The sequence below is a fragment of the Delphinus delphis genome, chromosome 4, assembly GCF_949987515.2.
Source record: "Delphinus delphis chromosome 4, mDelDel1.2, whole genome shotgun sequence".
NCBI classification, from domain to species: domain Eukaryota; kingdom Metazoa; phylum Chordata; class Mammalia; order Artiodactyla; family Delphinidae; genus Delphinus; species Delphinus delphis.
The window spans coordinates 94,023,059-94,597,856 of NC_082686.1; the positions used below are offsets into that span (position 1 = coordinate 94,023,059).

The window sequence follows — 574,798 nt, forward strand, 5'->3', positions numbered from 1 at the left end:
ATATGTTTTCTTTGTATTTAATTTTTGACAGTTTGATTAATATGTGTCTTGGCATGTTTCTCCTTGGATTTATCCTGTATGGGACTCTCTGTGCTTTCTGGACTTGATTAACTATTTTCCTTCCCATGTTAGGGAAATTTTCAACTATAATCTCTTCAAATATTTTCTCAGTCCCTTTCTTTTTCTCTTCTTCTGGGAACCCTATAATCCGAATGTTTGTGCATTTAATGTTGTCTGCAGTAGTTATTTCCACTATTTTATCTTCCAGGTCACTTATCTGTTCTTCTGCCTCAGTTATTCTGTTATTGATCCCTTCTAGAGTAGTTTTAATTTCATTTATTGTGTTGTTTAGTGTTTTTTGTTTTCTCTTTAGTTCTTCTAGATCCTTGTTAAATGTTTCTGCATTTTCTCTATTCTATTTCCAAGATTTTGGATCATCTTTACTATCGTTATTCTGAATTCTTTTTCAGGTATTCTGCATATTTCCTCTTCATCTGTTAGGTCTGGTGGGTTTTTATCTTGCTCCTTCATCTGCTGTGTGTTTTTCTGTCTTCTCATTTTGCTCATCTTACTGTGTTTCGGGTCTCCTTTTTGCAGGCTGCAGGTTATTAGTTCCCATTGTTTTTGGTGTCTGCCCCCAGTGACTAAGGTTTTTTCAGTGGGTTGTGTAGGCTTCCTGGTGGAGGGGACTAGTGCCTGTGTTCTTGTGGATGAGGCTGGATCTTTTCTTTCTGGTGGGTAGGTCCACGTCTGGTGGTGTGTTTTGGGTTGTCTGTGGACTTATTATGATTTTAGGCAGCCTCTCTGCTAATGGGTGGAGTTGTGTTCCTGTCTTGCTAGTTGTTTGGGATAGGGTGTCTAGCACTGTAGCTTGCTGGTCGTTGAGTGAAGCTGGGTGCTGGTGTTGAGATGGAGATCTCTGGGAGATTTTTGCCATTTGATATTATGTGGAGCTGGGAGCTCTCTTGTGGACCTTTGTCCTGAAGTTGGCTCTGCCACCTCAGAGGTACAGCACTGACTCCTGGCTGCAGCACCAAGAGCCTTTCATCCACATGGCTCAGAATAAAAGGGAGAAAAAGTAGAAAAAAAGAAATAAAGAGGATAAAATAAAATAAAGTTATTAAAATAGAAAATAATTATTTAGAAAAAAAAATTTTATTAAGTAAAAACAAACAAAGAAACAAAAGAAAGGACGGAGAGAACCCTAGGACAAATGGTGAAAGCGTAGCTATACAGACAAAATCTCACACAGAAGCATACACATACACACTCACAAAAGGAGGAAAAGGGGAAAAAATAATAAATCTTGCTCTCAAAGTCCACCCCCTCAATTTGGGGTGATTCGTTGTCCTTTCAGGTATTCCACCGATGCAGGGTACATCAAGTTGATTGTGGAGATTTAATCTGCTGCTCCTGCAGCTCCTGGGAGATATTTCCCTTTATCTTCTTTGTTCACACAGCTCCCGGGGTTTAGCTTTGGATTTTGTCCCGCCTCTGCGTGTAGGGCGCTGGAGGGCATCTGTTCTTTGCTCAGACAGGAGGGGTTAAAGGAGCAGGTGCTTCAGTGGCTCTGACTCACTGAGGCCAGGGTGAGGGAGGGGCACGGAGTGCAGGGCCAGTCTTTGGCAGCAGAGCCTAGCGTGACATTGCACCAGCCTGAGGCACACTGTGCATTCTCCCTGGGAAGTTGTCCCTGGATCATGGGACCCTGGCAGTGGCCGGCTCCACAGGTTCCCAGGAGGGGAGGTGTGGAGAGTAACCAGTGCTCACACACAGGCTTCTTGGTGGCGGCAACAGCGGCCTTAGCATCTCATGCCCATCTCTGGCTCCGCGCTTTTAGCCGTGGCTTATGCCCATCTCTGGAGCTCATTTAAGTGCCAGTCCCAAACCCCTCTCCTCGCGCACCAGGAAACAAAGAGGGAAGAAAAAGTCTCTTGCCTCTTCGGCAGGTCCAGACTTTTTCCCAGACTCCCTCCCGGGTAGCCATGGTGCACTAACCCCTTCAGGCTTTGTTCAAGCTGCCAGTCCTCTCCCTGCGATCCGAGATCCGACCGATGCTGCAACCTCAGCTCCCAGCTCCCGCCCACCCTGGCGGGTGAGCAGACAAGCCTCTCGGACTGTTGAGTGCCGGTCGGCCCTGATCCTCTGTGCGGGAATCTCTCCACTTTGCCCTCCGCACCCCTGTTGCTGTGCTCTCCTCTGTTGCTCTGAAGCTTCCCCCCTCCGCCACCCACAGTCTCCGCCCTCAAAGGGGCTTTCTAGTGTGTGGAAACCGTTCCTCCTTCACAGCTCCCTCCCATTGGTGCAGGTCCCATCCCTATTCTTTTTTCTCTGTTTATTCTTTTTTCTTTTGCCCTACCCAGGTACGTGGGGGGTTTCTTGCCTTTTGGGAGGTCTGAGGTCTTCTGCCAGCATTCAGTAGGTGTTCTGTAGGAGTTGTTCCACGTGTAGATGTATTTCTGGTGTATCTGTGGGGAGGAAGGTGATCCCCACGTCTTACTCTTCCACCATCTTCCCCCTCTCTCCCAGAGACATCTTTAAGAGCTTTTGGTAGTGTTTTTATTGTCATTTATCTTGGTACCTTCCGATTTTCTCTTTGATTTAATCATTGACCCACTGTTTTTTTTTTTGTTTTTGTTTTTTTAGTAAACTGTTTAGTCTCCAAGTGTTCATTCTTTTCCCATTTTTCTTTCTATGGTTGATTTCTAATTTCATACTCTCGTGGTCAAAAAAATGTTTGAAGTAATTTCTATTCTCACATTTCTTGAGGCTTGTTTTGTGATCTGTTATGTAGTCTCCCCTAGAGAATATTCCATGTGCACTAGAAAAGGATGTATATTCTGGTTTTAGATGTACTGTCCTGTAGATGGCCATTAAGTTCAACTGGTCTATTGTGTCTTTTAGGACCTCTGTTGCTTTACTTTCTGTTTGATGATGTGTCCTCTGATGTCAGTGGAATATTAAAGCCTCCTATTATATCTCTGTCAGTTTCTCCCTTTGTTAGTATTTGTTTTATATTTAGGTGCTCCTAAATTGGGTGCATATATGTTAATCAGTATATTTTCATCTTGTATTAATCCCTTTATCACTATATAATAAATAATGTCCTCCTTTGTCTTTATGGCCTCTCTTTTAAAGTATTTTGTCTGAGGATCATGTTCTCTTTTTCAGTGAAGCTGTTTTGTTTTCTCAAGTCTCTACTTGATTAGATGAGATGGAATTAAGAAGGGAGACCTGACCATAGGCCCCTGATTACATGTATTTTCTCCTGTCTCATTTTCAGTTTAGTTTACTTCAAACATAGAATGTTAAGAAAATACATCTTAGTAGAATTTGGCCAGGATGGCAGAATAGAAAGACCCTGAGCTCACCTCCTCTCACAAGCACACTAAAATCACAACTAAAATCACAACTAAAATCACAGCTATCTGCAGAATAACCATAGATGAAAAAGACCCGGACCTACCAACAAAGATCTTCTATGACTAAAGACATAAGGAACAACAATGAGATGGGTAGGAGGGGTGAACTTGTGAAATAGTCAAGTCTTATACTCCTGGGGTAAGTGACACACACTGGAAAATAATTACATTGTAGTGGTTCTCCCACAGGAAATGTCTGAGCCCAATTTTGGGCTCCCTAGGCCAGAGGCCCTGCACCAGGAAAATGAGCCCCTAGAGCATTTGGCTTTGAAGGCCAGCAGGACTTAATTTTGGGAGAAATAAAACCACAAACCTGTAGTCTCCAGACAAAGCTTGCCCACCAGCAGGTCAGACCCTTCCCCAGAACCAGCTGGGCCCTAGCCCTGCCAACTAGCAGGCCAGTACAAGCTTTGGGACACCCAAGATGACATACCCAGCTGTGTCAGGAACTACCCCCAGTCCACAAGCAATCTGACACCAGCTCTGGGACCCTTGAGCCTTGCAACCAGACTCCAGGATCCATCTCTGCCTACCGGTAGCCCGGCAGTAACCCCAGGACCTGGCTTCATTCACCAATGGGCAGGTAACAGCCCTGGAGTCTTCTGGACCCTGACTCTGCCCACCTGTGAGCCAGTACTAGTCCCAGAGTCCCCTGGACCTCTGCAGTCAGCCAACTTGTGACCTGGCCCTGCCAACCAGCAGCCACAGCCATTTCACAAGGAAAGTCCTGGCAACCAACTGGACTGGGGACCAACCACACCTACCAGACTTCCCACTTAATCTGCCACAATAGAAGGACCCATGCAGCCCTCATGGGGGAACCCCTAGAGCATATAGAGGGGAGTGCACTGCTAGGACATATGGGATGTTTCCTACAGAGAGGAAATTCTCTAAGCTTGGTAAAGGTAACTAGCCTATTAGACACATAAAAATACGAATAGCAACTTATGTAAAACAAGGTGAAAGAGGAACATGTTCCAGACAAAGGAATAAGATAAAACCCCAGAAGAACTAAATGAAGTATAGATAGGCAATCCACCTGAGGAAGAGTTCAGGGTAATGACTGATGATATATAAAGATGATCAAAGAACTGGGGAGAAGAATGGATATACAGAGCAGGATGTACAGAGCAAGAAGTTAGAAGTCTTTAAAAAAGAGTTAGAAAATATAAAGAACAGTAGATGAAGAATACAATAACTTAAAGGAAAAATGCATCAGAAGGCATCAACTGTATATAGAAAGATTCAGAAGAATGGATCTGTGAACTGGAAGACAGCAGTGGAAATCACTGATGTTGAACAGGAAGAAAAAAGTGAAAATGGGGACAGTTAAGAGGCCTCTGGGACGCATCAACAGCACTAATATTTGCATTATAGGGAGAAGAGAAAAGGGGCTGAGAACATATTTGAAGACATAATAGCTGAAAATGTCCCTAACCTGGGAGAGGAAACAGTCACCCAAGTCCAGGAAGTGTGGAAGCTCCCATAGAGGATCAACCCAAAGAGGACCACATCAAGACACACTACTTTTAATTTTTTGCCATTTTAATCACAAAGAATATTTTTAAATTTTTTATTTTATATTGGAGCATAGTTGATTAAAAATGTTGTGTTAGGGTCTTCCCTGGTGGCGCAGTGGTTGGGGGTCCGCCTGCCAATGTGGGGGGCATGGGTTTGTGCCCCGGTCCGGGAGGATCCCTGTGCCACGGAGTGGCTGAGCCCGTGGGCCATGGCCACTGAGCCTGCACGTCCGGAGCATGTGCTCCACGACGGGAGAGGCCACGGTGGTGAGGGGCCCGCATATCGAAAAAAAAAAATGTTGTGTTATTAAAGTGATTCAGTTATACATGTACATGTATCCTTTATTAAAAGCAGCAAGGGAAAAGCAACAAGTAACATACAAGGGAACTTCCATAAGCCTATCAGCTGACTTTTCAGCAGAAATTCTGCAGGCCAGAAGGGAATAGCACAATATATATGCACCCAACATAGGAGCACTTAAAAACATAAAGCAAATATTAAGTCATAAGTGGAGAAATCAATAGTAACACAATAATAATGGGGTGTTAAAGTCCCTTACTTACATCAATGCCTAGATCATCCAGACAGAAAATCAATAAGGAAACATGGGTCTTAAATGACACATTAGACCAATGGACTTAATTGATATATATACAACATTCCATCCAAAAGCAGCAGAAATCTGTTGGATACAATCTATACAATCTATACAATAACAATGAACTATCAGTGAAATTAAGGAAACCATTGCATTTATCATCACATCAGAAAGAATAAAACATCTAGGAATAAACCTACCTAAGGAGGTAAAATATCTATACTCAAATTATAAGACCCTGAGGAAAGAATTGAAGATGACAGAAAACGATGGAAAGATATACTGTGTTCTTGGATTGGAAAAATTAATATTGTTAACATGACCATACTACTCCAGGCAATCTACAGATTCTGTGCAATCCCTATCAAAATACCAATGACATTTTTCACAGAACTAAAATAAATACTTTTAAAATCTGTATGGTGACTGACACAAAAGACCCTGAATAGCCAAAACAATCTTAAGAAGAACAGAGATAAAGGAACCATGCACCCTGACTTCAGACTATACTACAAAGCTACAGTAATCAAAACAGAATGCTTCTGGTACAAAAACAGACACATAGAACAATGGAACATGATAGAGAGCCCAGAACTAAACCCACACACTTATGATCAATTAATCTATGACAAAGGAGGCAAGAATGTACAATGGACAAGAGACAGTCTTTTCAATAAGTGGTGCTGGGAAAGCTGAACATCTACATGTAAAAGAGTGAAATTAGAATATTCTCTAACACCATATATAAAAATAAGCTCAAAATGGATTGAAGATCTAAATATAAGACCAGATGCCATAAATCTCCGAAGGAAAACATAGGCAGAAAACACTCTTTGACAGAAATTGTAGAAATATTTTTCTTGCTCTGTCTCCTAAAGCAAAGGAAATAAAAGCAAAAATTAACAAATGAGACCTAATTAAACTTAAATGTTTTTACACAGCAAAGGAAACTGTTGACAAAATGAAAAGACAACCTACTGAATGGGAAAAAAATATTTGCAAATAATGACCAACAAAGGGTTAATATCCAAAATATATAAACAGCTCATATAACTCAACATCAAAAAAAATAAAGACAACCCAACTTAAAAATGGGCAGAACTAAATAGATATTTTTCCAAAGAGGAAATGCAGATAGTCAACAGACACAGGAAAAGATGCTCAACATTGCCAATCATCAGGGAAATGCAAATCAAAACCACAATGAATATCACTTCACACCTGTCAGAATGGCTATCATCAAAAAGACCACAAATAACATGTTGATAAGGATGTGCAGAAAAGGGAATCCTCATACACTGTTGATGGGAATGTACATTGGTACAGTCACTGTGGACACAGTACAGAGATTTCTCAAAAGACTAAAAATAGAAATACCATAAGACCCAGCAATTCAATCCTGGGTATATATCCCCCCCAAAACCCAGAAACACTAATTTGAAAAGATACATGCACCCCAATGTTTATAGCAGCATTATTTACAATTGCTAAAATGTAAAAGCAACCTAAGTGTCTATTAGTAGGTGGATAAAGAAGAGGTGGTATGTGTGTGTGTGTGTATATATATATATATATATATGTGTGTGTATATATATATGTCTGTACATATATATGTATATATATAATGGAATACTACTCAGCCATAGAAAAAATGGAATTTTGCCATTTGCAACAACATGGATGGACTTGGAGGGTGTCATGCTAAGTGAAATAAGTAAGACAGAGAAAGACAAATACTGTATGATATCACTTATACATGGAATCTGAAAAATAAAGCTAGTGAATACAACAAAAAAGTAGACTTGGATATAGAGAACAAATTAGTGGCTACTAGTGGGGAGAGGGGAGGGGCAATTTAGGGGTGTAGGGCATTAAGAGGTACAAACTAATAGGTATAAAATAAGCTACAAGGAAATATCGTACAGCATGGGGAATATAGCCAATATTTTATAATAAGTACAAATGGACTATAACCTTTAAAAACTGTGAATCACTATATTGTACATCTGTAACTTATATAATATTGTACATCACCTATACTTCAATTAAAAAGGACATGTTAAAAGTCTACTTTGTTTGTCTGGTAGGAGTATTGCTGTCCCTGTTTTCTTGTCATTTTCATTTGCATGAAATATAATTTTCCAACCCTTTACTTTCAGTCTGTGCCTGAGGTGAGTCTCTTGTAGGCAGCATACTGTAGGTTCTTTTTTTAAATCTAATCTGCCACTGTCTTCTGATCGGAGCATTTAGTCCATTGACATTTAAAGTAATTATTGATAGGTACATATTTATTGCCATTTTAAATCTTGTTTTCTAGTTTTTGCAGTTCTTCTTTGTTCATTTGTGTGTGTGTGTGTGGTTTGATGGTTTTCTTTTGTAGTATGCTTGAGTTACTTTCTTTTTGGTTTTTGTGAATCTATTATATGTTTTTGATTTGTGGTTACCCTGGTTTGCAAGTATGTTGACCCATAGCTATAGCTACTTGCTTAAACTGATAGTCATACAAGTTCAAACACATTCTAAGAGATCTGCATTTTAACACTCCCCGTCCTCACATTTGTGATTTTGATGTCCTATTTTACATCTTCATGTTTATCCTTTTGCTGTTAATTGTAGTCATAATCATTTTTATAAAATTTGATTGTTTTTAGTCTCTGTAGTCGTTTATTTAAGTGATCTTCAATCCTTTTGTATATTTGCCTCTCCTACTGTGATTTGCCCTCTCCAATAGATTCTTGCTTATTTTCTATTTAGAGAAGACCTTTCAATATTTCTTTTAGGGTAGGTTTAATATTGCTGAATTCTTTTAGTTTTTGCTTGTCTGAAAAATTCTTTATCTTTCCTTCTATTCTTAATGATAATCTTGCTGGGTAGAATATCCTATGTTGCAAGTTTTTCCCTTTCAGGACTTTGAATATATCTTGTCACTCCCTTCCGGCCCTCAAAGTTTCTGCAGAAAAATCAGCTGATAGCCGTATGGGGGTTCCCTTTTAACTGACATTTTGTTTTTCTCTTGTTGCCTTTAGAATCCTCCCCTTAACTTTTGCCATTTAAATTATGATATGCTTTGGTGTGGGTCTGTTTGGGTTTATCTTGTTTGGGACCCACTGTGCTTCCTATACCTGGATATCTGTGTCCTTTAGATTTGAGAGGTTTTCAGCCATAATTTCTTCAGATACATCTTCAATCCCTTTCTCTCTATCTTCTCCTGGAACCCCTATTACATATAGGTTGGCATGCTTTATATTATCCCATAAATCTCATACGTTGCTTTCATTTTTTTTTTATTTGTCTGTCTGCTGTTCTGATTGGGTGACTTCCAGTATTCTTTCTTCTAGATCATTCATTCATTCTTCTGTGTCTTTTAGTCTGCTATTCATTGCTTCTAGATTGGTTTTTATCTTGGCAATTGGATTGTCTAATTTTGTTTGGTTCATCTTTATAGTTTCTTGTTCCTTGTTACAGTGAACTTCATTTCACTGAAGTGAAACTTCCATAAACTTCATTTATTGATAATCTTTCTTAATTCCTTTAGCATTTTTATTATCTCCTTTTGGACTTGGGGTCTAGTAGGCTGATGAGGCCTGATCATCATTTGTTCTTTCAGGGGATTCCTCTTGTTCTTTTAGTTGGGAGTAGTTCCTCTGCTTTTTATTTTGCCTAACTTTCTTTGTCTCTATGAATTTAGGAGAAAGAGTTACCTACTGTGGTCTTGAAGGTTTGTTGTTGTTGTTGTTGTTGTTGTTTAATGTGGGAGCATCCCTCTGTAGACTGTTTTCCAATATTTTTAGTGTGAGGGCTTGTTTTGGTATGGATCCAGCCACATCTTTCCTTAGAGTGTGCTCTCCATTATCCCCTTGATGGGGAATGTGAGTGGTGGTATACTGCCCAGAGCCTGTGCTGGATGTGGGGTGGGGCCTCCTCTTTGCTCCATGGCTGTCACTGCCCTGTCAGGGGCGGGGTCTCCTCCCCAGTTGTTGGAGTAGAAGCCCTGAGGGTCGGGTTTGATCAGGCTCTGTTGTCCTTGAGTGCATGCCTTGCCCCAAAGTTGGTGTTCACTAAAGCAAGTAAGGCTCATGTGGTCACAGTGAACCTATGCATCATCTGTGTAGGTGTCTGCAGTTCCTTCCAGAAGCAGCCCAAAGTCACATCACTTTCTCCATTTTGTTCAACCGAGACTTAGTGCTAGGCTGTGGTGTGGAGTAGGCGGGGTTTGGTGGACTGTGGCTACAGGAATGGAGATGGCTGTGCTGCCACCTGGGACCTGGGCTGCCTCTGTGGTAGACCTCTCCCAGGATCTGTCTGCCCCAGAAGTGGTATAAAGTGGGTGGAGCTGGAGCGCTCCCACTGGGAAATGAACAGTCACGTATTCCTGCCCAGGGCCTGTCCATCCAAGACTCAGCACCCAGTGCCTGCCTGTTCCTGTGGTGCCACCTGGTGTGCACTGACAGTGTGCACTGCAGCCACACCTGTGCTGTGCACGCATGGACAATGGGCTCCACGGTTTGGCCCAGATCACACCCCAGGTGCCCTGTCTGTCTCTGCACAGCTAGACCAAATCTCTGCCATGATCTCACGCCATGCTGCGGTGTGGAGTGAAGGGGCCCTGGGTGTTTGCCCCTTCCGATTGGGAAGCTTGGCAAGTCAGCAGCCAGCCGTTGGTGCATGTCTCTCTCCATCCCGATGTTAGGAAGCCCACACAGGCAGCCCCTCTATCTGTCCCAGATTTCTCAGCAGGCAAGAGGGCTTCCCCAGGGTGAAGGTCTGCCCACGTGGACCTTCTCTTCCTTACAGATCACTCCCAGGGGCAGAGTCCCATCCTGATGACTTTTTTTCCCCATCCTACTCTGGTTCTATAGAGCTCTTTCTTGCAGCTTTGGCTGTGTAGGAGATCTCTTGCCAGTTTCTAGTTGGTTTTCTGTGAGAATTGTTCCACATGTAGATGCATTTTTGATGTGTTTGTGGGGGGAGGTGAGCTTCACATCCACCTCTGCCATCTTGATCTCCCTCCCTGTATCGCTTTCAGTTTCCTCACTGCTGTGTGGTAGCATCTGAAATAAGCTTTGTAGAAGTGTACTGTGTTCCCTGAGCAGTGAGAGTCCTGGTGTTGGCTGGCATTCTTCCTGACTGGCAGTTTTGCAATCCAAATGGCAGATGTTTACAGTTGGCTTGGGGGCAATTTTCTCAAAGTCTAAGGTTGTGCGTATGTGGGGGACCTTGCCAGGGGACCTCGCCCCCTGATTATATCAGTCAAGGAATTGTAGTTTGGACAGAAGCCCACCTACCTCAGAAGAGTCCAGTCTTCATAGAATCATAAAGTTAAGGACTTTAGCTTATGTAGTTCAAAATTTGCCTTACATTGGAGGAAACCAAAGCTCAGAACCCAGAGTTTTTATTCCTTTTTTCAGAGGAGTCTCGGTCTGTCTTTTAGAAGTACGATCACCCCTTAGTCAAACATCTGACTCTTGTATGAGTACCCCTGGTGCCTTTCATCAGGAGGGGAGAGGATGGCAGTGAGGGGATGGACTCAAGCCTGAAGGTCAAAACTACAGCTGCTTCTCCTTTAATACTTTTTTAAACCTTGTTTTAACACCACATTATTTATGAGATTGAAGTTCAATGCTGGTACCTTTGTTGTTCACATCAGTTAAAGGTAACCACAAGAGGAGAGGTCCTGAAGGGTTCTGGCAGGCAGCATGGCACAGGGTTAGAGTATACTGGCCTCAGAAATTAATTAGAGCCAGGCTTGAATTCTCCATCAACATTTATATGCTCAAATTACTTGAGCACCTTGTGCTTCAAGGGGAGATAGATATAATTGCCTCAAAGGGTTGTTATGAGGCATAGATGATATGATGCATGTCAAGTGCTCATCAATTAGTGCTCCAATTCAGCATCATTTTGTTAAATTAAAAAATATAGATTTCCTAAATTCAGCATATATGATTTGAAAAGTAAAAACAAAATGAAAACACACAAAGGAAAAGGCCAAATCTGAATAAATTCCCAGGACAGAAATCTTTGAGGTTGTGCATTTGGTACATTGTGTATCCTAATTTATTTATTGTTTTTAATTTTTTTTATTGAAGTATAGTTGATTTACAATGTTGTGTTATTTCTGCTGTACAGCAAAGTGATTCAGTTATACATATACACATTCTTTTTCATATTCTTTTCCATTATGGTTTATCACAGAATATTGAATATAATTCCCTGTGCTATACAGTAGGACCTTATTGTTTACCTATGCTATATATACCAGTTTGCATCTGCTAATCCCAAACTCTCAATCGGTCCCTCTCCCACCCCCCGCCCCCTTGGCAACCACCAGTCTATTCTCTATGTCCGTGATTCTGTTTCTGTTTCATAGATAGGTTCATTTGTGTCATATTTTAGATTCCACTATAAGTGATATCATATGGTATTTGTCTTTCTCTTTCTGACTTACTTAACTTAATGTGATAATTTCTAGTTGTATCCATGTTGCTGCAAATGGCATTATTTCATGCTTTTTTATGGCTGAGTAATATTTCATTGTATATATGTACCATATCTTCTTTATCCATTCCTCTGTTGATGGACATTTAGATTGTTTCCATGCCTTGCCTATTGTGAATAGTGCTGTGATGAACATAGGGGTGCATGTGCCTTTTTGAATTACAGTTTTGTCTGGAAATATGCCCAGGAGTGGGATTGCTGGATCATATGGTAATTCTGTTTTTAGTTTTCTGAGGAACCTCCATACTGTTTTCCACAGTGGCTTCACCAACTTATATTCCCACCAATAGTGTAGGAGGGTTTCCTTTTCTCCCCACCCTCTCCAGCATTTGTTATCTGTAGCCTTTTTAATGATGGCCATTCTGACTGGTGTGAGGTGGTACCTCATTGTAGTTTTGATTTGCATTTTTCTAATAATTAGCGATGTTGAGCATCTTTTCATGTGCCTATCAGCCATTTGTATTTCTTCCTTGGAGAAATGTCTCTTTAGGTCTTCTGCCCACTTTTTTGATTGGGTTGTTTGTTTTTTTGTTTTTATTGAGTTGTATGAGCTGTTTGTATATTTTGGAAATTAAGCCCTTGTTTGTTGCATTGTTTGCAAGTATTTTCTCCCATTTGTAGGCTGTCTTTTCTTATTATGGTTTCCTTTGCTGTGCAAAAACTTGTAAGTTTGATTAGGTCCCATTGGCTTAATTTTGTTTTTATTTCTATTGCCTAGGGAGACTGACCTAAGAAAACATTGGTACAGTTTATGTCAGAGAATGTTTTGCCTATGTTCTCTTCTAGGAGTTTTATGTGTCATGTCTTATGGTTAAGTCCTTAAGTCATTTTGAGTTTATTTTTGTGTATGGTGAGAGGGTGTGTTCTAACTTCACTGATTTACATGCAGCTGTCCAACTTTCCCAACATCACTTGCTGAAGAGACTGCCTTTTTCCCTTTGTATATTCTTACCTCTTTTTTTCAAAGATTAATTGATTGTAGGTGTGTGGGTTTATTTCAGGCTCTCTATTCTGTTCCATTGATCCATATGTCTGTTTTTGTGCAATAGCATGCTGTTTTGATTACCGTAGCTTTGTAGTATTGTATGAAGTCTGGGAAGGTTAAGCCTCCTGCTTTGTTTTTTTCCTCAGGATTGCCTGGGCAATTCTGGGTCTTTTATGGTTCCATATGAATTTTAGGATTATTTATTCTAGTTATGTGAAAAATGTCATGGGTAATTTGATAGGGACTGCATTAAATCTATAGATTGTTTGGGGTACTATGGCCATTTTAACAATATTATTTCTTCCAATCCAACAGCATGGGATATCTTTCCATTTCTTTGAATCATCTTCAGTTTCATTTATTAATGTTTTATAGTTCTCTTTCACTTCCTTGGTGTGGTTTATTCCTAAGTATTTTATTTTCTGGGTTGCTTTTCCTTATGACATTTCATTTTTGGTGTAAAGAAATTCAACCAGTTTCTGTATGTTAATCTTGTATCCTACTACCTTGCTGAATTTATCAGTTCTAGTAGTTTTTGTGTGGGTTTTCTATATGTAGTATCATATTATCTGCATATAATGACAATTTTACCTCTAGCCTTCCAATTTGGATATAACTTATTTCTTTTTCTTCTGTGATTGCTGTGGTTAGGACTGCCAATACTGTGTTGAATAGAAGTCATGAGAGTTGGCTCTTTGTCTTGTTCCAGATTTTAGCAGTGAGTATTATATTGGCTGTGGGTTTGTCATAAATAGCTTTTACTATTTTGAGATGTGTTCCCTCTATACCCACTTTGGTAAGAGTTTTAATCATGGATATATGCTGAATTTTATCCAAGTCCTTTTCTGCATCTACTGAGATGATCATGTGGTTTTTGTCTCTTATTTATGTGGTGTATCACATTGATTGATTTGCATATGTTGAATCATCCTTGTGAAATTGGGATGAATCCCACTTGTTCATGGTGTGTGATCTTTTTTATGTGCTGTTGGATTTAGTTTGTTAACATTTTGTTGAGAATTTTTGCATCTATGTTCATCAAAGATATTGGCCTGTAATTTTCTTTTTTGGTGGTATCTTTGTCTGGTTTCGGTATCAGGGTGATGGTGGCTTTATAGAATGTCCTTGGGTGTGTTCTTTCCTCTTCAATTTTTTGGAAGAGTTTGAGAAGGATTGGTATAATTTCTTCTTTGTATGTTGGGTAGAATTTGCCTGTGAAGCTATCTGGTCCTGGATTTTTGTTTGTAGGGAGTTTTTGTTTGTTTGTTTTTGCGGTACGCGGGCCTCTCACTGTTGTGGCCTCTCCCGTTGCGGAGCACAGGCTCCGGATGTCCAGGCTCAGTGGCCATGGCTCACGGAACTAGCCGCTCCGCGGCATGTGAGATCTTCCCAGACCGGGGCACGAACCCGTGTCCCCTGCATCGGGAGGTGGACTCTCAACCACTGCACCACCAGGGAAGCCCTGTAGGGAGTTTTTAAATTACAGATTCTATTTCACTTCAAATTATTGGTCTGTTCAAATTATCTATTTCTTCTTGATTCAGTTTTGGTGGGCTGTATGTTTCTAGAAACTTGTCCATTTCTTTTAGGTTATTGAATTTGTTGGCATATAATTGTTCATAGTAGTCCCTTACAGTTTTTTTTTTTTTTGTATTTCTGAGGTATCAGTTGTTATGTCTCCTTTTTCATTTCTTATTTTGTTTATTTGTGTTCTCTCTTTTCTTCTTGGTGAGCTTGGCCAGAGATTTGTCAATCTCGTTTATCCTTTCAAAGAACCAGCTCTTGGTTTTATTGATTTTCTCTATTATTTTTTTAATCTCTGATTTATTTATTTCCTCTCTGATCTTTATTATTTCCTTCCTTCTGCTGACTTTAGGTTTTGTTTATTCTTCATTTTCTAATTCTTTTAAGTGGGAACTTATGTTGTTTATTTGAGATTTTTCTTGTTTTTTGAGGAAGTCTTGTATTGCTATGAACTTCCCTCTAAGGATTGCTTTTGCTGCATCCCATAGATTTTGTATGGTTGTGTTATCATTGTCATTTTTCTCAAAGTATTTTTAAATTTCCTTTTTGATTTCATCATTGACCCATTGGTTTTTTTAGTAGCATGTTGTTTAGTCTCCATGTAATCGTTTTTTTCTCATTTTTCTTTCTGTGGTGGATTTCTAGTTTCATACTGTTTTGGTCAGAAAAGATGCTTGAAATAACTTCTATCCTCTTAAATTTGTTAAGGCTTGTTTTGTGCCCTAGTATACGGTCAATCCTAGGGAATGTTCCATGTGCACTTGAAAAGAATGTGTATTCTGATTTTTTTGGATGTAATGTCCTGAAAATATCAATTGTCTAACTGTTCTATTGCATCATTTTGTATCTCTGTTGCCTTATTGATTCTTTAACTGGAAGATCTGTCCATTGATGTGAGTGGGGTATTAAAGTCTACTATTATTGTATCCCTGTAAATTTCTCTATGTCTGTTAGTATTTGTTTTATGTATTTGGGTGCTCCTATATTAGGTGCATGTATGTTAATGAGTGTAAAATCCTCTTCTTGTATTGACCCTTTTATCATTATATAGTGTCCTTCTTTATCTTTCTTTATAGCCTTTGTTTTAAGGTCTATTTTGTCTGATATGAGTATCATGACCCCTGCTTTCTTGTCATTTCCATTTGCATGAAATATCTATTTCCATGCCCTCACTTTCAATCTGTGTGTGTCCTTTGCCCTAAAGTGTGTCTTTTGTAGACAGCATATTGTAGGCTCTTGTTTTTTTAATCCAATATGCCACTCTGTGTCTTTTGATTGGAGCACTTATTCCATTGACATTTAAGGTAATTATTGATAGATATGTATTTATTGCCATTTTCAACCTTGTTTTCCCATTGATTTTATATTTCTTCTTTGTCCCTTTCCTTTTCTCTTTGTTTTTCCTTTTGTGACTTGATGATTTTCTTTTGTATTATACCTATGCTCTCTTCTTTTTGGTTTCAGTGACTCTATTGTATGTTTTTCATTTGTCGTTACTCTGTTTTTAAAGTTTGTTGACCCCCTCCTATATCTATTTACCTTAGACTGGTAGTCATATAGGCTCAAACACATTCTAGGAAAAACAAAAACAAAAAACTACACTTTTTCACTCTCCTTCCCCACATTTTATGATTTTGATGTCGTCTTTTACATCTTCAGGTTCACCCCTCTGCTGTTCATTGTGCACTATCATCACTTTCACAGAAAATTTTTTGATTTAAAAAATCTGTGTATGGCTTATTTAAGTGTTTTCCAGTTGTGATTTTCTCTTTCCTATAGATTCTTCTTTTCTCTTTGGAGAAGAGTTTTTAATATTTCCTTTAGGATAGGTTTAGTATTGGTGTATTCATTTAGTTTTTGCTTGTCTGAGAAAAATTTTTTTTATCTCTCCTTCTATCCTAAGTGATAATCTTGCTGAGTAGAGTATCCTAGGTCACAGATTTTTCCCTTTCAGGACTTTGAATATATCTTGCCACTCCCTTCTGGCCTGCAGTGTTTCTGTAGAGAAATCAGCTGATAGCTTTATGGGGGTTTCCTTGTAATTAACTGTGTTTTTCTCTTGCTACCTTTAAAATCCTCTCTTTATCTTAACTTTTGCCATTTTTATAATAATATGTTTTGTTGTAGGTCTGTTTCGGGTTTATCTTGTTTGGGACCCTCTATGCTTCCTGTACCTGGATATCTGTTTCCTTTTTTAGGTTTGGGAAATTTTCAGCTATAATTTCTTAAGATACATTTTGGATCCCTTTTTCTCTTTCTTCCCCTTCTGGAATTGCTATTATGTGTAGGTTGGCATGCTTTATATTATCACATAGGTGTTTTATATTGCTTTCATTTTTTTTTTGTTGTTTTAATTTGGCTTTCTGTCTGCTGTCCTGATTGGGTGATTTCCATTATTCTATCTTCCAGGTCACTTATATGTTCTTCAGCATTATTCATTCTGCTATTCATTGCCTTTAGCTCAGCTTTTGTCTCTGCAAATGAGTTTTCTAATTTTTCTTGGTTCCTCTTTATAGTTTCTAGTTCCTTTTTACAGTACTCTGCATTTCTGTTGATAGCCTTTCTTAATTCCTTCAGTATTCTCATTATCTCCTTTTTGAAATTGGTGTCTATTAGACTGAAGAGGTCTGCTTCATTGTCGGTTCTTTCAGGGAAGTGCTCTTGGTCTTTTAACTGGAAGTGGTTCCTCTGGTTCTTCATTTTACTTATATTTCTCTTACTCTGTGAATTTAGGAGAAACATTTATCTACTGTGGTCTTGGAGGGCTATTTATATGTGGGATCATCCCTGTGTAGCTTGTGTGAGTTCAGTATATTTGATGTGAGGGCTGTTTTTAGTATGGATGCCTGTCACCTGTTTCCTCAGTGTGTGCTGGTCATTATCCCCTTGATAGGGGGTGTACAGGTACAGTGGCTGGTGCCCAGTCTTGGGGTTCTTGGCAGTGGCAGGCAGCTCAGGCATGCCCCAGGGACACGCCATGCATGTGAACATGGCTTTCAACCACTCCTGGAGTCTGGGAGGGAGGTGGCAGGGGCCCGTGACCACTCCTGGCATCCAGGGGGTCAGTGTCAGTGGCCTGAGACTGCTCCCGGGGTTTGGGAGGGAGGTGGCAGGGGTCTGCCATTGCCCCTTGAGCCTGTGCAGCTAGTGTCCTCCTCTCTGTGAGTGCACACACAGGGAAAAAGGCTACAATCCAGGTCCTGCCACTCCCCTCGGGCACCCTCCCACAAACAATGGCACCTGACCTCTAAGGTGGCCCAGACTTCCTCTATGTACACCCCCTCCTGAAGTCGCACTGAATTCCAGCCCCCCGCATCTGTCTCCACACAGCCACCCCCAGTCCTCTCCTTGGTTCTGATCTCCGAAGCCTGAGTTCCAGCACCCAGCCCCTGCCGGCACTGGCGGACATGCACATCAGCGTGGGGAGTGCAGGGTGGTGGGACTGACTGTGCAGTTCTCCCTCTGCTCCGGCTGCCACAAACTGGCTTCTGTTCTTTCCTTTGAGGCTCTGAAGCTACCCCTCTGTCCTGGCTGATCTCCCCGCCAGGGAGAGGGGGCTTCCCAGGGTGCAGGAACTTTCCTCTTTCACAGCTTCCTCCCAGGGGTGCAGGTCCCAGCCCGATTTCTCTCTCGCCTTTTTTTTTTTTTCTTGTTTCCTACCCAAATATGTGGAGATTTTCTTGCCCTTTCAGTAGTCTGAGGTCTTCTGCCAGAGTTCAGTAGGTATTCTGTGAGAATTGTTCCACATGTAGATGTATTTTTGTTGTGTTTGTGGGAGGGGGTGAGCTTCACGTCCTACTATTCTGCCGTCTTGATCACTCTCCTGTATATAATAATTTAAATAAACCCATTTTGCAATACGAGATAGGTCTTACGTGCTTTCTATCCTAGTTGGGAACCTTCCGGCCTCTGGTGTCAGAAACCCAAGTTCAAGTAGCTTAAACACAAGGGGGCATAAGGAAAGCAGGGAAGAGGTCTCAGAGAACCTAAGGACAGAATAAATGGGGCCTTAACTAGGGATCTCCTATCACATGTTTGCCCCTCTTTTTTCCTTCTCTTTTCCTGCCAGCATGTTTTCTCTTACCAACCACTGGCTTACTCTACACCAAGAAAACCAGTTGCTCAAAATTTTCAAGGTTTTCATCTTGCAGTTCTGGCATCAGAGCAAGACTAACTTGATTCTTAATCCCAAATGGTTAGGGACCCATTCCTAAAATAATGTCCTTAAGTCTGGGCAAGGGATTTTTTGAAAAAAACAACAACTTGTGGAGAACCAAGTGGATGGAGTTGGAGGTGGGACAGGATGCCCCTAGCCCACTGCCCAGAGGAGGCAGTGGCAGACAAATTAAAAGACACCCATTATTTTTTTCCTTCTCTCCCACATGACTATTGCAAACCCAAAATCTATTATATCTTATCTCAGGCTCTGCAAAAATAACATTATTGAACTTCCAGGGTTCCAGCAAAAGCACCGTAAATTTAGAAAAGCTAATTCTTACTGTGAACATGGCTCTGTAAGCGGCACGGAGCGTGCAGGCCGCAGTCTGTAGGCTGCGGGCCATCTCTGTGCCCAGTGCGCCCCTGACCGCTGCAGCCCTGGGGACTGTGGGTGGGCGCCCTCCGGGCTTGGCGCACCGGCCCTGCTCTGGTGTCGGTGCATAAATTCACAGACAAACATGAATGGGTACCAAGAGAAAACAGTGTTGGAACAGTGGAAATCAGCAATTTTGCACAGGAAGCTTTAGGAGTTGTTGTTTACTGTAGTCTGCCTGAAGTTGAGACAAAATTGAACAAACGAGAGGAATTTGGTGCTTTGGAAAGTGTGAAAGCTAGTAGTGAACTCTATTCTCCTCTATCAGAAGTAACTGAAATTAGTGAAGCTCTAGCAGAAAATCCAGGACTTGTCAACAAATCTTGTTATGAAGATGGTTGGCTGATCAAGATGACACTCAGTAACCCTTCAGAACTAGATGACCTAATGAGTGAAGGAGTGTATGAGAAATGCATAAAATCTATTGAGTGAAAATGGAACCCCTAAATAAACTAGTTTGAAACAACTTAATCTAGCATAGTTGTCTTAAATTAGTGGTGGATTTTTAAAAAGCAATTTTTAGCAAAAGAAACTACTTGCAACAATGTTTCCTGAAGAAAATACCCCTTAACCTCCTAATGACTTCAGATAAACACTATGCATCTTTTCCACAACACCCTATGATTTTTAGGCTGGTCTCCAGTTATAATATTCAGAATTCCTGAAATTATCTCTGGTAAAACTAGTTATAAAAATTATGTAATTCAAGGATAATATTGCTATCTTAAGCCTTATATGATATTGTAACTTGCTTACAGCCATCCCTGGATTTGGGTCAAAATACTCAACGATCTTCCCACTGGAAATAACTGGTAGTGGAGAAAAGTTTGTTAGTTGTATAGTGTCCAATGCAGAACATTACTATCTTAATTTTGCAATATACTGTGTTTGCGGTGCTGTTTTCATACAGTGAAGCAACAGCCTTGCAGGAAAATAAGAAACAGTTTAATAATAAAATATTCAACTTCTTAATTAAAAAAAAAAACGAAAGCTAATTCTTAGTCTTGTGAATATTCCTAAGTATCAAATGTGAAGATATGCACAGTAAGACAGGGAGGTAAAAGCGGGTTATTGAGGCTGGTAGGGATCAGCTATATGAACTTTCTAGTTCAGTTCAATTTCCAACTCCGTGTGGATTGTGATTTTTATTCCCACTCCTTTTTCCCTAAAATAACTCTTTTCACCTGAGGAAAAAAAGAATATATTTGCAGCCGCTAACATAAAACATGTTGTGTTGCATAGATCCATTTGTAGTTTTTGAAGGCAGGGTTCCACAGTGCATTGTTCTCAAACTTGAGTCATTTGCTTATCAGCCCTATGATTTCTGCCATATCTGAGTAGCACCTACACTATTTACTTGTTCTGTTTCTTTTGTAAACTTAAATATCCACTTTAATCTTATGTTTCTCTTTGATATGCTAGTTACAATTTTCCCTAGCCCAGATGACAAAAACTACATAATTTCAAAGGTGTTGACAATAACCACTTAGCTATCTTCTATGCCTCCTCACTTTGGCAAACAATGCTATAGTGGAAAATCATAAGCATTCAATGGCTCATGACTGCAAGAAATTGTGTTTATCCAAATTGAACACATTTCTCTTATAATTTATTCAGATAGAAAACAAAATCTGTACCTTTGTCCTAGGGGAAAAAATTAAGGAGCATCTTTATTTATCCTTTGGCTCAGAAAAGTGGGAGGAATTTTATTTCTTCTGTATGGTTTTGTTTACAATAAAACTAATTTTTATTACACAATACATAAATTCATCTTTCATCTAAAAGGTGAACATATTGCAGTTAAGACTAAAATTCTCTTTGATCATCACCTCCCCACTCCTCACTAGGGTTAATCCAAGTTATGAATTCAGATTGTATCCTTCCAGACTTCATTCTTTGCGTCTGGCCACTAGCATATCTGTTGTGTTTAATGGTCAGTTAGAGAATGCTCACAGATTTCCTTAAATGCCTTGAGCCAGTCAGTCCCCCTTGGAAAAGTCAAGGGGCTCTGTATGCTGGAGCGCACCTTCAATGCACAGGGAATTTACAATTCTGCCTTAACCTTCGCTCCCTGACTGCACAAGGCCTGAAGATCAGTCAGAAGTGAAATCGGGGCCTTCTCAGGTCTTTGCTGAGCATGCACACAGCCCTGCACATGCACATGGCCTTCTAGACCCCAAGAATGCTGCAAGCTTTTAAAAGCCCCTGAGGACATCTCATTCCCCAGATCTTGCAGTTTTGGGCCAGCTCTTGTTTACCCCCGCTGGTATTGCAGCCTCAAGTAGCTGCAGGGTTAAACAATTGCACTATCTTTCAACAAATGCCCTGGGTATAAGGCTTTCCCACAGAGTGAGCTCTGAGGCAAGTTAAATACAACCACCCTGCCAGTGGGGCTTTTCCAGAGAGCCTGTGAGACAGGTTAGATGGTGACAGTGCGCTGGGATGAGCCATTTTGAGGTGCTCCAAATCCCGTGTGCTCCCTCTAGTGGTTGCAGGGCTGCTGTTTTTCAAGACTAGGGTGGAGCTGGGGTGGGGTAGGGTGTGGGGTGTAGACTGGGTTAAAATATCACAAAACCTGCAGTTCTTACCAAGGTTCAGATTGTTATAAGCATTTGGTTAATTTCTGGAGCTCTGAAAAAGTTTTCAGAACTTTCGGGACATTTTTTTGTTGTTGTTGTTGCTTCTATGGAAAAGCAGATTTACAGACACCCTCACTCCATCATTCTTGGAAGTCCCGCCCCCCCCCCCCCCCCCCCCCGTTTTCTCACTGTTGATGGAAACAAGGCCAAGAATTTTTCTTCTGTTAGACGAGACATCACCATCCATATCCATGTCCGGGATTTGGTGGGAAATGTGGTCAGGTGCAGAGCAAATGCCAACCAACAAGGACAGCTACTATTCACCCCTGTCCATAAGCACCATTCCAGAACAAGACCTAGAGTTTCCGGGTCTCTCAAACTTCAGTGGAATCTGGAATCCCAGTATTTCGTGGGAAATTGCCACATTTTAATTTATTGCCTATAATTTTTAAAAAATCAAAATACTGCACCCAAAATAACACATGGTGGCAAAAGACTAGTTTGGAGCAGCGAGTATCTTATGGCTCTCATCACTGCTATGTGAACTTTTCCGACCAAGTCAGTCAACTGAATTCAACAAACCTTTTTTTAGCTTCTATAATGTGCCAGAGAATATGCTGTGTGCTGCAGAGCTGACTGAGACTTGCTGCCCTGAGTACATGTTCCCTTCCCCCAGCTTTTGAGGCACTTAGAGTCTAGCAGTGGAGGTGGGAACTTTTTTTAAGTTACCACCCTGAATAAAGGGTACCAGTGCCGGTACACAGATTTAATTGTTGGTTTAATTAGCCCAAGGTAAAGTGTTTAGAAGGGTCATTCTGTCTTTCCTCTGTAGAGGGAAGTGTATGCGTGTGTGTGTGTGTGTGTGTGTATGCGTGTGTGTGTGCGTGTGCTCACCCACCATGACTGGGGGGTAGGGAAGGGATAAAATGAAAGCTGCATAAATCCTTCTGAGGCAAAGGGCCAGAGAGCCAACTTCTGACCTGCGTGAACAGCACTGAAGGCGGAATCCCACGGATGCTTCTTTCTTGGTTTATCCCCCTCATATAGGAGAGCACACCCTCTAGCAGCTTCCTGAGGAAGGGTGCATGGGAGGCAAAGTTGTGAGGGCTCCAATTTCTAAAAATGGCTTCATGATACTTTACCCTTGACTGAGAGTAAGCAGGTGGGAAACCTTTCTCTTTCAAAATCTTGACATACCTGCCTGATGGACTCCTCGCTTCCAGTGTTGCTACTGAGAAGAACACATCTACTCTGACTTCTAGCGCTTCTGTGTGACCGGTTTTTCAGCGTGTTGGGGAGCTTCTCTTGGTCCCACTGTTTGGAAATTTCAAGATGGGTGCCTTGACAGGGGTTCTAGTCCCATCCGCTGTGGTGAGCTCCCTCGTGCCCTCTCACTATGGAAACTCAGATGTTTGATGATTTCCTCCCCTACACTTTCTATTCTTTCTGAAGTCCCTATTGTTTAGATATTGAATGTCCTGGTCTGATTCTGATCTTATCTTTGCGTTTTTTGCTCTATTTTTAGGTTAGTCTCAATTCCAGCTTCCAACCCTTCTGTTTAGTTTCTAATTTCCAAGAATGTTCCCGTGTTCTTCACGTGTCCTTCTTCCATAGCATCCTATCCTTAGTCTACAGATGACTTGTTTTTTCCTCATCTCTCTGGGGATAGGATCATCTTCTGAAGGTTCTTCTCCCTTAGCCTCTGATTCTTCCAAGTTGTTGGCTTTGGACTTTTCATTCATGTTAGCAGCTTTCATCAGATGTCAGGTTACCTTTGGCTAAGCTGGAGGACTAAAAAGCTGATAGAGGATTGTTGACCAAGAGTTTCACCGTAGGACAGTGGTTCTCGATCTTGGCTGTACAATGGAATCACCTGGGGAGCTTTAAAAAACGTTGATACTCCAGAAATACTCATTTTATTGGTACAGGGTCTGAACACAGGGATTCTGAAAAGCTTCCCGGGTGGTGTCACTGTGTAGCCAAGGCTGAGAAGTATCACCAAAGGGTGCTCTGGCTGAACCACTTCATCTTGCGGCAAGACTAACATTCGCTAAGTCCAGGGCCTATTTTACCTTCTCCTGTGGATAAACTTTTGGTTTCTGCAAGGGCGGAGGAGCAGTTGTCCAGCTGAAAGTAGGGAGGGATTTTGTAGATGTAATGGCCCTTTTAGCAGCTTTCTACCAATACTATTTGAGGCGCCTCTCCCTCTTCACCCTCACTTTAAAGTGACGTGCTTCTGTCAGTTTTCGAGCCTTCAGTGTATTCTGCATGTAAATTGAGTTGGTGCTCATTTTCTCCCCCGCTAAATGAGAACTCAGCTTTCTTCAGTCAGGTTTCCAAACTTCTGGTGCTAACAGTTCCCATTCTTCTGTGTTGAGAGCAGTTATGACTTAAAAAAAAATCCTTTACTGTGTTTTCAGGAGTGGAGTGTCGGGAGCATGCAAAATTTGATGTGTTCAACTTGTCACTTTTACCCAAAAGAATGATTATCGCCATTCTTTATGCGAAAGAAAGCTTTTAGTTATAAACAATCGGTTCCCCCATTCATTTTTCCCTCAGGGGATAAAAAAGATAGTAGGGATTCCAAGCAAAACAATCTAAACATCAGGGTGAAACCATGACTGTAGTGGGAACACTACACTTTATTGCTATTGTTGTTGTTGAATGAGACCCGGAGGAGGGAAGGGGGTCAAAACTGTGCGAGTCCGTCATGGAGAAGGTGCACCCCAGGTGCTAAGTGAAAAGAGCTAGACCTGGGCTCCTGAGTCTGGTATATAGATAAAATGTTAAAGACACACTCTTTATCCCCACAGACTCTGACAAAGGACTGACAGCCCATGGGCCTTTACGGTCCGCAATCCCATGTTAGTTGGCCCATTGAGGGACATCTGCATTTGTAGCTGCTGCTTTTTTTTTTTTTAATTGGGGTGTAGCTGCTTTACTTCTGAAACATCAGCCTACGTGATTGTGGGTGGCAATCCTGCAGGACCTCAACCAGGAACAGGGTGGCAGCCGCCCCTTTAGACGGTATAGCAAACACCCTGCGCTATGCCACTTGCCTGGCCTATAAACACATTTGAATTTACAACTTCTGGGATGTGGTTTAAGTTTTTAAAAAGTAACAACAACAAAAGCAATCCTATTCATGGCAGAAGAACCCTACTTAAGTCAGAAAGAATTAAAACATTTATTGGGCATAAATATATTACATATACACTACAGATACAGTTAGGTATTACATATAGCATAGTATTTGCAAAATCTATACATTAAAATTGATATGGCAGTTTTAATACAATGTATATGAAATAGTCTAAAATTTACAGGAAAACATATGATTATTTTTTTTTTTTTCTCCTAAAGTTGAAAAGCTTGGAATGTATGTCCAACAGTGAGGTAAAACATTTTGTCTTTCAATTTAAAGAACTGTGCAAGGATAACATTCAAACAAACACATTCAGTTAGGGCACGTTTCAATTTTGACAGGAATACTGAATCACTGTAGCCAACAAAACACGCTTAGAAAATGCCAACGTTTCAAGTTGATAAGAACAAGGCAGGTAATATTCAAAAAATCTTTTTAAAAAGTTGTTTTCTTTTTAAACAATTTCTTTGAGGACAAAGGGCATTTTGCTTCACATGACTGGAATTTTCTTGTGCCAGGGAGGAGTTTGACATATAGAGCATCAGAAAGCCACTCACTCGTTCCTACATATTACAAAAGGGCAAAGAGAGAAGGTTAACATAACACTTTATTTTATTGTTCATGTGTAATGGCAATACATATATAGTTATATCAATATCACATATACATATCTGTGATAGAAAACAGTGCCAGATAGTGTAATAACTTTTTGACTGAAGGGATTATAATGATGCCGAATAAGGGAGAGCAATAAAATAAAGTGCCGTCAGCTAGTGTTTCACACACAACAGCTTTCTGGTGGTTAAACAGATAGATAGCATGAAAATCTCAAAGATCAAATATTCATAGCAATTTTGGCTTAAAGTATTATTTCATTAAAAAAAAAATCCAACCAATTCAGAGAATTTCTTTATAGCAGCAGTTCTGAAGTGTTTCCAAAAAAGGGACTTATTTTTTTCTCCTGCAGACAGGGTTCTCGTACTCAGTTGAATCTTCATTGCTTAAAAAATGCCTTCTCCCCAAAACACCTGCATGAGATTGTTTCAGAAAATGCAGATGCAGTGTTACAGTGGATCATAACACACATTTAAATAGAGGGATGAGCTACGCAAGGCCAGAACTTTGGCAAAAAAATTTCATCTTGATGCCATCAGTTTGCAAGGCTAATTAAACTAATTATTCTAGTCAATAACAAAATACAGAACTTTCTAGTAGTACTTATTACATCAACGTAGGCACACAGAATAATTCATTGATCTTAGCACTTTCTTTCAAGAGATGATTATGTTTTTCTTGGGTACATGTAAACGTTTCAATCGCTGACAATGGATTTTTTTTGGCATTTAATGCACTAGATGCTCTTTATCTTTAAAAACACAAGAAAATGTCAGAAGAATGACAATACTACAGATGTTGCCAAGGAACGAGACTGACCTAAAATTACAAAAGTATAAAACACAAAAAAATAACATGCTACAAGGGAAAATTAGTACATAAGTACATTTAAAAAATTTTACAATAAATAAAGATTGCACTGTAATTGGCATTTAAAGTACTGTATGCAGAATATAGTATAAATAAACCAAAAACAAAATAATGTTGGTTTCCCCATGACTTTGGTATGGGAATATTATAAGCTAGTACAGGATACTGCATTTTAAGACAACACAGACCAAGCACAAAATAGCTATGATCAAGAAAAACCAAGTAGCAAAAATATACAAAAACAGAAGCAGGGGGATACACTGTGTCTGTTGCACCCTTTTGGAATATATTTGCACCTCCAACTCTTAAATGTCCCTGAGGTACGCGAACATTATGGACTTCATATAAATAATCCAATGACTTTGGGTTAAAATTGATTATCTCATGACTCAGAATAAACATGCAAGAGTAACACTTTGCACTCCAATAGCACCTATAGATCAAGGATCTCAAAGCACTTACGAACATTAGAATCCCCATTTTATTTTTTATTTTTAATGCATGGGAAAACTGAGGCACAGAGAGGTAAAGTGACGTGTTCAGATCACGCAGCAAGTTAGTTAGTGACAGATCCAGGGAGATAATCTAGGCTCCTTGACCCCCAAACACCCTGTGCTTATTACCACCAAATACCATTCCCTCTCCACACATGGCCAGGTCAACCCCACAAGAATAGGAACTACAAATTGAGATGACTCTTTTGGGCTTTATCAATTTTCACCTGCTGTTAGATTAGTATTATGTGCACTGAATTAAGCTATTGAAATTCAATCACTTCTTTGATACTTCACTGAATAGCCTAAAGGCAAATTTTTCAAAAATAATGAGCTGATGTGTAAGAAGATTGATCACAATTAGTGTAAGTCATGGACAATGGGCAGAGGCACTAAACTGTCACCAGTTCTCGTCATATAATTCTGGTCAAACATAACAGAATATAATAACTCTAGTGATTAGATCAGAAGTAGTTATATACAAAGACAGACAAACAAGTTAAAGCAGCTTTTAAAATAGCTGAACAAGGAAACTAACTATTGCACAATGCCCTCGAGAAGTTACTGCTATGAATTGATGTGGTACAATCTACAATGCTCCATAATTTATAGATGCATTTTGGTTACTTGATTTCTTAGACAGGCAGCTCATAGTGTTAAAATCGTAAGAAATACAGATTACTAAAACATTTTAAAGTACACATTTTGATCTCAATGAGCTAAACACAGTTAAATAACTGAGTGACAAAATGGTTGTTTAGGGCAGCCTTATCTGAGTGAACACATCTTCTGTGTGTGGTTGTGTGGTGATACTCTGACAACACTGAAATCCTAGCCCTGTAACTACACACACTGTGATTCATGTTCACAGGTACAGATGATCAAGACATAAGAAGTGACAGGTGAATATAAATTACTAAATGGTGACATGGAAAAAAAAAAATCAAAGGCTTGCAAAAGACATCAGTGAAAACAGAATAAAGGCAAATCTGAAAAATTTAAAAGAAAACGTAAGCTAGCTTTAGCTTTTGGTATCTGGTTTGTTTCTTTCTTTTTTTTTTTTTTAAATCCAGTTTAACCTCTTCCTAGTTTTGCATTTCAAAAAGGTGCACCAAAACACTGATATTTTTTTTTCCTAGCTAAATCTGTAAAACAAGTATATAAATCAAAGAACAAAAGGGCTTAAAAAGGGGAGTATCTGAATAAATGTGTGTATTAAAATGTGTAGCATTAATTAAAGTCATACCTCTAGTTTTGCTGGGTTTGTTTACTTCATTAAGAAGTACTGTAATATAAAGGCAAATAAAATGGACAAAGTTGCAAAGCCAACCACAATGAGGGCTGCAAACTGTTCATCAGTAGGCATCATGCTCTTCATTTTGGGATCATCTAAGCTCCCCATGTCCCCTGTAAGCATGACCTCACTTCGTTGTAGTACAAAAGCCGCAGAGGGGCTGAAAGCTCCGCTTAGCTCCTGAGAGGTGTCTAAACAGCGACGACACGCACACACGCGGAACCTATAGTCTGTGTTGGTCTGGAGGCCTGAGATTTGGAATGTGGCTTCTTCTCCCTTGTACACCTTCAAGAAAAAGAAAAGTCCCGGTCAATACATTTATAACAACATTGTGGTCTCTAAAGTAATAACTGTATAACATCGGGGGCCTTGTAGACCTGGCCTGGTTTATGTGAACTCTGCAACAACAAAAAGTACATGGAAAGGCATTTGTCCCAGTCTATATTTCATCTGTCAAGTATTCTGACCTACTCTGAATAAAATAAAATAAATTCAGTGACTCTGCTATTGACAGGAGATAAGGCACTGACCAGAAATACAGGTGATACAAGTCATGATGATGCATCTAGCTAAATTTTAATAATTTAGGCTATAAATCAGCAGATGACTTAATTCATACAAAGGGCTCTCTGATCTTGCTGCAAAGAATATTAAAAACAAATTATAGAAATAAAGAGCAAAGTCTCAGTTGAATGATCCTTTGACTACTGACTACACCATTTAACACTACTCCATCAAGGTAGCCCACCTCCACCCCTAAGAGGTAAGAACTCTTCTGACTTCTCATTCTGTAATTTGTTTGGCCTACTCTAGAAGTTCATGCAAATGCAATCAAACACTACGCACTCTCTTGTGCCTACGAGGTTCATCCATGTAATCGATTCAGTAGTTGTTCCTTTTACTGAAGAATAAGTACTCTATCATATGCCTATACTTTGATGTATCCATTTGCTTTCTGACAAATATTTGCACTGTTTCCAGTTTGGAGTTTTATATAGTAAGAGTACTATGAACATTTTTGTACAGACCTTGAGGACTTAAGTTTCTCTTTTTCTTGGGTGAATACCTAGAAGGGCTGGGTATAAGTCTACATCTAACTGCATGAGAAAGCTGTCCCAAGCACATCCCTTTGCACTCCTGCCAGCTAAGCATGAGAGTTCCAGTTGTTCCACACCCTCACCAACATTTGTTACTGTCAGTCATTTATATTTTAGTCATGCAAATGGGTGAGAATGGTACCTCAGTTGCATTTCCCTGATGCCTAAGTGTTTCCCACCTTTTCATATGCTCATTTGGTCACTCACATACCTTCTTTTGTGAGGAGTGTGTGTTCAGCTGTTTTGCCTATTTTTAATTTGTTTGCTTTTACTTGTAGTGGCTCCTTAATCTGGATGTAAGTTCTTTGTCAGGTATGTGTTGTGAATATCCTCTCCCAGTTTTGTGTCTTCCCTAATCATTTCTTAAGAAAATTTTTGATGCAGTCCTATTTATCACAAATTAATATTTAATTAATTTAATGGTCTGTCTTAAATGTTTCCTGTCTGTTTGACCAACTTGTCCTTTTTCCGTTAAGAATCTAGGATATTTTCTTCCCCTTTGTTAACACTGATATAATCACCATGAGGCTTCCTACTATAAGGACTTGAAATCTACCAGTTTACTTAGAGATTATAAACCTTTGAGTTGACTGAAGAAAATAGGTATCTTTGAGGGAAGGTGGTAGAGGGAGAGCTCACGTGGTTCTTCAATCAAAGTGGTACTGATCCTCAAAATACTCAGAGGAAATGATAACCGCCTTAAAATTACATAAAAATCCATGTCTTATATGAAATAGAGATAGGAAGAAACTAGCTGGAACTCAACCAAATCAGTAAAGAGATTTGGCTGATGAAATAATTAAACAAGAAATTAAAATTAACTGAACACTTTGTAGCTGAGTGGCACTGAGTTAGCCTCTGTAAAGTCCTTAAGACATGCCTGGTACATGGGTAAGTGCAGAGAAAAAGTTAGCTATTATTACTACTACTACTATTTACAACTTTAAAACAACTCCAAATATATTCTTAAAATACAGTGATTAAAAGTGACAGGGGCATTTTCAACCTAGTGGCAGGCCACCTTAAGTAAAGATGTGAATTTTGCCCCTTAATACAAATTCCCTAGAAAATAGAGTATTTCCAACAGTTTCAACTTTGTCTGAAATACTCTCCAGCTATAGAGAGCTAGTGGGAATCTACAAAGATTCAGTGTTTCTAAAGCCTGGCACATAAACTTCTACGAGAAGCAGGACATGGTACCAGAGAACCTAAGTGCGCTGGCCACTCACTTAGCGTTGAGCAAACAAAGACAGCAAGAGGATCACAGTTTAGAAAAGGGATCGGACTTCCAGTGCTCACCTGATAGTCAGCCTTTTTAAGGTTTTTCCTCCCCCATTTTCGAACTTTAGAAGTAGACTTGAAGAGTCTTACCGTATTTTCGTTTAGTGATTAAGCCCCAGAAAACCAATTCTATTTCTCATATATTCCTCTATAAGATTTGAAGCACATTCCTCCTGGTGAGTTACTCTGTTTCTTTAAAGATTGTGGCATGTGTCTTAGCAAGTGGGGTTACAGACAGAACTGGGCTGGAGCAACCAAGAACAAAAGAGCTGTAAGAAAACCCCCAGCCATCCTGAGAGACCACGCCTTTCTGGTCGGTCATTGTTCCAATGATGAGTTAGTTAAATGGCTATTTTAAGACGTGCTTGTTGTCATGGTGACTGCCCCAAGCTATTCAGGAGTTCGGACTACACCATGAGAGCACTGTCTATGAATTATCTCCCAACATGTGGGTGGTCTCAGGAAAACAATGGTGTACACTTTTTTTTTCTTTAAAGAGACCTTTTCATTGTGAATGTTCTTAATTTCCCAAATTTAGATGCTCAAGTTGGTATTGTCTTTTCTTCGAAACTGTTGGGACCATTCACGAAGGGAATGATTTGCAACCTTTGGGAACAGCATACTACCAATCCTTTGCCATCTGAGCTTCGGGTTCCTGTCTGCAATGGCCCAGGTATACAATCTGTTCTGTCTCTATGGTGGTGATAAGTTAATGTCAGGCTGTTGATGGAGTTGGAGAAAAGCTGCCATCTACGCCTTAGCTGCAAGGTTTCTCGATACACCTCTTTCGTCAATTCTTTTGGAGGCCTCACCTCTTGAATGTTTACCCTTATCAAAGGGTGAAATATTGTAGCTGCTGGAGCTCTTCTGTGCAACCCCAGGGCACTGGGTCTAGTCTGACTTGGCCACTGGGAGGCACTGGGCAGCTTCTTCTCAACGGCAGGACCAGGAACTGGCATCAGGATTCCAGGTCTACGTCCTTGCTCTGACCCTTTCTAGGTTTGTCACCTCGGGCAAGTAACAGCTTTGAGCCTTATTTTTTTTCATCTTTAACATGGGGACAGTTACAGTACCTAACGTTAACCCCAAGAGGGATTGAGTATTAAGTGAGAAACTATGTGAAAAATGCTTTGTGAAAGGAATATACTGGAGATAAGTCATCTTTATCAAATTTAATCCTCCTGATTACTCTGGCAGGTATTACTCCCATTTTAGAGATGATAAAACTGAGGATCAGAAAGCTGTTAATTTCTCAAGGTCTCAGGTGAATAAGGGTAGTGGTAGACCCCAGACGAGATCCCACATCTAACTCAAACACCCCTGCTCACCACTGGAACTGCTCCAGCTCCACTGGTTCCACGTCTTTGGTGGAACCCGTCCTCCCCACTTCAGTCCTCATCCACTGACTACGGTGTGATACCAGGTCCACTTCTCTTGACCTTCTGACTTTGTCTTCCCAGGGAGTCCCACAGCCTCCCTGGTGTTTCCACGAAACACTTCCAGATCGCCCCACCCTGGGTCCACTGCCCCAGAAGGAAAGCACTGCCTTTCCTATATGATGTATGGAAAGCAGCTCCCCAACCCAGTCTGTGCCAAGGAAAGGCTTGGGCAGCATTTCTGTGACGTGGCCTCTTAATTATGCCAAACAAACAATGACCTCATGGCTGAAAATCACTTAATTCATAACCTATCCCTACAGATGTTTGAGAGACTTTTGGAAAAAGTACATATAAGTGTTCATTTATATGTAGTATTAAATGATTTCTATGGTTTCCAGGATTTGCATGGCTAGCTCCTTCTAAGAAAGTTGGCTCAGAAGTATATTTAATTTCCCAGAAACCCAATTCATGGAATCTTGAACATCGACTTTATATATTAATTTTGATGGTACTTCCCAACTCTTAACTCCTTAAAGATCCCTAAAAATGTATTGATATTTTGAAAGCAAAGGAGTGCTACTGTTCTCATAACCATTAAGCAAAAAGCTTAGTGAAGGAAAAATGAACATCTAATGGAAGGGAACTTCCTCAATGACAAGTCCAATTGAAAGCTGGGCTTTAATTTGTAAATATGTTTTTCTTTTAGCTATTCTTATTGTTTTAATTAGAAGCGCTCCCCTTTTTCACAAGCACTGTCAACACAATGTTAATATTATCTTTAAAAGTATATATATGATGAATATATTGGGTGTGGGACTGTGTTCTATTATCTCCAGAGCAACCAGCACAATGGCTATTAACAAAGCAGGTGCTCAGTGAATGCTCTCTAATTAGAACCCTTAAATACTTGAGAGTAGATATGCTTATACCACACTACTTGAAAAGAGAGGAAAATTACCAGCAGCAAGTACATGTGAACATTAAGTATCAGAACCCGCACACAAACCACAGGGTTTAGAACAGGTACAGCCGTGATTATACAAAATGGAATCGTTAACAAGGATTGAGTTGTTTTCAGTGTATTGATAGTAGTCAACAATGCTTATTAAGCCTTTTGGATCTTAGTTAAGGACAAATTAAAACAATCCCAATACTCCATTTCCTGAGGATTCTGGTTCCTGAGGTTTGAGATAACTGATTTGTTTTTGTGTAAATAATCACAGCCACGAGATCGCAAAATCAGTAAGGTCATCAGGCCTGCAGCACAGCTGAGGTGACTTTTCATGGGACTGTGCCTCTCACCATGGCAGGGCAGCAGGCCATGCCTCTTACCCCTTTGTTTTCATTCATTTTGACAGGGGCACCATTACAGGCTCTTCCTCCTGCCTCAACCCAATTTAAAAGGCATAGTTCCATTTAAGATTATCTTTATTGAAGTAACCAATCATAATATCACAGTAAGTATACAAGCAATATTATTTTTACAAAGACTATTTCTGTCCTTGATTTGATGTGCAATATATTTTAAAGTAATTTTGACATGTTTGTTCCAAATGAGAGGATTTAAAGTAATACCCAGATAATCGAAATGAAGAATCAGTGACCCTTAATTCAGAGTAACATGCTGTGTAGTTGATATCTTTGAAACAGAGAGCCTTTGGGGGAGGCTGCTGGAGGCTGGGATCTGGGTCAAGGCCTGCATCTCTTTACTAATGCCATCCTTCTCCCAGGAACTGGAAAGGGGGACATAACTGCCCAGCATTGCCATCTACACAGCGCCCTCTCATGACTGAACAGATCTGACGCTCACAGTAACCCTGAGGTAGAGAATTAGTATCTCCACTTCGACAAGACAGCTGAGGCTCAGAGAGGTGAATTAATTCCTCCAATATCACATGACTACAAAAGGCAGATTTCACCTCCCTTGCCCCCCAGCTACAGTGGGAATTCACTACCCTGCAGACTTCCTCTGTAGAGGGTGCAATGCTGGGCAGGAATTGTTGCTCCTGAGCCAGAGGACAGGCCAAGGTACTGTTGCTGAGCTGCTTCTTGGGGGCACGCTGCTTCTACCCCAGTGGGCCCAGAAGCTCTGAGAGCACAGACTATGCTGTTCTGTTATATGCCAGGCAGCCCTCACAGTGCACAGCACCTACCAGTTTCCCAATGAACCAGGGGCCCTACACCTGAACGCCATGAAACTGAATATAAATTTGTTTCATATGCAATTTAAAATGGATGTGTGCATGAATATTTTTCTGATAGAACGGGTCATATCCTGCATCAGATACTTAAACGGACCTATAAACCTAAAAAACTTAAGACTCAGCAAGATAAATGATAGCTTTTAGATATTCCCACCTTGATCTATTCTTACTTTGCTTGGGATTTGACCCTTTATTTACACAAAGATGAAGAAAATGTGCAATAAGACGGTCACAGCCTATTTAACTTCTGTGTTAGGGAATTAAATCACAAACTATTAAAAAAATATGTAGGCTCCAAGTCCTTAAAATAGTTCTCTCAAGGTCAAGAGAAGATCTTTCTTCCCAGTAACTTGTGTGATACCACGAAGAATCAATACACATCCCAATACTATATTCTAAAAATGATACAAAATAAATTCATACAGAGATGCCATTAAGTTAAATGTGGAGCTCTATAAATTTTCAGATTCTTCGAAGGTTTTCATAATGCAACAAATCTGAGCACCAACAATATTAATAATTTGTCACAAATTTTGACTCCCAATAGGTAATAATTTCTTGCAGTTTGCTACCCTTTTCTCATCTTCAGTGTTTATATTTAAATACTTTATGTAAAAATTATTGCTGTCTGAACAGGGATATGAATGTGAATCATTTCGCTTTACATTCTTACGTATATATTAAACTGTTTATGTTATGTCTTGTGAGGCAAAAAAAATCAGTCACCTGCATATACATACAATTTTCATTCTTTTTAAGAATGCTTTACGGACCTCGGGGGAAGATGGTGGAAGAGTAAGGCACGGAGATCACCTTCCTCCCCACAGATACACCAGAAATACATCTACACGTGGAACAACTCCTACAGACCACCTGCTGAACGCTGGCAGAAGACCTCAGACATCCCAAAAGGCAAGAAACTCCCCACGTACCTGGGGAGGGCAAAAGAAAAAAAGAAAAAACAGAGACAAAAGAATAGGGACGCGACCTGCACCAGTGGGAGGGAGCCATGAAGGAGGAAAGGTTTCCACACACTAGAAGCCCCTTCGCGGGCGGAGACTGCGGGAGGTGGAGGGGGGAGATTCGGGGCCGCGGAGGAGAGCACAACAACAGGGGTGCGGAGGGCAAAGCGGAGATTCCCACACAGAGGATCAGGGCTGACCGGCACTCACCAGCCCGAGAGGCTTGTCTGCTCAGCCGCCAGGGCGGGCGGGGCTGCGAGCTGAGGCTCGGGCTTTGGTCGGAGCGCAGGGAGAGGACGGGGGTTGGCTGCGTGAACACAGCCTGAAGGGGTTAGTGCACCACGGCTAGCTGGGAGGGAGTCCGGGAAAAGGTCTGGAGCAGCCGAAGAGGCAGGAGACTTTTTCTTCCCTCTTTGTTTCCTGGTGCACGAGGAGAGGGGATTAAAAGCGCTGCTTAAAGGAACTCCAGAGACGCGCGCGAGCCACGGCTAAAAGCTCGGACCCCAGAGACAGGCGGGAGACGGTAAGGCTGCTGCTGCCGCCACCAAGGGGCCTGTGTGCGAGCACAGGTCACTATCCACACCCCTCTTCCGGGGAGCCTGTGCAGCCCGCCACCGCCAGGTTCCCGGGATCCAGGGACAACTACCCTGGGAGAACGCACGGCGTGCCGCAGGCCCGCCCCGCACTCCGCGCCCCTCCCTCTCCCCGGCCTGAGTGAGCCAGAGCCCCCGAATCAGCGGCTCCTTTAACCCCATCCTGTCTGAGCAAAAAACAGACGCCCTCCAGATGCCCTCCAGCGACCTACACGCAGAGGCGGGGCCAAATCCAAAGCTGAGCCCCTGGGAGCTGTGAGAACAAAGAAGAGAAAAGGAAATCTCTCCCAGCAGCCTCAGAAGAGGCGGATTAAAGCTCCACAATCAACTTGATGTACCCTGCATCTGCGGAATACCTGAATAGACAACGAATCATCCCAAATTGAGGAGGTGGACTTTGAGAGCAAGAGTTAAGATTTTTTCCCCTTTTCCTCTTTTTGTGAGTGTGTATGCTTCTGTGTGAGATTTTGTCTGTATAGCTTTGCTTCCACCATTTGTCCTAAGGTTCTATCCATCCGTTTTTCTTTTCCTTCCTTCCCTCCTTCCTTCCTCCCTCCCTCCCTCCTTTTCCTTCTTCCTTCCTCCCCTTTCTTTCTTTCTTCCTACTTCTACTAATTCTATCTCTCTATATTTTCTCCCTTTTATTCTGAGCCGTGTGGATGAAAGGCTCTTGGTGCTGCAGCCAGGAGTCAGTGCTGTGCCTCTGAGGTGGGAGAGCCAACTTCAGGACACTGGTCCACAAGAGACCTCCCAGCTCCACATAATATCAAATGGCAAAAATCTCCCAGAGATCTCCATCTCAACACCAGCACCCAACTTCACTCAACGACCAGCAAGCTACAGTGCTGGACAACCTATGCCAAACAACTAGCATAACAGGAACACAACCCCACCCATTAGCAGAGAGGCTGCCTAAAATCATAATAAGTCCACAGACACCCCAAAACACACCAGCAGACGTGGACCTGCCCACCAGAGAGACAAGATCCAGCCTCATCCACCAGAACACAGGCACTAGTCCCCTCCACCACGAAGCCTACACAACCCACTGAACAAACCTTAGCCACTGGTGACAGACACCAAAATCAACAGGAACTACGAACCTGCAGCCTGCAAAAAGGAGACTCCAAGCACAGTAAGATAAGCAAAATGAGAAGACAGAAAAACACACAGCAGATGAAGGAGCAAGATAAAAACCCACCAGACCTAATAAATGAAGAGGAAATAGGCAGTCTACCTGAAAAAGAATTCAGAATAATGATAGTAAAGATGATCCAAATCCAAAATCTTGGAAATAGAATAGACAAAATGCAAGAAACATTTACAAGGACCTAGAAGAACTAAAGATGAAACAAACAATGATGAACAACACAATAAATGAAATGAAAAATACTCTAGATGGGATCAATAGCAGAATAGCTGAGGCAGAAGAACGGGTAAGTGACCTGGAAGATAAAATAGTGGAAATAACTAATGCAAAGAAAAAAGAATGAAAAGAACTGAAGACAGTCTCAGAGACCTCTGGGACAACATTAAACGCACCAACATTCGAATTATAGGGGTTCCAGAAGAAGAAGAGAAAGAGAAAGGGACTGAGAAAATATTTAAAGAGATTACAGTTGAAAACTTCCCTAATGTGGGAAAGGAAGTAGTTAATCAAGTCCAGGAAGCACAGAGAGTCCCATACAGGATAAATCCAAGGAAACATATGCCAAGACACATATTAATCAAACTGTCAAAAATTAAATACAAAGAAAGCGTATTAAAAGCAGCAAGAGAAAAACAAATAACACAAGGGAATCCCCATAAGGTTAACTGCTGATCTTTCAGCAGAAACTCTGCAAACCAGAAGGGAGTGCCAGGACATACTGAAAGTGATGAAGGAGAAAAACCTACAACCAAGATTACTCAGCAAGGATCTCATTCAGATTTGATGGAGAAATTAAAACCTTTACAGACAAGCAAAAGCTGAGAGAGTTCAGCACCACCAAACCAGCTTTACAACAAATGCTAAAGGAACTTCTCTAGGCAAGAAACACAAGAGAAGGAAAAGACCTATAATAACGAACCAAAAACAATTTAGAAAATGGGAATAGGAACATACATATCAATAATTACCTTAAATGTAAATGGACTAAATGCTCCCACCAAAAGACACAGATTGGCTGAATGGATGCAAAAACAAGACCCATATATACGCTGTCTACAAGAGACCCACTTCAGACCTAAAGACACATACAGACGGAAAGTAAGGGGATGGAAAAATATATTCCATGCAGATGGACGCCAAAAGAAAGCTGGAGTAGCAATTCTCATATCAGACAAAATAGACTTTAAAATAAAGACTATTAGAAGAGACAAAGAAGGAAACTACATAATGATCAAGGGATCGATCCAAGAAGAAGATATAACAATTTTAAGTATTTATGCACCCAACAGAGGAGCACCTCAATACATAAGGCAAATACTAACAGCCATAAAAGGGGAACTCGACAGTAACACATTCATAGTAGGGGACTTTAACACCCCACTTTCACCAATGGACAGATCATCCAAAATGAAAATAAATAAGGAAACACAAGCTTTAAATGATACATTAAACAAGATGGACTTCACTTATATTTATAGGACATTCCATCCAAAAACAACAGAATACACAGTTTTCTCAAGTGCTCATGGAACATTCACAGGATAGAGCATCTCTTGGGTCACAAATCAAGCCTTGGTAAATTTAAGAAAATTGAAATTGTATCAAGTATCTTTTCTGACCACAACACCATGAGACTATATATCAATTACAGGAAAAGATCTGTAAAAAATACAAACACATGGAGGCTAAACAATACTTAATAACAAAGTGATCACTGAAGAAATCAAAGAGGAAATAAAAAAAATACCTAGAAACAAATGACAATGGAGACACGACAACCCAAAACCTATGGGATGCAGCAAAAGCAGTTCTAAGAGGGAAGTTTATAGCAATACAAGCCCACCTTAAGAAACAGGAAACATCTTGAATAAACAACCTAACCTTGCACCTAAAGCAATTAGAGAAAGAAGAACAAAAACACACCAAAGTTAGCAGAAGGAAAGAAATCATAAAAATCAGATCAGAAATAAACGAAAAAGAAATGAAGGAAACGATAGCAAAGATCAATAAAACTAAAAGCTGGTTCTTTGAGAAGATAAACAAAATAGATAAACCATTAGCCAGACTCATCAAGAAAAAAAGGGAGAAGACTCAAATCAATAGAAATAGAAATGAAAAAGAATTAACATCTGACTGCAGAAATACAAAAGATCATGAGAGATTACTACAAGCAACTCTATGCCAATAAAATGGACAACCTGGAAGAAATGGACAAATTCTTAGAAATGCACAACCTGCCAAGACTGAATCAGGAAGAAATAGAAAATATGAACAGACCAATCACAAGCACTGAAATTGAAACTGTGATTAAAAACCTTCCAACAAACAAAAGCCCAGGACCAGATGGCTTCACAGGCGAATTCTATCAAACATTTAGAGAACAGCTAACACCTATCCTTCTCAAACTCTTCCAAAATATAGCAGAGGGAGGAACACTCCCAAACTCATTCTACGAGGCCACCATCACCCTGATACCAAAACCAGACAAGGATGTCACAAAGGAAGAAAACTACAGGCCCATATCACTGATGAACATAGATGCAAAAATCCTCAAAAAAATATTAGCAAACAGAATCCAACAGCACATTAAAAGGATCATACACCATGATCAGGTGGGGTTTATTCCAGGAATGCAAGGATTCTTCAATATACGCAAAACAATCAACGTGATACACCATATTAACAAATTGAAGGAGAAAAACCATATGATCATCTCAATAGATGCAGAGAAAGCTTTTGACAAAATTCAACACCCATTTATGATAAAAACCCTGCAGAAAGTAGGCACAGAGGGAACTTTCCTCAACATAATGAAGGCCATATATGACAAACCCACAGCCAACATCGTCCTCAATGGTGAAACACTGAAAGCATTTCCACTAAGATCAGGAACAAGACAAGGTTGCCCACTCTCACCACTCTTATTCAACATAGTTTTGGAAGTTTTAGCCACAGCAATCAGAAAAGAAAGGAAATAAAAGGAATCCAAATGGGAAAAGAAGAAGTAAAGCTGTCACTGTTTGCAGATGACATGATACTATACATAGAGAATCTTAAAGATGCTACCAGAAAACTACTAGAGCTAATCAATGAATTTGGTAAAGCTGCAGGATACAAAATTAATGCACAGAAATCTCTTGCATTCCTATACACTAATGATGAAAAGTCTGAAAGTGAAATCAAGCAAACACTCCCATTTACCATTGCAACAAAAAGAATAAAATATCTAGGAATAAACATACCTAAGGAGACAAAAGACCTCTATGCAGAAAAGTATAAGACACTGATGAAAGAAATTAAAGATGATACAAATAGATGGAGAGATATACCATGTTTTTGGATTGGAAGAATCAACATTGTGAAAATGACTATACTACCCAAAGCAATCTACAGATTCAATGCAACCCCTATCAAACTACCACTGGCATTTTTCACAGAACTAGAACAAAACATTTCACAATTTGTATGGAAACACAAAAGACCCTGAATAGCCAAAGCAATCTTGAGAACGAAAAATGGAGCTGGAGCAATCAGGCTCCCTGACTTCAGACTATACTACAAAGCTACAGTAATCAAGGGAGCATGGTACTGGCACAAAAACAGAAATATAGATCAATGGAACAGGATAGAAAGCCCAGAGATAAACCCACGCACATATGGTCACTTATCTTTGATAAAGGAGGCAGGAATGTACAGTGGAGAAAGGACAGCCTCTTCAATAAGTGGTGCTGGGAAAACTGGACAGGTACATGTAAAAGTATGAGATTAGATCACTCCCTAACACCATACACAAAAATAAGCTCAAAATGGATTAAAGACCTAAATGTAAGGCCAGAAAGTATCAAACTCTTAGAGGAAAACATAGGCAGAACACTCTATGACATAAATCACAGCAAGATCCTTTTTCACCCACCTCCTAGAGAAATGGAAATAAAAACAAAAATAAACAAATGGGACCTAATGAAACTTCAAAGCTTTTGCACAGCAAAGGAAACCATAAGGAAGACCAAAAGACAACCCTCAGAATGGGAGAAAATATTTGCAAATGTAGCAACTGACAAAGGATTAATTTCCAAAATTTACAAGCAGCTCATGCAGCTCAATAACAAAAAAACAAACAACCCAATCCAAAAATGGGCAGAAGACCTAAATAGACATTTCTCCAAAGAAGATATACAGACTGCCAACAAACACATGAAAGAATGCTCAACATCATTAATCATTAGAGAAATGCAAATCAAAACTACAATGAGATATCATCTCACACCAGTCAGAATGGCCATCATCAAAAAAATCTAGCAACAATAAATGCTGGAGAGGATGTGGAGAAAAGGGAACACTCTTGCACTGCTGGTGGGAATGTGAATTGGTACAGCCACTATGGAGAACAGTATGGAGGTTCCTTAAAAAACTACAAATAGAACTACCATATGACCCGGCAATCCGACTACTGGGCATATACCCTGAGAAAACCAAAAGTCAAAAAGAGTCATATACCAAAATGTTCATTGCAGCTCTATTTACAATAGCCCAGAGATGGAAACAACATAAGTGTCCATCATCGGATGAATGGATAAAGAAGATGTGGCACATATATACAATGGAATATTACTCAGCCATAAAAAGAAACGAAATTGAGCTATTTGTAATGAGGTGGGTAGACCTAGAGTCTGTCATACAAATACTGTATGCTAACACATATATATGGAATTCAAGAAAATTTAAAAAAATGTCATGAAGAACCTAGTGGTAAGACAGGAATAAAGACACAGACCTACTGGAGAACGGACTTGAGGATATGGGGAGGGGGAAGGGTGAGCTGTGACAAAGCGAGAGAGAGGCATGGACGTATATACACTACCAAACGTAAGCTAGATAGCTAGTGGGAAGCAGCCGCATAGCACAGGGAGATCAGCTCGGTGCTTTGTGACCACCTGGATGGGTGGGATAGGGAGGGTGGGAGGGAGGGAGATGCAAGAGGGAAGAGATATGGGAACATATGTATATGTATATAGCTGATTCACTTTGTTATAAAGCAGAAACTAACACACCATTGTATAGCAATTATACCCCAATAAAGATGTTTAAAAAAAAAGAGAAGGCTTTACAATTAATACTGTTTGAAAAGAAGTTTTAAGGTTCTTGAAAAAGGCTTGTGCTTGAAACGTTTTTTAAGTGGCAGAAAAGCCAAACCAATATATGCATTCATTCTAATACAGAGTAAAACTTTAGGTGAGGACTTAATACTGTAATAGACAGTCTCATAATTAGAACCAGATGCTCGCCCCACATCATGATAGCTCAACCAAAGAAAGCTAATTACAGAGTTAAAGTCAATGTTTCCAGCAACATATCAGAAAAAGACTTGGCCCTTACCATATGTCGCCTGTAAAAATGAGCTAGGGGAACAGAAGGACACTGTTCTATTATTGGTGATTTTTTTCACCTCAGTTACAAGCATCACTTCTAAATCCCCCCTATGGTGAAGTTTACTGATTCTCACCACTGCAAGTATAAATCACCCTGTTCCTGTGAAACTGCCTCTTTCACGCACGCAAGAAACATTTACTGAGTGCCTAGCTATGTGCCAGACCTGGGAAAATAAAAATGAATAACACAAGCCCACACATTAGTGGATCCTGCCTGATTAGTGCTGTAATTGAAGTATACACAGTGCTTCCTATATAAGCCCATAGCTCTGCTGTGGTGTATGCTCTGCACTGACGACCTCTCATTTTCTTTTGCTTTGCCTCTATGAATTCAAAGCCTGTTATCTCTGGACTATAATTATTTTAACCATTACTCTGCACACATAAGATAAATAGATTTCATTCCCTATCTCGTGTCCAGAACAACTGAATGAAGTACTCAAAACATCATGTTTAAGTTAATGTCTATTGAATAGGGAGAAGCAGAAAACTCAGTACAAATTGTCCCTGACTCAACGGTGGCTTTTCAAGTACCACTACCTGCCTTAATCATTTCTTGGTAAATGCAGGAAATACACGGTTACGAGAAGAATGCTAATTCCCCAGCTACTGAGCCCGCCCTGGTGTACTGTGTTTTCACCTACTTTCAACAAGAAACTCTTATTTATAGCTGTTTACAATGAGAAATATATTTTGAAGCATATATGTAATTGTGTATTAGTATTTGTGTGTTCATGAGACAAAATATACAACATTAAACAAATAGCAAGATTCAAAAGAGCCAATCTGCCAGTGACATCTAATTTATGAATGTGTATAGATACTGAGTAAACAATGCTTTTTCCATGTAAATCAGCAATCAGTAGGCTTTGAGAAGCAGAACATTTTTTCCAAGAACAGGTTGGAAAAGCATGGTGGTGGAATAAAAAGGTTTATAAAATACAACGATGAACATGCAGTGAATGTACTGCTGGCAAGTGAATATTGTTAAGTGTCAAGTGATATGTTGTAAAATTTGGTAACATTTCATCTTTAGCCATTTGTTACATTGCTATGCGACAGGACAATGCTACTGGTGTTAAAGATGACTAAATCTAGCAGGGAAAATCCTCTGCTCTTCGTGTGCGCTGAGACTCTGAAACCAGTAATATATTTGTGGTAAGGTGAAACAACTGCACACATAAAATTACTGACTGTGAAGTGAAATATACTGTATAAAACGAGACTGTAAGGTGAAAGGAAACAAGAGTGGTTTTGCTCTTATTTCAGAGGAATGATGGAAACTGGTGAAATCATCCACGGATGTTAATCAATACTGGTGGTGCCTGTCTTGTTTAAAACAAGTTTTTGCAAAATGTGCTTAAAGCAATTCATTCTTTTATCTGGCACTTCATATTAACGAAGTACAGTAAGATTTACTAAAATTTTCTTTGATTCTTTTTACACATTTTTATTTACAAGTATTCTTTATTATTATACGAGGAATATTAACCAGCAAATTAACAAAAACTCTGAATCAAATTATTTTCTACTTGTTTTGTGTACCTGGAGCCTCAATAGTTGAATACAAAGAAGTGTTCGCAAATTATGTTAACGATTCGGAAGGCAGTGGCATTTATCTTCAACTTCTTGAGTTTGACATGAATGCATTCCTCTATTAACAGTGCTGGTAAGGAATGGGTCCTCAGCTTTTCTAATGGAGTAACAATGTTATATTCTGATTTCACACAATTATTAAGTTCCTGGGAACATTATGGAAAGCCACAGAGTCTCTGAATCCTTCACATCCAGTGACAAGATAATGTGTGGCTTTGGAAGAATTAGGATCAAAAAGGGTGTCAAGAATGATAAACCCAAATTCTCTATCTGGTTATATTCCAATCACATTCTTTCGTGTAAGGGTTTATCATGTGAACTGTATAGCCTTGCTACTAAAACCACGATCCATGGACCAGCAACGTCAATGTCACCTGGGAGCTTGAACCTCGACCCCAGACCTACTGAATCAGAATCTGAATTTTTAACAGATACTCAGGTGATCCTATGCACAGTAAAGGGTGACAAGTAGTGACCCAGAGCTTCTGAATCACAGGCTGATAGGTCATTTTCCTTATCCTTCAATTATAACTTCCATAAAAAAGGCAAACAGACATGGGCTTTAGTAATTAGGTGGACACTACTTCCCTATAAAGAAAAACCACTGGCACTTTAGTTTTCAATACATATGAATATCAAATACAAATACAGAACTTAAAACCCTTCCCAAGATTATGCTTGTGGAACTGAAAATTTAAGAATACCACCACATACAAAATAAAATGTAAGCTAGAGCTACTCTACCCTGAAGAATTAGGTAATGGGTACAAGTGAGGCAGTGCCTACGACCAATTTTGAGAAAAATGTAGTTCACTGGCTACTAAATTATTCACCGTAAAGGCAGAGGCAAGGAGCCAGCCAGACCCTGACAGGCCACGCACGTGCCACGCACGCTGGTTCTTACCTGTTTGTACTCAGATTCTCTTCCAACCAATACCTGCAGAATGTAGTTGACAGGATCGCCTTTCATGGGTGGTACCGTCTCCCATAAAATTTCACATGAATTTCCTTCTAACTGTGTTACTCGAGGTGCTGAAATACAAATCCACACATCCAAGCTCAAAATTCAAAGCATCATATGAATAGCCCATATTTTAGTAATATTAGTGAGAACCCAGAGAGAGAGAGAGAATGCTTGTGCCCACCCTGAGAGGGGAGTTTATTTGCCCAGCCTCCTAGAAAACTAGCAGGGTACCCTTTACACAGAGAAGACATCCCATGCCTAGCAAGCCATTGGCGAAGAACCCTTTGCTCGCTGTCCTATTAATAACTATTTGGCCTGGGTTGCATTTTTGTTATTTTTTTGATGGCTAATGAGCACCTTCCATGATTAAGCCCTGTGTTAGGTTCTTTGGGGGATGCAAAAATAGGTACCATAAATACTGCTTTCGAGGAAATGAAGATCTAGTTGAGGGAAGGGGAGAGAAAGGTATGAAACAAGTACAAACAAACATAAATGTAAGGCAGATTAAAATGAGAGGTACAAACAAAATGTTGGGGAGTCCCAGGGGAAGGAAGTCACATCCGTGTGAGAGTCTAAGAAAGGTTTGAGGAGCAGGTGGCATTTGAGGTAAGCCTTTAAAAGTTACCTTACGTTTATAGTTTTTAGTTTACTTTTTACCTACTGGACTCATTGTTCCAGATTAAAGTGAACTTATGTTAGTTTGCAGAAAAGCACTTACATGTTGCAAAATTTTTAAATATTTTCTTACAGCTTATACTGTATCTCTACAGCTTAATTCAATATCTGATATTTTTCCATTTTGTAACTAGCATGTGTAACTGCTCTTGCTGAATGCCCTTATTTTTAATTTCTAATTTTTAAATTTCTAATGACATGAATTCTTCAGAGGCAGTTGTTTCTACTTTCAATTCTGTACAATGCTGTTTCAGAAAAATAAAAGTTGTCTTAAAAAAAAAGTTTGTATTAGTTGGCCAAAACTACAATTTATGGAAAACTAAATAATCTCATCAGACTAAACAGTCCTCCAGCTAAGACAATTTCCTAAATCTAAGAATGAGAGGAGGAACACCTGATCGTGCGGCAGTGTGAGGACACTGTCCTCCTGAAGAAAGTGTACCACGACCTGCAAGAGCTATCAATTTGGTGTCGTATTTTCCACAGAATGAATCGCCCCCAATAATCACCTTCAGAGGCAAAGGTAGTGCTGGGAAGACCCCTGAAGTTATTTAGCTAATTGGTAAATGTGGCAGGCCTTCCTGTTACAACAACAAACCTATCAGCCACAGCGTGCTCAGGAATCTCCTCTGTTAGAGCCGAAAGGCGAAGCTACACCAAAAGGCCAGGGCATTTACTGCCCAAGTGACCCAGGAAGTATACATCCATTTATACCAGTTATCTTCGTCACATGAAGAAGCCAAAGAGCTTCTGGACCACTGAAGGGCAGGGGAGCAGGGGGAAGGTATTTACCATAAAGTGCCCTGAAAGGAACTATGGGAAACCTTCACAGAATGCAACCACACTGTGGTCAGACCCTGACCCAGGCCCCGGAGGCCCCGCACCCTCCTGTAACGCACTCCGTGCCCTGGTGTAGCTGATACACGCCTCTGTGCAGAAGCAGTAAGTCAAATGGCCTTTCTCCTGGGGCCAGACACAGACAGAACCTTCTTAACAAATGGTGCTCACTGCCTAGCCACCCAAATAATACAGCCAACTCTCACTTTACCCCATGTAAAACCTGGTTCAGGTGGGCTGCTTATCTGTCAGCCTCAGAGTCATTTCGGGCAGCAGCTGGATAAAGCAAAGACTGGCAGCAGGGACCCTCACGAGAATCACACTACCGGGGAGGTGAGGGCGCAGGCTCAGGAGTCCATGATGGGCTGGGACTGGGCCCAACGCTAGGTGGGAAGGGCTGAGCCAGCTTTTGCCCTGTTGCTGTCTGCCCGGCTTGGCCAGTCGGCTGTGCAGTGGCTGAAAATGGGAGATGAGGGCTCAGCGGACCCGGTGGAGGGAGAGCCTTGGGGGCGTGGCTTTCGCTCCCTCCCTGATCCCATGAAGGGGGCAGAGGGTAAACCAGTCATTCACAAACCTCAAGACAAATACTCCAGGAGGTGAGAACAGGCCACTGCTACAGCTTTCCAGTGAGGGCTGCGGGCTGGAGGAAAGGCTGTGGATGTTGCCTACACCGGCCTCTAATCTACTGATGCACCACAGTCATCCAAAGATGCAGGCGAAGCGCTGCAGAGAGACACTCAGACCTCTCGTGGTAGCCTGCCATAAGCGCTACATCACCAGGAATTCACCCGCATTCCTAACCCAACATCTGCCGCTCAGGTCGGCTTCTTTTCTTCGTCCATCTATCCCCCGTGGGGAAGAGGCTGTCTCACCATTAAATTATCTGTGATAATAATCTACACACACTTGAGAAAAGTCATTACCGGTAAGCCCTCTCCCTTAAGGCCTCTCATTTCCCCTAGAGAACCCATTTCTCAACCATCTCTTTTAGAAAGTTCTTTTGATTCTATCTTGCTGATGTGAGAAATATTAGGAGAGCATATTCAAGGTCAGAATCGAGCCTCCTCCTCTTAAATCCCAACATTTCCTCACTCTCACAGAAGAGCATGACTGCATACACGGTCCACAAACCTTTGATGCTGGGGGGGACACTCTTGGTTGTGCTGAAGGTGTAGGTTTCCGAGAAAGGCCCTTCCCCAGCCTCGCTGGCTGCCTGGATTCTGAAGGAGTAGCATGTGAATTCAGTCAGCCTCTGGACCTTATAGGTGTGGCTGGGTCCTCTGTAGATTGAAATAAACCTAGAGAAAGGAGCAGAATCCATTAGCCACCTGAACTTTTATTAGTGACAAGAAATTATGATACAAATGTGGAACAGATTAGACCAACTTGGTAAATGCTTTTCATACCATCTGAATTAATCATCAGCCAGTTGCTATGTTACTGTTAAGTTTAATGTCTAATATATGCTTACATAAAAGAAAACCACAAATTTAAGAACATATAAAGCTTAGAATGAGATTCCTTTAATTATGTTATAGATTCTAGAGACATCAGTTGTTCATGCTTTTGTTTACTGATAAAGAACAGAAATTTCAAATTTTTCATAATGGCAATATCTATATAATCTGATATGTTACCTTACCTTCTACTATGAACTAGGCAATGAAGTTAATGTTAATTGGGCACCGGAGAAATACAGTGTCCTCTTTACCAGAATTTTCTAAATAACAGGTTTAGCTAGAAAATTCTTTACATTTTAACCTTTATCTTTCCAAGAGCTTTCAAAGCCCCTTTCTCAAACTAGTAAGATGCCATTTACGATTATAGATCTTTGAGAAAATATGTAAAAAGAAAATATATTTTGCTCAGAATCATCCATTAGCTTAATCACAATAACAGAAAAACAGCACAGGTGGGCTGGACAGTTTAGATGGGCAGCTTCTGGATCCTTCTCCCTCCCATCAGGACTATTTTGTACTTCTCTGCTAAATAATATTTCCATGAGACACAGGCATAAGAGGCATGAGGATAAAAAAAACAGGCCTTACATTTTGAGTGTTTCCCCTCAGGTCTTGGAAATTAACATTTTCACAGTGAAACGGGATTACTTAGAACTGCAATATAATGTTACCGTTTGTCCTTTTATAGTTAACCGTAATATTTTGGAAATAATATAACTTCCCATAAGTTATCCAGGATCTTCAGTAGATTCAGAATCTGAATCTGCTGGCCTGGGGACACTTTGAGAACTTCTATATGAGTTAATCCAACCACACCGCCTTGTCCCTACACAGGCCAACTGTTTCTCCCAGTTTCTCGGCATCTGAGGACAATCCGCTGTCTTCAAATGCTGCTCGAAGTCAGGCAGTGATAGAATCACACACAATTCAAAATGTCTCTTAGGCTGATTTGGCCTAAGGGTAAGCAGAATTTATGCACTCATTTAGCAAATATTTTTTGAACATCTGCTGTGTGCTAGACTCTGTGTATTCAGAGATGAATTAGACCTAATCCTGTGGGTTAGCTGGTCCCGTGTGTGGGCAGGGTTTTCTGAAGGAGAGCAGCAGCTTTTCCACCTGCTAGCGAACAACCCCTCCAGATGGATGGACGGATACAGAGATTAAACAGCTTTTTTACAAAACCTGTCAGTCGATACTTATCTTAAAGTATCCATGCATTAATCAGCCTTTGCAGTTGAGTTCCTGAGCCCCAGTCATTTCACCCATTTAATGTTCCTCTGCTTTGCTGTGTAAGGAAGCACCTTTTACTGAAGAATGAACATTTTTAATTTCAGGAAAAGACAGAGTCCAGGCTGAAACCCAAATACCATGGTAACCTACTTAGCACTCCTGACACATTACGGCCTTAATGAAGATACCCCTTGCTAATGCTAGAGGCTACTTATTAACTCAGCCTCACCCAGGCTAGAATCTCTAACTAGAGTAATTGCCCTTACTTATACCACAAAATGGAAGTCATGGCATAAGAAGTAAAAATGTTACATCTTCATTACAAACTTGCAGTAAAGCCGGGTGTTTAGAGGAGTTTGGAGAGGACTACTAGCAATAGTACTGCTTCCTCGCCCGTGCCCTGCTCTGAGAAGAGTATTTCCTTCTGAAATAAGTTCAGTATATCTATGTAGGCAGCAGCACTCACATTCACAAAGAAATTTACTGAAGCAGATTCAGTACTCTAATTTTGTAGTATAATCTAAACTGAGCAAATAGCATATTTTCAAATATTTCAATTTTCAAGTTCATCAAAACCTGCTGTTTTTGGAATAGCTATTTTGTTCCTTTTTCTTGTTTTCCTCTTGTACCACAGCATTTTATTAATCGTTTAAAATTGCATTCCTATTTAGAAAAAGCACTGTGGAACAGGTGATTGAAAAACTTTACAATGAAAAACTTTACAATGTTGCCATTAGTGCATTTGTTTGCCTCCAGGGACAGTGCAATAAAGCTAGTGACAGAGCCCACCCCAGGTTTAAATGGGTTAATACAAGACAAGTGCTTAGAATAGTCTTGACATGTAATAATCACTCAGTAAGTGTTAGTTATAATCATTTCATAATGCTGAGAAGACAGCTAACACTGAGGTTATTTTCTTTCCTCCCGGGTGGAGGGTCAGCCGTGTGGTGAGAGGCTGCCCTGCACACACTGGCTGTTTACCCTCTCCCACTGGACCTGTCAGTGAAGTGCAGGCAAGAGCACCTCCCTCACAAGACTGCTGGGATTCAATGTGAAAACTCACGTAAAAGCCCCAGTTCGTACACAGAGTAGCCCTCAAATAAGTATCTGTTGATCCTAAGCTTCTTTCTGTACATGCTGACAGTAACTTCTCCTTCAAACAATAAACACCAACCAAAACAAAATAAAAACACACAAGCCAACACAAAAAATATAATCCCTCTTTCACCCCAATCCTGTAATTATCTTCCATCACTCCAAGAGGCAGGGGAAGAAAGAACCTTCTTTCTTCAGAGCCAGTGATTTAGAGCCAGTTGCATGATGGCCTCTCTGGGAGGCTCCATAGGTTAACACCCTGTGGCTAGAACCACTCGGGGAGGGAATAAAAATATTCCTCAAATATTTGTTTTAAAAAGGCAAACTTAATTTTAAAATTCATTAGTAAGTAAGCCAGACGCCTTTGGTGATAGAATTAAACATGCTACATGTCCCAAGACACAATGATTGAAGACTCCACATTTTAAAACAACCAAGGACTCAGAGCTTGGAGCAAGGCTTTGCCATGAAGAGGAGAACAGTGGCCATCCAGCCGTCCCGACGGCTGTTCCTCCCCCTTAACGTCATTCCCTTGACTGCTCAATCCCACGGGGGTGGCCCAGGTGACAAGGGACGCAATGTGTGGGGAGTCTGCGCTCCCCTGGGCCACCCCTTGGTCTATGCTGCCTGGTAAACACTGGGCCACCCTTCACTTCTCCCCCTGCCTCCTCCACACTGTTGGTGTCAAGGGGTGGGGCACGGGGACTTGGACCCAGGAAGACTGGCCATGAATCTCAGCTCCGCCCATAAGGCTGCCAAATCGCTCGCACCTGCTAATCATTTCTCCATCTGCAAAACAGGGACAGTATCCACCTCATAGATCGTTTTGATGAGCCAAATGCAGAAATGTGAGGAAAAAGCTTAGCACTGAGCCCGACACGTAGTAAGAGTTCAATACAGTGTACCCAATGGCTCCAGACCCTGCACCATGAGTGCCACCAACCAACCTGATCAGGCTAAGGTGCCCTGAGGATCACTGTGGCTCTCAACTCCCACCACGCAGGCCTTTCTCCAGGTTGCTGGGGCCACAACCAGTTCATGCTGCAGCAGGAAGAGGTCCCTCTGAACTTGTCCTGCCACATCTGTTATGGCCTGTGCTAGACATATAGCTCTCCCCCAAATAAGTTAGTCTAATCTGGTGACCAAGGAGTGCACATGAAATGTTCACTGTTATTTTTATTACATGAATGCTCCTATGCTATAGAAACATAATGAAATTATATCAATATATAGGTATGGTTCCTAGAATGTAGTTCATGCTCAATAAAGCCACTGAGTAATTTTAGTATCAGTTCAGGCTGAGGCCTGTGTAGCCACAGGGATCCTCTGTGGTATCACAGCCCCTTATAGGTCTCCCTGGAGCCCTGGGCCCACACTGGCAGTGCCTCTGAGAGGTCTTGTACTCCATCCTCAACCCCTGCTGCCCATAGCCACATACATCTGGAGGCATCAGCCCCATGACCTAGGGCTCTTGTGAAGGCCAAGTAAGAGGACAGGTGTGGAAACATCTTGGGGCTCCGCTGTGGAGCTGCCCCACTGGTGCAGGGGCTGAAGGTCCAGCGGGTAATAACAATCACTGCAGACAGCAGACTTGAGTTTGAGTTCAGCTTCAACAGCCTGGTGGTCTTCACCTCTATAGCCAAGTAAGCTGTTTCCTCCTGTGTAACATGGGCACGATAACAGTGCTGACCGCCTCAGAGAGTTGTGAGAATTAAATGGGATAATGCAGAGAGAACCCATTACAAAATGCCTAGCACTTGTGAGTGCTAGATAAATATTAGTGGTTACTGTTTATAATAACAAAGCACCAAGGTTCATGAATGATTTACCTAGTTTCTCAGCACTGGAGAAACCTGAGGATGTCCCCGGACGGCATCCCTCTCACTTACATTCCCTTAGACTTTCCGGAGCTGGAGGGAAAGCTGTGCATGTGAATACCATCTATCCTGTCCTGGAAAACCCAGGCGGAGAACCGCTGTGGAAAACAGATGAAGATGGAGCAGCAGGTCCTATAGAAATGCCGGCCACTTATGGAAATTTGGGCATTTTTACTTAGTGAGAGGAAAAACGGAGAGAAATGCTCTCATGTACTAAAACAAATGTTTACTTGGAAGGGGAAGCATAAACAAGGCGGAACGTTCAGTGGGTCACTGAAAGTTTACAGTCTAAATGAATTCTTTATGGCTCTGCCCCCAACTGGCTCCAGCTTTGACTATGTCTTCTTGAAACTAAACACTTTGAAGGCAACAAAAACACGTGGGCTTTTAATTTGGTAATTTGGCAGTGTTTTAAAAAAATAGTTTACATATCTATGGATACAAAATGAATATGCTTATTTGGCTTGCCTGTCAGAGTACTCCATGGTGGGTACAAAGAGGCACAAAGACCTTGACCACAATGCAGAGTCTGTTATCTTCATGATGAACAAGTCGATAACTCTCCAGGCTGTTTCTGGACGCTTGGGATAATAACTGTCTTATTCACCTGGCAGGAATTTTTCTGAGATCCAAATGAAAGGACCAAGTAAATTCTATGATTTGTTATTAAATATACACTAGGAAGGCAAAACAACAGATTTTTGACATTTTCAAGAAATTCTTTCAACCTCAGTATTTTAGGCTTTAATATTGTGAAAGATAACTTTTTTGCACTGAAGGAAGAAATTCAGACATGTTACATCTTTAAATGTTTTTTAAAATCATTTTAGGGGAAAATGATGATATACAAAGTATTAATTTTAAAATGTTTCCGTAAAACAGTTTTGTTTCAAAAGAAACGTCCAAGAATTCTCTGGATGGAGTATAATAAATTCACAGTAGAAAATAAGAGAGAATGCTGAGGCTTGTATGTTTATTTCCTCGTTGCTGTCCACCCACTGCAGGCTAACAGAAGCCCATTAATATTTACTCTTCAAAGTGATCTAACCTGCTGACCTAAAAGGGCCTATGGTCCACAAACGGCTGCAAATGGCACATTTCAAAACATCACAAATTAACACTCTTAGTAAGCTCAATGTGGCTATATTCCTGAGCAATGACATGTCATTGCCTTTATTTTTTCTTAATTTCCCTGGGCTCCATGGATTGTGTGTGTGTGAATTTCCTACATTACTGAAGTGACGTTTGGGAATGGAGGATGTTCAAAACAGGAATGAATAGTATGTACCCTCCCTCCACAAAGAACACTGAGTCCCGCCATGTCTATGCAGAAGCAGATGGCAGCAGATGGCATCACGTGAGGACACCTGAGGCAAAGAAGATGCTTTTCCAAAACTGGTTCTGATGTTGCCGAGAGTCCCAGTGTGGAGAGTGAATGCTCATGTGTCAAGAGCGATTTCCAAAAGACCAATGAGAAAAGGAGTTAATTTCCTAACCCCCATGTCCCCAGCTCCACATGGCTTGGGAGTAATCAGGCTGCAATATGTTTTGGTTATGATCCTTTTTATGCTCCTTTTCTAAGAAATAAAATGTCACTATAGCTACTGATGAAAATCTGTACATAGAATAAAATTCTTGTTTTTGATCCTTTTTGTCTGCACTGCACTTATTGATATACATCAAAAAAGAAATTTATTTATATTCAAATAAAGGATGACTAGACTCTCTAAAGACCACCTGAGAACCTTGAAACTTTCCATTCTTCTACTTTGCTTTCAAATACGTGCAGTGAATCTCATCTTCAGGCATATTCTTCGCAGAGTCTTCCAAATTCCTGTTAGCCTACTTTTATTTTAGTGGCCTTACCTCAATCTTACCTCATTTAGGAAAAATGGAGAGGAAAATGCTATCCAATTCCATTCTGTTACTTATTTACTTTTAAATAGAAGAAAAAACCATAGTCAGAATTCTACTTCTGGTCTAATTAAGATCTCAAATACTTCATTTACCACTCCTCACCTTGGACTGTCCTTAGAACATTTTAGCCTGAAACTGAGTAAGCTAGCAATACTCTTTATTTTGCAGGATGAATCTTTATGCTCCTTTTTAAAAAAATAAAAATGCTTTTTTTCCCATCAATCAGGGACTGAAGACAGGTATCATTAGCTTCATTTTGTAAAGGGAGAAACTAAGGCAAAAAGAAGTTAAGGGACATGCCTCTAGTCATCTAGAAACTCAGTAACAGATCTGGGATTACAACAGAGAATTAACACCCCTGTTGAGAACCATAACTGCCTTCTGGTGACTGAAAGCAATATAAAAATGCCATTTATCCAACAAGGGTGGTCATGCGAATTGGGGACTGCTCCACAGAAGCAAAGGAAGCTAATACCGAGGGTCTTTTGTGGGCCCTGAGTTAGTCGTGTTACATCTATTTCATTTAATTCAGCAGTATGCTCTGGGAAATATAAACAGGAGTTTGTTCTATAACAGGCATACATTAAGAAAGTTCACTCCTGTAGTGCTCATATACCCCGGCCACTTTTGTTAGTTGCCTGGTGTATAATTTTTTAGGGTTTCTTTCTGCAGATTATTTTCCATCCCTCTCTAATAGCAAACAGGCAGTCATACTGTACACATTACATAGTCCCTCCAGTTTTGCTGGCTAAAGGTAAAAGTGTCACGGGCACAAGGGCTGAGTTAAAAGGAGAGCAAGTGGCAATTATCCATTCTATTAGAGCCCATCCCCATTTTGCTGGAGCCTTGCTTTAAAATACATTGGCTCTCTGGGTAACCTGAACAACAGATTAACCATAAATGTATTCCTGGAACTTAAGTTCCTCTTGCCTCAGTGCTGAGTACAATTATCAGGAACAGGGACCCACAGGGTCAGGACGAGAATCAGCATCAATTCAAATTCTGTTAGGGCAGCATAACATTTCATTTCAATAACGCAGACAAATGCATCTTCAAAATCATCATTACACATTATAATCTTAAAATGCACGAGCTGATCTTGTTAGTCTAATCCCTGTATTCGGTTAGCACAGCATTATGAAAATGTTTACTTTTGGGTATATATTTTTCTTGCATACATAGGAACCAAAGACATTTGGATCTATGCTAGACCTGTTAAGAATAATAGACTTAATCACTCTATAGCCAAACTAACATAATTTTTGTTTTTCTGTTGAAATTAAATAAAAACTCTTGTACTGTCTGCTCATTTTTTCACATTAATTTCTCAGCAAGATAAGCTCCTTACAGACAGGCTACATACTTCACAAGACCTAGCACACTGCAGTAATTTAAAAAAAAATTGACTGAGCAATCATAATATAACTGCTACGGATAAACTTAGTCCTACTTTGAGGTTGCTATGTAAATATGTAGTCAGTGACCTTGGACTGGGAATCTTGTGGGTCAAAATCTTGAATACATGGGAAACAAATGTCCTGATCAAGGGGGAAAACTTTCTACACAGCAATTCCAGGTGATCGGGATGAATTCTAGGTTGACTTACCTTGGGGCAAGGATTTGGGCAAGGTGCCCTTCTGGTATCCCTTTTATTTACATGAAGTAGCCCCAAACTTAAGAAGAAAAAAAAAAAAAAACCAAGTGTAAAAGTACCAGAATAGAAAGGCATTTACATGGAGAAAGACCCAGGGCATGTTTCTGTTCTCTGGAGATTGTATCCTCAGTTTCCACCCAATCCTGAGTCCTTATCACTGGTCTCCATCCTAAGGCTCTCCAGCATGAGGTTATAAGATTGATTCCCTTTTAAGACTCACCCAACTTGTTACCTTTTCTAGTAAGCCTTCTCTGTTCAATTTTAAGCCTAAAGTACGTGCCATTCTTCTACCTTCCCTCAACACTCTGTGCATGTGTCAATCTTTAAGCCCTCCACACCATGATTTGCTGTCTCTTCTACCTATCCCCAACCAGACTGTGATCTATTCAAGAACTAAATAATGTAGATAAAGCTCTCAATGCCTGGCACTTTGTAGATGCTCAATAAATAGTAGTGTCCTTTAGAAAGTCTGAAAATATATTTTTGGCCAAACGGTATACTTAGAAATCTCTGGGTCATTTCAGATTTTTTTGATTATGAGGTATATAAATTAAACATAATAAACCAGCAGATCACAGATGCAAAACCTTAGTGGTTTTGCCCATTAAGTGGTCACTCTTAAGGAAAGTCAGTATCTTTCTTCTTCTTTTCTTATTTGTCAAAAGCAGAAATTAAACATGAAGAAAAAAAGAGATAACATTCTCTAATCATTTACAAAATACATCTTTTTATATAGAATTTAGCTCACAAATAATCTACAAAGATTCACTGCTTTAAGGTGAAAAGGTGGCAAGGATCTCAGAGTTCAGCTTCTAGTTCAACCCCTTTGTATTTCATGGATGTGGAAAACGCAGGAGCAATAGTTTAGCAGCTGAAATCAACTCAACTCTTTAATCTGACAATTACCAAGCAGGGAGTTATTCATTTTCACTGTGCTTCTGTTGCAAAACATGTTTAAAGACTCAGATTTCTTGCATTGGCTGGCTAGGACAGCGACAAGACTCAGACACCACAGCCCTCCTTCCAAATGCCCACAGTGACTGGTGAGAAAAGCGTACATGGCAAAAGAAATATTTTGAGAGCTGACAGCTAAGAAAGTACATTAAAACCACCATCGGACCTAACTCTGATTCTCACCTTGGCCACAGCAGGATATATAATATTTTTGCCACATCCATAATAGGAACTTGTTAGTGCTTAATGAAATCAATACACACGCTAAAGGATGTGTACACTTTTCCCCAAAGCCACAACTAGAAACCACTCTAGCAACCACAAGTTCAATGAAAAAGACAGCTGTCACTTTGGAAGAAAACACTGGACAGGCCAGATCCAAGTCCTAAAGAACCTCAAGGGGACGAGAACTGACAAAGAGCTGGCTAAGAACAAGTATTATGATCTATCCAACTCAAGGTGTTTCTCGCTGATCTTCACTACTCAAGAGCCAGAGTTAAAGGCTTGGATTCGTGGGGCCATTTTCACTACACGAGCTCAGTTTCGAGACACTAAGGAAGGTCATCTTCAAACTCAAAATAGGTCAATTTCATCCTTTTAAATCCCAGGAAAATAATTCCACAAATGGAATGAGAATTTATTATGTTCTATATTCCTATTACTTTAATAACTTCTGGGAGCACTGACAAATCTAATTTAGAAAAAGATAAATTTGGACTCTAGCCCATAAAATTAAGAAAAACACTGTTCCTAATGGTAAGTTTTCTTAAAATGCCATTTAAATTTAGGCAAGTCATTTATTTGATTACAAGCCAGCCCCCCCTCTTTTTGTTTTCTTTTTTTTTTTTAATGAGGAAGGAGCCTGTATTGATTACTAGACTCTGCACTATTTTCTGCCTGGCATATTTAAATGTCTAACAACAGCATTCTTATTTGGACCAGCATTCTTATTTGCTCATGGAGATTTTGTTCTAAGCATCTGTTCAGTTCTCTGTACAAGGCACTTCAGGTAGCTGCCCTGCAGAGGGCAGGACTGCAGCACACTGGGGATAGCAGGTTTGGTGCAAAGCTGTCCTTCTTCCCATATTCTTGGAGGTAATAGTAGAGGCAGCTGCATGGGGAAGTCAGGAGGTGCTGGTTCTGATCCCAATTCTGCCACCAGCTTCAAAAATGTTCCTGGGATTCACTTCTTCTAAACAGTACAACTAGAAGGTATTTTCTAAGGAAGGTTCTCCCTGCCAACAATGTAAGCCAAAAGCCCAGGAAAAAAGAGACTCATGTACAAATTTCCCCAAATGCTAGCTTTATATATTTATCATGATTTCTGTTAGTCCATAATTCCTGTTCTTGCCAGTAAGGTCAAGGAGTCTCCTACCAGTAAAATAGTGAGTCCGTGAAAAATGCATTCCAAAAGCACACAGCACAGTAAGATAAATGGTCTTGTCTGTGAATGAGTATGAATTTAATCTCTAATGAACCCCCCCCAAAGAAGCCTTGCCTTCTCTGTCCTTTCTACACTGGGACTCATTCCCAAAAGGACGATCACTTTTTTTCTTCTAAGTCAAACTATTGTGTTTTCCGGGTCCTCCAATGTCAAGTTCAAACGTTATCTGTTTCAAAAAGCTGTTCCTGATCTTTGCAACCAACCAGTCTCTGCACTTTATTCCCTACGTCTGCCCCCTTCCAACTCCCAGAGCGCTTTTCTCCAATGGCACTAGTGTTCTACGACTATTGGTAGGTTGATATTATGCTTCTGGAGGGGGAAGCAGGGCCTTGCTTTCGTTCTTGAGCTTGGTGTCCCCGAGGGCCCACCCCAAACAGTGCCTTCCACATAGCAGGACTCCACTGAGCTCACGTGAATCCGAGTACTCGAGTACAGAGCAGAGGTAGAGGTTGGACAGGGGTCTCTGTGCTAATTAGAACCAGGTCCCCATATAAAAGAGCAGGATACTGTGATGCATTAAGGGGAAATAACAGGAATACTTCCACATACACTGGTCTATGCTTTGGCAGGTATGCACAGGAAGGGGCAGCATGTCTACTCCATCAGGCTGTCTTGGTTTTATGGTCATCTCCTACCTCCTTCAGCTGATTCTCTCATTTGAACTTTTGGTAACAGAACTTTCTGTCATTAACTTTTGCTACGCATCTGAATTATTCCTAAATACAGTTCAGCTGCCCATCTTCTGATCGGCCATTTTCAGAGGAAATAAAGTTAGATTAAATAAATACTACGTGAAAGGCTGTATTTGATTTCTGTAGCCAACAGTGTTCCTGAGCATGGAGTTTTATAAAGAATCTCCTATTTGCTCCAGTTAATTTGATATTATATTGCATTGCCCATAGTTACAGAGCACAATCCCCATCTGTACATCACCACAGCTATTTCAGACTGGTAAACATGTTTGTCCCGATGGTTACTGAATATTTAAAGAGGTTAACATCTTTTCCTGAGTCTTATTTCCCTCTGCACTCGTGACTAATATAACACTATTAAACAGCATGGACTTGAATTCGACCATTTTCTTTTTGGATAATTTCTCTCCATTTTCTGGCTTTATGAAAGAAAAAAACACATATATTATCACATGTAGGGAAATCAGGATCACGAGAATGTTAATTTAGAAAATTCCAAATGGAGAATGGAGGGTGCAACTTTGGGTATAAAACGCAGGACCCAAATACCTAGGGAGTCTTTCAATAAGGACGAAGAGTGCTTCAGAGGACAAATGAACAAGGAAGATTCCATCCCACAACCCAAAGCCATCGAATTTTCGGATGAAGCCTCAGGTCCTCACCTCTTGTTTCTGTCCTCCAGCTGCAGTGTGTACACCGTGCCATCAGCCGCGTGCGTCCTGGCGTTACCGTCTCCCCATTTCAGCTTCAGGCTCTGGGGCCCAGCAGCGGCACATTCGAGCCTAGGAGGCAACGGTGGTAACGGCCGAGTTTTTGCTTTAATGAACTGACTAAATGGTCCAGCTCCAATTCCATTTATGGCCTGAATTCTGATCCTGGAAAAAGGAAAAAAAAAAATCACAAAGGTTGTTGGTTTAAGAAGCAGTGATTCCTCATTTGAAATAAACATTGTGTGGTGTATTTCTTACTTGCCCCTATAAGCAGTGTCATGGAATAAAGGAAAACAAGTTAAAAATAATTCAAGACAAATAGAGAAATGGGCAGCTCGGAAGACAGATTATCTTCTCCATTCCAAAAAATAGCCCCAAAAAACCACATTAGCAAGATATCCCTTAGTTCTTTAATTAAAAGAAAGAAAGAAAGAAAGAAAAAAGAAAGAAAGAATGGCAGAAAAGGGAAGACATACTAAAGACTTTCATATTTTGTTCTAGCCACCCTTCAGCTGCCTCAAAGTCAGTTTTAGGATAACAGCTCTTCAACAGCACATTTTCCTCCCCTTTCTCCAGCCTCACCCAACAACCTCTGCTAGTCCTTAACCAGTGCTATGTGTGCAGGCACTGCTGGTAACACTGTCATTCAGATGTGCAATTATCTTAACTGGATGTTTACTATGTGCAGTGTTATGGGTAATAAAGATATACTAACACTGCTCTCATGGTCTAGGAACTGAAAATCAAAGTTAAAATGTATATAGAAAAAATTTCCTATTATCATTCCTATTTTTCTTGTTCCTCTACTTCCTTACTAGTTGATTGAAAAAGTTCTCCAAGGTCATCACACAACACATTGATGGCACTGCTCCACCTTCATCCTCAACACTCCTTCCCGCAGTGACTGCATGTTATTGAAGCTTGTTTCCTCCTGGCACAGTGGCCTGCAGACCCCTGCAGAGGCCTTTCTCCTCTGCTTCTCGGACCAAAGGTCTCACACTAGCTCCCACCCCACCCTCTGCTCTTCCTCTCTTCTTCTGTACAATATGGACAGTCCTCTCAATAACTTCAGCATTCCACAGCTTCATCCACTTAAGATCTTCCCCAGGTCTGCCTCTCCTCCATCTCTTCATGCCTCATTACTAGGCCTCTAGTAGAAACTTTCACCCAGATCCCTTGCTAGGTACATAGGCATCTTATTGGGCTGAATGAGCAGTGTGGTGTCACTAGTTCTAAAAGTTTCAACATTTAAACTTGATTTGAGTTTGAAACAGTGTTTCAAAACACATGATAATAAAAAATACAGTCAAAGAGAAATTCTCAGGAAACAGATCAGTTTAAAATATTCTTATAATTTAGTTTTATGTACTTCTCACTTACAGCAATTATTGCTTATATCTAAATAGAAAATATCATTTAGGTATTACGATACCTTAATCCATCATATGACCTCAAATTAACCTTAATTCTTCAAATTTAAAATTACATAGTTCAGCAAGTCAATCTAATGACACATCTGTAAATTGTTAAGAAGAAAAAAAAACCCAATAGATTAATTCCAGGTGAGATGGAGTAAGCACACTCCCCCGTCTCTCCCACTGAATGCGCTATTAAACCTGGACAAAATAAACAGAGCAGCTATTTAAGAAGTCCAGAAAGGAAATAGCAGCTGAAGGATTTGGGGAAGAATTTGAACTATCACCAAACCAGCAGTGAATTTACCATTTTTCCCCTCCTTTACTCACTGGATTAGACTCAACGGCGCAGCCTGAAATCCAGGAACAGACATTTGCATGGGCAGAGAGCTGCCTGGCTCAAAAGAAAGCAAAGAGTCTCTGAATGGGAGAAAATTCCCCCATTCCTCTTTTTTTTCTTTCTTTTCTACACTGTCTCATTTTCCAACCCTTAGCCAGTTCCATCATATTAACAGCCTAAAGAAGAAAAACCACATGATCATACTCATTGATACAGAAAAAGCATCTAATGAAATTCAACATATGTTCATAATAAAAATGCCCAGCAAACTAGGGATAGAAGGGAAATTTCTCAACCCAAAAGGGGCATCTATAGAAATACCTGCAGCTAACATTACACTTAACGGTGAAAGACTAAATGAAAGATCAGAACAAAGCAAGGATGTCTACTCTCACCACTCCTATTTAATGTCAGGTACCAGTCCCAGCCGGTGGGTGTGGGAAAAAAGGCACAGAGATAGGAAATAAAGAAATATACTGCAAGACACTGCTGAGACTATTGAAGACCACCTAACTAGACAGAGATATACTGTGATCATGAATTGGAAGATTCTACACAGAAAAAATGTCAATTCTTCCAAAACGGGATCTATAGATACAATGCAATTCTAATAAAATTCCAGCAGGATTCTTCTTAGTAGATATAGATAAGTTGATTCTAAAAGTTATGTGGCAAGACAAAGGAACTAAAATTGCTAACACAAATCTGAAACATACGAATAAAGTTGGAAGAATCACACTATCTGATTTAGAACTTACTATAAAGCTTCCTATAAAGTATTCAAGATAGTGTGGTATCAGACAGACACATAGACCAACAGAACCAACACATATATGGCCAACTGATTTTCAAAAATGTGCAGAATGAATTCAACGAAGAAAGAATAGTCTTCTTAACAAGTGGTATTGGAACAACTGGATATCAAAAGGAAAGATAAATAAATCTCAATCTAAACCTCAGATCTTATTCAAAAGTTAACTCATGGATCACAGATCTAAGTGTAGAATGTAAAATATAAAACTCTTAAGAAGAAAACAGGAGGAAATATTTGTTACCTAGAATTAAAGAACTTTTAGATATGGTGTGAAAAGAATGTATCCAGAATGCATCTAAGACCTTTCAAATCTCAGCAGCAAAACAACACAAAACAACCCAACTAATAAAAAAAATGGGCAAAAGACTGGAACATTCCACCAAAGAGGATATACACATGGCAAATATGCACACAAAAAACATGTTTAACATCATTAGCCACAAGGAAAATACAAATTAAAACTACAATGGGGTAATACTATATCCCTATTAAAATGGCCAAAATAAAAAATGCTTATTAATACCATTCTGGCAAGTATAAGGAACAACTGAAACTCTCCTCTTTTGTTGGTGAGAATGCAAAATGGTATAGTTACATTGGAAAACAATTCGCTTACAAAGTTTCTTATAAACTTTAACATACATTTATCATATGACCCAGCAATCACACTTCTTGGACTTTACTCTAGAGGAATTAAAGTTTACGTTCACACAAAAGCCCGCACATACACGTTTATACCAGCTCTATTCATAATCACCCCAAACTGGATGAATATCTGCCTCACAGTTTGGAATGTAGCAAACACTTATCGCTGATAAAGTACAGCAAAAGTTCCATTACAAAGAGCCTTACTTTTCCCAGATTCTATTAAACTAGGGCTACATCAGGTCTCTTGTAGATAATGCAACGTCACTCTCTCAACACAGCATTGAAAGACTACAGTAAACTCTTCTTTGCTTCCCAGCATGAGTCTTGTAAAATAGCTGCATGGTATTAAGATAAGAGTTTTTCCCCTATGATTTGAAAAGTACTAAATTTTTCTGCAACTGGAGAGGAAAAATCTTTTTAGAAAGGTGGTCATCATTGTCGTAGAAATTACTACCTTTTTTCCCTACTCAGGAAAAGGGGATTAAGCCAGACTTTAAGTCTCAGTCTTTTTTCAATGGTGTACAAATTTCCTCACCTACAAAGTTTATATCAATGTCTTTCCACTGTCCAGACTGCCATTCCTTCCCTTTATTCTGGGCAGAGGTATTCCTAGAACCCAGAGGCCAAGATGCTTCCTTCCATCTGCTTGCCCATATTCCTCCAGAGCCAAGCTCACCTGTACTCAAGGTGATCCTACTGTTTTGCTCCCTGCGGCCTCAACAGCCCTTTAGCTACATTAAGTAAAAGGAAGGGAGGTAATGGGTTGCTTTAGATTGTTGTTCTGCTCAAGACAAAAAAATTATGAGATCCGAATCATTTATAAGAATTAAAAAATAGCTTATAATACACAAGTATCAAGATGCAGAAAGAAATGTAGATTTAATATTTACTTTTGTAAATTCATTTTCTTCACAAGGCCTCCCCAGTATTTTGTTAGGTACTAGGTTCCTAATATCTGTAGCTCTAGGGTTCTCTGACCTTTTAACTGGGAAGTATTTGGTAGGCATATCGAATGTTAGCCATACATACATACACATACACACACACACACACACACACACACACATACACACACCAAGAACAAGAATACTATGGTAGCATTTTAACTCTCTTTAGCAGTGAAGCCTTTCTGCCTACTCTGCTCATCACTTTGGTGACCTTGGGGAAAGGATCTAACACCTTTAAGTAACAGTTTCCTCCTCTATGAAATCTTCGCTGCATTTACAAATAGGATTACTTAATTAAGATAAGGAATATGGGAAGTACTTTTTTAAAAATAAATTTATTTATTTAATTTATTTATTCTTGGCTGCGTTGGGTCTTCGTTGCTGCGCACAGGCTTTATCTAGCTGTGGTGAGCGGGCTTCTCATTGCAGTGGCTTCTTTTGTTGCAGAGCATGGGCTCTAGGTGTGTGGGCTTCAGTAGTTGTGGCATGTGGTCTCAGTAGTTGTGGCTCATGGGCTCTAGAGCGTAGGCTCAGTAGTTGTGGCTCACGGGCTTAGTTGCTCCGTGGCATGTGGGATCTTCCCAGACCAGGGCTCGAACCCGTGTCCCCTGCATTGGCAGGCAGATTCTCAACCACTGCGCCACCAGGGAAGCCCAGTACTTTCTATTTTTAATATTTTATACTTTGCCGTACAATCAGAAAAGGATTCAAGGTGGCTAAAAGCACTTTGGTGAACTTTAAAGTGCTACTTTATGGAGTTACTATTTTTATGACTTCTTTTAAGACCGTATTCCTTCCTAGAGCAGTGAAGAAAACGTGTTGGGGATCTATAGGAGTGGCACTGTACTGGGCACACAAACGTACATCTTCGTTTTAGTTGTATTACTACCACCACTTCATTACTTGAGGAATTTGCTGATACGATCTATGTTTCTCCTTCCTCTAAATTACGGCCAAGGACACAGCAACAGCTAAAAGGACTGCCTTCTCAGAAGGTGAGATAACACCTTAGAAACAGATGAAAATGTTAATAACCACTGCAGCAAACAGCACTGAGGACTTGCTCTGTTCAAGGGACTATGCTATGGAGTAGGAACTAGTACAGTCGTCCCTCAGTACCTGCAGAGGATTGTTCCCAGGACTCCTGTGGATACTAAAATCCATGGGTGCTCAAGTCCCATATATAAAATGGCACAGTTCAGTCGGCGCTCTGTACCCGTGGATGCAGCGAGATGAGTGTGTTCTCTACCTATCTATCTATCTAATCTATCTAGGCCACACCACGAGCCTCTCAGGATCTTAGTTCCCCTACCAGGGATTGATCCCACACCCCCTGCAGTGGAAGCGTGGAGCCCTAACCACTGGACCGCCAGGGAAGTCCCTTCTCTTGCTTTCAGAGCTGAGCAAACTGCAGTTCAACTCAGGTTAAATAACTCCATCTAATTGATACAGTGGCTACTAGGTGCTGAAGTCTAGATTTGATACTGTCTCTAATTTCTACCCCAACCCCATGAGGACGGAATTACTCTATTTCACAAGTGCAGGAACTGAGGCCGCCTAGGTTCAGTCATTTGCACTAATCTTCACAGCAGATATAGGTCAGATCTGGGTGTGAACCTGGCCTTTCTAGGCTCAAAGTCTTCGTGCATTCTGACACACCATTCCCTCCAAGCATAATTTGAGCCAAACGCAGCTTCTAATCCAACCAAAAGATCATTTTAATTCAAACCCCACTTTCAGTTCATCAACTGCCTTTTGCCAATGAAACAGACATTTAGAACAGTCAAATTTATCTTCACATTAGTAAAACAACTTTTGGCCTTGGAATGAACTGCCTAGGTTTTAAAATACTTGCTTCAATTTATTCAAATAACAAAATGTGTTTCAGTAAAAATGCATGGAAAACATTTTTCCATGTAGCTGATGTACTGAACTAATGTTAATCAGTTTTAATGATAAAGTAGCACTCAAAACTGAAATAGAACTGAGGAACTGATCAAATGAGGCCATGTCTTCTAAAAATATTAAGAACTCTTAGTCTAGGAGGCTGAGAAAACTGAACAAGGACTAAGGTAGTTAATATTTCTTTTGTCTTGGGATGAAAAATGCAGTGTGGGAAAATAATTTCCTAATCCCAGTGAGAGCTCACCCAGGACTGATTAAAAAAAAACAACAACAACACTAACCTGAGGAACAATTCTAAAAATTCGCCTCAGAAAAAAACGATTTTCAAGTTTTATTAAATTAGTCTATCCCAAACCCAAACTTGAGACATTTTCTCTTTACCTGAAGTAACATGTTAATCTTGACATTTAGATAAGATCTGCATTTTTTTTTTAACATGCAATGTGTATCATTTTCTGAAATCTTAAGCTCTGCAACGTAAGTACAAGGGAAATGGAATTTTGCTTTCCAATTCAGGGAAGTGACTTAATTCTGAGAAGCTCTACCTTGGCAGGACTAATGTGAAAAATCTCTTTAAGTATCTAGAAGTCTGCAATATCCATCAATACACTGATAATACTGATAAAATAAATTAAGAAGTATATTCTTTATAAATTTTGACTGAAAATCCACTATTAAAATATCTTCTAATTTTAGATGCCAAATACATTACTGCTTCAGAAGATCATAGCCTAACATAATGCACTTTACACACACACTCTCTCTCTCTCTCTCTCTCAAATGACACTACGTATGCTAAAAGAAGAATGACTTTGAAAACTGGGGAAGGTGACTTCTCAATCACAATTAGCCGTCCCAGTACTCGGGATGCCTCGAGTGAGGGGACAGTGAAGACAGCCCCCCCCTTCCTCCATGAAGAGCTGGGGTAAGACAGGCCTAAGAAGCAAAAGATGGGCTTTTAAGCCCACCAATCTACCTAATCATCCACTTAAGAAGAGAAAAATATGAAGGAGTAGTATCATCTTCAGATAACTTCTGAGGAAATAATAAATAGTAGCTTAAATACAGAAAACCTCTTTAGGAGAAAAGATGTGTTCAGAGTAAAGTTACTCGGAGAAGGCTCCCTGGAAGGGTAACCTTAGCTAGCTCAGAGTCATGCCTCCCTTTAACCAAGCTACTTCTGACAGCTCCTCAGAGACCAGTGCCACATTCCATCTCCAGGCACTTAGACCTGCTTTTCTTCGTGCCCTGTCTTGGCAGGAAAGAAACCTTAAATGTCTCCTGTGGCTTAAAAGATAATGCCAGATTCCCACACACATTTCTACCTGTAATCTGGTCATAACCCACCTGCCAGCTCCTTTCTTCCCTACCCTACCAGGCATTAGCAACAGATAATTTATTGAGTGCTTACTTACCAGGTGTCAGGTCCCACACAAGGTGCCTGAAGTCTAAAACATGACAACCCTATTATGTAAAGTAATTATCCCTTTTTTACAGATCAAAAAACTGAGGCACAGGGAGCCTAAATAGCTTGCCAGAGGTGACAGAGGCACCAAGTGAGAGACTCAGGATTGATGTCAAGGCTGTCTGACTCCAGTCCACTACTTTTAAACTACTTAGAACTTGTCCCCTTATAAAGCCCACTTCATCTTGTTAGAATGAAATGAGTTATGATTCACTTCTTGACAGGTTTATGTAGTTCTTGACATATACTAAGGACTCAATAAATGTTATTTTCATCCGCATTTTACCGAGCAAAAACAGCACAGCAGACAAATCTACCTTAAGTTTTAGTTATCTGACAGCTCAATATGAGTCAGACATATAATGAGGCTGCCAAAAAAAGTAATCTTAGGTGACCTTACTGACTGCTCAATATGGAGAACAGGGAAAGTGACAGTCTTGCTCTGCTCTGAGCCAGCCAGACCGTTCCTGGAGGTCAGGGCGCTACTCATTAAAGAGGCCATCAAGAAACAGAAATCATCCGATGAAGAGGATTGAGGGGGTTATAGAAAACCCATGCCAGTGAAGACAGATCTGAATGAAGTGAAGATGGTTAACTAGGAGACAGCTGAAATAATAAGATAATGATGTCTAGGCCCTAGGAGTGGGGCTCAGACCTCTGTATTCTGCAAAACCTCTCCAGGTGATTCCTAAATACATCAGCATTCCAGAATCATCGCTCTAGGGCAGAGTTCTCAAACTTTTAACATGCATCAGAATTTCCCGCAGGGCTAATTAAAGCACAGAGTGCTGGGCCCCACCCCAAGGGTTTCTGATTTGTAGCCTCCAGCAGGGCCTGATACATTGCATTTTAATAAGTTTCTAGGTGAGGCTGATGCTCTGGGGGAGAGCCCAGGATCAACTGAGTAGATTTTAGCTATAGAGGGGTTTTGACAAAATATAAGGGAACCTCTACAGAAACAGAGTTATCCACGACTGGAATGCACTGCCCGGCGAGCAGAAGCTGAAAACACTGCTCCATCACCGGAGATGCTCACGCCAGGGTGCTGAGAGGGGGTGACACCAGGCAATCTTGTCTCAGCTCACAAAGCCTATGGCTCCCTGTGGCAGGAAGCATGCAAAGGAAACCTACGTCTCTGTTTTCAACAACATTTTTTTCTCTGCAAACCAAAACACAAACTCAGTTCTAAGCTTAAAAGTAATGTATTTAAAAATATCATTGTAATTCCAACCAAATTCTATACAGGGTGTCAGCAAGCCAGTGGACAGTTTGGCAAGCACCGGTGGAGAAGGGATGGATCATTTCTGTGTCAGTAGGTTGGCTGGAGAGGTGCACATTTCTGTCCCAGCAAGACAGAGAGAGAATATGCTCCGTGTGAGAACAACGTGTAACTGCTAAACGTTAAAAACGACAACAAAAACCCAAAAGAAACAAGTCCCACTGCCGCTTAAAATGTTTCTTTCCACATTTTTATCTAGAACATCATGATCTGTTCACTTATATTTTAACCAATTTATGGGACAAAAAAAGGTGAGGTAAAAGTAGATTGGACTAAAATTATACCCTTAGTTCCCTGAAATACTCATTTTGTATTTCACCACAGTTACTGCAATTGTGTTTTTGAAACATAAAAGAACAAGACTATGGGTTGACTGGAGTTCTACTATAGAGAATCCAATTAGGTGCTATAGGAATAAAATTCCTTGAGTTGGACAAAGATGACCTTAAATGTGAAACATCCAATTTATTGATTGATTGGCCAGCAAATACTCTGGCTAAATCTTTTTTTTTCTTTGCCATTAACACAATATGACTTAGGGCCAAAGATCTGTCTTTTCTAAAGCTGTACATTTTTCATGCAATCTGTCTAAAATGATGTCTTACAAGCTACCATGTAAGGTTAAGAGGTGACATCCTCCCAATGTGACTTTCCATGTTCAGCTCAATATAGCTAGCCTTGCATATTAATACTGAAATGAATTATTTATGCTACATCCATTAAATACTTTTTAAATAGATTCTTGAGGTTTCACTATCCAAATCTAAACTGTACATTACTAAACCATTTCATCTTCTCCAAAACAGAATTAATCTCTGAGGTACTTTTTAACATGTCTTTCATCAACCACTTATGTGGAAGATATTCTTGATAATTTCCACTGTAACTGGCATTTCATCAATAAGGAAAGATCCCCTAGGTCAGTTCCTTCATTTGAGCTTTTGACCTCTAGATTTCTTTCTTGAAGTCATTCAACTATATGTTGACTAATAAACATCAGCGTTCCTCCAATATCAACCTTCTAAAAGCCGTAAAGTTTTATAATCATTTAAGCCACCTTTAAGGTATGCATAATGGCAGGAAGGAGCAAAATTCTCAGGCTGACACCTTGCCCTAAAAGCCCTTTTATGATTTCTGACCCGAATGTTCAGAGGACTGACCTGAGGATCTGAGTCCAGTCTGCGTAGACATGGGGTGGATCACACTGGACAAAAGACCTTTCAGTGAGCCCTGAGCCAGTGGCTTCTTCATAGGTTTTCTGGCCTGAGGAATCCAAGTCAGGCAATGTTCTGGACATGCAGTCTCTTAGGAACAGCTAGGGGATGACATTCACTTGGTCATTTCCCCCCCGAGAGACACCTCATGGTCAGGTCTCCTTAGAGCATCACCACTGGGGAATGTCCCTGAGGTCAAGTTCTGGGTTTAATTCACCTCTGGATTTCGTCAGCACCTGATTAGAGTGCTCTGGACACAATGGTCAGTCAGTATTTGGTTAGCAAATGAAGGTGGTGGCTGGTTTTCTGAGATTGGCTACAATGCTAAAAATGAAAAAATGCCCTTGGCCTGCCTCTTCATCCATAGCAAGTCATACCGTCTTTATTCAGTTTCTAACTTGATTCCCACTTCAAACCATCCCGATCATTCTGAACCCTGGGTCTTCCTCTCTGAAACGCCAACAGGACTCTGTACAGTGTTATTTTCAGCCTGTGAGGTCACAAGCATCTGCTATCTTAGGTTGCTGTTAAGTGTCCCCCAACTCCCTGAGCGCTCTGAGGGCAAGGATAGTGTTTATCACTATTTCATAGACCCACAGTGCATAAGTACTGTGCCCCAGAGATTTCTTAAAAGAAGGAAAGACTAAACAAAAAATAGTCACTGTTTTGAAAAGCAAAATGAATACACTTATATGCATCATTCACAAAAGACTTGGTAAGAGAGGGAAAGCAGAGATAGCATGCTTAGGCAGGATGGGACTTCTGTATCTTACAGCTGTTAAGCTGGTTTCTTTCTTCAGTTTCTGGGGATAAAAAAAATGTAGTCTATTAGATTATAACATTAGAAAAGACTGCAGAAAAAAAATAAGTGAAATGATAAACCCTTTTCTAGCAGCAAGTTTACCTGCCTGCCCTTCATTCCCCCTGCCCTACCCCAAGAAGAACTAGTTTTCCAGGGTGAAGGTCTTGGTGATGATGGAAATCACAATCCCTGTTACTGTGCGCCTGCTGTGTACTGCTGGGCTCTATACGAGCATTTCATATTTGTTTGCTCACTCCTTACAACATGCTTTTGAGGTAAGTAATCTTGTTCTCCTCACCCTGTGGAAGCAGCTGGGACACTGAGAGGTTAAGTAACTTGCCCAAAGACACCGCTAAGGACCTGTATCTGAATCTGTGCTCTCCTTCACCTTGAGAAGCCGTTTAATCTCACAAAGGGCACTGGACTAACCAGATGGTTCCTGCACTCCTCTAACACTAATCCTAAACTTCTGTTTTGGTTCCCCCAGCTATGGCACCCTGGGGACAGAGTTAAATGACTTGAAATCTTAGGAGGCTATGTTGAGAAAAAGGTGTGTGAGAAGAGGAAGGTAAGGTGCTGGCTCCCTGACAGGAACTCTGGGGAAAAGAAAGAATGCAAGTGGTAACTGAGCTTCGCTGGGTGCAGTGTGATGTAACGTCTTTTCACTGGCCCCTTGTGAAATCCTGAGCAAAAGCTCCATCACAAATGCTCTGTAACAGTGTGTCTGCTTTGGGGGATCAGAAGAATGCCAGAGCCCTGCTTCAGAGGTGGACCAAGTACATGCTGGGGACAGAGGGTGTCCATAGTGATGAGTCACAGTAAAAACACGAAGAAAAGTAGTTTATCAAAAAAACAACAAGGAGGAACTGATTCGAAATGGTAGGTGAAATTCCCCCTCAAGGGTTAGGATTTGTATCAATTTATAACCGACTCATAAAGTAAAAAGTAGTACAAGCTTTTAAGCTATATTAGCATTTGGTACTCAAATATATTAAGAGTGACTAGAATTCACCCATTTGGCCTTTAGGACCTGAAGGGTCTGTAGCCCCAAGTGCTGACGTGTCCATGCAGCTTTATTTCAACTTTCCTGCACTCACCGGTAGGTGGTTTCCGGAAGGAGGTCTTTCATAACGTGGGTGGTGGTATTGCCCACAGTGATGCTAGTGTCTCCAAGATCAATATTATAAGCAAGGATGTCAGATCCATTATTGCACGGTTCTTCCCAGCTCAGTACAAGGCACACAGAAGGTGGATCAGGATAGGCGTTGAGGGTCTCCTCCTCCAGGACACACAGAGTGGAGACAGGGTCAGGGGCAGATGCTGGCGTCTGGCAAAGGACAAGCTCACTGTATGGTCCTGCTCCAGCTTGATTAACGGCCTAAAAAACAGAATAGCGAGACAAAGTCCACATTACCCCATGAGCACATTCTAATGCCTCCACATTAGGCGTTCAATAAGTCTAAAGTATCATACGATTACTGCTAGAAATGGAGGTAGAAATAAATCCTCCACAATGTTTATGTGAATACCACTTTCTAAAAAATACCAATCACATCTTCTCTGCTAATAAGAGAGAACATCGCCATCACCGTTTCTTATGAAAAATAGTTTAAAAATAACACTTTGTATTTGCACAGCCCACTGCAGTTTACGTATTGTCTTATGCAGTCTTCACAGTAACCATCTGAGGTAGATAATATGTGGCAGGTATTCTTATCTGCCTTTCACAGAGGAGGGAACTCAAAGTCAAATTAAGTACTCAGGCCCCAGATCTAGATGCCAAGCTGGGACCCAAATTCAGTAATCTGACTTTTAACTCAAGTGCTGCTCTGGACGAGCTATAGGAATTTTAGAAAAGATACCTACTGTTTTCCATGTGAATGCTAAATTCGTACCTGAAGTCAATGCTCAGCCCTCATCTGACTTTACCTGAGCGTCACCACTGACACCGGATCACTCACCACTTTCGAATCCTCACTCACTCGGTCTCTGGGACTATCTTCTTGTTTCTATTTTGCCGCTGCTGCTGCGTCTCAGTCACCTCTCCTGGCTGCTACTCGTTACCGGGACCTTTCAGCACTGGAGGGCACCAGGCCGTGGGCCTTGCACACCTCTTTGTCATCTCTGCTTAAACTCTTGGACATCTCATCTTGTCTCAGGGAAATATAATGCCATTTATATCCTACTGCCAAATTTATTTGTGTAGCTCAGACCTCTGCCCTGAATGCGAGGCTAGTGTATTCAACTGCCTACTGAATAGTTCCACTTAAATGTCAAATAGGCATCTCAAACTTAAGTGTCTGTACAGCTCTAAGACTCCACCCCATTCCTGCTCATCAAAAACCCCACTGTACCTCCTGTGGTTTTCCCTATCCTTCAGGTTGTTCAAGTCATTATCTCTAAGTCACTGTTGGACATCTTTCTTCCTCTCATACCCCTGCCCAAAGCATCAGCACATCTTTTCCCAGCCTAGTCCAACTACACTCTTTCATATCTGGTTGCTGTAATGACCTCCTAACTGGTACCTGTGTCAGCCCTTGCCCCACAGTCTGTATTCACTGTCCCTTTCAATGGCCTCTCACTGGATACAGAATAACCTCTGAAGGCCTCACAACTGCCTATAAGACCCTATCTAATCTGCTCACCGCCACCACCTTCCCAAAGAACCCAGGACTGCTCTGCCTTCATCGTCCACTACCCTCCCTCTCACTCGCTCTGCTCCAGCCACACTGGCCTCCTTGCTGTTCCACAGGGACACTAAATTTGCTCTCATCTCAGGGCCTTTGCAACTTGCTGCCCCTTCTGTCCACAGAGCTTTTCCCCAGACATCTACACAGCCCATTCAATCGTATTCTCAGGCTTCTCTCGAGTGTTGCCTTTTCAGGGAGACCTCTTTGAACACCATATTAAAACTTACAGTCACCCCTACCCCAACACCCGTGACCCCACTCATTTCTTATTTCCCTTCTCTGCTTTTATTTTCATCATAGCATTTGTCACCAGTATAGTATTTATTTCATTTAATTACTCCCTGATTAGAATGTAAGTTCCACAAGGGCAAGGCTTTCGGGTTCACTGCTGTAGCCCTGGCAACTAGAACAGTACCTGACACAGAGTGTGTGCTCAATAAATGTTATTAACAATATTTTTTTCCTTATAAGAACATTTGGGGATTTCCCTGGTGACGCAGTGGTTAAGAACCCGCCTGCCAATGCAGGGGACACGGGTTTGATCCCTGGTCCAGGAAGATCTCACATGCTGCGGAGCAACTAAGTCCATAAGCCACAACTACTGAGCCCACGTGCCACAGCTACTGAAGCCCGCGCGCCTAGAGCCCGAGCTCCACAACAAGAGAAGCCACCGCACCGCAATGAAGAGTCGCCCCCTCTAGCCCCACGCGCAGCAACAAAGACCCAACGCAGCCAAAAAAAAAAAAAAAAAAAAAACATTGGCAACCACCTTATAAAAAAATGAAGGTGAAGTACTCTAAAATCTCGTTTACTTCATGGGAGAGCTGATGAGGACAAATTATAATACAAAAGAAAAGTAGTCTGATCTCTTAAATCAAAGTTTCACTATAATGTCTGTGTATCAGTTAATTTCAAAGAAGCAAGCTAAGAGCATTCATTTGCTATCAAATCACTTTTGAAACCCTTCTGTAATATTTTTTACATCAAGTCCTACTTCATGACAACACCAACTTTCTTTCTGGTAAAATTTTTATGTCACAAATTAAGAGTACAGTAAGTCCCCTACATATGAATGAGTTCTGTTCCAAGAGTGCGTTCACAAGTCCAATTTGTTCGTTAAGTCCAACAAAGTTAGCCTAGGTACCCAACTAACACAATCGGCTATATAGTACTGTACTGTAATTATTTTCACACAAATAATACATAGAAAACAAACAAATGCAAAAAATAAAGAAAACATTTTTAATCTTACAGTACAGTACCTTGAAAAGTACAGTAGTACAGTACAACAGCTGGCATACAGGGGCTGGCCTCGAGTGAACAGGCAAGAAGAGTTACTGACTGGAGGAGGGAGAGGAGGTGGGAGATGGTAGAGCTGAAGGGTCGTCAGCAACAGAAGACGGAGGGCAAGCTGCAATTTCACGTGAACTAACTTACGTGACTGGACGTGCGAATGCACGTTCGCAACTTTGAAAGTTAGCAACTTGAAGCTTCGTATGTAGGGGACTTACTGTATATATTTAGAGATTTTATTTTTGGATACAAATTTATCACAGGGGCAGAAAAATAAGATACTGTGGAGCCCAACCTCCATATCAACTAAGGCTTTAATCACCATGTAACAGAAGGAAAAGAACATGGCTTTCAGAGTTGGAGCTTTGTTCACACCTGGATTCCATTATTTACTAACTGTGTGATCTTAGGCAAATTAACATTGCTGTTTCCTCAGATGTAGAATGGGGATAGTAACACATAATTCAAAGAGTTATTGTAAAGATTAAATTTGTTAACATGTCAAATCCTGGCAGAGTGTATCAGGCCAGCTGTCAGTGCTTCACTTCCCTCCTTCTCCCTGGGAAAATCAAGAACAAAATAGCAATAGCAATTTTCCTAAACCAATTTTCTTAAAACAAAACAACAATGAAATACTTTATTTTGAACTAATTTTAGACTTACAGAAAAGTTGCAAAATAGTGCAGAGAAATTTCCATATAATCGCTCACCTTGCTTCCCCTAGTATTAATACCTTACATAAGTATAAAACGATGATCAAAACCAGGAGATTAACATTGGTACAACGGTATTAATGACGTACAGACCTTATGTAGTTAGATTCAAATCTTACCAATTTCCGATAACGTTCTTTCTCTATTCCAGGATCCTGCCTAGCTTTGTTCTAGCTTTCTCGAGTTGTATCAATTATATTACCAGTTTACAATGGAAACAATTCAAAAGAATCTTACTAAAATATAAGAGTATGTCTATAATATACAATATGCTTCATGTGAATAGAATTACTTGGGTACACGGTAATTAAAATATTCAAACAAGAAATGTTCCACCCAATTTTTATAAAACACAGTATAGGTATCACAGTGATTTAATTTTTAAGGCACCGAATAGTCAAAAGAATATTCATCTTTAACCTGACTTTGTAGCAGTGTCAAATGAAAACAATTCAGATTTGGTCTATAGGTATCAAGAAATCAATACAGGTTGGGGAGACCCCTTTCCTGGCAATACTTCTTTAGCATAGCAATGGCCTTGAAAGTGCTATCCCCTTCATAGGGTCTGACTCATTTTATGACAGTTAAGTACAGACACTTGAAAATATTTACTATTGTTGACAGGGAGGCAAGATTATTATGCAGGCTCTATTCTTACCAATGTATCTTTTAAAATGCAGTTTTGGGAAGTTAATGCTAAGTGACAACATATACCCCGAAAAGGAGGTAGAACATTTTAAAGAGACACCAAAACTCAAAAGCAGATTGAAGTGGTTTCCTGTGATGGCAGACAGTTTTTATTTATATGCTGCCTTGTTCCAAAAACAGGAGTGTAGCACATAATTTAACCTCTTCCCAATGACTCAGCATGGCTGTTATAAAGCTCAGATAACGTGCTATGACCCTGACTCACTGATGAATGGTTAATTACATCCCAGGCCCTCCATTCTAGAAGGAAGGTGTGTATAATGGAAGAGTTTAGCCGGAAATGTTTATGACAAAACAGCCTTCAGAATTCAACAGAACAGCTTCAGTTGATCTGGAAAGTTAACTTAAGAAGGGAATATTTTCTCCAAAGAGGCCCGAGGCCCAGAGACACTGAGAGTAGATGGGCTTGTAATAAGCAATATGATCCATGACTTAAATCAGGTGGAAACCTAAATCTGGCATCTTTGCTTCTTTAACTGTTTAAATCTAAACATGTATGAAGAAAGACTTCTTCAAGGTCAAGAACCGCAAGCGATTAATCTTTGTATCTCTCCTTTTCATCATCGGCATCATCCTTTGATTCTGGCACAAAGTGGTGCTCAAGAAATGTTACTGAACAAATGGAAAGAAATGAACAAAGAACCCTGTTTTCTCAGGACAATATGGTTTTTCAAAGGGAAAAAAAATATTTACCCAAGTCAATAAAATGAAAGTAAACCCATGACTATTGTCACTCTTAGGGGTTAGGCTAGGAGCCAATTATTCTTCATGTTATTCTATTTGGACACCCAAGTGGAAGCTTACAGATAACAAGCCTTGTTAATGGTCACTGGGACGTGGGAGGTGGGTCTTAACAACTGAACGCAGACTGGTTCTAAATACTCTAGTGTTTGTTTTTGGCTCCATTTAACATCTGGAATGGGAAGTTTTAAATGTTTTTTGCCTTTTGTCTAAGTGGCTTTCCCACCAAAATGTGCATCTCAGAAAATACATACAGAAGGTATCTTCCCTAAGAAGCTGTGCCACCTTTGCCTTGGACTCGGTCCTTCATTCAGTGAATTAACCAGCAAGCAAGATGCAAGCGTGGTGAGAAGTACAGTGGAGATGATTCTGGTTTTGTTCCTACTTTTTACGACCTCTTGGAGAAGTAAAAATTAACTGTAAAATACCAAAACAATTACATTTATTTTTATTTAAAAGGACTCTTTTTTTCCATATCGCCCCTCCTGATGGCCTCCATCACGAGCCTTTGAGTAAGTTTCCCAGAGTCTATCATGAAACACCAGTATTTGTGAGAGATGTCTGAATAGTGTCAGCCTACCTGTAACCTACAGCAATACTGTGCAGCAGGCAACAGATCCCTCATTTCAAAGCCGGTGTCTGTCCCATGATAAATGAGTTCTAAGGATTCTTCATCTTCTCCCCACTCCAACCTGTACTCTGAGATATCAGCACCAGAGCTTTCAGGACTCTGGAAAACAGAAATTTAAGTGGTTAATTTCATTGAAAAGAAAATCCTATGATGTTTGTGTTCAATTAACTAAACCGAGAAAGAGAGCAACATGCCTTAGGATATTTCAAATACATGAAAAGAAAAGCATGAAAAAGATACTCAATTTCCTCTCAATTCTGACCAGTGGTAAAATTTCCATAACTCTTGGCAAGTGCCAAGGCAGATGACTGTGTAAAACCTATTTGTGAACTTAAGCTTTGTGGGTCCCTCATAACTTGCACTGGGGGGCAGATAAAGTAGAAGAAACAAACTGATGCAGAACATGTGCCTGACTTACCTCCCAACTCACTAGGACACATCCATCAGGCGTAAAAGAGATACAAGGTGCTTTGCACTGTCCAGGAGGCCCTGCAGCCGTGGTAATTTCTGAGACATCAGAATAGGGACCATACTGAAAGACAAAAACACATGCGTGCTTGTAGGTGTGCGTGTGCGTGTGTGCGTGTGTGTGTGTGTGTGTGTACACAACACAAGCTTATAACCAAACAAGGGCTAAGCTAATGCCATCATCAATACAATTGATTAAAAGTATTACCTAATGGTCTTCACTTTCAGTTGAATATGTAGGTTTTCTTCTAACATACATTCCCTAAGTAGTAAATGTCTATTTTATAAATATATATTTTTTTAATTCAAAAGGATTAGAAAGTTGGTTTACTAAACATTTTTGCTGTGACCTAAGAAACAAAAAATGCTGACTTTTGCTACATCACAGCATTCTCCTTTAATTTCTCAGAAGGCTTCAAAGAAAACTAAGTCAGATGCACACTGCAGTTTAATTTTTAATGCCCAAAAATCTTCGTGGGATTGTTGGTTATCAAATTTTGAGTACTTCTTCTAGTTACTGGTATTTTCCATTTTGAAAACCAATGGTCCTGTTAATGTTTTCTCAGCATGTCTCCCACCATCTCAACTATTTGAAGGTTTACACTGCACTCCTCTCCTCCACCACCATCAGTGACCACACTGCTCAGAGCCAACCACCGCTACAGATTTAAAACACGTCGAGAGAACCATCACCACCATGTTAACAGTGGAATATGTGATACTTCAATGAGCTGGGGCAAAGAGTGAAGTAATTTTCAGGTTAATGAAGTATGTGACTATGTTTTTCAAAATGGAAAAAAAAGATTAAAAAACAAAAAAAACCCCAAACCTCTCACATTTTCTAACAATATAACCTGCAAATATACTGGGGGTGGGGGAGAAGCTCTCTGAAGTGGCCCACAGAAGGTGATTATGAGTCAAATATATGGTTAACTTCCAATGCAACAGAATTTAAAAACAAGGCTGAAGATACTTTCTTTATATGATAAATTAGTGAAAGGAGAAAGTAAAACTCAAGTCAGCCCAGTTGCACATTTATCTTTTTCTTTTCTTTTTAACAGCACATTTATCTTTATCATGAAAAGATAAAAAAAAAATCCCTCTGAAAAATTGATGGGGAGAAGCACCAGATCAACAGTAAAATAGGATTTCTTCTGCAGCATCAGTGATCATCACCATCCATCCTCTTTTTTTTTTTTCTTTTTGCGGTACGCGGGCCTCTCACTGTTGTGGCCTCTCCCGTTGCGGAGCACAGGCTCCGGACGCGCAGGCTCAGCGGCCATGGCTCACGGGCCCAGCCGCTCCGCGGCACGTGGGATCTTCCCAGACCAGGGCACGAACCCGTGTCCCCTGCATCGGCAGGCGGGCTCTCAACCACTGCGCCATCAGGGAAGCCCCCATCCTCTTTTTACTTATAAAACTTTGGGTGCATAGGCTTTCTTATCTTCTCACCAATACATTTTTATTGTTTAGTTTTGTGTGTGTGTGTGTGTGTGTGTGTGTGTGTGTTTTAATTTAAATACCTGTATCTGAAATTCTTTCCTAATGGGCAATTAGAAGAAATCCAGCTCCTGTTAAAGGCTTGTGATCATACTTCAGACCAAATGTTTTCATAGTCAGCATGGCTAACACGGAACGGACTAAAGACAAACATACTTTGCTTCTGAAAGGCGTGAACAGGACCACCGAGAACTAGAAGAGTCATTGTCAACTTCCTGTCACTGTCAGTGGGCTTTCTTACTTGTAAAAATCTCACCAATTAATGACATCTATTTGTCTGCACGGAGTGCATCTATACACACCACTGGCACTCCGTGGGGCTTTAGCAGCGGTTTGCTCTACCCACGCCCTTCTACCTTCTTTTATGTTTCTGCCCATCTTTGACACACCAAAAAGCCCTGTAGTTTCTGGGTCACTTCACTCTCATTATGAATTGCCCCCCAATCCATATCACTCTGCAATTAAAAAAAAACAAAAACCAATCACCTTTGTGGATATAATATAGACATACTCTTCCAATCTCTAACAGCCCACCTCAACAACTTCAGATGGAGTAGTAAGAAGGACCAGAGAGTTCTACAGTTTTCACTTGAAATAAACGAAAAAAAAATATATATACTGGCCTCCCTAGCCTCTACCCCAGTCCAGTTTTAAAAACTGATGTAAGACATTGCTGGGTAATTTAGACAATATGATAAAGAAATATTATGTAGTCCTAGTTTCCCATAACTAATTTATACAGTTGATGAGAAAATAGGAAATTATTTTAAAAACTACCAAAAGCATCTAAAGGGTGATGTTGTTATTAACCTTGAACTCTATCTTAATAGAATGATATGAGGACAAAAGAAACAAAATTTCTAATGCTGGGTCTACGTGAAATCAAAACAGTGTATCTTCAGAAATTAGATTTTACATACACTTCTTTAATGGTTGTCAAGGTTGGACAGATACTGCTAAGGATTTTAGGAGGGTAGAAACAGAAGTGCCGGGACCTTATACTTCTGTTACGGTGTATAAGCGTGTACTCACCCCTCCATCATTCAGAGCTCTCACCCTGAAGCGATACATGGTTCCGGGAAGTAGGTTGCCAACGGTGCACTCAAGCTCGGGCCCGTGGTACACCTCTGAAGCTACATCCTCAGGTTCCGTCATCTCCACGCTGTACTCTGAGACCTCACAGCCACTTTCAGAGGCAGGAACATCTGGGAAAGGAGAATGTTTTTCATATCAGAACACTTTTGTGTTTCCAGTTGACCCTATCACACCTCACTTTCCACAAGGTTTGCAAAATATCATGTAGGTGGCCTGTCCTCGATATTTATAAAAGAAACCCCACTCCAAAAAAAAGATATACAGAAGAAAGTTTTTGAATGATGTTATCCATACTTTCCAAAGCAAGTACGTTTAATGATATTAACAAAATTCCAAAACTGTAAAACTTTTAGGCAATTCCTTTATATTCTAATGCCAGGTAAACACAAGAAATAGAGGGGAGAAAATCTTCTCCTTAACTTGAAACCAAAGGACACATTAAATCAAGTTAGAGGACCCAAAACTGGCACACTATCTTATTTTAGGCATAAGTGATGGGGAACAATAGTCTGACAGCGTTTTGCAGGTTCATATTTGCAGTTTTACATGCTTGTAAATTGTTGACCCGACAGGAAATGCTAATACAGTTTGAGTCGATACAGTAAAACACCAGGACCCACACTTAACAAGGCAGCAAAGATGAGGAGGAATTAGATGTTACCTGATGAACTATTTCTTGGTTTAACCTCTAAATTGAGCACAACTTTTATTTTATGAATAAAGCTGAAAAATTCCTGAAAAGACTGGCTGCTCTGAAACATTTTCTATAAAAGTGCCCTCTGAGGGTAGAGGATGAACAGCACGTGTGGCACCATCAGGAATATAGGAGGGTGAGTGACAACGTGGGGAGAATACAAACCCAAGCCCATGTACATTGAACAGAATATGGGCATTTTCAATAGAAACAAATATGGTTTTCAGAAGGAAGACCTGGAACTTGATTACAAAGCATGAAGTCTTAAACTCAATCTCCACTTGTCCAAATTGGCAACGTGAAGATGTGTTCACTCACCCCACTCTAAGTGGACTTCTTTGTGCTTTGGTCTACCCAAAACCCTCGGTGGGCGACACTGACCTGGTGCAATGCTTAGTGTGCGAACAGGGAGACTTTCAGAACACTGCAGGAGAAATACAGGAGAGAATCATCTCTTAGTTACTTTGAATTTATTAGAGCTCTATATACCAAGCAAATTCCACCCCATACCTGCAAATGCTTCCAAAGAGGGTTACACATTGAATGTTTACACTTTTTATGCAATAAGATCTTCGTCTCTGTGTGGTGTGTGTGTGTGTGTGTTTGTTTTAAGTATGGACATATACCGCATACAGCACTGGTAAAAATAATTATTTCTGATGTCAGATTTGTAGGTTGACTTTCTGAGTGTTGCGTATCCTAAGCACACGGTTATTTTCCTTTAAACAAAAATTAGAGACCCTTCAGGAGGACAGAAGAGAACACAAAACAACAGCTGGATGAAGTTCTTAAATGGTGTCATAAATGGCCAACCATCCACATACAGAGCAGAAAAGCAAATAAAGTCAATATTAATCAACTGAGTCTGACATTAACCAGCAGGTTCTGTTAATACTAAAATCAGCAGGCCTTCTTTTTTGCAGGATCTGGTTGCGTAAGCCTGGTCGTATGGAAGCTGACCCCTTTTTGAGACAGGAGGAGCATGGTAGACCTATGCAGCTCAACCAAATTCAGCCTCCATCCTGAGGAGACAGGTGCAGAGGAGATGTACTTAGGCATTCAAGGAGCGCTGCCGCTTCTGTGTAGGCGTGTGCAGCACCTCGCATGTAAGAGGAACTCGCTGATCATCTGTAGCTTTGATGTGGACATCCCCACCCTGGGAGGCACTGCATAAACGTCGTCTAGGTGGACCTTTTTTTTTTTTTTTACCTCAGAAGTCTGTCTATATGGACAGTCTAGACATCACAGTACCACTATCCTTGGGGGGAAAAGAAAATAAACATAAAACGACGTCAGAGGTGGGCTGAGTGGCAAAATTCGGCACCTAATGGCAGGTGTTCTTTTGAAAAGTCAACCCAGTACAGGGTAACAAGGTTATAAGCCACCACTGCACGTGCACTCTCTCTCAATACTAATGGTTTCAAAACCACAATGTTAAACATCTCTACAATGAAAACATCTTTTACCATATTGCCTCTCACTCACTTTCTGAATGTTAACACCATTTAGATAATAACTACTGATATCTCATTTCTAGAGCACTTCATGTGTACATGTTACGTTGTTTTGAGCCTATGAGAACACTGTGAAGTTGAAACCAAGTTTCCTGACGTGTTGAATGGTTGGTCTAAGGTCATATAAATTGTAGACAATGGTGGTGATCCTTTTGTGATGTATAAAAATATTGTCACTATGTTGTGGACCTGAAACTTATGTAATACTGTAAGTCAATTATACTTCAATTTAAAAAAAAGAAAGAGACAGCAAGAGAACTGGGGCTGCCTACAGATGTGTAGGTTGGGCACTGCGTAATCACAGGCGGTGCCTTTCAGCTCAGTCATCATAGATTTATGTGGCTTTTACAATAATTTTCCAGCAGATGGCAGCAAAGTATCTCAAGGAAGGTGTGTCTCTCATTTTCACAAAACTGCCAGATGTGGTACAAGAAAAGCTGTGCTGGAGGCCATATCTTTTTTTGCTCTAAATTCTACGCTTTTCTATCATTGCAATAACTGAGGTTCACCCCCTTACTTATTAGCTAATGCAAATTGCAGACCACCCTCAATTTTCAACTGTCAGGTGATCATGGCAAAGTCTTCTGAGAAATTAAGTGAGGGATGTACTTGGAAAGCAGCACAATTCAGTTGAGAATCATTTGGGTCTATCTTTTTATACCCACTAAAGCACAATTTGGAAAACTGAATTCATGACGTGATACCATGGCAGGCTGCATTACCAAGATACATTTTTAAACAGCAATTTATTCTGATGTTATAGATGGGTTGTCTGAGTTGGACCAAAGATGTTTACTTTTATACTGAAACAAAACCAACCTGACTGTGTCCACCAGTACTTATGCAGCATGCTCGGAGTTTGTACAAAGTGCCTGGTTTCAAGTGGGTGAAAGTGTACTCTGTAGCCGACCCACTGTAGGCCACTTCCCACTGACTCGCTGCAAAACAAGACCCGTGTATGAGATTATGCCTTTTGTAAAAACGTTAACAGTACCAACCATTCTTGATAAGAAAAAGCTCTAAGTGGTTTCCATGAAAACCAGCATCTCCTATTCTTTCTTTTTTCCTCAACAGCCACAGTGCCCTCTTTCCATCTCCTTTACAAAGTTAAATACTAAAATAACATGGAGTCATTTTTAATACTTAGTACTGCTGGCTAGACTACTTATATCACCATGATTACGTTTGCTGACTGTGAGGTTGGGATGCTGGAAAGCACACGAAATCTGTAGCTTGCCCTGCAGCAGGAGACAGCGGGTGGTGTTGAGCAAGCTAGGAAGTGGTGATGGTGTGAGAAGCCCCTGAGGCCAGCTGGGCAGGCGGAAGGCTGCTCGGCCACAAGGTTCCTGGTCAGACCAGGGCACCACTGAAGAGTTTCTCCTGGCTCTTATCTGCCTGGAGGTCACAGTGAGTGGAACCTCTCCCTCCCCATACAGACCAAGTCCTTTGGGTAAAAGGCCTGCTGTCTCCACGGAGCCCCACTTAAAAGACAAAAACATCTGAGGGAGTGACATTAAAAATGAAACATTCAGTGTGACCCAGGTTATCTGACCACTTCTCTGGAATAAAGCAAGCAAGCAGAGCCACTGGAGGGGCCTGGGTGAAGCTGATGCCACCAGGTGAAGAGCACTGGGGATGCTTCGACTGACGGCCTGCCTGCCCCACAAATCTGGGATGTTTATCCTCCTCTGTCTTGCTCCCACTAACACAATGTTTCCAGCAGACTATTTTAAAGGAGGCCTTTACTCCATGCAGTTGTTTTAGGGAAAATACTTTTACCCTGTTCCATGATAGTTACTAACTTCCACAAATGCCCTCAGCTGCTTATTAGGTCAGATTTACAATGAAGCCACATGCACTAGGGCCATATGACAAGGGGGAATATTAAAGACAGTCATCCTGACATTACCGATCAAACAACCTGCACTGAAAAGGCAACTGGGAACAAGGACTACCGAGGAGATTCAATTAATCATTGACGTCACGCACTGGCAACGTTGTTAACTTTTAGGTACAGACGGCATCTACTTTTGATCTGTCACCAGTGGTCAAGAGAGCCACAAAAATTCAAAATATATTTAAGTTTTCACGATAAGCCACCGCACATCCGTGACTTCTCTCCTAGGTCAGATTTTTAGCATAGAATGTGATTTTATGTTAAGAACAGCTGTGCCCATCTCAAAGCATTTTCATGTTTTTCAGCTTAAAATAGGGCCCAACTGACATGAAAAACAAAACACTCCAGGTGGCTATCGTGGCACAGAATAAAAAGCAAGCCACACACCTGCATTGCTTGTTTGTAAAAGCTGCTGTTAACTCTTTCCTTTTTTCCCATATGCATCACTTTTTTTAAAAAAAATTAAGTTACAGGGATTATTAGAGTGGTGAGATGGGTGTCATTTTTAAAGTTCGGATGACTATACTTTTTTCTATTAAAGCCTAATAAATTTTATCAGAAAGAAGATCTAAGAATTTTTTAAGAGGCACTATAAAGGGAATCTGATCTGTAACACTGTCCCACTTTAATTCACCTCGTCTGACTAGTAATGAAGAAATAATATGACTCAGAAATCACAACAAAAATGAAGACATTTTCTGAACTTGTTACAAAGGGTGACACTTGTCAATAGCCCACAGCAATACTATATTTTGTCATCCTTTGTGCACCAAACTCATTTGCTGTCTCCAATTTATCCTTCCTGCTGATTGCTTCTGACACTTTCTCTGCTTATAAGAATTTCTAGAGAAAGCGTGCCAAGAGAGATAAAAAACACATTTATTCTATTAATTGGGACCTCTGGTTTAAAGAAATGACAGAAAATTTTAAAAACGACAAAAACGTACATTTCAAGCAGATTCTGATCCCCGATGCTGTGTTTGAAAGAAAAAACTGTCAATATGTGATTAAGGCTTGTTTATTGTAGTACCTCTATCAATAGAATTAATGATTGCCCGCTGTTATTATACAAATGTTTATCTTATTAGAAAACAGGACTTGAACTAAACAATTTCTACAAACTTCACCTTCAGAATTTCCATCAGTAATCTCTAGCAAGTACTTGAGTATTTCTGAACCACCGTTGTCCTTTGGAGGATCTGGAAAGTAAGCAAATGCCTTATTAGTTATAAAAGTGTATTGATTTTTGTTAGTAAATATTATTAGCACACATAGAATCATATAATATACTGTCTAAATTCTGTATTCAACCAAAAGGCACAATAATTAATATATTATTTCACCCAACTCCTTTCTCGAAAAACAAAAGAAACAAAACCACAAAACCTTCTGATTATCAAAGCGTAGAGCTAGACATGTCAAAAATGTTAGCACTTATTTAGTGAAACATGAACAAAACTCAAAATATGGAGTTATTTTTCTAAGAGTTATGTTCATTTATTTATTTTGAGATTCTGAAGCCTGCTCTTCAATATCTGATGGTTTTTATATAAGACAAAATATACATATATTTCTTTTTAAAAATTACTTTATCCTTTTTTTATTTCACTTGTATCATCAGTGAGAGACGGAGAGGGAAGAAAAGGGAGGTGCAAAACTTACTAACAAAATAAATAAAAGATCAGAATACAACAAATCTGTCCCATCACAGTTTGCTACTAAGCAAACTTTGTACCCCACATGAACCTAATAGAAAACCAGAGCTGCGGATCAATAAGAACCTGTACCAAAGAGCCGGTTTGAGGAGGAGGTTCCGGCTTGTTACTAGAGCCCTGTGCGCCTTAGGTATCATATCTGTCTACTGCTAACTCGGTGCCTGCAAGAGTTTTCTTTTCTGAGCAGGAAAATACCTTTTTGCAAGACTACACAGAATTTGCTTCTACTATCAGTTGGCCACCTCTGTATTTTAGATATACCCTCAGGTTACTCATATAGATTTAGAAACTTGAATTCCCGTCTCCTTTCACCTGTTATTTCCATTAATGTATGCAAACTTCGGCAATAGATATTTACAGCAATAATTAAAATATAGCATATGGCTAATGAAAGTAAATACTCAGTGTTGACGGAACTTTCTAGGATATTCTGAGAATAAAAGCTTTAGATCTGGCAAAAAGCACACCTAGATTTTTTGTTTCTCTTAATCGTATCCATCTTATAGGGAATAATTCTGCCTCAAAATTACCACATAACTTGAAGCAGTTATATGTCTCAGTGGTTGGTCTCCAATAACAATTTAATAATGTTTTAAATTCCCTTTACATTACTTGACTGCCAGGTAAAATCTTATTTTAGATTTCTTTTTTTTTTTTTTTTTTTGCCTGTTTGGTAGTTACTATTATTATATGATATTAGTGACAATCATACATATTATGTTTCCCATACAGCTGCAAATGTTTATCAACATTCTAATGGCATTCATTTCGCTGAAATAATTCATGCAGCAGGTGAGCCACAAAACCCTCTACCAGATCCCCACAAATACCAGGATGAACTTCAATATGAAAACCTCCTGAATTCCAAGACTTCCAAAGATATACAAACAACAACAACTAGTCTTCCTAATTCACTGTAACTTAAACTTCTGTAAAATTTAATATGACTTACCTAAATTTTGAAATTTATTTTTAATACTAAGTTTATAAATCAATTTTTATATTAAATATTGCTACATTTTTAAGGGCAAGCTGTTGAAGAATGAAATATATTCAGAGATTACCACATTCAAATCAATAATACATTAAAACTATAGGAGAAAAAATGTGTCTTACAGGAAAATCATGAAGTAAATGAAATGCTCTTACAATTATCAATTTTACGAGTTTGTAGAATTCTCAGAATGTTTCTCATACATATATTTCAAACGTGTAAAACTCCCTCAAATAATATGATTTGTTTGTTTATTGGTTTGTCACTACTGAAATTAATCAAGTTTTTAAAAACCTGTCAAAAAAGCAGCAGCAGCAACAGCAACAAAACATACCCCATTTAACACTAAAACCATGAGATGTAACTGGTCCTTTAATGAGGGGTCTTGTAGGAGGTCCAGGCCTGTCAGGACTCGTCGTACAAACCAAAACTTCACTTGGGCAGCTTTTCCCTTCCATATTAGAAGCAGTCAGCTATAACACAACCGAAAAAACATTAATGTGCTTTAGATATCAGGTCTTAAAACAGTAGTGACTTTCAATATGGCAAGATCGAGGTATCCATAAACTCACACAGACAGACACACTCACATATTCTCTTTCTCTCTCTCTCTCTCTCAGTCTCAAACTACGAATTTGTAAGTGTTTCTTTAATGGAGTACTTATTTTCTATACAGTTTAGCTATTAACAATTAAAAATAAAATAAGGTAGGTTTTAGCCAAAGATATTTTTACCCTTTCAAGAAGACAAAACAAAACTAGTATGTCACCACCCAGTTCACAGTGTTTTGTGGAAGGAAAACATGGAGGAAAAGCAGATAAAAATAACCTTGCTTATTTAGGAGTAGGGCAATGCCACCTTGTGGAGAAATGTTAGCAGTATACCTATGATCTCACAGCCAGCATCGAGTAACAAGGATTTTTAAAAATATCAAAAACTATCATTTTCCTTCAATAGTTACACATGCCACTGGATAATCCGACAACTATTTACTGAGTGACTACTACGTGTTAAATAACATGGTTTGGCTCACAAATTCAGAGAAGGAAAGGGGGAACCAGAAGACAACCGCATCTCTCCAGAAGGCACACTGTCACACTAGAAAACACCGCGCTGGGCTAGAATCAACAAACAGCGGGCAGCACACAAGGCAGCCTGCTGTTCCCTTCTCTCCTAACGAGGTCGCAGAGTTGATTCAACGCAACGTCGCCCAATGCGGAGCCCAAGTGGGGAGGGGGTGGGTAACAGAAGAGCAAAAGGAAAACGGCTGAGAAAAAGAAAATGGGCAAAGAGCAAAGGGCGACAGAGAAAAGGGAAATCTGATTAAAAGAAGAAACTGTGAATAGAAAGGTGTGACGTGCAGGTGAGAGACAGGTGCGCTGGGCACCTGGTTTGGGTCTTCCCAGGCAAGGGCATCTGGCCACGCTGTGATAAAATTTATTACAGCACATTATGGCAACAGGTTTCTTTCTCAAAAGTGGGTTTTAAAATTAAAGTTGGGTGTGTATTTTACAGATGTTACCTTAAAAGTGTAAAGTGCAGCGAACTTAAAAATCTTTTAACCTGTACAGGAGATTTAAAATGGTCAAGGGATGAAACATAAAACAGCTTCATTTTTAAGCAGTTCAGGTACCAAAATGACTGACTTACCCTGAACTTATACTGTGTGCTTCTTTTGAGATTTTTCACAGTACAGGTTAAATCTTCTCCAGTGTATTTTGGGTGGAAAAGGTTATCCTGAAAAGGCAAAGCCAGAAAGAAACATCAGTATCATGAAGTCTGGGCATTAAATACCTTGTCTGTAGGATTTTTATATTGCCTCCTTCCAGCATCACCAGCGGGCCAGAAGTGTGGCAGCTACACCAGAAAGAGGGCCAGAATCCCACAGTGCTTTAGGAAAAATTTAACTCTATCACATCATAATTTGTCCTGGATCTGGGTACTTTTATTGGGAGACTAACACTAATCTGAATGAGAACCATGTTCTCTCTTTGAGAGAGTGTAAATTTGCTTTGGAATAGATGTCACCATATACTTTTCTCACGGAGCAAATTTTTCTGGTTACTCAATAAGCATTTTAAACAATGAATTTAACCACCAAATTAACGAAGCTTATGTAGTTAAAAAAATTATCTAACAATGTCGTCATGAAAAAAGGCTCTTGTACGGAGATCCTTACTGTCAAGCTGCAACGTGCTACGCAATCCACTGGCGGGGGTTTCTGACACAGTGTCCTCTTCTGGACAAGGGGGAAAGCAGAGCTTGGATGGGGAAGACATAACCCTTCAACGGGATAAACATCCTCCTGAAAGCTGACTGTACAGAATTCATTCAATAATATTCTTAGTCATGCACACATCCATCCATCCACCCACGCATTCATCTCGGAGCACCTTCTACGCATCAGGCTCTCTTCCACGCTCTAGGGGTTTAGCACTGCCCAAGAACAGAGTTAAGTCTTGCCCATCAGAAACTGACATAATAGCCAGAGAAAGCAATTAACAAAAAAACCTACAGACAAACATGAAGCATGCTGTGTGGTGGTAAGTGCTGTGAGACGAAAGTAAAGCTGGGTAAGAGGATGGAGTGGTGGAGCTAGGAAGCACTGCTTCCAAATGAAAGCATGGGATGCCATCTACCTGGATGGGGAAGGCTGTGGGAAGGCCAGCTCTGCAGGCTCCTTAAGGCAGCCACATATGGCTCCTCCAATTTAAATGAAATACAATTAAAAATTCAGTTCCTTGGGCTTACAGTCACATTTCAAGGGCTCAGCAGCCACGTGTGGCTAGGCACTATCTTATTGGACAGCACACGATACAGAACATTTCCATCATCACAGAAACTTCTCCTGGACAGTGCTGTTTTACAGGGTGGTCAGGAAAGGGTCGTCCAAAGAAGTGACATGTGAGAAGAGACCTGAAGGAAATGAGGGAAGTAACTCAAAGATATCTGAAGGGGCATGAGAGCCAGAGGGCACCAGAACTGCAAAGGTGGGGCGGGACGGCACAGCTGGTACGCTCAGTGAGACTACAGTGGCAGGAACAAGGGCAGGAACGAAGACCCTGAATGTGGAGGACCTGGAAAGCACTGTGAGAGCACTGGCTTTCCCTCTGGAAGAGAAGGGAAGGCACTGAGATGGGAGGGCTTCTGAGCAGAGCACTGACATGACCATATTTGTATTTAACAGGATCACTCTGGCTTCGTGTGGAGAACAGACTGTAGTGTAGTGAGGATGGAAGTAGGGAAAATACTTAAGAGGCCGTTCCAAAACCCAGGGGCGAGATGATGGTGGCTCAAAAAGTGTAGTAGCTGTGCAGATGCTGAGAAACGGTCAGATTTCTGGGTAACTTTTGAAGGGAGCTTTGAAAGGATTTGCTGACTGACTGTATATGAAGTCAAGGAAGAGCCCACCGGTTTCTGGCTTCCCCAAATGAAAGCACGGGGATGCCATCTACTTGGATGGGGAAGACTGTGGGAAGGCCAGGTTTCTGCTAGTGGTTACAGTGGCAGAAATTAAGAGCTTGGTTTCAAATTTAGGCAGCGAATCTAATTTCACCAGTGCATCCTGTAGTTATGATAAAACTGACTTTACCGAACACACACGAGGGTATAAGATGTGCCAGACTTACGTTTTCGTCCTCCTGGATTTCCAAGGTGTAGGTGACTACTTCCTCAGGTGAACAGCCTTCTGGTTTATTCCACTGCAGTGTGACCCATGTGACCCCAGCTCGAACAAGTCTTGGTGCAGAGGGCATCTGAGGAATGTTTCCTAACGTGTAGCACACCACCTCTTGGCTATACCCACTGGAGAGAGACAGACCCGGTGAGACACGCTTAGGGGCACGGGCGGGGTCTCGGCATTTCAGAAGAGCAGGGATAAGCCCACCTGCTGCGCAACTTGCTTGGGTGGGAAAGTCTGGGGCCTGACAGGTTCATTGAGCAAAGGAAGGCAAGGATCCTTTATGGGATATTCCCTACCACAACTTCAATTTGCCCCGATCCACCCCACTGCCCCTTGCACTGCTCTGCTTAGGTCTGCTACTGGAAAAGCATGCCATGTTACAGGACAATAGATTCAAAAATTTACTTCCCCCCGAAAGCACCCAGGAGAAAGCACAGCACAGTGGTGATGGTGACAAGCTATGAGCCACAGCTACCAAGGAGGCTTCAAATCCATGTGAGAGCAAGTAACTGTCTACTGATGAAATAAATGTTTTACAAATATATATGGTGCTATTTTCCAAATGTTTGTAGATACCTCTAGTTCATTTACAAATTCTTGAACTGTAGAAGCCTTTATCATTATGACTGTTCAACCAGTGCACTCTAAAAATACAATGGCTGTCATGGGTAGGGAAGGAGGGCTGTAAACCTTGTGGTCTTAAGAAGTTCTTTAGGCTGGAAAAACGGTTGGGACCAATGGTGTGCTGAACCTTTAAGAAGATTTTCAACAATCAGTGATAAAGAAAAAGGATTTCCCCCTTAATCAACAGTTACCCAAGAAGTACAACTGAAATACGGTCTTTTCAGAGCACCTTTAATCCACTGATGCTTCACCATAAACCTGTTCTTGCCTTTCTCTAGCAGCTTGGAGGCAAGCCGTGTGTCCTACCCAGTCCAGATTTTCTCCAGTCCTGTGAGTATCTGCCCGGGCTTGACAACAATGGACGGCCCAGCAACTCTTTCTTTGTATCAGCAAACACTCAGACATAGTTGAAAAAAGGCAACTGAATGAGTAGCTTGCTAAAGTGATGAAAGGAAAAGGCACACAATCTGAAAAAAATAAAGCCCCCAGAGGATTCCTTTCAAAATCTGTAGTTACCTTCCTCCTGATTCTCAGAGACCCCTAGTGGGCCTTTGCATTACAGCCCGCAAGGCTGCAAAGAGGCCACACAGTGGCATTTATCACCTCAGACGGGGCTTTCTAGCCTCTGATTAGGATTCCCTTTCAGAAAATCTCTAACTGGTTCGGTGTGGAGGCAGCAGGCGACCTTGCGCCTTTTGGCAACGTGACAGAAGACTCAGAAACACCACACGGACGCTTAAAGGCATGAGGACCAGGAAACGCCATACCTGGTGCCAATGTCATTCCGAGCAGCCAGCCTGAATGTGTACCCCATTGCCGGACACAGCTTTGTCAATTTGCAGTGTTTTTGGCTCCCAAAGAAGCACTGTCTGAAACCACTGTTTCTTTTTCCCTGAAACAGCGAAACAATGCAAAGAAGTTTAAAAAAACATAATAAGAGAATGAAGGAGTATTTTGAACAACTGTTTAATTTCCTAGTTTGGATGGACAAACCCAAGAGAAGGAAAGTGCTCTACAGTGAAATGCCATCCCTAACACAAAGGCACTACAGAAAGCTGTGTTACCGAGAGGGATAATGCACGGTCCTTGTGGTATTTCGTCAACAAAATAAAAAAGGCCCTTTCAGGCACAAGGCAGTGCTCAAGTGAAGGATCACAATTTCTCAGATCTTCTTCCTTACTTGGTCAAACTGCCTGATCTGACTCATAGGAGTGAGTCTGCAGCCTCACAGGATTGCTAACTCTGGAGCTGCACAGCCACCCCCAGATGGCCCAGCACCTGAGGACCAGGCTACGCAGCTCCGCAAGCCACAGAAAGTCCTCCCTGGTCTTCTCTCTCCTCTCCCGCCTTGTGGCAGCCCCCAAGCCCACACGTGTACATTCTGGCTAGTGAGCTGTTTGTCTACTCATCCCTAAATACTGGGCGCATGCCTTTGACTCATCTTGTCCACATCTGGTCTCCTCAAGGCAGTGCTCTGGACAATCTGGGAGCTCTATCAAGGCTTGCAGAGTCGAACTGAATGTCTGACAAGCACTTCATCTATACATATTACAGCCATTCTTAAGTTTCTTATGAGGCTGGAAACATATTTTAATGCATCCCTAGCCTTACATGATGCTTCAAACTCCTCGAAGGAAAAAGAAAACACTCCAGTGGGTTCTCTTAATAGAAGTAAGAAAACAAAAACAAAAACATAACTTAACTATGCTGTGCCATGCTCAGAGCCATGGAATACTCACATCGGCAGTTTTCTAGAATATTTCATACCCATAATCCACAGTATTTTATCTATGTTTACGCAGAAGAAAACCACATGCTAACACTGGATGAATTAGCATTTTAATCAGACAGCCTGGGCCCAGGACTTCCAGGAATGTTTGAAATTCTCAATTTATTACATAAAAAAACAAAGAAAGCACATTTTTCTCCTAAGCAAATTTAAGCATTTCCTTCCTTAAAGCAGGCCTCCAAATGCTTACTACTGAAAGAAACATTCCAGGTGAAGTCTAGTTAAAAATAAATATGCAACTAGCTTGAAGTATCACTAGGTTGAACAGATTAAAAACCACCATGCCACATTCATCCTCAAACTCTTCCCAACTCTCCCCTCACAAGCAAGGTGGTACCCTTTTTCCAAGGAAGGGAGTAGAAGCCCTAACAGTCCTTAAGATCCAAAGTTCATTTTATCAAGGGTTCAAAGTACATTCAGGTGCAACTATGGAAAATGGGGAGTGGGGTGGGCAGGCAGTCAAACATAATGTCTTTCAGCGGCTACTTTAGCAAAGTCACCCTGTGACTTGCAAATCACGCCCTTATGCTTACTTTAACCTTGAGTGTTAAGGTTGCTGCAGACAATTTATTCACAGAAAACCCGTTTACGCATACATTTGCATAATTACATCCAGTGTCTGATTACACTCTATGCGCTGCATGCCCTGGTATGTTCTGTATCCATTTCAGGCAGTAGCGTGATCTACCTTCTTTCCTCCACTATTTCTGAGCTCAGAGTAAACAGTGCAAGAAAGGCACATCCTGCTGCCACGGAAGCCTCATCCCTTCCAAACCCAATGTTGGCTCCCCTTCAATGCCTCATTTTTCCTATTTCTTTGTTTGGTCTCCTTTGCCCATTTCTTGTGCTTAGACCTACAGCCAGTAAATAAAAGCAGCCTGTTCCTTACTAGGTTGATTTGCTTTACTTTGGTGAAAACCGGGCTGTGGTTTAAATGAGAAAAAAAGAGTGGGGAGGCATCAATGATGGAAACTAGACTTTGATTTTAAGGGGCCAGAGCACTGGGGCTCACTAAAGAATGGGGACAGAGGCATTCTGTGACCTTCAAGATGTTTTCCTATATTGCTAACATTAAAAAAAATTTTTTTCAACTTCAGTATCAAGAACAATTACTAAATGAACTCCAACTTGCTTAGATAAATCATGCCAAATTTTCCATCTTAATACCTTCCAAGATATACAACTATGTGCACGGACCTCAGGAACAGAGAATGACCCAGAGTTGTTGGAACTTCAGAATCAAGTTTTAGGAACAGTATTTGTAGAAGCTGAAGGGGGTAAGAGTACAACTATGTCACAGAGTTAAAAAAGTAAAGCTTATTGGTGAATTTTTAGAAGTCACTGAGTATAAAACAAAAAAAAAGGGGGGTGGGAGTAGGTTAACAAAGTATTTCGGACATGAGAAGCTTGAAAATACTCGTGGATGACATGGAGTTTAATATAAAAGGGATATCTGAGAAGAAAGAAATTAATATTCAGAAGAGTCGCTGCAGTGCCGAGGTAATCTACGGCTGAGAGGTTAGCAGGTGAAGATGGAGAACGCCAGTGTGGGATGGCTCCCGCGTCCCCCTGCTCATCCGTGAAAGCCCAGGCCAGGCTCTCAAATGGCTTTAGTCTTGGGCATTAGAGTAAGTACACGTTCAAAGGTACAGGCGATGTGAAGAATCTGTTTGTAAACCAAGTGTGATCCCAGGTTGCAGACAGCGTTTATAAATAAAATATTATGCAGCTCTTCTTGTTGACAGAAATGGATAGGGTTTAAAAAAAAAAAGATAATGCTTTAGAAGGCTAAAAGATTGACAGAAACGACAGGAGTGATAATGTGAATGTTTATCGTTATTTATCAGAAATTAAATATGTCCAAGCCACTACTGTCTGAAGTTTTACAAATGGTAAATCACAACTTCCATGTTTGATAGGTAGCGTGGCTCCAAATGATTTTGAGCTATTATAATTTATGGCATGTTCCCTCTTTTAATAAAATCTAATTTAAAGTACACAGGATTACTGAGACATAACCGCTTTACTTGGAAAGACAGCTCACTTTTTAATAATTTAAAGTTAGCTTCATGCAAAATCTCCTACTAAAACATGGTCCTAATGGAAATGCATAATCTCTCTCGACACTTTGTAGGGCCATTGCCATCAATAATCTGGTCAAACACAGGCAGCAGGGACACCTGTGGCCAAGGCCTTGTCCTGGTCCGCTACTGCTGCTAGGCTACTTGTGGGGTGTTACATAGAGCGGGGTTCCAAAGGTCTAGGAGTTGGCTGGTCTCCAAGATCTGAGGTATGGATGCCCAGTAGCACCCTGATTCTGCATCTTGGGGGATGATGGACGTGCAGCATGGGAGAAGTCAGGATCAGAACCTCCCTAAGATGAGCACTTGAGTTCCTGTTCTCCCGGGGGAAGCAACAAAAACTTCACCCCAACTAGAGAAAGAGGTGAGAGGAGGCTGGAAGCCCACACCCTTGATCGTCCTGGAGCAGACCTAGCCACTGGACTACTGACCTCATTGGACATGAAGCCCCAGCGTGTTCTGGACTAACTTGCTACTGCCAGTGTCCACAAGCCCAAAAGGGCAGATTTCCAGGGTTCCCCGACTTGTTTCCATTTCATGATCTTGGGCATGCCCAAATAATTTTTTCTATTGCACACACTGGGTTCATTCAAGGACAAGGTTAATCTTTACTAGAATGTGAAGAAATCTTGGAATACAAACCAACTGTGTGTTAACAGAGCTCAAGGTGCTCACTTTGGCAGGGAGTGAGGCATTAAAAACCCAGCTGCTTCCTTTTTCAGCTGTGCTCCTCTTCTCGCTCAAATGAATTCACAGTTCTCGCTAATCTGCCATCATCCCGCACCTAGACCTAGCCTGAGAGCACACATTCGCCAGCCTGGGCATTGAGACAAATGGAATTGTTTTCTGCCCAGGGTCCAGGGTGCTTGTCCTCCGATTCTGGTTAAAAGTGCTTGAAAAGTGCTCGATTTGCCAGCAGCTGAATCATGAACACAGCGTATATCAGATTAGTCCTGCCCCAGTCCTGAGGTCCCCTGCTTTGCCTCTATCACCTCTCTTACCATTGAACAAAAATACACTGCGTATTATCTACGTCCTAGACCCCACTGGTCAGCTTAATCTCCATGCCACCAGGCAGCCCACTCCCTGATGCCACTGCAACTCTATTTACCACAGAGTTCACTGGGCCTAGTCTGGATGTCTCATTTATCTGGTCCTTGGTGAACAAATGCTTCTTTTCAGTCCTAGATTCACAGAGTGAAGCAGGGGCACCACCTTCGGGGGCGAGTCGCAGCCTTACCACAGTCAGAAAGCTACATACTCCACCCACATGCGTCCCTGCTCCATCCTCATCCTCACTCCCTTTGCAGAAGGGTCATACATATGGTCACCACTCCTAATGATAATCAGAGTCCGGATGTTCTTTTAGGTCCTACAAAGTTCCTGCTTTACTCTGAAGAATGTCAACTTTTCGCCAGACTGTGAAAGGACCCAACCTTAGAGAGGCAGGGGTGAGAGAAGAGAGCATGGGGGAGTGGGTAGAATGTAACCCATGTGGCTACACAGCAGACAGTGACTCACCCTTGGAAACATTTTTCAGGATGAGTTAATATAAACTTCAGGGACAAAGATATTCTCAAGCATTATTTCACTCTTTAAAATGAAATTTGGGGATAAATGATAAATAAAAGGTTTAAAATACTTTAAGGAATATATTCTCTATTTTCTCATTTTATCTTCTGCCCTTTTACTACCTACTTGAGTATTTTTCTTTCTAATCTAGTTTAAAATTTTAAATTAGCTCTTAAATAAGATTATAAATATATTATCCCCTCAAAAAAGGGGGGAGGGAGCACTTTGCTGACCTCCTGTGAGTCGCCCAAAGGAAGAGGACACATGTAGTACAACAATGAGGCAGAGACATTAATTGGCAGGAAAGCAGTTTTTCTCATGGGTTCCCTTTCCTTATCACTGAGGGAACAGCAGTAATCTCTCCCATCTGTTTAGTGAGAAGGGCCGGGTTTGTGCACCGCTGAGTCACACCCCGTGTTCGGCTAGCGAGCCGCGCTGGCCACAGGGTCTGAGTCCCATCCTACCACTGCATCTCTGGGGCACATCTGTCTTCCTTCCCCTCCTCCCAGAACACTCAGAGGAGAGCAGGGGTAGGAAAAGAGTTATGCTGTACTTTCAAAGTCCATGCCCTTGCATATAAGTCTTAGGACATAGTACCTAAAACACTGTATGTGCTACACAAAGATAAAGGGAAAAAGACGAATGGACTACGAGAGTCAAGAGAACCTTTTATGTCACACGGTGACGATTTTAAACATGTCCAAACGTTCTTTGATTCTCCATCCGGTGAGGAGCAAAGCCTATGACCCTCTCCCTCGAATGTGCATGGGCTCGTGACTGTAACTGACAGATGGAGTGGAAATGAAGCTGTGTGACTACCAAGGTGAGGTCTGAAAAGATGATGAAGTTTCTGTCTTTTCCCCGGAATGCTCACTTTCGCAATTCTGACTCCCCTGAGGCTGCCATGCTCTGAGGGAGCCTGAGACGAGGTCCCACCGCAGCCTGCAGTGACCACTAGATTTGTTGAGTGAGGACCCCACCAGAAGGTTCTCCAGCTCCCAGCCAATGAGCCCTCCCAGCTGAACCACCAGAAATTGTGGAACACAGGCTAGCTACTCCTCCAGTGCCCTGTCCAAATTCCCAACCCAGAATCCATGAGATAAGAAAGTGACTGTTTTAAGGCATTACGTTTTGAGGTAATTTGTTATGCAATATTACAGTCATTTATTTTGATGTCCACAGATGTCTAGAATATGAAGTTTTTCAGTGAACTTTTATAAATTCCTCCTGTACTATAAATAGCCAGGAGGTAAGGGAGCAGAAGTGTGCATGCTCGTACTCAAAACCAATGTTTAAAGTATGCCTGGATAAAGGCTTCTATTTTCTACATGCACTTAACACATGCTTTTTCCCTCAAAGCGTCCAACAAAGTAAGGCCTCTCTGAATAGATCTTAAAAATTATTTCTGTAGAAGCTAAAAATGTAACAAGATTCCTATAAGACAAAGATCAATCAAAATTGTTAATCAATGGCAATGCAGTTACTTCATTTTACAGAGTGACATTTTAGAGAATTAAAATTTTTAATAATGCTATCCCCAAAGTTGTAGAGAACCCTGGGAATATTTTTAAATACAGACATGCAAAGGTCTTTGGGCAGTTTAGGTATTGCATAGCCTAAAGCCTCAGGAGTGAGCAAATTAAATAACCTTTCAAAGGACCTTCGCATATAATCGTGTTTCTACCTCTGTTTGGTATCTGTTTATGACACATAATGGAATAAAGTTCCAGGGGATAAATCAATTTACAGATAGGTCTGCCTATTTGAAAAATGGAATCTAAGTATATAAAAAGTATTTATTTCATAACATGCCAACTAATTTTTAAAGTTAAAATGTTTAAAAGTAGTTGTTAATTTGTAAAACTATGTAACTGAAAACAAACAAAAATATTTTTTTCAAATCTGTTTTCCTTCTTTATAAACTTAGTATCTTCATAACGTTGTCCTCACCGCTTGGGAAGATGAATCCTTAAAATGGGTTTGTTTCCTGCTAAGGAACTTAACACATCTATGGCCAATTCTATACATACAACTCACGCATACTCCAACTAATTCAGGCCACAGTATTTTCTTGCCGGGAGTAATTCTGTAGACTGAGGTTGCTGTGGTTTCTCTGGCTGACATTTCCAATTCCCCTGGACTGCACTAACAATCTTGGAAGCTGGTATTTCCAACACTGGTACTACGAGATGAAGTTGGCTGATATTTTCAACTGCCTTCAGATTAACAGATTGGAAGTGATCCTTCCTGCTCGCTGGCACAAGAAAATGAGAATGGCCAACACCAGGGTGCCCTGTGGTCACGTGGCTTGTACTCTTCCTGATGTTTTCTTGATTTATTGACCTCCTTCTCTTACAGGTTCTTTCACAGCCATGCCTGTTGCCTTCCCAAGCTGCTCTTACCATGTTTGATAACTGCCTGCTAAATAAATAACATGCATTTGGTTGTCAGGTGTCATGTGCTCGTGGCCCATGGCTGCTGGATCCAGACATGGGCTGAGTGATTCTGGGCTGGGCACTCTCTGTAACAGCATAGCTCAACCTGTCAGAAACATCCACGATAAATCAAATAAAAAAATAAGGCTGCACTGGCCAACTGAACTACTACCAGGCTCGAAGATTTAGTCTGCTAGTACATCTATATTTAGAAGCTGTACCAGCGTTGGCCGACCCTAGGCAACATCAAATATAAATGTTGGCTTGAGATATAAAAGCATGTATGGGTTCAGCATAGCCATATATAAGAAGGGGTTCATAACAGGGAGGTGGGGACACTCCACATCTGGGTGGATTCCAAAGTTCTTTGCACCAAACCTCACTCTCCCCTCAGTGATGCCTCTTTCATTTAACTGACCACTCTGGCACAGAGGAATTTTCAAAGGTAAGAAAAGGGGGTAGCGTAGTTTGTGGCTGCATGTCACTAAATAAATACTGCATGCATTTTATCCCCTGGCACACTAGTTTTTTATATTAGTGGGAGAGGCTTGGCTATCTGAAATAGTCAAGGATGTTCCTCTGGTTTAAAACAAACAAACATAATGTGCTTATATATCTCTCCAAATACGGAGGTTCACCTGATGTCGAGTGCTCTGATAGGATCAATGTGTTGGGACTATCCCAGTGAAGGGAAGGGGGTGATTTTAGAGCAGGTTGCCTATACAAGGGATGAACCAAGGGACGGATGGGCTCAGTTCACCCACCTAGCCAAGGCCCAAGGCGGCCATCCTCTAGCTGGCAACCAACAAGCAGGACAAATGAGTTGATAACTTAGGTGCCAAGGACCAAGATGCGCATATGTGATATAGCCTCAGCTGGAAGCTCCCCACAAAGTCTGCTGCCCTAACACATAATAACCCCCTCCTGTACACATGACAAATGGTAAAAAGCACGGAGAATCTGCTTCCGGTGTGCAGATGTCCGGGGTCCCTAAAAGAGAGGGCTCCTTTTAACTCAGTTCTTTGATACCTATGGACTTCTCTGAGTTATTAAATCCTTCCTTGCCTAGTTTCCTTCCATAGGGGCTGTAGTGGAGGAAGCTGTTCCCTGGGACCTCAGAAACCACCCTTTGACATGGAGGTGGTAAAGATCTGTGACGTGGCAAAACACTGTCATTCTGCCAGGTCACTGATTTGGTCCTTACGTAAAATATGGTTTTTGATGGACAAATGACAAACGAACCTGGGACCCCACTCTCCAATCTCCTAGAGGGCACTCCCCGAGAATGGGCAAAGAGCTCGTGGGCCTGGGCAAGTGGCACCTTCCCCTGACTTTCAGCCAGGCATCGGCGATGGGCTGGGGAGTAGGCACTGGCCTTCCGAGTTTTCTCCACTGAACAACAGGCTATGCAGCCTCGGGAAGCAGGGCTCCTCAGAGACAGCGTCAGCTGCACTCTCGGCGAGGCTCTCCTTATCCGCTCTGTGAGGTCAGTAAGTCACTCTGCTTGCCAATGCTACGGCTCTTCCAAGAAGGGCTGTCTAACCAGAAAAGCCACATGCAAATTCACTCGTTCCAAGAAGCCTTTTGAAAGATTATCAATATAACTAATGCCTAAGTTAAACAGGAATCTGATTAATAAAGCAGGAACCAAGCACCTCCTACGGGGCCAGCTCTTTCTCTACATGAGCTAGGTTGGCTGCTCCGGAAATAGATGCCCACAAAGCGACAGTCTGGGGCCTGCCACCTACTCTAGGTTTCTACAGTGGAGCTGCTGAGCCTGGGCCAGGCTGCCTAATGGTTCCCCATGGGCTTCTGGGCTCTACCTGGTGCCGGCCTTTTCTGTTTGAGTTCAAAGTATACTCCCCTTGACTTCTGCAGTATTTATGTCATTCGCGGTCTGCTGTGTTCTACAGTGGCGTTCACTCATTAGTCACCAGGAAAGCCAAATGTGACATTCCTTTTTGGGCTAGCTGGGGCTAGCTGAGTCACATGTGATGGAGAGTCTCGGGAACTCCACTAGTCACATTCCCACAAAGCTATTTTTCTGGTTCTTTTGTATATTCCCAACATGTCATGTCTGGAAGCAAAGCTAATGGCAAATTAGCATCTATATATAGCACTAACATCCATCTTTATTTAGTTCAAACCAGAGCTATTAACCTCAGGGCTCCTGCCTAAGTTCCTGACAGAAAAATGTCATATTCCTTTCATACACTCCTTCTGTAATTGTTGACTTTTCCTATCCCAGATCTTAACATCAATGTGCTTAGGTGGTCTGAAATACTCATTACACAGAATCTGTCATTGTCCAAGTTATCTCATTCGATTTTAACCTACCTGTGAGATAACAGACGCTATTTTTCAAGTGGAGAAGCTGAGACTTGGAGGTTAAATTATTTGTTTGACTAGTTAGAGACAAAGCAGAAACAATCCAGTTCTCTTTGGGTGAACACCATGTCACTGAACACATAAGCATGAATCCACGCCACGTGTTCACAGTGAGATCTTAGGAGACCTGCGTTTGTGCTGAGAGCTAGCTGCTAATAGCACCAGTTAGCATTTCTGTAGAGCACGCGTCAAAACAATATCTAAGAGTAGAACTCACACTACCACTTATCTGAGTCACCCCAACAAAGGGATGTGGCCAGGAAAGGCCACACCTTTCCAAGTTATGAAAACTGATCTGTTTCAGGAGAAAACTGAAACTGGTGGCTATAGCTGAAAAGCCAGTGACACCTGTGTGTTCCATTTTTAGTTGCTCATTACCATCTCATAGTCACAGTTACTTCCTGCAGTGATGGAAAAATTATGGGAGTGGCTAGGCACAATTACTCACGGAGAAAAGTAGGCATCCAGCCCTCTTGCAGAACTATTAGTGAGTAATTCCCAAGTGAAGTCTGTGAACAGTGATCTGACATTATTGACAATGAATTTAGGAGTCAGGGTGTATTAGCTTCCCGCCCCGTGCTTCACAGTTCTGTTTTCTGTTCCCCATTAGGGCCACACCTGCCTTCAGAGACCAGCAGGCGGTTAGCTCTTGATTTTAAGGTGGCTTTTCCCAAGGTCAACTCAGCACAGCATCCCCAGTCATAGGAGAAATAAAGGCCAGGTACTCACTGGCCTCTCTGCTTCTGCTCTTTCATTCATGAAGTTCTTTTTCTAGAAACTTGACAGTAGGACTTGAGGCCCTGTGCTCTTAGTTTACTAACACCTTCAGAATTTTACACTAATTATTTTATTGGAATGGTGATTAAAAATTTGAGCAAAAGAGGGACTGTCCTGGTGGTCCAGTGACAAAGAATCCGCCTTCCAATGCAGGGGACACAGGTTCGATCCCTGGTCGGGGAACTAAGATCCCGCATGCCACAGGGTGACTAAGACCGCGTGCCACAACTACTGAGCCTGCGCCTCAACTACAGAAAGCAAACCTGCATGCTACAACTAGAGAGAAGCCTGTGTGCCACAACGAAGAGCCCGTGTGCCCAATGAAGATCCTGTGTACCGCAACTAAGACCTGACGCAGCCAAAAAAATAAAAAATAAATGAAATAAATGTTTAAAACAAAATTGAGCAAAAGAATAAATTCTGGGAACTCTAGCCAGGGCTGATATAATAAAAATATGGGATGAGACATTCGTGGTGCATGTATGTAGATGGGGTCACCTCACCCCAAGCTGTGATTCTCAGACCAGGTGCCACAGCAGGAATGGGGTGGGGTGAGACTCCTGAACAAAAGCTTCTTCGAGACTGAACAATACCTGCTTCCCTCTCAGGCGGGGATCTGCTCCTTTGTGCACCCACCCACCTTTCTGCCCTTTAAGCTTGTTTCTACAGCCCCCTGGGTGCCAGAGAGGCCATGAGGGCATGGCTGGGAGAGGCGAGCTCTGGCTGTGGAAAGGGTTGGGCGTGGGGGGAGGAACTTCAGCTGAACACCCCTCCTGTTCTCCTGCCCCACCATTCTCCACCAGGGCACGGTCTGGAAGGAGACTTGTACCAGGTGCACCTGGCTCAGACACCACCAGCAGAAGGTTTTGGAGGGAGAGCCAGCGCCTCACGTGCTCTCACTTGCTGCAGGTCAGATGTTGTTCTCTGTTTGTACATTTGATTTTCTTCCTTGAAGAATATTAAGCCACAGGACATAAAAGGATTCCTGTGTTGGCAAAAGGCCTATAGTCAATTAGCCTGGAATTTCCAGGAAAGCTCACCAGAACCGACACCAACAGGCATTCAAAGGTGGGAAGGAATATAAAGAGGAAAGGGGAAGACAGAAGAATTAGGATGGAAGTGAGGGCAAGATGGAAGGAGAGCAAGGACGGGAAAGGCAGGAGAAGGCCCAAAATAAACAACTTCACATTCTGTGGTCACTCGTCCATAGTGGGTCCTACTGAGTACAAATGATCATCAGACAGAGCTTCTCCATTTCATGGGAGGCTGTAGCATGTTTCCTCCCAGCATCATGCCAGGACACTTTAAAGTCAAATTCAAAGGTAAGGTGGCCAACAACTGAGTCACCATTACTATTTCCTGCAGCACCTGGGTTTTTCTTGAGGTTTCCCACTGACCTTACTTAACTTATGAAGCCATGGTCCAAGACAGAGAAGCAGCCAAAAACACAGGAGACAGACAGACAGACAGACACGCATACACACACACACACACACACACACACACACACACACACACACTCACCAGTGCTCTGAGAAGATATGGAGAGGAAAAAAGCTCCTCTTTACTAGGTAAACTCTATCTTGATATAAAACCTCAACCACAAGGGCCATAGGGGGTGGTTTCACTTTCCAATCAAGCCGCCTTAAAATGAAATCCACCTAATCTGTAAAATATACTGGTTAAGTCTGAGATTTCACCAATCTGTACATAGGAACTACTCACAAGGATCCTAAGAACAATAGATCATTGTCTTTGGTAACTTGGAACTCTAGCTGTTCAGATGCAACCCAGATGGGAAAATATGCTTCTGCAAAAAGTGACAAAGAGCCCCCTTCCCACATCAAAATTTCGTCATGAGAATTTCATCCGTTTTCATTTTACATTGGGTTAAAATATTTTTCCCACACTTGACAAGTGGCTTTTTGCCTAAGCCTGTGTTCTGAATCTTTCAGGGCCCCTAAATTTAAGTCACAAAGACTAGTTAACTTGCATTACTCTCCAAAGTCAACATTTCCTATTCTTAAAATCCTTAGTCTGTTTGCTTGATCACAGAAAGAGAATAAAACACAGGTAAATGAATGAACGGAATTAAGATATACAAGAATAGTATCATTGCTTTTTAGAAACAGAAGATTTCTGCATCCCGTGTTCCTGCCTGAGATTCTGTGCAGTGTTAGTGAGGCCAGGAAAGCAAGGGGTCACCGTTCAGCAGAGAGTGGCCTAGAGTGTAAGAAGACTTCACCACGGATACCATCCAAGGCCTCTGGTGACAGAAACAGCAAAGGGGGCACCCCCCTTCGAGGATGGTCTAGCCAGTAGGGTGCTCGCAGGTGGGTGAGACCTCCAGGTACTGTCGTCTCCCCTGCCCTGCTCCCACAGAGAAACAAACTAGGCTTCCCAGGCTGCAGTGTGGTTTACCTTATGGAAACCATCTATGCAGGCTGGCCCTGGGCACTCAAGATAACAAATAAGTCAATTCTTGGTCAGACACTAGGGTCTCCAAAATAGATAAGATCCTATCTTTTCTTTCAGTAGCATGTCTTGCAAATAAGTCATGTAAATATGTTTTAATGCACAATTCACTACACTTCAGTCCATCTTCATTTTCCACAGTCAATAACTATTGGTTTAAATTTTTCTCTACTTACATTATTTTTTCCATGTGTTTAGCATATCTTCAAAAAAGAATAAAATGACATTTGTTCAGCAATTTCATTTTTAAAAGGTGTTTTAGATGGATGAACATAAAAATATGATTACCTCATCCCATTCTAAAAGGTAGTTGGTGATTTTTGAACCGTTGTCAATTGGTGCCTAAAAAAATAAATAAATAAAATGAGATTAGAGAAAGTTGTTCACAGTTAAAAGTTATGAGCTCTCCACTTGGTTCAAATACAATGTCCATGCTAGTACTGTACTCTCCCTGCAGGGGGATAACCCTGGATACCTCCTGTATTTGCTTCTTCAAACATTATCACAAAACCAATTTTATTACAAGTCAGCTAGTAGAGAGCGCCCCACTATTAATAAATTGTACCCCACGAACAGCCAAGCCCCCCTTCCCCACCACCTCTACCTTTACATTCACCTGGTGCCCTACTTCCTCCTCCGGGGATAAAACTTTTAAGAGGCATGTTAAATTAAAGGGTGGAGGAGAAAAAAGACAGGGGAGAAACACAGACACTGTTTGGGGTCTGATAAGATAAAGCTGACCCACCCTAGGTTCAAGAGTCTAAAGTCCATATTTTTGTAACTTCCCCCATACAGTTTTTGTTGTTTTAAGAGTATAAGATTAGAAAGCCTTCTGTGGCATTAAGGTTGCCCTTTTTTAAAAAAATGAGAAAAACCAGGATCTCCTGGATAGATTACCAGGGGCAATTAGCCCTTATCATATTAGCAAAAAGAAGTTTCATCATTTGCTTTCCTCCTAAAAGCATGCTGAGATCTGCTTTACTGAGAAAGCAGGCTTTGGACAATGGGAAGAGGAGTAAAGAACTCTGGAGAAAAGAGTGCTTTGTAGGGTCAGAGCTGCCAGAAGGGGGTGCTACTGTGGAGTCACTCACAGCACTAAGGTAGTAGGATGATGTCTCCCAAGCACAAACGCACCTGGGCCTGGCTCTTCCCAGGAAAAGAGCCAGGGCCCCATAGAATGTGGTGACCTGCCCCCAGCAAAGGCAGCCAGGTCACCAGAGCTACACTGAAGCCCCTCTCGGCTGTCTGTCACAAGTGGTCTGATGTAAGTTGCTTAATAACAATGCTTAGTTTCTTATTCCAAGAATGGATGGGTGTGATAAGGAATTGGGAGAATATATGTAAATCACTTACTAAACTGCCCCGGTGTTACAGGAAGCCGTCAGTAAACAGTAGCTGTTGCATTATTATTGTTAATAATAAATGTATTAACATCGAGGGCTCAGTAAATATTAATTAATAAAGAAACTCTTCACCCTGGCCTTTCCTTCCTTCCTCCTTCTTTCTTCTGAGTCATATAATCTTAGAGTTCCAAGCCCCAATTACACGTGAGTGATGTATGTTCTACTAAACTGTAATTTCAGGCTTTTGTGGGCTCGATTTGGGAGAAAGGATAGGGTTACATTTAAAGGTCTAAATAACGGACAAAATCAAGGTTTTAGCTGAGAACCCATTTCTCAGGTAAGAACTACATTTATGATGCTCATATATTCCTTTCTGATGTCCTGCCCCACCACCGAGTCCCTGATTCCTTGAGGGTGGGGACACAGCCCCTGGTGTTTGTGTTGCCCTATCTCCTGGCGCTAACTGGATGACATTAGAGGGCCCTGAGCTCTCTCAGTGTCTTGGTGGCTTCAAGGACAGGGGGGCAGCCAGAGCATGGTCGCCCTGTCCTTGTACCCCCAACTGGAGCACCGTTATTGGAAAATCTGTTCTAAGAACATGAAAACTGAACTGAATCCAGAACTTTCAAGTTTGCACGTAACTGAATGGAACAATAATACGCTTCTGATTTACAATTAAATAAAGGGAGAAAGAAATTGTGAAACATTTTCCTCCTAGTAAGAAATCTTTTTCTAGAAGTTGCTGGTCTGCCTGAGGCCCGAATTTCATCCAGGTTTTAAGCAGAGTATGTATCAGTGATTCCCAACTTTAGGTTTATAAGACCCCAGGGTCCCTCTGGTAATCTTTAAGATTTCTTATACTTTCCAAACAAAATGGATTTTAACTCTTTCCTTAAGATATATTTACATACGTATATGTATAAATACAGAACACATTTTAAAATGGACGTATATGCTCCAAGGACTTAAACAATGATGACCAGTTGGGTGTTAAAACTCTGAAAAGGTAGGGAATCACTGACCTGGATTATCCCTGGAAGCCAGGAAGGAAAATAAAATAGTTCAGATTCTACAACTTTGCCTTTGTCCAAATAACACACTCAATGCTGGCCACTGGCTACGAGAGGGGTCTGCAGAAGTCCATGCTTTGTTGCTAACCACTACTCTCAACTGCTTTTATCAACTCCCAAGATAAATTTGACCCTCTGGTCTAAGAACAAAAGAACAAAGTATTTGTTCACCAATAAGGAATCTCCCTAGTCATCTTATTTGCACATCAGTGTTTTCCCCCAATACCACAAATCTTTATTATCTCTACCGCTATAAATTTTACATTTTGAACTATATTTTAAAGTATAAATATACAGAAATAATTACTATAGAGATTGATAACATAATCTACTATTTTCTTACAAACACACAACTGTGACTGATAAGTCAATGATATACTACTTTAAGGACCTCTCTTTAACGAGAGTTATTTGTAGCCAAAAAGTTGTATTTCATGAAAACTACTACATGATTCAGATGTTAAAAAAATAATTAGTAATCCTAACTGACCTAAGGCCTAATTAGTCAAAATTAATGAAACCTTAATGTAGTTTAGAACACTAAACATTCTAGGCAGTTTTAAATATTAGACATTGCAGAGTCACCACTGAAAGAAGCCAATGGACCCATAAACCTACTTTATCTCTAAATCTTTCTTCACAAAAACGTTTTACTCAAGTCCTCAAATGTCTACTGCAATGAGTTAAACTATCAGAAAGTGATGACATTTAGGTATCTTAAGTATTTATATCACTTATAAAGTGTTGCTCATGACCCTGAAAAGAAAGCTAAAACTTGATTTCACAGTTCCCTCTCCCATCCTTTTGCCCAATTTTTATAGAGACGGCAACTTTTGATATCATTATAATTTGTTTCACATAGTCACTATGCAGAAAATGAAACACCATCACCAAACTGGAATACTGCTAAATAAACGTTTCAAATGGCTACAGACTTCAGAATATTCCTGCCACTTTGTGCTACCCACCTTCCACTGCAAGGTTAGTGAACTTTTGCTCCTGTGTGCCAGCTTAGGCGGGAAAGGACACTCGGGTGCGCAGCTGTGGGTGGTGAAGCTAACCGGCTCAGAGCAGGATCCCTTTACGGAATTGTACATAGCATATACCCTGAAAACAGACAGACAAATACAGTCAGTGGCAGAGGCCCATCACAGAAGACCGGGGTTTTTATCTCAGCTTTGCCCCAGGACCTTCCACAGAGAACAGAATTTCTTATGTAGTACACACCATGACCCTTATTCCTCTTTACTGGTCTTGTCCTGACCTAACTATGGTCAGCATTTTCAGGGGAAAATCATCCCAGCAGGCGATGTGTCTCAATGCGTTCTCTCCTCCCACTAACTGTCAGAGCCACCCAGCCCCATTTAAGACAGGCAGAGTCTACTGACTGGAAAAGAATATGCTCAATAAGGAAATATACTTATTCCCCAAAATGGCCTCCAAGTATATATTCGAAAATCCATCAAGGCACTCTCTGGTTGACTTTGTCTGGAAAAAGGCTAAAAGTACAGATAACGGTTGGGCCAAAGGAGACAAGAAGCAGTGATGAGAGTCCACAAACTGAGAGAGAGAGGTAGAAGTACAAACAACAAAGTAGATATCATCTTTGAACTGTTGATAATACTGCAGATATTTAGGTAGAAATAAGGACGTTTCACACACAGAAACAGGCTCGCTACTGCCAAATGCATCTCTCTTCTAATTCATTAAAAACATGGTACAGTTCAGGTACAGTTTATCCATGTGAACATCTAACTCTTACACCTGGAGCCAAGATGAAGGATGTGCATTCTGCACATTAAAATGCCTGGCTCAATACTCAACATATGGACCTGATTTCTCCAGAGAAGCTGTGGAAAAAAAAGCATATAACACACTATTATAAAACTACACTCCTTTCAAATAGCACAAAATAGGATTATGCTGATTTTTACCATCTTCTTTTCTACTTTTTCATTTTTTAAATATTGGGCATTAAAAAGAAACCTTGAAAACATACTCTTTTAAAAAGACAACAAAGGAATCTTTGCTGCCTAAAGAAGATGCACGGATTAAGCTATTCAGAATTTGTAAGTACATCAAGTCCTTAATTCTTAACAACTCTTTATGAGCTGCCATTAAAGACAGAAGAACACTCAGACTAGAGAGGTGAAGTAAATTTCCCAAAGCTACACAGCTAGAAAGTTGGATCAATTGTACTCAGTCATGGAGATCTAACTGCTATACTATATTCCCTACTGTCCTATTCATCCTGCAATCCACTTCCCCTCACTCTACCCAATGAATAAATAACAGCTACAGATAACATTATGGAAAATAGGACCTAACTGAGGAGAAAGGATTTTAAAAATCATACACCTGAAGTCCACCACAAAATATTTATAGAGGCCATGCAAGTCGAAAGTCCTAACAGACATGCCTACCTTCCATTCTAAAAGGTAAGATACATATTTACTGGATATTTGACTTGTTTGCCTTAGGGGAGGACACCGTGATATTTGATCCAAACAAAAGATACCTCTCATTAGGATGCTCTTCACCCAACCTGATGACAGAAACGCTCCTTTTTGCATTCACTGTAAGTAGGAACATGGTAACAGAAAATGAAACAGGAGAGTTGGCAAGATCATTTCCGTGTATCAGGACAGGTTCACTGGGCGTTAAGTTACTTAAAAATGAATCACAGAATGTTCCAGACATGGGCAGGGTTCCAGCCTGAACTTTAACAGATCCGTTGAATTCTCCAACTGATGGCTTATCGACTGTATTTTGCCCAAAATACGTGTGGGGGGAGGGAAGGAATATAGTGTTTTAAAATATTACTGCCACCTACGAATTAAAGGACATAGGCAACGATCACCAAAAAAGAGACATGCACTCCTAATGAGAGACCATGCCACTATCTATAAAATCCCTGCCAGAAAAACTGAACCTGTATCTGATTAAGCCTCTTCACTGCTTTATAGGAAACATGGAGAGAACATTATTAAGCAACACTACAGGATACAATCAGGCTAATTCACAGTGTGGAAAAGTCTACAGGACAAAAAAAAAATTTATTCCAACAAATAAATTGCAAGAAGAGAAAAAAGGGATGGAGGGAAAACCTATAGCTTAAATGTAAGAGCTATAAGCCAAACACAATACTCAAACCACATCTGAATTCCAATTACAACAAACTGAAGAAATAAAACCTTCATTTTTAGGACAGTTGAGGAAATGGGAACAGTGTCTGGATTTTAAAGACATGAAGGAATTTACCATTTTTGTTTATTTTGGATGGGCATGGGGTGTGTGATGATGGTAATGTGGTTCGCAGGTGAAATAATATGATGACCGGACTTTACTTCAAAATAACTGTTGGGGGAGGGCGTAGCAGAAGGCACCAAGGAAATAAAAAGTTGGGTGGTGGGTATATGAGAGTTCATTAAATTACTGTCCACTTTTGACTATAACTGAAATCTTCAGAAACACAAAGTTAAAAATGAAGCCAATGCTGAAAAAAAATGGAGATCTCTCGTTGAAAAAAATGAACCTCTGCCTTCTCTTAAAAACCAGAAGTTCTAGCAACACTGAGCTGCAGACCTGAATGACGGGAATTAAATGAAACTGAGAGCAGCTCCCCCTTTAGATGGGCAAGTGCTGTCCAGTTCAGAGTCCCCACCACTCCCTACTGCTCCCCGGAATTGAGATTGCTTTTTCGCTGCCTTTTACCCAATCCTCTTTCCCCCCTTCCGTTCCCAGGAGGTATCTCATGTTGCAGTCACTAGGCATTTGCTTATGAATTCAGACTATACTCAGACAGACCAAGTCCTAAATATCCACAAAAACAGTCAGCACCAAAAATCCATTGGGTAAAAAAAAAAAAAAAAAAAATCCATTGGGTAACAGAGCAGAGGAAAGGAGGTAGGGAAAGGGCCTGCCAAGGACTAGCAGACTGCAGTTAGTTATCTGGGGAGAGCTGGACTCAGTCAAGTTCATTCTTTCTTTTCAATGAGATTCTTGGAGTCACAAATCCATACTTATCGGGCTAGAGAAACACGAGAGAAGGAGGCTCCTGACAGCCAGGTTGGGAGGATGACAGTAGGAACGAAGGAACCTGATAGCACAAGTAAAAATCTGGGGTACTTGAGGACGGACAGTTGTACGGGTCGGCAGGAGTTAGTGCCCTTGTCTTTAAACTCAGAGAATGTTATAGTTTGTCTAAATGAGGAGTCAATGCTCTGCACTTGTAAAAAGTCTGTCTGCAAAGGAAACAAGATCTATTTCACGTGGCAATATAAATGTGCTGCACTCAGTACCTAAAACTTCACATGATATCTAAGTACCTCATGATTACATCTGTCAATTCAAATTGTTCAGTAAATAGATAGCAACTAATAACTGTAATAACTACCTGCTCCGCTTTTACCAGTAATTTTCACAGAAAAGTCTCTGTAAATGACATTACATTTTGAAGCATGTTGCAATCATGTTTCTCACACGATGGTGATGTGTTTTCTCTAAATACCACGATATGACAGGAAGATCTGTGGAGTAGGACGAGTGTCCTAAGTTAAATATATCAGCAAACAATTCAGTTCTTTTAGCATTTATACCAGCAAAGAGGAATACACTTTTCTAAGGATATAACTAATCTTGTGTTGGGTTTGCACATTTGTTTCAGTTTAAGTACCAACTAAATGTGTATGGAACAGGTGCTCCAAGAATTTCAGAAATTTGCCTCCCCTTTCCTCCAGCACGTCTGTAACATACCAGGAGCTGCAATTTCTAGTCAATAACACCTATTTCGTGAATGGACCTAGAGCCTGTCATGCAGAGTGAAATAAGTCAGAAAGAGAAAAACAAATACCGTATGCTAACACATATATATGGAACCAAAAAAAAAATGGTTCTGAGGAACCTAGGTGCAAGACAGGAATAAAGACGCAGACATAGAGAATGGACTTGAGGACACGGGGAGGGGGAAGGGTAAGCTGGGAGGAAGTGAGAGAGTGGCATGGACACATATACACTACGAAATAAAAAATAGATAGCTAGTGGGAAGCAGCTGCATAGCACAGGGAGATCAGCTCGGTGCTTTGTGACCACATAGAGGGGTGGGATAGGGAGGGTGGGAGGGAGACGCAAGAGGGAGGGGATATGGGGATATAAGTGTACGTATAGCTTATTCACTTTGTTATAAAGCAGAAACTAACACACCACTGTAAAGTAAATATACTCCAATAAAGATGTTAAAATAAAATAAAATAACACCTATTTCATAACTCCACACTGAGCTGGTCAACCACATATTTTTGGATTGTTTCATCACATAATTTTTCTGGGAAATGTTATTACATGATATCATCTCTCGGCAACCTCTTTGCCAAATTGTTTATGACAATGACTGGAAAACGGCCTCAAATTCTGCATTGAAATTGCTATCCATTCCAACACTCAAATTCCTGATTATCCTATCATTGATAAAAATATAAATTCTTGACTCTCACAGTAAAATGATTGTTTCAATGCGACTATTAATTATAAAACTACCAATTAAAAGAGGAATATGTGGGCTTCCCTGGTGGCGCAGTGGTTGTGGGTCCGCCTGCCCATGCAGGGGGCGTGGGTTCATGCCCCGGTCCAGGAGGATCCCACGTGCCCCGGAGCAGCTGGGCCCGTGAGCCGTGGCCACTGGGCCTGCACGTCCGGAGCCTGTGCTCCGCGGCAGGAGAGGCCACAGCAGTGAGAGGCCCGCGTACCGCAAAAAAAAAAAAAAAAAAAAAGAGGAATATGCTTTTCTTTGTATGTGTATAAATAAATGAATATACAAATGTTTGTGATTGTAAAGTTACATACTTATGCCTAAGTATTATAAAACAGAATGTTATTTATTTGTATGTATGTATGTGTTGGATTTTTCTCATTCCTCTCTTCCTCAACACACACACACACACAGAGGAGATTCTGCATTGGTGGCGTCATTCCATAACAAAATACCCTATATGGAAACACTGAATAAATACACTTTGACAATTACAAATTGATTCCTTTTAAACATTCAGCCAACATTAAACCAAAAAAAGCAATCTGTGTAAGAACTGGGAAACTAATATAAAAGTGATGACTTTAATAAAAATAACCCAGGACCCAACACCTAAATTTTTTAAATCAACATAATAGAGGAATTATTGATGAATTACTTTCCTCAATCACTAGGAGAAAAAAAAAAGTGGTCAGATAGATGTGGAGCAATGACACGAAAATATATAGCAAAAAGTGAGGAAAATAATCTTTAAAACCTGAAATGTCTCAGGATACAATTTTCAATGTGGAATTTGGACTAAAGGGCATAGCAAGCGCCAATCTGAACAGCTACAGACACATAACCTATAGCACCGTCTCAAGGATGCCACTGGTCTCTTAATAAATTATTCCCAATAACAGTGAGATGATGGCAAGTAGAATTCAAGAACTCTTCTTGCCTAGGAACTGATGCCAAGCACTGTACAGTTCAATGACAGAACTCCATGACTGAGAGGCTGCTACTTTAAAAAATGGTTGTGTATCTGACTGGTGAACTCTGACCATACTCACTAACAGGAGGGAGGAAAAAACTGAAAATGAGAAAAAGAATTCCATAAAGATACCAAGCAAGCAATGTGAAGGGGATGAAATCAGAATAGCAAAAGCAAGAGCAACAAGAAAGGAGCCCTAGGTGAGATGTCAGTACCTGAGCTGAGAAAGAAACCTTTCACTCTACGGAAGAGTGATTTGAACAGAGACTTCTGCAGGCCTTTGTCAATGTGCACTATTAACAACTAGAAGGAGAATACAGCCTGCTTGACACTGCTACAAGAAACATCTGTTTTTATCATTGGCTCTCCAGACTTCCTATAAGGCGACACTTTCTAAATTGGTAATGTACAAATAAATGAAAACAGTAATAAATATAATTGTTCATTTTGCAGGTGTACAGTAATGGAATTCGTTTGGAGCTTCTGTTGTGGAAAAGTTAGGAAATATTTCCATGTAGCTTTTTGAGGCCTTATAGGTGACTATTAAATTTAAAATTATATTTGAGGCTACTGTGTTGATAAAAGCTTACATTCCTGGAACTAAGATTTTGAGAATGTTAACTGCATCATAAAAAGAGATTTTTGCTCTGCTTTTTTCAGCTCCAATTATGATATATCTTTATCTCAATAAAATAATGAGTGGTATGGTCAAACTCCATCATGAAGTCCTTTTTATTATTAGTGTGGAAAATCTGCAACCACTTTGGAAAAACAAAACAAACAAAACATTTATAGGTGTTACAGATTTATAATAGATTTGCACATATATTTCATTTGCTCTCACACCATCTTTCTGAGGCTGGTATCGTTATTATCCTCATTTTATGAATGAGAAAACAAGGACATTGAAGCTTACATGGCTTGCCTAATCACATACCCTCAGTAAGTGCCTGAGTCATTAATTCCAAATTCCAAGGTCTGCCTACTATGTCATCAAGGTGCCTCCCAAAGCAATTCAAGGCAGAAGAGACTGACTCTACATAGGGGCTGGAAGTGTTAAGAGTATTCTCTAGCTTGAAAAATGAAAGGCTGTATAGGGAAAGGGAATGAATGATCTATATGGACTGTGGAAGAGCCAGGGCAAAGTAACTACAATTGGGACTGTATGTAGACATTTTTCTGAGGAAAGAATTTTTTAAAAATACTAAAAGCGATGTGTTCTGGAAGATGGCGCAATAGGACATATGTTCATTCCCTCTTGAGAGAGCACCGGAATCACAAGTAACTGTTGAACAATCATTGACAGGAAGACACTGGAACTCACCAAAAAAGATACCCTACATCCAAAGACAAAGGAGAAGTCGCAATGAGATGGTAGGAGGGGTGCAATCACAATAAAGTCATAACCGCTGGGTGGGTGACCCACAAACTGGAGAACAATTATACCACAGAAGTCCACCCACTAGAGTGAAGGTTCTGAGCCCCATGTCAGGCTTCCCAAGCTGGGGGTCTGGCAATGGGAGGAGGAATTCCCAGAGAATCAGACTTTGAAGGCTATAGGGATTTCATTACAGGACTTCAACAGGACTGGGGGAAAGAGAGACTCCACTCTTGGATGGCACACGCAAAGGAGTGTGTGCATCAGGACCCAGGGGAAAGGAGTAGTGACCCCACAGGAGATTGAACAAGACTTACCTGCTAGTGTTGGAGGGTATCCTGCAGAGGCAGGGGGTGGCTCTGGCTCACCATGGGGACAAGGACACTGGCAGCAGAAGTTCTGGGAAGTACTCCTTGGCTTAAGCCTTCCCAGAGTCCACCATTAGCCCCACCAAAGGGCCTGAAGACTCCAGTGCTGGGCCGCCTCAGGCCAAACAACCAACAGGGAGGGAACTTAGTCCCACCCAACAGCAGACAAGTGGATTAAAGTTTCACTGAGCTCTGCCCACCAGAGCAAAACCCAGCTCTACCCACCACCAGTCCCTCCCAGCAGGAAGCTTGCACAAGCCTCTTTGATATCCTCATCCACCAGAGGGCAGACAGCAGAAGCAAGAAGAACTACAATCCTGCAGCCTGTGGAACAAAAACCACACTGAAAGACAGACAAAATGAAAAGGCAGGGGACTATGTACCACATGAAGGAACAAGATAAAACGCAGAAAAACAACTAAATGAAGTGGAGATAGGCAACCTTCCAGAAAAAAGAATTCAGAATAATGATAGTGAAGATGATCCAGGACCTCGGAAAAAGAACGGAGGCAAAGATCAAGAAGATGTCAGAAGTGTTTAACAAAGACCTAGAAGAATTAAAGAACAAACAAACAGAGATGAACAATACAATAACTGAAATGAAAAATACACTAGAAGGAATGAATAGCAGAATAACTGAGGCAGAAGAACGGATAAATGACCTGGAAGACAGAATGGTGGAATTCACTGCTGTGGAACAGAATAAAGAAAAAAGAATGAAAAGAAATGAAGACAGCCTAAGAGACCTCTGGGACCACATTAAACACACCAACATTCGCGTCTATAATGTGTCCCAGAAGGAGAAAAGAGAAAGGACCTGAGAAAATATTTGAAGAGATTATAGTCAAAAACATCCCTAACATGGGAAAGCAAATAGCCACCCAAGTCCAGGAAGCACAGAGAGTCCCACACAGGATAAACCCATGGAGAAACATGCCAAGACACAAAGTATAATCAATCTGACAAAAATTAAAGACAAAGAAAAATTATTAAAAGCAACAAGGGAAAAATGACAAATAACATACAAGGGAACTCCCATAAGGTTAACAGCTGATTTCTCAGCAGAAACTCTACAAGCCAGAAGGAAGTAGCATGACATATTTAAAGTGATGAAAGGGAAGAACCTACAACCAAGATTACTCTACCCAGCAAGGATCTCATTCAGATTCAACGGAGAAATCAAAAGCTTTACAGACAAGCAAAAGCTAAGAGAATTCAGCACCACCAGACCAGCTCTACAGCAAATGCTAAAGGAACTTCTCTAAGTGGGAAACACAAGAGAAGAAAAGGACCTACAAAAACAAACCCAAAACAATTAAGAAAATGGTAATAGGAACATACATATCAATAATTACCTTAAACGTGAATGGATTAAATGTTCCAACCAAAAATAAGACCCATAGATGTGCTGTCTACAAGAGACCCACTTCAGACCTGGGGACACATACAGACTGAAAGTGAGGGGATGGAAAAAGATATTCCATGCAAATGGAAATCAAAAGAAAGCGGGAGTAGCAATACTCATATCAGATAAAATAGACTTTAAAATAAAGAATGTTACAAGAGACAAGGAAGGACACGACATAATGATCAAGGGATCAATCCAAGAAGAAGATACAACAATTATAAATATATACACACCCAACATAGGAGTACCTCAATACATAAGGCAACTGCTAACAGCTACAAAAGAGGAAATCGACAGTAACACAATAACAGTGGGGGAATTTAACACCTCACTTATACCAATGGACAGATCATCAAGATAGAAAATTAATAAGGAAACTCAAGCTTTAAATGACACAACAGACCAGGATAGATTTAATTTATATTTATAGGACATTCCATCCGAAAACAACAAAACACACTTTCTTTTCAAGTGCACACAAAACATTCTCCAGGACAGATCACATCTTGGGTCACAAATGAAGCCTCGGTAAATTTAAGAAAACTGAAGTCATATCAAGCATCTTTTCTGACCACAATGCTGTGAGATTAGAAATAAATTACAGGGGAAAAAAACGTAAAAAACACAAACACATGGAGGCTAAACAATATGTTACTAAATAACCAAGAAATCACTGAAGAAATCAAAGAGGAAATAAAAATACTTAGAGACAAATGACAATGAAAACACGATGATCTAAAACCTATGGGATGCAGCAAAAGTAGTTCTAAGAGGGAAGTTTATAGCAATACAATCCTACCTCAAGAAACAAGAAAAATCTCAAATAAACAATCTAACGTTACACCTAAAGGAACTAGAGAAAGAAGAACAAACAAAACCCAAAGTTAGCAGAGGGAAAGAAATCATAAAGATCAGAGAAGAAATAAATGAACAAGAAACAAAGAAAACAATAACAAAGATCAATAAAACTAAAAGCTGGTTCTTTGAGAAGATAAACAAAATGGATAAACCTTTAGCTGGACTCATCAAGAAAAAGAGGGAGAGGACTCAAATCAATAAAATTAGAAATGAAAAAGGAGAAGTTACAACAGACACCACAGAAATACAAAGCATCCTGAGCGACTACTACAAGCAACTCTATGCCAATAAAATGGACAACCTGGAAGAAATGGACAAATTCTTAGAAACGTATAACCTTCAAAGGCTGAAACAGGAAGAAACAGAAAATATGAACAGAACAATCACAAGTAATGAAATTGAAACTATGATTAAAAATCTTCCAACGAACAAAAGTCCAGGACCAGATGGCTTCACAGGTGAATGCCATCAAACATTTAGAGAAGAGCTAACACCCATCCTTCTCGAACTCTTCCAAAAAATCGCAGAGGAAGGAGCACTCCCAAACTCATTCTACAAGGCCACCATCACCCTGATACCAAAACCAGACAAAGATACTACAAAAAAAGAAAATTACAGACCAATATCACTGATGAATATAGATGCAAAAGTCCTCAACAAAATACTAGCAAACAGAATCCAACAACACATTAAAAGGATCATACACCATGATCAAGTGGGATTTATCCCAGGGACGCAAGGAATCTTCAGTATATGCAAATCAATGTGATACACCATATTAACAAATTGAAGAATAAAAACCATATGATCATCTCAATAGATGAAGAAAAACCTTCTGACAAAATTCAACATCAATTTATGATAAAAACTCTCCAGAGGGCTTCCCTGGTGGCGCAGTGGTTGGGAGTCCGCCTGCTGATTCAGGGGACGTGGGTTCGTGCCCTGGTCCGGGAGGATCCTACATGTTGTGGAGCGGCTAGGCCTGTGGGCCGTGGCCGCTGGGCCTGCACGTCCAGGGCCTGTGCTCCGCGGCGGGAGGGGCCACAGCGGTGAGAGGCCCGCGTACCGCAGGGAAAAAAAAAAAAACTCTCCAGAAAGTGGTCATTGAGGGAACCTACCTCAACATAATAAAGGGTGTATATGACAAACCCACAGCAAACATCATTCTCAATGGTGAAAAACTGAAAGCATTTCCTCTAAGATCAGGAACAAGACAAGGATGGCCACTCTTGCCACTATTATTCTACACAGTTCTGGAAGTTTTAGCCATGGCAATCAGAGAAGAAAAAGGAATAAAAGGAATCCAAATTGAAAAAGAAGAAGTAAAACTGTCACTGTTTGCAGATGACATGATACTATACATAGAAAATCCTAACGATGCCACCAGAAAACTACTAGAGCTAATCAATAAATCTGGTAAAGTAGCAGGATACAAAATTAATGCACAGAAATCTCTTGCATTCCTATACACTAACAACGAAAGATCAGAAAGAAATTAAGGAAACAATCCCATTCACCACTGCAACAAAAAGAATAAAATACCTAGGAATAAACCTACTTAAGGGGGTAAAAGACCTGTACTAAGAAAATTATACGACACTGGTGAAAGAAATCAAAGATGACACAAACAGATGGAGAGATATACCATGTTCGTGGATTGGAAGAATGAATATTGTGAAAATGACTATACTACACAAAGCAATCTACAGGTTCAATGCAATCCCTATCAAATTACCAATGGCATATTTTACAGAACTAGAACAAAAAACCTTAAAATTTGTATGGAGACACAAAAGACCCCAAATAGCCAAAGTAATCTTGAGGGAAAAAAAGGGAGGTGTAGGAATCAGACTCCCTGACTTCAGACTATACTACAAAGCTACAGTAATCAAGACAATATGGTACTGGCACAGAAACAGAAATACAGATCAACAGAAGAGGATAGAAAGCCCAGAGATAAACCCACACAGCTATGGTCAACTAATCTATGACAAAGGAGGTAAGGATATACAATGGAGAAAAGACAGTCTCTTCAATAAACGGTGCTGGGAAAACTGGACAGCTACATGTAAAAGAATGAAATTAGAACACTCCCTAATACCATATACAAAAATAAACCCAAAATGGATTAAAGACCTAAATGTAAGACCAGACACTATAAAACTCTTAGAAGTAAACATAGGAAGAACACTCTTTGACATAAATCACAGCAAGATCTTTTTTACTCACCCCCTAGAGTAACGGAAATAAAAACAAAAATAAACAACTGGGACGCAATGAAACTTAAAAGCTTTTGCACAGCAAAGGAAACTAAAAGAAACTCAGAATGGGAGAAAATATTTGCAAACAAATCAACGGACAAAGGATTAATCTCCAAAATACATACACAGCTCATGCAGCTCAATATAAAAAAAAACAAACAACCCAATCAGGAAATAGGCAGAAGACCTAAATAGACATTTCTCCAAAGAAGACATACAGTTGGCCAAGAGGCACATGAAACCTGCTCAATATCACTAATTATTAGAGAAATGCAAATCAAAACCACAATGAGGTATTATTACCTCACACCGGTTAGAATGGGTATCATCAGAAACTCTACAAACAACAAATGCTGGAGAGGGTGTGGAGAAAAGGGAACCCTCTTGCACTGTTGGTGGGAATGTAAATTGATACAGCCACTACGGAGAACAGTATGGAAATTCCTTAAAAAACTAAAAATAGAACTACCATATGACCTAGCAATCCCACTACTGGGCATATACGCTGAGAAAAACCGTAATTCAAAAAGATATACATACAACAATGTTCATTGCAGCACTATTTACAAGAGCCAGACACGGAAGCAACCTAAATATCCATCAACAGATGACTAGATAAAGAAGGTGTGGCACATATGTACAATTGAATATTACTCAGCCATAAAAAGGAACGAAATTGAGTTATTTGTAGTCAGGTGGATGGACCTAGAATCTGTCATACACAGTGAAGTCAGAAAGAGAAAAACAAATACCGTTGGCTAATACATATATATGACATTTTAAAAAGTGGTACTGATAAACCTAGTGGCAGGGCAGTAATAAAGAGGCAGATGTGGAGAACGGGGTTGAGGGTACAGGGGTGAAGGGGAAGCTTGGATGAAGTGAGAGAGTAGCACTGACATATATACACTACCAAATGTAAAATGGATGGCTAGTGGGAAGCCGCCGCATAGCACAGGGAGATCAGCTTGGTGCTTTGTGACGACCTAGAGGGGTGGGATAGGGAGGGTGGGGGGAGGGAGGCTCAAGAGGGAGGGGATATGGGGATATATGTATACATATAGCTGACTGTTGTACAGTAGAAACTAACACAACATTGTAAAGCATTTATACTCCAATAAAGATGTGGAAAAAACAAAAAGACACATGCACCCCGATGTTCACTGCAGCACTATTTACGATAGCCAGGTCATGGAAGCAACCTAAATGCCCATCAACAGACGAATGGATAAAGAAGATATGATGCATATATACAATGGAATATTACTCAGCCTTAAAAAGGAACGAAATTGGGTCATTTGTAGAGACGTGGATGGACCTAGAGACTGTCATACAGAGTGAAGTAAGTCAGAAAGAGAAAAGCAAATATATAAATTCATATATGTGGAATCTAGAAAAATCGTACAAATGAACAGGTGTGCAAGCCAGAAATAGACACAGATGTAGAGAACAAACATATGGACACCAAGGGGGGAAAGCGGCAGGGGGTGGTGGTGGTGGTGGTGGTATGAATTGTGAGATTGGGATTGACATGTATACACTGATGTGTATAAAATAGATAACTAATGAGAACCTGCTGTATAAAAAAGTAAAGAGATCAGGATCAAAGAGATGGAGAATTTTCCATCTCTCTGGCCAGCAGAGCACTAGACCAAGTAACCGCTGGTGGTGCCTTAGGCTCTTTATGTGTGGTGTCACACAAGTGTCAAATATGTCACAAGGGTGGGATCCCCGATGTGTTAGGAGGCAGTCTTGGATCCGAGGCCTCTAGGTGGTAACTACCTCATGCTCCTATGTCTTTTGGGGAATCCATTAATTATTCCTTTCATCTGCCCAGAAGTTTAAGGTGTTCATAAGATACATAAAAAGAATTAATGAGCAAGTATTCTCAAGTTTACCCTTTGTAAGAGGCGTTGAAAAGATACAAAGGGCAACACAACAGATAGGACAGTAAATAAAGGGCAGACTGTGACATTTAAAATTTTTTTAGAAGTTATTGTCAACTCATGGATGAGCAGAAAATTAATAAAGTAAACCTTTAGTAAAGCAGTGACAATGAACATTAAAAGAGAAAAAAGGAAACACATGTTAACAATGTCTAATGGAGAACATTTACAGGACTACCTATATGGTGTTACATTTTCTGGTTTGTTGTTAAATCGACCATTTCAAAGAATGGTTAAACTATTATCTCAGCTTCACAAGTTATACAAATCTTTTTGTTTGTACAGACGGTGTGAAAAGTTCAATAAGTTTGGGCTAAAGCTAATTCACTCAAAATCCAAAAGTTTTGATTCAAATAGGAAAAGATGGTTGCAACAGAGTTCATCTAAACAAAACAATAGCTAAGCAGATATACACTTTATGACTGAATGTAAAAACCTTGCTCTTTTATGTATTGCTTTAAACATAGTTTTAAACACTTGTGCAGCTAATAAGATATTATAATCTAAACACCCCCCTACTTTCCTTACTTTTGTTACCAAGAAAATTGTGGCATGGATTCTCTGTGATTGACCAAAGTTAAAACAGTCAACTGATGGGCAGAACCAGAGTAGACCTCAAGCTGCCTAATAATTAACATATGCTCTTCCTGCTAGGCTACCGTGCCTCTACTCCACCACAGAGGGAACGTGTGGTGTGAATTAACCTTTGGAAAGTGTAATAAAGGGTGTGTGCTTGATGGTTGCAATTTTATTACATAATCTTGACACATACATATATAATTGAAGAAAGGAGAATTTGTTGTTGTTCACCCTATTAGATAAAATGAGAATTTCTGATCAAATTAAAAATTAAATAAAATGAAAGTTTAAATTAAAATGAAAATTTAAACGATATTATGGATCACATTCAGATTTAAAAATCTGCCTGTTTGCAGATGGATGTATGGATGTATCTTTGAGTAATCAGATGAGCTCTGTAAACACTTAGATGATACTTTCGTTCTCGCAGGTCTGTGGTTGGCTGGGTCTCTCCCTGAGATCAGCTAGCCCTGCCTTCCAGAGCAGTCACGGTAGAGAGTTCAGACTCGGTAGCAAACTATGTGAGTTGTTTTGGAAAACTGCATTAGCTCTTGCTAGAGATAATTTTGATATTTGCATTACTTACTTCAAAACGTATTGCCTTTTAGGTCCAAACTTGAAACATGGGAAGGACTTTATTTAGTCATACTGGCTGAACATATAGTTTACATGGAAGGTCTATAATAACTGATATACCCATGGTAAAAAATTATTGCTTTATAGAAAAAAATATTATATATTAAACCACGCATTCCAACGGATCTTAGGAGACTACGTAAAATAAAAATTACTTCGCAAAAATAATTTTTAAATTCTGTTCAGGGTATCATCTACTTTTCTATTACCAGAAGCACATCTGTGGACTCCCAATCTCTATGCTCTCAAGTGTAGGACATCAAGGAATGGCCGATGAGCAAAGGTACTGACACTTTTAGTTAGGCAAGTGCTGTTAACCAAACACTTTTAGAAAGGAGCATATTATTTATTTTAGCAATCTGAATTCCCCAATACTCACCTCACATGATAATCGGTTGCTGGCCTAAGATCTTTCAGGTTACATTCTAATTCTTCTCCGCTGCAAAGAAAAATCATTTCTTAGTCAATGATACCAGTTTCAAAAATAAAACAGGTTTTGGATTTGGGTCTCATAGTCAGGTACCAATAGCGATTCAAGAACTATTATTTCTACTTCCACCTTAAGTCAGAAATAAACTCTCCTGCTTGGTATTATCATTTTTCTGGACTAGCACATGAGATTCCTTGAAATAGTGTCATTCTGGACCTGGAAAACGGCAAGGCTAACTTATGAATAAAATTCCAAAATATCTTACCACTTCTTCAAAATGACTACATAAAAATAAGTAAATAAGGAAGCAAGCTGAACAGAAAGATACCCAGATAAACATAAGTGTAAATAACAGCACCAGCTGTCAGCTGAAGGTGGCTCCCAGACTTGTCCTGGCAAGAACCCCAATAGCTTCAACTTCTCAACTCTCTTCAAGAAACCTCAATCTGCTTCCCTCACATATCAATACTAATAAACAGCTCTCTTACAGATGCATGCCGATAAATAGCTCTCTTACACAAAATAAAACCATTTATTTGACCAGAAGCTGCAGAAGAACCTTGACTTAATCATGAGGAAACCACCAACATTCCAGAAAATACGTAATGTTCCCATTAAAAAAATTTTTAAAGGTGAGAGGGGTGTGTGTGGGCATAACTGTATTCTTCAGAAATGTCAGTATCTACCCAGCCACAAAAAAGAATGAAATTCTGCCATGTGTAACAACACGGATGGACCTGGAGGGTATTGTGCTTAGTGAAATAAGTCAGACAAAGACAAACACTGTATGCTATCACTTATATGTGGTATCTGAAAAATAAAACAGACAAATGAATATAACAAAACAGAAACAGTCTCACAGATATAGAGAACAAACTAGTGGGTACCAGTGGGGAGAGTGAACTGGGGAGGGGCAAGATATGGGTAGGGGATTGAGAAGTACAAACTACTATGTATAAAGTAAATAAGCTATAAGGATGTAATGCACAGCACAGGGAGTACAGCCAATATTTTATAATAACTTTATTTATATTTTTTAATTAATTAATTAATTTTTGACGGCGTTGGGTCTTTGTTGCTGCACGCGGGCTTCCTCTAGTTGCAGCAAGTGGGGGCTACTCTTCGTTGCGGGGCGCAGGTTCTCACTGCGGTGGCTTCTCTTGTTGAGGAGCATGGGCTCTAGGCACGCGGGCTTCAGTAGCTGTAGCACGCGGGCTCAGTAGTTGTGGCATGTGGGCTCTAGAGCGCAGGCTCAGCGGCCATGGCACACGGGCTTAGCTGCTCCGCGGCATGTGGGATCTTCCCGGACCGGGGTTCAAACCCGTGTCCCCTGCATTGGCAGGCGGATTCTTAACTAGTGCGCCACCAGGGAAAGCCTACGATAACTTTAAATGGAGTGTAATCTATAAAAATTTTGAATCACTATGTAGCATACCTGAAACTAATACTGTATGTCAACTATATTTCAAATAAATAAATAAGATTTAAAAAAAAAAGCATTGGATAATTCCCAAACGATTTAATCACAGTGAGGCCGCCAAACACTGTTGCCTCCCAGTGTGCTGGAAGAGGAAGTACATAGAACTACCTTGATGAACGCCTCCCACAAATGTTAAACCTGCATCTGATCAAGCTCCAGAACTAACTGTCCATTTATAAGAAATATGGGGGGGGAAGATTAAGTTAAAGGATACCACAAATTCAGATTGGTAACAAAAGTGATTCACTTTTTGCAACTGATCAAGAATTTTTAAAAAGATGGGAGATACACCTGAAAACTATAATGTATGCCAACTATATGTCAATAAAAATTTTTTAAATTAAAATTTAAAATATAAAGTAGCTATTCCATTTCCAAAAAGGGAGACTATTCTAGATTTAAATAGATTTATGAGACCTAACAATCCCAGGCAATGAGTAAACTTCATTTGGAGTCCCAGAAGAAGAAATCAATATTAAAACACATTTTTGAGACAATTGGGAAAATCTGAATATGACCAAGGTATGAAATGATGCCAGGTATTATTGTCAGTTTTCCTAGATGTTAATGACATTGCAGTTATGTAAAAAAAATCTTATGTTGATCCATATTGAACTATGTAGGAGTAACTGATATGTTATCTGTGAGTTGCTACCAAATGCTACAATAACAACAACAACAACAACAATAATAGTAATAAAGGGGATATGATGCAAATGTGGCAAGATCTTAATAATTGTTAAATCTGAGTGATGGTTATCTGGGGGTTCATTGTAGTATTTTCTCTATGTTTCTGTATGTTTGCAATTTAGCCATAATTTTTAAAAAATTTTAAACTTATTGCCCTGCTAGTGATATTTAACACTTTTGTTTTTGAAAAAGTATGTATACATGTCAGTTTTCATTATTAAAGCAGAAGATTGGGGGAAAAAAAGTCAGTGTCATAAAGGACAATGAAATACTGTGGAAGTGTTCCAAATTAAAGAAGGCTACAGAGACATGACAACTAACTGCTGTATCTGACCCTAGAATGGATCTTGTCCTACAAGGGGAAGAAAAATGCTACCGCAGACATTATTTCATCAACTGACGAAACTGGAATGTGGATGACAGATTGGATAAAAGTATGGTATTGATGTAAAGTCATGAAGTAATGGCATTGTAGCTATTTAAAAAAATATCTTAGGAAACACACTTCAGTATTTAGCAGTAAAGGACCATGATGTATAAAACTAATAGGAAAAAATACAGATTAAGAGGAGAGAAAAGGCAAGAGAGAAAATCAAATAGTAAAGCAAATAGGGTAAAAAGTTAATAATATGTGAATCTGGGTAAAGCATAAAATAAAGAGATAAAAAATAAAGAGATAAAAAATAAAGAGATATTCCTTGATCTCTTTATTTTTGCAACATTTATAAGTTTGAAATTATTCAAATAAAAATACTTTTTTAAAGTTGCAAACTGGAGGCCAATGTCCACACCCTGCATGTGCAGTTCTGTTGTTTGACTTGCAGTTTATCTTTGAAGTTTTTTGAATTTGCTGAATCAGTTTAACATTAGGAAGGTTTACATAATAATTCAGATTTTTAGCATTTCCTTTAAAAAAAATTCCAAGGAATCAGCAAATCTAGGCCTACATTCCCTTATGCAACAACCTACTTTAGGTGACTGGCAGCTGCTCCTTTATCGATGAAGACAGGAGTGTTCCCGTTCACCATTCACCTCATTCCCAAGCTTCGTACTTTCTCACTTATGTTACCTGCCTGCCTCACTGGGCACTTGGGACTCTAGCTCCTGCCACCAATGACCATCATGCATTGACAGAATCTAACTGCTTCTTGGTGGGCTGGGGGAAATGGTGCTCTATATTTTGCTAAGGTCACTACCAATTCTGACTTTTCAAAATAGAACCCAATGGTTGTGAGCCAGAGCAAGGGGTTAGGACTACATTCTAAGCACAGTGATAAAGCACTGCAGTGTTCTCACAGGGGGGAGGCTTGTCCTGACTTCTGTTTTTGCAGCGTGGAGGCTGGATGGGAGGAGAGCAAGAGTGGATGCTGGAGGAGCCTGAGGAGACTCTTGTAGGAGTCCAGGAAGAGAGGACAGAGCCCTACGTGGTGGCAACAGGAGAGAGTGACTAAAGGGCTTCCCTCTGTCTGTCTCTCTTTCCCCCTTTTCTTTGTCCAGAAAAAGACAAGTCCCTGGAGCAAGTTAAGAATTAGAAATGGGGCTAGGGAGATGCGAGGTCTGCAGCAGGGAAACAGAAGAGAAAAGCAGCTTCTCTGGCAGAAGAAGAGGTGGGCTTTGTGTGACCATGTGACACTGGGTTTGGGCAGTAGTTCCCAGGGCCAGTCACAGAGAGGTCAAACAAGTAGTTAGAACAAGATGGCCTCTGATTTCCTACTCTGCAAATCTGAGCAGTGCCAGCAACTACAAAAGAGAAAAGATTTGACCCTAAAAATTTTTTATCACATCTAGAACACAGCTATAAATCACTTAAATGGTTAATATCTGGGAGTCCATAAAGTGGAAGGGGATAATCCCTTATTCGGTGTGCTAAACTTTTGACGATTTAAGATAGCCTCCGAATGAAAAGCTTTACTGCACACTGGAAAACTACTGTAGAGGATAAGAAGGAGGGTGAAATGGAAACCACATTGTAGAATTTTGAAAAACAAGACTAGCACAAGGTCTGAGCCTAAAAAGAGGTGATCATAGAAGTGCATGATATACGTAAAAACTAAGAGGCATGCTCACTTTTTGCTCTGACAACATTAATGGAAACTTCTTTAGTACTACACTGGCAAGCTAACATAACCAGGTGACATATTTGACCAACACCAAATAGCTGTATAAAAGTCATTTCTGATTAGCAATTACCCTGGACAAAGTTAACTCCTGACATTACAATTATCACTAATTCTTAAAAAGAACTATTTAAAGGAAAATTTGCAAAGCCATTAAATTTTTCCTTTGTTTTTTATTCTCCTTAGTAACAGCAATTTCACGTTTGGCAGCTGAGAAAAACACATGGAAATATACGCTACCTGTAAATTATCTTGTATTTTCCATCTCGTCCTTTGTCTGACAGACCAACCTCGTAGCTGTAGGGGAAGGAAAGACCACTGTGGGGTCCACACGAAAGTCCAACAGGGGGAGCCCAGGACAACACAACCGTTCTTGCCTGAATATTAGAAACCTGAGGAAGAAAAACATGAATCAGACACTACACTTCTCCCCAGAACATTTTGTGATTATTAGTAGTAGCATTAAAATGGCTCAGATTTAACTCAAGAAAAACAAATTTATTTTAATTTACAAATTTATTTTAATTACCAAAAAGAACCCACCCATCCTATATGGCATTCTTTTGTCAAAGTCCTGATGTCCAAACTATAGCTCCTAAAACATCTGTCCTTATTATGCAAACTTATGTCCAAGTCTGATGCAATTCACACTTGGTCCTCCAGAAAGTAAAAATAATATCACGTTTGAGAATTTTTCTAAAGGTAAAAAGTTGAACATGATATTTCAATAATCTCCATGATGGCCATCGTATTATGTGGAAGGAACCCACATCCACAGGTACTTTCCAGCGGCCTCCAAGCTTTGCTTGATGTCGAACTCTTCTGCAAAGCCAAGACCTTTCAAACCACGCTCCCCGAAGTCCTGCAGGTTCCTGGGAAAACCCAGTATGGGGGTGGGGGGTGGAAACGGAACCATGGCCCAGGCTGACAGACGGCAGAAATATGTGTGGAGATGTTTCACCTCTCTAGGCTCTGCTTTTATCTTTTGCTTTAGTCTCCGCTCAAGGCTTCATTTGAACAAAGGAGTCTGGGACTCTCAACGCCCCAACTTTTCCCTCTTACTTAGGGCTTCTCTGAAGCACGTTCTTACACTATCTCCCAGGCATCCTCGGCAGGACTGAGCCCCAGCTGCCCGCAGCTGTAACCTGCTCATTAACAGACCCTGCACTGGCTTCTCCTCTGCAATCTCATGTCTCTACTCTAACCGTGCTTCCTGGGGCACCTCCCCACTTACACCATTTGCCTTCCAATCTTTGTTTCAGAGTCTGTTTCTGGAGAAACCTAATCTAATGCACAGTCTAATTCTTTAAAATAAATCTGTCAATGCATTTTAATGTTCTAATTTTCTAAAGTTTATTTTGTTGCTCTCTAGATATTGGTCTGGATAACATTAAAACAAAATGAGAGTTAAAACATACATTAAAGCTTAACGTTCATACAAGACTTTATAGCTGTAGATTAGAGTAGGCTGTGGATGGAGATGTCTAAACTACTAAGTATCTTTTTTTCTTCTATTTTTGTCACTATCTGATCTAAATAAAGGGTATTAAAATATAAGATAATTTAAAAGCATGAATAATAAATATGGAAATGAATAGAGTTTCCCTTTTCAGTCTATCACGCATTCCATTTTGAGCAGAGGTCCCTCCATATCATCTCTGTTCCAAATAGATACAGCATCATTATATATTTAACCAATTATTTAGTCAAACTCCTACTCATCCTTCAAGACCCTAGGCTGGCCTCACTACCCCCAAGTAGCCTTCCCTGAAATATCCTATCATCTCTCTGTTCCACAGCACCTTGCTGCTATCTCTACTCATTGCTAATCATGTTAATAGCATTTGCCTACCTTCCCCACTGGACCGTGGGACTCCCTAAGGAGAAGGCCTAAGTCATACTCAACTGTGAGTAGTGGCTGCTTAGTAAATGTTGAATGAAAAACAAAAATCAAAGGGAATAAGACAGTCTGAATTTCTGATACAGGTAACACAGTGGATGGCAGACCAGCATTAAACATCTTTAAAAAAAAACCTGGAGAGACACTGTTACAGAATTGAACTCGACCCTTCTTGCTATGTCTCCAGACTAGCAGCTACTCTTCTGCCTACTCCTCCTGTGACGGCTGTGACCCGCCCTTCAGGATGCCGTCCTCTCTCACGCCCCTGAGACTTAGCTCTGGACTTTCCCACTTTCCTGCCTTTAACAAACTTCCTTTAGACCCAGTTCAAATGTTGCCTTTGCTTATTCATTTAATCATCATAGCTTAACTTGTGAGGGGCTGTGGACACAAAGATGATTAAGGTATGACCTCTGCCTGATGAAGAGATGCATGAGGGGCCTCACGGCAGATACACTGAGCACAGAGGGGCCCATGGCAGCTTGAGGCCAATTCAGGAAAAGTTTCTGTACGGTGCTGCCTGACTCTCTGCTCAGGATCAGCAACTGTTTTCTTTGTGCTCCAACCACATTGAGCGGGCACCTATATTTGACACTCATTTCATTATCCTCTGCTTTACCTGGTTATCTGTGTGTTGTTCCCCTGATTAGATTTTAAGGCAGCGTTTCTACCACATACACCATTGTATTTGCTGAATTCCTTCACACACCATTAATGAGTAATCTTGAGATACTGGATATTATATTTGATTTTTAACTTAAAACAAGATATTTTGCTATGAAGAGTTCAGTTTATAATTTAAAAAGATGCTGATTAGTTAGGTACAGAGGAACACTCAACTGAGGTGGTAAGTGGCCCAATTCCAAGAGCACAGTATGTAGTAACACCGATTCCATGAATGGTGGTGTGAAATTAACACCACTTCTCAAAATAGCTCAGTCAAATGCTAGCACTTTAGATACTGAACAGGTATCCATAAATTCACATCCTTTTAAACTCTACTTTTTTCATCAGCTATTAAGAATTTACTCCTAAGAGTTCTTATCACAAGAAGAAAATTTTTTCTTTTTTTCTTTCTTTATATTGCATCTATATGAGATGACGGATGTTAGCTGCACCTGTCGTGATAATCATTTTATGATATACGTAAATCAAACCAAAAAAGAAAAGAATTTACTGTCTTTCCTTTAGGACTTGGTTAAATTATTACTTAACTCAACAGTGATGTACAACACCTGAAGCATCAATTAAAATAACGCTCACCTTTCCCCGAGGTTCCCTGAGCAAGCCTTAGGAAGGCCAACTGTCATGTGAACACAGACCTCTGTGCAAGTGCATCCTTCCCATCAGCCAGCCTATCAGAAGTGCACCTGGAGAACTCAGCATCATTTTCAAAGGACGGCGGCTTCCGGGAATTCTTTCCTGGATCTGAGCAGCCTGCCTCCTAGACTACTACCAGAGTTGAGAGGCCCGTTCCCTCCTGTGCTCCCCCCTCCCTCCCTCTCACTGACTCCTGGGCCTCAGGTTTCCTTTCTTCAGGCATTGGAATCCTGAGAGAAAGAGTGCTTTGTCTCTGTTAGAACTTGGAACTCACTCCCACTCCAAGGTTGATGCCAGGAAATTACACGGTGCCTTTCAAGAGAGTGTCATGCAAAGGGGAATCCTCAGCAGTAGATGCCTTTACTCCAAGCATCCAGGGAGGTGATAACTTTAATGAGAGATTCAGAACTCTGGGAACTAGGCTGGGTTCAAGCCTACTGCAGAGCAACAGCATTCGTACACAAGCTTCACCTTCATTCATTCAGTCTCTCTCTCTCTGGTGAAACTTTCTCACCAGCGGTGACCACTGAGCTGAAATGGGGCATGGCTAACCTGATCATCACAATGATTGTCATGGCTGTGATCCAAAAAAGGAAGTTTAGAAGCCATAAAACTAACTGACTTGCTGATGCTTAACGATTCTACCATAAACAGAAATCAATCTCCTTTGTAATGGTGATAAAAGTAGTGATTTTTAGTTACAAAGTTATTGGACAAGATCCAACGTGACATTTGTTTCAGCACTAGTGATATAAGAGTCTGCTGTGAAGGTTACTAGTGTTAAGTCTGCATAGAAATTACTTAAACTGCTTTGAAGTATCTCTGAAGGACTCATAAAACCATCTACTTCTGAACGATTACACACTGATTAGAAGTCATTTTTGTCTATGTATTGATTAAATATAGATTTGAACGTGAGAACAGCTGCTAGTTAAAAGCATATACATATGCGTACACATATTCGCAAATGATAAGACCGCATTATCTTGTACCTATTTCGTATGTAATCCTTAGCTCTCTTTCTCCTTTCCCCTTTCTCTCCTGTTCATCCCCAGTATGTTAATACTATTCTGTGAAATTTTACTTTCTTAGTTTTCAGACTATCTTATATGCAAATGATATTCATTATTTGGATCAAAAACACCATTTACTCTCATAAAGTTACTAAATTGTTACTCTCGTGTTCAAAAATATTTCTATGTAAGTTAGTAGCTTCTAAATTTGGTCTGTCTTTGGATTTAACTATGTGGGAGGTCTGCTGATCCAATTTAGGGAGTATGTTAAGAAAATATTACCATAGAAATATTGGCTTCACTTCTGAAGTACCCATCATGAAAAATAATAACATAAAGGAAAATTTAAAAGGAAAAGGTCAAAGAGATCATTACTCCTAGAAATGGATGCTCAAATCCAGGAATTTCAGACTCATCTGCTACTAAAATTCCTTTAGTGCTAAGAACCTCAAATCTGTTTCCAGATCTACTGCTGTTTACGTTTCAAGGGATTGCTTCCTGCAGGGACAGTTGTTCTTCTTTTAGGTCAGTTTACTCACTTCTGGAACCAACAAATCAATTGTTTCTACAAGCCGAACATTAGCGGATAGAAACAATGCAGAACCACAATTCCAAGTTACATTTATTTACATCCTGAAAATAAACAGCCCAGTATGTGGGAGACTTCATCTAGCACCACCATCAGAGCAGATTAAACCACGTTAGGTTGGAGCTGGCTGGTACTAGCAGAGGTTAATCCGTAAACCACTTAGAATCATATCAGCTTAGTTCTGTGGTACAGCAGTGGCTGTATGAGCACAGTCCCCAAGACACCTAATTGTTACAGTCTCGGGACAAAAACCTTGTATATTTGTACCCTGTTTTATTTAATGGCTAAGTATTTGGATATTTATAGTATCTGGGTTTCTGAAGAGTAAATGACTTGCTTAATTCAGGGTGCCCAAAGTTCTAGAAAGATGACTGGAATCTACAAGTCCTCAGTAATGTTTCTAACACCTAAAACAAACCATCCGTAAAACCTTGAAGAAAAATATATGTGTTTTATTTGGAGGTGTTACCAGGTGCAGCTGAAAAAAAAAAAAATTTAGAACAGCAATCCTTCAGACAATTGTGTGCCGAACTTTCTGCAGCTGTTTCTTTTCCTAGAAGGTGAACAGCCCCTCCTTCCCATTTCAGAGTATAGCAGGGAGTTTCACTTTTGCCTAATGATATGCTAAAAACTCTAGGAAAATACTCCATTCCAAGGACTCTATAAATAGCATACAATTTACTTTTCAGATAGTCCCACATGGTATTTATTATCCGACCTTTCAAAGGTAAGGAAACTGCGGCTCAGGGTCACAGAGCCAGTTAATGGCCACGCTGGGCTCCAACTCACAGGACCCTCCTCTGCGTGCTGCTGCCTCGCACTCTGGCTCCCAGCCGTGCCCACATCCCACCAGGCTGGCTGAGCCTCGTGTGATGCTGGCCAGCCGTCAGGTATCTGTCTCACCTGGCAGAACCTCACTACAGCCACTGCAGGCTGCCACACATTTATTTACCAAGTACATGTTAAGGGTTCACAACGTGCCAAGGGCAGTGCTAGGTACTAGGAGCACAAAGATAAATAAGGCACAACCACGAGTAAGAGTTTCAGGCAGAGGGGGGAGGAGAGGAAAGAAGGGAGAATAATGGTGTGAAGAACTAACAGGGCTGGGGAGGATGGGTGGACTGTCATCCAGCAGAGAAGGTTTTTGTGGGGACCAGGGGTTGGTATGGTGGGCAGAGTAACGACCACCCCCAAGATGTCCGCATCCTAGTCCCTGGAACCTACAAGGTAAAAAGAGACTCTGCAGATGTGAGTAAGTGAAGGATCTTGTGAAGTAGGGACTACCCTGGATTACCCGGGTGGGCCTGATGTAGTAACAAGTATGAGTAACGGGTCTTTGTAAGTAAAAGAGGGAGGCAGGAAAGTCAGAGAAGGAGATACGAGAATGGAAGGGGTCATGGGCCAAGGAATGCAGGTAGCCTCTAGAAGCTGGAAAGGGCGAGAAAACAGATTTGCCCCCAGAGCCTCCAGAAAGGAATGTAGCCCAGCCGATACCTGGATTTTAGCCAAGTGAGACTCATTTTGGACTTTCTGACCTCTCAGGTGACAATCTGACTATATTACACCTAACATCATGACTATTTATACAAAACCCTGTCTACCCTGCTCTAAAACCTGTAAAGAGTTAAGCATTTAATAAATGCTGAATCAGGAGGAAAGGACCAATACATATAAATGTTGCTTTTATCTTTCTAGAGCCACATGATCCTCAGAAACAGACTTTATTACTTCTGCAGTAAAGAAATGATCAGGTATAACTCAAGAAAAACACCGTGTGTGTGTACACGGGACAGAGACCAGATGATGGAGTTGTCTGACTACATCCCGGATAGTCAACTAACCTGCTGCTCTGCCTTCTCACGCTGACTATGACTTCCGTGTGTCCCTCATGGGCTCTTCTTTCTGCTGCACTGTAAATGTAAGCCTGTTTCATGATTCTGCCCTCAAGCCTTCTCTAAGCTCTCCCTGTGCTCTACCCCATCCCCAAAGCTATCATACACTCCTACGATTCCAATGGTCACTCCGATGCACGTGCTCTCCCCAGGTATATCTTGTTGCCCTCTCTCCACGGCACTGATCTATCAGGCACACTCAACCACCCACTTATTCGTCTTCCTGGATACCCTGCTAGTAAAACAAATTCCACATGTCTAAGAATGGCACTGAAGATACCGAGAGGACAGAGACACAAACCTATTCTAGAGGAACTCACAGATTACCGGGAAAGACACAAACACAAGTAAATGGAGTACAATGTATTAAATACACGCAGAGCACAGTGAAGCTGTGGTACCACATGTAGTACCAGTGGTACCAAATGCCGTGGGGAGTATCCCAGTTGATGGGACAGAAATCAGGGCAGCCTGCCCAGAGGAAGCAACTCCTGAAAGGCGTCATCTGAGCCTGAAAGCCCAGTTAACCCGTGACACCTGATAGGCTGTAATGCCTGACTGATTTCGCTCTAGAATGGCTTTAGTATCCATCCTCTCCTTGCCACATCTGATGCCACCGCCCTAACTCTGATTCCCACAGCCTCTCGCCAGCCCTACAATAACAGATGCCAGACGCTTGTCTCCCTGGGTCCATGCCCTTCTCACTGTAATGCACCTGCTGGCTGTTTGATCCTCCTGAAAGTACAGTCCTGATTATAAGAAACATAACTTCTTTGCTTATAAACTCTCAGTGGCAACCCACTCCTTACCGGATCAAGTGCAGACTCCCCAACCCAGCATCAAACACCCTACGCTTCTGCAAGTGCCCTACTGCGCCCGTAGTCCAGCAACACCTCATGGTTTTAGGTTTAGTCAAACTCAACTATGTGCCCCGAGGCATGTTTGGACCCTTCTGTTAAAAGGCCTCAGTATTTGAAACACATGAAGAATCAAGGTTTTCCAATTTAGCTAGAAAACACTCCAAAGAACTTTGGCTCTCTAAACTCAGATGAAAGCCTGAATCAACATTCTGAATTTTTCACTTGAATTTCAAAGCATCTGGCAAAATCAAACTTAAAACCTCACAATATCACTACTCCCACCAACATTTTTCCTTGCCATTATGCTTTGGACTTATTTTACTCAGCTAATATTTATGTACCTTTTTGAAATTTACCTGGAAAAATACTTTGAATTACTGAGGTTTTCAAAAATTATTATTATTACATTTACAAAGGTAAAGGGAAATTACCAAAAGAAAACTGTTCTGTAGCCTTAGCGGGTGGGGGAAGGGGTACTCCCGGAAATCGGGATGAATACCTAATTGCATCCCGAATATCTAAATGAAGAAGACATTTTGGTGGATGATGACTAAACAGAAGACTGCTGTTTTACATTTTCATGCTCCGTTAATAACAACACTATTTCACAGTTTGTGAGTAATCCGCAATGGAAAGGGGCCCTTTTGCTTACCTACTGTGTGGTAAAAGAAAAGCATGTTTGAAATACTTAAAAAAGCGCCATTTACGCTGAGAAATCCAGAAGACATACCTGTGGCTTCTCTATTCCCGAAAGAATGTCTTGCACCCTCTTTACTTCCAACTCATACTCTGCGTGGCAAAAAGAGGAAAAAAGAAAAACAGTTAATGCCATTAGAAGTCAGTAAGGTTGTCAAGTTCCTTTCCCAAGCCTTTAACAAGGGTTATCATGAAGTCAGTTGCCTGTTACCATGAACTTTTGGTACCACAAACATGATAATGAAAATCAGGAATGAGGATGTCTTTGGGGTAGGGATTTCACTGTGGTTGTGTTAACTTGCCACTATTATTGGTTTACATAGTCACAACGCTGACCAGATTAACACTGAACTCTACCTAATAATTCAACAGGCAACAGGGAACAGAGAACCCTAAGGAGGAGACAGGGGAGACCAGTGCAACTGAGAGAAGCTGAGAGCAATGAAGAGATGAGGTTGAAGACAGAGGCCGGTTCATGAAGGGCTGTGAGTTCAGATTTTTTAATTCAAGTTTTATTCTAAGTTTGATGAGCAACCACTAGAGTGTTAAGTGGAGGGACTGACATACTATTGAGTTTGAAAAGATCTGTTTGGTGTCTGCATGAATAATGGATATATGGAAGCTAAGAGTGGCAGCAGAAAGACCAGTCAGCACATTGCTACACTGGCCCAGGTGAAGGATGGAGCTAGCCGGCCGGGGCCGGGGGTGGTAGTAAAGATGCTAAAAATAGGTCTGGTTTTGGAGGTATAGGTGCTGAAGGGTTGGATATGATGGACATGGACGAGGGAATGAGAAGAATCAAGGCTAATTCCTCGTTTGGGGCTTAATCAACTGAAAGGATGGTGGTGTTTTTTAATAAGATGCGGAGATGGGCAAGTTTTGGGGTGCAGCAAGAATTGTTTTTGAGATGAAACAGGAAAAGTACTTGGAGCAGGGAGCATGGGGTGGGAAGGATGTGTAAAAGTAGGATAAATTTAATCTGTTTTGCTAAAAGAAACGTTTGACTTTCACGACCTGCTTGATGGAATCTAATTTTGAGTCTACAGATTTATTTAACTGTTCAACCAGGTTATGAGCTATATACCTAGAGATACTATGACTACCATGATACTATGATACTATGATACTATGACTACTATGACTACATGTCCTTGACCTCAAGATATTTCAAGTCGGGGGGGGGGGTGAGGGTGGGGGAAGGAATGGAAGCAAACAGGAGATTACAAAGTGACAGGCGCTGTGGTAAAGGCCCTCTAAGAGAGACCGCTCTAGAAGCTTCCTAGGAACCAACACCCAGCTGAGTCCTGTGGGCAAGCAGGCATTGGGAGGTGAAGGGGGAAGTGGACTAGGGGTGAGAGCAGGTTAGTAAGCCCAGCTCTTCACAGGCCGTTTATTCACAATGTTCAGGTCTAATTTCCAAGAATCCTACCTTAGCCCTCACCCCCTTGTCCCGGCTTCCCTCCCGTCATCGTCGTACCCTACTTAGCTCCTTCCCAGCAGTCATCAGAACTGGACATTAATTCTCCTGTCTAACTGTTCACTCGTTTATTATTTTTCTTTCCTACTAAAATGTAAGCTTCAGGAAGGCAGAGACACTAGAGGTCCAGAGCAGATATATTTTCTGTCAATAACCAGATAGTAAATATTTTAAATTTTGTGGGTCACGCAGAGGCCTCTGTCACACAGTCTTCTTTGTTCCTCTAGCCACTTAAAAGTGTAAGCCCCAGCTTAGTGGGTGAGGGACACAAAAAAGAGGCCACAGGGCAGGCTGCAGCTCCTGGCCCTGCTTTAGGACTTGCTCACCACTCAGCCCAGAGCGCCTCGCACAGTTCCTGCAGACTCACAGCTCGATACCTACTTGTTGACTCAGTCAATAAACCAAGCGTCCGTAAAAAATAACAAGAACTTCTAGTTGGCTCCGCCCTGAACTTCAAAAGGATCGGTTCTTCGTTCTTCCCCACTGCATTCTGCTTAGTAGAAGCAGAATGTTTACTTTTATTTTGGTGAGAAAAAGAAAGGGGCTGGTGGCAATATCATATTTTTTAAAACTGCAACTAAAAGAAAACTCACATTCAAAAGACTTAATGTCCCAAGCTCATTTATAATCATGTATTCGTGTTAAGATACAGATAACGGACTATACTTGTAAGTCAAAACATAGCCTCACATTTTCTGGGAACTCCTACTAAGTCAACTGTAAATACTGTGCATCTCAGAAGTTAGTTGTCAGTAAAAAACACATAAGCACAGTTGCAATAAATGAACTGGTTCACTTGTTAAAAACAATACTCTCTGAATCACTGGTTATTCCAGAGTTTGAAGCACCCGATGGTTTCAAACACTCACAGAGATACATTCAAACACTAGATACATTCAAACTGCTAGCTGAAGGAGGTCTTTATTGCCTTCTGCCATGACTGACATTTAAAGTGTCTCAGAAGGACAAGAAGCCAGACCCTATCCTTGAGGTAATAAAAGTTTAGACTAGAACAGAGATGATCGCCTATCCAACAAAGAAAGAAGAGAAGAATTGAAGAGCTCTCCAAAGGAAGAATCCTCCGGACCATTACCAGACATACGGCATGAAAGAAAGGGGAGTTAAAAAAAAAAAAAATTTGAAGACCTCCTCCCCACAGCCAGCTTTCAAACACACACGGATGATAGAAGAAATGGTTATGCTTTTGACAGAAAAAGGAAAAATGGGAAAGGAGGTTGAATTAGAAGGTGGGGAGGATGGAATCTGCTTAAAACTGAAAAAAATGGGTTTTGGGTAAGAGCCAGACATACAAGTGAAAGGCTCTGACTGAAATTAAAAACAACTAAACAGGGCTTCCCTGGTGGCACAGTGGTTAAGAATCCGCCTGCCAATGCAGGGGACATGGGCTCGATCCCTGGTCCGGGAAGATCCCACATGCCGCAGAGCAACTAAGCCCGTGCGCCACAACTACTGAGCCTGCGCTCTACAGCCCGCGAGCCACAACTACTGAGCCCACGCGCCTAGAGCCCGTGCTCCGCAACAAGAGGAGCCACCGCAATGAGAAGCCCACACCACAACGAACAGTAGCCCCCGCTCGCCACAACTAGAGAAAGCCCGCGTGCAGCAACGAAGACCCAACGCAGCCAAAAATCAATAAATAAAACTAAAACAAAAAACAAAGGAAACCCAACTGAACAACTTCCAAACAGAGGTCAGGACTTGCCTTGTCTGTCTCACTGTAATAACAAAAGCTGCTATTTTCTGAGCACCTAGATATATGCTGGTCAGGCACCATCACCTTGCTGATTTTTACAGCCTCCTTGGCAAGATGGACATTCTCTGCTCCATTTTACAGCAGGAGGCAGGGCTGCAGTCTATTCTGCACATCACAGTTTCGTGTCCAGTTCGGAGCACAGTATCTGCAAGGTGTCTTTGTCGACCGAGGAATGAGGCTGAGGGACAAACGAGGAGGTTTCCCCAGGACCACAAGTCTAGTACATGTCCCAAAGCAAGCAGAGCCTCTGGCTGCATCATGACGAACTAGGAGTCATGAGGGAGAGCGAGAGGGAGGGGCAGAAGGCTGGGACTGGCGGGGTGTTTGCCCTGAGGCGGACGGGAGAAAGGAGGTGGCAGCAGAGACCCCCTAAGTCCCAGGAGAGGGTTTGTGTTCTTGGGTTTCTTTCTTAAACTCTGAAAAAGCTGTCAAATGAATAGAGCAAAGGCATTTGGATCTGGGGACAAGGCATGTGAGGAAAGGAAGAACAAGAAAAAGTAGGCCATGAATGGAGCCAGATAAACAAAGGATTCTGCAAAGATCAAAAATAAAGAGGGCAGGGCCTGAGGAGGAAAGGCAGTGACAGGACAGCCACTACCCTATTATATCAAGAGAAATGTGGTATCAAAGCCAGACTGGATTCCTTCTTTCTTTCAAGGTTCTGCATTGTGACTACGGCAAAAGAAGAGGAAAATGCATTCACACCACATTTATGTAACGCTTTCCCATTTGTGCTACCGCAGACTAAGAGAAAAAAAGCAAATAAATGCCAGGCACACACTTTGCACAAACAAGAGCGAAAATAAAATTTGTTTAACTGAGCTAAAGTGACAGTTACTTACCACACATAAAATATACTCTTGTGTGAAAGCTAACTTTCTGGTATGAAAATGCCAAAATGCACAATTCCACTACCTAAATAACTGAGTTAACTCAGACCTTGGCCTACCTCTCCCTAAGCCAGATTTAACTGTGCCTCGGAGTAGTCTATGAATTATTACCCTTTCCATAAAACAGAGACCAGCTCTACAGAGTACATTTCGCAGTTGGACCAGGCTTCTGCCTGCTCACGTGCTTTCTTTTTCTCAGTCTCTGTCTCTGTCCCTGTCTCACAGACACACCATGAGTGTGTGCAAAGGAGAAAAAAATTAGAAAGCTAACCAATCCCCTCACAAAAATTAACAAAACAAGAAAGAACAGTTCTGGTGATGTGCCGTTAGGATACCTTTTATATCAAGTTTAAAAAGAAACTACGCCTTGTTTGTTTTTGTCCTCCCCTGACCCCCAAGAGTTTGGTGTGTGCCAACCGAACGAGATTGTCCAGAAGAGGAAGAAATGCGAGGCTGTAGGGCAAGGTGCTCTTTCTTCACTATCGGGGCTGCCTTCCTCCCTCTGGTTTTGCAGCAGGTAAATTTATCCAGAGGCAAATCTTATAAGCCAACTTTCTTTCTTCCCACATTGAAGCTGCCATGAGGTGAGCAATCAAATTAAAACCACTTTTCCACCTGCTTCGATTTTGTTTGTGACCATGGCTCAAGTGGGCAGACATGACGACCCACCTTTTACATCACCACCTCCTTAATATTTGAAAGTCTTTCCCCTGTGGTGAAGACTCTGATCAGTAAAAAAGGATTACAGGGCGCTCCTGGGACAGCTTTCCAAACAGAGGGGGGCAGGGAGCATTTTATTTTGTAGATATAGACACACTGGGGGTAGGGAATTTCTTGAAAAGGGATTAAGATGGAAGCCTCTTGTTTAAACATGCCCCAATTGAGGTGAAAACTACCCTATTTGGACATGCCAAAAAAAAAAAAAAAGGAAGGAGAGATTCAGTTCAGCAACTTATACCCTTCCTCCCTCCTAAACGCACATCTCCACCCAAGAAAATAGAGCATTTTTAGCACAGGGAAGGCTAAAATAAAAATACACTAGCAAAGCAAATACATTATTTTGAAAAAGGACAAAAAACCCACAAAAACCCTACGCACGTAGACGGAATATGTGTCACGTGAAATTTAAACTTTCCACAAATAATGGTTTTCATGTTTGCTCCAAAAAGAACTGTAAGTTCACACTGTCTGTATAACTGTAAGGCCTAAACTAATTAAAATATCCCACTTAGTAAACACAACTTACTTCTTTGGCTTGTTTCACTGTTTTCCTTCTTAGAAAAGAAACAGAGCTAGACACTTAGCTGCTAGCTATAGAATGTATTTATGGTTGTGACAGCAGCCCCTTCATTCCAATGAAATGACATCAGCATTATTTCTCTGTAACCCTTCTGTCTAGTTCTCATCCACAGGGTTCATTTACAGATATGCCCAGCATAACATAACATGCTTTCTCAGATTTGCCAAGGAGCTGACTTAGCTACTCTCTTTCAAAATTATATATAATAAACTAAGGGTGTGGAAAATACACGACTTCTGGTCGTGTCCATTTTTAAGAGGCTTAAAATCAATAGCAAACCCTCAATATAAGAACTAAATGAACAGAAAAAAACAGTACTTTGGGATGAAAAAGAAAAAAAAAGTGGCTCAATAATAGGGACAAACTGGATATCTAGACAATGCCTACCAATGCTGATGAGAATAAATGAAGGTAAAGGAAAGACAGTTTACGAATGCTTGCTGAATTGCTTTTCTAATCAGAAAAATAAATCTATCATCTTCATTTTTAAAATATTACTCATCCTGGGGAAAAAAGAGGAATAGTTGCATACGAAAGTCAGATTAACTACCTAACAATCTCCATTTAGTGATTATGATCCACAGTTAGCGGCGCTAAATACAAACATTAAAAATGTATAAAATCACAAGGAATAAATTCACATAATATAAAGACAATGCAGTTAATCCCCAAAGACAAATATGCCAGAAATACCTTCAGATATCAATCATCCTGATGCTAAAAATGCAAAGACAAACATCTTTCTAGCCATTTAGCTGGTTAAGTGGTTACACTATTTGAAATCCTGAAAGACAGACAAGGGAATACCAGGCTCTCAACAGTGAAAAGAAAGCAGCAGGTAGGCGAACATACGTTGTGGGAAGTTGCCTTCCAGTCTAGGAAAATATTTTCAAGAGCAACATGGGTTCCAGACAGATTCTGGAACCTTAGAGAAAGCAGAAGAGGAGAGATGAATTCCTTTTGCAGCTGGAGTGGCCAGCTGGATAGGAGGGAAGGCCAGAGAATGTAAATGGGACAAGGGAGGCTGATTTCCTCTGAGCTTTTGTTGCTATTTCTGGAATTCAGAAGAAAGAGTGATCTTCTGTCCTAGCCCAAGATCTGAGCAAAGCCCTGCTAGGAACTTTCATATTAGTTTATCCATAGGCAAAATGGGTCCCATTCGGGCAACAGCTGTACTACACTTCAGTTAATAAGATACAAAAGTGCGAGGTCTGGGCTTTAATAAAAAGCGAAAGCACCAGATCCGTTACCCTTGCTGAACCCCAGGTCTCAAGTTTCTCTCTCAACCTCCTCCTGTGATGCCAACTAAATTGGATTCTACCTAAAATACTAGGAGAATCTATGCTCACTTCTGTCAAATTCTCTAAGAAAAGTTCTCCTGTTTACTTCACAAGGCAAGAATCATATAGGCACATGGAACTGGACAGAAGCAGCTAGCATTTTTAAGAACAGCAAATTATATAGGGATGAAAAACCCACAAAAATGGATAAAGTATGAGGTAGATATGCTTGCCTGGCAAGCCTGACTCTAGCACTAGACCTATTCTTTCCTTCCCTCTGCATGTTTGAACTGTGTCACTGGCTAACTGAACCCTAACCTGTGCCAGATATAGCTCTTTTATTTTGGGGGAAGGCTCGGCTCCATGATTACCCAGAAAGACCCGGTACCCTCCCTGGGTGTATAACAGGAAAGCAATCGCTTAAACACAGGATAGAACGACTTACAAAGGTAATTAAAGTTTATACCCTACTTTCTGCACTGGCATCTATAAATGTTTCCACAAAATGTTTTTTCATTAAGGTTTGGCATGTCACATTGAAAAATTTTCAAGTAGCTTATTCAATACTTTTGCAAGACTGTTCAACTGATTTTGCAAGGCAGAATCCAGACAGCACAATTTTGTAACACATTAAATCTGAAAGAGAATTTTAATATTTATACCACCTATCGAGCAAGTTCTGAACAGTTTTTACACCCCCATTTTAAAATTTGATGTCTCACATGATGAAATTATATGCATTTGGGGATGAGGACAGAATTCAGTCTATGGCCAAAGAACCCAGTGAAGCTCATCAGCTGATATAGGAATCAAATCCAGTACTAACTTCACCTGCTAGGGCTCGAAATAACTCACCAGAGTTCTGACATATGGAAATAGCATTACTATTCATGGTACAGCCTACCTCAGCCAGGAAATCAACAAACGCATATAGTCACCTGGCAGGTAATGTCAGTGAGTAAAAGATGGTGGACATATCAGGCAAAAGGGAAGGGTAAAGACTGTGGAAAACAGAAAATACCTTCACCCTATCTAAAGGAGGCAGCTGTTATGTAGCCAATCAATTATTGCCAAGCAGGATCTAAGGAGTCTCAGGCTGACAGACTGCCATTTTTCCAGAGAATGTGGAAATGAAAAATTTTCTGTGAAATTTCCTGATGTGTAAAAATATATATTTTGAAACCTTTTTAATCTATAGAAAAGTGAAGGAACAGTATTATGAGCAGCCATATGCCCTTCACCTACACTGACCAATTATTAACATTTTGCTATACTTGTATGTTCACATTTTCTCTCTCTCTACACACACACGTACACACATTTTTTTCCAGAACTATTTGAAGTTATTGATCTTATGACAGTTCACCCCAAAAACTTCAGCATGTATTTCCTAAAAGCAAGGACCTTCTTGTTGGTGTGATGATGTAACCACAACATCACACCAAGAGACTTAACACTGACAGAATAAAATCTAATCTATATTACATGTTCGAATTGCCCCGGTCATTCCAATGTCTTTAATGTTCCCCCCCAACCCCAAGTCCAAGGAACATGTGTTGCATTAGTCTCCTCTAATCTAGAATAAAAATCTCCTATATTCTTTGTCTTGCTAAAGTTAATATTTTTGAAGTGTCCAGACCAGTTTTTTTTTTTAATTAATTTATTTTTATTTTTGGCTGCGTTGGGTCTTGGTTGCTGCACACTGGCTTTCTCTAGTTGCAGCAAGCGGGCTCCTCATTGTGGTGGCTTCTCTTTGTTGCAGAGCACGGGCTCTAGGTGCAAGGGCTTCAGTAGTTGCAGCATGTGGGCTCTAGAGCGCAGGCTCAGTAGTTGTGGCGCACGGGCTTAGTTGCTCCGAGGCATGTGGGATCTTCCCGGACCAGGGAGCGAACCCATGTCCCCCGCGCTGGCAGGCGGATTCTTAGCCACTGCGCCACCAGGGAAGTCCCCAGACCAGTTTTCTTATAACGTATACAACTATCTGGATTGTGTGACTATTTCCTCATAATTAGATTCAGGCTAAAAATGTTTATCAAGAGCTCTGTATGGATGTACTTCCCATTCCATCACTTAAGGAAGCACACAGTACCAATTTGAACCTTCTGGTGATACTCAGCCCTTCGATCACTTAGTTCTAGTATTATGTGACCTACTTCCTTGTTGTTAAGGCACCCTCTTCCCCTTTCACCTGATGGTTAAACACTAATATCTTTGCCAGAAGATATTACTATATTGATACTTGTAAGATGGGTGATATTCCTAATTCTATCATTCCTTCTATGTTAATTAGTTCCCTCTCTCACATTAATTATCTATGAAGTCATGGATTATTTTTTCCACTCAATAAAACTTGTCATACTCTTTGCCATCATTCTTTTGAATGCTAAAACTCTCTCAAATATAGCCAGTAGGAGAGCCTTCAAGCTGTCTTCTGTGCCCCTTTGTTCATTTCCTTCAGGCTTCTGTTTGGAACACCTGTTAAATATTCCGGTTTAAGATCACTTGGCCAACTGTGCGAAAATGTGCAGACGGCAGGTGACAGATTTTATGAGCATTAAGCAGAATTTATCCAAAAGTTTTGGATTTGTCAAAAGCCGCTACTACTCAAGAACTTTCTTATTTAAATGTGACTAGGAAGGAAAAAACCCCATCTATTTCTCGTTTCTGTATCTTTTAGAAATTAAAGTTAAAACAAACCAATAACCCAAAGAACCATCCTAAATGACATTTTAAAATACAGCAGACTTGAACTCCAGAAACTCAAACATGAGTCATGGTAAACTTTGAGTAGAAAAACACAGAATACATATGGCTCTTCTTGGATTATATAATTTCTGCTCTCAATTTCATCTGACCATGTTTTATTTCTCGTTCTTCCCAGTCAACATTTCCTTTAAAACATAATCGAAAGAGACAGCACCATCTGCCCCAATCCAGAAAAGAAAATGGACTGTATTCTAAACGCATCAAACTGAGAAAAAAAACGAAAATGAAAAGTTAGATTGGGCCAGAGAGCAGGAAACATCTACATGGAGAATGCTATGAGAAATTTTTCTCCAGAATTGGGATCATTTTGAGGGTCAGAAGCCCTCTGCTCTTAAAGGTTTTCCTTTTGTTCTCCAAAACATGTATAATAGAGCAGACGTCCCACAAATCTAAGGTCAATGCGAAAGAAGTCTTAAGTTGTTCACAAGCAAACTAAAGTCATATGGCACTGATCTTGCTATCTCATTCTAAGTCTTTCATAAAATGAAATTATTTGGAATTAAAATTTTTCAGTTTTCTGTATAAAATAAAGGACTCTCTTGAGCCACGCAGATGACATCTCTGTTGTCCAAATGGGCTGCCCTTGTTGTTCAAAACAGGAACGTCATGGGCCTATTAATAATGTGTTCTGCATGTATACTTAAAAATCAGTTAAAAGGTCTGAGAACTGGAATATTACATTTATACCCCAAACCAGCTCAATAAATGGCACACTTTACCAGCCACATTTTAAAGTCTGCAGATGATAAATCATGCTCACCCGGGCTCCATATCCTAACAGCTGAGGTATGTAACCCCTGGACTACAGTGAGCGCATCAGGCTCCCGGGGAAAACCCATGAGCAAAAGTAGCCATTTGGGCCATGTATCAAACTGGACAAGAAATAAAAATGCTCACGATGAAAATATAAAAGTTGGCACAGAAGAAAAAAACCCAGAAGAGATAAAAAAAGAGAAAAGAAAAAGAGGGGCAGCAAAAGAGGAATGAGTGACAGAGGTAAAAAGATTTCAAACATGGCTCTCAGCAATTAACATTGACAATTTTTTATCCAGCTAATTGATTTTAAAATAATTTCCTAGAGCTTATAGTGATAAAATTTCTATTACAAGACATCAAAATGTAAAAGGTTAATTTGTGAGAAACATTTTAGTTACCCAAGGGTGAAAGGACAGTACAGAGTCTATCCCTTCCCTCCTGGTCCAGCTCGCTCTTCTCATCCTTCATGCCTCTGCTGAGCGATCAATTCTTCCAGGCAGTGTTGCCCTTATCACCCACCACCTGCAATGGTCCTCTTTGTAGGATCTCCCCTAACATCCCATCCTCCTCTCCATATTTAAGTATATATCCCACTGCGTGTTCTTGTTCACAGTACAGCTGAACCTTGAATAACGTGGGGATTAGCAGGGCCGACCCTTCCTTTAGTTGAAAATGCATGTATAACTTATAGTCAGTCGTCCCTCCATAAATGCAGTTCCTCCATCAACGCAGATTCAAGCAACCACAGATCGTGTAGTACTATAGTATTTATAGTATTTACTACTGAAAAAAATCCGGACCTGAGAAGTTCAAACCCATGTTGCTCAAGGGTCAACTGTATAGCCTCCGCTTCTCCAAAAAAGGCAAGGGTAAGCTTCATGAGTACAGGAATCACATCACTGCTATGTGTCATTGATCCCCCAGTACCTAGTACCTGCACAGGAGTATGTCTTGAATGTATGACTGAATAAATGGTCAGAGACCACTTATGCACAAATGCACCTACTGTGCTTTTATTCTCTGAATATTTAGAAACAAGCACATGACAGACGCCATGGTGGAGAAAGTTAAAAGGGATGACATCTTGATAGATCACGATATTACATCAAATAACACATTATGATAAACCTGTGTCAAAGGTCTATATACATCTCCATTTTTGCATAGGAATTCAGTATGCACATACTAAATTAATTCAGTAAGAATCCTAAAGTTGATGCAGATTAGAAATATTTCAACAGCCAAAGCTAACAGTCTGCCTGGCAAAAAAAAAAAATCCCTCAATAAAGCCATCACGCTTGCTGTGATGATAAAAATGCAACTGAGCACGTTAACTAATTAAGCAATTGAGAATTCCTGGATCTCACTCTGGATAGTATCCTGAAGAAGAATGGAGCATTTTACCTACTAGTGGTAACCTTTTAATCTGCTACATACTAATCTCATTTCAGAAAATTAAATCAGAATGTACAAAGTTGTTTTTAGAGGCTAAAATGCCTTGGTTTTGTTTAGCCAAGTTAGCTGTTTTCCAGCTTCCCTGTTCCACAATAGTTTTTTTGTGTGTACAAATCATGCATCTCTAAAGAACCATTTGAGATGACTCTATTATGCCTATTTACCGATTAATTACTCAGCCAAATAGGAAAGTCTGACCTGCAAAAGTATTTGCAAGTCTCCCTTTTTGCAATCTTAATGCATGCTTCCAACTGGCCTGACTACCCTTTCTCCTTTCTGCCCTGGAGTATGTGACTGTCTGGTTGCCTTTCTTCCCATAATTAACAGTCCTCCAATTGCAATCCCAGTGAACGAAAAACTTGGCATTCTCCATTGAGCGATCTCCTTCTTTGCATTGCCCTCTATCCCAGGCCCACAAAGTCACACTTGGACTTTACTGTGGACTCCGTCTTTATGGCTTACTACCTATAGTAAGCAGTCTAGCAGTTAGACACTTTGAGTAAAACACTGCCATTGGCTCAAAACTTCCAAGCAAGAGTCTATTTACTCTCTAGCAAAAGACTAATTTAGAATGCTTTGACCCTGCTGGCAACAGCAATTCAACTCACCCATTCCTGCGAAGCTTTCCTAATAACTTCCCAAACAACACTCTACAACTAAGAGTCAAACAAAAAGATGCCCTAAGAGATAGTAACCGGAATGGTGTATATGGTGTATACAACAGTTCCATCTAATTCCTCCAGAGTAAAAGATGTATCTTTTCACTAGCAAATTCACCATACGGAATGAAAACACGGTTGGGTATTAAGTTTTAGGTTTTAAAGAAGGAAAGTGCGCTTTTTTTCCTATCAATGTGCCCACCAGAATAAAACTGTACTAAAATATTTTGAATACACAGAGCAATTTGAAGAATTATAAACTACAGTATATCACTTATAATTAGATAGCCCTCTGTAATGTATTGTTATGGGCTGAATTGTATTCCCCTCAAAATCCATATATTGAAGTCTTAACCCCCAGTACCTCAGATTTGACTGTATTTGGAGACAGTGTCTTTACGAGGTAATTAAGTTAAAATAAGGTCATTATGGTAGACCCTATGTGACTAATGTCTTTATAAGAGGAGGAAACTTAGACAGAGACACATATAGAGGGAAGATGATGTGAAGACAAAGGGAAGAATCAGCCATCCACAAGCCAAGGAGAGAAACCTGGAGCAAATCCTTCCCTCCTGGTCCTCAGAAACAATCAACCTTGTAGACACTTTGATCTCAGATTTCTAGCCTCCAGAAACTATGAGAAAGTTAAGTATCTGTTACTTAAGCCACCCAGTTTGTGGTACTTTGTTATGGCAGCCGCCGTAATCTAATAAGTGTATCATATATGGAAATATTCAGTATTATTATACCCATTTACTAGATATGGATCCTACAAACTAGGAATTTTCAGAATTTGGTCAATATCACACAAGGCAAATCTAGAAGAACCCAGTGTTAACCCCAGGTCTTCTAATTCTTGGCCTAATTCTTTTTCTTCTTAGGGGGCCTCCAAAACCTCCTTTCACCCAGCCATCCCCTCCACCTAAGGGAACAAGGGAAGGGTAGGGAGAACAATTTTACTTATGATAGATGTACAAATCTATCAGCTTGAAGGGATTGCTAAACTACTTGGTTCAGTACAAAATAATTACAGTGGAAGTTAAAATGTGTTTATACTACTTGCTTTATAAGAGGTCATATCCAATTACAGAAGGCCAATTTAGAAGTCCAAAAAAGAAGCGACTGAAAATCATTTGAAAAGCTGATCCAAAAAAAGACCACTTCCTATGACAATTCTACTACTTCGTGCCAACGCATCAGTAACACAATATGCTCTTCCCTTTCTCCCCACGTATAGAAATATATCATTCAGGATGTTCTGAGGCTAGAATACTATTATGCAGTAATTGCTTCCAAAACACATGTTACAATATTTTTGCAGCTGACTGTGGCTTTACAGAAGCAGCACATACTGGCTCCAAAAGAACAGAGACTATGACGGACCATAAGCTACAGCTGTTTGCTGTGCAGCACCACCTGAAATATCTGTGTGTTGTTTTCTTCCCCACCAGCTAGTACAGAGTGTATCCAGACTACTCACTTATTTATGGCTCCAGCTGTTTTTCTGTATTTTCAGACATTCTGCAACGGCTTGAGTGAAGCAGCCATTTTTCTCAAGTCTTTCAGTAAGGATAAAGAACTGCTAAGAGTATAGTGGGTATTAATTCTGTCCTTAGATAAAGTAACAGCCATTAAGGTATAAATTAATATCTTTAAATTAGTAGAATAAAGGTCTTAGTTTGACCTTCTTAACAGTTACTGAGCACAAGCCTCACAAACACTTCCCTTTGTGTAGGAGACACCAATCTACCAGGAAGTGCAGGAAAGTGCGTTTCTGGGGAGCTTACAGTTGCTCTACGCACATACAAGACGCCCATATAACAACGAGCCAGAACAAAGAGGGAGGAGGACATGGGGAAAGCGGGGCAGTGGGCTGTGATTAGGCGGCACAGCAGTTGAAGGCGGCTGGTCCAGGTGACTTGTCTGACTGCATAACAAAAGAATTTCTAACGAAAGGGACACAGAAAAAGAGCTGCAGAAACTGATTGGCAAGTTTCTTTAAGCCGCAAACGGATGGACTGTTTAGCTGTAATTACTGTGAACTAGTCTTCATCATAATGTAATTATACTATATTATTAGTGTTATTGTGAAGTAGTCTTCGTGTCTACATTTTGAATGAAATGTACAAGTCTTATTCTCTCCTCCCTATCTACTGAGCTTCTCACAGTACATTATTAAAGAGTGGTTACTGAAATGCAATTGAGTAAGAAATTGCATGACCAGAATTATAAATGCTTTCATCTAAGTGAGTGACCTATTAAGGCTCATCATTTACAACAATTAAAGTATCACACTGACTAGGGTTATATTCCAGCAGGATAAAGCGAAATGAACTAGAGAAAAAGCAAATAGGTTTTGTGCAGATTTGGCTTTAAAGCCACCTAAGATTGTGAAATTATAAGCATTCCATCTGCTCACCAGCTGTGGTCTCTAATCCTCTTTAATAACTTCAGCTTGCACGACTCCATGAGAACCCAGGCATCTTCCAAATTTCACTTTACATTAGTTGCCAGGATTGATTTTTAGACACCAGCCTCCAGTGAAAGCAGCGTAAAGTTGATTTCGCTGGCAGGTGTTAATTTTCAGAAGAGTGAAAGGAAGTGGGAAGAGAGACTGAGAATGGAAAGAAAGAAATTAGGGAGGTTCCAAGATCATCACATTGAGTTTTGAGGGTCCTATGCTCTCTAGCAAAGCCCAAAAGCTCAAATTAAGAATATTCACCTGAAATGTGAAATTAAAAATTCCCTAAAACTTGTCAAAGGCAACATCTAAAATAAAGATATATCCAGCTGTCCCTAGAATGAGGTTATGTCTTCTGGAGAAGTCAGTCCTTTTCCCCACGGCAATCCGTGACTTCTGCCTTTTGGGCACCGACTAGAGATAGGGTCACAGCACTGTGAACTGTTCCCCACTGTAACAAAGCTCAGCTACTTTTTCCTTAAGGTATCTTTTTTGTTTTTACTAAAGTTGATTTACAACATTATATTAATTTCAGGTGTATAGCATAGTGATTCAGTATTTTTACAGATTATACTCCATTAAAAGTTATTACAAGATAATGGCTATAACTCCCTGTGCTATATGTAATATCCTTGTTGCTTATCTGTTTTATACATAGAAGTTTGTATCTCTTAATCCCATAGCCCTATCTTGCTCCTCCCCTCTTCCCTCTCCTCGCTGGTAGCCATTAGTTTGTTTTCTCTATAAGGTACATAGGGCAGTTTCTAGCTAGGCTCCATACAGGTGGTCACCATAGCTTAATTCAGGAATAGTAAAGGTGTGTTATTAAAGAAAATACCCAAATGTTACTAAAGTTGCAAGCAGGTCTCACAGTCATGTTTTATTACTTTTATAGTCAGATATCTTTCCGACTCCCACCCTCACACAGTTACTGTCGAGAAAGTAAGAGAAGAAATGATTCCTTTCTAACTCAAGCTTGGCAACAACCTGATTGCCAGGCAAACACAGGTTTACAACATCTCCTCTATCATTAGTTCAGACTGCTGAAAGTTTTTGAGAAAAGCTGGAATTAGGGTTCTATGCTTAAGCCCAATAGTGATCGGCACCCCAGTGACAGTATCAGAAGCACGAGGATTTGTTTCCTACTCAGATGTGTTCTACCAGAACAAGCTTATCTTCTAGGCTACAAATCACAGAGGCTTCCTTTCTTAGAATGCAACCTTTAAGGGGCTCTCTAAGCCAAGATGACAGAATCCATCCTTGTTCCAAAATGTCAATGTATCAATATCGTCTGGTAGAGAATGCTTTCATTAGTGGGATAGAATCTCCACTAATAATTCTCAAAGAAGAATCTGTTGTTCTGTCTCTCGTTCTATTAACACTTAGAAGGTGATGGAACCCCATTTTTATTTCTAGCACAGACCTGAAGTTTACTTAACTTCCCTCCTAAGAGCATGGTGACCAGTCGAGTTAGCCCTGGCTGGAAGAGCCAAGTGGGAGCAAACAGGCAAACAGTCCCTAGGACGAGTACAAAGTGGTCAAAAAGTCAGGTTTCATGACGTTTCCCAACAATCAGAAAAGAATATTTTCATCTCATCTTTCAACAGAATAAGAGCATACAAAACCATTCTGAGTGCCAAAAGTAATGAGTAATACAAAAGTTATTGTACCATTTTTTAAAATGCTCTAATATAAAAGCACTAAGAGAATCAGACTACTAGGGGCTATTGTCTGAAAAACATCCCCAAGCTATGGGAGAAATCAATAGTTTAAAACTAAAGATTGAGTCAGATTCCATGTTAAAACCTGGTCTAATATTCCAAAATGCCTTTATTGCCATGCAGTCAAGAGTATCCAAGTGAAGTTTTAATTCCATGAAATTTACATTTATTCAATGTAAATTGCATAGGGGAAAACACAAAGTCCAGATTCTGCCTAAGGGTGAACAAGCCAATGGTAACAGAAATAATACTGGACTGCCAAAATTGACTCTGCAACCACAAAAAAAGGCTAATTCCTACTGAACACAAATGGGGGAAACAGTGGTAAAAGTTTATAACATTTATTCGGTGGGAAGGAAATATAAGACTTCATTTATAGGGAAGTCCTTCATCTGTGAGGATGAAATGAGCTCAGCAAAAAATTCTTACCTGGCAGTTCAGTTCTTCAAAAAAACCTTTTGTGCTCCGTACTGTGCAATTCTGGCATACAAACATGCGTGATAGCTATCTGGTAACTCTTTCCAACTGCAATGGAATTCTGTATTTTAACCCGAGCCTTATAAAATGAAAATTTTAAAATAAAAAGTAAATTCAGCAATTCATATTGCCTATAAAAATGTTTGGAAGTCCCTTTGAATGAGCTCTGCACTTGAACCTCTGACAAGCCTAATCTGTTTCCAATACATTCAAGGGGTGAACTCTGGTGGGACAATACAGACAGCATACATACCCATGAACAAACAGGATGAGGTCAGTTAGTGCCACGAAGAACATGTTTTAAAGGATGATAGGATGGAGTAGTCTGCGAAGGCCTCTCTGACTGAAGCATCTGCGCTACTCCAGGAAAGATGAGGAGGACCCTACCTTACAAAGAGCAAGAGAACTCTGGAGGCAGAGGTAACAGAAAGCGTGAAGGCAGGAAGGGCCTGGCATCTTAGAGGACTGGTAAGGAAGCCTGCGTCCAGAGCACAGGGAGCTGGAACAGGGCTCGGAGGAGCTGAGGCAGCAGTCAGCTGACACAGACTTGGTCACCGGGGTAAAGAGTCCGTACTGTATGCTAAGTTCGAAAGGAAAACGTGGCGAGTTTTATTTAACAAGATCACCTGGCTGCTGTGTGGAGAATGAATTGTGAGGGAACAAAGGTTAAAGGAGAGAGACTAGCTCAGGGGACAAAATCTCTATGAAAGTATACATGCACACAAACATTAAAAAGTAAGCACTGATAAGGGAAATCTCTGTACCTTCTCAATTTTGCCATGAACCTAGAACCGCTCTAAAAAAATCTGTCTTAAAATGAAAACAAGCGCTACAATAATACTGGAAATTATGAGGAGAGTCACATTTAATGAGATATGTTTTGGATATACAGAAATTTATCACAATACTTTTCTAGATCTAGGTCCAAGAAGAGTAGCAACTCAAGTGACCAAGAACATGTATTTGATGAAATGTCTAATGGAAAAGCACAGCTTTGTACCATACTTGCTCTACAATCTAAAGAATCCAGAACATGAGGTGGTGGATCATGATATGCACTCTTCCCTGTAGTCTGAAGCTATCCTTGTTTCAAACACTGCTGATCAGAGATATATTGTAATGTAGACTGTAACATCATTCTAGACAGCAAGTAATACCAAAAGCAGTAAGTCATAGTCTCTACATTTAAGATTTGAATGTATTTCCATGAATGTTGTGACTCACAAAAAAAGCCAAATTCTACTAAATGGAAAACGTATTGCAGTCTCTAGAGCTGCTCTCAAACAGTAAAAGAATTTACCAGACATACTTAAACAGTCTTCCCAAAGCCCTTTATTTTTCTCATTTAAATTGGTTCCAAAAGGAACTGGCAAGGGCATAGTATATGCTGTAAGTGATTGATACTCTTATGGAAAAAACACGTAAATAGCTAAAACTAAAGGCTCATGACTATGGGTACAGTTAAATGGCTTAAATGAGACAGAGTTAATGTTTTAAATTCATTGAAAATAAGACCAGGGAAGCTGTTCAAGAAAGGTAACATGATGTGACCCCCCTCAGTTGCTTTCTCCCCTCATTAAGGTCCTAGCAATATCACAAGAGTTGATTATATGGCTAAACTAGCATATCTAGTGGCTTGAACATAAGGAAGACTGTGATCCGCATGACTAGTACTTTATCCTCCATATCATGGCAGCTGTACCTGCTGTCTTTTTTTTTTTAATTTATTTATTTTTGGCTGTGCCGGGCCTTTGCTGCCGCATGTGGGCTTTCTTTAGTTGCGGTGAGTGGGGGCTACTCTTCCTTGCGGTGTGCGGGCTTTCTCATTGTGGTGGCTTCTCTTGTTGCGGAGCAGGGGCTCTAGGCACGCAGGCTTCAGTAGTTGTGGCACGCAGGCTCAGTACTTGTGGCTCGCGGGCTCTAGAGCACAGGCTCAGTAGTTGTGGTGCACAGGCTTAGCTGCTCCGCAGCATGAGAGATCTTCCCGGACTAGGGCTTGAACCCGTGTCCCAGGCATTGGCAGGCGGATTCTTAACCACTGTGCCACCAGGGAAGTCCCCCTGCTCTCTGCTGTCTTTTTTTCATTTACCATCTTGGCTGATACTATATAATCCAGCTGAGTTCTCATGTTTGGCTAAAACTTTTTTTTCCCTACTTTTTCTTTCATCTTCACTTACACAACCTGGGCTCTGTACCTCAACTTTATTACTCTCATCAATGAGATATAAACAGATACAGTTCTGACAAATTTGTTCATCCAAGCAATAATTTGCTGATGTTTATACAGTGACATAAACTTAACTTTGATATATATTTCCTACCAAGTTTCACAGAATCACAGAATTCTGTTAGAGGAAAGAATCTTAACTGATTTCAAGTACTATCTTGTATTGTATGTACTTAAAATCTTCTGTGTCTATTTTAGGCATAACACCCACACGAGGGTATAAAAGGAAATCTGTAAGACACAAGTTTCATTACACAGGCAATAATTATTAAAAACACAGCAAGGCAGATAAGAGGGTTTAGAATTTATCGCTCATATGATACCTTGGGGTCCTTATAACTCTTCTTCAAAATTAAACTAATTATTAGACCTCACCTAGATATAGCCATCAAGGAAAGGACACATGTAATCAATCTATAGCATTAGCAATCCAGTCAATATCCAACAAGCATCAGCTTTTATGGAATTTTCTTGGGGGAGTTTTTGTTTGTTTTGTTTTGTTTTGTTTTGTTTTGCGGTACGTGGGCCTCTCAATGCTGTGGCCTCTCCCGTTGCGGAGCACAGGCTCCAGACGTGCAGGCTCAGCGGCCATGGCTCACAGGCCCAGCCGCTCTGCGGCATGTGTGATCTTCCCGGACAGGGGCACGAACCCATGTCCCCTGCATCGGCAGGCAGACTCTCAACCACTGCGCCACCAGGGAAGCCCCTTGGGGGAGTTTTATAATGATTGTTAATTATTATAGAATCATTAGATTCATAAAGAATTAATTATTCTGACAGCCTTCTTAGTCTTACCTCATGCTAGCTGAAAGCTACCTCAGTTTCCTTTTTGAAGAAAATATATGTTCCAAATTAAGATAGGTTCCTTTCACTTCTTTTTGGAAAATGCCATTAACTCTAAAAGGAATTATACAGATCCTTTTATTTAACTTCCATTAATATGTCCTGAAAATACATATCCACCACTTACATGCATATACAGGCACATATCCACGTGACAACTCATTCCAATTTCCAGAGTTAATATGAACAATTACAGCATTCAACTTTCTGACTTGCCTCAACTAGCTTAATTAACTGTGCAGAGACATCCCTGATGCAAACTGCTACCATGAAGAGTAGACACAGCTCTGGTAAGTGATTCTTGGCCTGCGTTATCAGAGACAGATACTCAGAGCTGCTCTTAGACGTTTATACTAAACTGTAACACACTGAAAAAGCTGTGGTGGATGCTGAGGAAGGTGAACGGATCCTGCAATCAGACCCAAACACCACGAAGGGTAATGAGCTGGTCCTGACCAGGTTACTACAATGGGGACACTGGAAGCAGCATGGGTTAGGCTGAAAATGGCCCCCAAAGGATATCCATATCCTAATCTCTGGACCCTGTGAATGTTACCTTTCATGGCAAAGTCTTCAGACATGCGACTAAGTTAAGGATTCTGAGATGGGAAGACTATCCTGAATTATCTGAGTGGGCCTTAAATGAAATCACATGTATTCTTATAAGAAGGAAGCAAAGCAAGATTTGACATGCACAGAGGACAAAGCAATGTGAAGATGGAGCAGAGAGATATTTGAAGATGCTGGTCTTCAAGATGGGAGTGATGCAGCCACAAGCAAAGGGAATGATGGCATCCCCTGGCTGGGAAAGATAAAAAAAAAAACAGATTCTTCCCTAGAGCCTCTGGAGGGAGCATTACCCTGCCAACACCTTGAATTCAACCCAGTGACACCTGATTTCAGACTTCTGACCTCTGAAATCGTATTCTTCAGATTCCCTCCAGAGCCATGACAGAATAAATTTCCGTTGTTTTAAATCACTGACTTCGTGGTAATTTGTTAGTTACAGCCCATCAGAGGTGTGCTCCGCTGAGCTAACCTCTTCATGGGCAACAGTAACTTCAATATGAATAGAGACAGCAAAGAAAATAAAGCCAAATTAAATGAACTGAGTTCATACTACATGCCAGGACTGTGTCAGAGTTTATCACAAACTTTTACTTTTAATCCATTCTCCTACTAATATGGAATATGGAACTAAAATTTGCTGAATTGCGGGGGGGGGGGCTCTGACAACAACAGATTAGGTATTACCCCAAATTTAGCATAGGGACAAAAAAAGATTGATTGTATTGGCATTTACCCCTGCTCAGATGCCGTTTCCTGGTCAAATAAATTAATGTCAATCTTTCGATTTCCCGTTTTTCCCATCTCGTGCATAAAAATGATTCAAAAAATGCAGGAAGGAGATGGAAATAAGAGGGCACAGAAAACCTACCAAGTGGATCATGCTCTTTTAAAGAAGGGCCATGAACTTATCTCAAGTGCTATCCTTTTCCTCAGATGTGCTCAATGAGGTTGTAACATAGACTTAAAATAAGAGCACATCTTGAACCTTTCTTCTTCAAAAGTAAATGGGTTGAGAGCTATGATAAAAATCTAGTACTAAAAGCATTCTTCTCATCTATCATTTCCTGCTTCTTCCCACTCCAAAAGCAAAACAAAAATACCCCAGTAGTAAGTAAGTGAACAGATGAATGAATAAAGAAATAATTCTAAATTTTAAAGGTCCATTCATAGTATTAGTGATGACAAATATGGCAGATCATGAAAGCCAGGCATTCAAAGTCGGGGAGGCAGGGGAGAGAATTCGCAGAATTTTAAAACGCAAGTGATAAAGAAAAGTATAAAACAGAAGAAAAAGAGAAGAATGAATGAGAATCCTAATTTCTGGGTACAAAACATTCCACAGATTACCAAGTTCAGACAACCAAAGTTCTGAAAGCGTAAGTAATAAAGGCTAATATATAAAAGATTACTCGTATCTCCCATTCCAACTAAAAGCAGCATGACTGCAGAATGGTCACCAACTGGCCCTGAAATTATTTAAAATAAATGGTGCAGAAAACAGGCATTTATCCAACTGCAGAATCAGGCAAAGCAGCAGAAAGTCTTACTGATTCTACAACGCATGTATCCTTACTACCAAAAAGATAACCTTTCTTCTATAAAATGCTAATATAGTAGACACTTATCAAACATTAATAGAGACATTTTTGCCCTTATACATGATATTCGAGATGTGCTGAGTTCACTAAATCCAGAGACTGAAATGTGTGGAGAATAATACTTCACAGACACAGAAATCTTCAATAAAAAGGAAACACAGTTTCAAATTGAATACTGTCTGCCATCAAATTTGAGCTACCCTCTTGTGGACAACAGTGTGAAGAGTAAATATTAATAGTGTCAGTGTGTGTCAAAAAATAAAATAACATGATAGCTGAAGAATTAAAGCACCAACAACCATTTTAATTTAAGTGACACATGATTTTTAACCCGAGTTTTCAAAAGATGCTGATATCTTATGGAGTTCCTTGGGGCAACATTCCACCAAAAAAAAAAAAAAAAAAACTCCCTGAAAGACTAAATATTATTTTTTTTAATGTGCTTGGCAATATACTTACATAGTTTTGAGGAACTCAGTGAACCTAAAATACGGCAGTTTCTCCATCCCTCCTGATTTTAAGGAGCTTACTGTTCCATATAATAATTTGTCTTTTCAAATAATAGGGAAAAAGAGGTCAATGTAAGTTCACCATGTGAATTAAGCACAGCAGTAACAAATGCATTTATGAAAATCTTTAAAAAATTGTTTGTAGACCTAGTTCTTCCCTCTCACTTCCTCATGTTGCTCTCTTGGGGTAGATCTAATAAGCCTAGGAAGCAAGATCTGAGCACTTACTAGAAATGCCATCAATATTCTTTTTTATTATATATAAATGTAAAGTTAAGAATGAACTTCCTTTTTTGACTTTGGAAAGAGCTGACTGCATTTTAAAGTAACCTCAGTGAATAGACTTGAGGACACAGGGAGGGGGAAGGGTAAGCTGGGACGAAGTGAGAGAGTGGCATGGACATATACACACTACCAAGCGTAAAATAGATAGCTAGTGGGAAGCAGCCGCACAGCACAGGGAGACCAGCTCGGTGCTTTGTGACCACCTAGAGGGGTGGGATAGGGAGGGTGGGAGGGAGACGCAAGAGGGAGGGGATATGGGGATATATGTATATGTATAGCTGATTCACTTTGTTATAAAGCAGAAACAAACACACCATTGTAAAGAAATTATACTTCAGTAAAGATGTTAAAAATGAATTAAAAAAAAAGAAAAGAACAGGATGAAAACTACTTCAAAGGATGTGAAAAGATACAAACTATTTCTGAGGGAGTAGGCTGAGATGGCTAAAGGGAGAGAGATGACCGCTCTACATGTCTGTAGTTTTTTCATTGTCAAAATAAGTAAATATTACTTCTATAAGTTAAATAAATCTAAACTAAAAACAAACAAACAAAAAGTAACCTCAGTTTGTTAGAGGACCTAAAAATAATCATGACATTTGATTAACGCACGCTGCTTTTAACAAAAGCACACTAACTCAAGGGTAAAGTAAACCCCTTTCTTGTTCTTAACTTCCAAGTTAAAGTTTAAAAAGGAAAATTTTTTTCTAAATTTCCAGTTTTTAAGCATACCCAAACTCTAAAACATCACTTTAACAACTGCAGAGCACTATTCAAAAACCCAATACTTCAATCTAGTGTATTGCTAACGCTGCTGAAGTTCCGTGTAAGGCTTCATTTTTAATTCGCTTATCGAATCTACACTGGCAGTGAATGTCCTAACTCAGCACAGGAGGAAGACATAAGCTTCAGGAAAGCCCAAAGGGGAAAGAGTAAGAGTTTTATTTACATGGAGATTTGGTCAAAGTGGAGCTGCCCAAAGTGGAGCCACCGATAAAAGGGCTCATGGACCACACAGGGCAAAAGGGCTGTGCCCTACTCCGCTGGAAAATGCTGACTGAGTGGGTGGAATGCAATCTATGAAAATGGAACCATGAAACCTCTCTGCTTTTCTTCCTCTTGTTTTTGCCAAATTATCTTTATTCCACAATCCAGAGAATCTTCCCTGTCCACCACGTTTCCTCCTTTCGTTCTACTTATTTTCCTTTTGGCCACTTCCTTTTGTTTCAATGTGCCATTCCTCTGAGGCCCTTCTCCTCTCACTCCAGCCTCCTCATTTTCCAGTTTTCCGGATATCACAATTCCCTTTTGTGCCTGGAGCAAATCATCCCCACCACTATCACCTGCTCTTTCCTGCCCCTTTTCTGAGCTCAACGCCCGCCTGCGTGCGTGGAAAGCTCCATTCTTCTGATGCAGCTGGGAAGTAGCAGCTACAATTGGGGGTGGTGGGGCACGAGGCACATATAAGAATGCAAACTCAGCACCAGAAGGCAAGAAGAGGAGATTTTATGGTCAACTACAGCGACATTTACACTCTTTACTTTGTAAATCCTAAATCGCAAGCAATGAGCTGGTATCACTGCTCTCTCTCATGGACCTTACCCGTTTTACCCTTGTGTTCTCTACTCAATCCTTAATAGAATTTCAAGGTCTCATTACAGCACCAAAGATTGGAACAGCGTGATATAATCGGCTGCACTGTGGTGTGTATGGTCGGGCAAATTAAGTTGGAAATAAAAGCAAAGGCTGGTCAGAGCAGAAACGATGGCCTGTAATTAGCATATCTGCAATACTGTCTATAATCGTCACGTTATAAGAAACTGGTCCTGTAAACCCAGAGATTCGATACCCTGCCTCTTCATACAGCACTTACATACAGGAATCCTGAAGGACCATTCCACAGGAGATGTAGTGACAAAATCAATGTTGACATAACAGCTGGAAAGTTGCCAAAATTCCATCACAAATGCCGAGACTATTTCAGATGGAGTGGAGTATTAATAGGCATGGTCCCCGACTCCACACACCATGTGGTGGCCAGCCTCTGAGATGACCCCTCCCCTACCTCACCCCACCATCAGCCCACCGCGGGGTAGACGCCTTCCACACCGTATCAGTAGGTACAATATGTGACCAACAGAATGTGGACGTGTATGACTTCTGAGGTATAAGGAAGAACTGCGAAAGAGCTTGAAATTTAGTGGCTTTCCTAGCAAGCTTATCTGTCTGGGTTAACTAACGGCCCCACAGCAAGTAATATAAGTGTTAGCAAAATATAGAGAAGTCGTGGCTTGCCCAAGTCATCTCCAGCTACTCCTTTTGCAGCACTTCTAACACCTAGCAAAGTAATTTAAAGCCGTGTGTTGAGAAGGTTCAGACACAGAAACAAGCTGGCCCATTAGGCTCTGCTCCTCGGCCTCACAAGAGAATCCAGCCCAGAGAAGAGGCAGAGGAGAGATAAGGAGGGAACTGAATTTTACTCTTGCCCAGGATTTACCAGGCTGTTGGTGGTAAACGGTCACGGTCTTTTCTTGGGATTGGATGCCTCTCTGACTCCCCTCATATCTCAAATCCTTGGCACTGAAAGTTACTCAACATTGACTCAGAACACAGGAGGCCCTGTCCTGCAGCACTCCAGGGGTTGCGCTCCCAGGCTGGGGGTTCTGTTAACATGACCTACATGAGGCGGTTCCCTTAAGCAGAAAAATGCCATGGTCTTTCTTTATCCATATTCTTTAACATTTCTAAAGCACTTAGTGCCTCTAAAATTGTATTAAGAACTCATGACAGTCTTCTGAAATAGGTGCTATTAATGGTCCCCATTTTATACAGACATGAAGAAACTGAAGCTTTGAGAGATTAACTATCTTGCCCAAAGGCCCAAGGTTCACAAGGGGCAGAGGTGGGACTAAACCCAGATCTGCAAGGTCCTGACTAGTATGTTATTTTGCTTCTAAGTATGGCACATTTGTGACAATGCCCTTTGACCCAGTTAAATTCAGAATTCAACTTAGCTAAATGAGAGAATAACATGTAAAAGTTTCAATTCAATAAAATTGAAGGTTATATATGTACCAGAAACAAACCATGTCATCACTTATACCTGCTGTTTAAAGGGTTCTTTGGGATGACATGTATTTTACCCACATGGGTTCTGATGTCATCTAAATGCCTCTATGATCAGTTCCCAAGAAAGCAAAAAAAGGCAGAGAAAATAATATGGGTTCACAGAGTTAAGTACTACATATGGTAGAAACTAATCAAAATTCTGCCCTCAATCTTCTGGTGAACATTCACTGCAAGAGAAAACTCAAAAAAATTTTTGCATGTTGTCTGTCTTTTTATATGTAAGTGAAAAATGGGAAGCTTCAAGTATGATTTAATGCGTTAAGACTTCTTAAACTGACATGACAAAAATATCTCATCCTCTCTGTTGAAAGAACCATGTAGTTAACATCTTTAAAACATTCCAGATTGCAACAGAAATACAGGGGGAAAGGGCAAAAGGCAAAAAGATAAGTGATGGAACTTGATAAAGACAACTATACACTCTACTCAATAGCAAAAATTTGGGCCACCACATTTTCCTCTTTGTTGAGCCACAGATTTTGCCTTTGTATCAGGAAAGTCAATGCCTCTGGAAGGAAAAAAAAAATCAGTACACTGGGGTCTTACTGAAAAAAGTTACTCATTGCTGGATTTCTCCAGCTCTGGCCCTCAGAGGATAGTGCCCAGGTCAGAAAGCACATGTCAGTGAGCAGCACCCTCCTCCTGAAAACAGCCTTCCGTCCCCAAGCCTCCCTCCCTTCCATCCCACACGTAGGCAGTTGTCACAAGGCCTGGAAACCTGCTCAGACCTCTCCCAGCATCCCTCAGGGGCCTTGGAGACTAGGGGATAGATCTGGCAATCTACATCTGAAATGGAAGTAAGGGTGTTAATTGCCCAGCTTCCTGCCAAAATGAGTGTATCTTGCATTTTGATCCAAGAGTCCACATTGTCTCTTCAAGAAAATAAAAGTCACTTGGGTTTGACTGGACTATTTTCACTTTTCAGACTGTACTTGGCAGAAGAATGGGTAAATTCCACTGACTTGAGCTCATTTTTTTTTTCATGTTTTCTTGATATTTTTGCCATGCACAGGATTCATATGCAGCTGCAGACAGGTGAAAACACACGGGATTTATCATCACCAAAGACTTGAGATGAAGCAATAATGAAAATCCAACTAGAAACTGTACCATTTTCAAATGCAGTGTGGAAAGCACCCACACCGGGAGAAAGGATCCCTGCACCCTGCACAAGTAAACTCTCTTCCAAAACACCCAGTCAGGGTATGCCTAGGAGGTATGTGCTCATGAGAGAAAAAGGCTGCAGGTGAAAGAAGAAATGAGCCACTTATGAAGTGTGAAAGCCCCACTAAACACCTTATTTTAAACAGAACAGCACCAGTGTTATCTCTTACAGGGAGCCAGGACCAAAAGAGACTCCAAAAGAAAATCTGCCTTGACTCGTCACATTCCAGACCTTATTAACATTAGGCCTGTCCTTCCAAACAAAGGAAACGACTGTCAGCCCTGCACAGGTGGATGCAGCCGCCCCTCCCAGAGCCAAGCCACCCAGCAAGAGACAGCCTCCAAGAACCGGCAACTGCCCACAATCTCAGACCTCTGGAGGAAAAGGCCGTCCTCACCCTCACTACAGCAATTCTTATCTGCAGAATGAATAAACTTTCATGCTAATTTCAGTACATACATACAGCGGTCAGATTCTGGTTTCCGACCAGTAATAGCAAAATATAGAAAGAGAAAAAATGTCAGGGAGGGCCATCTGAGAAGAAATCAGAACACAAAAGCCTGGTAATAAGGAATACTACTACTGGGGGTCAGAAGGAGAAAAGCACAAGAATAATGCTTTTGTCACCGGCTTTCAATGTTACAATCAGAAACTATCATTCTATGTGATGGAATTTTATCAACAGTGTAACTGAGTCTCTGGATTGTCAACAATTCCAAAGGTCAAATGCCAAAAGTATGCTGTATCTTCATCTTCTTCTATATTTGGAAGTCTTACCATTTTGTCCCAATGTTTTCACATATGGCACTGTAAGTTCTAGAGGTCTTCACGTAAACTACTACTTATACGTTAGCAACATAAAAGGGACTCTCTCTACCTCCCGTATATGCTTATCATTATACAGGCACTACAAAAGGAATAAGCTTCAACTTAAAATGAGCGTTTTAACTGAACGCCTCCCATACCCCTCATTTAAAAATCTTCCTTCAAAATTGCTTGGCATTCACGGGGCCAGTGCTTTTCAAATGTTACTGTGCCTGATTACCACCTGGAGAGCTCAACAAAACACAGGTTGCTGGGTCCCACCTCCACCAACTGTAATCCAGCAGGTCTGGGGCAGACCAGGACGGCACATGTCTTACAAGCTCCTAGATGGCGATGAAGCTGTGGCCTGGGACTGAACAGCCAGAGTCCAAGTGAGGGTGAGGAAAGCTTTGTGGATGACAAGTGCCCATATCTCCCGCCCCAAGCACAGCAGCTCCAACGCTATCTGCTGTTACAACGCCGGCGTATGTGTGTGTGTGTAAGAGAGAGAGAGAGAAAGAGAGAGAGAAAGATGATGGTTGGAGAGGAAGGATTCTGTATTGCATTGCGGATCCACATGAGATCTTTTTTTTTTTTTTTTGCGGTACGCAGGCCTCTCCCTGCTGTGGCCTCTCCCGTTGCAGAGCACAGGCTTCGGACGCGCAGGCTCAGCGGCCATGGCTCACGGGCCCAGCCGCTCTGCGGCATGTGGGATCCTCCCAGACCAGGGCACGAACACGTGTCCAATGCATCGGCAGGCGGACTCTCAACCACTGCGCCACCAGGGAAGCCCTGAAAATCACTGACTTTAACTCACCTGTCATTTTACTGAAAGGGAAACTGAGGCCTAGTGAAATGACTTGTTATGTATCACGTAATCTAAAACACAAACAACTGTTATCTTACAAATCCATTAAGCTTTTAAAATGTTCAAGTAATGAGTGAAAAAGATAAACCCAGGGATGAGGTAAAGGTCAGCAGTATCAACTGCACACACAAAATACTTTCACACACACACACACACAAGGTGTTTGGAGATTGTGACTTATAAACACTCTTGATGTTCGTTTTTTCTCCCCTTCCTCTACCCAAACAACCCCCCCCCATTATTAATGGGGTTGCTTACTTAAGTCTTTTCATATTATCAGACAGTGGATCCTCACCAAAGTTTTCGTTTTTCACTCTGGCTTCACACAATCGTTTCTAAAACAGTACTAGCAGATAACCTAACTCTCCTTTCTGAGGATATATCAATATGACACAGGGACTACAGTGCTGGCTGAAAACTAGGGGATTTCAGTTACAAAACTGTATCCTCTGAGTAACTTCCTTGATATCATATGCTTCGGTTTTTACCAAGGATAAAATGGAAGGATGAAACTTCCCTCTCACTCAAGGAAGAGCAACAGAAACTTCTGTAGCCTCTGTGATAAAAGGAACATGACAATCTTAACTTGGTTTGGGCCACAGAAGAGGCTCAAGGCCCAGCTCTTCTTGTACAACATTCTGCACACAAGGACAAATTCTGTCATCCTGTCCTTGAACAACTATGGACAAGGTGCTCAGGCACTGAACTAAAATCAAATGCCAGTTAAGGAAAAGAAAGAGAAGGGAAATTTTCTTGAAATATTTTCCCCTAATCAATCTGCCATTATTATGCCTTGGGGAGACAGGCCCCACAGAAAGAGATGATATTTGAGCTGGCTCTTGAAGGACTGAGTCGGAGTGTGCTAGGCACAGGGACTGGAAGGAAAAGCCAAGAAGAGAAGATGAGGCATATTCTTGAAATAGGGCAAAACTTTGGGCAGCTGGTGGGGAAATCTAAAGTACTTGGGAAGGTGAGCATCAAGCAGCTTAGACTTTATTCTCTGGACAATGGGGACCGCCATGGAGGTTCCTTAGGGAGGGGAACAGCACGTTCAGATCTGATGTAGATGCGGCTGTAATCAGAGGATGGGATGGAGAGGAAGATGGATAATCCCATTTCTTAAAACATAAGGCGGTCCTCCTCAGACTAAGCATAGGGAATCCTAACTCAGGTTTCTAAAAAATGTGAGGAGATGCCAAAGACAGAGTTCATTAGAAAGGATGGCCCAAGAGGGTATCCAGAGTTCTCACTCACTCGGAACTCTAAGCGTCCCTGACGGGGTGATGAGGAGATGTGTGAAATCTGGCACCTCTGGGCAGGCAGCACATTTTTACCCCAGTAGCAATCTCCCTCAGAGAGCCTGGATGCAACTTCCAGAGGTAGAGGTCCAGGAGTACAGGGCTGAACTTTCAAAATGAAGACGGGTTTAAGCAGAAGGAAGCCACTTCTGGCTTACAGGGGAAGGAGTTGCAGGGCGAGGGCATGAAGGCAAGAGAGACGGCATCGGATGGCGGGAGGGGGCGAAGGGGGCTCAGGGGCACATAGAGATACTTGTTTTGAGAAGGGCATGTATCTTGATGAGAGTTGACCCTAAGATTACAGGGGGGAGACGATAAGAATATTCAAGTAACAAGGGTGACCATTATACTGAGGTGTTAAGAACCGAGATAGACTACTTTTAATATTTAATATTGGGAATTAAAATACCCACTTTACAGATGAGGATACAGAGATTCAGGGAATACTAAAAGCAAATAGTCAGCAAGTGACAAAACCCGATTCTAAGCCAAACCCCAACTGTTCTCTGCCCACATCACACCATCAACTCCAACGTGTACAAACTGGAATCGTACATTCCCCTGATGGTACTGTAGACTTTGTCCTGCCTAAGCTGTTTTCCTGAAGGTACCAGCAGTAAACGAAAGGAGGGGCTGGCTGCAGAGCAGATGGCTTGTTTTAGAGAACAGTGCAGTTAAGAACACAGGGTTCATTCCACAAATATTTACTAAGTACATACTGTGTGCCACACACAGTCCTAGGAGGTGGGGAGAAGGTGGTGAGCTAAAGTTCCTACCTCACACCATATACAAACTAGCAAACCACACCTTCTGTAACCATCCTTGATATCAGAACAGTAGTTCTCTATCTTGCTGGCCATCATTCTCAGTGGAAGTTTAATAAAAAAACATGAAGCCAGATCAGGCGAAGAGATTCTGGTTTAGCAGGTCTGCAATGAGGGTTAGGGGTCTGCATTTTTTGGAAGTTCCACCAGTGTTTCTGAAGTACAAACAAGGGAACCAAGATTCCAGAGAGTAATTAAGCAATCTCCATCTTTTTAATATATTTATTTGCTTAGAGTAACATAATTTGTTTGCTTATCACAGGACCAGGTGCAAATTTGAAGTTTGCCCTTTTCCTTTTACATTTGTATTTTCTAAGTGGTAAAAAGGCGGTAAGTAATTCAAGTAGATTCCCTCAAAAACTAGGGAATTCTGAGACTAAAAGTTGGCCTCCTCTGGCAAACGTGGGCATCTTAAGTGAAATGTAGAAAAATACCACAACCTGTACGTCATGGTTAAGTATAAACCCTAATCTTGTACGAACTACACATGAATGTAAACAGATCAACATACTAGAATTAATTGTAGCTTCATATTAATCAGATGGCACTGAAAACTTAAGAATTATTTGAGAAACTTACTTTCTGGGTACAGGAGTCAGTTGCAGTACATTCAAGCAAAAAGATACCCTGGGAGAATGTTGCCATTTACGTATGAGAAGGCAGAAGAAGCCTTCTGGGATCCTTTCAGCCAACAATCACATTCTGAGGCAGACAGGGCTGAACCACTATGAACAACATTATGGACTCCAGGAACAAGAGGTGCTTTTGTTCACCTATTCCACCTGATTCAGGTTTTCCTCTTTGCTTCAGACAACCTGGAGGCTCAAGGCCAAATAGATGGCCTACATCAAGCAACTCTTCGGGATTCTTTATGGACAACCTTACTCGTGTCTTCGTCTTATTTGTCCTCAGTTTCCTCAGATATTTATTTTTTTATAGATTACTTTTCAGAGCAGTTTTAATTGCAGAGCAAAACTGATCAGATGCAAAGAAGGCCCTTATACACCCCACCCACCACATGCACAGAGCCTGCCCCACCTATCATGTCCACGCCAGAGCAGTACATTTGTTACAGCTGATGAACCTACACTGACACGCCACCATTACCAAGTCCATAGTTTACGTTAGGGTGTATGTAACTCTTGGTGTTGTACACTGTATGGGTTTTGACCAATGTATGTGATATGTACCCACCATTACAGTAACAGACAGAGTAGTTTCACTGCCCTAAAAATCCTCTGTGCTCTGCCTGTTCACTCCTCACTCCCCGAACCCCTGACATCTATGAATCTTTTCACTGCCTCCATAGTTTTGCCTTTTCCTATTGGATAGTTGGAATCATACGGTAGGTAGCCTTTTCAGACTGGCTTGTTTCACGCAGTAACATGTATTTAAGGTGGCTCCATGTCTTTTATAGCTAGATAGCTCATTTCTTTTTAGTGCTGAGTAATACTCCACGTGTGGATGAACCAGTTTATTTACCCATTTACTTACTGAAGGACATCTTGGTTGCTTCCAAGTTTTGGCAATTATGAATAAAGCTGCTCCAAACATCCGTGTGTATTTTTTTGTCAGGACGTAAGTTTTCAATTCATGTCAGCAAACTGTTATTTTTTTATCCAATATGTAAACCCCCTCAGATCCTTATTGGAATGCACTAGAGTACATAAAATAATACTCCATCTGACTCTATATATTTCATGGCTAAACCATGTGGAGAGTAGCACGCACTTGGAGTGATTTTGAGTAGGCAAATACTGTGATGAGAAAAGGAACAATACACCAAGTTTGAACTGAAGGTGAGATAAAAATATTTTCTAACTCTTTTCATTGTGAAACACACACTCCCAGAAGCCCATAATGAAAAAGATCTCACTGTTACCAACACAATAACATGTTCTCTATGCAACAGCAAAGAGCTTAAGGTGCCCAGAATAATTATACTCTCTGTCATAATGTAAAATGCCAAAATGCTTGTAAACATATGTACATTAGCAAACATTTCAGCATTGATTTCAATGCAAATCCATTTCCTCTCTTACAGCTATGAGAGAATATTAAAATATAGGGCAGCTTACACATTTAGGTATATGTAAAAGGAAATAATTGCATATATAAGGAAGGTTTACTTTTGCCAGGTAATTCATAACTTCACTAATTTTGTATGCTAACTTTAACCCTGCTTCATCTTATTTCCCTTCTCTTATTGTCTCTCTGCCTCTTAGATCTTACTCAAATTTGTTTTATCTGCCTCTATTATATTTATCTATTTCATCTGCCTTAAATCTTTTTTGATGCAAGGCAGAACAAAAAGTATTAAAGAATTAATCAAGTAATCAAGGTAGTTCAAACTTCATAAGCTCTCTGAAGACAGCTTATACATTCTTTTTCTCTTTTCTGTAGACTAAAATTCTCCTTAGGAAAACCTATTTCTAATTTTTTTGTGTGTGAATTCTCTCTTAAATGCCCATGATTTAAAATTATAACTTGCTAATAACTGAATTTCAAACTTAGAAATTATAGTATTATTTGACTAAAAATCATTTTATACAGCAGACACAGCACTTTCCACTAGGAGCTGTTTGAAAGCCTCTTAAATCTTGGGTCACTCTTATATACTTGTTTATGTTTTGTTTAATAATTATAATAATAATAATGCATGGTAATTAAATAAAAGTTGGAAAATACAGAAAGGAATAAACAAAATTAAAAGCACCTATAATATATCTCACAGAGAAATTACTGTTCACTTTTCACTCTATCTTACTATTGCTCTTTTTCGTGCTGCAGTTCACTCATATGAACAACACGGGAGGAAATGTTGATGCCAGTGTCTGGTTTTACCTAATTTTCCTCTGCCCTGACAGAGGCCAGTCTTCCCTACACAATCAACCATACACTAATTCTGTCTTTTTCATTCACAAACACATTCTCACATACACAATGCCGGTTTCTACCTGGATGAGGTCCGATAAGGAAGGAGTGTATTTAATAGTGTTATAATCCGTTCTTACCTTGTCTTTCACATGTCTTTATTTCTATCTGTTATCTCACCTAGCTTATCAAAATGCTCTTCTTTTGCTTCCCTTAAGTCAGCCTTCTACATATGCCTATATAAAAGCTTCTGTTTTTAACTCCTGTGGCATAAGAACAGGTCGTGTCTAAGTCTTACCTAAAAGCTTCATTTAAAGCACGCGCACCTTCTTCCCATATTTATTGATCTAGCCACAAGACTAATCTACAAAGAAACAAATGCCCTTTTGAACTGATGTCTCTCTATTTATATGTGGTGCCCCTAATTCTTCCCTCTCATCCTTGGTCTATGAATACTTCATTCAGGATGCCAAAGGTGGCATTGAAAACAATAACTGATGACGGAGACAGAAATATATTCCCTTACACGATGATAAATTTCACTACAGTATGGAAGTAAGTACATCTGGTTTTATGAGGTATAATTATTTTGAGATTTAAACTAGCCCTATACGTCTTAGAAAGTTTACCTGTTTTACTTAGGATCTCTTCCACATTTGTCTACTTAGAATGAAACAACGGAAGTAAGCTAACGTGAAAACACTGTCAGGTACTTGTTACTGAGATTAAGTAGAACGTGACACAGCACGTGTGATCGAAGAAATAACACTTCTGCCATGAAGTAGTGATAGAAAAGAGATGACAAAACATCCTGTCCTTGCTGAGCAAAAGATAAGAGAAGGTCTACCCTATCGCTCCTAGCAGAAAGACCAACTGCCATGCAACACCCTGACAGAAAACTCGGCGTCTCACTCTTTCACTGCAAACGTCTTTGAACATTACCTTGCAAGTCTGCGTCACTTGACTTCGGACTGCTTCTTGCTCGCCGCTCTGTTTTCTTAACGCCCGGCCCACCGCTGCCTCCTCCCCCGCCTCCGCCGCCACCACCACTGTGGCCCTTCCCGTAGCCGTTGTACACGGTCGTGCAGTTGCTCTTGTAGATAGAAGAAGGAGGGCTGTTGAGGCGATTCTGGCGGTCAATCTGGCGGTCTTTCAGCTTTTTGTGCGGAGGCTTGCTGTACTGGTCTTCTCGGGTGATATAACTCGACATTCCATAGAGTGGTATAATTTCTAAAATGATGATTATGACAAATGCAAGCTCAGTCTACGTTTCCAATAACAAATTATTACAGGGTCAAATGACCTGATGCCTGAAGGAAGAAGTTTAACATATTACTAAATACAGTATAAAAGCGATACGCAGATTATACATGTTTAAAATATTCCCATTCATGTCTAACCAATAAAGGAATAATTAATCATTAAAAAACTATACTGTATGTTCAGAAATGTTCCAGAAATTATGGGAAATACTGAAGAAGGGTTACTGTCCACCAAGAGTTCATATTTTAGTTGAATAGATAACCAAGCTTGATTTTGCCTGTTATTTTTAGTAGTTGCAACATACAAAAAAAGTTAGAATTAACAAATAAAATACCCCCTTAAATAATGTGTTCTTAGAATCAAGATACTTGAAAGTAGGCTTATCCTTACGGACAGAATAGCATTTCTATCAGAAAGTACATAGCAACTAGAATATAAGGAGTTATTTGTGCCATCTAGAAGAGCCAACATTTGAACAAAACCTACTAAAATGAAAAGATGAGAAATTCCCATTAAAAATAATCAAAGCTCACAGAACCAGGGGAAATGTTCAAGGAGATCTTGTAGTGATCAATATAAGCCATCTCTGGAACCTGGTGCCAAGCATAATAATCTACGGTCATAAACTAGTATTTTGGGGTGATCAGGAGGTAAGACAAACTGACTAGTAGAATGTCACCTGGCTTCACTTATCCATATTTTTTCATGGCTCAAAAGAAAATGGGAGCCTGCAAAACAATCTCACGATCTTAGGGGAAAACATTTATTGTAAATTTAAATTTTTTAAGCAATTAAAAATTCTATTTAGACATTAATAAAAATGGTAATGTATAACAGACACTGGGTCCTTACATGTTTATAAGAAAAAAAGGCCCCACGTGCACAGAGTGACCATATAAATTTCCATCCAAATCTGAGTAATTCTGAGCATGATTAGGGAGCATTTCTAATTATTTCTCTTGACACGAGACCTAAACCAGCACTGTCCTAGGCACACCAGGAATGTATGGTCACCCTATATAACTTAATGACTAATGTTTCAATTGTTCAATGGTAAAGCTCCACTTTGCATTTTCTTTCTGTTCACATAGCTTGAGGAAGACCTTTAAAAAGCAAATCTTTACAAGATAACCAATCTGCACTAGAGAAACACAATCCTATTCAAAAAGTGCATGCCCAAATAAATTATGTCTAAACATATACAAAAAGAATGGTAAAAAGGCTTTAAATATCACAATGCATTACACTTGAGACTTAAAATATTCACCACGGATACTGATAGAATAATATTTTAAAACATCAAGAACTTTTAAACTCACATGGTTTAGGAAATTAAATGTTTAAATTGCTTTTAGGTGTATGCACACTGAGAACTAAGGTAAGACAATATATAAAAGCCTTTTTATTTATAAAGCAAAGGATTTTTGTTTTCTGCTTTCTTTAATTTGGAATCAATGAAGGCACTTTTATTTTTACATTATTGCTCTGTGTTATTTTAATGAAATTAAACCAAAATACCCTATTCAATGAAGACAATATAATTTCTCTTTTTGCTTAATTCTAACAATGACTTAAATCATACTGTTGTATAAAATTACAGAGGACACCATTCACAAAACAGTAACTGTGTGGCATCCTACTAAAAGACTGCTAAAATAAGGCAGGTCAGACACTCTTCATCAAGCAATGAGTCAGTAGCCAAGGCTTTTCACACTGTCATTAAGCTCAGACCTAACCAGAAAACTCTTGACAAATGCTCAAATACTTAACGTGTACTGTGTCAGAGTACTGAATACTTTTTTAAAAACTATACTTAATTAACTGAATTTTTTCAGTTTTTATCAAAATGTTTTCATGGAACATGCCCAATCTGATGTTTTGGAGTGTTATGCTACTAGACAAAAAGACTTTAGCAATAGGAAGCTATTGATGCCTCCATGCAATTAAAGTATTGATTCGTCTTTTGCTATCATCTCTCCATACCCCATTATAATAGCACCTGATCCTTTTGAATTATATTAAATTTCTTTCTAACTACTATTACTACAACTACAAAAAATCAAATTCTATCCCTAAGTTACAACAGGACACAGGGTATTTCACTTAAAATACCTATCTCAAATTTTTCTCTTGTTAATAAGAAAATATTCCAATGTGGTATAAACATACAGGGGGAAACATATATATATATATATATATATATATATATATATATATATATATATATATATATATATATATATATATAGTTGATGAGAGAAGGTAAGGTGACAACTTCCTCCAAAACTAACAGGCATTTCTCATACAATTTATCTGTAAACCAATGTAATAAGTGTTTGAAACAATAAAACACTTCAATTCACAGTCAGACACAGAAGAAAATCCCTTTGCAAAGTCCTAGAGGTTGAAGTCTAATTTTATCCTCACTTGTCTGGTTTCTTAGTATCCATTTTGATAGAGAAGGGCTTTAGACTAAACCAACACCAAGGCCAAAACTAAAAAGAAATAATGTCGGTATCTCTGAGATTCTTTTTCATTTCAAGGTAAATATTTACCTAACAACCAGTGAAACTGTGGCTGCACTAATGGCTATTCTTAAACTAAAAACAGCGTTCAGGAAGACCACACCAACAGTCAGGGGATTTGGAGTTCGCCAAGATTGCAACAGAGCATCCAAGAAACCCAAAGTTTACCAAGACCTCGCAGTCTTCTATCACTGGAAAAGGGGCATAAAACCCTTTGTAAATTCCCTTCTACTGCTAGACCATATGAATGCCTAAGAAATAATGTGCTGCAGTTCTGTCTTGGGCCACGTTCACATAAAAATATGTTATCAGGACATGGGAACATATGATAGGTTACTGCCTCTTTTCTGAAATAAGAAGTGGCTCTCCCACTACCTGCTCTCTGTGGGGTGGGATGAGGGCAGAATTTGAAAACATATAAAGAAAGAAAGAGTTGCAAGACACAATTCAGGACAAAGAAAGTTAGGAATTTACCATGAGCTTTATACAGCAGATAGAACCTCCTCTACCATGTTTATTACAGAGGAAACAAAGCTGCTCACTGGCTCTCTCAAGCTACTTAAATGTTGTAACCAGTTCCAACAGCTCCCGATGCCAGCAATCTACTCACCTTGTTCACCGTATATTGTAGGGGGAAGATGATGCTGAGGAAAAAACTGAGGCGGCATATCTCCAGGTCCAGTAACAGGTGGGTAGTAAGCTGTGTGTGAGTTATGAATAAAATGCGGGTGGTGAGTCAGGTAGGGGGGTAGGTGATGGGTTGGAGACATGGCCGAGGGGTAGCTTGGGGGGTAGCACTCAGGAGACTGGGGTGTGACCACCACCCGGCGGACTCCAGTATTGTCTTCAATCACCTAAAGGAAACAGCAGAAAGAACGTAGTATGCGTTATTAGTAAATATCCTGTGAATGTATATGGTATTTAATTACTTCCTCCTTAACTTTAATCTTCTCTCCTCCATAGGAAAAAAAAATTAGTGCATGTTGAATTCTGATTCTCTAATTCAACTAGTTAAATGAATTTTAGCTGGTGGTTTTCCAGAAAGAAGAGACTTTCTGGGCCACGTAAATATGCCTTAGAGGGCTGAGATTCCACGTCTGCCCCATAACACCCAACCCCGTTCCTGCTTTAGCAAGCACAGTTCCATGACACTGGGGCTTCAGGAAACCAAGGTAACATTAACTTCAGAACCCATAATAGTACCTAAAGGCCATTTAATCTGGAACCAAGGTTGTGGATGAAATGAGGGATCCCAACCCTTCAAACACTTGAGCAATCCCAAATCGAGGACACCTTCGCTCCCAAGATGTCCTGACGATGTACCGAGCGTTGTGAAGGAGACATTGTGACCGGGGACCTGCTGTGAGCAGAGTGAGCCAATCAACATTCTATCTATACTTTCTTCAAATGATTTTTTAAAAATTCAACCAAGGAAGGTAACATAAGGCAGTACAAAGCCAATATTTATTGCCTCTGTGGCCGACTGCGTGCTACCTGCTCTAGGAGCAAACAATTTTGTTGAGACACAAGATAAGAAAAAATGCAACAGAAACCATAATCCAAAGGTAAAGCTGTGGGGTACAGAGAACAAGAGCATGAAATGGCAGAATCAGAGCAGGCTTCAGGGACCTCAAAGAACTGGTAGGGCTGGGACAGGTGAGAGCATGGCCCCTGCATTAGGGCCCTGCAAAAAAGGGGACAATGACGCCACAAGAATAAACTTGGAAGCCGGAACCAGGCTTCCAAAGAGACCAGATGGCCTAATCTAGCTTAAGACAATCAGGTACATACACTGATAGGAAATTTTGTTTAAAAAAACAAACAAACAAAAAACTGAAAATTAAACTTGTGTATTGAAATAGACTTCTCATTACATCTCAGGAGGCTGATTATAGGCCAAAATAAAATGACTTAATCATGTCTAAAGCATTCTAATAAAAAAATTATAGTAAGCTTTGTTTCCTAAAATACTGCTTGAGACAAAATGGCAAGTTTATCAACATTAGTCTGTACTTCAGTGAACAAGATAGGTTTAATTTTAATTAATAGCCATTAATCTTTTTTTTTTTTTTTTTTTTTTGCTGTACGCGGGCCTCTCACTGTTGTGGCCTCTCCCGTTGCGGAGCACAGGCTCCGGACGCACAGGCTCAGCGGCCATGGCTCACGGGTCCAGCAGCTCCGCGGCATGTGGGATCTTCCCGGACCGGGGCACGAACCCGCGTCCCCTGCATCGGCAGGCGGACTCTCAACCACTGCGCCACTAGGGAAGCCCAATAGCCATTAATTTTTATGTTAAGAAAAAAAATCTTTGTTTATTAATGAACCTATTAATATAATAGCTTCAGAATTAACTACTATGTTAATAGTTCATTAATAAAGCAACAGTAACTCCTTAAAATTAAGATTCTGAGTCATACTCCCTACTAAAGCTCAGGATGTAGCTTTTTACATATTCTTTATTAAATGTAACCCTTTCCTGGCCTTGGCAAGTTAATCACATTAGCCTCATTTAGGCTGCTAAGTTACAGGTATATCTGAAATGGTGCTTAAACCATGACACTAGAAATTCTAATGCATACACTAATAATTATCATCAAAGCATCTTCTGTTTTTTTTCTTTATTGAATTATGGTTGATTTGCAATGTTGTGTTAGTTTCTGTTGTACAGCAGTGATTCAGTTATACATATGCATATATATGTATTCTTTTCCATTATAGTTTATTGCAGGATATTGAATATAGTTCCCAGTTCTATACAGTAGGACCTTGTTGTTTATCTATTTTATATATAGCATTGGGTTGGCCAAAAAGTTCCTTTAGTTTTTAAGTAAAAATAAAAGGCATTTTTCATTTTCACCAAGAACTTTATTGAACAATGTATTCACTGTTTTGTTTCACTACCTTCTGCCATTTTTCAGGCAACTTCATAATCCCATCTTCCCAAAACTTTCTATTTTTTTTGACCAAAGAACTTTTCCAGGTGCCTTTTATAGTCTTCCAGGGAACTGAAATTTTTTCCATTAAGAGGATTTTGTAAAGACCGAAATAAATGGAAATCTGAAGGTGCAATGTCTGGTGAATACGGAGGATGAATCAGAACTTCCCAGCCAAGCTGTAACAGTTTTTGCCTGGTCATCAAAGAAACATGCGGTTTTGCATTATCCTGATGGAAGATTCTGCATTTTCTCTTGACTAATTCCAGATGCTTTTCATCAGGTGCTGCTTTCAGTTGGTCTACTTGGGAGCAGTTCTTGTTGGAATTAATCCTTTGGTTCTCTGGAAGGACCTCATAATAGAGGACTCCCTTCCAATCCCACCATATATACAACATCCCCTTCTTTGGATGAAGACCGGCCTTTGGTGTGGTTGGTGGTGGCTCATTTCGCTTGCCCCACGATCTCTTCCATTCCACATTATTGTACAGTATCCACTTTTCACTGCCTGTCACAATTTGTTTGAAAAACAGAACATTTTCCTTACGTTTCAGTAGAGAATCCCATGAGGTAATATGGTCAAGAAGGTTTTTTGCACTTAATTTATGTGGAACTCAAACATCAAAGCGATTCACATAGCCAAGCTGGTGCAAGTGATTTTCAATGCTTGATTTGGGTATTTTGAGTATGTCAGCTATTTCCTACGTGGTATACGTTGATTGTTTTTAATTAATGTCTTGATTTGAACGCTATCAACTTCAACTGGTCTACCCAACAGTGGAACACCGTCCAGCCAGAAATCTCCAGCACGAAACTTCGCAAACCACTTTTGACACGTTCGATCAGTCACAGTACCTGCTCCATACACTGCACAAATTTTTTGCGTTTAAGTTGCATCTTTACCTTTCTTGAAATAATAAAGCATAATATGCTGACAATGTTGCTTTTTCTTCCATCTTCAATATTAAAATGGCTACGCAAAAATTCACCAATTTTGATTTTTTTTTTTTTTAATGCACGCTGATATGACAGCTGTCACAATACAATCTAACATTGTTTTGAATGAAGTTAAAGACAACTAAGTGCTACTCGAGCCAGCTTACGAGAAAACCAGACGAACTTTTTGGTCAACCCAATAGTTTGTATCTGCTAATCCCCAAACTCTAATTTATCCCTCCTCCACCACCCCCACTTTCCCCTTTGGTAACCACAAGTTTGTTTTCTATGCCTGAGTCTGCTTCTGTTCTGTAAGTAAGTTTATTTGTATCCTACTTTAGATTTCACATATAAGTGATATCATGCAATATTTGTTTTTGTCTGGCTTACTTCACTTAGTATGATAATCTCTAGGTCCATGCATGTTGCTGCAAATGGCATTATTTCATTCTTTTTTTTTTTTTTTGGCTGACTAGTATTCCACTGTGTATATATACCACATCGTCTTTATCCATTCATCTGTCGATGGACATTTAGGTTGATTCCATGTTTTGGCTACTGTATATAGTGCTACTGTGAACACTGGGGTCCATGTATCTTTTCGAATTACAGTTTTCTCCAGATATATGTCCAGCAGTGGGATTGCTGGATCATATGGCAACTCTATTTTTAGTTTAAGGAACCTCCATACTGTTTTCCATAGTGGCTGCACCAATTTACATTCCCACCAACCGTGTAGGAGGGTTCCCTTTTCTACACACCCTCTCCAGCATTTGTTATTTACAGACTTTTTAATGATGGCCATTCTGACCAGTGTGAGGTGATACCTCTTTGTAGTTTTGATTTGCATTTCTCTAACAATTAGTGATGTTGAACATCTTTTCATGTGCCTATTGGCCATCTGTATGTCTTCTTTGGAGAAATGTCTGTTTAGGTCTTCTGCCCATTTTTTGATTGGGATTTTGTTTGTTTGTTGTTGTTGTTATTGAGTTGTATGAGCTGTGTGTATATTTTGGAAATTAAGCCCTTGTAGGTTGCATCATTTACAAATATTTTCTCCCCTTCCAGAGGTTGTCTTTTTGTTTTGTTTATAGTTTCCTTTGCTGTGCAAAAGTCTGATTAGGCCCCATTTGTTTATTTCAAGCATCTTCTATTTTGTCTAACACACAGAGCATGAATATGGTAGCGCATTTTTTATAATTTTAGTATAAATATGGGTTTTTCTTACCATCTCATATAAACATGCATTATTCTATAGTGTCTTCTTTCCCTCGGCCCTGCCACTAGCTATTAAGAAAAAAGTACGGCATATTCCAGATGTCCCTCTTTCATACAATCTTCTTTCAATCCCGTGCTAGACAATGGAAGGGCACATAAGCAAAGTATTTGTTTTCTAGAAGCTTACAACCTACATTATTTCAGTCAACGTAAAACTTCCAATGATCAAGCAGTCTGTACAGACTTGACTGAGGTAGTACAAGAAGAACAGGGATCTCACTAAATGTGAAGAACAACCCTGGGCTTGTAAACAGGGGTAGTTATGATGAAGAGAAATTACTTTCATTTCATCATATAGTTTCTGACTTGTTAAAGTGCTTAAAAAAAAAAGTTGGGCAAAAAGCACTAACAAAAGTAAGAATTCCAGTCAAGGGGGAAAAAAAAAACAAAAAAAAGAGATACAGAGCTGAAACATTATCTTTTTACTACTATATTTTATAAGAATAAATATGTCCACTAATTACAAACATTAATAAATCTGAAGTATAAATTACTATTCACCAAAAAATGGATTTCCAGTTAGAGAACTAAGTAGCTTCTTGAAACCGCAAACTGCCTGCATATATGAAGACTGTTTGATAGTCCCATATGTAATTATCTTAAATTATTCTGTGTTATTTGTGAAAGAAGTCTATTTACATGTACACGTGAGAGGGGATACTTTTGGAAACCTGCTCCTTAGCCAATCAAAGCCTACCTTATGACTAAAAATATTTTTATGAAATGAAATATTCTGAAATAATCAGAAACAAAAATCAAAAAATGTGTACCGAGTATTTTGTTTATTGTTCTTCCATAACACAAACTGTAGCATATTTAATTATCAAATGCAGTTTTGATCTATGTCTAAGGAAATTATGCCTATGTTCCTCCAAAGTCTGAGGAGCGATAATAACGCACAAAATAATAAGCAACTCAGGAAACGGTGGCAATAACATTCTTTAAAAAATACGGTTCATAAAGAAATATATTACTGTAGCAGAAGAATTCAGACATCAGCGAGAGTTCAGTCTAAAAATCCTGAGACAATAAAAATGTGCCTTTAGTCTTCATAAACGACCATGGAAAAGACAATTCATTTCCTTTTGGGGTGAATGAAATCGGGACAATGTCCAGAGGCAGACAAATCACCTGCACTCAATTCAACAACTATTTCCTGATACACACTATGAGCTGAGCACTGGATATTCAAAAGTGGGGAAAAAATAGGTGCTAAACATTAAGATTTGTCTCGCCTAAAAACAAAGAGAAAAATTAGCTTGAGTCCTAGTGAGTTCTGTTCAGAAATCTGAACAAAGTACTGTTTTATCAGAAATGAAAACCAAGTATTCTTCATCTAGATTTTTTTCTAGTCCTGTGACTCAACGGAACACTCACCTTCTCCAGAGAGCACAGATCCTTGGAAAACATCATTGTGCCAGGTCCTCAAGGCTGCCACCTGTTATGGACTGAATTATGTGTCCTCCTCCCTGCCCCGCACCAGTTCATATATTTATGTCCTAACCCGCAGTACCTCAGCATGTGACTGTATTTGGAGATAGGGCCCTTAATGAAGTAATTATGGTAAAATGAGGTCATATGGGTGGGTCTTAATCAGACATGACTGATATCCATATAAGAAAAGGAAATTAGGACACAGACAGGCAGAGGGAAGACCATGTGAGGACAGCAAAGGGAGAAGGCCATCAACAAGCCAATGAGAGAGGCCTTAAAAGAAACCAAACTGATAGCCTGAGGAACTGTGAGGAAGTAATTTCTGTTGTTTAAGCCGCCCAGTCTATGACACTTCGTTATGGTGGCCTTAGCAAATTAACACGCCACCTCTCAGAGCCTCCTATCTTAAGTTCTACCATTCTTGTCCGCTTAAAACAAAAACAAAAAACAAAGCAAACAACCCCCCCCCCCCCCCCGCACCGCAAAAACCGCAAAAAACCTCTCTTCAAAAAGTAATGCATTTATCCTCCTGGACTAAACCCAGCCACCTTCCTCTAGCTAAGGAAGAAAGCTTGATGGCAAACAGCAGTTAGTTTGAATCTTTATCACGTCCTTTTATTCTACTCAATAAGTATTTACTGAGGAACTTCTATGTGCCTAGTGTCCTCTGCTATCCTGTGGCTGATACACATGGATGAGAGGCTAGAAAATGAGGCACGAAAGATTAAACCGAGAGAATGTATGCCTTCCTTACACCAGTGTTTTTAGAAGTATGACCAAGAGAACTGCTGAAACAAAATGAGATAGCCTGGGGGCAACAGCAAGAGGGAGAGCTAATGGGAGCAGCAGGGAGGGAGAGGAGAAAGCAAGTCACAGCCAGTGCCTGTGGCCTGCCAGCTGCTTGTCACCTGTTACCTCATGTGACTTCCTTAACTACTGGAGAACTAGATATTAGCATCCCGTCGTACATGAGAAAACCAAGGCACAGCATGATGAAAATGTACAACTAGTTCAACTGCAGAACCAGATTTTCATTCTGGTCTATACTCCCAAGTTTTCATTATGTAAAGAATCATACAGGAGTTAGGTATGCTGCGAAATAAATATGTAAATAATGAACTGTTAGAAATAGGTTATTAAGAGATGTGAAAGGATTCAAGATACAAACAATATTTATTGAATACCTGCTGCTCTGCTTTAATATCTTCTACCTGAAATAAGGCAGCAGCATGTTAAGGTCCTGGAACAGTAACTGATACATAATAGATAAACCTTACCTGGCAATTACTACTATTACCACCTCACTAAATCTTCCCAACAACGCTGGGAGGCAAATACAGTTTCCCCCATTTGAGACAGAAAAGGAACGAAGCTCAGTAAAGTTAAGCTAACACTCACAAGGTCAGAGAGCTATGGGGGGAAGTGACGGGGGAGGGAGGCGGGGTGCAATTTTGAGTCCGAGAACTAAAGTGGACATCTTAAAAACACTTATGCTTTGATGATCCTTTCTCGTGTTAACCGAGAAGGTAGTTCTTCTCCTTATTGAACTGAAATGCTCCACAGGAATTTTAACGAAACTCCTCAGTTCCTAAAACTCTCTCCTTCTACTTCTTCTGGGCTGCAAACAACAAGAATCAAAAGAACTTCAATGGTAGGAGGCAAAAGAAAAATTTTAACAGGCTGCCCCAATGGCCAGTGATGATCCCAGATGTGGGCAGAACAGACTGCCTGTGGACACACGTGAGCCCGCGTGCATGCAGGTAGCGTGCAAATCTGGATTGCTTGAGTGAGCTGCTGCACACAGAAAACTGGGACCTAATGTGTTTGTGAAAGTTGGGCTCAGACTCACTTCCTAACTGTGGCCAACATACTTAAAAGAGGGCTCCCAGGCCATTCTGGTAAGGGAAGAAGTCTCAGCTAAAACTGAGCAGTGAACAAGGAGAAGAAAAGTCTGGGCAACATGAAACAGCTGCATGGACAGAGGGACGGGCAGGCAAACAGTCCAGGCTTCTGCCAGCCAGACTGGTGCTCACCTCTCCACCAGCATCTCTGTCCTGTAACGCAGATTACAGATCTGTGTCTCCCACCAACTCCAAGTCCCTCAAGACACCCGGGTACGCAGGGGGCTCTCAATATATGTTAGCTAACCAACAAATGAATGGAAAAGCAAGCAAAAAAAAAAATTTTTCTCTTTTAGATTTGATGTCTAGAAAAAGTTCTTAACACATTCTTTATCAGATTCAACCCACCCCATAACTCAGGTATATATCTTAGTTTAGACATCATACTCTAAAGTTTCAGAAAATCAATTCCAGATCTGTTATCCCTGACACTCTTATTTTAAATAAGTATGATTTTACTATAAGAAAGACACAGAAAATTTACACATTTCCTATATAAGTTTTACTTCAAATCCAAATGCAGTTGAGTGATTTTACTTTATTCTCACCAACCAGGAATAAAGAAGCATTATTTCTCACCTTTCCTTTCTGCACTGACTCCTCACTCTGCATTTTCTAATATAGTAAACAATACAAAAGAGGAAAAGCAAGTTTGTTCTTCACGGAGGGAGAGACTTAAAACGTACGGACTGTACTTTCCCCAGCCCAACCCCCTTTTTGCTCCTATGGATGGATGAAACTCCTCCCACCATCACCAAGTACCTTAGAAGAAAGAGAAAATGAGGATAAAGGAATATTCAAAGGGCAACCAAAGAATTACAGGAGCCAAGTAGTGATTCTATTTTACAGATGAAGTTAAGTTACTTGACTTAAAAACGAGGCAGAATTCAATGTATTTCTCAAATCTCCCGACTTACTTTTCTGTCCGTTCAAACTTAATAATCATAACTGTGGCTGAAAACATCAAATGTTACTTCTCAATCTCCTTTCTCTTCACATCTGTTACAGCCCAACACTGATGAAATACTATCTGCTCTTTCCAGTGTAACATTATCATGAATGGTCTGAGACAATAAACCCTCTAGGTTTAGGACCAGCTCCTCTTGCCGCATAGCATGGTTATTTTTGTAGCAGAATGGAAAAATAAATTATTGGTGACATTTCTGGGTTTCTAGAAGCCCTTTATATAATATCAAAGGATTATCCTGCAGAGTAGTTGCAGATTGATAATCAACATCCTCTCTGAATCAAGAAAAGAAAAAAAGTTCCTTGAAAATTCTAGCTACTTTTCTGAAACAGTTCTTGCCAATGATTAAGTAAACAACTAATTTCATATGCTTCACAGGTAACCAAACTTAAGGATTTAAGTAATAAGGTGATTCATGAATGAATAAAAATTCCCCAAACATTTTACCCACACACTCATTTATACCTAGAAACCTTAAATTTTCCATTGGTGCATAATTTTTAATGCACATGCCAACTTCAGGCAATGGCTAAGGTATAGAGTGACAAGGGAATGGTTAGATCCAGATAACAAATCTGAGGTTGCTAAATGGGGAATCCCAAGTTGAAGGTACTGATATGGCCCTTGTCTTCAGTATTTTAGAGCATGAACCTTACAGACAAACTTGTACAGAGGTGACCATACGACCCAGCAATCCCACTACTGGGCATATACCCTGAGAAAACCATAATTCAAAAAGAGACACGTATCACAATGTTCATGGCAGCTCTATTTACAATAGCCAGGACATGGAAACAACCTAAGTGTCCATCATCGGATGAATGGATAAAGAAGATGTGGCACATATATACAATGGAATATTACTCAGCCATAAAAAGAAATGAAATTGAGTTATTTGTAGTGAGGTGGATGGACCTAGAGTCTGTCATGCAGAGTGAAGTAAGTCAAAAAATGGTCATGAAGAACCTAGGGGCAAGACAGGAATAAAGACACAGACCTGCTAGAGAATGGACTTGAGGATATGGGGAGGTGGAAGGGTAAGCTGGGACAAAGTGAGAGAGTGGCATGGACATATATACACCACCAAACGTAAAATAGCTAGCTAGTAGGAAGCAGCCGCATAACACAGGGAGATCAGCTCCGTGCTTTGTGACCACCTAGAGGGGTGGGATAGGGAGGGTGGGAGGGAGGGAGACGCAAGAGGGAAGAGATATGGGAACATATGTATATGTATAACTGATTCACTTTGTTATAAAGCAGAAACTAGCACACCATTGTAAAGCGATTATACTGCAATAAAGATGTTAAAAAATAAATAAATGAAAAGAGGTGACCAGTATAAGGAGATACCCTCATAAATGGCAAGCCTCACTCTGGTGGCTTTATATGTACTAACACTTTTATACACAGAAAAACCACTCACACTTACATAAATCTTTAATCTGGAAAAAGGAGCACAACTAGGGCATATATAAATCAAATCAACTTTTAGTACTTTACTAAACAGACAGGGCTCTTTCCAGGCGACTGTCGAGTGATTTATAACTAAAACCACTGAAGGCTGGAGAGGAGTATGGAAACAAGTACATCTTCTGTGGTATCTCTTTTAATCCAACGTCTTGAGTAAGGTATGTAATGCTATATAGCTGAGGGGACATTAAGAAGGAAGCCCAGCAAGGTTTGAGACACATCTTATGAACCACAGAACTGGTGTTGGGTCCTCAGCTGGTGTCAGCTCCATTACCACATCTTGGCTACCCTAGCTTGAGGGGCAGAGAGGCCCTATTTAGAAAGAGCTAAGCAACTTAATAACGTATAAAGTGCTCGGCACATAACTCGCATAATACTCAGAAGATCCTCTAACATAGGCAACATCATAGTCCTAAATTCTGGATTAAGAATCTTCAGGAGCAATTAAGTAATTAACCTAAGGCCAACTAAATGGGTGACAAGATTCATACCCAAGTACTCTCACTAGAAATGCTGTGCCTTTTGTCATATTTTATTGTATATTACCAACCTAAATACCAAAAAGAACCACATCTGAAGATCAAAAATCAAATCTAATACTCCCCAGGATATGTACGGAGCATGAGAACATTGGACAAGTGAAAAGAGTTACATCCATAGAGTTTCAATTAATAAAATGGACCAAACAATTATTTCAGACTAGATGGAAATGCTGTTTTAAGGAACAGAATATTTGTTGGAAGATAAACAGTAAGTAGCAATCTGATGGTTTAATTTGTGCCAAACCGAGCTGCCTTTAAGATATTAATAACAAACAACAAGGTCCTACTGTATAGCGCAGGGAACTATATTCAATGTCCTGAGATAAATCATAATGGAAAAGAATGTTTTTAAAATGTGTATGTGTATATATATATATATATATATATATATATATATATATATATATATATATATATATAACTGAATCACTGTGCTGTACAGCAGAGATTAACACAACATTGTAAATCAACTGTTCAATTTTTAAAAAAGATATTAATAAAGCTATTAACAGCAGGAATCAACGGGAATAACTGTTGCTGTTCCTCCAGCACCTCTCCATTGACCAGCACAGAAGACACAGCCAATAACATCTTTTCAGTCCAGCTTCTCAGACACATATACATCCATGGAAACACAGGCAGGCTGTTCTAGATTGTGTCTATGAATTTTATATTTTACACTTAAAAATGCCATCAGTTTGGCAGTGGGTTCCATGGCACGAGAAAGGATTAAGAATCTGTGCTGTTGATAATCAGATATTTATTACAAAGCAAAACAACTGTAAGTCCAAGTTTGTAAACCTGATGAGTTTCAAAGAGTGTGTAGGAATATAACCACTTAACTTTGGTTCAGTTTTGTGCTCAAAGGTTGGGCAAATGTGATTTTCTAAGAAAAGTTGTTACATATGACAAAAGTGGGTTACTAATTTAGAAAGACAGACTACAATAATTGTGTGATAAAATCATATAATGTAATGTGCATAATTTAATCCTTATCAATGATTCAGAAGTCATTTCTAGATGTGACATCTTCTCAATATTATTACTATGAAAATCAACTATCAAATCAACTATCATTTTTCTGTAGAAGTGAAGAATAGCATTCTACTCAATAGAATGCTAAATCCCAAAAAAGTGTGCCCCACTGTTTTGGTAATGATTGCTTATGGAAACTTACTTATATTCTCTCTTGGTCTCCTTCTTAAGGAGCAGTATGAACAGTATAGGAGAATCCTCTAATTTTAGATTAGAAAAGAACCTCAGAGATCCTCAAACACTTTCCTTTGCCCTCCTCCCTCCACAAGATAAAAATGACTCCAAAAGTCAGCCAAATTTTAATAAATGCCTAGTATGTGCTTGACACCTTTCAAGGAACTAGAGATACAGTGTTGAACAGGACACATATTTCATCCTGCTAATCCTGTGTTCTATTAGGTCACAATGCCAGGATCGTAGAAACAAAGGAAAGAAATCCAAGAGAAAATGCAGAACAGGGAGACAGAGGACTCAGAAAGAGAAAACTTGCACAATGCTTTGAGGGGAGGGTACATCTCTTTAATTTACCATCGCCAACCTTGTCTGTAATCGCTCCTCAGACAAAATAAGCCATAAAATGAAAATAAAGTTATTGTAAATCTGATGATGATACAAACTAAAACAGAATGGGTACGTAAGTCCTCTGCTCTTTTCCACAGAAGCTCCCAACACCCATGCACACACTGTGTGCACACACACTGTTCACTGTGAAACATCTTCCTAACTTCCTATAGAAAAGTCAATTTTTCCAGAGGATTTAGAGTTTTGAAAGAGATTCCAATTTTCTTATTATTGGCCGCCAAATGGGTCTGATTCTTGGTCTACCCAGGCACAGGGCAATGCCCCATGTTCCTTCCTGCTCATCATTTCTACAACGTTGAAGGTTGAAGCACAGCATTAGTTTAACACCAGGTTGTAATTACCAAAGGGAAGCAGTTGAAGCTAATGCTCATAGCTCAGCCGACCTGGTTGAACAAAGTGTAGAAAAGCATTCCACGGCTTCCACCTAACAGGTCCCATTGTTTCTCCACAGGGCTCTGATTTCTGGCCAACTCTTAAAACAAGCCTCACTGGAGAATGATCAACCAAACCAAAATTTAAACATGTTTTTAAATAGATTTTTTGTCTCTCCCCGGTCAAGAGAAATGGAATATATATAATTTCAACAGGTATTTACCCATTAACTAATCCCAAAACAACGGAATGGGTTAAAGTGTGTACTTCTGCTATAACAACAGAAACACTTATTTTGACTCTGAAGTTTTTAGGTTACATCAATTAACCTGGAAAAAGAAGAATGGTTTCTCAAATGATGGAACATTAACTTGGATGTTTCACTTTGTCTCTTCATATGCTTTTTAAATCTGGGGGTCTACATGAAACCTTTCCCTGTAACTTTTGAAAATGTTTCATAAATTACTATGGAAGCATGGAACATAAAACTCAAGGCATCTGCTTAAGAAATTTTTATATATAAATTCTTCAAAAGTTAATGATGAGGTTAAAAAAATTTAAGAAAAACCAGGGAAGTATACAATGAAAGGAAAAATTTGCTTCATATGGCATGATCTCAATGTGTATTGAGGAGGCAAATTCTGCCAAACTTTCACTGAAATTGTTCTAACAGGCCTCTTCATTCTAATAGCTACCACGTAGTGAATGCCCACTGTGGCGTACACACCTTACATAGCATTTCTCTTAATTCTTCCCTCTGCCACATCAGGTAGGCATTCACCTATGTGGCAAGAGTTTGTAAAAGCTACACGGAAGTAGCCATGGTGGAATACGAAGGCAAAAGCCTTTTCAAGTGATGTCCATGTTCTTCCTAGCTTGCCCTCTTTTCCCACAGCTTCAACCCTAATGACACTAATAGATGCTTCTACATAATGGAAATAATGGTGATAAGTGGATAAGGCTAAATTAAATTCCCTCTCACCTAAATCCACTTTCTCACAGGTGGGGGGAAAAAAAACCCCACAAAAACTTAGCCTGTATTTTCTCTCAAGTTGAAAATGTCAGATCGCATTTTCCTCAAACCTCCCCCAGCCTCCCACCAAAAAGTAAAGCACAAAACACACACTCACACTACAACAAAGAAAAGCTTACTATCTCAGAGAAGGTTCCACTGTTCTCCTGCCCTAGTCTACACTATCTCTAAAGCCCACAGGGTCAGTCCTTCCCAAACTAAGAAAACACAGGCTGTGCTGTTGACAGTGAGTCACAGCAGAGCTGTCTCAACTCCACGTTTGTCTTTCTATAAGATCATCTGCTCATTACTAACATTGGTATTTTGTCAACTTGATCAAGTTTATCAATTTATCTTTCAAGCACTTATAGCTACTGAAGTATGGAATGAATGCTACAACCAAGAAATTCCCCACTGACTCGGTTTAGAGTGACTGTAATGCCTTTAATCATTTACTTGCCTCTCTCTTCAATTTTCTTACAATAATGTACCATCTCATGTATGAGTAGCTAGGATTTTAGTATTAGAGATGCACAAGTAGACACACCACACATCCACACTCACACTGTCAAAAAGCAATGTAACATGAAGTAAATACAGTTAATCCTTGAACAAGGTGGGCGTCAGGGGCACCGACCCGCCTCACAGTCAAAAGTCCACAAATAACTTATAATCAGCTCTCCTTATCTGTAGCTCCTCATCCATGGACTCAACCAACCACGCATCGTGTAGTACTGAGTAGTTAGTACTGAAAAAAATCCACGTATAAGTGGACCTGCGCAGTTTCAACTCATGTTCTTCAAGGGTCAACTGTATATCCATCAAAGTAGGCTCTGTCACTGACTTAGAGATCACATCATAGTGGGAAAAAGGTCAGTGAGTTCAGAAATGCCTGGGTTGCAATCCTGGTTCAACTCAGGGCCTTAGCTTCCTCGTATGTAAAGTTAGGATGGTGAAAACCAGACACGTAAATAAAGCATTTAGCAGAGTGCACAGCATACGCAGTAGTTATTACCACCATCAACACAGGCACCGAGACAGGCTGGGCCATTTTTCCCAGCTGTGCCACTGTTTGCTGATTAATAGTTAGGACTAGTCACTATCTTTCCCTCCCTCCTCTTTTGTAATAGCTTTATTGAGGTGTAATTTACATACCGCAAAATCCATTCTTTTAAAGTGTCTGATTCAGTTGGTTCTTAGTATATTCAGAGTTGAGTGACCATTACCACTATTTATTTCCAGAACACTGTCATCACCCCCAAAAGAATACCATACCACTAGCAGCAACTCCCTAATACTCTCTCCCCCAGCCCCCGGCAACAACTAATACATTATCAGTGTCTATGCATTTGCCTGTTCTGAACATGATATATAAATGGAATGACACTGTATATGGCTTTTGTGTCTGGCTTCTTTCACTTAGCACAATATTTTCAAGGTTCATCCACTTTTTAGCATGTATAAGTACTTCATTCCTTCTTATGGCTGAATAATGGTCCATTTTATGGATATATCACAACATGTTTATCCATTCATAGGCTGATGGACATTTGGGTTGTTTCCACATTGGGGTTATTATGAATAGTGCTGCTATGAATATTCATGTACAAGCTTTTTTTGTGTATAAACATATGTTTTCTCTCCTCTTGGGTATTTACCTAGTAGTGGAATAGCAGAGTCACATGGTAAATGACTCTCTATTTAACCATTTGAGGAAATGCCAGACTATCTTCCAAAGCAGCTGTACCATTTTACATTACCACAGGCAGCGTATGAGGGTTCCAACTGTTCCACATCCTTGCCAACACTTGTTCCTACTTGTCTCTTTGACTAAAGCCATCCTAGTGTGTGTGAAGTATACTGCGCTGTGGTTTTGATTTCATTTCCCTGATGGTTAAGTGATGTTCACCATCTTTTCATGTACTATTTGGCCATTTGTACATTGTTTCTGGAGAATGTCTATTCTGATCCTTTGCCCATATTTAAACTGGGTTGTTTGTCTTTTTATTCTTGAGCTGTTAAGATTTCCTTATATATTCTAGATACAAGTCCCTTCTAAAATATATGATTTGCGTACATTTTCTCCCAATCTATGAGTTCTCTTTTCATTTTGTCGATGGTACCTTGGAAGCGCAAAAAGTTGTAATCTGGATGAAGTCAAATTTATCTGTTTTCTTCTTTTCCTGCTTGTGCTTTTGGTGTCATATCTAAGATTCCATTGCCTAATCCGAGGTTACAAAATTTTACTCCTAGAGTTATACAGTTTTAGTTCTTACATCTATGATCCATTTTGAGTTAATTTTTGTATATGGTGTGAGGTAGAGGTCCAACTTCATTCTGTTGCATCTGGATACCCAGTTGTCCCTGCACTATTTGTTGAAGAGACTATTCCTTCCTCTACTGAACTATCTTGGCACTTCTCTCTCTTAAATCCACATTCAGAGTATTTCATTCCTTGCAGGTATACATCACTCTGATCTTGCTAATTTTCCAGCTATCAGGCATATTACTGCTCTACTTGAACCTGCAAATCTTTGAACCAAACCTACGAATCTATCCTGTATTTACTTTATTTCAGGTTGGCCAATCACTTACATTTAAAAGCACTTATCAAGTACCTACTATGTACCAGGCAGTATTCTAAATTCTCAGATATAATCCCAATGAAGCACTAAGATTCTTGGGGATGGTTATAAAATGCATTGTGTTTCATGACAGAGATGGGGACAAAGTACCAAAGATGCTGGAAAAAAACAAAAACAAAAACAAAACAAAAACAACCATCTCTGTGTTAGAGGTTCTAAAGTGGTCACATTGAGGAGAGGTATTTGCATAGAAGAATTATTGAACTGTCAGACAAAGAAGGGCTCTAGAGTTCTCCAAGAAGAGAGAAATAATGGGCACAAAAGTATGAAGTTGAGAAAAAGCCAGCGGACAGAGGTTTAAGGTGTAGCAATGTGGGGCAATAGGAAAAGGTGACTCTCAAAAGGAGGACAGGGTTGAATATTAAGAATCCATATACTACAACAGAGACCTTTAACTGTACCGCTACACAATGTACACCCAACTCTAGATCTGAACAAGGAAGCCACATGTATTTGAGGAAAAGGACTGTGGGGTTAAGGTGTAAACTGTATTGCATAGGGACAGACTAGTATTGGGCATTCTCACATATGTCTAGCCAGGAGGGGGATTTTTTTTTAAGTGATTATTTCTTCCCACAACTGCATAACAAAAATGTATTTTGCTCCTTCATAAGTCTCCTAAGACATTTTATACTTGGTTCCAACCTTCTTCATTCCTTTCAAGTGTGTATACGGTCAGCCTTAAAGAAGATGTTGTACCTCTTCAGGTTCTCAATTTTCTTCATTATAATAATCACTTTTACTTAAGACACTTCACTGTCAAATATCATTCAAGTTTTAATGCTACCACTGAAGGTTATTTAACTCTGGGCCCATCTTCTGAGCAGACAGCTCAGTCTAAAAAGAGTTGAATACGTGCCTTACAGACTGCTTCTTGTTCTTTTTCAATTTGGAGTCCAACTTATTCCATTTTTACTATTCTTCAATTATCTTCTAGCACTTTCTGCCATAATTCTGAGTTCAGAAAGTGTTTCACTATGCTTCCATTATCAGCTTTATGAAAGTAAGTTTACAGTTCTGTTTTTCCTCTTTCTACTTAGATTTTCTATAGAAGTTTTTCAGAATCAGAAATACACCACGATCTAAAAGTTTCTATTTTTCCTAGGAATCCTAATAAATGTTTGGCAGTTAATACAATCACAGCAACACCACTAGCAATAAAAAGCACATTACAGCTTCTCTCCACTAGAATGTTCAATTTTTAACTGGTATTCCTAAATGGGCATTTAGCATAAAAGGAGGTGTTATTTCAGCCATCACAATGGTGAGAACTGTACTCTGGTTCAAGGGAATGAAACACTTCCTCAAATAAATGAGTGGGAGACATAATGGAATTCTACATTCCTTGTTCTTTTCTGTTTATTGACCGGTGACGTGAATGTGATCCACCATCGTGTGTCCTGGCTGGAAGGGCTTGCTCTGCACCCTTTTCTCCTTCAGTGATCCTTATTTACAAAGACTTGTGTAAAACAAGCCATTTACTTGCAACAGGGGGAAGATGGGCCAACATTCTGGCTCCTCCAAAAAACAAAGATGTCAAATTGGCTCACATAAAAGAACGATGGAAAAAATGAAATTATAGTGGCTGCACTATGCCTTAGACAGTGAAGAAATGGATAAGTTTTTACATCAGAGAAGGATAAATCTTCTTTGATTCCTGCCTGCACTTCAGCAATTTTCCTATGTAGCTGCCAATTTTTTCACCCCAGCAAAATCACTGAAAATGAAAATTACAGATTTTTAAACCATTTTAAAAGCAGACAGAGAGAGAAAGAAAAAAATATCTGGAAGACTATAATCCAAAAAATGTTAACACAAAGATTATCGTCTTCTGTGGGTAGTAAAATTACAAATATTTTCTTTTTTTCTACTCTTCTGCCTTCTCAGATTTTTTCCAACGAATATAAGATGCCATTATAATCAGAAAAAAAGTACAATAGTGGCAGAAAGAGAGAAAAACAGTTGGTTAGTTAGGTATTTGGGGAGGAAGTAGTGCAGGGAGAGTTCAAGTTGTTTTAGGAACTGAGGACAAAAAACAAAAGTATATACAGATGCCCATGTTTCAGGCACCCTGAAGACTTTAAACCTTATCCAGGAATAGGAGTACAACTTTATCCTTTAACTTTTTTTTTTAATCTTTCCAACACACCTCTGAAATTGCTGCTACTACTTTTTTTGGGGGCGGGGGCGAACTGAGAGGCTGTGGGATCTTAGTTCCCTGACCAGGGATTGAACCCGCAACCTCTGCAGTGAAAGCGCCGAGTCCTACCCACTGGACCGCCAGGGAAGTCCTGCTACTACGTTTTTTTTGTTTTATTTTGGTTTTTTGTTTTTTTTTTTTTTTTTTAGGTACGCGGGCCTCACACTGCTGTGGCCCCTCCTGTTGCGGAGCACAGGCTCTGGACGCGCAGACTCAGCGGCCATGGCTCACGGGCCCAGCCACTCCGCGGCATGTGGGATCTTCCCGGACCGAGACACGAACCCGTGTCCCCTGCATCGGCAGGCAGACTCTCAACCACCGCACCACCAGGGAAGCCCCCCTGCTACTACTGTTTTTTTTTTCAGGTTTTAAAACTTTTTATTTGCATATTAAAAAAATTGTGCATTCCAATAATTAAAATCATTTGAACAACAACAACAAAAAAAATGGCACTGATTAAACTGCATTTTACAGCCCGCAGGACACCCTGGACCAGCTTGCTCTTTACTCTAGATTTCACTGTCGTCCCATCCAGCCTCCTTCACCAACATGCAAGTTCTTTTCCTTCCCTGCCAGCCAGACAGGCGGCCTGCTACTACTTTTTTAAACAGCTATTGCTTTTTTTTTTTTTTTACTTAAGAAATAATCCAATTTCAGAGAAATTAAGTACAAACAGCGAAGTTCTCACATCATATTCAGTAATTTATCAAGCCCAAGTCATGCCACATTACAGAAAAATGGGACTCCTATAACAGAAGGCAGACCCTATTTATGTTAACTATATGTCTCCTTTGATATGTTTTACTAATTAAGTCTACAAGTTTTTTTTTTCTAGCAAACTGTGGTACAGATAGAAGGAAGTCTCTAAAGGCAGTAGACTCAATGAAGGAACCACCATCAAATGGTCAAGTGTGAAACCCACCTCAGAGGAGGGCAGCCTGGTAACCCTGCTGTGTTTCCCTCCCGCTGACTTTCTGGCACATCAAGCAGCAAGATTCAGGAAGGACCATGTGGTGCCACACAAACAAAAATCAAAAACTAAAACAGGAAAACAAGAAAACCCCACAACTCTAGCATTATCCTAACTAAATTAATCCTGGAATAAGGTTTTGAGGCCATATTTTGTTTTGGAATAATGACAGTGCCCATAGTGAGTAGAGAAGTCTATTAAATGGTTTACCTGTGAAATATAACCTGGAGGCACATGGATGGGAGGAATGGATCCATTGGGTGACATCATGGGAACTTCAGCAGGCCCTAAAAGAGGCAAGAGTAAGATATTAACAACTGAAGAAATATACATTATTCAAACTAATCATTGGTATTTTAAAATAATATCAAAACTGAAGAGAATCACTGACTATTTTCTCTTCAGTAATTGGTACCTCGTGCCTTAGACGTGAAATCACAAATGAAAAGGAATTCTCCAGCTGCATAAGTTAAGGGGGTGGGGGTAGGAGAACAGCTATGAGCCTCTTTTTTTTTTTTAATATTGTTTTTTGGCTGCGCTGGGTCTTCGTTGCTGTGCGCAGGCTTTCTCTAGCTGCGGCGAGCGGGGCTATTCTTCGTTGTGGTGCGCAGGTATCTCATTGCAGTGGCTTCTCTTGTTGCGGAGCACGGGCTCTAGGCACACGGGCTTCAGGAGTTGCGGCACACGGGCTTCAGGAGTTGCAGCATGCGGGCTCAGTAGTTGCGGCACGCAGGCTCAGTAGTTGCGGCACGCAGACTCTAGGGTGCACAGGTTTCAGAGGTTGTGGCGCTCGGGCTCAGTAGTTGTGGCTCACGAGCTCTAGAGCACAGGCTCGTTAGTTGTACAGGCACAAGCACAGCAGGGGCTTAGTTGCTCCACGGCATGTGGGATCTTCCCTGACCAAGGATCGAACCTGTGTCCCTGGCACTGGCAGGCAGATTCTCAACCCCTGCGCCACCAGGGAAGTCCCTATGAGCATCTTTATAAATATTTAATGATTCCCAAAGCCTCAAGTTCCATAAATTAAGGCTGCTCAGTTAAAAGTAGTCTAACAAAGTAGGGCAAAAAGTTTCCTTTTTTCCCTTTAAAAGAATGTATTATCAATATATGCTTAAGTAAATAAATTTTTAATGCGTTTATCTCCTCTGGTTTAAAAAGCTCCTATAGACTTTGGGTTTATAATTTTCATTTCGATTATTATTTTCAATAAGTTACTGTAACATGCCATTAATTTGACATAGAAGAAACCTTTAAAATACTCCAAACCAACTGAATTTGACAAGTCTCTTATAAGGCAGGGGGTAAAAACATTTAAAACTAGACACTATTAGGAATACTCATACCAAATTTACTTGGATTATTTCAAAGTAAAGCATTCAATTAACAAGGTTAGTTTCAAAATATTAAATTCAACAAATGTTAATCGCATGTCTAAGGAAACAATGAAAGGCAAGGCAAAGCTCAGTTACCTAAGACACAGTTTGAGTTAATATTTAATTACAAGGAAACTGATTGTCATAACATCAAAATCAACTTCTGACACCCTTCCAAAGATCCTACGACTAAATGGTTTCCCTGGAAGTATAAGGACCACAGGTCACTGGTTTTCAGTTTGACAGGTGGCTCCCCTATTTAGCAACCCAGGTCCCAAATGTCAATCCAAAGCTGTGTTTCTAGTCTTGAGATGCGACTTCCTGGCTCCAAGTGCCCTGTGTTGTTTATTTGCTTTCTCCTGATGTGTGTTGTGCTGCCGGCAATGAAAATTGCTCTGCTGTAACAAAAACCAAGAAAAATACAACACTTTTCTTGGCAAAAGAAGACAGACCCTGCCACCCAGTGCTGCGCTTACACATAAGCACAATGCATCTTTCACCTCACAGTACAATCCAATGTTACAACTACTTCTCAGGAAAAGTGTGGAGGGACAGAGATGCTGGGGTGCCCATCCAAAGGTCTACAAGTATAGGAAAAGCATATAGGAGAAGCAGAGAAAAGATCTGAATATTCATGTAACATTCCACACGACTAGAGTTGCTGCAACTTCATGGACAATATGCCAAAGTACTAAACTATCTGATAATCTCTGAACACATACAAAATACCACAGTAGTCTCTCACATAGTAACACACTGGTAATCAGTTAAAGAATCAGTTAAAGAAAAGGATGACAATGCCATAAGAATGGATAATTCCACGATCCCACTGTATTTTTAAGTACGATTCCAACTAATACATCCAACAATCACTGAAGGCACTTTCCAAATTCACCTTCCAAATCCATCTTTCTCATCAGCTTTAGCATTTTTGCCACAGCCATTGAGACATTTAGGTGTTTACTAAATATTTCTATTTGAATTGATTCACTTAAAAATCATAGACAACTATTTCACTCTTAGCCTGAGTACTATCTTTGAAATCCAAGGGTCAATGCACTCAGCTCTATAAGCAGGCATTAAGAGCGTGGCCTCTGCCTGGTTTCATTTCCCACCTCACTATTCACACTGGTTGTGTGACGCTGGACAATTCACTTAGCCTTTCTATGCCTCACTTGTCAGTAAGAATAACAATCCCTACCTCATAGGTTTGTGTTTAAAGACTACATGTAAAAGCATTTAGGGCAGTGCATGGCATAATAATCACTCATCAAAATGTTAGCAATCTTTACAATTTTTCTCTTTTTTTATTTATAGTTTTTTGTTTTTTCCTGTTCTTTCATTACAGTTACATTTTAAGCACTATTTTTTAACAGTACATGTCCCTGTAACACAGTCAACACGCATACTCTTTGTACAATACTGACTTATGAGGCAAACCTTCCTCATCAGATAAATAGCAAATATTTCACAGTGCAGAGTGTGAACAGAAATGCTACCACTTCAATAAAGTATTACTTTTTAATCACCAAAATGTATACCAGGCAAACAGTCTCTTAACCCCAGGCATGACCCCTAAAACTGTTAAAGCCATTTGTATAAAATGCTTTAAAGAATGCAGGACAAGTAAATGATTTACAGCCAGAAAATGTTTTCTTCCTGGCCTTGGTTTCAAAAGTAGCCAAATGACTTTAACATGCTTGTTCCCCCTTTCTCTTGTCACTGTCATCAAAACCCTTTCAAAAAGCCTTGCGAAATATACAGTAATGGTTTCTGAAACTCAGCTCTGCCCTAGAACCCTAAGGTTTCTCTCCTTTCTGAAATAAACCATTGCATACACAGGCATTCAGGAGTTTAAAAGCCAGGAAAATAAAATCCCTTTCACAATGGTGGTATGAGAAAAGTTATTGTCTCCCTAAATACTTATCTCCCAATCAGTGAGTTTATGCCTCTGCTCAACAGTTTGTGTTTGAGAACCTCCTGATACTATTATAATTCTTCCCTAATTAAAACACAAACTTCTCTTCCTAAACTTTTAGGACTACTAGATTCCTTTTGATTTTTAATCGATAATCTCGTGACACAGAAGACTGAAAGGATATAGCCCTGAGAATATGTGGAAAATGGTTCTCTTCTTGTTCAAACCACCAACACCGGATATGTGAGGGGTAAAAAAGGCACACAATCTCCCCACACTAACTTCCTTTCTGACTGTATTGGGAAACCATCCATCTATTAAACTTTTTGGAAAAAAAACTTTTTAAATCTCTTAAGATATCTGGAAACTTCTTTATTAAACACTCTTCTTACATAAAGGTAGGTCTACGCAAATATACATACACATAGATTAAATAATTTGAACACAAACATACACTTCCAAACTACTTCAGATTTTTTTTTTTTTGAGAAACTAAATAAGAAGCTCAGCTAGAGACCACATGAACTCTTCCACAGACAGATGAAAGATGTCACACGTACAATTTCTAGAACTGGAACTAGAATGTTTGCTAAAACCCAAGTAATTCTATGAAAAAAATGCCTTGGGAAATTTGATCAATTTCAGGCTGTGACTTCAACAGTCAAGAACCACCCCCCCTTTTTTTCTTTTTTCTTTTTTTAACATCTTTATTGGAGTATAATTGCTTTACAATGGTGTGTTAGTTTCTGCTGTATAACAAAGTGAGTCAGCTATACGCATACATATATCCCCATATCCCCTCCCTCTCATCTCCCTCCCACCCTCCCTATCCCACCCCTAGGTGGTCACAAAGCACCAAGCTGATCTCCCTGTGCTATGCTGCTGCTTCCCACTAGCTATTTTATATTTGGTAGTGTATATAAGTCCATGCCACTCTCTCACTTCGTCCCAGCTTACCCCTCCCCTTCCCCCTCCCCGTGTCCTCAAGTCCATTCTCTAACTCTGCGTCTTTATCTCTGTCCTGCCCCTAGGTTCATGTGAACCCTTTTTTTTCTAGATTCCATATATATGTGTTAGCATATGGTATTTGTTTTTCTCTTTCTGACTTACTTCACTCTGTATGACAGACTCTAGGTCCATCCACCTCACTACAAATAACTCAATTTCGTTTCTTTTTATGGCTGAGTAATATTCCATTGTATATACGTGCCACATCTTCTTTATCCATTCATCTGTCGATGGACACTTAGGTTGCTCCCATCTCCTGGCTACTGTAAATAGTGCTGCAATGAACACTCCCTTTTTTTTTCATTGAACAAGATGTGAGACACAAACAAGAACTATGATCAGTTTATAGTCATTAAAAAATTTAACCACAATATGCAAGTACATGGTCTAACATCTTAAAAGTCTGCTAGCATTTGTTAATGAATTGATTTTTCATTTACTTACAGCAAACTGTGAACAAGAAAGGTTGGAGAGCGGCTTAATTATTCAACCAACAGTAATTCATGCAATGATCCTACAACAATCCTTATTCTCACATCAAAGAGACTGAAGGAGAGTCCAGCAATGTTGTATTTCTAGGGACACATAACTCATGGAGAGCTTCTAAGCCCCTGCCATGGCTGTACGACCATTCTGCTTCACTCTGTGCTTCTTCCCTGCTACCAGGGATCCCCCCCAGAGCCCACACGTGTAGATACCCCTTGCTCTGATACTATATTCAGAATATTCACCCATCCTGGGAGAAGAGTTAACTAGATTGACTCGAGGAGAATGTACAAATGAGGTTCAGACATCTGAAAGTGGTGGAAAATGGGAATCCAGAGTATATATTATCATTTAAATTAGTCTCAGAAATAGATTAGGTATAAATAATTAATTACACCACAATTTTGACATTTTGAAATGGTATTTTTTATAAACTGAATATTTGCCAGTAGGTAAACAAGTAGTGAATAAGTAGAATGTTATGATTGTAATTGTCCATAAACTGGTACTTGTGTGTCCAAATGGCTACTTTCAACAACAGCCATTAGTAGCAATAAATCACATTCTTAGCTTATTAACAAATATTATTTTGTTCAAAGAGGATGAAAAGGGTGGCGGGGGGGGAAGGATGTAAGAGGACTGAGATCACAACACAGCAAGATAAAGGAAAGCTAATGAGAAAAATAAAGCAAGGGCAAAACACTGATATGATAAAATCCAATGAACCCTATTTAAAAAAATAAAAAGACACCTGAGTCTTTCTAAATAGCCAAAAGATAATTTCTTGCTCGTTGAAGTAGTCATATGGATAAGGCCACAGCTAATAGGTAACCAGATAATTATGGTGAAAGCACTTATCAAAACAAACGGTCTAAATAAAAGTACACTGCGGGCTTCCCTGGTGGCGCAGTGGTTAAGAATCCGCCTGCCAATGCAGGGGACACAGGTTGGAGCCCTGGTCCGGGAAGATCCCACATGCTGCGGAGGAACTAAGCCCGTGCGCCACAACTACTGAGCCTGCACTCTAGAGCCCGTGAGCCACCTGAGCTCACATGCCACAACTACTGAAGCCCATGCTCTACAACAAGAGAAGCCACCACAATGAGGAGCCCGCACACAGCAATGAAGACCCAACGCAGCCAAAAATAAATAAATTAAAAAAAAAAAAAAGTACACTTGCGCTGTTTGCCAAGGGTCTAAGACTGAATACAAAATGTGAGGTCTTCTGGTGAACCTTATGAATGTCTAATAATGAATCTCCAGTTATTCACAGTGATTCAAGACATGTAGACGAGCGAAGAGATTATGTAGGCACTTTGGGGAACACTGATTTTTTTAAAGCTATTCAACACTAATTAATCCCACAAGAGAACTAAAAGGAATACAAAGGTAATAAAATAAAGCACAGGTTCTAACCTAAGCTTAAACTCTAGTGCAGTGGTTCTTAAACTTTAGTGTGCATCAAAATCATCCAGAGGGTTTCTGAAAATCCAGATTGCTGAACTCCACTTCCCATAGTTTCAGAATCAGAAGACTGGGGGTGGGTCTTAAGAGCTAGCATTTCTAACGAGTTCTCAGGTGATAACCTCTGACTTAGTAGGTTAAAAGACAATAAGCATACACAGCAAACATGACACTCAATGGTTAAGAAACTGAAAGCTTTCCCTCTAACATGAGGAACAAGACAAGGATGCCTACTTTCACCACCAGTATCGACATTGTACCAGAAGTCTTAGCTAGAACAACGGGGCAAAAAAAGAAAAAGAAACAGAAAAGGCATCCAAATTGGAAAGGAAGAAGTAAAATTATATTTGCAGAAGACATAATCCTATATATAGAAAATCCCAAAGATTCCATACACAAAAAACTATTAGAGCTAAAAAACGAATTCAGTGAATTTACAGGGTACAAGAGCAATGCATAAGTCAATTGTGTTTCTATGCACCAGCAATGAACAATCTGAAAAGGAAATTAAGAACACAATTCTATTTATGACAGTATCCAAAAGAATAAAATACCTAGGAAAAAATTTAATCAAGGGGGTGAAAGATTTATGCACTTAAATTACAAAACACTGCTGAAAGAAATTAAAGAAGACCTAAATAAATGGAACTTAAGAACACCTAAACAAAGACACGGAATGGAAGACTTAATATTGTTAAGATGGCAATACCGCTCAAAGCGATCTACTGAGTCAATGTAATCTCTACCAAAATTCCAACGGTCTTTTTGGCAGAAGTGGAAAAGCCAACCCTCAAATTCATATGAAATTGCAAGAGGCCCCAAACAGACAAAAAGAATCAACTTGGACCCCTACCTGACATCATATACAAAAATTAACTCATCATAGATCTAAATATAAAAGCTAAAACCATAAAACCCTTAGAAGAAAACATGGGTATATATTTCATGGGCATCTGTCAATGGATTCTTAAACGTGACACCAAAACCACAAGCAACAAAAGAAAAAAAATAGAGTGGACTTCATAAAAATTAAAAACTTTTGTGCAAAGGACATTATTAACAAAGTGAAAAGACAACCTATAAAATAGGGAAAAAATATTTACAAACTCGGTAACTGATAAGGAACTAGTATCCCAAATATATATATATTGATAATTGTCACGACTCAACAAAAAGACAAACAACCTAATTTTTAAAACGGGTAAATGGTTTAAATAGACATCTTACCAAAGAAGACATACAAACAGCCAACAAACATATGAGAAGATGCTCACAACATCGTTAGTCATTAGGGAAACACAAATCAAAACCACAATGAGGTACCACTTCACACCCCCTACAATGCCTATTCTCAGAAAAATGGAAAATAAGTGTTGGTGAGGATGTGGAAAAACTGGAACCCTTGTACAATTGCTGGTAGTGATGTAAAATGATACAGCTGTTGTGGAAAACAGTTTGGCTCTTCCTCAAAAAGTTAATCAGGAAAGTACCATTATGACCCACCAATATCACTCCTAGGTATAATATACCCAGAAGGATTGAAAACTGGGATGCAAACAAATACATGTACACACACGTTCACAGCATCACTATTCACAATAGCCAAAAGATGCAAACAGCCAAAATGTCTATTAGGGGATGAATGGGTAAATACAATGTGACATAATACACACAGGCAATATTACTCAGCCATAAAAAGAAATGACGTACTGATACATGCTACAAGGTTGAAAACGTTACGCTAAGTGAGAGAAGCCAGACACAAAAGGTCACATATTGTGTGATTCCATGTATATGAAATATCCAGAATAAATAAATCAACAGAAATGAAACTCAGATTTGTGGTTTCCAAGGGCTGAGGGATGGGAGGGATTTGGGAAGCAACTGCTTAATAGATGCAGGGTTTCCTTTTGGGGTGATGAAAATGTTTTAGAACTAGAAAGAAGTAGGGATTGCGTAACACCGTAAATATACTAAATTGCCAATGAATTAAGATAGTTAATTTTATCTAATTAATAATGTTAATAGTTAATGTTATGTGTATTTCACCTCAATAAAAATATTTTTTTAAAGAAATGATGAGCACATAACCAAAGAACTATAAGATAGTAAAACTGGGGTTACTAATAAACTACCAAAAAGCAACTGAACATAAACTTCCTAGAGCACATCTTCATTCCTCATACATTAATTTCTGGGAGGATGCTATTTCTAGACACTGTGCTATGCAAAAAGCCAGTAAAGTGCACTCTCTGTCCTCAAAGCACTCACAGTCTAATTACGGGGAACAGATATATAAACAAACACACACAAGGATGCACTTCAGGCACTGTCTAAATTTAGCAAGATTTTAAATGATTATCATCCTATGGACACATTAGTAATTACAGAAATGAGCTGTTAGAAGGCCCTTAGGAGTTAGTAGAGGGCTCACTATTTTACAACTAAAGAAACTGAGGCCCAGAAGCAAACTGAGAAGCTGGCAGGTGATGGAACAACAGGGTCTAGAAGTCAGTTTTTCTAGTTTTCAGCCCAATGTGGTTTCCTTCAGCAGTAAGTTTTGTTGTTTCTTAAAATGCTGCTGCAAAGTCATTTTCTCTCACGGTGTAATTTCCACATAGAGCCAGGTATAGATGGCACGTTTCTCTGGCTCAGATATATTGGTCTCTCCAAACTGTAACTACTTCTTCCCAAAGGCATCCTGCCAGAGAGGAAACAAACTGGGAAGAGCAGAATCTGAGCAGTGCAAAGAACAAAAGTTTTGGAGCTAGCGAGGCCTGGGCTTGAATGTGAGCTCCACCACTTTCTAGCATGACCTTGGGCTAGTTACTTAAACTCTCTCTGACTGATCAGCACTTTTCTGACCTACAAAAAGGGATGACAAGAGCTAATTTCAAGGGTTGTTCTGAGGACTGGAAGTTGTAATAATGCATATAGGGTCCAGCACAGTACCGTGTCAAATAATGGTATTTAAAAAACAACTCCAACATTGTGCCACGAAGAAAAATACTGTATGAACAAAGAGGTTAATAGAGACTAAGCATTTATCAGAGAGACAAATGAAGAGTTATATACTTTCTCAAATGAGCAAGTCAGTTGTTTTGTCCTTCACAATTTTTCCCTCTAAAAATGTGTTTCCATCTTGTACCTTCAAAATAATATTCTCCTTTTAAAAATACAATGCGGGCTTCCCTGGTGACGCAGGGGTTGAGAGTCCGCCTGCCAATGCAGGGGACACGGGTTCGTGCCCCGGTCCGGGAAGATCCCACATGCCGCGGAGCGGCTAGGCCCGTGAGCCATGGCCGCTGAGCCTGCGCGTCCAGAGCCTGTGCTCCGCAACGGGAGAGGCCACAACAGTGAGAGGCCCGCGTACCGCAAAAAAAAAAAAATATATATATATATATATATATATATATATTGCATTCGAGATATATGAATTATGATTTAAAAACAAGGAACAAATTTTTAAAAAAGGAAAAGACGGCTGCTTTCCCATAGTTGTCTACTTTCCCATATCTAATACTAGCCCTCTACCTCTCCCAAAACCACCTGTTATCTTTTCCTAATTTCTAGGAAACCTTAGAAAATTGGGTATGCCTAACTTTCTAAATGTCTGGACAGCTCTAAATCAAAGGATCAGCCCTTGTTTTCTGAAAGCCAATCGTCTACATCTCTCTGACATTGGCTTTATTACAAGAATTTCTAGTCTGGCTCAGCTATTGTCCTTAAAAGTAGCAAGTGACCGTAACAACAAATTGCCCAATGATGACTAAAATATTCCTGTTGAAGTCTTCCTGAAGTAAACCACTACCAAGAACCAAAAGTGAGCTGCCGATAGAACTCATAAATAATGGGTCACCACCATCTTATCATTTAACCATTTAAAAACACAAGAAGGTGCTACTTTAGTTAAATATGTTATACCATTTTTGAAATGCAAGTCGTTTCTTTCCAAATATTCCTCTTCGAACTTGTTCTGCTACTTAGCTGTTATAAGGGCATCAGGAGTAGAGCAAGAGTTTAATTCTCACATAAGACTAAACTTCATCAATCCCAATTTTCCTTAATTTCAAAAAAATTGAGATATCTACCCATGTTATCAAGTTGTTTTTAGGCTTAAATGTTAATAAAATCTGTATACTTACTGAGTGATTATAGAGTGCTTTTCTTATATTAGTTAATATTTTATTGCATTCAATTCAATAAACATTTATTGTACAAGATGCTGTAAGGTATTAAAAGCCACACAGAAGATTCGACAACAGAAACGTTACTAACAAACTACTACATAAATAAGCAGCAATTGTTTTATTAGCGGCCAAGAGCTCTGGAGCTGGACAATAAAAATCATCCACGGGGTGGGTAGAAGGAGCATATTTAACACTTCCAGTGACTGACAGTGAATGGTAAAGGAAGTGAATCCATTCACAACAGGCATGATGCCTAACGCAGTTTTAAAAAGAACTTGATTTAAATTCAGGCCTACAGGAATACAAGCTCTAAGACTGTCAAAGATATTAGGTACCATGAGAGAGGCCAGTGATAGAGCCTTCGACTCCTGATTTTAGAGCTCTTGGTTGTTGCTTTGTTCAGTTCAACAAACCTTTGCTGAACCCGGTCTAGCTGCCAGACCTGGCACAGGATGCCAAGGACACAATGACATTGAAGAGAACAAGCATTTCTGCTCTTAATTATGGAGAGAATGGCATGCAGAATGAGTAATGCACAGGTGCATAGAGTGCGGGGCGGAGGGGGAAACCCAGCTTTGTGTCCTGCTTTGGGCCTGAGGTTTCTGCGACAGACACTGTGTGTCTCGGCATGGAGTCAGGCACATAGTCCAGACATCTCAAGCAGCATGAGCATTTGGTAAGAGTCTAGTCTAGCAATAGAAGTGATTAAACAATTAGGTAGGAGGCCTATGAAAAATGGTTCCAAAAGTTCATCTTTGGAAAAAACAAAACACAAGACAGTGAGTTCACAGATACAGCCTGATGTTGAAGCTGGACCTCCCGAGGTCTCAGGGCCCTGCTCTTCATGTTAAATTTATCACCCTCTTCAAATCTGGACCATAACTTAACCAGTCCACAAAATGAAAAACATTCAGTGTCACCCTTCCAGTTAAACTTATCTAAATGAACACTAAGACTCAGTCTGTCTTTGTTTGATTTTTAATGTCAGATAATCCATGGATTTGCTTATTTATACTTAAACTAGGACCTTATAAACTTCAAAGCTCTGAGGAATGACACAAACACAACTCAGTAATACTGAGAATGAGCTTCTGATATTTTACCAAAAAAAGTCCCTGCAAATACTAGCAGCAAAATTAAAATAAAGTCATCAAAAGGGCATTCACTTCAAAGCCTTTTAAAGCAAATCTTTCCTAGCATGCTTTCTCTATGCCCATCAAGGGCATCAGAGAGCCCCTCACACTTTCTTATACAGGGTAATGAGGACCATTTTGCCAACTACTGGTATTAGCTAATAACAAATTCAAGAGGAAGTTGCCCAACAAACTGAGTCAGAATGGGTGAGCATAACTTCAGTGGAACCCTCCAAGAGAGTCTTGTTGAGGGTAGAAATTTATTAGAGCAGAGTATTTTAATTTCATTTTAAATGTCCTGAGATAAAACAAACTGATATTTTTAAGAAATAAGTCTATTAATTTTGTAGAGAAAAAAATCAGAAAGAAAAATTATTCATTAAAAGGCAATGGCAGAGACAGCAACTAAGCAACGTGCTAGCAGGATTGGGGCAGAACTTATTCACTGTGGCACTGAGTATTTTAAAAGGGTTGCCTTCATTCTCTCACCAGCTTTCTTTGCGGTCAGAAAGGGTTATGAAAGGGAACAGGAAAGAATAAAACCCTGTCTACTCTTCTTCTCCAGACCTCAACTCCCACCCCATTTGGCTGCCCCACAAGCCTGTTTTCTCCCGGGAAGGAAAGAACAGCAAACAAAAGATAGGACAGCAAATAGATATTTTCCTAACAACTCTGTGAAGAACTCAGGGGCAAATGTGCACTTCCTAAATAAAATAATGTGTGCTCCTCTTTACAACTCCAAGGTCATGCTGTAGAGGGGCAAGTTTGAAAATAGTACTGAAATTATTAACCCAACAACAATATGTGATTGCACTCCTCTCAAGATCTGTTTTACATTATTCATCTGTCAGAAATGAAAGACTATTAAAACATCACCCACCTGAAAGCTGAATTACAGAAATAATAAGGTATAGCTTTACCAACATATCATTACACAATATATTGGGGGAGTTCAATTATCCATTGCTCTGATGAGGTTTACAAAGCCAACCACAGAGGATACCTTTTAATTGCCCTCAAGGCTGGCTCTTCTGCTCCCTGCCCTCCCACCATGAGCATGCTTCCCGTAAAGGAAAGCCTCTGACAACATTCTAAAGGCATTTTATTGACAACATCCCAACATGGTTTATTTACTACCTTGGTTCTCTTAACTCATGCACCTCAAGAAAACAAAGGCAAGAGAAAAATGTCTGGGATCCACGGCACAGAACTGCTAAAGAAAACCAACAGTTATTATGGAAATGGAAAAAAAATAATCCAAATGTTCCACAGAACACAAATCACAGTTTATCTACCTGATGCCATTTTTCCTCCAACTATAAGGTTATTCTTTTCACTCACTCACAATCACACAATGTCAGGTTGGAAGCTGCTTCTCAACAGAAGACCAGCAATCTTCTGAAATTAATTTAATTTTACAAAAATGTTTTGATTGCTAATAAAAATTCTCTAAATTGTCCAGTGGTTCGGACCTAATAATGGGCTTTGAGATGACTACCTCAGTTTACAGTTCGAATCTCTGCCTTACCTAAACCATGTAGAGGAGACCAAGAGAGTAAGTGAGAGTTCCTATAGACCAGCCACGTTTACACAGCTTGTTGCTTTTACTCTTTTTTGTTTGTATGTGAAAAACAAAGGGCAGGCTGAGACTGACAGTAAACAACAACTACAAATAGGTTAGGCTCTCCCATTTGAAGTCTGATCAAAGGCAGTCAGTAAACACCTCCAAGTAACTGCAGGAAGGTTGGATCACCCTGGCCAGTTATTTTCTCGGCTATAAAAATGAGCTGACACAGTTACTGTTTGAGGGGCAGACAACTGCTTTATGGCATAGATGCTTTCTTGTCCTGGCACGCTGGTTCAACAGAAACAAAAATTTTTACTAAGCAGGCTACAATTTCACTTTCAAGTATCAACCCTCCACTTACAAAGGGGACTGAGACAAATGAAAATGGAGGGTCTAAGCTTGGGGAATACGTAACCAGAAAGATCTCCTAGCTGATTAACTGCTGTCTTTCCCTAGCTTAAAAAAAAAAAAAAAAAAAAAGGAAGCTTTTCAAGAGAATGATAAATTTTAAAGTCACTCCATCCAGAGAACTACCAGCCAGTCAGGAATATCCAAGACTAGGCCATACCGGGATAGGTAAGAAAAGGAAAATGCAAAATTACCAATATGTTCAATGAAAAAAAAAAAAAAAAATCAAAACAGTAATTTCACTTATACTGCCATCAGTGGTTTAACAACATAACCAAAACCAGATATACACAACATACAAACACGAGCAACTCCTAAAACCCTTCAAGGCAAAACATTCATATTAACACCCTTCCAGTCCAGACATCCCTATCACATTAAACTGTGAGCATCAGAAGTTGTGAGTATTTTTCAACTCTTTATCTCCATCACTGCCTTTGAGAAACCATTGTGTTTTGTGACTTCTCTTCCCTCTGACATCACCTATGAAATAATCCCCATGTGCACATGGCCTGAAGTCCATACCTTAAGCCTCATACTTACCAAGTGATCACCTTCACTTTTAGAAGAGTAAAACAGTGTCAAAATATTTGATTAAAAATTTCCTGGTCACAGATATGAGGTCAGGTCTGTTAGGTAATGTGTTGCTAGAACAAAGTGAAGATCTGATAAGAAGAAGAAAGAAAGGTTTGGGGCAGCAAGATGACATTCTCGTAGAAAAGAGAGGAGGAACTAGACATATACTGAATATACAAGAAGGAAAAAGAAAAAAAACCAAAACGCAGAAGGAGGAAATAATCTGGTGGACTGGGGAGAAAACCTCAAACCAGGCATAAAAATCACACCCAGAAAATATTTGGCCCCAATTAATCTCTACTGAATTGGTTTCCAATTCAGTGTGACACATTAAAAGGTCTGTGGTGAGAGCACACGCATGATATTCAAAATAGCAACTCAAAAAAAGCATCACAGGAATCTAGAGGCTGGTCAATGATCCATTTCAGCTTTCAAGCGGTATTTTTAAAAACTCTTCTCTTCAACCTACCCTGTGGAAACCAACTGAAGCTCAGTGGAGATATGGGATCCAACCCACAAGGCCTTGGGTAAGTCACTTAACTGTGCATGTTAATAACTGCCTCGAATGCAATGTAAAAGAAAAGGAACATGATGATTTCCATGCTTCCTTCTAGAGCAGTAGCAATGGTGTCATTTAGGCCTATGCTTGCAGATTCTAGAAAGAGCTGTTAGTGGACAATCTCTAAAATCCTTCCAGCTGTAAGCCTCAAATGAGAGTTACACTAGAATCTCTGGGGCCTTTTGAAAATGTAGATTTCCAGGACCTCTGGAACCTGCTTTCTTTCACAGGCTGACCAGCTCTCCCTTCCTTACCCCTCAATTATACACCCCATTGATTTCGATGTAGATGTACTATGGATCAGTCAGAGGAATAATGACCTAGAAAGAATGCGATAAAATAAATAAAAGGGCGAAAAGAATAATCACATTCAAGATCCTTGAAGCACATCTCATTCGTACTTACTTTAGGCCAAATTAGCTGAGTCTTAATTTCAGCACAATGCTTAAAAGTGAAGAGGGAAAAGAGACAGCCAAGTTCCATAAATTTTATCCAATTGATGGGTATTTAATTAAATATATATCAACAAAGATGACTATAATTTGGCTAAAAATAGTCCTCTAGCTTTAGTCATAATAAAGCTACTATTATACTTCCATGACAACAACAAAATAATCACAGAATTTTATATAATATAAAATAATAAGCAGTCTATACAAGTATTATATTTATTTATATGATTACAAGACATCAGTGACAGTTTAATACGAAACTCTATGCATCTAAAAATAAACAAACAGGGAGAACATTTGATAAAATCTTTGTAACTGTTTTTAGTTGACAGCCAAGATCACAGAATCAAAATTCCCTTAGGGGTGGCAAGCATCTTAAAGGTCATTCAGTCCAATTCCCTACTTAAGGCTTGAACTGCTGATCAAAATCTCTAGCAAGTGGCCAGAATATTTCAAGTAATACAGAGTTCACCTTCTGAAAACGCAGCAAATTCCATTTTTTAGGAATCTTAATTGAGAATGGGTTTTCCCTTTTAATAAGCAGAAATCTGAATTCTATTCCTAAGAGTCATACAGACTAAACGTAATCTCAATCCCATAAAACAATACTTCAGATACCTGGAGAGTTAAATCTCATCAGGCCTCCTCCTAAAGACAAAACTACTTGGGATTTCTTTACCCTCTCCTTCTTTGTCATGGCTTCTAACTGCATCCCCATTGGTCATCCTAACAATCTACCTTGTCTATAGCCCTTTTAAAACTTCTTAGGTTCTAAAAACATTACACTAGGGACGTCCCTGGTGGTCCAGTGGTTAAGAACCCACCTTCCAGTGCAGGGGACGCGGGTTTGATCCTTGGTCGGGGAACTAAGATCCCACAGGCCGTGGGGCAACTAGGCCCACACACCACAACTACTGAGCCCACATGCTCTAGAGCCCGTGCGCCACAACTAGAGGGCCCGTGTGCCGCAACTAAGACCCGACACAGCCAAATAAATAAATATTTTTAAAAATAAAATAAAAACATTACACTCCATCACTCTGTAAGCACAAGGTGTGGAGAATCATCACTGCCCTGGTCTATTCACAGTCAAGCTCAGACAGAAATAAGACCACTGGCCTCTCCTCCACACCAAGGCCAGCTGACCAATGAGGATGAATCCCTGAGTGCTCCATGCCTTTGGTGACCCATGGGCCTCTGCAGTTGAGAACTCAACTCACTGCAGGCGTTAGGCAAAGCCCAAACAACAGGGAACTGCTAAGTTCAAACCTGAGAGAGATCATGATTTCACTGTTTTTGCATTCTGGATTATACTAGGTTATTGAGATCACTGGTATCAGAATCAGCACTATAGTCATTACTTAAATATGTATATCTTCACATTTATATGCTATGAGTATCTTTTATGTGATATTATATGAAATCATTTAGATACTATAGTTTATATGTTTTTAGGTGTATGTGAGTGTACTGTCAAATGAAATCATAATATAAAGTTCACTTCATATGAAGTAATCTCATTGTCATTAACCCAAAGGTTTTTGTAACAGAATAGTTAGTAGTTAGGCATTAAATGACATGTCTGTGATCAAGATACTTCCTCGTTTTCAATCTCAACTTTTGCAAATGTGTCAGTAGCAAAATTTCTACACATGGGTAAAACATCTAAAAAGCAGGTAACTTCTCAGCTGATACTTCTCTCACTTGAGCCAGTTAAAAGAACATTTTCTTCCCTAAAACTTTAGTTTATTCTTCTCAACATTTATACCCATTTGGGTATTCATAAGCAAATCTTTTCATTTTTTGCATGTGGCTACAAAGTTTTTTAAAGAGGACTACAAAAATGCAGGATCTTACGAAAAATTAATACTTAGGTTTTCTTAAATCCTAAAGCAACCTAATAATACTGATTCATTTTACTGAAACATGTCAATAACTTTGATGGCCTTTATTCCATCACTCCCTACCCAGCTCTCCTCCCCAAGAAAAAGAATGAAAATAGCAGTTTGTGCCCACCTTCCAACTTAGCTAAATCTCATTAATTTTTTCGAAAGTGCCAATATAATCTGTGAAATATTCTGGAAAGGTTTTCTCACAGATTCTTGATTCTATGTGAATTTATTATTTTAAAAAACAGAATTTTCCTTTTTTGAGAAGAACCCAGTTTCTCATTTTACCCCACGCTTCAGGTTTTTCATGAGGACTGTTAGCAGTACAACCATATTGCTATGGGCTTATAACAACTTATAGAACTCTCAACTAATGTGGTTCCCAAAGGGATCACCCATTCAAAACATTAAATTTAAATTCATCTACGTTTATTAGTGGTCCAAAGTCTAGAATCCCTACTGTGGCTCAACAGAGTAAGAAGAAGAAAAACAAATGATGCATCTTATTATGTGTAGCATAGGGGCATATTTTTATAAATATCGTATTTCACCAAGTCAAAGATACCATCTATAAGACAACATAATTTCATATGCTACTGAAAAAGAAAAAATGTTGCCTTCAATTGACATTCAATCAAGTATAAGATGCATGACAATTCAAAAGATGTTAAAATGGGAGTAGAAAAGTGTTTTTTAAAATTCATGAAATATGGGATAGTCTGAGAAGAAACTGAAAGAAATCAGAGCGTTCACAGTCCCAATCTGTAGACCTAGCCAATGGCTCAGTGGATGATTAAGAGGTTTGTGAGCACAAGCACAAAATTCCCATTAACAACACGATTTGGAACAATCATTAAGAGCCAGCTTTAGAGTGAAGCCAGTGTCATACAGAGTGAAGTAAGTCAGAAGGAGAAAAACAAATACCGCATGGTAACACATATATGGAATCTAAAGAAAAAAACGGATATGAAGAACATAGAGGCAGGACAGGAATAAAGACGCAGATGTAGAGAATGGACTTGAGGACAAGGGGAAGGGGAAGGGCAAGCTGGGACGAAGTGAGAGAGTGGCATGGACATATATACACTACGAAATGTAAAATAGATGGCTAGTGGGAAGCAGCCGCATAGCACAGGGAGATCAGCTCCGCGCTCTGTGACCACCTAGAGGGGTGGGATAGGGAGGGTGGGAGGGAGACACAAGAGGGAGGAGATATGGGGATATATGTATATGTATAGCTAAAAAATTTAAGGAAGAAAAAAAAAAAAACAGAACCAGCTTTAAGTCTAATGTCCCAGAAATTACCAAAATTCATTTCTTGCACAAAAACTTCCAACTTGGAATTACAGAGTAGTTCACTGAAATAAATGTACCCTACCCCCTCCTTTCTCCTTTAAATTCAAATTCACTGAATGTTAGTTGAACTCAGTATTCCTGTAACTAATGTATTTGCTTTACTTCAGTTAAACATAAACCAAGTTTTAGTCTTTAAATGTTCAAAATTCACAAAAAAAGGCAGGTCACTGTCCCCTTCAAGAGACTGGCAGTCTCACTACGCATTAAACCTAAGACTGAAGACAATTTCTGATAACAGCCATGAATCTCTACCTTCCTCATATCCTGAAGGCATACAACCACTGGTTCAGAACTCTTACTGCAAGTGTTTAGCAAAGTAAAAAAATTTACTTTAAAAAAGTTTGAGGGACTTCCCTGGTGGTCCAGTGGTTAAGAATCCACCTTCCAATGCAGGGGACAGGCCTCGACCCCTGGTTAGGGAACTAAAATCCCACATGCCGTGGGGCAACTAAGTCCTCGCGCCACAACTACTGAGCCCGCACGCCACAACTAGAGAGAAGCTCAGGCGCCACAAATAGAGAGAAGCCCGCACGCTGCAACGAAAGATCCCACACGTGGCAACTAAGACCCAATGCAGCCAAAAACAAACGAAAAAAGTGTGATACCTCTGGAAAGACTGAGTGTAAACAGTCCTAGGAAGGTCTGGTCATCCCATGGACTTGGCGATACATCTGATTTGCATTAAAATGCAATGTCTTACAAATATATGTGTTTTCTAAAACTCACTCTCAATGTAACGAAAAATACTGCTTTATCCCATGTTTTAAGGAGTTCTACATTCCCCTTAGTCTCATTAATTCTTGTAATGGAATAACCAATAAACAACACTTTCCGCTTAAAAGAATAAATTATATTCTGTCTCCTCCATCTGCTTCCCACCTTCCCTGCACCCCAGTCCCACATCTCCGGAAGAAAGCTACATGGGGAGGGGCTTAAGACAAATTCACCTATTATTATCCATGTTTCTGACAGTGGAGGGTATGTCAAGCTAAACTATGACTGCATAGTAATTAAAGTTCTAACTACTGTTGTTGTCCAGCAGTTCGGAGAAACGCCAGATTCCTTTAATTTGTGCTTCATCACTCCCTCTGTTTTCTTCATCCCAGAGGGTCACCTCACAATATTCTTATTAAAGTCAGCCAAAGGGGGCTTCCCTGGTGGCGCAGTGATTGAGAGTCCGCCTGCCGATGCAGGGGACACGGGTTCGTGCCCCGGTCCGGGAGGATCCCACGTGCCGCGGAGCGGCTGGGCCCATGAGCCATGGCCGCTGAGACTGCGCGTCCAGAGCCTGTGCTCCGCAACGGGAGAGGCCACAACAGTGAGAGGCCCGCGTACCGCAAAAAAAAAAAAAAAAAAAAAAAAAAAAAAAAAAGTCAGCCAAAGGAAAGGAAGAAATAAAGGTCAAGATCTTAAATGCCAATGTACGGTCCTAACCTGGGCTATACAGGATGAGATTTACCAGGAAGTTAAAAAAGCAAATCTTCTCTCTAAAGACCCTGGAAAAAGAACTAGTGTTATTGATAACGTTTTATTTAGTTATCTTTTAATGCCCTAATTTTACTAAATCCACTACTCACAAAATGATTGAATGCATCTGCAAGAGTCTAGCCTATCAAAACTTATCAAACAGAAACCTAACAATCTGAAGTGTATGTATACAAAAGTAGAAAGTGGCCAAACGTGATCCACAGGGCGCTTTAGTTACCTTTTTCCCCCTGTAGATTCTATTTTTCATTTGATATTCATTGTTTCTTAATGATTTACCCTTAATGACTGGGAAACAAGTGCTAAAATGTTATAAGTTACTTCTACATTTAAGTGGATATTAAACAAAAGTAACACCAAACAAGTTTTCCAATTTCTCCAGGTTTTCTCACAAATTAACATCTTAGCCGAAATTTACAGACTAATCCTAAACCAGGCAGAAAGGACTGCTGAAAACTACCGGATGGCAGCTGCTAGAATATTAAGGTGGTGATCGTAGGTGTCATTCAGAAAGATGGGGCCACCTTTGTGGATGTGAAGTCACCACTCTAATGAGCTCTAGTAGGGAGTTTGTGAGCCCCTCAAAAACAGGTCCCAAACAGGCAAAAGAGACCCAAGACATACAAAATAAACAAAACTAGCAAAGGCAACGAAGGCCAAAACAAAGAGTCCTGTAAGTAATCAGGAGAGGTGGAAAGCTAAGCTACTCTTTTCTGTCATAATTTCTCTCTCTAAAGAAGAAAAACTTGAGCACATTCTCATTTTAGAGAAAACTCAATTCTAAAACTTCTGGATAGGTTTACAAACTACATAAAACATCACAGTACAGTATGATCTGCTTTTTTTTTAAATAACTGATTTTTCTGGAATATACTCTGTAGAATATACTTCTAAACGAACTTCCTTTTTGATGGACTCAGAAATGAATGACAAAACTTGCCTTATGTTATTCATGCACTATTTCGACTCCTATTCAGGAGCCATATGACCTCCCCTTCACTTGGTGCACCATTTCAAATGACCAGTAACTACTAAACATAGCATTCATGAGCTGCAATAAATATAACTCCTAAAAAAATCATCTTAAACTGGCCAATTTCAATCAGCCCTACAGTCCCTTGAGAAAAACTAATTATGCCGTCAATCGTCATATTACCTTACAGTGGTAAAAATTAGTCTAAAAACACTCTTTCCAAGCCTTATCCTTATTCTTTTTCTTTCCCTCATCACATTATAAGAAATAAATGGTTGAATAATTTATATATCTACTTTTCATTTTTCATATACAGTATACAAGAATATATAAATACCCTGATTTTACATTAAGATACTTGCTAACGATTCATTACCTTCAAATTTAAAATAAAAATGCCAATTAAGGGCTGAACAAAATTTATTACCCACCTACCTACTAAACCACAATGTAATTCAATCAATGTATAGTAACTACCAAGGAACAAATTAAACATGGAACTTTTCTCTGTGATAAAAACAGATATCGGAGAAGGGCAAATTCCTTTACCTATAGAATATATTATCTTTCTGAAGTGATCTTACTTCCTAGAATTCGGATTTTGAGTAACTTTAAACACTTCTCCAAAACACACTGCAAGAAATAAAAGATAAATTGAAACTCTGCAAGGAGAATGCAGATTTATTTACCGGCTAACCAGAGAGGAGTAGTTGTGGCATAGATACTGGGCCTTACTCTTCCAGATTCAATTCCCAGCTCTACCAGTTACTAGTTGTGTGATCCTAGGCATATTACTAAACCTCTCTCTATGCCTCAGTTTCCTCATCTGCAAAACAAAGAAGGTAATAGTACCAATCTCACAAGATTACCAGAGGAAGAAGTGAGTTAGTAGATGTGAAATGCTTCTTGGAAGAATGCCTGACACGTGCTTGGCTCCCTGATGGGTCAGCTGGGATTATTACTATTATACCACAGCCACAGCTGCCATTTTCTCTCCATCCCAACGGTCCCTATTACTCCTGTTATATTCCAGTTTTAACCAAGTAAGGTAATAGACTCAGATTTTTCTATGAGTATAGGTAATCACAAATAAAATTATCCAAACAACAAAAATGATTAATACCAATATCCAGACAATAAAAATGATTAATACCTATCCATCAACAAAAATGGTTAATGCCATAGCTTGGGATGGGGTGATGATCCTGGTTTTAAGCCTTCTATCAGGTTAAGTCAAAAAATCATTCACTCCAACTAGGCAAATCAATATTGGTTTCTCATCGGCTGAGGGAAAGCAACATAGATTTACTGCTGCATGGGATCTACATTTCCATTCATAAAAGCACTGTCCTTCCCATCAGATACAAGAAACCCTCTTCATTTCCCCCACAATACCAAGCAAAGGTGGCCCAGTGTTTAACAGGCACTTGACAAATAACTTAGGCCCAAATGGATGTTTCCTGGATGTACCATGTACTCGTTTAGTTGCATTCACAATGTTGTTGGTTCTCTCCCACCACCACTCATCCCAGGTTTCTAAACCTTAAAACATAGAACAGGTAATTTGCAAAGAATATCTAACCTTGTCCTATGAGCTGTGTCCTCAATTCATGCAGCTAATACTAGATCTTGCCCAAAAAGCAGACTTCAGTGCAGAAAATGACACAATAAAAGGACTAAAATGACAAAAAAAATTCCAGTTTATTTTATAGAATAAGTTTGGAACTCTACAAAAAGTTTATAAAGTAATTAAAACTCCTATATATCAATTAACCTTTGCTTAAGGAATTATTCAGGTAGAATGAAACTCTATTACCCATTTAGTAACATATTATGAATGCATTGTATGCTTTGGGAGGTGTGTATGTGTAGAAGTGAACAGAAATGAGCCATGAGTTGGAAACTCAGTACTGAAAGTTTTATTTTGCTCAGGGGAAATCAGGAATATTCTCACAATTCTTTCTGCTTACAAAGGCAGCCTGGTTTATTTATAAAAACTTGGCCACAAGTGGCCAGAATCAAGGCATTTCAATAGGGCTGTCTTTTGCTTTCTTCCTTTTTTCTCTACCCCCTTTCTCCTTCTCCTTAAGAAGCATCTCTGGTGCACGCCTGGTTTCTAAGGGTCTGATGAGACTCTCTATGGGTGCTACAGTGAATGCTTAATTCTGAAAGAAATATTTTTCTCTCCATCTCTCTGAGTCAGAAAATTCTGAACACAAGAGGACCCATTCAAGGCATGATGGAGTGCCCCACAGAGGCAGCAATATGTTCACAGTTGGCAAACAGAGATCTGTTTGGACAGTGAGCACAGCCATCCACTCAGCAAACATCAGCTTCCCTATTAGTTCACAGCAGAAACAACCAGACGCTGGCGGCCCTTCTTTCAGACTCCAACACCACTTTGGGACAAGCCTTCTAAACAGAATGCCTTTGTCCAACAGTCACAATTCAGTGCGTCCCAACGGCTTTCCTAGAAGCTATGCCTGTCTATTCACAATTGCATTTGGGCCCAAAAATCATTTGTAAAGGTCTAGAGGAAAAAAGTGATGGGAAAAAAACCTATTTCTATTTATAATAATAGACAAGGAGTGACTGAATGGCTTTATACAATCAGCAAGAACAGCAGCAGGAAAGGTATGAAGTGTATGGTGAATCTAAAGGGCTGTCAATCCCCTTAAGGTGCTTTTGGGATCATGGATGTTGTTAGCACTGCAATCTGGAAGAACACCAAATATAACCTTTCACAGGAAGTCAGAGAAAAGGTAGAGCAAATCAAATAGCAACTTCCTGTGGAGTGTATGTGAATATGATACTCCTCCTCCCCATAAGGTTTCAAAATAATACGCAGTTTAAAACTTGTCATTTCAGAAAGACAGCAAGACACGTTAGGACATCTGGTTCTACCCAAACTTTCACCAAATCCTCTCTGTCATGGGTAAAACCAACAAACAACCCCACAAAGACAGAAGACAAACTCATGGCCTATTTTGCTTTCTCCCACTGTGGGCATAAACTTGCTGTTTGACCAGTTGTTCCTACAGACCTGCTAACAGAATTCTGCCATCGTTCTTAGTATAAGTATGAAATCAAATAAAAATATGAGTATGACAATAAAAACATGTCACAGGGAAGGCTGAGGGAAGAGGGGGCAGTGTCCTCCAGGATATGACATTCCCCACAGCTTATAACACTAACATATTCTTATTACTAAGTATTCATTTGTTACCTTATCTCCCCACCAACATCACTTCTATATAAGTTGGAAGTGGAGGGTAAATCTCAGAACCCAGAGAACTCTCCACGTAACACACTTATGAGAGCAAACACTCTTAGGAAAACTACTGCCAGCCCATGGCCGGGTTCTGTACAGCCTAGGAGCTAAAAATGGTTTTCACATTTTTAAAGGTTGTAAAAGAAATAAAGAATATGCATCAAACACCATATGTCTGCAAAGCAAAATATTTACTATCTTGTCCTTTACAGAAAAAGTTTGCCAACCCTGCACTAAAGCAGTAAAAAGCCTCAAGTAACTCCTGATTCTATTTAAGCCAAATCATGAATGTGGAGCCAACTTATGAATGTGCTTTCAAATAATCTCTTCCAGGGGTCATGGACCAGACTCAGGGGAAGATGAAAATGTCAGAGCTGAGGATAGAAGGGCCCCACCAGGACTCTGCTCATTCAGCAACAAAGGGTTAATAAGGCAATCTTAAGATGTCATAATACGACAAACTCTTTATCTGGGAAAGGTATCTGGGAAGGTACCTAATAAATCGTTCAGTTTGGGAGAATTCCTTAATAACCACTTGCCCTCACAGAGGGCGGGAGAGAACTTTATTTGTATTGCACGGGGCTCTCCTGTCTTCTTGTAGAATATGCCAAAGGAAATACTGACCAAATAAAAGACAAAGCAAGGCGGAAGACGTTATAAAACTCTTTCTTTTTCCTACAAGCACAAAGACAACCTCAGATAGCTATCTTTTTAAATGAATAAAGAAAAGAGGCTTTTTATGAGGGGAAGGCGTAGCTGAAATTTCTAACCTATAAGCTGAAAAGTCATTAAAGAGGAGGAGGGAAAAAAGAGGTAATCAGAAATTCTGGATGCTGTAACTTCAAATTCCTACCTCAAGCTGGCTGATTTAACTTAGTCCGAGAACCTGACAAATGTGATTTGCCAGCTCAATTGCAATTCCGTTGCCTTTTAAGGAGGGTTAAGATCAAGCCTCAAATTTTCATCCACTCAAGGGTTTATTTGTGAAGACTGCCAATTTTTTAGAAACTGATCATGCATACATATTATTCTAAGTATACTATGTGTCCAAGTTATTGCATCATGCAAGAACTCATGAAGTAGGGCTGCCAGATAAAAGACACACTCAGGTCACACTCAGTTAAATTTGAATTTCAGATACACAATTATTTGTTCCAAATACTGCAAGGAACATGTTCACACTAAAAAATTATTTGTTGTACATCTGAAGTCCAGCTTTGGGCGCTACGAAGACATGAAGGTTAAACAGCTACCATTTTGTAATACTCCATAGGCTGGGGGGTGAGTAACTGATATGAATGACTTTGTCTCTCAATATGTCAGCAATCTGTACAAAGAATGCTATAGAAAAGAGGTTAAAGACCCAGCAGGAGATTCCCATTGCCTTACTCAGACAACCACAGGGAAATAAAATGCCCATGACGGGGAAATCCTCTAGAGGTACAGACTTACCTTATAGTACTGCCACTACTTCTCATGAGGTCGCTCTCACCAGAAAGCCAGTGGTAGGAGAGCACTGCTGGGGAGCCAACTAAAAGGCCCACCTCTAGCCCTCCAACCCCCACACCCCCTCTCTCTCACTCACTCACACACACACACAGAGCCTACATCCCAAATATGTCCAAGTAGTAGTGTTACAGTATTTTTTAAAGTAAGAAAGGAAGGAGAAGAAACCTCACAGACACTGAAGCCTCTGGAGAGCTGCCAGGATCTGAGTGGAAAAACTCCACCCTGTGCTTTCCCCGCTGGGGTTGTGGCTTTCTTGAGAAGGGCACTCGGCCAGAACCCGGCCCTGTGATAGGTTTCCAATGGAAGCGCTAACAGAACTTCACTGTAGGAGCCCTTAGAGAGGCTGGCTGGAACAGGGAGCTCTGAAAACATGGCTGGCCCGAACATCCACACAGGGATAAGATCATAAGCATAAAAATTATGAATCGTTGTTCAAATAAATTCACTAAGAAGTTGGTTTTAGCTAGCAAGTGCTATTCAACTTCCTCCTGCCCACATATGCATATGGCAGCAACTATATTGGCAACAACTGCCACAAGGACAGCCCTTTCACTAAAAATTAAATAAAGGCCAAGGTACTTACTCAGGTGCACTTTTGAGAAAAAGAAAATTCACTTCTTCAAATGCTCCTCTCTCCTCTCTCCAGACGACAAGATCATTTTACTCAGTTTCATGCTCCAAACTAAGCCAGTGAATTGTGGGCACATACACCACTGCATTCATTTGTTTAAACGCAACCCAAAGGACAAAAATAATTATATATGTAACTTTTTCCTTGATGTGATCAGGACAATAGTGTTATCATAAATAAATATTCCTAACAGCTACCACTCCTTCACTAGGCATGTGAAAGACATGAAAATAGTTCTTCATTTACTTCTTTCTCTTCCTGTTCTCTCCCCACAAGGTAGGCATCCCAGGGTTAGAGGGTCAGTTGGACACGGGGAGTGATAGTTGGAGTGGGGTAAAGAGGATGTCCAGGTGTGGAGGCGGTCCAGCATGGAGAGGCCACTTAAAAGGGTGGCCTAGCATGGGGATCTGGAGACAGGTCAGGTGCAAGAAGATATCACTCATGGTGGCAGCCTGGCATTGGGCAAGAAGGGTGTCCATGCAGTGAGGCCGTCTGACACGCGGTATCAGCCAAAGGGGTAAAGCAGGGGAAACACTGTGAGGCTGGTTACATATACAGGGAGTCAGACTTCTCACTATAATAGAAGGGAGATTTACAAACATGGTGAGGAAAACAAGAACCCTTGTGTTGGATTGGAATTACAAGTATCAGTATAAACTCACAGATTTCAATATATACAGTAAGATGTAGAAATACATATAAAATGTGTACTCATGTGTGTTTTTATGCATATGTATATCTATATGAGTGTGTTAAGTATGTACATATATACAATTCAAGTATTCTCCAGCTCTGTCCACTGAAAGTCTTGGAGAGGTACAACCCCAATAGTAATGGCCCCACGTACTACCCAGATCTTGGATTCTAAATATCATTCTCTACTAAAAGAAACCAGGGTTTCCTAAGGAAATGGTTAATTGAGGACTAAGGCAGGAAAACTTCAAGAAGAGCCTGGAACATCTTTTTGTACCAGAAAAGAAGTACTCAAAGAATGATGGGGATGTATTAAAAGGATACATAAGATGGCTGGAAGAGATTTTATTTGAGCACCAAAATAATGTTAGTAATGGATTATAACCCACTAAATTGAATCCAAACCAAAGCATGCATTTGTATTAGTATAAATAAATAAATGAATTGACATTTTGATATTGATTTATTTCCATCACTTTAAAATATCTCCCTACAGAATATACTTACTAGTTACAAAGGGAAAATGAGACAGTCTACAATGGAGAAGAAGACTGGCAGATACCACCTTAATCAAGTGATCAAAATGATACTTATTAGTACAAAATATTAGTTACAAAGGGAAAATAAGGAAGTCTACAATGGAGAAGACTGGCAGATACCACCTTAATCAAGTGATCAAAATGATCATCATCAGTATGGGACAAATCAAAATCATGACCTCCTGACAGGACATAATAAAAACACAACCATCAAAATTCCTAATTTTGATGCTTGTGTTGTTATGCAGGAGAATGTCCTTGTTTGTAAGGAAAATACAACTAAGGTATTCAGGAGTGATGGACATCAGGAGACCAATTTACGCTCCAGAGATTTTTTTTTTTTTAGTATTCAAGCTATATTTGTACTATTTAAATACAAAGTTTTTGTACCATTCAAATTATTTCCCAAAAATAAATTGGTTTTAGCCAACTAGTGCCATAAGATATTTTGTGGCACTGTATCTGCAACAATTCTGTAAGTTTGAGGCTGTTTCAAAATTTTAAGCAATTATTTTTTAAAAAGAGTAAAATGATAGCTTAAAGCATATATTTAACCCAAACATAAAGAATGTCCACTTACTTACTGCCTCCGAGAGCTCTTGCTGCTATCATTCATGTGGCCCATTCTGATTTTCAGATTTTCAGGCTGTCCTCAAACTCTAGACCCCCTTCTGTTCAAAATGGAACCTCTCACTATGCACACCCAGAGCTCAGATCACAGAGCTAGGCATGACTTGAGACAACCAAATCCCACCTCCACCCCTCCATTTTACAGATTAGAAAACTGAAGCCCCAGAGAGAACAAGAGTTGGTGCCAACACCTAGAATGCCCAACTCCAAACTCAAGGAAAAAGAATAAATGGAAATAAGCTATAAAAAGTGTAACATAAAATAAAAATGTTTAAATCTGAAAACTCTTCCTAGCAATTAAAAGCTTTTCTGGGTGAGGCCTTGTCAAATGTCAACTACCTAAATTTTTAAGATTTGAAGAAACTCTCATAGTCCCCCAAAAATATCCTCTATGATAATTAACATCATACATTTACGAAGGTTCACAATAAGTGCCAGAAATCATCCTAAGCATTTCACATAATCTCATTTAATCCTCACAACTCTTTGAGGTAGAAACTGTTATCATCCCTCTTTTACTGTTGAGGAAATCTAGGATCACAGTCATTACCTAACTCATTTAAGGTCAGAAAGTTTGAGGCAGAAGACTCAGAAATGAACCCAGACAGTCTGACATCCAAGCCTGGGCTCTTAACTGCTTGTACCCAACTCCTGTATGCCCTGAACTGCTCCCCCCAGCTCTGCAGGCCAGCTTGTGATTTAACTGGTACTACTCTAAGAAAACTGGTGTCAAATGGGCAAGAACCCCTTCTATATTCTCCATATGGACAACAGTCAAGAAAGGGTTTATCAAAACCTGATTTGCTGAAAACAAGCACCTCAAAATGTAGGTGGGTATTGGAAGAAAATAATATGGAAGAAGCCTAAGTTATCCAAAATGATAAACAGTTTACAGCACAACTTCTCAGATTCTTCACTACTATGCTGACTTACGTGTGGAGCTCTAAGAATCTGCAATGATGCCAAACTTATCTAAGATGGAAACCTTTTGCCATGAAGCAAAGCTAGCAAAAGCCAGGTTTCTGCCCTGAATCAAATTCTTAACCTAGTAACAAGTCTTAGTGCATTAAAAAAAATGTTACATAGTGTAGTTTTTTTTTAAATAAAATGTTGAATCATTTCATAGCAAAGAGCAATTTATATCAAGTGAAAAATTGTACACATATTTTTCTCTCACAATCTCAATTCAAATATTCATCTATATATTATAAATGCACTTCCAAGAATCTAAGAAAACAAAAATGGAAGGCAAAGTTAAGGAGGGGGAGAAATACATACCATTCAATACACAAACTGTTGTAATTTAATTATTACAAAAATAGCTTTTTATCTTGGATCACAACTATTTTTGTGAATAACTAAAGATCATAATTTAATTTAAAATAACTTGGACTTTCTTTTATGTCAGTTTTTACAGACCTAGTTTTGTTTCCTTTCCTGATGAAAAATTAGTTATAACCTGGGAAACAAATTCTCTAAGATCCTTCGTAGCTCTGATTAACCACCTCCCAGCAGGGCTGAGGACGCCCAAGAAGCCATCGCTTCACCAAGGCAACTTGATAACATAACAGGTTTCTTAGCAACATGGTAGTCACAGTAACCATTCACCATGGTATTAGAATTAGGCTAACCACCCGGGTTGAGGCCAAAGAAATAATTTAAACTCATTAAATCTTTAGGCCCAAGATAACAAGAAAAACACAAAAATTTTTAAAGCTATTTGTGATTCATCTATGAAATTAAGTTCTTATGTGACTCCTCAGTGCTGGACTAGATGAGTAGATACTTACAAACATAAATACAAATTCTAAATCAATCCTTAATGCTCTTAATACTTCTTTTTCATTTTTTTAAAGAAATTTGGAGTTAGGTATATGACCTATGCCACAATTGGATTCTTTCCAACAGAAAAGTACCATGTATAATTTTAACCATGATAAGAAGATGATTATATAGAAGCAGTAAGTTATAATTCAAATATGGAAAACAAAACTTTGAAGTGTGTATGAAAGCATTCTTAAATTCCATTTAACAAAGAAATGACAATAATTTTCAATTTATTAAAATGTCTATTAAGGGCTTCCCTGGTGGCGCAGTGGTTGAGAGTCCACCTGCCGATGCAGAGGACACGGGTTCGTGCCCCGGTCTGGGAAGATCCCACATGCTGCGGAGCAGCTGGGCCCATGAGCCATGGCCGCTGAGCCTGCGCGTCCAGAGCCTGTGCTTCGCAACGGGAGAGGCCACAACAGTGAGAGGCCCGCATACCACAAAAAAAAAAATGTCTATTAAACAAAAGAATGTTAATTTGCTTTTAAAGTCAAATTTTTATATATGTATTTGCTCACACATTATAGAAGGTTAATAAATGTTCTATATACGAAGAGAAACAAATTCAGAATTTACATAAATTCCACTTTCCAAATCTACAGCATGGAGACACTGTTTGTGATGGGGACAATATACTTAAATTTGCAAACAAGAGCTACATGAGCTATTTAATTTTACAGTACTTGCAACGCTAGTCATCTCCCTTGTACCGAAGATTACTTAGCACTCATACAAACAGAATGTTTTCCACAAATGCTATACCTTCATCTTAGGAGTGTCTCAGTCTCCCTCCCTGTTTTTTTTTTGGCCACGCCACGTGGCTTGGGGATCTTAGTTCCCCAACTAGGGATCGAACCCAGACCCCTGGCAATGAAAGCGCTGAGTCCTAACCACTGGACCGCCAAGGAATTCTCTCACCCTTCCTAGTGAAAGAATACTCCAAAAGAAACACAGGTTTGATGATCAGATGTGACTATTATCTACAATAGTGACATATAATCTCATTCCTAATTGTATAGTCCCATTCCTGTCCGTGTCTTATTTCGCATGACAGGTAAGGTCATACAAGACAAGAATCACATATTTACATTTTTGTAGCTCTCAAGGTATCTACCGGAGTACATGGCAAACAGCAGGACCTCACTAATGGCTGCTGGTTGAAATGCGTGAATCAGTACTATGCTACAGTGGGCTAACTTGTTAACATGGTTTTGAAATTTTGCTTGCTCACCCATAATTAACCTTTTTTTTTTTGTACTCACACTTCAGTGTGAGCACTTCCACTATTATAAAGTTGATGCAATTTTTGAAAATTTTTATTGGTCTTCCTTCTGTGGTGATACCTTGAGTTGTTACAGTTTCCTCACAAGGTCCCATTTCTAGACATCAAAAACACCTCCCTTTCCTCACAGAGCGCCAGCACGAGAAGAAAGAAAGATGCCACGCCAAGCAAAGCCAGACAAACTCAGGCTTCCCTAATTCTAGACAAAGTGCCACCAGCCAGCAACCAAAATGCGAGGGAGCACGTGGAGCAGAAAACACCACTGAGCCCAAAAGATTTCAAATCAACAATGAACTACGGGGTACGAGACAAAATAAAAAGAGCTCAAAGTAATTTGTCGATGAAAAATTTAGTAATATGACCTCATTCTCTGCATTAGGATAAGTATTTTGCAATACCTTTTAATATACTTCAGATTACCAACCCAAATACGGAAAGAAATGATAGTGCAAGTCAAAAAGAAGTGAGACAGCAAAAATAGAAAGAGGACAGAGAAAAGAGAGACTGGGGCCTAGCATTTAACACAGTTAACACAAGACTACAGATTTAGAGAGGGGGCAGAAGGACAGAAATGAGGAATTAATAGACAATCACAAGCAGACATTTGAGACATTCAGTTATTTGCAAATTAACTGCATTTTTCTTGATACTGAAATTTCAAATAATGAATTCTTTCAGATGATTATCTGAGTTTATATTTTAAAGACATTGTTCTTTCCAGCCTGAAATGAATCGCATTTGATACAGCCAACCCGGGTGAATAATAATTTATAGTTCCAGACCTCTGTGATTAAGTCCTCGTTACAAAAGTAAGTGCACCAGAGGCTACAGGCTCCTTATGGGGAAAATCTCCAAAATTAAAATGAGATCAAAAATCCTCATGCTCTGTAACTGGAGGTCAAGATAGTCAAAATAAAATAGGAAATAAGTTATCTATAGAATCAATCCTCCCTGAATAAATACATGTAAGTATACCAAGCAACAGAAAGCAAATTACTGAATTGGTATTAGTGCTTATAAAAGTCTTCTGTGATGTAAAATAGTTGTCTGGTGGGAAGCAGCAGCACAGCACAGGGAGATCAGCTGGGTGCTTTGCAATGACCTGGAGGGGTGGGATAGGGAGGGTGGGAAGGAGGCTCAAGAGGGAGGGGATATGGGGACATGTGTATGCATATGGCTGATTCGCTTTGCTCTACAACAGAAACTAACACAGTATTGTGAAGCAATTATACTCCAATAAAGAGCTATTAAATAAATAAATAAATAAATAAATAAAAATAAAGCAGAGGGGGAAAAAAAAGTCTTCTGTGAATTCGGTTAATACGAGCTGGTTTTCCAGCGTCTGATCACCAACCCTAACTCCATTTTCCCATGTAAACTTAAAACTGTGTTTCCTATCCTGTGAAACTAAGAATCAGCTTGCTACACTTAGGAGAAACAGGTCTGACAGTTTATGTCACATATGCCACCTCCAAACCCATTCCAAGGTTGGGGTAAACATCACCGAGCACTGCACCTTTCCCACTGGGCCCAGAGGCCATTTCTGGATCCTGCACACAGCACTCCAGCGAGCCACAATCAACTAGTTGGTAGGAGAGCTGAAACCTCATTTACCTTGCTGCAAAACAGACAGTACTTGAAAGTTAAACAAGAATTTGAAACCTAGACCTACCACTTGAATACCGTGCTTACGCACTGAGAAACTCAGGCCTTCCAGCCTCTAGAATGGGGATGATGATGAGGACAAAAATGACAATAATAACATCACTTCTTGTGGCATTAACAGTGATGATTATTTGAGATCAAAAGTATAACTTGCCACACACAAAGCAAATATAATTTAATTTCTTCTAAGACACTTCCACAGCCCACAGACTATGCCAACGTACTGATATCAACAATAGTATATATACAAAATACTGACATAAAAGTGATTTTGTGAGAACAAGGATTAAAAACAATACACACACACACACACACACACACAAAGACTCAGTGATATGAGGCTGACGGGACCTGGGCTCCAGTCAGCTCTGTGCTGTGTGATCTTGGGCAAATTATGTGGCTTCTCTGAGCCTTAGTCTCTTCACCTGGAAAATAAGGTAGGGTTGGTCACGTTCCATGGTCTCATTTCTTTTTTTTTTTATTATTGAAGTATAGTTGATTTACAATATTTATTAGTTTCTGGTATACAGCAAACTGACTCAGTTATACATATATATGTATACTTTTTCATATTCTTTTTCATCATGGTTTATTACAGGATATTGAATATAGTTCCCTGCACTGTACAGCAGGGCCTTGTTATCTGTTTTATATAGAGCAATTTGTATCTGCTAATCCCAAATTCCTAATTTATCCCTCCCCCACTCCCTTTCCCCTTTGGTAACCATAAATTTGTTTTCTACGTCTGTGAGTCTGTTTCTCTTTTGTAAAATAAGTTCATTTGTATCATATTTTAGATTCCACATAAAAGTGATATACGATATTTGTCTTTGTCTGAGTTCACTTAGTATGGCAATCTCTAGGTCCATCCATGTTGCTGCAAATGGCAGTACTTCCTTCTTTTTAATGGTGAGAGTATTCCATTGTGTGTGTGTGTGTGTGTGTGTATACATACATATATATACGTATATATACACATGCACACACACATGCCACATCTCCTTTAGCCATTCAGATGCTAATTTTAGAAATACTTTGCCACAATGCTCAAATCCCAAATATGGAGTTTTTTTACAAAAATATTATCATGGAGGTGAGGAGAAAAGCATATGTAATCCTAAATCTTACTTAGACATCGAAAAGAAACAGATGACAGTATATGAACTCAATGATTTATTTTCCAGGTTCCATAAATTTAAAAGCTATAGTATAAAAGGATCACAGAAAAAGTTCCACTGCTGGAAAAGGAGAGAGATGAAAGTAACTCCAAGAATGCTTAATTCATGGAAATTCTTTAAGCTTCGCAACTTTTGAAAGCCTAACTTCAGTTTTCAACACCCTCTTCCACTTCTGGCCTATCTCCAGAGACTTGTAACATCTGCAATCACTTTTTGTCAATTATATTCACTCTCCTCTTTATTGCCTGTCTTTTAAAATCTTAGACACTAAGTAAAATAGAAGATATGGTCTCCAAAAGCAGCGATAGCTGCCAAGAGCTAGCAATTCAGTGAGAATTTGATATACACTTACTGCACTGAATTTTTTAAAGAGAGGTAACAAACAAAACCTACATTAAATTAGTGCAGCATAGGGCTTCCCTGGTGGCACAGTGATTAAGTATCCGCCTGCCAATGCAGGGGACACGGGTTTGAGCCCTGGTCCGGGAAGATCACACATGCCGCGGAGCAACTAAGCTCGTGCGCCACAACTACCGAGCCTGTGCTCTAGAGCCCGCGTGCCACAACTAATGAAACCCACGCACCTAGAGCCCATGCTCCGCAACAAGAGAAGTCACCGCAGTGAGAAGCCCATGCACCACAATGAAGAGTAGCCCCCGCTTGCCGCAACTAGAGAAAGCCCGCACGCAGCAAAAGGACCCCAATGCAGCCAAAAATAAATAAATAAAATAAATTTATAAAAAATAAATTAGTGCAGTATAATTACTTCCTTGTAATTAGAAAACACAGTGACTACATTAGACAAATTATTTCTTTGTAAGGAATTAAATTACCAATACAAAGTTCACAGAATCCATTGGCCTGTTTTCTGGCAACAGCAGTTAAACTTTCCTGCTACTCTGATAAACATATTCTAAATAAAATGATACAAAGTAACATGTCATATTGCAGACAGAAAGAAATTAACTTTTGTTCATAAGTTTTTAAATCAAAACATTCTCTTTCAAATCTCAATAAGAAATGATTGCTTCGGAAGAACTAATTCAATCTTTAAACACTTGAAAATAGAGTAAATGCGCATTCTGTAGAAGAACTGAATGTCTCAACCTTCCCCAAAATAAGAATGAAAGGAAGGAAAACAGAAATGCTTGGGTTTAGAGCACAAAGAATTCTTCAGACAGGATTGCACAGGACTAGGTGTCTTCCATGTCTATCTGGATTGCTTGATTTTAATCAATTTCTAGGCTATCAGGACAATCCGTGGGTATAATGGAAGAAAGATAATGAACCAGAAAGAGGGCAGGACATTTTTTAACTCCACCTGGTAGGAAGAAATGGGAAATCCTTTCTGCAACCTTTTATAAATGAAAAGGTTATGTGCATGTGGAAGACGTTATGAACTTGACAAGAACCTACTAGATAGGAACCAAACAGGGGGTTCTTCTAAGCTGTTATGGTCTTCAGTGCTAGATCAAAGTTCATGACAGTAGTCATTCATAAAAACACACAACTTCAAAGTGGCAAATAGTAATAGCTTTTTTTTTTTTTTTTTTTTTTTTTGCAGTACGCGGGCCTCTCACTGTTGTAGCCTCTCCCGTTGCGGAGCACAGGCTCCGGACGCGCAGGCTCAGCAGCCATGGTTCACGGGCCCAGCCGCTTCGCTGCATGTGGGATCTTCCCGGACCGGGGCACGAACCCGTGTCCCTTGCATGGGCAGGTGGACTCTCAACCACTGCGCCACCAGGGAAGCCCAGTAATAGCTTTTATCTACTCTCCTGAAAAGAAATTTTATAGATAATTTTTCAGTGCTTGGACACTGGCTTCCAAACTGTCACGACATTCTTAATGTTTGAGTTCTTAGTCTACTTTTTCTCTTGCTTCTGAATCTTTAAAAGTTCATCTGCGGGGATTATCAAAAGGGATAAAAGAAAAGACCTTTGCTAATTAGCACTTCTTGGTGAAACAGTTTTAAAACAGTATTTCCTACAGAAAAGGAAAGCCCCAGAAGATAATTCCTCACAACCCTTATCTGAAAGACTGGTATTGTAACTCTGGAATAACTGGAATGTTGGCGCTCCCACATTTAAACCCAACCTCCTTCACATTCACCTCCTGCCTGGCCACACTCCCCTGTGAGCTATACAAACAATTAGGCTTTCCAGTGCATAGGCTGACAAGCCATCTGTCAGTAGGATGTGAAACTTTATAGAAAGTCTGATTTACTTTTTTCTTGCCTTTTCTTCATACTGTCCTAGGCTTTAAGCAGAACCAATGACTAGAACAACATATATATTTTGAAAGTTTTGCCAGAAAGCATACTCCTTCCATTACTCTTACCCAGTATTTTCTTCATAGCCATCACCACCTCTGGTGATGTTATATGTGTATTTAATCTTTTGTTGTCCATTTACTCCCAGCTCTGGTTGTTCCACTCTTCCGTCCTTCTTAACATGCAGAAAGAACCAGGCACGGTCAGTGCTCATTAATACAAGCTGAATACAAAGAACAGTGCACGAGGCAGCAGAGCAGAAATTAAAAGTCAGGGGTTTGAGGTTAATAAAGACCTGGGTTCAAATCTCCACTCCATCCCTTAACAGCTACTTGACTTTGGATAAATTAAATTTTCTATCCCTCTATTTCTATTTCAAATAACAGCACCTATCTCTTAAAGTAATTACGGAGATCAGAAGCAGGTTATACACCTAGCCATGTGCCTAGCATACAGTAAGAATGAATAAAGGTGTAATAATTTTACAATGTACTTGGATTCAGTAATACTTAAAAGGGTAATCTAGTCAAAAAGACTAACAGACCAGGCACATAAACTGCTATCCAAGAGTAGCAAAACTTGGATAAGTGAAAGCACAAAATACCACTCCAGCCTGAAAGAAATGTAATGTCATTCAAAGACGAAACACAGATTGCATTTTCTTACAATGCAAACAGTCAGTAAGACCAAAAAGCAACTTAATTATATTTGAACCACCAGAAGGTTAAAATGACACATATTCTGAAAAAGCTCTCTCTCTAATAACCATACTGGACATATAATTAATTAAAACAAATGTTTTAATGACACAGAGCAAAAGAGAAATAAAAATCAGAGTCTTTTAAGCATCTGTAAAGTAGAGGAGAAATTCCAGGCTTTAGTACATGGTAATTGTAAACCTCTAATAACAAAATTGAGAGTAAGAGTACAATTTTCATTACCTTTTTTATTGGAAATTATAAACTTAAATTTTGTGTAACAAATCTTTTTTTTAAACCATCAAACTTAAAAGCTATCAGACAGAAATTCTGACTCACTAATCAGAAAGTCTCACTTCTTAAAAAGCACAAAGAAGGACAAGGATGACCTGGATCTGTCCACACAAATTCCAAAAAGCAATCACCCAGGGGCTTCTTATTTCTTATATTTAGAACCTTCATGTCACAGAAAGTGAAAGCAATCTAGAATACTCATCTTTTAGCTTGCTATATCTTGCTTTGACTTGCCAAACAGACAACACAATCAGCTTTCTGTAACTTCTCTGCCACTAGCGTGGCAAAGGGGTGGGGCTTTGGAGCAGAAAGCTTTGTGTAACACTCAAGAGTTCCTTTTTAACCCTTTTTTAAACAAACAAACAACAAAATACTTCATCTTTATTTCTCATTCACATACCCAAAGTTAATTACGTCCTGTCACCAAATTAAACAGGTTCTACTATAAGAACCCTTAAAATTTACTCCAAATTATCACTACATTTTTACTTCCATTGGCATTAAAAACATGCATAATAATCTCAAAGTACAGCCTAGAAACTTCCTCAAGACGCCATGTTAGAGCCCCTGGCCCTTAACAGGTTCTTACAATTTGCATTAGGCAGCAGCTGATGAGCACTGCTGATCATGCCAAATGCAAATCACACCGTGACCACACATCCCGCAAGGGCCTCTGGCAAAAGTGCACCCAGTACTGCCTCCAGGGCTCTGCCAGGGCTGACTCTCTGTGAACGGGGTGGGGCAAGGAGCAAGGTGCTGATCACTGGCTCCCACACAGCAGGAAGAGCCCAGGAAGCTCTGAGCCTAAGGAAGTCCTCTTGGTGTCTGGCACACCGCATCCACTCTGTTGCCCAGATCTCCGGCCAGGCAGCTCTGACTCAACACTTGGCCCCATACCTCCAGCTGTTGCTGCTGTGAGAAGACCACGGACAGCCACCAGCCTGACTCATGCTTCTTCCTGACTCTATCCTTCCTGTGACCACATCAGCTCCTTGAATTGTTCTCCTCCCCTGAGCCCAGCCTTCACTTGCTACTTCCAGTCCTGTTGGCAAAGGATTTCTCTCCCAGCTTACCATGCTGATTCTGGTGGGACAAAGGGAACTCACAGCCACAAGTGCAAAAACAACTCAATGCTGAAGCCACTGCTGTTAAGAAGGGCACACACACTTAAAACTACCTCTGGTGTGGAATTCCAAGATCCTCAGAAACTCAACAGGCCACTCTGCCTCACCCACAGGCCAAAGTAAGGAAAAAGGAAAAATGTAAACTTTCATTTGTCAAGCAGTCTGGGGAAACAATACGAAACCACCCGAGGAAATCCACTCAATGGGTGAGAACAGCAGTCTGTGCTCCCCACTCTTAGCCTAAGGAGTGAGAGGGGTACTTTGTGGCTATCTTTAAAGATGACACACCAACACGCTACTTGACCAAGGAAAGTAAATTCTAAAGGCATTTTTTAAACACCAAGTGAATCTATCTGCATAAAATGCTTGTATCATTTCAAATCTTATTTCTAGGGGTCATTCTGGCAGAGATTCAAAACCAATTAGAGATTATTAATAAAACCAGCTTCTCTCAAGTCCGAGAGGAAAAGTCACCTTTATACATAATGGCTTGCCTCACTGTATTTTTCCTCCGACCTAAGCCACAGCCTCCAAATGGTAACAGTCTTTCCTGCTTCTGAAGAGACTGAAACAGCATCTAAAAGATCCCCGCCAACTCTAAAATATTATGAATCTGTAAGTGGTACCAGTCTTAAAACTGGTTCCAGAAATTCAGGCACATTTTATCATCACTCTACAGGTTCCCATTTACATCTTCTCTCCCGAAGCCGTTGCCTGCTCTGCCTGTGTGCCCATCTCTCCTAATGGCACAACTAGATTCCCACACCCGGCTATAAGAGCAGGTCCCTCGTGTCCCATCAGTCACTGAGATCTGTCTGTTCTGCCCCCATTCCGACAACAACTAACACAGGGCTTTGTATACAGTAAGCATACAAATATTTGTTACATGAATGAACAAACCAGATGATTACAACTTATTCTGAGAAGTTTTATTCATACACACATATATACACATACAGCATGGCCCCTGCCTTCAGAGAACTGGGGCTGTATCTAAAGACCACAGCACATACTGAAAGCTGAATCATTCAGGCTCTCAGTCTGTAGTGAGCCCGAAGATCACTCTGGAGGCTTGTTACAATACAGATTCCAGAGCCTTACTTCCAGAGACCCCTGCTCAGTAGATCTGTCAAGAGGTCCAGAATTCTGCATTTCTACCTAACACTCAGGAGAGCCACACTCCACACTGGAGAAATGCCATCCAGCTGGATGGACAGCAGAGGCACAGCTGGAGACTAGGGACAACATGCCTGTCCATACCCACTTCTACATGCTTCAGAGGAAGACATGCTTGCTTTGCCTGTGGCCCCACTAAGTACAAGGAATAGTGCAATCAAAACATGCTAATGCGGGACTTCCCTGGTGGCGCGGTGGTTAAGAATCCGCCTGCACATGCAGGGGACACAGGTTCGATCCCTGGTCCAGGAAGATCCCACATGCCGTGGAGCAACTAAGCCCGTGCGCCACAACTACTGAGCCTGCACTCTAGAGCCCATAAGCCACAACTACCGAAGCCCGTGTGCCTAGAGCCCGTGCTCTGCAATGAGAAGCCGCCACAGTGAGAAGCCCTCACACTGCGAAGCCCGTACACTGCAACGAAGAGTAGCTCCCACTCACTGCAACTAGAGAAAAAGCCCACACGCAGCAACAAAGACCTAACCAGCCAAAAATAAATTAATTTTTTTAAAAAAAACATGCTAATATGAAGAGAGGAGGAAGAAGAGAAATGTTTCCATGAGTCACTGTCAGAATGGGGCTAGTCAGGGCCACCACAAACTATGGTTGATGACTGTGGAATGTAAAACCCAAAAGAGGTCATCCAGTAACGCCTCTCATCAGACAGGTGAGGAAACCTAAGGCCCAAGAGATAAAAATCACCTGTCTAAACTCTTACAGCTGGGGAGTGTATGCATGTATGTCGTTGCCAGGGAGGATGTGACACAAAAACCCAGGTGTCCCAGTTCATACCATCTCCCCTGTATCTACGGAATGAACATTTTAACATAGATGTTTTAATTGCCTCAAAGTACTTTCTACAACTTACATCCTATATTTCTCTTGATCACAGTTCTTATTTTTATGAGACTCCACGGTCCACTGGCCATGCAGTAAACCTTTTCAAACCCATACCTTCCAAAGACAAACCAATTTCCTGGTCAGGTGCTAATGTTTATGGTATTCATGTTTAATCACAAGGCAGAAATATGAAGATCAGAAATACTAGAGCTTATCCATTGGGTGTGTGAGGGAGCTGAACTGAACGGGGCAATGTGGAAATAAAAGACTCTGAGGCTCTCAGAAGGTGGCACAGGTTTTTCACCCCCAAACTACCTTCAGCTTTTTCCAACTGTCCTTATCTGTGGACTTCTATTATAACTCACATTTTTATCACTCTTACCATCACTCTCTCCAGTTATCTTTTGTTCCAAGACATAATAAAATAATAAGAACGTGGGATTACAGGAACATCCTGGCTCACTAGGTCCCCACACATCAAGCTTTTGGTGCTTTCTCCCCTCCCTTTTCCCCTGTTCTTCCTGCAATTGTAGCCTTGATTCCCTGCAAATCTTTACACCGGCCTCTTAATTCTTACTGGTCTGCAACTTACCATCTGTCAAGATAAAGCATCTGCGTACTGATTTGTAAAGTCTTATGAAAAGTTCACAGGCAGTTATAAGTAGAACTTGTGATCTTCTCTTCCACCTTGCTTTAGAGCTTTCAGGTGACAAAGCAGGTAGCTTCCTAGAAATCTCTCTCCTAGGCCTTGAATTCACACAGCAGGATATCGTGCCTCCTGGGTTTTCTGGGTTTTCAGTCTGCCTGACTTCCATGGGTCAGCAGCCTGAGCATGCCAATCCACTGCTGCAGTGATGTCTTAGCTGCCCCCTGCCTCCCCTCACGCTACCGGCTGGAACCATCTGCACCTGGCAATCCAGAATGGCTAGCGGCTGAGAAGTTCAGCTTTAGGCTCAAACAGATGAGAGTTCAAGTTCAGCTCCTTGGTGACTAGTTGTGTGATCCTAAGCAAGTTACCTAGCCCTTCTGACCCTTGATTTGCCCCTGGGTAAAAAACAGGGGTGATAAAAGTTATACCTTCCTCCGGGCTACTGGGAGAATTGTATCAATTAAATGTAGCAGATAATAAATGTTCAAGATATGAGCCTTTCACCCTTATTTCCAAGACAGTAGAGATGCTTGGGAACCGCTTCACTTAGTAACACTGCTGACTGAGCCACCACATGAACACTCCCCTGCTAGCCAAAAGCAAAGTTTCTCAACTGGCAACTTCAAACTTCAAAAGGCTGCAACTTCTAGTGTAAGTAGCTCTAGGGTAAAGGGCAGTAGAAATGCCCAAGGAGGCTGCTAAAATGCAGATTCTCAGATCCTTGCTCTCAGAGAATCTGATTCAGTAGGCCTATGATTAGGCCCAGGAATCTGAATATTTAACAGGCACTGCAGGTCATTCAGAAAAGTATTATCAGCGTCACCTTAATGAACGTCAAGCTACAGTTTCAGATGAACTCATGGTTCCTACAGCACTCTCCAACCAGAAAGCAGTCTCACATGATCTCACCTGACCATCATCATCTTGGGGACGAACTCTAAAGAGAAGCTCCAGAATCATCTCTAACCACCGGCCCCTCCTTCATCCTCCCCACGAAATCTGCAGCTACAGCAAGAACTAAGTTTTCAAACCCAATTCAGAGCTCATTTTTATTTGGCTCTTATTTAAGGGCAACTAACAAAAAACATCTCATGAATATAAAGAATGAATTGAGGTATCCCATGGAAGGTTAAGCCTCTTAAAGTACCAACACTTTAAACAGAAATCTCACTGAAAACTACCACGCTCTAGGCATTCTTGTGTCCACTTCTTATAGTTTCAGCCTTGTTATTATCATACCTCTCTCTCTCTGATAGCTCCCCTTCCTTAAAATTTGCTGACTTTAATCTCAGTTGGTCTGAGAAACCAAAAGCTTCATTGGAAACAGAAATAAATAACATCAGCCGCTGGTGAGAGAATAAAGGGCTCTTCTAAGAATCTAGTGCACACATGCTTTAGAGTTGATTTATCTGAAGTCTGATTGGCTAATCAAAGGCCTTCCTTTTTAACCAATTGCCTGGCTTGGGGTTGGTTTGGGAATTGAACACAGAATCACATTCCTTTAACCAATATTACTGCCAAGTAGGGCCTGAATACCTATATTAAGCTCTCATCTGATAAGGGAAAATTATATTATTCTATGCAGACATTTAATATTCAAAAAAGAAACAAGAACAGGTTTATAAAAATTGTATAGAGGGCTTCCCTGGTGGCACAGTGGTTGAGAGTCCGCCTGCCGATGCAGGGGACATGGGTTCGTGCCCCGGTCCGGGACGATCCCACATGCCACGGAGCGGCTGGGCCTGTGAGCCATGGCCGCTGAGCCTGCACGTCCGGAGCCTGTGCTCTGCAACGGGAGAGGCCACAACAGTGAGAGGCCTGTGTACCGCAAAAAAAAAAAAAATTGTATAGATAAAACTATTCCATCCCCTCAGTGCAGGCAAGGAATATCAGGGGAGAGTTTTTACATCTCTACTAACTCTGGTCCCTCCCCTGGAGAAACAATAAGCTCCTGGGAGAGCCCCGACATTTCGTCTACATCTACAAGTTTCTCACATTTGTTAATCATGTGTGTATGTACCGGCTTTAGATTTGTGGTTTTCTGTGTAGACTCCTCTCCTAAATTTATGTAAATCTCTTTAAAGGCAGAATCTCAAATTTATTTTATATCTTCCACAATATTCAAAATATAAGAACTCAATAAATCAGATATTTGCTAAATGAAGAGCCATTCAAGGTCATTCTTACCACTGTAGCTCCAACTCCATCCCAAAGTTAAACTTTCCTCAGATACACATCCTCTAAAGGGCCCTTGTCTAATGATTTGCAATGGGAAGAAACGTCTAAGTTGAGAACAAAAAAGGAAAAAGGAGGATGAAAAGACTATTTAAGCATTTAACTCTAACACCTCCCCCACAGAACTGTAAAATCCTGAAGAAACCACTTAACAGAACAGCTTGGAAACGTTTTTAGGGAAAACCCTTTCTCTGCTTATCTCCACTCCTTCATTCCACAAAAGCCCAAAGATGACAGAAGAAAAGCAAGGAGCAGCAGACATCATCTTCCACAGAGTTTTTCCCTAACAGGTAACTAGTTTCTCTATCACTGATCTGAGATAACTAAGAAAAGCAGTATCAGACAAGAATCCTGGACTGTCAGGGAACACAGCAGAGAAAGCAAAGCAGCAGGAGCCTGATAAGGAAACAAAAATGGAAGTGAGGAAAGCAGCTGGGAACCCCTCGGAGAAAGCCTGGCGAAAGAGGAAATCAGGCCATGGGACCGGATGGACAACAAATGGGGCGGGGCAGAGGAAAGGTCTCCAAAGTCCATAGAGAATCAGCAATTTGGCCCAAGCGTGTATGAATAATTGGGAATTAACTGTATACGCAAAAGACTTCATTTACCACGGCAGCTAGATAAACACCATACTAAATCCAATAAGAGGCTCTTCACCCACAGCCTAATAACCAAGACCATTTGTCTTCATTCTCCTCTACAATTTTATAGAAATTTCACCATGACTTTGCAGTCACCCTCTCAATCTGTGTAAGGCTTCTGTTTATTTGTTTTGAAGAGGCTGATTCCACTTCTCAAGATTGAGGTTTGAATAGGACATCAATCCAGATGCTCTTTCTAAAAATCTTTCAAATCTGCCAATTCAAAACATTAACATAAAGATACTCAGGGAACAGCTGCTGCAATTAACAAATTGTTTACATTTTCCCTTCTGTTGGCTTAAAAGTACTAGAAAGAATTTTAAGCAAGATAAGAGAACCGTTCAGATTTGGGATTTTTAAACAGATGATTTTCAGGCTAAAAATAATAGTCTGTAGGTTAGACTTCACGTTGCAAAAACTGGTTTCAAATCACAAGACTAAAAACTAAGTGGGAGTCCCAACATGGAGTAGAAAACAAAGCAGGCAGAAAAAACTACCTCTGGAGTAAGGTTCAGTACTTAGAAACTTCTGATCTTTTAGCATTTTCCCACTAGGGAACAAGAATGTTCCTTCCCAAATATTCTCAAATTCTTTCGGTCATAACAAGTCGAATGAAGTCACCTGGTGGTCAGGGAAATGGGAGTCATTCTGCACCTAGAGGTGTGAAAATGGCAGTTTTCACAGCCCCTACCCAGAGCAGCCCGAATTCCCTCAGTCTGAGGAGGCGCCCACAGAGCTCAGAAACATTCCCCCAATGGGCACCTTTTGCTGCACCCATGAACGGATTCGCAGTTTGCTGACGGACTCCCAGTTCCCCTGTAAATAACCCATCCCTGAGCCGCGCTATACACCAACACCGATGAGTCTCACAGGCAGCGACCGCCATCCCCATTTCTCTGCCACAGCCTTCTCTTCTGAGCGCACCTAAGGCGTCAAATGTCTTCAGCATGATTCACACAGCAGCTCAGAAACCACACATCAAGACCCCTCCTTGAAGCAGTGGGTTTGAAGAACATATCAGAATTGTTTACCCCTTGTATCTTAATAGAGAAATCTCTGTTAAGGTGTTTGGTAACCTTAAGCTTTATTTTAAAATAGTTAGAGTCAAGTTTAGGGCCCTTGTGATAAAAGAATCTGTGATACAAAGCTTGGGGCCACCACCAGGAAGAAATCCAAAAGAAGAAACAGATTACCTTCTGTCAAGCAGAAAAAGGAATTCTACAGATTGGCTTGTCATTTACCCCAGAGCAAAATTCTCATAATGTTCCCCTCCTTCACTTTAGTGTATTTTTAACCCTATACACTAATTCCAGTTTCCTTTTCGCTGACTTATGAAATGGGGAAAGGAAAATTCCCTCAAGAAACTCCTTAGGAAAAGTTAATAATTTAACTTTAAAAGTTTTCTATAAATGATTTTACTGGGATTTTCTCACAACAAACTACAGAACCTTTTCAATGCCCAAGTTACATGGATAAGAGGCATTAAAATATAAGATTAAATAAAGCTGTGGTAAAACTGACATCACTCAGAATATTAAAAACCCTTAGCAACCCACTTCTGAGCTCTCATCTTTCACTGGAGAATTTTTTAAATGAAAGGAAGGAAAAGAAATAGGCTCCTTATATTTAAATTGTGACTGTTTTGAAAACCATGACTTGATAGAACAAGTGGAAAACAGAAGACCTGGATGATAAAACTACATATTAAAAATAGGTATTGAAACATCAAACCAATATGTCTAAACCTGTATTTATATTAAGGTACTTGACATGTAAAGGTTTAAAAGAATCTGGGAATTCCCCAGGCAAGTTCTTGGAAATGTATTTTTGCTGTGTTCCCACAGAGAAAGATCTCTTCAATACCAGTTCTACTTCATTTCTTCCCCAGGACCAGTCAGGAATTTTCCTTCCCCCCAAGAAACATACTGTTTTGGAACAAAAAATTGACAGGATCTTAGAATTTCCCTCTGACTTGTAATCTTAGACATTCCTTACTTTGTCACACAATAAAAATCCAGAAACTGAGATCTAGGTAGTTCCAGATATCCCTACTCCTAGTCTTAGACATTCCTTACTTGATCACTATTTTCGAAAAAAATCCAGAAACTGAGATCTAGGTAATTTTGGGTCATGGGTTAAATGTACTCGAAAAAAAGGACAGAAATTCCCACAGGCAACAAAAACAAAATGTCCACTTCCAGAGATGCTTTAGAAGACATATATCAAATAGTAAACCCCTTACACTACCATTTACCTACTGAAACCACTCAAAGCCCCTAAAGATTTAGACCATTGTGTGTCTGAAGCCTGATAATGGAGCATATGTTTGCAGGCACACAATGTTTTCTTTTTATAAGAGGCAAAGGAGGAGGAATGGAATGACTGGCCGGGGCAGCAATGACTCTCTTAAAATAATAAACCTGAAAATGTTTCTAGTCAACCACAACATACCTTATTTTGCTACAAACATATCTACTTTCACCACATGTCCAACCTCTCAAATGCTGGCTTCCGTTTATTTCCCTGAAAAATGGTGCTAAAATACAGGGCAGACACAGGGCAAAACCACTGTACACATCTGGTGTTTATAGGGGAAACCCCACTATTGGATTTTTTTTTTTTTATTTCAAAGTACTTTCATTAGTAATGTATACAGCTGTCTTCTGCTGGCTAATAATCAGAACTGTAACACACGCACACTGACTCCAGGCCTAACTATGCCAAGCTGTTTGTGCTCAGCTGTAAAATGCTGAAATTCTGAGCATCGGGGAGATGCCCCTGTACCACCCCCTCCCAACCACCCCCCCCCCAAAAAAATGGTTAATGCAGCTGTTTTCCTCTCAGGAATGCCAAAAGAATGCAATTCCTCCCTCTAAACCTCCCCCAAGCCCACCTCCACCAGTATTATGTTACCTACTCATACTAATAGATGAAGAGAGTTTTAAAAAGATATCCCATTCTTTAATAAAATGAATAGAAGGGGAAAAAACGCTGGACATCCAAGTTTCCAGTAGTAATATGTGCCACCTCTACAACAAGGAAAAAACAGAAATCCAGCAAAATTTTCTACCGAAAGACGTATGAGTACTAGATCTACACAAAACAACAGCTTTGGAGAGGGTGAATATGTGCTTTTAAACCATGTTTTTAAAGTATGTTCTTAGCCTGTCTTAATATAATCATATGAAACGTTTGTGACTTGCTGGTGTGTCACTTTGTTTTGTAAATAAAGGAGCAACTCCATTTTGAAATAATGAACACAGGAACTTCAGCTTTGCATTTCCGTAGACTTCCCTCTGGGCTCGGCTTACCACCTTTGTAGGGCCACAGAGACACAGCACAGAAGGCCTTTGTGAACAGGTCTCAGCCGCCTATCTTCATACAGCCACTGGCAAGGGCCTCCAAGGAGTCCCTTTCTTTTCCAACCAAACACAAAGGTTTTATCTTACAGTAAACAGAGAAGACTTTTAACATTAGAGCAATACTAAGACAGTGATGCTATAAAAGTGGCTCAAAGATTTGCATAATGAAATTCTACTGTCTTGGTTTGAACTCAAAACTGTTTTTAAAAAAAAAAAAAAGGTCAATCACGGGAAGGGCATGTTTCATTAGCTGAAAGTTATATTTACAGAATGTGTTTCATCTGAGCTCTCCTAGTTTACCTAGGAAGCTCGGAGAAGATCAAGTGAAAGGAGTGGTAACTATATACAGCCCTGTTTCTGTATAACATTCTCAACAGTCTCCAGCCACTGGAGGCTTGCCTTCTTCACCTTCTCCACCAAGCCAGCCTAGCAGGCTTCTGCAGCAAGGAGGAGGGGAACACGACATTATTTCCTTCCTTCCTCTCTCCCTATCACCATGGGAGCCATACTGGAATGGAGACCGGGGGCAACTCCGGGCAGGTAAGAAAGGATTCACTTGTAAGCAATGAATCGTAACCTCGCTTGCCTCCAACCCCAAACATTATCACAGCAAAGGTGAAGTGTGGCATCTGCCCTGACCCACCAAAGTCTTCTGTGTGGTACCTGTGATTTGTTATTTGCGAGGCGGGGAAAGGGGACATGATTTGTCCACAATCCTGAATATTCTGCACTCAAGAGTGACAAACAAGGTACAGCCAGCTCCTTGGGAGGAAAATGCTGAGGAATCTATGGAATTAGGAAAAAATTACCCCCTCTAGACTTGCATTTCTACTTTTAATAAAAGTAGGGGAAGAAGGAGGAGAACTTGGCTAATATTTTTAAACATATCAATTAAGTAACAAAGATAATAAAATTTAAACCAAAAACTTAGATTTGAGTGTTAAAAATTCTACTTGAAGGAAGGTAAATAGCAAACCTTGATAGGAAGCCAGTTTTGTGTAAAACATGAGGGGCAGGACGGAAACTGAACGCAGTGGCTTACGTTGGTGTGTGGAAGTCAGCCTTTTAGGGTCGCCTAGTTTTTAAAAATTCTGCTTTTAGGTTGAATCAAGCAATGAATTTCCCTCTCTGTGGTACACATAAAATGTGAAGATACTATGAGACTTTTCGTAAAGTGCTATTTAAATGGAAATATTAACAGTGAGCTTTCAGCACAAAGTAACTCGCCCAGTGGAAGTGAAGGGACCAGAGCAATCTACTTGCACATGAGCTACTTTCATCACTGTTACATGGCATGCTTCCTAATGAGGACAAGTTAAACTCAGCCAATTCTTTTCTAAAAGTGGGTATCATCAAGTCAGTCCCCGTAGGTTCTTCTGGCTGCATGGCCCTATCCATGAAATGGTTTTTAATCATTTGATATCGGCTAAGTGGCTAGGAAATGTATGACTCACCTCCACTGTACTTCAATGCCATTTCCAACAAATGCGCAATCCCTGCAGTAAACAAAACCATCCGGCTTGAAAAACACCTTTTTAGGAAGCATTTAACCCTTGCATCTATTTTAATATTTAGTAACTACTTTGTGAGCACACACAAGCACCAGGTCCCACCCCTCCACCCCCAAACGCACCTACTGGCTTGGTTCTACAGGCAGGCCTCGATCTCAGCAATGTGCATTCAGCAGAAGGCTGCCCAACAACCCAGAGACCTGCTCAGGCAATCCCTTTGGTTACTCCTCTAAAGGGCACCTCTGACAGAATGGATGCAGCTCTCAGTGTTCCACAAGTGCTCAAGGTACCTTTGGAACAGAAGTGTCGATAAGTGCTGGCATGGGCTTGCTGGTGAAGATCGGTAACGCATTCTGGGGTGTCACTCAAGAAAACATGACAGCTTGGCACAAGTAAAACTTTTACATCAAGGTAGGAGGCGGGGGAAACCTTGAGCAATCTAGCTTAGCTGTTGGACTGCAAGGCCTATGTGTAAGTATCTACAAGTGGGCCTAAATTATGAAATGCTGAATTATTCGTTATACACACACACACACAAATATAGATCACCACGACCATGTGATTTAAAATGAGTGAGAGCTTCCCTGGTGGCGCAGTGGTTGAGAGTCCGCCTGCCAATGCAGGGGACACGGGTTCGTGCCCCGGTCCAGGAAGATCCCACATGCCGTGGAGTGGCTGGGCCGGTGAGCCATGGCCGCTGGGCCAGCGTGTCCAGAGCCTGTGCTCCGCAACGGGAGAGGCTGCAACAGTGAGAGGCCCGCGTACCGCAAAAAAAAAAAAAAAAAAGTGAAAGTTTGTGCATCTGAAACTCATTTCACACCAAGTTTACCTCAATTTTAAAAAAACGAGTGAAGACACCTCAAAAAATTTTTGTCTCAAAAGCAAACCCCACTCTCTGAGCTCTAAAAATGTATGAAATTATTCTAGAACAGCTTATATGCAATAACATTTACACCCACGCAAAATTTTTAAATTATTATAAAAGGCTTTTAGCTGAGAATAAGATGTTGGGTAATTGTTTTATAAAGCTGTATCTTTTTAAAAGAAAATTTTCTAAAAATAACCTGCAATACCAGTAAGTAAATCAGTATAGTTTTACCATACACATTATCTGAGTTAGTCCTATGTTTGCTTCTAGGCTAAGGCACGCCTCTGTACCTCAACTCTCTTCCTCACTGTTGTCTATCTCCTAGCTATTTCTTTCCCTCACTGTGACTAAATATTACAAAGATAACCAAACAAATAACACAAAATATAGCAGTATCAATCTCCTCGTTTCTAGGCATCCCACAGTGTGTGGTTGTAAATATTTAACAACAAATGGTTCTCCAGGGAAAAAGGGGGGAGGGTATGTCCTGAATTGTAGTGTTTGCCAGTTTCCGTGGTATAAATGTTCCCGCCATGGCCAAGATCAACCCAGCAACACGACATACCTGAACATGGACTTGGAAAGATAGCAACACTCTGCTATGCAGCATTTCCATCATATAGACACAAGAGACCTAAAGAACCTCAAGAGTATAGATAACAGCAACATGTACTACAAGACCAGGAAAGGAGGAATTTCAAGTATCTATTATCTTTGTTATTAAATACAGTTTAAATTGTAAGCCTGTATATCTTAATGTTTAATAATGGCTGTGCTTAACAACCAGGGCCCAAAATGTCTGAAAATTTGACAATCGGCTCTTGGGAGATGGTACAAGCCATCTCCAGCATTCCACTGACATGGTCTGCTCAGTTCCATTACATCATCCTGGGCAAAGGTGCAGTAGAATGGCAGAAAAACAGCAACACCTTCCCTGATTCCCACAACTTCAAAATAGCAAAAATCAAAGAGTAAAAGAAGAGAGAGCTAACCTGTAGAGTCCTTTTATAAGATCAGTAGGAGAGTAGTAGAGGCAGTATATAATTACTGGGCTCATAGAAGCAAATCATGCTAAGATTCGGCAATGTGTATAATAATGGCCAGTTAGTTATACTTTTTTCTAGTTATTTTCACTTGCTATAACAATCTGAAAATAGAACAATTTGAAAAAACATATAAAAATTTGAAAACTGAGGGTAAGTAGTACGTTACATAAAATTAGTAAACACACTATGAGCAGCCAAGGATAGTCATTAGCATGTTCCGTGTAGAGAAAAGACCTCTACCTCCCTGTAGTATTACGACAGGGGCCAGGCCACAATCCTGCCCAGGCTGGGAAGTCTAAGATAAGCATGCCACTGGACTCTCACCACTTCTTCTGAGAGATGTGTAACTCACGATCACCTCTTAGAGAACTAGAAGAACTACAGGGAAAAGAGCTCAAAGGTTGTGGAATGAGTGAAAACCGCATGTAAGCGGAGTTGCTTCCACTAACTAGTCATGTGATCCCCAGGAAGTAAAGCCAATCAGTACTTACGCAATTATGTGCCAGGCACTGTACTACATAATGAAATCACAATGGTGAACAAAACAGACGCAACTGCAGCCTTCATGGAGTACATATTCTAGGGAGCAAATGCAGACTTGAGAGCCTTGGTTTCTTGATCTATAAAGTGGGCTAATCACTATTCCAACCTTGCAGGCCTATTAGGATAATTAAATGAGACAATGCAAATGGCACAAAGGACACTCTTCTTTCTGTCACTACCTAAATGCGTTCCTTTTGTAGAAAAGTAAATGACATCAACATTTTCAATCTCTTTTTATTATCACCTCTGGGGAAGATCAGAAGAGGAACAGAGATGAATGGGCCTCCAAAATTCTAAGCCGTTTGAACGGGTATAGAAAGAAATGACTGTTGGGACTACCAAGAGTTCTTACAGCTTCTGATTCTTTAGCCATCAGACAGTCATAATTATTCTTAAAAGAAAAATGAACACATAGGAGACTTAGGATCTAGATTCCAGAGTGTCTGGAACAAGCAGACCATGACAAGAGCACATGCCTTCTTCAACTGAATTACTTCTGACTGCAATTTGTAAGAACCATTTCAATCGGGAGAGATCAGACTCAAGGTAGCTTGTATGCTCTCAAACAATCGACAAAAGGCCAATAATTACTCATTCATTCATTCATTTCATGAAGTCATTCAACAAAAATTTAGAGTGCTACCCTGCAGCAGGTATTGATTGAGGCACAAGAAACACAGCAGTGACCAACACAGTCCAATACATACTGGAAAAAGGTAAAGATTCACAAACTTGGCTGAATTACAATTCTAATTCAGAACGAAATAGGTAGCCTTGAAATGCTGACTAGTTTTCCCCCAACATCAATGCGCACACACACACTCTGATCTAGATTAATAAATCTGGGACATAAAATCTGAAATAAACTTCATATAAATGCTAACTCTGAAATGTACATATTTTAAAGTCTCTTGATTCCATACAATTTAACCTCTTTGGTTTCTACTTCAAGAATCTGAAATGTGTCTAGCAACGCTTGGCCCTGGCAAAATGCAATATATCTTAAATAAATTCTATGTTGAAATGAATTAAATATAGTGTCCTAAAGTGTCCATATATGTATTAACATAAATCAGTGCACTTTAGCTCCTTCGTGTATAAAGGAAGACTGAGAAGACTTCCTCCAGCCTTGAATACCCACCGTGCTCGAGTATTCACCTAGGAAACAGAAATACCTCCAAAGCATAAAAACAAGTGTTTCTAAAAAGAACAGAATGAAACAATCTCTCCTGATAACCAAGTTATATTACAAATATATATATCCTGGACTCCTCAACCTAATGTGATTCATGAAGATTACAGCGAAATTCAAGGCGGTGAACACCCCAGGCATTAAACAATTTCTGACAGCTTCTCTTTTTTGTACCTCCCACCACCACTTGTAAACATGGTTCTGTGATGTGGACATCTTTATGAGACAATTTATAAAATGGGATTTTACTTGTACAAAACAAAATAAAGATTTATGACTTTAGAACTGAAATTTAGTGTACTAAAAAACAAAACAAAAAAATAAGACTCATTTCCAGTCTGCATGGTACAGTATGAAAATTCAATTTAGAGTAAGTTTATAAGATACCGCAATTGTATACAGGGGGAAACAAACTGTTACTTGGTCTAAAGTATATTCAATTATAAAAACAAAACAAAATATGTAAAGCGATTCAACACTCCTATTTCGATTTCCAGTATCAATGGGAGAAACTGCTTGCTTCGCTCTTCCTTGCAACTACCCCTCCTTGCCCCCCCCAAGTTCACTGAAGCACAGAATTCACCCATCAGGGGTGCAAATATTCCTGTGACATCTAGAAAAATATATAATACTCCAGAGTATGTAAATAATTATGCTACTAATTCATAAGATAACAACATAATAAGATACTTGATGTGATGAGACAAAATATCTTTGCCCTAAATAACAACCTAAATTCATCTATATTCAAGAACTGGGAATAAAGGCAGTAATTCGTTAATTTTTGTCTCCTAAGCACTATACAAATCACCCGACAGGATGATACATCACCTGAACCTGCAGCTATGTTTTAAAGTTTACCAAAAACAAACCTCCAAGTAGTGTGTGCTACAATGAGACTTTCCTCTTACAGGAGTCATACAATAAGTATTCATAAATACATTTTTTTTCAATTTCATACCAAAAGTTCTGCTTTTAGCCCATTTCCTCGTACCTAAAGTGACAGTCTTACTTTTTCTCAGTAAAATAAGCAAGATTCGCTTTTAGGTTTATGTTAAGTTTTCAAAATACTAGCTTACCCTTTAAAATCAGTAACTTTGGGACTTCCCTGGTGGCACAGTGGTTAAGAACCTGCCTGCCAATGCAGGTGACACGGGGTCGAGCCCTGGTCTGGGAAGATCCCACATGCCGTGGAGCAACTAAACCCATGCACCACAACTACTGAGCCCATGAGCCCAGAGCCCGTGCTCCGCAACAAGAGAAGCCACCGCAATGAGAAGCCTGCGTGCAGCAACTAGAGAAAGCCCGTGCTCACAAACGAAGACCCAATGCAGCTGTAAATAAATAAATAAACAAACAAACAGTAACTTTCTTTCTCCAGCACAAAAAAATAGTCAAAAAGATCAAAATGGCATGTCTTTCAGCACTTCCTTCCACACATACACACACAGACACACACTGACACATAAGCATGCACACACTAAGAAGATACTACTTCCTAATGTCTAGAATCCTTTAAACTAGATGTTGTGAATTCCTCTGAAGTACTCTATTCACCATAAGCAAGCGACAATTTATATACCCTGGGCTAAGAGAATCAATATTAGCAAACCACAAACTTACTGCTTGTAGTTGCCTATATATCAAGCAAAAGGCATCAAGTTGGTAACCTAAATAAGCAATTCCATACATTTTTAACTTTATTATACATGGCAAGAGAAAAATCTTTGGAATGGAAAAAAATCTGATAGTATTCATGTAAGAGATCTAGTTCTCAGTTATAATAATCTAAGGAATATACCATCTCAATGATTTTTCAATAGCACATAGGATTTTCAATGTCCACCTTTCTACAAGAAATAAAAAATATAACTGTACATGGGCTGGGTGAAACTTTAAAAGTAATGAGACACTTACAGAAATGCAAATTAAAACCATGATCAGACACCATTACAAGAACCACCCACCAGACCGGCAAAATGTTTAAAGGCTGAAAATATTAAAGATTGATAAGGTTGTAGAAAAAAGCATTACAGCATTTTAAAAGAGTCTGGCATTATCTAGTAACCTACAATTCTATTATTCACTAAACATTCCAGAGAAACTCCCGCAGACCTGGAGACACAGACAAGAATACACAGACAAGAATATTCATAGCAGCACTGCTCAAAATATCCCCAAACCGGAAACAACCCAAATGTTCATCAGGAAAGGAGTATAGACCGGTCAGAATGGCCATCATCAAAAAAATCTACAAACAATAAATGCTGGAGAGGGTGTGGAGAAAAGGGAACCCTCTTGCACTGCTGGTGGGAATGTAAATTGATACAGCCTCTATGGAGAACAGTATGGAGGTTCCTTTAAAAACTAAAAACAGAGTTACCACATGACCCAGGAATCCCACTACTGGGCATATACCCAGAGAAAACCATAATTCAAAAAGAGTCATGGGGCTTCCCTGGTGGCGCAGTGGTTGAGAGTCCGTCTGCCGATGCAGGGGACACGGGTTCGTGCCCCGGTCCGGGAAGATCCCACATGCCGTGGAGCGGCTGGGCCCGTGAGCCATGGCCGCTGAGCCTGCGCGTCCGGAGCCTGTGCTCCGCAACGGGAGAGGCCACAACAGTGAGATGCCTGCGTACCGCAAAAAAAAAAAAAAAAAAAAAAAATGTCATGTACCACAATGTTCATTGCAGCTCTATTCACAATAGCCAGGACATGGAAGCAATCTAAGTGTCCAACGACAGATGAATGGATAAAGAAGATGTGGCACATGTATACAATGGAATATTACTCAGCCATAAAAAGCAACAAAATTGAGTTATTTGTAGTGAGGTGGATGGACCTAGAGTCTGTCATACAGAGTGAAGTAAGTCAGAAAGAGAGAAACAAATACCGTATGCTAACGCATATATATGGAATCTAAAAAAAAAAAAAAAGGTTCTGAAGAACCTAGGGGCAGGACAGGAATAAAGATGCAGACATAGAGAATGGACTCGAGGACACAGGGAGGGGGAAGGGTAAGCTGGGACGAAGTGAGAGAGTGGCATGGACATATACACACTATCAAATGTAAAATAGATAGCTAGTGGGAAGCAGCCGCATGGCACAGGGAGATCAGCTCCATGCTTTGTGACCACCTAGAGGTGTGAGATTGGGAGGATGGGAGGGAGACGTAAGAGGGAGGAGATATGGGGATATATGTATACATATAGCTGATTCACTTTGTTATACAGCAGAAACTAACACACCATTGTAAAGCAATTATTCTCCAATAAAGATGTTAAAAAAAAAAAAGAAACGAGTGTAGAAATAAGGAATTTGATCACTATCTGGTAACAAAAACATGAACAGCTACACACAATATCTTTGAAACTCATAAATTAATGTTTCACAGAAGTAGTCAGGAGAGAATGCAAATAGTATGGTTTCATTTATATAAAGTTTGAAAACAAGCAAAACTAACCTACACTTGTGTGTGTGTATGTGTATGTGTACATGCGTGTGCACACTCATATGCATGCAGTAAAGCTACAAGGAAAAACATGAAAAGTTACTATCCTAAAAGGTTAGTGATTTTAGGGGCTGGGGGTGAGGGGTTGGTAGGGGGATGTTAAAAGGAAATGCACAGAAGAAATTTGTTAATGATTATTCATGTTAATAATATTTATATACTCTCTCAGCCATCTTCATTATTAACAGTTACCTAGAATTATAAATTTTTACTTTACAATCTAGGTGGATTTATTGTTTGCTTTATAACTGTTCTTTACCTATACATATATTTTATGCATTCTCATATATATCTGATATATTTCAAGATTAAAAGATCAGATGTGAGCTTCTGAAAAGAATTATTTTTCGTGGTACGTATGTGGTTTGGTTAATGCTGTGACTTGGGGTCAAGGTCAAAAACAAGGAAGCATGCTGGTTCTAGCAAGAAGCTTCATTATAGCTCACAGCCATAGCAGAACTAACCACATCCTACTTCCTTAGGTATATAAATACCAATCCCCTGAAGAGAACAAATGTGAAAAATGCAAAGAAAAGAAAAGAAAGAGGGCTTCTGTGGTGGCGCAGTGGTTGAGAGTCCACCTGCCTATGCAGGGGACACGGGTTCGTGCCCCGGTCCGGGAAGATCCCACATGCTGCGGAGTGGCTGGGCCGGTGAGCCATGGCCGCTGAGCCTGCGTGTCCGGAGCCTGTGCTCCGCAGCGGGAGAGGCCACAACAGTGAGAGGCCCGCATACCACAAAAAAAAAAAAAAAAGAAAAGAAAAGAAAGAAAAACAAAAACCTAAAATTGCATTAAAGACCAAAAAAACAGATAATAGCCAAGTGTTGGTGAGAGAGTGGGAAAACTGAGAAAGCTCATACACTGCCAGCAGGAATGCAGAATGGTGCAGCAACTCTGGAAAACAGTCTGGCAGTTCCTCAGAAAGTTAAATATAGAGTTACTATATGACCCAGCAATTCCACTCCTAGGTATACACCCAAGAGGAATAAAAACATATGTCCACACAAAAACTTGTACACAGATAGTCCTGATAGCATTATTAATAACAACTAAAAAGTGGAAACAACTCAAATGTCCATCAGTTGATGAAGAGATTAATAAAATGTGGTATATCTACGGAATGAAATATTTTATCTGGCAATAAAAAGAAATGAAGTACTGGGCTTCCCCAGTGGCGCAGTGGTTGAGAATCTGCCTGCCAATGCAGGGGACATGGGTTCGATCCCTGGCCCGGGAAGATCCCATATGCCGTGGAGCAACTAAGCTCGTGTGCCACAACTACTGAGCCTGCGCTCTAGAGCCCGCAAGCCACAACTACTGAGCCCACGTTCCACAACTACTGGAGCCCACGTTCCACAACTACTGAAGCCCATGCTCCACAATGAGGGAAGCCACTGCAATGAGAAGCCCGCGCACTGCAATGAAGAGTAGCCCCCCGCTTGCCGCAACTACAGAAAGCCCGCGTGCAGCAACGAACACCCAACACAGCCATAAATAAATAAATAAATAAATGAAAGAAAGAAAGAAAGAAACGAAGTACTGATACAAGCTACAAAGTGGATAAAACTTAAAAATTATGCTAAGCGATAAAAGCCAAGCACAAAAGACTGCACAGTATATGATTCCATTTATATGAAATACCCAGAATAAGCTACTCAACAGAGATAGAAAGTACATTAGTGGTTGCCTAGGGCCAGGGAAGTGGGGAAATTGGGGGTGAATGCTAATGGGTTAGGGTTTTTCCAAGTGATGGAAATGTTTCAAAACTGATTACAGTGATGGCTGCAAAACTGTGAACATACTGAACCACCAAATTGTATGCTTTAAATAGGCAGATTGGGCTTCCCTGGTGGCGCAGGGGTTGAGAGTCCACCTGCCGATGCAGGGGACACGGGTTCGTGCCCCGGTCCAGGAAGATCCCACATGCCGCGGAGCAGCTGGGCCCGTGAGCCATGGCCGCTGAGCCTGCGCGTCCGGAGCCTGTGCTCCGCAACGGGAGAGGCCACAACAGTGAGAGGCCCGCGTACCGCAAAAGAAAAAAAAAAAAAAGGGCAGATTGCAGGGTATGTGAATTACATCGCAATAAAACTGTTATCATAAAAAAATTGCATTACAGGTGATCCCTGCCATAAATAATACACAACAGTCCTCAGAAATTGTCAGACTTCAGTAAACACATGCACGTGTCAAATAAACTTTTACATTCAGCCCCAAAGTCTGGGAGAAATCTGACTAGTCATAAACCTAAATCCTGCACAGAATGGCTTTGTTTCCAGTTCTTAGTGCAGTAATCAATAGGTTTTGATTTTATCCATCAGAGGTTGGGCAAGAATCCACGGTAGCATGCAGAATGTGCTAAGTCTGCATGCAAAGCAGTATCTTCTATAAGTGACCCATAACCTCTTTACTGAAGTGATATTCCAGGACTCTCCATGAGAGGAAAATCTGAAACTCACTAAATTCCTTAACCAGAAGTGTGCTCTCTTGACTTCATATGTAGAGAATTTTTTTCCAAACCACACTGGAAAATAACAGGATTGGAAAAGTCATCAGTTAGTTCGCATTCCAGCCCACCAATGTCCAACAGCCTGCCCAAATGCAGACGTGAAAGTAAAACACTTCCAATGTCAGTCAATCCTATTTCTAATGAGAATTCTACATAACAGTCAAAAAACACAACTGAAAAATTATAGAAATATTGTATCAAGAATAATGATTGACAAAAACAAGAAAGAGACTTATTTTAAGGGCCTTATAAAAGTCAAGATCACTCCTGGCTCCCTCTTATTGCGGTGACTTTATTTTCTTTGCATCAATTTTTTTACTTTTTAAATTTATTTTATCTCAATATGTAGTAAATATATCTGTATGCTGCCAACAATCTTTTCAACAGTAAGTTGGGGTAAAAAAAATCCAAAAATGAAAATAGGGATTCCTTCTATTGTTCTGGATTTATAATAGTTATAGCCAAGATAAAAGTTTAGAAACCGTTTACAATTACGTGGCTTCTTTATTTTAAAAACCTAATAAAAAACCAAAAGCCAACATTATAAAAGTTCTTTCTCATCTTTATAGACAGTGAGCATACTTCAAAATATAGTTATATAGACTTTTCTATTAATCTTGCTCCACTATTGGATCACGCCTCCCTAGCACAAACTGAGATTTCTGACTTATAGTTGATTTTTTCATTTCTCTGTTCCATGACAACTCTGAAAAGAGTAGACCAATATTATTTAGAAGGCAGTCTTGAATTCAGTGTCTTGAATTTTAGCAGCTCTGCCATAAGATTTAATATGACTTCTGCGGAACAGGGTGATAAAGTAGGCGTTTGGGATTAAAATACACACACTACTATATATAAAATAGGTAAACAACAAGGACCTACTGTATAGCACAGGGAATTATACTCAATCGTGTAATAACCTATAATGGAAAAGAACCAAAAAAGAATAAATAAATAAATAAATATATATACACACACACATACACAACACATATATATAAAACTCACTTTGCTGTACACCTGAAACTAACACAACCTGTAAATCAACTATATTCCAACAAAAATTTTTTTTAATTTAATATCACTTCTTATGGTTGGGGCCTAAACTCTAGAAGATGCAAACATAGACCACATCAAGGACCAGACTAAGTGGCAGAGTGGTGAGCATAAAGAACAAAGCCACAGAGAAGAAACCTGAAGAAATAAAAAGGCAAGCCCTGGGGGGGGCACAAAAGGCAGCTCCTCGCCAGCAGGTGGGATGCCACATCCACAACAGGCAAGGCCCAGGGAGCACAACCAGACTTCAGTCTCACTCCAGACACAGGTCTAGGAACAGAGCATGCCATTCAAGGGAACTTGTATAATACTGTAGTACTGTGATGCTCACTGCTGCCCTTGGCTTCAGGACCATGTCAGATGAAAAACAGCAGCTTACAGTGAGTCAGAAGACTGACATACTCCACCCGCAAGGTAAGAGCTGCCCACCTCCCTCTCTCCTCCCTCCCACCTCCCACACACATATACACACCCTGCAAGAGATCCAGAACACAAAAGAGCCCAAGTCAGGAGAAGACCCAGATATGCAGACTGGATCCCAATAATGCATTCTGTAAACGGAGGAACATGGATCCAAAAAGGCACTCACCTCCATGCAGAGTTGACCAATGAAGCTGTCCTCCTAGCCTTTGACCCTGAGGTTTAGAGCCATAGAACACTATTTCAAATCTTCAAGTTCATGAGGCTGAGGCTCCTGAACAGTTTCCACACCAACAGTTAGGTTATGACTCAAGATAGATGGAATGGTGCTGGGATACAGCAGGCAATGATGGGGCTTCCCACAACTTTTAGTGAATATCAGTTAACTTGAGCTGGGCCCAAAGGATCTGCTTCCCTATGTAAAAGCTGATGAAGTGGAAGTGACTGACTGCCCTGGATCAAGATGCTCTCTCACATGGACAGGCTGTCTGCCATGCTGCAGATGGACCAGCCCATTTACAAGAGAACCCTATTTCCTACCTGTAAAATATGAAGGTTAAATTAATTGACTTCTACCTCCTCTCCAAGTCTGAAATGTTGTAGTATCTTTGCTAAAGACTACAAAACATACAGAAGGCTTCAGTGAGTGTAGGGTGCCTTAAAATACACAAATGAGTGGTAAAATCTTTTTTTTAATGGATCTGGATCCTAACTTTTTTTTTTTTTTTAACTTTCTGCTCATGTGGCTCCTTTTTTGATTATCGATAGCTGTTATTTCAGGCCAAACAGACCCAAAGATCTAGACTTTATGATCATTCTAGCCTTAAAGTCCTTGGGTACCTCGGTGACAGCTGTATAGAACTTCACACTTACAAACCAATTAATATGTCTTTTTTTTTTTTGCATACTTACTTTGTGTTTTTTCTACTGATTTTCTCAAATTAAGTCAAAGCTTAACTAACACTTCTAAATGAAAACTCTTATTTACAAGTACCCATTTAAGGAGAACTGACATATCTCTATTGGGTCCTTTATTTACCTATGGTAAAATTCATTTTAAAAAATACTAGGGCCCAATGTTAAGGCTTACTTTATATAGCTACAGTAACCAAGACTGTGTGGTACTAGAGAAGGGCTAGATACACAGATCAATGGAACAGAAACAGAGGACCCAGAAATAGACACACACGAGTATACCCAAATAATTTTTAACAGAGGTGCAAAAGCAATGCAATGGAAAAAGGTAAGTCTTTTCAACAAATGGTGCTGAAGCAATGGGACGTTAATAGGAAAGAAGAGGAGCTTAGTGATAAGACCAATTGCTGGCAAAGATGAGGAGAATCTGGATCACTCACACGTTGCTAGAAGGAATGTAAAATGGTACAGCCACTCTGGAGAAGTTTGGCAGTTTCTTACAAAACTAAATATGCAATTATAATACAACGCAGCACTGTACTCTTAAGCATTTATCACAGGGAAATGAAAAGTCATGTTCACACAAAAATTCGTACACATATGTTCACAGAGCTTTTATGTGTAACTGCCAAAAACTAGAACCAAATGTCTTTCAATAGGTGAACTGTTAAACTGTGATTTGTCCATATCATGGAATACTACTCAGCAATAAAAAGGAACTGTTAGCACATACAAGTTGGATGGATCTCAAATTATGCTCAGAGGGGGGGGAAAAAAAAGCCAGTCTCAAAAAATTAAATATTATATCAGTCCATTTATATGATATTCTTTAAGTAACAAAACCACAGAGATGTAGAACAGTTTAGTGGCTGTTAAGGCTTAGAGACAGTGGGAGAACAGGGGAGTGGCTGTAATGGGATAACAGAGGGATGCCTTTTGGAAAAAGCAGTTCTTGATTGTGGTAGTGACTACACAAATCTACCCCACACACACAAAAACATGTACAGCTGGTGAAATCTGAATAAACTCTGTGGACTGTACCAATGTTAATTCCTGGTTTTGATATTGTATTATAGTTACACAAGATGTTACTACACTAGGCAGAACTGGGTCAAAGATACATTGGATCTCCCTGTACATTTTTTCCAACGTCCTGTGAATTTACAATTATTTCAGAATAAAAAGTTTTTTGTGTTTTTAATACCAGGAGCTTTGGAATCTTGAGATCAAAATCTGGTTCTGCTACTACACTACTGTGGATAAGTTATTTAGCCATTCTGAACTTTTGTTTCTTCATGTTTTAAGGATAATAATATTAGCTGGTGGCTTAATGAGAATTAAAATGAGCAAAGGAAAAAAAAAGAAAGAAAAAGCAGTTTTTTTCATCTGAGATAAACGAGACCAGATGGCAAAGTATTTTTCAAGAATAGTGCCGTATATGGGACTGCTTGTATGATTAAGCTACAAACTGTACCTACAACTTTTTATAATCCATTTGTAAATGTGACTTTTCTTATTTGTAGACAAAATTAGGTTTAGATTTAAGAGCATTATTAGAATAATAGCCATGCCACCATATAGATTAGAAAACTGAGGACAAATAAACTTCCTACAGTCCATAATCTGATGAAATATACTTCAAAAGGTTAAGCAAACATTCTACAAAGGAAAGCAATGTGACCTGGAATTTGATACGGTTCATTTCCACATCGAGATCAAACAGATTAATTAGCTGCTTTTAACCAAAGAAACTCCCGTTGCTTCAGAGAATGATCACTGAAAAATACTTCAAAAATCATAATGGCCACCTTTCACTGTAGATCCCTCCACAATAAGGCTTTCCAGGTTCCATCAACAACCAATACAAAGAACCGCTCAAGGTCCTGGCTGGCACTGTGACACCCTCAGGCCTACCCTGTTCCCTCTGGCAGTGCAACGGATATTCCTGTGCCCGTCCCTTGCTGGCAGCCCCAGTGAAGGCCCGCCCGCTGTCAGCCGCCCAGCCCCTGGCAATGATTCTGCAGTCAACCCTGGACACTTCCTCTCGACTTCTCGTCCAATACCAGGATGAACTGACACTTGGCACTTACCACTCTGAGTGGGTAGTTGGTGGGGGGGAACAGCGGCAGCTTAACTTGCCTCGGTCAAATTATGTTTGGGAGAGAGAAGGAGAAAAGACAAGGCACCAAACAAATGATGGCCTGAATTCGTTCGTTCAAAACAAGTGTATTAGTTTGTGCAACTGATGACAGCAAAACATACGAAATTAATAAAGGCTTTTTTTTTTTAATGAAGCAAAGAGACTTGGTAAAGTGGCTTTGCAAAGACTCTGAACTTTCATTTAAACAAAGAGTGTGCTGAAAATTTGTAATGCAGAAATTATCTCATTAACATCACACAAAAGAACAATCACTCCCACTGCCCTGGCTTCCTACTCACAGTTGCACTTGAAGAATAGATCTCTCAAGAACTGTGGAAAAACGTCTCGGTATTTTTTTTTCCAGCATGAACTGAGGAGGGGAATGCATATAATTACACATACAGTATCTCTGCCACTGAAACAAGATTGACAGATGAAACTGTTTCTCCCCTTCTGGTCTTCATGAAGTGTAAACCCAGCCTACAGCAGCAACAGCAGAACACCACAAACGATTTGAATAACTTCCTAGTTCCACCCATGCATGCCCTATGAAAATCAAAGCCTCTTTAAAGGAAGTCAGAAAACTTTACTGAAAATGTAAGTAGATCTATTATACTTTTACTATCCCATCCTCTCCATTCCATTCCTATCCTGCTTGTTTTACTGAGAGTTCATTTGCTACGGGCAGAGGCTTCTGTTCACCCTGATGGGCTGAGGGTAGTAATTTGGGGAGCAACGGAAGAAAGTAGCTTGCAGGAAAGAGGAAACACTGGATTATATGGCCAATGTAAATAATTTACAAAACGTTTAAGTCCAAGTCCACCCACCTACTGGACTTGGGCGCTATGTAGGAAAGCCAGGGCTGACCCAGGAATGAGACCCATACGAGGCCTGAATCCACCTCAGCTTTGTCCCATAACCTAGAGTAAACAACCCATCAAACAAATTCAAGTGAATTATATAAATAAATGATACACCAGGAATTAAGGGTTACACCATATGTCAAAAGCCACCCCCAAAAAAAAGAAAAGGCCACCCAGCAATCACGTAGGGATGCTGAAACAGTAAAGAAAATCAGGGCTCAAACTGTCGGCCACCTCCAGAGAATTAGTCCTGGACGAGAAGGGCTTGCTGGATCTTAAAGAAGTTTAAACGGCCCAGAGAACTGAAAAGTATGTTTTCCTAATATCTATGGCAGACAGGCCCCACATTCTTCCTATTGCCTTGGCTGGGTATTTGAGAATCATTTTGACTTAAGTTCTCTTGGTTAATTTTCCACATCCAATTTCTGTAATTTAAACCATACTTTAAAACTTAACCATGCTTAAAAAGTGCTGATGGCTCTTCCTTTCAAATAATTCCCTTCATCTTCAGTCTTACTGCCACCCCCAATTCGTCTCACACCTAGACTAGTGCCACCATCTGGATCGTAGTCATACCATCTGGGTCATACTCAGTGACTTCTAGCTCTCCAGCCTGCAGACACACAGCGCACTACTACACCACCTGCCCTAAAGCTGTGCTAGAGGTAGGGAGGTGTGGAAGGCTACAATAGCTAACTAAGAGATTATGAAGGCTCAAAAGCAAGTGACAGATCAAAGAACTTTTACTCTAAGGTACTCTGACAGTCAGTACAATATTACCTAACAAACTGACCCACCTGAGGCAAAATTTCCTCACCTATAAAATGGAAACGTGCATTACATCAGTGGTTTTTCAACATACGCGCGTGCCAGGAGGGCAGGGTGGTCAGGAGAAAAGTTTTAAGACCCTTTATCAGAAGAAAGAGGAGCAGGTGTGCCTCAAGCCTCTCCACCCTCAATCAGCTCCATTTGCTTTGTATAGGGGACGTCCATGTAAGATTAACTGAATAAAAGGTTCTACAACAACCTTCCAAAACAGACAAACCCACTGAAGGCCTAGATCAGAACTGAAGTCCCATCTCACTCTAAAATTCCATGACAGCTTGACTTTTCTGGCCCCATTAGAAGGTAACAAGGAGCTATACTTGGACCTTTTCAAATAAGCGATTTTAAAGTACCAAGCAGTGCTTGAAACACAAGCCAATACTGAGCATCCAATGGGATGCTGACACCACTGATGGGAAAACCATTCAACAGGTTTTGCTCCTAAAACGGTTTCTCCAAAGAGTCCCATTCTTCAGTTCCTACCAAGCTGCGAGAGCCTTTTCCACCAAGACACAAACTACAGCTTTGTTTTGTTTTCTGGAATGTCTGTCTGCAGGATATGACTGGGAGCTCGTACTCCCACCCACCTCTGCAGGAGTGTGGCGCGAGCAGGCTGCAGGATGCAGCCTCGTCTGGCCTTCTAAAGCCTCCTCTCAGATGTCTGCTGCAGACTGGGTCTCACCCCAGAAGTTAACTCCTGCTGATAAGAAACGCTTCCTATGGCCAAACAAATCACTGTTTGATTCTTGCAGCATTCTTCCCTCCTGTTTTTCTTCCTCCTCCTCCCTTCCTATAAAAAAGGTGTCTTTCAAGTATATCTAGAAGGAAACCTGAACAGCTAGGCGCTTTCCCCTCTTAATTTGTTCCTTATCCCGCTGGTGATTCATGCCCTGGGCCGCTCCTTCCTCAGCACACTGAGGCGCTCTGTTGGGCTCAGCCGTGGGAGGCCACGTCAGCAGGAAACAGTGCTGGCTGCCAGGTCACATTCAAGACCGTCTGGAGCAGGCAGCATGCAGCACCCGCAGGACAGAGGCTGCTCTATGGTTTCCCCCAGTGAAGGGAGCGCTCAGCCTGGACAAAAAGACCAGCCTCTGTGTGCCACAGCGACACAAGCTTAGGGGAGACTCCAAATACTACAGGTTAGAGTTTCCCCATTTTGAAATGTGCCCCAAATATTTCCAGTTACAGAGTTATTGGTTTTTCCTCCTTTTCTTAGAGGACGTACTGTACTGCATCCAAATTCATATTTGGAAAAGGCTGCCACAAGCCAAATCAAACTTCGTCGTGGCTTTCTGGCTCCTGGGTCCAAAAGAGGGAATTCTGCACACCCAACCCACCAGTCTCCGCAGCCCTGACACACACGTTGAGTCAGGATGGAAAACCTGACCTAAAGGGCTGACACACAAAAGTGATCACTATGGGCCTTTTCTTCTTCTAAACACACACACTAAAAGCAGTAAACAAATAAGGCCTGCCAAATGTTATCATGGTATCTCGCAGGACGGATTCCCTACAAGAAGCGAACAACTCACCCTACACAGAGATACGCTGCATGAGTGACAATGCCATACTTCACGCAGCTGGTTCAGTAAGGTCCAAAACCAATCCTGCTCGTGTAAACCAACATGGTTAAGGTTACATGCTAAAACAGCAGGGCTCCTATGCGCCCAGGATACCTAGGAGCTTCTTAACTTGCTGCAAATTTAGACCAGAAATACTGTAAAACGAAAAACAAAAAAAGTGATTTTTCTCAGAAATCTCCTAAGTTCAGGGCTTTCCCCTCCACTCTCGGAGAAAGGTCGTAGGTGGACAGCCCAAAGGGTGAATCTTTCTCTCCAAAAATACCAGGTTTGCTAAAGAAAATATCCCGTCCCATGGAGAGTATTAGTAAAAGAAACAGGAAAGAAAGGAGGTGAAGACAGAGCGAGTAGTTCACGACATGGAGAAGGGTGTTGTGAGAGAAGAGGCACAGGATGGAGAGCAGACAAAGTAACACACAAACACTGCAGCCACAGCAAAGGCAGTCTGACCCTAACAGTTCTGGAAGGTGACTGAGCTACTATTTAGAAAGAAGGCGTTAACTACCGCAAGCACACGCGTGCATACACAACCCCAAGTGCAAAAGAGACATGTAGCTTCTGAAAGGAGTCTACAGCAGGAGAGGCCTTAGGAGCAAACCAGAAAAGGAAGAACACACAAAGCCAGGAGACCACACGTGGCTGCAAAACTGACGTTCTAATGAAAAGGAACTAGAGGACAAAACAAAATCAAATATTGTAAGTACTTAGAGATTTAGTGATGTAAAAGGTACTCTTTTTTTATTTCTACCATTTGTGAAAATGAACACCAACAGCACATCTAATCTAAGGGGCCACTTCATAAAGCCTGGTCTTCAGACAGGGACTGAGTATCACCAGCACCTCGTTACGGGAGAAAAAGAAAATATTAGATTTGGCTACCTATTAATTTATTGAAAACCAAACAAATATTCCAAATTTAACTGGCTACCACAGGCTTCAAATAAATCCATATAGCATTTTGACCAAAGAAAATACCCTAGTGCCCTGATAGACTACAATAAAGCTTTAAAATCATCTCAAAAATAAAAACTATCAAATCATATATGCTGCTTATACATCTGGAATAAATTTAAATTCGTTATTATACCAGGGAAGTTTTTAGAGGTAGATGGTCTAGATCCAAAAGTAATAATATGTCTTGGGTAACACTGTAGGGAAGGAAGGAAGGAAGGAAGGAAGGAAGGAAGGGAGGGAGGGAGGGAGGGAAGGGAGGGGAGGGGGGTGGAGAGGAGGGGAAGGGAGGGAGGGGAGGAAAGGAGGGCACCTGAAAGGAGGGAGGGAGGAAAAGAAAAGAAAAGGAAAAGGGGGGGGGGAATAGGTAGAGAAAATGAAGTATTTTTCATATAAATATTAGAAGTACATGATAAGATTGCTGAACTTGGCTATACTGTTTTTAATAAGGTAATGCTACAACAACCAGCACAGAGATGAAGAACAGAAGAGCCTTGAAATTTTTTAAAACCCAAAGTGTAGCTTTTACCAAAAGGTTAGACAAAACAGAGAAGACACAAGTGATAACACTGGCAAACACATACATTCATATACATTGCATGTGTATGCATATGTATGCATACATATACACACATCAGAAAAAATAACCCTTTTGGCCAGTGAAACAGAGACATTTGGTGAGAAGCTAAAACTAACAAAGAGCATCACAAGATTATGACTTGTGTATGAAAATCCTCCAGGGTGTACTTAGAGGATATGATGTTTAAACAAATGAGTCATAGTTCTACAACTGAGAAGTGCACAGAATAGTAAGCTATTTCAATTTTTACATACATGCACACACAAAATGATTATGCAAACACAAAATTAGGACAAAGTCGTATCAATTTGTGATTTTTAAAGACCTAATTAAATCTGAAAGAGAAACTGAAAACTAAATAAATGTATTTCATTGATTCCAAGTAATTTTTTTTCTCATTTTAACATCTCGAGAAAAGGAAAGCATCTTACAGTTAATGGCAAGTCAGTTTAATTGACAGTATTTTCTCATGTAGAGATATGTAAAATGCTGGTGCATCTCAAAATCAATCACATCATAGATTCAATAAAATGATAGAAAGTAACCTATGAAACCAATGCATAAAGGACAACCATGTGTGCCGTTTCAGAGATAAGAGACAGGCAGCAAGGTGATCTTAGCCAGTTCACGGATAAGCAGTGGGCACAAGGTGGGAGCAAAGGCACATACAGACCCTTCAGCTGAGGCAGAACACCTAGGAGGAGAAAGTATCACTTTTTATGTTTTTAGGGTTTTTTCCATTCACAAATAATTTAATGCCCTAAATATCAGATGACATAAAAATAAAATCCACCAATTGCTTTGCTGAAAACAAGGTTAACTAAATACTTATGACAACTCTATTTTTAAAAATATACTGGGGGGATTTCCCTGGTGGGCTAGTGGTTAGGTCTTAGCGATTTCACTGCCAGGGTCTGGGTTCAATCCCTGGTCAGGGAACTAAGATTGGCAAGCCGCGCAGCACGGCCAAAAACAAAACAAACAAAAATAAAAAAAATAAAACTGGATACTAACTATATCCAAACCTCTGGAGGTAGGAACTCAAGCATTTTGTTTTAAATCTTAGGTGATTCAACTGTGCAGCCAGGGTTGACAAGTGATGGAAAGTACCTGGCATACAACAGGTGAGCACATTTTTTAACGTGGCAATTACTAAAACAAGGAAAAAAATATACCCTGGGTAATTTTCTTTCCTTTTTTTGGTTACTAGTCAAGATTAATTTATGCTAATAAGATTTTAGAGAAATTAATGTAGTACCTAAAGTAAGAGTCCTAAATGATATTTTAACATCTCACTTTCAAAAAGAAAATTCTAGATAATTAAGCTCTTGAGATCTACCCACACTTGAATCTATTTAGGTAAAGTTATAGTCTTCTCATGAAATTAGGAAGATCTAAATGGCAGAAAACTCTAGGGGAATAAAAGTGGCAGAGGAAGGAGAAATTGGGAGGTAAGAAGAATTTTAGAAACGATCTGGTCCAATCCTTATTCTGAGGTGAGGAAAGTGAAGTCTTGATCAAAGAAACCATATTGAATGGAAAAGTTGTTAAACTTCATCTGGGCATTCTCTCTGCCTTTAATCAGGGGCAGAAGGTTTTATCAGTTTCTTCATCTAAAGGGGAAGAGAAAAATTAACAATATAATCAACTGATTTTTACTGAATGAGTTCAAGTCCAATGACCTTTGATGTGAACTTAAAACATTTTTTTTTTTAAGCTGCACAAAATACTGGGTCTATGGAAGGTGTACGGTAAAAAAGATTTGTATCAAGGAAGGGGAATAGGCTTGAAATAAGTTTAAAGAGGCCAGATTAGCAAGGCTATTTCACCCTTCCTGTTGAGCCATTTCCTATGTCCCCTAAATACATTACCCAGAGCTACTTTTCAGCACTCTGGCTCAATTTCTAAAGAATCTCATTTTCTCCAAAGTCTGTTCTATGGTTAATTACGTGCCTTCTCACTACCCTGGGTATAGCCAAGAAATAGGTAGAATGCACCTGTTGTTCTCGAGTTCCATCTGAGATGGAGGCTGGCATTCTATTCACCTCTGAGGAATGTTAATTGCTGATACCAGCATGACAGGTGCAATGAGTAGAAAAATGATCAATGAACTCAACTCACAGAACAGTGGCAGAACTCATCTAGAGACCATGAGAAAACTCCTCAAGAGCTGTAACTTTAATTACTAACAATTGGTCTGGAATTCAATTTGACCCCTGAAACAGATTTTTAAAACACAACACAACGTTCTAATTTCTACAATGGTGCCCTGTCCACAGGGGAAAAAAAAGGGAATATGTATAATCCTGTTTTTCATGTTACTATGGAGTCGTTCACTAACCCGAACTGCTTCTCATGGATTGCTTCTCCTCACGTTCCTCCCATTCCAGATCTTTACTGTTGTAGTCCTATCTATTTTGAATGATGAGTCACTTCCTTTCCCCCTAGTTTTATACTTTAAAAATCATACTGTTTTTTTAGAATACTTCATAGAGTGAAGCCAACTTCCATATCGTTTCCCTGACTTTTTATCTTCCCCTTTTGGTTTTTTCTTTTACTACCACCCAGCTGTCTAGGGGGAGGGATGTACTAGCTTATTACTTGAATACAGTATCAGATATTGTGTATCTGTTTAGAATATTTTTCATATTTGCATAAGTTTCCTAACTCAGTGATCCCCGTATACTACACAATACTATTCATTAAACTCTAAAATATTCCTGGAATAGCTTTGGCAATCGTTATTTATTCTCACTGTGTCAGAACTGAGGCATAGAGAAGAAAAAGAATTCCTGATAAAATGGCAATTGAATTAAGAGGTATAAATGGAAAGATTATACGAACAGATCCTTTGAAAAGAGTCCCTGATTCAAACCTCAGTTCATTAAACCTACAGTGGAGGAAGGGGAAAAAATTTCAGACCAAGAAAAACTTCTATCTTTCAGCTTAAAACTGAAGAATTTAAGCCAATCATTCTTTTTTATTTTTCTTCATTTACATGGACTTTCTCCCTTTTGTCCACTTTGTGACCAAACTTAATCCTGAGAGTTTTCTCTTTTGTTTAAGGGCACTTCTCTAAAAGTCCCCTCTTACAAGTGCCCCTCTTCCAGAAAGCCTCCTACCTCAGCTGTTCTCAAAGCCTGGACCCAGAACCACGAACATCAGTAACACCTGGGAACTCCTTATAAATACAAATTCTCAGGACCCATCTCACCTACCCCAGACCTAAATCAGAAACCCTGGGGGTGGTACCAGCAATCTGTGTTTTAAACAAGCCCTCCAGGTGATTCTAATCCATGCTAAAGTTACTGGTAACTGTCAGCATCTGAAACAGGATGTAATACCCTGGATTCAGGTATGCTGGGGGGACAACTTGAGCCAAATACCAACCTGTTTCCTGGGCACCTATATCATTTAAAGTATGAGGCAAGATCTATGAAGGGAACAAAGAGGGAAGCAATAGTTTCAGCCCAATTCGTCCACAGAGTCAAGTGGAAAGAGTGCTAAAAGCAGCTTCTGCAAGCAGCAAGATGTAAGATAGTTATTTTCTCATCTCACTTTTTCTGCTTCATCCACCCTGTACAATCTTTACTTATTTTAATCAACTTTGAATTTTAACAGTTTATAATAGGTGAGCTGTTGTGTTTACATCTAACTGAAGGTAAAATAGATCTATTCTCTGCTGAAAGGAATAAACTCAAATTTCTGTTTGATGACCCTTATTTACTACTTACAGATGTTTATAACAAAAAGAGCCATTTCAGTTAATAGGTTCAATAAAAACAACCACCACATACAGCTTACTTATTAATAAGTATATGATTACAAGATAAACGATCTTTAAGCACTTTGTAAACATTCTTAAAGAAGACTAACCTGGATGAACAGACAGGTACACAGCATGTGCAGTGTGATGTACTTGGGAAAACACACCATGAGAATTTCTTAAACTATCCTGAGGGTTAGGTTAACCAGAAATTCTCAGTCTCCACTGCGTATTAAATTACCTATGAAGCTTTTCAAAACTAATGCCAAGGTCTTGCCCCCAAAACAATCTGACAGTTCCCCTTGGCTTAGACAATCTGACAATTCCCTACAATTAGCCTGGAGGTCAACTTGTGCATTTTTTTTTTTAAAGTTCCCCAGGTAATTCTGATGTGCAAAAGTTACAAACCACTAATGTTAATACAACCAGCCTTAAAATCCTGAGGTGTTAGAGATGTTCTTTACCTTAAGCATATGATGCAAGAACTATGTCACTCAAAATGTGAATGCTTGACCCACAGAATAAGAAATGTCTGGATCACTGAGAATAAATAACTAATTAATCTCAGATCTTGGTTTCTAATTTATGGTATAACAAGCCACACTTTTGCTGTACTTTAACATTTTGTGACTATTTCAATGCTTACACTCAGGCAATTTAAGTATAAAGGTTTGATTATACTGCCTGCAAAGACTGTTCTTCCTCAATTGGAGGAGACAAGTTCCAGCTGTGCCAAAGTACACGTGTTGTCTGCAATGCTTGTATCCTGGTACAGCAGGCACAGAAAATTGACACTGCTGGATCTAGCATAAGACACACTGACCGATGTTAAAAGATCCAATCCCAGATAACCAAAATAATCCAACCTCAGACAACAGTTAAAGACTTGGCGCTTCAAGCCACGAACAGGCAGAGTTTAATTTGACATCTATATGAGATAATGTGTGAGTGTGTATATCCACTTTACTGAGAACTGCAGAACAAAACATAAAATTCATCTAGTCGATCCTCTAATAGAATAACACTTTCACTCAAAAACACACTAAGAATAATGCTTATATTTATCTTTTTAAGTTTCCACTTCTGTTCCCAAAGACTTTTCTTCCCCTGATGTTTTGCCTCCTCTTCTTATCAGTTTAGAACAGAAATTTTAATTTGCTAATAACTGGAAGCTTTTTAAATTAAGTGAAAATGTTGAAACTCCTATAGCCAGAAAGATCCCACAAAGCCTGTTAATTCTGGCTCTGCTGCACTGCCATATACAAAGTGTCCATAAAGATGTTATATTTGAATTATGGAACACTTCCATTTTAACTCAGACACAAAAAGACCTGAAGAGTTTTCAACACCTCAACTTTTCCCTCCAATTGCTAAAGAGGGTTGGGGAGTTATATGCAGCCACACAAGAAATGTGGGTATATGCAAAGAACCCCGAACTAGGAGCATAAAGGAAAGTCGCTGATGTGGGCAGTTTTTTTGTTTTGTTTTGAATAAATTTATTTACTTATTTATTTTTGGCTGCGTTGCGTCTTTGTTGCTGAGCGCGGGCCTTCTCTAGTTGCGGCGAGTGGGCGCTATTCTTTGTTGCGGTGCACGGGCTTCTCATTGCAGTGGCTTCTCTTTGTTGCGGAGCACCTGCTCTAAGCGACCAGGCTTCAGGAGTTGTGGTTCATGAGCTCTAGAGCGCAGGCTCAGTAGTTGTGGTGCACAGGCTTAGTTGCTCTGCCGCAGGTGGGATCTTGCCGGACCAGGACTCGAACCCATGTCCCCTGCATTGGCAGGTGGATTCTTAACCACTGCGCCACCAGGGAAGTCCCTGTGGGCAGTTTTGAGGCCAGTTTTCTCCATATTTAGATGAGTCCAGAAGGAAGTATTAAAACACACTCCCCTTTTACCCAACTGTCTTCATATCTTCAAAAAATAGTGTGCAAAATACCTTCCAAGTCACTGAAAACTCTCCTCCAAGAAGCAATACCCAAGTTGATGAGCAGAAAAAACTCACTTACTTAAAGAAAGAAAAAAGTTTGCATCTTTTTATCCTTTTTTGTCAATCCTAATGCTTGTCCAATTAGGACAGAGTGAATACAAAATGTTTAGTTTGTAAACTATTGTTTACACTGTAGGACAAACATTTTTCTAAAGGACCGGATTCCACCTATCTTAGGGAAACATACAACATCTAGTGCATAGCCCACTCCCTCTCTTCAGTGTGTGTCCCACTGGTCAGCAAGTCATGACTATCTCCTAAACATCTCAAATTTCTGTTCCTGCTTCCACACCCACCACCAATGCCCTCACCCAGGCTCTCTTCGCCTCCTGCCTGCCAACTCCATTTACTTCAGTAACCAGACTCGTTTACAATTTAACGTGTACTCTGTTTATTCCTGGGTCTGACATGGAGTTTCCTGCTACAGATAAATGCTATAATTTTTAACTACACGAAAACAATAAAATACTAATGAACAATCTAAATTACTTGCTAATAATATAAAAGATAAAGCTGGTCTATCTTTCACTATTAAATAGCCTTAAAAATATTTTCCAAGGTGTTCCCAGCTTACTCCTCACAAAAGAAAAAGATTATCAAAAGAATGGATATAATGATCACTCCTTCACGCTTTTTACAAGTAAGGGAGCTAACCAATATTTTGGACTTCTTCAGAATTACTGTGTGTTTTTGGAAACAAACTCATACCTGCATTCATTATCTTAATTCGAGGAACGGAGAGTAAAAATAACCAAACTTAATTACTTAAGTACAAAAACAAAAAATTACCTCTGTGAATTAACTATGAGACTTTTCCATGATTTTGACATGATTTTTTAGCAGTAAATCAGGAAATGACTTTCCTCTTTTCTGAGCATCTAGGAGGTGCTGGATAGGCACTGGGATACAAAGATCACTAAGATTTGACCCCTACCCTTGAAGAACCCTTTACAGACACCTCCAACATGAAATTTTCCATTTCAAATTGTAAGTGTAAAACACAAAGGTAAAAAATACAGAAAGAATAAAGCAAGAACTAAAAGATTATAAGCTGTGAAATAAAATGTGGTGGACAATCGAGGTAATGTGACAGTTAGCTCTTCAGAATTATCTGTCATGCAAAGATCTGTGACATTTAAGGAACTCCAAGCAGTGGTACCCTCAGAAATGACATTTTAACCACTGCTGAACAAGGCTGAAAGACAAAAAGGGCACAGAAGCTAAACTCCCACTGCATAATTTTTAAACATATTATGAAGCAGTACGACTAAAATGTGAAGACATCTGAAAACTCCTAACCAATACCTCAAGTTCACAGAGTCTTCCCTGAAATGCTTTAAACTGACAAGTAACAAAAATAAACGGTGGTTCAACGTCTAGCCATAATGGAGACTGGGAGCCTAATAATGGTTCCTATTTATTGGACCCTTACATTGCCTTAGAAACTGTTCTAAGTGTTTTCTACCCAATATGTCATTTAATCCCCATAGCAATTCTTTAAGACCGATATTATTATTCCAATTTTACAGATTAGGTGTAGATGGAGAGAAGTAACTGCTTTTACGATACACATCTAATATGCAGGGGACTTCTAAGTCAGCCAATCTTACTCAAAAACCCATAATAATCTTACCAATATGCCTTACTGCCTCTTCAGTACTGCCTAAGAGCACGACACATTAAATAAAGATTAAAGAAGTATGGAGTTTAACTGAAATGTGAACGACAAGGCCTAAAGGACGGAAGGCATACCCACAGGAACCACTTTATAGGCCTGTCTGAATACGGCCTCTCAAGCATAGTGTGAGTTAACAGCTTATCATCCAAAATAAAAGGAACAACTGAAGCTTCAACTACAACAACACTTACTTTAAATGCATGAAACAGTGGAACCACTGTTTTATCCACAATCCTTTATCTGAACAATACATACAACCCCATAAACCTTCATCTGAAATGTCTGAAATGTTGCCATCACCATCAACCCATGAGAGCAAGCCTACTGTTAAGTAGGCAAAGAAATGGAGGCTCGAACTTTGATAACCAAGTCATTGCCCACGATTGGTTATGGCATCTGTTTCGAACAAAAATAATCAGCAAAGCTGTGTACATTACTAGATGATGATGATGATGATGCTGGTACTTACAATGGAATGTCTCACAACCTTACTGGATAGGTATTCCCACTAACCCCATTTTAAGAGAGGAAAGAAACTGAGGCTAAGAGTCTAACCATTATCTAGCAAACAACCAGGGATTCTCACTACAGAGCCTTTACTCTTAGAACATAACCTTTATAACGTCTAACAATTAAATCACTCAAGCTTTACTTGAAGAAAAAGGCCAAAGAAAGTCTGACAATATAATTTTGTGTAAAGTTTTTGTCCTAATTATGGATATGTAACAATAGCTAAAAACAATCGAGATAAATGGGAAGGGTAGAAAGCAGCAGACACACTGGGAATTTTCCCTTGAGATGCAGCATGGTTTGATACTGATGTAACCCAGTCTCATGACATTACTCAGTCCCAGCATGATGACAGCCACACTTATCATCACAGACTTTCCTCCCACCCCCTTCATAAACTGGACTTTCTGCTCTGGGCCCATCAGTACTCACCGACCCTTATGGAGACTACTCTGGTGGGAAACTTCCAGTTACTCGGCAGCAAGCTATTGTCTGAAAGGGGGCCTATCAGGTCAGCATACAGAACTCCTATTTGCACAAACAGCTATGCATGTCCATGGATGAGAAAAAAGGCAAATCATCATGCCCAGAATAAGGCTCTCAAACACTTCAGAGATCAGGTATTCTCCAAAATGCTAAAAGTGATTTTTCATCAACATTTCATCAATATTACACACACACAGGTAAGAGACTGATTTGTCCCAAATCTAATATTTAAGTTATAAAATGAGCTGGCACATTGGTGGAATAATTCAGATCTTCCTAGAAACTCAGATTCTCTCAGCCTAGAGCCTCACTGGAAACTTATGTATTAAGTCTTACCAAATACAGCTCTGGATCAGTCAGAAAGATGGGCAGGACACTGGGGCTAGCCTGGACAAAAACTCGGTATTTTCAATTCTAAAAGATTTTCTCAAGTGAGGCCTTAACTGTTCACAGTAACATTTCAGATTAGCGATCCCTCACAAACCCCCAAATGCAAAAGGGGGTTTCAAAGCAGTTTCTTGTGTAGAAAAAGAAGATCTCAAAATAAGAAAATTGTAACAGGAAAAAATCTTTTGCCTTATAGTACAGACTTTCCATAAGTAATTACATACAGTCAAATAACAATTAATTACATATTCAATGTAATGAAAGTTTGCAAAGATTCTAAACTATTTAAAGGCAGTCATAGGACAGTAAGTTCACTTTCAAATCACCCAAATAGGGCTTCTCTGGTGGTGCAGTGGTTGAGAGTCCGCCTGCCGTTGCAGGGGACACGGGTTTGTGCCCCGGTCCAGGAAGATCCCACATGCCGCGGAGCGGCTGGGCCTGAGAGCCATGGCCGCTGAGCCTGCGCGTCCAGAGCCTGTGCTCCACAGCGGGAGAGGCCACAGCAGTGAGAGGCCCGTGTACCGCAAAAAAAAAAAAAAAAAAAAAAAAATTCACCCAAATAGTTTGGATAAAAGACTTGTTTGCAAATTTCAGCTAGGGCAAGGGTTCAATCACTCTTAGGAGACAGACTTCATTTGCAACAGGTCCTCTTCCTTGGTTGTAAGCCAGTAAAATAGGAATTTCTCACTTATATGCAGAGTTTTCTTTAAAGGCATAGACCATATAGAAGCTTTGCTTGTGAAATGACAGTCTACCTCAGCTTGCAAGCCCTACCTATGACATCACTCAAGTCATTTCTCAATCAACAAAGCAAGAGACAAAGAGAGTCCATAGGATCTGTCATAAAATTCTTAGAAAGAATGACAGGTTGGTGTTTTAATGTGCCAACCAAGTCTAATAAATGCACTTAAAGTACCAAGTGAGAAAAAAAAGTAACTTTAAGGTCCCAGTGACAGTCTGGAGTCTGAATATGGCAGGGAGTGGGGTGGGAGACAAACGAGGAGATTCAAAAATGTGGAACGGCTCTCAATGGTGTCATTCACAGGGGCCTGTGAGCAGAGCATGCTGTTCATCAATGATACGGTTCCCACACTCAGTGGGGCAGGGGGACTTAGACACGGAGCTGAAGAAGGCTTAAGGAGAATAAGCAGGAGAGGGAGAAAGTCTCACACTCTGACAGACCCAAACTACAGCCATCTCAGAGTAAGGCTCTCCTCAAGTTTCCCTCCTGCCATACATTCTGCTGTCATTTCAAGGTCTCTACTCACTTACCACAAATGAGCCGAGTAAATAATCTTTTTAAAGATGTCTAGATTATTCTGGACAAGAAACATTAATAATCAGATATCTTTAAATATTATTCTTTATTAGAATAATGGTGATTCCCAAGCATTTCACTTCAACCTGTTGTTTGCTGTTATCACCAGGACATTCACCTGTTTTCTTCAGGCTCATGATGTGAAATATAAGTCTTGAAAGACAAAAACTGCAGCATTACTACTGGTTAATATGAAAGTTCTTTAGACTTCCACATTTTTTTTAAAGGAAACTGATAACCTTTAATTATAATGTGATTTGAAATTTGAAAGTTATTCTATAGAGATTTTAAAGGCCCCTAAAAGCACTTAACTAAATATCTTCAAGTTCCCGGCACAATAGTAAAAGTTAAAAGAAAAATCATCACATCGGATGTAATGCCAGAGCTAGTCAAGGGCCTAGTAGTCAGTAATTATTGTCAGGCTGTGTGGCTGGAGGTAGGTAGGGTGGAGGATACACTGTTTCCTGTCACAACTGGACTCACAGTCTAACTCAAGGGCTAAGGAAAGGTTTACACATATAACCAGATAGTTACATGCAGTGCTACCTCTACCTGCTCCTCCAGGAACGCAGAGAAAGGTCAGAATGGACTGAAATGGTCTGGGGGGAAGGGGGGGACCCCTGCCGAAGGAGAGAGCCTAGAGCTTAAAGGAAGTGCGGTATTTGTTTTGGCTGAAGCGTTTTACAGGGAGCAAAGAAATGGCCCAGATAAAAAGATGGCATGCATGGACAGGAAGGAAGGCTGCACTGCCAGCACCTCAGCCCAGACAAGGATATGAAAATAATGGGAGAGACCTGCAGCTGCCCTCTATTAATTCCTGAATTTCACCAAAGGAAAAAATTCATATTGATTGCTAAGATTCTTTTTTCCCTTACAATTAGCTCCTTATACACTTTCACCTGGCCTAGGAAAGAAAAATCTTTTGTCTAGGATGCCATAGGTATAGTGCTGCCTCCAAGTAAGAATAAACTATGAACTTCTGTGGCCCCTTCAAGACCTATGATTCATGTTTCATGGAAATATTGAGAAATATTCCATTAGAAATGAATCTGCTTTCACAGCATATTGTATGTTTCCTGTGTTTTTCTTCCTTTATCACCAAGGACATTCCCATGAAAATAAACTCTTGTTTTTTCCCCAGAGTAACCATATGCTTTACACTGATGTGCTCTGAATTTCCAGACTGCCTTTTCATGGCACCACAATGAGCTTCTGGGGTCTTTCTAGTGATGTCATAAATGTCCTATAGAGAAAATTATAAGGCTGACAAATTCGACTACAAGCAGAGGAGGTTGACCTCATAGGGTGTAATTTCAAAGTTTCCAGGAAGGCCTGCAACCAGCTCCACTCCCTCCCCCTAACCCCACCCCCCAGCCCCCAGCAATTCTTACCGTGCTGGCTAGTGCTGCAATAGCAAAGCTATCAAGCTGACAGTTTCAACCACGGTGTAAGCAATGGGAATGACTTCAAACTTTCCCGGAAGGCGCACTCCCCTTCCCCGCCGAAAAAACACCTCCCCATCTGCCGGCTGGTGTTGAAAAAGCACAACTAGAGCTTCATTCTCTTAACTTTAAATACAAATGCTTCTTTTAGAAGTTTCCATTACAATATGACTCAATTTCAGATCCTTTCCTAACCAGTCCTCTACCATTGTACCCCTCCTCTTCCAGCAACTGAAGCTGGAAGCCCCACCTAGAAGCTCAGCCCAACTCTGGGCCCAATCCTGACTCTGGACAGAGATAATTTAAGGACTTCTAAATCAATACTCCCTGTATCGAACTATCCTGCTCCCACTTCTGTTAACAGGGTACCTGTCTTATTCCAAAGACCCAGTCTCCACCATCCACTTTTGCTCTGCAAACCATCTCTATCTCATTCTGGTCACCTGAGTACTCACCTAGCAGCCTTCCCAGAATCCTGTTACTCCAGGAATAGGAACCCATCTAGCTCTTGTCACGTGCCCAAGAAAATGGAGTCGATTTGAGTTCATGATTCCCTGACGTAAAGCCACGGAGCAAGGCAATAAAGAGCTCTGCTGTTTCTCACTAGATGACTTTACTATTTTTTTTAACATCTTTATTGGCGTATAATTGCTTTACAATGGTGTGTTAGTTTCAGCTTTATAACAAAGTGAATCAGCTATACATTTACATATATCCCCATATCTCCTCCCTCTTGCATCTCCCTCCCACCCTTCCAATCTCACCCCTCTAGGTGGTCACAGAGCATGGAGCTGATCTCCCTGTGCTATGCGGCTGCTTCCCACTAGCTATCTATTTTACATTTGGTAGTTGTATATATGTCCATGCCACTCTCTCACTTTGTCCCAGCTTACCCTTCCCCCTCCCCATGTCCTGGAGTCCATTCTGTACGTCTGCGTCTTTATTCCTGTCCTGCTCCCAGGTTCTTCATAACCATTTATTTTTTTAGATTCCATATATATGTTAGCATACGGTATTTGTTTTTTTCTTTCTGACTTACTTCACTCTGCATGACAGACTCTAGGTCCATCCACCTCACTACAAATGACTCAATTTCATTTCTTTTTATGGCTGAGTAATATTCCATTGTATGTATGTGCCACATCTTCTTTACCCATTCATCTGTCAATGGACACTTAGGTTGCTTCCATGTCCTGGCTATTGTAAATAGAGCTGCAATGAACATTGTGGTACATGACTCTTTTGAATTATGCTTTTCTCCAGGTATATGCCCAACAGTGGGATTGCTGGGTCATATGGTAATTCTACTTCTAGTTTTTTAAGGAACCTCCATACTGTTCTACATAGTGGCTGTATCAATTTACATTCCCACCAACAGTGCAAGAGGGTTGGTTCCCTTTTCTCCACACCCTCTCCAGCACTTATTGTTTGTAGATTTTTTGGTGATGGCCATTCTGACCAGTGTGAGGTGATACCTCATTGTAGTTTTGATTTGCATTTCTCTAGTGATTAGTGATGTTGAGCATCCTTTCATGTGTTTGTGGGCAGTCTGTATATCTTCTTTGGAGAAATGTCTATTTAGGTCTTCTGCCCATTTTTGGATTGGGTTTTTTGTTTTTTTGATATTGAGCTGCATGAGCTGCTTGTAAATTTTGGAGATTAATCCTTTGTCAGTTGCTTAATTTGCAAATATTTTCTCCCATTCTGAGGGTTGTCTTTTGGTCTTGTTTATAGTTTCCTTTGCTGTGCAAAAGCTTTTAAGTTTCATTAGGTCCCATTTGTTTATTTTTGTTTTTATTTCCATTTCTCTAGGAGGTGGGTTAAAAAGGATCTTGCTGTGATTTACGTCATAGAGTGTTCGGCCTATGTTTTCCTCTAAGAGTTTATAGTGTCTGGCCTTACATTTAGGTCCTTAATCCATTCTGAGTTTATTTTTGTGTATGGTGTTAGGGAGTGTGCTAATTTCATTCTTTTATATGTAGCTGCACTATATGACTTTAGATGTGTGAATTAGCCTCTACAGGTCTCAGCTTCCTCATGTGTATCTGTCATACCCATTCAATGAGAGAATGCATAAGGCTAAGAGTTGAATAATATTAGCAATGATAGGGATGTTAATCACAGTGAAAGGATAATAACAACTTGTGTTGGAATTTATAAACATATTGCCTATTCCCACATTCTATGTTGATATGCTCTGCCTACCTGGAGTGAAGCATTCATTAACTCACACTGGAACTCAGATGAAGGGGGGGATGAGAGCACCTGGGCTGAGTGGCTGCCAGTTATGCATGAGTGGCCAACAATGGGTCTGGACTGGGGTTCCTTCCAGTTCCTGCAGTTGATCCTGTTGTCCCAGGGCCTCCCAAGCCCTAGCAAACCACTTGGGGTTCCAGGTCACCCTCATCCTGTCCTGTGTCATTTCAATTAGTTGGGCCAGGTACCAACATGTCCAAATAAAGATAACCACAGTACCTGGGTGTTCAGAAGAGAACAAAGAATAGGAAGGCTCAGTAAGCCAAAGATAAATGGCTCTACAATTCCTCTTTAGTGAATGGCATTTTTTTAAATCACTGAAAGGGGTGTTAGTGTCACTTATCTCCAAGTACCATCATGAATAAATACAAAGCTTCCATTGTGGACAGAACAATATACTTGCTAAATTCCCTGCAGAGTATGCCAGTTACGAATTGGACCCACAAAAAGTGAGGAAGAGGCTAACTAGATGAACACACACACACACACTCTTCAGACACCAAAAGTAAAAGCAGGTGGCATGAAAAAGTGGATTTTATATATGTTGATCCATTCAGCAATTTGCTTTTATAGACTCTATTACACATACTCAGCTGTAGAGGGACACAGTCTTCTAGCCAAAGCATAAGCTTCCAATGTTACCATGACCAGAAGCTCACCTATTTTCTTACTGAACTGGAAACACCAGCTTCATTCTATGTAGGTAAAATAACTTTTCATCTAGTTTTACTAGTGTGATTTTTTTTTTTTTAAGATACAGAGTGAATCTTGGGGTTTTATTTGTTGATAATATCTGTTACAGTTCTACAAGTAGGTAGAAGATTCTGTAACCCATACTATTTTAAAATATTTTTCTCTCTTCTTTTTCCTGAAGTTCCTTTGTGTGATCTATCACTGAAGACTAGGTTTGGTTTTTAAATGGTTTAGAACACCAAGATCAATTTCAGGGACACAATGAATGCGATCAGAAAAAAACCATTAATAAAATGGTTAAACCATTTCAGATTAACTGCAATTAAAACTCACTAGGATTCTAGCCTAATGAGTTTTAATTGTTTTCCTAAATTTTTGTTCTTATAGTTACAAAAACAAGTAATGAAACGACACAGCAGCACACTCTGCTATTATGCAAAACAATACGAAGATCAACTTTTTCCATGCAGCTCATTATGGAAAACTAAAACTAAAGGGCATTTCCCTTCATTTTCTTTATATATTGGTGAGCAAGCCCAAGTATTAAAGTAAGACCTCTGGTCAGATTCCAGTCTAATCAATAACCTAGTATTGAACTCAATTACAGGCCAATTTACCATCTGTCCTATAATCCCAATCACTGCCAAAAAGAGCTGTCACACAGTGCCTCCAACACAGCAGTATTTGTACACTAACTCCATATCTGGATTGATCTTCCTACACAGAACCCCATAGGGATCAGAGTACCTAAGCGTCTTTCTTTCCTTAGTGAACTATAGAGAAGAGGCACCGGTATTACACAAACTAGAAATTAACTGAAATGCCCTAGGAGCGGTACTTAAAGAACTACACCCAAGGAGCCTCACCTACTCCTGGAGCTTATTTAGGTAACAAGACTCTGGACTCTGAGCTGATGCTGTACTGGAATAAGAGTTTTGGAGATCTTAGGAGGGCGTATCTTGCATACGGGAGAGACATGAATTACTCAGGGCCGAGGGTGGACGGTGGTGGGCCGCTTTCTAAAAGTTGGCTGCTGGTATTCATACTCTGTGTAATCCCCTTTCTGGAGTGGGCTGGACATACCACTCCCTCTTGCCCTTTAGTCCCTGCTCCGATGAAGCTGCCCTAATGTAAGCATCCCCATGGAGAGGCCACTTAGCAAGGAACAGAGGGAAGCCGCCTGCCACTAGCCCACAAAAAAAACCTAAATCCTGCCAACAACCACTCAGGCGAGCCTGGAAACAGACTGACACTCTGACATGCCTCACAGTGACTGCAGCTCTATCTAGCCCACACCTGGATTTTAGCATTTCGAGAGGCCCAGAGCCATTAGGACACAGCTAAGCTGTGCCTAAATTCCTGACCCACAGAAACTGCAGACAAGAACTGTTTTAAGCTACTAAATTTAAGTAATTTGTTACTCAGTAATAAATAACAGATATTTAATCCATATTTTTACCCCTAAAAAAATCATTTGGATAGCATCACAATATGTATTTGAAACTTTTACCTAATTTGAAAAAGTACTTGCTGTTCTCATCTGGAATTTTAAGCTCTCTTAAAAATCTCTGCATTTTTCAGGACTACCAAGTTCCATAATACATGAAAACAATGCAAGCTTTCCCAAGTTTATTTAATTCACTTAAAAGTCAATAGACTACTCAAGATATTTAACTTTGTCACTTATATATCACAGGCCCACATCAGCATTAAGGAGCCCCTAATAAAAGCAAAAACAAAAAAACCCAAAAAATCCAAGATAAATTTAACTTCTAGAAAATCACATGCAGACTCAGAGATAAACTCTACTTCTATAAAATAATAAATAAAGGAAAACTTCTTTGATTAGAAGGCTTACAAAGAACTTCCTTACCTTGAATGCACTGAAGTGTTCCATCCTCCGCTCTTATTGTAAAAGTCTCACCTGGATTAACTTGAACGAGAATAACCTGCCAAAATAACACAGTAATTTCAATTTAATACTCTTCAACGGTTTCATTACCTAAATTTATGTACTAGATAAGAAGTATGTGGCACAGAATCTTGTAAAAACACAAAACTTAGGATATATCTTAGATATGGTTCAAATTTGAGGGGGGTAAGTTCATGCATTTGAATTTAGCTAAGTGAATTCTCCTGTGTTGCTTATGCTATATAACTAAAAAAAAAAAAAAAAACCAATGTTAAGATACCTTTTCTTTCAGACAATTCCTTTTTTTCTTTCACTAAACCAGAAACAACAATTAAAGAAGAAAAAGAACCAGGAACTATAACTTACAAAGGAAAATTGAAAGAGAAATGAGTTTCTGACCTAACACTGTTGCATACCATTCCCAAGTATCTATTACTGACCTGACTCTACTGTGTAACAATAGAAAGCAATTTATAAGAAAAATGTTTTTTGGGGAAAAAAAAAGCGTGTATAGAACCTGGAAATAACAATGAACAGTATAAAATAAATATTACAAATAAGACCCATCACACACACAAATTTTTGAATCTATTACCTAAATGTCAGTGTTTTAGTCATATAACATAGATATTTAGTTATCAGAAGACAACTTCCGAAAGACTAAACCACAGATGCCATGGCAAAGTATGTTCTTTTAAGAACCTCAGTTTTAAGTTCTAATCTCATTTAGTTCCTTTAGATAACAAAAGTAAAAAAAAAAAAATCACTAATTTATATATAAATATAAATTAAAGGATATAACAAAGCTTAAAAAACTGTAGTTAAAAATTACCAGGTGTGCTACCTGGGTTCTTTGGTGGGGCTAATGGCAGAGTCTGGGAGGGCTCATGCCAAGGAATAAATACTTCCCAGAACTTCTGAGGCCAGCATCCTTGTCCTCACAGTGAGACACAGCCACCCCTGCCTCTGCAGGAGACTCTCCAACACTAGCAGGTATAACGTGCATATAAATAAAGTCCACAGATCAGAAGAATGGAGCTTGAAGAACTTATAGAAACGTATACATTCATATACTCACAACAGAATCAAATAGAAATTATTCTCAGCACCCTACAAGACCCTTGCCCCTCCTATTCAGTACCTCTCCCAAAGAGGGACTTCCCTGGTGGCGCAGTCGTTAAGAATCCGCCTGCCAGTGCAGGGGACATAGGTTCGAGCCCTGGTCTGGGAAGACCCTACATTTTGCGGAGCAACTAAGCCCGTGTGCCACAACTACTGAGCCTGCGCTCTAGAGCCCGTGAGCCACAACTACTGAAGCCCACGCGCCTACAGCTCATGCTCCGCAACAAGAGAAGCCGCCGCAATGAGAAGCCTGCGCACCGCAACGAAGAGTAGCCCCTGCTCGCCGCAACTATCGAAAGCCTGCGCGCAGCAACAAAGACCCAACGCAGCCAAAAATAAATAAATTTAAAAAAAACCTGATTAAGATCTCAAGGACAATGTTGAATAGAAGACAGTCTTCTCTTGTTCATGACCATTTGTGACCATGCCTGTCAGCAGGAAAGCATCAGTTTTACCATTAAGTGTGATGCTAGGTGTGTGTGTTTGTGTGTGTTTGTGCGTGTTTTAATAATCCTCATCAAAACATACATGTATTTAAAAAATCATGAATAAGTATTAAATTTTACCTATTGAAATTTTTAAAAAAATTAACATGTGCAACATTAACACTATTAAAATAATGACTGTATATTTCTAGAAACTGGAAGGATGTCAGTGTCACATTCATCTTATAGTTCTTAGAGCAAGCCTTGTTCCTCCCTGCCTCAAAACCATCAAGCATACTGTTCCCTGTCTGCAATGCTCTCTCTGCACTCCTTCATCTCTGCCCACCTTATTCCTTCCTCAACCAGCTAACGCCCATTCATCCTTACCAGATGCCAGATTAAGAAGTGGTATTTGACTCTCAGGACAGGCCAGGTCTTGTAATATGTGTTCTCAAAAAACAAACAAACAAAACTCTACTCCTTCCTAAAATTTACAATTGCAATTAATTAACTAAGGAATTATTTTTGTGTCTGTCTTTCCTTTAATCTAGGCTCTGTAAGGGCAAGATCTGACACAGAATAAGTGCTCAAGAAATATATTTACTGGACAGATTGGTTCAAGATGGCAGAATAGAAGGACGTGCTCTCACTCCCTCTTGTGAGAATACTGGAAACACAACTAACAGCTGAACAATCATCGACAGGAAGACACTGGAACACACCAAAAGAGATACCCCACATCCAAAGACAAAGGAAAAGCCATACTGAGATGGTATGAGGGGCGCATTCATATTAAAATCAAATCCAATAACTGCTGGGTGGGTGACCCACAAACTGGAGAACACTTATACCACACAAGTCCACCCACTGGAATGAAGGTTCTGAGCCCCACGTCAGGCTTCCGAACCTGGGGGTCTGGCAACGGGAGAAGGAATTCCTAGAGAATCAGACTTTAAAGGCTAGGGGGATTTGACTGCAAGACTTCGACAGGACTGGGGGAAACAGAGACTCCACTCTTGGAGGGCACACACAAAGTAGTGTGTGCTTAGGGACCCAGGGGAAGGAGCAGTGGCCCCACAGGAGACTGAACCAGACCTACCTGCTAGTATTGGGGGGTCTCCTGCAGAGGCGGGGGGTGGCTCTGTCTCTCCATGAGGACAAGGACACTGGCAGCAGAACTTCTGGGAGGTACTCCTTGGCATGAGCCCTCACACAGTCTGCCATTGGCCCCACCAAAAAGCCGGGGTAGGCTCCAGTGTTGGGTCTTTTCAGACCAACCAACCAACAGGGAGGGGACACAGCCCCACCCATCAGCAGGCAAGTGGATTAAAGTTTTACTGGGCTCTGCCCACCAGAGCAACACCCAGCTCTATCCACCACCAGTCCCTCCCATCAGGAAAATTGCACAAGCCTCTTAGATAGCCTCATCCACCAGAGGGCAGACAGCAGAAGAACTACAATCCTGCAGCCTGAGAAACAAAAAGCACATTCATAGAAAGACAGACAAGATGAAAACGCAGAAGGCTACGTACCAGATGAAGGAACAAGACAAAACCCCACAAAAGCAACTAAATGAAGTAGAGATAGGCAACCTTCCAGAAAAAGAATTCAAAATAATGATAGTGAAGATGATCCAGGACCTCGGAAAAAGAATGGAGGCAAATATCAAGAAGATGCAAAAAATGTTTAACAAAGACATAGAAGAATTAAAGAATAAATAAACAGAGATGAACAATACAAGATTTGAAATGAAAAATACACTAAAAGGAATCAATAGCAGAATAACTGAGACAGAAGAACGGATAAGTGACCTGGAAGACAGAATGATGGAATTCACTGCTGCAAAAGAGAATAAAGAAAAAAGAATGAAAAGAAATGAAGACAGCCTAAGAGACCACTGGGACAACATTAAATGCAAGAACATTCGCGTTATAGGGGTCCAAAAAGGAGAAGAGAGAGAGAAAGAACCCGAGAAAATATCTGAAGAGATTATAGTCGAAAACTTGCCTAACATGGGAAAGGAAAGAGCCATCCAAGTCCAGGAAGCACAGAGAGTCCCATACAGGATAAACCCAAGGAGAAACACAGCGAGACACATAGTAATGAAATTGGCAAAAATTAAAAACAAAGAAAAATTACTGAAAGCAGCAAGAGAAAAACGACAAATAACATACAAGGGAATTCCCGTAAGGTTAACAGCTGATTTCTCAGCAGAAACTCTACAAGCCAGAAGGGAGTGGCATGATATACTTAAAGTGATAAAAGGGAAAAACCAACAACCAAGATTACTCTACCCGGCAAGGATCTCATTCAGATTTGATGAAGAAATCAAAAGCTTTACAGACAAGCAAAAGCTAAGAGAATTCAGCACCACCAAACCAGATCTACAACAAATGCTAAATGAACTTATCTAAATGGGAAACACAAGAGAAGAAAGGAACCTACAAAAAGAAACCCAAAACGATTAAGAAAATGGTAATAGGAACATACATATCAATAATAACCTTAAACGTGAATGGATTAAATGCTCCAACCAAAAGACACAGGCTTGCTAAATGGATACAAAAACAAGACCCATATATATGCTGTCTACAAGAGATCCACGTCAGACCTAGGGACACATACAGACTGAAACTGAGGGGATGGAAAAAGATATTCCATACAAATGGAAATCAAGAGAAAGCTGGAGCAGCAATACTTGTATCAGATAAAATAGACTTTAAAATAAAGAATGTTACATGAGACAAGGAAGGACACTACATAATGATCAATGGATCAGTCCAAGAAGAAGATATAACAATTATAAATAATATGCACCCAACATAGGAGCACCTCAATACATAATGCAACTGCTAACAGCTATAAAAGAGGAAATCAACAGTAACACAATAGTGGAGGACTTTAACACCTCACTTACACCAATGGACAGATCATCCAGACAGAAAATTAATAAGGAAACAAAAGCTTTAAATAACACAGTAGGCCAGATAGATTTAATTGATATTTATAGGACAATCCATCCAAAAACAGCAGATTACACCTTCTTCTCAACTGCGCATGGAACATTCTCCAGGACAGATCACATCTTGGGTCACAAATCAAGCCTCAGTAAAGTTAAGAAAACTGAAATCATATCAAGCATCTTTTCTGACCACAACACTATGAGATTAGAAATCAATTACAGGGAAAAGAAATGGAAAAAAACCACAAAGACACAGAGGCTAAACAACATGTTACTAAATAACCAAGCGATCGCTGAAGAAATCAAAGAGGAAATCAAAAAATACTTAGAGACAAATGACAATGAAAACACGATGATCCAAAAGGTATGGGATGCAGCAAAAACAGTTCTAAGAGGGAAGTTTATAGCTATACAAGCATACCTCAAGAAACAAGAAAAATCTCAAATAAACAATCTAAACTTTCACCTAAAGGAACTAGAGAAAGAAGAACAAACAAAACCCAAAGTTAGCAGAGGGAAAGAAATCATAAAAATCAGAGCAGAAATAAATGAAATAGAAACAAAGAAAACAATAGCAAAGATTAATAAAACTAAAAGCTGGTTCTTTAAGAAGATAAACGAAATTGATAAACCTTTAGCCAGACTCATCAAGAAAAAGGAGAAGACTCAAATCAATAAAATTAGAAATGAAAAAGGAGAAGTTACAACAGACACCACAGAAATACAAAGCATCCTGAGAGACTACAAGCAACTCTATGCCAATAAAATGGACAACCTGGAAGAAATGGACAAATTCTTAGAAAGGTATAACCTCCCAAGACTGAACCAGGAAGAAATAGAAAATATGGACAAACCAATCACAAGTAATGAAAATAAAACTGTGACTAAAAATCTTCCAACAAACAAAAGTCCAGGACCAGATGGCTTCACAGGTGAATGCTATCAAACATTTAGAGAAGAGCTAACACCAACCTTCTCAAACTCTTCCAAAAAATCGCAGAGGAAGGAATACTCCCAAACTCATTCTACGAGGCCACCATCACCCTGATACCAAAACCAGACAAAGATACTACAAAAAAAGAAAATTACAGACCAATATCACTGAGGAATATAGATGCAAAATTCCTCAACAAAATACTAGCAAACAGAATCCAACGACACATTAAAAGGATCATACACCATGATCAAATGGGATTTATCCCAGGGATGCAAGGATCCTTCAATATATGGCAATCAATCAATGTGATACACCATATTAACAAACTGAAGAATAAAAACCATATGATCATCTCAATAGATGCAGAGAAAGCTTTCAACAAAATTCAACACCAATTTATGATAAAAAATTTCCAGAAAGTGGGCATAGAGGAAACCTACTTCAACATAATAAAGGCCATATACGACAAACCCACAGCCAACATCATTCTCAATGGTGAAAAACGGAAAGCATTTCCTCTAAGATCAAGAACAAGACAAAGATGTCCACTCTCACCACTCTTATTCAACATAGTTTTGGAGGTCCTAGCCACGGATATCAGAGTAAAAAAGAAATAAAAGGAATACAAATTGGAAAAAAAGAAGTAAAACTGTCACTGTTTGCAGATGACACGATACCATACATAGAATCCTAAAGCTGCCACCAGAAAACTACTAGAGCTAATCAATGAATTTGGTAAAGTTGCAGGATACAAAATTAATGCACAGAAATCTCTTGCATTCCTATACACTAATGATGAAAAATCTGAAAGAGAAATTAAGGAAACACTCCCATTTACCCTTGCAACAAAAAGAATAAAATACCTAGGAATAAACATACCTAGGGAGACAAAAGACCTGTATGCAGAAAACTATAAGACACTGATGAAAGAAATTAAAGATGAAACAAACAGATGGAGAGATACACCATGTTATTGGATTGGAATAACCAATACTGTGAAAATGACTATACTACCCAAAGCAATCTACAGATTCAATTCAATCCGTGTCAAATCACCAATTGCATTTTTTATAGAACTAGAACAAAAAATCTTAAAATTTGTATGGAGACAAAAAAGACCCAAATAGCCAAAGCAGTCTTGAGGGAAAAAAAAGGAGCTAGAGGAATCAGACTCCCTGACTTCAGACTATACTAAAAAGCTACAGTAATCAAGACAATACGGTACTGGCACATAAACAGAAACATAGATAAATGGAACAAGATAGAAAGCCCAGAGATACACCCACGTACCTATGGTCAACTAATCTATGACAAAGGAGGCAAGGATATACAACGGAGAAGAGTAGGTCTCTTCAATAAGTGGTGCTGGGAAAACTGGACAGCTACATATAAAAGAATGAAGTTAGAACACTCCCTAACAGCATACACAAAAATAAAGTTAAAATTGATTATAGACCTAAATGTAAGACCAGACACTATAAAACTCTTAGAGGAAAACGTAAGAAGAACACTCTTTGACATAAATCACAGCAAGATATTTTTTGATCCACCTCCTAGAGTAATGGAAATAAAAAGAAACAAATGGGACTTGATGAAACTTTAAAGCTTTTGCACAGCAAAGGAAACCATAAACAAGATGAAAAGACAACCCTTAGAATGGGAGAAAATATTTGCAAACCAATCAACGGACAAACGATTAATCTCCAAAATATATAAACAGCTCTTGCACTCAATATTAAAGAAACAACCCAATCCAAAAATGGACAGAAGACCTAAACAGACATTTCTCCAAAGAAGACATACAGATGGCCAAGAAGCACATGAAAAGCTGCTCAACATCACTAAGTATTAGAGAAATGAAAATCAAAACTACAGTGAGGTATTACCTCACACCAGTTAGAATAGGCATCATCAAAAAATCTACAAGCAGGGGAGGAGGTTCAAGACGGCAGAAGAGTAAGACGCTGAGATCACCTTCCTCCCCACAAATACATCAGAAATACATCTGCATGTGGAACAACTCCTACAGAACACCTACTGAACGCTGGCAGAAGACCTCAGACCTCCCAAAAGGCAAGAAACTCCCCCCGTACCTGGGTAGAGCAAAAGAAAAAAGAAAACATAGAGACAAAAAAATAGGGACGGGACCTGCACCAGTGGGAGGAAGCTGTGAAGGAGGAAAGGTTTCCACACACTAGGAAGCCCCTTCGTGAGTGGAGAGTGCGGGTAGTGGAGGCGGGGAGCTTCGGAGCCACGGAGGAGAGCACAGCAATAGGAGTGCGGAGGGCAAAGCGGAGAGATTCCCGCACAGAGGATCAGGGCCGACGGCACTCACCAGCCCAGGCGGGCGGGGCTGCGAGCTGAGGCTCGGGCTTCGGTCTGAGTGCAGGGAGAGGACTGGGGTTGGCGACGTGAACACAGCCTTCAGGGGGTCAGTGCACCACGGCTAGCCGGGAGGGAGTCCGGGAAAAGGTCTGGAGCTGCCGAAGAGGCAAGAGACTTTTTCCTCCCTCTTTGTTTCCTGGTGCGCGATGAGAGGGGATTAAGATCGCTGCTTAAAGGAGCTCCAGAGACGGGCGCGAGCCGCAGCTATCAGCGCGGACCCCAGAGACAGGCACGAGATGCTAAGGCTGCTGCTGCAGCCACCAAGAAGCCTGTCTGCGAGCACAGGTCACTATCCACACCTCCCCTCCTGGGCGCCTGCGCAGCCCGCCACTGCCAGGGTCCTGTGATCCAGGGACAACTTCCCCAGGAGAACGCACGGCACGCCTCAGGCTGGTGCATCATCATGCTGGCCTCTGCCGCCGCAGGCTTGCCCGCACCCGAACCCCTCCCTCACCCCGGCCTGAGTGAGCCACAGCCTCTGAATCAGCGGCTCCTTTAACCCCGTCCTGTCTGAGCAAAGAACAGACGCCCTCAGGCGACCTATATGCAGAGGCGGGTCCAAATCCAAACCTGAACCCCAGGAGCTGTGCGAACAAAGAAGAGAAAGGTAAATCTCTCCCAGCAGCCTCAGGAGCAGCGGACTAAATCTCCACAATCAACGTGATGCACCCTGCATCTGCGGAATACCTGAATAGACAACGAATCATCCCAAATTGAGGAGGTGGACTTCGGGAGCAACAGTATATATATATATTTTTCCCTTTTTCTCTTTTTGTGACTGTGTATATGTATGCTTCTGTGTGTGATTTTGTCGATATACCTTCACTTTTACCATTTATCCTAGGTCTCTGTCAGTCCGTTATTTTTTTTAATTACTTTAAAACTTTTTTTCTTAATAATTATTTTTTATTTTAATAAATTTTTTATTTTACTTTACTCTTTTATTTTATTTCATTTTATCTTCTCCCTCCTCCCTCCCTCCTTCCTTCCTTCCTTTCCTTTCTTTCTTTCTTTTCTCCCTTTTATTCTGAGCCGTGTGGAGGACAGGCTCTTGGTGCTCCAGCCAGGCGTCAGGGCTGTGCCACTGAGATGGCAGAGCCAAGTTCAGGACATTGGTTCACAAGAGACCTCCCAGCTCCACGTAATATCAAACAGCGAAAATCTCCCAGGGCTCTCCATCTCAACATCAAGACCCAGCTCCACTCAACGACCAGCAAGCTACACTGCTGAACACCCTATGCCAGACAACTAGCAAGACAGGAACACAACCCCATCCAGTAGCAGAGAGGCTGCCTAAGATAATACGGCCACAGACACCCCAAAACACACCACCAGACATGGACCTGCCCACCAGAAAGACAAGATCCAGCCTCATCTACCAGAACACAGGCACTAGTCCCCTCCACCAGGAAGCCTACACAACCCACTGAACCAACCTTACCCACTAGGGACACACACCAAAAACAACGGAAACTACGAACCTGCAGCCTGCGAAAAGGAGACCCCAAACACAGTAAGTTAAGCAAAATGAGAAGAAAGAGAAACTGCAGATGAAGGAGCAAGGCAAAAACCCACCAGACCTAACAAATGAAGAGGAAGTAGGCAGTCTACCTGAGAAAGAATACAGAATAATGATAGTAAAGATGATCCAAAATCTTAGAAATAGAATAGAGAAAATACAAGAAACGTTTAACAAGGACCTAGAAGAACTAAAGAGCAAACAAACAGTGATGAACAACACAATAAATGAAATTAAAAATTCTCTAGAAGGGATCGATAGCAGAATAACTTAGGCAGAAGAACGGATAAGTGACCTGGAAGACAAAATAGTGGAAATAACTACTGCAGAGCAGAATAAAGAAAAAAGAATGAAAAGAATTAAGGACAGTCTCATAGAACTCTAGGACAACATTGAACGCAACATTCGAATTATAGGGGTCCCAGAAGAAGAAGAGAAAAAGAAAGGGACTGAGAAAATATTTGAAGAGATTATAGCTGAAAACTTCCCTAATATGGGAAAGGAAATCAAGTCCAGGAAGCACAGAGAGTTCCACACAGGATTAAATCCAAGGAGAAACACGCCAAGACACATATTAATCAAACTATCAAAAATTAAATACAAAGAATAAATATTAAAAGCAGCAAGGGAAAAACAACAAGTAACACATAAGGGAATCCCCATAAGGTTAACAGCTGATCTTTCAGCAGAAACTCTGCAAGCCAGAAGGGAGTGGCAGGACATAATTAAAGTGATGAAAGAGAAAAACCTACAACCAAGATTACTCTACCCAGCAAGGATCTCATTCAGATTTGATGGAGAAATTAAAACCGTTACAGACAAAAAAAAAACTAAGAGAACTGAGCACCATCAAACCAGCTTTACAAGAAATGCTAAAGGAACTTCTCTAGGCAGGAAACACAAAAGAAGGAAAAGACCTACAATACTAAACCCAAAACAATTAAGAAAATAGTAATAGGAACATACATATTGATATCTACCTTAAATGTAAATGGATTAAATGCTCCAACCAAAAGACATAGATTGGCTGAATGGATACAAAAACAAGACCCATATATATCCTTTCTACAAGAGACCCACTTCAGACCTAGGGACACATACAGACAGAAAGTGAGGGGATGGAAAAAGATATTCCATGCAAATGGAAATCAAAAGAAAGCTGGAGTAGCAATTCTCGTATCAGAGAAAATAGACTTTAAAACAAGGACTATTACAAGAGACAAATAAGGACACTACATAATGATCAAGGGATCAATCCAAGAAGAAGATATAACAATTTTAAGTATTTATGCACCCGACAGAGGAGCACCTCAATACATAAGGCAAATACTAACAGCCATAAAAGGGGAAATCGACAGTAACACAATCATAGTAGGGGACTTTAACACCCCACTTTCACCAATGGACAGATCATCCAAAATGAAAATAAAGAAACACAAGCTTTAAGTGATACATTAAACAAGATGGACTTAATTGATATTTATAGGACATTCCATCCAAAATCAACAGAATACACATTCTTCTCAAGTGCTCATAGAACATTCTCCAGGATAGATCACCTCTTGGGTCACAAATCAAGCCTTGGTAAATTTAAGGAAACTGAAATCCTATCAAGTATCTTTTCTGACCACAATGCTATAAGTCTAGGTATCAATTACAGGAAAAAGTCTATAAGAAATACAAACACATGGAGGCTAAACAACGCTAGTTAATAACCAAGAGATCACTGAAGAAATCAAAGAGGAAATCAAAAAATACCTAGAAACAAATGACAATGAAAACAACGAAACCAAACATATGGGATGCAGCAGAAGCAGTCCTAAGAGGGAAGTTTATAGCAATACAAGCCCTACCTTAAGAAACAAGAAACATCTCAAATAAACAACCTAACCTTACACCTAAAGCAATTAGAGAAAGAAGAACAAAAAAAACCCCGAAGTTAGCAGAAGGAAAGAAATCATAAAGATCAGATCGGAAATAAATGAAAAACAAATGAAGGATACGAGAGCAAAGATCAATAAAACTAAAAGCTTGTTCTTTGAGGAGATAAACAAAATAGATAAACCATAGCCAGACTCATCAAGCAAAAAAGGGAGAAGACTCAAATCAACAGAATTAGAAATGAAAAAGGAGAAGCAACAACTAACAATGCAGAAATACAAAGGATCATGAGAGGTTACTACAAGCAAATATATGCCAATAAAATGGACAACCTGGAAGAAATGGACAAATTCTTAGAAGTGCACAACCTTCCAAGAGTGAACCAGGAAGAAATACAAAATATGAACAGACCAATCACAAGTAATGAAAATAAAACTGTGATTAAAAATCTTTCAACAAACAAAAGCCCAGGACCAAATGGCTTCACAGGCGAATTCTATCAAACAATTATAGAAGAGATAATACCTATCCTTCTCAAACTCTTCCAAAATATAGAAGAGGGAGGAACCCTCCCAAACTCATTCTATGAGGCCACCATCACCCCGATACCAAAACCATACAAAGATGTCACAAAGAAAGAAAACTACAGGCCAATATCACTGATGAACATAGATGCAAAAATCCTCAACAAAACACTAGCAAACAGAATCCAACAGCACGTTAAAAGGATCATACACTATGATCAAGTGGGGTTTATCCCAGGAATGCAAGTATTCTTCAATATACGCAAATCAATCAATTTGACACACCATATTAACAAATTGAAGGAGAAAAACCATATGATCATCTCAATAGATGCAGAGAAAGCTTTTGACAAAATTCAACACCCATTTATGATAAAAATCATCCAGAAAGTAGACATAGAGGGAACTTTCCTCAACATAATAAAGGCCATATATGACAAACCCACAGCCAACCTCGTCCTCAGTGGTGAAAAACTGATACCATTTCCTCTAAGATCAGGAACAAGACAAGGTTGCCCACTCTCACCACTCTTATTCAACATAGTTTTGGAAGTTTTAGCCACAGCAGAGAAGAAAAAGAAGTAAAAGGAATCCAAATTGGCAAGGAAGAAGTAAAGCTGTCACTGTTTGCAGATGACATGATACTATACATAGAGAATCCTAAAGATGCTACCAGACAACTACTAGAGCTAATCAATGAATTTGGTAAAGTAGCAGGATACAAAATTAATGCACAGAAATCTCTGGCATTCCTATACACTAATGATGAAAAATCTGAAAGTGAAATCAAGAAAACACTCCCATTTACCACTGCTAACAAAAAGAATAAAATATCTAGGAATAAAGCTACTTAAGGAGACAAAAGACCGTATGCAGAAAATTGTAAGACACTGATGAAAAACGATACAAATAGATGGAGAGATATACCTTGTTCTTGCATTGGAAGAATCAACATTGTGAAAATGATTCTACTACCCAAAGCAATCTACAGATTCAATGTAATCCCTATCAAATTACCACTGACATTTTTCACAGAACTAGAAAAAAAATTCATAATTTGTATGGAAACACAAAAGACCCTGAATACCCAAAGCAATCTTGAGAAAGAAAAACGAAGCTGGAGGAATCAGGCTCCCTGACTTCAGACTATACTACAAAGCTACAGTAATCAAGACAATATGGTACTGGCACAGAAACAGAAACATAGATCAATGGAACAGGATAGAAAGCCCAGAGATAAACCCATGCACATATGGTCACCTTATCTTTGACAAAGGAGGCAAGAATATACAGTGAAGAAAAGACAGCCTCTTCAGTAAGTGGTGTTGGGAAAAGTGGACAGCTACATGTAAAAGAATGAAATTAGAACACTCCCTAACACCATACACAAAAATAAACTCAGAATGGATTAAAAACCTAAATGTAAGGCCAGACACCATCAAATTCTTAGAGGAAAACAAGGCAGAACACTCTATGACATAAATCACAACAAGATCCTTTTTGACTCACCTCCTAGAGAAATGGAAATAAAAACAAAAATAAACAAATGGGACCTAATGAAACTTAAAAGCTTTTGCACAGCAAAGGAAACCATAAACAAGATGAAAAGACAACCCTCAGAATGGGAGAAAATATTTGCAAATGAAGCAACTGACAAAGGAATAATCTGCAAAATTTACAAGCAGCTCATGCAGCTCAATATCTAAGAAACAAACAACCCAATCCAAAACTGGGCAGAAGACCTAAATAGACATTTCTCCAAAGAAGATATACAGATTGCCAACAGACACATGAAAGGATGCTCAACATCATTAATCATCAGAGAAATGCAAATCAAAACTACAATAAGATATCAGCTCACACGGGTCAGAACGGCCATCATCCAAAAGTCTACAAACAATAAATGCTGGAGAGGGTGTGGAGAAAAGCGAACCCTCTTGCACTGTTGGTGGGAAAGTAAATTGATAGTCACTATGGAGAACACTATGGAGGTTCCATAAAAAAGCTAAAAATAGAACTACCACACAACCCAGCAATCCCACTACTGGGCATATACCCTGAGAAAACCGTAATTCAAAAAGAGTCATGTACCAAAATGTTCACTGCAGCTCTATTTACAACAACCAGGACATGGAAGCAACCTAAGTGTCCATCAACAGATGAATGGATAAAGAAGATGTGGCACATACATACAATGGAATATTACTCAGCCATAAAAAGAAACGAAATTGAGTTATTTGTAGTGAGGTGGATGGACCTAGAGACCGTCAAACAGAGTGAAGTAAGTCAGAAAAACAAATATCGTATGCTAACACATATATATGGAACCTAAAAAAAAAAAAAAGGTCATGAAAAACCTAGGGGCAGGGCGGGAATAAAGACGCAGACCTACTAGAGAATGGACTTGAGGACACAGTATGCTGGGACAAAGTGAGAGAGTGGCATGTACATGTATACACTACCAAATATAAAACCGATAACTAGCGGGAAGCAGCCACATAGCACAGGGAGATCAGCTCCATGCTTTGTGACCACCTACAGGGGTGGGATAGGCAGGGTGGGAGGGAGGGAGATGCAGGAGGGAAGAGATATGGGGATATATGTATATGTATAGCTGATTCACTTTGTTATAAAGCAGAAACTAGCACACCATTGTAAAGCAATTATACTACAATAAAGATGTTAAAAAAAAAAAGAAAATCTGCAAGCAACAAATGCTGGAGAGGGTGTGGAGAAAAGGGAACCCTCTTGCACTGTTGGTGGGAATGTAAATTGATACAGCCACTATGGAGAACAGTATGGAGGGTCCTTAGAAAACTAAAAATAGAACTACCATATGACCCAGCAATCCCACTACTGGGCATATACCCTGAGAACACCATAATTCAAAAAGACACATGCACCCCAATGTTCATTGCAGCACTATTTACAATAGCCAGGTCAAGGAAGCAACCTAAATGCCCATCAATAGACGACTGGATAAAGAAGATGTGGTACATATATCCAATGGAATATTACTCAGCCATAAAAAGGAATAAAATTGGGTCATTTGTAGAGACGTGGATGGATCTAGAGACTGTCATACAGAGTGAAGTAAGTCAGAAAGAGAAAAACAAATACCGTATGTTAGCGCATATATGTGGAACCTAGAAAATGGTACAGATGAACCGGTTTGCAGGGCAGAAATTGAGACACAGATGTAGAAAACAAATGTATGGACACCAAGGGGGGAAAGTGGCGGGGGAGGTGGTGGTATGAATTGGGAGATTGGGATTGACATGTGAACACTGATGTGTATAACATGGTTGACTAATAAGAACCTGCTGTATAAAAAAAATAAATAAAATTAAATTCAAAAAAAAAGAGGGGAAAAAAAAGAAATATATTTACTGACTGAATGAAGTCATAAAACATAGGGAAAAACCACTGTAACAATTATTTTAACTTGGATATTAAGCTTTCAGAATATGCAACTTTGAAAGTCAATTTTATTTACTGTATGGACCATAATTTATCTGCATTTTAAAACTATTAAGATCAAAACCATTTCATCTTTAAAAACTAAACCTTTAATTTCCATGTATTTTGCTTCTATTAATAATTCACCACAGGAAAAACACTGCTGGGATATTAAAATTTTTTTAATCTGGAAATACATTAACTAGAGAAAACAGGATCATTCAAGGAAAAGCAGTACAAGCTTCATCCCTAGTGCTTGTTATCTTGAAATATAACGGTTATTTCAAGGCAATTTATTTTTCCTGTACAGTAACTGTGTCAATAATCTTTCAGTCTTAAGTATTCAAATTCTTCCCAAGGTAAACACACTTTGTCATTTTAAGAACTCAAAAGGAAATCCTTTCAGATCTCTATGGAGTGATTAAGACATTCCAATTGCTTTCTGGAAACTGAGTTTTTAAAGTCATTCCTAACATGAAAATATTTTTGATTTTACTTTGTTTTTATATACACATAGAACACAACTCGACTACAATGGAATCAAACACTCCAATAAAGAAAATTATCCATGTTTTTTTAAAAGTCCTTAAACCAATTCTAACATCACTGTAATAGTGCAGAAACCACCTGCTTTGTTAAGCCTGTAGGGATGGGCCTATAATACATGCCTGTAGAATTATTTAGTCAGAAAAAAAAAAAATCAGTGGACACTAAGACCATGACCCAGATATTCTTTGACAATCCCAAATTTATATACTCTCTTCCACTACACTCATAACTGTCAGACAATGTGTCCTAAATGCTGGTTCTAAAAGTGCAATTCACCAGTATTAGGGAAAATCCCAGGCAAGAAAAGGGATTTCTGAATTGGAGTATGTTCCAGGTTCTGTCACATCATCTGCTTATCATGTTGCATGAAAAGTATCTGCAGCAGTTCCTCAGCGGTCACTGACACTAGGTCACAATTCAAAGAATGGCTGTCCTGGAGGCACCCAGCCTCCAAAAACCATTTATGCCTTCCCCTCTCTGCTCACAGGAGGCCCATTCCTGACCCCCACCCCATTTCTTCAGGGAGAAAGATGATAGGTAAAGGGCTTGTACACATCCTATTAAAATACCTCTCTTCAAATGTTTAGTTCCTGTAATTTTCCCTGCTGCTGTGTTGCTATGGCAACCAGATTATAATCTACCAAGTTACCTCAGAAACCAGGCAAATCTCCTGTGTCCCAATATCAATTTTTCTTAGTAAGAGCAAAAGTCATTATTTGAGCAAACCGTATTCATCTTGGCACCGAGATATTTTAAAAGAAAGCATTTTATTATACTGAAGCAGACTGACTACCTTGCTGTTTTCACTGTCAATAAAGGAGAGATAAAAATAAAGTTTTGACACACACCAGCCCAATGATCTGTCCCTGGCCAGAGACAATGAATGAGATGGCGGCAGCAAGCCACGCATCACACAGCCTTGAGGGGCATAAGTCACACCCAAAGGCTCCCTGGCACTTAACCTTTTTTATCATACAGGTCAGTCAGTCTGTATGTCTGTCTCTCTCTCTCTCTCTGAATATCTCTCTCAATCTGTCTCTCCCCCCCTCCCCCCATCCCCCACCCCTCTTCCCTGCCTCCTTCTTTCTCTCTTTAGCCACAAAGCAGACACTACGGTTACAATTTCTCTTAAATACAGAATGTAAAACATAACATCACTGTCCAAACCTCATTTTTTGTCCACTCAGTAAGCATTTCCTGCTTTTCTGAAGTCAGCATTAAAACAAGTCATGCTGTATTCTGTGTCTTGTCAGAGGAGAAGAAAAAAAAAAAGAGAGAACAAAGATTTTAACCACTGATAGATTTTTTTTTCCCCCAGAGATGTTAAAATAGAACCATGTTAATCAAATCATAAGAGCATACTTCAGTCTACTATTGCTTCATCAGATTTCTTTCAAATCTATTAGTGCTATATGAACCAAGCAGCCCAAAATAACCAAAGGTAGTTCATTACGGCTTAAAGAAAAATAAGTGACCATTCTTCCAAAGTCTAGAGAAACAATAAAATAAGAGGTAGAATTAACATAATTGAGCAAAAGGCTAAACACAGCATCCAGGGAAAGCTTTACCAACAAGACAACTGAAACAGGTATAACACATCTTTCCTTAAAGGTATAAATCTAAATCTAACTCTGTTTCTAACTCATTAGAAGAGCAAAAGGAAAGCTACATTTGCAATTTAAATTTTGGGTGGCTGATTAACCAGAAGATGGTTAGCATCTAAGACCTCTAGAGGCAAATTCCTAATTTATGCCTCAAATAAAATACTACCAGCCACCAGACTAAATAATCACTGCCACGTATGAGTCCATCACAAAAGCTTCTGCCAGGAGAACAGTATTGACTGATCAAAGATGAAATGTTACATTTGCAGTATTCTTAAAAGTTAAATCCCATACCCAGACAATCAAGATATAAACTGTGCTAGGAGAGGAGATCCCATTTCACTTTCAGAGCTTTTCCCACTTGCCACATTCTGTGAGGCTTGTCTTACTCTTAGCTGTTTCATGTATGAATGAACATTCTCACTTAGAGCCAGCATTTATGAATATCCAACAGATATCTTCAGGGGAAAAAAATAATACAACCTAAAAGCTGCATAAGAGTTCCATGTAAGGACAGATTCTATCCAGGAAGATCTAATAAGTTAAAAAGTGACCTTTGACTCCATGAAAGGAATAGTAGCACCTTCCTTCTGGACACACACACACTCTCACTCCAGATTCCCAAACTCCAGAAAACTCCTGGCAAGATCTGCCCAGGCCCTGAAGGGCCCAAACCATCCATCAAGACACACCTTCGAGACCCTGGTCTCTGTGCCAAGAACACAGCTGGCCTCAAGCAAAACTGAAAAGTAGCATCATTTGTTTTTTAAGCTCTGTCTCTTTTCTCCAAATCAGGAAAAGGGAGATGATGAGCTGCAAATGAATGATAATTACCTTTGTGGTAGTAACATACACAAAGAAAATGTCCCAAGATTTTAAATGTAAGCAGTTAGGGCTTCCCTGGTGGCACAGTGGTTAAGAATCCACCTGCCAATTCAGGGGACATGGGTTCGAGCCCTGGTCCGAGAAGATCCCACATGCTGCGGAGCAACTAAGGCCGTGCGCCACAACTACTGAGCCTGTGCTCTACAGCCCGCGAGCCACAACTACTGAAGCTCGCGTGCCACAACTACTGAAGCCTGCACACCTAGAGCCTGTGCTCCACAACAAAAGAAGCCAACGCACTGCAATGAAGAGTAGCCCCCTCTCGCCGCAACTAGAGAAAGCCCGTGTGCAGCAGCGAAGACCCAACACAGCCAAAAATAAAGAAAATAAATAATTTTTTTTAAAAAAGCAGCTTAGAAATTAAAAAAAAAAAAAATGTGACCAGTTAAACAGGAAGGTCCTAGAAGATAATGGGAAAGCATTGACTGACTCACCAGTTCACATGTCCAACCTGAAGCCTGAATCCAAAGCTGGCAGGAAAAGAACACATAAGACCAGGGAGCCTCCAAGGGTACTTATACACTAGGTCAAGGCAAAAGGACATCCAGATTTTAGAGATGGGGAGCTGAGGCTTGAAGAGGATCAGTAACTTGTCTAAAGTCACAAAACCACAAAATGACTGACTGACCAAAACGCATGCTTTTCTCTTCTACCGCACATCGTCCCTGCCCCGCCTCCCCAGCAGGTGTGGGTTTCGCAGAGTCAGTTCTCTATGGAGAAGCTTCAGTGAATGGTTACAAGGAGAGAATGCATTTAACTGGGTCAAAGGCATGTCCCCAAAACTGAGGACAAGTTCACTTCTAGGAAATCTGTGCTCACTCGCTGAGGCAGAGCCCCTTACTCCCAATATGGCAGTTGGGTGGTAAGGAATCCATCCCTTAACTAACAACAAACAGTTGTTTTTATATTGGGCAGGATTTATTCTCATAAATTCGTTGTCAAGTCCTTGAATTCCCCTAGAAACCTCAGACAAACCAATAAGCTAACCACTTGATTACCACAATCATTAGATGCCATTTCTCATGGCCTAATAACAGGCATAAGAAAAATAAAAGACTACTCCTGAAAAGACTGGGTCTTAGGCATCTATGCTTCCCAAAAGTCACCTGTCATCAACAAAAACGATAGGAATGGATTAACAGGTAACCAAGGAAAGAGAAATAAGATGAACCAAAAAGAACATTTTTATGCACTGAAATCACACCAGTGTCTGCTGAAAATATATACATTTCACCTTGAACCCTCTGCACAGTTGGAAATCTGCATATAACTTTACAGTTGGCCCTCCACATCCTCCGATTCAACCAACTGCAGATGGTGTAGTACTGTGATACATATTTAGTGAAAAAAATCTGCATATAAGTGGACCTATGCAGTTCAAACCTGTGCTGTTCAAGGGTAAACTGTACATTCAAATGAGTTCAATAACTGCATTTCAAATAAGTGTCCTTAGAAGAATTACTACTCTACTCAGTTATAATGCAGCAAATATTAATGCTTGCCCAGAAAGGGTGAGGCATTCCTCCAGGCCACAAAAGAGAGTCTTAAACAACACAAAGTTCTCCCTACCACAGGCTGAAAAATGGAACTTGCATGGGATGGGAGTGGGGAATCACTTAAATAAAAATAAAACATTTACAGATAGTGGTAAGGGCTATAAAGAAAATACAATGGCAGCTTGTAAGAAGTTATATATTTCTACTCCCTCTAATTGTATTCTGCCCTGAATAAAGACATTCTATTACAAAAAGAGCTGTTTGCTAAGAATAAAAATATAGCATTAACTTAAACGGAAAAAATGCAAAATGTAATATAGATGGCCCAAACTAGGTTAAAAACCTGTTTTAAGAGAGCCACAAATGGCCAAGTCTAAAGTTTCAACTACAGTGCTTTCAAGATAGAAACCAAAAACATTAAAGACCAAAATTCCATACAAGCGTAAGTGTAGTTTTTCCCTGGCTAAGAGTAACGGCTACCAAATATCCTTGTGCATTTGGAGCAGCATTACGTTTATTTAAATGGATTTTTTTTTCATTTTATTAAATATATTTTCACAGAGTTGTTGAGTATCAAAAAGATACTTCCTCCTTTAGCTGAAAATTATATTCACTGAGAACAAATTTTCGTTCCTGTCATCACTGTTTCAGGATCAATCCTTATTAAAAATGTCCACCATTTGAGGTTAAAACCCCTTTCCACCCCTCAATTCCATCCACACACCCCATACCTCCAAGCTGGGCTCTGGCCACACTGATGGGGAATCAGCAACTTGGGCCACTTTTCACCTAATCAGCCGTACCTTGAATGTGTTTTGCACACTGAATCTTGCATGTCTTCCTTCATTTAGATCCAGCTATCTCATGTCTGGTTTTGATTGGCTGGGACATGACCCACATTGATGTGCTAATTAATGGCACACACCTGTGGTAAGCTGTGCAATAAAAACCTAAATATACAACTCTACTGTGGGAATCTCAAAGGCCAGTGAAGAAACGTATTTAACTGCCTACATTCCCAATATTCTACTACTTTTAAAACCCATTTCAACATTGGCCATATCATTCATTGAACAGTTCTTCCCCACCTAAGACATAATCAAGAAATAATGTTCACGTGTTGGGCAAAAATTGTATTCCTTTTTTTTATTGGAGTATAATTGCTTTACAATGTTGTGTTAGTGTATGCTGTACAATGAAGTGAATCAGCTATATGTATACACCCCATCCATCTAGGTCATCACAGAGCACCGAGCTGAGCTCCCTATTTGTTTTAATTCACTCTTTATTCCTCGAGAAATGTAAGTATTTCCTATAAACGTATTAACCATTTTGATAAACATAAAAGGCCTCTTATGGTTTTCCAGCTTTTCTTTGCTCTTCTGATTGTGTTTATATTAACACATATTCAGGGATACATTTTTTAAAAATATTCATATGAGTCTGTTGCTGAACTTCTTATTCCATTTCTGTGCTGATCTACTTCTACACTAGTACTATTCAAAAATAATTATTATGGATTATGATATGCTTTGGCATCTGGAAAGGCTTAGATATATTTATTGTTCTTCTTTAAGTTTTGATTATTCATATGCATTTTCTCTTTTAGATTATTTTAGAACACCCTGTCAAAGTCCATAAAAATCCTTTTGAGAAAAAAAATAAACAATATGCCCATGAAGAATGTTCTCATCCCTAAAGCTGACAGAAAATCAGTTCCCAATATTTTGTCATTAAACATTCTAGAGTTTACTTTTCTTACTACTATACTTCCTTAATTGCTTAAAATTAACACTACTATTGCCTTATATTTTATTCTCACTAACATAAAATCAGAAATGAATACAAATATGAAATGTTCTACAGTTTTGGAAGGATTTTGTGGAAGAGACTCCAGTCCTTCCCCACCACTTCACAGTATATTATCATCACTTATTCAGGCCTTGCCTTTGCATTGATTATATTAAACTTATTTAAATCAATACCTCATGCAATTATTGAAACCCTGATCATTCAACAAACATTTGCTGAGTAGTTACTACTGGCCAGGCACTTTATTAAGCACTGATGATTCTAAGATGAGAAAGATTTTGAAATGCTACCCATTTATTGATGCACTAGTAGAAAATACAATGAACTATAATAAAAAATGGTTATTTGCTATCAAGTGCTATGGAAACTGAAGAAATCATCGAGAAATCAGGAAAAGTTATAGTTGGGGGTGACAATTAAAGGGGGAATGAGGGCTTCCCTGGAGGCGAAGTGGTTGAGAGTCCGCCTGCTGATGCCGGGGACATGGATTCGTGCCCCGGTCCGGGAAGATCCCACATGCCGTGGAGCGGCTGGGTCCGTGAGCCATGGCCGCTGAGCCTGCACGTCCAGAGCCTGTGCTCCGCAATGGGAGAGGCCACAGCAGTGAGAGGCCCGCGTACCGCCAAAAAAAAAGAGGGGAATGAGAGGATAAGCAAAAGAACAATCACACAGCACATGCATGGAGGCCTGACCGGTATGGTACGTTTAGAATTCCAATGTGCTAGAGAATTCCAGTGTGGCCGTAATGGCATAAGCATCCAACAGAGGGGTAAAGGTGAGACCACAGAGGCAGGCCGTGCCCACCTCAGAAAAGCCGTTGTTTGCCCCTCTTGGAAGTCTGGACTTTATCCTGTGAGCAGAGTTTTCCAGTAGGAAAGCAACATTATTAAGATAACTCTGTTAGTAGCGAGAAACTCAAACTGAGATGGGAGATACCGAACACATAGACACCAGCAAAGATATTAGTGAAACATCCACCTGTGACATAATTCAGGGGTTACACTGTTCTAAGAGTTTTCAAAACTAACCGATGGTTTAACCTTTAAATATGACCATCCAGATTACAGGGTTTGCTGCTGAAGAGTTCTGCCCTCCCTCTCTATGAACGCTGGGGCATCTCGGATTGCAGAGGTGTAGCAGTGTATGGCTCTCCCAGACATACTTACTTAATTTTTCCTACTTCCTGTCACTCTCTCTAATTCTATTATCCAACTGTGATTCTGTCATTTCCATTTCCACCCCTCCTATCACTGACAACTGATAGGCCTTCACAGTCTGTCCCTCTCTTGAGTCTCCACCTTTTCCTAGACCTTTTCTGTCCCTTATTTCTTCTCTCTGGTTTCTTGCTCTAAAAAGCTAACCCCCAAAGCACTCAGCAGCCAACCTACCAGTCTTTTCCTTTACTTGCAGTCAACTCATCAGTCCAACAGGGGACTATGTTGTCCACCTACTATGCTGTGGGTTGGTTTGCTGATCAAAAGAAAAGGAGGACTAACAGTAGGATTATTGGGAAACAAATATAATTATGAGTCAAAAGAGAATCTTTACTTATTTCCAAGGGTCCCAAGTTAATCATATTCCCAAAACATCTACTTTCTGATTCCGAGGTAATCCCATTTCAGACTAGTTAATTCATTTTTTATATCTTTAAGTTATAGTTTGCCTTTTAGCATATCATACATACACAAAAAAAGTTTGAAAAAATAATTTAAGGACTCAGAATTGCAGGTAAGAAAACAGCACAACCTACAACTTAATCATTAAATTTAAGATGAATCTTAACTACTTTTTAAGATTTTAAAAAATAAGTACATAATAGCACATATTTCTTCTACATGTTTGTCTTCCTGCCACACTATATGTTGCGGTAAAATTAGATGGCGTTCCGGCCAGAGGTCTCTTCTAAGTAACATCATATAGAGTATGTAAATACTGAGTAATTAAGTCACTTTGTGCTAATCTCATTTTACTTGCAATTCTTTTTTAACTAACAGTTTAAAAAATCAACTAAGATACCAAAGATACACAGTGAGAAGAGCAAATCAGACACATCACGGTTAAGTCCTGGCTCTGCCAGACAGGGCACTTAACCTTTCTAACCCTGCACTTCCTCCTCTGAAAAGAGAGATAAACACCTACCTTCTGTGTGTGCTCTGAGGAAGAGAGCAACCCCAGTGCAGCCCTGGTAGAAGGCCTTATACGTAGTATGTGCTCAGTAAGTAATTGTTATTAATATTTCTTTTTCTTCAAATTTCTACCAGTGACAAGTCTCTCAGTTAAGGAAAAACATGGCCTCTAATAAAGTCTAAAGAAAAAATTTTACCAAAACTACCAAGTTTCATGTTCTCAATAAAATCTAAAACCAGCCAATTCTCACCTCTGAGCAGATTTTCTGTTTGAGAAACATTCTGGCTTTCCTTAAAGGATCACCTCCCAACTCATTCACATTCTGGTGTCTGTTCACCTTCCGTGGATCCCGGCAACAATAGTGACTTTGGAATCCATTCACAGAAGTTCTGAAATCTAAGCCCTTTACATCCACAAAATGGTTTGAATTACTTGGAACCACTTCTAATTAAGATTATCATAAAGAAAGTCAGCAATAAAATGTAACAAAATAACACCACGGTATGTGGAGATTTCCTATCAAGCACCCAGAACTCCAGAAGAGGATCCTTTTCTGACCTATAAACTGCCTTCTCAAAGCATACAGGAAGAATTAAACCTGGCCAGATTCTCTAAGAAGCATCAGGCAACTGCCTTTTAAAACACTTAAGCAACTAGTTTGAAAAGTTATCCACCATTCAATCCAGGAAAACGTAATTATACAGCTGGATATTTAAGACCATTAAAAAATTTAAAGAAACTATCCAGATTGAAGATTTCAAAGCAAACAGACTGAAAGCGCTCTTCAAAAATGTAGTACTTTAAGATTTTCCTTTCTAGATTTTAGTACCAGAGCATTGTAAGCAGCTGTTGGAAAGCCTGATGCACTTACACTCGGTCTTGGAAGAAGGACATCCCTGAGTGCATCACATACAGACTTGCACAAATGAACAGATTATTCCGATTCTTCCCTCATCCCGCACCAAGTCCAAATTCAGTACTGACACTAGGCTCTGCAGACAGCAAAGGAAAAATGTGACAACAATTTTCCAGCCAGCCCCTCCCTCCTCCTCGCACGCCCTCAGCACACACAAGCACACAGCAGATTCTATGCACGTCTCTAACTCGGGCCAGTTTATGCACCATGACATCAGTGCAGTACAATGAGCCAAGTTTAAACTCCATCTGGGACAAATAATGTCCAGGCACACTGTGACTTCTTTTGTTTATATACACTGACTAAATATGTCTTGGTGGTAAATGAACTTAAGATTTATTTCCCAAGGCCTCCAAACAATATTCTGCACCCTTGAAGCACCTCCCTGCTTCCAGTTCTCTTTCCAAGGCTACTCGTAAGTGATCTTTAACAGAACACATGATTTTGAAACATATAATTAGCATCTTGAGGAGAGTCAAAGTCCAAGCAGCCCTTCATCAATCTAAAACAAAGAAAATGAGGCACTCACTAGCAAAGGGGTGTGGCCTCATGGCACAAATACTGCACGACACCTAATTTTGTATTCCCCCCGAGAACAGGAATGAGCACAGGTGAGACACTTCGGAAACGCTCGTGGAATTATTTCTCTTCGATGGATAAACTTAGATTTTTTTTTTTTTGGCATTACTTAAGAGAAATAATTATAAATTCAGAAAGGAAAAACAAATCTAATAGGTTCAAGTCTTACAATTAAGATTTCTTAAAACACAAAAACTGTGCCTCTGGGGCACAATTTTTGAATGGAAATGAAAGGTGGGGTTTGGGAGGAAAAGAAGGCAGACAAAAGGCCCTCTCCTTACCCCCAGACTCCCAAGGACGAGGAACCCCTGATGCCCTTCTCTAGTCACCACCATCTCTCAGCAGCTGCTGGCCCCAAAGGGAACTGCTCCCCTGCGCCTAACCTCAGGAAAAGAACCATTCCCTAGGGAAAGAAAGGGAGCTACTCTGATGGCCTGGGCCTGAAACCCAACCTCTCCTCCAAACTCAGCCAGTGCCTCGAGGCTTCAGACACGGTCACCACAGCTTGGTCCACAATTCTGAGAAGCTGCAGAGCCAGAATCGCTGCCGTCTTCCAGAGTTGATATGAAGATCATATAAGGTAACAGCAGGAATACTCTTCTTTGTAAACTTTACAATTTACTACTGTGCAAAACCCAGTCCCATGTCTCTCCTGACTGTTTACCTGAACAAAACAATTGATATATGCCTAATCCAAGCAACTCCACCCTTCCTGGAAGGTAGGACATAAGTGGATTCAAATCCCAGTCCTGTGATTACCAGCTGTAAAGTACTTAACCTTTCTCACCCGTGATTCTGTCTGTAAAAATGATCACTACCTTACAAGGCGTATGTTCACAGGAAGGAATGATGTAAAGAAGTGCTTAGTACCATTCTTAGCATATCATAAGCCCTCAAATAGTTACTATTCATTCCTTCCACCACACAGGGAACAAAGAAATGAAAATGTCAAATAAAAGCCATTCTTGGGGACTTCCCTGGCAGTCCAGTGGTTGGGACTCGCCGTAGCCTAGATTCAGTCCCTGGTCAAGGAACTAAGATCTGCAAGCCGTGAGGTACAGCCAAAAAGAGAGAGAGAGAGAGAGAAAAAAAAGCCATTCTTTCCAATAATTTAACAAATAACCACTCAGCTAAAAGTCGAGCATAAAATTGAGATTAAAAGCCTTCTGGTGATTAGCAAGCTTAAAAAGTAACTTTTTAAAAATTTTGGTTGTGTTGGGTCTTCGTTGCTGCGCGCAGGCCTTCTCTAGTTGTGGCGAGTGGGGGCTACTCTTCGTTGTAGAGCACGGGCTCTAGGCATGCGGGTTTCAGTAGTTGTGGCTCGCGGGTTCTAGAGCACAGGCTCAGTAGTTGCAGTGCACGGGCCCAGTTGCTCTGCGGCATGTGGGAACTTCCCAGACCAGGGATCAAACCCATGTCCCCTGCACTGGCAGGCGGATTCTTAACCACTGTGCCACCAGGGAAGTCCAAAAGTAACATTTAAGTTTGAGGCAAATGCCAAAAATTAGGTTAGACACTTGGCATTCTTTCAATGCCCCCAAAATCTGACCTTTAATATATCATTTACATTGTTACGACACTAGAATCTCTGGAATATTACAAAACATTTTAGCCTACACTTCCCCCGTGATTTTAGAATAACTTAGAAAATGAGCCACTGCCTCCCTCCAAAGAAATAGCATACACCAGTTGTGATGTCTATCTTCAAGTCTCTTTAATGGAGGCTTCTTTAAAGTTCCAAGGCAACTTGAAGCAGCACGGTGTGGAGAGGCAGTCAATAAAAAGTGGGAAGATGCTCAGGGTCTTACCTGGAGTAACCACTTGAAAAATAAGAAAACAAGATAAGAGAAAGTCTGAGAAGTAAACAGGATGTGAACACCCATCTATTAAAGGATTATGTGCTCTATCACCCAACTCCATCCTCAACTGATTCCCTGGGTCTTTAAAACAGATATTATTCACACACAGGGTATATATAAGCCTAAGGTCTGATTTCTCAATGCAAACCTTATAAGAAAAATACAGATGCCATTCCTCTGTAATTCATATAATATATATTTGTATTTAAATTACACTTATTTTCAGTCATGACTGAAGTCACCAAATAAATTATAAAGAAACAGCCATTCTATAAGGATGCTTTTTATATAGCCTTTTGCCAAAGTGATGAGAATTAAGATGAGTTATAAATAGATGCATGCTGCCAATGCAAAACAGGTCAGAAAAGATAAATGAGCTGCAAAACTCTGGCCAAGTTAGCTACCAAACAACATCACTAACTAAAGCACATGCTTCAATGTGTCACAGTTTCCCTCATGAACTAGAAGGACAACTCAATATTCCAATATACGTAAAGACCAAAGAAACTTCTATCCAAGTAACATGCCTCAGTGTGGAATTTTTCTAACTACTTAGAAAAACACACGAGTATTTTAACGACTCCTTCTAAAAATTAGAAGTTATGAAACACAGCTAGATAACAACACAAGTCCATTTCTCTACACAGCTAAGGTTTAGCTCAGAAGAATTGATTTCTACTTTTTAAAAACACAAATGACCCTTGAAAAATGCAGGGCTAAGGGGCACCGACCCTCCACGCAGTCAAAAATCCATCTGTAACTTATAGTCAGCCCTCTGCATTAGCAGGTCCTTGGTATCCTCAGTTGCACATCTGTGGACTCAACCAATGGTGGATGGTAGAGTTCTATAATACTTACTACTGAAAAATATAAGTTAAGTGTAGAAGTGGACCTGCGCGGTCAAATCCATGTTGTTCAAGGGTCAACTGTAATAGGAATGGACACCCTTTGCTGATATAAATACTCTCTAGTCAACCTGCCCCCCAAAATTAGTCCAAGTACCCCCAACTTTCTGCTATCTCCACTTAACTAGTTGCCTAGTTATTTGCAAAGCAGAAACACTTGGCAAAGTAATTCTGTAAATGCAGACTGTCCATTTTATCCAAATGCACATCCACTATACCGCAAGGGGCAGGGAATGGGCAATAAAGAATGGATCCAGGTCAAATATTCTAGTTAATGGTTGTACTAAACACATGCTGCACATAAAACAGATTTCCTCTCAGCAATGATCTATCTGATGGTCACCTGCTAAAGAAAAAGGCCCAGGGCTGAGAAGCAATACCAGTGTAGGCATGAACACTAAAGTGGCACTGAACTGTTTCTTCTGGAGGTCCACCACAGTTCAGCTTCAATTTAGTGTAACAGCAGAGCTGGCTGGAAAATCACTAGGCCGCTTCAGCAGCGGGCTCCTCATCAGGCTGTTTATTTTTTGCATCTGCATTTGGAACTTAGAGATTAATGTTACTAATTTTATGCAGCTTGCTCACTACTATCCTGTTTGGGATGTAACATATCTAACTGCTATATAGTCATATTTTTAAGTCAATCATCTGGACAAAAAAAAAAAAATAGGGTCTGCCAACATGAAAACAATTATGTATAAGTAAAACAACATGTCTTAACACATTCTGGATGGAGAATAGTCCCATCTTTTCTTCCTGTGTGCGTGTGTGTGCATATATATTATTTTTACTGCACTATAAGACACATCAGTGGCTATCATACCACATTCAAGAGGACAAATACACATTTTCCAAAAAAGAAAAAAATTAAGAATTCAAGATTGGAAATCTACTATCAAATTTAATCTTATTCAAAGAGAAAGTCAATATAGAAATGACTTAAATAAAAATGTCTCGTCTAGGTAGTACCAGGGAAATTTTACTGAAATAGAATTTTAAAATTCTGTTTCAATAAGTACCTAATGAAAACTCAATTCTTGGAGACTGTAAAAAAGATTGTAAACACAAGTATTTGCATCTCTATCCCCTGGAACGCTGATACCTTGCATCTCTCTTTAATGTCCCCTAACTAGTGTGTAAACAGGAAAACCAAGGCGCCTGGTCTTTTCTCCTGCCCTTGTTACGCTTTGAGGAGTGCTCAGTGTGGCACTGATTGGGGATTCAAATACTGTTCACTGAAAAGCAGAGGCCAAAACAACCAATACTTGGGTCCTAAATTGTAAGACATATAATTGAAAACCTTCTACAAAGCTATACGAACCATAGCCCACACTAGTTCATTTTACAAGTCATTAAGTAGAAAAGTAAGAGGCTTAAAATCACTTTATCAGTATGATACACAATGAATGTGTCTGAAAAATCTTAAATATTTTTGCTATATTTAAAACCCAGTATGTGTAAGCACAAGAAGAAATTTCAAAAGTAAAAAAAGTTAACAATTCCCAGGTTGCAAGTTCAGATGACCACAGAGCCCAGGCAGGTCTGGAAATGGAGTGAAGCGGACAGGGTGGGGCCTGAGGACGACACTCCCCATCCAAACCGGGCAGCTGCTACTTTGTGCCGGTCAACTGCTGCCAGCCCAGTTATCAGATCTTCTGGGTTTTCAACATAAACAGAAAGATCCAGAATTTTGTGTCAATCTTCCCGTTTTTAAAGGTTGGCACCTAATTATTTTTTGTTAACTATAAAGACTTTTTTTTTTTAATGCCTATATGACAAATGCAATAGGTAGCCAGTTTTCAGGCCCTGGTTTAGATGAATTAGATTTGTTCATTTCATTTATCCTTCATCCACTCTGAAGGACTTACTGAATGCTACCCTCAGACACCAGGCACAGCATGAACAAGAGACACATAGCCCCTGCTCCCCTGGAGTTCAGAGTGCAACCAGACAGTCAAACATTGCAATAAGTTGAAAACAATCATAATGTGAAAACCACCCTAGCGTTTTAAATTGCTGTTATTTTGCAGTGCAACCTTGCCACGCCTGTGTTTTTCCTTAATCCTCTCCTTTTTGAAGGCAGCTCCCATTTGAAGGATACTAACTGCATCTTGTATCTTATTATTATTGCCTTTGGCTAATTAAATTCTGAAGTGTCTCTCAACCCAGACAGCTCAGAGCTGTCATAATTATATGTCATGTGTCATAATTATTGTGGGTGCCACATATAACACCACCCTCTGCATGGCATCAACATTTTCCTTTATGAGACAGAGATTATGCATAGGCTATGCCTTTTCAGAAGGCTTTGTAGGGAGTAGAATTGGCAAACCTAAGGCAGAGAGGATTGTAATATCAAACCACAGACCTGCATAAACTCACTCCACTTTTTTACAGTTAAAAGGAAGCCCTCAGAAACGGGGCTGGCTGCCTGTGCTGCTGGAGAGCAGCTTTGGTGAAGGATCTGCACTTCTGCAGAATCGGTAATTATGAGGAAGAGACATCAAGAGGCCACGGGTGGGGCTTCCCTGGTGGTGCAGTGGTTAAGAATCTGCCTGCCAACGCAGAAGACACAGGTTCGAGCCCTGGTCTGGGAGGATCCCACATGCCGCGGAGCAACTAAGCCCGTGCGCCACAACTACTGAGCCTGCGCTCTAGGGGCCGCGAGCCACAACTACTGAGCCGGCGCCCCTAGAGCCCGTGCTCCACAACGAGAGAAGCCACTGCAATGAGAAGCCCGCGCACTGCAACGAACAGTAGCCCCCGCTCACCGCAACTAGAGAAAGCCTGCGTGCAACAACAAAGACCCAACGCAGCCAAAAATAAAAATAAATAGATTTATAAAAAAGAGGCCACGGGTGGGTCGCCAGGCTGGATGCATCACAGGACAGACAGATTCTCTAGAAAGAATACTAAAGAGTAAAGTTTCCAGAAAAGAGATTTAGATACGGTCTGCTTGGGGTGCCACTAACATTAGCTCCTCATTGACTATACTATCCCTACACAGTATTTACATTTCATAAAACCAAAACTGATTATATGATATGCAAAGCTTGAATAACTTCCAGCAAGGTCTCGGTTCAGGCTCAGCCTCCCCATAGACACCTTTCCCTGCCTGGTCTGTTTTCCTGCCCGCCTATCCTGCTCCCTGATCCACCCCTCCTCTGCGCTCCCAAGGCACTGATAAACTCCAAGCACTTCTCCTGTGGTTCTACACGTGTGTAAATACAGCCTTTTTTTCTTTTTTTTGGTAAACCACACTTTGCTCCCTAACTACACTGCTCATTCCTTTAGGGCAAAAACAGTGTCTTACTCAGGTCTGTGTCACCAACACCTAATACAGTCCTGCACAGAAGACGTATGACAAATGCTTATTAAAATGAACAAATCTATTATTCAGTCACTCCTTAATTCAGTCATAAATCTTATCCTCTCACTCCTTCTTTCCACCCCAGTCTCAAAGAAGAGAGCTGACAATCTTGACACAACAGGCCTTATAAGTTTGAGTAGTAGAGAGAACACAGACAGCAGTTTGCAATAATAATTTTCTTTAAATATTTGCACAAGTTACACATTTCTCATATATTGTGATGTTCAAGAGTCTGACCAAAACTGAGCTTCCCCATACTTGGTTTCCCAAACCCAACATTTGACCAGCCTAACTTTTTCTACTTTCTAGCTCAAGCCCCAGCTTCTAAATAGGATTCTATCATAAAAGGAGATGTTATCTAATATTATTCAGCAATGATATTTTAACAGCAAGTCCCATTCTCATTTGAATATCCTTCTTTTTCCTGGGCAAGGCTCCTAAGAGCCGTTTATTCATTTTTCTACACTATACTGATTGTAAACCTCTTTCTGGCTCCCCCTGACACAGTGGCCGTCAGTATGCTTGAAGAGCAAACCTGTGTGGTGAGAGGATTTGAACTACTGAATGCAAGAAGGGAGCCATCAGGGGAAAAGTTATTAAGAAGATATCAACCAGAACAGAAAAGGTCACTGGATTAGCAGGAGAAGTACATTTGCTGTAAAAGACATGCTGATGACGAGCACCATCTGAACGTGGAAAGTTTTAATGTGTTTAATGTGCTGTCTGGAAATGTGTACTCAAACGAATGATCCAGGAAAACTCTGGCTGTGTATTCTGTCTAGGGAAACAAAGGCTTTCAGAAAGAAGAAACAAAAGGGAAAAAAACCCCTCACTCCCAATAAAATGACGTGCTAAATGCTGATCAACCGAAACGGGCTAAAGTTAAGACAACTGGACACAACTGAGGTAACTTTAACCTCCTGTCTTCCAGGCTATCCCAGAAACAGTTTTCTGTTTACATTTAAGAAGATCCACTTCCTGAAGAAGAGGCATTAAGAATACTCATTAGCAATTAATATTCAGGAAGCTTAAAAGAAAAAAGAAAAGACACAAGAAATAAAAAATGACATTTTTTATTTGCTAGGTGCTCTCTGTGTGCTAAATGCTAGGCAGAACAAAGAGGCGCCTAACTCTCTCCCCACCCCACTGACCTAATGAATACATATGTGAGAAGTGTCACTAAGAATATAAAGTGGCATACCACCGTCGTGTAGGTTATAAGTGTCACAGATTAAATTAGCAAATCAGTAAATTCTAGGTGAACACTCTGCTCTTAACCTAATAGTTTCTTTAACTGGTGGCTGCTCTAATTCCTCTTCAGAGATTACTGAAATATTAAACCAATAGAACAAGTTGGAAATGCTTACTCTTTCATGCTCAAAACTAGCTGCTACTTCTTAAAATCTCTAAGATGTGCTAAAAGTACTTAACGAAGATAGTTAAATTAATACACCATTAGGTTCTAAAATGTTTCAGAACATTAGGTTCTGAAATGTAACGTACGAAATGCCAATATTTTGATTACTGAAGGGCATTCACTGTAATTTATACAGCCACACACAAAAGCTCAGGTGGAAACATGACTTTTATAACTCAAGAATAGTATGTGGTTAGGCATATTAAGGTAAGCAAACTTTATTTAGCTATGTTGATCTATTTAAAGGTAGGAGAAATTATAGTGAGAGAAGCAGAAATACTTTATTTAGAAAACTATAGTTAAAAAGAAAGCCGTTCAATTTCCCTCCTAGGTATACATGAGAGAAATGAAAACACACAACACAAAAACCACACAAACATTCACAGTAGCATTGTTCATAATAGCCAAAAAGAGCAGAAACAATCCAAATGTCCATCAACTGATGAATGGATAAATAAAATGGAGTATTATTCATACACTAGAATATTATTTGGCAATAAAAAAGGTATGAAGTACAAGCATACCTCGTTTTATTGAGCTTTTCTGCTTTATTGTGCTTTGCAGGTAATTGTGTGTTTTACAAATTGGTTTAACATGGCAACTCTGAGTGGAGTGAGTCTATCAGCGCCATTTTTCCAATAGTATTTGCTCACTTCCTATCTCTGTGTCACATTTTGGTAGTGCTTGCAAAATTTCAAACTTTTTCATTATTATTATATTTGTTATGGTGATCTGCAATCAGTGATCTTTGATGTTACTATTACAAAAAGATTACGACTCACCGTAGACTCAGATGGTTAGCATTTTTTAGCAATAAAATATTTTTAAATTAAGGTATGTACAATTTTTTAGACATGCTATTGCACACTTAAGAGACTACAGTATAGTGTAAACAGAACTTTTACATGCACTGAGAAATCAAAAAATTCACGTGACTCACTGTGTTGCAATATTCACTTTACTGTGGTGGCTTGGAACTGAACCCACAATATCTCCGAGGTATGCCTATAGTGATACATGCTACAACATGGACGAACCTTAAAAAACATTATGCTAAGTGAGAGAAGGCAGACATAAAAGACCACATATTGTATGATTTCATTTATATGAATGTCCATAATGGGCAAATTATCTACAGAGACAGAAAGTAGATGAGTGGCTGCCTAGGAATAGGGGAGAGAAGGGAATGGAGAGTGACTGCTAAAGGGTTTCTTTTCAGGGTGATAAAAATGTTCTAAGATTAATGGTAGTCTTGGTTGCACAATTCTGTGAATATAATCAATTTCGTCAAATTGTATACTTTAAGTGAATTACATGGCATGTGGATTATATCTCAATAACGCTAAGTTCCTTCTATCCACCTTGTGTATTTGTTATTGTTATTCTTGTTCATTTCTTAGTTGATAATACACTTTAAATGTTCATTCATTCATAATGAGGACAGCTTTTCATTTTAAGAAAAGAATCATCCTTTTCCTGCTACCTACATAAAATGGCAAAACAAGGTTTCAAACTTAACATGACTTCGGATAATGAAAATTAACAGTGTTTCTTATTTAGAGAGCCAGAACAGAGCAGAGAATCTTGCCAAGAACCGGTCCTAATTAAATCCAGAAGCCAACAGGACAGAAATCCGGAGGATGAAGGCTATGGGGACTGAAGAGCTTTCTCCTAACTGTGGTGGTTCTTTTGCATATATAGAAATAATTAGAAGGTCCTCAGCACAGCTGCAATGTATTAAGAGTTGTAAACACATACAAGGTAAGCTTCACCTACACACTCCTAACAGAAATGCAGAGCCAGAGGGCCCCTCTCTTCAACAGTATAATTTGGGAAGTGGCTCAAGGGCCTCTCCCTTAAAACGTCACTCCAGGGGTCTGCCGGGACAGTGCCTGCAATGTCCATCATTGAAGTCAGCCCTGTGCCTCCAAATGGTCCTTGTTAAAAAGAATAAGTATTGCCTCAAGAGACAGCATAGTCAAAGCCTCCTGATCCTTTCACACAAACCCACCTGAGCAACACACCACACGTGCTCGGAGAGCAAGCAGCAAACAACAGCAGGCGCCCGGACAAGCACTCAACACTCTTGCAGTTCCTGACTCTTGGATCCGCACTCCTGGTCCTTGCTCTTTTTGGTGACGCCCCCATCCCTCCCCCTCCCCCACCTCCTCTCTGGTATTTCTCCATTATTTTGGTTTTGCTTGCCCCTTAGCCCAGGTTCCACACACAGGCCCTGGGGACTCTACCACACTTAACTCTGCCAAAACTAAATGTTAGGACCCAAAGGAAAAAGTGAAGGCTTGAGTGAATGAGGGAGACACAGAATGGGGATTCTGGGGGCAGAAAGAGGCAAAAAGAAGTGTCAGGCACATAGGCCACTGCCTCAGCAGAGCCACAGTGACAACATCAAGGCATGATACATCTTGGGCCGTTCCTGCCGAGAGGAACATTTCAAACGCACTCTGCCCAGTTAACAACTGTGCCCCACTAAGGGACATTTAGGGTTAATGCCAGTCAACAGCTTGGCCCACATAACCTAAATGCCTAAACGTCAATGCTTCTAGCACAATCAAACATATTTGCGAATTAGAGAGACTGAAACATTTCCTTCCGATGAGATCTGTTTAGAGTAAGTGTACTCTAGCCTGAGAAAGCCCGATGTTTGTGACTGCTTATAAAACATTAACAAATCTTCCCATTTCTTGGATTTATAGAAACCTTCTCAGGTGAAATCGAAATGTGATTTTATTAACCAAAATTATTAAGCAGCTTCTACTTAGGAGCTGAGGTAGATATACAGAGTAGGAAATACCACAAGGCCTTCTGAGGAAATCCAGTCTTTTCAGTCACTGGTCATTTCTGGGAGCAAAGGAGTTTACTTCTGAAGAAAAAACTGGAAAATTCTAAGGGCTCTGTATGCTGGCTTATAAAACTACAAAAGGCTACTCTATGCAAAATGAATTATAGAAATGAGGGAGAAATCAAAACACAAAAATGGTGCACAGCTACATGGATGGGTGGTCTCAGGTCTTCCAGGTACATATGCAAAATGGAACAAGGTGACAACATCTGAGAGACCTGCATTGTTTTCCAAGTTTAGTCATATTTGAATACCTTGTCCCTGCTTTTTTTTTTTTTTGGCCTCACCATGAGGCATGTGGGATCTTAGTTCCCCAACCAGTGATCGAAGCCGTACCCCGTGCAGTGGAAGTGCCGAGTCTTAACCACTGGACCGCCAGGGAAGTCCCAACTTGCCCTTTTATTGTTTTAATTAGTGAAAATAAAGGAGACCAAACACCGCATCTTGAAACTATTCATGGCACTTTGAGACCTTCCCATGAGTGGCCGGAGCAGGGCAGTGGGAGGATGATGGAGAGAGGCAAGCTCTAACCGCAGAAGGTGGACTGGCCATGGTTCTGCGCTCAGATTTTATCTCAGGTGGACAGGACAGCTGTGAGCAGGGCAGCGACATGGTACGTTTATGTTTTTAGCAGACTGCTGTGTGGCAAATGCTTTCTGGTAGAGCAAAAGTAAAAGCAGCGAGACCAGTGAGAAGAACTGTCCTACCCTGGTGAGAGGTGCTGGCTTAGAGTCCAGGAGTGGTCATGGAAATGAAGTGGACATGGCAAAGTATGGTTTCAGCAATGTTCCTGAGATAAGGCCAACAGGACTTGCTGACAGACTGGAATAGAAAGATGACAAGAAACAAGTGGAGACTCTGGAGATGAAGAGTAATAGAGGCAAGGAAGCAGAGGCTCTATTTAGAGAAGCACTGCTATAAAGGGGAGCAGAGATACAAGATGGTAACTGGGAGAATGTGGAGTCAAGCGAGGGAGCTTGTTTCTGTTGGGTGGATGAGAGGTATAGCTATTTGTGCATTTAAGATAAAAGATACTACAGTAGATGGGTGGAAATGAGCCAAAAGAGAGAATCAGGAGTCAGGAAGAGAGATACTTGCATCAGTGGCAAGAAGGGAGGAAATTTGTTCAACTGACAAACATTTATTGAGCACCTATTAGATATTCTTTGTTCTTAAGAGGTTCACAGTCTAATGCAGGAGAAAGTAATATATATAAACTACTAAGCAGCAAAGCAATATCCAACAGAGGTATATACAAAGTATTAATGTACTATGATGGATAAAGAGTGTTAATGTACTATGACAGATGGGGGTGGGGAAGAGCAACACACTGACATCAAATAAATGGCCAATTAACTTTTCTGAATTAATATATTTTGCGTAAATATTTTTCAAGCAATTGTTCCCAATTCTACTTTTGATAAAACGAAGTCTTCTACTTTTGTGCTTCTAAAGAGCTACACAAGTATAAAAAATGGCATTTATTTAGTACAAGACTGAGGGAACCCAGTTTTAGTTGTCAATTAAAAATTTAAATAATGTTATCAGAGACAATACTTGTCTCTAATAATTTTTAAAGTTTTACTTACCATTTAAATTTTTTCCCAAGTGCTACAGGAATGAGCTCAGGAATAACTTTTCAACTCTGTAATGTTAAGTAACTAGAGGCAAAGGAGTTTTTACAGAAAACAAGTACCATCATTTTCTGGGCAGCAGGCTCTACATTTGGAAGGACTGCTCCAGGAGCCAGGGTGGGTTCACACAGACCTGTGCCTCTTGTCGGGGTCAGTCACCCCCTGTGTGAGATGAAAACCTGATCCACCCTCTGGGCAATCCTGCTCGGGCCATCCTGCTCTGACCAATCAGGCAAACCAGTCAAGCACAATATATGACATAAGCAAACAGTATTTTATTCCAAAGACTTGTACGTATTTTCAAAATGATTCATTTCAAAAATCAGACATTTGTTTTTGATGCTTCAAGAATACCAACTGGATTAGGTAAAGTTTGCTGTTCTCAAAAACTACAACTTCTGATATTTTAAATCATATAGTAATTCTACAACAAAAACACTTGACCTCTAGAGAACTACAAAGGTTCAAAATCACAGATCTTGAATCTCAAAATAAAACAATTTCCGGGTTAGCAGACTTCCCAGGCGGTCCTGTGGTTAAGACTTCGCCTTCCAAGGCAGGGGGCGTGGGGTTCAATCCCCGGTTGGGGAGCTATGACCCCCACATGCCTTTTAGCCAAAAAACCAAAACAGAAAACAGAAGGAGTATTGTAACAAATTCAATAAAGACTTTAAAAATGGTCCACATCAAAAAAAAATCTTAAAAATATAAAAACAATTTCTGGGTTAACGTTTCCCACTTAGACAAGTTGACTTAAATTTCCTTCTTACTGCACCTACCTGCTGAGCTGCATCTCCATTCACCAAGTGAGGCATCATGGCTACCTCTCCGTTCAGCAATGGTGGCAGTTCCAGAGGGATCTGGTCGGTCATCATCATTGTGACATACATTCATGGAGAATTTCCCTCAACTGGCTTCCTGCAAGAAAATCACCATTTTTTTTGAAAAGGATTCAAGACCAAAAAAATTCACCTGTAACAAGTCAGCAATTTAAGTGCACCGTCATGAGGTCAGACGAAACTCAAATTCTTCTAATCACAGTACTGTATTAAAAGGGGTGAAGCAAAACCCAGGAAACAGCCTGAATTAGGAGACCACAAACCTGAATCTCTACGCAGCCAAGTGAACACAACCTCTAGTTCCTCAATTTCATTGTTTAGCTATAAATTTTAAAAACTTATGAATAATAGTAAGTCCCCTAACCCCAGGGATCTTCCTCAGAATAAAATGAGGTAACAATTTGAGAGGCTAAAAGTGTCAAACGAACACTGACCATATCATTATCTTTAAGGTAATTACAGAAAATAAGGCCAAAGAGAATGAGCTATAAGAAAAGTTTTCCTCAAAAAAAAAAAAAGCTGTTAACAAAGCAAGTAAACAAAGGTTAACTGCCTACACTGCAGTTGTTGCGATTTCTGACCTTGCCATTAAATTGGTAATTAATCATGTTCTAATTATTTCTCTCCCGTCACCTCCTTGAATTGGATTTAACCTGCTGCATATTTACAGCTTTATCACGGCCGAATGTCTTGAGTTTTCCTGTATCTGACAGTACCCGTGGCACCTTGTACGGAATAAGGCTTAACGGCACATTCCATTGTTTCCACAGAATAAATGGTTGTCATACAGGTATTCAAAACAACGCCAAGCCCACTTTCATTCCGTAATGGTACTTGCCCCCAACATCTAGCTTTTCAATATAACAGCAGGAAAACAATGAATTCCTATTCAGAATTATAATGTTCCTTAAGAAGTATTTACGTATCCTTCAATCGTGCCTAAAACGTTTTGTCACAAAAAGTTTAACAGCATGGACAAAGAAGAATAAACAAACACACAGGCACACTATTTTAAGTCAGTCCAGAAAGAGACTGCCATGTGGTTCATTTTAAAATTTTTCTCATTCATAATAAAGTCCCCCAAAATTTCAAATTCAAGAGGATTTGGTAAATGAATCCTTTAATACTCAATATCCAAATCAGGCAAAACAGTGGGGCAAATCCTTTAATGATTATCTCTAATTTGTCTCAGGTGTGACAAATAAAATATTTCTTCTCATTCTGAATGTTAAATATATCTCCCTCCCCCAAATTCCATCCAAAAGATACTCCTTCCCTGGAAGTATCAAATGATGCATAAAAGCCACCCAAGAGATTATAAACTTTATTTTAAATCGGTAAAATTTTACACTATTCATTATAACCCCATTTGGAGAAACTAATTATTTTAAGCGCCAAACAACAAAGTCTTGTTCCAACTAGGGAAGCACATTCTATAATAACAGGTCTTATAATGCAGTGTTAACAGTATCATCATGCTGTTTTATGAGGCAATTACTCAGTTCCTAAGCAAATAAAAGTACAAAACTCAAAGCCCAGTAGTTTATCCTAATGTAGGAAACAGATTCTTCCACAACAGAATTAACCAAGATAACTGACACTATCATGACATCAACTGTTTGATTTTGAGTAGTACTACTAATGGAGTACTAATGTCCATTTCAGTTTTATTTCAAATATACTTAATCCTACTAGTGCATGAAGAAAGAATGGCTAGTTTTCCTCAGGTTGATATTACACAGGCCTATTTCTTAAGCGTAATGTTTTATTTAATGTTTCTTCAACGTGCAGGTTGGATAACCAGGGTACTAATTTACATTAAGGGTCTGAGGATAAAGCATCTGGGAGAAAGAAGCACTCCACACTCACTTCCACCTTTTCCTCACCCCTCCGCAGGGAAGCGCCCCAAGGCACTTGCTGGTAAGGTTATGGAGGTTGTGGCTCCGTCCTCTCCCCTCTCCTCTGCTAAAGTAGTGAGCACCAAAGCCCTCTCCCACTGGGGGACAGTCCTGGTCATCTCACAGACAAGCATAAGGATAGAACCTGCTCTTTTTTCATCCTGTGCACGCAGGTACTGGTAGGAGGACAGAATTGTGATCTAGTATAAAATTTAGCCATTCCTGGCCACCCATCCCTAATACCAAAGAATGTCTCAACTCCCAACATTATGTCTAACACTGACAATTCCAATTTAAGAAACCTTCTGGTTGGCATCGTAATAAACAATGGGACTTGCTATCATCAAAACACAGCAATCCAGCCCCACTAGCTGGCACTCTTAAGCACAGGTGTCAAGTCCAAACTGGGCAGTTAAACTCCAGGTTCTGCAAGTGTGGGATAAAAGGACAGAGCCCCTCCCCGGTTCCATGAAAGGCTTATAAATCTACGATGAGGGAGGGTGGGAGCCAACAGAGAGCTGCAAAAACCCCCAAAGAAACCAAGTCCACTGGCACAAAGAGATAATTGTACTTGCTTTTGAAAATTGTACAGGCAACTTTGGGCAATGCAGCTATTCGATACAGAGAAAGATGCCTGAATCCTGTATTTCTTTTCTACTGGATGATGGATTATTCACCTCACAGATGTGCAGTAGTTGTTGCAGATTACTGAGGGGGAACAAGGGAGGGGAAGACGGGGAACTGTGCATAAAAAAATCAACTCAGCATACAGTGGGAACATATAAACGTCGTACACTCCTAGTGCCTCAACTCAACCATGCAACAACTGTACCTTTAATCATGGACAAAAATGGAAGAATAAAATGAAGCCACAGGGCTTCCCTGGTGGCACAGTGGTTGAGAGTCCGCCTGCCGATGCAGGGGACACGGGTTCGTGCCCCGGTCCGGGAAGATCCCACATGCCACGGAGCGGCTGGGCCCGTGAGCCATGGCCGCTGAGCCTGCGCGTCCGGAGCCTGTGCTCCGCAACGGGAGAGCCCACAACAGTGAGAGGCCCGCGTACCGCAAGAAACAAAAACAAAAACAAATAAAATGAAGCCACAGAGGCACAATGCTCATAAGCAAAGTTGTTAACCCTCTTTACCGTAGGCCACCAGCTTGCTAAAATCCAAGGCCCACTTTCTAATGCCCAAGAGTTTCACCAAAGGTAAACCAGACTTTATTCTGCCTGCAATACAAGGTAAGAGACTGATCTAGAAGGGGTGGTTCAGGCAGCCAACAATGTTTAAAACCCCCTTTCTACACTCCATGCACATACACAGGATATGTTCATTTGCCTGGAATTCAAGGGACATGTAGAAAAAGCAATAAGTTACCGCTAGGCAAGATAATGCCCAGCTACTTTAACAAAGCAATTGCCTGCCAATCGGTCCTTAAATTATCATAGAACACCAACAATTTAGTGCCGTGGACTGGGACAAGAGAAAAGGCAGAAGGAAGAATTATAAAAGAATGAAAACCATAGATGCAAAACATAAAACAGGGTACAAAGTAGTATTTACTATGGTTATTACCATATTTTTGGTTATTCCCTAGTGATGGGGATGGGAGTCGGGTAGCAGGAGGTAATGACTTTTCCAAATACAAATGGAATGTCAAATGTTCAAGTTGGAAATTGGGAAAACCACTCAGCCCTAACCATTGACAGTTGAAGAAGGTTAAGTCAGGCCAAGATACTTGGGAAGGCTTGCCATGCAGCAATCATTTAATGGTGACAGCTCCCCCCAAAGTGAGTCTCCTCTATTTTGGCCGATAACCCAGACAAAACTCAACTTAAACACCTTAAGAGGTGCTTAAGCCTCAGCACCACTGTCTTGAGGAGACCTGGAGAATGTGACATGCCTAAGAAAGCTGACCGAACTTGAACTTTTCAAATGGAATTTTAAAAATGAAGCCATGAATGTGGAAGGCTTACTATTCAAACAGTTAACTTGAAGGACCAAAAACTTTATTTGCAATAATTGTGGGTGGAAATTATACATTTTCTCACTTCATTATAGGGCAGTCTGACCGTAACTTTATTTTTCCTTAGGGATGTAGGGTCATTGTTTACAATACTGTGTTCAGTCACAAGGTGATGTACTAGGGAGTTACTAAGCATTCTGACCTTACATACTCAGAGAAATTCACCCCTACTTTGAGTTCTTAGGTTTAAATTCTATGGGTTTTTTTTTTCTCTCTTCCTCATTAGGCTGTACCACAAACCACACCTCCTCAAATCTGAGAAACATATCCTAAATTTGCTGTCTTATATCTTCCTTGGGCTGGGAAGCCAGGCTGTTAGTTATACACACATAGAGGAGTGGTCTCTGGGGTCTCAGAAGCTCCCCTCTGTGCCTTGCTATCAGCTCTGAGGGGAGCTGAGTGAGCCAGATGTTGATCTCTGGATAACTGAGCTGTAACTGTTTTTCGTGTCAGTCAGAAAGTCTCATGAGGAATCGCCCTGACAAAACCCTCGTCCATCCTGGTCTGGGTTCCTTCTCCCTTGGACAGATGTGTATCTGAGCTGGCCAAAGCTTTCACAGAACTCATGCATTGCATTCAAGGCTCTACCACAACCATACTGTCCTCCTCACACACAACTGAGCTCTTGCAATAAATCCATTCTTTAGACCACCACCGTTTACAGATAAAGAATAAATGTGCTGCAGAACTAATCCGACTAAACCAATAGAAAATAGATGACCTCTACTACAGTGCTTTTTTCTAATTCTCTGAACTTTTTTTTTTTTTTCACATAGATCTCCAAGGTTTCACTCCTATTCTTTTTATTCTTACCCATACTTCTATTTCAAAGAATTCGGTGACAACCACAGGCCCTCACAACCTCTCCCCCTAACCACACATCCTAACACTGAAACCACAAGTGCTTCATGCCCGGCCAGTTCTATTCTTTTGATTGACAGGGAAGGGATGCCACGTGAGCACTTGTGGTTAACTTCCCTCTCTCCTGAAAGCAAGTCGTTTGTTACCGTCCTTACCTGCTAGCAAGGCCCAGAACCAAAGAACTTCTAGGCTAATGGTGGGGGGAGGGGGGGCACTGCATACTCTGAAAAAGAGATCCTCACCGCCGGTAAGACGTTTAATTCTGTCCAAATATGCCCCCAAAGCTTTTACAGAACACCTTATTTTAAAATAATATTGCAAAGGGTCTTCAGTTTTTACATTACTCTAGGCAACTGGGTTATTACTTTTTCCCTTTATTTTGCTTCCCTCACTCCAAGTCCAAAAAGGTTTTCCATGGTATTTTGGCCCCAGCCTATACTAAGAAACACACAGCCAATTTCATAAAAAACCTGATTCTCAGGAAAGAACCACAGATCCATTTCCAAAGGCCAGAGAAAGCAATTATATACTAGGAAGAATTTCTAACTTGAAAAAAACCAAAGCCCTGATCACCGCGGGAGGAGGTTTAAGTCTGTGAACCTGGCCTTCATATTAGTAACAGAATGTCCTGGTCCTCACTCCATAGGCTGATGACCCGAATTTCCTTACATTAATTCAAGATGTGAGTTAGCAGTACAGTACACAAATGGGTTTCAGATGCCAAGAGGAAAAGAAACCTAATGGCACCAAAAGGAGCAAAGCATAACCAGCAGCGCCAAACGGGGTGGACCTACTGGGTGAAAGGAGACTGGCTCCCTGAGTCAAGTCTCAGGCCAGCGCCAAGGTGCAGGCTCCCAGGCTCACTTCACCTACACCCTGATGTGGCTTCTGACCTATTCTAAACTATCCCGGGGAAGTGTGTAAAAAATAAAAGCAGTATGAGAACCAGTAAGAAGAATGTATGTGTGCCAGTTACACCTCAATATATTAAAAAAAAAAAAGTGCACATCATCAGTTTTGACTTTTTGCTTCCACTCTGCAATTCAAATGCACTTTCAGAAGCGAAATGGGTTCCTTGATGAATGGGAAGTGGATAGAAACCCACCAATTAAGACCTATGAAGCAATTAGGTAAATAAATAGTCTAATAAATAAAATAATTTTCAGAATTCATATCACTAAAGTTAACTGTGATTCCATAAAGCTTGTATCTTTTCCAATAAATTATACATTAACCAATCACCTTCACATAATCTAAACAGCATGTAAACGTTTTGCTTGCTACATGCTTGTTCTGCAGCCTGGGAAAAATATTCTCAGGGGCACATTAGTAAAATCATAGCTTGATTCATACTTCAACAAAAGTTCCTTCTCTACTAAAAGTACTAAATGACTTTCAGTAGTAAGAACCTATTGTGGACCAGGTGTCAGAAAATCATCACACACATACCAGAGAAATGTTCTAGCCATGTTTCTAAATAGTAATAAGGAAAAGAACTCTTTTTCCTGTTTCAACATAGCAAGAAAAACCCCATCAGTAGTCAAAACGACAATAGGATAAACTTACTGAATCACAAAAAAAACGGGGGCTTTGTTTTGCTGTGTTGTGTTTGAGGCAGATGGGTTTGAGAGGTTACCAAGAAATTACTGTATCTCTATTCAAAGAATATAATTATCAGATAGCTAATGTTTTATGAGTGATTACAAGTTTCTTAATGGCTTCCAATGTAAAACCTAAGCCTAATAAAACCTAACTTATTACGACAAACATTTGTGCAGCTGATTTACACTTGTTTATGCCATGACTGTAGTAAAAAAGAAAAATCTTAAAAAGTCAAAATTTGACAGAGAATCACGTAGCACAGAAAAAAGAAAAACTGCTTTCATGAACTTCCTTCTCATACAGGTGGCCGTTATGTACACATGCCCTCAGTCACAAGGACCAACAGCTTCTTAGTGTGTAGTCTTCCGCTCTAAGTTTTATTAGCAAGATTTAGAAAAACAAAGAGGGAGAGAGGAGGAAGGGAAAGAGAAACGCTGAGAGAGGAAGAGAGAAAAGAAAAAATGTTTTTAAAAAGTTATACACATTCTTAAAACTAACGAGATATCAAAGTATCATTTGCTGTTTTATTTTCTTCATCAGAAAAACCTCTTACCTTCCTGCTCCATTCTGGTTTTGAAAGGTAAACCCCTGATGACATTTCAAGACCTAGAAACTCTCAAAACCGTTCTAGCCTTCGGAGCAAAACTAGAAACAGCTTTCTGATAACTGTGGAAACACCAACAGCATCAATAGAAAGAAAAAAATGATGAAAACAAAATAGAAACACTGTGCAACCTCCTTTACCTCTGAAATTGAGAGAAACCTGCTCATCCATCAACACACATCGGACTGTTTTCACTATGTTCCTGCTCCTGTGAAAGCAGGACTTTTCTTTCCCTTCTGGTAACACTAAAGCAGTGGCTGTGGCACTGGCTCTGACCGTGTGGAATTACCATGTGGCCATTCAGGAACCTGATGGGGGGCACTGCCATTGGACAGGAAAAGGCTGCAGGTGGTTTCAGTGCTTCTCTTTGTACCATGTCTCCCGTACACTGTGGGCAACCATGAGGAAAGGTACTTGTACAGGCAAACACTCTCCTTCACTTTTCTGAAAATCAAATTAAATTGTGCCCAAAAAAAGGATATGGAGAGAAACTAAAGATATTTATTAGAATTTTTCACAGCCCTTCCACTAAAAACTGTTCAAAGGACCAGTGTGTTCGGCAAAAAAGCACTAGAGCAAAGAGACCCCAAGACTGAGTATTGGAAAATATGAGTTCTAATTTGAGGTTTGCCAATAATTAGCTTTAAATTGGGGCAATTAATTTCTTCTTTTACAAAATGACAAGATTATAGATTCACCTTTAAGGTTTCCTTTTGCTCTTAATAGACTATGTTTCAAAACACCATTGCCTACTGTGCTCACTTCATACAGATTAATAAGCAAAAGCTAAAAAGAGAGGTTTACTCAAACTCTAAGAACCTGTTTCTCTTACTTGTATGAGTATAATCTGAGCCTTCTGCATAAGAGAGGAAGAATCTAAGTAAAATGCTGAAAAAGAACGTATTGAGTAAATAGTGATAGTAATCACTGTGTTTTTATGCCAATGAAAGCTAATTTTACAGCTGAGTTCTACACAGCTGTGAAAGAAAGACTCTTGCCATGGCTTGCCACTTGAATGAAAGGAGTGGTGATAACTGTTCATGCAGAAAAACCTCTTGAGACATGAGCAGTACCTGGAGGTATGCACCCAGCTGGTTGGTTGAGGCACAAATAGTCTGGAATTTGTCTTCTTGTCTGACATGGGTTCATTAGTGAAGTTAAATCACAGTTGTCTGAAAAAGTTCCTAACCTTAAAGACACTCTCGCTTTTTGCATCCAATTATAAACACAGGAGAATTAGGTGGCAAAGTTTAAAGTCACAGAGAAATCCCGTGAAACTGAGTTAGATTAAAAGCACCGCTGCCACCTCTGCCACAGATTAAATAACAATAAATGATTCAAGCAACAAATAAAAAAAAGAATTGTCTACTGTGCTCCAGAGACCAAGGAGGGATGCCAAATAGTCTAATGTATAGGCCCCTGCCTTTGAGAATACATAAATGCTTTCTTTTTTTTTTTTAATTTGGCAAAGCATAGTCATGTCTGAACTCAAAACTACCATACAGGAAAGGCACTATTTTCTGAGAAGGAAAAAAAAAACAACCTACATATCTAAGGATCATATGTAAGCATTATATGCATCCTGAGGTTACTTTTATCAATGTAATTCTCCATGAATATACAGAGGTTGGTTGCTTCCATAGACCCTTAATATACTCCAAATCTTTAAGGAAACACAAAAACTTAAAAAAAAATTGTATCACTACATATACACAATCTCTGGACCTCTGATCCACATCCACACATAAACAGCTCAATTCTGAAAATATTAACTAAAAGGGAAAGGGGGCCCAACTACAAAAAACGTTTACCAACCAAAGGCCCGTTTGTTTTGTTCATTGTTTTTAAATGGTGTTTAAAGAAGTTTGCAGATGTAATTAGACATTTTTATTAGAACATCTAGACTCCAGGCACACTCAGCACAATAAATTTCACATCCCTCTCTCACATCTCAAGGATGACAGTCTAGCATCTAACAAGAAACATTCCAAAGCTATGATCCCTTATTTTCACACATATCCAAGCTAACTTTGTCACATACTTTACCCAAAGATGAGAAGAACTGAAAATACTTCTTTTCAATGAGATTCAGAATTGTGTGGTTGTTTGTATCTTTTTCTATAGGATGTTGAAAACAAGTCTAGAAAACTATAGTCCAAGAACAGAAGAGCTCACTCCTAAAACCCTCTGCAGCTCCAGGTCTCGCCACCCTGCCACCAGTCAACCTGCAAGCTGCAAGGGCGGGGCAGATATAGAAAGGGATGAGATGGGATATCAGAAGACACAGAAGACACGCTCTCCTCTCCATCCCAGCACCAGAAGCTCACTCCTCACCCAGCCCCTGGGCTACTTACTACCACCTGCCTGGAAGCCCCACGGCACTGTGACAGGTCCCACTGCTCGTCAGGGCTGTGACTCAAGATGGGCCTACACAGGTCCTCTGAGTCTCAGTTTCTTCATCTGTAATGTGGGTGCTTTAACACAACTTCTAGAGTCCCCTCTAATGAAATCCAAAATGTATTTTATTACTCTGCTTTTAGAGATGTATTATGAATTAAATTCACATTTCTACAACCACTTGGGTACCTAACAGCCACGTGTAACACCCTTTATTGGTGTGTGGGTGGGATGTGTTGCAGACACCCAAAAACTGACCGTTTCTGGGAAAGGATGAGAGAAAGAGCCCCAAAGCAAAGAAAGGCATGGCTTGCAGCCCCTGCACACTAATTCTTACCTAGCCTCTCAACCTTCGTATGAAGGAGGCAGTATTCCCCTCTTAACAGGTATTGCAGCTAAGGCTGAGAGAGGTTAAGTAAGGTGCCCATAGAGACTCAGAAAGTCATGGTAAGAGTCAACGCTCTCTGAGTGAGCTGATTATAACATTTAAGAATCTGGCAACAAAACATGGAAGTGGAAGGACTGATGAAAAATTCACAGGTTAGTGAATTTTAAAAATTAGATAAAACAAGCACAGAGTACAAAATTCAAAAGATAATTTTCGAAGACATCCAATCAAAGTGCATTTCTCTCCTATCCAGTCCCCAGTTCCCCATACACAAAGGCAACAACTGTGAGTTTGGGGTGTATCTTCACCAAGATGCAGATTTAATGATTTTTTTAAAACACTTTTCAAAGTAGCTTAAGGAAGGTTAAACAAATCCACTGTATTATCATGTAGTCCAGATGGTTAAAAATTATGGAGAAAAAGAAACCAAACTATAAAGTACTAAAGTTACACCCTCTGTGTTGATTTTCAAAGAGATATGCCATGATTAAACACAAAAGTAAAATTACTTCACAAAGGAGGGCAGCTTAGCAAGTCATCGATGAGGAGAGTGTTAGAACAAGGTATTTGGTACAAAGGGTTTCAAGATTCTATTATTTTCAATATCTCAAAAGGACTAAGCTGAAAGGAATCTTCTAAAATAGCATCAAACAAAAGGACATGAACAGAGATAATCATCCATTCTTTTAACAAACATTTATTGAGCATCCACTATGTACCAGGGACTGGTAGGATTCTAGAAATAAAGGCATGATGTTAAATAGCATTACACTGAATGTTATATTCGATTAACCCAAATCCACATTGGATACTTCTGACAAAACCGAAGTCAACAGACCTCCTTGCTCTATGAAACCTTTCATCTGAGATAAGCTTCAATGTCTAAACTTGGTTTCCCAGCTGTGGCATCTTTCCTACTCTTAAGAGTGTGCCAGAAGATGAATTTGTCTTCAAAACATGCCACCTGCCTCAACCTTCATTTCTGATTAGCCAGGAGGATACTAAAACTGTTCCTTTAATCAGCTCATATAGAATTCAATCATGTTTATTTAACAAACTCAGTTTTGTTGAACTGAATAGATGCTATGAAACACTCATTACAAGGAAGAGCTCTGAAGCTGTTACTTCAGCCTGGTAGAAGCATCACTGATGTTTTATCCAATTTATACTTAAATATGTATTTCAAAGATTTCTAACATTTTATTACTAATTTTAGATGTTGGTTCAAATCTTTCTTCCTCCCCTATGTGGGGGAGGGTAGAGAAATCAATGAGAATAGTATAGGACACACTGAAAATCAGTTTACAAACATGTTTTTAAAACAAACTATTTCTTAAAGAATCATTACAACTGATGACACTCTCATAAGCAGCTCTGTATTTCACCTAATGTGACTAAACACAAAGCAAATACCAGGTGTTCCTTAGAACTTACAAGGTACTGAAACAGAAAATTCACATGAAATGACACAAAGAAACAAATTAGCAGGTGCAAAGACACACTGTGTAAGGGAACATCTATTTACTATATCAGATTTTAGCCCATCACAAAATTTCAGCATGAGCAACCACTTTCCTAATTCAGACTAATATTTTTGAAAACACAAAAATGTGGAATTCTTCAGAAAAAACATTTTCTTTCTTTTACGGGGGAAAAAACAAAACAAAACTGTCCCGTACCATAGAGCATCAAAGAGATTCAATAAATGAAATGACAATTGGTATATACATACTTATATGCAAACAGCTGAATCTAAATGTTTGAAAGCATGATGCTTGCCTATATTCTAAACACTCCCTGTGAATAATGACATCATTAATTACACTAATATAATTTGTTAAGAAAATGTAAGGGGGCTGCATTCATTTATTTAATAAATACTCACTTAGGTTCTGCTCTGTGTAAGACACTCTTTTGTTCTAAAATCATTCAAATTCTAAATTTAAGGAGTCCACTAATAGGCTTTAAAATCTTTCCAGAAAAATAATTTTAAATTTCAACTCTGCTACAAAATACATGTTCTCCAATTCAATTTTCATATTTCTCCTCATGTGAAAGCATGAAAGACACAAGATACTTTTCAGTTAACATTATTGAAGAACTCAGAAGCATAAGATTGAAAAAGACAAATAACATTTTAGGATTATTAATAGTTATGACCTCGCGAACCCCATTAAAAGAATCTCAGGAACACCCAAGGGTCCCCCATACCACACTTTGACAACCACTGCTCCATGCCAAGCACCTTAGATGTAAAAATATAAGGAAAATTTAAACTCACTTTCTAGTAGACAAAGATTGTTGTCCATATTTTATACTCTATACATCCACAATTCACCCGGCAGGGTCTGAACAAAGAATAATTAACCCAAATGAAAAGGTATCCAAATTCCACCATGGATTTTTCTCTACAGGACTTTATGTTATACTCTTTAAAGCACCCTGGTGAAACAAATTCATTTGGTAAAATCTTGAGAAAAGAGCAACAGGCTGGGGGGATAGGAAATGGATTTTGGGGACCAGGTACTCCCCTGCTGGGAATGTCAGCAAACATTCAGGGACCGGGTGGGACCTGTCTCCAATAAATCCAGGCCCATTAGATGGGGACCCCATTCAATCTCTCGAGTAATCATATCCATACCCTGGATTCAAAGCAAACGATCATCTCCAAGGAAATAAAGACAAATAATTTTGTGTTGCCATTCCCAAGTAAGAATCTTATCTGCTCTGATCTCTAGACCTTCATTTACTGCTCAATAGAGCCCATTTGAAATCCCAAGATGACTTGATCTAGTATTTTCTAGGGTCACTACTTTATTTTCTTTAGCCACAGCCTATTATGTTTTTCATCAGAGAACCCAAAAGGAGTTTTTCTGAGGCATAAGGATAACTCTTAAAACAAGAACCTCAAGTTTCAAATATAGACAGAACAGTTAGTAAGAAGGTGACAATCATTTCCTAGAGCAGGCGAATTAGCGAGATCAAAATATGCCACAGCTAATTGATTTACATTCAGCAAACACTCTTAGATAAGTGGTTTCCCTTTTATTTTTAAAAATAGATTTAACAAGCATATTAATTTTCCACCAGCCATTATAAATAAATGCAACTGCAAAATATCGTTCTTTGCAAGGGAGTTCTGGCCAGGCGCTGTGAGCCTGACCCTAAGTGGAATGTGTATTTACATTGCCGAGAGGGTGCATTGTGTACTGGTGGGAAAGCACTTCTCACAAACCTCCCATTCAAGGGAGGCCTCCACAATAGGTACTCACACAGGAAGCAGGCCTCGCTAACAGCACCTCCAACTGTTCCAGAGAGAACTTTCCAAGGCAGGGGACGGTGAACCACTGTAAATGCCATGTTCACAGGCCCCCCACTGCCTACACTTCAGGGTCAGCAAAGCTGGTGTTGTCAACAATCATTCCCCCGAGTTCTTCCCGAGGTAAAAGGGACACAGTCAACAACTGCATTTCATTTCTCTAGCTAATCTCTCAGGGTATCACTTTGTTTGAAAAAAAAAAAAATCACAAGGCCATGACATTTTTCTCTCAAATAAACTGGAAAATACTCCCAGGAACTTATTGCTTTTCAAAACTAACGAACAGTGTTAGTATTGGATATGCAATTTTTAAAAAATCAAAACTTCAACACTCACTTCATTATCTCTACTGAAAATTAGGGTTCCTTAAATACTGACCATTTTGCTTAACTGCAAAGCAAAAAAAATAATTATTTTAACTCCTCAGATAGGAAAGTGGGCATTGTCAGCATCGTATCAATGACTTCTGCACAAATATGTGAGGAAATAAAGATAATGGTGACACATGCCATCAAATTAACCAACTGCTGATGGAAAATGCAATTAACAAATAGGTTTTACCAATTTACTACTACACTACAAAACTACCAGTTTGACTTTTTCCTCCCTACCTGAGCTTTTTAAAAAAAAACACAACCAGGTTCTTTCAAAAATGTTGATTAAATTCTCAATACCCAAGTCTCTCAACGTGTAAAAGAGAGGAATATTCTTAGGCCATTAAATAACTTAATGACATTGGGCAAGGGGTAACTCTTCTGGCTTATTTTTCTCATTTCTCTAATTAGAGGGCTAAACTCCATGATCAAGGTCCCTGCCAGCTCTAATAATCAATCGATTTGGGGACGGCAACAAAGAACATCACATTTAATACATACATCTCAAGGGTTTATTGGAAGTCTAATACTTAAGGCAGCCACCGTAAAATAAAAGGCATCTGCACCCATGCCAACCATAAATAACAGCACTTACTAGCTTCAGGAAGTCACTACTGCAATATAGAAAAAGTAAACCAGAAATCACATGGAAATGCTCATAACACAATATTTAGTGAAAGGTACACAGAGTATATATGTACATGTAATCGTTTATGAGACTGAAATGAAATAAAACCAAAATGTTAACAATGGTTAACCTATGGATAATGAAATGAGTTACATTTTTTCCTTTATACTTAACTATTTTTGAGCATCTATAATTTTTATAATCATAAAAGTTAACTTTTAAAAACCCATATAATTCCATCTACATTGTACCATGTGACTGTTCAAATTTTCACGATGAAATATTTCCAAACCACTGCACAACATAAGGTAAAGACCTAAAAGACACGGATTTAGCCAAGTCTCCCAGAACGAACTTTCACCATTGAGCCCGGGACTATGTGGAACACAACAATGGAAGCACATCTGTGGTTAAGTAATAGATTTGGTAACATTTACAAAGCCAGCCCTGGGTCATGCTTGCCGAGTAATCCCTAGATTAGGCATGCTCCCTAGGACCAACCCAAACAGTTTTTTTTAAAGGGAGGAGGGGAAAGCAGGTTCCTCAACCTTACTTTTTTTAGATAACAAGCACTCCAAAATATCCTCTTTGAACTGCCAAAATAAATGGAACTTTCTGGGTGGAGAACTCTCCGTCAATCAAATGAGGCTCAGCAAAGATAAACTAATAATAGAAATCTGTTACATACTTACTTAGCTGTGCTAACTATGCTAGTCCCTAACTAGCACAAAGGACTTCAGAAACTCTAGCTAAGAAAAGTACAGGGTGGGACCAGAGAGTTCCCTTAGGGTTGGTAGGCCTCATTCTCAGTGGAAAAGTAACTACCCACTCTAATTTTTATGGTTTCTCTCCACCCCACCTTCCCTCATCTGAAGCCTAAAAATATTTGTCCCATATTTTAATTCCCACATCCCCATATATTAGAACATATAATACATGTTCACTCTAGGAATCTGGAAATACAGAAAAGTAGAAAGAAAGTTTCGATTATTCATAATCACATCACCCAGAAACATCCACTGTTAAAACAGTGATGTGTTTCATTTCAATTTTTTTCTAGCCATATGAAATCTATAAAGTTAGAGGGCTACAGTTGACACAGTATAGACCTATTTTTTATTTTTGATATTTCATGATTATAACACTGACAACTTTAATAACAAAATAAAGAACTGGTTCCTAAGTGACATCTTCAGAGAAGATGGCAAAATCTCCTCCAGGTCCTTGAGCTTGGCACAAAGCTAGGGAATACATGGTATTCAACTGAGATGACCAACGTGTACCCAAAGGCATAATCTACTTCTATATGATATCCGGTTATAATGACACAATACACTTAGATTGTGCACAAATATTTAAATAGAATTATGAAGTGAATGGTCCCCACAAATTACTGTAAATTCAATTTTTTGTTTCTATGTTTCCATATATGTAAGTTTCTAAAAAGTAAAGGTTTGCTTTCTGTTTCCTAAGAGCTATAGGATGTTTTCTGTTAACTGTTCATAATACTTTCTTCACAACTATAAACCTACCCTATCTTCTCAGCAGAACAGACGTATCATGAACCAAGGTTGATGGCACTCTGACCCAAAACACTTAACCCTGAGCATCTAGGTGTATTGCTGCCAGTAAAGTTATTAACAGAAAACCAGACTGGCAGTGTATGATGTGACCTAAAACTACCTTAGTATAAAGTATATCTCAGCATAAAACAGTGAAAAGTCGGAAGCTATCTCATCCACACAATGGAAGACTATGCTGCCATAGGTTAACAAACAGAAGGTCTACGCTGTGGTCTTATTTCTGCAAAAATAGGAATATGTTTATTTTTCACAAGAGAACAGAAATAAAAGAATATACACCGAAGTGTTCACAGTGATTATGGTTAAGTAGGTAGAATGAAGAATTTTTCATCAACATGTTCTGACCTTTTTTTTAGTGGTGCTTTTGCTAGGGAAGAAAAAAAACGTATTGAATATACAGAACACAGAGCATCTTAAGGGCAATCTCATCATATTTGTCAAATCATCCAATGGAAAAATGAGAAACAGATAATGGATATCTGATCAATGAGAATCCTATGATACAAAACACACTTCTATGACTTCCTGAAACTGGTCACTGATGGTGGCAGCCCCACCTTCTAAATCGGTGCAGCAGCTCACAGGTGTGGTTTCCGCTTCACCTTAGGCACAGTGGGCCAGACCCACAGTGATGGTGAGGACTCCGCTCCTAGAAACTATTTTCAGTTTCAAGATATATTACAGAATCCTGAATCTAAAAAGGAACCTTGAGAAGTTCAGTCTGACACAGGCTTGTACAATATCTAAACATCCCAAATTGTCCAGAGGCTTCAAAATATCATAACCCAGCATTTTTTTTATTATACTATATCCTTCAGTTAGTTTTCCTGGATTTCCCCTCTCAAACAGTTGGTAAAAACACATTTATTTGGAATAACAGGATGATAGGAATAGATAAGGTCAGAATTAGACATAACCATGTCTGAGTCAGTTAAAAATATAAACTGTTGAATATTTTAAAATCACCACTAGTGAAAGGATTCTTCCTTTAATAAAAGTCTGCTCCTCTGACTCTTCCTTTCCATTACCAGCAGCAGAAGGAGCAGTGCCCTAGTTCAGGAATTAAATCACTTCTAGATTCTGGAACCATCTGGAACCAACTTATCCTGCCTACCATCTCTCTCTCGTCTCCCTCTTCCGTCCACTCTACCCTGCACATGCAGACCATGCAATTCATTGTGAAACGTCACCTCCACTAGGCCACCGCTCACTCTCACAAACCAGGGACTCTTCAAGCAGAGGCCAGAGCAGCTCTCATGAGATGCGGAATGAGGGACTTCGCGTGTGGAAGTGCGAGTTCTACTGAGCTAACTGCTCCGGTTAGTGTTTCCTCAGGTGTGACGCAGGAACTACTGCAACAGAATCAGGTGGGGTGCTTGTTTAGAAACACAGATTCCTCACAAATGTTCACAGCAGCATTATTCATAAATGCCAAAAAAGGAGAAACAACCCAAACATCAACTTTAGAATAAATAAATAAGATATGGTAGAGCCACACAATGGAAAAGAACTTGGCAATAAAAAGGAATGAAGTACTGACACGTGACAGAACATGGATAAACCCTGAAAATATTATGCTAGGTGGAAAAAGCTAGCCACAGAAGGCCACATATTGTATGACTTCCTTTTATGAAATGTCCAGAACAGGTGAATTTTTAGATACAGAAAGGGTGTTTGCCTGGAGCTTGGGGCGGAGGTGGAGGGGTAGAGGGATGGCAGAGCAGAGTAACTGCTAATAGGTACTACAAGGTTTCTTTTAGAAGGTACAAAATGTTCTAGAATTTGATATTGGCGATGGTTGTACAACCTTGCCAATATGCTACAAATATATACATTGCATTTTACATCTTAAATGAGTAAACTGTATGACGTCAATTATTTCTCAATAAAACTGTTTAAAAATACGGATCCCGGGCTTCCTTGGTGGCGCAGTGGTTGAGAGTCCGCCTGCCGATGCAGGGGACGCGGGCTCGTGCCCCAGTCCGGGAAGATCCCTCGTGCCGCGGAGCGGCTGGGCCCGTGAGCCATGGCCGCTGAGCCTGCGCGTCCGGAGCCTGTGCTCCGCAACGGGAGAGGCCACAGCAGTGAGAGGCCTGCGTACCGCAAAAAAAAAAAAAAATATGGATCCCTCAATTCCACCTCAGAACTACCAAGTCAGAATCTCTGGAGGGAGGCCTGGATATCTTTCCTCTGAACAAGGGCAGGTGATGGGAATTTTCAGAAAAGCTGTAAAATACACTAAACACTGTCTCAGATCTTTCCTAATATGACATATGTAGGCAAGATAGTATATTCTGTAGCTCAAAAACATTTCTCAGGCCAAACAGATCCTCCACAGTCCCCTGCCTATATAAATGTATTTCCTACTCTGCCCACACGACTCTCCCTCCTACCAGTGTCACGACTCTCCCTCCTACCAGTGTCACGACTCTCCCTCCTACCAGTGTCACGACTCTCCCTCCTACCAGTGTCACGACTCTCCCTCCTACCAGCGTCACGAGGCTCCAGAAGCATGTGACTGCTGAAACTTTGCTCCTGGTACCCCCCTCCTCTTTCCTAGGACATCCACCTTCTGTCTAAGCCTTATCTGTTGGTTAAAGCTACCTCAAGATTACTCCAGTTTACAATGACCTCCACTAAGAGCCCTTTGGGCCTTCCTGTCCTCAAGTGTGAAAGGAGGGTGATGGACTGCTGGACTTTCTTCCATATCTGATAGTCTGAGCCTCTCTGAAGACCCAAGAGACACTCTAGGCAAGCAAACTTTCCTCCATTCAATTCACATATTACATCCAATTAATGCCTCTTGTGCAACTTTCTCCCCTACTTGATGTATGGGGAAGTTAAGTAACTTGAGGAAGAATTTTTTTTTTAAGGCTGGAGAATATGCACCTGTTAAAAAGGTCCTCAGGATACTGCTATAGGGCCCTGGCGTGTGGTAGTGGCTCAGCTATTTGATGAATTCCTTGATACTTAAGAAGTCACTCCTTTAGCTACAGTCTATTCAGACTTCTAGGTTTGCTGAGGTTATCTACAGAGATCTTTTGCATAGGGGAGACCTGCCACTTCTGTACTGCTTCTGTTTGACATATGAAGGTTGCTGTTCTTCTTTTCCAAGAAGACACTACCAACCCCTATCAAAGAGACCTGTAATATATGTTGTTTTTTTCTGCCAGTGATGATGGCTTTATGAAAGCATTTGAAAGAAGAGTTGTTAAGGTTAGAGGTGTATTCCATGGTCATGAGATAAACAAAATAACGGGCCCATCTTGTGATCAATCTGCAATCTCCTTTTCTGAAGCAGTCTAAAGCCTTTCATCACTGCCCCCCACCACGTACACAACGCAAGGTCAGTGAAACGCCACAGCACTCCAGATGATGTTCCTGGAAGCAACACAGTTTTCAAAATTGCTCTTCAGTGACTACTCGTGTCAAGATGAATAAACAAAAATTCCACATGTGTTAAAATAAAAGCCAATTTTTTGAAGAAGCTAGTAACTTTTGCATCACAATTTAGAGGTACAAAATGCATTCTTATATTTCCAGCAACTTGTAAGGACAAAGCTTCATAAAGCTGAAATTAAGATGCTCCAAAACACATATACATAAACACACATATACACATGTATGCACAGATATACACTCCTTAGAAAACACACTAGGAAATTACACAGCCCTTGATACTATAATGCCAATTTCTAAATCTATAAAATATCAGAGTCCTGTAATTTCTAAGTTTTTTTCAGATGTTTGCAAATTAAGGGAAAATGTGCACCTCATCTTCAAACTGTACTGTTCTTTTCACGTGTTAATATTATATAGATAAAAACCTTGGTAATTCAAAATTATTGAGGAAAATCCCATCTATATATATGAAAAGAAGCAACTGCAACAACAAATATAAACGCAGCTAAAACTGGCAATAGCATTGCCAAGTGTAACTCCTACCTGCTCTACTTAACAGATAAGACATACTTGTACCTCTAACAATTGCTACGTCAAAAAAATATTTTCCCATGGATGGACCCAGAGATTGTCATAGTGAGTGAAGTAAATCAGACAGAGAAAGACAAACGTCATATGACATCGCTTATACGTGGAATCTAAAAAAAGAGTACAAATGAACTTATCTACAAAACAGAAATGGAGTTACAGATGTAGAAAACAAACTCATGGTTACCAGGAGGTTGGGGGAGGAGATAAATTGGAAGATTGGGCTTGACATATACACACTACTCTATATAAAATAGATAACTAACAAGGACCTACTGTATAGCATAGGGAACTCTACTCAATACTCTGTTATGGCCTATATGGGAAAAGAATCTAACAAAGAGTGGATACATGCATATGTATAACTGATTCACTTTGCTGTACACCTGAAACTAACAAAAGATCGTACAACTATACTCTAATAAAAATTTTTTATATATATATTTTCCCAAGTACTTCAGAAGAGTTTTATTTTATTCTACTCCCTTCTCCCTAGGTCCTCCACCCCAGTCTTATTTTAGTAAATTATTTCCCAACTTCTTCATAGCCACTGAAGAGATTACTAGGATGAAAATTTAAATTAGCTATATTATCTTCAGTACCCAGATAAAACAAGGTAAATAATGTTTTGGTTTTGTGAGCTGGACACTAAGTAAGGATATCATTTCAGTTTATTTTCACAATCCTATCCTGTTACACGAGAAAGCAAAGCGATAAGGAATACTACACTGGAGAATCAGGAAACCTGGATTATTCTGACTGCACCAAGAACTCTTTCTGTGTTCTAAGCGCAAATCCCTCTCCAGCTCCTTAACGTGGGCTGTTTGGTGAGGGTCCTGGCTTTTTTCTCACATGCCCACTCAAATTGGTTTGGTACCTGCCTGGATTACAGTGTTGAGAAAGATTCACTGCCCTGGTTCAGTGATAGAGAGGTCTGCCAAGGTAGTGAGATTAAGGATTGAGGAGATCCATGTCACATATTTGCCATCCATTGGTTAGAAAAAGCACCAAGGACCCCTCTACTCAGTCATTCTCAGTCAATCAAGAACTGCAAGTAGCAGAAAAGAGGAGATACATCTGATGCTGGACGAGTTGTAGAGACAAAACCTCTGGTCTCCACCTCTAATTTGTTCGGCATTTCAGAGACAACATTAATGTCTGAGAATTTTAAATTGACTAATTGCTAAAAAATTTAATCAACACCTAATAATTAAGATATTAGAATTAAGCACACCTACTCAAATCATGTAACAGACAACCACATCTGACAGATCACCACAACCAGAGCACTACTACAAATGAATAATACATGTTGAAATCATATGTGTGATTGAAGTCAGATAAAGTTGAGTAGACAGATCTGGAAATTTATTCCCTCGGTTTTTCAAACATTTATTGGGTATCTTACGTGCCTAGCACTGTGCAGACACTGGAAATCCAGTTATGCACATTTGGCTAACTTTGCAATTGAGCTAAGATTTCAAAAGACCTTCCAATAATGAACAGAGTGAGATTTTTCAAATCTCCATGTCCTTGATCTTTACAAGGCAGTCCTATTGGAATCTTTTTTTTTAATGTTCCAAGATCCTTCTGTCAAAGGTATTAAGATATTGCTATGACTGAAATTATAATCTAAAATCATCATACTGCTGAGGGCTTAGTAAATCCGACATTCAACTTGTGTGTGGTGTGTGTTGCCACCTACCCCCTACCTTCAATCAACTGATGATTCAGTACTGACTGTCACAGGGAAATCCTCCAAACCTCTGCAGACAGCTGTGCCCCATCGCTTCCTGTTTCCAACACTCACTAATGAATTTGTACTGGTTTTTCCCAGGGTCTAAGAAAATCCTGTAGTAGAACATCTTGCCCCAATCTTATATTGTACTCCTGTAACATACATTCTAAAAGATGTTTTCGTACATTCTTGATTCATAGATTTAATTCAGAAATGAGAATCAGTAAAAGAAATAATCTGTTCTGAACTAATTTTTACTTTGCAAAGTTCTACGGGTATTAGTTACTCACTGTGAGTTTTAAAAAGCTCACAGCACACTGAAAATCCTATTTATTCAAAGCTAATTCTGTGAAATTCAACACCATGACAAGTCAGTTCTCTCTCAATGCCTTTTCTGTCCATAAGAAAGCTAATTTCCCTATCACTTAAACCAGAAGACTGAATATTATTTGGCCATTGTCTATGTATCTTAAAAGTCTTACTGCTGGATAAGTGAATAAAAATACAACTCTTTTTTATACCTTCCATACAAGCTAATCATTTTAAGCAACACACATGTTTTAGGAGAGTGCTGTCAACACAACTAATGAGATTGCACTTGCACTTCTACTTTGTAGATTTATTTTTAAAACGATTTCTAAATGATCAGTTACACTTCAAAATATACTTGTGAAGATTCAGATTTGTTAAATTTGTTGTATGTAAACTATATTTCAATTTTTTAAACATTTCACAAGGAATTCTAGCACTGCACATATCGCCTGAAATCTACATGATGTGAGAAAAGAGGATCTCGGTGGCAATCCAGAGACTTGGTTTAATTTGTTCTATTATAAATACCAGCTGCGTGACTTAGGTTTCTCAGAGCCTCCATTTATCTGCAACATGATGTGGTTGGACTAGATTACCTGCAAATTTCCTTCCAATTCTAAATTCTGTGATCCTAATACAGCAATTTCACTAATTTGGGATCAGAGCCATAAACAAAGTTCTACTTAAAAGATATTTTCCCTAGAAAGTACTGTGTTTAGCCACATATCTTTAAAGAAAAATTACAATAGCCATATAACACTCATTCATGTCACACCTTGAATGATAAGCATTTTTAGGCTGCAGGCTTCTCAGGAACAAGACGTGGCAAGCACTTCCCTGGTTCTAAGCTTCTCATTACTTACTCTGAAAATGTGAATGGCAGAGGTGATGCATGGTAAAAGGTTCAAGATCCAAAGGCAGAAGTAGTATATATATACTACGCTACTCCTTCCTGCTACCGTGGACTGTGTCCTGCCGAGCTCTCAAAGAGGTCAGCCCGGGGCTCTCAAATTCTCCTGCAGCCCTCAAGTGGTACAAGAAGATTGCAAATGGAGAGCCATTTAATTCTTGTAGCCCCTGGCAAATACCAAAGATTCCAAATCATATTTTTACATCAGCATAGGCTTTTCCACCATAAGGGTTTCATTTCCCTTCCAGCATGTTACAACCTATACTAATTTCAAAAACACAACCTCAGCATTTAAAATTTGCAGTGAAATTTTTAAAGTTTTTTTTTTTAAATCAGCAGCACTTTCAAGATTATCTAATCCATCCCTTATTTTTTAGAGGTCACACCACTGATTAATGGAAGAGTAAGGTCTCTTGCCTCTCAAATCACTTCAAATTTCTGAGCATATTTTCTACCTAAGTTTATAAAGGAAAACTAACCAGGCTGTATGCTCTTTACAACACCCACACACATATACACCCACTCTTACTTACCAAATTCCAAAATGTTAATTATCCCACTGCCTTTCCCCTAGTCTATCAGGTTCTCTGCAAAGTCCCAAACCAGGCAACTACTGAGGCTCTCAGAGGAGACAAGTGTTTTCTACATTAGTAACACTAAGTCTCCAAAAGAAGGGCAGCACAAGGAAAAGATGTCCACACCTAATATGGTCGTTTACAACACAGCCATGGTGAGTTATGTGTCTTAATTAGAAGCATATGACCTAAAAAATCGGAAATCAATACAGATTTATTTGTTTTCTAAACAAAAGAAAGACCACTCAAAACTATCCTCTACATTCCCTCTGGGTCTAAGTTTCAACCATGTCACTGCCTGACATCTCCGGGAGTGGCCTGGAAGAAATGTAATTGCAAACTCAGGTAAAAGTGAGGGGAAACAGAAAAACCCATACAGAAACAGGAACCAACTACATGTGGTATCTTTGTTTTTTCTAAATCCAGCCAGGTGTAATTTCCAAAGTATATGCCATGGAACAAATATTCTGCTTCATGCTAGTATGTCTTATATGAAAAAAGAATTCTAATATCAAGTAAACCTGAAAACTCTGGACTGAATAGCTAGAGGTTCTTTAACGCTGGACTTCAAAGAACTAATATGTACCAAGATTCCCTCCAGGGTCAAACTTTTCTAAACACAAACTTTTCCCAAGGTCTGGTGTTCATCAGATAATGCTCTAGCTCTAGCTACTCAATTATTTTCAACTCTCCTAATGAAATCATGTGAAATTCTTTTTTATAGAGATTATCTAATGATATGTTAGTAGCACTTCACCTAGTTTCTTCACATGAGAACTTAGCCCAATCTTCAGGTAAAAAGTCAAAGAAAATTGGATCCAACGGTTAACCCTACACAATTTATGAGTCTAAAGGACTGCACAAGCTTATTCACCCATATAACGTCAAAATATAAGTCACATTTCCACATTAAACATGGCTTGAAATTGTCTAGTTGTTCAAATTTCCTCTAGGAAGGGTATGCCATTTCTTCTTCCTATGAAAAGGAATCCAAAGCTCAATTTTTCAAGTCTTTAAGGCAACAACAAATCAAAACGTTCACTTTTCCAGGATGAAAGATCACTTTTTCCAAACAACAAAATGTTTTCTAATCTTTCGCATTTCCTGCCACTATTACAAGTAGAAAGAAAAATACAATCTCCTTAGTAGACAGGAAACAGTACAAATAGCGAACACACACCTTTAGGGCCCTTCTAATGCTGTATCTGAGCACTCAGCAATGTGGCCATGCACTTTCAACATCTGAACCAATTAGGCATTTTAACAGTTCAACAAAGAAAGCATTTTTCCCCCAGACTCACATTCCATGCTGCCACTTCCACAGTCGAAGGCCTGAAGTTCATTCCTCTAAGTCTGAGCCGCTATCTCTTCCCTGTTGCATACTGTCAGCACTCATAACTAAAATCATAAAAACTCTAGACCCGAAAGAGGTAGAGGTTTTAAATAATCATCACATCAAGGGGCTGTGATGTCTAAATGCCTACAAGAGCCAAGAAGGGAATGTCAACGAGTAAAGTAGCCTACCTTCCTTGCTTCCTGTTTTAGAAACATGGCTACAGAGAAATATTTCATATTTAAATTTTTTTCATATTTTAAAAATTAAGGTGCGCACACGATGGCAAAAAACAACTGACAGGCAGCCTCAGTATCTAGGAGTCAACAGAGAGCGGTGGAGACCCCTGCAGACAGAGCAGACACCCCTCCTAAACAGGGAGCTGACACTCAGCTTACGACCTTCACTACGTTGCAGAAACATCAGTCCATACTGCCAGGTTTTCAAGAGAAACCAGAAATCTTGTTTTATGTGAAATCCCTTCATTTTCAAAAGTTGCTTCCAAATTTTAAAAAACACTGTGCAAAGCCAAAAACAAAATCTACAGGCCCCATCCCCCAGCCCAGTTTACAAATTCAATCTCATCCTATCAGATGAGGCAATCAGTGTTATCTGGAGACGTCCAATCACTTGCCCAAAGCTGGAGATATCTAAAATCTGAGTCTCATCAATTTATAGTACCAGGTATATAATATACCACATGTTGGTTCACTTAATCACCAAATTTACCAAGGACCTACTAGGGGTTACTCTTCCAGAGATTGGTAATTCACCAGTGCACAAGAGAAACAACAACAAAAAACCCTTGTTCTGGTGGCGTTTACATTCTAGTAAGGGGAAACAAGCCACGAACATAAGAAGTTATGTAGTACGTAAGAAAGTGATACTTAATGTTAAAAAAAAAAAAAACATGAAAAAAAGAACAGGATAAATAGAATTAAGAGTACTACAGAGTTAACAGAGTTAGTCTCATGTCTTATGAAGGTTTTAGTTGCAGCCAAAATCTTTTCTAAGTAGTAAGAAGCCCAACACAGCTGACATATAACCAATGGGCAAATTTTCATGCCTTGGTTTCCTTATCCATAAAACAAAGATATTGTTACCTGATCTACCTAATGCCCATTATTGTAAGACAATCTTTCGTTACTATTTGAGAAAAGTGAACTTATAGTATTTTAGTGTTAGATTTATGATGCAGTATGATGATCATTTCTAGACATTCAGAATACCTCTTAAATGTCCTAAGCACTTATTAGGCTCTGATCTTTCAAAAGGAAAAAGTAGCCACTAAAATCATTAACATTTCTTCTCCCTTCTAATGTTGACTGATCCAAAGGCCACAGAACTATGGCAACCTCTATGAACTTTGACTGGGCTACAATGCGGTGAAAAGGAGAAAGATTTCACTTTTTTATACCACTCTATTGTTTGGGGGGAAAACAGTTTTTTTTAAACAAACAACACGAATAACTTTTCTAATAATAATAATTTTTTTTTAAACCCTTAAGGCTACAATGCACTGAAGAAACAGAGTTAAATCTAGGCCTGGGCCCACATGGCTACCACTTTCATTTCACAAAAGATGTACAGATTTAACAACGTAGAAACAAGATTTATAATCCCTGATGTTTTGGTTGTGATAATATTTAATATGAATTGACCACATCCCTAAGTTTCATAATCAAATGTCAATTTACAGAAGAAATAAAGTTCTGCATATTTTCCTCCCATTTTCATTCTCCTGATTATCCAGCACTTACCATTTTCTCTTAATAATTTGCTTCCTAACAGCTACATAATGTCTTTTACTCTTTGTGAAGTTGCTAGTAATGCATTTTAGTTGATCATCTCTTCCTTACCGCACATAAATGGACAGAAATTACAGGACATTATTGCTGTGAGACACCCTCCGTCGGTCTCTTGTGCTCTTACACGCCCTGTCAGGTATGCTAAAAAGGCAAGGCCTTGACCGTTCTGTGTCCAGGCTATTTCTCAGAGTTCTGTTTACAGTGAACTACCTTGACAGATGGGGTAAGACTCTCCTCTGGACAAAGAGAAAGTTCCCTCACTGCATGCTGCAAAAGCAGTGGATTCCCCGAGTTTAGTGTCCCTCAGCAGAAACACAACCCCACTGTGTACACAGTTCCATCTGGATGCTCCAAATCACCCCCGTGGGACTTGGGGGCAAGGAGGAACTGATACAACTGCTGGTGCTCACCCTGTTTGGTATGCCCCTGTCTGTGGTGCCAGAGTCCCCTGTCTTCTGCCAGCACTGATGAAACAGTAACACGGTCACTATTAGCTTAGGGCAAAATCAAACCCCAGACTCAACAATGTCAAATGGAGTTGAAGAATCACATATTTATTCAGATATGTCATTCTTGGTAAGCTTATATACAAAACTTGCAAATCCTCAGGCCCTAAACGCATGTCTGATTTCCTTTGTTCTTTAATCGCTGATATACACAAAACATATACACATACTACAATAGAATATCTCACCCCATATTAGGTTTCAGAAATAGTTAATAAACTCCAATGGAATCCAGCTGTCACTAATTCATTACCTCTTACTTCTAAATGAAGGAACTGGAGAGCTACATCTGGATGTGAACCTGGCGTTTCCAATCAAGTCTTCCACCTTCTCTCCCTCAGCACAGGCCACTTCAGAAGAAAGCAGAGTAAGTTTTAGGCAAAGAGTCCTAAACGTCCAGATTATGTCAAACTTCTCTGGGCCTGAATCTGTTTACCCGTAAAGTAAGAGGGCTGGACTAGAGGGACTCATCTCTTTTTCCAGTTGTAATTCTGATGATTCTACTTTCAGCCTATACATGGGTGGAACATTCTTTGCTGCTTTGTTCAGTGCTGGAGTGGTTTATGAAGTGTGGTCCTGCTGAAAAGCTGGAGAATGAACTAGATGTCCTCGCAAGATGCCTCCTGGCTCTATAATCCCATGATGTGCTTATAATGGAATTTGGCTATCCTTATAATTAGAAATGTAGCCTGCTGGTCACACATCTGGATCAGATAAATCTGCACAAATAGCATTTCACCAGAAGCAGAAATGCCAAGCATATAACAGCTGTGTTGTTACATCAGCCTTGCAAATAACAAGGAATACTATTTATCCATAGAAAGAAATGACTACGGCAGACAGGAATAAAGCTGATTTCATTCAAGTTATTTGGGGGTGGGAGAAATGTTTATAAAAGAAAAAATATATGTTGGTCAGACTTTCATATTAATTTACAAGACCAGTACAGAAAAGAATTCCCATACATAAAAGACCGCAAACGCCAAAACACTATTTCCTTATTTCCAGCAGTCCTAGTTAATGATGAGTTTCTTGTTACTGAACTTCTGTAAATGTAATAGGCTCCTCCGACTTGCATGTCAACATATCACATGGAACCATGAACCTAATCCACAATTAAGTATTATCAAAGTGTCAAATGTACTATGGGAATATTCACATCCATAGAAAATAAATGTGTTTCAAGTTAACAATTAATTTCACTCAACCAATGTGCTGGATAATATGAAACAAGAGGAAATTATTTTCCTAAAAAGAAATAAACACTTTTCTAGCCAATTAGGTAAGCATTAACCACCTTACCCTTTGAAGATCATTTCTTAAACCCAAAAACTTAAATGTGCTAATCTAATTGCTCTGAGGAACAACTGACAAAAGGCATGACTAATGGCAAACAGGTATGAATACAAAATCTGTCACCTATTACTAACCTTGCCAACACAGCCAGTCTTCTAATTTATAATACTGTTCAAAATTTTATTTTCCGAATTCAAAAATGTATTCAGATTTTGGGTGATAATGATTGTCAATGGAGGTTCGTCAGTTATGACAAATGCACCACTCTTGTGGGGGGAAGCTGATAACGGAGGAGGCTGTGCACTGTGGCGGCAAAGGGCTAGAAGGGAAGTCTCTTTACCTTCCTCTCAATTTTGCTGTGAACCTAAAACTGCTCCAATAAAAATAAAGTCTTTAAAAATGTACTCGATATAGTATATACGTTTTAAAAGATAGAAAGTAACTTTCCTATCAGGTAAATGCCCTACGTTGAAATGTATATATGGAATTAGATCCTTAGATTTTTAACCTATAAAATGTAAGACTCAGGAAGTCACTTTACGTATAGTCACTTTCCATATACAAATATAAATAACCCCACAATATTAGTATAATTACCATTACCTCAAAAGTCCAGACTAAAGTCGATAAGTTTTGCTCCACGTAAAGAAAAAACAAAGAGAACAAAGAAAGCAAGCTAACAAGACAAAAGGAATACCACAGAAACTGGGGTTACATTCCTGAAACGGAGAAAACAGTGATGACTGGAGAGGTAAAGTAAGACAGAAGCAAACTTATGTGGTTCCTAAATGGGAGAATCCAAAAGGTAATCTGATTCTTACTCCACGTTTTCTAATATTAACTGAAAACTACTAGTAACAACCAGTGTCTTTGGATCAGTTGTGAACGGAGTACAGGGATAAAAAAAAAAAAAAAAGTTGACTGATCAGACAGACGAATCTTTGGCAAAATATAATAAATCACAACTTTCAATCTTTACGTATCAATTTTTAAACTAAAACCTTAGATTAAAATGACACCCTGACGGTCACTTAATCAATTTTCAGAAGAATGTTAATCAACTATTTCCAAACACCGGGAGTCAACTTAAGCAACTGAAGTTCTCAACGGATTCTAATTCCTAAGGAAGTCACTGTAAGAAAAATGAGTTAGCACTTCAAAACACCTAGCAGAGAATCTAACAGATGCGTACATTTTATGTGTAACCATGGGGTGTCCTTAATAAACACAATCAACAGGAGATTCATAGTGTAAACCCTCTTTGGGGCCTAGGCAGCTCTAAGTAAACATCAACTTTGAAACTGTGATGGGCGTATCAGTGAACCATCATCAAATTATAGATGAGAGCCAGGCCTTCTGGCTTTATGCCAAAGTGAAACATCAGATGGGCAGGTTCCATCCCTTCAAGGGTACAGCCCAAACTTCTAAGATTCTAAAAGATGTCTTCAACCTGAAGGGTGGGAACTCTCAGCCTAACAGGCTGAACCACACTCAACTTCAACGTCTATGGTCAACTCAGGAAATGTCGAATCTTCCAAAGCCCTAGATGCAAGGCAATTAGTGAACGTGGGTAGCCCCTCCCCCTTTTTAAATAATTCTTTCAGGTAACTGAATGTCATTAGCAACTAGGCCTAAGAGTGAAGTATGAACTTTTTATAAGATAAACCTTATTTTTCTGTTTTGAATCTTTCCATAGCTGTTTTCTTGATTTAAGGGTTTAAACAGATTCCTAATACATGTTTTTAAAAAATAATAACTGACCTATTTGTTAATATCAGTCTTTTTCTCTACCCTCTATCATTTTGATGTTATTCTTGCCTTTTAGGATCTGTTTGTGATTTCAGATTTAAAGCCAGGCATTTGAGATTTTGCACAGGCATACAGACAGGATTTCGATTTTACCAAGGCTGCCAAATCAACAGCTAGTCCAGCAGTGCAAAAATCCACTCGCTATCTTTTTTTTTTTTTTAAAGAAATAGATTTTTTGCCTCCATGCTTTTCATTTCCAGGAACAATACTTCTCTCATGACAAGCAGAGACCCGAAAAACAAGGGGCAGCATTGATCAGAACTCAGCCTCGCTCCCTTCCCTCACCTAACACCTCACTTTCAAAAAGGCTCTAGGTTGTGTCTTTCCTTACTAGAAACTGAATTTCCTCATCTTAAAGGATACTAACAATTTCCCCGATTCTGGCTGTCTAGGCATTATTTACCATCTCCACAAATTTCAGTGTTTACATAACTGAGTGCTAAAGTAAGACCTTGACAATGGCAACACAGGAATACTCCCAAGATGCCTATGTTTGGGTGGTAAAAATGTCCTGACTGAAAAATTTCTTTCCAATTATCACTTTTCTATCACTCTCTGCCCAAATCCCTCGCCAGTTTGTTCTTCCTGGTCTCTCCTCCGATAAAACTAGCAGGAGCACCTGGAGCTGCAGCTCCCCACACAGAACCCCACCAAAGGCGAACGGAAGCTTTAGAGGAAGGCAGAGACCAGCTCTGGACTGGACAGGTGTGAGGGCCTTGCAGACTCCTACAACTCAATACACATTTAGTCTTTTACCCCAATCAGCACAGCACAGAGGATACTGAGGCCTCATCTCAAATTCTAACTGTGTAGTTTAACAGCATGACATTTAACTTAACATAAGAAATTATGAATTCATATTTTTGATGTCATGTCTTCCTAATTCTGAAGATACTGATTTATACAAATGTCAATCCCAGCCAAGAGCCTACCACACACAATTTCTATAGGTTATCTCACAGGTTGCTAAAAATACCTACATCAGAGCTGAACCAAAAAGTGGGGGAAGGGTGGTCTGTGCCTTCTTTATCTCCTGTATCAGTGTGTCAAGAGACAGTCAGGTAAACACATTCCCAAGGCAATCATATGACACCCACCACCAGGAGAACTCCCTATAAAAGGCTGCCTTGGGCAGGAACCTCCAGAACTTTTATGTGAACTGCCTCCCTCATTTTAGGGAATGTTCCTCAAACCAATGAGCACAAGAAGAAAGCTATCATTAAAGTCAAAAGCATTTTGTACAGATTGCCTTCAACCAAAGGCGCCAGTGTTTTCATCTGCCACAATCCAAATGCTCCTGTATATTTAAATATTTACTTCAATCAACCTATTGCTTGTTTCAAAGAAGGCAGGATGAAGAGACGAGGTGGACTTCTTCACAATCTGAAATTTACCATTTCCAAACAAATGACAATGAATACTTTCTACGGACACTGTCATACTGGTCAAATGGCTCCTCTCGCCTTCTTCTCATGCACAGGGGGACCTGCATTCCATTAGACGTGGACACCTGTGCTCATCCTCCCAAACCCCAAGATTCCATTTGCATAGCAATATTACAAAATAGCTACTTTCACATATCTTAAATACACGGGGAGGGTGCATTTTAAGAATCAGTATAAAGCGTTACTTCATGCTAAAGAATGTCAAATGGAAGTTCACAGAAAAAGAGTTTAAAATAGATCTAATTTGCATGTTTGTCTGAAATCATCTAATTGGACATGTTCCTTCCTGTGTATTTTATTTAGGTTACTATTTTTGGTTTTGAGGCATCATTCTACTCTGAAGACAAAAATATGACTCTTTTTTTAAGGTGAGTTTAATACAAGTTGTCCAAATACTTTTTCAGTCCACCTTTGTGAACTCAAAACTACTAGGCAACTTAAAAAGTATTCAAGTTTTCTTGTTGGGGGAAAAAAATCAAATATTTCTATAGTGAGAGTCTTTCTACATGAGATCACAGAAAAGAATTCATTAATTCTCTCTCAGACAAGCACACAGGAGGCCAAAACCTTTGTTCAGAGAAGGGAGAGAGCATTCATCAATTAAGTGTAGTATTGTTCTAGGGCTTTGTTTATAAATCCAGCATACATCGCCATCTGTTAACTTGGACTAGAAAGCTTTACTTGATATTTATGTAGCTCAGAATAAAGTAAAGGAAGAGGCCTCTGTGAAAACACCACCCCATAAACATTTTCTCACCCCTGGATCAATACAATCCTATTCTGACTGAATAACGTCATACTGAAGACTTGCATCCCTGCTCTTTCTCTAAACATTAGTTTCTCATGTTAGAAATGTATTTACATCTCTACGAAAATTCCTAATTTGTTAAGTTTTCAAATAGAAGAAATTCTGACTTTTTTAAAAAAGGTAAATAAATTGCAACTTCACCTAAGCAGTTTTTTTAATGCTCCTGATTCCTTAAGTTACATTCAACTTAGAACAGACATGATCTTTTTTACCAATCCATTCCCATCTACTTCAAATTCTAGGTCTCCAGTTAATCATTCTTGATTAATTCTACTGACCTATAATCATTCAAGTTGTACTTATGTGGCTTGATCACTGGTTTATATAACTTCATGTATGTAGATTTTCTAATTCGAATACAAACTTTGAAGATAGGAACCACATTTTTTATTCATTTCATCCACTCAAAGCTTTCCCCTGCCAACCCCACGATATATTACTTTATATACAACAGACATTTTAGTTAGGTGAATTAACTTTTTAACTATAAACTAAAACTATTAACATTGGTCCAAATTTATCCAAGCCAAAGTCACTCTAGAAACAGTTATAATTTTATTTAAAAAGTATACTTCATTGTCCCCCCAAATTAAAGACCCCTCTTGATGCCCTTGTGACCTGAATGGAATTGACAGACTTTCATCAACATTAAAGAGGCTTTCAACCTTCCCTTAACCACTCTGAAACTCATGAAAAATAATTTAATGTCTTTGTACTCTGATACTTTTTTAAACTCTCTAATTTCCACCTAATTTTTTTTTAGAGGATTAACATTTTTTAAAGCTGCATACATATACTGTCTCCCTAGAAGTTGACATTTCGACTTTGCTGAGATGTGCACTCAAGTGGAAAGGCAGGAAGAGCTCACAGTTCAGAGGGGAAATACCTAACAAGCAGGCAACACAGAGCCATAAAAGACCACGTGCAGCTGGGCGCTGAAGGAGAGCTCTATGGGCAAGGGCCTGGCTGTGATTCATCCTTACACTCCTAGTAGCCAGCATAATTCTCCACAACGTACACTCTCTGAAAGCAGAGACTGGGGTTTTGCTCTCTGCTGTATCCCCAAGCCCCAAGAACAGTACTAATACATAGCAGTGCTCAGTAAACACGTGTGAAATAATATCTGCAGAAAAAATGTATAATACATAGTAGACATTAGTAGGAAAGGAAGTAGAAGAAAGGGCTGGGACTAGCTAAATTTTATTTTTAGATTGTACTTCCGATGCTCACCACTACTTTAAACGTGACACAAACTCCAAGTATCTAAGGGGCAATTGACCAGGATGGTGTTGAATCAAAATGTCAAATCATACAAGGAAAAGCTTTGAACACTGGGGACCTGCAGCAAACAAGCTGGCTAGAGTTGAGTTTGAGGGGCTGTCACATGAAAGAAGAAACAAACTTGTTCTAGGTTGCTGTGGAGTAGTATTTTTTGAACTATGGGTCATATAATCAATTTAGTGGGTCACTGACTGGCATTCCTTTAGATAAAAGAGAATAGCATAGAATTGGATCACAAAGAATAAAGGCAAGTATTGATTTATTTTGATCCAGGTATACATATTTAAAATTTTCGTAGATGTGTATTTACTGGACTACCAGGTAAAACGTGTCTCAATGTGCGTGCCAGTCAAAATTTGTGGAAAAACAGTGCTATAGAAAGCCCATCTTTCACCATGACAATGTGGGCTCAATATAAAAATGAGAGATGTCAAAAAAAAAAAAAAAAAGAATTAACTGATTACTTCTTAAAGAAACTTTGTTAGTGAATATTCAAAGAAATCAAGAACTGAAAGAAACCTTAGTGATCACCTGGTCTAATCCTTTCATTTCATTAATCATAATGGTAAAGATACCCAAAACCAAACTGGTAGTTAGGGGCAGAGCCAAGCCTGGAAGCCAGTCTCCAGAGCCCCCTAGTTCAATTGCCTTGACTCTAGCATAGGCTGGTGACCATGTGTCAAGATGTCACATAGGGGGGTCTTGGCACTGGTTGGAATGGAGAATTAGAGGGCCTCCTTGGTGCCTATAGATTAAAATTCTTTGATATAAAACTATAAGTACTGTACTTATCTTCTGATGTACAAATTTTCAGGATAAAGAGATAATGGGGACTTTATTTACATATATGTCATTATTTATAGAGCTCAGGATTTGAAACATGATAAAAACCATTAAGGAAAAATTAAAACCAAGGCCTATTCTTTTGAAGTTTTAGAAGACACAAAGATAAGAAAAAGCACCATTTTAACAAAAAAAGTAGTAGATAACCCTTAACTTAAAAGGAAGAAATTCCACCTTGAGATGTTACAAAACTTAAAATAAAAATCTCTGAAATTGGAATGCTCCTTGCCATGTTTTCCCCCACAGAGAAAAATTAACTCCTAATCTTTAAGTATCCGTAGCAAAGTAGAAAGGATGCACTAATGAGAAATGCTCATACAGTTCCCCACCAGTCCAGTCCCACCCATATTTTCACTACCCTCCACCCTCCTTTCATAAGAGAACAAATGACTCCTTACAGCAAACTCCTCAGAAAACCACCCACTAACTTCCATAAAAAATGAGCAATGAACATTTAAAATATATATTAATTCATGTTTTTAAGTCACTATCCAAGTTTGGAGGCCTATCTGTCCCTGTATTTCTTTTAGGCACTAGGTATATAGAATAACATGGTTTGGGGCAATCTTTCCCTCTTCCTCTTAACTAACTAGGTAAGAAGAAGCCCACAGGTTTGCCAAAGAGAGAGAGTAGGGAAGTAATGGAATCATCAGTTTTTCTAGTGTTTTATTAAAATCAAGAAGTTCTAATAGTTGTGACTGCATCATGGTTAAAACTCTCTAATTCTATACACATACCTAGAGTCACAAAAACTTTCACACATGCAAAGCAAGAAACTTTTGTTATTGGAAGAAAGTTGGCAAAACAGGGTGAGTAGTTTAATACTGATGACAACATCAATTATGCCAGATGTAGGTCTGCAATAAGCTAACTGAAGGTCCCCAACCGGTAATCAATCATGTGACTGTGGCCACTAATGGACTTGAGTCCTGCCAAGTTTCACATGCCCGATAGTTAGTTATGAAATAGCTTCCTTTCCACGTGTCTCGAAACAGACTTAAATTACCTAATTTTTTCTCCCAGCCCTTAAAGCATACCTCACCCTATAAAGCAGCAAACTAAGATATCTGCGACATCCTCCACCATGAAATCATCCTTTATAGCCAGAAGGCAAGATTCCATAGTCACAAGCAACCAATCTCACCGACTCGAAGACAAGTTACTCACAAGCAAAAGCATAAAGGGCTGCTCTTAAACAGAACTAATGACATCTTTAAATTAGTAAAGTTTTAACTTTGTGCTAATTTTTCCTTTTTAAGAAGAGTTCAAGACTCAATTGTCACTCCAAGTCCTTGGTACGGGCTGCTCTGTGTGTGCACAAGACTTATTTGATGTATGTGAGCACACACACGCGTTTCTAAGTTATGGGATCCGCAGGATTTGTAACTAGAGAACTAGACCTGAATACTGGCCCAGTGGACTTTTGGAACCGCTGCTACTTCTTGCACAGCAGGAGGGCCACCTCAGTGCCAGTCACAGCAGTCACAAGCTATATCAGCACCAGCACACTATCAAACATATAGAGGCATCTCTCAGGATAGAGGCATACTTTCAATTAAGTCACCAGAAAAACAGGGTCCAATGTATGTCAAAATTGGAGACAACTGTATTTCAATACAACGTTTGTAAGGTCCTAAGCAGAGAAAGTTTTCATCCAGAGTCATCATCCTGTGCTACAACCCTTGCTTGAAGACGCAGTGCAGCATCATCCTAAATTCATGACAGAAGGCCTGGCTTCCAGTTCATATGGGTCATGTGGTAAGGAAAGAGGCCAGGGGGGAAAAGCACAAAGGAAAGGTAATTCTACTCTTCTGGCTAATTTGGTAAGAGTTTCACAGTGAAGAAGACACAAAGCAAAGTCAGTTAGCAAACTTACTTAAGCTATAGAAGTACTGACCCATCAAAAGGCCGACTCAGTTCTAAAGCTTCTAAAGCTTCGGTGAAAAAGGTAACTACGGAACATATTGTACAGTCATCTGCATGAGAAAAGCTCATCACAAATGCCTTTAAGTAATGTTCAACGGCTCCTTAAATCATCATTGAAAGTGTAAATGGAGAGTTTACTGGCAGTGAGGCAGGTAAACGGGGAACTCACTCATCATAGCTACCTTTCATTCTACAATTAAATCGTAATTCTCCTTTCAAGAAGTCAAATCACTCTCTAGTGACACGTGGTTTCCCATCCCGAAAGCAGTGCACCAAGTGGAGAAGTCAAAGTCCACAGCAACTAAATGATTTGCCCAACTTCAGTTAGAAGCTAAAGCCGGGAACGCAGTATGTTTCACCTGTCATTTAATACTTTTTAACCTTAAGACCTTAAGTCCCAATCCAGTTTCACACCCAGTCTGGGTTCTCTACATCCTAACTCTGCTACATTTGAGAATTACAAATAAGAACTGAGCCAACAGGACCTGTTGAAAACACCCCATGGCCATGCTAATTCCCAATGTTTGGTGGAAACCTCTCCATACAGACCTTTCAAAGCAGACTTCCAGATCCATGTCTAACAGTGGCTGACTTTTAGCACCTGGTTATAGTACTTCAAGTCCTTCACTTAAATGCTAATGATAACAGTTCAATCCCATAAACAAAGAAAATGTCTGTTTTAGAACTGCTAAATGAGGGGACTGCAGACATGTTTAATTATGTCTGCCAGGTGGCTAAGGTCCAAAACCCGCCACCATCTGGAGACTCCGCTTGCCTGCATTTCACATCCCCACCATTGCTGATGGAAACAACCACTCTGGCCCTTTTCATCAACATAAAGGAAAGATTAAAACAATTAGGTTTAAGGGCCTCATAAAGGCTTAGATGAAAGCACATTATAGGAGGCATGATTTATCAACTAACTCATAGTTTATGTGGTCTCATTTGAAATGAAACCTGGCTTAATTACCACTGGCTTTTCTTGCTATATTTTCATAGATGGGAGCTCTGTCAACACAATTCTACTGAGGCAGGCCGGAGGAGAAAGATGAGCTGAATGCTTGCTTCTTAAGGGCTGCTTTTGGCCCAGAAAGGCCATTTTACCATTTTATCATCACTCCTTGATGCTAAGCTTGACCAAGGAGCTGGACTCATTACGAAGCAAAAACTCCCCTCCAAAGCTAAGAAGCAAAGGGAAATGTCAAAGCAATTTTTGCTCAGCCACAAAGCAATTAACAAGGGGATGCCTCCAGATGTGGTAGGATGACGATCTCTTATGTTGGTGATCTAACAGTATTTTGTTGTTAGGCATTAAGGTTTTAAACATTCAATTATCTCATCTGTAAAAATATTTTCACTCTCATTAAAATCGTTACTATTTAATGATACAACCACTGACAACCCTAAAGAGGTGGAGATATTGACAGTCATCAAGTGTCAAGATGTTGTCATTACCCCAGGAAAACTGAAACTATAAATTCTCCCAGGTCTCTTGGACTCTAAAACTGAAGCTACATGTGACTATTTAAATTTAAATTAATTAAACAAATAGAATTTAAAATGTTGTTCCTTAGTCACATTAGCCACATTTCAAGTGTTCAATGTAATTAGTTGTTATACTACTGGATAATGTAGATAGAATATTTCCATCATTTCACAAAATTCTATCGGGCAGCACTTCTCTAAAATGCCATGTTCTCACTGATGAAAAGGCGAGGAACAAGTTTTTTGCATAGAACTAATATTTCCCCTTATACACCAAGTGAAGCACTTGAGCAGAGCTGTTAAGAGCCAGCACTCTGGAGCCCCACTACTGAATTCTAACCCAGGCTCAACCACTTACTAGCTCTGGGATTGGGACCAGTTACTTAGCCTCTCCATGCCTCAGTTTCCTAGCTATAAAACAAGGATAATTACAACACATATCCTCATAGGACTGTGGTAAGGATTAAATGAGTTAGTTAAGTGCCCAGAACAGCAAGCACTAAGCAAATATTTGCTGATATTAAGCCCGAAGCATGCTTCAAGGCCTTAAAAATGTTCATAGCGGGCTTCCCTGGTGGCGCAGTGGTTGAGAGTCCGCCTGCCGATGCAGGGGACACGGGTTCGTGCCCCGGTCCGGGAAGATCCCACATGCCGCGGAGCGGCTGGGCCCGTGAGCCATGGCCGCTGAGCCTGCACATCCGGAGCCTGTGCTCCGCAACGGGAGAGGCCACAACAGTGAGAGGCCCGCGTACCACCAAAAAAAAAAAAAAAAATGTTCATAGCCTTTTCCAGTTAAGGAGTATTTCGTTCCTTCTAGTATGTGTGACTGCCTGTAACAGCCGGTCTCCAGGCTAAAAGATTAGATTCATTAGCCAAAATTTGCCTTTTATGTTTGACCACCTTTCAAAAAGTAGGATCTCCACCTTAAAAGAAGATTAATTCTGATTTTATTACTTATATTAAATGTAATTGATCAATTAATTGATTATATATATATATATAAACCAGTTTAGTTTTTCCAAATAAGGTTAAATCCATAACATTATGGTATATAAATATATATACTTAAAAATAATTGAGCCCATAAATCCACTCACTTAAACTACAAGACCTTGAGAATTCTCTTTGACAACCATCTACAATTAGCAAATATGTTCCATGAATAGAAACCTGCTATTAAAGTTATATCCAACTTTTTGAAAATTCCAAATCAGTAGAGACTAAATTGATGATTGCATAAGCTATGGTACACTAAAATTTAGGCTGTTTGAAATAGCTGGGAAATATAAGCATTGAAAACACATAAAACTGAAGAACATTATGGTCCCGCACTAAAGTTTGAAAGTTTCTGAAACATACTAAATTTTTTTGAATTAAAAAAAAAGTTAAGTCTGAAAAATAAGCTAATTTTTAACACTACCAAAACACTCATTTGTCTGTTATTATGAATAACTTTTTCCCTGTTTCAGGAAAAAAAAGGTCTGTGAGTCCAAACCAAAGTCAACTTGAAAAGTGCTAATTGGTTAGAAACCAATCGCCAATTTATATAGCAAAAATTCCAATATTTCAATTGGAAAACTTTAAACTAGAAGAAAATATACTTCTGAAAGAATCTACCTGAAAAAAAAATACTGAAATATTTAGAGATTAAATGATAAGAGGTCTGGGGTTTGCTTCAACACAGTACAGCAGGAAGTGGGAAATGGGGTAAAGGGAAAGGTTAAAAGTCCTAACAAACGTGCACCCGTTTCACAGTCCATAGCCAGAGTGCTACAATTCTGCTCTTCCCCCACCTCCCCAGTCACTACAGGCAGCACAATTTATGATTATCCCAAACAACTGTATGCCCAGAGGAGTATTAATTTTTTCATGTGACTTGTTTTTGGATTTTGTTTGTCTCTTTCTTCACCAATTCCACGTAAAGAAAACCAAGAGGTGGATTAGCCAACACACTCCAGAAATGGCCAAGGGTCTTATTTTAACATCATTATTCTTGACTCCAAGATGTGCCTTTTTTTTTTTTAAGGCTATCAAGAGGCTGCATTCTGTTGATGGATCCCAGTTTAGTACTAGAACATCTAAAATTACACAATTATGGTAATTGAGTTATTTCTAACTCTGTTCTCCATTTATAAAAATGAATGTCAAAATACTCTAATAAGAGCCTGGGAAAATGTTAGCACGATGAAAATATTTTAATGTTCATATCATTATAAGTGAAGAAGATGTGTACCTACAGATTTTCAGTTAGAGGTTAGCCAATTTTGAGACAATAAAATGCAATGGGAAAAAAAAGAAGAGGGAGATCTGGAATCAAGCAATTAGAACTGTTGCCTGATTTTTCCCTTTATTAGCTGAGGCACCCTTAGGAGAGGTGCACACTTTCAGATTAGGTTTTCTTATCTCTGAGACAATCCTCACTTTGTTTACGTTACAGGGTCCTGTGGGAATGATTCCGTAATACAGAGAAAACTGCTTTTTAAATAAAGTGCTGTTTAAATAAAAGCCATCAGCTTGTGAACTACTTTAGCAGCCCCTCTAAAAATGGTTTCTGGCTATTCCCCTACTTAGAAAGGGAAAGGAAAAAACAGCCAATTAAATGAAGAGGGCTAAATGGAACTGTCAGCCAGATTCCACAACTTCCTTCCAGTAAAGATGAAACATGAACCACCTGGCCACAGCATCTAGGCACAACTGGGTGAGGCTGCCAAGGTACTATGAATGGGAGTCTGAAGATCAGAAACTAAGGCAGGTCAATCAGATCAAAGGCACATAACCATGACTTATTAAGATTCACTAATTCTTTGAAGGTATCAACCTTTGCCTAATAGTGTTAACCCTGTATTTGCTTGTGCTAACCACATAAAAGCCAGCAAACATTTTGAAAAACATTTTGCTTAGTAAAATAAAATGAACAAATAAATACCGAGGAAATATCGATTCAATGTCACATTAAGATATACAAAACTGGGCTTCCCTGGTGGCGCAGTGGTTGAGAGTCCACCTGCCAATGCAGGGGATGCGGGTTCGTGCCCCGGTCCGGGAATATCCCACATGCCGCGGAGCAGCTGGGCCCGTGAGCCATGGCCGCTGAGCCTGCGCGTCTGGAGCCTGTGCTCCGCAACAGGAGAGGCCACAACAGTGAGAGGCCAGCGTACCGCAAAAAAAAAAAAAAAAAAAGATATACAAAACTGTAAACTTCAAATGGAAAGACCAGCCAACAGCAAGGCCAGCAGTACCCTCCCACAATGGCAAATCATAACAGGGAGTTACCAAGTCAAGGAAGCCAACAGTGATGTTTCTCAGCAAAAGCACAAGAAGTTGACCCAAATAACTGTATGAGGAATAACGTAATATGTAACACAGAAAAGATTTACAAAGCAATACGCAGTTTCAGGGAGAAACTCTCCTGAAACCTATCCTACACACTTTACCACAACTGCCTGGGTTCAAATCCTGACTCCACAACTTACTAGCTTTTAACCTCAAGCAAGTTGCTTGCTCTCCCTGTGCCTCAGTTTCTTTATTTACAAAATGGAGATGATAATAAAGTATCTACCTCATGAAGCTGTGAGGATTAAATCAAGAAATGCACTAAAGCACTTAAAAGAGTGCACATAGTAGGCATTCAATATTATTATTATTATTAAATTTCCTCACAAAACATTTTTACTCTTGCTATAAATGAATACTTCTCAAAAAACATTGTCCCCCAAACACTGGATCAGCGGTTCGAAAGGACAGAATCACGTACTAATTCAAGTAAAGTGTTTGAGGAAACAGAAGGGATGAGTACTGCAAGTATGGGAGCTGTGCTCAGGCCAGTCAATTACTAATTTCTTATTTTCTTCTTCTGTGTGCTTCCTTACGCAGTCAGCACAGCATCAGCCCTGACACTGGAGATATAAAAGGTGACTCTACAATCCCTCCAGAAGGGCCCAGAGTCTGAGTCCACTGGGGGAAGAGACAGGGAGCTAATGACAAAGAAGAAGCACCTGGAAAGAGCAACAGGGACTGCGGGATGGGTTCCAACAAGACGGGTCCGAGTATTAAGAAAGGTAGAGCTAAAACCTAAGCAGTTGCCCTATACCTGAGGAGCAGAGGAAGAGTAGAGGAGGCACTCCAGGCAATGGGAACACAGGTAGGCGCGTAGCCTGAGCAGCATGCTTTCTGGTGTTCCTGGAGCACGGGAGCACAAAGGCAGTGGGAGAAGATGCCTTGTACATTCTCTGCTCTCAGCAGGCTTCGGGTAATACCACAAAGCACAACCTGAAACAGTGGCAATACCACACCCTCTGTGTGAAGATCTTTCAATAAATGATCTTTTCAATTAATGATCTTTCTATCATTAATTCTCAGAGGAAGACTCTTCAAAACAAACAGGAGAGGGAAACCCCTAAAATGTATTTAGTAAGTCATGAGGGTAAGTAGTAGGGAAAACTACTGGCATCCCAGGACTGAAAGAGCGTGTTCTGTAGCACTAACTCTGGGACCATAAGTCCCTGAGAAGATACAAACTTCTACAGGCTCTTAATCAGCCTGATGAAGTTTTTCTCAAGGGTGATGACATTTCACTCCCCTGATACAGGGGCAAAGACTGCACCAAAAATCCACTACAGACTCTTTCATACAAGAAACTTTATGACTTTATGATGTAATTGTAGCTTTATGACTCATGGTGATTGTCCTTTTTTTTAAACATAGAGAACACTAAGAAATGTACCTTTACTTTATGATCTTTTATAAAATAATAGCATTAAAGTTTCACTCATAATTGTAATAAAGTAACAAGAGCAGCCCTACTCTGGTGCCTCTGTGAATATGGAAAAGCCTCAGAGATCAGATTTATATTAAGCCAGACTAACCCACCTCCACTCCACTTTCATCAAAAAGGTAGCGAGACTTCAAAAAGCACATCCACCAGAACAAGGTGTTCTGCAGTTTAGGATGCAATCCCCAAAGAACTCATGAAGTCATTACAGCACCATATAATATATACAGAAAAATAATACTGTCTGCACACTATCTAAACAGTGGAGATTTTAAAAGAAGACAGAATAATGAAGCAGAATAACAGCCCAGAGGAGGATTCTGGTGGTTTGTGGAAGACTGTCTGGGGAGGAGACTGCTGACCAAGTCTTCTCTCTGCAGAGAGAAGCACCAACTTGTGAAGAACACAAGTCTTTACACTCTTCAATAAAAGTGCTTCAAGACAGCCACCTGTGTTAAGTACCCAGAAATCAACTAAGAGTATAAGAGTCAAAATTATGGATTTTTTCATTGTTTTCAATTTATATACCAATATGTCAAAACAGATAAAAATTCCTTTTTTGTGGTATGCAACTTAATGTCACTTCCCCATGTGTTGGATTTTCTTCAAAGATATAAAACTTTGTTAATGTTCTTCAAACTCACCAAGTTACTCAATAACCGCAAGAGTAACCAGAAGCAGTGTGGGAGCAGCAGCCTGTAGATTTAGGTGTTAATCTGAGCCTTGTGACCAAGCTTTAGTAAAAGGCTCAATTTGAACAAGGCCCAAGTTTCCCAGAGGAAAATGAGCTTTATTTCCTGAAGCCTGCAGTCACCTCTCACCTGAAGGGGCAGGAAACTTGTAATAAATTTCTCCAAAATTGTATGTGAGCAGGCGGCAAAAGAGCGTTACCTAGTTATTACCTTGGGCAGATTATTATCATTCTGAATCTCAGCTTTCTTATCTAGAAAACAGGAATCGTATCATTCCCCTTCCAAGGTTGACCTAAGGGCATGTGTAGAACTTAAGCACTAGTGCCCAGAAGAGCAGAGTCTTGGAATTGCTGGTGAATACCATGACCTCCTCACTGCTCATATCTCCCTGAGCCCCACCTCCCACCCATACTGGACACCTACACTTCATCGTTACCCTATCGACCACAAAATCATGGGGAAACATGAGGAAAGATGCAGTAATGCCTAGCGCCCATGAGAGATGGGCCAATTGACAAAGGAAAGCCACTAAATAACAGCTGTGGGCTAACAGCCACTTTATCAGACAAGCACCTGCAACCCAAATGAAGCTTCTGACCCCCATTTCCAAATCAGCTAGAATGGTCTTGGTGTATCTCTACATTCCAATTCTTCATGAGTCCTTTGCAAATACTGAGTACCGGGGTTCTGAGATTAACAAAGCAATTCTATGGGCCACATACCATACCTCTACATCACCATCACCAAGAACAAAGGTATTCCAAATATTAGATTCCACAACTCTAAAGCAGCATTTTCTTCCCCTTACTCCCTCAGGGGGGGAAAAAAAATGAAAGGAAAAACTCTGCAGAGGGATGAAGTGGGAAGACCCTGTTCTAATACAAACATGGCAAGCTCAATTCTATCACTGCAACATACTCTTTGACTTCAGTACAAAAATCTTTTCTGACCATCTGGAGCTACTCCAGGCAGGAGGCCAAAACTTTGTAATTCCTTTTCAAAGTAAATGACAGATCAGTAACCGCCACGTTGCTAATGCACAGCCAAAAGGGAGCCCCTCATCTCTTATTCAGAGTTCCCTGGAGTTTTACACATGTAGTAAAAACAAAGTGCTTCCAAATAAATCTGCCCACTTATCAATATTCCAAACTGAACAGAGATCATGTCACTTCTGAACAAGGCAGCATTTTTTTCAGGTGTGATCCTATTACCCTATTTCTCAGGCAGGAAGTAGGACCTTCTGCAAGTTTCACTAAAAAGAGCCATTTCTGAACTAGAGTGAAATCTATATATGTTGATTTATACTTCAGTTTGCCAAGAATGAGACATGGGACTCCACCAGAAAGTTTAAGAGTCTGTCACCTGCAGTGACTGAGATGTCTGTAAGGCTGCAATAAACTTGGGGTCGCATAATACACAGGGCAACAGGAGCAATCAACGGTGATGTTGGTAGAGACTTTTTATATCCCACTGAACAGCAGAATCACTTTCTTTATTCATCCAATAAACCAAATGGAGTGCCTACTATGTGCCAGGTACATATGATGACAGTGAATGAAAATCAAAGTTCTCATTATCTCTGCCAAAAATAATGAATCTTAAAAGTTCCAACTTCGTGTAATATGACACTGATAATAAGAGCAACTTGAAAGTTCACAGGCTTAAATTTGGTGATCTTCCTCTGGAGCACAACAAGTAGAAAGGTATGTGTCAGCAATGGCTATAGACTTCCTACAAATATTCAATCTTTTTTAAATTTATTAAATTTTAATTTAATAAGCGGGCCTCTCACTGCCGTGGCCTCTCCTGTTGCGGAGCACAGGCTCCAGACGCGCAGGCTCAGCGGCCATGGCTCACAGGCCCAGCCGCTCCGCGGCATGCGGGATCCTCCCGGACCGGGGCGCGAACCCGCATCCCCTACATCGGCAGGCGGACTCCCAACCACTGCGCCACCAGGGAAGCCCCCTATCTTATCCTTTTAAGTAAAACATTTTAAAACTGAACAATCTGAAATTTTATCTGGTAGCAGACTGGTTTTTACAAAGTTAAAAGGAATTTTACAAATGAGTAAACAGTAGCTAAGTACTGATACAAAATTAAACTGCAGGACTTCCCTGGTGGCGCAGTGGTTAGTAGTCCGCCTGCCAATGCAGGGGACACGGGTTCGAGCCCTGGTCAGGGAAGATCCCACATGCCGTGGAGCAACTAAGCCCGTGCGCCACAACTACTGAGCCTGCGGTTTAGAGCCCACGAGCCACAACTACTGATGTCCGTGCGCCTAGAGCCTGTGCTCCACAACAAGAGAAGCCCATGCACCACAATGAAGAGCAGCCCCTGCTCGCCACAACTAGAGAAAGCCCGTGTGCAGCAACAAAGACCTAAAACAGCCAAAAATTTAAAAATAATAAAAATTTTAAAAAATTAAACTGCAGATAGATTACAAATAAAAATATATATAAAATGGGGAATGATGGTTCTCTCCTTCTGACGAACTCTTCCTTGAGGATAAATTCACAGATTGGTAATAAGAGAGCAAGAAAAGTCATTAGAGATCATCCCATTCTGATTTTACCCAGCTAACCTCTTAGAGAAGCTCTTTTGTTAGTTTGCCTTCAAAGGATCATGTAATCATTATTAAATTCATGGTATCTGAGTGTCTGGAGCCAATTCCAGATGCAACCCTTGTGTCCTGCCCTGAGACCAGGGAAGAGATGGGAGGTCTTATCGGGCACCTTCACAGAGAATCCAGACCCTGATAAGAAAATGATAGCAGAAACCTTAGAGCAGATTCCTCAGCACAGGAATGCGTAAGGATTCCTTGTCCTTAGCCTTTTGGAATAGAAAAGAAAGAAAAGTGAATGCTGACAAAGTTACCTTTCCCAAAGGGTTTAAGAGGCTCAAGCAGAAATTCCAAGGCAAGTATCACCATCAAAGGAAACTGCTGAGAGGAATGAAGTAGGAGGAGAGGAATCAGCTGCAAGATTCTGAACAAGACGAAGAGGTACAAGGAAAAGCAGGACTTTGTGAAGACATTTTGAGGTGACAGAGGTGACTGGTGAAAAAACAGACTGCAAGAAAAGACTAAGTTTTAAGGAACTACGGAACCTTTGAAGAAAAATGGGGAAAATACACAAAAATCAAGGCTTTCTTACAAAGTATTTAACAAGAAAAGAAACTATTTAACAAGGAAGAGAGCAAAAGATACAAGCAAACAAGGAATGGCAATGGGTCATTCAAAAGAGGAATCTGAAGGAGCTAGAAGAGCAAACGCGATGGCGCAGCAGCAGCTCCTACAGCAAAACTGCACTTCTTTTACAGGAGCCACAGACAGCTCGTGTTTTAAAGCGGGAAACTCTTTTCTGACTCTTCCTAAATTCACTTAATTCTCCATTCGTTCTCCTTCCAATCTGACCTCTATTAGTTACTCCCTTACTTAAGATTGTATTTTCTCTCAGTGATATACAGGCTTCAGGAAAGTCAAAATGAGAGAAAGATGAATGAATGAACAGTTAGGCAAAGTCAGAAAAGTACTTAGAAGTACTATATAGAAAATGAGCTCTGCTCAAATTGCAAATTATCAATCATAACGCTTAAAGAATCATCAAATGGTGATAAAGAGAAAAATCCCACTTTCAGGGAGGAGAAAAGTAGGAGATGACTGGGGTACTAAGAGACAGGTAACAGGCATGGACAAGGGAGTGGGAGAATGAGGCAACTTGCCAAGCCCAGAAAAGAAAAAGAACAAATTTACAAACAGCCTGCAAGGGAGAATGTGGAAGAGAGAGAACAGAGGCTGGCTCTTCCCGGTAATGCCAACAGGTCACCAGCTTCAGGACACCTCCTTTTTTTTTGCATGCATAAGAAACTGTTAAAGGAAGTAAAACTGCACAGACTAAATCTCGACTACCAGCCTGATGACCTCATGCACCCACTTTTCTCAGTATCCCTAACAGGCAGCCATTCTGATAAGTAAAATAAATTATGATTTTCTACCACCCATACCTTCAATTCATTACTAAAAAGTAATGTGTAGACTAGCATTTTGGAAGGAAAAATAAAAACTGATAAAAACTTTATGAGTTTAGAAGCATCCAGCATTTATAGAAGATGGACTCTACAGAAGAAGAAGTATCAAAGAAAAAAAGAAGGGAAAGAGGAAGAGAAGCAGCCTTGGCTCCCAGTGACTTCCCAGAGCGGGTTCCAAGACTTCACAAGGTCCAGAGACACTGCCCTCATTTCCACTGATTCCAGCCTTTTTTTGCTTAAGCTCGTTTGAGTGTTTCTGTTACTTTCAAGACAAATAGTTCTTCACTATCTTTGAACACCCAACATTTTTCAGTCTTCACTTATTTTCAGGTATCAGTTATTTTAAATTGAAAATCCCATATTTCTTCCAAGAATTAGAACAGGGCTTGAAAACTGGTATCAAACAAGTTTTCTCGTGGTTCAAACACACGTTACCTCAGTAATCAAAACAACATTATGCTTTGCTCAGTCATTAAGTCATGTACTCAATAAACACTGAGCACTTACTGTTTGCCACCGTATAAAGAGAAAAGGAAAGACATGGTCCCTGCCCTCATGGAATTTCTATAATAGCGGGGAAGATGAAGAGGAATTAGAAGTCTCCCTGTTCCATTCCTTGCCACACCGTTATAGTTAGACACAAACAAAAACTAGTTCTGATTGAATTGAAGGCTCCCTAAGCTTCAGGTATTGGTTCATACAACTCACTGGTTCCTACAACCTTCTACTTCTAAAGGAGAAATGAAAAGTGTGGAGTGGGCTGTTAGGGTTTTCTCTCACCAAAGTAGGAAGTCAGCCTCATCACCTGGGGACTCAAGGGAAAGCCTGGGTGTGGGTCCAACTCATAAGTATGCCTGATCCTCTGCCTGTCCTTCACCACCACCAATTCTCATCTGCAGGCACCTACAACTGTGAACATATAGCACTACCACCCCCTACCCCCGGGCAAGGGGACCGACCAACATCTAAAAGAAGAATCTATCATTTCAAACTAAAACCTACCATCTTCCATTACTTACACTTATTCAGAGGTTCATGACAAGATTGAGTCATGAGAATCATGAGAGAACATTAGAGAATTTAATGGTTCACTATGAGGGTTCATTATGAGAGTCTTCTCTTCACGATGGAAGAACATTCTGCGAAAAAACAAGTATCTAATAAACAGCAGTCAGTTGAGGCCTAAGCCCTCTCACAGCTAACAGGAATCGACTACCTAGCTAAATCTTCACATTCTTGCAAATCCAAGTATGTATTCCTTAAAGCTGAAGGCTGGAAGATCTAGGTCAAAAGATGCCTAATTGGTTTGAAACATTTCAAAATGAAGGCTCTGACTAACCAAATCATTCAAAAGAACAACGCTAGGAATAAACGATACATGCCCTCTATTTCTCTAAAGGTTTTAATTCACTGGACTATAGATAAACATCCTTATACGCAATCATCCGGTCAGCATCCTGGAAAAAATATCGTTATGCTCAATAAAGGTTAAGCAAGTTTATACAGGCTATCAGGTGTAGTGTTTTCAATGATTACTTTTCCATGGCAAAACATGAATCGCGTTAATGACTTAGAAAAATAAACAATAACACCTAAATTGTATCTTTGCCCTGATTTCTTGTCAAACTTAAATACACCAGATATATTTCAAATAGGTTAGCCAGTCTATAACAGATTCCAGCCAGCCAGTTAACAATCCGTACAAACATTTCAAGCCTAAATTCCCAATCAAGCAAACAATTTTTTAGACCAAAACATCTGACTCCCAATATCACATGAAATTTTCCAAAGCCTTTTAACTGTTTTTATATGTAAGTTTCAAATTCCCCACACCATGGGGTGCAACTACCATCAGGAATCTTAAGGAGGACTAATCTCAGAGGCGTCAAAAAAAATCCACTGGGACCCTTACTACAGAAAAGGCTTCTAGAAAGTACCATTTCTTTTATAAATGAAATATAAATTTGGATTTTAAAAAGTCCCCCCAAGTATGTACCATGTCATGTGCTATCGCCAAAATGTATTTTACACAACACACATATAATACGGTTACTACAAAAATCAAGAATCCCATGCTTTGCTTCTTCTTGTACTTATGGTGATGAATAAATGAGGAAAATAAACATTATGAAAAATGTTCACAATGATGACAACCAGAAGCAAAATGTCAGAGACAAGATGGAAAGCAAACTTTCCAGTAGAAGCAAACTGCTAAAGGTTTTAAGAATTAAGACAAAAAGAAAGGACAATACTCCTAAAAACTCCCTTGATTCACTGGTCTTCCCTATGAAGATGTTAGAAACATCTTTCCAGTACGGCATTTCGGGAAACAAAGAAAAATATCTAAGTGTATAGTCAATGCAAAACGAAAACAATGACCTGAAGTAACACAAGAGGTCCTATTCGATATGAATTACAGATCCATTAAAATAGAATGGTTTCTTTTTCCTCCTCTGCACACAAAGACTGAAACATTTGCTTCTTCTAGCATTGGCTACTCCTATGATTTTAAGCAAGTCCCTTCAACTTAAGACCCTTCTCTCATTACGTATTTCATGGGAAAACCTGATATTGTCCTAGAAAAATGAATTATATACCAACTGAGAATCTGTAACAGAACATCCCAATAAATCAAACATCAAAATAGCAATAAAGATCTTTTGACTCATTAAAAAAATGTAAAGATGTAAGAGGAAAAGCAACCTGATTTTAAAAAAAAACATATTTTAAAAGATTTCATTATTGAATAAAAGGACACAAAGTAGTGGAAACCAAGTGAGCCGAGATTAACCAATGTAACTCTGAAAGACAAGGACAGGTTCACATACTTTCTCTGTAACATTAATTAATAGCAATTTTTTCTTCTTGCTATTGAAACTACAAAGTAATTGACTGCCCTAATGAATACACAAATTTCTCCAAAATGAATGCTGCTTTTGGAAAGCAAATTAATCTTCTAAAAAAAACAAAAACAAAAACCCTGTGACAAAGCCTTCCTTCAAGCAAGTTTCCAGCAGCCAGTGGGATATGCGAGGAATTAGGCAGTTTGCAAACATGTGGTTAAAAGTCCAGAATTGAGCCAGTGCTGACAATATTCAGAAAGGTTTCCTACACACATAACTTGCATATAAGTCCATTCATGATTTCAATGTGGATAAGGGCCAAACATCCCTATCATCGAGATTAATAACATCAAGTTTTTTTAAATGACACTGTTCTTATTCCAGCCCCCAAATCAACCTCCGTGCAGCACTGCATGATTTTTTTTCCTCCTAGCAAGTCAGAAAATTAAATTTTCTTCATTTCCAGCCAGGGGCCACTCAAACAAATCTAATGGGTGTAGACAGCATTTCCTGCCTACTGCAAGAAAATAATAGGATTGCCATTATTAACACTGCCTGGGGCATGCACTGAGGTGCGGCACTGAAGAAACTGACCTTTAATTTTCATTGGTTAGCCTGCAATGACTGCCTAATTTTGGGTTTTGTTTTGTTTTGTTTTTTAAAACAGTGAACGTTGGTTTTTTCTCCAACGTTAAGCTTTAACACTGGCTCATTCACTCTCATGGAGCAAGTCAGGCTCCAATCCCTACTATCCTTTCCATTCAACTGTGTTTATGTCTAGAACAACCCTGCCAGTAAACAACGAGCTAAAATTCAGTTTTGTTTTTCTTTTACTTTTTCTGGAGCTAGCCTTCCAATTTATAAGAAGTTGGTAAGACTTAGGCACTGCCAAAGCAGAGAAGACTACTCTAGTCATGGCATCTCTGCCAAATAGCCTATGTTATTCTAAAGAAATGAGCATCGTAACAGCGAGCAGCAAAGGTAGCTAAGATTTCCAGAAAGACAGCAAGGTATTAGCCTGCAGTGCGCCGTTCCCCAGCAGTGGTGTCTTTATGCCATTACTACAGAGATGAAGAACACCATTTGAGGTGATGACCCAGAGATGAAAGGCAGGTCTTGGAGCCCCCATGGTTTCGCCCACTAAAGTCAAGGCCTGATCTTCCCTCTTAAAAACGGTTAGAACAACATCCACAAAAAAGGGAGAGGGAATGGGAGCAAGTGACTCTCCTTTATTACAACTTTCCTTTGATCCTAGACTTGGGAGAGGAAGCAGAGCTGTCATACACCTACTTAAAAAGAGACAACCTTTCTTTGAGGAGGCAGGGAAGAAGAAAAATACTGGTAGAATCAGCACTTGTTTAAGTACGTACTTCTTGGCATTCAGATATGCTTCCCCACCCTCACCCTGCTCAAAGTGCCTCTCACATATATTACCATTTTATGCCAACACTACCTTACTAAGGTTAACAGCTCAAGTGTGACTTTGGAGATGAGCTACAAAGATGCCACTTGAACAAGAACACTCAAGGAGTCGATGGCAAGGCTTGTATTCATATACACTTCTCAAGTAACAGGGGAATGCTTTTAAATAACTATCACCCCATTAAGAAGTATGTCCAGCGATTAAATGTCTGTCATCAGTGAACAAAATAAAATAATAAAACAGCAGCTCTCACTTGCTGAGCACTTGATGAAGCACCACACCCAGCTAAACAGCCCTAACAATTCCTTTTAACAGACAAAGCCACCAAGATTCAGTAATTAACCAAAGTCAGAGTTTCAAATCTGCAGTTACAAATCTGGGTTCTCAAACTCAGGACTCAGTTTCCAGAGCACAGGGGCTCAATCATCCCACTATAAATGATGACTGAAGATTTACCTTCTTACCCAAAATATTAGTTCCAAGTTAAGTGAGTAGTTTCCCATGCCCCCCAAATATGAAAACGGTATGTGATAATCTGCTATTATTTACAGACAAGGACTAAAGAATTCCCAAGAAGAATGGTTCCTCTAAAAAGATGTTTCCTTTTAATCTAACAAAGTTTGCAATTAAACCTTCTAGAAAAGTATTTATGCTTTTTCATGAAAAATGGTATGAAAAAGTTACCTCTTGGCCAAAATGCACACTTATTAAAGATATACAAATACAGCAATCTGTGTTTAAAAAAAAAAAACACTTTAAAAGAGGTTCTTCATTAATCTACCAAGCAGAATATCTGACAGCAGACTAGAACTGCCCCTCTACTGAACTCACAGGTAACTTCGTGGAAACTAGAACTTGGAAAACCTATCATCCCATGTAAAACATAATAGGAACAAACCCACTCACCTCTGTTGGTACTACATCCTTCCCAAACCCTGGCCTACTATCCTCTACTCCCTCCTACAATCCCTGTTTCTCACAAAAGCAAGAAAGGAAAACTTGCAAAACTGGAACGTTAATGGCAAACACCTGGAGCCTAAAATTACTCCAAACAAAATGCAGCTAATGTAATCTAGTGAAAAATTTATTTGTATTCTCAATTTTCTCTTACTAGCCAACTGCTATGCCTTAATAGGTTTGAACTCCTGAGAAAACTGAACTAAGAGAATTGGAAAGTAAAACATAAATAGGAAGTGACATTGTTACCGTGCTTAAATTTAATATAATGAGCAAATGGCAAAATCTAAAAGGCTATGTTTTAAAATTATCAGTGTCACCAGTATCATTAAGATACAGTTAAAGCTAAAGCGCAGTAACCATATAGCAAGATTAGAATATGTCAAAATCAAATAAACCTGGAAATAACTTCTCATTAATAAAGAAATTTTATGGTAAATTAAAGATATCTGTTGTTAATTAAAGCCTGAAATAAAATACAAGCCTTAAAAATTATTATCCATTTCTTCTCCCCCTTCCCATAGCCCTCTTTAAAAAAAAAAAAAAAAGCAGGCAGATTGAGTCTGAAATGCCTGTGGGAAAGTAAGGTAAAGATATCTGTAGTTGATGGGCTTCCCTGGTGGTGCAGTGATTAAGAATCCGCCTGCCAATGCGGTGGACAAGGGTTTGAGCCCTGGTCCGGGAACATCCCACATGCCGCGGAGCAACTAAGCCCGTGCACCACAACTACTGAGCCTGCGCTCTAGAGCCCACAAGCCACAACTACTGAGCCCTTGTGTCAGAACAACTGAAGCCTGGGCACCTACAGCCCATGCTACCCAACAAGAGAAGCCACTGCAATGAGAAGCCTGCGCACAGCAACGAAGACCCGACACAGCCATAAATAAAAATAAAGTTCCCTTTCAAAAAAAAAAAAGATATCTATAGTTGAATATACAGGTCTAGAACTCAGGGATATAGCTAGGGGTTTGGAAATTACCAGTCTTTACCTGTGGCACAACAACAAGGATACCCATTTCCAGTATTTTCATGCACTAAGTATAAATAATGAGGAATATTCATTAAATAGTTAAATACGTAATTTTAAAAGGACAGTATTTTAAAAATTGAACTTACTTCCTTTCTAGGAGGCTCAAAACTACTGATTTCATAATTTCCTTGAACATGAGTGTACACATGGGCAATTTTAGTATCTCTTATCCAAAGTTAAGTAAATCTCTACCTTCAGGTGACGATGGTAAAAATGAATGAAGGGTTAGACAGAAGAGGACCCAAGCAATTTAAACCAAACTTTAGCAAATTAAAATGCTCAAATCCTAAAATTAAAACATATTCCTTTTTTACAGTGCCTACAAAAAAAAAAAACTAGTTTCTTTACATCTTACGGTATAAAATAGATGTCTTAAAATTAAGTGCTCTTAAAAGTTAGTTCCATCATACACACACTCCTATACATAAAATAGATAACCAACAAGGACCTACTGTATAGCACAGGGACCTATACTCAATATTTTGTAGTAATTTAAAAGGGAAAAGAATCTGAAAAAAAATAGATATATATATACATAGGTATAACTGAATCACCGTGCTGTATACCTGAAACTAACACAACATTGTAAATCAACTATACTTCAATAAAAAAAATTTAAACAATTTTTTAAAGTTAGTTAGATCCTATGGTACTCTGTGTCATGAAGATCACCGCCAGCAAGCTCTGAAAGCTGGGTTGTAAGACAAAGACAAAGGCTTCCCGGCCCCCAGCTGTAACGAGGGGAGGGCCATGGGCAGCCCAGTGTTGGGGAGCCCTTCTCTGGGGTGGCAACCCGTCGTGAACATTTTACCATTTATAGCCTCCCTCCTGGGCAGAAGTTTTGAGAAACAAGAGAAGGTTGTTCTAACAGCCCTCACCATTCTGTGGAAACACAATCCCCAGGGAAGCACACAGCTCCTCCAGACCATGAGCAGCATTTTTGTGAAGCAGTGAGAATCAGTGTTTAGGTAACACCACCTTGGGCGCTGCGCCTTCATTGGTGTCTTCATTCACACCGCCCCACACAAACACAGGGAGAGAAAGCAAGTCAGGTCCCACTTCAAAGCCTTGTCCTTAACTCACCTTCAGTAAACTCACTCTATAAAGATGGAGTAGGGAACTCAATAATTTCTAACAAAGGAAGCATTTAGGGCTGCCAGCTCCCCAGGTTTAGCCCGGGCCGTCTGGGAAAGCACAGGGCTCCTATGAATCCTGAGGTCACCTCTTATTCACCACGGGAGCTGCTCTTTGCGCATGCAGAGATGAGACACGTTCTAATCAGTTCTGAGCTCATCCTGTCCCCGTGGCAGCCTTCGGTGCAACCCAAACACCACAAACTATTAGCCTTAAAAGGACAGAAAGGATTAGTATCAGGCATGGGAGGCCTTGCTTTTCCAGGTGCAAATTATAAGTACAGGATCTTACCCTATATAAATGAACTTAAATGAAAGGCACTGAGGAGAGGGAATGCGAGATGAACAAAACTGTACTGCCACTGAGTGAAAAGGACTCTCTTTCATAGAATTTTTCAAATGTCTCAGTCAGGTAAAACTTCATTACCATTTCTTAGCCAACTGCTCTAGATTTTTCCCATTCACTATACTGAGTTTCTTATATATTACTGTCTATGAAGTAGACAGTATACTTTTATTCTCTGGTTTCTCTCATTCCAAGGTTAAGTTGCTTTTACAGAAAACAATCTAGGAAAATCTCCCTCTTGGGAGATGTCCAGATTATTATTATTGTTTCGAAAGAAAATTTTAGGTTTCTGGACCATAGACAGGTTGAACACATGGAAAGCATTCAACGAATACTTAGCCTTAGCATCAGCTACTTGGGAACACAAATAGACACTGTTCCAAGTCTGGATATACAATTAAGACATTTAATGTGAACTATTAAAGCAGCAGTGTGATACAGCTGGAAAGAAGTTTTGGAGTCAATCTAGGTGATCTTTTTAACCTTTTTGAGCATGTCTTCTAGTCTTAGTTCACAACCACTTATAGGGCAGCAGGTATGTTCTGGCTTCTGCGGTAGATGGTGGAAACACATAGAAAAACACAAATAATACCTACCTTTCATAGTTTAATGAATATGGAAGAATGAATGAATATATACATATATATATATGCAAGTGCCTGGCACATGGTAGGTGCTCAACAATTGCTGGTCACTGTTATATTTTACATCCGACTTGCAGTTAGAATGTTTGGAAGTTTAGTGCACAAGTGACAAGTGTCCTTGTTTCTATACTGAACTGCTAAGAGCTGGTTATCACTTTATCCTGAAGAATACGATGTTAAATTCTTCTGAGGAGACCTTCGATTCTGCCCTAGGTCCTAACTAGAGTCCTCTGGTGTCCTAATTACTCCTCTCACCTCAGTTCTTTCCAGCCATCAGGTCAAAAACCTTAAAAGGACAGATTACCAAGAGGGCTGAGTCCCCAAGACTGCGTTTCCCAAACTTGTCTGATCATATCACTCACCTGAAGCATCTAATAAAGATTTCTGATCCCACCCCAGACATAATAAATAAGAGCACATGCACCCTCCACCCCCTATAATGCTCCAAGAAAGTCCTCTCTTCTCAGGCGTGCTTTACTGCCACCTTCAAGTGGCTGAGGTCATTCTCCTCAGGTTTCCATGACATGCCCTCTGACCCTTTCTCCAGGGTTCAGTTTAGCACTGAACACTCTGGCCACCAGTGCAGCAGAATCAACTCTCTCTGCTGGACCCCCACCATCTCAGCAAGACATATGTTGTTGTTATTGTTGTTGCTGTTTTTCTGTCCCTTAATGCCTCCCTTCTAGAATTTCCCTATAAAAGATCATTTTAAACTACCACAGATCTCTGAAAAGTCACCTTTTTCAAAAAATAATTTTCTTAATTTATAATTCCCAAACTGACTCCAATAGACAAGCAAAACATACATAATTGAAGTCCACATTTTTAGGGAACAGAAATATAAGCTATTTATGCTATTTGTATTTTCAAAATCAATTAGTGATCTGATACAGACCTAAAAAAAGTCCACGTATTCTCTGGAGAACTTTGTTTCTTTAAAATAACAGTAAATGAAAGGCTAGGTTTGCACTGAAGGTGACTCATGCCTTTGTTTTGTTTAATATTTATTAGATCCCTACCATGAGAAAAAAAACTTTTCAGGAAAACTGTGGAAACACAAAAATGCCTGTAACATGGCCCATGCTTCAAAGAAATCAACTTCAGCAGAAGAAATAATGACTTGAGCACCTGAGGAGAGGTACTAAGTTTAAATGGCACATTCAACCTAGGAATTCATCTGTCTCTCCATCCATCCATCCATCCAGTGAGCATTTACTATGCACTCACCATCAAAGACATTAAGTTAAATCAGTAAATATCCTTACACTCACGTAAGAGTGACAAGGAAACAATCAGACAACACTGAAAAGGACAAGTGTTCTGAAAAGTATAGAAACAGTGCCAGAAGAAATTAAAGAAAATGATAAATTACCTGAAATCATGGCTCTGGAACAAAATGAGTATATGCAAAATAGAATGAGACACTCTTTTCTTTTGAGTAGGTCAAAAATCAGTGAAGACCGCTCTGTGAACATGGTGTTTTAATTCCTCATATCTCTACCAGATATAAAGAGACTGTGACTCTCTGTACCTTTTGAAATCAGTTCGTAATGATCCTATCTCTAGAGTAATTTCTCGGCCACAAAAATGACCTGCTATGGTATGAAAGCCGTTTACACATACAGCAAAGAAAATATACCCTTATAGATGGCAAAGCATGCAGACACACTGGCATCATACCCTTGCGACTTTATACTGTTTTCTGGGAGTTCAGGAATTAATGAACTATTACGGACGGCAAATATTTCACAGTATACGGTATAATTTTTCCTTGAACTTATTTGTATGTAAACTTAAATCTTTCTATCTGAATTTTTACCTGATATTTTCAGTATTCCTAACATGCACTTTACATCTGACGTTTAAGCTTTATATCCAATCACTTAACAAAAATCCTGCCCCATCTTTTCATAAGTGATCTGCACAAACTCAACATCAATACCTCAGAAGCAAAAAAAGAAACAAGACACCGACACTCAGAGAAAAGTCACCACTATGAAATTATTAGGTGCTAGAGGCAAGTTCAGATGAATAAAACAATACTACATGCTTGCTTGCTTTCACTCTATCCCCTCCCAATAAGTTTTGGTCTAACAAACTGAAGAATGTTAGCACCGAATGCTTTTCCAACACTAAGTACTGAGATGACTTAGACCCTTTCTCTAAGTGGAAATCAGAGTTTTCCCTAAAGTACTGAAGATGACAAAATTGGGGGGGAAAAAAAGGTTTAAAGGTTAGAAAATATGACAGGTCTAATTGTACATCCTACTCTCTGGTTTTTGGATGACTCACAGTGAAATTCAGGATAGATTACCTTTATGTGCCTATGTGGTCTGTGGATACTAATAAACTACCTGGCTCATCTAAATGTTAAAATATCTTTCTTTTCCCTCCAGAGATCTCCTACTTTTAAATAGTCTCCTCTTAAATTCAACTCAGTTAATAAAATAAGGAAACTCTGACCTCCAAAACTGGCCTAGGAGAATCTCCGTTTACTCTGTAATGGGAGGTGGGGAGGGCGGGGAAACATCTACACACCAACATGGAGCAGACCAAGGGGGAGCAAACAGAGGCAAGCTGAAATCCTGTGGAATAAATCTCCTTCAATTTTTTTCAATTTTTTATTGTGATAAAATATACATACATTTGCCATTTTAACCATTTTTAGCCGTACAGTTCAGTGGCATTAAAGTACATTCACAATATTGTATAACCATCGCCACTACTCATTTCCAGAACTTTTTCATTATCCCAAGCAGAAACTCGGTACCCATTAAACTATAACACCCATTCCTCTTTCCCCAGCTCCTGGTAATCTCTATTCTACTTTCTTCTCTATGAATTTGCCTATTCCAGGTACCACACATAAGTAGAAACAGGCAATATTTGTCCTTTTGTGTCTGGCTTATTTCGCTCAGCATGTTTTCAAGGTTCATCCATCTTGTAGCAGGTACTGGAATTTCATTCCTTTTTACAGTTGAATAATAATCCACTGTATGTACACACCGCATTTTGTTTATCCATTCATCTGTGAATGGACACCTGGGTTGTTTCCACCTTTTAGATGTTCTAAATTATGCTGCTATAAACACTGGTGTACAGGTATCTGTTTGAGTCCCTGCTTTCAATTATCTTGGGTACATACTTAGCAATGGAATTGCTAGGCGATTATATATTTAACGTTTTGAGAAACCGCAAAACTGTTTTCCACAGCAGCTGCACCTTTTTACATTCCCAACAACAATACACTGGTGTTCCAATTCAATATACTCTTAAGTATTCTCTGATTCACTAATTCGGAATAATGTTTACCTTTATTACCCTAAATTAAATTTTTTTTTCCTGATACAAGAAAAACCACAACAGAAAAATCAGGAACAGTAATATCTGAAGACATTTAGTATTTTCCTCTTAAATGACTTAATAGAAAATATAAAATGTGTTTAAAAATAACACTTTAAAATATAAGAGAAAAAGGAGAATACCCTAAAAATATATTAATGATCCTACACTTAGAACTTGTACCATAAAAACTTGTCAATCTGAACCCTAAAAAGTCATATACTTGAAAATCTCATGTCTGAGTAAGTGGATGCAAATACTTGAGATATTTTAAAGGAAATTTACCTTTCTTATGGGTCAGTTCACACAGTACCTGGAACAAGAAGGTCTTGCTTTAGTAAACCAGAAGACGAGGCTGTGTAATGAGCTTACCTAAATACCACTGGCAGTAGTTTCCACAACTTTGCCCAAACTCACGGAGGAGGAGATGGGCAGCTAAAAGCAATAATGATGTCCTTAAACCTTTAACACCTGCTCTTACCAATCTGCCATCAAGTGCTTACAGGAGACAGCAAGTAGCAAAACAAATGGCAACAGAAAACCGCCAAAACAAATCAACAGGCATATTTGGGAGTCTATTGGTGGGGGTGGGGTGAGATGGGGAGGTGGATATTTGTTTATTGTTGTGATTTATTTTGCATACAAAAATATAGTTCTAACTTTTGCTGGTAAACTGTTCCTAGTTCATGTGATAGCACTGAATAAATTGACATGTATTTCATGGCGGTCCTGCACCTCTATGAAAAAGCGCACTAGGAGAACTAGCTTCCACCCATACTGCAGTTTTACACTGCTTTTAAGTAAATTGATTTTTCCAAGGTGCTTAAAGTGTTTTGTCCTCCTAATTAGGTAAATATTCCCTCTATGATCTATTTAAACTTCTGTTATGGTAAAACCTTTTCATATAGAGTAGGAAGCCAAACTTTATCCTAGACTTGCCTGGATAATTGCAAATTCCTAATTAGTTACATCCAGAACAATGGAGTTATTTTTAACAGAGACCCTCTTCCACCAGCTGTGGAGAATCTGACTGAGATCCTTAAGAATAAATTAAATCATGTTATTTCCTGGGATTTTAGAATCTACCATTATTTCTCAAACATACTATATTTGCTCATGTATGAAGACAATTATCTGGATAATTATTTCAACAGAAAGCTTTTCATAATTGAACACTATGAGTTTGTATTATATCAACTTAGTTTAAGCAAATTTTTCTAACTGGTTGCCATTATAAAAACCTTCATCTTCCAGAGTCAAAACAAGGAAGTATCGGAAGCCTAAAATTCTAACATAAATTTAGTTTTAAACATAGCCTATAGGTGCTCCAATTTTAACATTTCTCAAGTTTCAGAAAGGAGCAAAGGACTGAAGTTATCACCATCCTGCTCTAGGAGTCTGGTGGTAGACACAGCTCTCTATACTACATTCCAAAAATATGAGCAAAATACCCCTATAAGTAAACAGAAAAATGTCTTGCATTTGCCAAAAAGTCAGGACAGCATAAGAATATTCCATTAAGAACCCAGTTTAGAACTCAGTAAGTGCCTCCTGAGTCAATAAACAAGTGAATGAAATAAAATTACATTTTAAAATCAAACATAATCATTTAACACACGGGACATTTTAAAGATACCTACTAGAATCTCAAATAATGCTAGCTTTTGCTTAACACCGTCTCACTAAAATCTCCTCCCTCCAGTTACTTAAAAACTGACAAGCAGTTGTAATATTATAGAAACAAAAGATATTAGGAGCCAGTGACTGAACCGACAGGGAGTATTGCCAAAGACATCTCATCAGCCAATGAAATTACAATCCAGGTGTTTCAGAATGCTAAACTTGCATATCTCAACTAGGGACAAAAAGAGATTCAAGGACTGATCCATTTTTAAACTGAGAAACCTCCCCACCTGTAATAGTTGATCATTATAGTCTATCTTACCTGATTTATATCTGGTGGTTTAAAAACCTCCCAACCCCCAATTCCAACCCCACATACCTCTGGTCTCCAAGGACTCATCCTTGACACTAAACCTGCACCACAAACAATTCCCCTCTGGGTAAGCTTGTGACTAGAGATCAGCCTCTCATTGGCTGTACCTTGCAAAGAGTTCAAGTACCAACCTCAAGTCATCCTCCCAAGTGAGCCTATATTTTGGCTTCCACAGAAACCTGCCTCTGTCTAGCCACAGTGATTGAAGCATTCTCTGCCGTTTAAAAAACACATTAATACTGTACCATACTGTGTATTTTAAGGTTAAAAAAAAAGTGTGGGCTTATGAATATTTTCCTATATTCAAAGGCATTCAATGTCAACTAAAGAATAAAGCTTCTCCTCAACCACCTAAGTGCATTCCCAACAGCTGTTAAGGATGAGAATTAAGGTTTGCTTGAAAATGTCTTAACACAAAAAACTCTCATTGAATGGATTAACCTTGTTAAAGTGAAGAAAAGGCAATTGTGATTTCTAAAGTGAAAACAGAGGTAGGATGCAAAGATTCCCCTACACAGAAAATGATTCTTTTCCCCCATTCTCAGCTATAATTATTGAAAGCTCAAATAACAGGCTTACTAAGATAATATACAGGAACTAAAGCCTATGCCTCTATCATTGCTTTGGAAGTTCCTCTAATAAGAGATTGCACTTTGTCCCCTCCACCTCAAGAATGACCCTGAATCAAGCAGACTGCCTTGTCCACTTCAGCAATGCTAACGAGCTACGGACCACATGTAAGGAAAGACAACTTTTGAGAGGTCACAGATCAACTATTACATTAAAAGTAGGGAGAAAATGAAACTGCTATCTAAAGATTGAAACTTTATTTACTCGTCACAAAGGAAAAAATAAACCACTTTTCAAAGTGGCCAAACACAATTTGGAGGTCTCTGAAAACATACAAAGTAATACTGTAAGAACAGCTCAGTTTTTAAACTTTGGAATATAGTGAACTATGGAGTTTGTATAAGGCTTTGCTAAACACTTTTCAATACACTGACTCATTAACCCCTTGTGACAACCACCTGATAAATGGTACAGGTGAGATGTTTTCGCCTTATACTAAAATGAGGAAACCCAGACTGAGAGGTTCAGTAGTCTAACAGGGACACACAGCCAAGAAGTAAACTAAGTCCTTGACAGATAAGATATTCTGATTTCAAACCCATACTCAGATGTGGCCTGCACCAGAGGGTATAAGATTTCTAATCTTTGCCAATCATTTCGATATCTTTATCTTTTAAATTACGTCTCATTTGTACTAAGCACCTTGATGTCCTAAAAATGGAACCATACATCCTGAGTTAAATCATGTTTCCAATATTTGTCACACTCACAAGAACACTATAATCCAATAACATGGTTCTTATGTTGGTTCCTTGAAAATAACTATGATCCCAATAGTCAGGAATGGGTATGAAAGGGTTTTTCAGCTATCTGATTGTCTAACTGATGCCTCACCTTTAGTTGAATTTATAATTTTCAGAGCTGGAGGCCATGCAATTCACATAACACTAAAATAATATAGAACAATTTAAAGCTGATTTACTTGTGTAGGTCTTTCAGGATCATATAATGCTCTAGGGTCAGGATTATGAGCTGCAATTATCCCTGAGCAGTACAGTAACTATGAAAGATACAGCAGATTCAGATATATTTATAATGAATCTGGAAGTTACTGCTCTTAAAATCCTAATAAAAAGAGATTATTTTATCATCTGTCTTTTCCTGAAAGCAGTATGCATAAAAAAAAAAACCAGAAAGAAAAAGGTATTGGGTTACTGGATATTTATGGATGAAATCCACATAAATGAATGCTTACTTTAACATGAGTTGGAATTTTCACTATTTCATATAAAATCAAAAAGTTGTTGAAATTCCTTCTACCAAATAAATTCTAAAATGTAACAGATTTAAATTAAATCCACTAATTAGAAAACTATTTGACCATATGCCACCTAAAGAATCTTTCTTGCTGTTTGTTTCAATCTTAAACATATTCTTCCCAATTCACAGACAGATCTAGTGCTTTATATTTGAATTTCATTCTCTGGTAGTAAAGCAATGATTTTAATTCTTCAGATTAATTGTGCAGCTAGTTAAGGAAAAGTGAGTGATAGTTTGGCTATATTATTTACCTGAATGAAGACATTTGAAAAGAATCACCGAATTAACAGGTAACCATGGATATCAGGGGTAATTTTTTTTCAACTCCCCATCAGTGATTTTTCATGCTGCTCCCTACTTATACTTTTATTACATTGAAATAACCAAGAAGCTCTAACTACCTTCTCAGCAATTCCTATAGGCAGTTATTTCAATCAAACAGAAAATGTCACAAAGTTTTTTTCTATCAGTTTTTACCATGACATTCAAGTATTTTTAAAAAAACATTTTTTGCTTGTTTTTGAGCTATAGGTAATCCAGTATTTAAATTCCACTTAAGAGTTGAATATAATCTTCCTCTGGTGGTATGGAAGGAAGAAAACTGAATTACAAGATCTTAAAAGCAATAAATAAGCAATAAACGTGAATAGATTTGAGAGTCAGAAAGTTCTACGTTGCAATCCCCAATATGGTACCTAACCACTAGCCACAAGTAGCAGTTTAAGATAATTAAAAGTAAATACAATTTAAAATACAGTTCCTCCATCGAACTAGCCACATTTTAAATGGTACAACAGCTACACGTGCCTGGTGGCTGCCATACTGGACAGCAGATATAAAACCATTTGCATTACAGAAGAAAATTCTATGTAATCTTACACAAGTTACTAAATTTCTGTGAACCTCAATGCCTTGTCTATAAAATGTCCTTAACATCACCTAAATTGAAAGATTAGAATTGTAATGAGATAATATATAAAAAACACAATACACAGTACTTAGTACACATTAGATAGCTAAAAAAAGAGTAGCTATTAATACAATTCTGTATTGGATTTTAATCTCTGATTGCCAATACCAAACAAGTCACTTCCCCTCCCTGGGCCTCATTTTCCTAAAACTGAAAAGCTGGGAAGTTCTTCAGGTTTTCAGTTCTAAGGACGTTATCAAATTTTACCACATAAAATGAAGTGTTAAGCAAAAGGGGCACAAACTCCTACCGAGTAAACTACTACTCAGGCTCCTACAGCCAGCTTCCTAACGGATCCCAAGCATTCCTCTAGAAACCCTGGAAGACTGGCTCTCCAATACAGCCAGCCCATGGTCTGATGTGAGCTATTTATAAGGTCTGTCTTAAAAGGTTACTGGAATATCTTTCTGATATTGTACATACTGTAATTAGAAGCTACAACCTCCTATTCCATGATAGTATCTTGCAGTTTTAAGATCTCTTTTAAAATGAACGCTATCTTCACGTAGAATTTTTTTCTCTCACAAGCATTTAAGCCAAAACACTTTAAAAGCACATACGAGTCTAAGTACCATTTTTTAGAGACTTTTTCTTTCTACCAGCTATGCCTCATTCTTAGCCAGCTTGTGGGTGACCCTCTAGCGTCTAAACAAAGTGAGAATTACACCCTTATAGGGGGGAGTCCCCTTGCAGGACCAGAAGCATGCCCAAAGACTTTACCCTCGTTAATAGCTGCTCCCCGGGAGCCAAGAAATTTACTGAACGCTGGTTCCACAGAGGCCGCTTCCAATCAGGGAGAACCACGGGGCCCCATGCAAGGCACAAAACCAGGGCCACGGGCTGCTCTTGGCTGTGGCTGCGGGTCTCTTCCCCCGGGCGTTGTCCAGGGCCCCAGAGTCACAGCGTTAACTTGAGAGTGAAGAGCAACTCAGGCAGTAGAAATGAGAACAGAGCGGTGCATTTTTGCCCGAGGCCAGAAGCCTCCAAAAAAAAAAAAAAAAAAGTGTTATTCCAGAGCAGATTCCTTTTCTTCCGGGTCTGTCTGCTCCCTCTCACTCTCTGCCTACAACCACCGTGCCTCCCCTTTTCCAATGCCCCACCTCTCTCCACATTTAAAAAAAAAAAAAAAAAGGTGGCGTATTCCCTCTTCCTTAGCTTTCCCCACCAGGGCCTGGAAACTGGAGGAAATTCAAATCAAATAACTGCACATTAAAAAATAAACATACAAGCAATCAGGGGGTGCTCACCGAACAAACGACCTCGCCTGTCCCAAAATATGATTAACCCTGGATGGAAGATGGGGAGGAAGACTAGAAACCAACAGGGATGGAGAGAGAAACGTGTGGATCTGGGGCCCCAGCGTTGGCCCGTCGCGGCCAAATTCCAAATTTTGTTTCAAGAACACGCTGGACTGATGAGAATATAAAATATAAAAAGTTTTAACTTTTAAGTAAGTCCGCAAACGGCACTGTCTGGATAAAATGCCATTGCTTCCCTTCGTCAGGTATAGAAGGGTGGGAATTGAGGTTCGAAAAGCTCCAACTCCAACCGCGCACTCTTGGAAGCCTCCCGGCCAACGGCGCCTCCGGGCGGCCCAACCCAGTCTCCAGAGACACCGGGCCCGGGTGCTCGGGCTCCCACGGGGCGCCGGGACCGGGCCTTTGGGAAAGTTCGCGGGCACAGCCCGAGGCCCCACTTTCCGCCCAGAGTGACAGGCCCTTCCCACGCCGGCCGGCCCCCGCCCCACCGCGGGCACCAGACGGTCCGCGCGGCCCCTCCCGGTCGCCTCTGGGCACGGATTCCGCCCGCCGGCCCCACCCCGGCCCGGGCGCCCCTCGGGGTGACCGACTGACCGGAGCTACGCTGGCCCACACACCCGGTCGCCCGCTCCTTCCCGCCGCGCCCCACTCCCCCGCCCGAGCTTCCAGCCGCCTGCTCGCCGAGTCCGGCCGCAGCCGCCGGTTACCGCCCCCAACCCGGGGGGAGCCCGGGGGGCAGGACGGGGAGGGAGGACGTGGCGCGCACGGAGGTGGCCAGCGGCGAGGCGGGGAGTGTCCCTGAGAGGCCTGGCCTGGGCTGGGGGCCGGCGCGGGCTCGGGACCCTCCCCGCGAGCATCCCCGGGTCGGAGGTCCCGGCCCGCCCCGCCTGGCGCGGAGAGGCGGCCCCAACTTCCAGCCCCACTTCGCACACCCGCCCTCCTCCCCTCCACCATATGGAAATCTACAGCCTCAGAAAGTGACACGTCGAAGATTCCTCGGCCCCTCCGCCCGCCCTCCCCCTCCCGGGCAGCGTTCCTGCAGCGGAGATTCCGGGAGGGGGAGCGGATTCCTCGGACAAAATCTGCTGGGAAGGCCTGGGAGGGCGACGGGGAGAGGGCGGGGGGGGGGGGAGGGAGAACCCGGGAACCACTGCCCAGATTTTTTTTTCCATCAAGAATCTACCCGTTTCTTTCCCTCCTCCAAGCCCTGGCCAGCTGGGGGGACGAGCGGGGGCCCGGAGCCCAGTAAGACGCGGCCCCAAAGCGTTGGCCGACCCCCGCTCCCGGGCCCCGTGTTCCCGGGGTGCCCAGAAGAGCGCGGAGCGCCCCAGCACTCTGGCGCCAAGTTTTCCTCGGGAAGCCCGCTGCGCCCGGAGCGCTCCGGGACAGGAACGCACTTTGGCGGACTCGGCGTCCGGTCGGGGCTTTCCAGCGCGCCGTGACCCGGCGGCTGAGACTCGGGGTCCGGGTTCCCCGCATTCTCCCGCTCCTGCATGCCTTACCTTCCCTCGGGCTGAAACGCGGGGCTCCGGGCGCGCCACACACCGGGTCTCCCACGCCTTCCCAGCAGCCAGCCCCGAGAATCCCTGCCGCCCCTTCGCAGCTCCCGCCGCTGCTGCAGCCGCCGCTCTCCTTGTCCTCCGGCCGCCGCCGCCGCTCAAATAACTACCAGGAGGGTTAGATGGGGGATTCCGCCATGTCAATGATGTCGGGACCACATGGGGATTTGGGGCCCGCCCCCTGCCGTAATCTGCCGAGTATAACCGCCTCCACAAGCTCAGATTCGCAGGCGCTGTGGGATCCTCCTTCCCCCTCCCCCCGCCTCCAGACCTGCATAACTATCCGGAAACTCTTTTTGGTTCAGCCGGACTAAAGAAGTCTTAGGCTTAGAGGAACTAGAAACTCCTGAAAGGCTAGGGCTGCATATTCTGCAAACGATCGCCAACACCAATATAAATGCAGGGTTTGCTGAGTAATAATCAGAGCTAAAACTATGACATTATTTTTCATTTACACATATATTAACTTTTTTTAAAATCCCCACAACAACCTTATGAGCTATTTTGTCACCTTTCTCTATTTCCCACAGCAGTTTGTTCATATGGTTAACGTAGCGTGAACAGATTTTATTACACCGAAGTTAAAATGTCTATTTCCCCCTACAGTACCCAATATGAGCTCACAAGAGCAGAGAGTGTTCCTTACTCATATCTGTATTTCCGTGTCAAACATAGCATAATGCATAGGCCACAGTAGGACTCATTAGATAATTGCTGAGTTATATTAATCAAGTCAAATGTAATGTATCCTGTTGTACAGACTCAAAATGGTTAGCCAACTGCATCCCATCCCACCCCTCAAATTATCCAGGGAGACAAGAAAGTAGAAATTATCCCAGAGAGGCCACTTCTCTTTTTACCTTCCCAGGTATTCTACATAATTACATTAGCCTCAATTATTAGGCTACAAAGCAGTACTAGGTAGCAACCAGAGGCAATGTATTACTTTCATTGACCTAAAAAATACATAACAACCATTTGTCAGATAAAGTTACTGTACATAGTACTGTATTTTTCTTTTTTTTTTTTTTGCGGTACGCGGGCCTCTCACTGTTGTGGCCTCTCCCGTTGCGGAGCACAGGCTCCGGACACGCAGACTCAGCGGCCATGGCTCACGGGCCCAGCCGCTCCGCGGCATGTGGGATCTTCCCGGACTGGGGCACAAACCCATGTCCCCTGCATCGGCAGGCGGACTCTCAACCACTGCGCCACCAGGGAAGCCCCGTAGTACTGTATTAAAGCCCGAAGAACATAAAAGAATACTAAGAAATAGCTCCTTTTGTTGTAGAATTTGCAATTCTTTTTTGGAGATGGGGGAATAACGGTGAATCCAGGCAAATGGGGCCCTCCCTCCTAACTGGCTTCTTTCTGCAAATGTTCCCAAAGAGTCTCTGGAAGCCATCTTTCTAGAACATGGTTCCAATCCTAGGCCATAGTTCTGTATTGGAAGGGAAAAAAGATAAAGCAGAGGTTCCCAGCTCCTGCCTCAGCTTCTCTAGCTTGCCCCTGAGCTATGGCCTCCAACCCAGCTGAACTCTCATGACTTCCAACCACCTCTCTCCCTCTGCACATCCTTTCACTCTGTCTGGAGCATACTTCTTCCTCTACCCTATCTAAGGATCATTTCCTCATCTTTGATCACCCCCTCCCTTCCCATAGCCTTGCAGCTCTTTTCCCCACAATCTCATAATGCTTTTCAGTGCTTCTCACATTGCTCTGAAGTTACTGTATATCTCTTCCACTTGGCTGGTCTTGTTCATTTTTGTATCCCCAGCATTAACCTAGCATTGTACTTTGAATATAATACCCTCCTTATAAATGTTTGTTGAATAAATTAATTTTAAAGTATGTTTTAAGAATCTGAATGACTAGATAAATGGGCAAACTTCAGAGGGTGGAAGTTTGAATTCAAGTGTAGTAAGACAGGCTTGGCAAAGGAGGTAAAAGTAGGCAAGAGAAATTCAGAAGACAGAATTATTTCTTCCAGTTTCTTCCACTAGGCTGAATTTGTTCCAATTAAGAAGAATCGGGGGCTTCCCTGGTGGCGCAGTGGTTGAGTGTCCGCCTGCCAATGCAGGGGACACGGGATGGTGCCCGGTCCGGGAAGATCCCACATGCCGCGGAGCGGCTGGGCCCGTGAGCCATGGCCGCTGCGCCTGCGCATCCGGAGCCTGTGTTCCGCAACAGGAGAGGCCACAACAGTGAGAGGCCCGCGTACCGCAAAAAAAAAGAAGAATCAGGACTTCCCTGGTGGTCCAGTGGTTAAGACCCCCCCTTCCAATGTAGGGGGTGCAGGTTCGATGCCTGGTCAGGGAGCTAAGATCCCACATGCCTCGGCCAAAAAACAAAAACATAAAACAGAAGCAATATTGTAACAAATTCAATAAAGACTTTAAAAAAATGGTCCACATTAAAAAAAAATTTTATAAAAAGAGAATCAATGATACAAAATGCCTTAAAATTTTAAATGTATTTTCATATATATAATCTCAGCGTTTCATTTGTCTTCTTATCCTAACACCTAACATCAGTTTTGGACAGAATAGAAACCCAATTAAGTGTTTGCAAAATGAGAGGAAGTATGGTGTAGTGGAAGAAGCACGGAAATTATAATCAGACAAAAACCAGTGACATTGGACAAGTTTTTAAAGTTCTCTGAGCCTGGGTCATTTATTTATTAAGTGGTGATATTACCTTCCTGCTAAGGTTGTTGTGAGGAATAAAAACCTCAAGCACCTGATAATAAATAAAGGCTGGTTCCTCATTGAATGAATGAATGAATGAATGAAGATGCCTTTACTAGAGAGAAACTTTTGAGAAGGCTCCCAACTACGTGTTGAGAGATTTAAATTTCATAATTGAGAAATCACTGTAGGATTATAAAGGCATGAAGTGACTGAAGTGGGTTTCAAAGTTGATTCTCCTAGCAGCAGGATCTAAAACAAGGTTCATGTCAGAGAGGCATGCCCTGAACCCATGAGGGAGATGATGAAGTCTTAGCCCAGAGCGGTAGTTCTGCAAATGAAGGTTCAACTTAAGGCAATGAGTATTATTGTCTTGCGTTGACAACACCCAAGTCATCTGCCACCCTAGGTCCTAAGTTATAGAACCACAGTCATAACTTTGCTCCAAAAGCAACTTAGGACTTGCTCTAGTACAGCAATTAACATCCAAATGAGATGCCTAGAAGTTAAGACCTATAACAAAATATACAGACTTGCAAACCCTTCCATCGCCCATGCAACGTAAGCTGAGTTGTGTTAAAATTTTTAAATAAATAAAAGGTTCAAAGTTATACTTCCTGACTTTAGATAACTTACTTTATAACAAAAGAAATGCAAATCTAACATATTTGAAACTAGCATTGAAAAGGTCTCAAACCATTAAACCTGTAATACTTCTCAGCCTAAGATTTGTAAATTCAAACCTCTTTCTCAAAGATCACTATAGCTAGTAATACCTAATATCTAGAAGACCCAGCCAGGTTCTCAGTCTCCATATCCTACCTCTGCCTGCAGCTGGGGTTGCTAGATTCTCACAGGCAGGCTCAGTCTTGCCTCTAATCTTGAAACACAATCTTGACCTTAGAGGACATTAACTCTTTGCATCTACTTCTTGTTCTAATGTACTGAGCCAGATCTGATACCAGCTTCAACACGAATATTGATGAAAAACCAATTAATCCTGTTTTGAAGAGTGTTAGAATTCACTAGAGTGTGAACTAGAGTAAGGGTTAGCCAGCTCAGTCAACAATAAAATCTAAGAGCAACATTGCAACTGCACTTTTCTCCAGAACATTTCAACCAGTCAAGCTATAGTTTCACCTTCCTTACTATTGTTCAATGCAAGACAAGGGCAAATTGTAACTATATATATATATATATATATATATATATATATATATATATATATATATATAAGTCATTTCCAAAAGAGTGTCCCACAGTTATCAGAACTATTCAGGTAGAAGCTGAATAAGCTGTCAGGGCTCATAAAATCACAGGGCTGATAGAGAGCTAAAGTTTTTCGGCCTGCTCTCTCCCAAAGCAGAATCTTTGCCCCACGTCAATGACAGCTAAGCACCCAGCCTCAGCCTGAGCACCGCCAGGAAAAGGGAAAATGCTTCTTTCCAAGACAGCCTTTTATCAACAACTCTAGACCCAAACCAAGTCTTCTGAAAACCGCCTCCTTGCAACTTTCCCCCACGGGTCCTGTTTCTGCCCTCTGGAGGCAGATAAAGTAACAACAGTCACCGTCCACATGACTTCCCTTCCAGCAAATTGACGTTACCAGTCATACCTGTTCTCTTTTCCTGGATAAACATCTCTGACTTGCTGACCTCTTCATCTCATCACATGGCTTCCAGATCTCTCTTCATCCTTTTCTTCCACCACCTCTAGGTACCTACGTGTTCAACAGCTCTGAAAGCTGGGTATTCAGATTCTGTCCATAATATTTCAGGCATGATCAACACACAGCCAGAGTGGTACACTTTGCTGCTTTAATTTGGACAAAATGCTTGTATTGTTATAGTTTAATATTGTGTTAATTTTCTTAGCACGCTCTTCATCCTGTTAACTCATGCTTTCTTCTTCCATGAAAAGTTGTCAAGCTGGGCATACATCAGGAAAACAACTGATTTTATTTTAATTGGTTTTAATTACTGTTAAATAGTTGAATATTTCATTTTATAAAATTTCATTTTTAAGTTTCATTCTTACATTCCAGCCTACCTAGTACTTTCTGGACAACCTTTCCCAGCTTTGTGACATTGATAAGTATGACAAGCATGATTTTCATGTTGCCATCCAAGTCACTAATAAACCACAAAAAAAGACAAGGCTAAGAACTACTAGTAATTTTTCTCCAACTGAAGGTAAATTTGAGGTAAAGTCATTTAAAAAGCTCTGAATTTGTCCATCCCACTGACTTACTCTGAACCCCACACAACAGTGGAGCAAGTTGGGTTTGACTTTCTTCATAGTCATTTTTATTATTCTTGCCCACTCTCATACCTCTATGATCATTTTTTCTTCCTAAGATGTCAAGACTTTTGTATGATACTTGAGTCTCTTCACACCAGGTATGCTAAATATTATCTTCCTCAAACAAATTCAAAATTTTTCCTGGATAGAAATACATGTAGATATATCTGTCCTTCACAGAGAAATGAAGCTAAGAAATATCTTTAGCTCAGGCTACATGCCTCAGATACAAACCATTTTAGTCAAGGAGAGATTCTGAGATTTGACCAGAAAGCACTGAGTTGGAAAAAAGTAAACTTATTGAAGAGCCAGCTGGGCCCATTCTGTTTGTGAAGAGTTGGATATCATACTTGAAATTGTTTCTCGTCTTTTGTGTAGTTACCACAGTATTTCTTTTAGTTCTTGGAAGCATACTCACTGGTATTTCACATGTAATCTGTGTGTCTCAGAACTCAGTGTAACTCAGGGAGTTAAATCACATATACATTAATACCCTTGCTCTGACTCTGACAGCCACCATTATTGCAGGACATCTCACTACCCTTGTACTCTTTCTGGTTCTTTCTAGAAGTCTCCTGTGAGTTTACAAGCATGCTTTTTCAGAGTGCTTCAGTAACTTATCAACCCAGCCAGAGCAGCTAATGTGGCACCTCCCACTGTCCTGAGCCTCCTACTGTTGGTAAAACCATGGAAAGCCCACCCTGGTTACCCTATAAGGCCAGCACCTCCCTCGGACAGACTCACTTCTCTCTGTCTCTGGACAAACTCTGTGAGATATAATTAACATACAGCACTGTATAAGTTTAAGGTATACAGCATAATTATTTGACTTACATACATCATGAAGTGATTATCAGGATAAGTTTGGTGACCATATATCACCTCATATAAATACAAAATTAAAGAAATAGAAAACAAAATTTTTTTCTTGTGATGAGAACTCAGGATTTACTCTCTTAACAACTTTCATGTACAATATTTCATATACAACAGGGTTAATTATATTTATCATGTTGTACATTACATCCTTAGTATTTATCTTACAGCTGCAAGTTTGCCCCTTTTGACTGCCTCCATCCAGTTCCCCCTCCCCCCATCCACCACTCCTGCCTCTGGTTACCATGAATCTGATCTCTTTTTCTATGAGTTAGTTGGTTAGTTTGCTTTGAAAATGTAATTGACCTACAATACTATGTTAGTTCTCGTTATACAACATAGTAATTCGATATTTCTATACTGTTTCAAACTGATCACCAGGATAAGTCTAGTTACTATATGTCACCACAAAAAGATATTACTTAGTTATTGACTGTATTCCCCACACTGTACATTTCATACCTGTGACTCATTTATTTCCCAACTGGAAGTTTGTACATTGTAATCTCCCTCACCTATTTCTTTGCTCCCCCTACACCCTTCCCCTCTGGCAAACTCCTGTTGGTTCTCTGTATCTGTAACTCTGTTTATGTTTTGTTATGTTCGTTCATTTGAGGTTTTTTTAGATTTCCCATATAAGTAAAATCATACAGTATCTATCTTTCACTGTTTGACTAATTTCACTTAGCATAATGCCTTCAAGTTCCATCCATGTCAAAAATGGCAGAATTTCCTTCCTTCTCATGACAATAATATTCCATTGTATGTATATATATATATATACATCACATCTTCTTTATCAGTTCATCTACAGACAGACAATTAGGTTGTTTCTATATCTTGGTTGTTGTGAATAATGCTGCAATGAATGTGGGAGCACAAATATCTCTTTGAGATTCTGATTTCATTTTTTTAGGCTATATACCCAAAAGTGGGATTGCTAGATCATATGGTAGTCTACCTTTAATTTTTTGAGGAACCTCCACATGTGTTTCATAGTGGCTGCACCAATTTACCTTCCCACCAACAGTGCATGAGTATTCCCTTCTCTCCACATACTCGCCAACACTTGTTTTCTGTTGCTTTCTGACAATAGCCATTCTAACAGGTGTGAGACAATAGCTTGTTATGGTTTTGATTTGCATTTCCCTGGTGATTAATGATGTTGAGCACCTTTTCATGTATCTGTTGGCCATCTGTATGTCTTCTCTGGAAAAATGTCTATTAAGTTCCTTTGTCTACTTTTTAATTAATTGGTGTTTTTGCTATTGAGTTGTATGAGTTCCTTACATATTATGACTATTAACTCCTTAACAGATATATGGTTTGCAAGTATTTTCTTCCATTCCATAGGTTGATTTTTCACTTTGTTGATTGTTTCTTCTGCTGTACAGAAGGTTTTTAGTTTGATGTTGTGCAGCTTTTTGTTTCTTTTGTTGCTTTAGCTTTTGATGTCATATCCAAAAAATTATTGCCAAGACCAATGTCAAGGAGTTTTCCCCCACGTTTTCTTCTAGGAGTTTTATGGTTTCAGGTCTTATGTTTCTCTTTTGTCCTTTTAGAGTTAATTTTTGAGAGCGGTGTAAGATAGGGGTCCAATTTTATTTTCCTGCCTGTGATTATCTAGTTTTCCTAACACCATTTGTTGAAGACACTATCCTTTCCCCATTGAGTATTCTTGGCTACCTTGTCAAATATTAGTTAAACATATAAGTAAGCGTTTACTTCTGGGCTCTCAATCCTGTTCCCTTGGTCTATGTATCTACACTTATGCCAGTACCATACTCTTTGATTACTATAGTTTGAAATTAGGAATTGTGATGGTTTCACCTTTGTTCTTCTTTCTCAGGATTGCTTTGGCTATTTAGGGTCTTTTGTGGTTCCAGACAAATTTTAAGATTGTTTTTCCTATTTCTGTGAAAAACGTCACTGGAATTTTGATAGGGATTTTATTGAATCTGTAGATTGCTTTGGGTAATACGGACATTTTAACAATATTAATTCTTCCCATCCATGAACAGGGGCTATCGTTCCATTTAATTGTTTCTTCTCCAATTTTTTTAAACCAAGTCTTATAGTTTTCAGTGTACAGATCTTTCACCTCTTTCATTAAATTTATTCTTTGGTATTTTATTGTTTTTGTTGCTATTGTGAATGGGATTGTTTTCTTTATTTCTTTTTCAGATGTTTTGTTGTTATTGTATAGAAACACAGTGGATTTCTGTATGTTGATTTTGTATCCTGCAACTTTATTGAATTTGTTCATTAGTTCTAACAGAGTTTTGGTGGTCTTTAGGACTTTCTCTATATGAGATCATGTCATCTGCTAACAGAGACAATTTTCTTCTTCCTTTCTAATTTGGATGTCTTTTATTTCTTTTTCTTGTCTAATTGTTCTGGCTAGGACTGCCTGCACTATGTTGAATAGGAGTGGTGAGAGTGTGCATCTTTGTTTTGTTCCTGACCTTAGAGAAAAAGCTTTCAACCTTTCACCATGTATGATGTTAGCTGTGGGCTCGTCATACATGGTCTTTACTATGTTGAGATACATTCCTTCTATACCCAATTTGTTGAGAGATTTTATCATGAAAGATGTTGAATTTTGTCAAGTGCTTTTTCTGTATCTATTGATATGATCATATGATTTTTATCTTTCATTGTATGAATGTGGTATATCACACTCATTGATTTACATATGTTGAACCATCCTTGCATTCCAGGGATAAATCCCACTTGATCATGGTGTATGATTTTTTTAATGTGCTCTTGAATTCAGTTTTCTAATTTTTTTTTTTTTTTTTTTTTGCGGTACGTGGGTCTCTCACTGTTGTGGCATCTCCCGTTGCAGAGCACAGGCTCCGGACGCGCAGGCTCAGCGGCCATGGCCCATGAGCCCAGCCACTCCACGGCATGTGGGATCCTCCCAGACCGGGGCACGAACCCGTGTCCCCTGCATTGGCAGGCGGACTCCCAACCACTGTGCCACCAGGGAAGCCCCAGTTTTCTAACATTTTGTTGAGAATTTTTGTGTCTATATTCATCAGGGATATTGGCCTATAGTTTTCTTTTCTTATAGTGTCTTTACTTGGCTTTCATATCAGGGTAATTCTGGCCTCTCAAAATGAGTTCGGGGATGTTCCCTCCTCTTTAGTTTTTTTGTAGAGTTTGAGAAGGACTGACATTAATTCTTCCTTAAATGTTTCATAGAATTCACTAGGGAAAACATATGACCCTGGGCTTTTTTTTTGTTGTTGATCTTGGAAGATTTTGGTGACTGATTCAATTACTTTACTCTTTATTTCAGATTTTCTATTTCATCATGATTCAATCTTAGTAAGTTGTATGTTTCTAGGAATTTATTCATTTCTTCTCTGTTATCTAATTTGTTAGTATATAACAGTTCATAGTAGCTATTTCTGTAGTATCAGTTGTAATGTCTCCTTCATTTCCGATTTTATTTATTTGAGTCTTCTCTCTCTCTTTTTTTTTTCTTTTAGTTTAGCTAAAGCTTTGTTACTTTTGTTTATTTTTTCCAAAAGACCAGCTCTTAGTTTTCTTGATCTTTTCTATTGTTTTTCTGGTCTCTAGTCCATTTATTTCCGCTCTGATCTTTATTTCCTTCCTTCTGCTAACATTGGGCTTCGTTCATTCTTCTTTTTGTAAGATCTGGTTCACTTCTATGATTTCTCATCCTGGTTTATGGACACTGTGCAAGAAGGAGGACCAGGCCACTACAAGTGAGAGATGATGGTGGCCCAAACTACAGTGGTGGCAGTAAAGATGACAAAACCCCACTAATTTGTTATTGGAGGTGAGGGAAAGTTTGCAGTAAAGAAAAAAAGCTTTATCAATTTTTGCTTTCTTTTCCTCTGTGCCCTTAGAACACAGACACAAATTCCTAAAAGACACCAGAAGGAAGAATCCAAGTCACAGCCATGGCGTGCTTATAGTCTCTACTCCCCTCTCAGTCTCCTCTACAGACTGAGGCAGTGTTATCAAACTGACTCTTGGCACACATCCCTTCACTGAGCATAAGATCTTTCCCAGAGTCCCCGAGGACCTGCACACCAACACACCAGAGGGGCTCAGACCCAAGCCCAACCTTAGACCCATGTCTATATGCCAAACAACTCTCCCTGGAATGAACAACTTAGTTGCCCTAGGAGTTACCACTTATGACCCACCTTCAGTTGAAGGTAGTATTAAGTAAAAGCTGGTGCTGTTAACCTTATCTATGAGGAAGAGCACTGGTGAGCAGTCCAGGTTCCTGACTGTTGCTTTGACATGCTGTGTAATATCAGGAAAATAATTTTACCTATTTGGATTTCAGGCTTCTTAGCCAACATATCTATAGAATAAGATGACATCTAAAGTCATTTTACCTCTAACTTTCTGTGATTCTATGGATGAATCAGATAAATTAACTAGTATAGTATATTTTTGATAGACCAAACACATTCTTACTTTGTCCAAATCACAATATTTGTATCTAGACTGCTCTGCTAGTTTGTTAATCATATCAATAAGGTTAACCTGATATATTTTGTTTGAATGAGTTTATGTGGCTCCTGGTGATTTATGCTCATTTCCTCTCACTGCCCAACTGCGAATTATTCAATAGTTTAGAGCTGTAGAGGGGATTGCTGCACTATTTACTAAGTTAGACTTGGAGACCTCTCTAAATTTCATGACATTATGAAAATAGGGAAGGTTTTTCAATGGAAATGTTATCATACACCTTATATCAGAATTATACATGGCACCGACAGGGTTAGCCCTATGAGGAGATAGCCATGTATTAGGGATATTACAAATCAAAGGCAGTTAATTTGATCTCCTTTTGATTTGTAACATCCCTATTCAGTCTAACTATGAATCAGGCCACCTTGAGTTATCAGTCATAGGATGACGACATGAAAGTTTAAATGAGAGACAGGTCAAAATAACATTATTATTGGAACATAATACTCAATATAATAAAAAGGTATTAGTTTATGAATGAATTACACTGATACCTATAAAGTAAACAGAGCTGATCTTTAATGGACAAATTGATGTTCTGCCTATAATAGAGATTCAATAAATAATTAAATAATTAATTAAAATCCCTAACAGCTTTCTCTTATTCCAGCAGTTTGGCTCAAGCAAAAATCTATCTTTCTTGATGAAGGAATAGGCTTTCTTTATTTGACAATGAGAATAAGGTAATTTATTGAGATTTCTTTTTGCCCTGGCTACTCAGAAAGTCAGAGGTAAATTTTGTTCCAGATTATAGCAATTATCCTTAGCCTAGGATTTCTAGTAAGACCATTCTTCCTCCCTTTTCATTGCATAATTCACATTCATTTTTTCTTTATTTTAGTGGACCTAGTTTATCTCTGTTTTATTATATGCTGTTCTAGCCTTATGGGAGGTAGGTATAAAATTTAGGACTATTTTGGTTTCAACTGACATGAAACCAATTCAAACTAAATTGAGGGAAAAAATATCAGAGTTAGAGTGAAACAGCTTATGCTAAACCTGGTTTAAAATTCCTAAACTGTAATAACATTTATACAAGTGAAACTAACTATAATCATTTTTTAAATTCCATAGTTTTTATGTGATGGATCAAAGAGTACATTGTTTATGCTTATTAGGATTATTCTTTTACTTACTGTTCATACATTAACTAACAACGTTTACTGTTCAGCTTTATATTAATTATTCTAAGTAAGGTAATATAAATTTAAACAACCCTCTCCTTAAGGAATTTGTAATCTAAATGAGATTGTCACACATTGAGAAATAAATGTACAGTTTGATCATGAACTGTATTTTTAAAAAAATTTTTAGGGCTTCCCTGGTGACTCAATGGTTGAGAGTCCGCCTGCCAATGCAGGGGACACGGGTTCGTGCCCCAGTCCGGGAAGATCCCACATGCCGCGGAGCAGCTGGGCCCGTGAGCCATGGCCACTGAGCCTGCGCGTCCGGAGCCTGTGCTCCACAACGGGAGAGGCCACAACAGTGAGAGGCCCGTGTACCGCAAAAAAAAAAAAATTTTTTTTAATTTACAATGTTGTGTTAGTTTCAGGCATACAGCAAAGTGAATCAGTTATACATAAGCATATATCCACTCTCTGTTAGATTCTTTTCCAATCATAGCCATAACAGAGTATTTTTTTTAGTCTGTTTTTTTTGAAAATATTTATTTATTTATTTTATTTTTGGCTGTGTTGGGTCTTCATTGCTGCGCACGGGCTTTCTCTAGTTGTGGTGAGCAGGGGCTACCCTTCGTTGCAGTGCGCGCGATTCTTCTTGCGGTGGCTTCTCTTTTTGTGGAGCACGGGCTTTGGGCGCGTGGGCTTCAGTAGTTGTGGTATGCGGGCTCAGCAGTTGTGGCTCACGGGCTCTAGAGCGCAGGCTCAGTAGTTGTGGCACACTGGCTTAGTTGCTCCGCAGCATGTGGGATCTTGCCAGACCAGGGCTCGAACCCATGTCCCCTGCATTGGCAGATAGATTCTTAACAACTGCACCACCAGGGAAGTCCCCGTAACAGAGTATTGAGCAGAGTTCTCTGTGCTATACAGCAGGTTATTATTAGTTGTCTATCTTATATATAGTCAGTCCCAATCTCCCAATTTATCCCTCCCCCCCATCCCCTGGTAACCATAAGTTTGTTTTCTACATCCGTGACTCTACTTCTGTTTTTTAAATAGCTCATTTGTACTGTTTTGTTTTAGATTCCACATATAAGCAATATCATATGATAGTTGTCTTGATCATGAACTGTATTTGATTAAACAGAACCAATAGGAGATATATACACACACACACACATATATTGATATATATATATATTGAGAAAGAGAGAGAAATTGATTTTAAAAAATTGGCTCATGTTATTATGCAGGTACAGACTGGAGATCCAGGGGAGAGTTGATGTTGCAGCTTGAGTCTGAGCAGTCTGAAGGCTGACTCTCCCTTCCTTGGGGGATGTCACCTTTTTGGTCTTAAGGCCTTCAACTGATTGGATGAGGCCCACTCACATTATGAAGAGTAATCTGTTTTGCTCAAAGTCTACTGATTTAAATGTGAACTCATCTAAAAAATACCTTCACAACAACATCTAGACTATTGTTTGACCAAATATCTGGGTTTCATGGAATAGCCAAGTTGACAAATAAAATTAATCATCACATGTACTTTAAAGTAAAACTAGACTAAGAGTATAATTGATATCTTATTTATGGGTCTGAGTTTATCCCAAAATGTCTAGCACTGCCTCAAAAATAATAGATGCTCAGTAAATATTTGTTGAATTACCAAATCGGAAATTATATTAACTCTATGAGATTTTATCCTACCTTACTGTCTTTATTTTAAAATATATATGGTATTTGAAATCAGAGTTTGCACATTTAGAAAAGTAAATAAAAATTTAGAAAACCAAATATTTCTGAAGGTAGCACAATTTAGATACGTTTCATTTTATGGCATGATTCACAAAATGAGTATAATGTCCACCCAAAGATTATGATTTTTATTAGTACAAGGCAGCATTCTAGGGCTTCATGCAAACAAAAAGCCATTGTATGTATTTGTCAGTATTTTAAGTATTGTTATCTTTAATTTTAAACAAGGCTGGCACTGTTGATGATCAATGATGCTGAATACATGTGAAAACACCAAGATGTGAACAGTTGTCTCCTCCACATAAAGACTGCAAATAGAATAGCAGCTATGTGGAAATCTGGTGCCTTTAAATCTTTCTCAATTCGCATTCTACCCAAGGCCCTGGCTTTAAGAAAGTCATCTTGAAGATGATTACTCAGTCAATAATTGTACTTACCTCTCAGCACATCAGAGGTAATGCACATTGTCAGTAGGAGCACTCCAGTAATTACTATTATAAGCAATAATAACCGCTCATATTTCTAGTTATTTATGGCTTATTATGTGCTTTCATTTACATTACCTTTTTATGCAACTGTTATCTTCATCGTCATCATTGCCTCCATTTTATAGATGAGGAAGCTAATTTGAATTCAGGCAAGAATGATAATCAAAATATTTAACATTGGGTATGACTTGGAAACCAACAGATCAGAACGAACATCAGCCTTCACACCATGTAGGTATGTCCTGGATGAATATCAACCTGCATCTAGGTATTATCACTCTAAATGGTACTATCTATGCTATATTCCACAGGCTTCTCTTTTTCCTCTAAGGCAGTAATCCAACGGCACGGAAGCTCTTTACAAGTCCCTCTGGAGCTTACAGGACAGGAGCTCCAACTCAGACCAACCTCAGAGTTCTGGTGAAGAAAGTTTGTCTCGAGATCTTTTCCTTAACAAACCTATCCTTCTACATTAACTTTGGCTCCACAGTGCCAAAGCAATCAAGTGGGTGCTGAAAGTCCGTTATTCTGTTGTTTGCTCTTCTGTTACCCCAACAGTATTACTGTTTCCTTATTTTTACTAGAATTATTGCGTTGACACGTTATTTTGACCTCTAACAGACATAATTGCAATGGGGAAGTTGAGAAAAATGGGTAAAGTATTATCATGACAACTAGTTGCTGACTGAACAACAGTCAAACCACAGGAATATTTTCAAGTTAACATTATTAATGAAGGCTCTCCTCCTTCTGCACACTTCCCAGGCATTTACCAGCTTCCACTACCCAACAACGATGGATCCATTGTAGCCCTAACCTAAGTCTGTCTGCTCTAAAGCCCATTTCTTCGGGATCTCTTAAGTGACCAACCCTCATTAATTCACACATTCAGTCATTTCACTCAAACACCACTTCTTTAGAACTCAACAATGTGTCAGGTTCAGAAGTGTTATAAAATCAAATAAGAGATAATTCTCATCCTCTAAGAGTGTGGTGGGAAAGATAGCAAAGTAAATTAAGGATCACATGCAGTGGGACACATGTTAGGCCAGAGGTTAGAGTTTATGCTCTGAGCAAAAAGACGATATGGCTAGGCATGCCCTAAAGAGCAATCTTTCTTCCATGAAGATCTATAACATACGCTTTCAAAGCCTTGACCCAAGGGAGAGAGATTTTCAGGATAGTAGAAATCAAGAGCATAGAGGGTCTTGCCTGCCCCTCAAATTATCCCGTCTACCTAGTGTTTGACTCCTCCCTGTATAGCAGTAATTGCAATGAGCACTTTCCACTTTTTTCCCTCTTACCGTTAAAATTCACAAAGAGATAAATGACATGTGTGGTGACCATGAAGAATAAGCCTCTCAGATATCCTGCTGTAAGAAGCAGAGTGGACTGACAACTCCAGCTGCCACGCCCCTGGATCCACCACCGCATTCTATGAGGCCACATTTCCTTCAGACTGATCCAGTGAGTGACTGAATATGGCAGGCGTAGGAAGGCAGGCTTATTCCTTCAGGACGTGGGGCCCTATAATGGATGGCTTTGGCTCAAAGACTCCTCACTGGGCTGGCCAAAACTCTGTTAGAATTGAGGTCTAGTCTGAGTCTCCTCTTACCCAGTCCTTCTTCCTTCCTCCCCTCCTTTCACAGGTATCAGAACTGCACTGAGCTCTGAGGCTTTCCTTACCTACCTGTTTTTTCCCCCTTTATTCTTCACAGGAATCTCCCCCAATAAAGCTCTTGCATGTCTAATCCTGTGTTCACATCTGCCTCTCAGAGGACCCAAATTAACACAACATGGAAAATTAAGAACTTCATTAGCTACTGTCACTGGAATTTTTGAAAATAAACTAGCTGCCCTCCCAGGTATTTTGGTTTTACTGTGAGAAAACAAGAATCAAGCCAATTGAACGCGTTATTTTGAAGAGGATAGCAACTATATTTCATTTCTTGCTAATGCTTGTGTTGGATATTTCCCTCCAAATCGACTCTCTCCTGCTCTGTGCCTCCGAAGGCCAACCTCATTCACTGGGCTCACAGTAACGGGCTTTCTTGCCCTCTGGCTTCTGGTTGAGTTTCACCATAAGAAGTACAAATGGATATGGGAGGACAGGAAGATTGTGTGGCTGTGTATTCATTTTCCAGGCTCCCTCTATGTCAAGGCTGGCATTAACTGTGTTTTTCTATCAAAGGCAACTACTCCAGTCAGGATGCCTGAAGTCGTAACAGATTCTCAAGTATTTCATCATATCCCGCTGCCTTTCCTTAACCTTGCCCACACTTTGTAAATATTCCTTTCATTAAACTCTCTTCTGTTTCCTACCTGTTTTCTGCTAGAACTCTAGGTGATATCTAATAATTCCCTGGTCTTTCATGGGGTATAGAGCAGGTATGACTATTTTTACAAGTCTTTTCCTCTGTTTATTTACTAGATTACATTTTCTGTTGGTATGCTGTCTCATCTTTGCTTGCTAGGTTTATATCTATTCTTAGAAAGTAGAATGCCAATGGTGATAACACGTTAAAAACATAGTTTATTTTTTACTGTTGTTGGCATGTAAAATGATGTGGATTATAATCTTAACATTATAAATTTTATTCACATTTGATCTTTTTCCACATAAAATCTATATAGAGATATTTTTGCTTACGGTTTATGAACTTTTCTCTGTGTTGTATTTCAACAAAAAGGGTTTTTTAAAGTCTTTATCTTTATGGTACATCCTAAATTCTTTGCAGAAGTAATGAAAAGGAAAGAAGAAAAGACCTTCTGATTAAATCACTATCTAACATTCATTTAGGCCTATACACTTCCCCATGAGTATTGCTTTAGTTGCATCTAACAAGTTTTGATATGGAGCAATTTCATTGAAATTTAGACCTAATCGATTTTCCAATTTTCATTATTTCTTAATTAATATACAAATTATTCAGAAATATATTTTGAAATTTCCAAATATAGTGATATTTTATCTACTAATGACTTTTAATTTTTTGTGAGCTAGTATTTGATAAATTAACTTTTAACAGTGCAAATATAAGAAAAAAAAATATATCTAATTACTGGGTACAGGGTTCCAAATATGTATTAGACCAAAAACATTGAAAGTGTCTTTGAAACCTCTATACCCTTACTTATTTTCTTCTATTGGATCTATCAGTTACTGAAAGAGGTACAATAACATCAACATTTAACCCACTAAAGAATAAAGCCACTTTATTCTTTACTGTTGTTATTGTATTTTATCCAGTATTGTTCAGTGTTTGTGGTAGATTTTCACCATTAGCTTTGTCTACTGATTTTCTGGAAGTGAAAATCTCTGCAACTAATATGCTTGTATTATTCCTGTTTCACAGGTGAGAATTTAGGGAATTTTCCTCAGGTCATACACCTAGCAAGTGGCTTTTCCAGGATTTACATCTAGTGGCCTGGGACTTCCCTGGTGGCACAGTGGTTAAGAATCCGCTTGCCAGTGCAGGGGACACGGGTTCGAGCCCTGGTCCAGGAAGATCCCACATGCCGCGGAGCAAGTAAGCCCATGCACCACAACTACTGAGCCTGCGCTCTAGAGCCGGCGAGCTATAACTACCGAAGCTTGTGCACTTAGAGCCCGTGCTCCACAACGAGAAAGGCCACCGCAATGAGAAGCCCGCACACAGCAACGAAGAGTAACGCTCGCTTGCAGCAACTAGAGAAGGCCACCCACAGCAAGGAAGACCTAATGCAGCCAAAAAATAAATTAAAAAAAAAATCTAGTGGCCTTTAGCCATGTGCTTTATTGACATTATTTAGTAGTATCATCATTATAGTATTTATAAATAACTATGCCCATTCTCTAATGATATGATTTAGTACTAAAGTACCCAAGTCTGTGGTAGAGAGACTGAGAGAGTGTTGACTTTACTCTTTAGCTAGTTTCCCTCCAGGCAGCAAAATGCCTACAGCAATTCTAGACCTCATAGCTTTGCATCACATTGTCCAGGAGAAGATAGAATCTTTTCCAGTAGGCCCTAAGAGAAAGCAAGAAGTGTCTCTCTTCCAATATCCCTAGTAAATGCATCCCAGCACCTCGTTGGCTCTGATTAGGGTATGTGTCAATTCTTAAGCCAATCATGGTGGCCTGGGCAAAGGGATATAGTGATTGCTTTAAACCGATCTGGATCCACCTCTAGAGCTCAGAGTGGAGTCAATCTCACCAAAAACAGGGGAGGAGGCTTCTCAGGGGAAATGTGGTGAAATATTCCCAGAAACAGAGGAATGGATTTTTGGTGGCAACAGACATTAGGTAAGCAGAGAGGATGGGGAGGGTGTTCCAGTAACAGATAAGCAAAGGAAAAGTGTGAAGTGAGCATGATAGAGAGAATGTTAAGAAAGGCCTGCAGTAAATCTTCCATTGTTATAACACAGGAACATTTTCCATACAGAGAGCCAAGCTAACAATTTTTTCTGATTATTTTTTCTCCATCTAAAGAGAACATACTTTGCTCTTAGAACAAAGAACATGCTTCAGAGCCACAGTGTCTGGGATCACAATCATTCCTCATCCTCAATTTACTGTAATCAGACTTTCCTCTCAGCACTCCATGGAAATGGTTTCTGATTCCCAAACAAGGCCTCCCAGAGGTCGAGAGAGGTTCAAGCACCAGAGACTTAACCAGGGGGAGCAACAGCAACAGATCATCCCCTAAAAACATTCTCCCCAAGTGGCATCCTTAGATGAAAGTTCTTGGTAGAAGTAGGGTGAAGGAGGAGCCGGTGAGTTCATTATGTTTACAACATTGCTCAGGTCATAAGCCAAATGGCAAAAAGGGAGGTGGGATGGGGGACCATTTTAGTGCAGTGGTTTCCCCACCAACTAATGGTGCAGCTCTAGTCCTTAGATCAGGCTTGTCTTCAGACTAGTAACATCTGATGGTGGAACCTAGCTAACTATGGGAGTGTTTTCATCTGCTGAGGATCTCGGTATATCAAAAATTAAGGAATAACAAAACAGGTTACAAAAATTGTGGGTTATTTTACATATTTACACTTAACAAATTAATGCTTTTCATACTCACAAATATGCCTGTGTTACTGGGATATGTGTCACCAGAGACGAGACAAGGACATATAATGACAGCAAGCTGAGGTGACAACTGTTTCAATGCCACTGACCCAGACAGTAGGTATCCATTCCTCCCGGCACCCGCTGCCACCACTTCAGAGGGGTGATTTTTGGTTTATGGTTTAAAGAACTCTTCAAACGATAGAAGAGCTGGTTTGAGGAGAGGTACAACAAGAAAGGTTCAAGTGTGAGTAAGAATCCTGCCAAAGTCCAAAGTTAGGGGAGGACCCACAGTGAAAACGAAACCAAAAGGTTGATATGGACTCATTGAAAAGAAGTGTTTTGAACAAAGAAGATACCTTAAACATACGTGGAAGAAAAGCATTCCAGGCAGTGGAGAGAGCCAGTGAAAGACCATAAGGTGGGAATGTGCCTGGATTGTTCAAGGACTAGCAAGGAGGATCACTATGTTTAAAGGGCAGCAAGCAAGGGGTAGAGGAGTGGAAGATATGGGAGGCCAAATGGTGGAGTGTTCTGGAGGCACTACTTGAATGGGGAGCTATTACAGGATCTGGAACAGAGCACAAGAATAGCATGAACTGATGTCTTTAAAGAGGTCAGTCTGGCTAACTGCTTGAGTATAGCCTGTTGGGAGCACGAGTAGAAGCAAGGAGACCAGTTAGGAGACTACTGCAGTAATCTAGGCGTGAGATGACGGTCAAGTGTGGTAGATGTAGATGGGGGAGGATTCTGTATCTATTTTGAAGGCAGAGCAAACAGGATTTGTTGATAGATTAGATATGCGGGTGTAAAAGAAAGAGTGATAAGAATGATTCCAAGATTTTTGGCCTGAGTAACTGGAAGGATGATGTTACCATCAACCAAGACTGGGAACAGGATTAAGGGGAAAACAAGAGTTCAGTCTGGGGCATGGTGAGTGTGAGACATCTGTTAGATTTCTGGATTTAACAGTTGTCTGATCTGAGGGAAGCCACTTAACTTCTGTAGGCTTCATCTGTAAAATGAGACATTTGGACCAGGAAAACTTCAAGGTCCCGCCAATATTTTTTGATTCTAAGTTTCACTTAGCTAAGTTGTTTTTGTGCGAATTTACATGTTTACTTGTGTGTGTTGCCACAGATTAAATTTTAGTTTTGTGGTTTTAAATAGGGAGCTCAGTGTAAGCCTTGCTGAAAAGATGACTTTTAGACAAAGGAAATACAGTAGCTAACCATGAAAGAGTGTTGCATGCAGAGAAAAGCACCTGTGCAAGGATCCCGAAGTAAGAGTGAGTCTGTTCATGAAATCGTTCAATTTTGATAAGTATGGGTTAAATACAAGGCACATACTAGACTGATAAAACCCACAGAGAGCAGAAAGTCTATAATGAGGGGGGAAAAAGACATTAAAAAGTCTTAAAGGATTCAAAAGCTAGTGGAACATCAAATAGCTTTTAGAAAAACAACAATTTGATGATTCAAGCATAAATGAATCAGAAACATAAGAATTACTTTTCCCCTTACATTGCTCTGAATAAAAATTCAGACATAAAAGTCTTGACAAATATGGTTTAGATGGTTTCATAACCCTTTCCTCCTCTTCAAAAAAGTCTGAATTTTTAAATTTCAAATTACCGTTTTCGTAAACAATCTCAAATTTAGCAATAACGCAACAATTTGGTTCTTAAAGAAATAATGCCAGTCACATCAAAGAATAGGGTAACTACTGAAAAATACTACAAATCATGAAATAATGAACTTTCCAATTACATTAAATCCTTTTTAATACAGTTAGGAGCTTTAAAATTTAGTAAAAGCCAAGGGAATTTCCTCACGAAACAGGCAAAATCGTTTTTGGTTCTGGTATTTTCCAGGACTCTTACATTTCTGAAGATTTTGAGTACATTAAATATATTCTTGTTTTTTTGGTTCCCCTAATAGAAATCTGTTGATATTTAACACAAACCGGCAAAATTGGGAGAGATACTTTTATTAATTTAGATGGAATGCGAGATCCTTCCTGGCTTCCTGGGGCTGGAAAAATTGAAATGTAAGCGGGAAAGAACAGAGAGGAGGATGGGTCAGGTGAGGAGTGGCAGTCATGGCCTGTGTGGAATGCAGGTGGAAGATAGTTATCACCCAGGAAGGGAGATTTTAAGTCTCAAGATCGTGGCCCTATATAATAATAATAACAACAGAAAAGCCTCACAGAGTACTTATTATGTGGCAGGGTATGCATTTTACACATGTAATAATATCTTTCTTTCATTTTGACAAGTGAAATATATAGCAACTGGTCATAGGATTTTTAACTTGAAAATGCATTCCACTGCCTCCTACCTTCTAGTGTTGCAAAGGAGAATTTCACTGCCAGCCTATTTCCCCTCCCCCCAACCCTTTACAGATAACTTATTCATTCTGTCTGGAAGCTTGTAAGATTTTCCTCTTTATCCTTGGGCAAATAGTAACAGAAAATACTTAAAGAGTGCTTACTATGCACCAGGAAATATTCAAAGCATCTCACATATATTAATACATTTAATCATTGTAGTAACACTTTGAAACTATTACAACAGCTATCCTTATACTACAGGTGAGAAGACAGAGAAGTTGAATAAGCTGTCTGAGTTAAATAACCTGCACATAGTTGAGCCAAGAGAGCTGATAAATAGAAGGGAACACAGGAGACAAAACACTTGTAAATGCTGTTTTAAAGGCACTGTACTTTAGAGTGCAGGAAATTTGAAAGAGAAATTGTATCAAGGATGATGGAGCTACTGAGATTGCTAGTACCCTGGAGTGTGCAGCAGGGGAAACTAATTGAAGGAAATTCTCTGGGCCCAACACCTGGAGGCTGCTCTGGGGTGGATCGCCTCTCCTTCCTTTTAAAACCTGCTTAGGAGGAAACAAAATCTTGACCATGGCTTATGTGGCCTTGCATGATTTGGGCCCCTGTACACTTCTCCACTGTAAGCACTTATATTTTTGTTTGCTTTGTTTTGGTTGCCCAGTCCATCAACTACGCTCCTTAGTTTGGGGGGATTCATGACCCTTCCAGATCTTGCCTCCCTGCTCAAGCCATATAACTTTTCCAGTTCCACTTTTATCAAGGTTAGAATACTTTCTAACCTTGATCAAATGTGAATGACTGAAGAACTGGCAATGTTTAACCTGGGGGAGAGGAGACTTTGGTGGGGGTGGGTGGGTAGGTGAAGGAAACCACTGATAGAGACCTCTCCAAATATTTGGAGAGCCAGCAAATGAAAGAAGGCTGTGGCTTAAGAGCAGAAACTGGGGGTGAGAGTGGGGGAGGAGAAGTCAGGGGAGAAAGAGTGAGATAGCCAAGTAGTTGGGAAGAGCAACTGCAGAAACTTTCTCCAAAACGATTGCCTTCTGCACAATTTTTTTTTTTTTTTTTTTTTTTTTTTTTTTTTGCGGTACGCGGGCGTCTCACTGTTGTGGCCTCTCCCGTTGCGGAGCACAGGCTCCGGACACGCAGGCTCAGCGGCCATGGCTCACGGGCCCGGCCGCTCAGCGGCACGTGGGATCTTCCCGGACCGGGGCATGAACCCGTGTCCCCTGCATCGGCAGGCGGACTCTCAACCACTGTGCCACCAGGGAAGCCCCCTTCTGCACAATTTTTTAAAAATCAACTTTCTTGAGGTATCGTTTACATATAATAAAAATGCATCTATTTTAAATGTACATTTTCATGAATTTTGACAAATGAATGCACATATGTAACTACTCTAATCAAGATACAGCACACTTCTCTCACCCCACAAAGTTCCCTTTTGCTCCATTCCAATCACCTGCTCCTGTCCCCAGCTCTAGCTTACCACTAATCTGATTTGGGTTACTAAATCTGGAATTTCATATAATGTAATCATACATTTTATATCTGGCTTCTTTCACTCAGCACAATGTTTTTGAGATTCACTACTGTTGTAGCATGTATTTGTTGTTCATTTCTATATACCTCTCGGTAGTAGTCTATTGAACAGATATACCAAATTTGTGCGTCTATTCATTTGTGGATGGACATTTGGCTTGTTTCCAAATGTTTGTTATCTTGAAGCTGCTATGACCATTCATGTACAAGTGTTTCTGTGGACATCTGTTTTCATTTTTCTTGGGTAAATATTACTTAGGAGTGAAATTTCTAGGTTACATGGTCAGTGCATATTTAACTTTTTAAGAAATTGCCAAGCTCCGTACTAAAATGGGTGTGCTATTTTACATTCCTACCAGCAATGTATGAGATTTCCAGTTGCTCCACACCCTTGCCAACATTTAGTGTTGTAAGTCTTTAAATTGGAGCCCTCTCATAGGCCTACAGTGTGTATCATCGCAGTTTTAACTTGCACTTCCCTAATGACTAATGGTTTTGGATGAGCATTTTTGCATGTGTTTATTTGTTGTTCCCATAGCTTCTTTGGTGAAGTATCTGTTTAAATCTTTTCCCCATTTTTCATGAGTTGTAACATTCCTTATATTGTCTGGATAGAAGTCCTGTATCAGGATTTTTTAAATTTAACACCTTTGTTGGAGTATAATTGCTTTACAATGGTGTGTTAGTTTCTGCTTTATAACAAAGTGAACCAGCTATACATATACCTATATCCCCATGTCTCCTCCCTCTTGCGTCTCCCTCCCACCCTATCAGGATTATGTTTTGCAAATATTTTATCAAAAACCATGGCTTGAATTTTATTTTCTTAACAGTGTCATTTTAAGAGAGAAAGATCTAATCTTGATGAAGTCCCATTTAAGCTCTTTCTTTTTTGGTGCATGCTTTTGCATCCTATCTAAAAGAATCTTTGTCTAACTAAAGGTCACAAAGATTTTCCTCTAGAAGTCTTATTATTTTACCTCTTACACCTTGAGCCTTATATCTGATTCTTATACTGGCACCATAATCTTGATTAATGTTGCCTTAGAGTAAATCTTGAAACAGGTAGTGTAGCTCCTCCAACATCGTTTTTCTTTTTCAAAACTGTTTTTCCTATCTTAGATTTTTTGCATTTCCATATAAAATTTATAATCACCTTGTCAGTTTCTAAACAAAAAGTCTTCTGGGGTTTTGATCGGCGTTGCATGGAATCTATAGGTAAATTTGGGGAAAACTGACGCCTTAATATTGATAAAAAATATTGAACATAGTATATCTCTTTAATTATGGAGCTCTTCCTTAATTTTCTTAGTAGTCGTTTTTAGTTTTCAGTGTTTTAAGTCTAGTACATTTTTTGTTTAAACTTTCCTTAAGTATGTTGTTTTTGATGTTGTTGTAAATGGTATTTAAAATTTTCAATTTCTAATTATTTGTTGCTAGTATAACAATTGATTATTGTATACTGACATTGTTTCTTGTAATTTTCCTAAGCTTACTTGCAAGATCTTATAATGTTTTGGAGATTTCATAACCATTTCCATAGAATGATCATGTTCTCTATGAGTAAATCAGTTTTACTTCTTCCTTTACAATCTTCCTTTACTTCCTCCTTTACTGATTAGGACTCCTGGTACAATGTTGAATAGAAGTGGAAAGCATAGGCATTCTTGCTTTTTACCCAGTCTTAAGAGAAAGGCATTCGATCTTTCACCATTAAGCATGATGTCGGCTATAGGAAATGTGAGCTATAGGGATGCCCTCTTCAAGTTGTGGAAGTTTCTACTTGTAGTTTGCTTAGAGTTCCATTTTGTTTTTCTGGGGTTTTATTTCAGTTTTATTTATTTTTGGCATTGGGTCTTTGTTGCTGCGCACAGGCTTTCTCCAGTTGCAGCGAGTGGGGGCTACTCTTTGTTGCAGTGTGCAGCTTCTCATTGGGTGGTTTCTTTTGTTGTGGAGCACAGGCTCTAGGTGTGTGGGCTTCAGTAGTTGCAGCATGTGGGCTCAGTAGTTGTGGCACATGGGCTCAAGGGCGCATGGGCTTCAGTAGTCATCACTTGCGGGCTCTAGAGTGCAAGCTCAGTAGTTGTGGCGCATGGGCTTAGTTGCTCTGCGGCATGTGGGATCTTCCCGGACCAGGGCTTGAATCCATGTCCCCTGCATTGGCAGGCGGATTCTTAAACACTGCGCCACCAGGAAGTCCCCTTTTGTCTTATTTTTATATAAAGAATGAGTATTGAGTTTTGTCAAATGCTTTTCCTACATCTATTGAGATGATCATATGGTTTTTCATTTTAAGTATACTATCACATGATTGATTTTCAGCTGGTAAACTAATCTTATTACCATGTCTCATTTAATCGAAAAGGGAGACAATGATAAGAGTCAACGAAGATGTGGAGAAGGTGGAACCCTCTTGCATTGCTGAAGGGAATGTACAATGGTACAGTAACTTTGGAAAAAAGTTTGGCAGTTCCTCAAAAAGTAAAACACTGTGAGCCAGCAATTCTGTTCTCTGTATTTGCTCAAAACAAATGAAAGCATATGTCCACGTGAAAACTTGTATATGAATGATCATAGCAGTGTTAGTCAAAAACTGGACAACTCATATGTCCATCAACTGATGAATAAATAAGCAGAATGTGGTACAGCTGACCCTCGAGCAACATGGTTTGAACTGCATGGGTCCACTTACATGCAGATATTTTTCAAGAGTAAATACTACAGTGCTACTTGGTCTGTGTTTGGTTGAATCGTGGATATGGACGAACCTTGGATATGGAGGACCAACTATAAGTTATATGCAGATTAATCCTTGCGTTGTTCAAGGGTCAGTTGTATATCTGTACAATGGAAAAATATTAGGCTGTAAAAAGGAATTAAGAACTGATACATGCTACAACCTGAATGAGTCTTGAAAGCATTCTGCCAGTTGAAAGAAGCCAGGCATAAAAGGCCATATATTGTATGAATCCATTGATACAGAAAGCCCCAAATAGGGAAATACACAGAGACAGCAGATTAGTGCTTTGCAGGGACAGGGGAGAGAGGATTGGGTAGTGAATACTGATGGACACATTAATATACACTTTCAGGGTGATAAAAATGTTCTGAAATTAGATGGTGGTGATGGTTACACAATTTTATGTGTATACTAAATTATTAAACACCATTGCACTGTACACTTTAAATGAGTGAATGTCATGGTATGTGAATTATATTTCAATTCAAAAATAATAAAACAAAATACAACTTTACATTCCTGAAACAAACATTGCTTGGATATGATGTATTATCATTTTTAATTTGATACACTAAAATGTTGTTAAAGGTTTTTGTGTCTATTGAGATGGAGTCTTTTTTTGCAGAGCCTTTGGTTTTAACCTCAGCATAATACTGGCTTCACAAAAACAACTGAATTGAAATTCTTTTCTAAATGTTTAGTAAAATTCACCTGTGAAACCATCTGAACCTGGAATTTCTTTGTGGGAAGGTTTTTTAACTACAAATTCAACTTACTTTTTAGATACAGATTATCTAGATATTTCTTCTTGAATGAATATTGGCAGTTTGTGTTTTTCTAAGAATTTTCCCATTTTACTTAAGCTGTCAAATTTATTGGCCTGAAGTTGTTTATAATATTCCCTTATTTTCTGTTGTCTGAGGATCTAGATGATATTCCTGATTTCATTCCATATATTGATACTTTACGTCTTCTTTCTTTCTTAGTCATTCAGGAAAGAGATTTATCAATTCTATTGACTCTTTTAAAAGAAACATTTTTTGGTGTCATTGATTTCCTTTATTTTATTTCATTGACTCCTGCTCTTAGCTTTATCATTACTTGTGTTCTGCTTACTTTGGGTTTAATTACTTCTTTTTCTAGTTTCTTAAAATAGAAGCTTATTTATTTAAGCATTTAAAACTATAAATTTCCCTCTGCACACTGCTTTAGCTCTTTCCCATAAATTTCGATATATCGTGTTTTAATTTTCACTCAGTTAAAAATATATTCTAATTTTCCTTTGTGACTTCTTCGAGTAATTTATTTTTATTTTTTTTTTGGTCGCACCACGTGGCACATGGGATCTCAGTTCCCTGACCAGGTATCAACTCTGCACCCCCTGCAGGGGAAGTGTGGAGTCTTGAACACTGGACCACCAGGGAAGTCCTTCCTTGAGTAATTTAGAACTGTATTGCTCAATTACTAAATATTTGGGGGGGGGGGTCCAAAAATTTTTTTCTTATTGATTTCTAATTTAATTTTATTGTGATTGAGAATATACACTGTATGTTTTCAATGCTTTTAAATTTGTTGAGATTTCTTCTAAGATCCAAACTATAGTTGATCTTTGTGAATGTTCCATTGGCATTTGAAAGGAAGGTGTATTCTATTATTGTTTGGTGGAGTGTTTACACAGTATGTTAGTGTTCAAGCTATTAGTTTTGTTAGTGCTGTCCACTTGTTATATCAATTACTGGGAGAGGAGTGTTGAACTCCCCAACTACAGGCATGCCTGGTTTTATTTCACTTTGCTTTATTGAGCTTCACAGATATCAGTTCTTTTACAAATTGAAGGTTTGTGGCAACCCTGTGTTGTCAGATGATGATTAGAATTTTTTATTTTTAAAAATTAAGATATGTACATTTTTTAGACATAATGCTACTGCACATTTGATAGACTACAGTATAGCATAAACATAACTTTTATATGCACTGGGAAACCAAAAAATCTGTGTGACTAGCTTTATTGCAGTATTTACTTTATCATGGTGGTCTGGAAACAAACCCACAATAACTCCGTAAACCTGTGTAATTATAGATTTGTTTGGTTTTCCCTTCCATTTTATCAATTTTTGCTTCATGTAATTTGAATCTGTCTTAAGGTTCATGACTATTTAAGATTGTTATATCTTCCTAATTAATTGACCCCATTAAAATTATGAAGTAGTCTTCTTTATCCCTTGTTCTGAATTCAAATTTATCAGATAGAAATAGAACCATTTCAACTACCTTTTGATTAATGGTTGCACGGTATATTGTTTTATTACTATTTTATTTAAAATTATCTGTGTCTTTATATTTAAACTGGGTTTATTATAGGTGGCATATAGTTGGGCCTTTTTTCATTTTTAAAAAATAAATTTATTTATTTATTTTATTTTTGGCTGTGTTGGGTCCTCATTGCTGCCCGTGGGCTTTCCTTTTTTTTAGTTGTGGCGAGCGGGGGGCCACTCTTCATTGCGCCCGTGGCCTCTCATTGTGGCGCCTTCTCTCGTTGCGGAGCACGGGCTCTAGCCGTGCAGGCCCCAGTAGTTGTGGCTCGTGTGCTCTAGAGTGCAGGCTCAGTAGTTGTGGTGCACGGGCTTAGCTGCTCCGCGGCATGTGGGATCCTCTCAGACCAGGGATCGAACCCGTGACCCCTGCATTGGCAGGTTGATTCTTAACCATTGCACCACCAGGGAAGTCCCTTTTTTTCATTTTTAATGTAAAATATAAGTAACATAAAATATTATGGTATTATGTAGCAAAATGTACATAACATAAAATCTACCATTTTAACCTTTTTTAAAGTATACATTTCAGTGGCACTAATTACATCCATAATGTTGTGCAATCATCACTTTCCATTTCCAGAATTTTAAAATCAAATCCAAACAGAAACTCTGCAGTACCTGTTAAACAGTAACTTCTCACTCCCAGCAACCCCCAGCCCCTATTTTACTTTTTGTCTTTACGAATTCATCTCTTCCAGGTACCTCATAAAAGTAGAATATGTTTTCTTTTATGTCTTTTTCTTTCACTTAGCATAATGTTTTCATGGTTCCTCCACATTATAGCATGCATCAGAATTTCATTACTTTTTATAGCTAAATAATATTCCATGGCATATATATATATATATATATGTATACATATATGTGTATATATATATATATATATATATATATATATATATATATATATACACACACACACACCACATTTTTTTTTTTTTGTCTGCGTGGTGCAGCTTGTGGGATCTCAGTTCCCTGACCAGGGATAGAACCTGGGCCCCCTGCAGTGAGAGTGCCAAGTCCTAACCACTGGACCATGAGGGAATTCTAATATATCACATTTTAAAATAGCAGTTGGATTTTGCTTTTCTATTCTATCTCACACTCACTGCTTTTCATTTGGAATGTTTGGACCATTTACCTTTAATGTAATTATTTATATAGTTGGGTTTAAATCTACCATTTTCCTATTGGTTTTCTATTTGTTTCATTTTTCTTTCTTCCTTCCACTTCTTCAGGATTCTTTTTTTCAGTATAAAATTTTATTTAAAAGGGGCTTCCTGGGCTTCCCTGGTGGCGCAGTGGTTGAGAGTCTGCCTGCCGATGCAGGGGACATGGGTTCATGCCCCGGTCCGGGAAGATCCCACATGCCACGGAGCGGCTAGGCCCGTGAGCCATGGCCACTGAGCCTGCGCGTCCGGAGCCTGTGCTCCGCAACGGGAGAGGCCCGCGTACTGCAAAAAAAAAAAGGGGGGGAGGGCTTCCTTGGTGGCACAGTGGTTAAGAATCAGCCTGCCAATGAAAAGGACACAGGTTCAAGCCCTGGTCCAGGAAGATCCCACATGCCGTGGAGCAATTAAGCCCGTGTGCCACAACTACTTAGCCTGCACTCTAGAGCCCACGAGCCACAACTACTGAGCCCGCATGCTGCAACTACTGAAGCCTGTGCACCTAGAGCCTGTGCTCCATAATAGAAGCCACTGCAATGAGAAGACTGTGCACCACAACGAAGAGTAGCCCCCACTCGCCGCAACCAGAGAAAAGCCCATGTGCAGCAATGAAGACCCAACACAGCCAGAAATAAATAAGTTTAAAAAAATTTTTTTAAATATCATATTTTGGGGACTTCCCTGGTGGTCCAGTGGTTGAGACTTTGCCTTCCAATGCAGGGGGTGCAGGTTTGATCCCTGGTCAGGGAGCTAAGATCCCACATGCCTCACAGACAAAAAACCAAAAAACATAAAACAGAAGCAATATTTTAACAAGTTCAATAAAGACTTTTTAAAAAATATCATATTTTTCATCTCTGGAAGTTCTAGCTGAGACTTTATTCATATATGTCTTTTCTTCCTATATTTATGTTGTCATATCTTTGTGAGCACATTTATAATTTGTGAATGCATATTTATAATAGCTATTTTAGCAAACACGTCCGCTAATTCCATTTTCTGTTATTTCAGAATTTGTTTCAACTTACTATTTTTTCACCTGGTTATGTGTCACATTTTCCTATTTCCTTGTATGTCTGGTGATATTTTAATTAGATAAAGATTATGAATTCTAGATTATTTGGTGCTAGATTTTATTGTATTCCTCTAAATAATGTAGACTTCTTCTGGTAGGCAGCAAGGTTACTTGCAGGTTAGATTTTATCATATTAGGGTTTATTTTAAAGCTTTTTTAGGAAGCTTCTAGAATACCCTTAATTCTAAAGTTAATTTAGTCTCACTTCTAAGGCAGAGCCCTTCTAAGATCTCTACTACATGGCTAAATATTCAACCAGATTTCTCCACTCTGGATGAAGGGAATTCAAACACTTATGGTCCTATGTGATTTCTGGGAATTGTTCACCTTACCTCTTCTAGGAATTAGTCTTTCCTCAGAAGATTTTCATGACAAGAACAAGGGTTTTACCTTATGCATATACAGATTGATATTCAGCAAAAACTCAAAGACTCCTATATCTCTTTCTCTGCTTAGCTCTCTCTCTTTTTTTTTTTAAAGCCGTTTAAAAACATTTTTATATTTATTTATTTATTTATTTGGGTGTGTTGAGTCTTCGTTGCTGTGCATGGGCTTTCTCTAGTTGTGGTGAGTGGGGGCTACTCTTCGTTGCGGTGCGCAGCCTTTTCATTGCGGTGGCTTCTCTTGTTGCAGAGCACGGGCTCTAGGTGCGCGGGCTTCAGTAGTCGTGGCTCAGGGGCTCTAGAGTGCAGGCTCAGTAGTTGTGGCACACGGGCTTAGCTGCTCCGCAGCATGTGGGATCTTCATGGACCAGGACTCGAACCTGTGTCCCCTGCATTGGCAGGCGGATTCTTAACCACTGCACCACCAGGGAAGTCCGAGCTCTCTCTCTCTTTTGAACTCTGCTCTTAAGATTATAGCTGCCTGGCCTCCCCAAACTGATCTGTTTCCTCGACTCAGCAAGTTGCTGTGTTCCTTTTCCCTCTGCTGTGCCTTTCTCAAGGCAGTAATCTGGGATAATCATAGGGATTCTTTCAGGAATCCAGTTCTACACTGCCAGATGTCTAATGTCTGAAACTTGCTATTTCATATATTTTGCCTGATTTTCTAGTTGTTTATGGTGGGCTGTTGTTTCTAGTTGTTTACGTTTTTTAACTGTTAGCAGTGAATCCTTTCTAGGTGGAAATGGAAATTCCCCTCTCAAAAATTTTAAAATCATTAAATTGACATGGCAGATAAGACTGAGGAGAAGACATTAGAGGAAGCAATGTGAAAGATGACACTGAAACATCAGAGGTCAGTTTGTGAGACTTTTAGAAACTGAAGTCAAAATATTGCACCATTTTGGGCTTCCCTGGTGGCGCAGTGGTTGACAGTCCACCTGCCGATGCAGGGGACACGGGTTCGTGCCCCGGTCCGGGAAGATCCCACATGCCATGGAGCGGCTGGGCCCGTGAGCCATGGCCACTGAGCCTGCGCGTCCGGAGCCTGTGCTCCGCAACGGGAGAGGCCACAACAGTGAGAGGCCCGCATACCGCAAAAAAAAAAAAAAAAAAAAAAAAAAAAAAAAAAATATATATATATATATATATATATATATATATATATATATACACGGCACCATTTTGAATTCCATCCACTCCCAATTTTACCCACCAATTGCCCAGGACCTCTTCCCCTGCCTGCTCTAGAGCACTTCTGAGGCCGCTTTATGTCCTAAAGAATATTTTTTTAAGTGCCTTTGAATCAAAAATAAATATATTAATGCCTAAATGATATCTTGCTGTTCACAAAGATTAGTGGGGTCCTCCAAGTTCATTTGTCTTCATTTGTTTCCCCTCTATTGAGAGCTTACGTGCTATGAGCTTAGTGAAGATTTTTTTTTTTTTTTTTTGACCACGCTGTGCGGCATGGGGATCTTAGCTTCCTGACCAGGGATCGAACCTGTGCCCCCTGCAGTGGAAGTGCAGAGTCCTAACCACTGGACCGCCAGGGAAGTCCCTGAAGATATTTTGTAATTGCTTTAAAACTCAAGAATCCATAGCTAAAAGCAATTAAAAATTGATCTGAACAACACAATGAAAATACAATATATGAAGTTTTTGGCTCTCCCCTTAGTGTACTGTATTGTCAAAGTTTTTTTGGAACTCTGGTTCATTTGGACTTGATTTGGTGGAAGGTAGTATGCATTAAACATAAATTCCCTTGTTGTACAAGAGCAGTTGTTCTTCTGTAAGTATAAAACAGCAAAAAGAGATTTTCTTCCCTGTCTTCGTGCTGATGGGAGTGCTGTGGTCTTTGCTATGTGTTCACAAGCTGACAAAATGGGCAGTACATTTTTCACGTTGTTTCAGCCCATGTAAATTTTTCGAAATAAATGGTTCCTGCTTGCCAAACCTCAGTGAATAACACTGACTTCTTCTCAGTCCACGAAGCTTACCACATGGATTACATATATGCATTACTCACACAGCACAATCACTGGCCCATATGCCAGAGTGAAATATGATTTTACAGTTGCCTCTAGAGCACACATTTCCAGCTCTGGTTCCACATACAAGGAGACAGATTTGCAGGTTTTATTTTCTTACACAAATTCAAACACATTTGCCTCAAGCAGAAATGTACGCTCCATAGTTAGTTCTTTTGTTGTAGGAAACTCTTGCTTCTTTTCAATCTGTCACCTATTAAAAAAAAAAAAGAGCAACACTGCACTGTTCGCATGGTTAAAACTTAAAACAGGTCCAAAGGAAAATGTGCCGTGGAAATCCTTCACTGATTTGTTTTTGTAGAACAGCTGGAGGTGAGGCCCACGGTACTAATCACGTCCAGTTGCTACTGGTCAAATTGCACATTCAGGAAATTCATAATTAGGTGGTTATATCCCCTGAGTTTACTCCGAAGCACTCTTTACAACTCTTGATTTGTCTTTTTCCTTGTCATTCAAAACAACCAGAGAGAGAGAGAGAAGAGAGAGAGAGAGAGAGAGAGAGAGAGAGAGACAGGAGAGAGAGAGACAGGAGAGGAAAAGGGAAATTGAAATAGAATTTCTAAGTTATGTCTCTAAAATAAACCAAATTGTCTGTGAATGCTGGCCCTCTCTTAAAAAGAAAAACAGCCAGAGAATGTGTATATATTAACATGTATGTGTGTGTCTTTCTCAAAAACATTCAAAAAGGGTTAAAAACATTTTAAAAATGTGTTCTCCTTAAAAACTGTGCTCTGAAACGTTCATCTGTTTATGTTTCAAAGAGTGTGGATTTAAAATTAACTGGTACTACCCCAACTTCAAGGATTAAATTTTAATATTTCATGTAAATTGTATATGTTTCCTTATTCTATTTGCTTCTCTACCTGCCAGCCTTGGAATTATTACGTAGTTAATGTAATGCCAGAATTTGTAGCTCAAAGCGTTTGTCGATCCTTTGCTGGTTATTAGCAAATTTCTCAGTTCTGTATCAGAAGATCTGACTTCTAATCTATACTTTGGAACAGCAGCGTTCCTTAGGACCTTTGCTTCTTTATTAGGTAGTTTTAGGGAAAATGGGGAAAGAGAAAATGCTCCAGGAGCCGAACTGTGGTGAGGAATATATATCATTAGTTTCCTAGTAATCCCATACCACTAACTGTTGATTCATTGATCTAATAGAAATAAACAGAGGTTAAGTGCCACATGCTAGTTAAGCAAATAAAAGCCAAATAGAATTCCTCAAAAAGTCAAATATAGAATTACCACATGATCCATCAATTCCACTTCTGGATACCCGAAAATATTGAAAACAGGTACTCAGACAAGTACTTGTATACCAATTTTCATAGCACCACTGTTTTCAATAGCTCAAAGGTAGAAACAATCCAAATGTTCAGCAATGGATAAATGGATAAATAAAGTGTGCTACACACATACAATGGGATAGTCTCAGCCATAAGAAGGAATAAAGGACTGATCCATGCTACAACATGGATGAATCTTGAAAACATGGCAAGTGAAAGAAAGCAGACACAAAAGTCACATATTGTATCATTCCGTTTATATGAAGTATCCAGAATAGGTAAATCTATAGACACAGAAAGCAGCTTGGTGGTTGTCAGGGGCTGAGGAAAGGAGACAATTAACAATAACTGCTTAATGGATACAGGGTTTTATTTTCGGGTGATGAAAATATTTTGGAACTAGATGGAGGTGGTAGTTACACAACATTGGGAAGGTACTTAATGCAAATGCCACTGAGTTGTTCACTTTAAAGTGATTAATTTTATGTTGTGTGAATTTTACCTCAATAAAAAAGTAAAGTAAAAAAAAGAAAAAGACAAAGAAATAACACGTGTTTCCTCTAAGGACCTAGCACTTCTTGGAAGCTACAGAACTTGATGTTCCTAACAGAGTTGTAGGTAGGACCACAATCTAGCAAAACAATCTATCTGGGCTTACTTTTTCCAAAAGCCAACTTAAAATGTTAATTCATTATTCAAAACAAGACTTGTAAACATGGCAATAATCATTTTCATATGTTTTCCTCCAGAAACAGGTCCTTACATGAACTATAGGTTCATTCTGAGCTCCACTTTCAAATTCTGCCCCGATCTTTCTTTAATGTACATGTTAAACCAATACATTACTGAAGTTTCATGTAAATTTGACATTTCTCAGTTATTAAATGATAACCCCTCATGTCAAATAGAACCTCCTTCTTCCCCAGGAACTTTTCTTCCCCTCCTTAATTTCACTAAGGAGGGGGGTCGGTAGCAGAGGAGTTATAGTATAGTCTGTTCTTATCTTAAGGAAAAAGAGAGCTTAGAAGCAGAAAGAAAAGAACAGGGGCATTTCAGATTAAATTACTTTTTCAAAAACATACAAATAAAGTTGTAGCAAAGAAAATACACACAAGCAAAAGGATAAAATGGGTGAAGTTAGGCATGAGAGATTGCCCTCCACCCAGGGAAGTGTGCATGTTCTTCTTGGCTCTCAGGTGTGGCTAGAGAGGTAGTCTGCATCATCCCTCTTCTGGGAGAGCATGAGAAGATAGGGCACAGACAGCCTGTCTGATGTCACCATATCGGTCCTCAGGGGTAGAGACTTCTGGGCAGGCCACCATTCACTGAACTGTCACTGCGTGACATACACCAGCAGCTGGAGCTGAGCTCTGATGAACAGATCACTCAAGACCAAGCAGCCAGAGAGTGGAACAAGCTGAACATTCAGAACAGGCTATCTATGAATTACAGTTGCTGGAGGGCAGAGAACATAACTTAAAACTTGGACAGAAAGGATAATAGAACTACCTAAAGAGATACAAGGGCTACACAAAATAGACTTCCTTGATATAAAAACAACAACAAAAACATGATTTTTAAACTTAAAATTCATTAGTGAAGAAAATAGTAACTGTTGAAATTCAACTAGTAGCCTGGAAACTGGATGCAAGAATATTACAAAGCTCAGAGGAAACAAATGTAAATCATGAATACAGAGATGGAAGGGAGGTTTAAGGACACTGACATGAGACTGGAGTTCCAGAAAGGGAAGATGATGCACATGAAGGAGAGGACATATTTAAATAAAACAAAATGAAGCATGCAAACAAAAAATATTTCCCAGGATTGAAGAAAGGATACCAAGTTTTAGGCAGGAATGATGAGAAAAGATTATATCTATGCCTATGTCTATACCTATATCTATCTTTGTCATCATATATATAGATAGCTATAGATATATACACACATCTATCTATACCTATTTATGCATATATGATATTTCTTCAAATGTGTATATACACATATATATGACTAGACACATCCTGCTAAAAATTGTGAGCTCCAAAGATAAAGAGAAAAATCTTATTCTTTTTGTGTAAAAGTTTGTAAGTTATTTATTTTTGGCTGCCTTGGGTCTTCATTGACGCATACAGGCCTTCTCTAGTTGCAGTGGGCGGGGACTACTCTTCATTGCGGTGCACGGGCTTCTCATTGCAGTGGCTTCTCTTGCTGTGGAGCCTAGAAACTGGCTCTAGGCGCACAGGCTTCAGTAGTTGCAGCACCTAAGCTCAGTAGTTGTGGCTTGCGGGCTCTAGAGCGCAGGCTCAGTAATTGTGGTGCATGGGCTTAGTTGCTCTGCGGCATGTGGGAACTTCCCGGAACAGGGATCGAATCCGTGTCCTCTGCATTGGCAGGCAGATTCTTAACCACTGTGCCACCAGGGAAGTCCCTGTAAGTTACTTATAAAGGAAAAAGATTAGACTGTCATGAAATTCTCCTTTGCAACACTAGGAAGCTAGAAGACAATGGAATACATTTTCAACTTAAAAATGTATTTCATCTGTTAGGGTACAAGAAAGATGTTTACAGATACATAAGGATTCAGAGAAGTCACACATCTCATTACTCAACTGGGAAAAATACTAAAAAAAGACTTTATTAATTAAAAACAAGCAAACTAACAAAACAGAGACTTGAAGAAGAGAGAAAGCCATAGTGAGCAACAGACTTGTGACATTTAATTAAAAATAGGTGAACAATGATAGACGGGGAATGTGTAACTAAATAAAGATTCTAGAAAGAGAGAAGTGTACTAAGAAGGAAACTTCTAATAATAATCTGGAATTTAAAGAACTAAACCAGCTTAGGAAAACTAAAGAATTGTGGTGAGGAGGGGCATGAGAAAGAAGGAAGCAAAAATATTCCAAAGGCTTCAACTCTTGGGAGGAGAATAAGGAGGAAATTGCAACTGAAGTCTTCTTCAAGTTGAATATCATGGGTGAAGAGCGATAATGGAGTAATGGAAATTCTCAGTTGGGGAAAAGTTGGTGTCTTCTTTTCATGAAATACTAGGGAAATATCTGTCTGATTTTATGACAGCTGGGAAAGGACAAGTAACAATTAATGAAATGTAAACAAAGAGCAAAATCTTAAAGCAGGCGTGGTGTTACTAATACCATGGAACATGGAATTTGAGTTTCAAATCTCTAAACAGAAAAGAGGGACACTTTGTAATGATAAAAAGCATAATTTATGAAGAAAATCCTAAACAATCCTAAGTTTTTATACATGAAACAACATAGAAGCTAAACAAATTTTTTAAATTATTAGAAACTCAACTGTTAAATAAAATATTACAGTAAAGGACTTGAATATCAGAATTGGCCAATTCTGATAGACAGACAAGTAGATATAGGTAGACAGACAGAAAACGACATAGAGGAATTAAATAATACAATCACAAAGCTTGTTTTATATGGTTACAGTCATCCTCATTATTTGTAAATTCAGAATTTGTGAATTTGCCCCCTTGTGAAAATGTGTTTGTAACCCCCAGATCAATATTTACAGAACTTTTCCATCCCTCACAGACACGTGCAGAGCAGTGAAAAACTTGAGGTCAAATAAGGTGACACTCTGCCTTCTTATTTCAACTCTCATATTATAGAAGTGTCCTCTTCCCAGTCTATTTTGTATCAGAATTTGGGCATTTGGGTGTTTTTGTTGGTGACTTCACTGTTTAGATTGGTCCCCCAAGTGCCAAAGTGCCGTCTGGGGTCCTACATGCAAGAAGGCTGTGATGTGTCTTGCAGAGGCAATAAATATGGTAGATAAACTTCATCTAGGCATGAGCTTCTGTGATACTGGCTGTGGAATCAATGTTAATGAGTCACCAGTACACATTAAATAAGGAGTCTTTAAACAGAAACACATAAGGAAGGTTATGTATTGACCAGTTGACAAAGATGTTGCAACCAGAGGTTCACAGGAATCTAGCCCTGTATCTCCCACAGGAGCAAAGGTTCAGTCTTCACAGTGTCTTTATAGGACATAACTACTGTGAATAATGAGAACCAACTGTATTAAGATTTAGAGAGAACTTTAAGTTCCTCAAAGAAATTCCTTTTTTAAAAAATATATTCCATGGAAGACTTCTAAAAGTTACTTATGTTCTTTTCTTTAAAAATGTCCTCATTATGATTTCATGATCATAACCCACTAAATTTAAAAATAAATAAAAAGGATACAAAAACTTCAACTACATTGCAATCAAGAAGTATATATCTATATATTCCCTGAATTGAAAGAAATGTTAAAAACCATCAAAAAAAGCAATGAAAAAATTAAAATTATCTAGAAAGCAATGAAAATACCATTTCCTACTAAAGTTTATGGCATTTGGTAAAAGCCACATTCATAGAAAAAATTTATAACCTTAAATTATTTATTATTAAGGAATGAAGATATTAAAATATAGAAGCTTTATGATCACTTACAAAATTAGAACAACAACGAAAAAACTAAGAAGGGGGAATTAAGAGAGGGAAAACCTGAAATTAAAGAAATAGAAAACAAAAACAGTATAAAAAATAAAAAGCTCAAAAATCACTTCATTTGAGTAACACAAAAAGAGAAACCATTTTTACTTGAGATTAAGGAAAACAGGGAGAATAAAAAACATACAAGATTGTGAATGAGAAAGAGTACATAAAGACAAATGCCAAAGAGAGCAAAAGAAATAAAACGTTATGTGCAACTCTATAATAAATTTGAAACCTATGTGATTTCCTAGCAAACAATATGTATAACAATCCAAGTAAAGACAGAAAACTTGAATAAACCGCTATATAAGCGTTTTTTTTTTTAAAGTGATTTAAGATTTAGCATTTACAAAGGCAGCAGGATCGAATGTCTTCATATCTGAATTCTAACAAAACTTAAAGTAAATAATTGCAAGATCTTAGAAAAAAATAGGAAGCACCCCAATTCATTTGATGAAACCAGGAGCATTTTAATACCAAAACCCAACAAAGAGAATGTCAAATAGTAATCCATGTGACCGAAAAGGGTTTATTCCAATAGTACACTCTCAGGAACTCTAACAACATAATTTTAATACTTTTTCATTTGAAATCATGTCAAGCTCACAGAACAGTACAAGAACAGTACAAAGAACTCTCATGTACCCTTTACCCAGAGACATTATTCAAGTTTTGCCAACTCTCCCAGGAACATTCTCTAGGAGAGGGATCCATCCAGGATCATGTGTTGCAACTAGCTTTGTCTAGTCTCTGGGAACAGGTCCTCAGCCCTCCCTTGACTCTCATGACCTTAATATTTCAAAAGATCACAGGCCATTCATTTTGTAGACTCCTTGTGCTTGTCTGATGTGTCTTCACAATAACATGAAGATCATGTGTATTCGGCAGGAACCACATATTCATAGAATGATGTGTGATGTTGCATCCCCTTGAGGGGCACTTGAAGTTGATTTGCCCCATGTCTGGTAGTTCGCTCACTAGAGTAAGGTGGTATTGCCCAGATGTCTCCACTATAAAGTTTCTCTTATTCCCTTTGTAATTAATAAGTATTTTTGTGGGAAGATACTTTGACACTAGTAAATATCCTGTCCCCTGTCCAACTTTCACTCCCTAGTTTCTTGCAATGCTTTTGCCTAAATTGTATGGACTAAAGCATTCCTATTTTATTCAATAGGTTGCAGTCCTTTACTATTATTATTATTTTTATTTAATTAATTAATTAATTTATTTATTTATTTTTGCGGTATGTGGGCCTCTCACTGTTGTGGCCTCTCCCATTGCGGAGCACAGGCTCCGGATGCACAGGCTCAGCAGCCATGGCTCACGGCCCTAGCCATTCCGTGGCATGTGGGATCTTCCAGGACCGGGGCACAAACCCACGTCCCCTGCATCGGCAGGTGGACTCCCAACCACTGCACCACCAGGGAAGCCCTATTATTATTTATTTTGATGATCAAATTTTTCCATGTTTTGGCCAGTGGGCGCATCTAAAGCTTGTTTCTATGTCTTTCGGTAGATCCCCATCTTTCTGTGATCATAACCTTACTTTCTGTCACAGCAAGATGTTCCAGGCTTATCTTTTACTTTCCCTGCCTTGGCCTTGAAATCAGCCATTTCCAGAAGAAGGCTTGATTCACCTTAAAAGAAAATGTATTTAGAAACCAAGATCTGGGCACTAGGTGTGCTCATTGCTATTGAGATATCACTGCTCCCAGGCTCTCTAAGTGGATAGAGCTAGTTAATAAACAAATTAAAACCACAAAAACCACTTTAGGGCCCACTAAAATGACTGTAATTGGGATTTCCCTGGTGATCCAGTGGTAAAGAATCCGCCTTGCAATGCAGAGGACACAGGTTCGATCCCTGGTCAGGGAACTAAGATCCCACATGCTGCAGGGCAACTAAGCTTGCGTGCCATAACTACTGAGCTTGTGCACCTCAACTACAGAGGCTGCGTGCCACAAACTACAGAGCCCACCTGCCCAGTCTGCGTGCTAGAGAACTAGAGAAGAGAAAACCTGCACGCCACAACTAGAGAGAAACCCACATGCCACAACGAAAGATCCTGCATGCCTCAATGAAGATCCCACGTGCCACAACTAAGACCTGACACAGCCAAAAATAAACTAAATAAATAAATAAGTAATAAATAAATCTTTAAAAAAATGACTGTAATAAAAAAGACAGCTGATAACAAACGTTGGAGAGGTTATGGAGAAACTGGAACCTTCATACATTGCTGATGGATGTGTAAAATGGTACAGTCACTTTGAAAACAGTTTGGTAGTATCTAAAAAAGGTTAAACACAGAGTAACTATATGATGGCAATTCTACTCTTAGATAAACACCAAAGAGAACTGAAAATACGTTCACACAAAAAAACTTGCATGTGAATGTTCATAGCAGCATTGTTCACAATAGCCAAAAAGTAGAAACAACCCAAATATCCATCTGCTGAAGAGTGGATAAAAAAATGTGATATATCCATACAGTGGGATGCTATTTGACAATACAAAGAAATGAAGTAGTGATACATGCTACACCATGGATGAACCTCTGTTGTGGATTGAATGGTGGCCCCCAAAGATTATTCATGTCTTTATTTCTGGAGCCAAAAAGGGTCTTTACACCTGTAACTCAGTTAAGAATCTTGAGATGAGGAGATCATCCTGATTTATTCAGGTGGGTCCTAAATTCTATGACAACTGTCCTTATAGAAAGGGTAGAAGGAGATCTGAGAGACAGAAGAGGAAAAGACAAATACACACACAAAAGGCTGTGTAAACATGGAGGCAGAGATTGCGGTGATGTGGTCGTAAGCCAAGAATGCCAAGGAATGCTGACAGCCACCAGAAGTTGGAAGAAGTAAGCTAGATTCCCCTCTAGAGCCTTCTAGGGGAATATGTAGCACTGCCAACACCCTGATTTTGGACTCTGGCTCCCAGAACTGTGAGGCAATAAATTTCTGTTGTTTTAAGCTACCGATTTTGTGGTAATTTGTTATTACCTCAGGAAACTAATACAACCTCAAAAACATTAAGCTAAGAAAATAAGGCTAGAAACCAAAGGCTACACATTATAGGATTCCATTTATATATGATTTCATTGATATGAATTTTTCAGAAAAGGCAAATCTATAGTCAGAAATCAGATCAGTGGTTGCCAGGGACTGAGATGGGAGAAAGAATTGACGAAACAGCCATAAGGAAACATTTTGGCATGATGGATGCACAACTATATAAATTCATTGAAAACATTAAATTGTACATTTACATTGGATATTTTATGGTATGCATGTTATACCTCAATAAAACTATTGAAAAATTAAAAACTGAAATATAAAAAATTAGAAATAAATTGGATAAGGAAAGCAAAGAACATATACAAAGAAAACTGGTAAATAATTTTTTCCCTCTATGGGTGTGGGAGGCATTCTTAACTAAGATGGAAAATCTTAAGGTGTATTTCTATATAGAGACATATATTTATGTATAAAATTTTAAAACTTGTATGGCCAAAGATGCCATAAGTAAGATCAACTGAGAAAATAATATATTTAAAGAAAAATTTCAGCAGATGACAAACCATGAATATTTCTAGTAATACAAGGTAGTCTTAGGTATTAATGAAATGCAAAAAAAATCCTGTAGAAAAATTAGCAAAGAATATGAAGAGCAAAGACAAATAATCAATAAATATAGATTTAAAAAGCATAAACTGAAGCATGATGAGAGAATGAAATTAAAGCCCTGATAAGGTATTTCTTTCTATTCCATCAAAGTCGGAAAACTACAGAGCAATAATACCTACTGTTGGTGGGAATAAGATTGAGGAAGAAAAATAATCTCATATATTTCTTGTGGAAATACTGTGAACTGTTATCTCATTTGAAAAGTAATTTGGTAATATGTATTAATACAGATAAAACTTTTTATCTGCTCTTAGATATTAATTTCATTGATAAAAAGGACCAGCCATATGATATATGCACAAGTATGCTTATTTTATAGCATTGAGTATAGAGGTGGCAAATTGGGGGTGAGAAAGTAAATGCACCTCGAAGGAGGAATTGGTTCAATAAGTCACACTATATCCACAACCATGGAATATTTTCCAGCCATTGAAAGAGTTAGAGACAGCAAATTAAGAGCAATACTAGTTGATTTGGAAATTCTACCAGGTATTACTGCCTGAGAGAAGCAAGTTGAAGAGGGGGGAAGGGGGTGGGAAAAATTGGTGAAAGGGGTCAAAAGGTCAAACTTCCAGTTATAAAACAAGTCATAGGGACGTAATCTACAGCATGGCCACTATAGTTAATACTGTATTGCATATTTCAAAGTTGCTAAAAGAGTAGATCTTAAAAGTTCTCATCACAAGAAAAAAATTTTGTAACTATGTACTGTGACATGTTAACTAGACTTGTTTTGGTGATCATTGCACAATATATATATCATCATTATGTTGTACACCTAAAACTAATTCAACGTTACATGTCAATTTTACCTCAAAAAAAAAAGAAAGAAAAACAAGTTGTAGAGAAGTATGTAAATTTTTAAGAAGTTATGTATTTATACATATATGTGTATAAACATGTATGTGTGTGTCAACAGCATCTTTCCACTATAAAAGTACCGTTTACCATTGTAATTAATAAGTAATATGTAGGATGCGTCTTTGAAGCCAAATGAATGCCTTGTTTTCCAACTACCTTTAATCCAGTGGATTTTGCATCTTTGCCTAATTCAATTATTATATTGAGTGGTTGCAAATGAATCTTTTTTTATTATTTGAAATAAACTTTGTTGAAGTACACTGAATCATTTAAAAAACCCTGTTTTACTACTGAAGCCCACGTGCCTAGAGCCCGTGCTCCACAACAAGAGAAGCCACAGCAACGAGTAGCCCACGCTCGCCGCAACTAGAGAAAGCCCGTGCACAGCAACGAAGACCCAACGCAGCCAAAAATAAAAATAAATAAAATAAAATAAAAACCCTGTTTTTGTTCCATAGCAAGTTTTGAAGGCCGAATGATCTACATAATGGCTTCCTTTCTCTTTAACTTGGCCTGGGTAGACCTAAAATAAATAGGCTTACATCATGCTTGCTCATTGTCTCCATGACCAAACTGAATAGAGCTGACATTTTCTGTTTTCTCTTAGACTGACACTTCCAGAAAAAAATATTATAACTTATTAGCCAATGAGACAAGTAAATTACACTTTTGATTTTGGCATTGGCATCAGCAGCATTGATTAGTAAAACTTAACAGAATAAAATTTTATTAATCTAATCTCTATTTTTCTGCACTTGACAGTTGCTTTTTGAAGTTTCTGCCAAGGCTGGTTCAGTGATATTAGCCACAACTAGTATTTTTATGAGTACAACATTCAAAATCTCTCTCTATAAAATAAATTAGAAAATTTCACAATATTGCATTTTTTTATTGTCTGGTTTTTGATGTTAAATACTTAGATTATTTGAAAATAAACTAGACTGTTTGGAGTACAAGTGACTAGTACAACATACATTTATCTCACTTCAAATTGCATCATCCAAAATCATTTTTCAAGAGAATCACCATGTACACAAAAGAGCTCTAAAGTTTGTTCAGATGATAAGGTTTATGCTTTATTGCTGTATTAAAGATTTAACTGAACCAGTTTGCAGGGCAGAAATAGAGACACAGATGTAGAGAACAAATGTATGGACAATAAGGAGGGAAAGCAGTGGGGTGGTGGTGGTGGTGGGATGAACTGGGAGATTGGGATTGACATGTACACACTGATGTGTATAAAATAGATAACTAATAAGAACTTGCTGTATAAAAAAATAAATTAAAAAAAAAGATTTAACTGAAAAGAATCAAGCAAGGAAACTTTTTGCTTGGAATGAGGAGAATAAGTCCTAAATCCCATACTGTTGTATTTCAAAGAGTTACTTTTCTAAGTAAAATGGAAACTTTTAGCACAATGTAGACTCCTTAGTATTTTTACCAATGAAAACATAGAATTAAAAAGTAAACTCTTTTTTTAACTTATTTTTTTATTGAAGTATATTTGATTTACAATGTTGTGTTAATTACTGTTGTAGAGCAAAGTGATTCAGTTATACATATATATGTTTTTTTTAAATATTCTTTTCCATTATGGTTTATCATGGGATATTGAACATAGTTCTCTGTGCCATGCAGTAGGACCTTGCTGCTAAAAAGTAAACTTTTAATTAGAAAGTTTCATACAATTTAATCTATTTAGAAGCATTAAGAGATCTCATTGAGGGATTGGGTGAATAAATATTTGAACATTCTACAAACAATAAATGCTGGAGAGGTTGTGGAGAAAAGGGAACCTTCTTGCACTGTTGGTGGGAATGTAAATTGATACAGCTTCTATGGAAAACAGTATGGAGGTTCCTCAAAAAACTACAAATAGGGCTTCCCTGGTGGCGCAGTGGTTGAGAGTCCGCCTGCCGATGCAGGGGACATGGGTTCGTGCCCCAGTCCGGGAAGATCCCACATGCTGCGGAGTGGCTGGGCCTGTGAGCCATGGTCGCTGAGGCTGCGCGTCCGGAGCCTGTGCTCCACAACGGGAGAGGCCACAACAGCGAGAGGCCCACATACCACAAAAAAGAAAAAAACAAAAAAACTACAAATAGAACTACCATACGACCCAGCAATCCCACTACTGGGCATATACCCTGAGAAAACCATAATTCAAAAAGAGTCATGTACCACAATGTTCATTGCAGCTCTATTTACAATAGCCAGGACATGGAAGCAACCTAGGTGTCCAGCAACAGATGAATGGATAAAGAAGATGTGGTACATATATACAATGGAATATTACTCAGCCATAAAAAGAAACGAAATTGAGCTATTTGTAGTGAGGTGGATGGACCTAGAGACCGTCATACAGAGTGAAGTAAGTCAGAAAGAGAGAAACAAATACCGTATGCTAACACATATATATCGAATCTAAAAAAAAAAAAAAAGAAAAGGTTCTGAAGAACCTAGGGGCAGGACAGGAATAAAGACACAGACAGATAATGGACTTGAGGACAAAGGGAGAGGGAAGGGTAAGCTGGGACGAAGTGAGAGAGTGGCATGGACATATATACAGTACCAAATGTAAAATAGATAGCTAGTGGGAAGCAGCCGCATAGCACAGGGAGATCAGCTTAGTGCTCTGTGACCACCTAGAGGGGTGGGATAGGGAGGGTGGGAGGGAGACGCAAGAGGGAAGAGACATGTGGATATATGTATATGTATAGCTGATTCACTTCGTTATAAAGCAGAAACTAACACCCCATTGTAAAGCAGTTATACTCCAATAAAGATGGTTAAAAAAAAAACGTGAACATTCTGAAAAAATGTTTTGATTTTTCTCAACTTTGAACTGAAGGTGATTTTAGGTTCACAGAGTTAAATAAAGCAAATGTTTCATATGCCAGGATGTTGTAGTAGATAAAATGAAGAACTTAACTTTGGAGGTTTGAATTCTGGTCCCACCTTAGTCCATGGCTTGCACGATTGTAAAAAGGGGTAGTTGAATTAAGAGGAAAAATTATAATCTCCTTTTAAGCTTAAAATTCTATACCATTAGATCAGTAATGGTGTGTACTCACCAAAAATGGCAGCATGTAATTCATCATTCATAAAATATGCATTCAGCACATACCACGTGCCAGGCACTGCTCTAGGCACTAGGAATACAGTTCACCGACCTTCTCAAATACAGAGGTACAGATATATCCTGTTAATATAATAGGTATTTAATAAATCTTAACTTATAAGACATATTATACTCATTCAATAAATTATACTCTTGTTCCCACCATTCCACTGAAACTATGATCAATGACCTCTATGCTGCAAAAACTAATCATCAATTCCGTTTTCATCAGTTAGATCTGTCTGTAGCATTTGACCCAGTTGATCATCCCCTCCTCCTTGAAGCATTTTTCCCTCTTGGTTACCAGGACACCATTCCACGGTCCTGCTATCACAATGGCTGCTTCTTTTCAATTTTCTTCGCTGTTTCTTTCCATCCCTCCTGATCTGTAAATATTGGAGAGCTCCAAAATCCATCCTACTACCTCTTTTATTCTCTACTTTCACTTACTCCCCAGGTGATTTTTATTTTAGCTACCCTGACAACTCCCAGATTCATAGCCTCAGCTTCACTTCTTCCCTGAACTCCAGAATGACACGTTAAGTACCTATTTGACAACTGTACTTGGATTAAAATTCAAATGCCGTTATCCCCTTGCTCACTCTGAGATTTACATGAGGAGATTTATTGGGGAGTATATATGGGACCAATATCTGTGATGGCTGAGGTTGAAGGAAGCAACATTGAAAAGTGGAAGATGCTGAACTGTTGACGCAGTTACAACAGAGGCCTCAGCTGATCTTATAGTGAGCTCTGGAGCTGAACTCTCACAACTGTTCCAGTTGAGGCAAGAGAGATCTGTACCACTGCATGAAGTCATTATCAGATGCAGGCTGCCCCCAGAGAGGAGGGTAACCTTGGGCAAGGTAGCTTCCTCCTATCAAGAGCAGGTCCTAGGGAGGACTCAGCTATGAACCCTCAAGCATCCAACATTCATGGCAGCTGAGGGAATGAGTGTCTCTTGCTGAAGGGAGATCCGGGTGGCACAGCACAGCTTCTACTATAACCACCCAGTATCTGGTAGCATCTCATTCGCATCACTTTCCATCCTTTATGCAGTTTAATTTTTTTCCTCAGGGTATATACTATGTGTTTTACTTATTTGTTTGCTGGTTATTACCTACTAGAATATAACACCATAAGAGCAGAAACTTTTTCTTCTTTAATCCTATATCCCCAACATCTAGAAACAGTGCCTGGAACACAGTAGGTGCTCAATAAAAATTAGTCAATGAGTAAATAAATGTATCACACATTTACTCTATGCTAGAAACTATGCTATGTTCCAGGAATACAGAAGGAAGAAGACAGACGCTATCCTTATGGAACTAACAATCTCGTAAAAATGATATACATATATAGCACACATGGATAAAATATGCATATATAAACAATATTTTTAAAAGTGCAGTTATAGCCAAATGCTGTTATCTAGTATTTTACTAATCTATCTAGATTCAGCACGTCTGGTGATCTGTCATACAAAATTCTTTACTAAATGACAACGTCAGAGACTAAAAAACAGTGGAAATTTTAGTTAAAGAGTTATTTATTGTTCCTGCTAATTTTTGGAAAGGAAAGTTAGATCTCTGGGACACATATCTTCTGCCCAGTCTGGGAGGAAAGAATGAAGGACAAAGTAAGAGAGAGACTAACTCAGAGAAAATGAATATGTACTTACTCAACTGGAATTTTTATCGACCAGCATCCTGTTTTCTGAAACGATGGAAAGCAAGGCTATAACTGTATCTAAATAGATAAGGGGAAAAATGCTTGTAATGAATGGATAATTCATAGTCACTTTATACATACAAATATAATTTTTCCATTACTTTAGTTTCAGCGACAGTTAAAATGTAAAAAGGACTAGGAAATAACACTCCAGCTTTTATGTCATTGTGGAATCACAGATTCATCTTTTAAAAAGCAGCCTATCTCCCTAAAAGCTATGTTTTCTGCTTTCTATAGAATATTTTATTTCCATTCACAACGAACCACATAACTTTGCCTTATAGAGCTTCAGCAAGATGAATCCTGTTTCCCCCTCTACTTGTTTTATTTGAAACATGAAAGCCTTTCACTCTGCGCTGTCTGGGCGGTAGTGAACATGACAACCTATATTTCAATTCTTGGGCTGTCATAAACAAGATACTTGGCATTTCTAGAATAACTTGCATGAGAAATCTCAAATTGCTCTATATTTATGAACTTGCCAGCCTCTTTGCTTCCTTGCACATTATTGTTACAATGCGTGAAATGTAATCTGGGGGTGAGTAGGTTTATGCACCCATCTTCTGTGTGCCACTTCATCCTAGAGCAATGTAAGCCTTGAGGAGATTGTAGCCCATATAAATTTCTACCTTAAGAGTGAAAAAAAAACCCCAAAACAAAAAATTTTTTAATGCTCATGGGGTAATAAAACCAATGGGTCCCACTATTCTTCACTCAGACAGTTTGATGTGGTCCTCTATTAAAATAAATTTTAGGTTTCTGAAGAATATCTTAACTGTCAATTTTACATGGATTTACTGAGATGTCACCTCTATTCTCGGATATGTTTTATAAAAGGTGATTACTAGTCTTGTATTAGAGTATGCCGATGCAGTCTAATTATATCATTGCTTTGATGACTAATAGTTAGATGACAAGGTCCTTACAGGGGGTCTTTCAGAGCACAATAAATATTAGAACTCCACAAATTATCCTTGTTGACAATTAATTAATCATCCTCTTATAATTGGAGGTGATACCTGAGTACCTCTAAGCACAAAAGGGCTGCTGCATCCCCTCAGTTCTAGAGTCAACAATATTTGATAAGATCAGCCGTGGACGGTTACAGAATTTTATAAAAAGAAGTGACAGGAAATGATCTCTTACTCTGAACTCAAATGTACTGATATATCAGGTATCACAGAAGCAGCTCTAATGTGCCTAATGCCTCACATGCCATTGCACCCGTGTCTGCCTCACTCTATTTGTACTTCTGTCTCTCTTCTGTTCATCTCTCACTAACACATTCTTAATCTGCTTTCTTTGAGCCTTCCTGCTTTTTCCCTTGTTTTGTGTATTTTTCTTCTTTTCCTGGTCCCAGGTGTTTCATGTGAACTGACCAGAAAGTGTATTTCAAGTGTATATTTTATGGTTTCTAATATTTTCCCTACAGAAAATTTATTTTCCTATTGACTGTGTTAAAAACAGGAGAGTAAAATTCTTTTAATTTCCTTAATTTAAAACCTTTTCAATTATGTGTAGATCTTGACTTTTATGAGTTGTAGTTTAAGTTGGAAAAAAAAGATTACTTACTTCAGGTTTGGTCAGTGTTCTAAGACTAGATCCCTGCCCATAGTACATGTCCAATAAATGATTTTTGGATGAATGTTCAATATACAAATACTAAATTGTTACTACGGTATTATTTTTTTAACATCTTTATTGAAGTGTAATTGCTTTACTATGGTGTGTTAGATTCTGCTGTATAACAAAGTGTATCAGCTATATATATATATATATATATATATATACATATATCCCCATATCCCCTCCCTCTCCCATCTCCCTCCCACCCTCCCTATCCCACTCCTCCCCAGGTGGTATTTAATAGGTAGTCTTGCAGCATGCAGCATCCCCCAGACACAGGTAGACATTTATTAAAACCTTAATCTCCAGAGGGTGTTGCTTATCTGTTTTTGCTCACCTGCATATCAAAATCTCGACAGTAATGGCCAGGTAAAGTTCACCTGGATGAGATTTCTATAAGTAACCATACCTACAGGGGTTCTTTAATCAGAAATCTATGAACACTCAAAAGTGCTGAGAACTGCATGTGCATTATCTTACATGCTTCTGTTCAGTGAACTCCCAAACAACGCTTCTTAAACTGTAATGTGCATATTATTCACCTGTTTGCAGATTCCGGTTCAGCATGTCTGAGGCAGAGCTTGAGACGCGATGTTTCCAACAAGCTCCCGGGTGATGCTGCTATGCTTCGTCCATGGATCACACTTCGATTAGCAAGGGTCTAAAGGTAATGGGAGTTCATAACAAAAGTTTTGCTGTCACCCTTCAGTTCATTCTCACTAAGGAATTGTTGATAAGCCTTAGCTAGTGGGGGTCTGGCCTGTATTCTCTCCTGTCATCTGATCTGTCCTGGGGGTGTCTGTGTTTGCTGCAGAACTTTGTTACTGATGACACAGAGTCCTTAGTATTGACTTAACCCTGGGAACAGCTGCTGGTTCCTAACTGTAACTCCAAGTCTAGTAGGAAGATGAATTATTCATCTTTTGGGAGCCTCCCTAGGTCCCTACACATCCATAGATTTATTTTTCTTTGGTTGTTCATTGACCCAGTACAATACCTTCCCCGCTTCTCTAAAGAGTTGACACCAAGAACAACTTGAAAATCTTGATAGTCTGTTGACTTCAGTTTGAGAAAGATTATTTCCTTCAAGATAAGGTGGGAGAACATAATATATAAATGAAGAATGAGGGAGCAAAGTAAAAATAAGGATAAACGCTAAGAAGTGGAATTATCTTCCTCTCTGGTTTTCCTCTTCTTCCTTCCTTCCTTTCTGCATTCTACTATGGAGAGGAAGATAATTTTGTAGGCACTTAGAGCCTCAACTCCCTCCATGCTAGCACATTTATTAATCTTTGAGATCTTTCTCACATTTTATTAAGAAGCATTTTTTCTAGAGATCCACAATAGTCAATGGTCAGGTTATTTGAAGTCTAGAGTATACAATATTGCTCATTTTGCCATTTAGATAATATGCTTTGGGGTGACTGAGTGCACTGGGAATTTGATCTAAAGGCAAGTGAATGGGGTATTTGCATTTAACGCTTCTTTTTTTTTAATTTCAGGGGAAAAGAATCAGGTAATTACTGTAATTACTGCACTGATGGTTCAGTGGGGGCAAAAATGAAATCCATTACAAATTGAAAAATGTAAAAAAAAAAAGCTTTAACAAATTTCTCTATAAACTATTTCCTGTAGCTCTCTAGTCTATTCCCTGAGCAGGTAGGATGGGGCATAAACTTGTCAGTTAAAGAGATTTTAATACTTTTCGGTTTCAAACTGACTACTTGGCTCCTTGGCCAGGCACCCATAGGCAGCAAACAAGCTGTACGGCCACTTAGAGTGGCCCGTGAGGCAGAACCTAGGACCCAAGTGCCTGAATGCTTCCTTTTCTTCTCCTTCCCTTATCTTCTCACCTCCTCCCCCAAAGAGCTGCTACTTCCCCTTTCTCTTTAAGTAGACACAAACTTCCTTTATGTCATATCCTGAGTTACCATTCCCATGACTCACGTTAGAACTCTATGGACTGAGTCTGCTGTGTCTGACCATCAAGGGTAGTCTTGCCCTGAACTAAATTACACCCCAGACGGAGCAACTTAAGACGACAAATGTTTAGAATCTCACATGGTTTCTGAGGGTCAGGAATCCAGAAGTGGCTTAGCTGGGTGGGTTGCCTTCCAGCTCTTGCCCAGGACTACAGTCTCTGAAAACCTGACTGGAACTAGAGGATGTGTGTCCAAGCTCAGTCATGCGGCTGCCGGAAGGAGGCTTCAGTTCCTCACAAGAGGGCCTTTCCACAGGGCTGCTCACAACAGGGCTTCCCCCAGAGTGAGTGATTTGAGAAAGAGTGACCAAGATAGGAGCTGCAGTCTTCTATAAGCTAATCCCAGGAGTGACTCACTTCTGCCATATTCTGTCCACCACACAGACCGAGCCCGGTACAACGTTGGGAGTGCGGGGACAGGACAAGTGTGTGCGTGCCAGGAGGCAGGGATCAATGGGGGCTTGGTTTGGAGGCTGGCCACCACGTTTTCTGCCAGTGTTCCTCAACGGGAGTAGCACTGCCATATGTAACAGTTCTTGGTTGGGTGGGATGGTCCCAGGCATGGCTGGACCTTTAACATCCCTGACCTTCACCCAGTAAATGCCAGCAGCACTTCAGAATCAGTCATAATCAAAAGTGCCCCCCTCAATATTTTCAACATGGCTTGTACTCATGCCCGGTTGACAGCCTATCTTGTATGTGAGTCAGGAGGACCTACACTCTGGGAGTTAATTAGAGTAAAAATATATCAGTATATTATTTTCAAAAAATAATGGGCACTGCCCCCACTTCCTGGAAAGCTGGCTCACTCCTGAACTTTGTGCTCCCCCTGCAGCCTTCTCAAGTTGTCTTTCCATCAGGAATTTCAGGCAAAACTCTTCCACTCACAGCTGTCTACCTTCTTCGTGCTCAGGGCTGGGGGCACTGCTGGAGAAGATCACCCAACCCTTGGGAGGGGTGTACTCCCAATTCACTCCCACAGCACCTGGGCCATCAGCACTGCCCCAGGACTCCTGCTTCCCTGGTCAGCTTTGTTCCTTCAGTCTCCACGGCATCTTTATAAGCCTTTCCTCCATTTACCTGAAACCTTCCACTCCACCCCTTCATACTTCTACCTCACCCAGACCTCAGATAACCTTGCCTGCTGCTTCCCCAAAACATGTAAGCCACAGACAAGAATGCCCACACCTTCCTGCCACCCCTCCGTCCACGCCACCTGTCTCTATACCTGTGCATACCTTCCCCTAAGACTAACCTCTCTGCCTGTACCTAGGTTCTCATCACCTCGGACCTGCTCAGGCACTTCCCTCCAACAATTACCCTGTCTCTATATTTCAACATTGACATTTGCATTAAATCCTTCCCATCTAAAGACTTCTCAAGTCTCTTTCACCTTAAAAAAAAAAAAATCCTCCCTCCAACTCTCCTTTCCCTCCCCCCACCCATTTTCCTCTTATCCCTCTCTTCCCCCTCACAGCACAAGTTCTTGAAATAACTCTTCACATTTGCTGCAGCTTCCTTACCTCCCTTCCTTCTCAACTGACTATAGTCGGCTTCTGCCCACAACTCACCTCTGAACCTGCTCTCACTCAAGTCACAGTCTCCTTTTTGCTAAATTTCGTGAACATTCTCATTTCTTATCTCACTTGACCTCTCAGCATTTGACACCGTCCATCTCTCCCTTCTCTGTTGGAATGTCCTCTTCCTTTGCCTTCTATTCAACCACATTCTCCTAGTTTCCCTCCTATACCTGTGGCTGCCCCTTCTCAGTCCCCTTTTGGACACTGTTTCCCTTGTCCTTCTTGTAACTCAGTGTCCTCAAGTCTCTGACCTTGGTTCCCTTCCCTTCCATTACATACTCTACCTAGGTGATTCCATCCATTCTCATAGCTACAATGAATATTTACATGCTAATGATCCTTGAAACCATGCCAGTGGTCCAGAAGCCTCTCTTGAGCCTCAGATATATATTTCACAAGGTCTTCTAGGTGTTTACACCTGGATGCCCCACAGGCATCTCCACTCAGTCAGGCCACAGTTGAATTCTTCTCTTCACTTCTCCTCTCAAACCTGCTCCTTCTCCTGGGCATTGTCCTTGACTCCTCCTTCGCCCTGACCCCTACATCCAATCATGATCTGAGCCAGATCCTCAACATTCTACCTTCCCCAAACATTTCTCAGCTCTGTGCCTTTCCACTTGCACTGTCACTAGCTGAGTTTGGGTGTCCTTTTCTCTTTGGATTACCATGGTAACCTCCCAACAGGTCTCTTGGTTTCCAGTCTTCACATTGAACCCACAGTGATCTTTCTGAATCTATAATCATGCCCCTTCCCTCAACCCTGTTTAACATTCTTTACTGACTCCCTCTGGTCTGCAGGATATGACCACCACTCCCTGCAATGTATCCTTCAACTACACTGAACTATTTGTAGTTTCATAAGGTTGCTTGCTGTGTCTTGCCTCTGGACTTTTGCACATGCTTTTCTCTGTTCTTTCCCTCTTGTGGGTTTACTCCTATTCATCACTTTTTCCATGATGCTGTCTATGGTCTTCTTGTAACAGAGTTAGATGTTCTTCCCTTCTTCTATCATGTTACTTTGTGTTTGCCTCTATCACAGCACCAATCATGCTTTAGTTGTTCATCCTTAGACTTTAGGGAAAAGACCCTTTCTTCTTTGTGGTTTTAACCCTAGAGTCTAGATAGGGCATGGTGCATATTAGAAGCTCAATAATTAACTATTAAATAAAGGAGTAAATCACTCTATTAATATGTATCACATGAATGGCTTATGATGGACATGTAAATATTGATTGAATCTGAACTTTGAGGGAGGGGAATATTAGAGAGATAAGAGATGAATTTAAAGGGGATAACGAATCAAAGAGATAATCCTCCTGGTATCATGTGTTGGGGCCAGAAAGCCAGATGTTCCTTCTTTTAAAATTTATTTTTATTTGGCTGCATCGGGTCTTCGTTATGGCATGCGGGATCTCGTTGCAGCATGCAGGCTTCTCTCTAGTTATGGCATGTGGGTTTTCTCTTCTTTAGTTGTGGTGCACATGCTTAGCTGCTCTGCGGCATGTGGGATCTTCGTTCCCCGACCAGGGACTGAACCTGCGTCCCCTGCATTGGAAGCTGGATTCTTTACCACTGAACCACCAGGGAAGTCCCCAGACATTCCTTCATCCTCACCCTTTATCTCCTTTGGCAAGAGGAAATCATTTGCCACTTAGAGAAGCCACTGTTGACCTTGGTATTGCCATTTCAAAGATGGTATTAAAAACAAAGGCTGTGCCAGGATGGGAAGAATAATTGTTTTTCTTTCTTTTCACAGTTCAGGTGCAAAAGAAGCAAGGACTCAAATAGAGGAGAAAATACTCTAAAAATGCAGCGGTTTTCTGGGCTGAAGTTTAAGAAATATTTACTGTTTAGTATTTTTACTGTTTATTTAGGTGGCTATCTTGAAACAAACAGGCTTAGTCTTTATCCTGCAAGTTCAAAAAAAGGCAAATCAATATATTTTCTAATGGCAATGTCCCACCTGCCTTATTTATTGAAGAAAAGAGTGTACGGTTACCAGCAACACCCACACATAAGTAAATGAAACACTATTATGCAAGAATCTGAGGAACACCAACTAAAGAGCAGCCTGGTATTAAAAAATAAATAGAAATGACTCCTTCTCTTCGTTGTAGCCACATGTACTTTCCCTTGCACCTCAGATCTCCAACAGATTTAATTTCTCTCTGGTTTGTCTTCAGAACTGAGGAGAAATCCTGGATTTGGCAGGCGCTGAACTTGGAATCCACACTGACTCAAGCAGTGCTGTTGCTTCAGATCATTCTTGAGGCCAGTAACACTTCCAGCCCCAGGGAAACCTCTGTTCCAAAATTTTCCCTCATTCCACAAGGGAATTCTTTTTGCAAAAGGCTTTGGCTGTTCTTAAAGCTTTCTCTCATTTTGTCTTCTAAAAAGTTTTGTGGGATTGGAACATTGCAGGTTTTTCCCCTCCCTCTTCACCCAGATGTTTCTGGTTCTCAGGATGTACACCTGTGAAGCTGGGTCACTTGGGACAAATGTTTGAGTTTTATTTACAGCAGAGAAGAATGTGATCTTCACATACAAATGTTCAAAATGGTCATTTTGTTCTCAGGGACCAACTGCAAGACCTACTAGGGTAGAATTTGTAGGGATATTAAAAAACCCCAAAAAGGTCAAATTATCTAATCATTAAATAATTTTTGAGTGCCTACTCCGGTTCCCCAGCACTATTCTATTTAGGTGCTGGGAATACAGAAGTAGAGGGGGAAAAAAAAGAAGAAGAAGTAGAAGAAAGAGACAAATCTCTAACTGGGGAAGGAGATAAGTGAAGATGGACAATATTAAAAAGAAAACAGTAAACAAGTAAATATAAAATTTGTTAAATGAAATTGTCCTGAATTTTGAAAGATAAATCTGTACACTGAGATGCCTGCTTTTTGCCATGAAGGTGATCTTTCTTCAACGAAGGATGATATATGGGAGGTGTCTAGTATAATAACCGACTCATAAGTAGGTGATCAATAATATTAGTTCTTCTTCTCTTCCTAACATGAGCTACCAATCCAACGAAAGTGTTTTTGTACACTAAGTGTAAAGTGTTGTAAGACTCACTTTTAGCAAAATGCATCACTAAACTTCAATCTAGAGGGACTAGATGCAGCCATGATGGAATAATTCATATCATCAAAAGTTACTGTCAGTCACTCAATTCATTCTAAATCGCTTTCATAATAAATATTATCAAGAAGCTACTATTTATCAAGCACAGTGTCAAGCAATAGGAATACAGAAATTATGGAGACACCATCCCTGTTCTCAGGAGTGATTAGATAGGGCAGCAGTAACTCTAAAGATAAAGTCCCATGGACAAATACAATGTTTTGGGAGCCCAAGGAAGGAAAGGATATTTTTTGTATTTGGGGGGAGAAAGGAAGGGAGAAAGGATATTTTTTGTATTGGGGGGAGAAAGGAGGAAGAGCATGAAGAGGAGCTTCAACAGGTAGATATCCTCTGGGATGAGCCGTAGAGTTTGCCAGGTAGCGGAGGAAGCCAGGAAAGCCCGTGGAATGTCTAGGCCCCATGAGTTGTCTAGTTTGCCTAAAACACAGAATGTGCAAGGGGCATGGTGGGAGATGGGCCTGGAAGGGGGTTTGGGATCACAACATGAGTGTCTTCAATGGCAGGGGAAGGGCTAGTATTTCACGTGGACGGTACTGTGGCACATTTTGAGATTTCTGAGCTGAGAAATAACACAATCAGCTACGCATCAGACGGCAAGCAGGGGATGGGAAGACCGGTAAGAGATGACTGTGATCAGCTAGCTAAGAAGGAATGAGGATCTTAAGTAGGGCATAGCTGTGGAAATTTATAGAAGTTTCAATCAAGATGATCTTGCTTTACTGTCTTTGTGGTACCTGCCACAATTTGGAATTACCTTGTTCATGCGTTCACATGACTATGGTCTTTCTCCCTCACTAGATACAAAGTCCACGAGAGCAGGGACCTTGTCTCTTCCCATCTTTGCTGCCTTCCTGGTGCCTACAATGGTTCCTGGCCCACAGCGGGGATTTGATAAAACATATGTTGAATGAATGGATGACTCAGGTGGAAAATGAATTGATATTGAAAAATGACTGATCCAGAAACAGGTGCGAGGCAGAAGCCCTGAGATGTTCAGAGGAGAGTTTCCAGCTTGGTCCCAGGAAGAATATTTAACACATGGCTGGACTAGCTTCCCATATATCAACTTATTTTCTTTTGCACTTGCACCATATGTCTTTAAAAGATGACTCTTTCTTTATAATGATTCATTGTTGTTGTCATTGTCCATTTGTTGTTTTGTTTTATGGTTTTTGGTTAAAGGTTTGGCAATGAAGTCTGTTTTTCATTTTTCATCAAGAGTGTTTTCAAGGTTGAAGACCCTTTCCCTCTACCACTGGTAAATTATCAGGACCCCTGGAGATGTGTACCATGAGTTGAAAAGGTTTATCTACAATCAGTAAGAAAAGAATCTAGGGCTTGGCTGGTTGCAAATTCTTACATGTAAAGAAACTCTCCAGTTTTGATAAATACTGCTTCCAAGACTCGAAATATTTTTTTTTATAAAGAGGTGGTACATTTTCCGAGTTCCTGTTATACTAAAAGCAGAGAGGAAGCATGGATTCCAAATCTGATATGGAAGGAGAAGGAAGGTCAAAGAAGAAACTGCATCAGAGAACTGGAAAAGATGAAAGGACACCTGACTTGAGGTTGATTTTTGACAAATGAATTTGTAGCCTCTAGGAAAGTAGGAATACAAGGAATTCTAGGGCCAAGAATTATGGAGCCAGGAATTAGAAAGAAATAATTGGCATCCATCGGCTATGTGAAGTGGCCTTGTTCCACTTGGGGGTTGAGCTAAAAGATTCTCCGTGGAAAAAGTGGTACCTGCATTGTGAGGATCCAGGGAAAGGAGAAACATTCTCTTGGAGGCATTTCATGAAAAATGGGAATGGTGGTGGCAGGAAGAGCAGCGTTAGGCAGGAAGTTCTAGAGGAAGCTGGCTTACCCAAGGTATGTGGATAGACTGACGGTGCTGATTGGTACAGCAAGGGGGGTTTATGATTACCTTCATATTTCACACTGCACAACTCCGGGGGGCACCACTCACATGTAGCTTATGTAAATGGGGCTGTGCTCCAGGGAGTGACAGTCACCTAGCCAGTATTCTCCACTGCACCATTCCAGAATACCCCTCCAACCCCCTGAAATAGTACAGTGAGGAATACTGTCTTCTTGGGAGATGAACATCTTGGGTTTTGGTGTTAGGATTCTTTTGGTTTCAGAAACAGAAACAGAAACTCAACTCAAAGAGCTTAAACAATACAGGTGATGTATTGGCTCGCTCCAGTGCATTCTGGGGACAGAGCTGGCCTCTGTTTCCCTCTCTGGGCATTGCCTTCCCCTGGGTGTTAGTAACATTATCTCCTATTTCTGGGTTTCCTTTTGCTTTATGTGTGTGACGGGGGTAGGAAGGAGTGTGTGTGTGTTGGGAGTGTGTTTGTGTGACTGATAGTTTCTTTGGCAGCCCCCTCGTCCCCCAGAACCACATGAAAAAGTAGAGAAAAGCAGTTTATTCTAGGGAAGGGAATATTGTTATCTTCTGGATCATGAAGGATGTGAGGGTTGCTGGTGGGCCATTAATGATCACATCTGTTAAATTGTACATTAAAAATTACTTCCTTAAAACATTTTTTTCCCTTCTTTGTTGTGAAGTAATTCTATTGTACTCTTAAAGAAAACCGACATGAAAAATTCTGTTTAAAAATCTTCTTTCAAGTTCAACTTGTGCCTTAATTAATATGGATTGGTGAGTGATTATACAATTCTCCTAGAAATAAATATTACTGGATTAGGTTATAATGAGTATTTTATAGAGAAAGTCAATATATGGAGTGTTTTCAGTCTTTGTCATCTGGTTCTAGTCTCTGTTTGGCAACAGGATTTTATACGTGGCTCTGTTAATGCAGCCAGAAACCTTGCATACTTCACAACTTGCCACTCTTTTCAAAGATTTAGTTAGAGACTGCAGCTTATAACACATGCTGCTGGATTAAGCATCTAAAGTGAGAGTCTCATGGGCCTAAAATATCTCTTGTACCCACACATTTCCTGGTAGGCCAAACTTCACAAAATAAACATAGATGACCTCTCATCCATCCAGTCTTCTGGAAAGTTTAGAAATGATGCAACCTTTTGGCAATATGACATGACACATTGCTTTACTTGCGCAGAGCATGATCTTGCTTCGTTCTGCTCAACGCCAGACAAACAAGCATTTACATTAGCACTGCCCCGGATTCTGAAACAAAATCTCATCGACTTTAACGAAACTAGACATTAAATAAACGGCCTTGCTTGGGAAAGAATGAGTCAACATGTGACAACAGGGGAAGTCTTATGGTTGCTTCATAGTGACATCCAAGACATTTGAGAAAGTAGAAACTGGTTTTTCTGTCAATACCTTGGTTTCCTTTCCTTTCTTTGTCCCCCCACCCCCACCCCGGCATGCAGTAATAACAATGTCTGGAATCAATATAGGCTCTTCTTCCGAGGGGTTAAGTATTTTCCCACACGTGGAGCAGGCTGGCTTGGCTCCTTCCCTTTGTGGGAGAGTGTGAGCTGTGAGATTTCCTACCTGTCCTCTGCCTGCCTCATTGGTCTCTCTACCGTTAACCCAGCTCTCAACTCAGTTTCTCTTCCTGGGATGGCTTATTCTGGTTTCTCTTATTCCATAAATATAAACAAATCTTTGGGTCTTAATTAGTGTGTTATGCGCCTCTTTGAACCCCTTGTGAGGATTCCATGTGCTTTTTGTTGGCTCCAAGCTGGAATAGATGTGCCCTCACTGGTTCCCAGGTGTGTTTGTTTTGTTTTCAAAGATTTTCTTTCCCCTGAAATTGCCTGATTCCTCTATTTTCTCAACTCCTAAGAGATAAGCCACGCTTAGAAGTGTCACAGTGTCACTCATGGTACATAACTAAGCACAACTTGGTTAAAGAATTCTGCACAATTAAGCGATTTCAAACTATTTTACTTATAAGGCTCTTCACACTCGGTTCCCAACCTATGTCTCCAGCCTGTTACTCCTTATAATGCATCCCATATGACAGTACGTGTCAAATTTTACAAAGTGAAGAACCCGCTGTTTTCATTTCCCATCTGTCGAGGTCAGCTATGTGGTCCTACTGTGCAGGACTAGTGTGCAGCTTGGGCGACCTACCTACCACACGAATGTGACCACATTTGGTCTGTATCCTGTCCAAGGACTGGAGGCCACCAACCACGCAATGTCAAGTTGCTAATGTTTCTACAGTGTTCTCTTGATTTCTTTGCTTGTATCATCACAGAACATAACAAACAATCCACAGCCCACTGACTGCCTTTGAGTAGCACAGCCATTCTACCAGATTCTTACCATTTTTTGAACAAAGCTTCATTGTTGTTGCTTTTGAACTGTGACCCTAGGAGTTCCCTCGGCCTGGGGGTCCTCATTCCCCTTGCTTTGCCTGGCCTATCCCTACTTGTCTTTGAAGGCCCACCTAAATTTTTTTTTTTGAGAAATAATTCATATAACATTCACCACTTTAACGTGTGAAATTCAGTGGTTTTTAGCACATCCACAATGTTGTGCAACCATCACCACGACCAGAACACTCTTGTCACCCAAAACAGAAGCCCTGTATCCATTAGCAGTTACTTTCTACTCCCCCTTTCTCCCAGCTGCTGACAGCCACTACTTTCTGTCTGTATGGATTTCTCTATTCTGGGAATTTCATATCAATGGAATCATATAATATGTAGCCTTCTGTGACTGACTTGTTTCACTTAGTGTAATTTTTCAAGGGTCACCCATATTGTAGCATTTATCAGTTCTTTATTCCCTTTTATGACTGGATAATATTTTATTGTATGGCTATACCACATTTTGTTTTTACTTTCAGCAATTAATGGACATCTGGGTTATTTCCACTTTTTCACTATTATGAATAACACTGTTAATTACAGGTACGAGCTTTATTGTAGACATATGTTTTCATTTCTCTTAAGTATATACCTTTTTCTTTTATTTTGGTGGTACGCGGGCCTCTCACTGTTGTGGCCTCTCCCGTTGCGGAGCACAGGCTCCGGACACACAGGCTCAGCGGCCATGGCTCACGGGCCCCGCTGCTCTGCGGCATGTGGGATCTTCCCGGACCGGGGCACGAACCCGTGTCCCCTGCATCGGCAGGCGGACTCTCAACCACTGCGCCACCAGGGAAGCCCTTGAGTATATACCTTGAAGTGGAATTGCTGGATCATATGGTACCTCTATGTTTAACATTGTGAGGAACTGCCAAACTGTTTCCAAAGTGGCTACAACATTTTACTTTCCCCCCAGAAACACGATTCCAATTTCTCTACATTCTTATCAACAGCTTGTTATTTTCTTTTTGAAAAAACTGTAGCTGTTCTAGTGGGCACCATAAATATTTTTCTTCTGTGATTTCATCTCTGATTCCTTCTCCTCCCAGGAAGACTCAACCCTTTTTCCTACTCTGCTCTCACAAGAATATATAATAGAGTAATTACAAGAATAACTAATTTTGGATACTTTGTGGGTGCTAGATACTATGCTAAGTGCTTCACATGCGTGAGCTCATTAAATCCTCACATGATCTTTTGTGAAGTCAATTTTATTATCTGCATTTTACAGATGAGGGCACAAGCAGAGAGAGAAATTGTCCAAAATCACACACCTACAAGAGTGAAAGCTGGGATCTGAACTCCTGGGCATATGTGACCCCAAAGCCAATGCTCTTAACTCTTACGCTTTCAATAAATGGAAGCTATTAGTATTACACTCTCTCTTTTAGAGCAGGCCCATGCTGTCCTATTAGAACTAGCAACATTTCATTTCTAAAGATTTGGTGGAACTTTAGTTTACTCAAGGGAATTTCTGCAAAGTACAGTCAACGGTTCTCACTTTTTCATTCAGGGTCTTATAAGATAAAATATAAATTATCCCACTTGTAAAGCTTACATCATACCCAGTATCTAAAGCGCTGCAAAGTGTCATTTGTTTATCCTCAGTCATCTATCAATCTGGTCATACAAATGAAGGCATTTGTTGCCATTTGCAGCAACATGGATGGACCTATAGATTATCATACTAAGTGAAGTCAGTTTGATAAAGACAAATACCATATGATATCACATATACGTGGAATCTAAAATATGATACAAATGTACTTATTTACAAAACAGAAAAGTCTCACAGACATAGAAAACAAACTTATGGTTACCAAATCAAAAGAGGCTGGGGGAGGGATAAATTAGGAGTTTGAGATTAGCAGTTAAAAACTACTATATAGAAAACAGATAAACAACAAGGTCTTACTGTATAGTATAGGGAACTATATTCAATATCCTGGAATAAACCATAATGGAAAAGAATTTGAAAAAGAATATGGAAAAGAATATATATATATGTAAAACTGAATCACTTTGCTGTATAGGAGAAACTAACACAACATTGTAAATCAACTATGCTTTAATTTAAAAAATAAACAAATGAAGGCATTTATTGCTTTCATCTTTGAATTTGATCTTGAAGAAGACTATTTAAAATTCATTCAGGACTTCCCTGCTGGCGCAGTGGTTGAGAGTCCACCTGCTGATGCAGGGGACATGGGATCGTGCCCCGGTCCAGGAAGATCCCACATGCCGCTGAGCGGCTGGGCCCGTGAGCCATGGCCGCTGAGCCTGTGTGTCCGGAGCCTGTGCTCCGCAACGGGAGAGGCCACAACAGTGAGAGGCCCGTGTACCACAAAAAAAAAAAAAAAAAAAATTCATTCATATATATTAATATATATATTAATATGTCTTTGCCAGTTGATATACACCACTAAGATATTCTTTTCTCTCTGGTGATTTCCTCTTTCCCTGTGGAAAATAAGAGAATTCCAGACACCACTTCACTGCTAGGAAAACCTTTGTCATCTTTTGTTCTTGTACTTTTTCATCACACACAAACCCTAATGATCATGTTGCTGATGCATGGGCATAGGTTCTACCACTTACTAGAGGGGCGTGTGTGTGTGTCTGTGTGTGTGCTCGGGTACCTATGTCTATAGATACAGCAGTATCCTACAGTTATCACAATAATTATATAAGGTGTGTTTTACTATCACCAGTCTATAAATAAGGGAGTGGAGGTATGGAGAAATTAAGAAACTTGCCTAAAATCACACCTCTAATAGTAAAAGCAAATCTCACAGTAAAGGGCCTATTTAAGTTACCTGATCTTGAAAAAGTCTCATTCCCACATTAAAAACAACAACAACAACAACATTTCTATATATAATTCAGGAGTCTGTGTAACACAATCTCCCCTCCCCCCTATCTTTTGTTACCCCCAGTGAAGTCTTCCCAGAAGGAGTTAATCACTTCCTTCTCCTTCCTGCTTTGGTCATAGTGTGTCATGGCATTTAGGATGCTGTGTCGTAACTTATTTATGTCTGCCTTTTCTGGGGGCAGGGCCCATGTCTTATTTTTCTTTGTATCTCCAGAACTAAAAGGTGCCCAATCAATATTTACTGAGTTGAATATCTGCCACTCTCATATCTGACATGTGGAAATTACTCAGAACCCCCAGTGAGGACAGTAATGCACATTGCTCTTAAACAGGGAAGGAAAATAAGCTCAGCACTTCTCAGTGATTCTTAAGGTGAAAATCCAACATAGATAAGTATCTTTAGTTAAAGAGGCCCTATGGGTTAGTGTGGGCTCTCGACTGACATGTGTTCTCACCAGATGAATCTGTCAAGATGAAGATTCAACTTACTTGAGTGAGCATGTGTCAATATGGCTTCAAAAAAGATGTTATTATACCATCCTGGCGTGTCCATTAAAAAAAAATCTTTTCTTTCCAAAAATGTTTTGTTTTCTTCTCATGCTTTGATCCAGCAGCAGAAAAATATTGCTTATTCTGATTCTGGATAAAGGTGGGGCAAATCTGCGTTGGGCTTCCTACCTTTGGCTCTGTGCTGACTGTTCCTTTTATTATCCATACTCTTCTTCTGTACACTGGTCCATGACCTGATTCCCTTCTTCCCCAACCTCTAACTGTTCCTAAGTCCATTTCTGTGTTTGCTAACAAAAAAAAGTTTTTTATCCATACTCTTCTTCTGTACACTGGTCCACGACCAGATTCACTTCTTCCCCAACCTCTAACTGTTCCTAAGTCCATTTCTGTGTCTGCTATCAAAAAAAATTTTAGGTGACCTTTTTCTTTTTATTATGCATATCAACTATGCATATCCCTATGGATTAATGCAACATCCCCATGAAGAAGGACATTTCACACAGGTCAAATGATATTCCTCAGGTCCCATAAGAAGGTGAAAACTAAACCCAGAATCCAGATTTCCTGATCTATGTTTCCCACGCGTTTTCACTCTCACTGTATTTTTTATTGTTATTGTTAAAGTTTCATGCATTAACACAAAATTTTATATATGAAGATAGAGACATGAAAAGTTCTTTCCACAAGACATTGAGGGAATGGAAATTGTGAAGAAAGCTGTGAAGAACCTCCAAGTTATATTTATTATTTGTCCAAAGGGCTAGGTTAAGTACACAGGAAAGGGTAGTCTTCCTACCTCCTGAGGGTGGACACAATTCATCTGAAGAGGCCTTTCTCTGGCCATCCCTGCAACTCACGCAGATGGTGATCTCATCTTTCTCTAAGCAACTGTGGCCTTTACTAAAAGGGCAGACACCCCCCAGGGAGGAGGCAGGCGGGCCAGGATGTGCAGAGGGTGATTCAGCAGGTGACAGCAGTTCCTCTCAAGCCACCCTGCAGAAATTCCCAAGAGGCTCACCCTCTCAGACAAGTTTCAGAGGAGAGAGCCCAAACTCCTAGTTGCACATACTATTTTCCTCAAGATGAATTCTCTGTTTACCCCTCTAGGAGAAAAATTTCATATCCTGATTCACACAAATCAGAAAATTCCTTATGAATTTGATCACTGCAATATGGTTTCCTTTTCTTTTATTTTGAAAAGGATTGGCAGTAAGCCCATTCCAACTTTATTTCAGCTCCTGATAAGATGCTGGGGTGCAGGAAACCATAAACAAGACAAAAAGACAACCCTCAGAATGGGAGAAAATACTTGCAAATGGAACAACAGACAAAGGATTAATCTCCAAAATATACAGACAGCTCATGGAGCTCAATATCAAAAAAACAAACAATCCAGTTAAAAAATGGGCAGAAGACCTAAGCAGGCATTTCACCAAGGAAGACATACAGATGGCCAAGAGGCACATGAAAAGCTGCTCAACATCTCTAATTATTAGAGAAAAGCAAATCAAAACTAAAATGAGGTATCACCTCACGCCAGTCAGAATGGCCATTATCAAAAAAGCTAGAAACAATAAATGCTGGAAAGGGTGTGGTGAAAAGGGAACCTTCCTACACTGTTGGTGGGAATGTAAATTGATACAACCACTATGGAAAACAGTATGGAGGTTCCTTAAAAAACTAAAAATAGAACTACCATATGACCCAGCAATCCCACTACTAGGCATATACCCTGAGAAAACCATAATTCAAAAAGAGACATGTACCACAATGTTCACTGCAGCACTATTTACAATAGCCAGGACATGGAACCAATCTAAATGTCCATCAACAGATGAATGGATAAAGAAGTTGTGACATATATATACAATGGAATATTACTCAGCCCTAAAAAGAAACGAAATTGAGTTATTTGTAGTGAGGTGGATGGACTTAGAGTCTGTCATACAGCATGAAGTAAGTCAGAAAAGAGAAAAACAAATACCGTATGCTAACACGTATATATGGAATCTAAAAAAAAAATGGTACTGATGAACCTAGTTGCAGGGCAGGAATAAACAGGTAGGCATAGAGAATGGACTTGATGACATGGGATGGGAGGGTGAAGCTGGGGTGAGGTGAGAGTAGCATCGACATATATACACTCCAGAATGTAAAATAGTTGGCTGGTGGGAAGCAGCAGCACAGCACGGGGAGATCGTCTCAGAGCTTTGGGATGACCTAGAGGGGTGGGATAGGGAGGGTGGGAGGGAGGCTCAAGAGGGAGGAGTATGGGGACATGTGTATGCATATGGCTGATTCGCTTTGCTGTGCAACAGAAACTAACACGGTATTGTGAAGCAATTATACTCCAATAAAGATCTATTAGATAAAAAAAAAGATGTTGGGGAGCTACAGGTTGGGGAACCCCAATATCCAGCACAGTCTGAGGCCCACAGCAAGTGGCTGAGACATGTTTGTTGAGGAAGGGAGGAGAAAAACTGAAAACTCTGAAAGAATCTCTTCTTGAATTTCCTTAATCTATTCTGAGTTTAATAAGCATATAAATACAATGTTTTACTGGAACTCTGTGTAACTATTGACATCTTAAAGCCTGCAATAACTAAAATTAATATGAAATGAATTGATGTCTTTTTACTTACTGCAAGGCACTTGGATCGTAATAGTTGAGTGCTGTTCCCTTGACGCATATTTTAAAGTATGTTTTTTCCTTTCTCAGCGTATATTTTTAGACCAAACATTAACATGCAAATTATATGGATAAAACCCCAACCCCCCACAGCCTTCATAATAGCCTGTGAAAAATCAAACCACAAGGGCACAAAGACGGTCTTATTACTTTTAACCTTTGGGGAAAGCGGCTTCATCCACCACTCAGAGCTTGCTTGGGTATCAAACTCAAAACATACCGATGGCTCCAAAGGGCTCCACCGGATAACACTCCCACATACATACCAGGGTGCTCTTTGGACTCTGCTATGGAGACGGCCTGGAAATTAATGACACGGACTGCGAAGGACAAAGAGAGGGGGAAGGGATTTCTGAAATGTCAGGGACTCCTTCCTGCTGACTCTTTCCCAATAACTTGTCAGGGGCTTTTCTTTGTGGTAGTGGAGCTGGGTTTTCTCACAGGTAAACTGGGCATTCAGTGTGCACTAGGGGCTCCTGCTTTTCTTGGAGGCCCTAAGGTGAGATTGGAAGCCAGTTGGAGGTTAGGGGTGTCACCTGATGTCAGTTACTTCAAGCGGAAGGTCCTGAGCTGGTGTTAGCCATGGATGAGGGAGGTGAAGTTTGGTGCTTCCAAGGATTCCTTGGCCCCAGCCACAATTTCTCCCTGTCTTCTGAGACAGAAATCCAATTTCTGTCATTCCCCTGCTTTAAAACCAACTTTGGGCCTTTGCTACCCATGGACAAAGTCTGAATTATTGCATATAGAATGCAATAATCTTAAGAAACTGGCTCCAACCTCCCTATCCTCTCTTCTTTCTTGACTCTTGTGACTTGTTTGCCCCAAGGACCCTACACAGACAGCCACTGCAGACCTTTGCTGGTCTCCAGAACACTAGATGCCATGGCAGGCTCTCTTCCTGGACACACCAGCTCCACTGATAGTGCCTGGTAAACTCATCCTTGAGAACCATTCAGCTGTTAGGCATGGTTGAACTTCCACCCACACTTGTTTAAAATCTCTATTGTGATGCTTATGCCATTAGAGTGGGATTAATTTCTAAAATTTCTGAATCTTCTACAAGACTAGGAACTCCTTGAAGGCAGGGGTTGTATCCATTTCTCTCTGAATTCCCATCTTCTACACAGGTCCTGGCAAGAGCAGAGTTATTTTGGTGCAAGACATACATATTATACTCTGGTCATAGGCAATCTGTTCCTGTCCTGTGGGGAAATAACTAGGAAGTGGCATGACCCCAGGGAGAGTTCCAAGCATGGTCTGCCAACCCTCCTATATGCTCTGTTTGGGATTTCATCTCCCTCAAAGGCCAGGAGTTAAAAAAGGTTAAATTTATTTCCCCTCTGTAAATAATGTCAAGTCAAATCAGAAGGTAACATTGAAACAGAGATTGCTGGAGTGAGAGTTAATAAAATTGGATTCTAGACTTAGCTCTGACACTAAACAGTTGTGCACCACTGGAGAGATTATTTAGCCTCTCTGACCATCAGTTTCTTCATCTATAGAATTCAGAATTTGGTCTGGGTGATTTTTAACTAATATCCATAGTCTCCTATGGGGCAAAAATTCTCCGGAGGGGTTTGAGGAAAAGGCAAAGTGAAAAGGAACTGAGTGATCCAGATTTTAGACACAAGATGGTTGTGAAAGCACCTAACACAGGCCTGTGCACAGAGAGTCCTCAAGAGATGAAGGGTCTGTTTCTCCCTGATGCCTTCATTTCTACACCTTGGGGTGCTAAGGAAACCAGACTTACCCTGTTTATCCCACTACCCTGATCCAGAGATTCATTTCCCTTGAGAAGTTCCTCTTCCCTCCTCTACTGTGGTGGGCAACCTTAGAGGAGGTGAGTACAGAGCAGTGGGAGGTGTTATGGGCTGAACTGTTGTCACCTAAAAAAAGGTATGTTGCAATCCTAACCCTGGTACTTCTGAATGTGACCTTATTTGAAAACAGGGCCATTACAGAAGTAATCAATTTTAATTAATTTATTTTTTAACATCTTTATTGGAGTATAATTGCTTTACAATGGTGTGTTAGTTTCTGCTGTATAACAAAGTTAATCAGCTATATATATACATATATCCCCATATCTCCTCTCTCTTGCATCTCTCTCCCACCCTCCCTATCCCACCTCTCTAGGTGGTCACAAAGAACCGAGCTGATCTCCCTGTGCTATGTTGCTGCTTCCCACTAGCTATCTATTTTAGATTTGGTAGTGTATATATGTCCATGCCATTCTCTCATTTCATCCCAGCTTACCCTTCTCCATCCCCATTTCCTCAAGTCCATTCTCTATGTCTGCATATTTATTCCTGTCCTGCCCCTAGGTTCTTCACAACCATCTTTTTGTTTGTTTGTTTTTTTAGATTCCATATATATGTGTTAACATACGTTATTTGTTTTTCTCTTTCTGACTTACTTTTCTCTGCAGGACAGTCTCTAGGTCCATCCACCTCACTACAAATAACTTAATTTCGTTTCTTTTCATGGCTGAGTAATATTCCATTGTATATATGTGCCATATCTTCTTTATCCATTCATCTGTCTATGGACGCTTAGATTGCTGCCATGTCCTGGCTATTGTAAATAGAGCTGCAATGAACATTGTGGTACATGACTCTTTTTGAATTATGGTTTTCTCAGAGTATATGCCCGGTAGTACGTTGCTGGGTCGTATGGTAGTTCTATTTGTAGTTTTTTAAGGAACCTCCACACTGTTCTCCGCAGTGGCTGTATGAATTTACATTCCCACCAACAGTGCAAGAGGGTTCCCTTTTCTCCACACCCTCTCCAGAATTTACTGTTTGTAGTTTTTTTGATGATGGCCATTCTGACTGAGGCGAGGTGATACTTCATTGTAGTTTTGATTTGCATTTCTCTAATGATTAGTGATGTTGAGCATCCTTTCATGTGTTTGTTGGCCATCTGTATGTCTTCTTTGGAGAAATGTCTATTTAGGTCTTCTGCCCATTTTTGGATTGGGTTATTTTTTTTTTTTTGATATTGAGCTGCATGAGCTGCTTGTAAATTCTGGAGATTAATCCTGTGTCAGTTGCTTCATTTGCAAATATTTTCTCCCATTCTGAGGGCTGTCTTTTCATCTTGTTTATGTTTTCCTTTGCTGTGCAAAAGCTTTTAAGTTTCATTAGGTCCCATTTGTTTAGTTTTGTTTTTATTTTCATTTCTGTAGGAGGTGGGTCAAAAAGGATCTTGCTGTGATTTATGTCATAGAGTGTTCTGCCTATGTTTTCCTTTAAGAGTTTTATAGTGTCTGGCCTTACATTTAGGTCTTTAATCCATTTTAAGTTCATTTTTGTGTATGGTATTAGGGAGTGTTCTAATTTCATTCTTTTACATGTAGCTGTTTAGTTTTCCCAGCACCACTTATTGAAGAGGCTGTCTTTTCTCCATTGTACATTCTTGCCTCCTTTATCAAAAATAAGGTGACCATATGTGCACGGGTTTATCTCTGGGCTTTCTGTCCTGTTCCACTGATGTTTATTTCTGTTTTTGTGCCAGTACCATATTGTCCTGATTACTGTAGCTTTGTAGTATAGTCTGAGGTCAGGGAGCCTGATTCCTCTAGCTCCGTTTTTCTTTCTCAAGATTGCTTTGGCTATTCGGGCTCTTTTGTGTTTCCACACAAATTGTGAGATTTTTTGTTCTAGTTCTGTGAAAAATGCCATTGGTGATTTGTTAGGGATTGCACTGAATCTGTAGATTGCTTTGGGTAGTATTGTCATTTTCACAATGTTGATTCTTCCAATCCAAGAACATGGTATATATCTCCATCTGTTTGTATCATCTTTAATTTCTTTCATCAATGTCTTATAGTTTTTTGCATACAGGTCTTTTGCCTCCTTAGGTAGGTTTATTCCTAGGTATTTTATTCTTTTTGTTGCAATGGTAAACGGAGATGTTTCCTTAATTTCTCTTTCAGATTTTTCATCATTAGTGTATAGGAATGCAAGAGATTTCTGTGCATTAATTTTGTATCCTGCTACTTTACCAAATTCATTGATTAGCTCTAGTAGTTGTCTGGTAGCATCTTTAGGATTCTCTATGTACAGTATCATGTCATCTGCAAAGAGTGACAGCTTTACTTCTTTTCTGATTTGGATTCCTTTTATATCTTTTTCTTCTTTGATTGCTGTGGCTAAAACTTCCAACACTATGTTGAATGACAGTGGTGAGAGTGGACAACCTTGTCTTGTTCCTGATCTTAGAGGAAATGGTTTCAGTTTTTCATCATTGACAACGATGTTGGCTGTGGGTTTGCCATATATGGCCTTTATTATGTTGAGGTAAGTTCCATCTATGCCTACTTTCTGGAGGGTTTTTATCATAAATGGGTGTTGAGTTTTGTTGAAAGCTTTTTCTGCATTTGTTGAGAAGATCATATGGTTTTTCTCCTTCAATTTGTTATATGGTTTATCAGATTGACTGATTTGCATATATTGAAGAATGCTTGCATTCCTGGGATAACCCCCACTTGATCATGGTGTATGAGCCTCTTAATGTGCTGTTGGATTCTCCTTGCTAGTATTTTGCTGAGAATTTTTGCATCTATGTTCATCAGTGATATTGGCCTGTAGTATTCTTTCTTTGTGACATCTTTGTCTGGTTTTGGTATCAAGCTGATGGTGGCCTCGTAGAATGAGTTTGGGAGTGTTCTTCCCTCTGCTATATTTTGGAAGAGTTTGAGAAAGATAGGTTTTAGCTCTTCCCTAAATGTTTGATAGAATTCGCCTGTGAAGCCTTCTGGTCCTGGCCTTTTGTTTGTTGGAAGATTTTTAATCACAGTCTCAATTTCAGTGTTTGTGATTGGTCTGTTTATTTTTTCTGTTTCTTCCTGGTTCAGTCTCAGAAGGTTGTGCTTTTCTAAGAATTTGTCCATTTCTTCCAGGTTGTCCATTTTATTGGCATATAGTTGCTTGGAGTAATCTCTCATGATCCTTTGTATTTCTGCAGTGTCAGTTGTTACTTTTCCTTTTGCATTTCTAATTCTATTGATTTGAGTCTTCTCCCTTTTTTTCTTGATGAGTCTGGCTAATGGTTTGTCAGTTTTGTTTATCTTCTCAAAGAACCGGGTTTTAGTTTTATTGATCTTTGCTACTGTTTCCTTCATTTCTTTTTCATTTATTTCTGATCTGATCTTTATGATTTCTTTCCTTCTGCTAACTTTGGGGGTTTTTTGTTCTTCTTTCTCTAATTGCTTTAGGTGTAAGGTTAGGTTGTTTATTTGAGATATTTCTTGTTTCTTGAGGTAGGATTGTATTTCTATAAACTTCCCTCTTAGAACTGCTTTTGCTACATCCCATAGGTTTTGTGTCGTCGTGTTTTCATTGTCATTTGTTTCTAAGTATATTTTGATTTCCTCTTTGATTTCTTCAGTGATCTCTTGGTTATTTAGTAATGTATTGTTCAGCCTCCATGTGTTTGTATTTTTTACAGATTTTTTCCTGTAAGTGGTATCTAGTCTCATAGCGTTGTGGTCAGAAAAAACACTTGATATGATTTCAATTTTCTTAAATTTACCAAGGCTTGATTTGTGACCCAAGATATGATCTATCCTGGAGAATGTACTTGAGAAGAAAGTGTATTCTGTTGTTTTTGGATGGAATGTCCTATAAATATCAATTAAGTCCATCTTGTTTAATGTATCATTTAAAGCTTATGTTTCCTTATTTATTTTCATTTTGGATGATCTGTCCGCTGGTGAAAGTGGGGTCAGAAGTAATCAATTTAAAATGAGGTCATTAGGATGTTCCATAATCCAATATGACTGGTTTCCTTAGAAAAAGGGGAAATTTGGACACAGAGACAGACACACATGAGAACATGCTGTGAAGATACACGGGGAGAAGACGGTTGTGTGACTGCAGAGATGCATCTATGAGCCAAAGAACGCCAAGGATTGCTGGCAAACACCAGATACTAGAAGCAAGAAAAGGTTCTCCCCTAGAGCTGTCAGACAGAGCCTGGCCTTGCCAGTACCTTGATTTTGGACTTTAAGTCTCCAGAACTGTGAGGCAATAAATTTCTGTTGTTTTAAGCCACCTTATTTCTGATACTTTATAATAGCAAGTCCTAGGAAACTAATACAGGATCCAAGCTGAGCTGTGTGGATGGTACAGAGAAAGAGTGGGGTGTGTGGTGTGTATGTGTGTGTATGTGCAGTGATGGTGTTAGAAGGGAATTTACACCACGGACAGGTAGGGTATGAGTCTTAGGAAATTAAGCCGACACTATTTGTCAAAAATGACTTAAACTCATTGGCAGATTCCACCTACCCTTTCTTCCTCCCCTTTTCACTCTTCTTTCTTTTCTTGCCTTGCTGCAACTTCTAAACTCTCCCTTACCGCCTCTCTGCAGCCCTGCATTGGCTCCTTTAAAAGGAACATTTTATTCTGATGTTTACTTAGAAATGTCAGTACTACACAGTCTGGCATGGCTGAAGAGGCCTCAGAGTGAGGGTGAGAGACTGAGGCCTCCTGCTTGGAGATTTCAGGAGGCTCAGACCATGGTGGCACCAGTGAAAGGAAGCCAACTAAGGTAAACTTTTTTTTTTTTCCAGTTCGTAAACCCTCCTTGTGAAACTAGTATAATAGATGCTGTATAAGAACTCTGCTGGATTCTCCCTTCTGGAATCTTCGGGGCGCCTGACATAACCCTCACCCTCCACACAGTGGACGGCAGAGAGGCCTCCCTCTGTGTGCTCCATCACAGCTTTCCACTGACTCTGGGTTTGGGCTGCCTGATTTGAATGGAGGATTGTTCAGCATAGCCAGTGACCGGCAGAGCTGCCAGTTCCAACACTTGAGAAATACAGTACTGCTTTTAAAGTGGAGTAGAAGGGCGTTGAAGCAAGGATGCCGGGGTTTCTTGTCAAATACACTGCCCATCTGTCCTGGCTCTCCTTGGAGGGGAGGGCTGAGGCTTCCCGAAGGCAGAGAAATGGTCCCCCAACCTCCATGTCCAAACCAGCAAAAATGGGGAAGGAGGCCTACTTCATCTCTGTGCTCTGGAACAGACCATCTATTGGGCAGATTCAAAGTGGTAGCTCCTTTCCCATTAGCTCACTCTCAAAGTTGGTATTTACAGATTAACTACAGACTAGATGTACCAGAAGTACATGGTATATGCTCCAAGTTAAGTGCATGAAAGAAATGTCATCTCTGAGATCGCAAAGAATGTTCCATACTCTAAGAATCGGTGAAGAAATTATACACATAATCTCTCTCCTGAGGTGAGATGTAATTATATGGTTAAATATTCATATTTTAATTATTGGAAAGAAATATATTAATGAACTATTATTGAAATATTTTCCATATAGAGTCAAGTAGGAAAACCTAAAGAGCCAGTCTTTTCTGTACTCGCAATGAAACAATTTCATTGTTTGCTGTGGCAGGAACATTTTTACACAAGAACGAAAATTATTGCGCTGTTTTAATGATTTGACCATTACTGAATAAAAACCTTGCTGGGAATCCCAATTGCTACTATTGGTCGGCTTCAAACTTCCACAGGAGTGTTGGGAGGCAGAGAAAAAAAAAAAAGAGATTCCCTAAAAAGGACCACTTTTGTTTTGATGGTGCTGGGTGGAGGGCAGAGTGGGATGGACGCTGACTATTCTCTGGGTTTCAGACAATTCATTTTAAAAACAAACAAAACAAAACAAAACAAATCTAAGACATTTCTCTTTCAAAGTCCTCATGAAGTGCTGGGGAAGGGGTTCTCACATATGCAGAACCTATATTTTCTAGCTATTGGTAACATCATTCCTTTATGAAATCGGTTGAATTAAAGTGTTAGGAATGCCTATTCTGCCAGTTTTCAGAGTAAAAGAAGCAATAGAGAAATAATAACCATGTTGACTTTCTAGATAAACCCCAGTGGGTTTATCCCCAGTGGGGATAGAAGCAACATTATTATGAGAGAGCTCACCATGAATGGGTCTTGTAAAGGCCAACAAATATACCTCATTGAAAATGCACCTCATTGAAAAAGAGGTGCATTTTTCTAATGTTCTAACTATTCTGTACAGCAGGAAGATGGAGAATAATATTCAAGACATTTGCAAAGGAAACGAGCCCCAAAATTGCCTTATTTGGTGCTTTAGTCAAAAACGACACCTGCCTAATTCACCAAATAAACTTTTTTTTTTTTCAGCCTTTCTACAAGATGAGGCCCTGATCAAGCCCTGCTACTCTGAGGAATGAATCAGAGGTATTACATTTACCACAAAAATAAATAATTGCAGGAAGTGATGTACCTCTTTCTAATTTTATCACATTAGAAAGAGCAAAGATTACAAGTAAGATCTAAGTCTTATTGACTTATTGATCACACCTGAATGCTGACCATGATTTTTTTTTTTTTTTTTTTTTTTTTACTAAAGCAACAATATTATGTTCTCAAACTCTCAAAATGAGTAGGCCAGAATTACTTAAATCTGTAGTAGGAAGTGCAGAGCTGAACAATGCACTAGCTGGTGTGTTTTGAATTCACGGTCTCCATGGTAACATGCATGAACAAATTTTTAAAAAATATATGAATGGTTTATCTTTAGGGTAGGAATTTGCCAAATATTATTTAGTCTAATTAGTTTTTAAATTAATTATATTTTAGATGGTTAAAATGTTTTCCCAGGAATTCTCATGCCAAAAACTATTGTACTGGGACTTTCCTGGTGGTCCAGTGGTAAAGAATCCACCTTACACTGCAGGGGACATGGGTTTGATCCCGGTCAGGGAACTAAGATCCCACATGCCACGGGGCAACTAAGCCTGTGTGCCACAACTACTGAGCTCATGCGCCTCAACTAGAGAGCCTGCGTGCCACAAACTACAGAGCCCATGCGCTCTGGAGCCTGCGTGCCACAATTAGAGAAAACACACATGCCACAACTAGAGAGAAGCCCACACACACCACAACAAAAGATCTTGCATGCCTCAAGGAAGATCCCGCGTGCCACAACTAAGACCTGACACAGCCAAAGAAACAAATTAAAATAAATAAATAATATATAAATCTCAAAAAAAAAACTATTGTATTTACTGACTTTTGTATAATTAAATGTCCATATTTTTAGAGTAAACCAGTTGTGGATTGAGAATGACTAACTTGCATAAATTAAAGTGGTAAGAATTTCAGCAAAGGCTGTGTTGGTAAAAAGCCAAAACAACTGTTAAAAAGTGAACATTTCAGTTCTGCTGATTAGTTGACATCATGGGAATCCCATTTCTTATCTTAAAATATGGAGATATATTTTAAATTAAATATTTTTCTGTTTTTAGGCAAATCATACTAGTCTATGCAGACTGTGTACTCAGGGAATTAACTGAAGTGCAATGAGGGGCAAAACCACTGGAATCAAGGGGATGTCAAAAGTGACCCTCAAGAACACTGAAGTCCAAGAACTCTCTCAAACCATGTTCAATCTGGAATATCCAGAAACTGTCTTCTATCAAAGGCCAAAGTGAGGTGTATAACCCTGCCCCTTGCCATAGTGTAAAGATACAAGCAGAATTGCTCGAGAACCAGCTGCTGTTCTGGGGGCCAGAATACCAGTCATTGCCGGGAATTGTACAGAGTGTGCTGGAGGCACAGGGAACCTCCTTTTTCTCTGTAAGATTAATACAAGGTTAGTTAGGGTTATGGAAAAGAGGTTGGTGAGAGTCAAAAAAAAAATTGAAAAACCTGTGCTTTGAGACATGCACACAAACAGCAGAACCCTCTCTGCAATTGGTGTTAAATGACTAAAGACAAAGAAGCAATTGTTCCTGCACCAACTAGTGCGTGATCCTGAGAGAAGGATCAACAGAAAAAGCAGGACTGGCATGATGGGAAAGGAAAAAAATCTGCCTGAGAGAGAATTCCCTGAGATTCTCAAGGGTCTTTCACAATTTGTCAGTGAGGAAGGCTGGAGACCTCACTGAAGAGACGTTCTGTGCATTTTATTGTGAACACACACCCACACTCACACTCACAAATGTATGCACTGTTTACTAAACACATTCCATAGTGTAGTGTCATCATTTTCAGTTAACAAAACTTCCATAAGGTTCTGGAAGTTCTGAACTTTAAGACAATATTGTTAAAGATACACAACTGATCCAGGAGTCTGAATGACAGTTTTAGTCAAGATTTGAGTTTGCCTCTCAAAGTCGGCAAACTTCATACAGCACTGTTTACAGCACTGTGCCTGAACCCATCCTGTATTTGAGCATACTGCATGAGTGCCCTGGGCATGCTGGCCAATCCAGAAAGGAGTCTGGTTCCTAGTCAGCTCACAAAGGAGGAAACATTCATTCAACAGATGGACAAGACTGCAAAATGGATTTTCTCCTGGCATATTGGGAATGAGGATAAATTGCTTCCTTCCTGTCATTTACAACACAACAATTTGAGTAGCATTTAGAAATGTAAACAAATAGTTCAAGAGAGAAGACGACTTAAAATTAAGATAATGAAGTTAGCTGTTGGTTCTCACTTTTGTATACTACCAATGCATATATTAGCAGTGTTTTCTGGAATTCAGAAGACGCTTTTAAAATTATTGTGCTAAATGTAAAAGCTCAAAATATGAGGCTTCCAGAAGAAAACAGAATATCTTTGCAACCTTGGAATTGGAAAAGGTTTCTTAAACACAACGCAAAAATCATTGACCATAAAAACGTAATAAATTGGGTTTCATCAAAATAAAAACTCTGCACATCAAAATACACTGTTCAGAAAGTAAAAAGGCAAGCCACAGACTGGGATAAAGTAATTATGTATGTCTGACAGAATATATAAAGAACTCATACAATCCAACAATAAATATACTTAGCTTTTTTTTTTTTTTTTTTGTGGTAAGTGGGCCTCTCACTGTTGTGGCCTCTCCCGTTGCGGAGCACAGGCTCAGCGGCCATGGCTCACGGGCCCAGCCGCTCCGTGGCATGTGGGATCTTCCCAGACCGGGGCACAAACCCATGTCCCCTGCATCGGCAGGCGGACTCTCAACCACTGCACCACCAGGGAAGCCCTACTTAACTTTTTAAACGGGCAAAATACACGAACAAACACTTCACAAAGGAAGATATATGGATGACCAAAAAGAACATTAAAAGATGCTCAATATCATCAGTCATTAAGAAAATGTAAATAAAAACCACAATAAGATACCATTTTGCACCCATTAGGATAGCTAAATTTTAAAAGACTGACTACACCAAGTGTTGGTGAAGATGTGGAACAACTGGGACTCATACACTGCTGGTAGGTGTGTAAAATGGAGCAACCACTTTAAACACAGTCTGACAATTTTTTGTAAAACTAAGCATAAACCTACCCTATGACCTAGCAATTCCTTTCCTAGGAATTTATCCAAGAGAAAGGAAAACAAAAAAAGTGTAAGAATTTATAGCAGCTTTATTAACTTTTTTTTTTTTTTTTTTGCGGTATGCGGGCCTCTCACTGTTGTGGCCTCTCCCGTTGCAGAGCACAGACTCCGGACGCGCAGGCTCAGCGGCCCAGCCGCTCCACAGCATGTGGGATCTTCCCAGACTGGGGCACGAACCCGTGTCCCCTGCATCGGCAGGCGGACTCTCAACCACTGCGCCACCAAGGAAGCCCTAGCAGCTTTATTGATAACAATCAAAAACTGAAAACAGCCCAGGTGTCCATGAACCCATGAACAGGAGAATGGCTGAACAACAGTGGTATATCTATTCAATGGAATACACTCAGCAAAAAAAAAAAAAAAAAAAAAAGGAACAACTACTTATACAAACAACAGAAAAAACATGGCAAGTCAAAGGAGCCTTTCACCAAAGACTGAGTACATCCTATATGACTCCATTTACATAAAATTCTAGAACAGTTAAAACTAATTTATGATAAAAAGTTCATAACAATGGTTGCCTATGGTGAGTGGAGGGAGGGATTGACTGGGAACTTTCTGGCATAATGGAAATGTTCCATATCTTGGTATAAGTTTGGGTTACATTCACCTGAATTCATCAAACGTACACTTAAGATTTATGCACGTCACTGTATATAAATGTTACCAAAAAAAAAAAACCCAGAAACAAATATTAACTCTAGTTAGTGATATACATGTTAAAGTGTTTAGGAGTAAAGTATACTAATGTCTGCAACTGACTTTGAAACGCAGCCAAAAATATAATGAATTGATGGATGAATGGGAGAATAGATATGTGATAAAGCAAATTAGCAAAATTTTACTGGTAGATTTAGGTGCTGGGTATTGGGAAACAGCTGTTGATTGTATTATATTTATACATTGGAGTGCTACTCAGCAATGAGAAGGAACGAACCACTGATACATACAACGAGATAGCTAAATCCACAAAACTGTATGTGGAGCCCAAGAAGTCAGAGACAAAATTCAGGAACAGGCAATCAGAACAGGTATTGCCTATGAGGGGTAGGAACTGATTGAAAGTGGCATGATACAACTCTCTGGGGTGATGGAATTTTATATTGTGATTAAGGTGGTGTATGTTTAGCTATATACATTGATCAAAATTCATTAAACCGTACACTTAAGATCTGTGCATTTCTGTATGTAAATTTCACCGTGGGTGTTGGGAGGGGAAAGGCTGTGGAAGAAAGATAATACCAAATTGTAAGTGGAATTGTCTTTGTGTGACTATAGATGGCAATTTAGAGGCAATAGAGAACCCTGAATAGGAGGAGTCAAAGGTAACAGATTTCATGTCAGGAATCCAACTCTGAATAGTAGGACAGGTCTCTTCTTTGAGATGTCCTGAGATAGAAAAAAAGGCACTCAATATTTCAAGGTGGTGTAAGATGAGAGACAATAGTAATATCTTAGTTTGTGGACAATAGAGATCTGAGTCCCAGTTTCAATGGTACAGGATTATGGTCACACGGGTACCTTTTTCCTTTGTTTTAGGAAATGTACAGATGAAGTTCCAGGAGGGAAATGAGATGTCAAAATTGATGGATTGAAATAGTTGCCCTTTAATTCCCCCCAGGCCCTCTTTCCGAGTCTATTTTATTCAGAAGGCAAAGAAGGTGGGCTAGCTGCTTTGCTCCCTAGCCCTCAGCAGGTTAGAAGGAGCGAATCAGAAAAGAGGAGGCAGTGAAATAGCCAGAGGCTGTCACTCAGAGGACAAGCGACAGCTCACAGCGGGCACAAATGGATGAAACAAAGGGAGAAATATAAAAAGCCAACCCAAATACTCAAGCACACAACAGTGTGCAGGGGACCCCTGCAGCCCAATTTATTTAAATAACTCCTTAGTGCACTGCAGCGCTTCACAGATCAGTGTAAAGTCTTTTTTAAAGTCCTAAACGAAGAACTAGGAATGTAATACATTTTCTGGGAAGCCAGAGAATTGCTATCACTTCCCCGAGTTTTAAGGTAATATGATTAGAATAATATTCAAACATTTTGATTAGAGGGATAAATTTTAGTTAATTTTCAAAAATTGGGCCTGCAAAATACTTATTCCCTGACAATAATGAATAATACACTTTTTACTTCTTAAGATTTCTAGTGAAGTTTCACCCATCAAAATCATATAACATTAGATGACAATATCTTGAAAAAAAAAATGATAGCATCTACCTCTGCTACCAAAGCTAATGTCTTGAACTTATTTTCCAAATGTCCATGAAATGTTATCCCCATTATTCTAGAAGGGCTTTATATATTTAGACATGTCTTGGAATTCCTTTCTTCTGAATGTCAATCATTCTATAAGATCAGACCTGGAGCATTTTTTAAGCAGTGTTGTTAAGAGGTGATCCATTTTGTGCATTTTATACTGGGTAGTGTGAGGGCTGGAGCCATATCCTACAGAGTCCCAAGAGCCACTTATGGTATCTCTTCCCACCTCTGAGTTCAATGACTTTACATCCTCAGCTTGAAACTGGCCATGGTGGCAGTTTATACCATGAAATTAACAAACACTATAAATCAGGACTATTTTCCTTTCTTTTCTTCTCAGAGAGGTGGTTGTTAAACATTTACCAGCACACCACTGGTTCTATCAGATTCTTTAAATACATTGGATGGTCTTAGATTCAACTGCCACCACCTGTGGCTCTTTCCTTACTAAGAAACGTAAACTATTACGGTCTGGTCAGTCCTCAACATAATTGGCAAGGCTAAACAGCTTGTTTTGTTACTTACATTTTATTGGGAGCCAGATAATCCAGTTTAATTATTAAATAATTTGAGCAATGGTGACAAAATAGATGGGAAATACGCTGAGCAAAAAAAAAAAAGTTGATAGCGTCAATACCGTTATAAAGTATGATCCTAACAATACTTGCTTTAAGAAATAATATTTGTTAGATCCTTATAGGTCTTAGAAGAAATAGACAATTATCTGAAGCAAATATTGGGCTCCATGCTTCATATTTAGAATAGAAGTGAATAACAGAGACAGTTGTTTTTATAAGGAAAGATATGCCCTTTCATTTTCTGGATATTTGATGCTCTTGAGATAGGCAAGTTCATTTAAAGCACTCACTTGACCAGTAATATTTGTGATTGTAGGGAATTCCTAAATGTCATTGTTTCTATAAATCCAGCCTGATGACACATAATCAATTTGGGATTTGAGTTTTGACATGTGCTGACCTGTAGGCACCTACATATTGTTGACCAAGTTTTATTGCTTTGTAACAACCATGAACTATTGACTAGGGCGAGAGATATTATTATTAGGGAAAAAATGCTCAAATAATTTTTTTTCTTTCCTCTTTAAATCTAGGAGAGGACTAGTTATATGCTTTCAAAGAGACTAATTGGCTCTTCACCCCAGGTTCATATTTAATCCTGAAAAGCAGCAGAGAATTTAGGATCAAAAATATGTTTACCTAATAAATTACTTAATGCAGTCAGTTCATCAAACTCTCTGGATAGTTCCATCCAAAAAGTTGAATTCGCAAATGTTTACTGAGTGCCTATTATAAGCAAATCACTCTGCCGGTCATCACAGAAGTATGAAAGCCGAGATACGCTTCCTGCCTTCAAGGAATTTAATACGTAGTGAAGGACAGACATTCACCATGGTGTAATCAATTGCTAATTAAAAATTTTTTTGACTATACCACACTTCTGCCCCTCCAAACCATCTCATTTTGGATTCTTCATTATATTGTATCTTTAGTTGTGGAAAAGTTTTTCTGCTAGTCTTCAGGTTGTTCTCATTGATATTTTCTCTGTAAATAGTAATTTTGGTGTGCCCACGGGAGGAGGTGGGCTCAGAGTCTTCGTACTCTGAATCTTCTAAAACAATTTCTTAAAAAAATATAATAAAATATCCAACCCCAAAAAGCTGAACAGAGTATTTCATGATCAGAAAATATTTGAGAAAGTACTGGAATGTCAGCTCCTTGAAGGGCAAGACCTTCTCTATCATGTTTTCAACTGTGCCCAGTGAACATTTATCAAGAGTATTTGGTGAATGAATATTGTCCCCTATCATTTTCATAAACATCTATGACCACTGAGTCTAAAAGTAATGATTAAAGATCTCTGGAGAGTAGCACGTCAAATAAATTAGTTTATCTTCTAGTGGTATATGCTATTAAGTTTTCTAAAGTATTGCTTATACTGTCTTCCAATTTAGTTCATCTTTCAACAGTACACAAATTTTATCTGAAGAAAAAAAGAATCAAAGTGACTTGTCATAGTGTACAAAATAGCAATTCTACTTAAAATATAAGGTGCTAATCCCATTACTTATATGTTCTTCATTAAAATAATTTTATGCTTCCCAGGTGTTAATAAATATTGGAATATACACAGGAAAAAGGAAATCTGAATTTCATATAAGTGTTTTAATAATTTGCCAACTCCCTTAAATTGGAATTTTATCAGAAAAAAAAAATAAAGAAAACAGGAAAAAAACTTGAAGCCAAAAATAAGACATATTAAAATCAAGAAAAAATATTGGGTGAATCCCCAAAACGCAGCTTGTAAATTTGCCAAAACATTTTAAAATCTCATGTTTTGAAAATGATTTTGTTCCCTCTTCAATGTGATTTACTTAACTCTAGCCTAATGAATGTCCCTGAGAACACAGGCACTAAATCTTTGAAGACACAGTCACCCAGAGGCAAAGAAGCACTCCACTCCCAGGACCTCTTTGCTGCCCACTGTCCATCCACCCCCAACACAAACCTCTAGCCTCTCACTCCCACCTCCCTCCCCACGCTCACCTCCCACTCCCGGCAAAACAAAACGGGATACTCCGAGGTAAGCCACCTAAGCCAGGGCTTTTTGTTACTTAATTTGCAGTAGACTGTCAGTCACTTCACCTCTCTGGGTCTCAGTTTCCTTGTTTGTAGACTAGAGATGAAAATATCTTACCTTCCCAACTCTCACAGTTTTTCTGAGGCTCTAAGTACTTGATGCATGAATAAAAGAAACACTAATGCCCTATGCAAGTGTGGTTACTGTTTTATTTCAGATGATCTATTCCCTAGCACATTAAAGAGAGTTTAGGTTTATAAAACTTCATTAAGGCCTTTTCCCTTAGCTATACTGGGAAGTTCCAAAATTCCCCATGTTTCACCCATCAATTATGTTACTTCATTAAGGACAAGGTTGAATGGGTTAGCCGTTAGGTTATGCGACTAGGCATAATACTTCCTGTATTCTTATCTGACTTGGTCACTGTTTTGTTATTGCCTCAGGGAAAATCTTAATGCCTTAATTTGCTGTAAAAACAAATACATATCACGGATATTTACTTTGAAAAAGGGTCATGAGACTTTGAATGGATTCATATGAGAAGGCTTTTCTAAGTGAATTTTGTTCTTTGGAGACAAATTTATTTCTAAAGCAATTGTTTATTGTGTATTCAAAATCGATAGATAAGAAAATAATTTTTTTAAAAAATAAATTTATTTATTTATTTTTGGCTGTGTTGGGTCTTAGTTGCCATGCGTGGGCTTTCTCTAGCTGCTGCGAGCGGGGGCTACTCTTCGTTGCAGTGCATGGGCTTCTCATTGCAGTGGCTTCCCTCATTGCGGATCACGGGCTCTAGGTGCGTGGGTTTCAGCAGTTGCGGCACGTGGGCTCAGTAGTTGTGGCTCACAGGTTCTAGAGCACAGGCTCAGTAGTTGTGGCACATGGGCTTAGTTTCTCTGCGGCATGTGGAATCTTCCTGGACCAGGGATCGAACCCATGTCCCCTGCATTGGCAGGCGGATTCTCAACCACTGCACCACCATGGAAGCCCCAAGGAACTAATTTTTTTTTTTTTTTTTCCGGTACGCGGGCCTCTCACTGTTGTGGCCTCTCCCGTTGCGGAGCACAGGCTCCGGACGCGCAGACTCAGCGGCCATGGCTCACCGGCCCAGCTGCTCCGCGGCATGTGGGATCTTCCCAGACCGGGGCACGAACCCGTGTCCCCTGCCTCGGCAGGCAGACTCTCAACCACTGCACCACCAGGGAAGCCCAGGAACTAATTTTAAATGAGCTTTTACTTTGTCTTGAGCATTATGCTTATAATCGCATTCAATTTGTACACGCTATATGATATATGACACTATAGCCATTTTACAGAAAGATGAGTCTCAGTAATTTACTCAAAGATCACCAACTATGGAAGACAGGGTTGGTATGAAAACTCACTTTTCTCTGATGCAAAATCCCTACTCATTTTACTAGACCTAGGCTCCTCATGGTGTGCTCTGTGGAACAGCAGCAAGGAACCACCTGGATCTACTTAGAAATGCAGAATCTCAGGCTCTACCGCCCTGCCTACTAAATCACAGTATGCCTTCTAGAAGGACTTCCACATTAAAGATTGAGAATCTTTCACTAGACCACCTGGCCTCTCCAAGAGACTGCTGACATAAGTGGTTATCTTCACAGCTGACCTGGTTCCTGGGTGAGCCCCCGACACCCACATACTCCCACACCTCTATACCAGCTCAAGCTCCAGGCAAAATTAATCACTGCTTCTCTTTACATGTGGTACCAGTTTACGCCACCATTATGACCTTTTTCTGTGCTACACTGTGAGAGTAGGATTGATCTTGTCCATCTTTGTATCCTATGTGCCTATGACTTAAATGATGATTGGCTAAATGAATAGATTAAGTTGCACTTTCTTAGTGTCTCAAAATTTTCCCTTTGTTATTTCTTCTCCCAAAGTAGCCACAAGGCCTGACATGCCTCATTCTGAGAGACACAACTACTATCAGTTGGAAGAGTTGCTAATAAGTCACACAGGCTGGAGGGTAATCCTTTCCTGGAGAACTGCTGCTACAGTCGGGAAAATCTCAGTACCAGGAGGCTTCCCCTGTCTTTGTCATTAGTAAGCCTCATGACTTTTGGCAAGTCCCTTCAATTCCCTGAATTTCCATTTCCCTTCAAAGGCAGATGAAGTTTTGAGTTCTGAAATACAGGAACTTTTCACCTATCATGACCTGCTCTTTGCATTTCTATCACCCACAAACCTTCAAACCCCAAACCTGTTCTTTATCCAAAGCCCTAAACCTAAAGAGGGAATAAAAGGGGCAGGGAGTGGGGGAGAAGATGAGTATGTTCCATAACTAATCTTAATTCAAAAAAGAAGAGACCCTTGAGGAAAATCATTCACACTGATGGACCTTCAGGAACTTTTAAAATCATGAGCATTCCCTGTTCTGGCAGCTCTTAGGTACTACTTCTTAGGCACGCCATCTTGAGTTTGGTACTTGGATGTCCTCTGCAAAAGATACTGAATTGGCCAGTTGTATGGAAAACTGTGCGGTTCTGGAAAAGTAGAGAGAGAGATAGCTGAATATACTCTCAGCTCTCTACAACAATTCTCTACTACATGGTCTTAATGACACAGTTGTGAGGTATGCCTCAAATCTTTGTTATTAACAAGAGCTGTTACAAATTGAAGCTTGTAAATGATTTACTTCCTTCTTTTTAAAAAAGTATTAGAGTGGATCCAAATTTATCCTAACCACCATCACTAATTTCCATTGCCTTGTGCTTTTTTGAATGAGAGAAAGAGATGAAGTTATAGAGAGCTCTCAAGGAATTTCCTCTAACCAAGGCCTTATCTCTGCTACAGCCCTGAAATCTAGGTATGGCCAAAGGGTTGCATGGTTCAGATGCATGTGAACATCATTTTTCTCTTGTGCTCTAGGGGTAAAAGGGTTGAGACACGGTGCATTTGGGGATGTTGACATCGTGATTTTGTAGACAGAGTTTCCTTGTGAGGTTTTCACGGCCTGTTGAAGAAAGCAAAGTATTGGGAAGACTATCCAAGGCTGAACAAAGGGAATGGTTGGTATATATTTAAAATGTTTTCCACTGATAAGAGAAGATTTGATGGCTGTGGTTTCCCCCACTGCCATTAGAGCAGTGACTTTTTAATTATTTTGACTGTGACATACAGTAAGAATACATTGCCCAAAAGTAACTGTTATGTGTGTGTATACATACACACCAGTTTATATATAATGATATATGTATATATACATATGTAGTGGTTTATATATGAGTGAAAACATAAATAAAACTTTAAAATATCCCCAAACCATACTTACTTTTACTGTGTTTATACTATTTTTTTACTCTATTGCACTTTTTAAAAAATGCCAGATGCAATCCACTAAGCTGATTTCATGACCATTAATGGACTGCAACTCAGAGTTTAAAGATATTGCTTCAGAAGTATCTGCACTTTACAGCCTTGACCAGTTGCTTACTGCCAATTAGCTGAAAATGACCAAGCTAGTGTCCTCTTTCACAGATAAAGGTAGAGTTCTGGCCAACAGACTATGACAGCTGCCTTAGCAGCACTAGATGACTGGTTTGGCCATGATAAACAAAATAAAAACACTTCTTTCCATCTAGTGGAATTCAGTGAACCCTGCAAAACATTTAGCCAAGCAGCAGTTGTTAAGCCATTCATAAATAAATTGTCCTAATTTATCCCAAATTTATAAACCACTATACTACTGCGTTGATCAAGTCAGCTGAAAAGAAAGCATCATCAAGGTGGCATTACAATATTATCTCGACATGCATTATTAATAAGGCAGTAGCTGGAATTTCAGTGTTGTTTTCAACTAACAATATCTAAAAATCCAATATAAAAGGATCTGATCCTCTTCAAACTTTGCTTGTCTATTTTTGCCTCAGCGGGACTCCAAATTGTAAGCTAAAAGTTTTCAAGTTTTAGAAGTTTCAAATTCTACATCATCAAGACCTTTTTTTATGTGTAAAATATTTTGAATTCTACTCTTAAAATATCTCTATATTAAAAAAAAACTTTCCGAGATTTTTGTCATTGCTGTTTGTGATTTTCTTAAACAAAAACAAACAAGAAGAAAAAAGAAGTGTTGCTTTTCTTTTATTTGAAATATGTTTCTTTTCTGGATGTTCGTTTAAAATCCATTCTGCGATACAGAATCTATGGCCATATACCAATTCTGACCAGTTAAATTTAGGAAGCAATGACTGCAGAATGTTACAGAGAACTGGAGGAACTTTACACAAGTGCAACAAGGAGTTCAGAGGGGACAGTGGAGTACTTGTGTAACTAGGCTGCTGTTTTCGAGATGGCACGTGTTTTCTACATTATTGGGTGGAAACTGGATTTTGTGATTCCCTTTACTCAAGCTAACTTTTGCCCTTGGGGAAGAACTGAATGAAGGAGATAAACCCAGTACAGGGCTTGAGCAGGGGCAGTTAAATGTTCTGCTTTGGACTGTAAATTGGGTACATCAGTAAGACTCTATCCCATGTCTTTGAGATTTAAAAAAAAACAAATTAATATCTGAATGTGGACTCTTTTATGTCTGAAACATAAATGTTTATTCATAAATTATTATTTTCTTATTTCTGCAATGACTACAGATATGGAAGCAAGATTAGACCATGCTGGGAAGGCTAAGCAGACCTCATCTCATGCTGGAGAAACCAAAACCAAAACCAAAAACATGAAAAAGAATTGAAATGGACTTGGTCCAGCCCACATAGTGGACTTGGAGAAATATCCTGATAACTCTTGTGATTGAGTTACCGGGCCAAGGGGCTAGTCCATACCCAGGAAAACGATGCAATTCTCCTGAGGAGAGTTACATACCCACTGCCATTCATCCTGGAGTGAGGTCAGTCCTGAAGCAGGACATGGGGCAGGACTTGCAGGGAAGGACCCCCTCTCATGGGGTTGAAAGGCAACTGAGCCTGGATTTCTACTGGTCGGGGTTCAGTTATTCTGCACCACATGGGAATCTCTGGGAGTCAGAGACTCTTAGGTAGGATTTGGGTCTCCGAGTTTCAACAATAGCAGGTTGTTATAAATAATGTAACTGTTACTTGTGTTGCATTTCTATGAACCCCAAACCTTCCCCAGGGTCTCTCTGAAAGCCACAGTCTGGTCTCATTTGTGTTATAGGACACTGAAGAAGTAGGATGGGGCCACCTCAGCAGTAATAGGGGGAGAGAGAGACAGAGAGAGAGATACCGGGAGAGAGAGAGAGAGTATGAGCTGTGTATGATACTGAGCAGGGGTTGGTAGTAAGAGGATCACTGTGCATGGGGGTTTCTTCCACAGGTCGTTAGCCACAGAGGCAGCAGCATGATGGCAAGAGGGGGAGGCTAGACTGGAAGTATTAGTTAGACTTTGTCAGGAATATACATGGGGTAGTTCTCTGGGAAACCCTCAGAAATAATGTAGAGACCTTCTGAGAGGGGCTAATTTCTGGTCATTTTGGAATAAAAAGATGAAGTCGGGTACATAGAGATGAAATAGGCATGAACGCAACCCCTTTGTGATGTCGCAAAATATTTGCAGAGGCAATTATTTTAATCACATTGGAATAAGACTGATTCTCTGTCTTTGCATAGATACAAAAATTCATTAGCTAAATGTGAACTCACAGAGGAAGTGAGTTTGGTTTAGCAAAATAAGTTATTCTCTGCTTCCATATTAGAGTGCCTGTTTCTGGTGGTCTCCAGCACGATTATTCCATAGCTTCTTAAAGATGGTGGAGGGTGTGGTAAATGGATAGAACCTAAGGGTGAACTGCTGAAGATTTTTTAAGGCGAAGCGAAGGTTTCCACCATCTTCTTTCTCCTCCATAAACCTGATCCTAGGAAGTCTGGGAAACTCCAAGCCGCCTTAGTTTCCTGCACACACTGAGCTCTAGTTTATTAATAAGTCAGCTTGTAGCTGGGCCAGTCAGTGGAGATAAACAATAGCAAAATGAAAAAGAGCAGTGGAGATCTGCTACTTATTTTCAAACAGTTTGACCACGAACATTAAAATAAGCTAAATAGGACTTCCCAGGTGGTCCAGTGGTTAAGACTCCATGCTCCCACTGCAGGGCATGTGGGTTTGATCCCTGGTCGGGGAACTGAGATCCCGCATGCCACATGGCACATGGCCCCCACCCCCCGCCGAAATAAGATCAAATAAGCTAAATATATATTTATTGCACATATGTGTGTGTGCGCCCACACACAAAGGAAGTATGGCAGCATGTTAAGGATAGGTAAACCTACATTTAAATTTGTTCGTTATTTTAGACTTTCAACGTTTCTGTAAGATAGAAAATTTTCAGAATAAAAAGTGGTGGGAGGGTGGGGAAGAAGCAGCAATGGAGAATTTTTTAGTCTTTAAAGAAGTGATAATCAGAGCACAGATGTTAAATTTAATGAGGTCATTGTATTTTTTTAATAAATTTATTTATTTATGGCTGCATTGGGTCTCTGTTGCTGTGCGCGGGCTCTCTCTAGTTGCGGCGAGCGGGGGCTACTCTTCATTGCGGTGCGCGGACTTATTGCAGTGGCTTCTCTTTTTGTGGATCACGGGCTCTAGGCATGCAGGCTGCAGTAGTTGTGGCATGTGGGCTCAGTAGTTGTGGCTCACGGGCTTAGCTCCTCTGTGGCATGTGGGATCTTCCCAGACCAGGGCTCGAACCCGTGTCCCCTGCATTGGCAGGCAGATTCTTAACCACTGTGCCACCAGGGAAGTATGAGGTCATTGTATTTTATGTTATGCAGTATTATGTGATATTATGTTATATAGCGGCTGGTCTAGGGCTTTGAATTTAGAAGGGCTTCACCTATTTTTTCAATAGCATGGATAAAACTACCTTTCACTCTACAGTAAGAACATACCAAGCGAAGCTCTGGAGGGAGCAGTCCCTCCCCTCGTATTCCTCGGGCTGCATGATGCCAGTATCCATGTATGTATCTCACCCTCGAATGGCAGCTTAAGGATAGGAAGGTGTACTATACTCTACATCCTCTTTGCGTGCTGTGCTCTGTGGACTTGCCGTCTGCATCTCCTGAGAGCTTGTTAGAGATGTGGAATATTGCTCTAGCCCCAGACCTACTGAAGCAGAATATGATTCCTAGACACCTTAATTTCATCCTTGTTAGGATAAAATTGGCTAAAGCCATTTACCTGCATTAAATGTATCCATGATTGCTTATAAGTAAACGTAAGATATATAACCAAAATGATTTCTTAGGACTTAATGTATTCTTTGCCAACACTTAAAAGAGTGATGTTTTTTCTCCTTTCAAACCCCCAATAGGAATAACTCTTGCTGTTTGTCAGATTTGCTGAAAATTGTTCCTCACAAAGAACATTTTTTGTATGTGTAATTGTACATACAGGTTTTGTACTCTAATATACTACAGTTCTGAGGTTGGTAGTGATTAAACCAGATAATTTTACAGCAAAAAACTAAAAAAAAAATAGAAGAGAAATGTTTTTCTAATAAAACGTAAGTAGCTTACTTCTTCAAAAACCTTTTTAAAAAATTGTGGATGGCTTACCTGGTGGCGCAGTGGTTAAGAAACCGCCTGCCAATGCAGGGGACACGGGTTTGGTCCCTGGTCCAGGAAGATCCCACATGCCACGGTGCAACTAAGCCCGCATGCCACAACTACTGAGCCTGTGCTCTAGAGCTCGTGAGCCAAAACTACTGAGCCCACAAGCCACAACTACTGAGCCCGTGTGCCACAACTACTGAAGCCCGCGTGCCTAGAGCCTGTGCTCCACAACGAGAGAAGCCACCCCAATGAGAAGCTCACGCACCACAACGAAGAGTAGCCCCCGCTTGCTGCAACTAGAGAATGCCCACGTGCAGCAATCAAGACCCAACACAGCCAAAAATAACTAAATAAAATCAATACATTTTAAAAAGAAAAAAAAAATTGTGGGTGATAATGATTTTCCACATGTGAGTTAAGTATCTCCCACAATTATTTTGATCATGGTAAGAGAAAAATTTTAGATTATAGTCTAAAAATAGAAAATGATACCAATTAGAATTCTTTAAAAATATAGAAATATGCTACAGATTGTAAAAGTTTGTTAAAAGGTCTACTTAAAAAAAAAAAAAGGTCTACTTGACATTTATAATTTTCTTTTCAGTAACCCTTTAACTAGAGATAATTTAAAAGTAGTTTACTGATGGTTCAAGAGTTTAGAAGTGTTTTTCCCCCCTTTGATTACTCTGCCGTCTGTGCCACCAGAGCTAAGGAAAATGAGAGGAAAAAGGGGCCTTCTCCTATCTTTTTCAGTCTCTAGACAGGGTTGAAACTCAAGACCTCCGTGGACTGCTTTAAGAAAGAGATCAATGGCCTGGAGCCCAAGCAAGGGAGAGGCAGATGTATTTGTAACTTGGAGATTTCAGTGAAGTCCCTGTTAGGAAGAAAACTGTGGGCCTTCTTCTGGATAAGTATGTGCAGTGTAATTATTAAGCTTAAAAAAAGCCAAAGGAAAAAGGAAAAATAAAACCCCTCACATTTGGAGTCCTGCATCTGGAAGCTTTCTTCTCCCCTAAGGAAATATTTGTGGCTCTTTTTTCCTGTCAAGGAGGAAAATGTGCTTGTAAATTTCACCCAAGAGAAAGTATATCTTTGCATCCACTGCACCAGGAAGGAATAGATACATCCCCACAAGCATATGCAAAATCCCAGAAATTTGACCAAAGGCTAGCTGGGGGGGTGGGGTGAGAGTAAGGGGTGGAATTATGCAAGAAAAGCAACCCAACCTGGCAGAAAATTTCAGTGAGGAAGTGCTCTGTGCCAACCTTGGCCTCAAAGAAAAATACTCCACCCTCTTAAAGCTGCTTAGATGGCAAAAGGGAGGCAGTGCCTTCACTGGCCATGCAGATCGCCCTAGACAGGCACACCCGCCAAGATCAGCCAACTCACACTTCCCGCTATGCACGATATGTACAACTGTATGCACAGAGGCCATCTTGAGCGTCCAGGAGTGGCTTTTCGGTGTGTAGGAGCCAGGGAAGTCATCCCGAAGTTTCTCAGACTGCCTGTCTGGGCGCCTAAGATTCAACCATTGCTGGTTCTTTCCACTATAGTCAGGATTACATGCACCCTGAAGGTTCCTTAAAGTGTTAACTGATCTGGGAGCAGGCGTGGGGAAGCTGGGTATTGTTTCGTTCACGGCTTTTTTGTATTAAAACCTGAGGTCTCGCTCCACACACAGGGACCCCTAAGGTAGTGATTCAAATGAAAAAGGGTGACATTCAGGCGTGAGCACTCTTTATTGCTGCTAACCACTCTTCCTTATTCTTACTTCTTAAAGAGGGTGTGAAATGTTTTTCCACAGCACAAAGTAAATTGCTCTCCAGGTGAGGCAGGAAGGGAAGGATGCAGATTAGACAGTTTTTTCTCTGCACTGTCTCTTTTCCGACTGTGAGAAGTGGCACACCTGGGATTTCTTACAGTTACACCACCAGCGAAGGAATTCAAGACCGTCAGGATGGTTTCCCTCACTTTGGAGGCAAAACCACTTCTCGTACGGGGACTTCCGGATACCAACTGTTGCCTTATCAGTCAGGGACAGAGTTGTACCCGGAGTTTGAGAGTGTGCCAATCACTTTGCCCTCTCTTGCAACCTATACAATTAAAATACTTCATACTCTTAAATCCTTCCTGAGGTGAGGCCCAGTGCTTCAGCCAGAAACCTCAACAGAAGCCTTTATTGCATCATCTTAAAGCAACATTCTTATAATTAATGAAATCTGTTACGTTGAATATTCAATTCCTACAAATACATAATTTTAACAATTTGTTTTCATTACCAGGCTTCGTGACCATCTCCTCAGACCACTACCTGGGTCTCTTGCCAGGATCACACTGGTCCTTGAAACAGGAACTTTTTAGTATTACCCCAGCAATACTAACAAGAGCTCAGCAGTTAGAGGTGATTGGAGAGCTTCCACATTGTCAGTTTTGTGCCGCTCGGACTTGGGGTTGAGGCCTGCACCTGTGAGACAGGTGCACACACACCCCACAGAATCTCAGGCTAGAAGTCTGAGTGGCACTGATTTATGTTTCTGGCTTATATTTCAGGTTACAAGTTTCCTGACCTCAGGTTTCTACAGTGTACCAGCAGGAACTACCTCTCAGATCAAGCCAGAGACGGCCATGGACCATTTGTATGAACATCTAGGACTCCTCAGAAAATCTCAGTCTATAGACCCTTTGGCCCCTTTCACCTCTTTCAGTCTTCTCTCCTGGACTTCTTCCTCTCTCCTGAGGTACCTGCCCAATGCCTGCTACCTCCAGAATCTTGAGAGACCACTCTCTTCATCTCAGCCTCCTGCCCTCTTCCCCTTTCTCCACCCTTGCCCCCATCTAAACTTCTACTCTAGTTCTTCCTTGAAAGCAGTATTATAACAACTAATATTTTTGACACTTGCAGTTTACAAAATATGGATAATTATGTTGAACCCAAACAACCCTGTCAGGATGGTATAATTATCCCCATTTTAGCATAAAAACAAATATAAGGCTCAGAGGTTCAGTGGGTACTCAGGTTACAGGGTAATTGACGGACTCATGGCTTCCTGTTCTGTCTGCTGCGGTCGCACCATCAACCCTGCAGGCTCTGTGACTACCTGGGCCATGGTTTTCTCTTTATGTCAGTCTACTTAGGCTTCCCAAAGCCTCTAACAAGGCATGAGAAAGCTTCTTTCCTGGAGTCCACTTTCTGAATGAGAAAGAGCAACTCTTAAGCAAGTTTGCAAATGGAATTTTATGTGTATGTATATACATATATCTATATACACACACGGACATGTATGTATTTTATCTCACTTTTCTTTCTCATCTCATCACAGCCTTACTCCCACTAGAGATAATCCAGTATCTTCTCAATAATTTTTATATGACTGGGTTCATTAGAGAAGGTAGCGTCTGGGCCAGTGTTTAGATTGGGTGGTGTGAACTGGTGGGCTGGGTTCCCACTTTGAGCAAGGCCCTGCTTTGGACTAGTTGGTGACTGTAAGGGCAAGAGTCTCCTCACTGCAGGTACCTGGGAGGGAGAGGGGGAGGAGCAGGATGGGGGAGGAACCCTGGGATCTGTTTCCAGTCTGAGGTCCATGGAGAAAAAGGGTTGGGGGCAGACGCTGAAAGCGTTTTCACAAGCAACTTCCTGAGACTCATGACACAAGCAATGCTCGCTCAGGGCCCAGCTGGAAAGGTGTAAGGAAGAGATGTGGGGAATATATCTCCTAATTTTGATGGAAGAGAGGCAGACTTCTTGCAGAGGGAAGCTTAAAGGGAGCCCAGCGCATTTGTGCCTTGGAGGAAAGCAGCAAGAAGGGGCATGAAAGCAGCTTTCACCCAGGGGAGCAAAGGTAGTGGCTCTGAATTCTGGAGGCCTGAGTGGAAAAGGCCTTCAGGAAACTATGTGAGACACTCCGGACTCCCACCAAAGTAATCTGAGGCCCCCTTTAGGTGGGGAAAAGACCAGGTCTTATAGTTTTACAGGAGAGAGCTGGTGAGATGTGACTATCAACGGACCATGATTAGCCAGCCTTTGGGATGCTGGGGTACAAATACTGAAGAGTCTCAACGTAAATTTTTGCTAACCTTCCAGTTTTTCATAAACAATATAACAATTGCACATGTCCAGTTTTTTTGGGAAAAAAAGGTATTTATTTGTCCATACAATATAGCAGTTACAGGGAAATGTTCATTGAGAATGACTACCTGTCAGGGACTGACGGCTTTCTCAGTACTCTCTGGGCAATGAGGTAGGTAATGGGTGGGGATGAGTGAGCCCCACCTGCCCACTCTCTCCTGCCCCAGGCTTTATAACCTCTGACAGAGTCCCCTGTGGAACCAAGGCATTTAGTCAGGAGGTGGGGCTTGGCTCATCCCTAAGAGAACTGAGACAGAGAAGAAAATGAAGAGAATTTTCTGCATTTTTTAAACTAGTGTATTTCCTCATTCTTTTTCTCAGTAAAGACTATACATTCAGCCTGAAGACAGGGCTATGTAAAAGAGCAGAAACACTGGAGCTCAGCCAACTGGGTTGAATTCCCCACCTGTACCATGTGGAAGATGGGCAAATCTCTTAAACACTGTGGAAGACTGATTTGTAGACAAGTGGCTCTAACTGTGGAGGGCGGGGCCACATCCCAATTAGAAACTGCATTCAGACTGCCCAGGTGTGAATCCCAGGTCTACTGCTATCGTGTGACCTGGAGCCAAGTATTTAACCCTTCTGAACCTCAGCTTTTTCACCTGTAAAATGAGGAAAGTATTAGTACCTCATAAGGTTGGTATGAGGATAAACTGAGAAAAAAAAAGTATACAAGACCTATAGCTCCTGGTACATTTCATGCACTCCAAAGTATCACTTATTAACTATGGACGTTTTTGATGCACTTGTGTTTATTTATACCTGAGCTATTATTTTTTAATGGGAAGTTATCTTCCTTTAGTTGGAAGTTGTTTTTCTTTTTGAGAAGCTATTCTTATCCCTAACTGATTTAAGACACCCACTCCTAAACTCATCTTTGGCTTAAGGCTCTCTGTTTTGTGCTTTTCATGTGAGTACTTCCATTACAGTACTTATCACAGTGTATTTTAATTGGTTTTCTTTTTGTTTGTCTCCTTCACTAAATTATGGACTGCTTGAGGGCAGGGGCTTTGTTCCCAGAACCTAGCACACTGTAGGCCTTCACCAAATACTTGTTGGAAAAGTGTAGAAGTGAATAGATATCCTTATCTAAAAGGGATTTTGATTAGCAAGGAGATAGATGCTTTTGATTAGAAGGAGACAGAAATCCTATCTTACAGTATGTATCAGAATATAAGTGGCTTGGCCTAAAGACAACCCGTAGGCCAAAACAAAGAGTCCTGGTCCATGTTTTCTAGCTCCAGCAGGAATGATTGACCCCTAAGGTTTTCCTCCAGACCACATGGCCATAAGTTTGATCTGGAAGGTGTGTCCCTAGCTTCAGTATAGTCTCCAAAGAATGTGGCTGCAGCCCTTGGGATTGCTTTATAGAAAATAGAAACCTGAGGAACTGAACTTGACTCCTCCCTCTGCTATTGATTTACCTCCAAATGGTCTCCCCAAACCTTTCTCTCTGCTCTGTTCCCATAACCCTGGTTTTAGTTCAGTTCCTCATCATTTCTTGCCTGAATTACTGAATCACCTGGCTTACTGGTCTCTTCTATCCCATTCTCCACAATGCTTCAGGTTGAGCATTCCACAAGGCAGGTCTGTCCCTACTGCCTGCCATTGTTCAGGATCTATCTGCTCCCTACCTCCCTCAGGATAAAGGCTGAATGGGGCTCACTAATTCTTTCAGGGTGGGTCCCAGCTTTCTGCCCATTTCTCCTTCTCCATCTCTTCCTCCCACTCTTCATTTCCTTTTATCTTTGGACAGACTAATCTACATGAAATTCCAGATCAGGCCCCTCTCTCAAGTCCATGTTTCCATGTCCTCTAGGAAGTAATCCTTATCTCCTTCTAAGATGATTTACTATCCCCTCATTTGTTAGATACAGGGAGGTATCCAGAACTTTCCTCCACCACAGCAATAATCATATTGGATTGAAATAAGCTAATTGCTGCATTCATTCATCCAGCTTCCATTCATTCATTCTCTTATCCAGTGCTGTTATAGTGTGCTTACCAGGCACTCTTCTTGATGCCAGAGACACATATACCCATAAATAAGCCAGGAAATAATCCTGCTCTCATGGAGCTTACATTCTAGTAGAAGGAGAACAGTAATAAATATATGAACAAGTTATTTTCCAATAAAAATGTGATACAAATTTTTAAAGGAAATAAATAGGATGAAATATTGATTATACAGTGTTGGGGTATGTGAGTAGGTGGGAATCAGGGAAGGCCCCTCTGAGGGAGGTGATATTTGGGTAGAGCACAAAAGCACAATGAAAGGAAAGCTATGCACAGAACTGGTGATGGATGATGAGTCCCCAAGGAAGGACTGAGCTTGGAGTGATGGAGGAAGGAAAGAGGCCACTTTCCCTGGATCACATCATGACCCCCAAGTAGACTGTAGGCTCTCTGAGACTCTGGGCAGTACTCATACCTTACTATATTCACAGGGTCTAGACTGGTACCCAGAAACTAATAGGTGTTAATAAGTATTTGAAAGAGTAAATATGATTTTAAAATTAGATATTCTTTGGTATCCACTCAGAAAACTAAAAAGGTCTTATATTTTTGACAGCTTTTATCCTAGGAACTACAGTAAAATATTCTCCCTCCCCCCAGTTTTACTGCAATATAAGTGGCATATAATATTGTAGAAATTTAAGGTGGACAATGTGACAATTTGATATATTTATACATTGTGAAATGATCACAATAAAATTAGTTAACTTATCCATCACCTCATGTAGTTACCTTGTGTGTGTGTGTATGTGTGTGTGTTGAGAACATTTAAGATCTACCCTCTTAGCAAATTTCAAGCAAACAACACAGCAGTGTTAACTATAATCACCATGCTGTACATTAGATCCTCAGAACTTATTCATCTTATATTTGAATGTTTGTACCCTTTGACCAACATCTCCCCATTTCCCCCAACTGCCAGCCCCTAACAACCACCATTCTACTCTCTGTTTGCATTTGGCTTTTTTAGATTCCACATATATGAGATCATAGAGTATTTGTCTTTCTCTGTCTGACTTATTTTACTTAGCCTCAAATGCCCTTAAATTTCATTGTCATTGCAAATGGCAGGATTTCCTTCTTTTTTGTGGCTGAATAATATTAATTGTATGTGTGTATATATATATACACACACACTCAATATTTTCTTTATCCATTCATCCCTTGATGAACACTTAGGTTATTTCCATGCCTTGGCTATTGTAAATAATGCTGCAATGAACACAGGGGTGCAGATACCTTTTTGAGATAATGATTTAGTGTCTTTTGTATATATACCCAGGAGTAGGATTGCGGGTTCATATGGAAGTTCTATTTTTAATTTTTTGAGAAAACTCCATACTGTTCTCCACAGTGGCTGCACTAATTTACATCCCCACTAGTCGTGCATCACATTTCCTTTTTATCCACATCCTCACCAACATTTGTTATCTCTTATCTTTTTGATAATAGCCATTCATTCTAATAGGTGTGAGGTGATATCTCATTGTAGTTATATAAAATATTCTTTTCTCCATTCTTGGGAGTTGTTTGAGGTTTCCTTTCTGGAATCTATTCTCTGTTGGTTGCCATTTTGGAGAAAATTGCTACAATTGCAATACCTGGTGTAGTACTGCAAGACCAGCACAGCAGGGGATAAAGTCACACTAGGGTTAAAATGCATTTTAGTAACCTGGCTAGTTAGTTAGTTCTTCTTATCAATATAAATAGATACAGTACCAAAATAAAGAAACAAACAAAAAACTCCTGGAAAGGGTGAGGGAAGTTGGCTCCCAAACACCTTAAAGAAACAAGGCACTGTGAAGTATGTGGATTTTTTTTTTTTTTTTTTTTTTTTTTTTTTTTTTTTTGCGGTATGTGGGCCTCTCACTGTTGTGGCCTCTCCCGTTGCGGAGCACAGGCTCCGGATGCGCAGGCCCAGTGGCCATGGTTCACAGGCCCAGCCGCTCCGCAGCACATGGGATCCTCCTGGACCGGGGCACGAACCCGTGTCCCCTGCATTGGCAGGCAGACTCTCAACCACTGCGCCACCAGGGAAGCCCCACGCTGAAGCTTTAAGCCTTTGACTCAAAGGGCTTTGTTGCCTTCACTACTGCAAAACACAGTGGGACCTTCAGACATGGTGGCATGCAGTGGTTGTCCAGTGGGTGGTGGCACAGCAGGAAATGCCGCTAGCAGAGCCAGGCCTCTCTAGGAGCACACAGTACACACCCAGGGGCATTCAGAAGTACCTGAGAAGCACAGGCAACTGAGGTTCTGCAGAAGGATCCCCTGCAAGGTAGGGTAGGAGCCCATGGAATTTCGATTTTTATCATTAATGTGACTCCTTTAGTATTCTCAAGCTATGGAAGCCTGGGGAAACATGAATTAAATAAAATTCTGAGATCTATGCTGGGGCAGAGGCAAAGAATGCCCGAACTGAAATTAAAGAACAACATGACTATGTAGTTTTCTTCATATCAAAACTGGATATTCTGATGGAAAATAAATTTAGACCACAATCCAGCCACAAGTAATATATGCTTTTATATGTTTTGACGGAATAAAAAGCAAATCCAAGCTGTCAATTGGTGACCTAACATCTCCAAAAAACTTGTAAAGCAAATTAATTACAGAATTTATAGCTGCAAGCACATTTTCTCAAGTTCTTCTGGGTTCATGTTTTTTACTTTCAAATCTTGTTAACTTCTAATATACTTACGATGTGGATTTGTTCTTAATGCAGAACACATTTTAATATTCTTGTTTTTGGCAAGATTTTACACAAACATGTTACTTCCAGAAAGTGCCTTAGTAAGAAACGTTAATAGGAACACCTTTATAGTATTCATAGGCATTTAGTCTTATTAATATGGAAATCAGATTTTAAAATCCTATAATTGCTAAAATTAACAAATTAAGAAACTTAACTTTTATTCTTTGTAGTAAATAAGCACTATGGATGGGCATAGAAGATAAAAGAGAAATGAATATTAATTAAAATTTTTACTTTTTATTGATTTTTTAAATTACAAAAAATAGTGTTCTAACTGTAGAATATTTAGAAAAAGTTGAAACACTTTAATAAGAAAACAAACCGTAAGACCCATAATCTCAGTCTGCTGGAGATGGCAACTGTTATAATTTTTTGTATTTTCCTATACTTGTTTTATATACATATAGTAAAAAGGGGTTAATATTGTATAGTAGTTTTTATATCCTGTTATATTTTCACCAACTATGTTTTCCTAGCTCATTTCTCTAGTAGTTTGGAAGGTACAATTACATTTTTTTCTATTAGTAATTATCTTTTTGTTATTAAAAATTTGATTTTTTTTTTTTTTTTTTTTTTGTGGTACGTGGGCCTGTCACTGCTGTGGCCTCTCCCGTTGCAGAGCACAGGCTCCGGATGCGCAGGCCCAGTGGCCATGGCTCACGGGCCCAGCCCCTCTGCGGCATGTGGGATCCTCCCGGACCAGGGCACGAACCCGTGCCTGCATCGGCAGGTGGACTCTCAACCACTGCACCACCAGGGAAGCCCTAAAAATCTGAAATATTTTTATCTCTGCTTAGCAAGGTTTAGAATGTAACTATATCTATTAATTATCATCTGTGTAAAATGAGAAATCTTTTAGGCTTTTACTGTCCTTGCTGTCTCTCCCCACTTCACAATTTTGATTGATGTAATCTAGAATTTAGATCTAAATTATTATTTTACATTATCAACTTTTGTTTGAAGATATTTTTGAAATTTGTTTTGTCTTATAAATATATTATTGACAGTTTTCAAGATGTTACTCTAGGTTTAAATAGTTTCCTTTGCTTCCTACAATCTCTTTTTACTATGGCACTTTCCTTCTGTTATTTTGATCCATCCCTAGGTTGGCTGGATTGTATCCCTAAACTGTGAGTATAATACCTTCCTAGAACTGGCTAATAGGAGAATACTGGTCTTTCCTACAAATGACCTCTTGACCAAGTACAACATTCTTTTCCTCCCAAGTTTGGAAGCCAGTCTTCATTTACTGCTGGTATTTGGTTCTCTGGAGGAGAAGTCAATGATTTTTCTTCCCTTGGGGCAGTGGTTCTCAACACTAGCTGCACATTCAAATCACTGGGGGAGATTTTTAAAAATATCAATGGCAAGGCTCCTCCCAGAATAATGAAATCAGAATGCTTAAGGATGGAGCCCAGACACTAGTATTTTTTAAAGTCTCACCCATGATTTTAATGCACTGCTGCGGTTGAGAACTACTGCTTAATAAGCTGTTTTTTCTTGCCTCGATGCTTCTAGAGGCTTCTTTCTTCTCCTTAAATTTTGTAACATTCAACAGGATAGATCAAGGTGCCTATTTCTCTTCGATACTGCCTAGTAAACTTTAACTCTACAAACTCAGCAATTTCCTCCTATTATTCCTTTGACTATTGCTTCCAACACATCTGTTCTATTTTCTCTTTTTCATATTCTTAGGACATGTTGATTGGATTTCCTCCATCTCTCCCTTATATTTCCCTTATTTTCTCTCATCATTTTATCACTTTGTCCTTATGATGTCAGTGTGAATTTCATATTTCTCTTTGGTATTTGGCCTGCTATCTATCTATTGCCTTTAACAACATTTGTAATTCTATGGTTTTGTTTCTCATTTCCATACAATCTGCATTGACCAATGTTAGCAAGAACACTGCTAAGTCAGCTTGGCAAGAATCCCCCACCCTCCATATCTGATCCCCCTCCATATCTGATCGGGTTCCTCACCCTCCAGGTGATATCTGACCACCTGGCCTGAGTTCAGCTAGAATCCTGTTAGGTCAGTTCAGCCAGAATCCCCCATTACCCCTGATATTCCCTCTTAGTCATTTTCCATCCACTGACCTCCATCCTGCTTCTTTGACCATAAATCCCCACTTTTCCTTGTTTTTTTAAATTAGTTATTTATTTTTGGCTGCATTTGGGTCTTTGTTGCTGTGCGCAGCCTTTCTCTAGTTGCAGTGAGTGGGGGCTACTCTGTTGAGGTGCACGGACTTCTCACTGCAGTTGCTTCTCTTGTTGCGGAGCACGGGCTCTAGGCGCATGGGCTTCAGTAGCTGTGGCTCACAGGCTCAGTAGTTTTAGCTCACAGGCTCTAGAGCGCAGGCTCAGCAGTTGTGGTGCACAGGCTTAGCTGTTCCACAGCATGTGGGATCTTCCCGGACCAGAGATTGAACCCGTGTCCTCTGCACCGGCAGGCGGATTCTTAACCACTGCGCCACCAGGGAAGTCCCCCCACTTTTCCTTGTTGTATTCAGACTTGTACTCAATCTCTCTCCTCTACCTCAAAACCCCATTGTAGTAGTCTCCCTGAATAAAGTCTGCTTTTCTATTTTTTAACAAGTATCAAGAATAACGTTTTTCTTTAACATATTCTCAGTTTAAGTTTACAAAGCAATTAGTACTGGTTCTGGGTCTTTTGGGGTCATAGACACTTTTAAGAACTTGATTCAATTTGGATCCTATTCCCAGAAGAATGGCTACATCATAAAATTTGCAGGTAACTTCACAGACCAACTCTTCAGATCTCTGTGACCCCTATACCAAGGCTCATGAACCCTATGATAGACTCCTGGTCTAAATGAAGTTCTATCTATACTGACTTATAATCAAACAGAAGGTGAAAGAGATTGGCTCAGAAATTGAGTGTGTGTTCCTGTACACATGTTATGTCCATATGAAAAGGTGGTACCTCCACTGTTCTAGACTGGGTTTGATGAAACCTCTTTAAAAGGTTTTAGTGGTGTTCTGAAGGGGTGTCTGTCACTTATTTTCCAGTCATTCATTCTTGCCCTTTAGGTGTAATCAGCTGTATAACAGGTAGCAGAAATCACTTGGATTTTCTAGCAAGTACCCTTATATCCTCTTCTAAGTTTTACTTAGAAATTTAAAATACAATGGTTCTAGCAAGAAAAGGAGCATCACTCTTTTTAATACAAGTGTACAACTGCCACATCCCAATTCTGATATATCACCAAGTGGATTTGCTCTTTCTGCCCTCTCACCTTTTTCTCTCCATGTATTATGTTTAGCCTTCTAATATAGCTAAGGAGACACCAGAGAAAAATTTATTTTCCTTCCTTTGTGGGTAAACAATATTTTTTCTGCCTGGATTCTGCCTTTATTTTACCTTGAAATTCAGACTTTGACCAGGATATGTCTAGATGAAGATTTCTATTCATTTATTTTTTTTTCCTGGTATTTAAGAAGCTATGTTGATCTGCAGGTTAAAATTTACCTTCAGCTTATAAATGTTTTTTTTGTTTGTGGTCTTATTGTTCCTCTTCTATTTGTTCAGATCTTTTTTTTCCAAGACCACCATCATCCACACAATGACTCTTTACTCTTCACGTACCACATCTCTCTCTCTCCAAATGCACATCTCACTTATCTGTTTTCCCTATCTTATTCACTAGGGGAAAATGCATCAAGCTTATCAACTTTATAAATGATTCAGTTTTCTACATTGTCCGTTCTGCTCTCCACTGCTTCTAATGAAGAACAAAATCTCACAATGGCATAATTAACTTCAAAATGCTCTTTCTGCTCAGTGCTTTGTGACCACCTGGAGGGGTGGGATAGGGAGGGTGGGAGGGAGACTCAAGAGGGAGGGGATATGGGGATATACATATGCATATAGCTGATTCACTGTTATAAAGCAGAAACTAATACAACATTGTAAAGCAATTATACTATGATAAAGATGTTTTAAAAAATGATCTTTCTATCTCTCATCTAACTCCCTCCGCAACTCTGTTCAATTTATCTTTTATCCCTCATTTCCAAGTATACATATATTTTTTAAAATTAAGAGCATAACACAGATGCATCTAAAAGTTTGTTTCTAAACTATATATGTTTCTTTGATCTGATTTTCCTCTACCTTTTGCATGCTGTGTTTTCCTTCCTTTATACTACAAATTCTTTGTGCGGTTATGGCTAAATCTGGTAGTTGTTCCCCAATATCTATTTTCCCTTTGGCCCTAGTAACAGAACTCTGCTTTAGCTGGGTACCTGGCACCTGAAATAAAACCTACATCTCCCAGACTCCCTTGTAGCTGGGTGTGCTCATAAGCTAAATTTCACCCAGTGGGAAGTAAGTGGAAGTGCTCTGTGTAACTTCTAGGAAGTGCCTCTAAATGGAATGGAGAATGTCCGTCGTTGTCTTTTCTTGTAGCTGGAATGCAGATATAATGATTATAGCTCAAGTAGCCCTCTTGGACAGTGGGATAAAAACCATGTGCCAAGAATAGCAGAACAGTAAGATAGAAGGAACCCATTGAGCAGCACCAAATCAGGCCTGGACTGTCTACCTCTGGACTTCTTTTAGGTTACAGTGAAGTAAATTCTATCTTATTTAAATTACTATTATTTTGGGTTTTCCGTCACAGCCAAACCTAGTCCTATCTGTTATGGGATTTCTGTTTACTTATATTTAAACAGTGCAATTCTTTATTTCCTCCGGAAACCAGAAGCCAGGTGAGGGGATTCTTTTTTTTAAGTCTTTTCACACTTTTTCTTAAAAATACTTTTAGGGACCTCTTAAAAATTTTATTTTTCCTTTTTCTTTCTTTCTTTTTTTTTTTTTGGCTGCATGTCACAGCTTGAGGGATCTTAGTTCCCCTACCAGGTATTGAACTCGAGCCCCAGCAGTGAAAGCGCTGAGTCCCAACCACTGGACTACCAGGGAATTCCCCTCAAGTCTTAAAAGAAGTCATGTGGCTAGTTCCTTAATCTAACAACCTCAGGGATCCAGGCCATGTGCCGTCTTGGAAAGGAAACTTCTTCTCCATCATTCCCTTCCTTTTTAACAGAAGTGCAACTTACATAATTTGCATAAAATATTTTACATATATATGTAAATATGTTATATATATGTGCATGTGTATACACACACACACACACACACACACACACACACACACACTTACATAACACTGTGCAGATCTAGAAATAGAGTATTTCCTACCACCTAGCAGACTTCTTCCTGCCCCCTCCAAGTCACAACCCCTTGGTCTTCTGAGCTCTATCAGATTAGATTTTATGGCTTTGGATTTCACACAAGTGCAATCATATAGTATGTAAATGTGGCAGCCATGGAGGTATGTCACTCAGATCTCCCTTTCAGAGAGAACCTGTTGCAAGGGGTCAGTTAGTTGACTGTCTCCAGATGTGAGTGCTTCAGGATCTGCCTCAGCTTTTGAGTCAAGATCATGTACTTTCTGGGTAGTGCCAGTTGATGACTGAGCATGGTGGTACAAGGGTTTGCCATTTCTGGCTATGACAGACCCGTCTATGGGTAATCTTGTGTTGAAGCTCCTGACTGAGCTGGCCAAGATTTTCCCAGAGCTGCACTACAGGCTGAGGCTCTTTCTAGACAACTTTCTATCCTTCCTTCACTAAATGTCAGGCCTGAAGGCTTTCCCCGCCCACTCCTATTCCCAGCAAATCTTCTGCACCTCTAACTCGATATTGGCAACTGCTTCTTGATGGACCCAAACAACATTCTACTCTTTTAAGTCTGTTTTCTTTTGCTTAACGTTATGTTCAGACTAATCCTTTTTTTTGCATACAGCAGTTTTTTCTTTTTCATATGGATGTGAATACTCTAAAATATATATACTTTTGGCTTCACAAATAAAGCTGCTATGACCATCATTGAGCATGTATTTTGATAGATACAAGTACCTGTTTCAGTAGGGTATATACCTAAAAGTGGTATTCTGGGCCATAGGGGATAGATATATTTTAGTAGACACTGTCAAACATTTTTCTAAATTGACTTTTTAAAAATCAGTTTACATTCCTACCAACAATTTATGGGAGTTCCGGTTGCTCTTCATCTTTACCAACACTTCATATTGTTAGCTACTTCCTTTTCTCCTAACTGATAATGTTCACGCATATTGTTTATTTACTTATTAACTTTTCTAAAGTGACTGTTAAAGTATTTTACCCATTTTAGTCCATTTTTCAGTTTTATTCTTTTATTTGATCTTATTCTTTATGTAGGCTGGATATGAATCCTTTGTCAGTTATATCTACTGCAAATACCTTCTACCAATCTGTAGTTTGCCTTGTCACTCTCTTAATATTGTCTTTTAATAAACGTAAATTATTTGTTTTAATAAAGTTCAAATTTTCAATCTTTTATTTTTTGGCTAATGTTTTTGGTATCCTATTTAAGAAATTTTGCTCTAACAAAAATCATGAAGGCGTGCTTTCCTCTAGAAAATTTATTGGTTTACTTTTCACATTTACATCAATGATCCATCTCAAATTAATTCTTATGTATTAATTCTTATGTATTAATTCTTATGTGTGAGGGTGAGGTCAACATTTGAAAAAAATAGCCATCTAAACTCCTATTTATAAAGTTTTTTGTTTTTGCTTTTGTTTTTCTGTATTTTGCGAAAGGGCTGTGCTATTGACAGATTTTGTCGCATAATTCCCATCTAGGGCTTCTGTAAACACCCCCAAGCTCACTGCTAGTGTGTGATACAGCTGCCCAGATCAAAGTCTCTAGCCAGGTGCCCACTGCATCAGCCGAGATGCTGCTAGTGACAGCCTGCTGCTTGAGGTGCCACTTAGGCCTCGCTTTCACGCTCAGCTCCACAGAGGCAGTGAAGGTCTCCAAAGCTCGGGGAAACCATCCAATAACACAACTATTGCCACCATGCATGGGCTTTCTGCCTGAAACATTTACCATTGTTTGCTACCTTTGCTACCCTCAAACTCATTCAATTTTCAAGAGCCAAAAGAACCACTGACGGGTCTTGTAGTCAGCCTCCAGGCCTCGTCCCCCCAGGTCAAGCTGCTCCTTGGTGACTGGCAAATTGGCCCTAGATGTCCTTTAATCTGGTCCCAACTGCACAGGATTTAGAAGAAATTCTTTGAAGTTTCTGGCACTTGTATGGTTTCCTTCTCTAGCTTCCAGTACTGATTTGGAGTTTTACATATTTTAAAATTTTCTAGGTCATTTTGGATGGGACTGGGAGGCAGGTGGTTCAAATATGTGCTCTCAGACTCCCATATTTCCCCTGAAAGGTAGTAAGATGTTTTTTACTTTTAGTCGTGTGGGGATTGTGGAGAAAATTCTTTATTTCTATGAGAAAATAGTATTTATTTTTAATAGTAAACTATTTATTAATATTGGCAATATGTATTTAATACTCATTTATGCACATATTTGTCACATATTTCACTCCAGTCTTTTTTTTCTAGGCACTTTTTGAAATGTAATTGGGATCTTGTTGTATATCAAATTTTATATATTACTTATAAAACTTTTTATTGTACTATGAGCATTTCTCCGTGTTATTGATAACTTTTCCTTTATATATGTGTTATAATCCAATTTTTCTTTGTTATATGTGAACACATATCTGTATTTGTTTGTATAGACACAGGAAAAACTGTGGAAAGATATGCACTAGACTGTAAACAGGGGTGTGGATCTTATAGTAGGAGAGGAAGAGCATTACTTTTACTTCATAAACTTCAATATTGTTTAAAATGTTACCATAAAATGCTTTTTAAAATAAAAATGTTCTTTGTTTCTTTAATTTCTTAATTCAATGAATATATCGTATTTTAGTACCGATGTTGCTATTTACATAGTTTCTATTTTTCTTATAATGTAAATGTCTTTGTTCTTAAAGCTTCATACACATACACACACACACACACACACACACACACACTCCTTAGGATTTACTCCTGGAAATAGAATTACTCCATAAGAGCATTTACAAGTAATCATTTTCCAAAATATTTTTTCACTTTCTATTTACAAGCAGAATATAAAATGACCCTGTTTCAACTATAATTATGTTTGGCAGTTTAAAGAACCAACAATGGCAAAAAATAAATAAAGTCACTGTAATAGCAACTTCAAAAAAATTAAAACCTAGCCCTAAAATTAAATTAGCACTAACAGTGGCTAAAATACCTAAGGTTAACTATATATATATATATATATATATATATATGTATGTATATATATATATTTTTTTTTTGCAGTACGCAGGCCTCTCACTGTTGTGGCCTCTCCTGTTGTGGAGCACAGGCTCCGGACACGCAGGCTCAGCAGCCATGGCTCACGGGCCCAGCCGCTCCGCGGCATGTGGGATCCTCCCGGACTGGGGCACGAACCCGTGTCCTCTGCATCAGCAGGCAGGCTCTCAACCACTGCGCCACCAGGGAAGCCCAAACAATATTTTTTATATAAGACCCACAAGCCCTTGTATTTTGTTAAGTCCAGAGGTAGGATGACATGGTGTTTCATGAAATCATTAGGCATCCAGCTTCTCTGTATGTTTCACCGTGGCTGCCATCCTCAAGGTCACAATGATTGCTGGAGCTCCAGCCATTGCATCCCCATTCCAGACAGCAGGAAAGAGGAAGAGGGACACCAAAAGAGGAATCATTGCTATCTGAGTCTATTTTCCTAAGGGATGTATTTCGAAGTCCAGCAATGCTTTGACATTTCAATGGCTTTATCTTAGCCATAAGGTCACACTTAACTCCAAGGGAGGCTGGAAAATATATCCTTCTGTTAGAGCACATTACTGCCTCAAATAAAGCCAGGATTCTGTTACTAGGTAAAAAGGGGAGATGGACAATATACAGAAAACTGGCAAGCTCTGCTGAACCACTGTATCTACCATTCTACTCTCATTATAATTAAATGTTTTCTGGTTTAAATTTGAGCTTTTTGTTGTTATTAGTGAGGTTTTATATTTATATACATACATATATATTGCACATAAAGTTCTCCAGGATGCAGATCCTGAAATGGAAATTTGTGAACAGAAAAGTTCTTGGGGTCAATACCTGTGGGGGAAGGGAAGAAAGCAGGACTGGACAGGGGGAGAAACGGGGCTGAGAGGCAGTCTCAACAAATGTTTCAGATAAGCCAGAGAGAATTCTGAAGCTGGGACATCTCTTCAGAATTGTTCCAAGTTGGGGTGATGGGAACAGGCTTTTATACCCCACATCGACCAGTCATTGAATGAAGGGTGACTGAGTAAAGGGAGCATGCCCATGGGTGAGGCAGCTTTTTTCAGCCAAGGTAATTCCTAAAGCTGAGAGAGTAAGTCCCTTAGTCCAGAAGGGTAATTTGGGTGGGGCAATTTCATTTCCTCTTTTGTAACTTATCTTTTCATTTCCTTTGCTCATTATCATAACCTAACATTAAATTTAAAAAGCAACATATAAAACTTCAATGTTCCTTTCGGCTAAATATTCCCTGTTTTGATCTGCGTATCAAAACACTCCAGAACTGCCTAGCTAGATTTTACACATGTTAAGATAAATGCCACATTTGCTTCAAATTTCTGTCTCTCTTTTTAAAAAGGAAACAAATCTTTATCTACACAACTAAAAAGTCCCACCTCCAATCCCTTCCCATCTTCTCTCTCCAGAAATAACTAATTGTCCTGTTTGTATATCTCCCATGCATGTTTTTATACTTTTAGCACAGATATGTAGCCAATGACTAACTTTTACAACTTAATAGATTATTAACATTTTAATAAATAATTTAATATTATTAATGAAGTTTCAAAATAAACAGAACATTATATTTATGAATATTACATCTAAATTTTCTTGCAAATCATAATAGAAAAGTATTTCTTCATGGAGCTACATTTGTTGATTCAATTCTCATTGTTTTTTGTTTTTGGGGTGTTTTTGGCCGTGCTGTGCTGCATGCGGGATCTTAATTCCCCGACCAGGTATTGAACCCACGCACCCTGCAGTGGAAGCACGGAGCCTTAACCACTGGATGGCCAAGGAAGTCCCTCAATTCTCATTGTTATCCACATCGCTGACTCTATTAGAAAATTCTGAAAAATTTTCACTTGGTAGAAGCACCAAAGAGTGAAAGAAATCACTTTAGAGGGCTTCCCTGGTGGCACAGTGGTTAAGACTCCACCTGCCATTGCAGGGGACACGGGTATAAGCCCTGGTCTGGGAAGATCCCACATTCCACGGAGCAACTAAGCCCGTGTACCACAACTACTGAGCCTGCGAGCCACAACTACTGAAGCCCGTGTGCCTAGAGCCCGTGCTCTGCAACAAGAGAAGCCACTGCAATGAGGAGCCCACGCACCGCAACAAAGAGTAGCCCCCACTCGCCACAACTGGAGAAAGCCCGTGCACAGCAACGAAGACCCAACACAGCCAAAAATAAATAAATAAATTTTTAAAAAAAGAAAAAAAAATCACTTTAGAGGTCAATGAACAAATCATACCCAACCTCTTCCACAATGATTCCTCTCCTCAACCTCAGACCAAGAGAAGTTGGAGTGAGGTGAGTAGTGGGGAAGCATGAACCATTCCGTATTTGTTAAAAAGCAAGGGTTTATGACCAAGAAAAAAAAAAGCTCAAATTACTAAAATTATAAATAAAAGAGGGACCATTACTACTGACCTTATGTAAGTTAAAAAGGATTAGAAGGGAAAACAATGAATACTCATATGCCAACAAATTAAACAGCCTAAGTGCAATTGACAAATTCATAGAAAGACACAAACTACTAAAGCTGACTCAAGAAGAAAATGAACATTTAAATAGACTTATAACAACAAAGAATTCACCAATGAAGCCATCTTTCAAAACATCATTGGAAGAAATTAAAGAAGATAAAAATAAATGGAAAAATACCTTGTGTTCTTGGATTAGAAAACTTAATGTTGTTATGGTAATAATGTCCAAATTGATCTACAGATTCAATGCAGTCCTTATCAAATTCCCAGCTGTATTTTTTGGTTTTGTTTTTATTTATTTATTTTCAGAAGAAGCTGTGTGGTACTAGCATAAGGTAGATACATATAGATCAATGAAACAGAACTGAAAATTGAGAAATAAACCTTTGTATTTATGGTCAGTTGATTTTTTGACTAGGATGCCAAGATAATTCAACAGGGAAGGAAAAATCTTTTCCAAAAACGGTGATGGGATAATTAAAAATTCACATGTAAAAGAATGAAGCTGGATAGGAAATACAAATACAAAAATTGTAGCAAATACAAAAATTAACTCAAAATGGATTAAAGAAAAAACAAACAAAGGGACTCAAGGAACTTCTGGAGGTGATGGACATGTCTATTACCTTGATTGTGGTAACGGTTTCATGCGTGTATGCTTATGTCCAAACTCATAAAATTGTATATATTAAATATGAGCAGTTTTTTTGTGTATCAATTACACCTCATTAAAGTTTTTTTTTTTTTTTTTGCGGTACGCGGACCTCTCACTGTTGTGGCCTCTCCCATTGCGGAGCACAGGCTCCGGACACGCAGGCTCAGTGGCCATGGCTCACGGGCCCAGGCGCTCCGCGGCATGTGGGATCTTCCCAGACCGGGGCACGAACCCGTGTCCCCTGCATCGGCAGGCGGACTCCCAACCACTGCGCCACCAGGGAAGCCCCATTAAAGATGTTTTTAAAAAATGGATTGAAAACCCAAATGTGAGAATAATGCTATAAAATTTAGTAGAAATCATAGGTGTAAATCTTTGTGACCTTTGATTAGGCAATGGTGTCTTAGATATGACACCAAAAGGTACAAACTACCTAAAAAAATAGATAAATTGAACTTCATCAAAAGTGGAAATTTTGTGGGTGAAAGAGCATTATCAACATAGTGAAAAGACAACACATAGAAGGGGAGAAATTATTTGCAAATGATATATCTGATAAAAGTTTAGTGTCCAGAATATATAAAGGACTCTTAGAGCTCAACAATTAAAAGGAACAAATAACCCAATTAAAAAATAAGTACAGGGCTTCCCTGGTGGTGCAGTGGTTGAGAGTCCGCCTGCCGATGCAGGGGACACGGGTTCGTGCCCCGGTCCGGGAAGATCCCACATGCAGCGGAGCGGCTGGGCCCGTGAGCCATGGCCGCTGCGCCTGCGCGTCCGGAGCCTGTGCTCTGCAACGGGTGAGGCCACAACAGTGAGAGGACTGCGTACCGCAAAAAAAAAAAAAAAAAAAGTAATGAAGTACTGATAAATGCCACAATATGACTGGACCTTGAAAATATTATGGCAAGTGAAATAAGCCAGTCATAAAAGGCCACATAGTATATAATTCCACTTATATAAAATGTTCAAAATAGACGAATCCAAAGAGACTGAAAGTAGCTTAACTGTTGCCAGTGGCTGAGGGTGGAGGGAATGGGGAGTGACTGCTGATGGGTCTGGGATTTCTCTTTGGAGAATAAACATGTTCTAGAATTAGACAGTGGTGATGGTTGTACAACTTTGTGAATTTACTAAAACCCACTGAATTTTACACTTTAAGAAGGTTAATTTTATGATATGTGAATTATATCTGAATTAAAATAAAAGTGAGCACCTAGAACGATGTTGTAGAAAGGCATTCAGGAACTTTCTCTCCATAAGAATTTATCCTGTAATAACCCATGCAATAGAATTCCAATTTTGTTTCAAAATGGTATAGGATATTCATTTGGATTCCTTCAGGTAGTATTTTGTGTTGAAATCCCACCTTAATAAAAGAAGAAAATTAGAGTCAATTTGGAGATAGTTAGCTCCATTACCTGATACAGTGACTCCCCCATTGCATGAGTGTAAATGTGGTTTTGACTTTAAGACCTTTGAGGCATTAAGATAGAAAAAGTAATTCATTATTAAAATTAAGGTCACCCATTCGACCTCAAATCTTTGTGACTAAATTTCTACTTTCCTTGAACTTCATGTTAACTCAAATGTTCCTTTTTTAAATTTCTTTATCCTCCTGTGTTCTCATAAGGTTTCTTTCAACAGAATAAATCAGATTATAAATGATTCTGTGTGCATGTAAAAAAAAAAAAAGTATAGAAAAAATAAAAACCAGAAGGATATATTCAGCAACTCTAACCTCTGGACTGTTCATCTTTTAAATTATCTTTTTCATACTTATTCTTGATAATAGGCCCAAGTTTACATTACATTATGTAAAGAAATGGAAAAATAAAAATGAAAACAAAAAAATCCCAAAACATGGTTGCTAGGAGCTTTCTCTGAGTGGTAGGCAGGGTAGAGGTAATTGTTTTACAGACCCCATTCCACTTACAGAAACAGTTGGTATGATAGAAATCTCTGCCTAAAAATTAAAATTGACCTAAGTATAAATCTGTGAATTCAAAGTGCCTGTCAGTTTTCTATTTGTCTGGTTTTTTTTTTTTTTTTTTAATGTAGTTAGGAATAAAGATCAGGGGTGAATGGGTCTTCTGTCTGAGCAATACTGGTAGCAGGCAGTGTCTATGTCACCTGTAAACCCTTCAGCCACAGCCCAGAAGTTGGAGACTGAAGAAAAGAAAAGAAAAATGGCATTGGATAATAATATAAAGGTCTATTTTCAGGGTTTATTTCAGGACAATCTTTGTAGATTCACAGAGCATTTAGAAAGATTTTTTTCCATTTAATATGATTTAAATTAGACAAAATTATCTCTAAGAATTATTGCTTGTCTTTCAGAAGTGTATGGGTGAGTGTTTTACCCACAGGGCACCAGAGTCAAGATCAGAACACCACAAAGAGAATGAGGAGTCTTGCCTTCACCTGACCCTGCCACAGGGACCCTTGAAAATATTGGGAAATAGACTGGCAAAGGTCATCTGGATTACTGTTGTTCTAGACAACAATTCTATAATGATTATTCTAGGTGAAATTAATCAGATTTTGAGAACTAGACTCCTGCCAATTATAGTGCCCCACAGATTGTTCTGGTTGTTGGTCAAGACATACTATGTGGCCAGGAGATTGGGGTTTCTTTAAATGAATGAAGATTCTTTTTTGTGAAGAACTGAAATTTGACTCTTACTAGGAAATGGAGGGAGTAGAGTTGTGATCCCAAGACAACAAAGCCAGGCCCAGAACTGAGGTATGCCATGCCCAAGAGCAGAGCTCCACAAGAGGTTTCCTTTTTCAATTTGGACTCTGAAAACAGTTATGTGTAGTATGCGTGGCTTTAACTTAGTTTTAATTTTTGAATAGGTAATAAACAACGAGTACAAAATTGAAAAGCTACACAAAGGCTATACAGGGAAAGGAGGTCTTCCCCACTGCCCCTTCGGTCACCAAGAGACATTTGCTCTGATCAACCTAAAACCTTTAATAGAGCATGTTATACCTCCCCAGCCTCGTTCAATGGTGCGATGAGGAACTGAGGGTTGAGGCAGTGAAGGAAAAGGTAGCCTTCCAGCCCACCCCCTCCTCTGAAGCCTGCGTGGCGATGGCAGTGGCGGCATGATTTGGGCCAGGCTGGGGGAGATGGCTGTCCAGGAGTCTGAGATGGTGCCGAGCACCAGAGCGAGCAGAAGACCACGGCATGGTTTGGAGGAACGCTGAAGAGCATAGTGAAGACGAAGGCTGCAGTGCTCATGGACACTAATCTGATGTGAGGCTCAAACTCTGTGTCTCCAAATGGACGACTGAAAATGTCCCTGAAGGAGAGGGGCAGGAGGGAAAACCTCATCCTGTTCTTACAAGAATGGAGGAGAGCCAATCGACAAACGTGTGGATCAAATCAGGAGCTGCTCTCCTCTCCCCCTGCGTCCGCCACACACACACAAACATTTTTAAGCCATAAGCGTACGAAATATTTTTTTCTTCCCCTACAATCTGCGGTTTTTCTTGGATCTCTCTGTGCTCTTCCACCCTCCTTTCACCTTGTTCTCCCTGCTGTTTTGCCCCCCACCCCCCTATTAGGCCAACATTTGTACTTTATTACAGTATCATTTATTTTTACCCTATGAAGAGTGTAATTTTGATAGGAAAGAGTGTTCTCATTTGACTGTCAAATGATATAATTTTGTGACTATTTAAGGCAAGTCATTTAACCTCTCTGAACCTTAATTCCCACATCTGTGAAATTGATGAGTACTTACATATTTCCCAGCCTTGCTGAGTAAAGCAATTATAAAACACTCAGCAATGTAAAAAATAATATATACAGGTTTGTTCATCAGTCTGTTCTCTGCACTTCAGACCTTTGCTGTAAAGAAAACTACCGATTCCTGCTTCGAGCATTATGCGTGCTGCAGACTGGGGACTCCTAGGAAAGATCTCAATGCAGAACTAGCCCTGGAGAAGACACATTTTGGAGACTCTGCTGGTCTCACGATAAGGGTGGAAGTCTACAAAAAACTGTTTCTTCCAAGAAAGAAAGAAAAGGAAAAGAAGGACTAAGAGCTGTGGCTTGGAGGAGCAGACCATCAAGAGGACAGGGTGGCAGCAGTTCTATTTAAAAACTGAGGGCTTCCCTGGTGGCGCAGTGGTTGAGAGTCCGCCTGCCGATGCAGGGGACACGGGTTCGTGCCCCGGTCTGGGAAGATCCCACATGCCGCGGAGCGGCTGGGCCCGTGAGCCATGGCCGCTGAGCCTGCGCGTCCGGAGCCTGTGCTCCGTGACGGGAGAGGCCGCAGCAGTGAGAGACCCGCGTACCTCAAAAAAAATAAATAAATAAACTGAGAGCTGGGCTGGCCTCAATGTGGGGAAGGAGAGCCTGGGACTTTGTGCTGAGACAAGAGCCTCAACAGGATTAAATGACTTGCAGTAACCTTAGAACACATTTCCTGTATGAGCAATATCCATGTAAGGTCAAATCCTTATAACTGCGTAAGTCACCTAACCTTATAAGGCTAAATGAAAAGAGTTGAAATCAAAACTGTACATCTATGATCACAATTTCATGTATAGGGGATTTTTATTATTTTTCCTATATTCCAAATTTTCTGTAATTAGTATATTCAACTATATAATCAGGAAAAATGAGTTAAAATCATTTTATAATGGAAGTAATCTAATAGCCCCAAATATAGAAATGCTAATGTAATTATGGTACTTTAAGAAACATTTAAAAAGATAAAATAAAGGATATAAAAATCAATAAGAAAACTTGACTATTCTACAACAGATATAACAAAAAGCACGTACAGTATAATTAAAACTATTTAAAAATATAAGCATAGAAGGGAATATTCAAAAATATGAAAGTTTTTAGTCATCAGCAAAGCCCATTAATAATTCCCAAGGTAAAAACAGAACGTGGGTAATAAAGTCTAACCTTTTTTCTTTTCCTCTGGGCTTCGTTTAGTTTCACTTGCTCATACGGTGTCACGCACAGAGGCCTCACACTTGGCACTTCAGACCAGAGTTCCTTGTGCAAAATGGCTGCGGGCAACACCTCAGCCGGGAGGGTGGACGGGGAGGCGTGCGCAGAAGCGCTGAGCAGGACACCTTAATCCAAGATGGTGGCGGCAGGCCGTGTGCAGAGACGCTGCACTACGTAGGATCCAGTGAACGGCAGGAGCAGCACAGCTGCGCCCCTCCCGCGAGAACTCCCCCGCCTCCAATGAGATCCTTATAAAGTAGCCCCGCCCACTAGAGTGAGAGCTCCCACCTCTCCATTCTGGGTTCAAAGAATAAAGCTTGCTTTGTTTCTGAACCAAACGCGGTCTCATTCTATTGGCTCAAACAACATCGGGCAGGGGCTTCCCTGTTGGCGTAGTGGTTGGGAGTGTGCTTGCCGATGCAGGGGGCACGGGTTCCTGCTCTGGTTCGGGAAATCCCACATGCCGTGGAAGCGTTTAGGCCCCTGAGCCATGGCCGCTGAGCCTGCGCGTTCGGAGCTTTTGTTCCGCAACGGGAGAGGCCACAGCAGTGAGAGGACCGCGTACCGCAAAAAAAACCCACAAAACACTGGGCAGGAGGACCCTTGTTGGGGACGCAGTCAGGAAAGTTCAGTAATGTTTTCGGAAGGTTTTTAAAAGTATGAGCAATTTAGATTTTTTTTCTAAATTTTAAGCATTCTTCAATGTTGTTTCATTACTTTAAAACTTAAATATAATACAAAGGAATACAAAAAAATACTTTTTTTTTTTTTCAGTATTCCTGGGCACTGAGGACAGCTATGAACAAACGTGTAAATCCAGAGTACGAATCGTTCATCCGGAGTGCTGTGACGCAGGAGAGGTGGGAGCTAGGGGTGGTGTCGACCAAGAGGAGGGAGTCTGAGGCCGAGGATGGAGGGTGCAGGGGCTTCCTGCTTCTTTCTTGGGGCCCACAAGGATGAGATGGGCTGCATGATCTAGGAGAGTGGGCTATATCCTATGAAGGTGGGGGGCTCATGCTGTTCTCCTAATGTATTTACTTTTTGTAATCCCCAAGACTTTTAATAAGATCTGGTTCAAACACACTGGCCTCTTTCCTCTTGAGCAGAAAAGATCTCTGTGGCGATTCTTGGGGACAGCGATGCTCCACGGGCTAGAATGTAATGCAAAGAGAAACTGCAAGAAGATGAATCTCCTGGAAGTGCAGCAAGTGGAGGCAGGAGCTCTTGACTCAGTCTTTCCTTTCTGAGTTGGGAAAGTGTCCCCCACCATCAGGAAGCTTCAGTGCTTTATTTTTGCTCTGGTTGCAGGCATTTCCCATCAGCAGTCAGGCAGCTTGGAGGCGGGGTGGGAAGTGGGAGAGGAGTAGGAGGCCAAGAGCCCCAGGATAGTGTACTGTTGCTGTGGTCTGAGGTTGCTAACTGTAGCTGTTAAGTGACCAGTGTTCCTTAGCAGGCTTCAGTTCTGGCCACTTTCAAAATGACACCCAAACGGTTCAACTTCTTCAAAGCCCCACTTCTTCAAGGCAAGGTAGAAGAGGTCATATCTCAGTGGCATTCTCAGAGATGATTTTTTTCACCTCCAGAACCAGTTGTTCACTAAATTGTTACTTCCTAACTAGCTCTTTCACCTACCCCCAAATCTCCATTCCTGCCACCACTGCCTGAGTTGCTCCATGATTTTATCTAGATTATTGCAATAGACTGGAAATTGGTTTCCCTGCCTCTGTTCTTAGGAACCCTACCCCAAAACTACCAGGATGTTTTTTTTAACAGATTTGGCCATGTTACTCCCATATTTTAAAACTTTCGTGGCTCTTCATTGATTACAAGACACAATCTAAATGTCTTGATCTGAGATTTAAGACCCTCTAAAAGTTCTCCCCATCCACATTTCCCACTTCATCTTTTACCACTAGCCCCACGTTCTAGCTACACAAGATTACTTAAAGGTCCTTCTTTCCTTAGTTCTTTTTTTCTTTCCTTCCTTTTCTCTCTCTCTTCCTCCTCTTTATTTTCTTCTTCTTCTCTTTTTAATTGAAGTACAGTTGATTCACAATATTAGTTTCAGATGTACAGCATAGTGATTCAGTATTTTTACAGATTATACTTCATTAAAAGTTATTGCAAGATAATGGTTATAATTCCCTGTGTTGTACAATATATCCTTGTTGCTTATCTATTTTATACACAGTAGCTTGTATCTCTTAATCTCATAACCCTAATTTGCTCCTCTCCCTTCTGGTGGCCACTAGCTTGTTTCTGTACCTGTCAGTCTGTTTCTGTTTTGCATATACATTCACATATACTTTCTCTTTTTTTTAATCTCTATTTCTTAAAGCAACAAGAAGAACAACAAACCTCAAAAACATGGAAAATAAAAATGAAAGAAACGAAAAAATCTGCCATCTAACAACCCCCAAACATAATTAGTTTGTATCATTTGATAGTGAATTATATTTTCTTTATGTGCATACTAATTTTAAGGTATAGATGTTTTTATTACCCCCCTTTGAAGATGAAGAAGCAAAGGTTTAGAAAAATCATAACAAGTTTTCTCATTTTTTATGCTCCTTTCACAGATCTCATTTACAGTTTTAATCACAGGTTAGAAGGTATGAAACTTAGTCCTTAAATGCAGAAGACACATAACTTGCTTCACTTTTCTCTGACTCAATATATTAATTTTGGTTTCTAAGCCCATTCTTCTGGGTGCTATGGAAATATAACTTCAGTCAATTTGCTGTACCTCTTCCCTTTTTCCTGGGTCGTATGTATGTTCTAGGGGGCTTGCTACGAATCCTTAATGTCATCTAGCCACCTAGCATCTGCCGAGGTGTACATCACCTTGCTTGTTCCTTGAGCACCGTTTAATGCCAGCCACTGAAGAGACCTCTACTGTAACAACCCATGTGGACCCATCTGATTTCAGGGCTCCCTCTGTGCCATTTTTGGGTGTGGGGGATCATTGTTCACCTCACGCCATGGCAGGGCTGGGGAGCTCTGCAGGGCTCTCAGCCATTTACCGTGGCACCATTTCTTCTCTGGGGTCTTGCCTCCTTTCCAGAGCTCAGCCTGTGGAGTAAAGACACTCCCTAGCAGTGTCTCTGCTCTCTGCTTCTCCTCCCACTCTCCTTTCCTAATCTTTTTCTAATCTGGGTCTTTTCAGTGCTCTGAAGGAACTAGAATCAGAAATCTGAAAGGACTCCTTTTCTCTGCTTGATGTTATCTCGACCTTTTCCTGAGATGAAGTAGGTCTCATCTGGTGTTTAAACAGAGGGAAGGCAGAAAAGGCAGAAAAGGAAATACTGGGGAAAATTGTTAATATTTAAAAAATACTCTTCTGACACAATAGCATAGATAAAATTTTGTTTTCTGCTTTTTAAATTGACCATAAGCATACCAAATATTATCACATAGTTTTAAAAATTATAACTTTTAATACTTGGGTAATAATATATTGCTTAAATTTCATGAGGGTGTGGGAATTTTTTGTGTTCTTTTGGTCATGAGGGACAGTTAAGTTAGCTATAATAGGGCAGGCTTCACAGAGAGGGTGACGGGAGAGAGGCTTTGTATCAAACATGATTTTGGGACCCTCAGCAGATTCTTACTGCTGCTAGCAATAAGCCGTTAGAGATATGGACTTAAATTAGACACATTTTATTTGGGTTTCTATCCTTATTTATATTGAACAAAGAAGTTCTATAGTTGCAGGTTTCCCAAGAGTCTGACGCTTTGTGAAAGATTAATTTTGTACCCCATGTCCTAATGCAGTTAACAATTGCATAGACGGCATCAAAAAAAAGCCTTTTGGTTACACAGAGAACTGGAGAAAATAAGTAAAAATGCTCTGCTGTTTAAAAAAACATAGTTTTCTGGCTGTGATGCAATATCTAGTACACTAGACTTCAAATCCAATGGTTCACATTTAAACTTCCATGGCATTTTATTTTGTTTGCATGTTATAGGACATAATGCAAAGCAATGTTACTTCTAGAATTTCTATGTAGAATGACCTCAGATGTGGCAAACTGGTTGGAAGGGGGATGGTGGGATTAAGCGAATTATCCTGAAGCAGGGCCTGCATAGCCAACACAATATTTTTCTTTCTTCAGACTGTATATTTGGGCTGATGAAGGTTGGGTGTGTGGGCCAGGACGAAAGTTCTACCCACTGCTACCTTAGGGCACAGCCACTGGTGTTAGGTACAGACATGGAATGTACCATGGAACGTAAGCTGACAGACCTTACTTGCTACATGATCTTGAGCAACATACTAAACTTCTCTAAGGGTTAATTTTCTCATTTGAAATACTGATAACCGTGCCTACCTATTGAGGTTGTCATAAGGATTACAAAGTACCTGGCACACAGTAGGCACCTCAGTAAAGGGTAGCTATTAATATTATTATTATAGCCTTTGAAAGGGTCTATGAGCATAAACAGGATGATTATGGAGGAAAGACGAGGTTAAAAAAATTAACACCAGTAACAAATCACTTAGCCTGTGATGACTGTCCTTTGGGGAGTTTTAAAAGCTGATCATTGCTTGATTTCATGATATTACCCCTCCTCTGGCCCCACAAAGTATTATGTGACATGTTTGTTAGTTTAAATGATTTAGCTTCTTGAGACTTTAGATTTTGTAACACCCTCTGTGCTACTGAAGGTTCTCTGGGGAGTTACAAAACCAGGATTGAGATTTCCTTTAAAATATTAACAGAAAAGTAAACAAATAAAGTATCTTTCTCTTGCTAACATAGAGAGGATCATTGTCTTCCTAACATAAGACACCATTTAATAAATGGCTGGCTTCATACCTAGGCTGACAACAGGATGCTGTTTAACCAACCTGTCCCTTCCTTCCATCATGCTTCCTCCCCTCCCTCCACAAAGAAGCACTGGAAAATAAAAGCTGCAATTCCACTTCAAAGCAATGGTCCTCGTGCACAGACAGGACATTCCAAAGGGCAGAGCAGAGCATATGCTAGAAAAAGAAAAGAAGGAAAACCAGAGAGTGGGGGCCAGTAACCATAGCATTTCAGGAGTATCTCTGGGAGAAGAGACAGGAGGGAAACCCTGTTGTGGGTGCGGGAGGTGATGGGACACAGCCAAGGGTAACTGAATATATTATTACCCAGCGCACCCACCGGACACCCTTAGGGCAGTTGGCTTCACTCAGTCTCCTCCTCAAAACTTCTTCTCTCAAATAATCTCTCTAAAAACATAAATGCCAGCTTCTATATAAATGCCAGTGATAAGCCTTATTTGAAAATGTTCCCACTACCCTTGGAAACCAGGATTTCTCAGGAAACCTGAGTGCTTGGCCCAGGTCTGCTATTAATGTTTTGGGAGAGCTCCAGGAAATGACCTCTTTGGACTTCAGCACCTTCATTTGTATTCTTTTGTTTAATAAATTTTTGTGTAGCATCTACCAGCCAGATATTGTGATAAATCCTGATGATGAAACAGAGAACATGAGAGACATGGTCTTTGACTTTCTGATGCTTGTTGTGTAGTGGATGTAGACCAAAACCAAACAAACAACTAGAAATAATTACAAATGATAGTTGGTCCATCAAAGAGGTAAGGAAGGAGCATTCAGGCCAAAGCAGCATGGAAGACAAAGACGCTGAGGCTGGTGAGATAGGTGCCCATGAGGACTGATTGCAGAGCTAGTGCTGGGGAGAGCCCGGGAGGCGAGGATGGAGAGACTGCCCTGTGGGACAATGCTGTAGGGACACGTCGGCATGGGAAGGCCAGGCCATGGGTTTCACTTGAAAAGCAGTGGGAAGCCCCTGATGGTTTTAGCAGAGATGAGATGATCCATGTATGGTTTATGAACATTTCTATATTCCTGTCAGTTTGAAAATTGTACTTTCTGACTATCCCCTCCAAGTAGTTATGGCCCAAGTAGTCCCTTTAATATGAGAAAATTCTCCAACCTAAAGAGTAGTCCTTGGATTAGAATATCCCTTTCTAGGTACCCGCTGAACTTTCCTCCCACTTCTCTGGCATTTGCCTGGAATGTTTACCCCTCTACCATTGTAACACATCCCCATATCTGAAATTTCTCGGCATCTCCCTACAAATCCCGTGACAAGGAATATCACCTGTACCTTATTGACTTTTGATGAAGTACGTTCCAACTTGCCTTCAATTCCCTGTAACCCAAGACAGTCACCTGACTGAGGTCTCTAGCCTTAGAATTCTAAACCACAATCCTTCTTCTCTATGAAATCGTTTACTTTCCCATACAATTTGCTTGAGAACTGTTTGATAAACTTCTTGTCAAGGAAGAGAGAAGGAAGCCAACAAATATTTGCATTGTGTCCTGTCTCCCACAGAGATAAAGTTGTTCTCTCCAAATTACGGCCTTCAAAGACATCCTAAACCCTTTAGGCTTAAGTGTTTTAGGATATCCAGTGAGAACTCAGCAAACACCACATGGAGAGGAACCATAACCACAATGTCTGCTTTTAAGCAATTTAATTCATGGGATCTGAGCAAAGAACTAGTCTTTCAAGACTCCATTTCTTACAGAAGTACATGTAATTTCTTCCTCATGCCTTAATTTAGGTTGGCAACATACTGCAGTTCTTGTGCAGCCTTCGTGTTTTACAGCTTGCCATGGGAAAAGGAGAAGAGACGGCCCTAATGCCTTCGGATTTTGTATGAATTGTTGGTGCCCAAAGCCGAACTTTTCCAGCAGCTGGTAAACAGCTTTAAGATTCAGAATCTCTTCTCTTGGCTCTCATTTGCCTGGAGAGCCGTAAATGTCAGTTTTGTAACTTCCTCACAAACAAAGCCCGTTGGTAAGTCAGTAAAAGCAGGCGGGATGTGTGGTCATGACGAGCATGTTAAGACACTTCATTACCTTCTCTTCCTGACGGTGGTGCAAGAACAGAGCACGGAAAAGAGCCTGCACAGCTTACAGATGAACTGTGTTTCTAAAGCTTAGTTGAAAGATATACTTAGCATTCAACTGAAACATGCAAGTCAGATGAAAGGGCTACTTTCATCAGGTTTCCCTATAGGTTGAACAATTTGGAATAATTGGATTGGACCATTTGGTCAGAAATGAGGGCAATTACAATACCTAGGCCATCTTCTAAGGATAGTTATACTTATTGAATAGGAATTAAAAAACAAAACGTATTTTCTTGCCTTTTACGTTTATTCTCATCTTTTCTAAAAACTCCCACTCTGCCTTTTCCTGTCGAATTATGTCTAAGTTGAGGTTATTTTAAAATTTCCGTCTCTTCAGAATTATCTGTTAGGTTTTTTTTTTTTCTAGAATGTGAAGTCCTCCTGACAAAGTCTTACAATCTGTTTTCCTTGAACCTATAAGAACCTTGTTAACTATGTGATATGGAGTAAACCAAACGTTTGTGTAGTGTCTGTCTGCCTAGGAGATAAAGCTGTTCTTGCAATTAAAGTTCTGGAAGACATCAATAACCCCCTTTAGCTCTAGGCATTTTAGGAGTGTTTTATCACCAAAACAAAAAACAAAACAAAGAAAAAGAAAAGACTGTTTTACAAACTCTTTGGATGTATAGTGGGTCTCAATCTCTTGTAGTAAGATAATGAATATACTCTTAGGCAAATAAGCGATATGAAGAAAAGATTGACACAGAAATGAACATGTTGACGGTTTTTATTCTTCAGCAGTAACACAACAATAAAAATTCTTCAAAATAGGTTATTTTTGACCAGGTTTTTGAAATAAAAAGTATTGCTTAATCTTACTTGATCTAATGCAGCAATCTCTTGGTTTTTCTATTTTAGTTTCATGTGTTGAATTTTTCTAAAAGAATAAAAACTAATTCATTCCAGTAAATTAATAGTTAGAAAGAAATGTTAATTTATAATAATGTCCTTAGTTTTGCCAAAGGCTATGGAAATGACCAGACCTACTTATAGATTTTAATAGGCCATTTTTCCCAATGTCACAGATCCAAATGCCTAAAATTCTATTTGAAAGGCTTCTATACATCACTGAGTTTTGTTCAAAACTCTTCTCGAGGGTTATGCCAGTTTGAAAATTGTCCTCAAAACCACAGTGACCTACTCTGAGGATTGAAATGGTTTGCTTAAGGAGCAAAGGATATACTTTGTGAAAAAACTCTTAGATTAAAGAACACCATTATTACAACAGAATGATTACAAAAAGTGACTTATCTATTGTTTGGTGAATTCTAGTTTTCTGTTATTCTAGGAATGAGTCTCAGTTTCTTCATTTTCTAAATTAGAATCTCCCATACATATAATGTGTGATGGTGATAGAGTTGGTGGCGGTGTGGTGCGTGTGTGTGTGTGTGTGTGTGTGTGTGTGTGTGTGTGTGTGTGTTTAGCGGGGGAGATGGTTAGAGAGAATGTGATATGGTCAGTCAAGTTTATGCAATTTGTTTTTATTATTTGAAATGAAAAGAGCACACTACAACTCATGAGACAGTCAAAACGGGAAAAGCCAAACTACTACCCTCTTACTTAAATGTCCAGCAGGTTGACTTGGCTATTACAGGCATACCTTGGAGACATTGGGGGTTCAGTTCCAGACCTCCTCAATAAAGCAGATATCACAATAAAGCGAGTCCCACAAGTTTCTTGGTTTCCCAGTGCATATAAAAGTTATGTTTACACTATACTGTAGTCTATTAACTGTGCAATAACGTTATGTCTAAAAAAAAATGTACGTAGCTTAATTAAAAAATTCTTTATTGCTAAAAATGCTAACCATCATCTGAGACTTCAGTGTTGCTGGTAGAGGAGATTGCCTCTATGCTGATGGCTGCTGACTGATAAGGATGAGGTTATTAATTGGCCTAATTTAAATATTATTGTGTCTGCAGGGTATAGGGAAGCCCAAGGAGAGGGAGAGAGACAGGGGAACTCCTGATGGGTGGAACACTCAGAGCGCACACATTTATGGATTAAGTTCACTGTCATATGAGTGCAGTTGCAAAACAATGACAATAGTAACATCAAAGATCAGGGCTTCCCTGGTGGCGCAGTGGTTGAGAGTCCGTCTGCCGATGCAGGGGACACGGGTTTGTGCCCCGGTGCGGGAAGATCCCACATGCCGCGGAGCGGCTGGGCCCGTGAGCCATGGCCGCTGAGCCTGCGCGTCCGGAGCCTGTGCTCCGCAACGGGAGAGGCCACAACAGTGAGAGGCCCGCGTACCGCAAAAAAAAAAAAAAAAAAAAAAAAAAAAGATCACTGATCACAGATCACTGTAACACATATATAACAATAATGAGAAGGTTTGAAATATTGCGAGAATTACCAAAATATGACCCAGACACAAAGTGAGCAAATGTTGGAAAAATGGTGCCCATAGACTTGCTGGGCCCAGGGTTGCCACAAACCCTCAATTTGTATAAAACACTATATCTGTGCAGCACAGTTAAGCAAAGTGCAGTCAAATGAAGTATGCTTGTATTTGTAAGCATAAGATAGCATGAATCTAAAATAATGCACGTGGACTCTTTGGCACCTTAACTCACTTCTTGGGGAGTTTTCTAGGGGAGACCTTGATTAAAGGCATTTCCCTCTTTCCTTTTCCCCTTCCCTTCCTGTTCTTCTGTGATGTCCAATGGAGATGATGAGCGAGACAGTACAATGTGTGCAGCTAGTTTCTGCTGACCTGCAGCCTGCTCTTGAATATGAAATTAGATCTTCAAACTGGTGCTATCTGCATTTTACCAAAATGCTTCACTGATGTGTAATAACTCATTCAATACAAACAATGAATGGCGAAAAAAAAAAAGAAAAGAAAAATCAATCACAATCAGAGAGACTTAGATCTAATTTCTGAACAGAGTAAGTTGAAGTGTCCCCAGGTGTTTTCTCCTAACAACACCAAAGTCATACAGGAGTGGGCCCGAAAGTCATGCTAGTTGTTGTAAGGGTCCGGTGTTGGGATTGTGTCAGAGGGGTGTGAGCTCCTTTGTTGATAGGATTCTGTGGTTCTGAGACCCGGAAGCCTTGGAATTCCTCCGAAGCAGGCACAAAAACCTCTACATTTTTTCATAGTGTCTCAGGACTGTTGAAAGGGACCAGGACTCCAATTCTTAAGGAGACATGGCTAAAGGAAAGAAGGAAGGAACAGAAGAAGAGAGAAAGAAAGGGGAGGGAGGAAGAGAAGAGGGAGGAAAAACAAGGACAGCAGAAATTTGTTTAATATTTAAACGCCAACAAATATGGTGTACTTACCTCTGAGCACTTTCTCCTGTTATATTTTATGTGCCTGTGTGTGAGAGAGAGGAGAGGAGAGGAGAGGAGAGGAAAGACAAAGAGAATGGGTATGATTGGCTTCTATTTTAATCTTCATTTCACTTACTTCACTAGCCATCTTTAAATTAGTTCTTCTCAACCCATCCCCAACCCCTTACCCGTGTGCCAATCCTCCCCCCCGCTCCCCCCCGCCCCTGCCGCCTGCCCCAATACACTAAGATCCAGCACTCATCCTGCTTGTCCTCAGAAGCCTTCCCTGACCACCCAGCCCAGGGCAGTCTGCTGCCTTGGTCTCTCACTTACTATCTGAACTAGCCATTTGGCCCATATCAATGACAGGCTGGTGGTGCCACTTATCTCGATCCATGCGTATGTCTTATCTGTCCAATTAGATTCAGGCTTCTCAGGTACAAGAGCTACTATCTTGTTTTTTCAATTGTATCCTACAGGAGCTTAGCACAGTGCTTTACACATTGTAGTAGGTGGCCAACAAATATTTGTTGATTGAGCAATTAAACAGTTGAGAAAATAACATATTTTTCAAGACCACCTTGTTGGCTAAAAGAACAACAAAGGTTTAATAATCTTCATGAGCAGGAAATTTTTCTTTATGGAGAACTGAGCTCCTTCAAGTTTCAAAGTCGAGTGACTTCAGGTTGAGGGTAATTCCATTCCTGCTCTTGTAGTAATGCCTCACATTCAACAGACAAAATATCTACCCAGCTGTAGTATCCATTTCAAGTCATATATTTTAACAAAAGAGAAATTTTGACGAGATCTGTGTTGAACTGGTTAGAAGGAAAGAAAGGAATCAGTTGCTAGAGGAGCATTATTTGTGCTTCCACAACCCCCTCTCAATATATAAAAATTTCCTTCTTCATATTTCTCTCCAGAAGCACCATTTTTCATGGTGGCCAAAGACCTACGTAGGACTAATTTTCCTTCTTACTGTATTTTTGTCCAGATCAAACTTCTCAGCTTAGATTAGAAGTCAGGGGGGTATTTATTTATTTATTGTGTCCTGGACAGGTCTGAAAATAGACTTTGTCGCAACAAGCAGCAATTACAGAGCACTTAATATTTGTAAAGTGTTTTCCAATCTTTTACCAGTTTGCCTTTGAAATAGTATTGTTGATGTAGGCTACTTATCTTCTGAATTTCCAGATGGAGAAAGGGCAGAGAGGTTAAGTGGTTTGCCTGAAATTTAATAGTAAGTTACTAGTAGTGCTGCAGTATTAATGCTTCACAATTCCTGAGTGAAAAATGTTATCCATGTTTCCTTTCTAATTTTGAACGGAAATAGAATCCTAGAGCTATCCCTTAGACACTGATTTGTAGGATGGTAGAAGTATTTGTTTCCTAGTTTTTATTTGCTAAGAGATTAGAAGGAGCTTTAACAAAATAAGACTGATTAAAGAACTTTTAAGTAACTTAGTAATGAAGAAAATAATTTTGTGGTATAGAGGTGTATATAAAGCTATATAGGGCTTCCCTGGTGGCGCAGTGGTTGAGGGTCCGCCTGCAGATGCAGGGGATGCCCCGGTCCGGGAAGATCCCACATGCCACAGAGCCACTGGGCCTGTGAGCCATGGCCGCTGAGCCTGCGCATCCGGAGCTTGTGCTCCGCAACGGGAGAGGCCACAACAGTGAGAGGCCCGCGTACTGAAAAAAAAAAAAAAAAAAAAGAAAAAAGCTATATAGGACTCTTTTTTTTTTTTTTTACTTTGGTAGCCAAATAGTTAAAAGCTCAAGCTAAATGCTAACAGTAAAATTCTCCTTTACTAAACATTTAAAATTTTCTTTCTATTTTATTTGAGATAATTTTTTGCATTGAGAGAAGGAGGATGAGGTCAGACTGCTGTCATGGCGTGGAGGGAATTGTTGATGGTGGCTGGCTCTCCCTTGACATCAGTTTCCAGAGGCCTACACCAAGACCCCATCCTATTGACTTATCACTCCTGAATTCAGTGAGTGACCTGGAATGACCTGGCGCCTTAGATTTTTTTTCTTCGCTAGATCCATCTAGGTGAATCATAGACACTTCTTTGCATACAACCAAAGAAAGCCATTTGGGGATGCTGTTTTGTTCTGAGTAGGCCTCTTGGGTTGTGATTAGTTTTCCTCTTGGGAGATGGACTGCAAATGCAGAGGTGCAACTGTTAATAATATATATTTTTACCCGAGTTAATTGCTACGTCTGCTCATATATGCATGTTTTTCAGTTTGTTGCTCACCTGCATGTGGAGCAGAGCTATATGCTTCTAACTCAAACATCATTGATGAAGCGATATATCAAGCTTCTGTCAGTATTTAAGTACAGAGCTAAGGAATCCACCTCTTTTTAGGCCCACTAGCTGGGAATCACCTTGACCAGGCTTCAAAAGAATGCCCTCTTTGGTGGGGCTCTGAAAAATCTCAATGGAGAGTAACTCGTATCCTCCCTCTGCTTCTCTGTGTCTCAAGAAATGCTTTAGAAGGAAGAGAGATTTGCATACCTAGGAAGGTCTCCACAGCTCAGATATTCTTGGCCTCATCTTTTTTTTTTTTTTTCAGTACGCGGACCTCTCACTGCTGTGGCCTCTCCCGTTGCGGAGCACAGGCTCCGGACGCGCAGGCTCAGCGGCCATGGCTCATGGGCCCAGCCGGTCCGCGGCGTGCGGGATCCTCCTGGACCGTGGCACGAACGCGTGTCCCCTGCATCGGCAGGCGGACTCCCAACCACTGCGCCACCAGGGAAGCCGACTTGGCCTCATCTTTGAAACTGCTCATCAAATAGAGGTGAGGAACCCTGATATATTCGGAGAAAAAAAAGATCAAAGCAAGCAAACCCACGAAGTCATTCAAAAGTTACTTCTAAGGAAGAGAAAAGTGCTCTTATTTGAAGTAGCCAATCTCCTTCATTCTCTGAGAGAAAACTTCTTGGCTACCTTAGTCCACAGTAATTCTTAGAATTTTCATGGAGGGAGAAGTAAAAGGAGTCATCTTCAGCCCCTCTGATAGCTACAATCGCCTTATGCCTACATAAAGCCAAGTCTTTAGAAATATGGCCTTCAGCCCCTGTTAATATATCAGTTAAAGTCTGAAAGTCTTTATAGTGTTAATATTGACTTATTTTTTGATGACCATAATTATTCTTTCCTCCCCCGCCCCCCACCGCCCTACATATCATTAAGGGCAGGGCTTTCCTGCCCCAGGAGATTTGGAGTTAAATGAATAAGTCATTTTGGCAGTAAACACTCTGAAGCAATGTCACTATGATAATCCAAGGAGAATTTAACCATAGAATATATATCTTTTCCATTTCACTGTTGGCATGTTTATTACCAATTTATTTCATTCTATCTATCTCTGGAAAAAAGCCTGACATTAAAGATATTTTTCCTTTTTTCTAAGTATGTCTTTGGACTGTGAAGAAGAAACATGGGAACTTATGGTGGAGTATTTGGGTATGTGTACCCTAATAAAGTCAGCATTTTCACCTCCTTGTATCAGTTTTTTAAAACTCCCTTTTTATGGAGAACCCCTAGGATAAGCCTTAGTTGAGCTTCTGCATTAATAGCAGAAAATAATAATAGATGACGTTTATTAGGTGCTATGTGAGAGGCAGTGAGACAACCACTTTGCGTGTAACACTCTACACAACAATCCTATGATAATACTAATACAAAGTAATACTAGGGTATTATTATCCTGAGTGAGAAGATGGATGAGACTGAGCTTAGGATGGTTAACGGAATTGCATGTGGTCACACTGCTCATGGGAAATAAAAATGGAACAAGAATCTGGGCAGTTTTATTCACAGCCATGTCCTTGGCCCTTCCAAGAGCTGCATCTAGCTGCTTTTTGTGGGTCGGCACCTGGAGAGGTAGAGGAACATCTTCCCATAGCTAATAGGCTCTCTGTTGCTCTATGTTGAGTACCAAAACACATGAACTTAAGAAAGTATTATGTCCACACAATACTGTGGAAGAGAATGAAACTTAATTTATGATAAAGAATATATGTATGCTGATGGGCTGAAAGGACCAAAAGAGAAGGACAGAGGTACTTTATTTTGGTGGACAAAAATTATTGTTATTTCCTCAAAGCCTTGAAATTGCTGGTTAGGGAGGAAGTGCCAGCCTGCCAATCTCCAGGATTAGCGATAAGGGGGTGTGATGGTCTCTCCTCACCCACTACCAGTAAAATGATTTCAGGAAACCAGGAAGAGTTTTTAACAAAGCCTGCCATCTGATAGTCAGTGATTTAGGAACCTCAAGAATAATATAATAATCTTAGGGAAGTTGGGATTGGAGAAATAATTCATGTGTTTAATGGATCAAATTACACTGAGAATCAATGGACATACATATATTGGATATATACGTGTGAAAAAGGAATCTTAACCCCCTTACCTCACACCATACTAAAAAAGAAATTCCAGATGGATTATAGAACTAAATGTGAGAGGAAAAACAGTAAAGATTCTAGGAAATAACATAGGAAAATACCTTTGTGACTTTGGAGTAGAAAAATATTTCTTAAACAAGACAGAAAATACTAACAATAAAAGAAAAGATTGGCATATTGGACGTGGATAAAATTAAGAGCTTCTGTTATCAAAAGACACCATTAAGTGAACAAAAAGGCACACCACAAAATAGAAGAATATATCTGCAACGCGTAGAACTCACAAATGACTCATAGCCAACATATTTAAAGAACAACTATTAATCAATAAGAAGTAATAAGTAATAAGAAGACAATCAAGTAGAAAAATGTGCAGAAGTCTGAAACAGAGATGTCACAAAAGAAGATACTCAAATGGCCTATAAATATTATTAACCTTCAGGGAACTACAAATGTAATTCCACTATGCATTGACCAGAATGACTAAAATTAGAAGGACTGAAAATACTAAGAGCTGGCAAAGACATAGAGTAACACACACTGCTGGTGGGAATGTAAGTTGGTACAATCACTCTAGACCACAGCTTGGCAGTATCTCCTAAAGTAGAAAGTATGTATATCCTATGCCAAATTATTTCACTCCTAGGTACATACATCATATTGGGTGGGCTAAAAAGTTCGTTTGGGTCTTTCGGTACCATGTACCAGTCCATCGTCCAGAACTGTTGTTTCTAAGCCACCAAATCTATGGTATTCTGTTATAGCGGCCTGAATGGATTAAGACAGACATCCGAATGTAGAGAAACACTCAAAAACTATTGTCTAGCACATAAAAAAAGAAAGAAGACGGGACTTATAAATTCTAAAGTCAACATCAGATAGGAGATGTTGAGGCCAGGGAACTGGATGAGGTTGCCCAAAGAGAGACTGTGAAGTTAGAAGAGAAGACTGAACTTTGAGGCACATCTACATTTAGGGAGTATGATGAATATAACAGACGTTAGTAAAGAAAGCCAAGAAGAACCTATCACACAAAGAAGGAGCACAAGCTGCAGGAATAGAGAGAGCTGAGCAAAAGGGGAATGACTCACAGTGTCTGATAACTGCCCAGAGGACACACAAGAGGAGCACCAACAAAGATGCCATTGGATGTGGCTGTTGAGAGGTGATGAGTGACGCTGGGAACGCCATTTATAGAGAAGTGGGATTAGATGGCAGGAGGGTTAGAGCAAGAAGGGGGAATAAGCAAATATAGATTATACTTTGTGTAACTTTGGAACTAAAAAGAAGGTGAGTTATGTGTGGGAAAGCTTAGGAGAAAGGCAGAGTTTCTGGAAAGCTTAACTGTATATCTTGGCATGCCATCCTATATACTTTCTTTAGGGCAAAGGTTTTAGTTAAAAATAAGTTATGCTAAAACTCTAACTATAATTCTTGGTAAATTCTAAAATACATCATCAGTACTTTATAGGTGTGGCCAAGGAGAATTCCACAAGGGTGGGCATGTGACTCAAGAGGGACCAGACAGAATGAACCCAAGGACTGTGTCTGGAGTGATCCAGAAATTCTTCTGCTGGGTTTGGAAGCTGGCCGAATGTAAGCTGAGCACGGCCAATGGCCATCTTTTCCATTACATGGGTTGAGCCTGCCTGAGAAAGTGCCAACACTGAGGAAAACAGAGTGAGAAAGACAGAGAGACAGAGTCAGAGATAGAAGGCTGGCCCCAGTGTGCCCCCCTTTTAGCTGTGCCTGTTCTATGTCTGTACTTTTCTGGTATGTAAGCCACTCAACCTCACTTTTTGTTAAAACTAATTTGTATTGGGTATTCTGCTATTGCAACTGAGAAAGTCCTAATATAGTACAACATCACCAAAAGCTAGGTACACACACTCTCCACAGGTAACTTCCACATTACAGAAATTAACATCTGTTAAAATCTGTGCAGCTGTGATTATGAGAACTTCTGAATAGAACTGAATTTAACATTTGTCTTTCCTTAGATTGTTGATGAGTTTCACTGTAGGAATAGGAAGAATGTAACGAGATAAACATTAACTTTTGAGTCATCAGTGTACATAGTTTTCTTTGAGATATAGTTATGGAATGCATATGCATTAGATTACTAAGTTGTTGTTTTCCTCAAATGAAATCTTTAAAAAAAAAATGGCATTGCCAGTAACAAAAAGGTAGTATCTTTGATCTTTTTTAAGGAAAAACTTTCCATCTCTATGATGCAACCTCAAGGTTCAAAAATCTAAAAAGACTCTTTCCCTACACACACTGCATGAGCTGGTCTTCCTTATTTGTTTTTGGATTAGTTCCCAAGTGACATCAGACACAGCTGCAAGACCCTTTTCTCTTTTGTGTGGCATCAGGCAGCATCAGTTTGTGAGTTGCAAATACCCACACTCTCTCCTGAAGATTAGCCTAAACTAAATTGCCCTGGGGACAAGAGATGAGGAATTCCTCTTCCACCTGCAGAATTAAAAAAAAAAAAATCTAACTTTCAAAAGGAGCAGGAAGCAGCTTGTCCACAATAAATCACCAGCAAGAAAGTGTTCTGAGGAGGAAAATGTTGATATTAATAGAGGCGGCATTTTTCTTTCAGCAGAAACGATCTGTCAGTGAATTTGGAACTGACAGCATTGAAGACCTAGTCAGCTGAGATTTTGAATGCCATAAATTTAGGGAGAAATGTTATTGTGTTTTATATACTTGAACATGCTTCTTCCTCTAATTGGGAGGTAGTTGCATTCAAATGTCCAAATCATCTGCAGCACTTGTAAGCTCCACACACTGAAGACCACAGTTTTCTTTTTGTTTATATGTCAAGGAGTTTGACTAATCCATTTAATTATCAGTGGGAATAAAGCATCAGTGAGGATAAAACTATGGCATGACAAAGAGTGGTTGTTTGAACCCTGCATATAATTATACAGAAATTTTCTTAATGCATTATTATATATGAGAAAGAAAATGACAATGGCTGTGGATCAGAAGACTGATTCCTAGGCCCTGCTTTACTGTTACCAATTTGGAACCATGGACAAATCCATTAATCTCTCTGGATCTCAGTTTTCCCAGCTGTTAACAAGGGGTTATTGGGGAGTATTCTATTGAGACATTGGTTGATGTCTTAGTTACTATTGCTATGTAAAAAATTATCCCAAATTGACTGGCCTAAATCAACAACCATTTTATTGTACAAACAGACCGTTTGGGTCAGATATTCAGGCAATGCTCAGGTGGGCAACTCTTTTGCTTTTCAAGGCAATTACTGAGGTCACTCAAAGGTGCTCAGCTGCCAGATGAGATAGTCTTGAAGACTCAAGACAACCTCACTCACATTTCTTGGTAGAGATGAGCTCAATCTGTAGACTGGAACAGCTGCACATGGCTTGTCCAGCATGGTCACTTCTCTGGCTTGGTGGTCTCAGGGTCTCAAACTTCTTACATGGTAGCTGGCTTCTCCCAGAATGAGCTTAATAAGAGAACCACATAGTTCCAACTAGCCATGGAAATGACACACCCTCATCTTCACTGCATCCTAATTATCACAAGGCTGCCCAGATTTAAGAGCAAAGGATATAGATCCTACCTTTTGATGAGAGCAAGGTCAAAGAATATGGCAGCTATATTTTAAAACCACCACACCTACTTATACAGTCCCAAATATTATTTTTCATTATTCTTCTCCAACAGTGTCTCCATTCCCATATTTTAAAAATTCATTCATCACATATATTAGTCCCTACTCTGGGTCAGACATATTGGGTAGCCTACAGTAAAACTGAAGAGCAAAACAGAAAGGTGATTTCTGCCCTTATGGAGCTTACAGTCCAATGAGGGGCACACACATTAATAGAATGCGGCTAAGTACATAATTACAAACTCTGCTACGTGCTGCAAAGGTAAGATACAAGGATTTCTGTGGTTCCACAACAGAGAGACTGGTACAGTCAAGGTGCTGGAAGGCTCCCCTGAGGAAAGAATGTTCACTTTGAGATCTAAAGAATGTGTTGGAGTTGGCTATGTGACGGGTATAAATACCTCATCACACAAGACTTCCTCTTGTTGCCATGTTGCCCCTTAATCTTGGTCTCCTAACTCAGAAGATCCTTTCTTTCTACCCTACTTGACTGCTTCTTAGCAGTAGTTTATTTCAGAAGTTACATGTTTGAAATTGAATATGTACCCAAGGTCTTATTTGTTCTTGTCCCCAGAACCTCTCCTGGCTCCCTACTATTAGCTGGATAGAATTAGTAGATTTAATATGGCATTGGAGGCCCTCCATGTGCTGGCTCCAACCTAACTTCCTGGCCTCATCTCCCCCTGCTGTTTTTGTATCCTGTGCTCCAGCCATACCAGCCTACTTGCTATTCCCAGAGCATGCATTAATTTTCATGCCTCTGTGCTTTTGTTCTCACTGGTCTCTTTCTGAGGTGAACTTCCCCCCTTGTCTCCACCATTAAACTACTATTCATCTTGCCATGTCTTGCTCTAGGGCCTTCTCCATTATGAAGACTTTCCTAACCTCTGGGCATAGTTACTCTATCCTCTAAGTGTTCTCTATAGCTCTTTACTAATACTTCTTTTCCATTCTGCTTTATTAGCTCTTTTCTGACTCCATTAAATTTTAAGATCCTTAAAGACAGGAACCATTAAGAAATCATGCCTCTGCCCTTGAAAAAGCCTATCACAGTACTTTCCCCAAGGCAAGCATTCAATAATTGCAGAATGAATGAACGAATCTGCGTCATTTTGATCAGGTTATAGGGATACAATGTGCAGGGACTTTTGCTACCTTTTTGTACATTCAGCATTTAGCATAGTAGATGGTACCCAATATTGATATTTCACTGTAAATAAACTTAGAGCTTCCATATGTACATATTTTAAAAACCACTGAATCTATTAAAATGTTTTGCACACAAACCTGAATACATCTTTAAGCACTTAACACTAAATTATAAATTCTTTGAGATAGGAGTTGTGTCTTCTCTATATCTGTGTATTTTATACTCTAAGATATTGTTTTATATACAAATCACTGATATGAAATATAAGAGTTTATAAACCATTTCTTAAGTTCACAAGTTATTCAGATAGTTTTCATGTTTATTATATACACATCACTCTGCTAAGCAATGTACGAATATGGGTGTATATATACATAGATATTAGAACTCTGGGTAAACACAGTTGCCATGGATTTGGATATGCTATGAAGGAAGTAATCTATCCTGAAAAGTTATAACCACTTCTAGTAAGTCTTTGCTATAATAACTCAATAATCCTTAACTAGGTCTCAATCTTGTCCTTCAGTATTGCCATTATACACATGTTGCCGCTGTACTTGCTCACATATTGTTTTTCATTGTATTTGAAGAGGATGAAAATGATAACTATCTGTGTGGAGTTGTGAAGCCAAAAAGCTGGAAGTAGAATTGATGGTCATAAAGTGACAGATGATTAGAGCTAGAAGGGGCTAGAAGACTAGTGGGTCCAGCTCCTTTATTCTATGGGAGAAGCAACTGAGGTTCAAGTTCACACTCTTGCCTTTGTATCCCACGATGCTCAACTTTGGGGAGTCAGGAGTTAAAAAAGGGGACTTCACAGATTAAAGGAAGCAAAAAGTTTACTGACTGCTTTTTCTCGATGGTCTCATCCAAACAGCACTGTTCCAGAACACACCTGTTGGATCCCAGTCAGAGCTTAGGAAGCACACACTTATTTATACCACAAATGACATCATCCATCCATCCTGGAAGCCATAGTGCTCACCCCCACGGCTTCTCAGCAGTTGCTAAGATGTCCCCTGATTTCATCGACCTCTGTGTGTCTCGGAGCCTTGACCTTTAAGCCTCCCTGGTGCCAGAATGTCTGCGGCTGTAGGATCAAAGACCCTCAAGGGAAAAATCCACTCTAACCGAGATGGAGATGGGATGAGTTATTAGGAAAACCAGCTATATACCCCTGAACCCTTGTTCATCTGGAAAATGCCTGAACTGTAACCCATATATAAACATCAAGCCCTAAGACCTAAACACAACACAAGCCAGAGACAGAGTCTCCTGCCTGCCAGGCCAGAGCCACATTCCACCTGCCTCCAAAGAACTTGATGTGCCCAGCACATAGTAAATGCTTAATAAATATCTAAAATAAATGAGTGAATGAATGAGGTGGCATGTAATGAAAGAAATGAATTTGGCAAAATTATGAGCAAAAGATCAAGTGAGAAGTTAAAATTTTTTAAATAGGGGGTCAGATATTTAAGTGTAAGTCCTGAAATTAAATCTAAATTTTGTTTCCAGTTGACTGACAATCAAGGCAAAATGGCAATGCAGTGGGCTTCACCTAGTTCTTATCGTGGAAAAGAATAAGTCACTCCAGAGCATTAAGTTTTCCTCACTTCCCTATCTCTTGGGAAAAATGTCGTGTGAGAAATCTTTCTACTACACCGAAGTGTCATTTATGTCTTGAGGAAATGTGAAAATCCTTCTTTGGTTTGCAGCCAAAGTGATTTTTTTGGCAACAGTTTGGTAATTCTCCTCCCACGTGGTGGTCGTCCAAAGTCTCTGCTTAAAGAGAGTAACTTCAGGGCTTCCCTGGTGGCGCAGTGGTTGAGAGTCCACCTGCCGATGCGGGGGACGCGGGTTCGTGCCCCGGTCCGGGAAGATCCCGCATGCCGCGGAGCGGCTGGGCCCGTGAGCCATGGCCGCTGAGCCTGCGCGTCGGCAGCCTGTGCTCCGCAACGGGAGAGGCCACAGCAGGGAGAGGCCCGCGTACCGCAAAAGAAAATAATAATAATAAATAAATAAAAATAGAAAAAAAAAAAAGAGAGAGTAACTCCGTTTTGGTTACCATCCCCTGGCTGCCTGTAACTGCTGGTTCTTCACAATCGTCAGCCAGGACCTACTGTTTGAAGCTGAACCTCAGAGCATTCTTAAAATACTTTCTAAGCCCTCTCTGCTTGCAGATGCCCTTCTTACACTAGTCTTGTGGACCTGGACGCTAGGGTATTTTCACAGTACTATACTTAGTACGGCTTATAATCCTTGACCATGTTATCTCAGGCGCCCCCTTAAGAATCCCTTAACAAATAAAGTAACCTGAGCAGAATAAAATCCTCGTTGATTGATTGATCTGAGACTTGCAGTGCACTCAGCCCAGTTTTGCTTTACAGCTCTCTGCTCCCTCCCACTCAGTCTGTCCATTCCACTTAGATATTTTCTCCTGTGTACAGCCAAGCTCCATATTTTGCCTCGTGTTGTTCACTATCTCCATAATAGCGTCCACCTCGCTATCTGCAGTCATAATTCACCTTTGAGCTTATCCTCTTTATGATATTTGCCAAACAAAGCATGTGAGGGTTTGCAACTTTAAATTCATTTTTAGCCCCGGCACATATTTCTTTCAGTCCCAGAATTTAGGGGCTCAATGGACCCAACAATTAATTTTGCCTCCTTGGTCTTATAGATGAGAAAACTTAGGAGACCCCAAAAGATGAAATGATTTTCTTTTCAGTCCTTGGCCTGGTAAGTATTGAACCCATGAAAACTTCTTTGTGGTGTTTACTTTCTGTATCCTCTCTGTTTTGTGGACTAGGAGATTTCATTTTCCAATTCTTTGCACCTTGTCCTCTGGCCAGTACCCTGCATATTCTTAATCGATAATAAATTCATGAACTAAGTGAAATGATATCATCATCATTTATTTATATTTTACTTCAACCTGAAAAGAACTAATGCATTAATAAATAAATTAGGGTCACATTAAAGTAAAAATAAAATATGTAAAAGCTTTATCATTTGGTTATTTCAAGGCAGAACTGATAACAGGTGAGTTTTTTCACTGTTCTACATCAGTCTCATCATTATAGCATATTAATTACAAACACCTTTTTTCACTTATCAATTCTGACAACACTTTGTACTAAAAATATCTGTTTTAATACCATGAATTTAAAAAGCCATCATTATTAGGTAAACAACCTATCGGATGAGTAAATTCCCTTTCTGAGGGTGCCAAGTGGGCAATGAGGGTCTTGTTTATGATAAGTAGATTTAGAGAAAAGAAAAACAATTCAGCCTGTGCATAAGCTTCTACAAATAGGAGATGTGAGACGTGTTCAGAACAAAGAAGGGGTCATCCTTAAAAAACACAGGAAGCTTTGATCTTTTTCCCTGCCTAGAGCAAGGTGAAAGGGTAGAGTCTTAAACAAGTCTGATCTGTGTATTTAAGTTAAATGACAGTTTCAACATGTATGGGCAAGCAAGCAGAAGGGTTACTCAAATGGCAAAAAGTACCAGCTCTAGACCTGGTGACTATACAAACACACCAAATGTAAAATAAATTCCTTTTTATTCCTCATAGGTTTAACTATAGGAAATAGTGAGTCCTCAAAAGGGAGTGATTAGATAGTATAAGACTGCAAATTTGGCAGAGTAATAAAACCCCAGTAATTTCAGACATTTTACATTATTGCCCATGATTGAAAGTTCTTTCCTTTTTTTAGGCTTGGTATGCTTCCTAGGCTTGTGACCACTGATACTTTTGACAGACCTTGGAAACAGTGACTCATTTATGAAGACCCACACATTTGAGAGAACACCCACAGGATAATGAAAGAAAGGTGTGACAACTATGCTTCTTTTGACTCATCCTGGGGAAATGTATAAGCCCTTCAGATATTTGCACATTTTTCCAGAGATAGCATATTTGTCACTACAAGTTCCATCCAGTTACTATGTAATGATTTATAGATGTAAATGCTGTGTAAACTGTGTCTCAGAGCATCTCTGACATCTACCCACTCAACTGCTGTAGAGAGCTTCAATCTGTTTGGCAAACCTAGCATAGTACCTAGAAACATTGCTTCTAATGTAGAAATCCATCCTGGTTCTAGGACTCTTCGTTTCTGAGATGATAAGTGTTTGATTTTTTGGTAGTAGAAACTAGTCACTCCTGACCACTCTCCTCCACTGACATACAAGTGAGTTAGTATAAATTCTGTTTTGAAATGGACAAAAGCAGCATCAGGAAGCTGTTTTTTTCTGGCATATCTGCAGTCTTTACTTGGTAGATTCCACTACCTCCCAGGAGGATCCAGAAGGAAGATAAAGAGAAGAAAAATGACAGAAGATGATAAGGCTGGAGCCCTCCCTTCGCTGTTTACGAGCACACCTGTGGTTTCCAGAAGGGGCATGGTAACGATAAGTCGAGGGAATAGACACTTGTTCCCAGGCAGTACTCACCAGCTACTCAGCCACCGGATCCCGTGTCCAAGGCAGAAAGCCAGTTATTGAACCAAGTCACAAGGCCACACATGGACAAGCAAGGGCGATTTGATGTGGCGTCCCAGGGGGTTGGCCCCAGCTCTTAAATAATTCTTGCCTCAGTCGTGTCTCTAAATTGGTCTGAAGGACTGGAGCAGGTCTGTCTGCATGTGGAGTCCAGAGCAGGTTCTACCATCTGGGGAAGAGTAGGGCCACTATAGTTATGCGATTTGCGCACGAGAGCACCTGGCCAGGCTGAAACCTAGCCCAGAGCTCGTACTCGCCAAGCTAGGTGCCTCACACCCCCTGTGTTGGCATATTGGAAGCACCTGTTCATAAATCCCCAAAGGACTCCCTATTGCTGAGGTGACCCAGCCAGGAGGCAGATTTGGCCCAGAACTCACAGTTAGGCAGGTCCTCGAATTCACACTTCTAGAGATACGCCCCAAGATCTTATGCCTACAGTTACAGAGACACCCAGGATTGAAAGGAGAAGACTGGTTCATCATTCACCTTCAAACTCTGTCCCATTGCAAGACCATCTGTCACTGGCTGTGAGACGTCTGTGTGAATCCGAAAAAGGCAGATCTAGTCCTGAACCAGCAACCATGGTTTAATAATCGGAGAGTGAGCTAGCTTTGAATCCCACTCTGCCTTTGGCCAACCTGCACAATCACCCCTGGTGGCTCTGCCTATATGTCAGTTTTAAAAATAATCTGGAAATCACTCTGCAAGTGGCAAAATTTTATATATATATATATATATATTTTTTTTTTTTTTTTGTCTAAAGTACTAAATGCTCTAATAACTAAAAAATTCCACAAGTTTTGTAACAATGTTTTAGCACATCTTTATCTTAAATATATCAGGACTGTCATTAAATAGAAGTGGCCTGGGTCTCTTTCACTCTGTCTCACTGACCCCTGGGAAGCTCCAGCCAAGGAACAGGAGGGAGGGTGGCAGGAGCTGGAACGAGGCAGGCCTGACACCTTCCATGGCAAACACTGCAGTTAACTAAGGCAGCTTGTCAGCTCTAATCAGTTTTCCTGCAGGAAATGTCATTGCTTCATTGCATTGCAAGAAAATGATGTCATAGCGTGGGGTCCTGATCCATTTCCTGACTTTTAACCTGAGTCTTGTAACCTTTTTCAGCTGCACCGTACCCAGAAAAAATGAAACACATTGAATGTAAAGGCCAGTGTGTCTCATTAAGGCCTCCGAGGCTCCAGGATGGGGGTAACTTCTGCATATATATTAATGATCAAAGCACAGTTTTGTTTGGGGGTCACGTCCTGGATATGGCACGGGCCCAGGACCCAGGAAAGTAAATAGTCTTCAGGATGTGTCTGTAATTTCTTGGCAGAAACCTTTCCTATATTGTGTTTAATTAGTGGGGACAATGTTAAATTTAATTAGGAAGGCTTGCTTAGTTTTTGCTTTGTGGTGGTGGTCTTTGCTGTTAAGCTCTGTGTGAAAATGAGTAATGGTCCCCGAACTGATATTTAAAATTTTACACTGCATTTGTGTCTCCATGTCTTAGGACTGGTTACAACCCCAGACTAAATGACATTATTAAGCTATTTCCTGGAATGTCAAGGGTTGAAATTGCCCTGTCAAGAACGACTCTGTTCTTTCAGGGTTTCAGAGAGCAAGGGCTCGGATTGCATTCTTGCTCTGTTATTATAAGTTTTTCCCTGGCAGGAAACCGCTGGATCTCAGAAAATTTGCATATATCCAACGAGAGTGATCCTCTGTATAGAGGTTTTCAAGATTCCATGACAACACTGTGGAAGAATCTCATATGGGGAAAGGGGATTTTTTTTTGCTTTCCCTAAGCCCCATTTTAAATAGTTTCCTTCCCACAAGCTGATGTGTCCACATTCAAAGAATTATAAGTAACCCAGCCTATTTTGCCGCCTTGGCGTCTGTCATTAGCCCAGTAATATCAACAGCCCCACAAAACTGAGAACAGGCTGTATAAAGTAAAAGTGCCTTATTCCTTCCAGTCGGTAAATCGGACTTTTTCTGGGCGTGTGATGGTGAGTATTAACCATTTAGTTTCACCAGCCAAGGGCGTAGCAAAATGTCTGCCCGTGTCTTTGTACATGCGAGACCAAGACATAACCACACATGTTCCTTGATATCTGATTAACAATTTATACAAGGGATTCCAGTTAACCTAAAGCACTTGGTATTGGTCTACTTCTCTTATGTATCCGTTTGGGATCCTCAGAATTGTGCACATTTTGCTGAGAGCCTCTTGCAAAAGCAACTATTGGAATTCACTGGTTCAACAGTTAGTGCTGTAGTGGCTGGAACTCCAACCATTGATAAAATGCCCAAGAGTCACCTTAAATCCTTTTGGAACAGAATAAGATATAAATAAGAAAGCAAAATGTAAGTAAATAAGTAACCATGGTGCCCAATTCTAGCTGGGAATGCTCAATTAATATTAAAATTAATTCAGACAGTATACTGATAAACTTGAAGTCCCTACCTGTGTAATCACCAGGCCCAGGAATACATACCTTATTGCTGTATTAAGTGACAGATAAACACGTGTTGATTGAAGAGCTGAGCGCTGGGAGGCACCTAAAGGGCTTCCATACACCAGCAATTGAGCTGTGCGTCCTTGAACATGTCACTTCGCCTCTCTGAATGTTATATTTTCCACTTGTAAAATGAAGGTATTAAATACTATTATGTCTAAGCTGTCATGTCTAAAATTTTCTGTACTTCTCCATTTTCAAAAGAAAGGGCTTTATATAGACTCATATCAAAGGCATCCAATAAATGTGTTGAATGAGCCAATATCACTAGACAGTAACTTTGAGCGCTAAGGGTGTGTTAGACTTTCTGCTGTGTGCTTGACCCATAGAGTATCAGTGAATTCTCTCAGCAAGTCTGGGAATTAGCTATGCCCATCAGCTCCATTTGATCAGAGAGGAAACGGAGGCTATTGCCTAAAATGACAGAGGGCCAGGTTCTGAATCCAGGTATCTTTCATTCCAAAATTGCACCCACTTTCTGCTACACTACACCAGCGAGTCTGAATCCAGGTATTTTTCATTCCAAAGTTGCACCTACTTTGTGCTACACTACACCAGTGCATCTCAAACTTTAGCCCTCACCTGGAGGAGGGCTTCCGAAAGCAGATTGGTGGGCCCAACCCCAGAGTGTCGAGTTCTTACAAGTTCCCAGATGATGCTGATGCTTCTGACCTTGGAACCACATTTGAGAACCACTGTACTGTGCTCTCAGGGACTACAGATGCAGGACCAAGACACAGTGGTTATAAGAAGCAGGTCTCTAGCCAAGACGAGAAAGACATTTTACATTTAGAACCACTCAGCAGCTGACTGGAGTTGCCACTTAGGAATGGCTGAGCTGTCAGGGGCATGTGAATCTTGGGACATTTGATGAAAAATTAGCCTAAAGTGCCTCTAATAAGGTCTCTTCCAATTAATTAAGTAGTTTGTCTTAAGTGCCAAAGACAAGCTATAGAGAGGTCAGGAGGGAGGACCACAGTCCCCCTGCAGGAGAGCCTTCTCATTATCCCCACAATTCAAAGTTTTAATTGTGTTTTGAAGATTTAGAGTCACTTTGGTAATGGCAATGAAGAAAGCGTGTGAAAGCGTTTCCTTAATTTGGGTAATATGAAGTTACAGTTCAATGAAACATCACACAGGAAACAAGAGGAATTTAAAGGAAACATTCATTCACTTCCAATTTATATTTCAGATTTTTAAATTCTATGACAACAATGACATAATTTCAATTTTTGTATCATAGCATGTAAATCAGAAAAAACAAGGTTAACCATCAAAAAGGGCTAAAGTGTACAACTACTTCAATTTTTTTTTACTTCAATTTTTTATTTTATAAGAACATAGAGGAAAAATGTTTAAAGATCAAAATTATTTTAGAATATTTCAAAATAATGGTCACAGAGATGACACATTTAAGAGGAACATTGCTTCAAACTTACTGTCCATTCTTTTGACCCTAGGAAGGAAAAAAATACAATAGTGTTTATTTCTACAATTTATCAAAGAAAATAGAGTGTCATTTCTGACATTTAATTTAGCCTTTTTTATGTCACAGGAGCCCAATGAAGAATGACTCAAGTAACAGCATCATGGTACCTCTTAAGGATTTAAGAGGAATCACCAGAGAGAACAAAATTGGTGATACTGGTGGAGGGGGATGGCAGAGAGATATAGAAAAAGAAATATATGTGTAATAAAATATCTGGCATAAGCATGAAACGGTCCAGAAGAACCATTACTTTTGTGGACAGGGGCTGCCTAAAGAGTAGGGAGTCTCTGTTGACTATCTCTTTTGGTGGTTTGCTGTTTGTTTTGTCTGGTTTGGACTGGTTTGGGGTTTTTCAAAACTTACAGAAGGCTAAAGGGCACTTTCTGAAATCTTTGACTGAGTCAAGAATTTAAATTTGATTAGCAGTGAGGGGAAGATAGCAAACATTTCTTGAGGCCTATCAGGTACCATGCTCAGTGTAAAGGCTCTTAATAGTAATTATATCATTTCATTTTGCAACATGTGAGGTAGGTGTTATCTCCATTTTACCAACAAGGACCTTAGGCTCGGAGAGATTCAGTATTCATTTGCTCAAGGCTACTCAGATAGTAAGCGACAGAAGAAGCAATTACCCCTCAAACTGTCTGATTTCAAAAGTACCATATCAGCTTCTCTATGTTTTATAATGCTGAAAGCAATTCTTCATTAAACCACTGCTCCTTGGTATGGAAATTCAAATCTACTTTTTCTATGTATCCCTTTCTGGAGATTCTTTTTGGATTCCATGACCATAGTAAATTTCCCCATGACATGTGAACTGTCTTTAAATTTAAAATATTCCTGCTGTAGGTTTAGGTAAGATTTTAGCTATGGCTAGGAAGACATAAAAATGACATCTAGTATCGCAACCTGCTTCTCTTTTCCTCTTTTGATTCTCACACTCGCAGTCCCACCTTTCTTGCTCACCTTAGACAGTCCCTGTCCTCGAGGAACTCACATGCTCAGAGAGGAGCTGAGTACACATGATGTCAAACAAAGGAGCTTGGCTATATCCTGAGAGTGAAGGAGAGCCGCAGAAGGATTTAAAGCAGGGGAATGATAAGCACAAATTTGAACCTGAGAGCTCCTTCTAGAGCCTGTGTGGAGGATACTTTTTAAGAAAGACAGACTGGAAGCAAAGCAGTCTGAGTGAGAGAATATGGGAGCCAAACCAGGGCTGTCACCGTTGGTACAGAGAATGGAGGACACATTAGAGAAATACTTGAGAGGTACAGTTGTCAGGATACGGTGATGGACTCAGGTGTAAGGAGTCAAGGATGACTCCAGGTCTCAGGCTCGTCCTGAGTATCATGAGTGTTGGCAGCTGAGCTGCAGATACAGGAAGAGGAGCAGGTATTGAGGGCAAAGAGATGATGCACTCCACGATGAACACCAGGAGTTTGACGTATCTGAGGGACACCAAAAGAGTGTCTAGAAAACAGTCAGACGTAGAGCTCATTAGAGCAGGAGAAGGGACTGGGCTACAGATGTGGATGTGTGAGGCACCAGCCCCAAAGTGGTAAGTGAGGGTACCAGTCTTTAAGTGGTGAGCAGAGCAGAGGACCTTTCGGAGGAGACTGAGGAGGAGAAGCCATGGAGAAGGAAGAGAACCAAAGAGAATGGTGCGTGGAAGTCAAGGGAGATAATTTCATGAAGAAAGCAGTCAAAGAAGATGTGGATTGAAAAGAGACCATTGGGCTTGGCTATCTATAGGTCATTCACGGCCAATCTTTGCCATGGGAGATTCAGTAGAAGAAAAGAAGAGATACATTGTTAAATTAATTCAGCCTAGATTGAAACTGTCTTATAGCCCATGCCCTTCTGCACTAGGCTTATTATAAACTCGAAGCAAGGCATAATTGATTTTTGGTATGCAAACAACTTGATGGAGTGTCCAATGGCAAATTTTAGTACTTCATTGGCTAGAATCCCAGGTAGAAGTCCTCTGATTTCTTCTATTAAGTTCTTACAATAATTTTTTTTTTAATGATGAGATGTGAAACTGAATATTTACCTTAAGTGACAAGAGTGGGACTCACACATTAAATCCAATCACTTTGTCTTGTCTCTCATGGTCCAGAACCCCTTTGCATCTTCCTGGACTCCTCCTTTGTCCCACATGCTACTTGTTATGAAGTCCATTGATTCTACTTCCTAAATATCTCTCAAATGTACCACCTCTTCTCATGCCCACTATCACTACCTAACTCAGGTCTTGTTATTCCTCATCTGGGCTCTTTTCCCCTCAGGTCTTGTTATTCCTCATCTGGGCTCATTTCCCCTCAGTCCTTATAAGTCAATGGAGCACCAGAATATGTTTTGCTCATTTTTCTGTACTTTAGCATGATATCTGGCTCATAGTACACGCTCAATAAATGTTGAGGAGCAAGGATAAATAATGAATATTATATTTAGGGCTTTAGGTTCATAATTCTTGATATGTGACAAGAGAGAAGTCATTTCTGGTGAACAGAAGATACTCCTCTTGTCCAATAGGTACTAATTACTGTCCAGAACCTAGTAATTCTATTGCTTTAACAAGGAGCTTTCTGTTTCATCCAGGACTCTAAGTTAATCATATGATATAAGAGAATAAATAAAATTTAAGAACCATCTTTTTGCAAATCAAATAAAGTGGAGTCATAAGCTTCTTACTTAATCAATTATATAATGCTAAGTTTTTTGTTTTTTTTTTTTAAATTTTTTAAATTTAAGTGTACTTGACTTACAATATTGTGTCAGTTTTAGGTGTACAGAAAAGTGATTCAGTTATATGTATATATATTTTTTCAGATTATTTTCCATTATAGATTATTACAAGGTATGCAATATTGTTCCCTGTGTTAGACAGTAAATCCTTGTTGCTTATCTATTTTACGTGTAGTAGTTTGTATCTATTAATCCCATAATCCTAATTTACCCCTCCCTCACCTTTCCTCTTAGGTAACCATAAGTTTGTTTTCTATGTATGTGAGTCTGTTTCTGTTTCGTGTATAGATTCATTTGTATTATTGTTTAGATCCCACATATAAGTGATCTCATATTTGTCTTTTTTCTTTTTTTTCTTTTTTTTTTTTTTTGCGGTACGCGGGCCTCTCACTGTTGCAGCCTCTCCCGTTGCGGAGCACAGGCTCCAGACGCGCAGGCTCAGCGGCCATGGTTCACGGGCCCAGCCGCTCCGCGGCATGTGAGATCTTCCCGGACCCGGGCACGAACCCGCGTCCGCTGCAGCGGCAGGCAGACTCTCAACCACTGCGCCACCAGGGAAGCCCTATCACCCAGTTTTATGTCACCATTATTATTATTCCAGAGAAAATTATGAGATAGAAGGAATAGTAATGCCCTGAATTGCAATTATTTTTCTAGATTCTGATTTTTCGACTGACCACTTTGAGGTGACCACATAATAGAATTTGTGAGGAAGAAATACAGTGGATTCTTACAGTTGCACGGTACTGCTTGAGTTTTACTGGATCTACCAGAGGGGGTTATTTCCCAGAAGCACCAGAAACACCTTGCTATATAGCCCAATGTGGGACCTCAGAATTTTAGGATAAGAGTCATGGAAGAATTTCTTTCAAAACACATTTCTATTGCTAATGATGCAGAGTACGTCTGCTGAAAGATTTGGAACCAGTATATTGCTGTTAATTTGCCTTTTGTTTGTCCTCCACTGATAAATAATCTGTCCCCATCTTTTAAACCGCATTTAGAGGGTTTACCTACATCTTTTATGGCAAATATTTCTCAGTTCATTGAAAAAAAAAAACAAAACCATTGTATCACATGAGAAGGAGAAAATATTTTCTTTCCCCCTTTCATTAAAAAAAAACCAACCCCAAACATAACAATGAATAATGAAAGGAAAACAAACGAAGCCATTCCATTCCATGGAGGAGGGGCAGAGTAGCTGCAGGGGACAGCTGCAGCGCGTCTGGCGTCCCAATTCTTTCCTTTCTCATCACTTTATTACTTACTGGACCAAGAATGTAGACAATTTCAGCTACGGTTGTTATGCATTTTAGTTTTTCAACTTAATTCTGTGTGGTGCTCATTTGCCTTCTGCACTGAGTCCTAAGCCCACAGGGTCACTTCAGTGTGTTGCATGGAACCACACAAACAGGGGTCTCTTAGTCCTCTCCCAGCTCCACCCCTTCCCACGAGGCCCTTGAAATTTGGAAGGACTCACTGTCTTAGTCAGCCTGGGCTGCTACAGCACACTACCATAGACTGGATGGCTCAAACAACAGACATTTCTCACGGTTCTGGAGGCTGGAAGTCCAAGATCAAGGTGTCAGAAGATTCAGTGTCTGGTGGAAGCCCACTTCCTAGTTTGTAAACGGTCCCCTTCTTGCTGTATACTATCACGGTGGAGAGAGACAGAGCACGCTGGTCTCTTCATTTTCTTATAAGGGCACTAACCCCATCATGGGGGCTCTGCCCTCATGACCTCATCCAAATCTAATTACCACCATCACAGTGGGGGTTAGTGCTTCAATGTAGATTTTGGGGTGACACAAACATTCAGTCTGTAGCACTCACACCATGCTTTTGTGAGTGTTTGTCAAAACCATCAAACCCTTCATGCCTCTTTCAAGCATTAGACCTCTGGTTTTAGTTGGGTACCAGTTGACTGCATGCTCATACACTGTCACTGTGTTACCTTCAGTAAGATGCAATCAACTGTTTATGTCCCCTCCTAAATCCATATGTTGAAATCCCAATCCCCACTGTGATGGTATTTGGAAGTAAGTCATTTGGGAGGTAATTAAGTTTAGATGAGGTCATAAGTGTGGGGTCCCCATGATGAGATTAGCGTCTGTAAAATATAGGGGCCAGAGAGATTGCTCCTCTCTCTAGGAGCAAGCCCAGGAAAGGCCTTGAGAGCACACAGTGAGCAGGCAGCCATCCACAAGCCAGGAAGACAGGCCTCACCAAAAACCAACCATGGTGGCACTTTGATCTTGGACTTCCCGTCTCTGGAACTGTGAGAAATAAATGTGTGTTGGTCGAGCCACCCAGTCTACGGCATTTTTTAATAGCAGCTTGAGCTGACTGGGACACAAGACGACTTCAATTCTACTAAACTGAAAAGGCACAGGAAGGAAGAAATAATGAATGTGGTGATTCCTAGAGGGGCGCTTGATCCATTTTTGAAAACATGTTTTTCAACTTGCACAAACAAACCCTTACGAGGGAATATTTTTCATCATAATATTGACTGTTACATATAGATCTGAAAAAATTGATTTCGTTTTACAGTACAACCACAATTTTCCCCAAATCCTCCTTCAAGCCATCGCTTTTTTCTTTTTTACAAATTTTCATAGCTCTTGAGTTTCCTGCTATGTACTATATTTACATAAAAGAATTTTACTTTTCAGGCAGACACTTAAAAGTGGGCAGGTTTTAAAAACATTTTCAGTGTTCTGTTTATATGAAAAAAGTGTGAATCAGCAGCATATTTCACAGCGTTTATTAATAGTTTTAAATAAAAATTTAAAAATATTACTTATCTCTTTCAGCACTGTAGGGAATCTAACAACATAACTACACAGAGGTTCATTAAAAGTAGAATCACTATGTAGAATTCTGTATCCCAGCGAACGATCCACCTTTCTTTCTAACAAAGTTATGTGTTTTCTAGAATTTTGATAAACAATGCATTTATTTCACTGCTAGAAATTGTGCCTAACGTAGCTGAGATTTCTGCATGGTAACAAAGCTTTGTTCAGGCTTCATGAGCTCCTTTTGGTCTTGGGGCAACAGTGGTATATTTATTAATACAGGACATCATATCCCATTAAGTCAGCCATTCATCCTCGCTAACGAAACGTGATCTGCCACCCCTATGGATTCAGTGGTGTCAAGTCATCCAAGAATGTTCACCAAAGACATGCTTATTAAATTTATCTAGAACTCTCACCCAAACTAGTGCTGCATTTTATGCAAATGGGAAAACTGAGATTCTGTCCTGAATTGATACTTAGTGCACCGTGTGCTAGGAAGAGAATTTTCATCAGGATCTCTTGGGGGCGTGTGTTAAAACCGCATGTTTCCTGCCTCCAACCCCAGAATTTCTGACATAGTGGGAATGGACCTGGAAGGGATGCAGAAATCTAGTTTCACAAAAACCCTGGGCGCTTCTGATGTCATTGATTCCCTTTGAGGAACGTGTTGTAGTTGCATTGGGTCCCATACGTAGCTCAGAAACCACACAGCAAGAAACTGTTCTGAGCAAGATGGGCAAAGGCAAAACCCTGAAGTCACAGAACTTTGCTCTGCTTTCAATTAATTTTCTCTCTCTCCAGGCACTTTAGGTGGTCTCACTGTTGGGTTTCCACGGTAAGGCGCTGTTGGCTTACAAAGCTCGACGTATATTTTTTTCATTCTTTTCTCCCTATTCTCCACCCTACGTTAAACCTCAATGTTGTGAGGGTCATGCTTAAAATGACAGCCAGATGTCTGATTAGCTATGCATGCTAAGGGGTTATGACTGTCAACTTTTAATGTGTGGTTCTCCTATGCATATGTTCCTTAGTAAATAGTCTAGAAAGTCAGGACATTTGCCACAAGGGAGAATTCTCAAATACTAAACTTCTACATGTCCTGGCAGCACAGCGGGGGCAGTGATTTTGGTCTGCTTGCCTTGTTTCTCGGCAAGTTCCTTGTAAAATCAACTCCGTTCCTAAGAATGTACAGGATTTCCTTTGCAGATTTATGAAGAAGTTGAAGAGGACAAGGCTGACCACAAAAAGCATTGGGAGTGCCAAATTCCTGTCTTCCAGCTTTACTGGTTGGTGCTGATAGGATGAAACTGGAAAAAAATTGGCTAACATAACCCAAATTCACTTGACCCTGATATAATCCTAACTTGAATCATAAAGCCAGTATAAGAGTTTGCAGTGAGAAATACCTCTTTTCAGAGGGAGGTTGTTCAACCCACAGAGGAGGGACCCAGTATCAACCGTAGGAATTTGGAATCAGAAATCACTTGTGCTGTTTTCCCAGTGACCCCGCTCTAACCCTCCTGGAGGCCAGAGCCTTGCATCTTAATGGTCTGGCAGAGGAGCAGAGGATGCAAGGAGGGGGATGAGGGAGCCCAGGACAAATCTGGCCTGATGAAGAGAAATAGCTCTGGGTTCTGAATCTGGTCCTACTAGTCATTAAGCTGTGTGACCTTGGGCAAGTTATACAAACTCTTTAGCCTCTGTTTACTATCTGTGAAATGGGAAGTACACTGACACATACTAAATATTCAGTTCATAATTCTATTATTATCATATTAAAATTATTATCAGCCTTTTCGGAAAATGTCAGAAAGCTAAATCTGATGTTGATGTATTATATATCAGCCTCTTAGCTGGAGTCGAAGTAGAAAGAGTGGGAGAATTTTGGTTATACAAGATACAGGGGTAAAAAAGAGAGACAGATTAAGTATCAATGTACCAAACTTTCCATTTTAGCATTTAGGATGGAACAGGAACTGGCTCCCCCTTTCTGGAAACTTACATTTATATGTCCATTCCGGAGAAGTCTTGCAGAAAGTGTGATGAACGCTGTCAGGGACACACAGAGCATGGCAAAGCTCAGGCACAGGTCTAAGGCTTGAAGTGTCAGGTGGTACTCTTCATAGTGTGGTGGGTCTACACAAACTGATGGGAATTTTGCATATGGAAAAGGAAAGGCAACTGCATAACCAAGGTAATTGGTCCCTGCAATCCCCCGAAATGAGTAGAGGCAATACGGGCCAAGGAGAGCAGATGCCAAGGCTACAGTAAAATGAAGTGGACATCCCAGGATGCTCAGAACCACAAAGGTGAAACTAGCTTCCCACTGAAAATAAAGCAGAAACAAATTGTTACTTGGGGAACTAGATTTTTCAGAAGCTTCTCAGCAATATGTGGAAAGAAAGAGATGCTGGCTATTCATCTTTCCTACTGGGAAATGAAGGAGAAGTGGGTTACAACCGTCTCTTTAGGCCCTTTTGCCTTCCTCTTGAACTTTCACTATGGGAGAATAACATATCAACCCGCTGGAGCAAAAATGAAATCAATTCCACTCAACACATTTATTGACTTACCTCCTATCATGTGTTGAGAACCAGTCCGGGTGGGAAGACAAAGATGAGTGAACAGAACCCCTGCCTTACCCTAGGACCTTGTTATTCAGAGTGTGGTCTATGGTCCAGGAGCACTAAATATCCCCTGGGAACTTATTAGAGATGTAGAATCTCAGGCTTCACTCAGATCTACTGAATCAAAATCTTCATTTTAACCAGATCCCCGGGTGATTCACACATATATTAAAGTTCGAGCAGCCCTGCTGTAGCCACGGGAAGAGGAGCTATAATCGAATCAAGGTAGTCTTTCTGTACCTTGGGATTTACTTGGCTCTACACTGTTGAAATGCAAGATATCACAGACTTTTCATTCTTTTTTTTTTTTTTTTGCGGTACACGGGCCTCTCACCGTTGTGGCCTCTCCCGTTGCGGAGCACAGGCTCCGGACGCGCAGGCTCAGCGGCCATGGCTCACGGGCCCAGCCGCTCCACGGCATGCGGGATCCTCCCGGACCGGGGCACGAACCCGTGTCCCCTGCATCGGCAGGCGGACTCTCTACCACTATGCCACCAGGGAAGCCCCTTTTCATCCTTTTTTAGGGGAAGAGGTAACAGGGAGATTGGAAGGAGATACCAAATTGAGACTTGAAAATACATGATTAAAAACAGAGGATCCTATAGATCCACTTTTTCAGAATGAAATTCAGGAAGACTAACACGGATTCTGTCCTCCCCAAACTACACTACTTAAATACAATAATCACGGGAACTGGTAGAAAATGTTTGGAGCAGGTATCAGATAAAACTTATGCATTTAAAACAACGTTTATGACTGAAATCCATCATAGTAAGGCATCTATTAGATAGGATTCAATTATAATCAGAAATCATTCTCTGTGTTCCATCCTGAACTAGTAGAGATTTGACCTTCAAACTTTCTCTGCCAACCTAGTCGATGTCTATACATTTACCAGGTGTCTCTCGGTCCACTCTTTGTGAGCCAACAGTAGGAGTATACCAGTCATGATGGCCTGTGAAAGGAAAATGGAAAAACAACATCCTGTGAGAGAAGGTACCTCTGGAAAGAGTTCAGTTTGCTTCACGGTTTGACGACTTTATCATAAACCAGAAGGAATAGCAAATGGCTAAATGGATTTATGGCTCTGATCACCTCCTCATCCGTGATGACAATGAGGAAAAGAAGCCATCAGTGTCACAGAGACATGATTCACACAAGCTCATTTTTTTGATTTTCTATGTTGCCGTTGCCATCACAATTATAACCTTTGCTACTGTTAAGATGTCACTGCAATGAAAGCTTGGCTTTAAAACCCTTGCCGTCTGTTTTATTTTGGTTAATTGTCTATTGTTCATCTTTTTCCAAATTGCTAAATTTACAAATGGGAGGAACTGAAAAGGAAACGTGTCACAGAACCGCACCCACCCGCAAACCTCCCGGCAGCGGTATATCTTTTACTCTTTGCTTTTTTTGAGATTCTGCGGCCTCAGCCTGCCGGTGATCCCTGTCTCTCAAATAACAAAGATTATCATTAGAATGAATGCATGATGGGGCATTTATTGTTCTGGGGGCAGTGGTGTCCAGCTTTTCAAAAGAGAGTTCTTCATAGTCTCCGTTGAAGAAAAAGCCCCCAAATGCAGAATGAAAATAGTTCCACAAAGGAGGGAATGGTGTCACCAGAACTGAGCAATAGATAAGGAGAAAAAAATTCTGGGCTCATCTTCGCTTCGGCACCGGGTCTGATGGAGACCTATGTAATCAGTGTCTGGAAATTGCTTATTCCCAGCCCATAAATCATTTGTTCCTGGTCAAGGAATGTTTTGAGGTTGGGAGAGAAAACCAGGAAGAGATGTGCCTGAAGTAAGATATAGAATGAGGACAGGTTTAAAAAGAGTTACAATTTAGGGTTTTGACAGAGAAATAAACATGACTGTATGTATAGTATCAAGAGGGGAAAAAAATCGGAGCTTTAACCAATATGGTTTTGTGGGATGTTGCTTTTTGTAGCTCCAGGTCTGGCATATTTATTGTTTTGAGACCTAGCTTTTCATTTTCCTGGCATATTCTATTTTGAATATTGGATTTAGAGAATCTGAGAGCGAGGGGAAAAAAGCACGCACATGTACACTCACACAAAACTCGTGTAGCTAAGCCTGACGTTCCAGACTTTGGCATCGCCATACCATAAAACTCCCATGGATAAAAACAGAACCATCTGCAATCGAAAGAGGTTGCCTTGATTCTGCAAGAGGAAAGTTTCCAAGGGACCCTATGGAGGTTGAGCCAGCATAAACAGTACAACAAAACAGGAGAATTATTAACAGCAACTGTAGCACTGATGCTAAGCCTGGGGCTAGTCTGCTTTCAGAGGCAAAGCGCTCAATTGACACGTCACTCCTCTGTGTGAGAGAAACACTAAAGCAAACGAGATAAAAAGCAAAGGAGATGTCTCTGCTGGTTGAAGTCCAAGTAGATAGCTGACATTATCAGATGCTTAGAGTCCAGGCTGCCTTAACTACTTTGGCACAAACTGTTTCTTTCCTTTCAAAAGTTGAAAAATCCTGCCGAATTGCAGTTGCCTGTTATTTCTGTTGTAGCTGCCAGCTTCAATTTTGCTTTGTTTACACAAAACTTTGAAAAAGATCTTTCATGGGGGAAGCTGGTGTATGCATGCCGTTCAGTAACTTGTTAAATCCACCCTGAGGACTGCGGCTCAGGAGCCAAGCACACCCATCTTTCCTGGTGCCCGGCCGTGCGTGGGAGGTGGAGTGCGGGTATTCCCCCAAGAGTCACAGGCTTTCCTTTTTCTTCTTTCCATTGTTTAAAAAAAATTTATTTTTAGACAGGGAAGGGGAATAGAATGAAAAAGGAAGAGATTTGGGACTTGTCTGGTGGTCCAGTGGTTAAGGCTCTGCGCTTCCAGTGCAGGGGGCATGGGTTTGATCCCTGGTCGGGGAACTAAGATCCCACATGCTGTGCCACGCAGCCAAAAGATTTTTTAAAAAAGGAAGAGATCTGAGGGAAGAGAAGTCAAGTGGGAAAAGGAAATGTGGGAGGGTCTGAGAGGTGAAGAGTTGGGTAGAGAGGGGCGGTCAGGTTGTGAGGAAGGGCGGAAAGGAGGCCATGCCTGGGGAGGGTGGGAGTGCAGCTGGAGGCCCAGCCCTGCCCTCTCCACCCTCAGCTCTTCTTGACAGGCTGTGGACTTGCTCTGTGGGGACAGTTCCAAGGACATTACTTGGGTTTTGCAAAAGTTGCTGCTAACATTCTGCATGCTAATTGTGACCCCTCCCACTAAATCTTTAAATGGCCCCAGTAAGGATGCATTTCCCAGAAGCAGATGAATTGAAGGAAGCAGAGAGCTTCACAACAGAAATAGAAACTTTTAGAGAAATCATTATAACATGGGCTAATTTATTCACTTACGGACATCTATTTTGGGTCTACTGGGAACAAGGGATGTGATAGGCACAATGCCGATGGAATAATGATAATAACGTTTAACATTTATTGAGCACTTATTCTATGACAGGCACTCTAGCAAATACTTTACATGTGTTAATTCATTTAATCTTCATAATGAATGACCCTAGGATGTAGATCGTCTCCTATTTTTAAAATGAGGCACAGAGAAGCCGAATAAGGTAAGCAAGCTCACCAAACAATAATTATACAAATAATGGCCCCAACTGTCAACGGAATCTATAGTCCAGGTGTGAAAGGACTGAAGGCACTGTGGGGGAAATATGACTCAAAGCAGGTTTGACGGATGGATGTGACGTCAGTGAGAGATGCAGAGGGAAGGGCAGTCTGGGCAGCCATGGGAGAGTTGGTTCCTGGCAGAGAGGAGTAGGAAATCAGGCTTGAAAGCCACGTGAGGTCAGGGCGTGGAGGGCCTCAAAATCCAGGCTAATATATCTGAACTCGGTTTGGACAATGAAGCAACACTAAAGATTTTTGAAGACGGGGCTAGACCGGTACAGCAGAGGTTTAGAAAGATGGGCCTGTTATTGCATGCTTGCTGCATTGGCCTAGAGGTCTCTGTAGGACCTTGGTCTTCAAGCTTTTTTCTTTTTTTTTAACCTTTACCCATAGTAAGAAATATATTTTGTAACACGGCCAAAAGTTACAAATATTTTTACATCTAACCAAAATAACAATAACTTTATTATGTGTGATACACTGTAGAATTCTCTATTATATTCCGTTCCATTCTGTCCCATCCTATTCTGTTCTATTCTATTCATATTCTATATGTTTAAATGCTAGCTACCCAACAGGTTGATTTTATAACCCATTAATGTATAGATCCCCACAGGTTGGTTCTAAAAGTTTCAAGGCATAAAACCTGAGTGGGGCAGGAAGTGGTAAGGAGGTGGGCAGGGGTTGCATAGTGAGAACGAAGAAGAAAGAATGCATAGGGATTTGCCTCGTAGGAAAAATAAAAGTTGGCAATGGATTGGATGTGGTGGAGCGGGAGTGGGGCTGAAATGGGCTGGTTTTGGGCATTGCTGCCCTAAGCACTGTCCTAAGGACCAATAGCATCTCCTCCCTTGGGAACCTGTCAGACATGTAGAATCTCAGCTTCACCCTAGACTCACTGAATCAGAGCCTGCATTTTAAGATGCCCAGGTGATTTACATGCACATTTCAGTTTGAGAAACACTAGTTTAGAAGAAAGGGTTGAGTCAAAAGTCACTCCAGGGTTTGAAATTGGGTTCAAAGACTGGGAAGTCTGGAGAAGGCATAATTGCTTTTGGTGGTAAGATGATTACCTTTTTTGGACCAGTTAAGCTTCAAGAAGCTTAGGATATCTAAGTGGAAAATGGACCATCAGCTGATTGGAAATAGCAGGACTGTTGACGCTATAAGAGACTTGAGCATTGGTGCAATCATGTCCCTTCTCTAATAAACGAGGAAACTGGAGCTTGCATGGGTGAGTCCAGCCCTACCTTTCTCCTAAGTTCCTGTCTCCAGGCAGGGTTCTGGGTACAGCGCTGCTGCTCACCGTTGGCCAAGTCCCTGGATCCTAGTCCCGTTTTTTAACTCAGTGCACTTCAGTCTGTTCATCAGAGCTTGATCTACAGGCCAGGTTTTCCAGGATTAAAGTAGCGCTCAGTCCTTAAGGCTCAGTGATCTCCTTGCTACATACTTTCTAGCAGCTGATGACTTTCAATAACCTGGTTCAGATTTCTAGGAAAACAGCTTCTCATGTGTCTGTAAGAATTGAGCTAGGAGAGTCTGAGGAGGAATATTTGTGAAGAATTTAGAAAAATCTTTGAAAGAAAGGCACCGGACAAACACAAAGTATGGGTCACTTCTAAAATCTATCTCTTCCAATCTCAAAAGAGATACGGAGTCATTTTCAAAAGGAAATATGTTTGAAATGTACATATTATCTTTCTACCAGAGGAAGATACACTTTGCAGGCAAGTTGAGAAGTGATTGGCAGGGAAGGTTGTGGGATGGGTCAGAGACCTTTGAAGTCGACCCTAATCAGACAGAGCTGTGGTTCACTACCAAACTGACTAGGAAAAAAATCACGTTGTTCCAAATTTAGACATTATTGAAAGAGGGAGCATTCTTATTGCTTTCCTTCTGGTGAGGACTTTTTCCTGCTTTAGTGTAAATACCAGCTTGACCTTTATTCTTTGCCACCTAATTAGAGCTCAACTGTATAAGGAATTCTGTACTGTCAGAATGGAGAGCATGGCATTCACCACTCATTCGACAATATGTATCAAGCAATATTTAGCACGAATACCTAGCATGTCACTTACTCCCTTTCAAGTGCTGGAGATATAGCAATGAACAAAATAGAAAAAAAAAATCCTGCCTTTGTACAATCTACATTTGGGGGGAAAGGACAAACAAACAGATAATAAGTCAGTCAATTATGTTGTATATTAGATGGTGTTACGGGGTGGGGGGGGGAAGTAGAGTAGGGGATGAGAGATTGAGAATGCCATTTGCGGGGGAGGTCTGCAATTTTAAATAGGGTAATGAGGGAAGGCATCAGTGAGAAAGTGACATTTGATCCAAGAATTGAAGAAAGTTAGGGAACAAGCTGTATGTGAGAAAAGGCTTCAAGCAGAGAACTGGCAGTGCAAAGGCCCTGAGACAGAAACATACCTGGCCATGTTTGAAAACAAGGAGCCAGTGTGATGGGAAAGAAAAGAGCTAAGGGTAGAGTGGTTGGAGATGAGGTCAGGATGTAATATGATACGGAACTCAGCAGGTCATCAGGGAACAGAATGGGAGAGTGAGGCAGGTGGCAAGGGATTAGGAACAAAGGGTTTGGACAGAGAGTAGGGCATAAATGAAAGGCATCGTATTAACTAGCATTTGTGTAGGGCTTTAAAATTGGCAAAGCTCTTTATTATGCAGTCTTTGAGCAAATTGTGTTCATTCTCTTTGAGCCTCTTATGGTTAGACAGTTTCACATGGGCTCTCTTTACCTGTGAAATTCCCCATTCTACAGGTAAAGGCAATGAGGAATTGGTTGAATGAGGGCCCTGCTCTTGACTACATACGAAGAATGTTAAAGTCAGGATTTGAACAGAGGCTCACCTCTCCAAATCCTAACTCTCTGACTCTACTTCCCCATGCTTCACTCTCAAAAAATCAAAAAGCCACCAATTAGCTATGTGCTAGAGATTTGTCATGTCATTTCTCTGGGTCTGATTGGTCAAGCAGATGTTTGGTGTAGAATAAGCATATACTCAGTAATCTGTGAACCTAATCAAATCACCAATATCTGTTGACTATATTATGATAGACCCTGCAGGGATAGGCAAAGAATTATAAGAAAGGGACACAGGATTGAGCTATAACCATGGTTTTGTTATTAAAGTTTGGGCCAGTTGTAAAGTCAGGATTTTTACAAAGTTAACTAGAATAGAAAATATCAGAATTCACATAGAAGGTTAAGTATTGTTTTGCGAAACATATGTTATATAAATCTAGTTACATGTATATTTCAGTATCTCTCTTTTTACCTTGAGAGAAATAGATAGATGTATTTATATACATTCCAGGTCCTGATGTAAAATATTTTTCTTACTCTGGGTCACTAACAAAAAAGTTTGGTAGTCATTTATATAAATGCCATCCCTGCATTCTAGTAGATGTTTAATAAACATTTCCTTGAATGTGTGGTTTGGAGTAGTTGTTGGGGGAAAGAGGAAAAGTTCAAGACTTGGGTGGTGGTGTAAAAGAAAACATAAATAAAAAAAAAATACCATCAAATCGTTTCCATGTTCAGTTCCATGCTCCCACCATCCCGCTTTCCTCCATCTGCACACCATCATTAAACCCCACTAGACCAAATTCCTTTAATATCGAGATCTTGTTTTATTCTCCATTGTAACTCAAGCATGTAGTAGGCTACCAATACATATTTATTTATTAAGTAAATTAAAATTATATTTCCTAGGGTCTTGCATTTAGATGACATCTCTGTTAAGTTTGATTTTTTTAAAAACATAAAATATTGCCCCTCCTGAGAGTGGCTACATTTTAAGAGAAAACTCCACACGATCAAAAAGCTTCAAAATCAAATTGTCTAGTCTCCAATAGTGAATGTCAGGCATCCCAGGAAACAACGAGAGAAGGATTTGTTGGATGTTTGGGCCTTTGTAACCCCTCTTCGATCATGCCTCCATGGCAGCCACCTACTCCCAAGACTACATGTGTTGGTTTCTTTGACCCAGGGAGCTGAGGTACCAGTGTCATCATTCACCTGTGGTGACCATTCAACGGGCAGACATTGAGCAGTTACTTAGTACCCACGTGTATTTGACACATGCAAATTTGGCAACATGTGAAGTTAGCAAAGCCCATCACTCAACTTCTTCACTTATTTTCAGTTTAAGCAGTTGTGTTCAAAGAAAAAGATGGGAGAACTAAGATTTGGGGCTTCTAAACCTTTCGGTCACATAAACACACCTCGGTGTTTCTAATAAAAGCATTAGTCTGAAAATTATTTTACTTTGTTCTTCATTTAAAAATTATTTTTCATGGTTCATACTTTTTTCTACATTCAAATTTCGAAAGATAGATTCCGATTTCTCAGAACGTCCAGGTAAAGAAGATTAAAATAAAATAATTTTTGAAGAATTTCTCGAACAGCATTTTCACTATAGTATACCTGATATGTTGTACATATGATTAAATGATATTAAGAAAACCTTATATTTAAAAGATAACTAATAGAAATCAATGTTCTAAGGTAAAATCTGATTTTCTGTAGAATTTTGATGTCTTCATATTGTTGGAAAACTTTAAAGGGACATGTTATTCTGGTCCCTCCTTCCCTCCCTCTTTCCTTTATTCTCTCAACATATGTAATAAAAATATTTTCTTACCAAAGCTCCATTCCAGATGGGACAAGCAATCCAGACACTCCATCCTGTGAACCAAAGTTTGTAGGAAAAGACTGGGAAGAAAGCAATAACTCCAGAGAATACACTGAGAGCCCCCAGAGTAATGAGAATCCGGCCAGCAGTCTTGTATAAGCCTTGCATTTTCCTCTGTGACTTGGGTCCTGGGTCTCAAAGATGTTTTGTTACCAAAACATGAGAGTATGTCAAGCCTCAATAAACAGAAGTTTCTTAGAGACAGTAGCCATGACACATGTGGACTGCTGATCTACTCGGAAACAAGATTATATTTGTTTTCAGTGAAATAATAATAAAATGTAGTGATATAATCCTTGACATAAATTTGACATAATAAATTATAATACTAGTTTTTCTCAGAGAGAGAAATCATTCCTCGTGTTGGGCTACCGCCTTCATTCCCTTCATTCTGCTCTGTCTTGGGGAGTGACCACTTCCTGGCTTAATCAGATTCAAAGGCTTGCTGACTGAGCTAATTGTTTCTCAACTCAACCTGCCTGGTGGTTCCAGCATAAAGCCAACATCCTTTGTGCACAATAGACCTACATTCCCAGCACAATTTCCCACAAAACAAAGTAAAAATAAGCACTCTGATCACTTTTCATTACATTTAATTTCAGTGATTTAAAGCAAAAGCAAGACCTCTCCCCCGCTTCAAAGTTCAATTCTACTACAATTATTTTTAAATTTTTGATACAGATTTATCCCCAAATAGGCACAAGCTTCATTATGGACTTCTGCATTGTTTTCACTAAACCAGCTTCAGCTCAGTTAATTTATTATTAATTCAATTATCGAGTAAAGGGCAAAGATGGAAATGTATGCAGTTGTAAAATAAACTTTGAGGAATCATTCATTAGTTGACTAAAATACTGATCTCCATTCTAGAATCGTAATTCAAAATTTAGATGGTGGGCTCACGTACACTGAAGCAATCGCAGAAGTTCGTCTCTTAGTTTCTCATGCATTTGAGAAAGTGGTGTGTATTTGCTTTTGACTCAGAGGACATGTTTGACTGTCCTTCCAAGATAACATCTGGAAAACACAGACAACTTTCTGAAGCGATCTGATTAAATTTCTATGCAATATTAATACCTTTTTTCCCCTTAAATAAAATTAAGAAAAATAATTTTATGGATGGAAAGGTAGTGGTTTAGAACATGGATTTTGGAGTCAGACACAGCTAGGATCCTGTTCTGGTTCCACTCTCTACCAGGTATGTGTCCTTGGGCAAAGGCAAGTTGCTTAGCTTTTCTAGGGCTGTTTCTTCATATGGGAGATGGGAATAAAGTTAGTGTTTATGTCACCAGGTGGTGACTGTTAGCATTAAATGAGCCAATACATGTAAAATCCTTAGCGCTGGGCTCCGAATAGCAAAGATGCTTGGGAAGCTACCTGTTATTTCGTTGGGACATTGCATCTTTGGAGTTCTTTCAGTATGGGACAAAGGCACAGTCTTCACTGTTTCTCTTATCCGTCGTCTTATGGACATTAGGTTTGGTAAAAGCTGGTAAAAGCTCCCAAAGGACCCTCCCATGTACGGTGAGGAGTGAAGCTTCTCTCTGACTCTCCGCCATTTCCTCTCTGTCTTACTGTCTTTCCACAGTGTGACCCAGATTTTGAAGAAGTTGCACTCCTGGATATACAGAATTCAGGAAACCAGCTCAGGTTTTCTGCTATAGTTGTTATTTTCCATCATCTCCTCTTAACATTGTGGGAGTGTAGTCTCTGATATTGTTTTTCCCCCAATGCCACTAGGTAAGTTCCACAAGAGCAGAGGGCTTGTACGTCTTATAAATCCCCTTGATGTATGACATGTCCAACACCTAGAAACATGTCTAGCCCAAAGTAGATACTTCGGACACACCTGTCAAATTAATTAACGAATACATTCAACTTCCCAGCTTCGCATTTGGGGCCCCATGGGTTAGCCATCTGGATCTGTGCGTGGGCACCACGGTCAGTGTGTACTAATGTCAGTGTGTTCCCTTGTTACAGAGGCAAGCCTTCTGGACTGAAGAAAGACGTGCTTGTGTTAGTATTTGGTTTGAGCTGTTTTGACTTTTTCCTTTACTTTTTATCTCAAGGTTATAGCTACATGGTATGTCAATATACTGCGGGTCAGATCACTCTCTCCCGTTTGCGTGTTTGGAAAATAAAGACTGTTGAAATACTCATGTTAAACAGTACAAAGATGTCAAACAAAGGGAATATGTTTTGTTTTAATCTGGGGGGGGGTTGGTGTTTGTGACACTGTAACACTAACCCTGACTCTGTCACTGTGACCTGTAAACCTGAATTTATTAGTGATTAGGAAAGTCGTCGCCACTTATTATAATAAAAGAAGGGACAGAGGGAGAACTAGGGATTTCTCTGTGTGTTTTCCCTGCTGTAGGAAATCTTTCCACACTGATTTCATTAACGCAAGAAGACTTTCAGGAAGGGCAGCTACCGGCAAAGAAGAGAAAATGTAATTCTGCCCCTGGCCCGGGCTTCCTCTCAGCTCGGCCACATCTCCTGTTCCCAGTGTCTGGCAGCCAGGGAGGCTCACAGGGTCCCTGCCCCTCCAGGGCCCCTCCCTCCCATTTGGCACTAACTTACTGGAAGGCCAGTCTGTAATCCCTGGTGGAGGTGGTGTTTGTCAAGGTCTTTGCAGGCTGCTTTGCAGATCCTTCCTTCCCCCTCACCATCTTGGCACAGGGAAGAATGGTAGAAGTTCTACCAAACTCTTCAATCCAGCTTTGCCACTGGAAAAAAACCCCAAAAAGTCCCCAACAAACTGACATTTTGATTCCAACACTCACCCACCCACCCCCTGCAAAAAAAGAAAGAAAAGGAAATGTACTCTGGACCCCCAGATAGATGGGATAACGTCAGTGATGCTGAGAGGGAGAAGCTGATTTGGACATTCTCCACCTCTCTAGATACACTCCTTCACACGTGAGCCCTAGGAATAACAGCTCTGTGTGTGCTCAAGTCTTAGGGTTTTTTTTAAAGTAAGTTTCAAAGCCACAGAAGGGGTTCCATTTTGCCAAGATAAAAGAAAATGGAGCTCTAAACAAGAGATGGAAAGAAAATGCTTTATCTCCCCAGGAGCTTCAGGTGACTACCTTCATTTGTTTGCACATTAGAGAGGTAGCTCCTCTAGCAGAAAGAGCATGGGCTTTGGCATCAGAGAGACCTGGGTTCCAGCCTCTTACACTGTTAGTGGGAATGTAAACTGGTGAAGCCACTTTGGAAACAGTGTGGAGGTTCCTCAAAAAACTAAAAATAGAGTTGCCAGATGATCCAGCAATCCCACTCCTGGGCATATACCCAGGCAAAGCTATAATTTGAAAAGATACATGCACCCCTATGTTCATAGCAGCACTATTTACAATAGCCAAGACTCGGAAACAACCTAAGTGTCCATCGACAGAGGAATGGATAAAGAAGACATGGTACATATATACAATGAAATATTACTCAGCTACAAAGAAAAGAATAAAATAATGCCATTTGCAGCAACATAGATGGACCTAGAGATTATCATACTAAGCGAAGTAAGCCAGAAAGAGAAAGACAAATACCATATGATATCATTTATATGTGGAATCTAAAATACAACACAAATGAACATATGGATGAAACAGAAACAGACACACAGACATAGAGAACAGACTTGTGGTTGCCAAGGGGGAGAGGAGGTGGGGGAGGCATGGTTTGGGAGTTTGGGATTAGCAGATGCAAACTATTATATATAGGATGGATAAACAACAAGGTCCTACTATACAGCACAGGGAACTATATTCAATATCCTGTGATAAACCATAACAGAAAAGAATATCTATCTATCTATCTATGTATCTATCTATCTATCTATCTGAATCACTTTGCTGTACAGCAGAAGTTAACACAACATTGTAAATCAACTATATTTCAATTAAAAAAAAAAAAGACCTGGGTTCTGTACTGAGGATTCCATCTGATATATACAAAAAGGAATGAAAGGGCTTCCCTGGTGGCGCAGTGGTTGAGAGTCTGCCTGCCGATGCAGGGGACATGGGTTCGTGCCCCGGTCCGGGAAGATCCTGCATGCCGCGGGGCGGCTGGGCCCGTGAGCCATGGCCACTGAGCCTGAGCATCCGGAGCCTGTGCTCCGCAACGGGAGAGGCCACAACGGTGAGAGGCCCGCGTACCGAGAAAAAAAAAAAAAAAAGGAATGAAAAAATTAGAAAATTAATACCCTGCTAACCTCAGTGCAGCAACTGATTCAAGCACAATGGATACCTTTACAATGGAAAATATCTTAACCAGGATAAAGGTTAAGTCACCATCTTAACCAAGTGATCAAACTTTAAGTCACCAACAACAGGGCAAACCGACCTCACCGCCTCCTGATATGATGCATTGCCTCCTGATATGATACAATTACCTGTGTAGCACTTCTGGTAAAAATGTATAGCTTGAATCTAATCACAAAGTTACAGTCAAACTCAGATTACTGGGACATTTTACAAAGCACTAGCCTGGACTCTTCAAAACTGTCCATGTCATGAAAGATAATAAAAAAGTTACTGGGACAATTGGGGAAATATAAACCTGGAGTTTCTATTAGATAACACTAGTGCATCAACGTTAAGTGTCTTGGGAGTATGAATGGCATTACAGTTACGTAAGAGAACGTCCAATTGGTGACTAGGTACGTTAGTGTTCTTTATGCTTTCTTCCAGCCTTTCTGTAGGTTCGAAAATTTCAAATTAAAAGGTGGGAGAACAAAAGGGAAAAAAGAAAAGATCTATGGCTTTAGTAATGTGCAAAAAATGAAAGGCCTAACTTTTACTCAGACATCCAGCCATGCGGCTCAATAATCCTTGAGAGTATTGACGAATGTAGATCACAGTGTAAGGAATGCCCCTTCAACACCAAGACGAACCTGTCTTCCTAGCATAGGAACGATGGACAGATGTGTTTGATTATACCGTGAAGACACAGCCCTCATGCAGACACACTAATGGGTATCTTTCATATACTTTTTTGTCTTTCCAAATATTCCAGGTTCTTAACTGGATTAAAAACATTTCCAGTGCTCATTCATAATGCACACTTCCCTCTGCTTTTGACTAGCTGTTCGGCTTCAACTTTGAGTGAACCCTCCCTTCTCATAATGGCTTGGGGTTTAAGGAGAGCAAAGTTCAATTTTTATCATCCCTAACTGGGAATTGTCAAATTTAAAGGCTTTCAATCTGCAAGATGTTTGGATCTAAATAGAGATTTGTGCCTCAACGTGTACTTACCTAATTCAGATTTTATCTGCCTTTTTGTATATCTGACCCTCAGATGTGTTTTGAAATCATCTGGAATTTATCAGAATTTTCTTCTGTTTTCGCAAAGAAAAACAACTCAAGTGTGTCACCGGCAAACTTGTGCAGCTTGCTGTCGGTTGGCTCTCCCAAGCCCTGCAGCTGGAAGGAAGTGGTCTTACTGGCAGACTTGACGAGCCAGGCAGCCTCCCACAGGCTACTGTGGAGATGTCTGTCTTTTAGAAAGGCTGCTCCTATCTTGTTTTATCATGGAGATAGAGAAGCCACAGATAGAATCGATTGTGACAGCGGCAGTGATTGATTGGTGCTTTGGCCACCAAGGAGAGGGGAAGAAACTAAGAAAACAGGAAGAGAGAAAACAGTGGGGGTGTCTGGGGAAGAGAGGTGGGGAAAAGACGGAGAGGAGAGAAGGACAACAAGAGAGAAGTCAGAACACAGAGGAAAACATTCCCGAGGCCAAAACCAGCTTCTTGCGTCACTCTCAGATCCAGAGCCTGGGTTTGGACAGAGTTGACTCCGGGACAGAGGAGTGATGGGAGCCATGGGCCGTCCGTGTACATTTTACAAAAGTGGTTTGTAGGGAGGACAAAAGGGAAATAAATAGAGGGAAAGGGCAAAAAAAGCAGAAGGAGAAAGAAGCTGCTCTAAGTATCCGGAAGTATTCTCAGATTATGCTTGTTTTTAAAGTTGCTTTTAGGGACAAAGTTTTAAGTCCTCTTAAATGGAAAACGTATATTCATTTAGATCCTTCTCTTAGCATTTTTGAAAGAGGAAAGGACCAAATTGTTCTGTGAGAAACGAAACACACTTTTTGATCCAATTATACCCATGTGAAAGGCAAAAGGGAGGGAGGAACAGTGAGGATGAGTTCACTAAAGCCCTCTATGGGTGTCTTCATTATTCCCATTTTACAGATGGCAAAACTGAGGTTCTTGGGTGTTAAACAACAAGTGTGACCCAGCTAATTAGTGTCAAATCCTGGTTTGGAACTTAGGCATACTTGACTCTGACGTTTGTAATTTTTTTTTTTTTTTTGTAATTTTTGCTTTTCTCTAGTAGATCAGTATACAGGTGTACCACATCTTTTAAAGCACATACGTACATCTGAAAATTGAACCATGAAGTACCAAAGCATATAGGGCTGTACTCAAGCCAAGGGCATAATGGGAATGGAGACGCTGCTGCAGATGCACAAAGGAGACGTTATTAGAACTGCTGATTCTACTCTCAGTTACAAAAAACAAAAACAAGATAAAAAAACCGAACAAAGAGATTCCTTGCTATTTCTTTTTTAAAAATTAGAACAAAGAGGGAACTAAAACCAAAGTTTCATTTCTGTGTATTGATGTGAAAATCCCAGAATTCCTATCTAGAGCGTCGCTGTGGTTAGTTTTCCATTCTGCAGTGCTTCATGTCGGGGCTCTTGCCCTTGATGTGGAGATAGACTGGGATGGTTGCTGTATGGAATGTTCCTGAACATCTGCTTGAGGGGGTGTGGGCTAAAACAAATGAATATTATGAGGAGCAGCCTGGTGTAGTAGACAGAGACCAGGGCTGTGTGACCTTGAGTAAATCAAAACCTCATAATCTTGGTGTCCTTCTCAGTAACATGTGGAGGTTAGACTAGATAATTTCTAAGACTCCTTCCATAGCTAAGATTCCATGGCTTAAAATAAATCCCAAAGAAGCAAAAGTACCTAAGTGGCCAAAATGCCTGTCCTTAAGAAGTCTGTATCACTAAGAATGTTATCTCCTTGAGGACTGGAAACTTCCAACTAGATCCCCCTCTATCTGGTACAAACAATGGGCATGTAATAAACACTGCATGCTGTGTACTGACTGGCTAATTGGATTCTTGCTGGACAGATTTCCCCCAGAATTCCTCCAAGGAGGCCTCACTTTGACCCTCGCGGCACACAAATAACCAGTAACTGGGAGCCAACATCCACCAGCTGGATAATTAAAAGACTCCAAGTAACAAACCGGTGATCTCAGCCCAGCTCTGGTGACTGTGTCATAAAATAATGAAAACTTGTCAACAAACACAGCAGAGGCTAAGGAGGGCAAGGATTGAGGGAACATAAAACCTAATCACTCTTCTTTCCCAGCTTCTTGAAAAGGGATGAAAAGCTGGGAGGGAACTGGTAACAAACATCTCAGGCATGGAGTTCCTGGCGGAAGAGATGAGAATTTAACGAGGATCCGGATGTGGCAGAAAACTCAAAGGCAAATCCCCATTCACTGGCCAAGAGTCACTAGATAGGGTGAGCCTCTCTCAACTAGTTTCTGATTGGTCAGGAACCAAAGTCCCTACTCTGTTTTCCAAGCAACAGTTAAAACATCAGCAGCCTCAATTTTCTATATATTTTAAAATACAGGAAAGCAACATGAGCTAAGCATGGTACAGACAACGGATTCACTCCTTCACTTCATCAAGCTCTCTGCTCAAAGGGCCCCTCATCACAGGCCATCCCTCACCAATCTGTTTCTCCATCTCTTTTCTGAGCTTACTTATGACTACCTGATTTATTCTCCCTAGCTTCCTGGCTTACTTGTTTACTGTGTATCTTCCCAGCTAGAATGAAAGCTCTGTGAAGCCAGTACTTTGTTTTGTTCACTGCTGCATCCCAGAGCCATGAGCAATGCCTGGCCCACAGGAGATGTTTAGAAAGTACTGATGAATGAATGAATGAATGAATTTATGAAGTCACTGCTTATCACAATCGCTAGTTTATCCAGACCATTTGCTGTGAAAGCTAGCTCCTGAGGCCTTCACGTAAAAAGATTTAATTTCTTGGTACCTTAAATCTCTCCTGTTCTCCATGAAAATCCACACAGAAACACAAGGAAAATCTTCTGGGTTAGCTCACCCAGCTGTGAGACTGCACTGTGACACTTCTGCATTGTAGGTAGGTATATGGGAGAGGCACTCTGAAGTCACCCACTCTGGGATTCTTTTGGCCTGGCTGAACCAGCACGGGACATACTGCCCATGACCCTGTGTTAAACAGAGGAAGACACAAGGTCACAGACTAACGGCCTGAGTCCAGCAAGAACTTCCGCCTCTGAGAGAAAGCTCTTGTGTGTACTTCTTTAATCCACTGATGATGCCAACTTTTAAAGTGGTTCATGTTCACAGTGATCTATCTAACATAGTGATTTTATGGATCTCTGCATATTCAAAGGCTTTATCTATTTCTTTATCTGACCACTTTCCATAGATAAAAAGTATTTTCTCCTAATCTGTAGAAAAATGAAATAACAAAGACATAGCAAACTTTCACTTGGGAGAATCTGGCTACGCAAACTTATGCTTCTATTGTATTTTCATACAGATGATATTGTGATCTTTTCTGAGATAGGGTAACTAATAAACTAAGTGCATCCTTATGACATAAGGAGTTGGGTAGCATAGTAGAAACATGACCTACCATTAGCAGATGATGGTATCATTTTTGTATACAAAGATCCACACTTTCCTTTTTCAACAGTACAGATATCCTGCCCTAGTTATTTATTTATTTATTTTTTAAAGAGGAGAAAGGTAATTTCTTGAAACTTCTGCATAGCATTGTCCCAGTACATAAACCCTTCTAGTTCTTCCTCACTATCCACAGAAAGCTAATAGACATAAAAGATAAAAGCTAGGCTTAAGCAACCCTCCTTTATCTAATGGACAAATTCACTAAGAAGAATGTGGGGCAATGAGAATGAAAAGTACATGGTAATAACCCAACTGGAGGATCACAGACAGAGTCTAAAAGAACCTTAGAGATCCGCTGGTCCATGCCTGTCATTTCACAGAATAATTCCATGGTTAAAATACCAAGATAAAGAGCCATCCAATTGCAACATTAACCTTAAATTTAAAAAGCCAGTTGTGACCGATGATCTTTCTGCTATATCTGCGTTTAGCACTAGGTGTTGCTCTACTGCTATTTATAGACCAGCTTTTCTTTGATACGCAGCAGGAATTGAACCTCCTAATTTGAGTTCCATTCTGCAAATGCTGTTTCTAAGATTATGCTCTGCTACTATATTATATGTTATGTTGAACAAGCTTCATTTAAATGACGTAGGTATAGCATACTGAATCTACTGAAACAGCCACTCTGGAAAAAAGTGATCAATACATGCCAGGGAAAGGCTATTCCAAAGCTAACTTTTTCAAATTGTCCTAATTCAAATATTTACTTAAACTCTGTTTTTATATTGTGTGCAATACAAGGGGAATGACATTGTTAGCTGTGTGTTTCCTGGAACTGACCATCTGCTACAAGGCCACAGATAAAGTTTGTTTATAGAAAAACAAAATATGAAAAAAAGTTTACCACTGTTCTATTTGAGGTTTAATACTCCCACACATACTAAGTGGGAGAAAGGACAACTTTCTAGAATATTTCTTTCTCCGTGACAACAGAGGACAGAAATACTTTAACCCCCTCTAGTGACAGATGAATCATTACATAGATTAGTTCAGTTGTTCAGAGTTGAATGATAATACCACAAGGACAGACAGGTCATGCTTCAAGAAGTTTATAGTTTAGGAAGAGAGCAAATTTTCAATTCACCTGTAAGTGTTAAAGGGTATAAAATTCAGCTGTTGGGCTTCCCTGGTGGCGCAGTGGTTGAGAGTCCGCCTGCCGATGCAGGGGACACGGGTTCGTGCCCCGGTCTGGGAAGATCCCACATACAGTGGAGCGGCTGGGCCCGTGAGCCATGGCCACTGAGCCTGAGCGTCTGGAGCCTGTGCTCCGCAATGGGAGAGGCCACAACAGTGAGAGGCCCGTGTACCGCAAAAAAAAAAAAAAATTCAGCTGTTAAGTGTGACTCTTCAACATCATTACTTGGTTCTTTCAACTTGGGTCAATTTGGTATAAACCTCAGCATAAATGTTCCAAATTCTGCAAGTTACATATGCTATACTTATCTAATCTGAATTTTAAATCTTAGGGATATATGTAACAAAACAATGTCTAGTATATTGTTGCTAAATGTTATTTCTCAGTTTTGATATTTACCAATAACTATTTGTAAGACCAATAATCGGGCAACGATGTTAATAACAGCCCTAGGTTTTTATCAAAAAGGAAAGTGGCAGCCTGAAGCCCAGAGTGGGAGAGTCGTCATCACGCTCTAATCAGAGCTTAGAGCAAAGAGAGAGAGCAACAGTTCATGCAAAGTTAGCTGCTGGGATCCATAGTGTAAATCCTTCCATCTAGTCCTAAAGAGAGGGTTTCTTCTAATTTTTATAGTTTGGGCTTCAGGCTGAAAAAACTGAGTCCTTGGTTGAAATTTGACTTTCTTACAAAATATACTTTTCAGCTCTCTCCCTAGCACAAACGCAGCTCTTCTTTTCTGAGGATTCTGTTTTCTTTACATCCTTTGAGGATAAAACTATACTTTGTGGTTTTTATACCATATTCACTTAGGATATTTAAAAACAGAGTAAACTCTACTTTTTCTCCCAATTCTCTCTTCACAGAGGTTCTCCTTTCCCCACCCCTTACAGCCTCAGTGATAATGTAACATAGTTTCCACTATTAGTTTTGCACTTCTTCTGTCAGGCTCCATATTAAAGATGGGCAATTTTTCAAAAGTGATAGGTCAAACTCTTGATCCATGTTCTTGTAAACTTGGGGTAGGAAGATGTTTACGTGTTAAGAGAATTGTCTATTTTCTCCAAAGGGGAGAGGGGGAAGAATTTCTGAAAGAATCCATTTTGGAAATCAATGTTTAGTGAATGGCAGGACGGAGAGGCCAGTAGGTGCCGAGGAAATTTCTGCCATCTCTAGTCAGACCCACGTCTACATGGACCATTTATAGGTAAGTCTGTGGGTGTGTGCGTAGTGGATAAGAACAGTAAGAGCTATGAAAATACACTTACCATTCACACACACACACAAATTACAAAATGCTTACCCTTCGTTTTTCTTAAGACTAAATTAACCAAAGCTTAAAAAAAAATTCTGCTGTATGGGCTCTTCTAATGTCACCTACTAATCTCTTCCATCCCTTTCAATCCTCCAAGCAGGTTCCATCTGCATGATTCCAAAGAGGTGAACATGGGTCCTGTTCCTGCTTAAAAATTGTTTCCAGCCTAGCTTAACCACCTCTAACGTTCAAGTTCATTCCAAGATTGAGACAAAATCTCTCTATCTAAAGCAAAATAAAAGCTAAATTCCAACCTTTTGGCCTCATTTCATGTTTTATTATTCTACGTTAAATTCATACCTTTTGGCCTCATTTCATGTTTTATTATTCTATGTTTCCTAATAATACATTTTGTAAATATTGAAATGGGCACACGTGCTGTGTACCAGAGGCAAGGCTATGCACAGTTAACGCAAGTCGCGATCCTCAGAAGAGGTCCATTTCAGGCCACATGCAATTTACATTTTTTCCTTTTTCTTGATATAGCAAAAAGAAAAAAAATCTAGAAAACATTATAGAATCCAATTATATGCATTTTTAGGCCAATGATAAAGCATAGGCTTTTAATGCTCACAGTAGGGACAGAGCTGGCCTGAGCTGCAGCCTGGGGATGTGTAAGCTGACGTACAGCTGTGATATTCACAAATCAGAAAATGTGGGGACCGCATTATTACAAGGTGCTACTAAAAAGCTTATTAAAGTCTAGCATTATTAAAGCCTAGAGATGTTTGCTTAATACCAGCTAAGCTCACACACACTTGAAGAATTCATTTTATGTGTTTTAATAATAATAATAGAAATAAAAATTTCCCCCCAATCTGCTTACTTATTTCTTGTTAATTCTTGGTTAGAGAAGGCAGTAATTATAAGAAAGACATTTCAAAGAGCACGTACATTTGCGTCAAATAAAAGAAGTATTTACAACATAGATTTAATTATGCTTTTTAAAATGTAATTATTTCAGTTAGACAAACCTTGTGCTCTATTTCCTTAAAGGAGAGGTTCGCAACATTTTGGGGGTGCACTTTCAGTGAGCAAAAGCCTTCCTTTTGAATACCCACATCAAAGTAACTTTGGAATGAGCAATCAGTAGTTTCTCCCTGATGTGGTAAATGTGGTGTTTTTAAACAGAGGACACTCTATAGCACAGGTGAGTTACCTTTTATCGGCACTTCCTCATGATGAATGATAAAGAAAGATGCTCTTTGAAGTGCATCGGTTTCCTCTTCAGATTTTTTTCAAAATACTTCAAAACACTGAATCCCTGGGCAACACTATTTTCCTGTGACTTTACTCCTGCCTGTAGAATTGTAGGACTCTGCCCCAATTCTGCAGGAGAATGTTTCCTGTCTCCCTCTGGGAGTCTGCTATTCTTGCAGCAGAGGCTCCTCCATTCATTTCCTCCAGCTGCCTCTAGGCGGCCCTGTGCCCTGTGCCTTCATCCAGCAGCTGAGGTGATGCTCCAGCTGCTGCATGTCCTTGGCAGATAGCTGCAGTATGATCTAGTCCATTATCTTTGGACCAGGCCTCTGGCCTTGACTCTCCTTCCTTGTGAGTCTTCTTCCCCAGGGGAGTCCACAGCCTCGTACACATACAGCTGGCCCTGGAACCTCCCTAGGTTTGTCTGAATTTGCAACAGTTTAGGCTGGCCTGGGGGCCCTCAGTTATATAAAGATTGGGGCTCTCACTGTCAGTCACCAACTGCTTGGTGCTTAGCTACAGAAAGATAGGAGGAAAGGGATGGCGGGAGGGTGGGAAGAGGAAGGAAGGAGGTGGGGGGAGGGAGGGAGGAGGAAAGAAGGAAAAGAAGAAAGAAAGAAATTTTAAAAGGATGAAAGAAAAGGACTGGAAATGAAAATTCTAAAAGGTACATGTTTCCTGTCTGTAAGAAGTTTATTATCTACTTGGTTATAATTATTCATAGCTAAATACACTGCAAATTTCATAACAAGATGACTAAATCAGGGCATATCTAGATGCCAGCTTAAAGACTATTTGCAAACAGACAATTGATATCAATCAAGCCAGCCAATAAGCTCCTCTTATAGGACATGTCATTGCAAAAAACAGCTTCTCTGCCTAGGACCAAATCTAAGTTTATGGTTTTAGTAAATGAAAGGAGAAAAACTTTTTCTATCCATCAATCTTTTTTTTTTTTAAGATTTTTTTTTAATGTGGACCATTTTTAAACTCTTTATTGAATTTGTTACAATACCGTTTCTGTTTTATGTTTTGGTTTTTCAGCCCCGAGGCATGTGGGATCTTAGCTCCCTGACCAGGAATTGAACCTGCACCCCTGCATTGGAAGGTGAAGTCTTAACCAATGGACTGCCAGGGAAGTCCCTATCCATCAATCTTAAATTCAACTGTGGCCTGGACTTCAGAAATAAGTTTAGTGCTAACGATTTTTGAAAGTCCTTATGCAATATTTTTTCACCAATACTCTCATAGAGGAGGAAATTGCAAGTTAGGGAAATTGCGTATTTAGTCTTTAGCTGATCTAAGTATTGGGTCTGAAGAAGTCTGTGAACTTCAAAGACACCAGCAGTCATAGCATTGCTCACCTGGCACTGAAGAATGTCTCCCAAATTCTCTGGGATGAGGAACATCTCTTCTTCCCCCACCCTCCCCCATTCAATGAAACTGGGCCAATTAGAGCACAAATATACAAGTAAAAAGGGTTGTCATCTAATTAGAGAATGAGGGAATACTGTCTACCTGTTCCACATGTGACATTTTTATTAACACTGCCTAACATCATGGTAGCTTTGGGCCAGGCAGGCAGCACTCTTAGGTCTTACTGAGCTTGCAGTCAGCTGAAGCTCTCAGGTGTGTTACTGTACCAGCTCTTCAGGCATCTCCCATGCCATATATACAGCACTGATTTGTCGAACTGGACACTTATCGCTCCTTAATTTCTTGGTAATGTTCACCCACTCTCCTATTCTACTGAAATCAGTGTGAATCTTGATTCTGATATTTTCCCTCAGTTTCCCTCTGCAAACTTAATAAAGACAAATTTGTTACTGCCATCTACTTTATTTAGATGAAGCTACCTGGAATCCTGCGGCAATCTGCTGAAGGTCTTGTTACAGGCTGATAATCACACATTACTAGAAACACTTTTGGGGAGTGATTATTCAATCAGTTTTGGTTCCACATAATAAAATAATCAGAAATACCATGTATATGTATTCTCCTAATTTACCAGTAGCTCTAGCCAAATATTACATCAGGCTTGTTTATGATAACTAATTCTGAGGAAACCCTTGCTGGCTCATCTGAACTTCCTCATCTGAGCAAAATAATATTCATGAGTAGTTTTCTGCTTATAAAAGTAATAAGAGGCTCTTTGTAAACAGGGTTTGGTTTTTTTTTTGTTTTTTCTGTTTGTTTGTTTGTTTTGCGGTACGCGGGCCTCTCACTGTTGTGGCCTCTCCCGTTGTGGAGCACAGGCTCAGCGGCCATGGCTCACGGGCCCAGCCGCTCCACGGCATGTGGGATCCTCCCGGTCCGGGACACAAACCCGCGTCCCCTGCATCGGCAGGGGGACTCTCAACCACTGTGCCACCAGGGAAGCCCCCTGTAAACAGGGTTTTAAAATAAATGCATAAAGAAGAAAACAAAGCCATATGAAATCTCACCACCTACCACTGTAAACAGTTTGGTAACTTCCTTTCAGCTTGCTCCTTCCGTGTCCACTCCTCTCTCTCCCTCCTCTCCATGCACATACCTTATTCAATCCCCTCTGACATTCACTCTGTGCCTTCCCATCCCCCAGATCAAGTAACTGGATAATAGTCACCTGGCACTTTAAGAGTATATGGGTACAACAAAACCTGGAAAAAAAAGGGTAAGAGAATTTTGACCTTTAAGATCAAACGCTGCAAGACTAACTCTTAAACAGAAATGTCTGCGTGCATACTTGTAGAGTGATTATTCTTGAAACAGGTCAGAGTAAGTCAAGGACGACTGAGGTGTAGACTTGGACTTACATAGTCAGGAGCAGCCGGAGTTCAAGAGGACACGGCCCCAGCCGCTCATCTGCACCAGGGAGCCACCTGGGTGCCAAGTCAGTGCCCAGGTGTTCTCGCCGATGCCCAGTGGAAACCACCAGTCGGTAGTGGCCAATTGTCTTGCAAGTTATACCCCTCTGTGGCCAAGGCTTTTTCACACGTGACACAGCCCTCTCTCTTCAATGGCCCAAATGATATTGGAGGAACAGGTAACTCAGATTTCATCAGCCCAAAGCCCTGTGTTGAATGAATTTGAGGCCCAAGTAAAACCATTGCCAACTGCCCTCCAAAAAACCCCCTTCAACATGTATACATATATCATCATATACATGTGTATTTATCTATAGCTGTACTGTACACTTACACCTCTATACCTCTGGGTACTTGTCAGCCCAAGGCTCTGCCATTGCAGCTGCCTGGTCTCTGCCACACTGAGGTGCTGCTACCATCCCCACAGCTAGAAATCTACTGAAGCCCTTCTCACCCCCCCCTTCCAAGGCTCCACCGCTGAAGGCCAACCTCCCCACTGTTCTGAGTCCCGGTGCCCTCAGCCCTCCCATCCCTTGGCAGCTCAACATCTGCTCAGACAGCACTGAGCTGGAGTGCTGTTTTGTTCCATACAGTTTTTCCTCCTCGGGTGCACACGAGCTCCGATATCTTACTGTGCTTTATTTTTATATTTTAAAACGTCCAGCGAGGTTAAATACTTTTTCATTTATTTATTTGCCATCTTTAAGTTTCTTTTGCAAACTGACTGTGTAGCTCATTTTTCTGTTTGTCTTCTTTTATGTGCCCCCCAATTACAAGCAAACCCTTTTCTCAAATATTGGGAAATCATCTCTTTAGAGGTCCATTGCCCTGAGGTCACTGAACAGCCTTATTAATTCCTGCATGGAGTAAAAAAAAATATATAGGTCTAACTATGTCTTCCCTTCGCTATCTCTGGAATTCCCACTTCAGTAACCTTTTCATCAAAATTATGAAACCCTAATAAATCTTAGGGTTCTATGTAGCTCAGTTCACACAGTCATTGTTAAAGAATGGCAGTCCAGGGCTTCCCTGGTGGCGCAGTGGTTGAGAGTCCGCCTGCCGATGCAGGGAACACGGGTTCGTGCCCCGGTCCGGGAAGATCCCACATGCCACGGAGCGGCTGGGCCCGTGAGCCATGGCCGCTGAGCCTGCGCGTCCGGAGCCTGTGCTCCGCAACGGGAGAGGCCACAACAGTGAGAGGCCCGCGTACCGCAAAAAAAAAAAAAAAAAAAAAAAAAAAGAATTACAGTCCAACAACAACAAAGAGTAATTTTAGAAGATTTCTGATATTTGTATATCACAAAGACCATAAAAAGGGTTCCAATTCATACCCCCAGCAACACAGAGCTCAAGCCCTTTCGTGCAGCCGCACCGGATCCTCCTCTTGGCTCCGTGCTCTGACACTTTCCCTCTACTCCATTTCCCACACAAGTTTTCTTCCTTTCTCTTCCCCACTGTCTCCTAGATCTTCATTTTGTAGATAGCTTAGCCTCTCTGTCTGAGTCCTCTCTTCTTTTATATCTATCTCTCCTGCCTGGTTCCTTCCCACTCATTTTCCTAATTACAAGTCACAAAGGTGAGGAAGTTGACTAGGCACATTCACACCTTGATCAATTTTGTTCTTGTAACATTTGAAACATTTGACAAAGTCCACTACCATCTGCCAGCAACCACAGGCCTAAGATACCATCAGGAGCAACAGTTTGCACCTGCATGGAAATAACTCTACATAAGAGAGCTATTAACACTTCAAGCTAATTAACTCCAACCCTGCCATCTCTCCTGTACCCTTGGCCAGCTCCCCAACTGCAAATGTACTAGTTATTCATACTCTGGTGTGCTGTGTTTTATCTTTTTTGCCTCATTAGCTCCAACACTAAACCTACCTCTGGGGCCTTCTTATGGTGCTCTGTTGCCCTCTAAACAAACTTCTCATCCTGAAATACTCACAGAACAATATCATGTGTCTTGCACTCCTGTAATGCTACTCTATTCAGTGCAGCCTGATGGAAGGAGGCCACTGTGGGATTGGGGAACCATGTTCACATAATAAAAACTTATCCCTCTTTTTGACAACTCTTTGAAATGATTTCATCTGCAGTTTGAAAATGTTTGTGGCCCTCCTGTTTATGAGTATGGATTACATGCAAAAGTTACAAGGTTAAAAATAAAAGGCAGCCCTTAATAAATATTTGTTAAACTAGTAGAAATATTATTTGTATGGGCCAGTTGCAGATATTCTAAAATGGTTAAGAGGAATTAGTGGACTTAGATGGGACCCAAATCTATAATATCAAGTACAATCAGTATGCCAAAGTATACTTTCTTTGTTGAGTTACATTTTCTTTCTTGCTGAAAACTTGGATATCAGTTTTTATTTTCCAGTATTCTGGTGATTTTCATCTTCTCCATGACTCTGCAAATGTTACCAAGCACAGATTCTGCAATTGCATCTACAATGTTTTTAGTGAACTGGAATATCAAGCATCTGTGTTTAGAATCCAAAACTTAGGAGGAGCTAAGAGTTCTCTTCCTATCTGATTCTTCACTTATCTTAGCCTTAACCCTTGTGGTTGTTCTCAATTTTTTAGCTTGAAAGTTACTCCCTTAGATAAAGACAGGCTAAAATGGAAATTAAATACTTCTGCTTTCTTTTTGCATCTCTACTGGCTTCATCTCTTCTTCCTCCTATTTCTTGTTCCAACCATTGCTTTATAAGATAGTCTTTCTTTTTTTTTGGCTGCGTTGGGTCTTCGTTGCTGTGCACAGACTTTCTCTAGTTGCGGCGAGCGGGGGCTACCCTTCGTTGCAGTGTGCGCGGGCTTCTCATTGCGGTGGCTTCTCTTGTTGTGGAGCATAAGCTCTAGGCACGTGGGCTTCAGTAGTTGCAGCATGCAGGCTCAGTAGTTGCAGCGCGTGGGCTCAGTGGTTGTGGCTTGTGGGCTCTAGAGTGCAGGCTCAGTTGTTGTGGCACACGGGCTTAGTTGCTCTGTGGCATGTGGGATCTTCCCAGACCAGGGATCGAACCTGTGTCCCCTGCATTGGCAGGAGGATTCTTAAACACTGCATCACCAGGGAAGTCCCTATAAAATAGCCTTTTAAGGTTGAACTTAGTATTTGTCATGAGTCTCCACTTAATCAGGGCTTGAGCCCTTTTAACAAAATTCTTCCTCTTTTGGTTTTGGTTCCCTCTTTCTATCTTTTCTATCTATGCTTTAGAGGGCTAGGAAACTCCAGGAACATTCCTTGAAGAGTCTCTTGTTATGCAATCATGTCAAAATTTCTCTAAATATTTTTTGAAATCTGCTTTTCTAATGTTTAGAGTTTGTGTGTGAGTAGGCTCAGGGTTCTCATTTTTGGCTACTGTAAATGCTAAGAAAAAAGTAGACAATTTCTGATCTCAAATCAACAACATAACTTTAAAATCTAAGGAAATAGTAAATAACAAAATAAACCCAAAGCCAGCAGAAGGAGAGAAAGGAAGATTAGAGCAGAGATAAGTGAAATAGAGAATAAAAGAACAATAGATAAAATCAATGAAACTAATTGTTGCTTCTTTGAAAAGATCAACAAAATTGACAAAACTTTAGCTGGATTAAGAAAAAAAGAGGAAGACTCAAATTACCTAATTAGAGATGCAAGTGGGGACATTACTATTGATTCTACAGAGATAAGAGAGCACTAAGAACAACTGCATGTCAAAAAATTGGATAACCTAGATGAAGTGGACAAATTCCTAGAAACACAAAACCTACCAAGACTAAATCACGAAGAAATAGAAAATCTGAATAGACCCAAGACTAATAAGGAGATTGAATCAGTAATCAAAAATCTCCCCAAAAAGAAAAGTCCTGGACCTGATGGCTTCACTGGTGAATTCTACCAAACATTTAAAGAAGAGCTAATACCAATCCTTCCCAAACTTTTCCAAAAAACTGAAGAAGAAACACTTCCTAACTCATTCTATGAGGCCAGCATAAATCTGATACCAAAGCCAGACAAAGGCATTACAAGAAAAGGAAACTACAGACCAATATCCCATATGAACATTTATGCAAAAATCTTTAACAAAATACTAGCAAACAGAATTCAATAGCATATTAAAAGGATTATACACCATGACCAAGTGGGATTTATTCCTGGAATGCAAGGATTGTTCAACATATGAAAATCGATCAATGTAATACACTACATCAATAAAATAAGGGAAAAACCCAACTTAATCATCTCAACTGATGCAGAAAAACATTTGACATAATTCGACACCCTTTCATCATAAAAACACAACAACATAGGAATAGACGGAAACTACCTCAACAAAAGAAAAACTATACACTTGACTCTTGAACAGCAAGGGGGTTAGGGGCACCAACCCCCTGCACAGTTGAAAATCTGTGCATAACTTTACAGTCGACCCTCGGCATCCGCAGTTCTGTACACATGGATTCAACCAACTGTGAATCGTGTAGTATCATAGTATGTATTTATTGGGAAAAAATGTGTGTATAAGTGGACCCACACAGTTTCAAACCCATGTTGTTCAAGTGTCAGCTGTATATGAAAAGCTATGTTTCATATGTGAAACAGCAAACATCATACACAATGGTGAAAGACTGAAAGCTTTTCCTCTAAGATTAGGAACAAGGCAAGGATGCCCACTTTCACCACTTCTATTTAACATAGTACTGGAAATTTTAGCCAGAGCAATTGGATAAGAAAAAGAAATAAAACACATACAAGTTGGAAAGGAAGAAGTAAAATTATCTCTGTTTGCAGATGATATAATCTTATGTGTAGAAAACCCTAAAGACTCCACAAAATAGTTGTTAGAACTAATAAGTGTATTTACCAAAGTTATAGGGTACAAAGTCAACACACAAAAATAAATTGCATTTCCCATCAGCAGCAACATGGATTGACCTGGAAATTATCATACTAAGAAGTAAGTCAGAGAGAGAAAGACAAATATCATATGATATCACTTATATGACGAATCTAAAAAAAATGATACAAATGAACTTATTTACAAAACAGAAACAGACTCACAGACATAGAAAACAAACTTATGGTTCCCAAAGGGGAAAGGTGGGGTGGGAGGAGGGATAAATTGGGAATTTGGGATTGACATATACATACTACTATATTTAAAATAGATAACCAACAAGGACTTGCTGTATAGGTCCTTTTGCTCGATATTCTGTAATAACAATGGGAAAAGAGTTTGATAAAGAATAGACATATGCGTATATATAACTGAATCACTTTGCTGTACACCTGAAACTAACACAACATTTTAAATCAACTATAGCACAATATAAAACAAAAATTAAAAAAAATAAAGTGTACCTTTTTAGCATAAAAAATAAGCTGCATTTCTATACATGAACAATGTCAAAAGAAAATTAAGAAAACAATTCCACATACAATAACATCAAAAATAATAAAATACTTAGTAATTAGCTTATCCAAGGAGGTGAGAGATATGTGCAGTGAAAACTATTAAACGTTGCTGATGGGAATTCCCTGGTGGTCCAGTGGTTAAGACTCAGCACTCTCACTGCTGTGGCCCAGGTTCAATCCCTGTTCAGGGAACTAAAGATCCTGTGAGCTACAAAGCATGGCCAAAAAAAAAAATTATAAAAAAAGTTGCTGAAAAAAATTAAAGAAGACATAAATAAATGGAAAGACATCCCATGTTCATGGATTAGAAGACTTAACATTATTAAAATGTCAATACTACCCAATGTGATTCAATGCAATCTCTATCAAAATCCCAATAATGGGGCTTCCCTGGTGGCGCAGTGGTTGGGAGTCCGCCTGCCGATGCAGGGGACATGGGTTCGTGCCCTGGTCCGGGAGCGTCCCGCATGCTGTGGAGCGGCTGGGCCCGTGGGCCATGGCCACTGGGCCTGCACGTCTGGAGCCTGTGCTCCGCAATGGGAGAGGCCATGGCAGTGAGAGGCCTGCATACTGAAAAAAAAAAAAAAAATCCCAATAATGATTTTTTTCCAGAAATAGAAGAACCAATCCTAAAATTCATATGGAATCTCAAGGGACCCTAAACAGCCAAAACAATACTGAAAGAGAAGAACAAAACTGGAGGACTCACGCTTCCTGATTTCAAAGCTTACTATTAAGAGCTACAATAACCAAAATCAAGCGTGGTATTGGCACACAGATAGACATATGCACCAATGGAATAGAATGGACAGTCCAGAAATAAACCTTACATATATGGTCAAATGAGTTTTGAAAAGGATGCCAAGACCATTTAATGGGGAAAGGACAATCTCTTCAAAAAACGGTGCTGGGACAACTGGATATCCACATGCTAAAGAATGAAGTTGGACCCTTATGTAACATCATAAACAAAAATGAATTCAAAGTGGATCAAGGACCTAATTTATGACCTAAAACAATGAAACTCTTGGGAGGGCTCCCCTGGTGGTGCCGTGGGTTAAGAATCCACCTGCCAATGCAGGGGAAACGGGTTCGAGCCCTGGTCCAGGAAGGTCCCACATGCCGCGGAGCAAGTAAGCCTGTGCGCCACAACTACTGAGCCTGCACTCTAGAGCCTGCGAGCCACAACTACTAAGCCCACGTGCCACAACTACTGAAGCCTGTGTGCTTAGGGCCCGTGCTCCGCAACAAGAGAGTCCACTGCAGAGAGGCCTGTGCACCACAATGAAGAGTAGCCCCCGCTCGCCGCAACTAGAGAAAGCTCGCGTGTAGCAAAGAAGACCCAATGCAGCCAAAAATAAATAAATAAAAAATAAATTAAAGTATAGAATCTTAAAAAAAAAAAGAAACTCTTGGGAGAATAAATAAGACAAAATCTTCATAATATAGGATTTGGCAATGATTTCTTAGATATAACACTAAAGGCGCAGGTAACAAATGAAAAAGTAGACAAATTGGACTTCCTGAAAATTAAAAAAAAAATAATGCATTGAAAGTCACTATCCACAGAGTAAAAAGGCAACCCACAGAATGGGAGAAATTATTTGCAAATTATATATTTGATCAGGGAATAATATCCAGACTATAAAGAGGACTTCTAAAACTCCACAACAACAACAACAAACAACAAACCCAATTCAAACATAAACAAAGAACTTCAACAAACATTTCTCCAAAGAAGATATGCAAATGGCCAATAAGCACATGGAAAGATGCTCAACATCACTAATCATTAGGAAAATGCAAAACAAAACTACAACCAGATAGCAACCCACAACCATTAGGATGGCTACTTTCAAAAAAACAGAAAATAACAAGTGTTGGTGAGGATGTGGAGGGACTGAAACCCTGTGCACTGTTGGTGGGAATGTAAAATAGAATAGCCAATGTGGAAAACATTATGATTTCCTCAAAAAATTAAAAACAGAATTATCATATGATCTAGAAATTCCACTTCTGAGTATATACCCAAGAGAATTGGAAAAAGGGTCTCAAAGAGATATTTGTACAGCCATGTTCATAGCAGCATTATTAAAATGTGGAGCAATCCAAGGGTTCATTGACTGATGAATGGATAAGCAAAATGTGGTATTTACATATAGTGGAATATTATTCCATCTTAAATAGGAAGGAAATTCTGCAATATGCCACAATATGGATGAACCTAGAGAACATTATGCTAAGTGAAATAAGCCAAACACAAAAAGACAAAATGCGGTGTGATTCCACTTACATAAAGTACGTAGAGCAGTCAAAAATCATAAAGTCAGAAAATGAAATGGTGGTTGCCAGAGGCTGGGGGAAGGAAAGAAAGGAGAGTTATTGTTTAATAGGTGTAGATTTTCAGGTTTGCAAGATGAAAAGAGTTATTTGTATGGATGGGGGTGGTGGTTGCACAACCACATGAATGTATTTAATGCCACTGAACTGTACACTTAAAAACAGTTAAGATGGTAAATTTGATGTTACATGTATTTCATATTTAAAAAATTGAAAAAAATAGACACTAGACATTTTCTGTCAAGATTTTCCTCATTCCTATGTTACCAACCAGCTCCTGTGGGTCAAAATTAAATCCTGAATAGCAGATCTCTTTTATCGCAAAGAAATTGTGAAAGTTTGTTTTCCTGTCACAGCTGACGGAACTGTGGCCCACAAGCAAGGCAGAATGGCGACATCCTTTTACCAGAACGAGAACTGCAGTGATGTCGCCATTCTGTCTTGCCTGTGGGCCACAGTTCCATCATCTGTGACAGGAAAACCCTACGCCATCTATATGCTTTATTCCTAAAACAATTGTCACTTTTTAAATCTTTGTCTTCTTTTTTCCTCATCCCCTCCTTTTGGCTCATCTACTTCCTACAAGTGTATGATTTCTCAATTTAGAAAACTGAAGATTTAGCCTTTCTATTCCTCTATTTCTTTGAACATATTTTAACTCGTTCATTTTGTCTTCAATGTGTATATACAAAATTTTGGTGATACACATGTAATTTGTGTAAAACTATAAAATTACATTGCTTACTATTCATATGCAATAATTGGTCGACAGTTAGCTAAATTGCATGAAAACAATACCCAAAAGGGATAAAAAAGAAAGTAACATATTCCTCATTTACAGCTATTGAACCTCAACTGCGTTTCAATATTCATTACAAAAGTCAATCTTTCTTGGGACTTCCCTGGTGGTCCAGTGGGTGAGACTCCGCACTCCCAATGCAGGTGGCCTGGGTTCGATCCATGGTCAGGGAACTAGATCCTGCATGCATGCCGCAACTAAGAGTCTGCATGCTGCAACTAAGAAGCCTGCATGCTGCAACTAAGAAGTCCGCAAAAAAAGATCCCACGTGCTGCAACGAAGATCTCGCATGCCACAACTAAGGCCTGAAGCAGCCAAAATAAATAAATATTAAAAAAACAAAAAAAAATCGATCTTTCATAAGTGCTAGCCTAACAGATTTGTTAAGTTCTGGATTTGTAAATAAAGTTATGAGAAAAGATTCCTTAGTTTGTGTATGTCATATATATATGTATATTTAAATATTTATTTATTTATTTATTTGGCTGCGTTGGGTCTTAGCTGTGGCATGCAGGATCTTTCCTAGCAGCGTGTGGGCTTCTCTCTAGTTGTGGTGCACGGGGTCCAGAACCCACGGGCTTAGTTGTCACCCCCCATCCCGCATGTGGGATCTTAGCTCCCTAACCAGGGATCGAACCCGTGTCCCCTGCATTGGAAGGTGGATTCTTAACCACCGGACCACCAGGGAAGTTCCTGTATATGTTATATATTAATCAATATATTTTCATAGGGTTCAAGTCTGTAGAAATCATTTTATAGTGACCAACCAAAAGAATAATGTAAGACACACTCTGATTAGGATTTATTTCTGTTTAGTGCCTGCAAATCAGAATTTCTAAGAGCAAATTGTTTTGGGCTAAATATATTTACATTTTTAATTTAATTAAAAAAATTTTTATTGAAATCTAATTGATTTACTCTAAGAGCAAATATTAAACTGTACAACTCAGAGGAAATAACTACTCTTACAATTCCCTGCAAAGCAGGGAGAAAATATTACATTTTTATTTATTTTTATTTTTAAAAATAAGAAGGGAGTTAAGTCTTAATAAAGTATTTTGGTAGACATAGGCATCCTTCCTCAAGTTTTTCTTGTGTGGAAATAATGTGAGGAAAAAAATATGGCAACCAAATGTCAGCAAATAATTGTGGAAGATGCATAAATCATATTGTGGAAGAATTGAAGAAACAAGTGTTAGAACAAGTTTTCAGCACGGGAGCCTTTCTATACAGTTGGAGGAAAGAATGAATATTTCTACAGTGTCTGGGCTTATGTTGGATTCTGCTTTAATTAAATACTAGAAGTAATTTTCCTGTTTCACTTAAGCAGTGGCAATCAGCAGAGGTTATACTATCCCACTGGAACATTTTGGAAATGGGGTGTATTCTTGACCAACACAGTGACTGGGGGGCACTTACGGGCATTTAGTGAGTGGAGGCCAGCGATGCTAGAGATCTGTTATTCATGGAATGGTCTTGTACACTGAACAATTGTCCCTGATCCCACACAACCTCCAAAGGTCTTATTGGACACTCATGTAAGTAAAAAACTCTGCTGAGTATCTGAGCCTAGAACCAACTCTGTTTTACATAGAAGTTCATAATATTGTTTGTATATTTTTCATATAGACTGCATTTTTGGAGAATGTAACTAGTGTACATTGAGAGAAAATTGTTCTTTGGAACTTTGCTAAGAATTGTTCACAAACAATTCTTGTTCATTCAACAATCACGAACAGATTGTTCATAACTCACTTGGCAGCAAAACCTGACCTGAATTGATTTGAAGGTATCTGGAAAATTAAGTCACTGGTGGCAACACCTTTATCAGCTGACAATTTAACTGTCACATTCAAATATCAATATAAAGAAATGTGTTGACCCTCTCTACTCAGTGTCCAGCTTTAGGTAGACCAGCAGCTTCAGAATCACAAGCTTGCTAGAAATGCCCACTCCAGACATGTGAAATCAGAATCCACATTTTAACACAAGCCACAGGTGACTTGTGTGCACATTGAAATTTGAGAAACAATGATGTAGACAATACTTAGGTGGAAATTTGTCTTTTAAAAGACCTATATTCATTATAGGGAATAAAAACATCTATCCCTCTTATTATGTCTTCCAGTATGGTTTGTTTGAGAATTTTACATGTTGAGAGATACTCTACTCTTTTATAATTTACTTTCTCTTATTTCTCCTTTATTTTCAATACATATTTGTATTTTGTGAAATTATGAATTAATTCCACTTCAAGATAATAAAGAGGATGTTACAACAATAAAAAGGATGTGTTGCTCTTATAGGGCTGAAAGCTACCGAATAAAGCAAAGATGTACTGAAGGACAAAATATATTATCAGCATATATGAATTCCATAACAAAAACAATGTTTTATGGAAAAATTGTGACAATGTCGCCACTGATGGAAGAGTTGCTTTGGCTGGAATAAAATTTGGATTCTGGGATAAAAATGCAGACAGCTTTAAAATAAATTTATTCATTGCATCATTCAGAGGCAAGAAGTTCTTGCAGCTAATAAGGTGAAGCTAAAAGTGTGCAAATTGCTATAAATATAGATACTATATCTACTGACATAGATAATGGTATAAAAATAAGACCTTTGACTATAGCAAACTATTCACTGTTCTTAGTAGAGATGATGAGTAATGATGTAAACATTTTGTATCGCAGACAAGGTTACTGGTTTTATCATGGCTGAGTATGTTAAAGGAGTGACACACTTTATTTTCCAAAAACATTAGTGTTTCACACTCTGTCTTTTCTATAACAAGTGTCTATCAATTCTGTGACAGTAAAACAGAATTTAAAATTAATACTGTCTTCATAATAGAAGTGTCACTTTAATAACAAGTGGGAGAGTTTCTGCTTTTGAAGGAAACTCGGGCCATGGTGAAGGGCATAATGACAGCAGACCTTTGGAAGTGCTTCCTTCGTAACTGATTGACTTTGGAAAATATGTGTCATCTATAAAAATTCTCATATCTGTCCCCCTTAAAAAGCTTGGAAATAGAGATTTTTTATTCAATTAAAAAATCTTCCCCAAAATGACTTTCAAATGGGTTTTGAATCTATTTGCTAAATACAGTTGTTAAAAACATAAAAATACAATGAATCTGATTAGTTGGCAAAAAAAAACATTGTGCTCTAAGATATTGAATGAATTGGGAGGGGGTAGGGAAAAGGGTTTTAAAGTGTTCTTCCTTGTCTCCAGGGTCTACTCCATTCTGTTTTAATTCAGGTCTGTGATGCCCTATCCAAAATTCTAAAATCCAAAAAGTTCTGAAAACCAAGTGTTCTTCCGAACTCACTGCACAGGAAAATCGGACCTGAATTGATTCGAGGCTATTTACAGTTTTTATTTTTCCATCCAGTGTGTCTATTCATGTCTTTTGCTGCAGAAATATGAGGGTATTTAATTATGGGGTGCTGCCCCAAGCCTCACTGGGGCTATTATATATGATTATAATATAACATAATTATATAATATATAATTCTCCAAAATTCATAAAATTCTGAATATCCTAAATTCATCTGGTCCTAAGGGTTTTGGAGCTTGTGGACATGTGCGTGTGCGGTGGTGAATATAAGATGAGTAAAGAATTGAAAAGTATTTTTGATGATATGTCGGGGTCTTTTTCATTGTAAGGTTAAGGACTGATAATTCTGAAATTTGATCCCTGAATTTTTGTTGTTAAAAGGATAATGAAGTCACATCTTTGGGCAGAGGGTCTATAATTCAAAGTGAGCATGTAAGTCAAATAGATTGTCCCACTAAAGAAATAATATATGTATGTATATATGTGTGTGTGTGTAAAATATATATTTTTTCTTTTTTTTCCACTTTGTTCTTGCAGAGGGTTCTGCATCCTGGAAACACCCAGAGCTCAACTGAAGCTGCGAGCTGAGAGGTTTCTGAGAGATGCTTTTGCTGTATCTGGGTGTGAGGGTAGGACAGTCTCTACAGGCTTACAAACTAGACTAAGGCATGAATTTTTTTTTTTTTTTTTTTTTTTTGCCGTATGCGGGCCTCTCACTGCCGTGGCCCCTCCTACTGCGGAGCACAGGCTCCGGACGCGCAGGCTCAGCGGCCATGGCTCACGGGCCCAGCCGCACGGGCCCAGCCGCCCCGTGTCATGTGGGATCCTCCCAGACCGGGCCACGAACCCGCATCCCCTGCATCAGCAGGCGGACTCTCAACCACTGCGCCACCAGGGAAGCCCTAAGGCATGAATTTGAAAGTGCACCTTTAGTGCGACAGATTATACAAGTGTGAAAACCTACATCAGCAACAATTTAGTGTGAATGTCCATATGATTACATTTCTACTGGAAAATAAAAAGTGATGCAGGCAAATGATAATGTTTTCCAAACCCCTTAGCTGTTAGCAAATGTTTGCCAAGAAAACACTTCCATAATTCTCTGGAGGTTCTAAAAGATTAGAAGGCACACAGGCAGGGACCCAAGTGGCTCTCATCCTGGGAAGTTTTGCCACTCTATTATCATTAAAGAAACCTTTTATAATATGTCCTTCTATTTCTATTCTTTTATTCTAAGTAAAAACATTTGCTGGTATAACAAACAAATTTCTAAATCTAAACTGAACTAAGAAAGTGTAAAACCAAACAAATGTTTGTAGAAACATTTAAATTGGAAAATGCAAAGAATGCTAATGTGTAATAAGAGTCTGAAGCTAGATGCTTTTGAGACTATAGGTACAATATCTGATTTCAACCAGCACTGAACTTATGATGTGAAAAGCTGGATTTGTTGCATGTTTATTTGGGCAAAGGCTGAGTCAAAACTTGATGGGAAAGAAATCTGTCTTTAATTTTGAAATGGGAATATGTATGGTGTAGGAACTGGTCTAAAGGGTGGTAGAACTGAGTTCCACAGGGCAAAACTGCAATAAATCAAACTTACATTTCATAAACAAATAGGGCATTTGCCCAAGTGAAGATAAAAAATGCAACAGTACAGAGAACTCTACTCAATATTCTGTAATAACCTGTATGGGTAAATAATATGAAAAAGAATGAATATATTAATAACTGAATCACTTTTCTGTACACCTGACACTAACACAACATTGGAAATCAACTATACTGTAATAAAATTTTGTAAAAAATAAAATAAACTGAAAAAAATGCAGCAATAATGCTACTAATTGGACACCACTGATGCCTTCACTAATTCATCTCCCCAGGAATTTTGTATGGTCAGGGAATAACTAATGCCCTTGTTGAGTAAGGCTCCTCCTTAATATTTGGTTTTCCTTCCTTGGTTTTCCTGAATATTGGTTTCTTTCCTATCTACACCAAGATGCAGAATCTGATCCCTTCCAACACCTCCATGACTCTCACTCCAGTCCATCCTTCCTTGGACTGCTCCTTGGTCTTCATGCTTCTATCCTCACCCCCACGCAGTCTAGTCTCCAGATGGCAGTAAGTGTGCTCCTTCTAAAACAAAAGTCGCACTGTGTCCCTCTTCCACCTCAAGATTTTCGTATCAATCAACATTAAATTCCACATATACACACTACTATATATAAAATAGATAAGCAACAAGGACCTACTGTATAGCACAAGGAACTCTACTTAGTACTCTGTAATGGCCTATATGAGAAAAGAATCTGAAAAAGAATATATATATATATCTGAATATATGTAGAATATATATATATGCATCACCTGAAACTAACATGACATTGTAAATCAACTATATTCCAATAAAGTGAAACACGAAACATTCAATTCAAACCCCTTCCTCTTAGGAACTTGCACCCTGCCACCCCTCTGACTCCATTTTCTATCATTTTTCTCCCTGCTCACGCCACTCAATTCACCTTTGCCTCCTTACTCTTCCCTGGAAAATATCAAATATATTTCTACTTCATGGCCTTTGTACAACCATGAGGTTGATGCTCTTCCTCCAGACATCTGCAAGATTTGCTTCTTTTCTTCTGCTCTGGTGTCACCTTATCAGAGAAGCCTGATAAGGCTTTTCTCTGTCAGCTTCCCTCAACCTCATTCTGGAAGCCCTTGTCTTTTCCTTTACCCTGGTTTATATTTCTTCATAGTACCTTTCATCTCCTACATATTTCAGTCTGTCCTCCTACAGAAAAGCAGACGCTTCATTTGTCTTATTCAGGTAGTACCTTCTTTTAAACTTAACATTATAAAAACCCACTATGTTGCAGCTACTAAAACAGTACCTGCAACATAGTGGTTTTTTATAATGTATGAATGAATGAAACTTTATACTTGATGTTAAGTTTAAAAGTTAAAAATACATAGATATGTTTGTATAAAACATGTTAGCTTTGAAAAACATGTTTTTCTTTATTATGGAGTCACAAAGCAATACTTCCTTGATATCATTTTTTTACTGTGCAATTTATGGATTTGGGGGGAACTGATTACAGTTGCTTTTATAGTTACTTGAATACAATTGTAGCAACCAACTGACATACAATTGTATCATGCTAAACAAATATTCACTCTTTTAAATGATTTTGCATGTTTTCTCATTTAATAATCATGCTACTTTTATAAATGTACAAATCCATGAAAATGAGTACAATTTTAAAAGATACATAAACATTGAAGATATAAAGATATTTTAAACAAGGTTTTAGACTTACCTACTGACAGTTAGGGCAGTTGGATCCTTTTGGGTCTTTGGATATGAAAACACTTCAAAGGGACTGGCTAAAGGTAACTGAGAAGATTACCTCTGATGTTTCAGCTCCAGTTGTAGGCATCAGTGAGGCCCCTTTTTAAAGAGTCACATGGTAGACAGCCCACAAACTGAGTGCTGTTGGGAGAAATCATGAAATGGATGAATGGTCCGCAGGAAGCTAAAATGAATATCGAGAGTTACAATGCTTCTGTACACCTTAGCAATATCCACTCTGTTCCTCGTTCTCTCTTGAGAGTCCTGGTCCTAACCACTGTCACTTTTTTTTTTTTTTAAGCCTTGATAATCACATTATTCTCATCTTTCATTCCATCAGTGTTATGATGGCTAAAATGATTTATGTCAGCAGGTGACTGAGGATAAAATATCCTGCTTCATACTCTGAGTTTCCAGAGTAGCATGTGTACTGTGATTAGTTAATTAGGATTCATAACGAATAAATGAAGTGCTAATCAGGGGACTGTTAGGTGGATGGAATGATATAGAAGTCACACAAGTTATGTTAGTGAGGGTTATCAAGAGACAAGCAATGGATGCAGACTCTTGCTATCTGAAGGAAAAGGGCCCCAGGGGCTCAAAGACTCAAGGCAAGGCTGGGAGACAAGACTGGAACCAACAGTGACAAAGGAAGTGCCATAAGGTTAAAAACAAACAAATCAGGAAGTGGGGAATCGTCTCTGACTGGGCCACCCTGGTCAGGGTAAAGCTGCTGCTGAAGCTGCTACTGCCTCTGTCCAGTGAGCCCAGCCCCAGACACTACCCACTCTCTCATTCCTTGGGATTCAGTCCACCTGACCTACAGCATAAATGAACTGGTGGTGGGAATAGAGAGAAAGGATCTGCCTTTTGTCTTGGAGATTGCTGCCTCAAATTATCCTTTTGCTGAGACTATACACATTTGGGTAGAGATAATTCTCTATAAGAAAATGGAATTATTAGAAGAGATGACGGATGCTGGGTATCCAAAATGACCTAGATGATCTGGACAGCAGCGTACATATAAAATATACCACAAGATAAAATCTGGGGGAGGACACTGGTATGTAAATTTTATTTATTCTATAGATAATACATATATAAATAATGTTTCTATTAAAAGCATTAATGTAAATTAACAAGAGCAGCAATAATATCACATAGGAAAAAATAGGCAATAGATATGAATAGATCATTCTCAGTAAATTGTACAAATAATAAACATGAAAAAAGTTTTCATCGTTATTGATTATTGAAGAAATGCTGATTAAAACAAGATATGATTTTGGTCCATCACATTTCCAAATTATAAGCAAGATTATACTTAATATTGGAAGGTATTTTTGCAGCATCTCAGAGTTTCAAAAATGTTTATAA

General features: G+C 39.9%; 2 protein-coding genes, 1 non-coding gene and 1 pseudogene across 9 annotated transcripts; 2 read left to right on the plus strand and 2 right to left on the minus strand.

The window, feature by feature from the left end:
* The first annotated feature begins 19,054 nt into the window (after positions 1 to 19,054).
* Positions 19,055 to 19,571, plus strand: LOC132424203 (glycine cleavage system H protein, mitochondrial-like; annotated as a pseudogene).
* A 5,315-nt stretch (positions 19,572 to 24,886) lies between these two features.
* FNDC3B (fibronectin type III domain containing 3B) lies at positions 24,887 to 383,174 on the minus strand. 6 transcript variants are annotated; one of them, XM_060011135.1, is made up of 27 exons: positions 382,978 to 383,174; positions 316,350 to 316,488; positions 278,305 to 278,380; positions 194,261 to 194,337; positions 174,384 to 174,627; positions 170,928 to 171,215; positions 136,010 to 136,068; positions 127,946 to 128,097; positions 123,368 to 123,427; positions 108,023 to 108,161; positions 104,930 to 104,983; positions 91,892 to 92,016; positions 90,448 to 90,622; positions 88,469 to 88,555; positions 87,153 to 87,291; positions 85,237 to 85,308; positions 83,032 to 83,150; positions 81,017 to 81,122; positions 79,942 to 80,114; positions 77,360 to 77,473; positions 76,891 to 77,040; positions 71,263 to 71,543; positions 59,289 to 59,501; positions 47,435 to 47,601; positions 44,732 to 44,859; positions 28,089 to 28,421; positions 24,887 to 25,426 (listed from the first exon to the last, which is right to left on the minus strand). In XM_060011135.1, exons 2-26 carry the CDS (start codon positions 316,458 to 316,460, stop codon positions 28,110 to 28,112), a joined length of 3,621 nt encoding a protein of 1,206 aa, XP_059867118.1. In that variant the 5' UTR covers positions 316,461 to 316,488; positions 382,978 to 383,174; the 3' UTR covers positions 24,887 to 25,426; positions 28,089 to 28,109. The 6 variants fall into 6 exon arrangements, with proteins under 6 accessions (XP_059867118.1, XP_059867116.1, XP_059867120.1 ...); XM_060011133.1 differs by having other exon boundaries at positions 24,887 to 28,421; XM_060011137.2 differs by lacking the exon at positions 382,978 to 383,174 and adding an exon at positions 382,070 to 382,146 and having other exon boundaries at positions 24,887 to 28,421.
* Positions 383,175 to 526,225: 143,051 nt separating this feature from the next.
* TMEM212 (transmembrane protein 212) lies at positions 526,226 to 543,030 on the minus strand. 2 transcript variants are annotated; one of them, XM_060009995.1, is made up of 4 exons: positions 542,872 to 543,030; positions 535,461 to 535,520; positions 533,941 to 534,264; positions 526,226 to 526,356 (listed from the first exon to the last, which is right to left on the minus strand). In XM_060009995.1, the coding sequence occupies exons 1-4, from the start codon at positions 543,028 to 543,030 to the stop codon at positions 526,336 to 526,338; spliced, it is 564 nt and encodes a 187-aa protein (XP_059865978.1). In that variant the 3' UTR covers positions 526,226 to 526,335. The 2 variants fall into 2 exon arrangements, with proteins under 2 accessions (XP_059865978.1, XP_059865977.1); XM_060009994.1 differs by lacking the exon at positions 526,226 to 526,356 and having other exon boundaries at positions 533,869 to 534,264.
* A 20,677-nt stretch (positions 543,031 to 563,707) lies between these two features.
* On the plus strand, positions 563,708 to 563,779 carry TRNAE-CUC (transfer RNA glutamic acid (anticodon CUC)). The gene has a single exon. It is a non-coding gene; the product is annotated as a tRNA-Glu (tRNA).
* Positions 563,780 to 574,798: the final 11,019 nt, after the last annotated feature.

Excerpts from the sequence above, each read along its gene's own strand:
- FNDC3B (XM_060011135.1), bottom strand. The coding sequence starts at position 316,460 with ATGTATGTCACAATGATGATGACCGACCAGATCCCTCTGGAACTGCCA. Across the intron at positions 59,502-71,262 it reads CTTCCGGAAACCACCTACCG|GATCAGAATTCAGGCCATAA; the intron begins GTGAGTGCAGGA and ends TCCTTTTTCCAG. Across the intron at positions 44,860-47,434 it reads TGTCCCCCCCAGCATCAAAG|CACCTCGAGTAACACAGTTA; the intron begins GTTTGTGGACCG and ends TTTGTATTTCAG.
- TMEM212 (XM_060009994.1), bottom strand. The coding sequence starts at position 543,030 with ATGCAAGGCTTATACAAGACTGCTGGCCGGATTCTCATTACTCTGGGG. Across the intron at positions 535,521-542,871 it reads CCATCTGGAATGGAGCTTTG|GCCATCATGACTGGTATACT; the intron begins GTAAGAAAATAT and ends TTCCTTTCACAG. Across the intron at positions 534,265-535,460 it reads AGTGGACCGAGAGACACCTG|TGGGAAGCTAGTTTCACCTT; the intron begins GTAAATGTATAG and ends CTTTATTTTCAG.